The sequence below is a fragment of the Adelges cooleyi genome, unplaced genomic scaffold (assembly GCF_023614345.1).
Source record: "Adelges cooleyi isolate 19-005CV unplaced genomic scaffold, UGA_ACOO_1.1 ACOO_flye_CR_arks_rails_tigmint_CR_PRNA_9, whole genome shotgun sequence".
Taxonomy (NCBI): Eukaryota; Metazoa; Arthropoda; class Insecta; order Hemiptera; family Adelgidae; genus Adelges; species Adelges cooleyi.
The window spans coordinates 951132-1410226 of NW_026096579.1; the positions used below are offsets into that span (position 1 = coordinate 951132).

Genomic DNA, 459095 nt, shown 5'->3' on the forward strand with positions numbered 1-459095 from the left:
TGTTGTATCATTTTTTTCGTTACCTGAATAAAATTTATATTTTCACTATTTATTTACACAACTATGATAACAAAAATGTAGGCCACATTATTCTACACAATTTGTTACAGCTTATTTGTTTTCTCATTTTAATTTGCTTAAACCAAATTAGGAAGAATTTTGGAGATAATTCCAATTTAACGTTTGTTTTTAAAATGTTGCTTTACTTTAAAACATATTTTTTCATGTAGTTAACTTGTATAGCATTTGTAGGTAGTATAAATAAATTTAAAAAAAAAATAGTAGGCCAAGTTAGGTTCGTAACTGTTTCATTATAGGTCAAAGTAACAAATTAGAATAATATTGTAAATAGGAAAATATTGTTGTGCACTATGCGTTCCAAACAACCCAAACGTTCTCAGTTTTTGTTACAAATTACACTTGTAATAATACATGTGGTAGTACATTTTTTTTTCTTCAAATTTTAAATCTTATATCTAAACAATTTACAATGCATACAACCAGTTTAATAACTTCAATTTTAATTGCGTTTGCCGTTACAAACGTACGAAATGTTAGGCCACCACTGTCACAAGAGCAGCGCGACCTAGTCGCCGGTGTTGTTCATCGAGAGCACTGGCTCCAGTTGTGGGTCGAGTTTATCTATTGTGAAAATGAACGGGTGCATTCAAGTGTTTTATTTGAACAAGAAGAAATGAAGAAGTTGATATCGATGGTGGTAGGTAATTTAGTTAACACACAGTCTGACTCTGAATGAACACGGCATAGCGGAATGTTAAGCTTTAATACTAAGCAAACAATTACATTAAAGTTAAATATGTTATAACTTACAAGACTTTCTGTAAAATTTAATTTTTTTGGATTAAATATTTTCAATGATTTCATAAAATATTTAATAAAAGTCAAAAAACGTAATAATATATGAACAGTATTTTTTTTTTTAATAAAACCTAGTGTCATTGAAATTTCAATTAACCAAAATAAAAGCCACTCTAATATACTGTGTTATCATAACTCGTCATGACTTCCGGTCAAGTAAGCTAAATTAGAATTTCTACATGACTATTTTAATATAACATACACAGATTTCATTTGTCGGTAACGCTGTATATTATTTAGATTAGATTACATTATATGATTTACTTAGTTCCATATTATAACATATATTATACATTTTTCCCCATTTTTTCTCATTTCTTAGTTTTTGTAGGTCATACATATATTATTATGCTTTAGCATGATTTGTTTTTTTGCATTGTTATTTGTTTTTGACAGCAGCTGCAAAGATAGTTCCAACAAAGCGTACTGATTTGAAATGGTTTCGACGTAACCTATATTCGCTCAGTGTTATACTATAATAATACTGAGCAAATAAAATACACAACATGAGTATTATACTTACGAATTCGGTCCATTTACGTATTTTGTTTGATGTGAGATCTACGGGAATTTGCGAATTTTTTAAAACTAAATGTGTGGTGTGCTTTCATTTTTTTCGATTGGTTATTTTGAAGGAAAGAAACAAAAAACCCATTCACGATTCAAAGTTTTCCGTCTAGCGAAGAAGAAAATGAAAGATTTGTTTGGCTTTATTTTGTCAAAAACAAATCCGATTTTATATGAATTAACTACTGTCATGTGCCTGTAGTTATTTAATAAAACGTAGTTTGGTACAACCAAATACAATTGTCACATTTTAATAGTTAAAATTATGGCGCTGTATAACTTTTTAAAAAAAATAGTCTAATTAGGCCCACATTTGTATAGAATGTTCTTTTGACATAGTACTACCAATAAATATACCTTTTTCAAAACAACTAAACATTTTTGCCCAGAAAGGATGGAAAATATATTTTCTTTATATTACTTTTTCAAACGTAGTTTAGGACTTAAGGTCTCCACACTTATGTTGTTATCCATTTAAAACTAAAATCAAAATAAGTTAAAACCCTTATCTATAGTATTAGAAAATTATAGAAAAAACTTGTTTTAAAGACATACTAGATGTTTTAAAATAAATGTTTTCAATGCACGTGTTACGGACGTGGTGTTTGCATTTTGCATACACTCAACGAGTTTTGAGAATATATTGTTGAACACGGTAAATATCGTACAATGGAGTTTTCGAATCAAGACTAGTTAAAAAAAAAAAAAAGTAATAACAGAAGAAAAAAACAATTCCATTACCTTGGCTGACAGTGTACGTAATCGCGATAAAATTACTATTAAATTCTTCGGTATGCGTTACACATATAGTATTATATTCCGTCAATCTAGTTTTTTTGTACAGGTTACACAAGAAGTGCGTTCTCGATGAAAATATAAATCTTAACAATTTACAATATGTATAACAATTTTATGAATTTAACTTTAATAATTACGTTTGTCGTTACGAACGCACAAAATACGAAGCCGTCGCTGTCACTGAACCAGCGCATCCTAGTCGCCGGAGTTTTCAAACCAGAACGTTGGCCCGGTTTGTGGGTTAATTCAATCCCAATTGAAAACGACTCATTTGACCAATCTGGGTTTCCATTATGACCGGGATACCGGCCAAATTACCTACAATGCCTTTGCAAACGCAGAGAATGAATCATCACTGAGGGATTGCAGCACCGAGGGCAATAACAAACAGGTGCAACTGACGCCGGAGCAGCTCGACATGAACAACGGTATTTATAAACGAAATCATTGGAGCGACGTGTCGTGGTTCAGATTGGTCAAGTGCGAAGAAGATTGGACGGCTGTGGACCGTTTGGTGAATCCGCAGACTAGGCCCGGGCCGTCGAAGATACTGCATCTGGTTCCTAAGATGTTGGGATGTATGTACGGGGTACAGTTTCATTGGTTTCACTCGTTGGCGATCGACGGTATTGGCGAGTGTCAACGACTGTCGCAAAACGATGATGGCAACACTGGCGATTGTTGGGAAAAACTTTCGGTTGTTCTCCAAGGGGGTTCGTATACTATGTTGCAGGTGATGCGCTCACTGTTGTATGCACACACCACTATCGGCGACGATATTAATTTAGACGCGTTTTACCGGAGTATATCGATAATCAGTAACTTTCTCAACAGACATAGCGTCGTGGAATGCCGTACCGTCGTGTTACCAGAAGGATTTAATTACGTCCAGCTGATGCAAAGCCATTTCGGTACCTTGCACACCTTTTTGACTTCCAACTGTCGACCATTGTACCGACCGTTGTGTATTAGCGAGTTGACGAATGAGTTCCAAAGACGATACCCCGGAGCTAACCGCTACGATGTTTATGTACACATAATGAAATGTTATATGGATGAAATAAGCGATCATTTGTTACAACTGGGCTTCCATTATGACATGAGTACGGGCCAAACTACTTATATTTACGAGTAGTTGATACTAACAGTTCATACATTCACTATCACTGATGTGCATTAATAGATATCGGATTTATCGTAACTTATAAGGATTTTTTTTTTATATACATGGATCAAAACGGCAAATACTAACGGTTATTTGGACCTACCTTAGCCCCCTCTCCCCCCCCCCGATTTTTTTTGAAAATTACACTGCATGACTGTTAGGATGAAAAGAATATTCTAATTTTTTTTTTTTTTAATTACTTGGCCGTGGTTGTAAAAAGTATTTATCCAAACCTTTGTTTTATCAATATAGTATCTTAAAAATGTATTAAAAATCGGTTTCTTATATAAAATAATGTCTGCTTTCTGGAAAAAATATTGATTTTTTTTGCTTAACAATAAGTCATTAAAATTGATTTTCTAATCTAAAAACAAGTTTTTTCATGTTTGCAAAATTTAAGAATTTTCTTATTTTTTTTTTTGAAAACTGAGACAATTTTACTATCAAAATGGTTAAAATTAAACAATTTCCGTTTTTCGACTTTTCTATGAATTTTTCCTTTTTTTTTTTTGTTTTGTTTTTGAGCGTTTTCATGGAGATCCCAATTTGAAATTTACCCATTTTATATAAAATTTTCTGAGCTTTATGAAAAAAATATTTAAAAACTACTTTGGAAGTATATGAAAAAAACAAGTTTTTAGATTTTAATGTTATTGGAGACAAAAACTCAAAATACTTTTTACGACCATGACCAAAATAATCGAAGAAAAAAATTTAAAAAAATTGAGAACACTGCAGTTGTAGTGTAAATTCCAATTAAAACCAGCGGAAGGTCGGTCCAAATGTACATTTATACTTGGCGTTTTGACTCATATACATATAGCAACCAGTAAATATGTTTAATACAAATTCGTTTAATTATGCAATGTTAGAATATATGTTATAAACTTATAAAATTATCTATAAAAATAATTAGTTTGGAATTAAATGATATAATAAAATATGTTTTAATAGTCAAAAACTTGTTATTATATTGCTGTGTTAGATAACAGTGCGATGGTGAGATAAATAAAGATATTATGAAGGCGTTTGTAGGGAATAATAACAATAATAATAATAATGACTCCTTCCTCTTTAAAATCGCTAATAACACTAAAATATGGTCATATTTTACGATTTAAAATAATGACAATGTATAAATGTTTTAATAAAAATAGTCTAACTAGGTCCGGATTTGTATGGAATATTTTTTGACATAGAACTACCAAGGTACTTTGACATTGTCAAACCAAATAAACTTTTAAAGTTTTTACCCAAATGGGATTGACAATAAGTGTTCTTTATATGACTCTAGCATGGTAACTGTCAGTATTAGTATGAAATGATCATTTTTAAATTAAAAATTAAAACACTTTAAAAACCCTTATTCATAGTATGAGCAGTTGATAAACACAACCATTGTACATTTTATGAATCTATAAAAAATATTATATACCTAATTGTCCTGTACAACATTAATAATAAAAGTACAATTTCCGACTTTAAAATGCTTTCATTTCTACTATCTACAAATTGGCGCCGAAGAGTTTATTTGAAAGATAATTTATGTAAAATTGTGTTATAATAAATTCCTGAAGACCTGTAGCCATCTCGAGTTCAATATACCTTGCTGACTTTAAAGCCATCCATAGTTGATTTGTAGTTCATTTTTTTTATGCACCTGTTATGGACGTGGTGTTCGCATTTTGCATACACTCGACGAGTTTTGAGAATTTATTTCTAATTACAGTAAATATCGTCTAATGGCTTCGAATCAAGGACTAGTTATTAAAAAAAAGTAATAAATCTCGAAGAAAATAATTTGAATTTCATGTCTAACAATATTTCGATTTCTTTAAAATTATTATTAAATTCTTAATGTTAACAAAAATGTGTATATTTCAATCGCAAAGCCAAACGATTACGTGCGGTCTACGTTACAAATCTATTGTAATACGGCATTTTAGTTTTTGGTACACATTACACAACAAGTACGTTTTCTATCAAATCATAAACCTTAAAAATGTACAATATGTACAACAATTTAAAGAATTTAATTTTAATTGCGTTTGTCGTCGCAAACGTACAAAATAAGAAGCCGCCACTGTCAAAAGAGCAGCTCGAGTTGGTCACGTGTGTTTTCAATCCAGGACTCTGGCCCAATTTGTGGGTGGAATTAATCCCGTTTAAAAACAATTGGATAGAAGTGGGCCGTTTGTTCGATCAAAAAGCTAGACCAGGGGCAAGAAAGAAGTTGGCATCGATCACCCGGATAATGGCATGCGATTACGGGGCAAGATTTCATTGGTTTCTTTCGGCGGCCATCCACGTTGTTGGCGAGTGTGAATTTTTATCATTGCGAGCTCATCACCGCACTACCGATTGTTGGACCAAACTTGGAGACCGTCTCCAAAGAGGTTCGTCTGCTATGTTAGTGGTGTCGCGCGCATTGGAGAAAGTCCATTCCATTGTCGGCGACGACACCGATGCGGATGCGTTTTACAACATTTTGTTGAATCTCTCGGATGTTTTCACGGGACATAAGTTAGCGGAATCTGCGCGCGTGTTACAAAATACCGTAACCTACTTGGAGACATTAAAAAAAAATACTAATACCTTGCGGGATGTTTTGTACGCCAGCTGTGGTCCACGCTTCATGCCGTTGGACATAGAGGACTTAACGAAAACGAACGAAGGACAAAAACAATACACGGAAAACCGCTACGACGTTTATTTCGGCAAAATGGACTTTTACGTCGCATACGTAAGCGGTCATTTGACCAATCTGGGTTTCCATTATGACCGGGATACGGGCCAAATTACCTACAATGTAGGAAACGAAGTACCACCGAGGGCTTCGCAGGAGCTGCCGCCAGAGCAGCTCTGCCTGATCGACGGTTTTTATGAACGAAATCATTGGCGCGACGCGTGGTTTAGCTTGGTCAAGGGCGAAGAAGATTGGATGCTTGTCGACCATTTAGTGAACCCACGGTTTGGGCCCAGGCCGTTAAAAAAACTGCACCTGGTTCCTAAGATGTTGGGATGTATGTACGGGGTAAGATTCCATTGGTTTCTCACGTTGGCGACCCACGGTATTGGCGAGTGTCAACGATTGTCGCAAAACGATGATGGCAACACTGGCGACTGTTGGAACAAACTTGTGGTGGTTCTCCAAGGCGGTTCGCAAACTATATTCCGAGTGATGCACTCATTGTTGTACGCACACGCCACTATCGGTGACGATATAAATTTAGATGTATTTTACCGGAGTATATCGATGATCAAACATTTTCTCAACAAACATAACGTCGTGGAATGTACCGTCGTGTTACCAGAAGGATTTAATTACGTCCAGCTGATGCAAAGCCATTTCGGTACCTTGCACACCTTTTTGACTTCCGACTGTCATCCAGATTATCCACTGTTGAAATTAGACGAATTGACGATCGAGCATCAGAGACTATTCCCTGAAGTTAGCCGCTATGATTTTTATGTACACTTGATGAATTGTTACATGAATGACGTAAGGGATCATTTGTTACAACTGGGTTTCCATTATGACGTGAGTATGGGCCAAACTACCTACAATTATATGTTGCAGCCATAGTATATTACCATAATCTCGGAGTTAGAGATGAATAGAATAATTTATAATGTGTTTATTTTATACACGAAAATAGTAACCAGTTAATAGATTTAATAAAAGTTCTTTCATATATGCCATGATAAATGTTATAGCTTTTAGGATTTTCTATAAAAATAAATTATTTGGAATTAAATGATACAAAAATATATGTTGTAATAGTCAAAACTTTGTTATTTTATTACGACTGTGTTTTAATTTTGATGAAATAAAGTAAATGATCATTTGTTAACTAGGTAAATTCATGTATGATAATTGTATTATAATTATATAGCATCATTTTTACTGATGAATAATGGATTTTCCTTGGGTTTTTAGGAATGGCAAAAGATTTTCTTTTGTTATCTATACCTACACTAAGTGTACAAAGACATTTTCTAATGTCAAATAATTTTATATTATCAGAAATAGTATCAAGTAAGATTAAAATAACATAATAATATTTTTGTTGTTGAGGTTTTTTAAAAATTATTTTATTCTTATGATAAATGTATTGTGATTATATACATCTCTTTTTACAAAACTAATAAAACTATTTTATTTTTCTACGTGATGTTATTTCAGATATGGGGCCTTATTAAAATATTAATTTAAAATCATTTTTACTGAAACTAATTTTGTATTTCATTAAATAATAGTAAAATATCAGATGCACTGAATAAAAATTTCAAAAATATTGTCTACATATTTAATTTCACTTACTTACCACTCTTCACTCCTTTCCCTAATTAATATAATACAGATTGACCTCTAGACATTTCATTCGTGTGTTTTACTCTCGAGTTCCTAAGTAACCGTCACAGGACTTACAAACCTATCATTCTTCAACACTTTTGAACATCTTATAAACCACCAGTACCTTAGTACAATATATGTTTCTTGTAAATTTTTACTCGATTCGCCTATTTTTTTTTAAATTATGGGTAGTTAAAGTGGTGAATTGAAAACTTGTATAGTTTTTTTTGTAATTCTCGATTTTAAGGGTGAATCATTAACCTTTTTAACTTCTCCTCTTTGGGTAACAATTAGATACAATTTTTAACTTATAGAGACGCTACTCGAAGAAATTGATTCCGGTCAAAATAAAGTTACAATGGGTGAAGAATTGTAATTATTTTCTATTTGGCATGTAAGAAATGTTGGTTTTGGGGAATTGCTGGTAAAAAGTCACTTTGAATATTACAGGGTAAATATATTGCCTATATTGGTTTAATGGAAACCTAGTGACATTCGGCTTTATTTTATAAAAATTAAAACACAGTTTATATATTAACACAGTTTTTACTTTTATTACATATTTTATAAAATTATTGAAGTCATTTAATTCAACAACAATTAGTTTTATAAATAATCTTATGAGTTAAAACATACTTATCAATGCATAATTGAAATAATATTTATTAAATCTGTTAACTGGCTACTATTTTTTCTGTTTAAAATAAATACAATATAAATTATTCTATCTTTCCGCAACACTGTAAATACGATAATGTACTATTGATGCCACATCAATGTCATTGTATGAATGAGCTGTTAAATGAAATACTGTTTGTAAGCTACAATGGAGCTCTGAAGGTAGTTTGGCCCGAAACCGCATCAAAACGGAAACCCATTTTATTCAAATGAGTGCTTACTTCTTCCATGTAGTATTTCATTATGAATACATAATAAACGTAGCGTTTAGCTCCGGGATGTCTTCGTTCAAACTCTAACATTAATTCGACAATATTCAACTGAGGATACGCAGCCGGTTGACAGTTAGAAGTCAGAATGTTGTGTAAGGTAACGAAATATCTTTCAATCAGCCGTACGTAATTCAAGCCATCTGGTAATACGACAGTGCATATCGCGGCGCTATATTCGTTGAGAAAATGTTGGATCCCCGAAATAATTTGGTAAAATACATTTGAACTCATATCGTCCCTGGTTATTAAACTTGTGTACAACAATGAGCGAATCACTATTGACACAGTAGACAAACCTTTTTGGACACCCTGTCTAAGTTGGTCCCAACAATCGTCAGTGTTGGCATTCGGCTGTTGCGACAATTCATTACACTCGCCAATAATGTTAACAGCCAACGAGAGAAACCAATAAAACCTTACTCCGTACATGCATCCCATCATCTGAGGAATCAGGCGCAGCTTCTTCCATTCACTGATTCCATAACGACGATTAAACAAACGGTAAACATCCGTCCAATCTTCTCCGTCTCTGACTAAGGTAATCCACGAATCGCGCCAATGGTCTTGTTGATAAAAACCGACGATCAGTAGCAATTGATGTTCTGTCAGCGGAACAGACGGCGCCGGTGCCATGGCCTGTACCCTCGTTCCGTTTGGAATGTTTGTAACGACAAACGCAATTATGCAAATTGAAATTATTAGATTTTTGTGCATTATGAATTGTTAAGATTAATATTAATTTGATTGAAAACGTACTTCTTCTGTAATCTGCACCAAAAACCAGAATGTCGGAACTGGAAAACGTACAATTTTTTACTAACATTATAAACTTAGTAATATAATTTGAGTAATTTATATACTTTTTTTGACATAAAGAAAATTTCATTACGATTTTTAATTGATTTATCGAATTTTTTTCAAAATCTTGTCATCCAATCGAAGATTTCATTGGACTTTATTGTCGTCGCATATTTAACAATAGATTCTCAAAACCCAGCGCGTGTATACTAATTTAAAAACTACGTCAACAACACGTGTATTAAAAACATATAATATAGGTATATACCAACCATGGATTATTTTGATTAATATTTTCTGTTTACTTCTACTAAAGTCAAAATAAATTACAATAGGACACGATCATTTTACTAACATTAGCAAATCCTAAAAAAATACACCTTTAAATTTTATTTAAAACACCAAATGAAAAAAAGGAACGATATCCTTAAAATATAATAATCGAACAACCAAGTCTCACATTGACCTCGGGGCAACAACCAGGCATGTCCATTTTTTCAAAACGTTTAAATTAAAAAAAAAATTAGAATTTTTTATTGAAAAAAACATACTCAAAACTTAAAATGGAACCAATCGGTGGAATCGGTGGAGACCGTTGACCGGATGGAGGGGGGAGGGCCGTAGGTACAGCAGAAAACTCTTGATAACAAAAATGAACATCAATCAAATGATAGACGGCTAATAAAAATGGTGGTCGATGAAATTAGATGGCAGCGATAGGGAAAGGAAGAGAGTGTCTAACATAAAACACAAAAAAAATTATAACACAGATTATACATAAACACGTTATTGACTTTTGTTAGATATATATTAATAAATAATTAAATCACAAAAAAAAAATATTTTATAAATAATATAATGAGTTTTAACATGGCATAATTCAATGGATTTTTAATAAAAATTACTAACTAGTTATTATTTGCATAAAATACCTAAATTATTTGATACTTATCCAGACATATTTTATACATAATAGATAAATTGATATATACATTAATACTTTTTTAAGTAAACCATGAAAGGTATAAATCCATATGTTGATATATTTTTAGATGGCTAACCAACAATTCATCCTGCTAAATGATAATAATCAAAAATTTTAAAATAATTTTATTTTTCATTATGTAGTATCAATTTAAAAAAATATAGCAAAATCTATAGATTTACTATACTTTTTTAGGGTGGAGCGAATACTTATATTATACTTCTATAAATAATAAAATAGTAAATTAAATGTTGATTTTCAATATAAATTTTAACCCTTTGAAGCACAGCATTTTTTTCTCCGATTTTCTCTGAACATGATTATGAAGGTGGTAATAAATATATACCACTGTGCGAGAGTAGGCTATTTTTTGAAAAAGTGGTATATTACTTATACCACCATGCTTCAAAATGTTAAAATGCAATAAAATGATTTGAAATTAATATTTTATTTTTATGTTTTAATTAAGCCCTATGTCTGAAATCACACCACAAAAAAAACCAAAATAGTCAATATTAATAAGTATCTAATTTAGTTCAAGCTATATCAACAGCAGCTCAAAAAAAAAAAAATATATATACATACATATAATATAAAAAATTAACATTAAATAGTTAGTAAAAATAAATGTTCAGACAATTTTTTTGATTTTTGATTACTACTTATAAAAACGGTCTAAGAACACAAAATGTTGAACGCTAAAATAATCTAAAGACAACTGTTTTAAGAATTTAAAAAGATGATATAGGGACTTTTGCTGATGCTTTTAAAAAACATACCTATAATTTTTTATAATAAGACTGTGTAAAAATGCATTTATTCGTTGGTTAAATAAGTATTATAAAGCCAGGGAGTAAAAACTGGAATGATTACAATAGCATAAGATGTTGCTATGTATAATGTGATTAAAATAAATTAGATCATGTAATATAGTTATTTTTTATTAAAGCGGAATGAACACATATATATTTTATGTCAATAATGTATATAAATTTTAAGCACACAAAAGTAGCCCCAGGTGTATAAAACTAAAAATCGATTGTTTTTAGATCTGAACAATTTTTATTCAGTGCATCAAATATACTATTATTATTATTTAAAAAAATATTTTTCATTATAAATATATATTTATATATATATATATATTTTTTTTTTTAATTAATCCATGTATTATGTTATTTTTAGATAGGTAAATAAATGTTTTTCTACTAAATAATTTACAATAATACTTCCTAAAAAAAAATTATCTGGAAAGTGAAATCAGATACATGATTTAAAAAAATAAAGTTATATGTTTGTCAATTTCAAAGAATTTTCTTAGCTTGAATTGTTGATTTCCACATAACTTACTGACGGGAGTCGGCTATTTGAATTGACATTTTATAGTCAACTATATATACACCTTGAAACTTGATATCAATGAACATAATGTCGAGGTAAGAAACACGCAACAGTATATTTAAAGTTCATTATAATTATTCTATTGTTAATTACTTATTATTGTTTTTTTTAGAAAATGTTACATGCTGCCAATTTTTATGATTTAAACTACGCAAAAGAACTGTGTTTTGAATACATAAAAAAAAATATAAATCATAAGAATTGTGTTAGTTTATTGGAGACTTCCACGTTAATATCGCACAAAAAGATTTACAGTTTTTGTTGGTTGTACTTGTTAAATAATTTCAGGTAGGTAATCAAGTTTGACACAGGGTCATGACAGTTAATGAAATAATCAAATAATATTACGGTGCATTTTTTTTTTATTTAGCTTAATTATAAATTCGGATTCATCGTTAGAATACCTATATGAATTTCAGTTTGATGATGTCGTCGAGTTAATATCAAACGAAGATTTAGTAATAGACTCTGAAGAAAAGGTATATTATTCTAAATTGAGTGTAAACGTTCTTGTCAATTACACGCATAGTTATTTATTATTATAACGTGATTAGAAACGGAAGAAAATAGTTATTGTCAACAATATCAATTTTGTTTTAGATTTTTGATTTTATCATCGGTTGGATAACCTATGACGCGAATGAACGAAGTCCCTTGTTACCAGATCTCATGAAATATGTACGTTTGCATTTAATTTGAAAAGTGGGACTTCAACGAATTTGTGATGAACCTTTATTGAAAGCAAACGATGAGCGTAAGTGCATTTTCAATTCACTTTGTATAATAACAAGGCAAAAACGATGAAACCCACACGATGGTCGAAAATGAGTTAAGTTTTTTTTTTCAGTATATTTATCTCTAAAGACAGAAATCTACGTTAATCTACGTGTCAACTCACAAGATAGATTAACATTAGGGAGGAACCTGCTACCCAATGTATGTAAAACAATTTTAATCATCGTGTTTTACACGTTTAATTGGTTTGAATGTTATTTGTATAAATTTATATTTAGGTTATTTTGGCAATTAATCGTCGTTCGATTAGTGGCAATTCCTCTGTAAAGTATATGGATATTAGCAAAGATGATGATATGAAATGGCGACCAACCACACATTTGTTTTTTTGTCCACCTCGCAAAGACGTGACAATGGTGGTCTCTGAAAACGGAATAATAATTGCAATTGGCGGCACAAATATGTATGATGATTATATCAATAGTGTAGACGAACTTGACCTTAAGTTAAAAAAATGGGTTCCTACATCACAGCTCATACATCCTCGAAAAAGTTTTGCCGTCTGTACTAATAAGCAGTTTATTTATGTCGTGCGTATTTTATCGATTGTATAGTTAGCATAAGAAAAACAACATTTTTTACAAGAACAATTTTTTTTTTTAAGGTAGGAGGCTATGATCTTGTATCTCAACAATTTTCTAATTCAGTAGAATATTATGATACAAATACAAAATTATGGACGGAAATTATTGAACCCATGCCCACGGCTCGAGACTCGTGCAGTGCTATAATCAATAATAATCAGTTATATGTTGTAAGTGAATTCCATTTTAACATAAAATCCATGTCTACTTATACTTTGTTAGTTGTTGTAAAAATAATGTTGCGTAATGTTGGTTTGTTTAATATTATGCGTTTTTATTGTTTCACATGTAGTTTGGTGGATATGACTTTAATTATCTTGCGACTGTAGAATACTATGATTTTGAAAACAAGTATTGGGAACAACTCGATCCTATGCCTATCGCCAATTCTAAGATGGCTATTACTAGAATAAATAATTTCATTTATCTCATCGGCGTTGTATTTGGACACACTAGAATTTTTAAATTCGATGTACACCATTTCAAATGGGATGAAATTCCTAACATGCATTCGGGAAAACAGTTTGCCACACACAGTCAGTATATACTCATTCAAGTATATTGTACATTTTTTTTTTACTTGTAAATTTAAATTGCAGACGTGGTTAACAAAAAAAACGACTTAATCGTGTTTATAAATGATGGACAACTTACTTGTGAAAGATATGATGTAGAAAACAAACAATGGTTTCGGGTTGACACTGAATTCAATTTCAAGCCATCACCAGGAAATGGTCATATCATTTATTTTAATGATTATATTTTGAAATCGTATGGTATTCACTTATAAGTTATAATTCATTTATTTATAGATATCATTGTATGACTTTAATTTTGTATTGAAATTATTATTGAAACCATTTAAAAAAAAAAAATTATACTTCATTGTTTATATGCAACATTAAGGGTTGTGTCCTTATTATATTTTGGTTGGCTACATCAGTGAATAATCTCTTACATCAGAAATTTGGTTTGGTTAAAGAGTACAAACAATTTTATAATATTGATCGTTGTATTGTAAATATTCATTTGTGCGGCTCTGTCAAACGATATGAACCCGCTATTGATTATTATGTCTAAATATGTTTATTGGAACTAAATAGGGAGGTTTGATTAAGAGAGCTTGTTTTGCTCATTTGGATACACCGGTCGGTTTATGTGCTTGTTTAAATTAAAAAATAATCAAATCAATATAAATTTGTGACAAGAGGAAAATAATTTTATTTAATTTAAAATTAACCTGTATAATAATAGTATTATTGTAATATGTGTTTGGCTTCTTTTCGTTTTACCGTTTTACAAGTTGGTCGGTTTACTTGAGTAGTAGGTTTATCAGAAAATATTTTAAAATATGATTTGGTTGTGGCACACATTTTGTCCATGACAGATTGTTGAAATTTGTGCACAATAATCCAAGCCGGTTTCTATCGTTGCGATTAAAATAAAAATATATTTAATTGAGATCAACTTGTGACAGAAACAAGCGAAAAGTTTTTTTTTTTACAACAACTAGATAATTATATCTAAAAAAACAATTACTATACTTTTTTATAATTATTGGTTGTTCTCTTTATTGAGACCATAGATTTTTGAGGTGTAAATAAGTAAATAAAAAGGGTTTGCGATAAAAATATTTAAAACTGCAAAATTTTACACTTATTGTATCAACTTGGATTATCGGCGGTGTGAAATCACCTAATATATGTCTTGAGAGAGAAGAGAAAAATTTTTTCATACATATTTCAAGTTAACATAAATTTACAGATTGTTTTACTCCTGTGATTTTACAATATTCAAAAGAATCTGGGATTATCTTACCCCAATCGTTTTCATCTAACTAAAAATACAATTTTATCAATTCTTTCGACTTTACAATTATTCAATTATCAATATTTCTACCAACTCAAATTTACTTCAACTACACTGTGCTGGCTATTTTCTCTTGATATAATTGAACTACAATAACAATTTTACATGTAGTCGAAGAACAAAATAACTTAACCCCAAGCAGTCGGGCTTTTGAAAAATCCCATTTGCTGTTGCGCTGCGGTGTTTACACCACTTTCTATCTTGCCGTGGGAAAATTGTTGTTTTTTCTTTCACCTATCGTGATGATAATTTATCAACTAGAGAATACTAAATGTTACACTAGACTCACCTCTCACATTTAAATGCTGTGCGCTGTTTTTAACATTAGTGATGTAAACACTGCTGGCGCAAGCGCTAGAAAGTTAATGTAACAGTAAAAATACAGCAATATAATCTTTATATTCCACACACATTTTTGGAACAAATTCGACTATTTATTTTAAAAAGTTTTAACTTGCTATAGATGTATTATAACTTAATATTATTAGGTTGAAAAATGCGTAAAATGTTTTGTCGATCGATTACCCGAATTTACCTGTGATAATATTCTGACTATTCCTGGTTGTTGAGTTCCTACTAAGTATTTGATTCTTTTGCGAAAAGAGCAAATGCTCTTTCCGAAAGAAACGACTGTAAAAATGTTTACTTCTACCATTACTAACGGTTCAATAGTTTGAACGTTTTGTTAACAACATATTACTATATGCATATAAGCTCAGAAATTAAAACGCTTGTATAATAATTCTAGCAGTATTAAGTATACGCGTAAGAAGATGAAAATCACAATATTTTTATAATAGTTCTACAAGCGGTGTTGAATCAAAATGTTTAAAGAAAGCTGAAAGATGTGTTAAAAGTTATAACGTTTCGGTTTAATTGATAAGACGGGTCGCGCCGGGTGATGGGCAGTTGTCCGAAAAATGATAAGATATACAACACAAGTATAATAAACTAGATTGATAAGAACTATTGATAAGAATTGAAATCGACGTCCGCCATTTTTGTGGGATTTATGTGTGTGTGTGTAAAATAAAATATATATAAATCTGTGATTCTGATCTATCAACTTTATTTGTAATTATTGTTATAAGCAATGATGTCAGTTATAAAAATGTGTTAAAGTTCCAATTCCCACAAAGATGGCAGAAAATGATAAGTTCAATTATCTTTATTGGCAATCGCTTAGCAATCTAGTTTATTATTATTTATATATCCGGGTTGGTTACCGAGTACAATATTATATTAGTGTCATACAATAATATTACAGAAAGGTCACTTTCAATTTGAACAAAAAAGTGACGACCATTTTGTAAATATCTATTAGGTATTATGTATTATAATTATTAAAACAAAACAAAAATAATACAACTTTATTGTTGATATAATAATATAGTATAATTTATATTAAATAGTACTTTTTTTAGGATTAAAGTGCATACAAATAATAATTTTAATAAACCATGAGTGTAAAATGTATGACAACCTTAATAAATATATTATGAAGTTTCACCCTTTGGGTTTTTTAATTCGTTCAGAAATTCTATTCGTTCTGCTGGAACCATTAGGAATTTCATCAATTTGCCAAATTTTGTCCTATATATTAAGGTAGCTGGATCTGTTAATGTGATACTAGATTAATATGGATGAAACACTTAAATGGTTACAATAATAATATGTAACCTCAGAGGTAGAGGTCCCTATTACACGTGTATTCGATTACAATGTTAATGGTTAAATAGCAATCAACTAGTGTTACCTTCTGGACGACGCAAATCACGATTATCAATTAACCAGTTTCTCATAAGCTCGTGGTATTCTACAGGTAAAATAGCTTTCATTTTTGTTTCATTAGTGAAACCTATGCCCTCAAAGATTCCTTGGTCGTCTATAACCAGTATTTCCGCAAAAGACCATAAATCTTCTATCACCTAAATTATAATTTTGGATTTCACACAATAATTTCACAACTTATACATAGGGCGCTCAGAAGCCAAACTGATTAACTCCATAAAATGCAATTTTTCAGGACAGGCAGTTAAAGTTATTTGAACAATGTATGTAAGTACAATTGCCAATTTTCTTGGCCCACTCTAGTGGTGAAAAATTCAACTTTGTAGTTATTTAACTTGGCCACTGAAAATTGTACACTTTTTTTAATCCAACCATGCTATTTATTCGCAATTTGAAAAAAAAGTGGAGTTAATCGGTTTGGCATCTGAGCGCCTCATATATTTTAAACACATTCACGTTAAGTAATTGTTATGTAAGATCCGATATAATTTTGTATATTTTGGCACCTGGCATCATACTTTGATTAATTTTAACTTCTATATTTTTTTAAATAACACGAAACTTTGTAGAATGAAGACAATTTTTTGTTAAATGTTTGTCAAGATTGTGGTCAATTTGCCATTATTGCATGTATATAAATTTATACATAGTATTGCCAGTCTTAAAATACTAACAACAATTTGTAACTACTATTAGAGGAAGTCTGTGTGTCTAAGTGAAATTGATTAATTCGTACACACCATGTTACAGCTTTTGTGAGGTATTAAGAAATTCAATATTGTTAGAAATGTTTTATTTAAAAATGAATACGAAAAAAATTGTAATGCAAAGTTGCAACAACAAAGTTGTTTCAATAATTTCTATACACATTTTTTTTATTCAAACAATTATGTTAAAAAGTTTTTTTTTATACGAAGATTTTTAAAAATATACTCTAAAAACAAATAATTGAAAGAAATTAGTAATTATGTTGTTCAAAAGAGTATAAACAGTTATTAGAGTAAAACAAATTATAGAAAAAAGGCACCCTTTATTAGGCTGACTTCTCTAGCTGTTGTATGGCAAAAAAAATTACAAAAAAAAGGTGGTAAAGTAAATCTATTCCAAAAAAAATAATATATATGAACCGTTTCTCACAGATTGTTAAAAAAAAATTAACTACAGTTACCTGTTCTGTCGCATCGTCGGTAGGGTCCAGTCTATTTTGAATTTCAACTTGTCTTAGCATCTCCTTTTGTCTAACAGTTTCTCTGCTATGGCTTTGCATAGATTTTGCTGGTTGACAACTCACAATCATTACAATCCACAATATTATAACACATTTAACATTCATTTTTTACCCTCTAGTTGGAAACTTTAAAATATGACTTTATCTAAATAACAGTAGAACGATTTTTATGCTGTGTAATGGCCAATTTTATAGCGCGTTTCTGTAGAATATCATTACAATAATAATTAATCAAACTGTGGCATGCCCATGCAATTTATTTCATTGTGTAAACATTAATGTGAAACTGTTAAAATATTAAAAAATGTGTATTATTCACAAACGCGTGTATTGAAATGTTCGACAATAAGTTAAAACTGTACTTTATTAAAACACATACCATAGTGACAGGTTAAGTCCTACAAGTTTAATATTCTTTTTTTTTTCTACTATATTTTTTATTTACTGACACCGCATGTTAAGTGGGTATGGCTAACGCGACGAACAAAATGTAACCGCCGCCAATGTAAATTATTTTTAATGTTGGGAACGTTAATGCTATGCTTAGGTATAATGACTAGCTGATCATGATTTATCGCCTCACTGTTCCAACCGTAGTTCGAAAAAATTCAACTACCCGTTTTATGCTTTGAAATCCAATTTATTGTACTGTGTTGATAATTAATATTTTACAAACAATCGAAACAATTTACAATCAATTTTGCTTTTTTAACAATTTTACATAGTATATGAACATAGGATAGCCGATGGCAATAGTATACTGCACCATAATACCAAATTGAAATAACCATATATTCTGAATAAGCTAATAGTCGTTCAATATATAACGCATTGAATTATTAATTGCTGTCATAAAGTCTAATACATTCGTATTATTTTGTGCGCAAACTGTTCTCACGATGTCATCAAATAGAGCTGGGTGTATATTGTCTAGAAAAAAAAAAAAGAATAACATATATACATTTAAGTATAAATAACCGGCAGTTGCGCCGTGCACAGAAAAAAAAAAGACCAAATCTATACAAAAATACTATTTATTATACTTTGGCTAAAAGCGTTGTACTAAAATCATCTGTCTTGGCGGTTCACGTTACTTTTAATAACACCTTCTCGCTATTTTTTAAACATGGAACTAAAATTTGATATAAAAAATATAAAAATGAACTTTTTCAACTCGAATGACAAAGAAAAATATCACATTGAGTATTTTATTTGAAAACTACAACACATTCGTGAGTGGTTTTCACTATAACTATACAACAATAAAAAAAAAGGAATATATCCAAAATTTTACAAGAGTGAATTTTTTAATATGATTTTTTTTTTTAGACCACAATGCTAAAATTTTTTATTATGGCAAATACTTATAATGATTTAGGGGGAAAGTAAAGGTTTAACTTTTCATGCGAATGAGAATAGGTCCCCCCCTCCCAAGTCTAACTACCTCACTGCTTCGCATCAAAGGAAAAAAAAACAATAATTGTTACATGATAAATGTAGTATATTTAATGGTTACTTTGGTATTGTGTTCCAACTCTTTTGATTCTGAAATACTCGAGTATTTTATCTTTATTAGTGGTATTCAAAACAAATAATAAATGATCAAATGTAAGGTTACTTTCAGAAGGAAGGTTGAAATATTTTCTAGCTAGCTCGAACGCTTTTTGTATTGCCTGAAAAGATTTGAAGCATGTCATTTAAAAATTAAAGATTTTGTGAAAAAAACTGAAACTTAAGGCTCTTAATCTTCTGAGGTAATATATCTTAGCTAAATCACCCTGAATTATTCATATGAAGAAAATACAGAACTTTACAGAAAGTTATTATAATAATTTCCTATATGAATAATATTGTTGTGTTACAATATTATTTAATATCATTCATTTTAAAAATTAATCTGGATTTCAACATTTGAAATTAGGATTATAGAAAAATCTGAAAAAAGAAACTGATACACAAAAAAACGTCAAATTTCTAATTCCGCATTTCCCAAACAATACTTAGAAGTTATTCAATTAATAATATATTCTTATAGTCAGGCCAATAGGTTTTAAATAATAACTAGCTGACCTTGGCTGTCCTCCTTTTAACATTAGGTGTCGTTGGCTTGCAGGCAAATATCTCTTAAAATCCCTATCTCGGTCTAATCTTTCAATTTTTGATTCTTTCTATTCTCTGTTTTTAACAATATGGCGTTACGTTCCAAAATCTCTTCCCGTTCTTTCTTTGACTGCAAACTCCATTTCTTCTTTCCAGCAATACATTTTAAATTTCAATAAACATTCTCTCTATGATCCCCATGATTCTCTTCTCCGTGTTCTCCTTATTCACATTCATAATTTCTTGCTATATTCCTCCCTAGCGTACCTTTTAAATCCACCTCTCGTAATGTAGTAAATTCTCTTTTCTCTGATTTTCTTGATTCAAACTTGTCAGACTTCATTGCCATCTACAAATACATGGGTTCGCCAACAATGATACAACATACTGTCCAGTTTTAGAAAAAAAAATCTTTATAAAAGTATCTTATTTAAGAAAAAATAATTATAACAACTATTATATTAATTTAGAAAAAAAATGAAAAAGTATTAAATTTAGATTGTCTATTTAAACAAATGTATAATTACCAAACTTTCTTGTCTCATTCTTGTCCGTTTTTCTACCATGCCAAAAGCACCCTGAATAACTATGTAATTAATTACGAAACATAAAAAACGAATAAGTATTTTACAATAATTTTTTTCTTCTTTAAGATTTGGAAATTGTTATTTAAATTGGAATCTTGTATGAATGGTGGATAGTTTTACAGTGAATTTTCGAAGAACAACATGCTTATTATAGTAATGATTTTTTATCATAACATGTTATTGACATCTTTCATTGGTGTTCTTTTATAGAATATTTTTGTTATTTAAAAATGTTTGGGAATAAAATACCTTTGTTAGTTAATCAAATTGTCGTTTTATGGAAAATATGTTTTACAATGATATGTTTTATTTAGTTTTTTCGATGGATGAAAATACTAAACTCAAATAACTTGATCGATTTTATAATAATTTAGTTATGCTTGGGTAGTATTCTAGTTAATAATAGTATTTTAATTAATTTTGGTGCTCTACTTTCCAGTCCTTGCTTTTCTTGTTTTCCTTCGATTTTGCCCACCAATAAACTAGTGTATTTTATTATATTCCGTCCAGTTCCAACGCAAATAAATCTTACAAGGCGTCGAAATAAAAGTTCATCTATGTTGTCTACAGAAATAATTTATAAATAAATTGTTAAAATATAAACAGCTGTTGCACGCTATACAGTAGCCCAGGAAAATAGTTAGTTACCTGTTAATTGATAGTTTAGCCAGTCCATTGGATAAATCGTGAAGTACTTATCTACTAAGTGTACATGAGAATCGGAAGGATCCACAAACGCAAAAAACCGATCCAAGGTAACATTACTAATTGGCTGATCTGGTTGAGTTTCAAGAAGATTTGTCAGGTATGCATAAACGCCACTTAGATGCTGAAATTTGGGTTTACTATTAGTGTTACACAGGAGATTATTCATTAAGGAAAGTACACTAATTTTCTCTTAGAACGATTGCAAGTTTTTAATTTTGTAGACACTTTAGTTAACAATATTAGACAATATTCAAATTTCCATATTTTTTTCCAGATCTCTATCAAATATTAATAGTAAAATGCCAAAGTATAAAACGTTTATTAGGTTTAAAATAATTTGCTGAACATTTAGGTTGGTCGATTACTAGTTTCGGATAATTCATTTTAAAGTTATTGTTATGTTTGGTAATTTTATGGTATTTTAAAATATCATAAACAAAAATATTTTCAAAAAGAAAAACTAAAAAACTGCAATAATTATTTTAAGAACAAAAAAAATGGGCGTCTTATCCCTAATTAATTGCCCTGTATACCGTTTTATAAAACTGGTTGTAGAACTTATAGGCGCATTGACTAGATAATAATCATATGTAATAAATACAAAATAAACTATCATCACGTGATACAAGTTCAGAGAACAAAATTACTCAAATAAATGTTTATTTAAATAAATATACCAAAAAAAAATCAACTGTAATTTTATTATTAATCGTTATTTAATTGTTTATTTATGATCAATTTTTCATTCGAGACTAAAATATTAACTATTTACCAATAAGTATTTGTTTAGGAATAAAATTAGTATTTTATTATTAATAAATAATATGATTATGAATAATTTTATTTAAAAAAAAGTTTTCTTTTTTTTTTAAATAACGTACTTGGCTAATAGCTAAAATACTACCATTGTACCGTCCATAATATTTAAGACAAAAAAAAAATACGTGGTAAAACTTGGACCATTATATTATAATAAAACATAAATTATTATTGCTGAGAAAATATAAAACAATATTACCTCGTTCTCGGTAGATTCTGGGACCAAATCAGGCGGTGCGCCCAGGACATGGTTAGCAATAAAAAAATAATTTACTAACGATATAATGAACTTGAAGTGCATTTTATTATTATATCTGCTTTAGTCTAAAGGTTAACTCAGAAAAATTTGTCTTCAGATGCTTGCCAATCACACATGTGGAGCAAACAGAGAATTAATCATTTTTTACAAACAAGTGTTTTGATATTGAATCACCTGTAAAATAGCGTTATTCAAAATGTTTTGTCTTCAAATAAAATTGTATATTACAGCAAAATAAAAATTACCAAAAAATAAATAATTTGTTCATCAAGTGCTCTATTAAGTTGTATAACTTAAAATAACTTTAAATTGTTTCATTAAAATGTTTTTTTGATTAATGAAATAAAATAGTTCGTTATGTATAATAACGTAAAACAACTCTTCTAAGGTTTCTTAATTTTTAAGAGGGAAGTGGTGATTTGTTAAACTTCTTAACATTCCTAAGAAGGTACCTTCTGGAAACGAGTTCATTTCAATTGATTTGCTAATAAAATGCCCAATAATTATGTTATGTAAATTGGGATCTGGCAAAAAATAAACGATGCAGTAGTGATCGTTTTTAACTATTTTATTATAATGGAAAATTTTATACTTATAAAAAAGGGTTCATAATTTAATGTATCCACTTTATTCTTTCCGAATTTACTGTGATTGTATTCTGTTTGGTATTGTCATCGCATAATTATGAGAATTTACGCAAATTGAGAATTTTATTAAAAATTTTTATTTCAAATGGTTTGCGCTTTTGCCTAAACTGGACCGACCCCACATTGGTGCCACTTTTATTCCATTATTTTGTATTACTTACTTATTTGAAATTATTGTCTTTATAGAATTTTAAGTGTATAACATCATTGCGCTCAAATTTTGTAAAATTTTTTTTGGGCTTTTGTGTGAGCATTTAATAATAATGTAGCTATGATATGTTAAGAAATAGAATTGTATAATAAATTATAAGTTGACAATATTCTCGAATCATATATACTATTTTGGGATTTATGCACATGTTTTAACTTTTTTTTATTATTATTTGCTGGGTATATTGTTTGAGTGTTCATTAAACAAAAAATAAACACTTGTACCAAATACAGAAAATAATTATGAGTAGGTGCATTGGATGTAATTTGTACACGGTGTTCTATCATAATTTTTTTACATTATGTTTTAAACATTTGTGATTACATATAAATAATATAGGTATTACTTGTGGCGGACTTATTGTATAATGTCATCAACTACCGCGCCACCGGTATGAAGTTGATAACAAAACCACATTTCGTCGCTATATTCATGACGTACCGCGATCAACGATAATACACACATGACCGGTATTTTCTTTGTAATATTTTCTACTCACTCACTTGTTTTTTTTCTTCTGTACCGTTGCGTATCTTTTTTATGTAAAATTTTATTATTTGTTGGTTAACCTTGTGTAATTATTTTTAATAAACTATTATCCTTTGTATTATTATAATCAATCTTTTTTTATATTTAATAGTTTAATTAACACAGGGTTAAAAACCACATTGGTGACCATCGACGTTTTTTTTTTATTACCTTTTTTTCTGTTTAAAATAAACGTGTTACACAATGGTTGACACCGAAGAAAATACCGCGGGCACAAACGGCCTTATAAACGACAGTAACGGTTACGAAATATCGAGGGTCAGCTTTAAAGCTCCTCCATTCTGGCGTGCAAGCCCTGAGCTGTGGTTCAAGCAGATAGAGGCACAGTTCGTAGCGATCAGAGCGGATTCTAAAAAGTTCTACCACGTGGTAGCCGCAATCGAGAGCGAGATACTAACGCAGGTAAGCGACATAATATTAACACCCCCAGAGAACGACATGTACTCGACACTCAAAAAAAGAATTATTGAGTGTTTTTCTGAGTCCGAGGACGCTCGACTAAAAAAATTATTTAAAAATTTTGAAATCGGCGATCACAAACCCACACAACTTTTACGCGAGATGCGCGATTTATCATCGGGAAAACTGTCAGATGACGTGTTAAAAACTCTATGGCTCCAGAGGCTGCCAAATCAAATTAAAGCCATTTTATCGGCTAGTGATGACTCGCTTAACAATCTCGCTGTAATGGCTGATAAAATTAGTGAGGTCGCAGACTCGAGAAACGATTTTGCTTCTATTTCAGCCGTTTCAAAAAATAAAGTAACTACCGAAAAATCGGGCATTAGTGAATTAGGGACAAAAATTGACGCTCTTTGTGAAAAAATCGACAAGTTGTTGTACGCGCGTTCACGTTCACGTTCACGGCACGACAGTCGCGGCGGGTTTCACCGCGGAAATAACCGTTCAAAATCACGTGCTCAACTCGACTTTTGTTGGTATCATACCAAATTTGGCGATAACGCGACAAAATGCATTGAGCCATGTAAATTCGAAACCCAAAAAAAAAACTAAAATCGCCCGTCGTAGAGGCGGCCTCCGACGATCGTTTTCAAACAAGCCGCTTATTCATTAATGATAAACAAATTAATCAAAAATTTCTTGTTGATACCGGCGCCGATTTTTCAATCTGGCCGGCGCGGTTTACTCCAAATAAACATCGGGGCTCATTAACTCTATTTGCCGCAAACGGCACAACTATACCTACATACGGTGTAAAGATTTTAACTCTAAGTTTTGGCCTTCGCCGTGCGTTTAATTGGCCATTTATAATTGCCGAAGTCCAGAATCCTATTATTGGAGCTGATTTCTTGCATAATTTCGAATTACTTGTCGATATTAAAAATCAACGTTTGGTTGATGGAAAAACTAAACTTTTTACAACTGGTAAATTAACCACTACATCTTTATCAAAAATTTCAGCAATTAATGAAGACACAATATTTTTTAATCTTCTCAAAAAGTTTCCCAAACTAGTTAGTCAACATTTTTTTAAGCCAAATTATAATATTAATTTAACGCACCATATTCAAACAAACGGCCCCCCTGTTTTTTCACGACCTAGGAGGCTCCCACCAGACCGTTTAGCGGTTGCGAAAAATGAGTTTAAATACATGATAGAACAGGGGATCTGTCGTTCATCAAAGAGTCCCTGGGCGAGCCCTTTGCACTTAGTAAAAAAGAAAAATGGTGACTGGCGGCCGTGTGGTGACTACCGCCGTTTAAATGCCATAACAGTCCCAGACCGTTATCCTATTCCACACGTCCAAGACATCACTCAAAGACTCAATGGAAAAAATATTTTTTCTACAATCGATTTGATCCGTGCATATTATCACATCCCGGTTGAGCCAAATGACATACCGAAAACCGCGGTCATTACTCCATTCGGATTATTCGAATTTTTAGCAATGCCATTCGGCCTTAGAAACGCCGCGCAATCTTTTCAGCGGTTCATTAACGAGATACTAATCGATTTGGATTTTTGTGAGGCTTATTTGGATGATATTTTGGTTTCTTCTACGTCTGAGACACAACACCTCGAGCACCTAGAAATATTGTTTACTCGGTTACAAAAATACAATATTGTAATAAACCCATCCAAATGCGTGATGGGAGCTCAACAAGTTTTATTTCTTGGCCATTTAATTTCCGCGGAGGGAATTAGGCCGAACCCAGAAAAAATTAAAGCGATAATAGATTATCCGAGACCGACGACGGTCGAACAGCTACGTCGTTTTTTAGCTATGATGAATTTTTATAGGCGTTTTATCGCTGGCGCTTCAGAAACCCAAGCACCTCTTAATGAATATCTAAAAAACTCAAAAAAAAAATGGCAAACGTGTGATAAACTGGTCTCCAGAAGCAATTAGCGCTTTTGTAAAATGCAAAACCGATTTATCCGAAAATACTCTTCTTTCATTACCGAACGAAAGCAGTGAGATATCGTTAATGGTCGATGCATCTGACACCGCAATAGGCGCGGCTTTACAGATACGTTCCAACGAGGGATGGCGACCGTTAGCTTTTTTTCCCAAAAAACTAAGTCCCACACAACAACGATATAGCACTTATGATCGTGAACTACTCGGCGCGTATTCGGCGGTAAACATTTCCGTCATATGCTCGAAGCACGACAATTTACGCTATTCACCGATCATAAGCCGCTGATATATGCGTTTCGACAAAAATCCGATAGATTTTCTCCCAGACAGACTAGGCAATTGGATTTTATCAGTCAATTTTCCACCAATATCCAACACATATCGGGAGAGAAAAATGTAGTGGCCGACGCGTTGTCACGCGTAGAAACAATTTTTTTTCCAACGCCTTTAAATTATAATGATTTAGCAACGTCTCAGAATTCCGACAATGAACTTGCTACATTATTAAAAGCGGAAAATACATCGTTAAAACTCGCACATATTATTGTACCAACTACGAACATAAAAATATTGTGTGATACATCCACGACAAATTATAGGCCCTATTTAACAAAGCCATTTAGAAAACAAGCATTCGATAATTTACACGGTCTATCTCATCCAGGAGTTCGAGCCACAGTTGATTTAGTACGTCAGCGTTTCGTTTGGCCTTCGTTAAAAAAAGACTGTACTGAATGGACAAGAACTTGTATGGCATGCCAAAAATCGAAAGTACAACGGCATACAATGAGCCCGGTAGGCACCTTTCCTTTGCCAAGTACACGTTTTTCTCATTTGAATATTGACTTGGTCGGACCACTCGTTATGTCGAAGGGCAATACGTACTGCTTAACAGTAGTAGACCGTTTTTCCCGGTGGCCGGATGCCTTTCCAATACCCGACATTAAAACGGAAACTGTTATTCAAGCGCTCTTCGCTGGATGGATTGCACGTCACGGCGCCCCAGACTACGTTACCACCGATCAAGGCGGACAATTTGAGTCTACAGCATTCAACAAATTTGCTGCAGCTATAGGCGCCAAACGGATTCGTACGACGGCGTACCATCCGGCCGCAAATGGATTAGTTGAACGCCTACACCGGCCCTTAAAAGCTGCAATTAGGGCACACGAAACGGAACGTTGGGTAGAAGTCCTTCCTTTAATTCTGTTAGGTTTTCGGGCGAGCATTAAAGAAGACTTGGGCGTAACACCAGCAGAGATGGTCTATGGAGCCACTCTACGACTCCCAGGTGATTTCCTGCACACTAACAGAAAAGATGTCGATCCAGTTACGTTTGTAGGAAAGCTGAAGGACGATATGCGGGAGTTACGACCCGTTCCCACGTCAAATCATTCGAAGAGAAAAGTATTCGTCCATCCAGAACTCAAAGAGTGTACGCACGTCTTCCTCCGAAAAGACAAGCTTATTAAATCGCTAGAGCCACCGTACGACGGACCTTTTAAGGTCATGGAAAGGGATAATAAAGTTTTCAAAATTCAAGCTAGCAAGAATTTAGTAAACGTTACTATTGATCGGATTAAGCCATGCTTCCTGGTTAATCCGACCATAGAAGAGGAGTACCCAGCCAACAACATCGTCCAGTCAGACCAATCTCCAGTGGCGCAACAACCAGAGTCGGATGCAGCATCAGTTAGGCCTCAGAAGACATCCCGGTCAGGACGAGTCATTCGCTTTCCTAGGAGGTTCCTGTCGTGAAGTCCACTAGGAGGGGAGTACTGTGGCGGACTTATTGTATAATGTCATCAACTACCGCGCCACCGGTATGAAGTTGATAACAAAACCACATTTCGTCGCTATATTCATGACGTACCGCGATCAACGATAATACACACATGACCGGTATTTTCTTTGTAATATTTTCTACTCACTCACTTGTTTTTTTTCTTCTGTACCGTTGCGTATCTTTTTTATGTAAAATTTTATTATTTGTTGGTTAACCTTGTGTAATTATTTTTAATAAACTATTATCCTTTGTATTATTATAATCAATCTTTTTTTATATTTAATAGTTTAATTAACACGGGTTAACAACCACAATAGTTACCAATATTTTGTATTGGTCAATTTTGATTTATTTAATAATACATTGAACAAATACATTAAGGTCGTGGCAAATTAAGGTGAGAGGAACTCACAGATCTGTATAAATAATTACGACAAGCAGTGATAAAATTACTTTCCAATTAACACTTTGATATAAATCGGTGGATAGTAGCTTAAAACCAATCTAGTATAAAGCAACCACAATAAAAAAGTATTATACGTAAGTGAGTAGTTGTAATAAGTATGGTGTAGTAAGTATAAAGTATGGTTTGGTAAGTTTAGAAATAAAATAATAAATATCAATAATAACAATTATTCAGAAAATTGTAAACGTCATAGTTAAATTCTAGATCTACCTTTTGTCTAATTTTCGGACTAAAATACGTAAAACTTGTAAAAGTGAAATAAACAAAAAAAAATACTATCTATTTTACGGGAAAGGGATTGTGATATTGTACTATGTCTTAAGAATATTCTATACTTCATTGAAACTAATTGGACTATTTTTAATAAAGTTATGGAGCGCTGTAAATCTAAGTTGAAAAATATGTATATCTTTTTGGGGGTTTCCTCGATTTTGAAGGGGAAGGGTTGACTTTTTAAAATATTTGGGTTTCAGATGCAATTTCTGATTTATATAGTGTTGCTACACGAAGAAATCGGTTCAGTGGTTTAAAACATATTTAGGTTCCAGACAGAAAAAAAAAAGTGAATATCAAAACACAGTTACTCAAGTACAACACATTCTCGGCTAATACATAAACTATTTTTTAGTTTTTAAAAAGTTTTTTTTTTGTGCTAAGCTTAGTGTTTGAACTATGGTTATAGTTTTTAGATAGATGACATTTTTAGATATATTAATGACGATCTTAATTAGTTAATCAGGTTTTCTCAAAGGCAATAGTATTTTTTTTATAACATACATATAAAAGTATTACGTGAAATGAAACATATTTCGTTAATTATTTTTTGTCTACTAAGTCAATTTTAAAAATATTTCAAATGTTTTTCTTCTAATCACACGTTCACAACGATTTGATTTTTTTTTAATTTAATAAACCATTATAACGACTATTCAAGCCTAGCCATTTCTAACTTAGATGTATGTTATATATTTTTAATAGATAATAAGCACACATTTCCTCGTTGTATGTACAACACATCATATCATATAAGTAATAATCAATGCTAGCGTTACGATACGTTTTACTATAGTAGAACAGAGTCAGACAAATGTGTTTAACATCATTACGCCTAATCATCGACCAACAACGTATTAAACATATTTTATACGTGCACAATATAATAATTAAATTATGTGATTTGTTTGTATTGTATCATTTTTTTTTCCACTAAGAACTAAATGTATGCAGTACGTATACAATATAACACATCGCTTGTTTGCTACAACAACGACATAAAATAAAAATCGTGAAACTATCCGTTCTTATCAGATACATGTCGCATCTCGGCCAGTCGGCTAAGAATAAATCAACTGTTCTTATCAGCTTAACATCTGCTAATATCGCTTCTCAGCCAGTCGGCTAAGGATAAACCGTCTTTTCTTATCAGATACTTGTCGCTTTTCGGCCGATTTATTATCTATTAAAAATATATAACATACATCTAAGTTAGAAATGGCTAGGCTTGAATAGTCGTTATAATGGTTTATTAAATTTAAAAAAAATCAAATCGTTGTGAACGTGTGATTAGAAGAAAAACATTTGAAATATTTTTAAAATTGACTTAGTAGACAAAAAATAATTAACGAAATATGTTTCATTTCACGTAATACTTTTATATGTATGTTATAAAAAAAAATATTATTGCCTTTGAGAAAACCTGATTAACTAATTAAGATCGTCATTAATCTATCTAAAAATGTCATCTATCTAAAAACTATAACCATAGTTCAAACACTAAGCTTAGCACAAAAAAAAAACTTTTTAAAAACTAAAAAATAGTTTATGTATTAGCCGAGAATGTGTTGTACTTGAGTAACTGTGTTTTGATATTCACTTTTTTTTTGTGTCTGGAACCTAAATATGTTTTAAACCACTGAACCGATTTCTTCGTGTAGCAACACTATATAAATCAGAAATTGCATCTGAAACCCAAATATTTTAAAAAGTCAACCCTTCCCCTTCAAAATCGAGGAAACCCCCAAAAAGATATACATATTTTTCAACTTAGATTTACAGCGCTCCATAACTTTATTAAAAATAGTCCAATTAGTTTCAATGAAGTATAGAATATTCTTAAGACATAGTACAATATCACAATCCCTTTCCCGTAAAATAGATGGTATTTTTTTTTGTTTATTTCACTTTTACAAGTTTTACGGATTTTAGTCCGAAAATTAGACAAAAGGTAGATCTAGAATTTAACTTTAACGTGTACAATTTTGTGAATAATTGTTATTATTGATATTTTTTATTTTATTTCCAAACTTACCAAACCATACTTTATACTTACTATACCATACTTATTACAACTACTCACTTACGTATAATACTTTTTTATTGTGGTTGCTTTATACTAGATTGGTTTTAAGCTACTATCCACCGATTTATATCAAAGTGTTAATTGGAAAGTAATTTTATCACTGCTTGTCGTAATTATTTATACAGATCTGTGAGTTCCTCTCACCTTAATTTGCCACGACCTTAATGTATTTGTTCAATGTATTATTAAACAAATCAAAATTGACCAATACAAAATATTGGTAACTATCATAAATAACTAGAAATTTGTGGATTTTTTTTTTTAACGTTTATTTGGAATTATAATAGTCAGTTAATAATTTTAAAATGGAATTTTATAGCTGTACAGATTTTGTTATTTCATAAACGTGTATTTGACAATTTGAACATTTTATTATGCGAATATGTGTCGCGGCTTTGGATGAAGATTGTTTCGGGTTCTATGTTGGCTGGATTTTCAATTATTCTTCGACAGATAATTCGTTTTATAGCATGAATTTGATTAAATTTTCTTGGAATTTGTTACGGTACGTACGTAACGCGGGTTTTATCATTTACCGCATCGTACTCGAAACCAACAGAGGCCCAGAGTTCACTTAAGCTCGAGTTGACGGTAGAATCTATCCGAATTTCAATTTCTTGCATTACTTCACTGGGATTTAATATTATATTCATTCTTCGGATTTCTCGCCCAATTTCGGCACTAACATTGCCATTTTTCGGTCTGCACAATTTATCATAAAACTTACCCAAACGTCGTAAGGCGGTGTTCATATTATTTTCGGTAGAATTGATTATGAAGTCGTGGTAAGTTTTGTCGCGTGATGTATCATCGAAAAACAAGGTGCTGTAGAACCTCCTGAATTCTTCTAACAATCCGGACACGTCATTGTCGTACGTTGTTATTGGGAATTCATCGGTAATACACGAAAGCGTGGCCAGAACGCGCACCACAATTCGGTCGATCTTTTGGATCATTTGCCTAAACTTGGTTATACATACCGCGGTTGTGGCGGGATCTCCAATGGCCTTACACTCGAGTACTGCGCCTATAGTGTAATGGTAACACATGTTTAGAGTGCTGGCGTACTGACAGCTGAAAAGCTGATGTGCTTGACGGATTTTACAGCCCGCGTTCCTGACGGTGACTAGTGGGTGGAGCATTTGAAATCTGTCGGTTTCTAGTATATCATCGGCGGACAAGAGGCGACGGGTGGTCATCCATGGCACGGCTATCTTGATGTCGTCGCGTTGCGACATATTCCTCCAACCGGATAAAGTGAATATATAGTTCAAAGCATCAACATGGTACTGCGATACCGGATCTGCTGCTACTAAAGCGGACATGAAAAGCGTTAAAAAAATTAAAAAAATATCACGTCCGGCTTTCATTTTTTCGTTAACGACGATCACAACGCTCTTGAAGTACACAGGCTTGACTAATATCCGTTGTAGAAAAATGTACACCGACGATTTAATAAAAGCCGAACAAAGGAAAATTGAGAGATATTAAATTCTTATTGCGGTATGTACAAACTAGACGTTGGTTAAAATTAATTTTGATACTCGTCAATCGGGTTCGCTGCATATGAATATTTGTTCAGATGTTGCTATGAGCTTGAAATAAAAAAACACAAAAGTAATTGGTGGATAAAATGAATTTTTTTTTTTACAAAAAGAAATTTGTAGTTTGGTTTTTGGTCGAAAAAAAGTTTTCATTAAAACTATTCTTATATACCTAGCTATAATATTATCATATATAACACACTAAATACTAATACATTGTATGCTACTTTACACCTTTAGGCTTTAGTCACATAACTATAGTAAATGTTAAAACTATTTATTTTCTTGCATTTTAGAACCCTGATTTTACATTAATTATAGATGAATTTTTAAATGTTGGATACTCATGTACAAATACATAGGTTTAAAAAAAAACAGATATGTGTAACGTTCTGATGACTTAGGCTCAACTGAGTTTGATATTGTAAAATAAAATTCAATTAAAATCAAATCAAAGTTATGTTATAGACTTATGTCTATAAAAAAATTGTAAAATGTTTCTAGACAACAGCTTGTGTTTATATATAAAATACCTAAATTAACTTCAACATGTTCTTAATCTACAGGGGAAAATGTCACCACTTATAATTATAGGATACACGTGTGTGTATTTTTATACATATAACTACAATCAAATTCTCAAGCTGAAAGGAGATTTTAAAATTAACAGCTATTTGATATTAATTAACATAGAATCTTATAAAATCGTCTAGATCTTCTATTAAAAGGGCCACTTTGGTACAGATTTTTTGAAATGTAAAATATATATTGATATATTTAAAGATTATTTGTTTAATATTATTTTAAAATATAAAATCTTAAAAAAAACCAACCGTTTTCTATTAAATTTTTAATTACATCAAATCGAACACTTTTGTTCTTAACAAAATTCAGTGATTCAGTGAGTTCAAAACTGACAATCCAATTTGTATTTGATATCGAGGAAAACAAATTGACCCATTCAATTGCATTTTCCATATCTATTATGTTTGTTCTTGTTATAATATTTTATTTTTACTAAAAAACCGACTTTAACAAATTAATTTCAAATATAAAATATTTATTCGTTCGTTTTATTATAGACTCGAAAGGCATTTTTAATTAAATAGAAATAACAATTTAAAAAGTCGCGCAATTCAATTTTGTTTGGTTTTCGTGTGTAATCTTATTGATATAAATTTTCATAATAAAAATACAAAGACTATAATAAATCAGAAGTTGACAATTTTTTCGAAACAAACTTATAATTTTAAGCTATAGTCAGTAACACCTAGTATATTTTTTTCAGCTGCTGAGAAGTATTAAATATTTAGATATTTGTACAACGCCAAAAAAAAAAATGTTTCCCAATATTGTGCTCTAAATAGTTCTCTAAAAAAAATTAAAACTGTAAAGCTTAGTAAAAAGTTTTAAAACCTTATTTCATACTTTTTGAACTTTATGGAATGGCGGAATGAGCAATTATCATGTATGTGTAACTACTAGATACAATGTTAGATACTGGAACAACAATACCCAACTGCGTTATTCTTTGAATTATTATTATTTAACATAACATTTATACAAATGTAGGTATGTTTATATTTTATAAATAATGTGTTCAATTATATTATGTATTTTAACATGAAATACATTTTTAAATTTTCAACCAAAAAAATGTTAACAAAAAAATATGTACTAAAAGTGGATGATAGTAATAACAGCTTAGAGCTGTTTTCATAATAAACTTTCCCGGTAACAAAAATTTAGCTTATCCGCCTGTGGACGTACAATTTAAGTTCATACAACACAACAAAAAAATGGTGTACAGTAGTAAAAGCAAAAAAAAGCCAACGGCACGTAGTGTTCCCAAGCGGTCACCCATCCAAGTACTAACTACGCCCGACGTTGCTTAACTTCAGTGATCGGACGAGAACTGGTGTATTCAACGTGGTATGGTCGTTAGCGTAAAACGGGCGTTTATTTTACTTATTTAAACACATTATTCTTTTTTTTTAATAATATAATATGATATTACACTGCATAAAATGTAGTTAAATTCAAACTAAATTACATTATTTAAATATTGTGCACATTTAAAATATGTTTGTACATTAGGTACTTGACGATAAATGGACAGACTGATAATATGTTAATTGTTGAACAATGTAATAATGAATGGAATTTTGGTTATTAAGAGCCATGGCAATGTTTGTAAGATTTTTAGCAAATACCAAGTTATATCATACAACCACGCGATAAATGAATAAAGGAAATTTTAAAAACTGAATTTTGAAATTTTAAATGTTTGGTTCCCTAAGGTGTATTTAGCATTTTTGACCAAGTGTAGCAATATGAAGTAATGACAATATTTTATAAAAATTGATTGCATTTAGTAATAATAAATGTCGGTTGCTAAGTATTTGTTTTTTAATAAATACTTCATATGTATATTTTATATTTTGTTGACCATGGTATATAATATTTGGAATTTGACAACTATTATTATTTAACATAATGTTTATATTTTTTAAATAATGTGTTTCATTATTGGTCGTTGGCGAAGGAGGTGAGTTTATTTCACTTATTTAAACACAATACTACAACTATTATTTTTTTTTTAATAATATAATATGATGTAACACACTGCATAAAATTTATTTTCACAGCACAAAAAATTAAATACAAACTAAATCACATTATTTTATTATTGTGCACGTTTAAAATATGTTTTGTACATTACTTGACGATAAATGGGCAGACTGATAATATGTTGATTGTCGATCAATGTATCGATGAGTGAATTTTGCATTTTTGTTATTAAGAGCCCTGGCAAAGTAAGTAATTTTTAATAATTAACCAAATACTAAGTTACATCGTACAACCACGCGATAAATGAATAAAGGACATTTTTAAAACTGAATTTTGGAATTTAAAATGTTTCGTTACCTTGGCGGCATTTTTGACAAGGTACAGACAATTTTTTTTTTTTTATTGAATTTAGTGATAATAAATTTCTACTAATGATCTGTTTTTAAATAAATACTTAATAATATGTATATTTTGTATTTTGGTGACCATGGTGTATAATGTTTGGAATTTGACATTTTTCAAAAAACTGGTCTTTAATTGTTTAATTTCTGGCTACTGCGGCTTAAGCAGGTGGCGATAATTTTAAAAACCATTGCAATTTGAACATAATATTAAACAAGTCCACAAATATTTTCGAAATTGAATAAATTTAGATTTTTCAAACCCTATGATTGTATTGTACACATGGAATTTCGAAAAATATAATGAATTTTGACTTTTCATAATAATTTTGAGTCGTCCATCGTGATTGTAAACAAGTCAAAAAAACTTTGGGTTTTTCCCGATAGGAATTTTGACTTTTCCATATTAATTTTGAGAATTCCAATAATATTTGGTATTTTTTCAACCAAATTTAGATTTCTCCAAAATAATTTTGGTTTTTCAAATGTTTAGACAAATGAATTTTGTATATTTTAAAAGCATTTTCTAGACGTTTATTTGGGCCGTTCCCGGTGGTACTGCAATACCGGGTCAACCCGCGGTGGAGTAGGAGCAAGCCCCAAATTCTCCACCAATTTGAAAAAATTAGTTTAACATTTGAACAGCTGGGCCAGATTGCACTGAAAGTGAATGCCGCGAAATGCGCCTCGTTACACCTATCTGGTCTCACTCAAGTTGGTGCCCGTGAGACAGGGTTTACGGTGGCCGAGAAGCGATACTTTCGCAGGCAAACTACATTCTATTTATCAAAAAACAAACGCACAAACAAAACGCAGAACGATAATTTTGGAAAACTCGAAAAAATTGTCAAAAACGCTCGAAATATGCACGAAAACGTGCTAAAAGTTGCTCTAATTTCTTGTAAATGTCAATTACAATTTAAATAATATGTTTCAAAAAGATGTCGTAAAGATTTTGGATCGAACTTTTGAAAAAAACCTGCCAAAATTCCACAAACTCAAAAAAAATTCAGCGTCAGCGGTATCTACCGGCAGCCGCAGGCAATGCGGTCCGCGCATTTGTGTATAGCCGCCTTCTCTACTGCTTTACTGTACATCCGTTAGATAGCACTACTGTTATGCTTGCAGTGATACAATATTTATTTTCAAAATTTGGGAAAATTCAAAATCCAAAATTATTTTGCAAAAGTCAAAATCCTACATTAGGTTTTTTGGGAAATTCAAATTTCAAAATTATTTTGGCCGTTAAAATTCATCTTATAACGTTTTGGAAAACTCAAAATCAAAATTAATAATGCAAATTCAAAAAAACTCAAACCTCTAGTATTTAAAAAAACTCAAAATCCAAAACTATTTTTGAATTATTAAAAATTTTCCGGTAAAACCAAAATTATCATAAAAATTCAATATTACTATTTTTTTTGTATTTTGGATAATTCAAAATCAAAAATTTTTTTGCAATCGTCAAAATCCTCTATTGTATTTTAAGATAGCCAAATTCCAAAGTTTTTATCTAATAGTATTTTTAAATTCAAAATCAAAATTATTATGGAAAATACAAAAACCTCTAGTATTTTGGACAAGTTAAAATCTATAATCATTTAAATTCTGTTTGCTATAGTAACCAAATTTAAAATAATGGCTATGGTTTATTTTCAAAACGTTTGCCATCAAGTAGCAGCAGCCTAATATTAAAAAGACAGAACACAAGTTTTCGATCAACAACAAACCGTGAATTATGGCCTATAAAATTATGAATAATTATTATTTAACTGTTAAAAAAATATATGTATACATATGTACTTGGTTATTATTCTGTACATAACCATTGGCAGTTAAAATATATATAAGTTCTTTGTACATTTCTATTATGACTTAATATATTTTGTTTAACACCATCGTAACGGTCACAAAAATAGTAAAATAATAATTTTTTGAAAATATTGGTTTTTCATAGAATTAAAATATATTTGTATAAAGTTGTTGATCGTCTAAATAAAATAGCAACAAAGAAGAAAAAAATTGCATAGACTTGGTGAATAGAATTTTGGTCTTTCTATAGAGGAAGTGGAATTTAAAGATTTTACATTATTTTTACATATTATATAAAGTAATTGGATTTTCTTAATAACGGTAGGAACCAAAACTAGTCTTTAAAATAATTGTGTGCTAGTGTAAAACTGAAAAAATAACATATATAATATACATGCTTATTGTCTTATTGATCATTTTTTTAAAATTAATTATGAACATTTATAGGCATAATAATATTATATAGATACATCATTTTTCCCAAAAGCTTATAGCACTATTACTGATAACAACATACATGATATGGGTGCGAGTAAACGAAACCTGCATACTGTTGCAACAGTCGGACAAAATATCTACCAATTTTAAATTAATATAAACTATAATTGAACATTTGTTTTGTTTTAACTATTTTTTATAACTGATACTTTTTATATTTAGTTAAGATAAAGAAAACAACAACTTTGATTGAGAAATTCACATGTAATAATATTGTAACAGTAAAAAACAATTTAAATCAACACGTATAATTAAATATTAAATTTTCCACGCAAAATATATACTAGTTTTAAATTATAATCATAATAAGTATAAAATTATCTACTTAAAAAATACTTGTCAAATATATCATAGCAAAAAATAATTGTTTTAGAAGAAAAATCATTTTAAAATACTAATTAAACATTATTATTTGTATATATATTACCTATAATAGCCTGACTAAAAATTACTGCTGCTAGAGAACCATCCATAAGTTCTTCATTAAATACATAATAATGTTTAAAATTATAACAAAAAAAAAATCATTCAACACACTTGTGCACTATGCCATTGATATTATTATGTTATGTTTATATTACATAATTTTAGTCATTTCAATCTAAATAACTAACAAAAAAATAAAAATTAACATCTCGGTCAGGCTTGTCGTACGCATATCTCTCGACTGTATCAAGTAGTTTTTCTGAGCAAAGCTTGTCTTTTGTTAAAAAAACATAAACATCGATCTGTAAATACAAAATGTAATTAACAATAAAAAGTATGTAGTGTTTAATATATTTTATTTAAAAATAACACTTATACATTCACCTCATGTTATCAAATGTATCTTGCGAGTCTAAAACTCAATTATATTTATGAAAACTATTTTAATAATTTTGAGTAGTAAGCTTGTTGTTGTTGTATCAATCCCTTGGTGTTAGTAACTGAAAAAATTCAAAAGTAAATACATTTATAAGTAATGAACTTTGAATACATAATTCAGCGGTTAAAAGTCTATTTGGCTGTTAGCATAAGGGCCATTTTTTATAGTTTTCAAGGGCATAAAAGTAAATGTATTTAACTTTGTTCTATCCAGTTAACCAAAATAATATTAAAGATACAAAAAAACTAAATACAACCTAACATTTTTGTGATATATATTTCAGTTTTTATCAAGCCAATAATAATTATAATAGTCGGATGATTTAAATGTTATTTGTCGTTAATGTCAGAACCATATATGTACAATAGGTAAAAAAAATCGATCAACATTTTTATTATATTTAATAAATACTTATATTATTTTTGTGTTGTATGAATTGGGTTACAATTACAAAATTAACCATCGATTTAAATATATTGTACATACGTACCAAAATAATTACACATACTCATGGTTATCTAAAAGTCGTAGAATTAATTAACGTCCATCCATGCTTGTTCACTACAATATTTTGCTGAATTTGAATGAAATAGTAATTTGCAGATAACAGTTCTCATGTGTTATCATATTTGTCGTATAATATTTTCATGTATTCTACGTAATACTCGAAGAGACGGCAGAGGGAAATTTAGCCTGAGAAGTTATTATCCAAGTTCATAGTTCCACAAAAAGTTATTTTTTTCAAAGCACATTTTATACTCTCATCAGTCATCAAACTATCAAACAACTCTTTCTTAATTGTGGCCTTAAAAATTCAACACATTGAGCAAGTTGTGCATAAGAACTTGATTCATAAAGCATTTCTCTGCTCTTAGGTAGAGTTACGGGAGATCCTAACCGTTTTTCTGTAGCATAAAAGTGATCGACAAAATTACTCATTGAAACTGCTGTTGGTTTGTTGGACGGTTTGATAATAAACATTTTCACTGTTGGCAGCTTGAATGAAGATTGCTTTCTAGAATAATTCTTGCTTCTTTACTGGAGTTTTTGTTGAACAAGTGACTTTACTGGTGTACGTTTTGACGGTGATCTTTCATTAATATTTTCTGTAGGAGACTATGGTGGAGATTGCACAAAACACTTTGGAGTAAACAAAATTACTATATTAATAATTATTGATACACAATGACTTAAGGTCTTATAATCTTCAGTATTATATTATCGGGATAACACTAACTATATTATCATTTATCAAGAACAAAAATATTATTATCACGCACTAAAATTTGAAAGTATATATTTTGTGATAAGAGTATATTATCAGTGAACTCCACTATTCTATAAAGTTCAAAAAGTATGAAATAAGGTTTTAAATCTTTGATCTAGCTTTGTAGTTTTAACTTTTTTCAATACCTACATAATTTAGAGAACAATATTGGTAAACAAGTAAATATTTTTATTCGTATAAATTAAGTGTCATTATTAGATTAGGTCATATTTTGTTACACTCGATAAACAGACACTTAAAATCTAAATCGTATGTATTTTACTTTAAAATAATTAAGTACCAATCTTAAAAGCATAAATGTCACAGATGTAAATCTTTCACATTGTGCACAACGCTATGCTTTGCGACCGATTGCTCACTTACTATAGCGGCTTTTTGATGAGATAAGGCTCAGAAAGAAAATATATTACATTAGATATCTTGCAGTCGTTCATATCATATAGAATGTCATAGGTACTCGGAGACTTGTGTGGCCTTATGGCTTCTTTGCTTTTTCCATATAAACATTTTGTTTTGGTAAATCAATAATTAATAAAAATTCTAGAACTGAAAGTAGGATGTCAATGCGGCGGCGGCGAAAACTCGGTATCTATTATCTTGCCGGTAGATGGCGCCATTGGGAGTTTCCATCAAAATTCCCAACGAGCACCCATGGAAATTCGGGTAAAGTTTACTGGAAATCTCGTAAAATGTAAAATGTTTGAATTCTGCGGCATTTCATCGACTCGCGGACTAGTCGAATACTGGAAAAAAACGTTTGTCGGCCGTCAGTCCCTGTCGAATGACACAAGGTCATGGGGGAGTTCACTCGACGGGTCGACCGCACCCGTCAGAGCATAAGTACTGATAATTGCCCGGCAATCGTCCAACTCCGGTTCCCTTTCAATACGAATAAATCTTTCGCCTTTTACTAAAGTTTTCCGTGGAGGGGAGCACTCAAAGGAGTCTAGATGAATAATTTTTCTAATGCCCGACTTTCGAGTTGGGCTCATATTACTTAAAAACGGAAAATTTAATAAAACTTCATCGATACTTGAGTGAGTTCATTACGTCATAGCACTACTGGCCAGTGTAGTGATTGTCCGTCGATTGGTGCTTACAACATGACACATTCCAGCCTTTCTGGGGTACTTGGATATCCTAATATAAAGTGTTAATGGGCCTAGAAGTTCGTGCATTTGCATGTTCAACTGAATGGTCCAAAAAATTGCTAGATAAGCTGTGAATTACATTTGAAAGAATGCAATTTCAAAAATAATTGTTTCGCATATTTCAGGTTTTTTTCATGATTTAAATATAAAAGAAAGCAGCGAAGGCCCTGCACGGGTTGTAAACAAAAAAATACACTTTAGACAATAATATTTTTTGTGTTTTTTTTATTTCAAGCTCAAAACAACATCTGAATACATAATGTGTAGTGAACCCGGTTGACGCGTATCAAAAATAGTTTTAACCGGTGTCTATCATCGTCGTTGTTCACCACATACAGTATTTTCGCCGTTTGTACATACCGCAGTACGAATTTGATATCTCTCAATTTTCCTTTGTCCGGCTCTTAATAAATCGCCGGTGTACATTTTTCTGCAACGGATATATTAGTCAAGCATGTACTTCAAGACCGCTGTGATCGTCGTAAACGAAAAAATGAAAGCCGGACGTGGTTTTTTTCCAATTTTTCTTACGCTTTACATGTCCGCTTTGGTATCAGCAGCAGTTCCGGTAACGCCGTACCACGTGGACGCTTTGAATATTATGTTTAATTTTTCCAACGATGGTTACACGATAGTCGTGCCGTGGATGGAAGAAGGCAAAGTTTTGACCGCCAAAGATATACTAGAAACCGACAGCAATCGCGGCCCCCAACTAGTCACCGTCAGTAACGCGGGTTGTAAAATCCGTCAAGCACATCAGCTATTCAGCTGTCAGTATGCCAGCACTCTAAACATTTGTTACCGTGACACTTTGGGCGCAGTACTCGCGTGTAAAGACATTGAAAATCCCACCACAACCGCGGTATGTATAACCATATTTAGGAAAATGATCAAAAAAATCGACGAAATGGTGGTGCTCGTTCTGGCCAACCTCTCGTTAATTAACAATGAATTCCCAATAACAACGTACGACAATGACGTGTCCGAAACGTTGGAAGAATTCAAGTGGTTCTACAGCACCTTGTTTTTCGAAGAAACATCACGCGACAAAACTTACCACGACTTAATAATCAATTCTACCGAAAATAATATAGACACCGCTTTACAAAGCTTAGGTACGTTCTATAATAACTTTTGCAGACCGAATGAAGATGGTAAAATTGCCGGAATTGTGCGATACATCGAGGAAATGCTTGTAGAACATCTGCCTCTCGACGTAATGGCAAAAGTTAAAGATGAGATAGATTCTACCGTCGACTCGTGCTTAAGAGATCTCATGGCTTAACCCGTAATACGTACGTACCGTAGCGAATTCCAAGAAAATTTAAACAAATTCATACTATAAAACGAATTATCTGTCTAAGAATATTTGAAAATCCAGCCAACATAGAACTCGAAACACCTCATCCAAAGCCGCAACAGTTATTCGCAATTTATTATAATAGCTTTTGTCAAATACATTTTATAAAATAACAAAATCTGTACAGCTATAAAATTCCATTTTATAATTATTAACTGACTATTACAATTCCAAATATATGTTTAAAAAAAAACTTCAAACTTTTAGTTATTTATGATAGAATAATATTTTGTATTGGTCAATTTTGATTTGTTTAATAATACATTGAACAAATACATTAAGGTCGTAGCATATAAAGGTGAGAGGAACTCACAGATCTGTATAAATAATTACGACAAGCAGTGATAAAATTACTTTCCAATTAACACTTTGATATAAATCGGTGGATAGTAGCTTAAAACCAATCTAGTATAAAGCAACCACAATAAGAAAGTATTATACGTAAGTGAGTAGTTGTAATAAATATGGTATAGTAAGTATAAAGTATGGTGTGGTAAGTTTGGAAATAAAATAATAAATACCAATAATAACAATTATTATTCGGAAAATTGTATACGTCATAGTTTAATTCAAGATCTACCTTTTGCTAATTTTCAGACTAAAATCCCTAAAACTTGTAAAAGTGAAATGAACAAAAAAAAATACCATCTATTTTACGGGAAAGGGATTGTGATATTGTACTATATTGTCTTAAGAATATTCTATACTTCATTGTAACTAATTGGACTATTTTTAATAAAGTTATGAAGCGCTGTAAATCTAAGTTGAAAAATATGTAAATCTTTTTGGGATTTTCCTCTATTTTGAAGGGGAAGGGTTGACTTTTTAAAATATTTGGCCTTTCAGATGCAATTTCTGATTTATAGAGTTGCTACTTGAAGAAATCGGTTCAGCGGTTTAAAACATATTTAGGTTCCAGACAAAAAAAAAAAGGGAAAATCAAAACACAATTACAATTCTCGGCTAATACATAAACTATTTTTTAGTTTTTAAAAAGTTTTTTTTTTTTTGCTAAACTTAGTGTTTGAACTAAGGAAGAAAGGGGAGAGGAGAGGAGATAAAACCTAAAGAACCACGCGTATATTCGTGGTTGACGCCATCAGTATAATAAAATAATAAAAAATAAAATAAAAAAATATAATAAAAAAAATTGTTTTAGAAATTAAAGAATACTCCCTGCTCGATCACATCGCATAAGACAAACAACAAGTCGTTTTTCGATTTATATTAAAAGTTCCCGTTTGACAGTGTACAATTTTAATAATATATATTTTATCATATAACATTTTGTTTTTCTTTGAATCTATTATTAAATCGACAATTGTATATATATATATATATATATATATATTATAAATATCTGTTATTATTATTATTATTTATGAATTAATTAATATAGGAGTTCCAAAAAAATACAACATCTACAATGCGTACAAATCCAACAGTAGTATTCCTGTTTCTAAGTATTTATCAACCTATGGCTTATTTAATAAACCATTGCATTTTCGCAATAACAAAGTATATTGGTGCAAACCTAAAAAACGAAATGCGAATAATTTGATAAACTGAAAGACATTTTTATCGAATACACAAGTAACAAAAATCCGTGTTGTGTATATCCCTACATTTTTTTTTTGATTTTGTACAAATATCTAAAAATTTAATACTTCTCAGCAGCTGAAAAAAATATACTAGGTGTTATTGACTTTAGCTTAAGTTCGTTATAAGTTCGTTTCGAAAAAATTGTCAACTTCTGATTTATTATAGTCTTTGTATTTTTATAATGAAAGTTTATATCAATAACGTTACACACGAAAACCAAACAAAATTGACAATTTTCTACATTATTTTGTAGTTGGACTGACTTGTTTTTCTAAAACTTGATATTTATCAAATGAATGTAGAAAAATACCTACGAATAAACAATTTAAAAAGAATATATATAAAACAACTATGTACACATCCCTAGAACGATGCGCATGTTTATTTAGTGAACATTTTCAACTTGAAGTATTATTTTATTAACTTTATGTTAGTATAATATGAGTACATACAAAAACTAAAAAATACAATTCGATAAATTCGTACAATGTATTGTCATTTATATGTATTATCAGATTATGATGTATGATTATTTTGGCCATGGTCGTAAAAAGTATATATAGTTTTTTTCTTGGCACTTTTTTTTTATAGTATTACCTTGAAAAGTCTTAGTTTATCTATAGACGGGAATAAGGTAGTAGACTTAATTATTTCCTTTGCATCAGGAAAGATACTTTAGTTTTCATACATTAAGTTTTTAAACTTTGCCAAATAAATATAATGGGTAAAAAGAGTTAATGGTATTTTCTGGGTTCAAGACATAATAAAAGACAAAATTAATTACTTTGAGTTTGAGCTTGGGAAAACAAATTTATTAAGAACATGTTGAAGTTAATTTAGGTCTTTTGGGACTATATAAACACAAGCTGTTGTCCCGAAACAAAATTATTTTTTATAGACATAAGTCTATAACATAACTTTGATTTGATTTTAATTGAATTTTATTTTACAATATCAAACTCAGTTGAGCCTAAGTCATCAGAACGTTACACATATCTGTTTTCTTTAAACCTATGTATTTGTACATGAGTATCCTACATTTAAAAATTCATCTATAATTAATGTAAAATCAGGGTTATAAAATGCAAGAAAATAAATAGTTTTAACATTTACTATACTTATGTGACTAAAGCCTAAAGGTGTAAAGTAGCATACAATGTATTAGTATTTAGTATGTTATATATGATAATATTATAGCTAGGTATATAAAAATAATTTTAATGAAAACTTTTTTTCGACCAAAAACCAAACTACAAATTTCTTTTTGTAAAAAAAAAAATTCATTTTAACCACCAATTACTTTTGTGTTTTTTTATTTCAAGCTCATAGCAACATCTGAACAAATATCCATATGCAGCGAATCCGATTGACGAGTATCAAAATTAATTTTAACCAACGTCTAGTTTGTACATACCGCAATAAGAATTTAATATCTCTCAATTTTCCTTTGTTCGGCTTTTATTAAATCGTCGGTGTACATTTTTCTACAACGGATATTAGTCAAGCCTGTGTACTTGAAGAGCGTTGTGCTCGTCGTTAACGAAAAAATGAAAGCCGGACGTGATATTTTCTTAATTTTTTTAACGCTTTTCATGTCCGCTTTAGTAACAGCAGATCCGGTATCGCAGTACCATGTTGATGCTTTGAATTATATATTCACTTTATCCGGTTGGAGGAATATGTCTCAACGCGACGACATCAAGATAGCCGTGCCATGGATGAACACCCGCCGCCTCTTGTCCGCCGATGTTATACTAGAAACCGACAGGTTCCAAGGGCTCCACCCACTAGTCACCGTCAGAAACGCGGGCTGTAAAATCCGTCAAGCACATCAGCTTTTCAGCTGTCAGTACGCCAGCACTCTAAACATGTGTTACCATTACACTATAGACGCAGTACTCGAGTGTAAGGTCATTGGAGATCCCGCCACAACCGCGGTATGTATAACCAAGCTTAGGCAAATGATCCAAAATATCGACCGAATTGTGGTGCGCGTTCTGGCCACGCTTTCGTGTATTACCGATGAATTCCCAATAACAACGTACGACAATGACGTGTCCGAATTGTTAGAAGAATTCAGGAGGTTCTACAGCACCTTGTTTTTCGATGATACATCACGCGACAAAACTTACCACGACTTCATAATCAATTCTACCGAAAATAATATGAACACTGCCTTACGATGCTTGGGTAAGTTTTATGATAAATTTTGCAGACCGAAAAATGGCAATGTAATTGCCGAAATTGGGCGAGAAATCCGAAGAATGCATAGAACATTAAATCCCAGTGAAGTAATGCAAGAAATTAAAAATCGGATAGATTCTACCGTCAACTCGAGCTTAAGCGAACTCTGGACCTCTGTTGGCTTCGAGTACGATGCGGTAAATGATAAAACCCGCGTTACGTACGTACCGTAGCGAATTCCAAGAAAATTTAATCAAATTCATGCTATAAAACGAATTATCTGTCGAAGAATAATTGAAAATCCAGCCAACATAGAACTCGAAACAATCTTCATCCAAAGCCGCAACACATATTCGCATAATAAAATGTTCAAATTGTCAAATACACGTTTATGAAATAACAAAATCTGTACAGCTATAAAATTCCATTTTAAAATTATTAACTGACTATTATAATTCCAAATAAACGTTAAAAAAAAAATCCACAAATTTCTAGTTACTTATGATAGTTACCAATATTTTGTATTGGTCAATTTTGATTTGTTTAATAATACATTGAACAAATACATTAAGGTCGTGGCAAATTAAGGTGAGAGGAACTCACAGATCTGTATAAATAATTACGACAAGCAGTGATAAAATTACTTTCCAATTAACACTTTGATATAAATCGGTGGATAGTAGCTTAAAACCAATCTAGTATAAAGCAACCACAATAAAAAAGTATTATACGTAAGTGAGTAGTTGTAATAAGTATGGTATAGTAAGTATAAAGTATGGTTTGGTAAGTTTGGAAATAAAATAATAAATATCAATAATAACAATTATTCAGAAAATTGTACACGTTTAAGTTAAATTCTAGATCTACCTTTTGTCTAATTTTCGGACTAAAATCCCTAAAACTTGTAAAAGTGAAATGAACAAAAAAAATTACCATCTATTTTACGGGAAAGGGATTGTGATATTGTACTATGTCTTAAGAATATTCTATACTTCATTGTAACTAGTTGGACTATTTTTAATAAAGTTATGAAGCGCTGTAAATCTAAGTTGAAAAATATGTAAATCTTTTTGGGGGTTTCCTCGATTTTGAAGGGGAAGGGTTGACTTTTTAAAATATTTAGGCTTTCAGATGCGATTTCTGATTTATATAGTGTTGCTACACGATGAAATCGGTTCAGTGGTTTAAAACATATTTAGGTTCCAGACACAAAAAAAAAGTGAATATCAAAACACAGTTACTCAAGTACAACACATTCTCGGCTAATACATAAACTATTTTTTAGTTTTTAAAAAGTTTTTTTTTTTTGTGCTAAGCTTAGTGTTTGAACTATGGTAATAGTTTTTAGATAGATGACATTTTTAGATAGATTAATGACGATCTTAATTAGTTAATCAGGTTTTCTCAAAGCCAATAATATTTTTTTTTATAACATACATATAAAAGTATTACGTGAAATGAAACATATTTCGTTAATTATTTTTTGTCTACTAAGTCAATTTTAAAAATATTTCAAATGTTTTTCTTCTAATCACACGTTCACAACGATTTGATTTTTTTTAAATTTAATAAACCATTATAACGACTATTCAAGCCTAGCCATTTCTAACTTAGATGTATGTTATATATTTTTAATAGATAATAAGCACACATTTCCTCGTTGTATGTACAACACATCATATCATATAAGTAATAATCAATGCTAGCGTTACGATACGTTTATTTTACTTATTTAAACACATTATTCTTTTTTTTAATAATATAATATGATATTACACTGCATAAAATGTAGTTAAATTCAAACTAAATTACTTTATTTAAATATTGTGCACATTTAAAATATGTTTGTACATTAGGTACTTGACGATAAATGGACAGACTGATAATATGTTAATTGTTGAACAATGTAATAATGAATGGAATTTTGGTTATTAAGAGCCATGGCAATGTTTATAAGATTCAATTTTTTAGCAAATACCAAGTTATATCATACAACCACGCGATAAATGAATAAAGGAAATTTTAAAAACTGAATTTTGAAATTTAAAATGTTTGGTTCCCTAAGGAGTATTTAGCATTTTTGACCAAGTGTAGCAATATGAAGTAATGACAATATTTTATAAAAATTGATTGAATTTAGTAATAATAAATGTCGGTTGCTAAGTATTTGTTTTTTAATAAATACTTCATATGTATATTTTATATTTTGTTGACCATGGTATATAATATTTGGAATTTGACAACTATTATTATTTAACATAATGTTTATCCAAATGTTTATATTTTATAAATAATGTGTTTCATTATTGGTCGTTGGCGAAGGAGGTGAGTTTATATCACTTATTTAAACACAATACTACAACTATTATTTTTTTTTTTAATAATATAATATGATGTAACACACTGCATAAAATTTATTTTCACAGCACAAAAAATTAAATACAAACTAAATCACATTATTTTATTATTGTGCACGTTTAAAATATGTTTTGTACATTACTTGACGATAAATGGGCAGACTGATAATATGTTGATTGTCGATCAATGTATCGATGAGTGAATTTTGCATTTTGGTTATTAAGAGCCCTGGCAAAGTGTGTAATTTTTAATAATTAACCAAATACTAAGTTACATCGTACAACCACGCGATAAATGAATAAAGGACATTTTTAAAACTGAATTTTGGAATTTAAAATGTTTCGTTACCTTGGCGGCATTTTTGACAAGGTACAGACAATTTTTTTTTTTTTATTGAATTTAGTGATAATAAATGTCTACTAATGATCTGTTTTTAAATAAATACTTAATAATATATATATATTTTGTATTTTGGTGGCCATGGTGTATAATGTTTGGAATTTGACATTTTTCAAAAAACTGGTCTTTAATTGTTTAATTTCTGGCTACTGCGGCTTAAGCAGGTGGCGATAATTTTAAAAACCATTGCAATTTGAACATAATATTAAACAAGTCCACAAATATTTTCGAAATTGAATAAATTTAGATTTTTCAAACCCTATGATTGTATTGTACACATGGAATTTCGAAAAATATAATGAATTTTGACTTTTCATAATAATTTTGAGTCGTCCACCGTGATTTTGAACAAGTCAAAAAAATTTTGGGTTTTTCCCGATAGGAATTTTGACTTTTCCATAATAATTTTGAGAATTCCAAAATCATTTGGTATTTTTTCAACCAAATTTAGATTTTTCCTAAATAATTTTGGTTTTTCAAATGTTTGGACAAATGAATATTGTATATTTAAAAGCTTTTTCTAGACGTTTATTTGGGCCGTTCCCGGTGGTACTACAATACCGGGTCAACCCGCAGTGGAGTAGGAGCAAGCCCCAAATTCTCCACCAATTTGAAAAAATTAGTTTAACATTTGAACAGCTGGGCCGGATTGCACTGAAAGTGCATGCCGCGAAATGCGCCTCGTTACACCTATCTGGTCTCACTCATGTCGGTGCCCGTGAGACGATAGGCCGAGCAGCGATACTTTCGCAGGCAAACTACATTCTATTTATCAAAAAACAAACGCACAAACAAAACGCAGAACGATAATTTTGGAAAACTCGAAAAAATTGTCAAAAACGCTCGAAATATGCACGAAAACGTGCTAAAAGTTGCTCTAATTTCTTGTAAATGTCAATTACAATTTAAATAATATGTTTCAAAAAGATTTCGTAAAGATTTTGGATCGAACTTTTGAAAAAAACCTGCCAAAATTCCACAAACTCAAAAAAAATTCAGCGTCAGCGGTATCTACCGGCAGCCGCAGGCAATGCGGTCCGCGCATTTGTGTATAGCCTCCTTCTCTACTGCTTTACTATACATCCGTTAGATAGCACTACTGTTATGCTTGCAGTGATACAATATTTATTTTCAAAATTTGGGAAAATTCAAAATCCAAAATTATTTTGCAAAAGTCAAAATCTTACAGTAGGTTTTTTGGGAAATTCAAATTTCAAAATTATTTTGGCCGTTAAAATTCATCTTATAGCGTTTTGGAAAACTCAAAATCAAAATTAATAATGCAAATTCAAAAAAACTCAAACCTCTAGTATTTAAAAAAACTCAAAATCCAAAACTATTTTTGAATTATTAAAAATTTTCCGGTAAAACCAAAATTATCATAAAAATTCAATATTACTATTTTTTTTGTATTTTAGATAATTCAAAATCAAAAATTTTTTTGCAATCGTCAAAATCCTCTATTGTATTTTAAGATAGTCAAATTCCAAAGTTTTTATCTAATAGTATTTTTAAATTCAAAATCAAAATTGTTATGGAAAATACAAAAACCTCTAGTATTTTGGACAAGTTAAAATCTATAATCATTTAAATTCTGTTTGCTATAGTAACCAAATTTAAAATAATGGCTACGGTTTATTTTCAAAACGTTTGCCATCAAGTAGCAGCAGCCTAATATTAAAGAGACAGAACACAAGTTTTCGATCAACAACAAACCGTGAATTATGGCCTATAAAATTATGAATAATTATTATTTAACTGTTAAAAAAATATATGTATACATATGTATTTGGTTATTATTCTGTACATAACCATTGGCAGTTAAAATATATAGAAGTTCTTTGTACATTTCTATTATGACTTAATATATTTTGTTTAACACCATCGTAACGGTCACAAAAATAGTAAAATAATAATTTTTTGAAAATATTGGTTTTTCATAGAATTAAAATATATTTGTATAAAGTTGTTGATCGTCTAAATAAAATAGCAACAAAGAAGAAAAAAAGTTGCATAGACTTGGTGAATAGAATTTTGGTCTTTCTATAGAGGAAGTGGAATTTAAAGATTTTACATTATTTTTACATATTATATAAAGTAGTTGGATTTTCTTAATAACGGTAGGAACCAAAACTAGTCTTTAAAATAATTGTGTGCTAGTGTAAAACTGAAAAAATAACATATATAATATACATGCTTATTGTCTTATTGATCATTTTTTTTAAATTAATTATGAACATTTATAGGCATAATAATATTATATAGATACATCATTTTTCCCAAAAGCTTATAGCACTATTACTGATAACAACATACATGATACGGGTGCGAGTAAACGAAACCTGCATACTGTTGCAACAGTCGGACAAAATATCTACCAATTTTAAATTAATATAAACTATAATTGAACATTTGTTTTGTTTTAACTATTTTTTATAACTGATACTTTTTATATTTAGTTAAGATAAAGAAAACAACAACTTTGATTGAGAAATTCACATGTAATAATATTGTAACAGTAAAAAACAATTTAAATCAACACGTGTAATTAAATATTAAATTTTCCACACAAAATATATACTAGTTTTAAATTATAATCATAATAAGTATAAAATTATCTACTTAAAAAATACTTGTCAAATATATCATAGCAAAAAATAATTGTTTTAGAAGAAAAATCATTTTAAAATACTAATTAAACATTATTATTTGTATATATATATTACTTATAATAGCCTGACTAAAAATTACTGCTGCTAGAGAACCATCCATAAGTTCTTCATTAAATACATAATAATGTTTAAAATTATAACAAAAAAAAAATCATTCAACACACTTGTGCACTATGCCATTGATATTATTATGTTATGTATATATTACATAATTTTAGTCATTTCAATCTAAATAACTAACAAAAAAATAAAAATTAACATCTCGGTCAGGCTTGTCGTACGCATATCTCTCGACTGTATCAAGTAGTTTTTCTGAGCAAAGCTTGTCTTTTGTTAAAAAAACATAAACATCGATCTGTAAATACAAAATGTAATTAACAATAAAAAGTATGTAGTGTTTAATATATTTTATTTAAAAATAACACTTATACATTCACCTCATGTTATCAAATGTATCTTGCGAGTCTAAAACTCAATTATATTTATGAAAACTATTTTAATAATTTTGAGTAGTAAGCTTGTTGTTGTTGTATCAATCCCTTGGTGTTAGTAACTGAAAAAATTCAAAAGTAAATACATTTATAAGTAATGAACTTTGAATACATAATTCGGCGGTTAAAAGTCTATTTGGCTGTTAGCATAAGGGACATTTTTTATAGTTTTCAAGGGCATAAAAGTAAATGTATTTAACTTTGTTCTATCCAGTTAACCAAAATAATATTAAAGATACAAAAAAACTAAATACAAACTAACATTTTTGTGATATATATTTCAGATTTTATCAAGCCAATAATAATTATAATAGTCGGATGATTTAAATGTTATTTGTCGTTAATGTCACAACCATATATGTACAATAGGTAAAAAAAATCGATCAACATTTTTATTATATTTAATAAATACTTATATTATTTTTGTGTTGTATGAATTGGGTTACAAATATAAAATTAACCATCGATTTAAATATATTGTACATACGTACCAAAATAATTACACATACTCATGGTTATCTAAAAGTCGTAGAATTAATTAACGTCCATCCATGCTTGTTCACTACAATATTTTGCTGAATTCGAATGAGATAGTCATTTGCAGAAAACAGTTCTTATGTGTTATCATATTTGTCGTATAATATTTTCATGTATTCTACGTAATACTCGAAGAGACGGCAGAGGGAAATTTAGTCTGAGAAGTTATAATCCAAGTTCATAGTTCCACAAAAAGCACTTTTTATACTGTCATCAAACAACTTGTTTGTAATTGTTGCTTTAAAGATTCAATACATTGAGCAAGTTGTGCATAAGAACTTGATTCATAAAGCATTTCTCTGCTCTTAGGCAGAGTTACGGGAGATCCTAACCGTTTTTCTGTAGCATAAAATTGATCGACAAAATTACTCATTGAAACTGATGTTGGTTTGTTGGACGGTTTCATAATAAACATTTTCACTGAAGGCAGCTTGAATGAAGATTGCTGTCTAGAATAATTCTTGCTTCTTTACTGGAGTTTTTTCGTTGAACAAGTGACTTTACTGGTGTACGTTTTGACCGTGATTTTTCGTTAATATTTTCTGTAGGAGACTATGGTAGAGATAGCACAAAACACCGAAGAGTAAACAAAATTACTATAACAATAATTATTGATACACAATGACTTAAGGTCTTATAATCTTCTACACAATCAAGAACAAAAATATTATTATCACACACTAAAATTTGAAAAAATATATTTTATGATAAGAGTATATTATCAGTGAACCCCGCTACTCCATAAAGTTCAAAAAGTATGAAATACTTTCCCAAAAAAAAAATCCAATCCTCTTTCCATGAGGCTTCGATTATTTTTAACGAATTTTTCATTTTAGCATTTTCTTTCTTATTAATAAAACACCGATAAAATAAATTATGTGCTGAAAAATTACCGTTGTCCCTCTAAAATGACAAAACATTTTTTACATCATACATAGTTTACGCTTTATTAGTTATGTAGTGCATGTCTGTAAAAATAGCAGCACATAAACAATATTTATTCCAAAGATTTTTTATTCAAGGTATTCATAGTCAAAATGTATACTACTAGTTAACATTTATAACATGATATTATCGAGACAGTAAGTTATTATACCAATCAACAAGTGGATTTAACTAGTAAGATCACATCGCTACTTTCAAAAAATCAAAAGCTATGTAAAGTATATAAAGTATATAGATATAATTTATTGGTAGAACAAATGGTAGCACTAAATTTCAAACTTAGTCGATAAATTAACAATTTATATTTTACATAAAGTAATATAGACATTTAGAGTGAATAAAAAGTGACAGGTTCTGTTTTTCAAATTATTATTTATAAAGTTGATGCACAATATAAACCGATATTTTAAATACCCTATTTTTAGACCACCACCCCATAAAACTAGGGTGCCAGCTAAAGGAGAGTTATGACAGGTTGTGTTTATAGTTTTCAAGGTTGAAAATTTTACAACAATTTTGCCATATTAACATTTGTATAATCTCTCTTGACCCACACACTAAAATTATAAATATAAAAATGTTAAAACTACACGTCAAAAAATATTAGGAATTTTCCGTCTCGAATGCCACATGGAAAATTTATTATAGGCAGTGTGCAGCATTAAATTCAAATGGTTGGTCAGCTGGTTAAGTTGCCCGTGATTGATAATGATTTGATCTTCAAACGGCTTAATTTTAGCATTTTGAAATTTATGTAAAGATTCGTGAGTTTTCACTAACTTCTCTTCTAACGCAGGAGTAGTTACTGGAAAGCACGACCAAAAATGTCGTAAAAGTTCCCCGAGAGATATATACAGTTGGCGTAAATCTTTCTCTACCGTGGCCGGAACTAATTGTGCTAACGATGCAGACTCGTCGCTAATCCCTTTCATTAGACTTCCACCGGGCGTGAGCAAGCCGAGTGTATTAACAGCAGCACTCGGTTCTATTACTTGGTTCGTAATGGTTTTACTCCATTCGTAGACGTCATATATTATATTCTTTTGCACGTCTCTTGCTTTTGAGAGTTTGGCAGTGACATTATCATTTTTTTGTTCTCTAGTTAAACAGTTTACATAGCTTTCCACCCGAGACAATTTCAATCTTTTTTGATTAACATCGTCTGTATTTACTTCTGGGTTTAAATCGTCAAAACATATTTTATCTTTAATTTTCAATCTCTTCAAAGAATTTTCCGGCACACCATTTACATGTGAAGAATTTTGGGAGACTTTTAAATCATTCGAATTCGATATTGAACTAGAATTCGATTTTTCGCAAGTCTTGAGGACCATCATAGAGTGTTGGTTAAATCGTTTAATGATATTGTCATGAACAAGGTTGGCCATGGAAGAAGGTTTTTCTTCCGACACAGAATTAACATTTTCTTCAGATCCATCATCTTCGATTAACCCTACATAACAGTCGACACCGTTTTGTGATAAATCTTTGATTTCATTTTTGAATAAGTTGTCGTCCAACTTGGCACAATCGTTGAATAAATCTTTAGTCGTCCCCGAAGTAATGCGATCTTTATGAAAATAATGTGACTCTAGGAACTTTTGCCAAAATTCAGACTCGGTTAGCTGGTGTGGAACGTGTTCAATATGCTTTTGACGCACGGCTGGATAAGTTTTAAAAATACATTGGATTGTATCATTTGATAAATTGAATTTTTTCGTGCCGTCACTTTTTACAGTGACATTAGTAAGAAAATTGTTTGGTACACCCGTTTTTTGAGTTATAGCTTTAGATTGTGTAGCTAAATGGTAAGGAACATGATGTGACCAAAATTCTTCAGACGTTATAACATGTGTGATGACTAGATCTTGATACAATTGGTATAGCATACGATTATCGCTAAGAATTCTGTTTTTTTCTCCAAATTCTTTATTAGCTTGTTTTTGATATTTCGGCAGCAGCTTAAGGATTAAATCTTTAACTCGATTTCGGTCTCTCATCGCTTCACTCCTATTAAAATAAAAATGTAAAATCAAATTTGATTAATTGGTGTCGTTGTAAATATATGTTTTAACTCTACATAGATGAACACAGATTTTATTTTTATCTAAAATATGAGAATACATAACTATATTAAATATAGTTGGGACAGAAAAGGTATTTTCTGTGAGAAAAAATCTACTAATAATGAAAAAGAAATGTTTACTATTTACAGATAATTAATAGGGTGTAGAAGTATTAGATTAAATTATACAATTATACAATATAAAGTATGGAAAAATTAAATTGCAAATTTGTTAAAAAAAACCTTTGAAAAATTAAATAGCAACAAAAATTAAGGCAAAGATATAGGCTGAAACAACTAATAAATGTTAAAACGTAAATTTTAAAACAAGAAGAAAAATATGATTACAAACTTATAGAAGAGTATTCAGTATAGTTATAACTGTTATACATATTTTAAACAATAATTGTATATTGTATTTAATATGGGTGAATTACTATTATTTTTCTATCAAATTTTATAATTGATGAATAGTTTCAGTTTTGCCAAAAATAAAATAAAAAATCTGGGTAGAAAGTATATGATAGATAATTTAAAATGTAGGTACCTTTCAGGATTTGTAAATTGAAATAACGATATAGTCTCATCGTGAAATACTAATTGTAATTGAACTTTGTTCTTGAATTCTGAAGATATTTTTTGCATTTTAATATCTCTGTAATGGTGGCTGATAGCAACTGTATCACTGGAGTTTAGAATAAACGCAACATGCTGGCTCATTACATATAATGTTCCATCTCCTTTCTTGTGACGTACCGGTCCTACTTGGAGAAGTACATCTTCAGACGACGTCATCTTACGTCGAAAAAATTGGTCGTTTTGTAAAATCCCTAAATGAAGAACAGTTTTATCAACAATAATGTTAACAGCACGTTTATTCCAACTCACCTTTGTAAGTGTTAAACGTACCCGACAGAGGTTTGAGCGTTTGTAATTATTATTCAAGCATATTTGTAAAAAAAATATAATGTGAATCGGCAATAATAGCGGCAAAATGGCAGCATTAATAAGGGAATAATTTACATTCGAATATAGATATAGTGCAAATATACTTGAAATTGTTTTAAAACTAATTAATAATATTCATAAATGTTTGAAATTCGTACAAATCATCGGTACGTGTATTCATTATAATGTTCTATTATCTAGTAAATAAACGCTAAGGCGACCAAGTATTATTCAAACAATAATAACAAAAAAAAAAATTGAAAAACATAATATTGAAACATATAAAACCAACCTCAAAAAAATGGGTTACGGCACTTTCGAAGGAGAACAACATTGACAGTGTTGCCGTATTAACAGTTTAATATTATGATAACACAATATTATTGTTGATTTGCAGAATAATATTGCAAAACCGCGGACGGTTTAACAGATGTTATAGCTGATATCCATTGGATATCGTGTGTACATAATATAAAATCGACCGTATTTTCATAAATACTAAAAGTCCAAATTTTCAATATTTTAAACGGCGGTTAGTAACCGAAGAGCGAGAGCTTTGAGCAGAAAGTATCGTACCAGCTGATAGGCGATTATTATAAACACAACCCTATAGAAAATCATCTTGGGCCGTGATTATAAAATAACGCCACTATTACAAGAAATCTGAAATAACATGATAATATATATTTATCGGAGACCGGAGTCCGGATTTGATTTGGAAACAACAATGTTATTGTGTATTGACTGATATAAGTGAGCAGAGACGACATAGAGTTTAGACTCAGACAGTTTGATTAAAATCATAGATATCTGATATAGCATAGGGTAACCAGATGTGTCTCAATATAAAAAAAGGAAATTTCTATACAGTTTCGAGTCGTATAATATTTATTATCGGTATTATAATTATATTGGTTATACCGTATACGTACTATGTAAAAACCAATTTTTTTTTATTAAAAAATATCACAAATGCGATACACATTTTTTAAAAATTTTGTAATGATAGATTTAAAACAAATAATAAGATAAAAGTATTAAAATATAAGAGTATTTCAAAAACGATAGTCTTACATTTTTGCAGTTGTAAATGCTTTCGGTTTTTATGTTTTCCAAGCTGTTATGAAAAATACTCGTCAAAAATGACTAAAAAAAAAAACTTGAACTAGAAAAACTTGTTCAGTAGTCAATTTTAAAAAAAAGTTCAATGATGCTTTAGGTGTTTGATTTTGCAATAAAATATATATACCTCTCTGGAATTCATTTTATCGTTGGCCATAAAAGTACTTTTATTATGGTTTCACGGTTATATTTGATCATAGTACAATATCATTTTTGAACACCACAACAATATTATGATTAACTCGTCTTATATTCTTATCACCACTTGTATAAATTATTTTTAAGAAAACCCGAATGATAATTTTGAATTTTCATAAACTATTGTACAGCAATAAAAACAGTGTCGGGTTTAAGGGGGTGGCTAAGGGGGCAGTAGCCCTCCAAGGGGGGGCTTGGGACTAATCTATTTATTTTCGAAGGCAAGTATTATGATATATCAATAATAATTATTATAAAATATCATCATTGAAGAATATGGTTATTTAATATTTATGGATATTTGAATATTTAGGTTTCAAGCTATTTTTTTATTGTTGGATTTAAAATACAGCTAGGTAAATTCTTGAACCTCAATTAGGCCTCCCCTTGGTGAGTGATAAAACCCGCCCCTGAATAAAAAATAGGTACATAATTTACGGATAGTGCGAAGCCAGAGTTATTGTTATCGTATAGGTATATTTCCCTGACATTAATTGGCAGCTGAATCTAAGACCAGTATGGACTCCGATGTCGAAAATCGCGGCTCATAAGTCATAGTCCACAGACCCAATAATAATATTTAATATCTTTTCTACGCATAGACCCGCCCCCCCCCCCCAATACGAATATTCGAATTATTCTTATTGGGTGAATGCCGCCGGAGCAGCTGTTCGGTGTTATACATAGACCTATAAAGAAACCCATAGACATAGATATATATAATAAACTAGATCGCTAACTGTACATGCCACCAATAGAGAAGATTGAAGCAGCCGCTTTCCGCCATTTCGGTGGGAATTAGAACCTTATCACGTGAGAATAATATATGTTTATAACAATCACATATATATATATATAATATTGATAGAATAATATATACAGATAGATATTATATGCATTGATGACACACATAAATCCCACCAGGATGGCGGACCGTCGGCTTCAATTCTTATCGCTAGTTAGCAATCTAATTTATTATATGATAATTTTTTTTCTTCCATGATTCTCGCAACTTACCCCTCCTACCCGCCGCGGCGGTACGTGTAGAATGATAACGCGCGATAAAGAGGCGGGCGGGCGGGCGAGCCGCGGTTTTCATGTCTGTCGTGGGTTATCAGCGGGCCGTAGGACATAAATTATGGTACGAGCAGCGCCGCGGTAGCGTTCGGTAGACATTATAAATTCAGTAGTGTAAATACGTCGGCGGTGTTGGTCTTGTCGCGCGCCTTGTGGTTGGCCCGCGAGATCGGCGTTCGATGAAAATCGATACGAATATTATTTCGTTTCTCTTCAACGTCGGGAAAAAAAACCATTGCTGATTGCCCGAACGACTCGACCATGGTTTGCAGATAGCCCATTTAACTACTGTGCGTACACAAATCTTGCACACCGCTGTTTGTAATGTGTGGTGTGGCAATTTCCCCTGTTATTTACGACGCTCGTCGGCGGCGGACGTGTCGATATTCTTTGACGGTAACGCGATGAACGGCCCGTAGTCTTCGCATTGGGTTGCTGGTTGAACATAGAAACTCACGCAAACGCTGAATACTATGCACTACATCACGATGGACACGAACACGAGTATGTAAAATTATTTTGGGTTACTATTTACTTCCGAACTTCCGCACACTATTACTAACATATGGGAACGGTTTTGACTGTTTTTCAGGTAAAAAATTCAAAGAACAACTCATCAAAAACGTGAAAAAAGAGGTAAGCCAACGTTTTAGTATAATTTTAACGACCGTATAATCAACGCGATATTTAGAGAGAGAAAAAAAACAGTGGGTAGTTTAGGGTTAAGTTGTGGCTATAACCACTTAAAAAGCTTCTTGAATGACGGAATGCTCTTACGTTAAGGTCCCACACTTACACCGATAAGGGTATTTACTTAAACGGTGTGGTGTTTCATAATAAATATTGGGTCTGTATAATCGTCCCATGATGTCCAGGGCGGGTGAAATTAAAGGGCACTAGACAATCCTGAGTAAAATTCTATATTTTTTTTTCAAATAAATATTACAACTTAGCGATTATTAAAGATGTCGGCTAAAAAATAAACACGTATACCTCCTCCTACTGATAAATTACCAATTGTTACAAAGCTGCGAAAACAGTTGCACAAAATAAATGCGCTGAATATGGAATAACCAGAGCCAAAGTTCGAGGTGAATGTATGAAGTAGTGTCTCGAGAAGCAAACGAATTAACGAATTGTTAATCTATAGTTATTATAAACGTCCTACTGGGATGTAAAAAAATACCTAAAATTTTGAAAAATAGATTTAAATTGTTTTATATATAACAATTTAAATTCTTATCTTCAATAGCACAATACAATATCAAGTTACAAATTGCTAAGCTTAATTCTATTTTTCAAAATATATATATTTATTGAAACTATATTGCCAATAATTGTTACAAACGCTTTCATTCTAACCATCTGAACTTTTTTTTAAATTAATGCCAACAAAACAAAATGTCGTAAACCTTTTCAATTGGAAATGATGAGAGTGAACCCTCTGTAATATAAATATACTCAATTTTCATGTCATTATTGTAATAGTTTATACCACGAGGGTTGTATAGTGCGTAACTTGATAAATGCGGGTTATACTTAAACGTGTGATATTTTTGGGTGAAGGTCACGTCTTAACCCTCTTCACATCTTGTCTCTAGTCTCATCCCGTTAATCAATTTTCGCGGAAATTCCAAATAACGTGACGCGAAACGTTTTAATCAATAAATTACGTTGAACGTTTTCTCATTACTCGAAACCTACATATCTATATATAATGGGTTGGGACTTTCAAAGAACAGATATGGAAAAAAAATCTATAGATATAAGAAACTATTTTTAAGCCTATGAAAAAATGCAATATTAACAAAAAAAAAGCCAGTACAGTGGGGTCGGGGCATCGTGGGAACGGAGAGGTCACAGGTCTACAGATTTTATTATAACTGAAAGTGATAAAATCACTTTTAAATAAACGCTTCGGTGCCAATATGTGGATAGTATGTTCAAACTAGTTATAGTGGTTTAGAAGATATCGCGGGACCAGCAATAATGTACTTAAAATTCAATATTTAGTCTTGTGCAGGGTGGATACGATAAGGGTGATCGACTGTCTATAAAAATGTACTGTCATAGTTACCCATGTATCGTAATTAACAATATAATGAAAATATTTTCATTACCTGTTGACTGTTGATTCACACACACATAGCAAACTAGAAACTGACTACGGCCTAAGTGTAAATTAACCCTATTTTTGGGGTTTTTCCTTGATAAAAAAAAATTTGACTACAGATTTTTGATAAAATTGTATATGTTATAGTTCCATTTTAGATCTTCCTTTGGTCTAATTTTCAGATGTAAATCTCTAAAACTTTGCTTGAAACAGTGAAATAAAGAAAAAAATTCTATCCCTTCTAAGAGAAAGGGTTTATGATAAATTTTTTGGTTTGTTAATGTTTATCGATAGTGCTATGTTTGAAAAACAATTCATATAAATTTGGAACATTTTCGACTATTTTTTAAAAAGTTATAGAGCATCGTAGTTTTAAGTTGAAAAATTTGTAAAATTTGTTGGTGTTTTTCTCGATTTTGGTGGGGAAGGGGTGATTTTTTTTCATTTTTGGCCTGTTAAGTACTTTCCAGGTATGATTTCTGATATCGTGGGTCCGGACACAAAAATAAAAAATAAAAATAAATAAAAACACATCATTGTAAAAACAATACCTTCTCAGCTCCTCATCGAAGCTAAAATACGATATCAAAAAAAAAAAAAAGTGTTTAAAAATAATATTGTACAAGATGAAATCCGATTGAAGAAATTCGAAATAATGTTTATTATTAGACGCTTTTGAATTTTATGATTTTTCTTATTAATTATGACTTTTCAATAACTTTTTTAGCGAATACTATTAATTTCGATCGTATCTACAAAAAACTGTATCTAAAACGAGTATTAACAAGACTAACATTATACCTACCATTTTTCGGTCCCATCCCTATCACACATCAAATAATTGATTTCCAAGTGTATAACATACTTTTCAATTAAACTAAGTATTCGATTTATAATTTAGAAACAATTGTTCGTGAAAGAAACCATAGGTTTGTATTTTGACTAAACTATAACATTTAAGTATGTATTACATATTGAAGTATCTGGATTATTTGTTTACTTTCAGTAGAAATTCCACATTTACACATGGTTTTTGCACGTGAGGTATAGGACTAGGGTGGCCGACCCCATGTAGATGGGAGTTTAAGGCGAAGATATAGAAGAAGAAAAATTAGCATTTTATAAAATGCTAAAAGTTTACGTATCAAAAAAAAAATATTAAACTCTTTTGAATTATGAACACTTTTTATAGTTTTTACTTTTTCACTTAGTTTTGGGTTTGAAATTATTGTTAATTATTATTTTATTTAGTACTTTATAAAACAAAGCGTTTCGCGTGAACACTTTTTTAGTTTTAGGCATATTTGTATAATATAATGTATATTTGTATTTGAACAACTGAATCACGCGTTGTACAACTGTTAATAAAATTAATAAAAGGGTAGAAAGGTCACATCCATACTGCTCTACATAATAATATTATTATATATTTTAGTTTCTGAGTACGTGTAGGTACAGTACTGTGAATAAATATTTCAACATTAATTGAAAGCTGATTATTAATAATTTACCTATAATTGCAACTTCGTTTTTGTACTTAATGTTATTTTAATTTTAGGGTGTAGGGCTAAAGCTATTTAGCTTCTTTGGAATTGTATGCTAAAACCTGCTACAGGGTGACCACGAAAACCCTTTACATTTAAAAAAAGGCAAAATAATATTCATTTTTCAAAACAAATTTTTTTTTAACTTATGTAACATGTTTGTTGGTGTAGGTATGCCATTTATTTTACGGCAATTTTCGAGAGAAAAAAATGTATTTAACTTATGTAATATGTTTGTGGGTGTACGTCATTTACTTCAAGTAGCTAAAATGAGGTCAGGAAGGTGATGTCCGTCTTATGAGGCAAATAAATGGCATCACCCACAAACATTTTACACATGTTAAATAATTTTTTTTTTTTGAAAATTATATATTGTTTTGCCTTTTTTTAAATTTAAAGGGTTTTCCTAGTCACCCTGTATAAAACTGCTTGATATTTTTATACATTATAAATGTATAATATTACCTTGCCTTGTAAGCCATCTTATTAGGATTTGAGGACTAGGATGGCCAATTCCAAAAATAAGTACATAAACATAGTTAAAAGATAATGGTATTGGTATTAAGTTAACACATATTGGACTGAGTATTCGATGTTATTGAGAATTTTAGTACCAATGTAATATCTTATATCATAGAAACGTAGTTCGAGAAACTACTATTTGTTAACACATATTTTGGTTGACACATGCGAAATAATAATCAACGATACGAACTACTACAGCTGTTAGTAAAAAAATACTACGAGGTTCCAATATTTTTGGAAACATTTTCTTTATTTTGTTTTTTTTAGGTGTAGTTTTAGGGCTTATGGTCTGATAATTAGACTGGAGGTAGACGTAGAGTGGGGCTGTAGCATATCCAACTTTTTTTTAAAAATCTGTAGTCTAATGGTTTTTTTATAAAAGAAAAACCAAAAAAAATAGGAAAATTTGTACTTTGGTTATTCTAAATTTCTAAGTTGCTACGCGAGTTAATCAACAGGCATCCGAAAATATTTTCATTATATTGTTAATTACAATATAATAAGGGAAACGGTGACAATAAATTATTATAGACAGACCATCAACCCTAATAGTAACCAGTGTATGTGCTTGGAATATTGTGTTGAATCCTGGCCGTTGCGTACTCTGTACAGTCCATGACAATATGATTAATGCTCAGGGTGACATTTTAAGTCTATCAGTGGGGTTTTTGTTCCCTGTTCATTAACATTACTTTTGTCGATATTTATATTTCTCCCATTTAGAAGCGTTTATTTGAAAGCTATTTTATGGTACAGATAATCTATATAGGTTGTCCACCTTGTTATTTGGTAGTCTGCGATGATAACATGAAAGTACCTATAATTTATACTCAATATAACATACTTAAAATACTTTCATAATTACATTACTACCCATTTCGGATGTATTAAGAAAATGTAATTCATAATTTTGAAATTATTTACGACACTTAAATTCTGATTATATCGCATCTTTACAATGTAAATGAACACATAATTTTTACCCAAACGAGTAAAAATATACAATTGTTTCCGGGAAAAATTATGTATAGTCATTACTTAAAAGTTAAAATATTTTAAATCTAAGACAGTCTTATGTCTAAGGCGTTTAAGTTACAGATCGTTTTTATAATATTTTTTTTTTTTAAATGTAATAAAACAAATTACGTTTATCTTACTTACTACAGTCGCTTTTACGCTTTACTTCATCATCACCACAACCTTGATCTTATCAACTATTTCAATTTAAGCCATGTCTTTGTCAGTTTAATTAAAAACGCCTAAATTCATCTAAAATCCCTCAAAGTACCTTTTACGTCGGAGCTCATAACCATTTGTCTCGTGACGGCAAATTTAATTTGTGTGGGCGATGTTTCTTCAGAAGTTAATCTTGATCGTTGATAGACATTAAAACTTTAAGAAATATATTTATTGAACTTTACTCTATGTGAAATTTTACAATGGATTGATTATTTTATTTTAGAATATTTTTAGAATTTTCGAAAAAAAATACTGTTGTAAAAGCGATAACTGATGAAGAAAACTCTATCGATAAGAAACAGGGTTGTTAAAATTTGTATAGCGCACTATTTGTCCTAAGACAAGATAAATTGTAACAACAAATTTTTATTAGTGTATTTAAAAAATAACAGAATCAACAATGCTTATGATTTATCTAAAAAATTACATAAGAAATGTTTATGTAACTAATACTTTTGCCAACATTGGAATGTTTGCAGATCTAAAACTTAATGTTTATAAGGTATTGTGAATTAAGACATTAAATAACAATTCAAAAAGTTTATTAAATCAACATAAACCATAAGTATATAAAGTTCTATAAAATACTTTAAAAATTGTATTCAAATATTTCACAATATTGCCGCTGATTTTAAAATGTGTCATAAACTTTATAGACCATATTATTATCTTCATTTATTGTTCACATTGGTCATGATTTTGTAGTTGTATTTGTAACTTTTATTATTTTTTTAGGTTAAACAAATAATGGAAGAAGCAGTTACTCGAAAATTCGTGCACGAAGAAAGCGGTTCCATAACATCACTTTGTGGTACAGTATTAATTTTTATAAGTATAATTTTATTTTAAGCAAAATAAATACATTTTTAAGGTGGAAGCCTATAATCTGTATTACTACACCCCTTTCTAGTAACTAAAAAATCGCGCTAGGACCCTTCCAAATACATATTATTATATTTAAAAGTAAACTTTTAAGTTACTTTACTAAAGTTTTTTTTCCATCTCTTCTTATCTGACCTATTGTGTTTGCATTGGTTCTCAAAACCCTCGTGGCTGTGACAGTTCTTATGCCATTTTTTACTGGGGTACAAAAATGTGTAAAATTTTAGAGGTAAAAGTGAATGTGCTACAGCCTACATAATAAAAGTTTGTGGAAAAGTAGTAGATACAACTTCTGAAAAGTGTAAGAGGAGTATAAATTGGAGAAATTATTTAGACTTATAATAAGAAGACAATCGAACCAATATTTTATACTAGGCAATAGATTAAAAAATATAGGGACAAAAAAGAAACATCGAAGCTAAAGTTTGGTTTTTATAGAATTGATAAAAATGTAAGACAGGGTGCCAAAACAGATATTGTGGGTATAAAATCCAGAAAATGCAAGGTACCCAGTAGAATTATTAGGTCAATTAGCCGGGTCATATTTTGCTACTGTCATGGCAATTTTACATTCATGTAAGAATGATTTTTTTTTTAGAAGAAAAAGAAAAGTATTAATATTTTTAATAAAAATGTATACATCGATCTCATTTAATTAGTATTCGTTGAAGTTAAGTAATTCTAATGAAATTCCAGTAAGCTGTGCTAAATATCATAAACTCCGATATAAATCCAACGATAAATTTATAAATTACTGTAAACTCTTATATCGTAAACTTAATAATATTATTACTGTTTATTTTTATACCGTAATTTAAAAGTATTTGGGATATGTTGAGAAATAACAAAAAAAAAAAAACAAAGTATTTTGTTTGGGACTAATGACCTCTGAAAGATGCGGGTATGAATATGTGTTTGCAAGGCATGGTTGTATGTATATTATAACATAATATTATTTCTAGTATTAATTTTGAGCTCAGTCCAGTAATTGTGTTGATGATATTTTATATTTTATAATGAAAACAAAAATAGAATTCCCAAAAATTGTTTTGCTCCGATTCAATCCTTGTTCATGCAATGAATGGTTTAAAGTTGTCCATTTGAAAAAATATAAATAAATTTTACACGGTTTTTACCTAAGACACAAAAAATACAAATTTTATGCGAATTGCTTGGTTACTTCTCACGCTTTGAATACATTATGAAAAACAATTTTTGCTTGAATACAACTTCCTTCAATATAATATTAGGCGGGTTAATCTTTCTAAGTTTGTAAAAAAACGTTAAGGGTATTTCCCTGCGTATAACTCTAACAGAAACTAGGCGTGTATCGATTAAGTTTTTTTAGGTGAAAATTACTGATTACTATTGTTTAATATGATGATAATTATCAATAAAACATGCGTTTGCGATGAATTATTTGATGGAAAATGGATTACACAATAGCAAATAAATTCGACCAAAAATAAACTTCGCTTGTAGTTGAACACCATTTAAATTACATGTGTTATCAAATTTTAAATGATTCTTTCATACTTGTGCTTAAAATGTAAATTGGTTTTTGCATTTAGATAATATACATGTAGCGACCAAATGGACTTGGGGCTGTGGTGGGGTTTTTAATTTACCGAGGTTGAATTTATACCGACGCTCGACCGTGCATGACAACACTTCCGCCTTTTCTATAACTTGGCCACGCTGTCCCCTTGTGCTTAAAAATGCAAATAAATCGTATAACCTAATACTATATTATATTTTTTTATTATTCTAGCTGCTGTCGAAGCCTGTTTATCTCAAGGATTACGACGAAGAGCTTTAGGTTTGTTTAAGACAAGTTCAACAACCGCATTATTGCATAAGATGGCAAAAAATTTTGAACCGGCCACAATTATCAGCCGCAAAGTTCAAGAAATGGAAAATGCTGACCCGAACAGGTTTATATTAAGATTAAGTTTTATTTGTATGAGCTTCGGTTAAAGTTAGAGCGTTTACGCTGCGTCAAGTAAAAAAATTATTTATTTGATTTGTTCCGAGTTCTAAGTGTAATTTTCTATAATATGATAATATCATAGAAAATAGAAAATATATGAAAAAAATCGTTATTTACTCGTTTGAACTTTGCTTTAAAAATCAAAGTAGCAATTTTACCTAAAGTTATCTTATGTATTTTAAAACGAATTATTCACAAAAAAGTATTACTCTAAGATTTAAAATTTTATGTTTAATACATTTTTCGAACTTATCCCAAAGTGTATTCTTCTTGTGCTTTATAAATGTTAAGTCTTTACTCGTTAAAAAGTTTTCAAAATCCCGATAGAAACATTAACCAAACTTTATTTTTTAGTGTGCAAATTTTCTTAAAGCTGGGACTTAACTTAATGAAACGCATTCAGAATTATACATTTTTATAATTAAGTGTACCTAAGAATTTAAAAAAATGGCTTTAGTTTTGAGCATATGAGTTGTGGTGATTTTTTTGGGAAACTTCTTGAACTTCATTATCACGTTTCAATTATTCAATGATCTCTCCCTGGTCTAATAAGCGAAGTTTAAACGAGTAAACAACAATTCTGCATACTTTGTATACTTATTCTATTAGAAGATGATACTGAGCACCTAAGAATAAAAACCGTACTACACAATGTAATGAGCTATTAAGTTGAATAAGTTATAAATTCATACATATACATTTGATATGATATTCATTTTCGAGGACTAAAAATATACAAAAATTGATGAAACAAAAAAAATTTAAATAATTCAGTTTTATTGATATTTGCGAATTTTACAATTTTGTAGTCTCATTGCATCAAATTTTTGAGATTGCTATAACTTATAAAGTTCAACATGTTACTAAAATATTTTTTATTCTTTACATTTATCATTAAATCTGATTTTATCTATCGTCCATTTGGCGAAGCTCGTCCTAACTGGATGTCCATAAAACAAAATTCACCCGTATTCAATAATTTTGACAAAGTATAAAATACATAATTAAATATGAGAAATCTTACAAATTGAGTAGTACGAGTATATCAAATTATTAACACCGGAGTTTACATAATTAACAATGAATTTATATATATTTAATTTATTAGTTTGTAGCTTTTATATCAATAAAAAAGAAATGTTTTTTACTACTGGTGGAATAAATTCTGATAAATAGACTATATTTAATATAAATTACGATAAGTAAGTAAGTAGTGATGTAATTTGTTTTAATAATTATAATTTTCAGGCTATAGCGCGTAGTTATATGTAGTATAATATATTCATCGATTCTATTAGTTCAATTTTAGGCTATTTAGTGACCATTTAATCATGAATTTAATGTTATTTGTTATTGGCTATAATTTTGAATTATTGATATCTATGTATATTACAAGGCGTACATCTGGAGCTTTTTTATTATGTAAGGGTTCAATATTTTTTTATTAAAATAATTAAAACAAGAAAAAGTTGATTTGAAAAAAATTAAGATTCGAATAAATATAACAGTATTGTTATATTCATGTTCTAGGCTCTAGTACATATAATAAAAGATCTTTCTGAGTTATGAGAAATATACAAAATTAGCGCTGCACCCCATCGTCTTAAAACATTTTATTAATACTTAGATTTTTTTTTTTACAGATTAAGTATAATTTTTATATTGCATTTGTAGCTTTTAAACACGATAGCAGAGGGTGAGTGGCCACAGAGTTATTTCCAGTATGAGTATGCTGTTTTTCAGCATCAAGTATAAAATCCAAAATGCGCATAGGGGTATAATCATTGATTTTCGATTATACGGGCAAGCGGGTTTTGCACAAAAATATAAAGGGGTACCTCATCATAGTTTAGCCGAGTGGATGTAGTGGAATCCGCATTCTACCTATATCTAAATTGTAATGACAGATAACCCTTTACTGACGATGAGAGACCCACATATACATCAGTCTACATATTTTTGCACAGCACCGCTTATCGGTATATTATATTTGAAAATTATGGAATTTTCTTTTGTTATAAAAACAAATTTAAAACAGATATGGTTTTTAATTATTATTATTGATTTTTAATTTGTTATTCATTCCATTTTAAAGTTATACGTCCAAATTTTACATTTCATAAAAAGTATATAGATAATTTATTTCGCCAATACTTCCCACGGTCTCAATATTTCAAAAACAAACACGGTACATCCAATAGTTGTATCGTTTTCATCCGTATAGTATAAATACAATTTATATGTACCATAGAAAAATTTCTTAGGAATATTCAGTTTTTGTACCAATGTTAAATCCAATCCGTCCATCTCATAAAACCCCTGCAAAGTATATGATTTCTTTATAATTATAACTGCCAACTAGTTTTAGTTCACAATAAATAAAACAATTATTTATGATTTATAGTGAAAAGATAAAATAAACAAATTACTGAAGGTACTGGGCATTCTAATACACTGGTATTGTTATTATTATTGGTATAAGAAGTCCAAAATTCTTTTCTAAAAAAAGTCTTCAAAGTTGTGCATCCGTTTGTCGTGTTGAAAACATATGCATTATCTTTCCATCCTCCTATTCTATCCAGTATGGCCATATTAAATTTAAGCTGAAATTATTAATTAGGTAATCAAATTATCTTGTTACTGTATTCTTGAAAAAATTCTCACCTTTATAGAATCGTCAAAAGGTACGTCCATTGTAATATTCCCTCTTATTTCTGTTTTTGTTTTTGTAGCTCTGTGTAAATGAACGTTAGTTTTTATTAAATAATCAATTTTGTCGTCGCATTGAAACACAGCTTTAAATTTTACCTTGTACTCACCCTAAAAAAAATATAAAACCCCTATAAATAGCATTGTTATGAAACCCGTATTCAGCACTCCTTGTAATTAGATGTCTTAATTTTAAAAACTGGGCTCTTAATATCTAAAAAAATTACTTTTAAACACGTTTAATATTTTTTAAACTACCTTTGGATATTTATAAACAAAAAATGTTGTGCTAAAACAATTAATTTTGTTCTATTAGGAGATATTATTTCTAATTGTAGTCATTCAAAATATGTACCATATAAATTATAATCATTTTTGTGTTGATTTCATACAGAATGGCCAGTTCAATAATATCTTTTAATTAGGTACAATAATAATAACAAGGTACAAATACAGTATGATTTTGAACAAGAATTTTGATATAACTATTTTATAGAATTTGACTTCAGATTTTGTGCAGCACGTCTAGTTTTATTGTAAACCGCTTTTAATGGAAACACGATTTTATGCATTTTTCAACATGATGTGTATACTTCAAAATAAAAATAAAACTTTTTTAAAAACTATGCTTTTCTAAAAAAAATAGTAAAAACGTGAACTAAAAAGTAAAAAATAATTCTACTACAAGAACAGTTTACCAATCAATTGTAGCACATTTTTTTTTCAAATGACAATATGAAACTTTGAGAACAACCGAAAATGAATTACAATTTTAAATAATGTTAAACATCTTTAATTGTTCATTAAAAAGAAAAGCGTGGGCCATATTCAACAAAGTCTCTAATAAATTTATCAGATAATGTTTTATATTGTGTTTTTTTGTAATTTAAATTTGGTTCAATATTAGCGTGTGACACGTATTAGTGAGTGAAAGATAAAGCAAGTAAAAATATAAAATTAGTTGTGATTATTTGTACTTGCTAAATTTATTGGTCTTAGAATTAGGTATGTGATATTAAGTTTTTTTTGTATGTACAATTTTTTCAATTTTTGTTACTTTAACAGTTTCCCACTATTTGGTTATATTAATTTTATAGTTGTATTATCTATAAATAGTTATATAAAATGGTTATAATAATTTGTTCCAACAATAAATTTTAATTTGTTTTAGAGTGAGATTAATAGATATTATTCTCTAGTTAACTAAATATACTTACAAACGGTAAAGTTGGATAGTATATTCTTTCAGTGTATATTATACCGGGTATAGATATTATCAAAATAAATAAAAAGTTTAAAATTATTTCTTCCATTTTATAATTAAAAAATAAAGTTTAACTTACTTTTTTAATGACAAAATTCAAGCATGGAATCAAAATTTGAAATACTGTGTCAAATGAAAAACTATACCGTTGTGTTCTACCGTTGGAATAAAAAATACCACGTATTACAGATAACGTTCATTAAACAATATGTTTGCTGTATTATTAATACACATTTTTGGTTCTATATTCGGCTTTTGACTACTATCTATTTGCCATCTATATTGTGTAGTCGTATGATATCATCATGCCAAGGTTATGCCAGATGTATATTATCAGTATTTTTATTCTCTCATCGAGAATATTACATAATTACCGTTGTTATACTACACATACATAAAGTATATTATTCTATATCATATATGGTACATTAATACTCTAGATATTTAAATGTGAATTTGAACCTTACACTCAAAAGGGTTGTATATTTTTAAACAGACAAAAAAAGGGTAAGGGAGTAGGTTTGATTCAAGTCCATACGTGGGGGGAGGGTATTCCTGTCTGTATGTACAAATTGTATAAGTGCAATACTGCAATAGATGCCCCCCCCCCCAGAAATGCATTATGCTACGCCTATGTGTAGTGTAAACAAAGTTGAGCATTATTCAAAAGAATAAATGTATTTATTATTTGTCGAATATCATTTTTTCGAATGACTTTTTATTAGGAAAATTATTTGAATAATTCGATTTTGTTGTCCATCGAATTATGTTATTTTTAGTTTATTCAAGAAAACATATATTGAATAATTTTGTTTTTAGTTATAAAAGATGATATTTTTGTTAAAATAATTAAGTTTCATCAATGGAAATTACTATTGGTCTAGTTCAAATAATTCGTTTTTGTATTCCTTTTAACCATAAACTATAACCTGACAGATATATACACGATTTCCGTTTTTTAACTACCTATTGAGTTATGTTATCACTTTTTAAATGATAATAGTTTTAAAAAACCAAATTATTTTTTCAATGTTATTTTATGTTGAAGGTTTTTATGAGCTCATTTTACTAAAAAAAAATAAGTTTACTTTATGCTTCTCACTTATATAGTACTTATATAAATAATAGAAATAAATTAGTGAACAAAAATGAAGTGCTTCCCACAATAATAATAATCTTCTGTATCATATTTAACTAAGAAGCATCATCGATTTTTTACATTACAATAATAGTTGTATTGTTTCAAATAGAACTGTTCTGAATTTTGGTGTGATTGAAATGTATAACTACACTTGGTACTCAAAGAGTTCAGTTATTCATTTGATACACGATATTTATTGGAATGGACAATATTTTTCAGGCCATTGTCGTTATTAATAAGAAGGGATTCGCTAGCTCCACAGCGAATCTGTCCATGCATGTTTAACAGAAGAAACTCATTAACTTGGTTATTATTTGGCAATGAAAAGTAAGCTTCGAGTATACAGTGTGTTAATTAATTTGAAACTGAAAATGATCCAAATTTAGTTTGTGATGTAATGCATCTATTATAGTATGTTTTTTTAAAATGATATCAACGCTTCATTTATAGTTGTAAAAACTCGAAATTTTAAAAAGAAAATTTTTTAATTAATCTATACCATTATATACGGGGTTAAATTAGTATTTGACTGAAAATGTAATTTGCAATTACTGAAAACAACATTTTTTTTTAAATAACAATTTAGCTACCATCCCTAAAACTTGTGAAAGTAATTTCAAGTTTATTAACTTTTTTTCGCAGTTTTTAACTGGATTTATAAATGCAAGTATCCTGGGTAAATTCGCATTTTATTCTTTAACTAAAAAATAGTATCGGACCAAATAAAATCTATTTGTACCTAAATAAAACTCAGTTAAAAAAAATGTTTATTTCTTAAAACGTGTAAAACGATTTTCCAATTCTGAATCACATACTTTAATTTAGTAAAAAAAAAAAATGTTTTTTTAGAGAATTCAATTTTACCCGGAATTCAATCTGTTGGATATTCATGATGTACGCTAAATTTAAATGTTTTATCACGGTCTTCTGCGTTGGTCCACCTTTATTGTCTGGCTAAACATGTATAGTTTTCTGTAGATTAAAAATTATTTAAACTGTCGGAGTCTCGTATGACTGAACAAATAGTCCTAAAATATTTGCGTTATATCTCATACTAAATCTGCTAATTTTCCAACAAATTACGCATTGTATATGAAATGAGATTATTCATAAACTATTTGTGATTTAAAAATGAAATAATAAATAATTACGAGCTATGAAATTTAATTTCTTAATAATTTGGTAGTATTGCTGTGAGCCGTTTTTTGATATTTATACAAATTTCCAAATCTTATAATTTTTTTTTCAAATACTATTATTGCATACCTAATTTTTAATTTTTTATAAAAAAAAATAATATTATTTATGTATAAGGTTAGTTTTGGGTCACAGCATTATTCGTCAAATTAATGTAAGGCACATATTATTGCATCATTTAATGAACAATTTGACTTTCATACCTTTTTTTAAAAGATTCTCGAGTATTATTACATTGATACGAAATATATTTTTTTTTCAATTGCTTTAACTTCCTCCTAGGGATAGAAGGAATTCTGTAAGTCAATCGCGACAATGTACATGTATGTTAACCAGAAGGCGCTCGTTGAGTTGGTTACTATTTGGCAGCGAAAAGTAAGCTTCGTATAATTCTCAGAAACTATTGTTATATTGGCACCAGTCTTTTAAAAAAAAAAATAGTAAAAGTTTGTTAGGTTATGGGTTCTGTTGTTCATCTCTTATATTATTAGGAAGTATTCAATAGTAATTTTTCATTTACTTTAATTAGATTTTAAAATTATATATTTTGATAAGTACTAGTACATTTTATAATTTTTTTTTTATTCACACTTACTATAATTCGTTTTGCTTAAAGCATATGTACACTATATAGCTAGCTAGCTGCTTCAATAAACTCAAACTTTGCGATCACCAATGTGTATTACAGTAGGTAGGTACCGATTGGATAACATTTGACGAAGATATGTAAACAAAAATGCATACCAATTAACACAACGCAAACATAGTACTTAAACTTTGGTCGAAGATGCATTTCAATTGTTATTTATTTTATGTATTCGCGTTTTCACATAATATAGCGGAGACAGTTGTGCGACAAGAGCAGCATCAGTGAATAGCACTTTAACCGGCAGTATAACGATGTCAAATGCCCATCCGCCTCCTCTGACCAAGAAGAATTCAGCTGGCAGTGGATTAGGTCCGTCTTCAAATGCACTTCCCAAGTACTTGTGGATCCGATTGGCATTGTTTGAAAAACTATTGGCCGTTATCATAGATCATCTCGTGCAAAACTGCAGGTCAGTTCAACCAACCAAAATATATCCAACAATGAATTATTAAACTCTATAGTTATGACCACAGTTGGGTTGATCTAACCAAAGTTGTTATTTAATAAAAAGGAATACATTTTTTTTTAAATTGTTGGCCCTATAAGGTACCTTTGAGGCTATAATTTTTTTATCTATTGACTTGCTACATGAAGAAATTCGTTTCGGCGGCTTAAAAGATACCGTCGGTCCTGACACAAAAAAAAAAAAAAATAAAAAAAAACACATTATGGTAAAAACAATTCCTTCTCAACGCCACATCGAAGTTAAATATAATTGTATGTTATTCAAATAAATACTATATGAATCATAATGTTCGTTAGTCAATTTGAATAATATATTATGTTCTTATTTTAAGTAATACGTTATTCGATTTGTTTTTAGTTCGTAATCGTTAATTAATTAAATGTCAGCCAACTTTGGTTTTTTAACTCGACTGCTGTTGCACCTTTCGGCGTCGAACCTTTCACCTTGAGAAAATGTAAAGAAAGATTGTTTTTCAATTTTAGCAAGTACTACGAAAAAGATTCTCTGGTAGCGGATCCGGATTACGGAAGCATTTTAAGTTCTCTCCTGGGTAAAATTGATACTATGCTTTGTTTATGTAGATGTAATGGAAAAAAATGTGCTTATCACCTTTTGTTTTTCGTCTTAGTTGGACCGTGCGCTTTAGATTATTCTCGCACCAAGTCAAACGATCAATTTTGGACAGATCCGCCGGCCGACGAACTCGTACAAAGGCATCGCATATCTAGTGGGTACCATATGTCTCCGCCGTGTCGTACTCCGATTAACGTACGTTTATATAACTAATGTTTTTTTTTTTTTTTTTACACTATTTACATGACTTGAGGTTACTCCCACTTGGATGTCTTGACTAGTTCGCCAGCGTTTCGGAACACTTGTACGTTCCATCTTCAGGGCTGTGGTTCGATGTTGCTCGTACCGCGCTCTTCTGCAGACTGACCGATTCGCTTCCGTGAGCGTAAGTTATATACCATACCCCCCACCGCATTCTCCGCTTCCTCTTGCCGCTGCCAGCTGTTTTCTACGGCCACGCCCCTTCGCCTTGGCCGGCTGCCGCATGACTGATTTTCTGGCAAGTTAGGTAGATACAAGCTGATAGGACAGCTGGCAGCAAGACACTATTGGCAACGGAAATCAGTCATGCGGCAGCCGGCCAAGGCGAAGGGGCGTGGCCGTAGAAAACAGCTGACAGCGGCAAGAGGGAGCGGAGAATGCGGTGGGGGGTATGGTATATAACCTACGCTCACGGAAGCGAATCGGCCAGTTTGCAAGAGAGCGCGGCACGAGCAACATCGAACCACAGCCCTGAAGATGAAACGTGCAAGTGTTCCGAAACGTTGGCAAACTAGTCAAGACATCCAAGTGGGAGTAACCTCAAGTCATGTAAATGTGTAAATATAATACCCCACTCAAGTTTCAATCATTTTTGAATGTTTTTTTTTTTTTTGAAGAATTAAGGAAGTTAATAAAAGCAAATATGTTTTTTTAAATATAATAATATTGCAGTATCGAAGAAATTTACACGCTACCAGTAACGAGGACGGTCAAAGACAAACGCCCATCTCCGCCAAAGACTACGTGGAATCGTTACATCAAAACAACCGAGTCACTTTGTTGTATGGAAAAAACAACGTTTTAGTTCTACCGGTAATGTGTTCTTGGAATACTAGCTTTAGCTGTTAAGTTTTCATTCCTGAGTAGTGTACAGGTCGGGTGTATTTTAGCAATGTTGCTTTTAGAAAATTATTTGTAAACGTACATGATACGCTGAAAAAAACCACAAAACAGTATTTTTACAATTGGCTATTTGAAAAATGACTAGACGAACAGTAAACAAAAATTTAGTGAAAATATACTAAATTTACTTATTTTAGTTTTTGTTCCAAAATCTTGTAATATTTATATCGTAACTCTTTGCTTAGGAATACTTTGGGGCTTAAAGATTAATCTCAATTTTATATATCATTATTAAAATATTGCATTTGTATTCTAGTCAAATCAAATCATTTCGAGTTTTGAGTCGAATCACACCCGAAAGAGTAGTCAGAATATTACACTTGTATGATAATACGAATTTTTGAAGTGAAATAATTAAATGTATATTATTTTAGAAAGACGTACCGGAACCCATGGCAGGATATTTATCACTGCACCAAACTCCTAGTTCTTTAATTATTAAATGGACTCCTAACCAACTGATGAATTGTCATTCTCCCGGCACAAATCAAAACGATAATCCTGAAATCGACAATAGTGACAAAAGGTTTGCTTATTTTTTTACTCTTTTATGATATATTATTTTATTGTGACATATCGACGATATTACATAAAGGGGCCGGGAATCAAAATCTACAGTTTAATATAGATTTGTGTTTGTTGTTACTTATGCAAAGAGCTCACTACATTACCATTACAGTACCTTTGCACAATGATCCATCACGTATTCTCGTCGTATACTATAATCCACACTATCGCTTTTTAAATTACTTTTAGAATTTAATTTCGGACTCCAATTTTTATTAATTAAATATCTACAATGTATACCTTTAAACAAATTCATATAACTATATTGTTGACTCATTTCCCCTATTAGCAATCAACTTCGCAAAATCGGATCCACCAAAAAAATAGTTATTATTAAATATTGATTTAGATTAAGTGTTCCTCAAACACATTTTTCAGTATTAAAAAAATGTGTAGCATGTCAATTAATTAAAACATTAATTTAAAATCAATTGTAATGGTGTTTTTTTTATCGAGTGAATTCAGGCTTCAACATCTAGGTTATAAAGCCTATAAACAAAATTATACAATTATTTAACTAATATTAAATTCTTAATTTCTAAACTATTTACATATTTTATTGTATGGTGTTTTTGTAACATAGTGAAGACAATTTAAATAATTTATTTCAAATTTAAACTAAATGATGTTATAATTGCTTCTGTTTTAATTAGAAAATACTGTACTATGTTTTATATTTGATTAAAAAAAAACAATTATCTCTTGGATGATTAGTAAATGAAAATATTTTTTTCTGGTTTCTCCAATACGGATGTAACTAATGATAATATAATCGAAATTTATATTATGTATACAAATATTGGTAATCAGTGAATGTATGGCGCGATATACAACATTTGACCGTACATAAAAGTATTGGAATATGCCTGATTTTTTTTACCAAGTAAAACTAATAAATAAATAAAAATAAATATATAGGTAGAATTCAGTGGCGTGTTCAAGAATAGAATGATGGGAAAATTATCCCCCGGCCGCCCTCATTGATGTTTTTAAAATTTAAGAAATAATTAAGGTCGATGAATTCTTGTTATAGGCAATTAGTTGAGTTAGGTATATTTTATCACAGTTTATAATACCACAAAACTTTCATAACCCACTTAGTTACTTGTTCAACTATTATAATAGTATAGGTAATACTATATTGTTCAATATATACTTAATGTACTTATGCACTAATAATATATACTAAATACAAATGTAGTTTAAGACTAACCTACTTAATGAAGAAAATATTAACTTTAAAGTAATTACTTGAAACAATATATTATATTATATTAATTACATGTATATATATATATTTTTTTTTTTTGTTACAGCCAGTTTTGGGATTATGCTATGAATGTCAATGTAGATGAAATAGTGTACGTCCATTGCCATCAGCAAGGTATTTTATACTAACAAAATAATTTACAGTGATAATTCATAATAGTATTGATATATATATATATTCAATTATTATTATTTTTACCTATACTTTTAAGCTGTACAAGTTAAAAATATACTATCCGAAAATAAATATCACCTGATAGTACTTTTACCAGCAATTTGATACATAGAAGTGATAACTGCGATAGGAATTGTAAATGGTAATATTCTACCCGAAAATTACATTACCTAATGAACATAAAGCATTCGAAAGTACAATAATAAGAAAAATAATTAATATTAATTTTTTCTCCTTCGACAAGTGTATTTACCTAAATTTATTAATTTGGAAACACATAAAATAGTTTTTTGTTCAAAAAGAATGAACCATGGGTGTTTCAACCCGGGGATATTTTGTATTTAAGCATATTATGTTGACATTTTTTTTCTTGCGTCTCTGACTGTGTTCAAGTTGTATATTGAAGAGGCAATGAAAGAACTGAGAATAAAAACACAAAAAGAAGTTCGAATAGCAGGAGAAAACGGTTTACGCAGAAAGAAAGATCTATAAAATATACTTTTTAAACAGAATATTAAATAAATAATAGCTACGGAATGCAATTGAACAAAATTAAAAATACAAGGCTCTAAAAGAATTAAGGTACAAGAGGGAGACGTGGAGAGCTGCATAAAACTAATCTAAGGTTTATTAACGACGAGAAGACATTTTTTCGAATGAATAAAATATTTCGATGGTATATTTTTGCTTTTAGTTTCATGTTTGCGACGGCGCACTTTTATTGAGTAGAAAATCCAGGGGAAAACATAATTTTCGAAAACCCTTCCTTTTTTAAACCTAAATTCCCATCAGAAGTTAATATTTGTGATTTTTATGTACTGATATAATTAGGAAATGACAACGGTGGTACTATTGTGTTAGTGGCACAGGACGGCGTGCAACAACCACCAATACACTTTCCACAAGGCGGTCACTTGTTGGCTTTTCTCACATGTTTAGAAAACGGTCTTCTACCCCACGGACAGCTAGATCCTCCGTTGTGGCCACAACGAGGCAAAGGTTCGAATCGTACGACAACAGTTTTTTTTTAGTAGGTTTTCATTGTAATGTGTTATTGTAGGAAAAGTTTTCCCCAAACTGAGAAGGAAAGGCCGTGCACAGATGCAGGATATCTCCAACGATCTGTCCAGTTCTACAGAAGAATCTCGCGACTATGTGTTTCAAATAATCAACAAAGCCAGACACGAAGAATTCCGTAAGGGTTTTATTTATACTAGATGTTTATTTCGCAGTATAGTTTTTTAGCGCTTTCTGTGTAGAATATAATAATTGTGTTTTACGTTTCACATACTCGTTAGTATCGAGAGGGGAAGAAATTTTGGACTCTAAAATCTGGTCGATGCCGTCGGCCTCGCACAGCATGTTGAACAGAGTCAGAGGTCATTTAGGATCGTCGTCGACCAATTCATCATCATCTACGTCCAGCAGTCTCGACCCCGTTGCTTCTCCTTTGTTGATAAGTACCAGTAACCAAAACAAAGACACTGGGTGGGTAACTTTTATTCATTGTTGGTACCGAACACAGGCCATATTTCCCATATGTCCCCTTCCCCCAAAAGAAAAATGTATAAATCTCAAACTATAACTTTAAGTTTTCGCAATGCTTTTATTCATCACGGTATTTCTACTGTCTACAGATTCGATTCGAAGCGTTTATTTGATAATGGATTTATTACTTTCGGCTATAATAAGGCCTGGGACCTGGCCGTTTTGTTTTTTTAAATGATTGAACAATAGCTAAATAACAATGAAATTCGGGTAAATATAAAGTAGACGTGTTTATTGCAGCGATTCGTTACAAATTCTCTGCGAGACTATGAAGAAACAGATCATATCCAGAGCGTTCTACGGTTGGCTGGCGTACTGTCGCCACTTGACCACTGTTCGCACTCACTTGTCGGGTCTGGTGAACACCACAATAGTGGAACCCAGTGGTGCTGCACAGGCCGGACTGACCGGCGAGAAATGGCAGCTGTTCAAAAACGATTCGAAATTTGGCAGCGACGACGTCAAGTTTGAAATTTTCCGTCTCACCTATTTCGGCGGCGTTCAACACGAAATCCGCAAAGAAGTATGGGCGCATGTCGCAATAATGAAAACAATAGCTCGATTACACAATTGTTTTTTTTTTTTATGTAATAACGATTTGTGGTGTGGTACACGTGCGTTTCGCATATAGGTGTGGCCATTTTTGTTGGGTCATTACGAATTCGGAAGCACGGCCGAAGAACGGACCGCGTTGGATTTGCGCTGCAAACAGGAGTACGAGACCACCGTGTCCGAGTGGATGGCCGTCGAGGCGATAATCAGACAGAAAGACCGCGAAACCATGGCGGCCAATCTGGCAAAACTATCCAGCGAGAGCACGTCGGGCGGAGACGCGCCGCCGCCACCGACAACGCCGAACGCTTCCAAAGTACTCAGCCAAGAGCTCAGCAACGATGTAAGCATATGCTTATTTCCATCATCTAGATATTGTTCGTCCGACTTCTAGTCTAGCTCGTCGACAACGATAATAAAACCGAAATTTCTTTAAGTTACACCCAAGCAGAGATGGACATTTTTCACTTAGGTTAAAAGTTAACTCGATGACTAACCATTTTAGTCATCGCAAAAAGTTAACTTTTCAATCATGATTAATTTAATCATACAATAACAAATAAAATCAGTCATGAATACAAATTTCAACTTTGAAGTACGATTAAATTAGTCATGATTGAAAGAGTTAATCATGGGCTAAAGTTGAATCAATCATGATTAAAAATAAATTAATCGTGACCAATTGTTAAATTAGTCATAATTAAAAAAATTAACTCTTTTGTAGGTACACACGAATAAAGTTATTAGAGATTTAAGAAGTACATTTTTTTAAAATTTAATATTATTATGTATTACGTAAAAAACAAATTATTAATTACGAATGACAATGATTAAAAATATTAAAAATTTCAATCATGATTGAAAAATTTAACGCAAATAATAGTTAAATTAGTCATGATTGAAATATTTAATCGTAGGAAATATTTAAATTAATCATGATTGAAAATTTTAACTCGAATAATAGTTAAATTAGTCATGAGTAAATGAAATTAATCACGGATAATAATAGTTAATTTAATCATTATTCGTGGTTATACGAATAATCAACTTTTACTCGAAAAATTAACTAAATAATGCAATCAACTCTGCATCCAAGGCGTCTTCCTGTTTTTCACACGGATATGTTTTTGGGCTGTATACAAATAGTTATTGTTTTTCACCTCCATTTTCGCGTTATCGTACCCCCCCCCCCTATTATCTCTGCTATCCTCTCTTGCCCTGTCCAGCCCTCCTCTTATTTCCCCCCCCCATTCCCCTCCTCTCGTGTCTGGAGGGGAATATGGGCTGTGAAATAAAGGGGAGGGTACGGAGAGGGAAACGTAAGGAGGAAAAACATATCCATGATTCTAGATTTTTCAATAAAAATAAAAAACTTAAAATCCTAAAAAAGAACGGGTTTTTTGTGTTTCTTATTATTATTTTCGTAAGTCATTTAATCGTTTAATTTTTTAAAAAGATGTTCTTATGAAACCTCAATTCATAGGTTTTCGAAGAGAACATTAACTTTTCTTCTGATGAAGATAACCCGCCGATCGTCGACGAATCTCAGCCCGAGATAAATAATCCGTGTAAAAATGGTATTAATAAAAAACTAACTTCCTACTAACAGTGTCTTTGCGGAAAATGTTTAATTGGCAATTATTTAATTTTGATGATAATATAGATAGCGTGCAATCCGGACAAACCGAAGAAGAGCCAAAAACAAACAGCAGCGACAAGGTATGTAACGATAAATTAGTTTTATTTTATCAGTAGACAAATATGATACTGGATGGATTAAATTCTGTAAAATATAAGAGATAGATAGAAAAGTGTTTAATTTACAAATTAAAAACTAAGAAGGCAATTTGTTAATTTAATGGTCTTTGTATTTTTACTTCTTAGGCTATAGGTATGCCATAGCACAATTATTAATGACTTTTTGAGCTGTGTAACTGTAAAATATGTTTACAGTGATTAAATTGTTAACTTTTATTGTACTTTTAGAGTTCTTTGTCGTCAGACGAGGGATTAGGAAAAGACGAAGGCACGGAAAAAGAAAGTTTTCAAAGTGCATTTACAAAAAAACTTCAAAACATATCCGAAGGTAATTAAAAATGACGTTAACAGATTGTGAGATCGGTGATTGATTTATAATTGCAATTGATAATAACTATCATATAACACAATTACTAGACAGTAATAACTATGATTAGTTCAAAGGTAATATTTCAAATGAGTTCGCTACACCTAATAAAACTGTTAGTCACATTGTTCTATTTCGCCTTATCCCGTTCAAATTTCCCCAGTCTTCCTCTACTGTTATATTTACCTACAACACGTTTCTGGCCCTCTTTAATATTTAATTTTCTCTATTTTTTTTTTCGTTGTTCTAATTAAACTTTAAAATATTTTAAGTTCGTTTATCTAGGTAAAATCAAATAAAATGCGTCGTTTCTCATTACAGACACTTCTCGGGTTTGTCCCACTTCAGTGATAGTAACGTCAAATATTAGCGTTGAAAAAACGGTAGACAACCATAACGAAGACGGTGTACTTAAAGGTAAGTGCCAAAATCAACCGAGGAAAAGATTATAATTTTTTTCTTTTTAGAAAACGAAGAAGAAAACAAGGCTTCTAAATTGACCGTCGACGACAACGAAGGAACCCACCACGAACAAAGGTCTGCTTGTATATCGCCGGCGAGTTCTCAAGGAGGAGTTTATCCGGTAAATCATTATTCGCCGTCGCGATTTTACCTATTTATTTGATTTTCCTTGAATTTGTTTTCAATTTATAAACGACAGGCGGAATTGGTGGAAAATTTCGGTCTGAACGTGCACAGAATAGACAAAGACGTTCAGCGATGCGACAGAAATTATCCTTATTTTACACTGGAAAACCTAGACAAACTGAGAAACATCATATGCACGTGAGTACAATTTACAAAATACATGTCTCGACAATTATACAATTTAACAAGGATATGCTTTTGGGCATGTTTGTCAATGCGATCAAGGTCAATCCTTTGACGAAAATAATGACAGGCACACCCCACGCCTATCCCGGATGTATTCTCGCTGTACACATAATATTATAACGTATTAGTCTATTTGTGTATACAAATATATTGTTTACAGATATGTTTGGGATCATTTGGAGATGGGTTACATGCAGGGCATGTGCGACCTGGTGGCTCCTCTGTTGGTGATCCTCGACGATGAGACTTTATCTTATTCTTGTTTCTGTCTGTTGATGGAAAGAATGTCGGCCAACTTTCCACACAGCGGCGGGGCGATGGACAGTCATTTCGCCAACATGAGGTATAAATGAATAATAATGGCAGTAATGAAAAGTGATGTCATTTGGATGGGTTTTTAGAAAAAACCTAATTTGGCCTGTCCGTCAACGTGTGAATATGATCTGTATATTTTTTTTTTTTTTTAGATCATTAGTTCAAATATTGGATTCCGAAATGTTCGAGTTGATGCACGAAAACGGTGATTTCACTCATTTCTATTTTTGCTACCGGTGGTTTTTGTTGGATTTCAAGCGAGGTAATAACAGTCTACTACTAAGGTCCTCGTGTGTATTTATATAGCATGTAAATATTATCAATAATAAGCACGTTTACAAAAATGCGAAAACCGAATGACACGTGAAAAAACGTTGATCTGTGCTCGTATAATTTATCGTATTAGAGGTTGTATACTTGGAGGACATATACAGGTGCCCCATTTTAAAATACTTATCGATTTTTCTCCAAAAATACTAATTATGTCAAAAAGTTGTTTATTAGATACTTTTGGAATACAAAAGGGGACGTTAGAAAAAATAAAAAAATATGGTCTAAAATTCAAAATGGCCGACTTACGGTCAAAAACATGTTTTTTTTAATGGAAACCGTGTAATTTTTGTTAACCAAACAAATGTTCTTATTAAAACTAACAATTTTTGTAGGAAAACTTGTTCGGTAAAACCCATAATTTGTAAATTAGGTCTCTTTTAGCTATTTTTAGTTTTGTTATTTTATTTTGATACATATGGTAACATTGTCATGTGTAGTAACCTTGGTATGTGTGGTAACCATGTTATTTGACTTTGTGATACACAGAAAAGAGGATAACGTTTACGATAATGATAATGTAATGGTAAGGAAATTATAAACATACCATAGTTACCACACATACCACGGTTACAACACATATCATGGTTATCACACAAACCAAGGTTACAACACCTACCAAGTTATCACACATACCACAGTTACCACACATACTATGGTTACCACACAAGCCATAGTTACCTCATAAACCAAGGTTACCACACATGACACGGTTACCATATGCATCAAAATAAAATAACAAAACTAAAAATAGCTAAAGATACTTAATTTCAAATTATGGGTTTTACCGAAAAATTATTCTACAATAGTTTTTAGTTTGATACAAACGTTTGTTTGGTTAACAAAAAATACATGGTTTCCATTTAAAAAAAAAAACATGTTTTTGACCGTAGGTCGGCCATTTTGAATTTTGGACCCTATTTTTTTAATTTTTATAACGTCTCCCTTTGTACTCTAAAAGTCTCTAATAAGCAGCTATTTGATTAGATTAGTATTTTTAGAGAAAAATCGATTTGTATTTTAAAATGGGACACCCCTTATATTGAGCAAGAAATCTCACAATTGTCGATTGGTTTTGAATTCGATGATAAGCACTTCAATAATTAAAAAATTATTGATTTTAAGGCAGTGGACGTAAAAAAGTAATTTCCAAATTTAGCAAAGGAAACATACATTTGGAAAAAACTGTTTAAAAATACATTTTAGAAAACGATTACACCTCATCATAGTACAAGCTAAAAAAGCAAACACAAAACCGAATTTTTACAAATTTTGGGAGCGATTCAAAATATAACTAGACACGCGAAAGGGGAAATCTAACAGAAAAAAATATTAAACATAGATACAATTTATTGATGGCGAATAAACAAATTTGTAATAAACAAACTACTATTTGTTGGTTTTTAACAAATTGGAATTGTGTTCGATTTCAGAATTATTATACGATGATGTTTTTACCGTTTGGGAAACAATATGGGCTGCAAAAGAAATGTCGTCGTCTCATTTCGTTTTGTTCATCGCACTGGCTCTTGTAGAAACGTACAGAGATATCATATTAGCCAACCATATGGATTTCACGGATATCATTAAATTTTTTAACGGTAAATGCCAACAATATAATTACTTGGAAAATATTGTGTTATTCAATCAAACAGCCAAAATGTGTATTTTTATTTCAGAAATGGCCGAACATCATGACGCTAAAACGGTATTGTCTTTGGCGCGCGATTTAGTCTTACAACTGCAAACGTTAATTGAAAATAAATAATAATTTCGGTTGATTTTTATGGATCGTCTGCTAAATTTGTCCAATTGGCTGACATCTGTCTCTTGATGACGTTTTAAAATGTAAAGTACTACTCTGAATCGTTTAGCAATAAATCGAAATTTATTACCCCATCGAACGCGTTCACAGAAAGAAATAATACTGAAATGTATTATTATTGACTATTGTTCACATTGAACTATTCTTTTAGTTAAAAAAAAAAAATTATATTGGTTTTAGTTTAACCTGTATAAGATAAATCAAAATCAAACGTATACTATGCGGATGAGCTGACGAGTTTAATGTTAAATGTATAAAATTATTATACAACTGATTCGTTTATTGTACTACATTGTAGTATATGACTAATAAATGTTGTAATTATGTACCTATAAAAAACGCCAGAAATGTTAAAATCATAATATATTATAAAAAATAACAAGCGGCCATATTATATAAAACACTACATATTCTGACTCGAGTAAGACATTATTGAAAACCTTTATTATATATATTACCTATATTGTATGGATAATTATTGTGATATGTTTTTACGCGCAATGTATTTGGGCTGTTTAATTATAATTGATAATGTAACCGTATTTTGAATTTAACTTTTAAAAATAGCCAGAAAAAAAATTTATCTTTTAAAAGATATCTTTTCACTTACTTATTACTTACTCTATTAATCCAAATAAATATTACATTTTTATTACAATAAATGTAATTTTTAGAAAAAATACTATCTTTAAAATTATTATAATGTTATACTTATGGAATTGTACAAACGGCGATTATTAAATTATTTTAGTCGACCAAATTTCAAGCGATTATCAATACAACTATTGTTTGTACCTATCAGTTTATCCGTCCTTTCATCATAATTTTCTTTTCTTTAGTATGCTAACAAAATAAATATAAATAGTATACTAACAAATATTTTCATAATATTAAAGGATTTGCAAATTATTTTTGTGAAACTTACCTGTTACAAGTAAATAGGTGCAATTGAAAAAATTGAAATTACATTTATTTATTACCTATATAATTAATTATAATTCAAGTACAACTTTACAAAAAGTCTATTAAAAAAAATATATAATCTTTAATAGTTAAACATTAAAATTTTTATTTCAAACAATATCTGACTCATTTGGCATTCCTGACAATCTGTATAACCAACTACCTTCATGATTGACCTACCTAAGTATAAAAAATTATTACTTTTGCACTCTGTTGTTTCAAACTTTATGTAAATCTATTTCTTTATTTGAATGCAAAATACAATTGCTTCTAAACGTATTGTATTTATACATAGATAATTTTATTTATATAATAAAATATATGTTTGGAGTGATAATAAAATCTTTAACACAAATCATAATATTATTACTATTACTACTGTATTTTTAAATATTAAATTTAATATGATTAATTATTTATTTATAGTATATGTTACCTATTACTATGTACAATCGTATAATATAATATTATTTAAAAAAAGCAAATTTTAATGTTAATCAAATGTATAACTATTGTGATTTTAGAGTTATTTATCTAAATGCAAATTATTTATCCTATTATAAAATATAATATATTTATGTATTTATTATTCAAAAATATATGAATTTACTTTTTTCAATTAACACGCATTTAATTATGTTTTTCATTGGCTGTTTCTAAACCGTGTACTGATATACTTAAAAGCTGAGTTAAATATTAAAAATGTAGGTTTATATCTTAAATGAACTGTACAAACAAAAGTCAAAAACTAAAACGTTTTATAATAACTATTCTTTCTAAAAGTTATATAAATATTAATAGGTTCCTATATGTAATATGTACAAACACGAATGACCTAAATTATAAACATTAAACATATTACTACAACGTGTTGTTTAAAAAATGGCGATTCATTTTGTTTTGAATATGTTTTATTATTGTAGATTTTTAACTAAATATTAACTTCAATAACATGCAATATATTATATTATTTATAGATAATAATTATATAAGTAAGAATATGACAGTCATGACTCATGTGATAGCATGGGTATGTAGTAATTAATACATTTTTAAACAACTAACGTAAACCGAGTAAATAACAGCAAAACTTTTATAGGAAGAGTCCCAATTAAAAAATTGGACTCTTATTCTCTCATAAAGTGTCAAAACTATTTAATACCATAATGCTTAATATGACATAAAACTTACAGTTTATACCTACGTTATTAGCTAAATCAAATAATTATATAACTCTTCTTACTTCGAAAAATCGTTTTAGATAAAATACCTGGCCAACCGTCAATGTCAGCAAAATAAAACATTCGAGAAACGCCCATATCACTACACACTTATTAGTGGACTCGTTTATGTTCATATGATTTCTATCCCTTACGTTCATGTATTCCTGTTCATATTGTACGTTCCTCATAGTGATTTCCAAGGTTCTCAACGTAACTTCCAAATCCCTCTGTGCTTGTTCTTTGTCGTCTGAAGCTAAAAAAAATCAATTTTCAATCTCTCTCAAACGTTCAATAAAATATATGTTGCATAACTTTTACAAGTTTAAAATTTATTTCCAGGGGGTGGCTATATAGAAGTTTTAATGTGTTGCAAAAAGTAGGACTAAAATCAGTGTGCCAAGATAGAAGAAAATAATTATCGTTCAATATATCGTGGTGATAAGATATCAATGATAACAGTATTTTGAAAAAATATTGTTTTTTAATTCGATAAAATATACTAAATGTATAATATACTTAATTTGTGTATAAGGTATATAAGTTTTAGCTATTTATTTGTATTAATTAACAACAATGCCTAGGTGTTTTATTTGCTGGACAATAAAGATTTTTTTTTCCTTTATGTGGACATACTGGTTGTAGTCCTACTTTTTACTTTGCTCTTGCGTACAAGCTAGTATATGTTAGTTTATCTCTTTATATTATTATTTATTACTCTATGTTTATTTCTGAATAATTATTATTGTACTTACTTTCATACTTTTGTTTGTCTTCGTCTTTTTGTAGATCAGTTATTTTCATATCGAACAGTACCACTTTTGGTGTCATCGTGGACATTTCATTGCTGAAACAATACGTGTACTTGCCTTTTTTAGCAGAGACAAAAGGAAATTTGCCACTCGATTCTCGATACCCCTCGTAAATGATTTCACCGTCCGGATCAATTACATTAACGTCAATATCCAAAAAACCCCCTTCTGATACCTCGTACATAAAACCTAGATGTAAATAATAAATACAAAAAATATCACGGTTAGGTTAGGTCTACATAGTATACGTGTTTTTTTTTATTAGTTTCGATCATGTCAATTTACTTTTAGGTTAATTTCAACAAGTTTCAAGGTATTATTTTTATCTTTTAACATTTCTTCTATGAAAACCACCTAAAGGCCATTTTAGTGGCTAAATAAATGATAGTGCTGTGTGGAAAATTGTGAAACTCGCTGGTAAAAATTTCAATTTTGTAAAAAGAAAACAATTGTTGGCCTATTTATACTGTGTTGTTAAATTTAATTTGTTTTTCAACATGAATATGCAATTATTTTATATTATAAAAAAAAAATTAAAAACTGTTTCCAACATAACTTAGTAAAGTAGCCAAAGACTCGTACCTAACCATGAAGTTTACTTATGATCGGTCAGAGTACTTTTTTCAATTTTTAATTTCATCCATTTCCAAATTTGATTTTTAAAATTGAAATTTTTATATAATGTTCAAATGTGTTTTATATATAGTTGGAATAAGATATCAAAAAAGTACACTGACGGATCGTAAGTAAACTTCATGACGTATTCAAATTTGTTTTCAGATTACTTATCGGATTACTGGTTCTGCCTGTGCGATGGAACAAAAAATGTATGTTATATTAACCAAAATGGTTTTTACTTATAGACAAAATAATACCATGATGCTTATACAAATTAATCATTAAATTAATTGACATGATCGAAATTTATTAAAACCACTTTTTTCTTAAATATTGCCTATACAAAACTCCTTAAAACCAACCGCATGCAATCCCCTTAACAAATTTTAAATGGGACCATGCTATAGTAGACAACATTTTGCCAGCCTTTTTGTTTTTGGTCTGAAATGTTCAGAAAAAAAAAGACCTCTTCAATGCACATAAGGGATAATCCATTTTTTTTTTAAATTAATTTATTCGAACAAAAATGTACATTGATGTAATGGCAAAATCTCGACGTGTGGTGAATATATTTTTATCTTACTCATCATAGTTCCAACTTCGACATTGTCGAAAAAGCATTCTTCGGTGTGAGCATCAATCGTTAAGTAATAACCGAGTCCTTGTGTCAAAACGCTCAAAATTATAATCAGTTCTGTTATACACAACGGTATGATCATTATACAATTTTATACGAATAAAGCTGTTGTAATTAAATTTAAAAAATAAATAAATAAAACGAATAGGTACTATAGCTATACACTAGTTTCAGAGTTGAGTATCTCGTGTGTGTAGTTAGTATTATTTAAATTTCTATTGCCATTTGCCACAGCACATTTGGTTGTTTGTTAATAGATGTATACATGCATTATGTGTGTGGTGCCTATGTACAATGTACACATAACAGACACGTCACCCAATCGCCCGCCCGTTTTTTGTTTCTAAACTATAAAAAAACAAAAAAAATTTAAATAACATACCTCACTTACCAAGTGGCAAACGTTACTGAAAATATAAAAATCTAATAATAAGTTTTATCAGTCGTTCAAAGGACTAGAAAAAAACTAAATAACGATCAAAATGTCCAAACTCTCATATGGGAGGTTAATAGTAATCTAAATTTTTCTAAAATATAATAAAGGTAATTTAAACAGAACAATGTACATAATTAAAAAAGTCGTCCTATAAAGTAAATATTCTGTTATTTCTCAAAGTGCTGTTATTTTCTGTACTATAACAATGTGATGATTACACAAAAGTTAAGTAATACATAATAAATTAAAAGTTGTTTTATTAATAAAATATTATTTAGTTAATGTTAATTAGTTATTTTATACCTAAGGGCAAGTCATATGAGCAATAGTTTCCCCTCGGGGTTTTTGTATGCATAAAATAAAATGTATTCTAGTTATCATTTTTTTTTTTAAGTCTATTAGTATTATACTGTGCAACAGATTACGTCATTTAAACGGAAAAAAATATTATATTTCATACAAAAATGAGTTTTTTCTCGTAAAATAAATATAAACTTATATTTTGAATACTTTAATTAAAAAAAAGGACCCAATATTACAAATAAAATGTTTTACCTTGTATTGAAGTTAATTTTTAATTAATTTTATAGCATTAAATAGGATAATAGTTTTAAATCTGTGAAGAAAATAATTGGTTTTTATTAAATCATTTTTTTATGTCTCCAGTCCTGAGAAAGTTTAAATTGGGCCCTTGTTCTTAAAGTGTCTTCAATACCCGAGAGCCATAATTAAACCATAAACAATGTAAATGACCACAATAAGCCAGGAACATACAACAGATTACATAAACAATCATTCATTGCATTGGTCTATAATTTATATCCTTTTCAGCTAAGCACCAATGTCAAACACTGTTTTTGACTACATAATATATAAAAAAGAAATATATAATTAAACACATTTATCAATAAAAAAAAAAAATTTTAACATCTATAAAATAATCAATTAATTATTTTCCAACAATCTTATATTACTCTTAAATAATTTGTTAACTTATAATAATTTTAACGGTACTGCTCTATAGTATTATAACTACCACCAATTGATACGTCTTGTTCTAATAACGCAACTAACAATATTGGAAAGAACCTAAGAAATATCGTAATACAAATAAAAACTGTATCGTAGTTAATAATATTTTAGTTCTGCAACATGAAATGGATTGTAGAAAAAATAAAAACAGTTTTAGTTAAAATTTATAATTATGTTTATTTAATAAGAAAAATTACGAATAAAAAAAAAACAATGTAGAAAAGAACATCCAATTAAATATATGAAAAAAAATTATACAACTCTTCTGACTTCAAAAAATCTTTTTAAGTAGTATACTTGGCCAATTGTCATCGACAGTAAAACGAAAGACTCAAAAAATGACCACATTACCACACGTTTATTAGTAGACTCATTAATTGCCCGGTGATTTCTATCTCTGACGTTCATGTATTCTTGTTCATGTTTTACACTGGTTAATGCGGATCCCAAATTTCTTAACATTGATTCCAACTTTTCATGTTCACCTTCTTGTTCGTCGCCTGTAAAAAAAATAATAGTTCATTGAAAACAGTTGGCATTTGAAAATTACTGATATAAGATTGCTACTTCAAAGTATTATAACTAGGATGCTATGGTTTATATATTTATTTATTATGTTTAAATGTGTAAATAATAATAAATGAAATTTTTAAATTAAATATAATATAAAAAATGGGAATTTAGGTTAAAAAATAAATAATTTGGTTTATATATTTATAAATATATTTTTTTTTTTTATTAATAGTTTTAAACCAAAATAGTACAAAAATAATCGCGAAAATAACTCCAGCAACTTGAAAAGTATTTGAGCGAATGGATAATAACAAATAATAAAATCGAGATGGACATTTTTTTGTGTAGCTTTTTTCTTATACAATTTTACAACTACAAAATTGTGTCTCTTTATCACTTGACAAAATATTATTTATTTCATACACATATTTTTATTTTCACATAAAGTGGTTAAACTAAATCATTCGAGTATAATATCAAATAGTTAAGTTGCTCACTCCCAAATGACACCATTGGGGTTAAAAAAAGTGGGGTACAGCAAGAAATAATAATTGGTTTTTTAATTACCTTTAACTTCATGTTCAAGTTTGGCTTGTTGTGGTTCAGTTATTTCCATATTGAATAATACCACTTTCGGAGTCATTGTAGACATTTGATTACTAAAACAATATGTGTAAGCACCTTTTTTGGCAGCAGCAAAAGCGAATTTGCCACTTGATTCTCGTAATCCTTCATAAATGATTTCACCGTCAGGATCTAATATTTTGACATCAATATCCAAAAATCCACCTTCAGAGATCTCGTACATTAAACCTAAAAGAAAAAATACATATCATATAACGCACTCTAGGTATTTATTTTTAAAATGTCAACCTGTTTTACAAAAAGTAATATAAGATTTCATTCACGAAATATGGTATTTGTATTTTGCAACATAAAATAGTGTATTCACATTTTTATGGCAAATGCTAGTACGTCTTGCTTGCCACGACCGTAAGTTGTGTGAGTTTCATTCTTTTCCAAGAAAACTAGTATTTTTCACAAACTTTAACCCATATTGAACCGAACATACTTTTGTCAAGAGAAAACGAGACATATTCATTTTTGACACAAATGTAAGTAGGTATAATTACATTTCGGGCAAAAAAGAGGAAATGTACTATTGTCTAGTGATAAACATTAAACTGGCTTGTGTAGCAAACAAAACACAATACCTATTATTTGTATCTGGCATCGATGTTATATTATTCTTACCTAGTTTGGTTCCGATTTCGACTTTGTCGAAGAAACATTCTTCAGCGTGTGCGTCTACCGTCAGGAAATAACAGAAACCTTGTTGGAATACGCTTAAAATGATAAAAAGCTGTACTAGGTAGAATGAACTATGCATTTTAATCAAATATATTCACTGAAACGTCTATTTGAAAAAAATTATAATTTTAAGTATGGATTAATTATAAATAATACTTGTATTTAAGTTTTAACAAATTATAACATCATATACATTTTTACCAATACAGAACATTAGAACCATTAAAAAGATATTGCTATTTGCTAATGTAAAAAAATGACGCTTGCAGACAGCAGTTTGATAGTTGATAGGTAGCCGCAATAATATTGTACAGTACACCGTTCACGTCTACTCGCTTATCAAACGTTATCACTTATCAATGTGTTTTGTGATTCAGTGTACACGTTACCCGGTTGCCACAATGTTATTTGGTTACTAAATAATATAATAAAATTATGGTCTTCATTACCGCCTAATAAATACAACATCGAAAAATTAAACAATAGTTATTAATGGTTTTTATTATTTGTGCCACTATCTGGTGAAAGTCGATGTCAGTTTTTCTCAATTTTATCACACCTACTTTTTTTTTTTTAATTTTATAGTCCCTACCATAATATCACAGGGTTTATCTTGTTTTTAACAGTTAGGACGACTCGAAGAAAAAGTTCATTTGTTATTATTTATTTCTAAATTAATATACATGCTGTTGTGTCAATAAGCAAAATAATAATGGACGTTAGGTCATATAAAATCCATAAGCAATCAAAGCGGTCATAAACAGTCTCGGCAATTAATTTTTAATCATTCAATGTTAAACGCCATTGTATCCTTTTTTTTTTTTTATACAGAACCTATTATATACCTAGACAACTAATTCATAGCTTAATATGGTATATTTAAATATAAAGAATAAACTATAATGACTTGATAAAGAATCATAGTGATCATGTCACTAAAACGCAGGCCTAAACCCTAAAGCCATTATCGCATTGATATAAATATCAAATATTAGATAAAATTTTATTTAATACAGATTTGATTAAAACAAGTGTCACAATTTTTCAATTTCCAATTTCTTTAAAAGTGAAATGTGAATAACCGTAGCTACTCGTGTTATGACGGTATGACCACAGAATAGATTAAATCTAATAGATAATATATCTAATGATATGGCTGCCAGATAAGGAATTCTTGTATAAAAAATACAGTTTCATTAATAATATGATTTATATAGCTACTATATTTCAGGCTGTGTCATAAATAGCTTACAATCACTCTAGGTTACATTGACTACCGAAGAGGAAGAAAAAAAGCAAATTGAGATACAAACTGTAATATTTTAATCTGTGATATTATCAAAGTAGCTCAATGAACCATGAAATAAAAATGTTATCATACTAGTTGTTACTCATCAGCTGTTGTAACATAACAATAAACAACTGATATTATGAAAAATATAAACAAATAGACATTTGAGACCTTTGAGAATTGAGGCTCGAACCGTTTTACCTATTTGCCCCACTAATACAATTTTATTAGTATAAATAATATAATGAAATTATGATCATCCGCTAGGGTCGGTACAGATTAGATTAACGTTGGGCGTGGTTTACTATTTACTGTAGCATTGTTGATTGACTGTTGTTACTGTAGTATGTACGCACTTAATTCTTGGGCCTCTGAAGTAGAAACTCATGTTGTAGAGAGGATTAGGATAATAATATTGCCTATTCAGTGTGATCAATACATTTTTGTCAAATAAATCGTAAAACTTAAAAAAAAAGTAATTATAAGTAAGTAATATACATCTGCTTTTTCAAATTTGCTACAAGCGTCAAGTAATTACTTCGTGAAAAGCTAAATAGTAAATATATACTTATACCCCTTTATAGACTAAATTATCAGTCAATAACATACAATTAACTCTTTTTTTTTGCGTTTTAAGCGTTGTATCTTAATTATTGTTTTATTTCATCGATAAATCTATTCATAGATAATAATATAATGGCTGACGTTACTGAAGATATGTGCGCTGCTGTAGACGATAAGTTTGTCCAAGATATTTTGGAAAACGATTACGGTTTTATTAATGGGCAAGTTCGAAAATTGGATGGTTACGATGACAAGAATTTTCATATTACAGTGAGTACCGAGTAGCATCACAACTGATAACACAGATAACTGTAGTCTACTGATAGTCGATTTTCTTGCTTTGTGGAGGTAATGGAAATTAATCGATACCACTAAAATAAACTTTTGCCAATGCCGTAAACCGAATTTTAAATTTAGCTTAAAAAAGCTGTTTCTATTATATTATGCACAATTAAATTTCTCTGAATTTTTTTATTTTCGAATGAATACCAACAACAAAAAAGATAGACATCAAGGTAACAAAATGGCTGATTGTTGTTGATATTAGATAACACTATCCGTGGAACGAAATTTGGAATTTATTTATATAATTATTGTTCTCAAAAAAAAACAAATATATATATATTATATTTTTTTATAAGATGTTTGTATACGAAACATTTTTCTCAACCCAAACTTTTGTATAGGTACTGCTTTTGTTAAATTTAATACTAAACATTAAGGTTGAAAACGTACAAGTATATTATTTTTAATGGCAATGTATGAGGACTCGGGTTCTCTGGCAACGATGTGTATTCATTTCTTTATTATTTTTTATTAAACTCATTACCCTTTAGCTCTTGAACACTTCAGTTATGTATAGAAAATTGCTTGCAAAGTATTCATTTAGGTATACCGATAAAACAATTATGTTGTACATTGGTTAGTACAGTCATAATTATTCATTGGTAATATACATTATTTTATCAGATCATTACAACGCCATTGGCAACGTTTTTTTACTATTTTTCTAATCTAAAATATGAACGTAGAATACGGTTTACTTGCCTATGATACTTTTTTAGAGTAAAAATAGTTAATATTAAATAGAAAAATGCCGACACATTAGAGACTATGACCTATCTATTTTTCAATATAATATTCATTCGTTAGGTTGAAAAAAAAATCGAACACCATAGGTTATATTTATATTTATAGGTACATAGGTTGATATTTGACTAACTTTGCCCACTAAAACTTACTGTAACATAATTTATGAATAACAATATAATATGAAAACTAATATGGTCGTCGAAATTATTTTTAACTTGTTTTAATTTAATATAATCTCTAGAACGCAAAAAGTTGTTCTGAAGGAATAAAATTTCCATCCGAAGGAGTAGTGATAAAGTTTGTCAATTCTGTAGACGCAGCCAATATTTCGTTAATGGAAGCGCAGACAAAACTAATGCAACATTTAAGTACACACTTTTATTTGCTTAACACTACTATTTTTTTTTTTTTTTTTGTATAATTTAATGCTCAGGTGACTCCGAAATTAATTTTCCTACACCAATGTTAAACAAAAATGGACAAGGCTATCGAAGTCTGGTTATAAGTAAGCTAATAATATACAACACGTTTTATATGTTTGCTTTGTAGTAATGCTAAATGTTGAAATTATTATAAAAAAAACGGGATTAAACGGGTTACAATTGAAACAAAATAACCGTAACCGATTTTTTATCATATGTTTTAAGATGGTAAAACACACGTTGTTCGCATGTGTAAGTATATCGAAGGTATCACATTAGAAAACGTTCAATTAGACAACGATTTGGCAGACAATTTCGGATCGTGCGTTGGATATTTGACGAACAAATTTCGAGTATAAATAAATATTCTATACACCTATATTTCATTGTATTGCTAAAACCGTGTAAATGTTTTATACTTTTGCAGACTTTCGACCACGAAGGGTTTCACAGACAGGAGCATATTTGGGCTCTGGAAAATGCAGCTAATGTGCTCAAGTTTATTGATGTTTTCGACGAACAAAACCAAAGAGACATGATTAAAAACGTTCTAAATAAATTCCAAAGCTCAGTGCTGTCCCAAAAGGACCTGTTGGAAAAAAGTATAAAAAATGTGTACATTTTGTATAAAACGCCCTCAGAAGATGTTTAAAGGGGTGTTGACTATTTTTTTTATTTTTTATTTTCCGAGCAGAGTTTTAGGACATATGGTCTGGAAATATAGACTGAAGGTAGATATAGAGTGAGATTATCATCTACGATTTTTTTTAAAAATATGTAGTCATACTTTTTTGTTAATTTCTAGATTGCCATGTGTGAGTGAACAGGTATTTGAAAATATTTTCATTTTTTTTGTCGATTTTTGCTCTATTATAGGCAGGCGGTAGCTACAGTAGTTTTAATGTGTTGCAAAAAGTAGGACTAAAGTCAGTCTGCCAAGATAGAAGAAAATAATTATCGTTCAATATATCGTGGTGATAAGATATCAATGATAACAGTATTTTGAAAAATATTGTTTTTAAATTCGATAAAATATATAAAATTTATTATTATTGATTTGTATATAAGTTATATAAGTTTTAGCTATTTATTTGTAATAATTAACAACAATGCCTAGTTGTTTTATTTGTTGGACAATAAAGAGTTTTTTATTCCTTTATGTGGTCATACTGGTTTTAGTCTTACTTTTTACTTCGCTCTTGCATACAAGCTAGTATATGTTAGTTTATCTCTTTATATTATTACTCTATGATAATTATAGGCAACAACGGCTACAATTAATAATCATAGATAGACGATTTTGTCGTTAACCCTAATTTTTCTAAATATTAATTATAATAATTATTAGTACACAGCTATAGCCTATATCTGAGAGAGTGTATAGTCCATTACCGTTGCTTCGTTTTAGGTATCATTCACGGTGACCTTAGCTTCAACAACATTATCGTTAAAGACAAAAAAGTAAGAGGAGTCATCGATTTTGGCGACGTGGTATGGTCTCTCACGTTTTTCGAATTGGCCGTTTCGTTGTGTTATTTGATAATACAAGAGTTTAAAAACGATAACCCGAGCCTATCAAACGTGGCTATTCGGCCATTTATAAAAGCTTACCAACGGCACAGATCCCTCAGCGGTTTGGAACTGTCGCTGTTACACGTGTGTACAATTTTTATATACACCAAAAACAGTTTGTATCGATAAAAACTAAAAAGTTTCATTTACTTTGACACATAGACGAGCGTGTGTGCCAGAATATGCCAGAGTCTGGTGTTGGGAAAGAAAACAAGCCTAAGAGATTTGACCAACCTGTACGTGCTGTCGACCCAAAACAACGGATGGAAAGCACTGATAAGTTTATTAGACATCAGCGAAGAACAGTTCGCCAAACTTGTCTTACAAGAATGAATGCTCGTGTAAACTTTTCATGCTTGTAATAATCAAAATTTTATATTGCCCATCATATACGTATATAATACCTATACTTTTAAGGAACGCACTTGATTTTTTCATCTATAATATATTTTTCTATTGTATTGTTTAATATATTACCGATATTTTGTATACAACGTTTTCTTTGTATCAATTTTTGTTATACAGTTATGTGTACCTAGGATAACTTTTATGCAATTACTAAAAATATAATTAATCGCGTATTGTATTTTTTTTTTTAAATAATTATATGGTCTTGTGAATTATTTTAGTTTTTATTAAATTTTTCTCTTTTTTTTAGAGCTTGATAAATTATTATATTTAGATGCCAACTTTATTTTCACTGCTTTTTAAGTTCACTCTACTTTTCACATGGAATAACGAAAACGATTTTTATAAAATATTATATAAAATATTTGTTTCGCTTTATAATTTTATACTTGAGGATTTGGACGATTGTTCGATTTAAACATTTAATATTTGGTGGCGGGCAAGCGTTTTTTAAATGCACAAAACTTTTCCCGCCAAAAGGTATATTTCTTAACCTCAAATGTTCAACATATCGATAGTACCTAATACAAATGTTTATGGTTCGTTAATTCGGTTTTTTGATCCAAGTAAAATTCATTTTTACGTTTAATAGTCAAATTACGATATTTCCGGCACTTGTCATTTGTAACTCTCGTAAACCGAACGAATGAATAATTATTTTCAATTTTACCAAATAATCGATATACATGTTCACTATCGGCGTGCACCGTCAAACAATCGACAACAGAGAGCCATTTTGTTTTTATAGTGTGGCATTTAGAGTGTCCGCCGTAGACGTGACTAAAATTTTGTGCCGTCGCCTTTGTTTCGTGTGTCGGCCGTTGATAATTTAATCACTTTTCGGACACATTTTTAAAACGTTAACGACATTACAGTTGCATTATTTTTTTCGACAATTAAGTTTCGGTTCGTTTTTTTTTTTTCAATTTGACTTTATTTACGGCTGTTAGTGACCTCCGCCGCTGCGGTGTAGACGACTTGTTTGTGTTTTGCAATTTATTAAAGTGAGTTTGGCAGCTACCGTTTTTTTGATATAATCGTGTAGTTACTTTTTAAAATGTGAAAACTACCTAGTACCCCTAGTTATATTGAAAGTAACACAATATGTGGACACTGTTTAATATTATGTTTTTAATTAAATAAATATCGATATTTTTAGGTAATTTTATGGTTTTAATGTGCAGTGGTGTGAATGATTGGATTGCCTAGAGATTTTAAGTCTAAAACAATCACTGTTAAAATCGAAAACATGAAACGCAGAAGTTATGGCCGCGATTCTCCGCCAATGTCACGGAAAAAACGACACGGAAGCATTAATCGGTACGATGGTAGTTCGGACGAAAGAGGATCGCCAGAACGTATGCGTCGTCGAGCCAGATCGCCACCCAGTCCTAGGCCGTCCAGGTATAACTCGGAACGTGATGAGTTTGGTCGCTCCAGAGAATTAGACCGATCTCATCCTACCTACAAAGTTTTGTGTGTCAGTGCTTTACATCCTAAAGCTAACGATGAACAAGTTAAAGAAACACTATATAGAGAGTATCGAAAGTTTGGAGAATTTTCAGTCAGAGTCTCTCATGAGCTAGAGGAAAGAGTGGCTTATGTGTGTTTTAGAAGTTCAGAAGATGCCAAAGACGCTAAACACAGTAAGCCTAGAATAAGTTTATTTGATAAAATAGCCGTAGTCACGCCTGTTTATGAAAGTCGAAGTTCTAGAGATCATTATGAATCTAGGCCTGCTAGGCGTTCTCGTTCTCGAAGCTACTCTCCAGATTACGACCGTTATTATCATAGGTCACCCATTCCTCAAGAACTTCATAGACCTCATCCAGCTGATAGGTTTTACGATAGGCTTCCGTATGGTAGTCTTCCTCCGATATTACCTCCGAGAGACTTCAGAGAAATTGGTCTGCCGCCACTACATCCGCATGAGTTGATGATCCCTAGAGGACCGTTATTGCATCATGTGGCTCCTATCCATCCTCATTTAGCTCCAATCCACCCTTTATATGGGCCACCGCCTAGACATTTTATGCCTCCGTTCAGGCCACATCCTCATCCTCATTTATTGCATGACAAAAAAGATAAGTTCCCCAATTATTTACATCATATACCTCCTGAAGACGATCCATTAGCCACGAGGACGTTATTTGCAGGAAATTTAGAAATATCGATATCCGATGAGGAATTACGTCGTATATTTGGTAGATATGGCGTCGTCGAAGATATTGATGTTAAACGACCGTTACCTGGTACAGGAAATGCGTATGCGTTTGTTAGATATCAAAATTTGGATATGGCACACAGAGCCAAAGTTGAATTATCCGGCCAATATCTGGGAAAGTTCCAATGCAAAATAGGTTACGGAAAATCTACTCCTACACAACGAATATGGGTTGGCGGCTTAGGCCCGTGGACATCATTAGCACAGTTGGAACGAGAATTTGATCGATTTGGAGTTATTAAAAAAATCGAGTATGTTAAAGGTGATACTTGTGCGTATATTCAGTTTGAAAGTATCGATGCCGCAACAGCCGCAGTTAAGGAAATGAGAGGTGTGGCTCTAGGAGGTCCAGAACATAAACTCAGAACCGATTTTGCTGATGGAGGAGTTTGTGGTAGCCCTACGTTAACTTATTCATCAAAGTCGAAGTCGTCTCATGATGACGTTGCTGCATCTGCCGGAGATTTACGTGAATTATCAAGACGTGATGAATATCCATACGGTTGGCCCGATGGCGAATACCCTTCTTATAGTTCGAGGAGTTATCGTAAAGGCCGTTCTGAATATGCTGAGGAGGGCAGAGACTTCAGTAGCTATGACAATGGCCGTTCATTCAAACACTCTGTTTCCGATATTGGTTCGCCTCGTTCGCCTGAAAGGTCTCCACTTCATCAATCGATTGACAGCGATATGGATTCTGAAGAAGGCGTCGTACAACCTTCCGGCTCTTTGAGTTCTGTCCGTACATTAAATGATTTGGCTCGTAAGTGTACTGATACCTGGCAGGGCAGCCTTGTATTGAAGAGTTCACAATTCCCCGCCAAATGTCATTTGACTTCCGGCGACCTCAGTGTAATAGAATCGATGATGAAAGACGAAGAAGGAAAATCCACGTTACGTATTACCCAACGATTGCGGCTAGACGAACCGAAATTGGAAGACGTAACCAAACGTATAATGAGTGCCGAGACTAATGCTATATTCTTGGCAATGCCTTGTTCCACTAGCACGATTGCTAACGACGATGCTTTGGTGCAAATACGACCTTTACGTAATTTGGTGACTTATTTGAAACAGAAGGAGGCTGCTGGTGTTATATCTTTAATAGGTAAGGAACCAGAACCAACCGGTGTTCTATACGCATTTCCCCCTTGCGAGTATTCGGCAAAATTATTAAAACAAAGTGCTAAACATTTGAGCAACGAATCATTAAAAGACGATCATTTAGTTATCGTTGTTGTTAGCGGAGGCGTTTCCTAGTAGTCTCGAATCTTTTTCCAACTATAATCATTTTTTATGACCTGCCTTAATACTTCGGATTTATCCGTCATTTTTATTTTTTTTTAAACTTAAATAACGAAATTATTTAAACTAGGTATTATATAAGTTACTTGAAAACATTTAGTTTAAGGTTAGATGGTTAATGACAAACAATATTAGTAAATTAGAGGGTTTTTATTTTTATTTTATTGCCGGTTTCATTAAATAGCTACGGCTTTTAATTGAAAGTATGAATTCAACGAAAGTAACTTTGTTTACGATTTTCAACGTGTAAGTTTTTCATTTTTTGCAATGTGCTTTAATTGTTGTTTTCAATAAATTATAATTAAATTTTTTTAATGTTTCAAATTCACACACAAGTTTCATAAAAAAAAAAAAAAAAAAAAAAGGTGTGAAGTGCATAACATTAATCATACGATTTTCTCTATAGTGATAACATTTCTAGTTCGTAATAATAATACTATAAGTTATTTTTGTGTATTAAAGTGATTAAATTATTTTCTTTATTATGTGAAACGTATGATAATGATTCAATTAAATAGTGATTATATTTATACAGTTCTATAACTATGCAATTACTTCTACTATCTACTTCTAAATTACAGTGTAAAAATATTACCCAATTGGTGGCGATTTGGTAGTATTTTTTTTCTCATTTTTTAGTGTTGACAACTGTTGTTTTAATTAATCAATAAATTTTAATACAAATGTGCGTTCTCACAAATAAATCGAAATATAGTGTAATTCGCGTTTTAAATGTATTTTTTTTTTCAATCAGCATGTTTTTTTAATGTTTTAAGATGTTGTATTATTTTTTTTAAAATTTACTAAAACATTATACAAATATTTAAAAATTAATCATTTGTGTTTTATTTAAATTTACATGGTTTCAAAACTAAAGTAAAAATATGACTGCTTACCAGTGATTGTGTCTGTTGGTGGTGTAGCCTAGTGTTATTTTTTTTTAAAAGAAAGTTAGTTTTTTTTTGCTTTTCATAGTGTCGTGGTTAGTGAAAAAGAAGTTAAGTGATTTATTTTCTAACGGAAATATTTTGCGTGTTCATGTGGTATTTGTTAATTTTTTATTTCTTTGACGTTGTACAAAAAAAAACTAGTAAAAAAAAAATATATATATATAAATCTTAGGGGGATGATTATAAGCTGAGTTTAGTCTGATTTTAGCAATATATTTTTGAAATCTATTAATTGCCAAAATTGGACTTAAATGACCACCAAAGTTTATGTATATTTATTATGATGTAATAACTCGGCATAATAATGAAATTTGAAATTTATATTATATATATTTGCTCGTTTAATGATTTTAAGTCCATACCAAAAATAAGGAATAGTTAAAAGTTTTGTTTTAATAAAAAAAAAATACTTATTTACATTTATTATATTTAATAAGTATTTTTTAACTAGATAATAATCAATAGGCTAATAATGTTTAAACAATAACATTCATTCAATTTATTAGCTGATATGTTTGTTATGTATTTTATATTGACAAAAACAGAAAATTGCATACAAATATATATTTCACCTAAAAACTAACTTATTACTTAGCTGTTATGACAAATATTATTGGTTTATGGATTTTAAATTTATCGTACGAGTAAATATATGGATATTTCATAAAAAAAATAAACATTTTTCATTATAATATATAATAATATGTGACTTTGGTTCGATAGGTGCAGTGTTGTAAAAAATACATCTACATAAGTATGTATTTGTTGAATATTTGCTGTTAAAATACTAATCAAATGATTTTTCAAAATATTTATCGTATTACTACCAAAATATATTTCAGGAGTATTTTAAATACTTGAGAAAAAAATTAACATTATTTATAGTATGTACAATGATGTGATTTCAAATGCTGGATAATGTAAGGTATAATATTTCAAGAAAATGCCCATCCTATATTTCCGGTTCCATCAAATAGTGGTCTTTACATTTAAAGAAATCCTTAACCACAAAAATAATACTCTATAGCAATGTTACCATCATTAGTGCATACAACAGACCGATTAAAATCTAAACTTTTGTTTTAACTATTTCACAGGCAACTCAACTGTTTGTTTCATAAATGTGCATGTCTTTTTTATTTTTTAAATTAATTTAATAGTACGTAACTATTACATTGTCAAGATTAAGAATTACTAACATTTTTTTTTACAAGAACTATATTGACACAACATTTTTAACCTTACATACTCTAATAAGAACATAAACACATGTATATTATTTAATCAAGGGATGAATATAATTTAAATGCTTTGGACAAATTAAAACAATCATTATCGTAAAATGGGATAAATAAAAACGGGATAAATAGGAACGAGCTAGAAAAAGATATTTTGTTTTTTTTTTTATGTGCTTTAATTTTAACAATATGTGTTTTTCTACTATTTTGTTATATTTACCATTTATCGGATGAACCAAAACGATTACATTTTTAATGCTAGAATAATTCAAATATGTTTTTCTGGTTGCGTTCCTATTTGTCCCATTTATGGTGTGCTATTAAAATTATTTCAGGCGATTTGTGCTGACCAGGATTTTGAAGCTATTCAGGTTCATTAATACAAATGTTTTTATATGTTTTTTTTTAATAAACAAATTAACAGTTTTTACAAAATATTATCGAATGAGTATATTTTATTTTAAAACTTCCTGTTCATTTCTTATTTATGACTGGTATATTATAAAAGTGATACAAAAACAATAATGAAATGGAAGTAAAAGTACAACTACACATATTATTATGTATGAAGTTTTGTATTAAACACATTTTACATAAAAAAAATTGTCGAAGCAAACTATTTAAAAAAGGGTAAAATATGTGCTTAACACACATTCTTATAGGACAATAAATACATTTTTTTTGTATTTTACTTAAGACCGCGTTGAATTAGATCACGTATAGTTGTAGAATCGGAGTCAATAATTGTGCAGCGTCTTGAATGTAAGAACTGCTATTTGAAGACTAAAAAAAAAAGTTATAAAAATAAACCTCAACAAAACATACGTGATAATAAAATGCAAAAGTGGTATATAATGGTTACTTCGAGGTAAATATCGCTTATTTGGTTGGAAGTACTGGCTGCGTCGAGTTTTGTAAGCAAACACGCATAGTTGTAGGCGACGGAACGAATTCGACAGCAAATGGCTTCGTTGAGGCTAAATGAATAACAACAAATGTTTAAAAACTGTTTGCCATTATTTTAATAATGGCCGGTTATTCCACTTACAGAGTGAGAGCTTCCGCCTTTTGCGAAACTTGTTGCTTTTCTGTGTCGATCATCAACATTTCTCCCAATTTATAAAATACTTCCATAGCCGTTGCAGTTAATTCAGCTAATGCGGCGATAGCGTCGTCGTGAACGCTATCCACCGAATCTTTTGTACATGATTTTTCTTCTATTTTTTCACTTACCTATTTGAAATAGTTTTAATTAAAGTGAAAACCAATGATAAACCCACATTAAAATAAATTACCCTAATTATTTTGTTTGTTTTTATGTCGAAATTAAATTGACCGGTACAACGCGATAAAGCGTCTTGAAATTCTTTGCTGTCCATTAGTTTCTCGTCGTCGTCGCATTCAAGGTAACAAAGTTCTTTGATGTGTTCTAGTTCGTCTTGAATATCGGTTAACTTTGAACCCGAGTAAGTCAACAAAACTGTTTGCAATTTCATTTGACACTGTTTGGATATCAATTCTAAGCTCTCCAAATGAATTAAACCTATATAAAAAAAAAAAAACATTTAATTCAATAACATAAATCATAAAAGATGATATCCGTAGAATTTGCGTGTTTGGCGATAATTTATTTACACGTTGGGGAAGCATTGTTTCCTAATTGTAATAAAAATTATACGATGGAATTTTTCTAACCTTGAAACTGATCAAACATATAAGCGTATCCCTTGACTATTTCATTTTCTTGGTTGTTGTGTTTCGATTCAATTTCAGCTTTTTCTTTAGCTTCTTGTAAAACCTTGTTGTTTAAATTAAATTATTTTATTACAACGGTGATCTTTTTTAATATAAAACATTATAGTTGGGTCTCGTAACCAACGGGAATAAAAATAAGTGTACCATAAACTTTTATCAACATTAATTATGAGTTTAAAATTGATTTAATATTATTATTGTAAATTAATTGTGTATTTTTACTGGTTTTCACATAGTACTAGTTTACCGTAGTTTCTGGTTGTTATCAAACAAAATCTACAATATAAGTATTTAAAATATTTCTTTACCATTCAACTGCACTCAATATCAAACTGAATGTAAACAGGATTTTTCAAAGACCAGAAAACATAAGAGTTATCGAGACTCGACTGTATTTACACTTGTAAAAAGTGCAATACCTGAGATAGATTGATTTTTTCGCTGTTTTGGAAAAACAGAGCTCGCTTCTTTCGTAATCCTGGATCTCCTTCTTGAAGTACTTCCAGAGTTTTTTTGCCGACCGTTTCCAAGGTATCCAAACCGCCAGTAATGATTTTGGAACCAGTTGACTCGACAATTTTTGTGAATTGACTTACATTATTCAAAAAGTAATTTGCGCCCAAAATAGATTCTGAAGAATTTTCGACGTGTTCATCTAGTTTGAACATTAATATAGTCAAGATTCGATTAGACGATAATTGTCAATAAATTTACCACTTTTAGAATTAATACCAGTCTTTGTTGTCGCTCTATCGACAGATGCTAATTCTTCAGGAGCCGGTGCCCCAATGCTGGCATCGATCACATTAGTTAATCCTTGAGACACTTGATTAGTCAGAGCGCTTGCAGTTGATATGATGGAGTTGACACTCCAACTACTCGACCATCCTCCCCAACCACCCTACATGTGTGTATAATTCAGGTAAAAAGATTACACAAACATAAAATAAAAATTCTAAAAAAAAACCAACTTGTAGTAATTAGCTTAACACAAGTACTCACAGAGTTTTGTGAACTTCCGACACTGGTGGCCTTTGGCTCATTTTCGGAATCTCGGTTTTGGTTGTCAGGCGGTTGTTGAGATGAGTTACTACTTTCGTCCACGGTTAGTTTATTAATTTGAGATGAGAGTTTTTCTATTTGGGCAGGAGAACTAGGTTGTTCAGACTTTGCATGATTGCTCTTCTCATTAGAACTGTCAAATTTTTCTAAACGGGGTGGAATATTTTCCGCAGTTTGTATCGAACTTTCTTCACTACAGTTCTCTTGTTGTTTTTCGTTTGAAGGATCACCGTGTTCGGGTATATTTTTTACCACATTTACATTCTTTACAGATGTTTCGTTGTCTGACAAATCCAAATCGCTTTCCACTTCCCATCCTTGGTTGCCTTTGATGTCCTCGTCCGCACTCTCGAATTCCCCATCCGAATCCGACATTGCTGTTGAATGTATGAACCAGTATTCAGTCGTATTATGTTTTATAATAAATTGTGTTTACCGTTTTATAATCGTCAAGACCACTGAAAAACACGTCATTATAAAAAAATAATGCACGAATAATAAATAATCGTTATCAAATAATAAATATATTAAATTGTGATACCCGTGACTAAGTAAATAGGTGTGTTGGCGAGTTCTCATAATCATAAAATGGCTGCCACGGTGATAACATTTTTATGATAAGCATCATCGTTCTTAACACGGTTTAAATCGTGATAAGTACAATGTGTGAAGAGACTGAAGAGGGACGTTTTTTATTTTTATTGAAATAGCTTGTGGAGTAAAAACTGCAGTGAAGCCAGCATGTCCTTCATTAAGTATTTTCAAATAAATCTATAAAATGATTGTCGAAAATCTAAGATAGAATTCTAGTAGGGAGTGAAGTAATTTTGTTGGCTTCAGTTTTTACCGCTATTTTAGCAGCAAGACTCAAGATTTCAAGTTACACAAAATAAATAATTTTTTTTAAATATATTTTCAATTACAAATTACAACAAACATAAAAAATAATATAATAATGGTGATATTTTGAATAAATAATAGTATGTATTATATACTATATAACAGTTATAAAAATTCATAATATGTTGGTACTTAATATTGCATGATAACTTTTTAGAGTATATATGTATTTATATAAATAACATAAAAATGCATGATAAAAAAACAATCTTTAAAAAAAAAATTACATATATATATAAGTGTTAGTCATAGTAATAGTATAAGACAAAAGAATGCATCGTAACATGATAACAGCGATGCGATTAAAAAAACAATTAAGATGTATAAATAAATATTGATTGATAATAAATATGTACGTGTGTTTATATATATATATATACACACTAAAAAAGTAACAAATGAGAAGTAAAAATCTTGTTGATAGTTTACCTATAAACTTAAGTACTAAAATATTTATGAAATACCACAACCTTGTTAAATTAAGAAATCATTTAAAGATCTGACATGTCATGCTTGTTAATTCATAACAAATATTTATATTATATATTATATTACTTGTCTATTATGATTTTACTTTAAATAAGAAATTGCAATAATTGCCAATTTAATTAAAAAATTAAAAATAAATGTTTGTTTTTTAAATGTTAAATACATTTTACAAAAAAATCAATCAGCTATAAGTACTTAAAAAGGACACAACATTAACATTTTTATTCAGTAATTAAAATACTAGCCGATTAGGATTGATTTGAAAATACAATTTAAAGACTTATGCACACAAAAATTCAAAAAGGATGAAATACTGTAGTATCAGATTTCCATTTTTAAGTTAAGTAAAATATTTTTAAATTTTGTTTTTTTAAGGTTATGTAATAAGAAAATAACTATTTTGGGCTTTATTTTAATTATAAAAGTTGTGCAATTGTTATTGCCGATAGTAATTTTGGTTGAGCAAGAAATAAAAGAATTATAAAACGGTACGGTAATTCTGTGCAAAATGTAAGTTTAAGATTTAAATACAGAATGAATAGATAATTTCAACGATAATATTTAATTTATAGTCGAGAGCATTTATACAGTAGAGAAGTAATAAAAAAATCAAAAGAACAATACAATAATAATTGAAAACAAGAATAAAATATTTATATTTTAAATAATATTTTTAAGCTATTTGTTACCTTAAAAAAAATGTAAGTCTCTTACACGGCATTTATATATAAATATATTAATAAATGATATTTTATGTGGATTTATTTTGGTCAATAGAAATAGAAAAAAAAAAAAATTATAAAATTTGTTACACGATAATAAATAATATTTTCTTTAGAATCAGTTTATACAGTAATAACGATAACAAAACTGTTGGTAACACCATTACTCATATAAATATTAAATAATTTCTTGGAATTTTTTATAATTCATAACAAAATTGCAGTTACTTTGTTGAACGATTTTTCGGATTTATCTAAAATCTCGATAAGTGGTGTTAGTCGATGAATGTCAGTTTTAAAAATGTATCTTAATTGTACATAATTTTTAATTTAAATATAACAAAAACAAAAATTTATCACTATAATCACAGCAAATACAGAGAAAAAACAAACGATAGTTGTGCAAGATAATAAGATATATTACATAACATATGTTAAACGAATAAACCCTTTTATATTATTATCCTAATGCTTTTAAGCCTACACATAGCGCAGTACAAGTCTTTTTCTTAGTATACAAGATTGAAAACATAGTGGCCACTTTGCAATAAGCCCGGTTTAAGATGATAATATTACGTTAGACACCAGTGTTTCAGACATTGTGTTGTTCTCTTAAATGATTAGACAGCAAAATATCAATCGTAACAATTTGTATTTTCCCCTGTACTAAGAAATAATAAAGTAAAAGTAAAAAAACATTAAAGTTATTTGTAAAAAACATTACACCTGTAGGTCGTATTAAGCATTTTTTTAAATTAGAAGTCTTAACGTTTTCAATCTTATAACCAAATTAAGATTATCTTATATTAGAAAAAAAAGTTATTATAACAACAATACAAAACAACAATATAAAAAAGTAAACCGGTTTTGTCACAGTCATACGGGTGATCCATCGTTCGTGCATGTGAAGCACCAACACTTGCGCTATCTCTTTGACGTAACTATCATATTTGTCTTTGACTCTCTTAAAATACGTACCTGATCAATCAGGTTTTGTTTTTCTTCAAGTAGCTTGCTTATATTGTCTTGTGCAGAACTCAACCAGGACCTGCAATAAAAAAGCGTTTTCGTTTTTTTTATTGGAAATTTATTCAATTTAAATACAAAGTATTTCAAGCAGAGCGTCCACTAGTTTAGGGGGACCTAACATAGCACGACAACACCCGCTCCGCTATGTTGACTTAGCGGACGCTCGCCGCCTTTAAGTTGCTTACTTTAAATTTTTATTTTCTTCGTGAAACCTTTTCAACTCGTTATTCTCGTCCTTTAATTGTTCCAAAACAGTCAGCTTTCTGTGAAGATATTCATTTTCAATAGAAAGTTTTTTCAATTGAGTTATGGCTTCCAACAGTTGATTACTGTCTTCGGGACTATCACAGTTTTCTATAAGAGGCTCGATACTAACTATTCCGTCGATAGTTTTTTTAATTTTCAGCCTACTTATACGTATTTCAGTATCCGATGGTTTGGAGGCAGATAGATGCTCTTGCGGAGCATCGTTTTGCATAATGTTGTTGCACAATTTTATTGTCGTGTTTTCGATCGTGGCCTAAAATTACAGATAAGTAGCCAAATTTTAGATTGGTAATGTTTTGTTAATTAAAAACTAACGTATATAAGTTAACGTTTATTTAAATTATATTCATCGAGGTGCCTCTATTTACGTATTTTATTAAAATATACAAATGTATTTGAAATTATTATTTTAATAAAAGGTTTTATTTTTATATTTGTATTTAAACAAATGCTCAGGTTTGTATGGGAATACCTCAAACGGGAGTGACTTTGACGGTTCTTCATCGGTGAAAAAGTCTGCCAAACTCGTTAGCGACGATGAATTCAAAGACAAGAACACATAGTTGACCTTAGCGGTGAGATCATCACTCTTCCATTCGCTGACGTGCAGCGGAGGTTTATCACAACTAGGAGAAATGTTATGTTCCAAACGAGCCATCACTCTCGGCAACTGCGGTAACCCCGCTAATCCTTCGACTTCGTTCCAGTCGCGTGTTCTCGATGTAAATTTGTCCTGGTAAATAAATAAATTTCACACTATGAGAAATATTATTTCCAAATACATCAAGTCTATACTAATCAATTGTTTCAATTGAAACAATTTATTATAAAAAACTAAGTACTATAAATCGAAGAAAAAAAAGTATTATGTTTGTTTTGTTGATCTTATCTAATTGTTCATCAATATTTATTTGAAAACGAAACAGTCGTACAATTTTTTGATACAAATGAAAAATAATGTCTATTTAAGAAACAAAACAATATGATCAATCAACAAAACGAAAATAAATGCAAGAATAAGTTATACTCGGTACCTTTTTAGGCTGTGTAATGAACGGGAAATTATTGCGTTAACACACCCATTGCATTCCAAAGGCAAATGATAAAATTAAAACAAACGATAATTAAACACCAGTATAAACATGCAAGCGATTATATAATATAAATATCTAACAGAAACTTAAACAGTAATATAATTTTCTTTAAATGCTTATAGGTAATCTCTAAAAATAAAAATTCTGAACTGATTATTGACCAGTCATGTCAATAAGGTCCTGGAATTTATTGAAAAAGTTGAAAATACTTTCGCCATCGAAGAAATAGTATTTAAAAAAAAATTAAAGTGATAAATACATTATTAAGGTTAAAGTTCTATTAAATTGAGAGATAACATTTCATAGTAATAACAAAAATATTACTTAGCTGTATATACAATTAAGACAATACGGGTTACTTAATTTAGAAAAAACTTAAAAAACAGTTAAATACTGAAACCGTTAAGTAATCTGTGTACCATCTCGAGTCGAGATCATAAAATTATCAAAAAATAAGCCAGATGTGATTTCTGATTGATCACAAATTCAGGTACATCAGTCCAAGGGCGCCCGCAGGTGAAAATTCAGAGGGGGGGGGCTGCCTATGATTTTGTAATAGATTTTACAAATTTGGGACATACATTTTTTTTTAGCTTGCAGAGAAGCTAGGGGGCAGAAGTCCTCCCACTGTCCCTCCCTGTGGGCGCCCTCGCATCAGTCTAAATAGGGACTCGATTAAAAATTATTATAAAGCACACGGATACAAAAAAGGAAAGGTGAATAAATAAAACCACAAACTGGAATACTACTGCCCTCAAATCTTATTTGACATAGTTATTTTATCAGTAAATTTGTCAAAACAGCACTGTGACCGCCTGTGTAACACATTGATATTGCATCGTTTAAAATTAAATAAAATATTTTTGATCATACACTCAACATAAATTGGAAAACATCCAGTAAATCAACATGCTCAAAGAAAGTTAACAAATTGTTTACATTATACTTGCACTAATGAAATAAGTTACCTGAAATTCGTCCCAAGGTATATACGGACACTCCTCTGTACCGATATTGGTAACTTGTAATTTAACGACCGAACTCAAACCTTCGGACTGATGTACTAATTCTACGCGTCCAAATTTAAATGTGGTGATGGCGATCTAAAAGTAGGTATAAATACATTTGTTATTTTCAATGTAACACACATACACACACCATAATTTATACATCAAGTATCGAGTGTTTTTTTAAAAAATGTATTTACCAAATCTTTTCGTTTAATAACGCTACCAATGGAATCGCGTTCGCTCGACGTCGTGGGAGGTGTTAATTCACCTCCTCCTCCGATATCGTTGAATGCTTCAGAAGCGACTTCAATGTTTTTAGTGTGGCCAATTTTCGGTCTTTGTGCAGACGGAAATCTGAATATCACATCAGCTCCATCAGCCGTGTCTAAGCTCATGTCGAGTAAACTCTCACTGTCTGAACTCACATCCGACCTAGATAAATGTATTTACTTAATACTACAACAAATTTTTTAAACTGTCAGGTTGTTAAGTCATTTTGACCTTTGATTAAAAAAAAATTTAGACATAAAAACCACAAATAAGACTGTATAAGAATGATATTATTACCTCACAGAAACGTTATCGCTAAAGTCTTCATTCGATTTCATTGGAACGTCAATGGATGCGCCAAAATTAAACCACCTCTTTTTCATGCCTTTGAATGAAGGCAAACTAATATCGGTTGTAACGGGTTCGGCCATTTTGATTTGAGACATTTCTTTAAGGTTATCGTACACAACAGAAGCCGATTTGTGCGACATGAAATCCTTACGTTTATCACTAGCTACCGCAGCTGTAATGGCCATCGGTATCCTGAACGCTTGACTCATGTCGCCCACATACTCCACGTCCTGTAATTTTGTAGTAAAAAATTTGTCAACATACGTAAAAAATCTATAATAAAATCAACGGTTAACACTCTACCTCGTATGTGGGCTGTACAATGTTACTGCTATGTATGCTATGACCGCTTTGGGTAACCATACTAGACGAATCGGCAACAACACTGGAGCTTATATCGTCGGCGCCGCCGATTTTATTAAACAAAGCACTAGTGACAAACGTCACTTCGACTTGGGTGAATAGCGCTGCGAATATGAACGATCCGTTTTTTTCCCCTCCGATAATATTGTGTTGATCAGCAACGACGTACGTGGCCAGCTAAAAACACACGTGTCCAAAATTATATACGTGAAATAATTTTAAACGATTTGAAGAAAAAAAAACATTAGTACATTAAATATACACTGACTTCTTCGACCACATCCATCACACGCATGAGAAAAAGATATTGATAATGATTGATCTGAACACTAATCAAATTTGCTACATAACACAACACGTTCATGTCACCGTATTTCACGTCACTTTTAGACACATCAGTTATCGGAGTCGACATGGGTAGTTGAACCCATAAAGTTAGAGGAAATGCTTCGAGAAACGGAACAGGGGCCGATCCGGCTGCTCTAGCACCGCAAAAATCTCCCCATACTGGATCTAACCGTATACACCTGAAATAATTTTAAAAATTTCTAAAATATAAAACAAGTATTTAATTTAGTTTTACCAAGGAAAAGTAACTATTTAGCTATATAAAAGTGTTTGTTTTTAATAGTTGATGTTATGAAAACTTAATTCTATGACTACTTTTACTCACCAAATATCTTTGGCTTCAATCCATAAAAGTTCTTGACTAAGCTTTTTCATAAATTCATCAACTGAAGTAACGGACATTTCAGGCGGATCTTCTCGCACATTATCATTACCTATTAATATATTATGTTTACTTTTCAATAACAATGAAACATAATACAATATATATAATTAGGTCATCTACCTTTAGCGTGACTTAATAACTTCTCTGTTACTGGACAATAATCACCGCTTTTGGCTGGATACTCTGACGAGTAAAAGAGAGATCCAAACTGTAAGCTGTTTACACAGTTGGCTAAATCCGATCTGGACATACCGTGTTCGTTTGTGCGAACATTACTTATAGTAGCTCGACTGGTTTGTAAATTTAACGATTTCGGTCGGTCTTTTTGCGAATAACACTGCTTTGATTCTTCTATGATAAACTAAAACACAATTATTAATACAAATTAAACACAACTATTTTACTACAAACACTAAAATATGTTTTAGACTATTGCATGAACATTCTATGGCTAATAATAATAGTATTATCCATAAATATTAAATGGTTTTTTTGGCAATTTTTGTTGTTTTTCCTTATGCTTACTTTCCTTTTTAATCTTAACTCCAAGCACTTAATCGTGATTTGATTGTCGTAAGATATTTTATTTTTCATTAAACAAATACTAACTTGAAAACTAATCAACATTTTTTTAATTTGAAAAAAGATTTCTTACGCTAAAATATGTTACTAGAAAATCATTTTGATATTTTGTGTTAAATTTTTTTTAGCAAGTTTTCAAGTTAACAGTTTTATTAGTTACAATGGGCTGTAATTTGGTAAAAACAATTTTTATCATGAATATTAAAGTAGTGGCTTCGGAGTGTCATATTTTAACATTATATATAATATGTGTATTTTTTAAGGGCGGTACAATTGAAATCTTCTTATTACGTCTTATTTATTTTGCATATAAAAATAATTAAATTATTTTAGCTTACTCTTGGCATGATTGCTTCAATAAATATATCAATATAGATCATTGTTGCTAAATTATCTTGGTTTGCTACGTTAGTTGCCATAAGTGATTTATATACATTCAACGCAAACGTATTTAACCATATAACCGTTAGAACGTCAAAGTTCAACTGCACAGGATTTAACTGTACGTAAAATTTTGAAGGCGGTACTGTACATGAAAAAAGTATACATATAATATATTTGATTAAGTTTTCAATAAACTTCACCCTATAAGTATCAGTAAAACTTTTATCTTACGTGGAAATTCGTCACCTCCTGGATAATAGTAGTAAGTGAATTCCGCATGAATCACTTTAGAATCGTGAGGTAATTTGTGCCGTTCTTTATCGCCTAAACAAATAGTAAAAATCAAAATATCGTTTAGCGTTTATGAATTGTTAAAATTGAAATGGTTACATCTCGTTTACAAAGTAGGAAATGTATTGTTTTTAAAATAACCTTAACAATACAATCTCTAACATGTGTTCATTTAAAAATTAAAATGTTATTTTTCAATAAAAAAAAAAGAAAAAAAAATTACTTTTTATAAAAGCAATTTGCTCTTGTTTTTTGCCCGACTGTACTCTGAACACGATGAAGTCAGTTATTCTTAAAACCGTGCAACTGGTCATTAGTTTTGAATACTGATTTTTCATTCGTCTTACGATATGACTTGTCTAAAAAAAAAATTTTTTTAACTAGACTCAGCACAAATAAACAGATTTATGACATTAAAAAACTGTCCAAATTTATCTCAATTTTTACAATTTTTTAAAAAATAATTATTGTTAATTTATAATGTAGGTTTAATCAAAATTACTCCAGGTTGAATCAATTGGGGGGGGGGGGGATTGCTGTTTGTATAATTCAACAGGTAACATTATTATTAAAAGGGTAGAGTATGAACTTTTAAAAATAGGACCTTTCGATATACAAAGAAACTCTTACATTGAGGTTTAGAATAAAAACTTACTTGCGATGGCTCGTCAGACATATTAACATTTCCTTGAACCAGACCATAAAGCTTATTCCAAAAGTCATTCTGTGAATCTTTTAACCATTGAAAAAACGACGAACTCGCTCTTTTATAAAGACCCCAATGTAACCGGTCGCTGTCGGCTAAATGATAAGGATATAGATCGATTTGAAAGCAGTTGACTTCAATTTGAATGGAACCTCCTTTTTGTAGATCCGGATGCAACGAGCGACCTATTTGCGGTAACCAATGGTTATAAATAAAACATCGCTGGAACAGAAAACTGACATCGATAAGATGCAACTCACTTCCAGGATCGTCGCTAAGATGAAGGTTTATTTTTTGAGCAACAAAATGATAAGACGTTTCAATGACATCGTGAAAACTAAACAAACACGAGCTTTTGGAACTCGACACGAATTTCCCTCTCTTTTGCTGATCTAACTGAGCTTGATACTCTGGCAAACACTAGGAACGGTTTAAAAAAATGTTTTCCTCAAGTAAATGTCTTTTGTATTAAAAAAAAAAAAAAAAAAATACAAAAAAATTACTTCTAGCTTTCTTATAGCTTTATTTTTACGAGAAAGATCCATCGATTTCTGTACGACTCCAGCTATTGAATCGATATAGTGAAGCGCAGCTTTCATTTGAGAATCGGTGAAAACACATAACAGCTCTTCGATAAGAATCGCTAACTTACAGCCCAATATAAAACAGTCTAAAAATAAAAATTACAAAAAAATAAAAAAATAACGCCAAGATATATTTGACAATATTAATATTTACCAGAAAGTCGTTTTTTAATAGTCAAACGGCAAATTATATCGTTTGTGAACAGTTTAATAGGCGGTTTCGATCGATCATTGGTAGAATACAACTCGATACGTATCATTTGCCATGTCAATTCTTTAAATATTAGTATTTCAGTTTTCTGCTCATTTTTTAGTCTTGTAGCCTTAAGACTGGTCGACTCCCAATTGGGAGACTTTGATTGTACTAAAATTTTTAATATCTGAAAAATGTACAATACATTTTATAAATATGTATTTTTTTTTTTTTTATTGTTATTTAATTAACAAAATCAAATTATTAAATAATTTTGACATCACATACGAGTCGCTCTCCTAAACCTAAACTAATTTTATAGAAATTTTAAATATAGACAAGTCTCTTATCATAAAATAGAACCACTATAAGTTTAAAATCTTGCGATCGAGATTAATACAATTTATATTTTTAATTAGCAGTATTAATTATTTTATCACGTTTTATATTATCCGTTGTATTAATTATACTTGATATTACGCATTCATTTCTATATTAAATATTTTAAGAAGCAATTCTATCTAGTTAACTATAATGCATTCATTTTTTTCAAAATGATTAGCGTAAATCAAATTTTATATACCTAGTGCATACATATCTGACACTCTTTAAACAAACAAATTATTGCCTGTAAAAGAATTGTACTTGTTTACGCTATATGCAAAACATTTCAACGGAGAAAACATGTAACTAAGACATAATTAATTTTAAAACCTGAACAGATGCATAAAAAACAGGCGCTTTGAATGTGATGTTGACTTCGTTGATCTGAATTGTCATTCCGTCAATTATTTGATTAATAAACTTATATTTTCCTGGTTGAAAAGCTTGTATGTTTTCTCGCATTGCCATTGATTCTACGTTTTCACAAGTTTCGATTTCCACAGAAACTTTATCGAGAGTCTATAAATATATAAAGAAAATTAAATTAATTTTTTTGAAATTAAAACAAAAGTTACATAACAAGAACAAATCGCAGTTTGGTGGATAATACAATCCAAATTATTTTAACAGAAATTCCACCTTTATACAATTTTTTTTTTTTTTAACACTCGCTTATTTTTTTAATTATATATTAAAACGTATAATAACGTTTATATATTTTTGATATTTGAACGAGTGCAAGGTTTTTACCGAGGCTTACTGAATCGTAACAACACTACATCTTTTAAAGTAACATAGTTAAAGCCATATTTAAAAAGCTGATTATTGTCGCAAATGACATGCAAGGAGACAAACATGTAGGATATCGGTATTTGTCTTTTGTTCAATAACTGTTTTTTAAAACTATTAGACACTTAGACATTTAGAGTAATAGGGATAATGTAATAAAAATGGATACATGAAAAGTAATAAAATCTGTACACAACATACGTTAACTTTCAAAAACTATATTCAACCCATTAATTTTGTTGTTTAATATGGCAAACTAGGTTTTTGATAATACGCGGACAAAACTTTAATGACAAGTTAGTTACCTATAAAATAATTATAATTTATTATAAGGCAAAAATATGATTATTAAGTATGTTTTGATAAAAACATATTAAGCACATCAAGTCTCCAAATATTATAATACCGAAAAACAAAAATATTACAGAAGAAATAATTATTTTCAACTATCGAGTAAAATCCATTAAAACAAAATCTCCTGTTATGTAACTCGACTCGTTTCATTGTAACGTAACGTGATAACACCTACCAAGGACATAGGAACTTTCTTGATGGCCATGAAAGGAACTTGAAAAAAAACTCTATCGCATTTTGCGCTAGTGATTTTAATCCAATATGGTACGTCTAGAACGTCCATAAGTGCATTTTCGTCGAGTTCGAGGTAGCTCAATTCGCCTTCGCCTTTAAACGTGCTTAAATTTATGTCCTCTTCTTTTAACCCTTTTGTAAACCTGTAAATACATTTAAATAATAATTAAAACAATTGGAACGACATTTGACAGTGTACAGTGATACACAGTTTGCTTTATATATAAATATATATATATGTATTTAATAGTCTTACCTGGAGAGTTGTTTTAGAATTTGTTTTTTGAGAACTGAAGCCATTATTTATATTTATTATGTCGAGACAAAACAAAAACGTTTTATCTGAAAATTAACACTATTAATACGAGGAGCACATGACCTTTAATTTAAAAGACGGACTATATGATGATCACCCTAACATTTTTTTGGTTAAATAAAACACAACACGACTAGACGTCGCAATTAATAATATATTATTTATTTTTAATTATTAAACATAAAAAATTAGTTAACGAAAAAAAAAATAAATGTTTAAGATTTACTATGTACATTGTAATCTGCATAGAGGCAATAGTGGTTACTAAACGTCTGCTGAGAAACGTGAAGTTCGAGAAGCTGGCCAGCTGCTGGTGTTATCATGTGGCACGTTCATGATGTTAGCAATGGGTATCGTCAGAAATACTGACACATTAACTGCATGCGGTCGGTTTTTTCAGTCAAAACACATCATTTTTATTGCATTGCACAGACTGAACCAGTGATCCGGATAAGTAAACTAAAAGCAGATTTGAATTCGCCATGAAGTTTACTCGTGATCGGTCAGGGTACTTTTTTCAATTGTTAACAATAACCCTTTCCAAATTTTATTTTAAAATTTGAAATTTTATATAATGTTCAAACGCGGCGTTTGATACATAGTAGGAATAAGATAATATCAAAAAAGTACCCTAACCGATCATAGGTACACTTCATAAAGAATTCAAATCTGTTTTCAGATTACTTATCGGATTCGCACTGGTTCAGCCTGTGCGATAGAACAAAATAGGTATGTTATATTAACTAAAATGGTTTTTACTCATAGACAAAATAATTAAAATTAAAATGAACACTACGAAGCTTATGCAAATTAACCGGTAAATTAATTGACACGATCGAAATTTGTTAAAATCACTTTTTTCACTTTTAAAATCACTTAGTAAATTGGGGTCGGAGCAAATTGGAAAGAGGGAGGTCATAGGTCTACATACATTAAGCCTATTATACAACTTAAATACTAATAATATTTGTTACACAATGTATTTTTAATATGGACTTTACCGAACGGTTTTTTCAATCATAATTATATATTTTAATAATTCACTATCAATTGTTCAATTATGCCTAAAAGACTAAATTTAGTAATTAATCACACATAAACGATTATAACACATTATCGATCAATATATCGAGAGGTTGTAGAATGGGTTATTTAAAATTATTGTTAAAAATCGAAATAATAAAATCGCTGTGGTTTTCTTGATTTCAGTAATAAAATAGTTTTTCTTAAAACGTCCAGTATGCACATTGTCATTTATTGTCGTATAGGTATAACAGCTATACAGATTAACAGCTATATAAATTTAAATTAGACAGTTCAATAGAAAATAACAAACTATAAATTAGTTGTAAATTCCTTATTATGTTTGTTTACAAGTAAAAACATCAGAGACAATCAGCTAAGTTTTGAGAGAAGATTATGAAGATTCTTTAATACACACATATAACGACAATTCTAACTACAACAGTTTTAAAAGTTTATTTATCAATAATAGAATATCATTATATGTTAATATTACTATCGTTATTTATTATTCATGTATTATTATTATTATATAATACAATAATTATTTTTGGAAAAATAAGTAACTGTTATAGTATATAGACGTGATATTGATATATTTTTAACTGCATGCAGTAGTAATAAAACAATGAATGCATGTACCCTTAAATAGTAAAAAAAACCCTGACTGTTATGCTTTGTGTTGCTATGTGTTTTATAATAATATTGCAAAAATTCTAGTTCTGAAAAAATAAAATAAAGTTTATCTTTGAAAACATTAGTTTTTACATCAAATCGACCATGTGATTAACATAATATGTATAGCAAATTGAGTAAGTGGAATGTTTTTAGTAGCAAATAACTAGGTGTTGGATTTTAAGTTTGCCAAACAAGTTATGTATGTGGTAGACGAATGTTGTATAATATATATTATACTATATGATATATCTCTTGAATGAAACGTTTTTTTTTGTTAGGTACTGATGAATTTGCAATACCTTAACGAAAGTCGGTTATTTAAGATGCCCCCGGCACTCGTTTCTCTAGACCCCTGACCTGACCCGTCTAGAAATTATTTTAATCTTATTCACTATTGTATTTTTGTACAATGTAATTAATAGTAATGCTGTTACATAATAATAGAAAAGGGGAGGATTCTTAGATCTTATTAAATAGTACCAAAACAATATACTGCTTAATATAAATTATGTGTACATAAATGTAAGTAATGTTTGGTTAATAAATGTGTTGTACCCGATGTGCATATTAAAATATTATCGATTTTAAAATCAACGATTGAAGTAACGTTGCAGTGTTTAGTGAGGCAACCTTTTTTTAACAAAACAAATGGATACTTAGGTGGTCACTATACAATATAGAATGTGAATTCTAAATGTCGAACTTAGGTAATAGATAAAACTGAAAATGTTAATAAGTAGTTCAGGCGAGTTTATAAAATTTGGTCGAAAGCAACCACCTAATGTAATTTATAGATAATGATGTTTGCATAATATAAATTATATATTACTCATGTTTTAACACGAGTCATATAATAATAGCACAATTATCATATTATAGTAAACTAACATGTAATATTACAGTAATAACATGATTTTTTTAATCATTTATATTGGTATAAATTATTATTAAAACATGAAAAACCACTTTTAAAATAAATATTACATATTGTAAAGTTAACAAATATCGAAACGGTAAAAATGATAAATAGCTCGCAGTTTTTTTTTGGTAACAATTTTAATCAAATTCGAGTTACAATATTGTTTTTTTAAACGTAAATTACCAAAACAGCGAATCATTATATTTTTTTTCTGTTTCTCATTCAACACTTTCCCCGTCGTCGGCATCTCGGCACACGTAAAGAGCTGGACTTCTCTCCAATAGGTCAATGTCTTTTTCTAGATCTTTTAGCTGTTTTTCTAACATAGTTTTTTTTTTCATCTTCGGTAACGTATCTGTTATCATAGGCAGCAGTTGGAATTCTTTTTGAAGTTCGGCCCAATTTATTTTCAGACCCTGTTTTTCAATGGATTTTTTTCAAAATGTAACGTAATAACCAACACAATAAAACTATTATGCTTCAAAAATATTGTGAAAATTATTTAAAAATATTTTTCGTCAATAAGTCCAGTGTTGCCAGACGTACGGTAACTACCGTACATAAAATATGAATTGATGGATCCTGATACTGTATTCGTGTACGATAATTCAATGTAAATTACGGTAATTTTGAAGACATTGTACGTTAATCTCATTTTTGAATTCTGGCAACACTGTCAATAACATGTTCACAGTTATTAGGTGCTATATTTTAATTATTTAATTTTTTTTGTTTGTGCCTTATGGAAAATTATTTAAACATAATTGTAGTTTTTTTATTACGTATGTATTATTTATACCTACTCCTTACTTATTTAAGTTCATCGTGTTCCAAAATTCATATAACTGACAATATTTGTTTTATGTTTTATGATGCAAAACTATATCTGACATTATATCATACTAATATAATATTTATAGGTCAGTTATAGATTTGCATCATAAAACATAAAAATGTCAATCATATGAATTTTGGAACACGATGAAATTAAACGAGTAAGTAATAGTAAGTAGTAACCTACCTAACAAGTCTACGACCTGTTAGGTCAGTTGGACAACTTTTGCTCAAATTAGAAACAAAAGTTGCCATCCTGGGCAAGTGGTAAGTAGTAAGTATATAAAATTATTTTTGTGGGAAGTAATGTAAAAAAAAAAGATTTGGTGGATAAAGAAAAAAATGGTTTTAATGGTTTTCAAACAACTATAGAAATATACCTATTAAAAGTTACAAAAAAAAAATTAATTATAAATTTTGTTAACATATTAAGTACAAAAAAAAATGTCACTACTCACGTTTAATAATTTATTGCGTTCATGTTCGGGTATGTATCGCAATGGAGGCTTAATAGCTTTTATCCGTTCGTTTTCCATTATTCTGGCCTTCTCTTTTTCTTTGTACATTTTCAAAATGTAAACAGGAGTCTTGCCGAAATTCTTAAACAAAAAATATCATAATTTGTACTATATCAGATGTACCATAAGCAGGTATAATCAATCGTTTTATGAACGAATAATTGATATGAGCAAAAAGTATTGTTTTAGCTTGATACACTAAAGAAGGTCATTTTTCTTGAGGTATGCATGTTTACTATAGTGTGTATAGAGTGTACTTTATGTCAATCTTTATAGGAATGCTTTTTTTCTTACTAACAAAATTTGGGTTTTATAGAATTTATTCGTAAAATAATGACATAAACAAAAAAAATTAATTTAAGTAGTGAAAAGGCACAATTATACTTTCAATTAGGTACTTAATGCGTGATGTTCATTGAGTTATCAACCCTTTCGGCCAGCCCAACCAAACAGCAGAGTATTTTAACTGGCCATTATTGAAAAGCTGTTTTTACCTTTTTTGAAACATACGTGGGTTCTAGACCAGCCTCGTCTAAAACGATTATATGGCCATTTCTAGTGTCTTGCACTCGGTGTTTGGTCAGAGGAGGTACTTTTCGAATAACGTCCACCATGTTGATCTGTTTGATATTTTTCCGGATCTTATTTTCGTTAGGGTCTGGCAACGGTTTCCTGGGTATCTTTTCACAGCCCTCGGCTATTTTCTTCTCGGCCATTTCCTCCAAAGAGCTCTTCGGTCGTGTCACTTTGGTCTTTTCTGAAAATCGCATATGCCATATAGGTAGGCGTTTGTGACATAGTACACACTGCGGTCACCCAATTATAACAGTTTAAGGGAACAAAATTAATATTATACATTAATTTTTTTACAAAATATACTATTTAAATGAATTTATAAAAAAATCACTTTAACTCTTGCAGCACCTAAATAATATAAAACAACTTTCAACCTATGGCAGGGCGGGGTGGTCAACATTTTCATTATTCGCTAATATTTTTTTTTCACTGTGGGTAAATATAATATAGTACCGACCTAATGCTACATTAATACGCATTAATACACTATTAGGATGCAATCATTATAAATCAAAATTATAGTTTTGTTATGTTATAACAAGTTTGTGTATTAAATTGTAGCGTTTTGAATGTGAGTTGAAATTAAATTTAAAAGATTAAAACACATACCCCTAGTGACCAGCAAATATGTAATAATAACAATAATAATAATCAAACACAATTTGACTTTCTTTTACAGTCTTTTCTTAGTGTCTCGATATTTTGAGTTTTTAATTTTTTAATAACAAATAATAACATTATTAATAGGTAATCAAACAATTTACACATCATTATAATTTATCCATGCAAATCTTGATGATGAATTAGTTAAACGGACAATAATTAGTAAACAATTTTTTTTTAAAAAACGTGTTTAAACCTTGTAAAAAAAAAAAACAATGAAATTTAAGTTTTTTGGTCAATGTATGTAATTACCGACGAATGGCCTGACCACTTTTCTCGTGTGCTTCTTCAGGAACCGCGTCGGTGGATCCAACTGCACTTCGGCATACCCCATCGTCCGGTGACAATCTTTGTTCGCCTTGAACGCCCTCCTGATCGAGTCGGTGTACACGGAACGGTACATGGGCGGTTTGACCACCGGCGTCTTGGGTCTGGGTATCAGACGTTTAATATTCTCTTGGCACTCGGCGGGCATTTCGAAACAATATGGGTTTGTCAAGCTAACTGAAATTCACAACGACTAGTTGTATACATACAATGTAAAACGCGAAACAAAACAAATATGATGTAGGTAGAAATAATTGTATGTTGGATCAATTTCGAAAAGCCTTTTTGTCAACAAGTCGAAACGTCTCGTTAGCAACGCGCCGCGCCGGTTGTACATATGTAACAATATTGGAATAATACTTGTACATTTTTCTTTACATAAAAAATATTTTCTGAACATAAATAAATTTGTATTTTTAAAGGCTGACCGGCTTTGTCCGGATGCAAGCTCTCGGGACGCCCAAATGACCCATATACAAATAAATGTGTACACGAGTTATGTCAAAAAGATCTGCAAATAATAAATATTATTTGTTATATTTAATAACATAATATGTTGTAAAGGCGAATAAGAACTAAACTGCCAATGTTCCCATATTGAAATTTTAATACTATGTATAAAATATATAAATTAATTAATACTTGATTGAAATATAAGCATTATTCCTATGTTTGAAGGGATAATTTAAAATCATTCGCGTTCAAGTTCAATAGTTAGAAAACAACAATACACTGTTTTTTTCAATCATGATATTCTTTAATTTTGTTTTTACTTATTTTAGTTCCCCTTTTAAATATTCCCCTGTAACAAAAATAAAACTACCTATTCTCCTCAATAAATAGTAAGTATATAACAATTAATAACTAGTAGTAGTTAATTTGATGGTTATAACTTATTTTGGATAATTTAATATAAAAATTAAAACATAGTATTATTGGTATAAACTGTGACCAAAATTTGGGTCACGACCTGCGCGGTTGGGCAATTCTGTAATGCGGCCATGTTTTAAATATTATTATTTATTATATTATATTTATTAATGTTGTTTTTTTTAATTTTCTTGTTCTCAAAAATTTGATAGTACTAGACCTCAATGCACGTCTTAGAAAGGCTACATTTAGTACTATAATTATAATTTAAGGTAGTACGAGGTGATATTTATGTAAGTTGGGATGTGGGGGATATTTAAAAGTATAATATGGTGGCGCTGGTAATTGTCTGTTTAGCAGATGAATTTTGGATCCCGTTGGGGTTTTTTGGGTTTAGGTTATTTTTGCCAGCTTTTGCATGTGGGCAGTTCAATATTTATATCTGAGATACTTACTACAATCGTTTGGCTGCAGCAATTCTCTCTACACAACATATTCAAATGTAATTTGTCATAATCTGATTTTAAGAACGTGAGCATTAACATTTTATTTTTTTTAATATATATATATATATATATGTATTTATAAATTTAAATTGCTCTCTAATGCCAAAAACAATTAAAATATTGTTGTTTACACAAATTATTATGTATTCTTAAAAGCTCGTTAAAATAACTCGTCACAAATCGTAGTAACAGCACTGATTTTTTATTTTGTTCATAGGTGTATTTATTTATTCATTCAAACACTTAATCTCTGTCCCACCATGTTTTTCATATTTAATTTTTAATTTTCTATTTTTTTTAAAGAAAAAAAATCCGAATTATTCATTTATTCCATTCATGGGGAATTCTTAAAAAAAGATGAATAATACGGATAATTAAAGTTGAATTAAACTAAAAATATATACACTGATTTACTATTATATGGAGTAGATGTATTATTAAGTTTTTACTATTTATATAGAAATAAATAACAAGCTCTTCGCTTAATACGCTTAGTTGTTACTGATTTAAACCGTTTACTATATTTTGTATTATTGCTTCAGTAATTATTCTGAAATAACAATTATGGATAGTTTCATTTACATATAGTATCGCAACATTGTAAACAACATATTATTTAGCATAAACAAATAAAAAATTCAGTTATAAGGTAAATTACTCAGTGTTGGCACTAATATAGTTAATGACATAGCAAAATCTAAGCATAGCAGAAACTAAATCTGTCTAAGTAATAATAGAGTACACGAATAAAAACAAATATGAGATGTATTTAATCAATCGGGTAAAACATCATGAGTTATCATGTGTATTACCATCAATTTATTACAGTTTAATAATAATATTTTTCATAGGTTCCAAAAAAAAGAGTTTGATAATTCATATCGAATTATTCTATTTATTTTTTGTAGATCCGTGAATAATTAATTAATCGTGAACAACGCATTATTAATAGAACGAACAATAAAATTATTCATGAATAAAACTGTATTATTCATATTGTTAATTGTATTTAAAAATCTAATAACGTATGTAATTAGATTTCGAATTGAAGTCAACAATTCAATTCACTTCAATTCGAACGTTATAATCGCAGACCTCTACGGATAGAATTACCAAAAAGTGCCAGAGTACATATTTAAACTGAATCATTGGCGTAATTAGGAATTTGTCTTAGGGGGGGATAGACATTTTTTTACATATAAAATACAAAATACCAAATTTTCAAGTAAAGTGGTAGCTAGGATTACTATTTTATCAAAAATCCTAAAACTAATATCTAAGTACACAAAACTATTAAATTTTGCTTTAAAATTCTACAAAATTTAGTAATTGTACAATATTATAATAAATTCTTCAAAATGTAAATATTGAATATATTAAAGTTAAATTTTATTTTTTAAATAAATAATAATTATTAAAATATTGAATTTATTTTGTTTGTAGTATACTATAATGTACATTAGGGTGGTTCAAAACATTTTTTTAAAATTATTTTATGTTCTTCTCTTGAGAATATATTATTTGGATGAAATGCTACATTTTGATATTTTTTTTTAGATTTTTAAACCCATTCCTAGACGTGGTTCGGGTCAATTTTATATCAAAAGTTTATTTTTTTTTGTTCAATAAAAAAATTCTTCAAAAAAAAAAATTATATATGAAAATTATCGGCATAAAAAAAGAAACAAATGTTGATATTCACTTGATAAAAAATTACGAAATTGCTAACTCTAACGAAGGGGTTTAAAAATCTAAAAAAAAATATCAAAAATTATCTTTTCATCCAAATAATATATATTCTCAAGAGAAGATCAAAAAAATAATGAATACATTTTTTTTTTTTGAACCACCCTAATGTACATAGCTCTTTTTTTGCGTACTGTTTATAAAAGATTACTAAATTAATAAATATAAGTTCTGGGGGGATCTATTCCCCCCCCCCTTAATTACGCCCCTGGACTGAACTAAAAGCAGTTTCCCAAAGAATCACAAGTGACAGACGATGTTAGATAGCCGGTAGGCAATCGTATACGTTTCACAGAACTTTCTCCTTGTAAATAATTTCACAACCGTTGTGGCTGTTTTATGGTCCAAAGCGGTTACAGCCGCCGTATATTGTGATATAACACACGGCGACCGTTAATGCGGTTACCACCTCCACCATATGTACACTCTAACGAGAAGCCGGCTCGAATCGACCGTTTTGGCGTACGTTTAAATCTTTGGCGGCAGTCTGTGCGAGCGGCGCTTTTCGATTACTTATAATAATATAGTTATACTCGTAACAAAAAGCCGGTCAGTATCGTTGGTTTTTTCGAATACTCGAAAATTCGAGACAAACGTGTCACGACATGGTAACATTTTTCAAGTATCGAGTAAGTAAGTATTATTAGTGTATAACAAACGTACCCAAAACGTTTGGCTATCGCGATGACAGAGCCAATTGTACTCGGATTCGCCGTTGTCGGTTTCGTGGTCACGCTGATACTCTTGTGCGATGCCCTCCGCGAGATTGCCCAGGGATTCGCGGCACACTTGATGCCATTGTTGTTCCACGACCAAGTCGGCTTGGACGTCAAATACGGAAAATGGGCAGGTTTGTCGACATCACATCACATAGCTTTCACAATAGAATATAAAAATTATATCTTTGGTCACAGGCAGAAAGGGCTAAATTACATTTTTCACACATTTTTTTTCCCCGTAGATTTAAAGCTTGATTTTTGCTGATTTTTTTTGGTTCAATTGGCAAAATAATTGGTAAGATTGACTTAAGCCCTCTCTACCCGGGACCAAAGATATAAATGTATTAAATTATGGAAAACAATCTACAGGAAATGTTTACAGGAGGATTATTACAACTAAAAGTGATAAAACCACCATCAAATAAACGCTCCGGTACAAATTTGTAGATGGTGCAAATACAAAATTCGTTAAAAGTATTGTAAAATCAGTTATGATGCGCTTCACATTATATTTTGAGTATTGGGGAGGATTAGGGTTGGTTGGTCGTCTGTCTATAATAATCTATTGCCGTTGCCTGTAATTTTTTGTTTGGTTTTTGGTAGTTTCTTAAAAAATAATTGCCTACGATATAGCTTTACTCTAGATATACTTTAGTTTAATTTTTAAACATTAAGCCTAAAAACTACATCTAAAAAGCCAAATACAGAAAAAATTTTCACCCCTTCTATGTTTTCCTCTTCTGATATTTTTTTGGGGTTTGTTGACTTTATCGAGAGTACTGTATTAATTATCTATTTAAAAATATCTATCTACTCGCTACTTGAAGAAATTGATTCAGTCGTGGTTTTAATAATAAAAATAATTTTTTTATTTGTGTTAGTTTTTGCGATTTTTAAAAGAGATATTGAATAGATTGAAAATAGAATGTTCAAATTGTTCTCTTGTGGAATTTTATAAAAATCACTTATTCCTTTTTGGTTCTCACCTCTTCATGTGTAGAAAAACTTACAGTAAAATGCTCTTTAAATTGATTACTGTATTTTTTTAAAAACTTTTTATAGTTTGTATTTCAGACGAGTCAGGCAATTAAGATACAGTAATTTGATTTGTTTCATAATATGTGAGAAAAAAGTCAGGGGATAAGAATTGGCTATTTATAGCTAATGTTTTTTTATTACTGGTAAATGATTTTGTATAAAGAACAATAAACAATTACAATAATAATTAAAATAATCCAATTTGCAATTTTAAAACTGGAAATAAAAATAAAAATTGTAAAATGTCATATAATTTACTTTGTTTTCAGTTAGTCTTAAACTATAAACCGATTATGTTTAATGTATTAACAAATTAGTTAACCGTCAGTTTTGATAATATTATTACCATTTACTGGCTTACACGACAAAAGTGACAATAATAAACTGAACGTTCAACACCAACACCATAGATCATAATAGACACAGTACTCGACACTCGTATACTCATTAACTTATTCAAATATAAGAGTGGGACAATTAAAATGGATCAAACGTTTATATTAAACATTAGTAAATACCCGAGTTCAAATTAGAGACATAACCTATCAACTTAGAGTAAAGGAAAATATCACAAATTCAGTGTTAAAACGAGTAAGAAGTAATTTTACAACATATGTAAACATACATAATATTCTATGGCTAAAAACCTCTGAGAACACACAGGAACAAAACCGTATTGATTAATTTATAAACCTACTTATCATTTCCTACTCGGCAATATTATAGTACTGGTATTCATTTTTATAATTTAAAAAAAAAATCATAAAAACTGTTTGTAAGACAGAGTTATAATTAGGAAAATTTGTAATTAACCGATTTTAATATCTAAATAACAGTCATAAAAAATCATTGCGCAGTAGGTTAGAATAATGACTACCTATAAATAATAATTTACAAAAAATCGTAAACCGAGTTAAATTAAAAAATTGTTATAACCGAGTGAGACATGAATAATTTATATGAATACCAAAGTGTATTAAACACGAGTCTTCGCAATTGTAATTCAGCATGTACGAACACTAACAAAATAAAGTGTTGTAAACACATTATGTAGGGAAAATATTGGTTGTTTTTTATAAAACAAGTTTATACACGGTTTCAAGGGCAACACGACTTCCTCGGTGGTGTTTGATCCGCAGTTATAAAATGTGCATACAAATAATTGTACTAGTAGTTAATACTAATTTAGGTACCCCATTGAATACTATAGCTCCTTAATAATATTACCAAACATCTTCAGGCGGATTTTTTAAATTAAATATCAGTTTTACAGCGGGCTGCAGCTTACCTAACGCTAACCAAACGAGTTTAGAACCCGAGAAGGAAGTATATACATTAGTCAGGCCTGGCAAGTAGCGCGTTCAGGAAAAGAACCTGTTAACAGCTGAAAGTAAAACTGTAGGAATGGAATTGAATGTAAAAGTATGTTGTTTGCTGTTTTTTTTTTAAACGTGAATTGAAAAATGAGGAAATGTATTTTTAATGAAAATCAACAACTGTGGTGTTGGAGTTTAACACAACAAACGCGTTTAATTATTATTATTCTAATTTATTTAAATTCATTTATGCACATGGCGTATCATTTATGTGTACCAAAGTACAATACGATGATAGATATTATATTATGTATAATATATAAATATTATGTACACTGTAGTCAGTGTATAGGACAGACTAACACGCCATAATAGTCAATATATTACATTTTAAACAACAGCGTAAACAATAATTTTATACAGTGTATGTAAAGAATGCCATATTATTATTTTTTTTTTTATAAATTCATAGTAAAATGGAAAATATATTGTTTTTTTACACGATACAACAATAGTGTATTCTCGATTTTCAATACTATAATAGTATTCACGACTCACAAGTATATGGCCACATGCAGTGAAAGTATACAGAATCATATTGCGTCAGCGTTAAACACTATGATATAATATGTAATGCACTGTCATGAAGACGGTCGGTCGTTGACCACTGTCACAACTCACATATAATATAAATAACAATTGTCATGCAAAATATAATGATACAATGTATTCTCTTTCCAAAAATTAGGTCAACGTTTTAAGATGACACGCATTTTCTCAGAAAATACTAATCATTTTATAGAGTTTTTCTTTTTTAATTGAAATATTAGCTTATAATTATTTATTTCTACAGTTACTAGAATCTTAATATTAAATAGAACTATAAAACTTGAAATATTACATACAAAAGATGAATAATTTAAGATTAATTATTTACAACTCAAAGCCGGACTCGTAAATAAATATTATGAAAGATTTAATAACTTTAACAGCTTTAAGAATATTTTTTGAAATTGTAAAATTTTTTATTAGTTCTCAAGCTAGAATTTTTTATACAAAAAAACTAAATTTCCCATGTTAATTAAATAAGAAAAAAACCAACGAGAAAGTACTTGAATTAAGCTAAGTCTTAGGGATTAATTATTTAAATTAGCTACTATCGATTGAAATAGAAGGGGGGGGGGGGGGTTAGTAAAAATAATTCTTTTTTAAAATACAGTTTAAGGTGTATATATATATATATATATATATATATTGTGGGAAATGACTATAAATATGTTTGCAAAATGATCGATGAATTTTATTACACCAGCTCTATTAGTCATAATAATGATTACGAATACATGTTATTGTATAATATTTAAGATACTTACTAATTATTATATTTTCGCTGTGAGCTCAAGTTACAAAATTAAAAATCGGTAATAATTTTTAATCGGGTTAATGTTTATTTTTGCATTTCTATCATATACTGTACACACATACCCATTGAAGTGTTTATTTGAAAGTAGTTTTTTTTATTTTCAGTTGAATAATTCCTGTAGAACTCTGACCACCCCCCTCCCGTCCCAATAATCAGTAGCATTAACATGTTCACTTAATTTTACAAATTATAGAAAAGTAAAAGAGCTTATCATGTTTTCAATTATATTTCATATAATATGATGATGCTATATGATCATCTTAAGTGGACATTGACACAATATTTAAATCTTAATACAATTATAAATTATCATGTCCTTAGATAGTATACACATACAGTTGCATCTTGATATAACTTGATGTGCCTACCTATTTATAAATTACGTTTACAATAAAAATATGTATATTAACAATTTTGATAACCAATACATTTAGACTTAATGGTTCTTGTATCAGTTGATGCATTGATATTTTTTGCCCATGATTTAGTGTAATATCTACACAAATTAAGAATAAATTACTGTTATATTATATTAAATTTGTATGTTAGCTTTAACGGGATAAAACCATGGATAGCCTTTCAATATGCATTTAATATTGTAATGCAATATATATTTTCCAAAATAAAAAAAAGATCGTTTAACATTTTTTGTATTTACATATATTGTACATGTATTTGTACATATATTATATATATATTTATTTTTATTTTCATTCTTATTTTATTTTTTGTGACCCACGCTTAAAAAGTTTGAAATAATTATTCTTATTCTTATTCTTATTAATAAACCACACGTTTTCTGAATCTAGAGAAATGTCGACCTAAATTAAAAAAAATTACATTTAATGTATTATTTTTTTATGTTACAGTGGTAACTGGGTCTACCGATGGTATTGGAAAAGAATACGCTAAAGCATTGGCAAAACGTGGTTTAAATATTGTGCTAATTAGCAGAAATATAGACAAATTGAATAAAACTGCTTCGGAAATTGGTAAGTAATTAAATATATTGTAATACTGTATAATAATATATTTTTTCGCGGTTTTGTAGTTCATGCCATTAGAAATTGGATTTTCTAAAATATTATTTATCTCACCTCTTATTTTGTTTTCTAAGCGTTATTATGGAAACTCAATTTGAAATTTACACATTTTATGTAATATTATATCAGCTTTCTGAAAAAAAAAGATCAGGACAATTTTCAAATTTTGGACATAATGAAAAAACAACTTTTTAGATTATCAACTTAATTGCAATGATTTCCTGTATCTCAAAAAAATAAATCGAATTTTTTTTTCTGAAAGCTGAGATTATTTTACATAAAAACTGATTTTTGAAGGCCAAAGGTACTACAAAAAAAAATAATAATAATAAATACGTGTCAAGAAAAAACTAGAAATCTTTTTACAACCATGACCAAAATAATAAAAAAAAAAAATTCAAAAACATTTGAGTACACCGTACAGATCTTTTCATTGTAACATACATGCTGTGAAATTTTCGAAAAAATCCGAGGGGGGTCGCACCAAACGTTCGTTCGTATGTGGGTCATTCTCCAAATTTGGTTATCAAAATTTTTCGAAAGTTAAAGTCGATTTATTAAAATTTTTTAATTGTTATTAATTTCATAAAATACATTCATTGAACCTCGTGAAGCAGGCACACACTTAAAGTCGTATTTTTTGAAATGTATCTATTTAAAAAAAAAACATATACTAGGGAGTGACAAAATGAAATAGAAGCTATCATTCCTGAATAACATTTCCTTTTATTTCACGAACAAAAATATATATGCATACAAATTGGGGTCATTTTTAAAAAAAGGGGCAACTAAGTTAAGTTACCATATTAATGTATCGTAAATTGCAACACGACCTATGTGTATTGATTGGTTGATTTAATTTTGCCGCCATTTATATGTTTATCATTTATTATTGTTTGATGATAAGTAAACATAACCGGTTACTGGGTTACGGTAGAGGTAAGTTCCTTTTTAGACAATTGACTAAAATTATTAAAACAAATTTACCTTTTTACAAATCACTTATTTTATTAATGGGGATTGGAAAAATAACTAAAGTGGTTTTATAATTTCAAAAATACAATTTAACAAATGGATTATGCTGTGGTCTATAATATTCTGTATACAACTACTGTGCTAAATTAATAATAATAGAAAATGTTTTTTTTTTTTTAAATAATTATACAACTGAAAAATAAAATACCGTATTTTTACATCTCTGATTAAACCTGAACACACTTAACACTCCTTCTGTCAGCAGTTACAAATAAATGTAAGACTATCTTAAAGTAAATATTTTATATAAAAACTAACTATTTGTCCCTCCTTTGCCCTCATGGTCAGCTTCCATTACTTGCAAGGTTGCTAAGGATAATGGTACCCAATTTTTAAGAGTGCAGTGAAAGAAACCGCTGTTATTTAATTTGTTAAGGCAGAACCTTGGCTTTGTGACAGGGCTAGGGAGTGACAATATTAGCATTAGTTTTTTGTTAATTAGGTACCCATGTATTCTGAGTACCTTAAAATGAGTAGGAAATGTTGTTCACGAGTAGACTAACAAAAGAAAAAAAATCTATGTTATTCAGCCATTCGATTTTTGTAAATCACTCTATGACTGAAATGTTACCGAAATTTGAGAATGACCCATTTGGCGTTTTGACTCATACATATATATATATATATTTATAATAAATAATGATATACTTAATCACTTGTGTTTTGGTGTTTAGAACGAGAATACACGGTAGAAACAAAAGTTATACAAGCAGATTTTAGCAAAGGGAAAACGGTGTTTGACCACATTTCCAAAGAGCTAAACGATATGGAAATCGGCATACTAAGTAAGCACTAAACCAGTGAGAATTATAAGTAATATTCTACTGTAGAATAATAACCTTAATAAATAAGGTCTTCCAATTAATATCGTGTCTACATATTTGTTCACAATAACTGACCAAATGTGGGTTTATTCTTGGCAAAAGCAAAATAAATATGTTTTTTATTTCCAGTCAACAATGTGGGCATGCAATACGCATATCCAATGTACTTGGACGAAGTACCGGAATCCACTGTATGGGACCTTGTCAACGTAAACGTTGGAGCTACATCTCACATGACAAAACTTGTATTGCCCCAAATGCAAAAACGCAAACGAGGCGCTATCGTCAACGTGGCATCCAGCGCAGAGCTCCAGCCTATGCCACTTCTAGCCGTTTATGCAGCATCAAAGGTAGCCGCCAACCCTTTATCCCGCTTGTTAAACTGCCTAAGTTGGCTTTAGAATTAAAAAAATCACATACTCCCTTTAAAATCCTTTAGAAAAGCACCGAAAATATTTACATATTTTCCAACCTGTATGGAATATTCCTAATTATCAATATACGTTAACAAACTAAAAAAAAATATAATAAACCTTTTCCCCTAGAAGGAGGGGTGGCTTTTTCTTTATTTCTCTTGTTCAGGTGTTAGAATAAATTATTAGACTGAAGGTATTTACCTAGGGTGAGAATATAATATTAATATACAATTATTTCAAAAAACTATAGTCAACGTTTATTTTTTTTCATTAAGAAAAAACCAAAGAAAATGGAAAATTACACTTTGGTCATAGCAAAATATTTCCATGTTGCTAATTGAAAGTGACATAACGGGTATCTGGAAAATATCACCTAATGTGTGTGTCTCGTGCGACTATAGTTAAAAAATGTTTGAAATTTTCATCATACATTCTTTATAGGTCAAAACAATTTTTTAATTTCTTTTTGGACCTACATATTTTGATTATTTAAAAAAAAACACTAAGCTATGACATGCCTTTGTCCCTCAATATGCTTCGTCCCACTGTACTTGTTTTTTTTTTTTTGTTATTAACTATTCTATGAACTGAAACAACTCTTTTTGTCGTTAAGATGTACATCAAAAGCTTCACAGAAGCCATACGTATGGAGTACGCAAAAGACAACATAACAGTTCAACATCTTTTCCCGTTGTTCGTTAACACCAAAATGAATGCATTCAGTCATCGTCTACAAGAGACTAGCTTGTTCGTGCCCGATGCCAAGACATATGCCACCAACGCCGTCAACACCTTAGGCAAAGTCAACCATTCCACAGGTTACTGGGCTCACGGTATTCAAGTAAATACATATATTGAATTATTTTAGTATAAACAGAAACCAATGTTAAATTGCTAAACCGCACCTACGTCTTGATGTATTGATTTTTTTTTTTTATACATTTTAGCATTTTTTTATTCGACTTCCTCCCGTGTGGCTGAGAACTGTAATCGGCGAGGCTATGACAAAATCATTAAGGTGCGATTACTTTTCCAGAAACGGATTAAAACTAGAATGAGTTTTTTTTTGTAAGACTCGAGTTGATGAATATTATTTTGATTGTGTCTTTTGGTCGCGTGTTCTTTGTACAATAATTGTTTTGTGAATTTAGTTTTTAAGTTTTTGTACTTACCTATTAATATTATAGACGATTTTTACTATTATTAATTGGGCCCCTCGGCGACAACTAGTGTGGAGCACAGATTATTATTAACTAATTAATAAAAGTAATTACATTTTATACTATTATATATTTACCCCGTGTGTTATGACGACCCCCATTTGGTTCACGTTTATTACTTATACTTTTAAAAACTATGATTGAGTAGGTATATCATTTATATAATTATTCTCGTTTTGATTTACCGTATCATATTTAAAAGTAAACATTTTAATTTGACTATGATGTAGTCTTAGACCTCATGTTCCAAAACAACCGATTTCTTTAAAATCGGTAAAAATGAAAAAAATTCTATCTTTCCCCTATTGAATCGAGAAAAATATCCAACAAATTTACCTATTTTTAACTATATAAATATAGTTGTAAAGATAAAATATGTACCAACAATTTTAATATAATATTTTTGCACAGTTTTTGAAAAACTATAATAATAATTGTTTTAATTTGTACAATGTGTAATGATATTATTTTATTTAAGTCTTATGAGACATTTGTTTAATTCCTCTATTAATAAACCACAGCGTTAATAAAATCAAAATAATACAGTATTGATAAGAACAAGGAGCAGAGGTCAGACAAACTACGTTACATAAACAGATTACGCTTAGAGAGTTCTATTACAAATTACAGTACAAATTATAATAGCATAAGATAATTAATATTTACTCGTTTCTACTAACAACATTAAAAACATTGGATTTTACTTACAATCATTACATAATATGTCATTTTTTCGAATAGTGAGTTTGTATAATGCAAATAAATGTATAATTTAGGTTACTTTATGTTAGAAATAATAATAAGTAGAACTGTAAGATATATATTGTCTCGGTCAGAGACGTTCAATCGCCCGAGAGATATGCTAAAGCATTAATTATTATTGGGTTTTTAATATGGTGTAGGACATAATATATTTTCAAAATATTATTAGTATTATTTGTTGCAAGACTGGTTTTTGTTATAAGGAATGGTACTTGCATTGGTTTGTTTATTAATATTAAACATTTGAATTTTTTTTTAGTTAACTTTTTACTTTTCATTACATTCCAAGACAGCAAAGTAGAAAAAATTAATATTATCAAATCGTTTGAAAAACATTTTTTTTGGTCCTTGACAGTTTTAAACATTTTTAGTTTGTGTCTTCGAACATACCTAATAAACATACCATACAAAAATGTTAAAGTATATGCGCCACGCGACGGTATTCCTTATAAGGAAGATTTTAAGCATATTTATCTATGATTTAATAATATGTATTTATTATACAAATAATATACATATAATTATCAAAAGTGCGTTAATAGTGAACACAATATTTATTATAATTATTAGTCTAATAATATATTATTAGCTTAAAAGTTAAAATTTAAAATGTACGTTACTTAATTTTCCCTCTAATATATTAACTATTTTTTTTTTAATGTAAATTATTTAACTATTGAGTATTGAGTAAAATTTGTACTCTTCGACATTTGTTTATTAGGTAAAGTTGTATCTAATAATAATCTATAGATAATTGAATGTAATAATACTAAAAAAACATCTGTATTCGGTGACAGGTGGTAAATTAGTGACACTACAATTATTATTTATAAACTAATTATAATTATTGGCATTGTTAATGAATTCATCATCACAATAGATATTAACCTGCCAATATTTGTATAGTTAAAACATTAGTCATTAACACATTATAACTGACATTTTGTTGATTATTTGTCAGGTGAAACAACCATAATTATTGTTATCTTCAAGAAACAACTTGCAATTCATTCGAAGTTCAAATGATAATGTTGTGGTATGAAAAACGACCAACATAATTCGATCGCATTGCAAAACACTTGCACTACAATGTTCTAGCGTGGAACATTTATTTTTCTCAAAATCCATGACTTCTAGAGGATGTTTAAGGAGGGCACTGAATCGCTTTCAAGGATGCTGTGATAGTCCGAAAAATAAATTAACTACCACAATAGAGGCTTGGTTATTGAACTAATAATTACACATCACAGTTTAACTTTTAAATTAAAATTTTGTAAAAAAATTGCCTATACTTTACTCCTTAAAAATGGGCGGTGCGACGCACTCTCAAGTCGGCATTCTTTTCAGGACCACCACAATTTCTATTATCCCAGTTTTTATTTGGAACGTGTTCTGTTTAGTAGGAATGATGACCTAATTAGTTAGTCGGGTAAGAAGGTAGGTTGGTGTACCGGATAGGTGTACATGTAGTTTACGAAGTAGGCCTCTGTGTCAAACACAATCGAAGGCTTTTATCATGTCTAAGAGAAGGCAATTGCGGTTTTTTTGCTGTGCTGTCAAATAGTGGCTTTTTCTTGGCACAGCATTTGGCCATCACGTGAGCTATATGCTACACGTTGCCGTACCGACTAGTAAACGCGTACAAAATCGAATTTCCATGTTATGATCGCATTTCGTTTTTCTAATTTATTCCACTTGAAAACCACTTGACGGCAATAAATTGAGTAATAACAACATGTTGTTAAATAGTTAATTTTCTTGTTACATGTTATTATACAACTACTTTATTAACCAATATATTATATTGCCTTTGGTGGGTGATCTAGTTCACATCACTAGATCAATTCAAAATTGTGTAACCCCCTGTTGTGTTGTTTGGCTTAGTTTATTTTATTGTCAAAAAAAAAAAAATTACTGCTTCTTGAAATAATCTATCTAAAACGAGTAATAAAATGTATGAAAACGGATTAATTAATAAACGTAATAATTTATAAAAGAAGTAAACCTTTACAACTGTAATATACAATTGACATATTATTAGTTATGTTATACATTAAGCACTACGATTAAATTAAAGGCAACACTTTTTTCTTCATTCCTCGATTGAATTTTCGAAATGTCGAAACACAATAAGTCGGTGTTTTCGGAGAATTGTTCAAGTTCAATAACGACACTTTAACTGCATCCACACTGAAAACCCAATTACAAAACCCAATTTAAAAAAAAACAATGAATTACTTAAGAATAACGTTTTAAGTCTTTTCATACGAATCGAATCCTTGTATTTCCACTTTTCTCAACTTGGTGGCAACAAAAAGGTCGAATAAATGTTGTAAAAACTTGAAATAAACTCCATCGTTTTTATCGATTTCTTCTTTATTGTACTAAAAAAAACAAACCATAAGCAATTTAATTATTAAATGTTTGTGTTTGTGCGTTAGTTAGAGCAATTATTGTTATTACTTGATTTTCCTTTAATTTTCGTTCGATAGAAGCAGTGATTGTGACAAACATGGAATCCATTTTATAAATATGCATACTCAACGTTTTTAATTCTGATTTCATTGCAGTTAAATTATTAATCAAATCGCGTATTTTGCGACTTTTGCCGGTCAATTTTTTCTTCATTTTATTAATGGCTGCAATGTACCGGACGATTTTAGCTTTGATTGTAGTTCTCCTGTCCGAGTGGTTTCTCGCGCACAAGTTTTGCAATTTCCAGTTAAGTCCTAGTTCGTGAACTTTTAACGTGTCCATCGTCTGAATTGACAGTCGGAAATCAGTAGTTTAATTTATTGTACCAGTTTAAAAGTATAAAGAGAATAAAACAAAGCAAAAAAGTTAACATTTTTTTTTAAGTAATTGTTATAAAGTTTGAGCTGAATGACAAAATTTGTTATTGCCTGGCAGATTTATTTTGAACAATAGTATAGTGGGGTATTAGAGTTACTTGTACAGGGTGTTCCAGCATGAAAGGTATTCCAAAATATAAAACTATTCCATGTTATTCAGTGCAAAAAGCTAACATTAAAAGAGGGGTCACATCATTGTTCAGTCTTTTTCGGACCCTAACTCTTCTCTTATCACATATCTTATCATTTATTTCTTACCTCTAGTCTCGAATTATATATCTCTTATCATTTTTTTCTTATCTCTTGTTTCTAATTATTTATCTCTAACTCTTATCATTTAGCACCTATCTCTAATAATTTATCTCTTACCAATTATCTCTTTTCTTTTATATCTTATCATTTATGTCTTAGCATTTATCTTTTATCACTTATCATTTATTTCTGGTCTCTAATCATTTTTCCCTTATCATTTTTTTTAATTTAAGGGCCGAAAGGGACTGAAAATAATGTGACCCCTCTTTTAAGGTGAGCTTTTTGCAATGAATAACAGAAAATAATTTTTTGTTTTTTTAAGTCATTATTTTTCTACTCAACTGTCAAATTTTCAATTTTTTACTTATCGAAAAAATGAAAACGGGGGTTTATTTGGGGGTCCCCCAGATGTCTAATCACCTAATACTTACCTTTCATGCTGGAACACTCTGTATATTGTAGTTATTGAAAAGTAGAACTTACTATTAGTTACAATGTAATATTTAATAAATTAATACGCATATTACCAGTTTTTGAGCGATAACGATATTGTTGAGGCGACTATTTTCTTTCATGTATATTTTATTCTCCATTTTCAAATCAAAGTTTTCCGATTTCACCAAGTCATATTTTCTGTTTATCATTAACCATCGTTCAGTGCATTCTGTCAACTGTATGACAATCATTCAAACGTATAGTAAATAAAAAAAAACAATTGTCGTTACAGAATGGATAACGTTTTACTTCGGTGTTGATAACAGCGTTTTCTTTTAAAGTCCTTTCAAACGTTGACGTCATAAGTTTTTGCAAATTACTTTGAATGCTCGTGGAGAGTTCAGACAGTTTTGCTTCGTTCTGACGTTTCATACTGTCAACACAGTCAGTGTAATTAATAGAAAACTAAAGATGTGGAGGAAATAATTATACATTAAAAGTTCCATTCAACGATATTGTTAGAAAATAAAAACCCTTCCTTTCTAAACACTTTTATGTAAAAGTTTGTTTTTATTAAAATAAAAAATACAATCTTTATAAAATATACGATAAGTATTTGCCATTCATGTTAGAGTAAAATATGTCTTTTTTGTTATTATTTGCAGTACAGATTGACTTTTTGAAAAAATTTCAAATTTCAAAATCCCAAAATTACTTCATAACTTTTCTATGCTTTCGGTCTTGACTTAAATGACTTATTTTTTACTTACTGCTCTTTAACGATTATAAGTTTCTTGTCGGTGTCATATATCAAATTGTCTTTTTCTTTTTTTAATTCGCACAGTTCTTGTTCTTGTCTCAAAAACTTTTCCATAAGTTGAGATCTTTGTTTCTTGAATTCATTTAATGAATTCACTTTGCTTTCTGTTAAAAAGTAAACGATAATAAAAGTACATGCGATTCTCTTAAATTTTTTTGTATCCATAGAATGAAATTAACATTTCATCACTAATTGTACTGTAATATAATAACCAATTAAACTTACTTAGTAAGCCAATTTCAGCCGTTAGCTGCCCGAACACAATTTCGAACCGACTGTTTTTTTTCTCAATAATGTCCTCGTAGTTAGTTTTTTGATGTTCAATAGTCTAAATAAAAGTATGTTTTTGGTATTTCATACTAATATATATATAGGTACCTATTAGGTACATTATTGTGACTTCAAAAATACTACCGTTTTCAATGTGGAAATCGTGTTGTCCATGTCGAAAATTTCGTTGTTTTTCATTTCAACCTGACGGGACAAATATGCAATAATATCACACTGGCTTTCTTTCAACGCGTTGGCTTTATCTCTATCCGATTCACTGTTTTGTTCCAACTCCGTGCACCTATTTGTTACTCTATAGATGGAGAAAAAATGAATTTAGGCTTTAGTAGGAGGTATATTCGAGTATATTTGAGCATTTGTGTTAAAAAAAAAAACATTAACTTTTAATAAATAAAATACTCCAATTTATAAAAAAACATTATAAGCATACAGAGTGTTCCAGCATGAAAGGTAAGTAATTGGTGATTGGACATCTGGGAGACCCCCAAATAAGCCCCTCGATTTCGTTTTTTCGATAAGACAAAAAATTGAAGGTTTCGACAGTTAAATAAAAAAATAATGACTTAAAAAAACAAAAAAATATTCCAAGTTATTCAATGCAAAAAGCTCTCCTTAAAAGAGGGGTCGCATCATTTTCAGTCTTTTTCAGCCCCTAACTCTTTTCTTATCACATATCTTATCATTTATTTCTTACTTCTAGTCTCTAATCATTTATCTCTTATCGCTAATATCGTATCATTTATTTCTTATCTCTTGTTTCTAATTATTTATCTCTTATCTCTCATAATTTATCTCTTATCATATATGCTTAGCATTTATCTTTTATCACTTATCATTTATTTCTGGTCTCTAATAATTTGTCTCTTATTATTCTTTGAGTTAGAGGTCGAAATGGACTGAAATAATGTGACACCTCTTTTGAGGTGAGCTTTTTGCACTGAATAACAAGGAATAATTTTTTTTTTTAAGTCATTATTTTTTTACTTAACTGTTGAAATCTTCAATTTCTTACTTATCGAAAAAATGAAAACGGGGGGCTTATTTGGGGGTTCCCCAGATGTCCAATCGCCTATTACTTACCTTTCATACTGGAACACCCTGTATATGAACTTAAGAAATTCGACCCTGTCTCCTACTTCTCAATTAATATTCTATTTAAGCACACTTTTTTTCCCATTAAATTTTAATACAAATTGAAACTAACAGAGCGCCATTAAAATTAGTTACTAAAATTAATTACCTGGTAAGTTTTTCCGTTAGATCAGCAATTTGAACATTGTACATAGCCCGGTCGACTTCTTGTAACGCCGCATCTTTGTCATCGTTCTTTTTCTTTTTTTTCGTTTTCTTCTTTAACTTGTGCATAACCCAATTTATGAAATTCTATAAATTTTGCATACCAATCGTCCAACTGTCAGTAATCTATACAGAGACCCTAAACGTTATTACAAGTATGCAACGACTTTGTAGTGCTGTTCAAAAAGGTCTTTAGTGTTTATTGATCAAACGCATACCACCATCAGACCAAACAATAATATTTTTACTTGACCTAGTTTACGACAATGTGAATATGCTTGTGATTTATAACAATTATATTAAATAAACAATTCAATAAAATATTCAAAATACTATTGTAAACGAGAGTACTTATTAAACATGTTTATATATCAAATAAAATAAAATATACAGGTACATAAAAATAACATTTTATATTTATATATGTAAATCAATAATCAGTATTATGTGTTGACATGAAATGTCTTATTTTTTGTGATTGAATTTGGCTTGCAAATTTATATTTATATATAGATAAAAACACGATTTATGATTTTATTTAATAGCCATTACAATGGCTATTAATGATTCCTCGTGGAAAATTGGAATCGTAGAAATATTTTAAATACAGCACACAGCATTTGCGCTATATTTATTACAATTTTAGCAATTGTGTGTACTATTAATACATATTCACACGCATCCATTTATAAAATAAAAAAATGATTGCTACCTATATAGTACAATGTATAGATATTAGGTACTGAATATTATAATAGTGGTATCTCGTAAAACAGACTATAAAATATTATTTTAATGTAATAAATAACCCAACATATATTTATATTATTAAAGTGTAATAACTATAAGTATATATACCCAGTTACAGTGAACAGCAAACCAAGTCATAAATCTAAGATTGACCGTTTCAGCACTAACACCAATAACAATAAGGGCAAACGGTACACAGGTTTTTCTGGACGAGCTAAAATTATTTTTGAAACGTTTTACAAAAACTGTTTTTTTGGTATTAGTTAAAAACATTTTATAAATTGTAATTTTAAAGGGGAAACTTTTAAAAGTCAAACAGTAGTGACCTATATTGTATTTAATTGATATTTTTAAAGCGCAAAGATATAATACACATTTTAACTGGCCGATAACCGGATTTGAATAATTACATTTAGATTTATCGGCGTATTAAGTGTCGGCGAAGTGGCTTTACTAATAATAGACCGAAAAAGTCATACCGAACCGGTTTGCAAATTATATTTGATTAAAAAAAGATCAATGATTTCTGGTAGATCATCACCGTGTTACTAGTGGAAAAACGCAAAAAGCATCATTGTCGATCATTTTGTTGTGAAATGTTTACTAGTCGGTATGACCACATGTATATTACACGGCCGTAGTCGCGGTTCACAACGTTTTGTCTCAACGTTTCTCCGCCTATTTCAACGTCATGGCAGATACCGCCGCCGAAACGTCGGATTCGTCGTCGTCCGAGACACCCGAAACGTCGATGGTCGAGGACAACAACAGCATGTCCTCCGACGGCGCTGAAACATCATCAAACGGCTCGTCGTCACCCGCCGCAACACCAGAGAAGCAGAATACTATAGCAGCGGCCAAGCCGGTGAAATCGGCGGCGGCGGCCACGCATCCGGTCACCGCCGTAATGGTCATGGCCGCCGTGACGGAGCTGAAAGACCGGAAAGGCTGTTCGTTGATAGCCATAAAAAAATACGTGACGGCCAACTACGGCGTTGATTCCGTTAAAATAGCTCCGTACATAAGAAAATTCTTAGTAACGGCCACGGAAGACGGCAGATTGGTTCGGACCAAAGGATCTGGCGCCAACGGTTCATTCAAGTTGCCCGCTGAAGCCAAAAAGAAAAAGGCGGCCAAGAAAAAACCGGCCGTTAAAAAAGCGACGACCGCTAAGGAGGCGGCGTCGGCGGCGGGACCTGTCGACGAAAAACCGAAAAAGAAGCCAAAATCTGATGATCCGGCGGCCAAGAAAACAGCCAAAAAATCAGCAGTGGATCATCCTAAACCGCCAAAAGCTAAAAAGTCGCCGTCGAAAAAACTAACTGTTGCAAAAGCAGCGAAGCCTAAAAAGTCGCCGGTGGTCAAGAAAGCTCAAGTTTCCAAGAAAAACTGAAAAATATAATAATAATATGTTATAATATAATACTATATAGTTTAATGTGATATAATCGTAAAATGGTTCTTTTAAGAACCATCATAATAATAATATTGCAAAAACATTGATAAGCTCCAATTAAGAAATTGCAATTCAACAGTAATTGTATTTGTACATTACATGTGTCATTTTATAGGGGTACGTTAGATTTGTATTTTTAACCCTTTCAGGCCCCTTTACAATGTGGTGAAGGTATACGTAATTAATTAAGTATTGCACATAAAATTGTCAAATAATAGACAGTTTGTTTAGTATATTGTTTTGTTCAAGATACTCAAAACACTGATTCGTTAAATTCCTTTTTTACTTGAAATATATTGAATTAAAATTAAAAATATTTGGTGTCCACTAAATTGTTTGATTTCAATTTTTTTTTCTGATAGTATTATTTTTATTCAACCATTTAAGATGATCAAATTCTGTGAATTTTTTCTGTCAATGTTCACTTGATAAGAAATATAAAACAACCTCAAAATTATTTCTACAAGTAATATACAACTCAATAAGGGGTCATTTAGTTCCCCACATTAGAATGGCCTCTGGGACATCAATTAACTATAAAAATAGTTTTACCGCCAACATTACACACCATGTTTACTCATCATAGATAAGAGTGAACACGATTTGACCGTTAAATATTATAAATATTCGTGTTAAGCACACAACCAACATTTTCACTAAAATACAGTTATAAACTAAAATATGATATATTTTGTATAAAAACTGTTTTATTTTTTTTAGTACCTTTAACGCCTAAAATCACACCTCAATGGGGTTATCATAAAATAATTGTTGACCTTTCAAGTGCCCACACCACATTGTAATGTGGTTAGTTAATTTCTCAGGAGCAATTAATTCAGATTTTATAAAAATTAATTTTCACATTATTTATACCGAGTATAATGAGTAAAAAGTATCATAAAAAAAAGGTATGTCCACAAATAAAATTTGGGGACTGAAAAGCATATAGTTCGTATACACAACAGCCCCACGAAAATGGCATAATCAATTATCTGTGCATGTTTGCATTTATATTTTTATAATTATATATATATATATTTTTTTTAATATTTAAAAGCCTAATAGGTGTGCCTCTAAATCGTGAAAGATAATTTAATGGTGATTATTTACACGCCACATTAATATGCGCCGCATCATAAATATTGTCAGATATATTTCAATTAAAATTTGTATATAACCTGTTAAAATTAAAAAAAAAAGTTATTAGGTATCTTTAAAAAAAACACCATAATAACCTATCGTTTTGTTTCATCACAGCTGTTAGGTATTGGTTCGTTTGCTAGTCGGTATTACAACAATGCTAACAGATTCAAATGTACTAAACAAAAAAGGTTTTTTATTAGTTTCAATTACAATTTATTAGTTATTACAAAGTTGTATACGTTCTAAACCGATATGCAGTGTGGTTAGATTTACCTATAAAATATTGTGTACTTTGGACAGTCGATTGGTATATTATGTGTGTTAAATTGGGTTCCCACAACTCGGTAGACAATTATTCGCTATACATTCGGTCAACAGACTAGTGTCACCGTGGAATACCAAAACTATAATTAGCTTGGCCGTCGTCACTGTTGTGCTCTTAGTTGAAACGTTTAAAAATACAATAGCAAAACATGATAATATAATATTATGTCCACAACAGCTATCCATGTAGGTGCGATAAACGAGAGGGTATATATTTTGTTAAATTAACAGTAAATTCAATTGATTGGTTACTACTACTTGGTAAGTTGATATTTTGGAGTACAACGGGACTGACTGATTTTACCTTATAGGTAAAGTAAAACGAATTCGCAATCACAATAGTGTTTTAAATATTTGATAATTGTATTTTATTTATGAACATGATTTAGTAATAATGATAAGTACACAATTATTGTTAAAATTACAATTCCTTATTCGATTATAATGATACAATAAATACTGGTATAGGTATATATATATATATATATATATTATAGAGATCTAAAAATATTAAATAGTCTTATTTAGATAAATATATATATATATTATTTGAAGGTAAATTATAGTAATTAATTCGCTGTCTAATTGGATGATAACAAACACCAATTTTTCTAAACATGATTTAATGGACTTGGGTCTTGGAAGATATTTATTAAGAATTTTTTTATTATGCTAATATTACTAAAACGCTGATTTGTATTTACACAAAGCTATCATCAACATCGCTAATGTGTGCGGTAATAATTGGAATAGTAAATTATTTAAGCTTTATTTTAGACATAATCACTGTAAATTTTATCTAACTTATTATTATAGACACTACTTATAAATGGGTACTTAAAGTAAACAATGCAAGTGTATGTTTTTATTCTCTTTTGTTTCTTTGATATTTATTATACCTAACCTGTACATAAAAAAAAAAATATATATTTTTATTTTTAAATGATTTTCACTACACGTTAAAAATTTAAACATATTATATTAATTATTATACAATAATTTGTTTTAAAATCAGCGTTGACTTTCCAAAGAAATTTTGTAGCATTTTAAAAGTATAAAAAAGATAGAAGTAACATTACCACAACAACCAACCTTTTAACTGATGTTATGTGTGGTTTTAACTGTGTAATGAGTTGGTTTTAAATGATTTCAATTTTAATTCACAGTAATAATTACTAATAATCTACACAAGTGCTACTTCGAGTACAATGTTTAAAATTATGTAAATACTATATTTTAAGCTTTTTTAGACGTTAATTTTAATTTTGATAGTTTAGTTTTGTATTTTTATCAATGATGCCAAAAAATACTGGCATTAAAAGCTATTTTTCTGAGCAATTCTGATTTCACCATAATTATTCAATCGAAATGTTTGTGCGGAAAGTTTATATTTATATTGAGATATTTTATTATTATTAATAAAGGTGTATTTTGGTTTTTTTTTTTAAGAACGTCTTAAACTCACTAAGTCTTATGAAGTTTTACATATTATATGCTTAACACCTAATACAGTCATAATTCATAAATTCTAAACAGCACTTCAGTGATGTGTTTTATTAATTTTTTTTTTAAGAAGTATTAGGTTTTTTTTTGATAATAAATGGTTTATACACCTAAAGGAAATATTATCTTCTACTTGCGTCTGTACCTAGGTATTACATGTATTTAAATATAATTAATATCACAGCCTTTGACTTTTTCCATCTTAAGTGTTAATTACGTTAATAGTATAATATAGATTTATTATGGAGGTATCGTATATGTAATTTATAATAATTTATTTATTCATAATAATTACATAAATCAATTAATAATAGTAATATTATACCTCGAGCATAATTTGTGATTATGTGTTTGTGTGTGCATATAACAGTGTACATTTTTATGTAATATAATAATTATTTAAATATTAGAGTTATCTATATAGTATTGCTAGATTATTTACAACAGCGATAATGATAATATAATAAAGAAAACAAAAACAAACAATTAGTATTTATATGTATAATGATTTGATATAATATCGTTAACATAATATAAGATAATTATATATGTAGATATCTTATTATGGAAGTCGACAATAGTGTTAATTATAAAAAATTTAATACAGAAAAGATAAAGGGCAGTGTGCACCCCAGAGGAGAGTTTCGCTAATATTAATAGTTTTATTAATAATCATAATAATATATATATATATATAACGCTAATCGATAATCACTGTCGACTATTAACACGACGGTTTACAGGCGAATAATAATTATAATTTAATAACTAATAAACACCTACCTTTTAATAATAATAACATTATTTTCTATACTTTTACATATTATTAGAGCCACTGAACTGTATACATGGAAAGCGCATAATGCATATTTTCCATATAATAAAAATGACCCGCCTCGGAGGCCGCCATTTTGAATCCGTTTTATTATTTTACTTGCCGTATCTAACTTCGTTTAGTGATTTTCGACGATTGTTTCTGACTTCATATTGTTGATATCATTTTTTTTTTAACCGGTTATAAAAGATAATACGATGTTATCAGATTTTTATCATGGAATAAACGGTATATTACACCGTTTCATCCATGACAGGATTCAAAATGGCGGAATCCGTGTGTCGCCATTTTATTTCCACTATGCGCTTTCCGTGTATACAGTTTAGTGATTAGAGCGTGTAATTTATGGGAGACTATTTTTTTTTTACTTTTCGTCGTACTGTGTGTGAGCAATGGATGACAAAAATATAATATAATAAAGTCGACGATAAATTAAAAAAAAAAAAAAAACGGACAACGAGAAACAAACGGGAACAACACATTCGAAATGCGGTTATGGTTATGGTAAAAAGCGCGGTGGTGGCCGCGTTAATAGCCGTCAGTGAATATCATTTGCCCAGGCCGAACTTCATGAAAATTAGATCTTTGCCCTTGGCCAGGATATTGTCTACACCGTGGTCGGCGGGCTGTTGTTGCTGTTGTTGAGCCGACGTTGCCGGTTGGTTCGCGTTGTGATGATGAGTGAGGTCGTTGAGCTTTTGCATAAAACTGGACGTGCCAGAGTGTTGCTGCTGTTGTTGTTGTTGTTGTTGTTGTTGGTTGTGCTGCTGGTGTTGCTGCTGATTGTCATGCAAACGACCGCCGCCCAGTCCAAAATCCGGAACCACGTGCGCCAACCCTTTGAACAGCTTGCCGGAAGTGCTGCTGTTTTGTTGGCCGGCCTGCTGCGGCGGTTGCCCGTAGCCGCCCGTCATCAGCCCGCCGTCTCTACCATCTCTCCTCTCGTACGGGTCGCCTCTCTCCCTCGCATCCGCCGCCGCCGACATCTATAAGAGTAACGCGGTTTACCATTTATTAAAGTTTTTCTACTGTTTTTTTTTACCATAGAAACAATTTTTTTATTATTTTTTTCTATCATTCATGCTTCATAGTAAGTATATTTTTAGCTTATAGGTAGGCAAGTGTGGGTTGGGACCTCAATAATTCGAAATTTTTACAAACATTTTTTATTCTAGACATAGGAAAGCCTTATTACTCACTCTTCACTCAAAGAGTTCACTCTTCTCCAATTTATAAAAAAAATATTATTATAAGCATACAGGGTGTTCCAGCATGAAAGGTATGTAATAGGTGAATGGACATCTGGGGGACCCCCAAATAAGCTCCCCGTTTTCATTTTTTCGATAAGTCAAAAATTGAAGGTTTCGACAGTTAAGTAAAAAATTAATGACTTAAAAAAACAAAAAAATATTCCATGTTATTCAATGCAAAAAGCTCACCTTAAAAGAGGGGTCGCATCATTTTCAGTTTTTTTCAGCCCCTAACTCTTCTCTTATCACATATCTTATCATTTATTTCTTACATCTAGTCTCTAATCATTTATCTCTTATCTCTTGTTTCTAATTATTTATCTCTAATTTCTTATCAATTATGTCTTAGTATTTATCTTTTATCACTTATCATTTATTTCTGGTCTCTAACCATTTTTCTCTTATCATTTTTTGAGTTAGAGGCCGAAATGGACTGAAAATGATATGACCCTTCTTTTAAGGTGAGCTTTTTGCACTGGATAAAAGGTCATAACTTTTTTTTTTAAGTCATTATTTTTTTACTTAACTGTCGAAATCTTCAATTTTTGACTTATCGAGAAAATGAAAACGGGGATTTTATTTGGGGGTCCCCCAGATGTCCATTCACCTATTACTTACCTTTAACGCTGGAACACCCTGTGTAATTTCAATTGTATGTAGATATGTATTCTAAATTAAAAATCTATAAAAACCAAGTTATTAAAAATTAATTTAATGAAAAAACCGATAAAATTAGAAAACCTCGAATAATTTGCATTTCATTAATTTTGTCTTTCACTATTGTTTTCGTACAATATTTCTCTTTAGACATCTGGTTATTAGTATATTGCAATAATTATTCAATACTTAAAAATAATAGTACCATCTTTCGTTTTTTTTTTTGAAATTTCGAATTTTGAAAGTCCCACTCCAGTAGGCAGGTAAGTGGGTAGGTAGGTATAATAGAAAACAATAGGATTTTGGTAATCTTTATAAAATAATAGCCGTGCAGGACGTCTCACTTTATGATAGGTAAAATCAATCGGTAACTGTATAAACATCTACTGTGGCAGACGAGTTAGAGGGTGAATTGTAATAAATAACTAAGCCATTTTTTTTACCACACACGTTCGAATACTTTTGTTTTCTTTTGCGGTAACAATTTTATATATGTACAAGGTTAGGTTAGATTCAATTATTTAAATGTAGTATCTATGTAGTTCTTAATACATTAAACAGGACGCCTCAGTAAACATTTTTTAAGCAATAAATAGGTGATGTTAGGACGACACTTTGCTGCTGTAATAAAATATATGAATGGAATTTTAAAGAAGCCGAGATGGCGATTTTTTATGGGTTAATCTGTTAATAATTAGTACGACGTCAAATCACTATTTTAATAATGATAATATTTAATATAATGATGTACTGTTCATAACACAAATTTATAACACCTTTAACGGTAGACATAATGATATATTTTACACTCATGTTATATTATGATGTCTCAGCGGGTTGTATATTGTAAAGATAAATAAAACTGATTTTGACGTGTACGTGTACTGTATTGTTATTGAATACTGTTATCACTCTTATCCTAATGTGTGGTATTGTCGAACTCGGGGGCGTTTGTCGTTGTCGCTGACGTTATTATGATAATAATAACATAGCGGTGTATTGTTGTTGATGTTGGTGGTATATATAATATCATGGTTACCGGTGTGCAGAGGTATACAAGTGACACAAGTGTAATATATTAATGTAAACGATATGCATCGAAGAAGACGCATATACGCTGGTTTAAAAAAAATTAATAGCTCACACGCACTCACCTGGTGATAATCATACTGCGGAAGGCAGGCATCTATAGCGAACAGAACAAAGATAGAAAAAACAAAAAGATAGAAAAAACATACAGAAAACATAAATATATAATAATATTTGCATGTGGTTTCGATAACACAATGTAACCACGGTAAAATAAAAACAACAAAAAGGAAAAAACCAAAACACAGAACATGCTCTCAAATCCGTGTTTTATCATGTGATGATATTTAAACATTTTTAATTTTTTCTTTTTCAAGTCTATAATTGATTATTATTTTTGTGTTTTCAAGATTCTCACGAAAATAATAATCACTGAACCACTGAACTGTATACACGGAAAGCGCATAGCGAAAATAAATTGGCGACACACGGATTCCGCCATTTTGAGTCCTGTCATGGATAAAACGGTGTAAAGTATTCCATTTATTCCATGATAAAAATCTGATAACATCGTATTATCTTTTATAACCGGTTAAAAAAAAATTATATCAACAATATGAAGTCAGAAACCATCGTCGAAAATCACTAAATGAAATTAGATAGGGTAAGTGAAATAAGAAAACGGATTCAAAATGGCGGCCTCCGAGGCGCGTTACTTTTATTATATGAAAAATCTGCATTAAGCGCCTTCCATGTATACAGTTCAGTGCGTGCAACCCAAAATCGCACGGCAACGTTTCCGTTATAGTGTGGCAAATGAATGGAAACGGGTAAAAAAACATTTCACATGCTTGGAACACATTGAAGGTGGGTCATATCGTTGAAAAAACGTACATAATATATAATAACAATTTAAATCCGTTTGAGACAATCAAAATTAGCGTATAAAAAAAATTGAACATACGGCTTTATTCCATTATAAGTATTTCATGTTTTATATGTATAAAAAAAACAAATACCTACCAAACCAAAACCAGTAACAAAAATAAAAACATTGAAAAGCACACATGGAGATCAATATTGTAACATGCATTTTAATTATTCATATCCGTTTGCATTGTTCATAGGTGGAGCTATATATAGGTTTAATACTATGTAGACACGAAATAAACAATTGATTTAAAAAAAAAATAACAAAAGAGTTTATTAGATTATTATTAATCTTATTTATGTAGGCATATTTATTTAGCTTTCGGTATTGTTGTAACATTTTAATTCGATTAGATAACATTTTATACCTAATTTATAATTCGTAATTTTGCCTGCTCTAAATTTGATTTATATTGTATAGTATATATCATTATAATAGGTGTTATCCTATCAATTTATTTCAATTAAAACAATAGTATTTGTACCGAATTTACTTGATATTTCTTAAATTAGTTAAATTCACGTGGATGTTAATTTTATTAGAGAGGGGAATATTTTAAATCAAATAATTAAAAACTATTAATCATGATAAACAAACTTTAGTGTACCGATTAAAAGCTTTATCGAGTGAATGTATTTTATAATTGTATATTAATGTTTCCACTAATATCCATTTACAGTGTATGAGTGTTGATATTACAATACCATATAATGTATTAAGTATGTTTTCATCGTATTAAAATATACATTTTACAAAATTCAATTTAGAGTATAAACAATACTTGTTTATTGTATTAAGCGTTATGAATTTTAATAATTTTGTGGCAAGTATTTTAACACCATTATTAGCTCCACCTATTTTGTTATGTAACGTTTTATACTTTTAGCTGCTATTGTTCCCGTTGATGGTCAAAAACCGAGGTCAAAGAAAATGCAATTTAATTTTACCGTTTGAGTACGAGCAAACGCATCCACCATTTACACGTTAAAATAGCACCCCAGTTGCTGTAGTTGTAGAAAAACGTACCAAACAGAAAATAATATATTCGAATTTGGTACACACAAATAAATCACATAAAGTCACAAAAAGACAACTCAAAGCGCATTACAACGGGTGGAAAACCGTGACAAAAAACCAGGATTGGTAAAATAACTAAAATCATAACATAAAAAAAAAAAAAAAAAAACAAGCTATGAAGTGTGATCAGGCAAAAACCAAAAACTTGTACCGAATGTATATATTTGTATGTGTATAGGTGGGGGGGGGGGGATTAATTAAGTCGTTTTGTGTATCACAGTGTATATGCATGTTTTCCCATAAAGATCTCGAGGTGTTTATAATATTAAAAAATTATAACTGAGCCGTTCAAAAAAAAAAAAAAATTATAATGTTAATAAAAAAAATAAACTCCGCGACAACGATAACAAAATAACCCACCATCACGGTTTTATCAGTGTAATAACATACGACCATTTTGCTGATCAATTTTTCTTTGTTTTCATCACGTTTATAGCTGTTTTTTTTATAAAATGTGTACTTTTTGAGCGGATTTATATTGCAATTTTTTTCGGTAGAGCCTTCTCCCGGGGGAAGTAAAGTAGTTAAGTGCACGGTTGCGTACCTTTTCGCTTGGGCGGCTGATCAATGCCACGCGGGGGAGGCGGAGGCCCGCGGGCACCCGGCCCGTGACCTCGCATGTCCTGCGTTTGCTGTTGCTGCTGCTGCTGCTGCTGCGATTGTCTTGTATGTCCTTTGGATTGCTGCTGTGCACCGACCGCGTCCTCGGGACCATAATCGGCGCCCACTTCCATCAGGAAGTTGGAAGGAACCAAGCCCCGGACGCCGTTGCACTCGCCCCGGTAGAAACCGTCGTCGTCCATCTCGCCGTAAATGAAAATAATTTGACTCATTTTAAAATGGAGTTCCACCTGCTGCAACATCACACACACACCACCCCCCGTGCAATCATGTTAAATCGTATATCTATTTAAACGACACTCAATACAAAACGAACAACGGTTAATTAATTAATTAAATACCGGGGACGCCTACCGCAGTACCGCGACAGTTCAATTGGGCGTTAACATTGCAGGGTAGTCGCCTACAGCCAGAGTTGGGCATTATTTAGTTAATTTTTTAATAAAAGTTGATTATTCGTATAACCACGAATAACGATTAAATTAACTATTATACGTGATTAATTTCATTTACTCATGACTAATTTAACTATTGGTCATGATTAATTTTTTTCAATCATGACTAATTTAACTATTATTCGCGTTAATATTTTAATTCATGATTAAAATTTTTAATCATTGTTATTCGTAATTAATAATTTGTTTTTTACGTTATACATAATAATATTAAATTGAAAAAAAATATACTTCTTAAATCTCTAATAACTTTATTCGTGTGTACCTACAAAAAAGTTAATTTTTTTAATCATGATTTATTCTACTTTAGCCCATGGTTAACATTTTCAATCATCAAGATTAATTTAACTATTACCCGTGATTAAATACTTCAATCATGACTAATTTAATCGTACTTCAAAGTTGAAATTTGTATTCATGACTAATTTTTTTTGTTATTGTATGATTAAATTAATCATGATTAAAAAGTTAACTTTATGATATGACTAAAATGTTTAGTCATCGAGTTAACTTTTAACTTAAATAAAAAATGCCCATCTCTGCCTACAGCTATACATTCTAGTCGGGCAACGATTATGTTTAAACAACCGGCGACGTTATTTTACCCGTAAATACTTTACTGCACTCGCATCGGGTTTGTATACATTGTATGCTGCCTATTAAGTATTGTATAATAAAGTATAAATAACAATATACTAACATCTCCGTCAACATTGGGGGAATGTTCGATTGGATCATAATCGTATAGTGCTACCATTTTTTTCACAGGCCCCGAATAAGGATCGACCCAACGGTCGTCTTTTCTTGCTCTAGAATCTTGGCTCTAGAAAACACATACAATTGTTTAAAACAAGTACAAAGAGTTGTTCCAACGTGAATCGCGCATCATATATTCATGGCTATCATAAAGTTGATTTTTTTAAATAATAGGTAGGTAGTCAACAAAAACGATCGCTTGATACACGCGTTATTTTTTTTATTTCAATGTTAAGTAATACACCAAACAACTTGAATAAAAAAAAAAATTATTTCTACTATTATAACTTATTTACTTACCAGTGGTTTCAACAAAAAACAAACTGTTGTTTAAATATCACAACGCGAATCCGCATGACGCATACTTGCGGATTCGCACCTGCACGCTGTACCTTTGTAGTTAAACACACTTTACCTCAAAAGTTAAATACTTTTTATCGAAAATGTATAAACTGAATCAACCAACTCATTTATTACCATAGGCGTATGAATCATAATATAAATAAAACGAACATTCATTAAGTCTAAAACAGCTATAAAGTTGTGACATTAAGCAACTTTCAAAGTTCATTTAATTGAAATTGTATTTGAAATTTCGATAATATTCATTTTACACACTTTGTAATATCTAAAAACATATTCATCGATACTCTTTAGAAAAAAACACTACGTTTCATTTTCTGAACCAAACACACAAAATATCAGCTTTTAGTTTATTAGGTTCTTGCCAGCAACAGTGTCAGTTGTAATAATGTAATAACTGACATTGTTAAATAAGCCCACAATAGTCTTGACATTGTATACGTTAAGGTGAAAATGTAAGCAATTTTACTTATTTTCGAAATCGGATTTTACCTTTTGCATATCACTAATCTCCATGACCATATTGTGAGGAACATAACCAAACCTTCCTCTGCACTCTCCCCAATAAAATCCGTCGGGATCTTTGTCGCCGTATATCTAAAACAGATATTTCGCAATGCTTTACCTGACCCATATAATTGATTATTGGATTAGCAAAACAAACAAATATACCTTTATGTGTTCTCCTTCTTTGAACGGCAACTCTTCTTCGCAAACATCCGGATTAGGAGACATAGTTGCTGGATCGTAGTCATAGATGGCCACCATCCATCTGGTGCGTTTGTCTCTCGCTGTTTTCTGGTACGTACCGTGTCTAGGGTCTGAAATTCGTCCTCTGTACGGTCTTTGATCAACAACTCCACCACCACCTGCAACGCCACCACCACCAACTCCACCGACACCACCGTGTTTTATCCTAGGCTCTATCTGTTTTTCGTTTTGATAGTATGCGGGTTCCCTGCTACAAAAAAGATCAACTATAAATGTTCAAACCGAGCATTTTGACGTACATTAAACGGTTTTTTTTCTTTGAAACCGGCCATTAAGCTGTTATACCTTTCATCATAATGATGGCGAACGTGATGTACAGGTTTAGACCGTGGTGTAGGTGCAGCAGGCCTGTGCGGATGAGCGGAAGGTGCTCGTCTATTTCCGCGGCCGTTCTCCATGAACTCTTCCTCGCTGTAATTTCCCTCTCCGGTAAACTCCTTTGTTACTTCTGTTTAAAGTTTAATATTCGAATGAAAAACAATAAATATTAACGTAATAGATAATCGAGCTGAAATGATTACCAACCTATCGACGGTATGCTTATTTGCCCTGGGAATATTTCTTTGTCACTGAGATTTTCCGCTTCGGTGTCGACAATCACTTGACCGTAAGCGTTCCGCTGTGGTCTCATATGACTCGGAACTGCCGAACCATACTTCATACGTTTGTCCTCTTCCTGTTAAAAAAAAAAAAAAATTACAATAAATTGACAGTTTTAGGTACATAAATGGGTTATACAAGTCTGTAAAACTCTCATGATGCCATAAGTCCAATTAACTTGCTATACTAATTAATGTTAACCTTGTGATGATGATGGTGGTGATGCGGAGGCTTATTTTTCGCTCCGGGTATTAATACCGGAACACTGTCTGGCGATTGGTTATCTCTAGATTTTGTGCGAACAGTCACTTGTCTAGGGTTCAGGCTGAGCAATTGTGTAATATCTATCAAGGCGTGATCACCTAAAACATTTCAACAAACCATCATTTTTATAACAATATAAAAAATAACAAAATCATTATTGTGATTGCGTTCACTAACCTGTAGGGCTATCGATATCCGACACTTTCTTTCCATCTGCATACACAGCGTAACCGGTGATATAACCCCTGTTGGTTGGATCGCTGAGGGCCGTGGTCACTGGTAGCCAAGTGACCAAGAGAGTACCATCCTGAGGGCCTGATTCCACTTGTATTTCCGAAGGCGGGTCAGGTAATCCTACATAATTGGCAGTGTTCATTTAAAGTAGAATAGATGCACAAAAAAAACAGAAAAAAATGATTTAAAGAAAAACTTGTAACAAACGTCAGTTAGTTGTACACAATTCTATCGATTACCTGTGTATTTTCACATTAGGTTTGTTTGAGTAAATAAAATGTGTACTCGCATATTGTTTTTACAAATGTAAACCTGTCTTCGTGTTAACAAAGCAACAAAATACGGTTCGGAGTTTTACAAGTTTTTCTTTAAATTTTATTCACAATAAATAAATTATGTTAAAGCAGATCCGCTACGAAATTTTAGTTTTGAAATAATACATTTAAATCCCGCAGACGTACTACATAACTCGTGTAAACATTTTAAATGATAAAAATATACATATTGGTAAACAAAATTATTACAATTTTTACCGTTTATAATATAAATTATTATCTATTTTATACGTCTCTTAAGCCACCTATTTCACTATTTTTTTTTTGTAAACGTATCTGCTTTTTATGTAAAAAATGTGTTTTTCTAACATAGTATAATAAAATTAAACATTATAATCTACCTTTGCAGCCTGTATGCAACACATGCAAGCACAATACAAAAAATAAAGCAAACAATTAAAACGGTTTATTTAACACAATATTTATTATAATATTAGACCTATAATAATAACAATCGTTGAAATATAGAATTACGTTCTGAAAATATATAAATAAATATGACATTTGCGACGAATTGGTCAATTCTTTGTTAGTGTTGCAAAGCCAACAAAATGTATTCCATGATAAAAAATAAACATAAGATTAAGTATTAATAGACAATACATTAGCAGTGATTTGAAATTTCATGACCGAGCGTTAAATGAGTCGTAATAAGTAAAGCCTGTATTTGAACGAAAATGATTTACCTTTAGGAAGTGTTTTAAAATTTATGTGCGTCGAAAATTTTTCCATAGAAGCAGTTGTCCTTTTTTGATCAAACGATGGAGCACGCAACGTCTTAGCACTAACTGTTACCCTGTACAGAGTATTAGGCACCAAACCTAAACACAACCCAACAACCAAAATAATATGTTTTTAACAATTCAACTTGTATTTTAAACTCTATTAAAATATATAAAAATAGTAAAATTATATGTAGGTGTAAATTATTAGATAAAAATAGTATTTTCAAAGTAATTGTAAAATGGTAACAGAGTCCTATAATAGGAGTTGAACATTTTTTTTATGAAAAACAAACATTCATTTTTAATTTATGGTTATTTTTTTAGTTTCGCGTTAGAGACACGTATAGTGTAAATTTTAAATTATTTAATGCAATTTTTTTTTATAAAGGATACCTACTTCAAAAACCAATAGTGTATTGTTAGATTAAACCTTATATAATTGTCTTGTGTTTCAAGTTAATTCAAGTTAAACATTTTTACTTTTAAATAAAAATGTAATAATAACCCATTTTTAAAAATAAAAGTAAATAGTAATAACATTGTAATCCATAAACATGCAATAATCTAAAATTTGGATTTTAAATGAGAAACATGAGAACTAAACAAATTTGTATCCAAGGGCGCCATTCAAGGTATTCAATCTATAACAATATTGTGCTTCTTTATTTTTTTTTATGCGAGTAGTAAGAAGTATTGTAATTTAAAGTTGAGAAGCCGAAATTTCAAATGATAAAGAGCATAGGAATAGGAATAACATAAATGTATCTTTTAGTTTCCAAATGCCGCAGTAATACAAGTACTATTTTAAGATTTTTAATAGGTAATTAACCATCTGGTCTAATTTAGAAAAAAACTATTAGACAGGTAATAATAGTTTACAGTTAATGTCACAAAATAATTATACTAATATTGTGTCTATCCTGGTTTTTTTTCATTCTACAAATAAAGCTTTGATAAGATATACTATGCGTAAAACACATAATTATAAAACCAAAAACTTTCAGCTTTGTATCAATGCTAAGACCAGGTGTCAATGAAAATTCGCCCCCTTAACACTTATATTTAATTCATTATTTAGCAACTAAAATGACGCCCCGAAAATGTCACAAAAGCTAAGGATAACAAAGATATTAACAGTTTTAACTAAGGCCAACACTTAATCTGGATTTGAACCTACACGAAAACCTTACTTGTGACTAATTATTATTTAATATTACTTCTAAGTAGTGTCGTTAACTTTTTGTCGATAGGTAGATAGTTTTTTGATACCCAAATTAAAATGTCATCACTTGTATAAGTAAATGAGATGCAAAAATATTGCACGTTCATTTCAGGACGGTCGAGTGCTTAGCCAAGTGATTGACTTGTTCTTGAGATAAGAAAAAACTTTCTTTAAAATATCCGACGTTTTTCATTCTTGTATGTTATGTTATAATTGTATATTTTATAAACATGCTGACGTAATTTAGGTCTAAGACAATACTTTTAGGTGCACCCTGATGAATAATAATTATAATACAAAAACATTCAATGGATATATTATAATAAAAAAAAAATGGATATTTCCTCGAAACAGGTAAAATCTTTAAAGTGGATCTACAAATTACAATGTACATGGATCTATGCGGATCTATACCTGTTATCGTGTGTTTGTATACACCGGGCTTGACAGTTCTCAACTCAACATTGTTCACACAAACGACATGTTGAAAGTTGCTGTTGCTCGGCAGCCAGGATATTACGGCCGATGTGGAAGTCACCTGACTCGCTTTCACGTGGGACGGCCGAAGAGGTAGTTCTTTTTCCTTGCCGATTACCATTGTGCAAGCCGCGTCTCTGGACGTCCTCCTGTTGGCTGTCACAGATCTCACGCTAATCCTATGAGGCTGCAACACCACAATCGCAAAAGAAGATAGTCAGTCGCACTTCTGGGTAAAAACTATATACAGTATGTGTCGCGAGGATGTTACAGGTTTCTATACACAAAAGTAAAAGTATATGTGTAAAGCTGTTAAGTCTATTTAGACGTACTCGGTGGTGGTGGTGGTGGTGGTGGAGTAAAAAACTTTCAAAAATAATGAAACTTCAATAGAATAATAAAATTAAACAGGGTGTTCCAGTATGAAAGGTATGTAACAGGTGATTAGACATCTGGGGAACCCCTAAATAAGCCCCCCGTTTTCATTTTTTCGATAAGTCTAAAATTTAAAATATCGACAGTTAAGTAAAAAAATAATGACTAAAAAAAAAAAATATGCCCGTTATTCAGTGGAAAAAGATCACCTTAAAAGAGGGGTCACACCATTTTCAGTCCCTTTCTATATAGAGATAAATGATAAGAGATTAGAGATAAATAATTAGATATAAGAGATAAGAAACAAATGATAAGAGATAAATGATTAGAGACTAGAGGCACAGATATATATATAATAAACTAGATTGCTAACTAGCGATAAGAATTGAAACCGACGGTCCGCCATTCTGGTGGGATATATGTGTGTTATCAATGCATATAATATATATCTGTATATATTATTATATCAATATTATATATATATATATATATATGTGATTGTTATAAACACATATTATTCTCGCGTGATAAGGTTCTAATTCCCACCAAGATGGCGAAAAGTGGCTGCTTCAATTTTCTTTATTGGTGGCATGTACAGTTAGCAATCTAGTTTATTATATATATATATATATCTATGACTAGAGGTAAGAAATAAATGATAAAATAAGTGATAAGAGAAGAATTAGTGACTGAAAACGATGTGACCCCTCTTTTAAGGTGAGTATTTTGCACTGAATAACGTGGAATATTTTTTTAGGTCATTATTTTTTTACTTATTTGTCGAAACCTTCAAGTTTTTACTTATCCAGATGTTCCCCAAATGTCTAATCACTTATTACTTACCTTTCATGCTAGAACACCCTGTATATTGTAATTTTGTCAAACGGAAAGTCACCACGTAGATAACACGACCTAGGTCGGCGGCCGACCCGAGTGACGACCGCCCACGTGGATGTTAAACCCCAAAGTGCGTGGGCAGTAGGGATACACTTTATTAACCGTAACTATCATCTGGGGGCCATTGCGCAATATAAATTAGGGCTTTAATGTCCCCTCGTTTTAATAACATAATTGTTAATTATGCATTATTTATTGGGTAGGCGCATTGAATTTTTAAAATACACAGATAAACGGTGCTGTACACGAAATTTGGGCGCCTTTGGTAGGTGTATTACATTTTTATTTTTTTCTATTTACGGGTACCTTATTAGAGTCGACTCCTTCTACCAGAGCACGGGTTCTTTCGGTAGCTTTGATGGTCGTTTTGAGATTGCCGTCCACGTACACGTGGTACGATTCGGGCAGACATCCTTCTTCTTGCGAGGGCGCGTTCCATCCGATCAGCACGCTTTTGTTCAGCTGTCTTTCCAACGTCAGCTGCTTCGGGGCCGGTACTAGCAGCGAGAAGAACATGTCTAACAGTGACGACGCCCCGGAAAAAACAATTCCCCCCAAACAAGACGCTATTACTCTACGCTAGCTCTACATGCACTAGTCTAGAATATTCAGCCGCCAATACAATGTGAGTAAAAAATAAGAAAAAAAATATGTTTATAAAATATATCACTAGGTACAAACAATTTTCCTGCAACGATTTTGTAAAACTATATTATCTCAAATTACTCTACTTTTATTTGAAGTTAAAAAAAACTCTTTCATATTGTATTTTTACTTTACGGTTTTAGTTTTAGTTTTTAATAATTCTACTATAAGTAATGTATTTTTAGCGAATTCTTGTGACCTAACATATGTACTATAATTTTAGAAAAACAACCAGCTTCTTATTATTATTATATTATTTGTTTTAATTACGGTAGATGTAAGAATAATAGTAGATCAAAAACTATACGATAATATTCTAAAAATGATATTATAAACGTTGAAACGGAAAAAAATACACCTCTAGTTGATAATGGCTCTAGCTTGTACAGTGTACACTTACTAAAAGTCAAAATTAAATATTAAAACAAATATCTTTTGCTGCCAAAATACAATTAAAAATAAATTTAAAATGTATGAGATATTTATGAACAATTTTTAAACTTCAACTGTAGTATTTTAAGATACTAATAGCAGCAAAATATATTACATAAAAATTGTATAACTTCTGTAAGCAATTCAAAATAAATACACAATATTTTGTATTCATTTCACCCTACTGCGATAATTATTATCCTACTATAATACTTGGTTTAGATGATTTTAAATTTAGATATTTAGATTAATGAAACTTAATCTTTTAGGTGCTTTTTTATACGCGTATCTAATATAGTTATCTCGGTTTACATAAATTTAAATTATAAATGAAATGTAATGATAATGTAATATATTTGATTTATTCATTGAATATTTCTATTTCAAGTTGCAATACTGCTATCGACAGTAATTAAAAGAAAATTGATATCTAAATCGATTTTTCTGTATTGATTTTAAAACAAATTAGGAAAATAATCTGAAAGGTGATCAACTGAATTACCTAATTATTAGTGTATATATTAAATAAATATTCTCACCATCATCGTCCACGTTATCGTCTTCTTGATAATCGTCAAACATGTTGTTGTATTCTTGTTGAGCAAGTCTCTTCATTTGCTCGTCTAAAACATAAATAAATATGCAAGTTGGTTGTTTACTTAACGTGACAATTCGGTTATTCCAATGGAATACTATCAATTGGCTTCACCGTCTGTCCGACCTGGAAGCATGTCTTCTATGTTTTGCGGCACTGTGGTGGTGGCGCTGTCGTCACATTCTCTCAGCCTGACCACCATTGATTGATAGAATTCCTCTAGTTCTCTACCGTATAGCTGTTGTACGTAGTTGGAAGGCACTAATCCACGTCTACCGTCTAAAAGTTCGCCATCGAAAAATCCATCCTGTAAACAACAATTCAACTGGTTGTTATATTTTACAATTCTCGAACGATCTGAGTTAGTGTTCCTACTTCGTCTCTATTTCCCCAAACCAAAATGTAATCTCCTGCCGTGATCGGAAGCTCTTCTTCGAAGTTTTCATTCGGGGAACAATAGAACGGATCGTACGAATATCTGAAAATAATATAATAATGTTATATGGTTACAATTTATAGAAATATAAATTTCAATTGTTTTCACGTTACATTACCTAGCACAGTACACATAACACTGTCCTTTACCGGGAATGTCCAGCATATCGGGCATTCTCCTTTCGCCCAGACGTTTACTAGCGTCTATATTTAAAACAAGTGCATCGTTTATGACGTTATTTTGATCTGCAAAAAAAAAAAAAAGCCAGTACAGTGGGGTCGGGGCATAGTGGGGACGGAGAGGTCACAGGTCTACAGATTTTATTATAACTGAAAGTGATAAAATCACTTTTAAATAAACGCTTCGATGCGAATCTGTGGATAGTATGTTCAAACCAGTTATAGCGGTTTAGAAGATATCGCGGGACCAGCAATAATGTACGTAAAATTTAATATTTAGTCTTGTGCAGGGTGGATACGATAAGGGTTGATCGTCTGTCTATAAACATGTACTGTCATAGTTACTCATATAGGTATCGTAATTAACAATATAATACAAATATTTTCATTACATGTTGACTGTTGATTCACCGCACATAGCAACCTAGAAACTGACTACGGCCAAAGTGTAAATGTACCCTATTTTTGGGGTTTTTCCTTAATAAAAAAAAAAATTTCACTACAGATTTTTGAGAAAATTGTATATGTTATAGTTCCATTTTAGATCTACCTTCGGTCTAATTTTCAGATCTAAATCTCTAAAATTTGCTTAAAAAAGTGAAATAAATAAAAAAATTCTATCACTTCTAAGGGAAAGGGTTTATGATATTTTTTTGGTTTGTTAATGTTTATCGATAGTACTATGTTTGAAAAACAATTCATATAAATTTGGAACATTTTCGACTATTTTTTTAAAAAGTTATAGAGCATCGTAATTTTAAGTTGAAAAATTTGTACATTTTTTAGGTGTTTTTCTCGATTTTGATCGGGAAGGGGTGATTTTTTTAAATTTTTGGCCTGACAAAGCACCTTCCAGGTATGATTTCTCATCTATAGAGTTCAGGTCCAGACACAAAAAATAAAAACACATCATTGTAAAAACAATACCTTCTCAGCTCCGCATCGAAGCTAAAACCATTTAATCTGCGTTATTAATTTTCATTTCAAACGAGAAAACACTCACAATCGAGATCCGGATGAGCGTTTATTATACTGGGCAGAGCGGGCATTATTCGTCCTCTAGGTGGTAATCTGGCTGGCTGCCCTGTGGCTAATAAGGTCGTTTCAAGTGCCGGAGTCGTGGTGGTCAGTGGTCCCACGGATGGTAGTACCGACGTGCCGATGGATAGGGGTTGATATGTCTGTGTAAGATGACCAGGGGCCATACGATAAAGCTTGACATAGTAAAAAGGTCGTGTTACAATTTAAGGGATTTACAAGCAATTGAGCATACCTCAGTGTACGGATAATTCATGGATTGCGGTGCAGAATTCAAAGCGTAATTCGCCTCTTGTATTTGCATCGCACTCGGTACTGACGTTAGTATGTTACCGGCAGTCGGTAAACCTGTAAGGTAAAATTTGTTTTCTATTTCAACGGAGCTTAATAACAGAAACAAAGAATTATTTACAAAAATGTTTTGGTAAAATGAATAAATATACTAAATTGCTAAAAACTAGCGAAACAGTTTTTAACAAACGTGAACCACTTAAGGGGCCTCACTTCTCTAAAAGGTGATATAATATTGTTCGTTCAATGTATTGATATATTATATTGTATTGACCTATATATTTTGGTAGAATCTAGATAAAAATATCCGAAACCCCAATTCATGGTGAACATATTAGAAAACTAAAAAGTTGAATATTGAAATGACCATTAAATAAAATGGTTCTATCAATTTTCCCTATGTGTTCACACAGAAGGATGTGTTTGGGACACTAATTTAGAAAGTTTGTAACATTATTATCCTTTGAATTTCACATTTTTTTTAAAAAAATATTTTGGTTTTCAGCTTATTCAATTATTTTATTTTTACAATTATTGTCATTTGTATACATCTGTTGAAGTTATTCCGAAGAATATAACCGCATCTTCTATACAAATAAATATACAATATGAATTGTACAACTAATTAAATTTGTTTTTTAAATTTTACTGTTAAATTTTTACTATTACTTTTTACTTAGTTGTTTGTTAGAAACTATACTGTTATTATTTATTTGCATAGGCACATACATAATAGCTATGCCGTAGTTAACATTTATTAGCAATATTAAGCATTTAAAAAAACTATCACTAAGTATATAGGCCTCTATAGACCTCAGATCCAGCATAAACCTATAACACTGCAAATAATAAGCGGTATGCATTATATGCATTGTTAATATTATTGTAATAGTCGTGAGGCCTCTTAAATTATTTTAGTTATTTTTCGACACATTTAATATTTTCCTCATGCAAGATTCGTATCAAAAAACCGTAAATATGAAAATAACTTATTTAAGTTCATAAGAACAAATGGCAAATGCATTATCTGACAGAATCTAACTTCTATGACGTGACAGTGTGTAGAATATAAGATTGTCTCAATAACAAGACTATAAAAAAGCACGTGAACCACGTAGGTATTATATATTATTTTGCAAAATTGTGTAGACAAAAATACAAATTTTATAGTTGTATTTATAGTTAAAATATGTAATAATAATAATAATAAGTTTAATCATTACAATGCACGCGATGCATACACAAAATACAGATTAAAATATACTATTTTCTCTAGCTATTGATGTGCGACAATGATTATAATATAGTATTTCATTTATAATCTAAATATGATTATGTGTTAAGTAGGTCACTTGGATATTTATGTATAATTGATTATAAAATAAAAACAAGCGTTGGTGCTAATAATCAAAAAACTAATGTATTTGTTTGATCGTTAATTGGTTAAAATGGTCCGTATTTGTAAACAACAAGATTTTCTAAAGGAATTTTTTTTTTTTTTTAATAATTTTAACGAAATATTCGATCTGAACATCTAATCGACTAAGCTATCTATACGAGGCTAATGTTTTGGCGTATAAATGTTTATAATTTTATTTTGCGTCCTTGACTTACTGCGTTTTTTCAAGCACGACCGAAGCGGTTCCGTGTTTGAATCCGTTTTATCACTTTTTATTTTGACTTTATGATGCGGTGCAGTTTGCCCAGGACCCCCGGCAACTGTTTTTTGTTTGTCATTTTGTGTTTTTATAAAATATCCATGTTTATTGTTTATATTATGTACATATGACATACACGATTAAAATATTGACCGTATATATTGCTCTTACCTATTGTCGATCTGGTCTTGTCGAGTTCAGCCAGCACCCGATTGTCTTGATCGATTTTCGCCATTATCCGGTCGATTTCCGAAGGCAAGGTCGATGTCCTACCCGCTAGCGCAGCCCTGCTGTTTATACTGATTGTTTCTAATACATCTCCTTATCGATTTTGAAAAAAAAAAAATTATTAGACAACAGCCGATACTCAATATCGGTGAGATATTAAAAAAAAAACTATTATTTGATAATTAGTTAAGATAATCGCAATAATATCCACTAATTTAAGATTATGTTCTTCAACAGTTCTTTACAGTATCTAATGCGCGTAATCATCCTTTTGATGAATAAATCATTTTTTTTGATATTTTTATGTCTTTGCTATGGCACACATACGGAAAATCGACACCGACACCGCTTATCATAACGAAAAAACCGACGCCAGTTATCATAACGAAAAATAACAGCTGATTCGTCTGATAAGATAAGAGAGATAAGAGGTAAGAAAAGGAGATAGGGGGTGAGAGTTAGGGGTTAAGAGATGAGGGTTGGGGTTGAGGGTAGGAATGGGGGTAGGGGCATTTATGTTGTATTCACAAGTTCAAAATAGAAATGAATAATAAATTCAATAATTTAAGAGACCAAATTCTCTATGAATTGGTTTGGGCTAGATATTATGAAAACACTAAAATATTAGCCAGAAACTTGATATGTTTACTAGCCACTTTGGATACATAAAAATGTATCCCGCGGTGTTGCGGACTCGTATTCAAGCTGTTAAAATATAATATGTAATACCTATGTAAAAACCTTTAATAGTGCCTTGCAAACCTTTAAACTTTTAAGTAACATTAGTAACAATATTGGTATTATCAAGAAGTGATTACTTGTATGTAGTAATATAAGTAATGCATGCTATAATTACTCATATTTTTAAAAATGTTACCTGCTGACTGTATTCTATGCTGTCTTAGTTTTTCAGTAGAATATGGGTGCTCTAGTGATGCTGGTAAAGATGAATGATTAAGTGAACTATATTCTATAAAACAAAAGTAATTTAACGTAAATAAATTAATATATTATGTAATCAAGGAAAATACATTTCTTACGTACAATTGTTTCAAGAATACATTGTACTAAGAAAAAAACGAGAGTTTATATTTTCAAGGACCAAGTTTACTTTATCATTATTTGTTTTACATTACTTACTTATGTCGCTGCTAGACGTTGTTGACTCCGCAGGCGAATTCAACGACAAGTCTGTACTTTTGTACGACGTTCGCAATGTAGACTTTTTCAGATGTTCCAATTCTAACTGTAACTCTTCTTGTTGTACATTTTCCAATTCCATTTTCTTTTCCAGTTCTCGAATCTTTGACTGAAATCGAACAAAGTAACGTAAGCAGTATGTAATAACTGCGGGTAAGGTTTTAATAAAATGTGAACTGTTAATGAATATTCTATACTTGTAGCGATTCGATATGTTCACACAGTCTAGTTTTCTCTGCATAGCTAACATTCGACGGTTTGGCTTGGAGTTCTCTCTGTTTGTCTTGGAGATTAACCAAACACTCTTTGTGTTCTTTTTCCAACGATCTCTTTTTGTCGGTCGCATCTTGCATAAGCTATAAGAAATAAAAACACAATGTTAACAAATACGTTGTTAGCTAGACGAGTCGTCACGTTTACTTTGAGGATTTCATCGATTTCGTGTTCTGCATTTGCCCGGGCTGATGCCAAACTCAGCCCGGAACCTTTTTTCACCTGTGCAGAAATTTAAACCAATTAATAAATTTAATATATCGAGTAACATCGAGTAGATATCGTTATCCGAACATAAACACTGAACTTTCAGCCAAAGATCAAACAGATATATTGGTACTCAGTACTCACAACCCTACTCGATAGCGCTATAACACTGAAATAGCATCAAACGTTTACCGGTACAATGTTAATAGAATCAAAATGTTACTAAACATGCTAATTGAGTTTTTGAGAATACTTCTGTTCCAACTAACCGTTCACAGAAAAATGCAATCAAAATAATATTATATTTAGGCTGTTTGATAGACACAAAACTAAACAATTTTTGTTTCAGAATTTCTAATACACGGACAATTACTCAACTATTTAGGTGTTAATATTGGGATTGTTTGGTTAGGTACAAAATTGGTTTAGATTCAAATTGTACTAATAGGTTGGTTACGAAATCAACGTGTGACTTTAAGTGGATAAGTACGTGTGTGCCGAGAAATTTGTTTACAGACCTGATGTAAAGCTCTTGCGGCCTGCATAAACATTGTAATTCATATATTATAGTAATTTTAATTTTTAATGCGTTATTCCTATAATGTATTGAATATATTTTTTTTGAACTTAACCATATGTATGTATTTTAAACGATGTTACACTTATTATATAATATGCACACTAACATGTTGGAGTTGCAAAACTTGTTTATGGAGATCTGTGTTCTGGATGGTTAGCTCGGTATTCTTTTCCAACACTCTGACCAGTTGATCCTCCTAAAACAATTAATAATATCAACATATTAATTTTTTATATTGGTAGGTTATTATTACACAGTTATTAGAATCCACGTTAATCTTTTTTAGTGAATTGTAAAATCTTTTCAATTTACATTTTACCTAATTTCATTATGAGCCTATGTAAATATGTTTGCTGAAAATAATGTTTGTGACATGTTTGAACCAACATGACTTTATTAGGTTCATTAGCGTGAGAGCGTCCTTAAGATAGAGTACTCATCAGTAGGTCAATAGGTCATGCTGACACCGGCATGTTATTTATTCTTTTAAATACCGTCACTATTTCTTGCCTACAAGCTCGGCTTTTATGTAAATTAATATGCATCGAAATTCTTATCGATATTTTTCTAAAATTGTAACACTTATTAAAAAGTATTTGAAATGGACAGACAATGAGAGATATGAAGCATTCGTGAAATGAAAGCATACATTGTAGTAATGAGAAAACCTAAGTGGAAAAAGTGAAGTCGACGTACATAAACACACGAGATACCTCTTGACTTGGCCTTATTTTATAACTATTATATACCTATACTATGCAGAATTTGACGTGTATTATGAAAGGCTAGAGAAAATTTTTTTCGTTCGTGTTTGGATCTTCTATTTTGAATGATGAAACCTATATTATAGTTCGTATAATATACGGATCCAGTGTAATATAAATATTTTACACAAGTGTGGTTAGTATACATGAAAATATTTACCTATTACTATTACTTAAAATTTATAAATCTCGATATAGTATACCTACTCATAGGTTGCTTACGCATTTGTTAATAAGGATAATATTTAATAAGGGTAAAATTCTGTTAATTAAAATTATTCTTGAGATTTCTCTTTGTTAAACTACAATCATATTCAAATATTTTTTTTAGCCCCGTTAACTCTTCAAAAACTTTCCATTAGCGTGTTTTTAGTTACTATAAATTACATAATTAAAATAAAACTGTGACATAAATTGACCTTACTTAGATTACCTAAGGCTTTTAACCAAACAACACAAGTCGCACTTTTTTTGTTTCGTCCTAATATTACTTAAATACACACATAATAAGTCAAAGGATATACTTATAAGTAAAAATTACATCATTTACTTTTTCATTAAAATCTGATATTTCCCTTTTTTCAAGTTGTTCAGTAAAATTTATCGTTAAGTATTAGCTTCCATCTCTAAAATCATTGAGCTTAATAATGAAGGCATTCAGCTATACAATGTTTTGCCACTTTGTGTAATAACTATTTTAAAAAAGCCAGTACAGTGGGGTCGGGTAGGTCACAAGTCTGCAGGTTTTTTTTATAACTGAAAGCGATGAAATGACTTTTAAATAATTTTACCTGTGGTCGAGCCAATTACAAATTATTTATTTAATTACAAATTAAAAATCTTATTGCAAAATCATAATCAACAGATTGAGAATAAGACACTCCATCACAAGTTTAGTAATACAAGTTTTTACCTCAATGCAGCCTTTTAAGTATTATAAAAACACAAGTTTTTCTTCAAAACAACTTTTACACGTTACAAATAACGCATTTAATATAATATCGTTATTTAACATCCGAATCTTTAGTGACACTAGTCACGTGTGTTTGCTGGTCGTCCACCGAAAATTAATAATATTGAAAAACGAAACGCCTGGAGACACCGCAGCGAGTGCAAACGCTTCTAAAGTATTATTATTTTCTGTAAGGTTTTTGTACAAAAAATACTGCTCGGGGTCAGAATAATTCGAATTTTTCATCACGTAAATTGTACTTTGAACAATGATGAGTGTAATATTAAAACTAAAATATCGAATCACAGTGCAATATTATATTGTCAATATTTACAGTACACCTAAAAGTTAGTGCAAGACAGTGGCGCCGAGCTTATTCTTAATATTGTAATCTTTACTACATAGGTATGATGACGTTGTGAAAAAATAAAACTGCGCAGTAGAGGTGTAAAATTTCAAGTACGTTTCTAATTCTTTAACATTTAAACCCCTACGGCAAGCCACGGTCAACCGCAGCCATAGATTATAGGCAATATAGCTACAGCAATAAGTCAATCATTGAAAATATTAACGCCTATCATTAATGAGTTTTAAATTCAAGAATCTACACTTGACATCATCTACGCCGGTAGTATTACATACAACAAAATGAGTTAAATGACAAAAAAACTTTGGATATAACATTTGAAAATGTTGGGGGAAATATTTTAACCTATGGAACATCAGAATAGATTTGTTAGAACTCTTGCGACGGCAAATATGGGCACTTAGCTATACTTACAAGTTTAAAAATATAATATGATTAGTGTGCTCTTACCAGTGCGGATGCTGTCGACGCTTCGTCGTCTGTTAAATCGTTATTTACACGGGATAGACTTGGCTTACGGTTCTGGTCGCACCCGCGATCGTCATCCTGTAAATCCATTAAAATATATTTTATAATAAAGTGTATAAGTGTACAATTAAAAACAATAATCAAGGACGAGCCCGTGAATGATTACAGTGGGTTTGAGGAGAGTACACCCCCTCTGCAATAGTTATTATTGTAAAACGTGAAAACGATTTTTTTATCTGCATCGTGAGTTACTTTTTTGCCAACTCAGCAAGTGTATCATAGTGTAAAAAAAAAACAGTAATCCTACCGCGAGTTTGTTGTAACGAGAAAGAGAGAAAATACAATATTTATAAAGTAGGTCATGCGGAAAATATTACATTTTTTTAAGCACCGACGCAAAGCGCCACCGTATTATACCGTATTATCTCCGGACGGTAGTATTAAGCCAAACAAAATAGTAACGTTTTTTTTTTTTTTAATCATTCAAAAACGGGTTTTTTACAATCCCATGGAATTTGGGCGGTCCCTATCATTATTATTTCACACTGCTGCTTCTATTATACAATTTGAGTTCGTTTAACTTGTACTCTACGTGAAGGTAGCGCCAAAATATGCATGTATGGAAATACTATACAATAACATAATCAAATATCAGACAGTTGAAACGATATTCCGGATTAAGTAAGTCTAGGGAAGTCGTCGTAGTTCTGTATATTTTACGCGGTAACCGCAAAGGCAGATAACCCCGCATATGTCGAGATAATATATTTTATCGATTTATACAGCAAAATACCCCCCCACACACACACAGGCTCGAGTATGAGAATGTCCGCATGCTCGTGCATTGTCCAACCCATTTAGTCAGAGTACTTTATTCGCTTAAGCCGCTGCAACTGTATTTTATTGTACGAGCCTTTAAAAATTGATTGATTTTATTTTTATTTGTTATTGATAGTTACATACGTGTACTGGGTGATTGGTTAACTATGAACCAGTCAATAACTTAAGAGATATTAGATCTTTTTTAATTATTTTTTTTTTTTATAATTTTATAGTTATTAGCTGGGACAAATTTAATAATTTTTTTAAATTATAACTCCGTCCCTTATATGTTAAAATCTTATAAACTTGAGTTTTTTAAATAGTAACGTATATATTTTTATAAATTATTAAATTAAGAAAAATTTGCTGAACATTTTGACTGGTCGATAACCAGTTTTGGATAATTAGTTTTCAAATTATTCAATTTTAAAAGTTATGACGGGGGAGGAAGGGCGGTTGAGTAATGCGCGCAGATAAAAACATATCTACTCTCCTCCCTTCCTACCGTCCTAAATTTTAAACTTTAATAACTTTGAAACTAATTATCCAAAACTGGTTATCGATCAGTCAAAATATTCAGCAAATTATTCTTAATTTAAAATGTTAATAAAATATATACGTTACTATTTAAAAAACTCAAGTTTATAAGACTTTAACATATAAGGGACGGAGTTATAATTTTAAAAAATATATTAAATGTGTCCTAACTAATAACTATAAAATTATAAAAAAAAATAATTAAAAAAGGCCTAACATCTACTAAGTTATTGACTGGTTCATAGTTAACCAATCACTCAGTACATAGAACATTTTAATTTTATATAATATAATAGACGATAAATTGAGTCGCCCCGTCCCCCTCCCCCCATCGTTTCTGATGTTAAGTACACAAGCGACACAGAGTTGGGCATAATTGTATATTTTATAAATACGAACACGAATTTATTCATACTACACTTATTTGTATTGACATGCGTGAGTACTAATACAATTGTATTCACAAATTTTCTTGTAAATACAAATAAATTCACAGGAAAAATTGTAAATATTCACAAAAAACGCGAATAGGTTCACAAAAAAACGTACAAAATAAGTTGTGAATTTTCGCATACTTACGACATTTGTATTCACAGATTTTAATGTACATTTTTTTATACTTACACTTACAAAAACCTGTGAATATTCACATTTTTTGTGAATACAAATGAGTGAAGTATGAATAAATTCGTATTCGTATATTTTATAAATAGAATTATGCCCAAAGCGATGCATACTATAAAAGTTGTGGGCAAACAATTAAAGCGCCAAGCGAACGGTTTATACGGTGTGACTTTCAGCAAAGTCAGTACCTAACTGTGGTTAAAAGTGGACGAGGTGATTATACAAAAATTTTACTATCTTGTCATATCGTCTGGGCAGAAACAGGATCGCGTGACAAGTTCCGTTGATATTTACCTATTATTACAATGCGGCAATTCTTCCTTTCGGTTTATGGCGACTGGCACCGCGAAAAGAAGGGTAAACATGCTGTGTTTCCGACAAGCACTATATACTTTGGATCAGTTGCACGAGCAATCCCAAAGCTCTCGGAGTGAAATTAGTCCGATGAGAAAACCCGTACTACCCCCGCGAAATCCTATCTATATATTTTTCCATTAAACAATAACTGTATTCGATGAGTACAATATAGCTTATATAGTAATCGGATAATGTATTGATAGATGAAAATCTCTATTTGTCTATATGTATTACTGAGACATTGCGTTAGCTATAAAAAAAAATTGGCTTGTCGATTTGTTCACTTTTTTTTACTGTATTCGAATTTGTTTTCGTTTTCTAGGCAGACTGACTTGGGGTTGAATTCAATTACTCTATTTAGAGCGAATACAATATTTTTTTTAAAAAAGATTATGAAAAAAGTCAACATGCAGTAATAATATTATTTACAACCGTCGTATGGTCGCGTCTTTCGAGAACTTGAGTGGATAATCCGTCGAGTGTTCTTTTGAAAGAAATTGAATCAATCGCAAAAAAAAGACAGTTTCTTCTTCAAGTTCTTAATTTTGTATTATAAAATGATTAAAGTGGCGGCTAAAAGAGTTGCTATGTTGTCCAGTTATGATTTATTTTATTTTACACAGCCAGATAACCCGATGATTTTTTAAATTTTTTTATAGAAGTACACTTTGTTGTAAATTAATATTTAGAACGAAACTATGTGTGTAAGCTAATGAATTAATACACATCACCGATCTGGCACCTATTTCTCCTTGTACGAAAAACATTATCTCCGATTTTTTAACGTTGGAAATGTATTTTTATCAAAAAATTATATTTATGATTAATCTAACGTTAACAACTTTTTATCAAATATTATTGCTATATAACTACAAGTTGTTATTTATATTACTTAATGCGGTTTACATTAGTTATGTTACAATTTAATTAATGTCTTTACATAAAAAAAAATGTTTTAAAGTATTATTAGTATAATCTATTCTACTTTTACCATGAAAATTGTATTACACATTAAATAATATAAAACCAAAAAAGTAACAAATATCTTTGTTACTTGCGGATAAGTCACGGGTTTTCCGGTTTCCCTGCTATTTTAAACGTCTCAAACGATTATAAATGTCTTAAACGATATTATTTAATTATGTTCTTGATTTAATTTAACGGTTTAGTGAAAATAATGAGGGAAGTTACTTATTTTATACAAAGTACAGAGTACTTGGCTAATAGCCAAGCTAACGCAATGACACTGTGCTCCTGCTTTTAATAATTTAATCTGTCATTAGAGACCAGGGCATACACCTGGGTCATGAATGTCGAATTTTTAGGAAACAAGTAAAAACTTTATGGGTGTGTCTAAGGTAGTCAAATCAAAGGCGTTCTACTAACAGTAGTAAATTATTAATTCATCAGTAAATATTAACTTTTTTTGAAAATATAACAGACCATTAAATCCCAACATTGTCTCCTTCGAGGTGAAAGTTTCTTACCCGAAAAACAGAGCGGCCGTGTCGAATTTTAATGATGCCGTACCGAGACTCGACCACTAGTCCACCTATTAACTTTTGTTTTCAATGTCTATTATCTTATAATAAAACTTGAGAAATTTGTTTTCGCTTTTTCTACAGTATACAAACTAAGATTTGTCGGAATCATGTGGCGGTCTCCTCGTGGCGACAAATGGACAATAATGGCTTAAAAACTTAAATACAAATTACAAGGCGTTAAAATCTCTATATTAATCATATTCTGCAGTATAAACAATTTAGTACCGGGATTTGATTAAGTCGAAGAGAATTTTATGAAAGTTTCAACTATCAAACTATAATTTTAATGTATCTTTAAGTTGAATGCCTTGAGGCTGTAAGAATCTTTGGTAATCAACTTCGTTCGTGTTCGGTTTAAATCCGGTTACAGGCGACCTCTCTCTCACTGATCAGGGCACATGTATAGGAGAGGCTGCCATCCCCCTCTTGGCATAGCAGACAATTAAATGGTGCAAACTAAAAATGTCGTAACCTGGCAAGTAACCCGGTCATAAAGGCCATAAGATAATCTATCTACCGTGGTAAAAAGGAAACCCTATTTATCAAGGAAGCGTGTAAAAATGCAATTTAAAATAGTTTTCTTCAAGTTTCATGTTTTTACTATGTACCAATTACCAACATATACGTGTATTTGTAATAGTGATTGATTAAAATTTATACAATTGTCGTTAAATTATTATTACCATATATTATCTTGAATTTCATTGTTCGACGCGCGTTAGCAAAATTATTATTCGAAAGGTTGTTATTTAGATGTAATTGTACATTCTACAGTTGGGAACTTTGTTCGAATTTCGTTCATAAAAAATAAAAGTGTTGAAAACAACATTTGGGCACATACCTCACGTAAAAAGCTAAATTGAGTACAAGTCATTTGTACATGTAAAATTGTATAACAGAGCAAAATAACAGGTATTTTATAAGACGATCTCTTTGATAAATTGATTGAAAATCGTAAAAACATTACGGATAAAAGGAGAGTTCATTGACAAATACAATATACTTCAAATATGCGTTATTGTCCGTTACAAGTACACGTGTTGTATACGACACCTTGATGTGCTATTATATACAGTAATTTGATACGGTTAAAAACTCTGCAATACACCGAACACACCGTAAACACGCATAATACTGTTTAGTGTTTACCGTCCAGTAATAAGGGGGTAGGCCTTACTGTTGGTCTACTTCAATATTATAAAGCGTATAGATGTAGATATTCTATAATTTGATTTTAGACGAGTGGCAGTGCCATCTTTACCCCGAGGGCACGCTGTGCGCCCAAAGGCCCCTGCATAGCTCGATTTTCTTTACTCTGGTAGGTTTGGTAGGTGCAAGGAACTATATGGACAATGACAACGATGAAGTGGTCTCGTTTCGGTCAAGCAGCTTCTGCTAAACAACACTGTATTCACTGTTGTCCACAGTTGGGGCGTCAAATCCTGCTGTTACGCTGTATGAGCATTGCAATCGATATTGCCCGAGTATACGTGCAAAGGTGTAACGCGGCCCACTAAATGGACCGACGAGGGGTGAACGTGGTGTCCTAGTGCACATCTAGTAACAATATAGTGTCTAGTACAGACCTAACCTACCTAGCCGAGATAAGACGTCTCGTGGAGCCCGCGAAGGCCGCGCGAACACAACACTACTATGCAAAGACAACTCACTGGTCAAGCACGGCTATAACTGCTTTTCCTTCTTCGGTCGGTGGAAAACTGTCGCCAACCAACGCCGTCTTTAGCACCACGATGGATTTGTTAACGTCAACACAGTTCGGCGGCTCTCGCGAGTGGGTCACAGTGGGGGTGTGAAAATATGATTATTTTTTAAAAAACAACGGACGACACTGATTTTTCGGTCGACGGTCGGTTTAAGGGACGTAAAAAAAAAATAATAAGTAAAAAATAACGGCTATGTAACGGGGGGGCTTGTTGCTCCGCAGTGAGCTTTGTGGCACTGGGCTCGGCAAGACTTTTCGGGGAAACACCCCGCTGTCATTGGTCGATGGTAGGGCTCGTTATGATAATATTATACGTGTACCGAGGCGCCGTCGAGAAAACCGTGCGGACTCGATCGCACTGTTGGCAACGGTGTTGGTGGGGCGCACTTGTGCTTAGGGGTGCGGTACCGCGGCGGCAGAAAAACTGGCAATCGATTTTCAGCCGCCGCCGCCGCCGCCACTATCGGAAAAACGCACAGATGGCGCCACACCCTTACCTGCGACTCGACACAGTAATAATAATAATATTGTATGCCTCCGCCGCAGTAGTCTCCTGAAATTATTTATCTTACGGTTTTATAGCTGATGTAATATTTCGTTAATCATTATAGTGCCGCAATGAGTGCTCAGGTAAGTTTACTTGCAGAAGTGTAGCGAAGGGTTTCAAAGCCGCGAAAAATATCTCACACCAAATAAAAAGAAGCCAGGTTGAATATACCATGACAGAATATTCTGCATAAATTTAAATTATAAACTTTAACTAATAAAGTTTTGAGCGCTGATATAGTTACGGTTCTATAATCAAAGTTTGGTGTTACTGTTTACATTAATACTGAATATTCATTTAAATTTTATAACAGTGTTGGAATTCGTTAAAAGCGAAAAAAACACTTTTTTGAAGATTATTGTAATAAAATTAATGATAATTATTATAAAGTATCAACAAACATTTACTCAAATCGAACTTAAAACTTGAATTTTAAAACCATAGATTTTGAACAGGTATTTACACTATCGTCCAAAGAACTATGCGGCGATAGTATTACAATTTGTTGTCATTACTTATTTCGTTTATTTTATACCATCATAATTTTGGCAAAAACTGCCAATAAAATAGATTAAAAAATAAGTATTCTTCTGTGTAAACCTAATTTCTTCGCTTTTATTTTTTGGTACAAAATATGCTGCGCTATAATATAATATTAACCGTGTAGACAATTGACAAAAACAAATCACTGAAAAGACGTCTATTGCTAAAATAAAAAAAACACACCGGTGGAGTTGACAGAAAAATGATGGTGTTGTCATGTACCATGTTCATGAGTGAAACACATTACCTACAAATGGATGTAAGAGTGTGTGTGGGTTAATAGCGCGGTCAGCTAGCTGGGTATTCAATCATAAATGTAATCGAATGTGTTGGGAACATATCAAATTATTACAATATTACAATATCGAATATCAATAGTTACTACGAAATTGTTTCGTCGGCGTTGAGTGGCTTAAGCGTTTTGGCGTTTGTTCTACATTGTGAAAGACGTTCAATAAGTTTAAACACAACCCATATGTGTTGGCAAGAGCTCTCACACTGCTGCGACAAATGAACACCATTTAAACTAAACCGTTCAGAAATAATGCGCTTCTCTCAAGTTAGTGGTCTCCATAGTTGGTCGACTTAGCCGACCTACAATGGGACATTGACGTCAAAACAGCTCATTATTTTCCCGCACCCATGGTTTGTTCGAAAAAATAAAAATACAAACTAAATAAATACAAATTTAATGATTTTTATGATTAATATGTTTCATATATTTTTAACAGTGCATCATTTATTTGTACATAAGTTATAATAGCATGTAGAGGACCTCCTTTATTGTTTAAAACCTGACTATACTGTACTTTCAACTTCCCCCCAATTGAAAATCGTAGGTATGACACTAGACATAGAGGTATCGGCCCACCCTCATATACAAAAAAAACTGCTCATTTAACTAAATAAAATAAACCCCACTTGCTAACTTCAAAATAACACCTTCTACTCGAAGCAAGAGATCCAAAAAGTCTGGAACTCCTGACAAAGGCACGGTCATCACCACCCGCCCAGCTTCAAGACTTTACCAAGCTTTTAAAGAGCCGTTCGGAAATAAATAGGTATTCGAGAGAAATTACATTAAAATAAATATTCATGTTCTTCATTCCGGTTGTAAATCGGTTCGAGATGTTTTTGTCGCCAATATAATCGACATACCAAACAGAGTTGGTTAATTCTCTCTCTTATTGTAAGTTTCTAAAAAAATTAGGTAGGTGGTACTGGGTAATAAAAATTCAGCTGTGCGTGCGCTTGCAAATTTACCAAAGCAATGAAAATTCGAGAAACCGAGATCGGTGTCACAAAATGTGCCATGAATCACCATTTAAATATAAATAATATTGTGTAAATAACCAATACGTGCGACCGCCTAAATTGCCACCTCTCCATTTTCACAACCACCACTTGTTAGTTGTTAAATGCATGGAATCAAGTCCATATACCCAAATGACCTTAACGATTGGCAATCGATATTTATACACCTACCACAATATAATTGTTAATGGTCATTAACAACAATAAAACAATTCTACTCTAAAGAATGCCCGATAGAGTGGACAATTCAATAAATATATCATGTGGCCACTAGTTGGGAGATACAGTGATAATAGTTGTTGGAATACACATCCGTAATCAATACATGTTATAATTTGTTATTTGGCAAAAACAAATAAATAAAACTATGAAAAGGGAATAAACGAATTTTTCACAGCGAACTTAACCGGGCTTTTCTAGTAAACGAAGCGGTAAAAAACCAAACACAAAGTTATCATGGTGTGATAGTTGACATTAATGACCTAGTGATCACACACCGTCTATTTAATACATATTATGTAGGTAGCCAAATACTAGGTGAAAGGTTTCAACTTTTCACTTCTTTACGGAAAATTATGTAAATTGTAATGCCAGATCAAACAACCTTTTTAATCCAAGGTACAAAAGAACTATTAGCGACTGATGCCCATTCTCGTTTTACTTAAAAAAAAAATGTCGCATACACATTGATATCCAAAGTGATAACCATGTTGTAAGGGGACAACGGATATTTTTAATGTTAATACATAGTGCAAAAATAAAACATTAATAGTTCAATAACTACTAAGGTGTAGCTACAGCCTAAGGATGAACCGTTTAAAATTAACTAAAGAATTTTTTACCTATCGATGCATTGATGAGTTCAAAAATCACAGCCAAGAAGTACCGTGGTTTTTTCCACATTATAATTAATTTAATTAAAACTAGACTATTTAATACACTCAAATGGTAAAAACAGTATTTGAGATCCCAAAAATGTGTACAAGTGCAGAATTTTGTACTATCGATACTTAGGGCGCACTCTATGTGCAATTTGGCACTGCCTATTTGAACGACGCCACCATCATAACATATTCAAGCTGTTGCGATTAAAAAAAAACTAAGTTGTGGGAAGAAAATCACAATAAGTAAATATCAACAAGTGACAACACTATTTTTTAAACATTTTGTTTTTAATCGTTTTTAGCTTCGACGCGAATCTAAGAATTGTTAAAGATATGTTCTTGATTTTTCACAGTATATCGATAGCACTATTTATTCTAATGAATAACCCACACATATTTGGCACTAATTCTACTTTTTTCAATGAGTTAAAGCTTTCCATAATGTAAGTTAAACATATTTTTAAAATGTGTGAATTTTTTTTTATTTTAGAGAGGAAAGGAGAGTACACATTTGAAACTTTTGGCCTTTTATCTGTGATCCATGGACTATTTCTATTTATCCCTTTATTTCATAAGTGCAATTACAAGTTGTGAACCGTGCAGAAAACCCTAGGTCAAATGGTTTGTTTTTATATTTATTTTCGTTTAAAACTAAAACATAAAATAATTTTTACTAGTTCAATCGTAAACAAACAATTAAAAAAATTATTAAATTGTTTTTTTTTTATAAATAATTATCGGTTTTATATCAAGAAAATAATATTTTTTTAAATGATGAAACAACTATTTTGCCCACAATCTTCAGAATTTCTTCGAAATTGATAAAAATTAAATGGTATAAATTACTTAGATAGAGGCTTGGGGAATTTTGTAGAGGGATGGAGACACGGGTAACACGATATTTTTTTTTAAATCCAGGAAAACTTTAAATTTATACGTTCTACCACAAACAAATCTAATTCTCGAGCCAGATTTAGCAGATTTTTACGACCTTATAAATATATATATATTTTTAATTATATAGGTACATTTTTTCCCATTAATGGTGCAAGGGGTGAGGAGTATAAAGCCCCCTTGGGTTCCTTAATTTTGATTATCCCATAGGGCCTATTAGAACCTTAATGTGAAACCTTAGTTTCGTGTATGTTTTATACAGATAACAAAATTATGCGAATAATGCTTATGACTGGTTTACCATACTTGAAGTCAGTGCCAATCCGTGGGTCAGAGCCACGCGAATCCACAGAACATCACTGATAATAGGTGTGTTATTTTTATCATAAAACATTCTTTGTGAATAATGAAATAGAGAGAATATTTCACAATAGATAAGAGATTTCGTACGTTTGTAGACAACAGCTTACAGCGATCATTTTAAATCCTTGTAAAACTAAGCTTAATATATATTTAAAAAAAAAGTTTATAAGAATGGTTTTATGTTATTAACAGCTCCAAAAATCAATATGAGGCTACCTTACAGAGATGGGCATTTTTTATTTAAGTTAAAAGTTGACTCGACGACTAAACATTTTAGTCATCATGCAAAGTTAACTTTTTAATCATAACTAATTTAATCATACAATAACAAATAAAATTAGCCATGAATACAAATTTCAACTTTGAAGTACGATTAAATTAGTCGTGATTGAAATATTTAATCATAGGTAATAGTTAAATTAATCGTAATTGAAAAAATTAACGCGAATAATAGTTAAATAATTAGTCATGATTGCAAAAGTTAATCATGGGTTTAAGTTGAATCAATCATGATTAAAAAAATTAATCATGACCAATAGTTAAATGAGTCATGATTAAAAAATTTAGAGATTTAATAAGTACATTTTTTTTTCAATTCAATAGTATCATGTATTACGCAAAAAACATATTATCAATTACGAATAACAATGATTAAAAATATTAAAAATTTGAATCATGGTTGAAATATTTAACGCGAATAACAGTTAAATTAGTCATGATTGAAATATTTAATCATGGGTATTAGTTAAATTAGTCATGAGTAATTGAAATTAATCACGTACAATAGTTAATTTAATCATTATTCGTGGTTATACGAATAATCAACTTTTATTCGAAAAATTATTTAAATAAATAATTAACTAAATAATGCCCAACTCTGCTACCTTGTCTGTCTTCTAGTTTTCTCTGGATCCTATTATTAATTATAGCGAGTTGCTACTATATAAAATAGGGTCTATCAACACACACACACTGCACCTATCGATCCACTTAGAGCCGCCAAGTGTCGCGTCTCAAAGTCTTACAGGCACTGAAATACTAGTGTATTATGTACAATATTATGTGTAGATGTACTACCGGAAACCGAATGTGTCGACCACCGCGGAGAACGCAAGCGCCCCGCCATATTATAGTCATTCCAAAGGGTGGAAACGGGTATGGTCTATATAGTATGGCAGATACCGGTCGATAACGTTCGCCCATGGCAATAGCGTTCTCTCTCTCTCACCGCTCTTTCTATCCTTATCCTATCTTACGGTTATCTTATGGTCGTCTTCTCGCTGGCTGACTCCGTCCCTTATTAAATGGCACAACATATTATTATAATATAGTCACTGCTATCGTCACTAACTGACTCATGCAGCCTACGTCACCTTTTACTGCTGCTTTTATTACACGCCAACACGCCGATTTACCAAATGCTTTACACGCTATCACGGCGGCAATTTATTATGAATACAAAACGCATGTAAAAAAGTCTTCTAGATCTCCCAGCTGAAACTTAAAACTATCACCCGTTATATTTGTTGTCATATAAGCTAACGCTTGAAATATTATGATTGCACGTCACAGAATGATCAATTTAACGTTTTTATATGCATTATTCAAACGAAACGTTATCTAAATAATCATCCGGAAAATGGCGTACTTACGGGGGGGGGGTCGGTTCAACCCCCCCCCCAGAGCCGAGAAAAAAATTGTGAAAAAGTGATATATTATAGGTTTTTATTGTATAATTGTTACAATGTAACTTCTCTGAAGTAATTTAGAACTTGAAGTAAATAAATATAATAAATAATAATTTAATAATTATATTTTAATCATTAAGTGTTTTGTACAGTGACTTTTGACTTTTGTTAACTATTAAATGCTCAAACGCATGCCTATTCTGATATTAAACATACGAATTTACAATCATTTTATAATTATTTTATTTTTTCTAGCTAAATAGCTATGATAATTAAAAAATGTTTAATATCAGAATAGGTATGCGTTTGAGCGTTTAATAGTTAACAAAAATGTACTGTAAACTATTTAAGATGTACACATAACTGATAACACAATAATAACTATTGTGATTATTAATTTTTATTAATTAATATATTATCAGAAATGGGCAAAATAGTTACCAAAATGCATTTCAAATGCAAAATTGCATTTAAAAACAGGGAGTAAAAACGTGTAAAGAAACGTTTTTTCAAACCGTTTTCAAAAACGTTTTTACTCCCAGTTTAAAATAGTCAAAATAAACACAAAATGTATAAGTAAAAATTTAAATTATTTTTCAAAGTATTTAATTTGGAATTTACAATTTTATAAAAGATAAAAATATAAAATGCAATTTTGTACTTTTAAAATTGGGGGAAGATGGGGGGGGGGGAATGGCAGCCGTCTAAGCAAGAGTTAAAATATCTTCGGAACTATAAGTCCAGAAATTTCGTTTTTTCTTAAAATCGAATTATCGAGTTTTTTTTCGGAAAAATATTCCAACAAATCCCTTGATTGGTTGAAAAAAATTGTTCATCGTTTTGAAACATCTGGTTAGGTAGAATTATTTTTTTACAACCCCTTAGAGCAAGATTGAGCAATACTATTCAAATAATTTGCATGCCATCCCCTTTATGAAAAACTTGGCAGAAAAAAAAACGGCTGAACACTGTCCATTATAAAATTAAAAGAAAACAATATTTCAGAGGGCAAGACGGTGCGTTTAAAAAAAAAAAAAACATTTTTTGAAAAGTTACAGTAATTTAAAAATGTTAAAATAGTCGTTATTTCTAAACTATGTATTGAGCGTTATACTTGAAAAGCGCACCGTCTTGCCCTCCAAAATATTGTTCTCTTTTAATTTTATAATGGGTGCTTTTACTCTAAAACCAAAATTAAGCGAGTTATTTTCAGTCTGCTTAAACATACAGAGATGAAAAAACATTTTTAAATCGCTTTCAAGGATTCTGTGATAGTCCGAAAAATAAATTAACTACCAAAATAGAGTCCTAGTTATTGAACTAATAGTTCAATCACAACGCAGTGTAACCTTTAAATTAAGATTTTGTGAAAAATTGCCTATACTTTACTCCTTAAAAATAGGCGTTGCGACGCCCTCTTAAGGTACAGCTAAAATTGAATGAGTAGCGGTATGTCACCTCACATCACTAGTTGATGATTGTGATACCAATATTAATTTATAACAGTATGTTTGAATGTTTTAATTGACCTTTCTGTAAAAATCAATAAACGCTGTTTTTTTAATATCTATCACGCTCACATATGTACATATTTACACACAAGTCATTGTACGCATTGGTACATAGGTTTTCTTAAACATTTACCAAGAAACATTGCTCATAATATTCATATTAGATTAATGTTTTCATTTAATTTTAAAGTGAAACTATTATTCTGCGATAATAATATGAAGTAATAATTAATTTAATTCATTTTTAATACGAAAACTACTCTATCAAGTAAAATATAAAAAAAAAAAATTCCTTTTGAACTGTTATATAACTATTATTCCATCTAATCCAACCACAAGGGTTTGTTCTTCGATAGCTGTTGTGAGAAGATATTTCAATGTTTATAGAACTTTACAGATAATATTCAATATGTAGTATTTTTTTTTATTTAACTTTTTTGGTCGTTAAAATAGTAATCGATTTAAAAGCTGGAAATCGTATTTTTTTTTTTCAATAATAAAACATTATCCAATAGTCATATTAGATGTGCCCATTATGCCCGTTCGACGAAAGACTAATATTGGATGTGTGAGTCATAACAAAAACCGCTTTGCAATATTTCAATAACGTCTGTTGGCTGGCTCACAAAACTTCTGTCGCATAATATGTAGTAAACTGGCATGAAAACTTTTTGCGTTTATGGTCTCAGCATGAAGACAGATAATATTACACAACCTAACTAAAACTATTATAACTTAATCTTTAAAATAAGCCTCGTTGAACTTTAACGTAAAGTAAACAAAGACAATATTATGATAACATGCTAAAAAAAACCATTTTTTTTTTTATTTTAACGATTTTTTTCTTAAAGTAAAATTTCTTTTTTATTTCAATAAATGTTTAAAATGTCAATCTAACCGACGCCGAATTGAATCAAATACTTTAAATTTGAATGGAAAACTTTTAATCACAAAATATTAATGTAGTAAACGATTTATTAAAAAAATACTGTAATAATGAAAATGTTGTGCTTGGAATTTGCATTGAGGAGATAAGATTGGTGATAAAAACTTGTTCCAAAAAAATGTTGCTATTATTTTTTAAATATTTTTATCTAGATGTTTTTGTAAGGTTCAAACCTTTTTTTTTTATTCTTATTATAACTAATAGTAGAGTTTTTGTTAAAACATATTCTGACATGAGTTTTTAGTATTAAAATCAAGTACAGACTACAGTCCAAATATTCGAGTTGAGTTTATATAAACACTTTTATTGCCTATTTTTTAATCCATTCACCTCGAAAAGTGGAAAGCGTTTGTTTGGTTGGAAGGTTAAGGAATATCTTTTTTTTTTTTTGTCCGTATCAACTAACTTTTTAATCGCTGGACCGACTTCTTTACAGGTGGATTATGTGTCTAAAAGAGCCTAGACCTAAAGTTTTAATTTCAATATGTACTTAGCTGATTTTTCTAAAAAGTGACATCGGCCCTGGTAATATATAGGGACAAACGGCCCCTGTTTTTTTATCAAAATAAAAAAAAAACCTCCTAAAATTATATACATTTTGAATACTTATTTTTGACACTAGAATATTCCTTTAGACAAGGAACCAGGTTGTCAGCTCAGTCTTCTAAAATATGGAGGATGACCGTAGGACTGACAACCCTACATTAGCCTTAGCCAACAAACTTACCACTTAAAAAGCAGGTAGCGATTGGTAAAAGCTACAAAATTAAGTGTAATTAAAATAGGTTCAACATACTTTTCCCCTATTGTTCATAAAATAGCCTCCCTAAACGACAATCACAATTAGGCAAAATATATTTAGCCGGTTTTTCCGTCAAAATGAATTAATTGATATGTATTTATAATTATAAAACATATTTAGACCTGTAATCCTGAGACAGTCTTGACCTCACAATACTCTGACTACACTATTATTTTTTTTTTTGTGTAAACGTGTATGTGTGTATGTGTGTGTAAGAACAATGATCAAGAAGACACCTAGAATTTACTATGAAAATAATTTCAAATTTGTACCAAAAAAGACTACATCTTTTGATGTTTATGCTGTTTTTAATTGGGAAATACAATAAAGAAACCTTAGTTAATTTGTAAATAACGAGTAAGGAGTTGAATTTTTATACTTGACTCGAGTAGAATACGTTTTGAATACTGAAGAAAAATAAATGAAAAGGTACAATATTGATATGGATCATTGCATTCTAGGCAATTTTCCCTTCTCCTTAAATGCATTTTTAAGGCACTTACCTCCTCGTCTTCAGAGCGGCCGCACTCTACACCAGCGCTGTATTCGTGCTTGTCGATCCACGAGTTTACCTTGTCCGCCACGTCTTTGGGACAACACTTGGACACGGCGTCGTCGTCAGCGTCGTCGTCAGCGTCGTTGTCAGCGTCGTCGTCAGCGTCGTTTTCGTTGGCCGGTTCTTCGGCTTTGCTGCTGACGGGTCGCTGTTCCTCTTCGGCGATGGTCTCCTCGCCGACGGCCGGCTGTTGGGAACTGGCCCCGCGGTTCTCGCCACCGTCCATGAACATGGAGTTGGCCACCAACGTGAACCGCAGTCCCGAACTGACGTTGTACAGCCGTGATTTCTTCTTGTTTCCGCCCTTCTTTACTTTGCACTTTTCGAACACGTTCCGGAACCCCAAGAACTTTTGCTCGATGTCCTCGACCGTGTCCTCTTCGAGCGCCCGATGCCGGTGCCGGTGGACACGGTCGGCGTCGGCCGGGGACGCCCCGACCGGCTGCCGGTCGCCGTCCGCCGACGGCGTGTACGATTCGCGAGGCCGACACGCGGGACGTTCCCGGTACCTCTTCCGGCCTCCCCCGTCGCCGCGGGCCCGGTAGAACACCCGGAAAAACGACTTATGGCCGCCGCCGCTGCCGTCCCCGCGATTGTTTCGCACGTTTCCGGACCGGACGTCGTACACGCAGTCGGGTTTTTGCGAACCGCCCAGGCCCAAAAACTTAGTCACGTAGTACTTACAAGTGGCCGCCGTTTCCATTGCGGGCGATCTTTACACAAACGCGCATCGTCCACGTCGCTAAACCGATTTCTTTAGCTCGACACAACAACACTTACAATATTATTATTGTTTTCATTATTATCATCATCATTATTATTATTAGGCACTTTTACCACCGCTACCGCCGCCGTCGTGACGTGCCGTGCGCATATAGGTAGGTTTACAAAAACACTTGCAAGGCTCGCGCAGCCGTGTACCGGTTGTGTTCGCAACGAGGCGGCGGCGCGGCGGGTAAAGGCCACGCAGTTGTGCAAACAAACGTGGCCGAATTAACGTTCCCGGAGAGGGCACAAATAATATGATCGCTGCTACGCTAAATCGAATAACCGCGATTGTTCGCTACGTTAATTAGATATGTCCGCTTTAACCGCGCACTTTGGTTGATATTGTCAAAACGAGATTAAGTTGGAAAACACATTTCCACACAAACGCAACGCGCTAGCAAAATCAAAACCGCTGTAGGCATAGGCGCAATTTCAATAAAAAAAACTGGGGGTGCTTAAGCTCTGCATTTTTTAGGTATTTCAATTTTTATTTTTATTTGAAGTTAATGGTTTTTTTTTAACAAGGATGTTTCATATTAATTTAATATTTAACACCCAAGTTTTAATTAAATTTTTTAATTTTGAAGTAGATATAAATAATACAAATAAAGAACTGTAAGATAAAAAGAAATGTTTTGCAGGTATTTCTTATTTTATTGAAGTCAAGTCTGTGGCCAAGTCTGTTAATCTTTCCTGCCCCGTCGATACCCTTAGCCAAGTCGGTGTGGCCTAAACATGTGAAACATAGGAGAACTCAATTATCTATATTCAGTTAGTTTGGCTCCCTTTTGCAAAAAAAATATATAAAATATGGCAGTCTACCTTTTTCGTCGGCTTACCTGTGTATTTTTTTTTTTAAATTTCACTTCTGGTTTTTTTGTGGTGTAATCGGGTTCCGTAGAAGATAAAACAGGATATAAAAAATGATAAATACTGTTATCAACTCTGGGAAAAAAGTTTTTCTTTATTACACACCTTTTAAAAGCAGAGGTTTTAATACATAACACGAAAAATTTTAGAAGGTGCTAATTTTAAAATTGAGGGTGCTAATACACCCTAAGCCGCCCCCCCCCCCAAATTGCACCTATGAGCCTGTAGGGAAGTCATTTTTTCAAAATAACATTACAATTATTGTAAAGTGATCACCGCCGTTTCGCGATATCGTTCTGCTTGCAATTAATAAATAGCATCAAAACTCAAACGGTCGCCTTGTTTTTTCAATCCTCAACAGCGACCAACCGATATTTGAGTAAAACTATTTTACTGCGCAAAAAAAAAATAACAACCGAAAACGTTGAATTAAATGGCAAACGCAGGTTTTTTTGGCTTTGATGTTTGAACAACCGCGACGAATTCGGAATAATATATTATGTGCCACACCGGCGTCGTTAATCATAAAATCTTATGCGGCAAGCAACTGAATAAATCTCCAATGATTCATATTTTATTGTTCTTTTATTGACGATTATTATAATACACACAATAGTATAAAATTTCTCATCAAAAATTATAATAACGGTTTATTACTAACGCACATTTTTAAAATGTATATAGGTAGTACTTACGCATAAAAGAGCTACTCGTAATAAAATTGTCACAGTCGTCTTGTCAGTTATTCGATCACTCTATATAATAATATGAATTAAACATTATTTTGATTAAACGCAATTTGAACCTACGAGGGTACATATATTATTATAATATTTTATTATCGAAAAACATTTGAATGCGGCCTCGAAGGCTTTTTCCGGTAAAACGGTATCACTGCTGCGGTTATGGTAGCCGAGTAGGTTACCTCCTTTATTTTATTTACGAATTCAGTAATTAGTTAGATACGCATTAAAAATAAAACTAAATTACCTGTAAAAAACGTTTTTCGTTCATTAAATTACATTGTAAGCTGCGTTAAGTATAATGATAATTAAAAATTTAACTAAACTAAATAAAACGATACGATCATTGTTGTAGCGTTGTGATACTGTGTTGTAGTCCACCCTTATCACAACCCTTATCAGGACTATGGCTCCTAGTCCTGATAAGGGTTGTGATAAGGGTGGACTCGCATCAATTGAAATGGGCTTTTTTTTTATATTCTTAAAACCTGGTATGAGTATTACACGCTTAAAATATTTTTGGAAAGTATTAACTCATAATCCATTATTGTATCAACTAACAAGACGTTTTACCACGCCTAGAGATTTAAAAAATAAAATCAGTGGCAGTATTTTTTTTAACAAATGTTGCTGTAATAACATCCACTATATAAATGCCTCAGCTACGATGTAAAATCTCCTTAGGATAAATTAATGTTGTGCGAGTATATATAACTGTAATAAACAGTTTTATGCAACAAAATTTTGAATTTAAATTATAACAATATATCACAATAATAGTAACCAATGATGTTTTCAAAGTTATAGATACCTTAAAAGGTATAAGTGACAAACATATTTGTACAGTTTGTTCCCTTTACATTGTAATAATTTGTATGATTTTGTAATATAATTTAAGTGTTTATACAATATTTTTAAGTTTTAAGTAGAAGGTTTTGCATTAAATCGTTTTTGTATTATTACACAAGAAACGTTTGACAATTCATACAAATTTAATATTCTGTGCGATATACCAATTATGCATTTTAACATTGAGCTGAACATTCTAACTATAATAACCTATACAAATAATAATTAATACTAATAATGGTTTCCAATCCACTCAGAAACGAAACAAATGTACACTGGTTTTTAAATTGTTATAATAGATAGTAAAAATTTCAATTTAACACTTATAACTTTATTATTTAGTTTTTCCTTACAGCTTACACAAAACAAAAAAGATAAAATAAATTTCACTGTTTACCTTGTCAATTCTACTTGTTTAAATTGAATATTATCAGGTTGATCATTAATTATTAGAATATACCTACTATAAAAAAAGAAAAGTACATTTTTGGTTTGAAGTTTCATACTATGTGCTTCCTATTAATATTTGAAAGTATCTCATGAACCATAATGAAACTATTAACTAATTAGTTTATAATTGTAGTGTATAACTAATACATTGCTTTCTTTTTTTTAAAAAAAGGCAAATGAGTACTACTAAATTACATAATATACATTATAAACTTTAAATGAAATAGCGGTAACAAGGTTATTATATAGTAGTAATAGTTACTATTATTAAGGAAATGTCTATCTATTGGTTAACTTCTTAATAAAAAAAAAACCCAAAATATTTTGTTTTAACCTTACTATTTTTGTTAAGAGATACTACAAACTGTAACAAAATGATAACACAAAATTTGTAAATATATAAATAATATATTCTTATTTCATACAATTTTATTTAACGTAACTGTTAAAACGTTATACATAAAAATATTGTAAAAAATAATATAATGCAAAAATTGGACGGATTCAAGTTATTGATGTTAGATCTAAATAAAATACAGTCTTACGTAGCATAACCTTACAATAACAATTCATAAATAACTATATCATAATTGGTAAGACAAATGGTATAGATAAAAAATTGGTGCTTTCATTGTGAACAGCCTTACATTAAATAATTCAATTGACATATAATTTGATGAATAACAAGCAATTTAATACTTAATAGGTATAATAACTAAAAAACTTGAGAATATATTTTCATATACGAAAAAAAGTAAGTACATTTTTCCAATGAAACATTATTATTATAAATATGATAATTAGTATTTAGAACTCAGATAATATGTAGTTTTTTGAATTATAATAAGGGAACCAGATATCACTTAATATACATTATATTAATCAGATCAAAAAAATTAAGGTCATTACATATACTAAGAATTAAGGATGCACATACTTTGGTGATAATTTTAGGTCATTAATAAAATATTTTATCATTGTTCAATGTGTCTGATAAAAAAGAATATACTTATAAGAACAATTAAAAGATGAGACGATGCCGAGAGGTTGGCCGAATTGCACCAGTGATCGAAATAACAAAAGCACCATGTAGTCGAAGAAAAATGGTCACTGTAAACAACATTGCGATTAAAATAAGAACAAAATCATATGTATAAAATATAATGTTGTTCACTTACCGTTTAATGTCCAATTCAGGAATAGAATTATTTACATAATGACCGAGTTTTATGTCCATAGCACCCTTTCTGCATCCTTCGTATTTATCAGCAGGAATATCTGTCCTAAAACCTTTCATTGAACTCAAACACCCTCGTGTGATAACTTCGTCGGCTAAACACAACACAATTGTATATTAAACATTTTTTTAAAAACTTATTTAGTTTTCATATATTATACTCTAGAAAAAACTTTAAGAAACTTATGGTTGTATATATATAAAAGGAAAAATGAAATAACTGATATTCAAAGATTTAATAATACGAGTTTCACTAACTAATAAATGTTTGTCAAATTATTTTTTTTTTTTTTAACTTTTCTAGTAAACCAATTAACACATTCACCTTTGCTACCAATCTCTGATCGGCGTCAGTAGTCAGGCACTGGTGGCCGCCGCCGATTCGCAATCGTCACTAGGTACATATCTAGATACGTTTATAAATTATTCAGCCATTGCGTAATGCATATTTTTTTACAACAACCATTCAGTATGTCTCAATAACAAATTTTGATGCAGTTGGTTTTAGTTTTCATCACAAGATTGTGAGACGGGCCGAGCAAAATTTTATCGCAAATCACTCAACGTCTGGCACCCATCCTGACGTTTACGCGCGGAGGTGAACGTGTTAATAAAGTGGGAAATAACCGACACATTTTATTCATTAACCACCACTAAAAATACTGAGAACAATTACCTCCATTTCTTTCAATAATTTTAACACAAATATCGTCTTCTTCTGGACACGAAACAGTTCTGTACCATAGCCATTTAAACGGAGTACCACAACCTGGGTGTGTCGACACGCAATCATAACACAGTAGATAAGACTGAGCTAAAGAATATGCAAAAACAATGAAAGTTAGTTAACTTAATGTATCACTTTAAAACTATTACTTAAATTTAATAAATGATTCAATTTAAATGAAAATATCAAATCACCACTCCCTAAATATTTTCTCATTTCTTACCTTGTAATATCATTGCTGACAAAAAAATTGTTGAAAATAATACGCTTATTTTACTCATTCTGTGTACGATTATTTGAAATCTTCTAGTAAAAACAAATATCAAAAGAATAAAAATCTAAGTATTAAATTAAAGGAATTCTCGAAGTTCAAAAACTAACAAGATATCCATGATTCATAATATTATTATAAAATAGGCGGATTGGATAACAGAGGGGCAACATATAAACAACAACAGGTCAATTTGATAATTACCAGTGTGACCACATGAATAAAAAAAATATATGGACACCGAATGAAGTATAAGAATGGCACGCCCAAAATTACTATTTTTTTAAAAATAATGTTTCAATTCTAGTTAAATGACTAAGTTATACTTCGTAAACATACCTAAGTACTAGGTAAGTTATAATTTGCTACTTACAAAATTATCAGTTTTGTTAATATTGCAATCCAATATTATATGTCAGGTCACCGGACACCGGTATTTAGGAAGAGGTTTCGTATGGTCAATTAATGTAATAGAAAATTTAACTTCAAAATTATAAAACCACTTTAATTTACAGCAAATACCTACTGAAAATGTGAATAGGTACGGGAAAACTGTTTTTCGAGGGAATTTTGCGATAAATGTCAGTAGGTTTACCTACTCAAAACCCCTTAAAAATTATAAATTATGTAAGGATCATATTAGTAATGATTAATAATTGAAATATTAAATTACACCGAGTTTTCCATGTTCTTATTTGTAGTATTTATTTACAATAAATATAAAAACATGTCACCAGACTTTTAATAGCAGCTACTTATAAATGCAGTTTATGCTACACCTACACCAAAGTTTATAATTTATACTTATATACCTACCTATACAATAATCAGTGTTTTCTTATAAAAAATAAGTATACACGGTTTTAACGAAAAACTGTGAACACTCTAATTTGATAATAAAACATGTGTTTTAATTAGGCTTGCCCCTCTGTCTTACTTAGGTAGGTACGTCACACATAAGTAATAATACTTAATAATGTTGGTTTTTAAAAACGACAAAGAAACGTGCATTTTTATAATAAAATATTTATACTTTGATTACTTACTTAATTTTTAAAGTTGCTATAAGGTCTCGTTTATGTATAATTGTATAGTCAAAAATATTTTTACTTCTTTTCAAATTCATCTGCCGCATTGTACTGTTGCATGCTTGGTTTTACAACACATCGGTACTAATTTAAACCAGAAACTATTTCTGTGCTACGCAAGTTGAAATAAATAATGCTTAAATGAGTTACCGCATGTAATACATTCATATGTAAATTACAAATATTTAATAATTGAATAATAAGTCATCGCATGTTAGAAAAACATAAACAAAAATGTCTTTAAAATGAAAAAATATAAAATGTTGTAATTATTTTCAGAGTAAAGTCGAAAAAGAAACATTTTAGTATGTAGTAGGAAAAACGTATTATATTATACAATATATACACGATTTTTAATTGATGTAAGTATGGTTTTTTTTTCTAAATCCGGGCAAGGTCAAAGTATTTATGTATGTTAATTCAGAGTATTTACCTATGATACAAACTAAAAATGTGTACCAAAATTATTAAGCTTTCGGTAATTTGTTTTAAAAGTTTTTCTAAACTTTGACTGGACTATATAATAAACTACACAGCCGTTATAGCGGTACTATATTTTATCAGCCGACAGGGTACAAGCGACAACGACTCACAGTGGTCTAGAATCCAATAAAGACTATCGAAACTAAAGTATCCTAAAATTTTGATTAAAAAACAAAACAACATGACAAATTATATGTTTTTGGTGTCAATGAATTTAGATTTGAAATAATATTTTGAATCATCCCCCTACTGAGGGGGGTAAGGGAAGATTTTTTTTTAAATTTTAAAAATATGTTAAGTTGTGCATATCATCAAATTGTATGTTTTTGAGGTCAACGAATTTAGATTTGAAATTATTTTTTGAATCTTCCCCCTAATTAGGGGACAAGGGGGTATTTTTTTTTAAATTTTAAAAATATGTCAAGTTGCATATCAAATTATATGTTTGTGGAGTCACCAAATTCAATTATAAAATACGATTTTAAATAAATACCGTATTTTAGAAGTTAATGTGACTTAGGTGAGAGGATTTTATGTTTTAAAAAAACTTCATGTTGCATATATATTCATATGCTTTTGGCATCACTGAAAACAAATATTGTATTAGTTTTATAATCAATTATTTAGGTAACAATTAGTAATAAATCAACTTTAAATTCATATTTTTATTTGTTGGTTTATATAAGCATCTATTGTACCCAACGCGTGCGCCTCAATTATAACAATTATTTAGTTATAAACTAACACCATCACTTTAATTGCAGGTAATTGCAGCTGAATTTTTTTTTTCTTGTTTTAGTATACCTTATAGTATATTTTTATGTCGGTTTGGCGAATACTATTTAAGACTTTTTTTTTTGTAGAGTTGAATTTCATAAAAAAACCATAATTAATAATGATTGTTTTAAAATGTTTTTTTACCAGAAAAAAAGCAGGGAAGAGGGGTAACAATATATTATAATTAAACATTGGATAATATGCTATAACGAAACGTACATGACTTTTCTTAAATGTTTTTTTTTTATACATTAAAAATTTGATTGAACATAGAGTATTTTTAAAGGTAAAAATAACAGTAGTTGGCCTTTCAACTTTAACCCAGCAGTTAGAGTAGCAAAAAAAAAAAAATGTTATAAATTAAAACTGGGTATTTTTATACACTATATAGTACTTAGTTAACAACTACTAAGCAAATCGGGTCTCTATACGACAATTGTGTAAAATCCAGTTTCGATGGGCTTTTTCGGATTCTAGACCACTATGCGACTGCAGTCTGCTCCCGGACCGAGCGCACGTCCCCGAGACCCGGTCACGATATCCCGGGGCGTGGTTTCCAGAAAGTCCAGGCGCGCGCGCTTCCCACGTCGCGCCGCAGCTTTGCGCCCTGTCCGCCGCCCTTGGATTCCCCTGTCGTCGTTGTCCCCGGTCCTAGCGCTGCACAACACCTGCGCACCGGCCGTGTACACACAACACATATATTAATATAATATATTGTGATTCGGCGGACAAAACAGCGTTACAGCAACTTCCCCGGGCGCGCAAGCCACCGCCGCCACCGACGGTGTTCCAGCAGCAGGTCATTGTCGCCGTAGCCGCCGTTCTTCGTTTCGAGTAGTGCACAACAACAACAACAACATGCCGTTCATACCGGAATCGTACGAAATCAAAAACGTGAGTTGAAAACATTGTGAATTACACACGAATTTACTACTACAATCGAGACCTTACCTTACCCCTACAGTACGCATTGATTTTTACACGTTTAGCAGTGTACAGTGGGGTTGAGGCCAAACCGCATCGTAACGTTTCACCACATCATATTTATTATTATTTTATAATTTTATTGTGTTATACACGGCGAGGGAAGCTGCGCGCTAGATATCGGTAGGATAACTCCCGTTCTTCCCTAAATACCATAGTCGACCCGCACTCGCATGCGTTCGTTGATCTATGGCATGACGGACCGTTGATGGTATCATTATGTTTGTCTAAAGTGTAATTCATAGTACGCACACAGCCAACTTGATAACCTTGACTCGAATATGTTTTCATTGAACTGAACGAGTTAAAAACGAGTTTTTCTTCAAGTTGAAATGTTTGCATGATGTATTATAAAACTTGGATTTTTAAACTTAACCCTTATTGTATTATTTCTGTGATTAAATGTATAAAGATCATATAAACTGCACCACGATCGTCCAATAGTAATTGCCGAGCCATAATTGTATAATGAACATTGAACAAATATTCCAATTAAAATGTTTGCGTTTTATCTCGCACACACTGGATACCTTTTCATAACTTAACGAACAGAATGCAGATAATACCACACACCCCTTCATCGCAGTTACAGAGAGGCACCGTACCGTTAATGTTGAGAAATCAATAAACATTTCCTTGTTATTTTCGCGCTCATCTGTATTCCCAAAAAGCAACATATAGTAACACTTGTGTGGTTTTCTTAAGGTTTTTTTTTTTTTTTTAATTCATTTTGGAATTCACTCAACTCAGTAAAATATAATCGCATACATTTATAGGCGTATTCATAGTTGCTGTATATATATATAATATTTGAAATGGCGTTAACGTGAAATACATAATTATAATATATCTAGACACGTAACATCATTCCTAATATTTATCTATACAAACTTAAGTTTGCAACCATACAAGTCTAAGGTTATTGTTTTAATGTGTAAAAAGCTAATCGAAATTACACTGGCGTGCTGTGTGTATCACAAAGCGTGTAACACCAAAAGAAAATTGAACTAATCTATTATGTGCACTATAGCAATGTAGTAAGTGTTGAATATTGAATAGAAAGGAAAATAAAAGCTATAAAAATTGATGCTAAAAGTGGTGTAACTATAAAATAGTGATAAGAACAAATATGACTGATGTCCCTATGTGTTAGAAAAATATAATGTGTGCTAAGTGAAAATAAAAAATATTCGATTTAATCATTTTACAATAGCTAACTCTTGTAAAAAAAAAGTCCTCACTAATTATACAACTTGTCCATTTTTTTATACAACCATGCATAGACGCACCTAAATTGCCTATCCAATACGCCGGTTTAATCATATAAATACAAATTCTATTTCACTTGGTTAATTGTTGTATCTATGTAATAACAAATTTGTACATATAAAATAACCATTGAACTATATATCATACGGTTCTTTTTTTTCCCTAAAGTGTTGGAAATATACAAACATATCATGACATGGCATAGCTGTGCAATTACCTATGGGTTTTGATTTCGGGTCTATTTCATATTGTTCTCTTGTCCTACCTTCTCTGTGACCACTTCTATTATTTTTCTTTAAATTCCTCTCCATTGTTGTTTTTTTTTTTGCTATGATGAGACCTTTTGCAATCTTCTGTGCTTTCTATTTTATTGTCCAACATTATCTCGAAGAGAAAACTCCTGAAAGCCCAAATATTGATGAATTATTCTCTTAATTATTATTCTTTGGATATCTTACTTCTCCTAAATTTCAACCCCCTCTGCTATCACATTTATTTTAAATGTTGTTTATAATTTAATTATCGTATTTATGTAGACTTATACAAGTTGTTTTGTTATAATTCATTGTTTTGTAAAAAAATTATATGTATTTGCTGTGTTGGCACAGTAAAGGCACTTAACATTTTTTGCAATTGTCATATTTTATATAATAATAGTTAATGTGAGACTAGTTTCTGTTAAAATATTATTTTCTTCAGTATTTCATAAGTAAGTTTCTGATTCCTAACATATTCAATCTTAAAATATTTATTAACTGAAGTTGTTTCATTTAAATAGAACATATTTTTGTTTTGCTTTGAATAGTAATAATAAAAATCAAGCATACTAGAAACGGCGAGGTCACGGGTCTTTAGGAATCATTAAAATGAATGTAATGAATAAAATAACTTTCAAATAGTCCCTTCGATGGAAAACTGTAGACGGTAACATTATTAAATATAAAATATACAAATAATTTTCTAGACAACACATGTTTATAAACATAGTTTGAAATTTTTTATATTTTTTAGGTACACGTTAGATCTTAACAGCTTTAATCTAATTTTCAGTCCTGAAACTACACCCTTAAAAATCGAAAAAATGTCCATCCCTTCTGAGGAAAAGGGTTAATGATTTTTGGGTTGTTACTTTTTACTGTCATATTTTGTAAGAAAAATATTAGCGACAAAAGTTCTTAAAATCTTTTTAAATTGTAATTCCTAAAATGATGGTGTTTAAACATTAATATGCTTAAAAATGCATAAAACAAATAATGACTAATGTAAAAGCTACAATTGAAAGTCTACAAAATATTTTTAAATTTAGTAGGGATTTGCTCTACTGGAATAGGTGCTGTAACTTTTTCTTTTAAAACTGTCGTTTTTATATGGTTATAACTCTAGTTATCAAAACATGTTAGTAAGTTCAAACTATATTTATTCTAAAAACCACATCTATATTAATAATATATTAATCTAACTAAATGTATACTAAACGGTTTATCGTAATAAGTATTTTATGAACTTATGAAATAATGTGGTAGAGAACTTTGCTTACAAAAATCATCCATCTACTGCATTGAAAACTATATGCTTATTATTTTATTTCAACGATTAAAAAATAATAACTGTTTACTAATAGCTAACTGTATTATTATTGTGAATTGCAGAAAGTCCCACGTGATCGGACCTTAAGAAACTCGTTTCGATGGAAAGAGACTGGAAGATGTTTGGCATTGACATTATTAATATTTACATTGATCATATGCTACTTTATCCTCGTGTTAACCCGCGGCCCGGCAATTGTAAGTACAATGGCGTGTGTTCAATCATAAACCAAATTTAAAGTCCCGGTATGAATCTTCAGATTCACACCAAAAAAAAAAAGCCTATGGCTTGTTATAAAACATAAAATATGTTTTTTTTGTTTATTAAATCAGGGCAATATATAAGTTTATACATTTTTTAAACTTGCGATAGCATGTTATTTCGAATGAGAAACATTTCTCTCGTTTTTAAATGTTTAAAATGATTTTTATTGGCAACGAGCATCAGTTTTCAGAAAAAAATCTGTTGGTTTAGATTTGAATTATTTTTAGGTATAAAAATTCAATATTAATTTTAAATAGATGTTCTTTGTATAAAAACCAAAAGTAGAAACAAGAGAAATGGACTAGTAGTTTTTTTTAAACTTATTCCTAATTTATTTGCTATACTTACATGAAACAAACTTCCTTCAATAGATAATTTTTTTTTTTTTTTTAAGAAATTATAGAAAAAACAAGATATGTTAAGATAATTCAAAACCCTGTTATATATGTAATAAAAAAAAATAAACTATTATGGCCTCAATTAGTGCCAATTATAGTAGTTTTTTATAAAAATAAAATATTAGCTTGTTCCTCATTTCCTACTGATAACTTTTTATACAAAGAACATGTTCAAAATAAATTTTTATACCTCAAAAAAATAAAAAAATAAAATTTTTGAAAACTGGTGCTATCAAAATTTTGGAAAAGTAGGAAAATGTTTTTTCACCTGAGATATTCATACAATTGTCATGGTCATAATTTAAATTTTGATAAAAGTGGACTTAGACACCTTTCGGGGTTTCCCTTCAGTTGTTTGAGTGTGTGTTTTCATAACGCAGGAACTCGAACAAGTGATGAGTTTGGTGATGACGGTATTGTTGTACTGGCCATACTTGATGGAATGTTGGGCCTGCGACGTCATACAAGAAATACTCAAAATGGAAATGATGTCTTACTCTATGGTATCCGATTACATATACCAACTCAAGGTGGTCGAGCCACAAATATGGTAAGTAATTATTATTCAAATTATTATCCTGATTTTATATTAAAAAAAAAACGCCAGGGCTACTTACCTATAATTGTTTTAATGTTTTTAAAGGTGGGAAGTACTAAGTTATCATTATGATGCGCAGCGTTCGCCTATCCTGATATCGAGACAACCCAAAAGAGTGGAAAAGCAAAAGAAAAGAAGGGCGTTCGACTTCAGGTCTATGGGCTGCTACGACTTGTCTGATTCACTTGAGTTTCGCCAAAGGAGTCCTATCGTAAAAATTGAATTCACCAAAGGTAAATTATCATTAAAATGTAATGACGTTTGAAGTTAAATTAAATAACGCTTGTGTACCTAAAACTCGGATTAGAGCAAAATCGAATGGATTTTTTAATGGTTTATACCCACATTCCCCACTTTTGCCTGCTCAAGGAAAATGGCAAAATTACTAGACTAGAAATACTTTTTTGTAATTGAAGTATTGAGAAACAAAAGTGTATGTGTAGAATTTTACAGCACACTAAAATGCAAATTGTTTTTTTCAGTATGCTCTTAATAGCGGATGAGATATTCATCAGATATTTTTCATAATTGATTAAAAATTATAGAACAAATACAGAAATAAATCGGGCTGATTCTTATCACTTTAATGTTAGGTTAGCTTTAAACTACACATAAGTATAATTTCATTTAGGAATAAAACTAACTACATATTAATAAACATAATTACATTATGAATAATTAGCTAAAAATTGATAAAACGTTGATTAGTTTTGTTTAAAGTATGAAAATAGGCATCGTTAGAGTAACCCTTAGAGTTAAATTTTATACATGGCAAACATATTACTAATCAAATTTAAGTAGTTCTAAATAATTTAAATTAAAAATATTAGCACGAAGCTTATACAAATTAACCGGTAAATTAATTGGCATGATCGAAATTGATTAAAACCACTTTTTTCTTAAATATTGCCTATACAAAACTGCTTAAAAACCAACCGCATGCAATCCCCTTAAGAGGACGCCACACCGGTCATTTCTAAGGAGTAAAGTATAGGCAATTTTTCGAAAAATCTTAATTTAGAGTTTGAACTATAATGTATATATATTATACAGTATTGAGGATACTTTGTTGGTTGCCATTTTTTTGTCAGACTATCACAGTAATTTCTATAGGATAAAATACATTTTTTTTTGCCATCAAAACTGCTTTGCGCGGATTAATTTTTCCCAGGCTTCATATATAGTTAAGGAAAGAAATTCATACATATTATTTATGACAAAATTATCTGCGTTCCATTATTCGTATTATTTCGATATACCTAATACGAACAACGCTATATCATTTTTAAAAAATTCAAAAAAAGTCCTTTCTTAATTAATTAATTATTCATTGACTGGTTGAAATATTAAAAAAAGGGCGATGGTAGAACACAGACAGTGTTGTTGTCTATATTTTGTACAAATTTGATTTCTTAGTTTTGATTATAGCCTTTGTAAAATTAATCCGCACAAGCCGGGTTTATGGATGTGTGACGTCCCCTTAAGAGGGCGTCGCACCGCCCATTTTTAAGGAGTAAAGTATAGGCAATTTTTTACAAAATCTTAATTTAAAGATTAAACTGTAACGTGTAATTATTAGTTCAATAACTAGGACTCTATTTTGGTAGTTAATTTATTTTTTGGACTATCACAGTATCCTTGAAAGCGGTTTAAACATGTTTTTTCATCTCTACATGTTTAAGCAGACTGAAAATAACTCGATTAATTTTGGTTTTAGAGTAAAAACACCCATTATAAAATTAAAAGAGAACAATATTTTGGAGGGCAAGACGGTGCGCTTTTCAAGTATAACGCTCAATACATAGTTTAGAAGTAACGACTATTTTGACATTTTTATATGACTGTCCGTCTTGCCCTCCGAAATATTGTTTTCTTTTAATTTTATAACGGGTGCTTTTACTCTAAAACCAAAATTAAGCGAGTTACATTTCAGTCTGCTCAAACATGTTTTTACCACTGAAAATCACCGGTGCGACGTCGTCCTCTTAACAGGTTTCAATTATTTTCATTGACACTAATAAACTTTGGATACACTTTGGATGTGTTTATTTAACGTGTGCGATTAATATTATGATTTCTCGTCAAAACACACACAGATTTCGCTTTTGCCAGACCTTGGCTTGCCGAAGAGTACCAGAACAAGCGCAACGCTTTCTACTCGCGTTACGACGCCAAGGACGAGTACTGCGACAAGAAGGAGGGAATAAACTTCATCGGGATACATTTCGACAAGTCCGTGTACGCCGGCCAATTGCCGCGGTTCGTCAACAAGAAAATGTACTGGCTGTTTTCGGCCCTGTTGCTGTCGTGGCCGTACAGGGTGTACGTCAACTACAACATATCGTATGTGCACGTCAACATCACCAAGCTGTTCGGCGCCAGGCGCCTGATGTCGTCGTACGCGCCCGCGTTGGTCGTCGACCCGGCGCCGCCCGCTTACACCGTCGACTACCCGCTGCCGTTCGACATGTTCGGCACGTCGCTCGCGATGACCATTTACCGCGCGTGCCCGCCCGAACGCGTGCCCGCCGAGCTCGTCAGATACCACTACGACATCGAGTCCGGCCCGTACGCACTGCCGCCCGCGTACGAAGACGCCATCAGGTCGCCGTCCACCGTGCAATATGCAGTCGACGCAGACCGCCGCTACGGCGGTGGCAATCGTCAAGCGCGCGCGTCCGGTCGAGGCAATAACGGCTTGCCGGCCGTCACTTTCGAGACTAGCCTGTAGTTCACCCCTCCGCTCCCTGCCGCCGCAACTTTTCTTCAAGCCGTTCCCACGCGCGCGTCACCCGCAAGCAATACAATAACGAGTAAAGCCGGAGTAACAAGATGACGCCAATAACGCCGGTTCACCCACAATTTCACGTGGGTTTTATCCGAAAGCTGAAACCCCAACACTATCCGATTAATAATTGTTTAACGACGAATCCCCAAATCTATCTTCAAAATTGCTTTGGCGAGACAATTTCATGAGAAAAACTGTTCCCATCGAATCAAACCGCGATGGAAAAAAAAAACATGAAATTATAAAAGCCTAGTTAAACATTATAGCATAATCCCTTTATTGTTAAAACCCTGGAAATGTACAAACAAAAATGAAACGCACTGATCTAAAATCACAGATATATATAAATATATATAATAAACTAGATTGAGCTAACTAGTGATAAGAATTGAAGCAGACGGTCCGCCATTCTGGTGGGATTTATGTGTGTTATCAATGCATATAATATATATCTGTATATATTATTACATCAATATTACACATATATATGTAATTGTTATAAACATATATTATTCTCGCGTGATAAGGTTCTGATTCCCACCAAGATGGCGGAAAGTGGCCGCTTCAATCTTCCCAATTATATGAGATTATGCTGTATAAATAATATAAGGCATTTATTATTTCAGGGATTTTTTTTTTATCGCGGTTCAATTTAATGGGAACATTTTTCTCTCTCGAAATATTCATCCTTTGGACAAAACCCATCCGAAATTTTGTAGAACCGAGTGCAAATTACACGCAGGCTACGATTCATCAACATAGTACACATGCATACTTCTATCATATGTTATTCGGTGTACATATTCTTGTAGGATACATCCAATAAAATGCTGATCGGTATAAGTTACTTGACTACATTAAAAAGTTAAAACTAATAAACCATAAGAACTGTGCTGTGTGTCAAACGGTACCTAAACCCGAAGCGCAACGATACATATATATATATTTCCTGCAGGTACAAAATACAAAATATAATATTTTTATAAAACATGAGCGTTTTAAATTTCTATTAAGGAACGCGTATATTATTGAACTTGAACTTAAATCACTAGACTTAAAAAAAAAAAAAACCAGCAACAACGAATTTCTTACAATTTATCGTCTAATCTGTTGTCGAGCTTGTCAATTTTCGATTGGTCGGTCGCAGTAATTTTCCTTACTCCTTGCCTTTGTGTTTAAACTATGTGGCATGTATTCCATTCTTGGTCTTCCCCGTTCTTGAAAATATAATATTTCAAAACACGTGATTGAATTTATTATATTATACCTACTTACGAATACCTACATGTATATTATTTATTAAGATTTTATGTGATCATAGGCAAACATAGTATTATATTAATAATCAAAATTAAAACCCGTAGCTAAATACGTTCGTTTTCGATATGATATTATTAGATAAACTGTTTTGTTCGATGAAAAAGATAAAATGTATTCCTGATGTCAGGTACTTAGTTGGTTAGTTAGTAAATATAGTTAAAACGTTAATGTTATTATTATTATTATTATGTTTGCGTGTTATTTCAATTTTTGTTTTAAAATATTTTGTGTTGAACTCTCTCATTGTGTATACCAAGTAAGAAAGTGTGGGTGATTTAAACATAAATAGATGTATTTCATTTTATTCAGTCTGTAAACCCAAAATAACACAGCATTTAAAGCTATTGATAATTTGACACGAACCTAACAATGTTCGCGCTATCGTCTGTCTTAGTTAAGTGATTTAAAAAAAATGTTATTTTTTAAAATATTAAATATTGTTTCAAACCAAGAAGTATTATGTTATACCTAGTTATAGAGTAATTACCAACATTTTTAGACTTCTTCAAATTCGAATAACTTAAAAAAGTAGGACTAAAGTCAGTCTGCCAAGATAGAAGAAAATAATTATCGTTCAATATATCGTGGTGATAAGATATCAACGATAACAGTATTTTGAAAAAATATTGTTTTTAAATTCGATAAAATATAGTAAATTTATTATTATTAATTTGTATATAAGTTTTAACTATTTACTTGTATTAATTAACAACAATACCTAGTTGTTTTATTTGTTCAACAATAAAGATTTTTTTTTCCTTTATGTGGTCATACTGGTTTTAGTCCTACTCTTTACTTCGTTCTTGCATACAAGCTAGTATATTATGTTAGTTTATCTGTTTATATTATTACTTTATGACCTACACTTGATATTTTAACATCCGTCTGAAATTGCAATAATCTATAAGTTTAAATCATCAGTCTTGATATGTAATATATGTACTGAAAAAAATATTCTATTGTATACATAAATTATATTATTGTAGTATTATACGATTGATTAATATTGAAAAATATACGAGTTGAATTTATTCGACTATTTAAAAAATAAAATCTTTTTAGTTAATTCATCAAACTATTGACTGCCAAGCTTTAATTACATATTTATAGAAACAAAATTTTTTCTATGAATAACAGCCATTTTGATAGCGAAAATTGACATTATGGGAATAACTTAAAATTTAAACTCTTTAAAGAGATTTTAATAACTTTTTTTTATTTGAAAGAAAAGACAATTTCCTTTTTTGTATAACAAGTCTACACAGAATGGACTGTCGTCATTAGCTATTGACTAAAATTTAATAAATAAATAGAATTCTAGTCAATAGTTGTCCATTTATTGTTAGGCAAGGAATTGTAAAAATTCTAGTGAATTTACAATGAGGTTTATTTTATTAACAATTCCCAAGTTCTATAAAATACATGTTTTTCAATATTAAAATTTAAGGTTAATTTAAAAGTCATTAAATTTTACAATTGTTATTATTTTATAAACAACAATCGTAACAAATGCTGGGCACGGAAAAAATAATACCTAGTGAATAATAACACTTTAAGGAATACAAACTTAATTAAAAACACAATGAGAAATCACTATGGAAATATGTCTATTATATTACCAATATAATAAAAAAAAAGGTATGCACAACAATCTTTTCATTTTTTTTACAAAATTTATATCTACAATATCAAAATAAAATAATCAAGAATTATCATAATATGAAAAGTTTTATAACAAATTGACATTACAAATACATATTTTATAAAAACACATAATATATGTCAAGGTATTGAATTAGAATTACTTTTAATGTTTAAATCGATATGTAAACTATATTTTTTTTTATTGACATAGCATCTTAATATTTCTTTTGATAAACAGATTGCATTTTTTGATAGAGAAATATTTTTACCTGTTCCTACATAATATGGAATTGTCGGTCCAGAAAAAGTTAATTCTTGTGATACACCGCCGGCTTGAAAATTACTTAACTTGATTGTAAAGTAAAAGGTTTTTGCTTTCGTTAAATTTCCAATATAATATACTTGTCTAAACATACGTATACATTATTTAAAGCTAGTCTTTTTTAAAAGTATTTTCTTAATTAATAAATCAAAAAACGTCCCAGTTCAAAACTTACGTTCTTTAACTATAACCATTGTAAAATGGCAAAAAAAATATGGAATACATAAATCGTATTTTAAAATTGTCAAGTTCTTGCAGTTTTGAACTGGAGCATCAATATCATATAATATATTATATATTTTATATTTTCAATATATCTATCCCACACACTACTGTGCTTTACAACATTATTCCAATACTTCTTTAATTAGCTCTACCTCCAAAACTATTCTTTATTATTTTCCATGCTATTAGTACAACTTTTAAACCGTCTCATAAATTGTGTAAACTCACTCATAAAATTCTATTTAACATATTCACTACAAACATCTGAGTTCTTATTTTAGAAAATTTCATTTTTTTTTCATCCTCTTAAATCAGTGCTCACATTCACTTCCACAAATAGATTGGTGACCTCAGTACAGTTAAGAAAAATGTCTCTAAATAGTATATTTTACTAAATAGTTAAAGATAACTAGTAAACTAATCTAGATACTTAAATGGTAAGGTTAGGTTAGGTTTGGTTTTGTAAATGTATTCTTACACATTCATTTCATTTGGTGAACCATTTACAAGAATACCAAAATGTTCATAATGAGTAGTAAGAAACCATTTTTTACACAATCCATTAGTATTCCAAGTTGTAGGTATTTCAAGAGCCTAAAACAAAAATGTTTAGGAATTTATGTCAAAATTGTTATAAGTTTTAACTTGCACATCTTATTAACAATACAGACCCAGTTAAGGGTTAAGTCAATGAAAAAAAAAACATGAAGGATAAAGTAACTAATATCATTAGTCTTATACAATAGGATTTGCTTATTTATTATACTATTATAAGATCATTGACAATATATAGAAATTAGTGGCTAAAGAATAACATATTATTATTTTTTTAATTTTAATTTTTGTACTGTACTTGAATAATTACTGAAAATATCTAATAAAATATAATATGTAATACCTATGAGAAAACTTTATTTTTAACTAGTTCAAATAACCTAACATTTTAAATAGTTTTTTATTTATTCATTATTTCTATTTTTAAATAAAAAATAAAAATTTATTTAAATCATTTTGTATTTTTATTTAAATTAAGTCATTTTTTAAATTTATTTTAAATATAAATACCTATTTAAATGTTCATTTGTATGCACATATTTAAAAATAATTTTCAAGTTTATTATTACATTAAAAACCATAAATTTTAATGAAAATTATACATAATTTAACTTAAGTAACTTTTTTTAAAGGATAAGCGACTTCCGTCCTAACTCAAAGCTTTGAAATTTTCTCTAAAGATCTTTATTAACAACGAGACTTTGCATTTTTATTTTTATAATACAATTAAAATAAAATTGCAAATTAAATAATTATAATATGTCGATTACTTTATCAATATTCAATTGTAATAGGATAACATTGAAACAATTGCAAAAAAAAAGTTTACCTGTTCTTCTCCAAAAAGTGAGCTACGACAATGTTCATATGTCATATGTATATGGATATCCGAATATTTTCCTTCCCAAGAACAGTTATCGAAAAAACAAGAGTAATATTGAAATTCACAATCTTGTTCGTGTAGCACTTTTTGTGCTATTAACATCTTTTCAGTGCATCCAGTTTGTGAGTTTTTACACGGATATTTCAATAAATAACTGACCTTTAAATATCATATTAAAGTTAAATATAATTAAATCGAAACTGCGAAAAAGGATTTATGTTACACCCCCCCTGGTAGTGTAACATACAACTTTATTTGCTTTAAAATTTAGAAATTAACCTACTCACTTTTTCCATGCACAAGTTACGCTTTGCAATAAAACGAGATGTACATATCGGACAGAAACGACACATTAGATTACACGATTGACAAATAATATGACCGTTAAAACATTGCTGTATAGGAGGTGTTATATGTCCAAGACATACAGGACATTTAAATAAATTGATTAACTGTTCATTAAGATCATCATATGTTTCAGCATTTTTATTAACTCGAATAAAAGTTTCAGACTGTTCAGTCACTTCGAACCTGTTGCCAATTAAATGTATATAATATAGAAAATATAATAATGAGTGTTGGGCAAAAAAATTATCATTACCTAATAAAAAATTGGTCAATTTATTTTATGAATAAAATAAATCGTACGCATAAAATCTATAATTATGAAATTTTAACAGTAGATTTTTTCGCTCAACACTGTGTCTATAATAGTAAAAAAAATGATTGAAAAAAACATTACACGCAATACATACTCATTATCTCTGTTCGAAGAACAACTTATATTTGGGCGTTTTTTAAATGAGAGTACGTAATCTTGAAACTTATTAAAACTGTAAAATAATTGTTCCTATATTTTAATACATGAATTTACATTTACAATAAAACAATATAATACTATTTAACAATGCCAGAATGAAAGTTATCAGTTTTATTATTATATATATTTTATATTTTGTGTCTAGATTATTATTATTACAAAATATAACCAATACAATACACCTACCTAGTACCTATGTAAAATATTTTACTTCTTAAACGGTAGAATGATTACATTCATACATGCATTTAATAGAAATTATTCCTTAAAGGTACAAAAACTATAAAATGGTAATATTTACATCTCCCCATCAAGGTCATCTCAGTCTACCCCTAAATATGACCCTAGTATACCTTTAACATAGTATATAAGTTTTCCACGATTAAGAAAAAAAAAAAAACAACATTTTAAAGTACGGCAATTTCATCTCAATTGGCGATAAATCGAACTTGTTTTAAGAAATATTATACTACTTCTTTTATCCAGGCGTTACAAGTAACAAAAAATTATTTCATTTACAAAAAAAAAGCAACATTAATAGCATATTATTATTATAACATGATGATCACTATTTCGGTTAAATAATTTCATAATACAAAACGTTTCGATTACCAACCGAAGAATAAGCACATCCCACAGAAAATAAATGTACTCTTGTAATAAAAAGTTTAATATAGTTTTCATATTTGTTTTATATTATTAAATATTAATTGATGAATATCACATAACACCGCAACAAAAACTCATACTATAATAATGGGATAACAATTGACACCACTTTTATCAAATTGCATGCTTTACCTAGAACCATTTTTTCTATTATACACTTTTTTCCACCAACCAGTTTATCTATTAACTGCTTAACCATCTATGGCGAAATTTGATATTGGAAAAAGTGGTCGATGGATCAACGTTTTCATTTCCATACATTGTATACCTCAATAGTTTTAATTTATACCCAAGGCAAAATGTTCTTCGGAAAAAGATTACTTGGATCAACTGCCATTTGGAATTGTTTACATTTTAAAAAGTTCACAAATACCAATCAACAGCAACTACGTGAAGTTTTTCTTTTTTATATATGTCTATGGAAAAAAAATAGTTTTTGGTAAATTATAAAAAAATACATTCCACCCAACGTTTTCTCTCTTACAAAAAGCCTTGAGATAAAAATCAGAAATTTTACCAAATAAATGTTTTACCTTCGTTATGTATAAATATATATCTATGGGAAAAATTGATTTTAGAGATAATGTTTTATTTTCTTTAATGCTACATCATGATATTGTTGACAATAGAAATCGCATAAGCTCATTTTAAAATGTTAACTTGAATATTTCATTTTACAATTATTTGCTAATTATCTTAAAATTAAATGTAGGTGATAAAAACTCTGTAGGGTTTTTAGTTGTTAAAAAAAATAGAATTATATTAACCAACCAACAAAATAATGTAGTAATACTAACCATAATAACATGTGTATGTTTATTACATACATACGGATATCAGATATGACTTTTCTTGTATCATTTTTAATAATTTTCAATACCTGATGTTGTAATAAAGAAATTGTTTAACTCTTTTTCAAAACGATTCAAAAATGTCTTTAAACGAGATGTTATGTAAGACTACGATGTGACGATATAATTATTTTTTACTATTATTAGGACATTTTATTTTCTAACGGATACATAATATTTTTAAGACTTGTCTGTTTAAAAATATTAACTCTGTTTCACTAAATTATAAAATAATTTATATGTAAAAATATTTAAAAAACAAATAGTGGTCTCGTAGTTCCAACTTCTACTACACAGACTATATAAACAGTTTAATTTTATGCGTGGTTTTATCATATGTAGTTAAAAGAAAAAATTTTAATTTTTTTGTTTTCTGGACTGTATATTATATTTCTTACTAGGCCACAGCCGGTTGTCCAACACCTTTAGCTAGTTGAATACTGCAATCGGACGAGATGGAAAAGGATGACAAAGGTGTTGTGTGACAGATAGTTTGTACTATTTACAAATAGCAATACATCAGTGTTTGAAGTTTGAACAATTTATTATAAATAATTGCACTCAAATTGTTTTAGTCTTTAAAATTAGTTTAAAGTAACATAGAATAAAGTAAAATAAATTCAAACATGTGTTTATCTTTTTAAAATAATTAATAAAACAAATTCTAAAAACCCATATGTTATAAGAATGATTGCTAGAAGATTACACACATATTTTGATAGAAACCAAATTTGAAAAGGCAAAGATAGAAATTTGTTGAAAAGTTGACCCGTAATTCTTCAATATTGATAAAAATATGTTAAGAGTATAAACAACATGAGATTTTACATGAATTTCTTATGTCATTACTAGAAAAAACTTAAAAACAAACATTTTTTTCTTAGATCAATAAATATTTAATAAATCATTTATAAGTACTCAATCATAACATTTAGAATAATAATACACACTAAATATCTATGTTAAAAGGAAATGGGGATATAGTAATCTATGCTATTAGGTTTAAATTGTAGTTATCATAGTTTTGTATAAAAATTGTTATCATCATTTTACCCCTTGACATTCTAAAATTTTCCCCTGCACATTATAAAATTATATAGACAAGCATAACGAATCTTAAACATTATGCGTTTTAATATAAAATACTTATAAATCACATTGATTCAATTTTCAAAATAATAGGAAGGCGATTACTTCTCTTATTCACATATGGTTCTATTACTTCACCGGGTAAACAGAATATATCATTTTGGCGATTGTGGCTATTGGAGATTCGTATTTCGGAATATGGTAGCGTCGGTCTGGTGTATGTTAATTTTTGTGACATATTATCGTTTTGGTTTTTGCTTAATGTTATTGAAAAATTGAACATTTTTGCTTTTGACGCATGGCCAATGTAGTTCACATGGCTACAAGTCATATACAAACAATGAAAATTCATTATTAAACAACATTTAACAATTATTTCTTTTAGTTTAAATATTTCCCAATATTATCTTACGCTTTTATTTGATTTGGCGGTCCAGACATGTTTACAATAATTACAAAATGTTCACCGTGTGCACACAAAAACCACTTGTTTGTTTGACTATTATTACCTTGTACAATAATGTCCAGAGTCTGAAATAAAGATAATGAATTTACAAAAAACAAAAGTATTTAAATAACTCGAACGTATCGACAATTATCGGTAATTTACCTGTTCTTCGCCAGACAGTATGATTGAACTGTGATTTTGTGTCATATGAACGTGGAATTCGGCGTAGTAACCTTTCCAAGAACAATTGGAGAGAAAACAGGGATAATGTTGATAGCCACATTCTTGTTCATGACGTTCTTTTTGTTCCATGAACATTTGTTCGGTGCAACCAGTGAGTGAGTTTTTACACGGATACTTCAATAAGTAACCGACCTTAGCAAAAAAAGACATTAACACATTTTAGACGAATTAAATATCGGCTAAAACTTAAAAAGCATTTGTTTTCTCACTTTTTCCATGTACAAGTTGCGCTCTGAATTGAAAGAATTTCGGCACGTCGGACAAATTTCACACTTTTGTTTACACGTTTGGCAAATTATGTGACCCATGCAACATTGGTATATTGGCGGTATTATATGTTCAAAACATACAGGACATTCAAATAAGCGAACCAACTGTTCATTAAGTTCTTTATAAGTTCCAGGGTGTTCTTCAACTTGAGCATGGGAAACTGATTCTTCAGTCACTTCACATCTACTAAATTTTTAATACATAGTCAAACAATGGAAACTAATATAATACAATATTACAAATAATTTGACAATAAATATAACAACAGGATAATTAGCGTTGCACATACTCGTTATTTATTTGTTCAGCAGTAGCCGGTCTATTCTGTGGACTTAAATTTTCTTCAATACCATCTTGAGAACCATCAGTATCATTTAAATCATCGACCACAAACCGGTTCAATGCAATATTACTATTGTGAGCAGGTCTATAAAAAAAATACTAATTATAATATTTAATAAACAATAATAAGTTGTTAATTAGAGAAATTAACAACTTAATTTGTAATAACATAGCTAGTATGTAATGTCAGTGTATATCAGACGTTTTTTTTAAAGTTAAAATAGAATCGGCATTAATAGATGAAAAACAATAAGCAAAATCTTAAAAAAAAAGTTTGATTTATGCAATGGACGAACTTTACTTAAAACATTCTATCATTAATGGAAAGTTAAACTCCAAATATTAAGGATTAAAGCATAACATAAATCTTTACTTTAGTTTCCAAAGAAACAACCGTTTAAAATTAGTTTCTACCTCCTTAAAAGTAATTGATTTTTGAATTCATTAATGTTATTTTTAACACAGTACAGACATTAATTCATCCTAATATTTTATTTAAATATCTAAGATACAAAAAGTTAGCAATGTATGGTAGATGTAGTTATTAACATGGATAGATGTGACCAAATTACTCGCAAAGCGTTTTATGTATTAAAAACTAATATTTTCTTAGCTTCACATCAAATGCTAAAAGATAATCATAATACACGAAGACCATCATCTAAACTTCCTAAAAGCAGGTACAGTCTTATTATTTTTTCTACCAAAATTTAATATTAAACGTATTAAGATAATCTGACAGAGGAGCTATAAAATGTATGTGAAACTAACAGATCATTGTGGTATAACATTGTACACAATATACATATCGTCGGCCTAATTCGTAACCGTCATAACTCCATAATGACTGTAATGTGACATTACACAAGTTGAGCTGGTATTCAATGTTGAATAAATGGTTAAAAAAAAAAAAAAATGTTTTAATCTCAAAATTGCATTTTTGGAGTTAGGACTTTTGCAAATTAGACCGACAATATGTAAATTATAAATAAAAAGACTTTGCTTACTCGAGTTCCATAGAAATCGATGCATGGTCGTCTTCTTCATCATTATCAGTATAAGATAACGATCTAGAATTCATGTTATTGCTTATAGTCAATAGCGGTGGAGAAAGGGTGACCGGTGGCGAATTTTCACTTTGAACACTGAACGGACTAATAGGTTCATTATTACCGGGATCAAGACTTTGTATTGTTATCAACATATTGGATCTCCTGTTTTCTAAATCTCCGTTAGAAGATTCATTATTTTCCGATACTGTGAAATCCTGTAATCTTCTCTCGTCGCTAGAATCTACATCTGGCATTGAAATCGATGACAAACTGGACACGCTTCCTTGACTATGGCTGTAAAAATAAATCCAATCGATCAATAACACGTCATATAAATATGTAAGAAAAATAAAACGAACAAAATTATGTATTGTTCACTAACTTCATAACATCATATGAAATATTTTCGAGTTCTATTTGTTCTTCTTGTTCTGCAGGAAGTTCTTGTTCAGGAGTTCTATCATCGAAAGACTAAACAATTATTGGAGTTAAAATTTATTATTTTATATATTATTTCAAAATAATAAAGAAGATGTGTTTATATTAATCATTTTAGAATATACAGATGTACACAGCATATAGTATATATTCCCGAGTTTTTTTGTTAACAGAGGGAGTTCTTTGTCATCATGACAATGGCATGGCTTTGTTTTTAACAGAATATACCACATACCCATTAATGGTGGGAAACTTGTACACTGCTTATTTGTATATTCTAAATTCAATGTTTATACATAATATGTTAAAGCTTACATGATCACTATAGTTTTGGTTTGTCGAAGAAAATCGAACACGCCTATTAGGTGGCCTAATAGGGGTATCTACATGATGTCTCATGAAATATGGATGATCCATTAATCGTCTGGATCGTCTACCCGATGCAGGATTTCTTGATGCCATAGGATTGTTAAAACTATTTAAAACAGACTGGTTAGCTAAAAAGTTGTTGGAATATGCATGCAGCATGTTTTCAAGTTCTAAACTGCCTTCTGGGGGAGTTTCGGATCCTTAAAAAAGATTAATAAAAAATAATTCATTAATACTTATAAAATACATTGTTAGAAGATACACCTCTCCCAGAATAATTATTAAAAATTATAATTCAAATTGAACATCATTTTTCAAAAACTCTGGTTTAATTTATTTTGACCAAACACCAAAGATGTTATACTAGGGTGATTATCTTTTAAGTGATGTTTGAATTTTTATTTTATAAATCTCACAATCAATTTTGAACAAAGCATAAATCAAATTTCCTACAATCTTTTTTTATCTCGCCTATAATTATTTGCTGCGATAAGAAGATGTTTTCCAACTCTAAACTCAGTCAATATATTGAAACATAAAAGAAATGTTTGTGAAAATATACACATCAGCGGCCACAAAAATCCGTATAAATGACAAAGGTTTTGCATGGCAGTGTAGACTTGGCTTAATTAATAAGCTTTTTTTTTTTAATTTCCGAAGAAATATATACTTTAACATTAGATTTTATGGAGTTAATGTACAGTTTCAATTTTGTCTACAATTATTTATTCCTGTAGAAGAATGTAAATATACGTCAAAATAAAAAAAGGAGAATTTTAAGTGGGAAACATCTCCTCATTACAGTGAATAATTAGAGTTGAGTATTTACAGTTTGGACTACAAGGACAATTTAAAATTGTTTTATTATAATTAAGAGGCAGGCAAAATAAAAATTCAAACTTCACCCAAATAAAAACGACTCCAATACATACAAAAGCATTAATGGCAAAAATGTCTTGATGTAATATGTATTTTTAAACACGTAAATATATTAAAAACAATTGAACTAACTGGCAGTATGAGTATTTGAAGGATCATTCAATGGAATTTGCCCAGCAGCTGTCACACGTTGAGTGTCAGGATCGGTAATTGTAAATCTTACATAAGGAGATCGATTCCTACCAGTATCTCCATTAGACGTATCTGAAAAACAAAGAGTAGGTAAGAAATAATTCACTATTTAGTAGTATCATAATATTTGTGGTGTACTTAAATTGAATTCACTATTCAAGGAAAAAAAACTTACTAGGAATAGTGGGAGATGAATTATAAGAACGATCCGAATATCTCCAAGGATAAGGCCTAGGTCGTCTTTCATAGTCTCCAACGTAACGTAAATCGCTTCCTAAAACAAAGTTTTTATTAAAAAATAGACATATACGTATGAAATGTAATACACAAACCTCCTTCCGGTTGAGTCGAACGTAATGGACTTCCTAAATTTCTAGCCAACTCTCTTGATCGATATCGTAATTGATCACTGAGATCCATATTATTGTTATCTGATAATGAATGAAATTCAGGTTTATTATTCAAATTACAAATCATTGTTATTTATAATATTTTTATAACCACTGACAATTTGTACCACTCTATGGTATCAGCCCACAACCATGGTCATTTTTTTGTCATTATTGTTTACATTTTCATAATGAAAATTAAATATAACAATTTAAACTATTTGTTTTTTCATGTAGCTTAACGGGCCATGAAGGCCCAACGCTGCCATCATGAGATGGTTTCTTGACGAATTCGCTATCTGGGACAGGTCGTCAGTCCGTTGCCGGAGAGAGTCGAACCGGCGACAGTGAGCTCCTGCTCTTCCTCAATTTAAACTATAGGTTGTTGAAATATTGCTATAAATGATATCTACTGTAATTGGTTTTACCTGAATACATTGGAGATAATGGATATGAATGATGACGACTACTAAATATTCTGCTAGGTCTCTCCATACGGGTTATATCTTCTCGGTTCATCTGCGAAGTAAGTAATAGTATAAGAAAAAGTTAAAGTGTTCTAAAAAATATGGGGGATAAAACATAAAATAATTTGTAATAAAAATGAATAACTAATAAGCTGTACATATACATTATCCCATTAGTGTGTTCAGACGAATCCCTACATATTTACATGTGTAAGCTAGGAAAGTAACATCACTATTAAAATAAAACTCAATGCTATAAGCCAAGTAATGTCCTTACCAAATCCGATCTCAAACTTGTAAAATACTCATCAACAGATTCGTTGTCTTCAATTGACATTTTCTCATGAAACTCCAACAATGATCACTACATTATAATTAACAACAACACATGACTATATCCATAGAACGGATAGATATTATTATTTAAAGCAAAAAAAAGTAGAAGATAATTACGATTATTACGAAAAAAGCAATACGAATTCACATACAAAAATTAACGAAAAGTAATTAGGTAAAAACCAACCGATAATTTTATAATAAACAATGGATTGCGTAAATAATTGATTTGTAACAACACACGACACCGCAGCTGTAAAAGTATAATATATAACCGAATATTAATTAATAATTTATACTCGGTAACAATTTGTTGAAAGTCGCACAATCACAACTAACAATTCGGTATTTACAGAGCACAAAGTGTTAATACTTTATACTTAATTAGGATAACACTCAAGATACCTAAACGCACAAAAAAACAGGTATGTCAGCAACTGACGTTATCAATATTTAAACAACAGTGAATGTGTCTGATGGTAGAACAACCGCGGAATAAATGAATTTCATTTATTCCGTGGAACAACTATCCCCCTTTAAGAAATACATTGCCGCCCATATACAGATACCTGTGGTATACCTATCTTTTTTTCATGTATTTGCGCATCGAGATTTGAGGTGTGATCAGTGATAATAATATTTGTTATACACTGTAAAATGAACATACGATAATTTTATGGCTAAAGGTACATGCATAGATTAAATAAATGTTGGTCTATAATATCGGTCTTTGAAGAATATTAATATTATAATAATATAATCACGGCTATAGCCGTGTATATAATACAATATTAGCGGATTAGATAAATGAATAACTAATAAGCCGTGCGGTACTGTCACATAAATCATAATAGATTATTCTGTGATGATACACGTACCGCAGAAAGTTTGATTTTTATAACGTTGGCTACACTGCGGCAGCTGCAGCTGACGATTGGTTACCAGATACCAATTTAGTAACCACGGTCGCTGTAGATTTATAATTATTTCATTGTCAGCACTCGGCAGTCGGCTGTTTAATAAGTGTCAAGGGAAACACGACAAAAGGTCGCCCGACAAAACGTCGCCGGACAAAAAATCGACAAAACGTCGCCGGATAAAAAATCGACAAAACGCCGCCGGACAAAACGCCACCCCTAAAAAAACCGCCTCTCAGTAGTGCCAACACTAACAATACTTGTATACAATATACGATTATTAATGGTGTTAGTTGTGCTGCCAGCATGACATATTATTAAGGAGTAATTATTAGCTAACGACTCAAACGAGGCTGTTTTTAAAAAATATTTCCAGATGGCATTTTGAAAGAGACAAAAAGTCCGAACGTATATTTTTCACCACCAAAAAAACGATATTTTATTATCTCTAGAAAACTGTTTACCTATTATTGAACTGTTATCTTTGTTTATTTTATAAATGCGTGTAGGTATCACCTATAATCTATATATTTTTTAGTACGTATTGCTAAGTGTATAGGTACAAAATGGAAGTTAATGTTTTAAAGTTGCCGCGCCGGATGAATTACCTGCCAAATATACCTTCTTAGGTACGAAAGTATACACAGCCCTGTTTTACTTCGTATATTTGTTATTCTTTATTAGTATTAAGTAAAATTATATTATTATTTATTAAAAAATGGTCTTAACAATGGCGGTTCTAAAAAAAAATATGAAATAACATTTAACCACTTTTTGTATCCATTGCATTTTTTTTTATAAATATATTCATTTAAAAGTATTCCCATTTTTGCGTATATATTAGTTTTAAAATTTTAACATAAGAACATTGAGAAAATTAAAAAGTAAGGGGAAAAAAATGACTAATTAGTTCTTGTGCGTGTACATTTTGTTTTTGTTAAGTCAGTCGGCCGAATGGACTTGGGAACAATGACTTCGCTACACCCTTGGCCAGAAATTAAGTTAATTTGTTGTGTGTGAATTTTATTTTGTATTTTGTTTAGTTAACTGTTTGTTGCACCGGTGAGGCAATTCTAGTTTTAGTACTAATGATAACCGAAAAAGGAACTTTTTTAAATTATTTAAGTTTTCAAATTATCAACATTATACATACATTACACATTTGACACTACAGTAACTCTTTGGTATTACTAGGCAACCCCATTCATCCCTTTTGAGCTACTATATACACAAAAATTTAAGTAGGTATGTATGTTGTACATAGTATACAGAACGTGCAAAGAAGTACCCAAAAATGATTGGTGTTTGTTTGAATAAAAGTTTAATATTGTTATTAGGTAGCGCAGCATTTTTATTTTATTTAATAGATAAATCAACAAATTATTTTTGAAATAATAATATGTAGAGTTTAGAAATTAAGCCCTCGAAAATATTTGTTTGTAGTGATGAGTTTTTAATATTCAGTTGTCACTGGGTGTTAGGTACATTCTGTATAACTTATCTTCTTATAAACAAAACAAAAATTTAAAGCCACCGCTGACTGAGGCGTCCAATCGAATGGACAACAGAAGGGTTATGGGGTGGCGAAGGAAGGTGTTTGTTTTGACTAGAAACCTAATAAATCTCCAAAAATAGTCTGTAACCGTTGCGAATTTAATACATACAGAAATAATGGGATATTGACGATTTATAATATTATTGAAAATAATTTTCGTTTAAGTATTTCAATGTACACCGATAATTTTCTTTAAAAAAAACTCTATTATTAACATTTAAAGCGACGGAATTCCGTCTTTTTACATAAAATCTTGTAAGCAATATGTCTGTCATTCTTTGATTATTCTGAGGATGTCTCCGGCGGGTATAGGTTGTCCAAGAAAAAATCCGAATTTCAGTTATTTGGACATAATAATGTCCGTAACCAATGGTTGTCCAAAGTACATCCCATTCTATGCCTACGTATTTTATTTGTGGTTTACTACTATATATCCATATCATGACAATATGACACCAAATACCAGTGCCCCCACAAGCGAAGGTATCAGAGAGGTCTGGGGCCCTTATGTACAGGCCGTATTGGCGCATAGGCACTGTGCCTAGGGCCTATGAAAATGTGTGGCTACTATTTTTTAGTAATCCTTTATGTTTTTTTAAATTATTATTATAAGTTAATGTAAAATATGTATACGTTAGCACAACACGTAAAATATTATGTATATAAGAATTTACAGACAAAAACAATTTATTACTCGTATTACCGCCAAAATATATTTCAAAAATGATTTTTAATTTGTTAAAATTCCATAATATCAAAAGAAAAACAAGTAATTCAAAGAATTACATTTTTTTTAAAAACATAGTGTACAAGATTATCAAAGATTATTTTGGGAAGTTGACGCTCTTGCTTCTGGACCCACTTCTAGAACCTCTGCTCTAATGGAGGATTTTACACAGCAAAATTGGCCGTTTTCGGTGTGTCACTGTGATATATCAACTCACAAATTTGGAATACATTATATCCAATGTGTTATTTCATCTACAACTAAAGCTGTCTAATAATTGTAGGTAGGGATATAATATCTCAGTTTAGGACATATGATATAGCTTCATTATATAAACACTATTATTATTGAAATTCATATTTTTATTTATTCCATTTTTATTAAGCATGACCTACATGATAATAATGACCCAGATACAGGGGCGACATTTCAGTTTTTCTTAGGGTGGGGCAACATTTTTACAAATATAAATATTTTTTCCAAAACACTTAGATTCAAAACAGTAATAATACAAGTATTATAAATCTTCATACCTATTATACTTGGTAGTCAGTTCAGACGGTTTATTATAGGGTAAGTTAATGTAGGTAGTTGCATAAAAAACAGATAATTTACGGCCTTATGTATCGAAAATTTGACCAGCCCATAAAAATTGACGCCACTGCCCAGATAGATTGATATATTTTTATTGATATTGATAAAACTATAACGATGTATCTAAATATCGATAAGTATAAAATATAATGTTATTAACATTATATTGCAACTGGATGATTGTATCGATATTAAATAATCAATAAACTCGAACTGTACGTACGCCCATTCCTAGTGCAGCCTTCATGAGATGATATCGGTTCTTAATAAAAATATCGATATTTAAATATAGTTGATCATCTTGTTGTTGCGCTACCTTATAAGTATCCAAAAATATACATTGCCCAGTTAAGGGTTAAAAACGATTCATTGATTCGAACAAGACGGAAGACTCAAAATTAGTTGATCACCTATTTTTGATTCAGTTGACCGTCGAGTCAACGCCGGAGATCGTACAATATTACTCATGTTACTTTGGTACTAACGGTTATTAACTTAATGAAATGTAATGAGGTAACATATTTTAGACGTATATCAATGATAATTATTAATTTTCATAATTTTCTCAAACCAAATTATAATATGTATCATGAAAAATTAATTTACATTATATTTCAGTATTATTTAGTCCTACAACTTTACATGTTGAATTCTAAAATATTGCAATTATATAAAAAAAAATTGTATTTAATCATCAGTACGAGAAGTATAATAAATGACGAAAACCGAATGCAATGTAGGTGACCTAGTACTTTTAGGGGTAAAAATGTATTCTGTTGTATAAAATATATATATTTTATAAGTTTTTAGACTTCTTGCGATATAAATTACCATAAAAGTTGTAAATAAATGCAAAAAGTGTTGAGAGGGAGCCCAATTGATGAACCCGGTATCACTCACTCCTGGGAACCGATCACGCTCGACCGCACCACATATAGTTTTTATAATGCGTTACATTTTTTCTTGGCTAGGTCCCCTCGCCAACCCGCGATAAGGAACTTCGTTCCAAAAATAATAGGAGATTTAAATCTAACAGATGCACATCATATTATTTATGTAATCAAATCTAAATATACTTAAATTACTTAGATTAACTATTGTTAGTTTTAAATATAGATATAAAAAACATTTATTTTCGGTGGAAATATATACTATACAGGGTGATCCAACTAACGTAAGACACTCATTTTCTCTGAAAGTATGAATATTTTGCGAATTTTTTTTTCCCTAAAATTTTAGGTACATATTTAGCTACATTTTTCAATATTTAGAAAAATTTTATCTTCAACCCTTATACGTTAAATAAGTACGAACCTCGTTTTTTCAAATGGGAACATATGTTTTAAATTCCATAAATATAAAGACAAAAAATCTAAAAAAATGTTAGCGTTTGAATTTTTAATTTTCATCCATTTGTTCGCTGTTTATGACTTTGTAAAGATTTGAATTTTTGTCTATATTTCTTAATAATTTCATTCGATTCGACAAAGACAAGTAGTTTTATTACGACGGTCATCACATCAAATATAATAATAATTTGATGTTAACGCATTCCGTATCATAATCAGATATAATAAATAACCATACATTATTAGACGAAAGGTAGACTGTTACGGATAACGGACTTTACACTTTAACCTAATCTAGCTGGAGCTAGTCATTAGCTGGTTATCTCGGATAACAATCTAGTATCTAAACTATGCATCAGTTACCACGGAATAATCGAGTGACCAGTACCAATAATATATTTTATTATTTGTACAAAATCACATTATATTTATTATTTGTACATAACCTCATCGCTAACAAATTTCGACTTCGAAGTTCCCACGTTTTCCATTAGTGAAATGAGAAATTGCAAACTTAATTAAAAAATGTTAGTAAATTTACATTTTACTTTATAGTAAATATGATAGCATGCGTATTGTAGTTATGTCATAACTCGTTATTTTATAATTTTTTAAATATATCAATTGATAATATTTGCTCTCGACTTTATTTTGACGTTACATTCTTGGACACACCATTAATTTAATAGGTAAGTTTATTAAAGTTTAATAGATAATTTAATACAATACGAATTCAATTAGCTTTTTTATTTTAGGTTGAATGCTTTTTTCCGAAAATCTTTTATCATTTAAAAATCAATGTTATCATGTCAGAAATATCTATGGCGTTGAGAATAGGCTATACCAATTACTATGGAAATGTCTTTTCAATTGGACCCAAGACTGAAGACCTAACAATTTTATATCAAGGTGTAAATTATAAATATAAAGCATTAATTTAATAGGTAAGTTTATTAGAGTTTAATGGGTAATTTAATACAATACGATTTCAATTAGCTTTTTTAATTTAGGTTGAATGCTTTTTTACTGAAAATATTTCATCTTTTAAAAACCAATGTTATCATGTAAAATTGGTTTTGAGTATGACATATCAATTGCTATGGAAATGTCTTTCCAATCGGACCTAAGACCTTACAATTATATATCAAGGTGTAAATTATAAGTATAAAACATTTATTTCTAATGTGACATTTTTTCATGTGAATGTATAATATCAACACTAAGCAATTTGAATGAAAAGTGTGTTGTGTTAACTTAAAATAATTATTAATGCATGTATTTGTGTATGTGGGTTGATAATACTCATATACCCGTTTCATTTATTTTTAAAAATATCAGTAATTAATGTATGAATTTCATACTACTACATACAAGGAATCGCTTCTTGATTATACCAATATTTATAATAATATGTAAGTATATTATTTTTATTTGATTAAACTTATCTAAGGTAGTTCAAATGTCTGCTTTCAGTTTAGTTATTTCTTACAATGATATAACCCATATATTGTGTGTCTGACATACATTACGGATATTTTATCATAAAGTTTTAGCTATAACTGACACAGGTATTTGGCTATCAAAGTTAAATTTTATATTAAACTTATTAATATACAATAATTCTCTCTTTTAAAAAGTAGTAATTCTATTAATTTGTATTTAATGAATTCAGTAAATCAAGTAAGTTATTTTTTTGAACTTGCCTAAGATAATTCTTATAGTTAATTTTATTTATTGAATTTTGATTTTGTTAGATTTGTTTAATTACCAACGATTGTTAAAAGAAAAAAATTTAAATCAGTATTATAGAAGTTGAACAATTTCAAATGTATAGATATTGTTTTTGTTTAATATTTTTGATTGAATATTTTCAAAATAGTAACATTTGTAATTTTTAAATTTATTGTTGTATTAATAATTAGTTTATGAATATTTTATTAGTTAAATACTTATGTTATCAGACAAAAGATTATTATTGTTCTTTAAATGTTATACTATACTATATATTTGTCGTTGAAATTTATCAACACAATTGTTTGACTATGTGTTATCAATGTTCAAATTTTGTAAAATACACAGTAAAAATTAATAAAAATTGTTTTTAACTTTTTAAAGTAGGAAAATTGTCGCATACGCATTACAGCAAATAATCTTTTAACCATTATTTGCATCATTAAAGGTAAACAAATTTTATTTTTAACAACTATGCATTATAAGTTAGTATAATTGATTTTATAATTATTTGTGTTCATACATAAATATAGTATACATGTATGTATGTGTATAAAATCGGACAAACTTGTCGCGTACAAATTCCATAAAATTTAAATCCTTAATAATGTGTTTTATTACAGAATAATTGTTAAATTTAGATACTACAATTTAGCTAAGGCTATTTTTGATTTAATATTGCCACTTTTACATAATCTTAGTAAAACGTACCCGTTATAATAGATTAATAATGTCAATACTTTAATTTGTATAGTAAACAAGGAAATATCAAATAATGGTTTTCTTTTTAAACAACTAAAATCTATTAAGCTTTTAATTTTCTAGATATTAAATAGTGAAGAAAATAATAAAAATAAGAAAATACTGACTATACATAAAATCAAAATAGCAGATTCAACTGTAAAAGAATTAACTTTTCAATTTGAAATTTTTGAAACAGACATATTTTATTATAAAGGCTTTAGAATCACTATTATTATAACATTATACACCTTATAAGTTATAATAATAATTAGTAAGTACTAATAAAAATATAAGAACATATAAACTATTTAATTTAATAGTTATTAATAAAATAAAAAAGACAAGTTCTGATAATTTAATGTTTGCGTGACACAAACCCTAACTTTATTTCTGAAGTTTAAGTATCACTGTGTGATTTTGTGTAATTGAGTCACAAACTATTGATCCATATTTTTATTAACGGGATCTTAATAAGAAATAACTTGACTTAAAAAAAAATGAAATATCAATTATGTTGAAAAATTTACCGTTACAGAAAAATCAAATCTTTTTTGCCAACAGGATGGGGAAAACAGAAAAAAAAGTAAAAGTACTTTAAATCACAGTTTGGAACTACCGGCTTAAATTAAGTTGATAATTAATACAATTTCAAACTTAACTGTGATTTTGTTGTAGGTTCCTAAAACACTGTTTACAAACATCTAGTCTTTAGACAACTTAATCATTTAAACACAGTCCACTTTATTGCATTATTTTTTATTAATAAAGTTGTTTATATAATAAAAAAAAGTTAGTTATAAATGTAAAATAAGCAACATTTTAAATATTTACTGTAGAATTAAAATAGTAAGCAAATTAAATCCAAAATTCCTTATTTAGTGTAAATTGTTTAAAACAATTATTTGAGCACAGAACATATTTTGAATAAATTGAACATAACTAAACAAATAATAGTAACGCTTCTCGACGCGTGTCTATTCAATGTATGCACTTATGAGATTGTAAGCCAAATTTTAAAGCTATTGTTTACTACCTATAAAAACTAAAAATTATAATTTTCAAATAGCATAATAATGATCTGTTGTACTGTGCTGTTACTTGTTGAATGTAGAACATAGATAGTAGAAAAATATGATAACTAATGATAATAATATTTTGTATTATCATCATAGCAGCAGTTATCAACCTACTTGTACCATGGTTTTTGATTGTTATGGTTAAATAGCCATTCGTTAGCTGCTGTCAATATAGGTCTGTCAACCTACCTGTCATGACGGTGTGTTAGAAAAGTCGGTAATCTATAAATATGAAACGCTGGTCAAACAAAATATCACAAAACATTTTATTGTGTTTGGTTATCTGTGTACTCATCTATCGGACAATGCGATCATAAATAAGTATTTTATTGGCTCCCGGTCTTTGGAAAACCAAAGAAATATAACAATATTTAAGAGAAAATGTAATATCTTTACAAAGTCATAGCTAACGACTAGATGGATAAAAATTAATAATTCAAACGATAACATATTTTTAAATTTTTTGCCTACAAATTTATGGAATTAAAAACATATGTTGCCATTTGAAAACGTGAACTTAGACCCTTTTTATCGTATAAGGGATGAAAATAAAAATTTTCGAAGCATTGAAAAATGTAGTAAAACTTATACCTAAAAGAATAGGAAAAAATGTTTTTTCAAAATATTCATATTTTCCGAGAAAATGAGTGTCTTACGTTAGTTGGATCACCCTGTATATCAAATTTAGTTGCCCAACTATATTTATATCCAGTAACCCACCAAATGAAATTCAATGAAAAATCTTTCATAGGTTTTGAACATTGTTTGTCAATAATGAATTTATTATAAATTATGAAACCGCTGACAAAATGTCTAAAAAAACTTACCGCTCTAATTCCATTTCTGCCGTAGACGGCAAAGCGTCCTCTGCAGTCTGAAATATATAAAAAATTAAATAATAGTGTAAACTTAATGTGTAATAATATACTATTTTAATTACTCTATTATAATTGTACAAATCAAATTGTTTTTTTAAATATTTTACTGCAAGTGTATAGGATCATGGTACATAAAATGTGCAACCCGGACCGCTCTTATTCTGAATAGAGTATTGAAATAGTAGAAAATATCGCAGACAAGTTGGGTATAAAATTGTCAGTAACTAAAGCTTTTCGTACGCTTTCAAACATTTTAAATAAACCAAAAAAAATCACAAGATGTCACGAGGGTGATCAATACCAAATTAACAATCCTGCGGGGTCACAACCAGCAGAGTCTACAAATGCGATCGATAAAAATCAAAATTATCTACTGGATGGCAAATATTACAAAATACTGTCGGTTGACGGATCAAAAATTACTGTTAACTGTCAAATTATTTTTATTATTTGTGTTAGATAGATATACTATTATATAAACTTTGGAAAAATATGTTAAGTGTAATATTTGTTTGCGGTTTTAAAAGTAATTCATTTGTAGCAGTTATCAAATTTTAATATTTAATTCTCTGCTAAGTGTATATCACAAAAGTATATAAGTATTTATATAAAATGTTTACTCATACATTTTCGTATAACATATTTTATGAAGGTTAAAATATAATTTATCTATTTTTCATCTAGATAAAATTGTATTTATCTTTTATCTTTTAGCTAGATAAATGTTAAATGAATAATTCAATATCTTATCTAGATGATATATTACTCAATTGTCCGTTATCTTATCTAGATAACTTTATAGTTTTTATAGAAAAAAAAATGACCGCAAGTCGATTATGTGTCGGCTGGACGCCTCTCGCGCAAAAAAACAGGTGCATCGAATAGCCGACAAAACGGCCCGTGCCAAGCGAACCGAGCGTAAATGTAGCCGGCATACAGGGCCGTACTTACCTCAGGACCACTTTCCAGATCTTCTATAAAAATTTTTAAATCTTGACATTTGGACAAACACAATCTTAATTTTTTATTTCTGGCCCTTGTTAGTGGGCTATTTTCAGTTACTGCTAAAAGCCTTATTTCTTCGTAATATTGTTGACATTTGGCTATCACATGTTGCTTTTCTTCTATTAGTATGTTTTTAATCCTTTAAATTTACAAATTTCAAAACATTAAAAAGATGTACAAACACAGGTTATTAGGAAATAGATAAGCATGCAAAACCAAATAGTTAATACTAATTTCATTTAGAACTATATTCAAGCTATATAAGGTTAGTAAGTACTTATGTTCTAACATATTTTATTTTCTTATTTTGAAAAGTATATTTTCCAAATAAATTCAAATTGAGGGAAAGTAGTCATGTGGCTAACAGTTCCCCCTCATTGGTTTTTTTATACTTAATATATTGTATTTAAATGTACGTTTTTTATAAAAATAAATTTGATAATTTTTTAAAAACGAAAATTTTTTAAGCTTTTGTGGATTTTGATTATTGTTTATCATTAAAGAATTTGTTTTAATTTTATATAAATAGTTATTTTTAAAGAACCTGAAATTATGAAACCACTGACAAAATGTCCAAAAAGACTTACTGCTCTAATTCCTCGGACGCTTCAGTGGCCGTGGCCAACCGGTCATTTAACGGCAAAGCGTCCCTTGCAGTCTGAAATATATAAAAAATTAAATAATTAGTGTAAACTTAATGTGAAATAGTATACTATTTTAATTACTCTATTATAATTGTACAAACCAAATTGTTTTTTTTTTAAATATTTTACTGGAAGTTTATAGGATCATGGTACGTAATATGTAAAAACAGATTGACAAGTAAGCCAACCTATAATGACCTCCACTCCCTTAATCTATTGAATAAGTTCAATTAGTTCTTGACGAACGCGGTGTTCAAACAAATAGATAAGAGTTATTTGTATTAATAAACAACAAGGAGTTCAAATGTGTAGTTATCAGTTGCGTTTCTAATTTAAATACTCTTGCAATAACAAAATGGTTTTACATGGGCGGTACATTTTCATACTACCCTAATTACTTCACACAAATGTTTACAATACATGGTTTTATCAACGGCTATTATATAACACTCGTTATATGTTTACTATCCAATAAAAGTACAATATCTTGCACTTTTTGCCTAAAATCAATTTGTGAATATGGTTTTCAAAACAATATTACGATATCACCGCCCGATGTTGTAATAGATTTCGAGAAAACTATTCAATTTTCATGTAAAACTGTTTCGCCTTTAGATAAAGTTACACGGATGTCGCTTTCATCTAACACTATCGTGGAATAAAAATATCCAGCAAAACGGCTTGAAAATTGACTACAAAGATAAGAACAGTGATATTAGAAGGTGAATAGTTCAATGCTATGGTATACCATTTCTAAGCCCAGAAAGTTTATCTGAATATTCTGTAATTCAAGTTTTTATACTATACACCCAGAACTTTTTATGTTTATAGAAAAAATAAAATAAATACAGTTAGAAACTTACATTAAATTAAATAGCTTAATTTAAAAATTTTAATATCAGTGCTCTAAGACCAAACAAAAACGAGAAAAATTGCAAAATATTCAATAATTTCAATTCAATAAAACAAATTCAAGATTTAAACAAATATCAAAAAAAATTATCAGATTTTTATGCTATCAGCGTTTTGCTTATAGAGCCTCTCATTCTGATTATAATGTAACAATAAAATTGTTTATTATACAAGTGCTAAAACAGCAATTCACGGAAATTAAATTGAAATTATTAGCAACCTCTTAGCTACGGAGCGCCAGCTGGTGTTTAAACAAAAAAATCTACTGGATCAGAGCGTAGTCAAATCAAGAGCTCGCGAGGCCCTTTTTTCCTCTTGGCAGACAAGATGGAACGCGTCCCCCAATGGACGGTGGACCCACCGATTGATCACCGGTATTAAATCATGGCACGACAGAAAGCACGGTGAAATAAACTTCCACCTAACGATGATGGCTGGGGGGGGGGGGGTGAAATGACTAACATCTGTGCTACCCTCCAGTCTTTGATATAATGTAAGAAAAAAAAAAAAAGGTTAGGTTACGTTAGGAAATTAGCTTATAAGCATTTATGGATTGTAAAAAAAGGGGAAAAAAAATTTGGCCATAGTCAATTTTTTAGTATTTTAGACTTACCAAATCCGGCCTTGGAGCACGGGGGAACTTTTTCACCTCCTCGTCTAATTGTCTCTCTTCTCCCTAAACGCAAAAAAGCTAATTAATACAATATTTAAATATATGTAAATAACAACTCGAGGTTTAATATTTCTCTACTCCAGTTTTGGCATATTTTTTTTTTTTATTACAACTGTAATAGACTACTACAGCTTTTGGGGCGTACAATCGTTAGATTAGGTTAGGTTAGGAGGTTAGCTTATAAGCATTTATGGATTGTAAAAAAAGGGGGAAATGTAAATAGGCACTGTATCATTGCATTTGTTTATTAAAAGATGATAACATTATTTTCAGCTAATTCATAAAATAACAATGTTACTAACAAGAAGAAGAAGAGACTTACCTTATATTCAGAAGACTGTTCCAAACTTTCTACAGAAGCTTCAGCGTAATGTGTGTTTGGTAAGGTTGCCTTAGCGTTTTGGTTATCATCCTAGGTTAACATAAATAATAACACATGTATAATTAGTTGAAAAAATATAATAAAATTGTAAGCTCAATAAGTCGCGAAGCGACCGAACAAACCTTTTAGAAAACACGACAAGATATGTACTATATACAATATTATAACACTGTGTAATAGTAAGTCTAGAGGCAGGAAGTGAGTTCTTGTAGTAAATATACACACATACACGCCCCGATTAAGAGAATAATTTATAAATATTTAAAATAGCCATTCACCGCCACTTCCCCCTTGTTTTTCTTCTATTACAAATCTATTCCAAGAATTTTCCAAAATCATTGTGGGCAGAGGCAGTTAACTTAGCAATGTTTGTGTTAAAACGCACAGGTGATTCGGGTCAAGTAAGCAAATCTCCTTATGAATTATGGTTCGAAAAATCATGCAAAATAGACAAGTACATAGAAGGTAAAATATACAAATCCTATACCTATACCTAGTTTGCTAACTATCAAATAACAAAACAAAGTAGCTCCTATTGTACCGTTATTCCACTTCTAGTCCTATATTACTTCACGGTAATTATATTGATCAGTGTACCAGAAAAGTTTAGGATGTAAAAAAAATATATATAGAAATAATTTAAGTAAAATTGTATGTTGTAATTATTATGATTACTTTCTGGACGTGGTTTACGGCCGTTTACCTTGGCTGACTAAGTATAAAGAAGAAAATTAACTATCAATATTAATGTTCTTATATTCTAAGAACATCCCTGTTCGCATACATAAGTTTATGAGGAAAATATACAAGTAATCGACTCCTATCAGTATAATGTGTTATTTAATTAGAAATATTGAAGTCGTAAGTATAGGTAGTACCTATAATAAAATTCGTTTAGAGTTTTTTGTTACTTCTGCTAATAAAATAAAATGTAATAAACTCTTCATATTTACTTTTTGGAATTCCTATTTAAAATTAAACATAATATTTGTACTATTGTTTTATTATACCAAATAGTAGATACATTTTTTGTAATTAGATCCGAAAAATAAATCTTTAATAATATGGTCTTATCTATAATTATCTCACTTATCTCTTATCGGCGATTGTAAACTGCGCCCAAGGCACAGGTAAACACAAAATCATACAATATGTAAACTGCGACCGAGTTTTTATCAAGTGTAAAAAGGTTACATGTTAACTGCGCCCGAGTTCTTATCGAGTGAAGTTAAGGTTCATTTATACTATTTAATTTAATGTAGGTATGTTTCTATTAAAATTGCTTTTAATTTTTCTAAAAACATAAAAATATTTGGATGAGTTGTTTAAAAACTAGAACTAAAATGGGTATGGAATGACTCGCATGCATTGATGGTTAAAAATGGCTCTTCTGATGCTTGAGCCATATTTCAGGTGGATACTGACTTCTTCACACTATAATAATCTACTAAATAATTCGCAAACGTGTCACTCTTTCGTCGTCGGGCTTAGATATCATTAAAAAATTTATAAAATACTCAGATACACTGTTATGAACCCCTGAAATATTTAGTATTAATTAGAGTAGTATATAAGTTATATTAATATTTCGCAATTGGAGCAACAGGTATCATGCGTAGACGCGGTCGGCCTAAAAGAATGTGTCTATTATTTTAAAACCGGGGCAAATCTATAGTATCTAATTACAGACCAAAAGCAAAAATCGTTCCAATTCCTAAGCTTTTAGAAAAACTCATAATGTCCACTTTCGCACAGACATTTAAAAATACCTTAGACTCCAATCGACATGGTTTTTTATCTGGCAGGTCGACTGACACTAATTAGATTTGTTTTCTATCTAACTTAATAAAATCTACGGAAATTGGCCTTCAAGTAGACGTTATATATATATATACTGATTTTAGTAAGGTGTTCGACTCTGTTAACCATTCAATCCTTATTTCTAAACTTAAATCCATAGGCATCTCTGATCCTCTTCGATCCTGGTTTAGCTCTTACCTGTCAAACAGATGTCAACAAGTTAAAGTAAACGACCATCTATCCTCACGTTTTCCTACTACCTCTGGAGTTCCCCAAGGCGGTCACATTTCTCCTCTCCTATTCCTTATTTTTATTATGGACATTGTTATACACAGTTAGATTAATATAAATAATAATATTCGCTGATGTTTGTTATGAAACCCAAATTACACGAATGACAAGTTGTGCCGGTGTAGCACTGGCGTATGGTAGACAATTGCACCATATGTTGCATGGAGTTTGTTTGGTCAACACTAGGCGTGTCTGAATAATTAAAAGCAGGAGACAACTCATTTTCTTTTTGACCGTGTGGTCATATCTTATCATTGTGCCTTAGTCAGAACCATCATTTAAAACTACTTTATGAGTATTATGACTAATATTATCAGTAATTGTACCCTTCTGCCAATTTTCACCTGTTTTTCTGTAATCTTTAACTAACACACCATCCTCCTTATCTAAATTTAAGTCTCTTTTACCCCCGTTTTTTATTTGTGTTACTTGATTATTAATAACTACTTCGTTGGTGTTTGGTATTAATAAATCAAATAGTGTTTGTGTCGAATGACCCAACATGAGTTGAGCGGGAGATTCGTGTGTTGTCGGGTGAGAAGGGACTCCTGTTAAATGCCTAATATCTAGTTTTTTACAGGCGTGAAAAGGCGTGCATTCGGGCTTTATTTCAACGTCGGGCTTGTTTCATGCTATAAAGAAGATGGCCGTCATATGTCTGATGTAATTTTTAAAAAATGAAATGGCACTCATTTACATATCATAAAATATTAATAAAATGTTTGTACATCTAAAATATACTGAGTTATGTCTATCTATTTTTGACCCTATTCGTTGGCAGCGGGGGCACGCTGCACCTTAACTATCGATTCATTGTTTTTCACAAACGCGTCGTACGCAAACACACGGTGAACGACACTCCACTGCGCTATAGTGATAACTAAATGACATCTGACGGATCGAATGAGCTTATCTAGACCTGCCTACTCCCATTCAATGTTGAGAAAAACCCATCTATTTTTGTCCCTATTTCCGTGGCCCACCCTGTATTATATTGTATTAAACTTATATATATATATACATTATAATAATAATGTACGATTGTGTTAAATGAAAGCGACATCCATGTATGTTTATCCGAGGCCAAATAGCGAGCGAGTGCTAAAACACTCGGATATCTGCCGTCCTCATTATCAATGCTAATTCCACATGCTGACAAGAAACCTCGTCATGGCAATTTATGCAATTTGGTAAAAGTGGTAGAAACCCTAAAATGTTAATATTCCCGTGATTGTATTGATTCGGACGCTGTTTGCATTTCATACCGATGACGAGAAGCTGGACGCAGCTTACATGTAGGTACTAACCTTTTTCCACTTGATAAAAACTCGGGCGCAGTTTACACATACGTTTTTTAAACCAAATTATAAACGAGGCGCGGTTTACGTATGCCCAAAAACTCAATAGATAATCGTTTTCTTGCACCCGGCCTTAAAGGTGCGCGTCCACAAGTCCGCATCGGACGGATTTTAGTGTGCTATAGCCAATACTGGAAAAATTGCACATCCGATTGATACGACCCGTCCGATGCGGACATATGGACGCTTACCTTAACACGTAAAGATTGTCAGCTGGCCCTGGACAAGCGGAGTTGTGTGTGCGACCGTTTCCCTAAGTATGACAATGAAATATTTTTGAAATTCATACGTACGGATTGTAACCACCGAGAGCAGCAATAGTCAACCAGGTAGGCACAACCGAACCCCGCCACAAATCCGCCGGCCGCATACAATTTAAGTGACATCATGTTTCACAAAATCGAGTATGTTGCTGAGACGTGATGACGAATAACGAAAAACTGAATACTGTTATAAGAATAACGAAAAACTGAATACTGTTATAAGAATAACGTAAAACTGAATTCTGTTATATAATAATAAATAACAACCAATAATACCTAACAATGATTTAAAAAGCCATTATTATTATTTATTCTATTCGGATAGCTTTTAATCAGCTGTTAAAATTCCGAGCTTTTTAAAAACCCAAAAATGTTTTTTTTAATACATTTCATAACCAATACTTTTTAATGTCTATACAAATGACCAGACCATTATGGGAACTACTCGTCGTTTCCTGAATGCCGACGATTTAGCGACAACTGCGCAGGGGAAAACTTTCAGTGAAGTGGAACACACACTCGCACATGCGCTGGAGAAATTGGACAGATTGTATACACAGAACTCACTAAAACCCAACCGAGCAAATAAGCAAATAAGTGTATTCCAGCACAACCAAAATAGGTTATTTTTTGTTCGCGGCTTTTGGCGGTTTAAATAAAAATTGTAACATTTGAATTTAAAAAACTAGTAAACGAGTAAAACAACATTTTTTTTTACTATGTAATAGTCATAATATGTCAGTAATATGTCATAAGTGTAATTAATCATTAACGTGTATTAATAGTCCTACAACTTTACAGGTTGAATTCTAAAATAGTGCAATTATACAAAACAAATGTGTGATTCAATCATCTGTACGAGAAGTATAATAAATGATGTAAAACATAAAAATAAATAACATTTATATTCGCAATTTGAAGAAAATCCAAATTTGCCTTTTTCCAAAGACAAAAATCCTATTTATTCGAGTCGTGTTCGGAATAGTAAAAGCAGCTAAAGTGTCTACATCCAGCCGTGTACCGGATAATAAATCCTTTTGGGGTTCTCTAATGGGATTTGTCGGGCAGCACGGGTTAGGAATTTTTTACAACAGTAATTAGGGTCGACGACGTGCCTGCTAAATCAATATTCGAAAATGTTTTCATATTATATAGTCATAATTCATATATCTATTTGAATAGGTATCGTTTGGTATGAACGACCAAAGCAAATTAGACAACGAATCAATACTGGACAATACTGCATTCCAACCCATATAACGGACATTTTTCAGTTCAGTTTTTTTTAAAAATATTATACCTAAAATATTGTCATTTTGTACGTGGAAGCAAATGAGCTGGAGAGAGAGAGAGAGAGAGAAGGAGGGATAAACAGGTATATTGATAGCATCGTAAAAAAAAGAAACGATCCGGAAAATATTAAACCGGAATGGGGCGAGACCATAAAATAAAAGTCTACAAAAGTTAGATAAGGGCAGATCATGACCGAGTCGTGCATTCGGAATACATTATATTGTTTGTTTAATCTCTCGAATATAGAGTGCACTCTTATCTTGTCAGTGTTTTAAATATATTATATTTTGTTAGTTTGTCCTATCTCATAATATTCTAGTTTAAAGCCACCTTGACCGAATTCTCTGACCTAAAGACGGCGTACCCGCGACATTTATGCATTTACTTGAAAATAAATAAGAAAAAGTTCAATTTTGTCAAATTATTTTTGTTATATTACTTGTCCACCCTCTGATTGGGGTTCGTTTTATTAGTTACCACGTTCAATCGTTCTGACTGCATTTTTTTTTTTTTTTACATGGACATGTCTTATGGCAGGGGTCGTTCACAGTGCTGACGTCATTAAGTATATATATATATATATATATATATTTCTTCTGTCCGTGTGTAAGTATGCAAACTCCTCTCGATTAATGACTTCAATATTTTTTTAAAATTTGTTTATGTCAACTTTTTTTGAGTGAAGTTAAACGGTTCCACGTTAAATACCCAAACAATTACCCATTAAAGTAAGTATGTCTTAGTGGCGTAACGGTTAACACTTTGAACTAATAATCAAGAGGTTTCGGGTTCGAATCGACTCAGACAAAACTACCTATTTTGTATTTTTTTAATTTTTTAATTTATATTTCAACGGTTAGAAACATTTGAAGCCTCAAAAAAAATCAATTTAACTTGACCTATCGGCTTCTAGACAAAAAAAAAATCTATTATCGTCAGCGGATTTATATTACACAATTTTTTCTTTCTCTTTATAAGAATAACTACAGTGATCCGATCAGCCTAACACACCGGCAAAGATAACAGATATGGACTTAGGTTTTAAGTACTCGTGAGCTCGACAAAACAAAAAAAACTCCCCGTCGACCGGCACCCCGTACCGGTAAAAGGGCGTTTAACGACACCAAAGCACTGTGTACTATTATATAAAGCCGTGACAAGACGTGACAGCGTTTCTCGGTGATGTCAAAAAAAAAAAAATGAGTTGGCCGTCGAAACGACTTTGCCCTAAAAAAAAAACGTCACAAAAAACCCGTACCTATCGTCGCTCAAAATCCAAAAAACCTTCAAGTACTTAAGGGCAAAGACTACGACGGTTTTATGTTGTAAGACTTAGTGGTGATAGGGTTTTTCATTTTTTTTTTTTGAGAAAACATGTACGGTAATGGTCGATTGTACCCCATATGTTACGGCCCCACTAACAATAAACGCGATTTTTCGCCATTACCCTTTGTCTTAGGGTCACCAGCCCTTTACATTAAGGTTCTGGCGCGATTCAGACAGGTCGCCGACGTCAAAATGGCATAAAAATCCACTCCTTGACCGAAAACCCGCCAAAACCAAAAAACTTACCCGGCCGCCGGCGGCCGTTGCTATGCAAAATAACAAAGCCTGAAAATTACTAATTTTCAAATGAAAATGGGAGTTTTCCCGGATTTCTCAGCCGCTAGGGCGCATCGAAGGCCGCTCGATCCCTCGTTAGATCCACGAGATCACGGTCTGTCCGACGATGCCAGGCGCGCGAAGAAACAGCGGTTGTTAGCGCCGCGATTTGCCACTAAAACTACTGCGCTTAACCACGACGTACCCTGCTAGTTTCGCGTCTTCCGCCGGTCTCAGGGCCTCGGCCTGATGTTGCTTAATGTTGCCTACAAAATGTTGTCTTACTGGCCCCACTCGACGGTGTCGAGCCACGGACAAAGGAAAGATCTCAGGGGACGACAAATGCATGTATATGCTAGTCGAAGGGTTTGATATAATATGTGCTACAGCTTGTGTCTACGGTATGTGTCTATTTTTCCAATCGTAAATCCATCGGTTCAGCACTAATTACTCGGTCGACAGCAATATGCACCTGTGTAGGTAATAACAGCTGTTGTTAGGCTTTTAGTTATTAGGCTTTTGTGCTGGCCGATTTCAGTATTAATATTACTTGTTAGCGACCTCGAGTAAACAACTAATGTTTCACCAGACGTCGAACAGACACGCAACGCGAAAGTATTTTTTGTTGTTACGAGTCAATCCAAGTCATTTCAAGTCATTCCAAGTCATTCCAAGTCATTCCAAGTTTACCGAAGTCTTTAAAGGATGTATGAATACATTGCGGCGGCATTAGCGGGCGGCGTCGTGACCGGCGCTGGTTTTCTCTATTACAATGTAAGTATCGACAGTCCAGTAAACCTACCCTAATGCCTCGGTGCTTCCTTAAATAATAATAATAATTATAACTATAAACAGAGGAAATGCGCCGCAAAGTACGCCGCGGAGTATGAGAGATTGCGTCGTGAGCACGCAAGAGAAATCGACAACTTAAACAACGAATGGGCGCGAGTGCTTTCAAATAGCAATGACGCAATGAGAAAGCTGCATGAAGAAAAAGATAAGCTACAGTCAAGTTACAATGATGTAGTAAACAAAATGCGAATGCTGCAGCATGAAAACGAAAAGCTCGAATCGATACGTCAAAACCTGCAGGCAAAAAAAGAAAATCTAGAATCAAGTTATGACGACGTAGTAAACCAAATTCAAATGCTACTGGCGGAAAAAGAAAAGCTAGAATCGTTGTGTCAAAAGCTACAAGCGGAAAAAGAAAAGCTAGAATCGATGTGTCAAAAGCTGCAGGGAGAAAATGATAAGCTAGAATCAAATAACGCAGACATACTAAACCAAATTCAAAAGCTGCGGGGCGAAAAAGAATTGCTAGAATCGATATTTCAAAAGCTGCAGGGAGAAAAAAAAATGTTAGAATCGATATGGCAAAAGCTGCAGGGAGCAAATGAAAAGCTACAATCCAACTACGACGAAATATTAAACAAATTGGAAAAACTGCAAGAAGAAAAAGAGAATCTTGAGTCAAAGTACAACGACATAGTAAACAAATACCAAGTACTGCAGAAAGAAATGAAAAAAAGAGAATCGGCACACTTGGGCGAGATGGAGATAAAGACAGACGAGCTAAACGATTTAAAGTTCAAATTAGGGAAAAAAACGCATCGCTTAAATTGCACCCAAACGGCATTGTACCAGCTCGAAAATGGTCCCCGCCGCCGCCCTAGGAACGTGCAGATGGCCAATAAAGGCGGTAAGTGAAAATACAAATAATAGCAGTTTTTTTTTTTTTAGGGACTATAACACACGCCTCGCAATTAATCTAACTACTACCCCTTGATGATTTCAGTGAGCGTTGAGTTATGTAATCATAGACCAACCAATTGACAACCGGTTGTTCGCACTCGGTTGCTCGCACTCGGACGAGCACACTGCTTTTGGGCGTCGACGATGTCAAGCTTTAAGTTATCCATAGTATTAATATGTTTGTGACGATTTTAACGAAATTCTTGATCTGTTTGAAAGGCCAGTTGCTTATGAAATATGACATGGTTCAAACGTCGGCCGCGGCTTCGCACGGTGGCACGGGGATGCGACAGGTGGATTTTCAACGACTCTGCCCCCGCACGGATCCGGCTGAGCTTGAGCACGATGGCTTGGGTCGTGTCGACTTTGAGGGCATCCGGCGATTGCGGTGACATAGACCTGCGCATCTCCGGAAAACGTCTGGCTGGGCCGATTAACGTGACCTCTGCGAGAGATAAACACGTGCCCTCGAGCCGTTCGTGCGGAACGTCCGTCGTGGCGCCGTCATGCTGGAACCAAACGTCGTCCGCGTCCTCGTGGTTGATGAGAAAAAACTGGTTATCAATGGTCTCGACAATAGAGTGCGTAACTGATGATAAACGATTTTTTTTTCAGCCATACGGTCGTAGACTACGTGTGGTTTCGGCGGACGCCACGGCGGAAGTTCCCGGAGTTGCGGGTGTATGCTGCCAGACATCACCGATGACCTCGCAGTCAACCCGGCCCGTGCCACCGCTCGTTCAGCCGGATCTATGCGGCAGACTCGTGGAAATCCGCCCCAGCGGCGGCGGACGTTTCAACGATGACATATTTGAAGAAAAAAAACGGCCACAAGAATTTCGTTAAGATTGTGTTTTTTATTTATTCAATGTACAGCTTATAAAAATGTAAAAATATTCTAAAAATACCAATGTAAAAATGTGTTAAATAAACCATGTATAACTGTATATACTTGTTATTATTGAGAAGTTCTTGCACGGGGCCTACCGTACATTATAATTTATGAGTATTATTGTACAAAAAAAAAAATTGCCTAATTATTACTGCATAGCAATTAATAGGAGGTAAAATGTTAGCTCGACGGTCGAATATGACTATTTATTATTGAAGATTTCAGTTTACATAACATGATAGATAATAAGATTAATTAATATCATAGTTAATGTGTAGGTAGATATTATATATTGTATTAATGTATTAATTATTAGATATAAACATAGGTGCAATTAAGGAGGGGAAGCTTAGAGGGTCGTACTGTTTATGTATTAACACATCTGCTTATAAAAATGTTTAACACAAAAAAACCATAAGGTTTTTGCAGAGTCGATTATTTTATTATTCAATGTTATTTATCAATTTCCATTTTTGTAACTTGTAAACGTTCGTTTTCTGCTTTGAGAAGAATAAATGTTTGGCTTTGGGTCAAAATCCCGGCCTTTCCGGTTAATGTCGACGGCCGTGGAATGGCAATTTTCAATATTTTATCCCTTGTTGGAACTTTGCCCAGTGTCTCTTGAACCCTCATTAAACCGATATAGCAGTTCCCGAGGGAATATCCAGGCTAGTCATCGTTTGTCTACCGACCAATGCAATTAGAAAGTCTGCGAGTCTACGGTTCAAAAATCCTACCTGAAAGGTATTACATTAAGTGAACATTTTAAAAATTTTACCCCTTCCCATTCAAAAAACCAAGAAAAAACACCAAAATAAAAATGTAAAACTGTGCACATTATTCAAATTAAAATCAACAGGTATCCTAAAAATATATTCATTTTTAATAAAATAATTACTCAATGATTAAGCAATACTTAATGATTTTTCCAACGTTTTTGTTTCGTTGAAAATGACAGAAAATGCAACACATCTAACTAACTACATGTATATATTGCGCTGGACAATAATTAGGTACTTTGTAAAACTGATAATCGGCCAGTCAACAATTTGGGTAAGGAATATTGTTAGTATTCCAAAAGGTAGAAGATTATTTTTAAATAATTGAGTTTCAGCAGTTATCCGGCTCAAGAGCACCAACAGCTTAAGTCGTTTTCAAGAAAACGTTTGTCTGTCGTTAAATCGATCACCCTGTATATCATTTTGATACAATTATTGTTTTTTCAATAAGCTTTGGAACATTTTATCAGTATTTTTTTTTTTTTTTTGTATATCAATCATTAAAAATATATATCAAACCCGCTTTTAGACAGAAGCGATTAATTGAAATATATATATATATTTTTTTTTTTAGCACGTGGAAATTTTTTTATGCTGAATTTCCAAAAGTATTGAAATTCAAAATTCAAACAGTCCAACGATAATAAATCAAACGGTTCGACGGTTGTGTTAAACAAAAGTGCGCCCACCTACCAAAAAAAAAAAAAACAGAGCGCTTTAAAGGGTATTTTTTTTTAAATTATAATTTCTATACAATTATCATTACTCGATTGGTATCTAAAAAAAAAAAAAATCGACCGAGCCCTCAACGATTTTTGCACAAATTATTTAATTTGATTAAAAATAATCCTTTAACTGTATGTAACGGCGGCAGATCATTTTTTTTTTAAATAATCGATGAAATCTTTTGATAATAGTATATTGCCGCCGCGACGGGCTGGCGAGCTTTCCGCGCGCGCCGACCGCCTGCCCCGTCGCGTTGTCCCAGCCGGGCGTCCCGCCACGTGCCACCGCCTATGGGAACGCAAAATGACCGTATATTATTGACAATTATTTGTAAAACGGACACACTGTGATAGCCGTTATTTACCTTAAAAAAAACTAAATTTTTATTTTTGAAAAACAATTTTTTTTTTGAGAGCAAACGATCGTCTAAACGGATAACATCGAATTGAATCCATCCTACTTTCAGTTATTTGAATTGAGTCCAGTTTATTATCTTAATATGTTTGATTTTATTACGTAGATAAGATCGTAAGCGTAGTCTCCTTTGCTATTATAGTAGGGAATTTGGACGGACTATATTGAATTGAGTCCTGAAAAATGGTGTTGGTAAAGTAAAGCTGGTGTCGAAAAATTCAGAAGTTGGGTCTGTCTAAGGAATATAAGTCTAATTCGGAGAAAAGTAGATAACTCAAGTACTTTTTTGGATTGCCATTTTCAAACGAAAATGACATAGTTGAATGTTTCACGGGAGATTTGATGGTGAACCATGTGATGTGATTTGAATTGACAGTTTCACAGATTAAATTTTAGATGATTACATTGACAATGAAGTTGGACAGTTTCCCCTTAAAAATTTGGTGTGATTTGTCAGCAAACACTAATCGGACAACTAACAGTTGTGAAAGTTTTCATGCAAAATTAAATGCATTGTTTCACCCAGGACATCCGAATATTTTTATTCTTGTTGGCACTCTTCTGGGCATACAGTCAGATACCTACATAAAAATACGAAGCAATGCAACAAAACCATGTAAAAAAAACATTGGAAAAAGAACCATTTTTTACGGGAGCAGATTATCAAACATCAACAAAAAAAATTAGCAGATTTGACTATGTGAAATCGGTTTAATTTTAATTTTTACCAGCAACTATTAAATTTTGACACTATTTTAATTATTTTTAAAAATTATTAAAATTGAAAAACATTTTTTTGACCATTTATAAACAGTGTACACAAGCACACACATGTTTTGGGAGACTAATCAGTCAAACTCCATGTGTTGTCTCCTGGATAACGCTAATAGACAGAAGGCTCAACTTAAAAAACCAAAAAATATTTACTTTTGTCAATGTATTTTATTTTATATTTATTTTTTTAGTAACTTCAGGGTTGTAAGCCGTCAAGGATCCATGCTATAAGTTTTATGGGGTGTTTATTATCTCATGTTTTTTTTTTTTTATAGCGGTTTAATTTGATGAGAACAATTTTCATTTTTGAAATAGCGGGTTTTTAAGGGTTTTTGTCGATTTTTAAATTTATTTTCTCAAAACTTGACGTGCTATGGCAATATTTTAAACACACATTTGGATTGCGAAAAAAAAAATTATCGGACAATGTTGGTGTTTCATCGTTTGCACAAAACTCACCCAAATATAACAACAACGCTTAGTTATTCACAAGTAATATTGTCCTTTATCTTTTCTATTGTAGGCGTTTTAAAATCACTTTGACAGGCAAGGTATAATACTACATCTATTAACCAACTTGTCTGAAAGGGGTTCATTTATCAATATGGTTTTGCCATTGAAAAGATCATCGACGCGATGATCTCGAATATGTAATTAACACTACAAATTGCGCTGTTCAAATGGAATAATTTAGGTGTTATATTTTGCACAGTTCAGAGTGTACCACTTAAGTCATTAAAAAAAAGGGTTAAATATAGTAACCGTGTTTATTTATACACATACCTGCACTACTTGATCGATTTGTAAATCAAAATATGATGCTGTTACTTAGGCTAAGTGTAACTAGGCTAAAGTCTTTATTGAGATTGTCCGTCACTCTGGATCCAGGGATCACTGATACTCATCTTTGCTACCTATTTATTCGTGTAAATAAACAACAAAGACAATAACAGTAAAGTGTAGTATTTTTGTTTTATAAGGTAAGGCAATAAAATTGAGCAATTTAAAAAAAATATACACACAAAAGTTTCATAGAAGTTTTTATATATTCAAAAAATTACTTGTCACCTTTCAGGTGTTGATGGAGGTAAGTTTTTTAATTAAATTTTGCTAATTTTATTCTTTAATCGATATTTCAATGAATAAAGTAATAAATAAACTGGCCAAGTGTCAAGTCATAATACAAATAAAAGAGCAGTGTTGCTGAACTGAGAGGTTATGGACTAAATAAAGTGTTGCTGAACTGAGAGGTTATGGACTAAATAAAATGTTTCTGCTGTATATAATAATCATTTTTATGTCATTGGCAATCTCGTGCACTCATGTAAATTTAAAATTTGTTTTTATTAGGTGATATTATAATCTCCCATAATATTTAGTTTATAATCGCTTTGGTCCAATGCTGTTAAAATAGTTTTTTTTAGAAAATCTAAACCGCTTAAATTTTAAAACATGATGTGTCCTGGCCCAGATGCAACGCCATGTATAATATTTAGACAACAAAATACTTTTTAATATGTACTATTCGAAATTCTCCTATGATTAGAGGTATGGAATTAGTCGATACATTTCATATTGATTTATTTTCACGTTCAACTATTGATAACAGCTTTAATTTAAATAAAACAGTACAACATTTAAATAGTTTGTGTGAAATATCCAAAGACCTACGATTAGATGTATATTTTGTATATATTGATAATTATTGTAATCGAATTATTGTCATTATTCGGATCGTCAAGGCGCCGGTGTCTTAGGAACCACGGTTTGTTACATATTAAGCAACTCCGTTAGTCTTGGTTGTGTTTTCACATATCATAATTTATTCGCATAATATATAAATTGTGTATCCTTTGTTTTTTCATTTTTACCTATAATAAAAATGAGTGACTTCAAGTCCTTCGAGGGACACCTCGCTGAAGCGAAGCCAGCGTTGTCTGGAAAACGTGGAAGGTCGGTTGATGATTAACTCTGAAAATTATTATAAAAATTATTTGGTTTTTCTCATGTTTGCAGATCCGACGACGGTGGACCGGATTATTCGCTTCCACCGCCGTTTAAAATGCACAAACCCGTCGACCCACATGCCTCTTGCACGGCTACCATTGCTGAACTAAGAGAACAATTAGCTAAGATGCAACAAACGTCGAAGCAAAAAGATGCGCAAATTTTTATGAAAGATAAATTGGTAAGTAGAAATTTACACCGGCTCCGGTAGGGCTCGAACGAACGAAGGAGATTCCATCCTGAATTTTTCTTTTCTTTGATAGATTTTCGTTCTGAAAGCAAAACGTTTCGCCGCCGAAACTGAGCTTCGCAAAAAGATGGACTCCGAAAAAAAAGTTCATAACAGAAAAGCGGAAATGTTAACGAATAAAGTCCAAACACTACAAAACGAAGTTGACGCTTTGACCAAAAGCAACCACAAACTGAGTGGAAAGTGCGGCGGCAAGGCGAAATAAATTCCATATGGGTAGCTACCACCAACTTTATATTTGTTTACGGCGTGGTGGTAAACGTAAAATATTTGATAACCATGTATTTATTTTGTAGTGATATTTATATACATTAATATGTAAATATCGTAAAAAGGATTACACTTTGAATATAAATTCATTGTGTAATCCTTTTTCTTGTACACATGTTAACCTTGTATAATATTTTAAGATATAAATAATTTTGTGTTTTTATGTTTTGTATATAATTATTTTCAATCATTTAATTATGTTGTACTTGTGACTGTGTGATGTTGTACTTCAAACTTTGTTAAAATGTAAAATTTATTAATATGTATTAAATGAATTTGTATTGTTATAACCTATCTAATATTGTCATGCTGTGTAAAAAAATAAATTATGTGATTTGAAAATGAAAGTTATTTTTCGGTCGTTATTAGATATCTTAGGAGAATAAGTATAGATCATTTTTTTTTTAAATAATCGATGAAATCTTTTGATAATAGTATATTGCCGCCGCGACGGGCTGGTGAGCTTTCCGCGCGCGCCGCGGCCTGGTCGCGCCGACCGCCTGCCCCGTTCCGTTGTCCCAGCCGGGCGTCCCGTCACGTGCCGCCGCCTATGGGAACGCAAAATTACCGTATATTATTGAAAATTATTTGTAGAACGGACACACTGTGATAGCCATTATTTACCTTAAAAAAATACTTATTTTAATTTTTGGAAAACAATTTTTTTTTTGAGAAAAAACGATCGTCTAAACGGATAACATCAAATTGAGTCCATCCTACTTTTAGTTATTTGAATTGAGTCCTGTTTATTATCTTAATATGTTTGATTTTATTACGTAGATAAGATCGTAAGCATAGTGTCCTTTGCTATTATTAGTAGGGAATTTGGACGGACTATATTGAATTGAGTCCCGAAAAATGGTGTTGGTAAAATAAAGCTGGTGGCGAAAAATTCAGAAGTTGGGTCTGTCTAAAGAACATAAGTCTAATTCGGAGAAAAGTAGATATCTCAAGTACTTTTTCGGGTTTCCATTTTCAAACGAAAATGACATAGTTGAATGTTTCACGGAAGATTTGATGGTGAACCATGTGATGTGATTTGAATTGACAGTTTCACAGATTACATTTTAGATAATTACATTGACAATGAAGTTGGACAGTTTCCCCTTAAAAATTTGGTGTGATTTGTCAGCAAACACTAATCGGACAACTAACAGTTGTGAAAGTTTTCATGCAAAATTAAATGCATTGTTTCACCCAGGACATCCGAATATTTTTATTCTTGTTGGCACTCTTCTGGGCATACAGTCAGATACCTACATAAAAATACGAAGCAATGCAACAAAACCATGTAAAAAAAACATTGGAAAAAGAACCATTTTTTACGGGAGCAGATTATCAAACATCAACAAAAAAAATTAGCAGATTTGACTATGTGAAATCGGTTTAATTTTAATTTTTACCAGCAACTATTAAATGTTGACACTATTTTAATTATTTTTAAAAATTATTAAAATTGAAAAACATTTTTTTGACCATTTATAAACAGTGTACACAAGCACACACATGTTTTGGGAGACTAATCAGTCAAACTCCATGTGTTGTCTCCTGGATAACGCTAATAGACAGAAGGCTCAACTCAAAAAACCAAAAAATATTTACTTTTGTCAATGTATTTTATTTTATATTTATTTTTTTAGTAACTTCAGGGTTGTAAGCCGTCAAGGATCCATGCTATAAGTTTTATGGGGTGTTTATTATCTCATGTTTTTTTTTTTTTATAGCGGTTTAATTTGATGAGAACAATTTTCATTTTTGAAATAGCGGGTTTTTAGGGGTTTTTGTCGATTTAAAAATTTATTTTCTCAAAAACTTGACGTGCTATGACAATATTTTAAACACACATTTGGATTGCTTGCGAAAAAAAAATCTATCGGACAATGTTGGTGATTCATCGTTTGCACAATACTCACCGAAATATAACAACAACGCCTAGTTGTTCACAAGTAATATTGTCCTTTATCTTTTCTATTGTAGGCGTTTTAAAATCACTTTGACAGGCAAGGTATAATACTACATCTATTAACCAACTTGTCTGAAAGGGGTTCATTTATCAATATGTTTTTGCCATTGAAAAGATCATCGACGAGATGATCTCGAATATGTAATTAACACTACAAATTGCGCCGTTCAAATGGAATAATTTAGGTGTTATATTTTGCATAGTTCAGAGTGTACCACTTAAGTCATTAAAAAAAAGGGTTAAATATAGTAACCGTGTTTATTTATACACATACCTGCACTACTTGATCGATTTGTAAATCAAAATATGATGCTGTTACTTAGGCTAAGTGTAACTAGGCTAAAGTCTTTATTGAGATTGTCCGTCACTCTGGATCCAGGGATCACTGATACTCATCTTTGCTACCTATTTATTCGTGTAAATAAACAACAAAGACAATAATAGTAAAGTGTAGTATTTTTGTTTTATAAGGTAAGGCAGTAAAATTGAGCAATTTAAAAAAAATATACACACAAAAGTTTCATAGAAGTTTTTATACAGGGTGATCCAACTAACGTAAGACACTCATTTTCTCTGAAAATATAAATATTTTGAAAACAATTTTTTTCCTAAACTTTTAGGTACATATTTTACTACATTTTTCAATATTTTGAAAATTTTTATCACGAATCCTTATAAGCCAAAATGGGGGATTTTTGTTTTTTTTAATGGCAACATATGTTTTTAATTACATAAGTTAGTAGACAAAAAATTAAAAATTATGTTAGCGTTTGAGTTTTGAATTTTCATTTATTTGTTCATTTGTTATGACTTTATAAAGATTTGAGTTTTTGACTGTATTTCATATTATTTTCAATCGTTACTACAAAGACGAGTAGTTTTATTACATTGCGTACAAATAATTTGACATGTTACCGTACTCTGTACCATAATCAGATATAATAAATAACCTATAATCTAAGTAATCTGTAGATAAGAACCTTTGTCTATTTCAAAATATTTTATAGTGAATTCCTAGTTGTTAGAATGTTATCGCCAATTGGACAATGCGAACATAAATATGAATTTGATGTGCTACCGGTTTTGGACAAACCGAAGAAATATGATTATTATTAAGAGGAAATGTAGTATCTTAACATAGTCATAACTAATGAACAGTTTAATAAAAATAAAAAAAATTAACGCTAACACATTTTTAAATTTTTTGTCTACAAACTTATGTAATTAAAAACATATGTTGCCATTTAAAAAAACCAAAAATCCCCTTTTTTGGCTTATAAGGATTGGCGATAAAATGTTTTAAAATATTAAAAAATGTAGTAAAATATGTACCTAAGGGTTTAGGAAAAAAATTGTTTTCAAAATATTTATATTTTCAGGGAAAATGAGTGTCTTACGTTAGTTGGATCACCCTGTATTATGCTTATTTATATGTTGTATAGTAGTGCCATTTATACTTACAGTACAACTGGTTAGGTACTATTTAATTGTACTCGGTAATCGGTATATGGAATATCTCACATGATTGCATTAGTGATTTGCAAACAAATTAGTAGTAGGTATATTACTATAAAGTGTAGGTATGTAATATTAATTAACATGTTAAATGTTTTATCAAGTGTATAAATAATGTGTCAGTTTATTAAAACTTGTTGATAGTAATGAAAAAATGTATAGGGCCAATACCAAATGATGATTGTATTAAATCAAACGCGATTTTTATTTAAATGATTGCATTTTTTTATCGAGTGTAGTAAAATTTGCCTGGTTTGTGGTAGATTAAGTCAAAATAAGTATTAATAAGTAAACATTTGGAATATAATCGTAATTTGTTTTAGCTCTTATTATAAATTTTCAATTTTATAAATATTTTGTTTTTTAGGGGACTATAGTATCCCTAAAGGGAATTATCTAAGGGGTTAATTCGATCATCCTTTAACGTTTCGGACAACACACGTGACTTAGATGTGATGTTTTCGTCTTAAAACGATTTTAGCGCCACTGCATCTCAACGTATATTCTTTTTTCAATGGAGAATTGGATTATAATAGCCGTCGTTTAATTGTTATTAACCTTTCGGTCCATATTCTTTGTGGTTCTGCAAAGACAACAGATGAAGACTTTATTTATAAGACTTTAATAGTTGTTATTATTCACATAAGACCTGCCGTTTTTTGTATACTTTTAAGTATTTTTTTTCTTAATAAACAAAGTCTGATGGAAGTCGCGAGCACGGATTAATTTAGTTCTTCAGTTTATTTTAATTAAAAATTGTCTATGAAAAATACATTAGATTGTTTTTATATTAGGTATACCTAAATTGGTTCGTTCGTTGTAAAAGTGGTGTGGCTTCAAAAAAGAAAAAAAGTTTAATTTTATTGCATTAGTTTTGGTTTCATTTTCCAAGTCACTATAAATTTGTATAACCATTGATTTGTAATAAACATTAAAAGAGGTACAAGTATTTGATCAGTGTTTTCTATTTTTTTTTTTTTTTTTGCTACACATTAATTTTCAAAAAGCTCTTTCTTTCAAAATTCAATTATAAAATGTCATTTAACCATAATAATAAATATTTAAAAATTAATATGGTCAAATGAGATGGATGATTACTATTTACTCCTTAATAATATGTCATGCTGGCAGCACAACTAGCACCATTAATAATCGTATATTATATACACATATTGTTAGTGTTGGCATTACTGGGAGGCGGTCTTTTTACGGGCAGCGTTTAGTCCGGCGGCGTTTTGTCGATTTTTTATCCGGCGACGTTTTGTCGATTTTTTGTCCGGCGACGTTTTGCGGTGTAACCGTGTCAAGTGGCCTGCCACAGAGCACAGGAGTGTGGACTGCATAGATATATATTATAATAAACTAGATTGCTAACTGTACATGCCACCAATAGAGAAGATTGAAGCAGCCACTTTCCGCCATATTGGTGGGAATTAGAACCTTATCACGCGCGAATTATATATGTTTATAACAATTACATATGTATGTGTAATATTGATGTAATAATATATACAGATGTATATTATATGCATTTATAGCACACATAAATCCCACCAGAATGGCGGACCGTCGGCTTCAATTCTTATCGCTAGTTGGCAATCTAGTTTATTATATATATCTGTGGTCAAAGCTAAAATCCAAGATAAAGAAGGGGAATCCCGCCAGACCAGCAACGTTCGATGTTTGCCGGCAAACAGTTGGAAGATGGACGTACCCTCTTTGATTACACCATGCAGAGTCGACCTTACATTTGGCTTTTTCCTACTTTTTACTAAACAAAAAGTATTTTGAATACTTTGTACACTTTTAAACGAATAGGCGATTCATGTAACAGTTTTCATTTATTTTACCTAGTCAATTTTTTTTTTTATTAGGTATATTAATATTTATTTAACATTTCAAAAATTTGCACCTAGGAATTTGCTCCAGGGGAGATGAGATTTTAGTTGTAGTTGTGTTGTATTTTAAATGGCACTACGTTTTAATGTCGTAGATTAAAAAATTATATACAATAGGTAACGTTAATGTAACAATAGAAAACAATATTTTATCAGCATTTATTTCAATGTTGTTGGAATCTATAATAAGGAGCTTCAAATTCACATTCAGTCAACCATCAATATTGTACTTATTTGCTGTTGGTGTAACAAATTACTTGAAATATCAAAAGCGTATCAGCATTTATGAACAGTATAAAAAAAACAACATGTTTTTCAGGTTACAATTATTTTAATAATCACAAATAGTAGACCACAATATTTGAGTATAATATCATTCTAAAAACATCAAGTTAGATAGTTTCGCTTAGGTCTAAAATGTTAACATAATAATAAAATAAATTTACAAATTAAATATATGTATACATTTTACTTATTTATTATTTAAGATATATTTTTAATCAAACAAAATTAACAATTAACCGACAAATTACAACACTATTTGTTTTACATGAATTCGATTCAAAAAAATAAAAATGTTAAGATTAATTTATAACTTGAAACAATGATGTGTAACTCACTTATGATAGTCTATTTGAATACAAATAAGAATTAAAAAAAAAAAAAACTCATGGTTTAGTAGAGTTGAAATAATAATTGTTAGTTAACACTAAAATGTACAAAAATTAATAAACACTTTTGCCTATTTCATACAAATAAAATGGTATTATGTTTATCGTTATATATTTATATATTATGTAAAAAAAAAAAAACAAGATGGCTTTGTCTTTTTAAGTATAAACATTTATGTTGACAGTACTAACAAATTACAGCTTATATCAATAGATATTATCACGGTGTTAATAATAAATCAATTACAAACGATAGAAGGAGGGGATACTCCGTATAAATAAAAGAGAACAAAACATTTTAAATTAAAAATCAAAAGCGTGTAAAGATAATATACAGTAATTAAAATAGTTGTTTTCATCATTGTAAGCTGCCATGGATATATAATTTAAGAACAATAATTAAACGAAAAATTACATTTTAACAACGCTACACAATTAAAATTGCACTAAAATAAGTTTCCGTTATCATTCAGGTTGTTTTTTCTTACAAACCTCAATGTAAGAAAACCTCAAAAAGCTAAAATGTAACATGTAGGTTGTAAAGTGCAATCTATAATGAGTGGATTGAACGGTAAGACATTTCGGATTAAAAAAAAAAAAAGCAGATTACATATTTTCTAGTAATATGGTAAAAATTCACAAAACGAGTAAATCGATCGAGTTTTCTAGTTTAAAGACAAAGCGATCATCTTTTAGTGTCATTAATATTATTTAAATTGTATAGAGTACTTATTATTTAGTATTTACGAGAATTATATAATATATTAGAAATATTGAAGTATGATTGGTACGATTAAACTAGATTTGAAATAATTGTTATTGAATTTCCCTACTCTTCCGACTAATTAATAATTTAGATAAAATAATATAATAACAATAAAAGTAGCACTCGTATTTAATACTTCATCCACTATCAAGTAGAATACACCTGCCGCAGCCCACTTTGCCTTCATTATGATAATAAATCTGAAATATACATTTGACACACGACGTAAAAAAAAAGAAGGTAAAACCAAAACACTAATATCTTAAATCTTAAAAACAAATACCATTAACAATTTGTTGTTCTGGCCTTTTACTTTCTTGGTATGTAGTAGTAAAATCAGTTGCACTGTCTTGAACACATTTGCTCATGCCAATGTCAATGATTTGAGTGGACAATGTGTTCGAAGGAATAGGCTCCAACGATAAATCGAGTAGATTACTAGTTACATTACTTATGGGCCTATAAAAACAAACGAAAAATCCACATCAGCTGTAAAAAATGTATATATTATTAAGAGCAATTTGATATGTTGTACACATACTCTGTAGCGAAAACTTTGCCGTTAGCTTGGTCGTTGCTGTTCGAGAGGCCGTTGCCATTTGTATGAAGAATGTTACTATCATTTGAATGGCCGTTTTGTTTGGGAGTAGGTTCTACTCCATTCGATTGGGTAGACGAATGATTTATTTCTGCACTTATAAAAGCATCACTAGATATTTGGCTTTGACTAGGGGTATCCACTTCTGGCGACGTTTTATCGATTTTTTCTCCAGCACTTAACTCTGCAGATTCAGTCTCTTCCTAACGAAATCAATTTTTATCATTGCAACAACACTATCATAATAGCAACGCTTATATTTAACAAAACGACGTACTTTAGTTGTCGTATTAGCAGATCCTTTCCCTTGGTTTCTGGTTCTTAACATAATAGCTTCAACTCTTTTACGTCTCAATTGTCGGTCTTCTTCTTCTTTTTTTAGTTTAATTTCCATTTCTTGTCTCAACCTAAAAACAGTTAATATATTATTGTTTGTCACTGACACAAGTAAAATGTGTATGGGGATTTCTGCTTTTTGTTTATGGGGGGTTAAAAAGCTGATTTTTGATTTAGCTATTAGGAACTAAGTTAGATTTATGAGAAAGTGATAAATGTACAAGTAAAATACTTACCAAGATACTGCATACGTATTTATTTTTTTTTTTTTATAGGAAGATTTAACTAATAAATATATTAATTATTATTTAATTTTTTATTAACTACTCATTGTTAAGTTTTTTTAATTCTTTAAAAGTTCAAATAACTTTCGTTGAGGTATCAAAATAAGAAGTAGTTACTGTTATTGTAGTACTAAAAATGTACATATTTTGAAAAAAAAAAATGAATATATATAAACTTACTTTTCTGCTTCTTCTTTCGCCTTACGCTCTGCTTCTTCTTTTTCTAATTTTAATTTAACTTCTTCTTCTTTTTTCTTTTTTTCTTCTTCCTCGCGTTTTTTAGTTTCTTCTATCGCAAGTTGTAACCTTAACTCTTCGGCTTTTCTAGCTTCCTCCAAGAGTCTCAATTGTTCTTCTTCTTGGCGACGCTGTTCTTCTTCTTCGAGTTTAATTCGTTCTTCTTCGGCTATCCGTTCGGCTTCCTTTAAAATATCGTAAAGATTTTATTAAGTTAATTTTTTTGTATAAACTTTTTTTAAAATTATTTTCTATGTAAAAACTATGTCGGTTTCAACTTTAGTTTAAATAATAGTAATGTTTACATTACTATTATTTATGTTACGAGTACATTAATTATTATAGTGAGCACTCACTAATCGTTGTCTCTCTAATTCTGCTTCTCTTTCCGCTTGTTCGCGTGCCAGTCTCCTGCGCTCTGCTAAAGCCGCTTTAGCTTCCACTTCTGTTGTAATCTTTTGTTTGGTAGCCAACATTGAAGCAGTCATATCACATTCTGCTGCTTCGTTCGTAGACTCTTGCACTGAACTACTCCGACTGTCTTCATCTTTGGTGATGTTCCCCGATTCGTTAAGTTCAGAGGACTCGACAGTTTTTGTTGTAATTTTGTTCTTGTCCTAAAAAAAAATATAAGACAATGTAGTTTGAATTATATGGGCAAGTTATATTGTGTTTACCTTTGCTACCGATTTATCACTAGGGAATTTCTTTGTTTCCACTTTAGGGGTAATTGCTTTTTTGGTAACGTTCACTTTAGGCAATGGAGGTCTTTCCCCACTGGCCGGAGACTTCACAGATTGATCTAAAGACGTAACACCGGTCACGGCTATACTAATGGGTCGAGGCTTTCGCGGTGTCGCCACGGGTCTGGATCTTGGTTGTTGCGACGACGGCCCAGTGATCGATTGGCTCATAGAACTCTGTGGTCGATTGTTGGGTGTCATTTCTCCAGATTTCGATCCTAAAATTTCCAACAAATGCTACCATAAATGTATAAGAAAAATTAACACACAAATATATATCGGTAGGTCGCTGGAATCACAATTACAACTTCAACAACAGGTTAGTCAAAGACAGATTAACCGAAACCACCATTTTCCAAAACCTAAAGGTAATAATAATTAGTAAATCGTGATTATAAGACGTATAATGCATGTTATTTAGTGACATAATCATTTGGAGTGGGATTGAAATTACAAGTACAAAATATACTCAAAATAATCCCATCAAAAGACCTATAGTTTTAAATTCTACAATAAAAACTTTATTTCCATGCTCAATTTTAAGAACCTACAATACTGTAAAAAGAAACCATTTGAGTTTAATCTGATACTGAGCTTCTGCAAGTAAGATTTTTGTACAAAAAATAAATACACATAATATGTACCTTGATTAAATTAATCTATAAAGTATTTTATATACAATATATATCATTGACAAAATCAAGGAATAGAATATATTCTTTTCGAGATCTGAAACACTACAGTTTATTAAATAATTCCATTTTGCCGTTAACATGGTAACAATTAACACTATGGTAAACATTTTACTTGTAGAGAATAACACAAAATTCAAATATTACATCATAACATGACAATTCATAAGACAAGTAATTTGGTGTGTTCAAATTCAATTATATGAACGCCTTGACCCGAGTACCGCCACCTGTGGAGTAGTTAACTTACTGATATTATTCTGACTTGTGTAAAACCACCACTGTGTAAGACCAGATGCATAGAATAAACCTACATAAGAGTTGTACACCACTAAAGCATAAGCAGCAAATAATTTAACGTGTTAGAGAATGCGGAAAAAAACAATTTAGCACCAGACCGGTGGTAATCCAACCCAGACCTTCTGTTTTCCGGGCGGCTGCTTCAACTATTGAACTACTTGGGATCCATCATCTCATGTCATGCATTTCCGCACCTCTTAAACTGTTGCTAACACTACTATTTAAGCAAAATATTCATACTAAGCATTTCTACGTTAACTACAAGTAGCTAAATGATACAATAATTTTTCTTTAAATAAATAATAAAATATTAAAAAAAAAAAATACAAATTGGTATGACGTTTAAAAATAAAGAATTAGAAAAAATAAGTAGGTTTATCTTAGTTTAAATAAATATTTTTTACACTTTGGTCGAAAACTATAAATTTTATAACGCAATGATAAAATTAATGTCGTCTATCCAGTGTTGATGTATTTTGATTAAGGTATAGATATTTTTCAATAGTTTAACATTTTATTAAGACAGTACATGCGTATGTATATTGTTAACGGGTAAACCAAAAGAACTATGAGATGGTGCAAATTAGTAAAATTCAACCTAGACAAAGTCATAGAATAACACTTAATCTGTAATGATAATAATAACTTTATTATTTGTCATGCACAAGTTAGAAGCACACATTTGAATTAATTATATATTTTTTAATATTATAAAGTACAACAGACGCCGAGTTGGTAAAAAGCCGATTTCATAAAAAAATCCAGTTAAATTTGTAATGGTATACATGAACCCAATAAAGTCCAATAAAAGCCCCATAATATCAGGTAAATACCAATATTTACTGGGCTTTAGTAAAAAAAATGTATTGTTTTTCAACTCTAAACAAAAAAAGTATGGGGAATTTAAACTAAATTACATATTTGATGAAATTTTGAAAAATGCTTATTTAAACAAAGTAGTTTTTTAAAAAAAAAAGTTTGCGTCTCATTATTGAAATTTTAAGGTTAACATTATTATAGAAAAAGTACTGAGTAATAAATAACGATAAAAGTACCGATGTTGCACAACTTGTTTTGGAAGAGAAGCAATGAATAAAAAAAGTGCATTAAAATATGAAAATAAACCGAAAGCTTGACACTTACCTGCAGGATTGGAGTTTGCAAACTCTCTGGCGCGCTTACGTAGACGCTCGGCTCTAGTGAGCCTGGGCGGCGGCACTGGGTTCAAGGCGATCATACTGCGATGCGTTGAGCGTTCCTTGTTAGCGTCTAAAACAGATTGCGCAGCCCCACCGGCCAAGTGGCACATGCTGCGCGCTGATGACAAGCGGCCACCGTATGACGCAGCGTTGTCCAATCGTGTCATCGAACTTGCCCTACCTGGAGAACGACGGGACGAACTGGCTGATCCAGGGCGGCTAGGCGTTAGATCACGTGGGGACACAATAGTGGGCATCAGGTCTGTCTTGCGTCTGGCCGCTTTACGTTCAGCGCTTCCATCACCTTCGGTTACCCCTAAACACATATTATGTTACACATGTACAACCTCCACCCGGCTACGTTTATTTTTTTTAAATTTACAGCGCAGCTTAGCTTATACACAATAAATGCACACTAAATATTACGATACAAAGTTAATACTATAAAATATCCTACACATAGAAAATTCACACTTTGTTAAATCTAAACAAAATACATCCTTGTCCAAACACTGTACAACATAAATTTACATTTATTATGAATTTAACCACCACTAATGTGTTGAACTGGCACAGCTCAAGGTCTACCAAATACACAAAAACTCTTTTAATATTCATTATAAAGATATATATAAATAGAACATACACTACAAAAAAATAATAAGCTAAAGATGTTTTTTTACTTTAATTAAAAAGTTATAGCTAAACAAAATAACAGTCAGAGAAAAGTAGTTTGCGTTATAATCTTATCGACGGATGTTATGTAAGGCTTGGTACTAAGAGTGCCTGTATTAAATTTTTGTACAATGAAAAATAGACATTGTCCCCCCCCCCTATCCCCCTCGCACAAGCTCTGCTTATTTAAATAAAGAAAAATTTAGTGAGCTCAAGTGTGTCCAAACAAATAAGTATGCAGAATGTAAAATAAAAAAAGAGATTATCAAAGTAGAAATAACAATTATTCACTCAGCAAAATTCAAGTTATACCTCCATTATATTTTTTATACATTTTTTTTTTTATTTTGCTCGAATTTGTTCATTTAGTTTACTAAAATAAACGTTAAATTTTTAACAGAAGCAAAAGCGTAACAATAAATCAGTAGAAACATAATTTAGTTACACACAAGTAAATTAAAAACATACAATAAACTGCATTAACAAAGTTTCATGTTTAACATATTTAAGTAAATATTAACAAAATCGAAGGTAATGTTATTGTTTTTTTTAAATATATTTTAATTAATTTGTCATAACTTATTAAAATTTTAGTAAAATAAAAAATCATAATACACTATACATATCTAAATCATTGATCAGAAGGTGAAATAAATTTAATATATTCTAAAAATAAATACTTTATTAATTGAATAAGGCCCAATATTGTATTAGTTCTAATCTTGTATTAACTACAACTAGTAAATAGTTATATTTTTTTCGAGAGTTTTTTTTCTTACTATTTAACTTCAATAAAACATATGCCATAAAGTAAAATAATTAATAAGACAATTTGTTTAAATTGTAAAATAAAAAATTAATGTTACATCTTTAGCTACCGATAACTTGAATGCTATTTTTTGTGTAGTAAGATGTACGTTTTTAACTAAGTAATGTAAATATATACACATTGTATTGTTTCGAGTGTTTTAACTTCAATATAACCTTCATTCCTCATCATCACGTCAAAACAAAAAGTATACTGCTTTTAAGTGTTGTTATGGGGGCTATGTTGTAAACAAATAATATTCATGCATTCGATTTAGTGTTATAACTATATTTTAGTTTTCAAATCTTGTTTAAGTCACTCGGTTATGTAAGTTGTTAATGTTCGACACGCAATTCCCATAACTCACCACGACTAACGTCTAAGGGGTGTTCTGGGATAGAAGGGTAGCAACACACATCATTCCAATGTAAAACGTCCATAACGGACCGTGTTGTGCATTCTGAAAAACCTTGGTTCAAACATTGCATTTCCCATTTTTTTGTTTTCAACTAAAGTTATGTAGCAAACAGGCATGCACTTGTCAATAACCTACCATCGGAACTACGATTCGAAAGACCTCCGGCGGAAGCGGCTCTTTTTTTCCCCGAACAGTCATTTAGCTCTCGTTCTGAAGATCGTCTCGTGAGGGGACCCATTGGAGCCATACTGCTCAACATCATCACATTGCTGGTTGATGTAGCTCTAAAAAAAACCAACAAAAAAACACTTGAGTGGGCATTTGATAATATTACTTAACGATAAGATAACACTTTATAAAAAGGTTTTTTTTTTTAATATAGATAACCATTTTCTGAACCAATAAGAGCAAGCTTACCTGCGACTCGCCCAATAAGATCCTCCGGTTTCCGACGGTTCAAGCATTCGAGGTGTTGAACTGCCAAAAGCGAAAACAATCGAACTCCGTTCGTTTCTTCTTTTCGACTCGATTCTTGCCTCTCGCTCCTTAAAAATGTGAAAATAACATATCAAACCATCAATGTAAAATATATACACACACGAGGTTATCCCCACATTATGATAGGGGTAGTTTTAAAAATCAAATAGTAATCTATATAATTTATTTTATTCTGTAATGTCTCTTTAAGCGCTAACGACATAAAACAACGTAACGACCAGTCACTATTATATCATTACATCGTTCTGGTTCTTAAAGACAAAATTTGCTTAATGTATGTTGTCTTTCTTAGCTTCGGTGCGGAGCTGAGAAGGTTGGTTTTTACAATGAGGTGTTTCTATTTTTGTGTCTGGACCCACGATATCTCGTAAACCGCTGAACCGATTTCTTCGTGTAGCAACTCTATAGATCAGGAATCATACTTGTAAGGTACTTTAAAGGGCCAAAAATTAAAAAAAGTCTCCCCTTCCCCATCAAAATCGAGAAAAAAAAACTAGAAAAAAGGTACAAATTTTTCAACTTAAAATTTCAATGCTCTGTAACTTTTTTTAAAAATAGTCGAAAAAGTTCCAAATTTATATGAATTGTTCTTCAAACATAGTACTATGGATAAACATTAAAAAATCAAAAAAATATCATAAACCTTTGCCCCTAGAAGGGATAGAATTTTTTTCTTTATTTCACTTTATCAAGCAAAATTTTAGAGATTTAGATCTGAAAGTTCCACTGAAGGCGGATCTAAAATGAAACTATAACATAATGTACAATTTTCTCAAAAATCTGTAGTGAAATTTTTTTTTTATTAAAGAAAAACACCAAAAAATAGGGTAAATTTACACTTTGGCCACAATGTCAGTTTCTAGGTTGCCACGTGTGAGTGAGTAGTCAACGGGTAATGAAAATATTTTCATTATATTGTTAATTACGATACACGGGTAACTATGACAGTACATTTTTATAGACAGACGATCAAACCCTTATCGTGCCCATCCTGCACAAGAATAAATATTAAATTTCAAGTACATTATTGCTGGTCCTACGATATTTTCTAAACCGCTTAACAACTGGTTTGAACATACTGTCCACAGATTCGCACGGAAGCGTTTATTTAAAAGCGATTTTATCACTTTCAGTTATATTTTTAACACAAAACTTTTGAAAAACCTATTTTTCATTTGTGAAACTACTCTTTTGACTATAGCATAATTATTATTCGATAGCAAAAAATACTGTAACATCAAAATCCGTGTAACCCTGTTTATCTCTCATAATATTATTATATTCCAAGTGATACCCCATACTTGATTCTTTTTGAGAATCGCTTCGCGTTTTTCGCGTTCCGCTTCGAACAACTGTCGTTTTCGCTCTTCTACTTGTTGCCTCCTCTCGAAGTCTCTTGTACGCATTTCTTCCAAGCGTCTTCTTCGTTCCTCTTCTTTTTGTTCCCTATACCTTTGAACGGCCAGCGCCTAGAAATAACAAAAAAAAAACTCTATAAAACAACAACCATGTCGGGGGCACAAATCCAAAAAAGTCATCCGCCAAGAAAGAGATGCATAAAACAACCCTGTTTGGATCATTCCACGTGAAATCACCTAATGGGTGTGAGACTATATTTGAAATTTGTATCATACATTCTTTATAGGTCGTCCTTAATAACAAAAAAATTTAAAAAAAAAAACGTTGAAACCTTATTTCTGGTGTCAAAATAATTTCTCCATCACCAAACTTTTACCAGATGTTCTACCCGCTAATAAGTAAGTATTGCATGAATTTGTAAAATTTTCGTTCAGTCACATTTGTGTTGTGGGTCATCAAAGTAGGTAGTTTTCAGCAAAATAACCATATTAGAAGCTTAATTAAATTAAAAACAAAAAAAAAACTTAATTGGTTCAAAGATGATAGGGATCATAAGAACAAAACTTAAATTTGATATAAACAAAATATTTGTTTTTAATTTTTACCTTTTTGACCCCAAAAAAAGGTTTTGAAAAATTCAAAAAAAATAAAAAAAATGTCTACGGTTAAAAAAAAAAAAATACGTTTTCTTAAAATTTGGTTAAAGTACAACACTTAGTTAGAATTTTAACTGTGCAGGTTTCATGTCTATATACCACTATCGGCGGTTAAATTACAGAGTCGGGAACATGAGGTGTTTTTGGATCATTTTTTTTTTAAAATTGACCTACCTAAGTGCAAAAAAATTTTTTTTTTTGTTATTAAGGACCCATAAAGAATGTATGATAAAAATGTCGAACATTTTTGAAGTATAGTCGCACACCCATTGGGTGATTTCACTTGGAATGACCCGTTCATAAATGCAGCAACTGGTCTATAAAAACCCAAGACATTACCTGTTGCTTGAGCTCGTCCAGTTTTCTTTGACGTTCCTCATCGTGTTTCTCGCGAACGAGTCGCAATCGTTCTTCGCGGTCTTTAATCGCATTTTCTTTGCCTAAGCACAGTCACAACAAAACAAAACGCGCAATTAGTCGTTATTATTGCATATTAAATTAGCCATTAAGTTTGGCGACAATATTGATCTGAACGACGATGACCGATCCTGGCAAAGTTGGTAAAAAAAAAAAAAAAAAAGGAGGGTAAAGCATTAACCCGGGTTGTTTTTACCAACTCCGTCTCGATTCGGTACCACACACGACCCTTACACATCCCAAAACGTGCGAGTCACAAAGAACACATGTTAATAACAGTTATTACGTCACATATATTATACTATAATCCCTCGGAAGCAATAAAGACAACAAGTCAAGCTCGTCGTTATGTCCTCGGCAAACGGTATAGTTTGAGAGAAAATCAAAAAAAATTCTCATCGAAAACTATACAGAAATGGAGAAAAAAGAGCACAACAATATACAAAATGCCCCCTCCCCCCAAAAAAACCGAAAAGTTGCTCTAATTTGTTTAGATGTGTCTCGCCAGCAAAAAAACAAACAAAGTAGTAGAAACCAAAGCATATGAACACAATAAAAGCTCCAAATTGGTTAGTTTTTTTAATTATAATATATTCGTCTCTAATTTTTGTACTATTCAATTATTATTATAAATAAACAGCGACGGTAATGACATTATATATTTGCTTATTACTATTATTGTTAATTATGTATAAAATTAGCATCAAAAGATAATCAACACATTGATATTAAATTATCTATTGAAGATTGTGTGTTAGTATTATAATGTATAGATAAAATATGTAAAAAAACCACACAGGCCAGAAAACGTTAAAATGAACCTGTTTCGTCTGTATCGTCATAAGGGTCAAACGATTCTGCACCATGAGCAAACCAGTGAAGTCCTCCTGGGCGAATATAAGAAAATAACATTTGAATTTTAAATTTAACAATTATTATACATAACCACACAAAAAATAAAGGTTTTATTCGATTTTTACAAAAAAATGTAGGTATTGCCCCTATTGGACAATTACATTGAACAATAAATGCTCAACTCCAAAAAAAATGAGATGTCTTTTATAATTTAAAGTTATGACGAAGATTATAATTAGAATGAAAAAAAAAATCTTTTCTTAAGGACGCGAATTTATTTTTACTATCAAATAACGCATAAGAATTTATTTTTATTAAAACAATTATTATTTAACACGTTTAAATATTGAATTATCCTACAAAAAAACGTTTTTTTTTTTGGAAAAGTTATTGACACTGTTAAGTTTTTTTTACATGTTTGACCAAACTCGTCGACACGAAATGAACACAGAATACTGAGAAAACGTTTTTTTATTGTTTGAACAAAAATCAAAAATATATGTTTATCTAACAATGTTTAAATACTTATATTATTCATGAAGTCTTTTATTAAAAAAGAAATAATAATAATTCTCTTTGTTGTAGTTAAAACTATAACAAAAGAATTTTTCCTTAGAATGAATTGAACATTTTAAGCGAATCGATTAAAAATTAGGTCGAATGATAAAGGAATTATATTAAAAAAAAAAACATGTGAAAATATAAAATTTGTTAATTTAAAAGTGTATGTATATAATTACTTCATTAATTCAAATGATACTAGATTATCTTCATGTTGGACACATAACACATTTGTATTAATAGCCATTGGAAATTAAAAAAAAAATAGTAGAAAAATTATTTTTGGAATCCGGATAAAGAGGAAATAAGCCCAGAAGGTTTGAGCACGTTGAAAGAAGAAAGCATTATAAAATAGAAAAGAAGAGAATGAAAGTAGAGTATAGAGGCGCAGTAGAAGTGCAGAGGAGTAGAGAGAAGAAACAATTTTGGTGGCTGACCCTACTTATGTGGGATGTTAAGGCGAAGGAAAATAAGATAATTATTAGAAAAATAAATTCAATAAACAAAAATTTATCTACATATTATTATTATATTGTAATATTAACCGAGGCCGAAACAAAATATATAACGTTATACATCAAGACACCTACTTAGTACGTTATCTCGTTACCTTGATACCTTGAAAACAACCATCTGACAAAATGTATTACACATTAGGTAGAACGTGGCTATTATACAATTGGCTTTTAAAAGCCCAACTGTTGAGCATATTTTAAATATCTTTAATATGCGGCTATTATTTTTTTAAGGCTGCCACACAATTTTAAAACTACCGGTCGAGTAGTAGTAGTAAAAAATAAATATTTACCTTTTGAAGAATTCTGAGGTGCTGTTGGCGCAGTACTTGGCCGGTTGTCAGAGTTAACAGTAGTTACCCCCGCTGTAAAACAAAATGATAACGACAATTAGTGTACTTCGTTGGACATATAACAGGTTTTTCACAATAATAAAATAATATAAAATATAATAGTTGAACATCTATAAAGGAAGGGTGACGACTCGGCCAAAACTTATTGTCAATCCGAGTGGGCGAGCGTAAACGGGTTTGTCTCTTCAGTCTCGCCCACGCACGTTTGCACGGCTGTGCGTTTGACTCATCTTTTTTTATGATAACAAAATACTAAAATGATACAGCATCTAATAAAACGGACATGATCCATAGCAAGCGCGTTTGCTTTAGACCGTTTGCCACTTGTCACTCTCGTGTGTAATTTAAGAATTAAATTTAATGATGATATACATGCAAAACGATCAGAGAATGCGGTATAAGTTTTATCAGCAAGAAAATATGCAGGTATATGTTGTGATAAAAAAAAAAATTACAGCAGGTCCAGGGTGGCCTTGACGAGCAAGGACCACTCCCTTTTAACACATGCCAATGGATTTTCGGTCAACGCCGTTAGACTCGAATGTGTATATTTGGAAGTCATTACAAAAAGGATATTATACCAGGACGGCTGGCTAAATTCAATTCTTTGACCCTTTCAAAGAACAGCTGTTACAACTTAAGTTAAATCTTGGGCCCTTATTGTACCATCACGAAGAGACACGAATAACATTGTCGAATCCCAGCGCAAATCTTATTATTAATACATCTTCATTTCCCACGGTACATATAAAATTGCCCCCGGCCATGCCATACGAAAGGTTGTGTATACTCGCATGGTTTTCTAATAAGTAAGTATACCGGATTGGAAAGGCGTAACATTTAAGAAACATGTAAGATCGTTTGCATCAAGCCGAAATCAACACCAGTGAGTCATCGCCAGTAGGCTTTGGAAAGCGCACATAGAAGGCGGCAGCGGTATAAAACAACTAGTTTGAATCATTTGATTTCCTAGTTACGTATTTAATGCTTAAAATTTGAACCACTTATCTCGTGGTATTTTCTTTATCGACTGTCGTACTTAACGTACAGAATCAAAGGCAGAAATAAATTACATTAGTAAAATTGTTCAAACTAAATAGTAAAAAACAAGCGAGATTGTACGAATAAAATAGTTCTAAGTACCATATTTCAAGTAAAAAAAAAAAAAAAAATGTACGTCTAAAGCTAATCAAATGGAGTTTGTCAAATGATTATTTTTTAGTTTGCCGACTACATATTTTATGTAGTTTAATTATGAATAAATAACCAAATCATGGTCTAGCTGCCTTACTGGCTACCGCGGTGTTGTTTGGTTACAACCCAAATCAACCGACACAATTTTTTATAAATTAAAATATATGTATACACAATGTATTTGCGCAGTTGACATTTTTGTTTACCATTTTATGATGATTGTTTTACATATTAAAATATTACTTTTTATTACAAGCCATATCCTTCATAATGTAATATGTTCTAATATGTAATATAGCAACAAAAAAAAAAAATGAGCCGTCGTCTTAACCACACATATGTGCGGTAAGGAAACATACACCAACCAATGTATATATTGATAACACAATTTATGTTATTATTAAACATATGAAATATGAATGTTGAATTTTGGGCAAAGCATATGACTCGTGTTCTAATAAAATGTCTTAGCACAGGCCAGTTAGTAGGACTGAACACATATCGTAGTACCGGTCGCGATGGGCTGCGGTGAGTACAGGGTGACGACGAGGCGGCGTGTCGGCCTTCGGCGGATGGGCGGTACCGGCTGCGGCGGCGGTTGTTGTACCCTGCGTCGAGGCCTGTCGGCGGCCGACACGTTTTCGCTGGACAGCGAAGACGCCAGGATGTCACGGAGTTCGGACAGCGCCGCTTCGTCGTCTTGTGACGTCCGGTCGTGCGCCGCCACCGCCGCCGCAGAACCCGTGAAATGACCACAAGGCCGTTCTAGCCCCATTTTTTTTTTTTTTACACTACACGCGTTTTACTATAAATGAAAATATAGTAACATAGTATTATTACTACTGTGTTGTTGTTGTTGTTGTTATTGTTTCAACCGCACCACCACGGGTCAAACCGCACCGTTGCGCGGTACCGACGGAGAAAACGATAACGGCGGACCGCATTGCGCGTTAACCATTCGTCGACGACTGACTGACACACATAGTTAAAACGGTGTCCGTCCACGCTAAAATCACCGTATGTACAACCGCACACGCACAAGCCAAGTACAAATAAAGCAAACGCTGTATATTATAATATGTACACCTGTGGAGGCGGCGACGCGGCCCATACGAGAGCAGACCACGGCCGTGTCAAGACGACGGACCGCGTGTGTCCCGAAGGTCTGTGTCGGCGGCGGTCGCCGATCATCATCATAACGCGCCCCTCGTTCATGATAATTACAACAGCCGCCGTTTAAAGCAAACGGGTTATGTAGACGGAGGCTGATTTTGGTTCGCAGCGTTATACATACAACAACACACGATAGTCGAACAAAAGAAGGCCCGGTCGATTACAAGCGGCGTTTCGGTACTGTTTGTTTTCGGCCAACGTTCGATTACACCGGGGACAAGTGTCCATTCGCTGCGGTAGTCGCTTATACGCCAGTGTTGGGCAAATTGTAATCTGATTAATGATTAACGATTACGATTAATAATTGTAATCAGTAATCATAGTGTTAGATTAATGTAATCATAATCAGAAAAGTAATCGTATAGGTATGATTACTGTAATCATATAAATGTAATCACGGTTACTTTTGTATTATTAATGTAATCATAAATGTAATCATGATTACTTTTGTATGATTAATGTAATCGTAAATGTAATCATGATTACATTTTTTTAACCGCCCTAGGTTTTCTTTATAAATAATAATATTGGTTGTCTACAACGATTTGACCTTCGAAATATCATCTAGAATTACATTTTTTAATCAGAATTTTTTCTAAATTATTCGTTAGTCATATAGGTAACGAAATATTAAGAAATTAATGACAAAACAATATGAAATATCCAAAAGGATATTACAAAGGCCAAATCATCTTGGAACAACCCAAACAATTTTTTTATATAATATTTTTAGAGAAAACCTAGGGCGATTCATTTTTTTTAAAATATATGATTACAATTGAATGCTTAACTGTAATCATACATGTAATCATGATTACTTCTGTATTATTAATGTAATCATAAATGTAATCATGATTACTTTTGTATGATTAATGTAATCGTAAATGCAATCATGATTACTGACTACTTTTGCAAAATGATTAATGATTACAAAAAGTAATCATGATTATTGATTACTTTTATAAAATGATTAAATGATAATTGATTACTTTAATCATGATTACATTACTAAAATCGATTACGTAATTTAATCATAAAGTAATCGATTACGCCCAACACTGTTATACGCATACAGTTATAACATATTATTATTATTATGTGTAAACAGCAATATATTACTGTTCGACGGCACACGGTATAGGCATATACGGGTATAACCCTTAGACCAGGACCGTATATAGCTAGAGGGAAGGGAAAGGCAAGTACCCCGTGTACACCGAGCGTACATGAAATGGTACTAGTGAATTTTTTTCCAAAAACAAACGTTTTAATACAACAATATATTTTAATCAATGAGACCTTATCACACGAGTTAGTTTTACACTTCTTGTCGATTTGGAAAGAGATAATATTGAGAGAAAAAAAACTGATCATCGCTCATAAGAACACGTTGAAATTGTAATTTTGGTCTCGTGTAAAATGTTGTTAAAATTGCTTATGACTTGTAAGTTTTACCTTTATGATTCTTGTCATTTCAAACATACAAGACAAGTTTTTTTGTGGCCGACGCCTAGATAGGTAAGGGGCGTTGTAAAAGCATTGTCTGGAAGTACAAAATTCCTAAATACGGCGCTGTATTGTAATAAGATAAAATAGAATATGTGTATGAAATTTTACCATGTTTAGATAAAAGGTATAAAATTTAAAAAATTGGAAAGTCGAATTTCGTTACATTCAAGTATTCCCACACATTTATTTAGAGAAAGAAACAACCGTCGATTGAAAAAAAAAATGCAAATAGATCGCTTTCACGCGTAAGGGTTTCAAATAAAGTACAACAGTGATCTAATATACACAAATATAAAAATAAAAGACAATACAATATGACTAAGCTAAAACTTAAAAATATTATATTTGCATAATTTTATTAATTATCAGTGGGTGGGCATCCACTGTCTATTCTGTACAAAAAATCTGCGATTGTAAGTTGAAATCCATTGAAAATGTTCATTTTATTTTATTTTATGTCCGTAAAAATAATTACAATTGAATTCAAGGGCCTGAGGCATTATGTAGTAGCAACTTTTAATTAATGTGTCGTACAAAGCTATATTGAGTATTTAAACCTCCTAGGCCATAAAAAACGGCTTGTCCTCACATATACCGTCGTCCTTGAATAGCTTGCTTAACAGTTATACAAATTAAACTAAAAAAAAGTATCTGTAAATAAATTGCCACCTAGGGTGATTGTTTTTTTTTCATACTAAAATTGTGCCTGTTACTCAAACCTAAGTGGTACGTGAGAATCATATCTATACAATTTTACAAGAAAGCCCCATAGGAAAATAATATTTTTTAACGCTTTAAATATTTGTTTATGCTTAAAATCATAAACAAACAGGTATTATACAGAATACCGTTAAAAATTTGTTTGCCACTTGAACTCTTCGTTTAATTCTCACCACTTTTCAATACTATCTCTTCACTCTTCTGGCAGTTTTATGGGAATTTATAAAATAAAAATACGTCGAATTCGAGTTCTACTGCACTGTAATAAAATATTTTAAACAAGATGCATATATTGCGTAATAATACAGTTTCCGCAATTCGGTTGTAATTACTTTAAATAGTACTGACAACAACCGATTTGTAAAGCCGCAATAGAATCGCGTGTACAGTAATAAGAGGCAATAATAATTATAGGCCCTGCAGCAGCCACAAGCCAACCGATTTTACAGATAGAACACCACACTCGAGTGACACAGATTTTTGGAAATGAGAAACCACTAGACACATAATACTATTTAGTCTTTATATTTGCAATGGCAGGAAATACGTAACAACTTGAAATTGGAAATCCGAAACTTCTGCTGCATTGTGTTTTCACGAGCTGTTGCCATTAACTGTTTTAAATAAAATAAAAAAACAACGCCCATACGGATATTTTTTAAGTTTTGGAAACAATATTATGTTAAGTAGAATCTTCAAGATCTAAATGTTCGAAGGTTACACTACGGCAACGCCAACCGGCATAACTCGTGATTGGTTCAACTCAAAAGTCAGAACTATAATAATATGTATTGATATTTATTTTACTCTTTTCGACGACCAGAAATTTTCATTCAAGAAACATTTTATTAAAATGATGACAAACGCGATTGTTTTTTAATCTCAAAACCGTTCGCATATTCGAAAAGGCTTTTTTTTAATTTCTTAGTTGTGTCATATAATTTGCTAATGTACATACATATAAGTTGTACCCTATACATATTATATAAACTATATAAGACAACGTTGCATGTCAAGCATTGTCTATTAGCAGTGGACGACGACGACAATTCACGTAAGCCACCACCATAATAAAATACTACATTTAATAAAGTAACAAAGAATGCAAAAAAAAAACCCTTTTGAAAAATACATACATGTTTCAAAAAATGCGACACAAAAATTCCGTGCATAAGAAGTAGTGCACATGACATTAATAATTACAATGCACACGTTGCACAATGATTATACGTGTAAGAATGGACTGTTGATGACGTTAAAACGAAAAACTTGTATTACTAATCTTGTTACTATTTATAGGGTAGTATATTTTTTTGGTTGAACGAAAACTTTGCACATAATATTATGAATAATGCAAACGCCGTTGTTAAATTTCCACGCAAATTACATTAATCAACTATATTATTGTTACATTATTATTATGTTGGACTCTGAACTGACACGTCATGTTATTTTGTCCGAGAACGCTATTTAAGGAATTGGCAACAATTTAAAATGTAAAATCTATTTGTATGTAATTAAAAGAATAATATAGAATAAAATGTATTTTTAAGATCATAGAAAAAGAATAAAGGCTATTAAAAAAAAAAGGTCATAGAATTTAATAAAATGTTTTTACTTAAAATATAATTACTGATTATATCGAGCACTTGAAAATAATTTAATAGATAGTTATTACACAATTAAATTTGTTAAAAATAAAAATAAATCAATTCACAAAAAAAAAACGTTAAAAATCATATGTATGTAAAACAGCCATTATTTAAGACGTGTTAATCTCAAGTGTTCGTTCAATCATATTATTAATTAAAAACCAAAAAATTATCATTAATATAAGAGGTAGGGAGGCAAGGATGTATGTCGGGATGGTCCCAGTGGCCATCCCGACATACATCCTTGCCATTAATGGCATTAATGAACTTTATTTACAATATTATGAATCGACTTCTTGATTTGCCAAAAATCGCTATGATCGATTTGGTAGTAAAATCTCTTAAGTAATTTTGGAAAGCCAATAAGGATATATATAATTACATATTGTATAAAAGAGACGTCTATAAAATAAAACGAAATAACACTTTACGGTCAAGTAACTAATTTAATTACATATTATATACAATAACCTAACCGGTTTTTGTCCAATGCATATGTTGTACAAACTACAAAAGTGTGGTGTGGACAGCGCTTAGATCGATTAATGTAAACCAATAATGATATATACATATTATATATAATAATTTTCAATATTATATAGAACAAATAAAATGTTTTGCCGACCTCGACAGTTTATTGCTATACTTTGTAAGTAGACTTTTCAAGGCCTTCAAAGCGAAACGAACGACGATAAGACATTACCATCATCAAAAAAATGTTTAAGTCTAAACGAAACTATTTTCATAATAACATGTACATATAGTTTTGGGAGACCGACCCAATCAACTCAACTCTATATCAAAACAAATCATTACCTCTCCTATTTAGTTCGATTGATTACATAAGCTTTGTGGTAATATTTTATACATATAATATATGTATTATATATACAGTGCGCGACAGAAAGAACTACCCGATGAAGATGCATAGCTTGTTGCACTCTGTGTAATGGACATGATTAAGCACGATATTCTTAAAACAAAAAAAAACAATTTATTTTGTCATTCTGAGTTTTTTTTTATAAATACCATAAGCAAAAAAATGTAATCAAGCAGACGAAATGAAGGAAAGAGCTAAAAACTTCTTAATAGTTAAACGTTCAGATCGAAAACAATGATGTTTTAGTTTACTAATGGTAGCTTTATAAAAAATGTATGCATTCTCAATCAGATATCAGAATGTTATTATTTTAGACAGCGGTTTTTACAAGTAACATTTATCGGTCAATATATTATTATACCTAGTAATTTCAGTAGTTACTTTTATTATGAGTTTTCAATACTAATATCATATACTTGAAATTTTCCATACCTAATGATAATAATGATTCGTTCTTCGACGACCTACTTGTATTTCTCCGTTATTATTTTTTCAGCTTCAAAATAATACACTTATTTTACCTTATTCTATTCTAATCACGTTTTTTTTTTTCATTTTTGCCTATATGATTTCACTGTAATTTCTACACGTGCTGTACGGTACGCATTTGTTTATCAGAACTCAAAATAAAAATATTATTATTATTACTAAACAATTTATAGTCGTAACTAAAAATAAAATAGATTATTTCACGTTTTATGACGAGCATATGCTTCCAACTTTTTTCTAGGCACATAATATGCATTTTATTTTTCCTATAAAAGAAACGTACGTTTTTCTTTAATCCGTAATATACTGTATGCCCGCCAAATCTCCCATAAATCTCATAAGATCAGTGATATTTAAAGACTTAATTTGTTTTAAAAATAATTTTAGTATGTTGGCCAAATTTCTAGCTGAAGTTCTAAAATTCAAATTTTAATTATTTCTAATGTCATACTGTCCACTAGTTATATCCTAATATTTCCAATATGTCACATAACTGAACCTACGTATTTTTACTCTGGTTTACTACTAAAACCAGCATAGTTTAAAACGGGTCAAATGGCAATTGGTACTACAAAAATGTATTTACGGGTATGCGCTCAAACAAAGAAGAAGACATGAACAGTTATCCGCCGCCGCGTGTACGACATATCAAACGCTACATTTTTTTTTCTTCTTCAATTGCACAGTACATTCAAGTTTTTAAGAACTCATAATGGGTGAAAAAACGCCAGACAAAATCGTCCCGTCACATAATGTGTGTACGTAAGGTAATTATTGGGTAAACGAAAAATGTTTGGCTAACAGAGATTTTTCGAAATTCCATCGACCGTCGGCAACGTGGCCACCGGACAGACTGTGACCATCGATTAAATTCCAAAAATGCGGCACAACGGTATGACATAGAGGAGGGGAATCACATGCTATATAGTCTTTTGTAATGCGGCATAACTGACATTGCGAGACTTAACAAAACACTCACAGTCATAATACACATGATGATAATAATAATACAAATCGACAACTTCTTAGCGCGTTACACATAGACTTGTGTTCCGCGTTGACATAAAACGAATTTGAAACATAATAACCAAAGTAATAAACCGTTTAATACGTTGTAAAGCGTGCTGTAGACACGGCACACCGCACCGGTTCGGCGTACACACATAAGTAACACAATATTGTGCACCGTACACACACTAGCATTCCTGTGTTATACTTTGTTTATCGTCGTGGAGGAGTACACGCAAAAAAAAAAATGTAGGCACTTAGTTTTGGTGGTTTAGTGATGCAAATAATAATAGGCGGAATTAGTGCGCGCGTTCAGGTTGAAAACCGTTTAGGGTTTTTATTAGTCAAGGTCAGGATAGTGCCGATAGTGTACACTAATCTGGAAACCGAAGGTCGAAAACTAAAACAATAATAATATATTAGGAGGTATAAAACAGATACTGTTATGCCTGTATAGGATTCGCAGAAGTTGCAAAATGGCATTGTTCTACAGCCGAAAAATATATAATATCAACAATCCAGTTGTATCCTATTACCACCACGTTCGGCCATATTATTCAACGTTCACGGTGCGGTGCAAGAATTAACAATGTTTTTCTCTTTTATTTTCCCATTCCCGATTCGAGGATATTGTTATGGGCCGTAATGTGATTTGGCATAGTTACACTTTCACTAGTAAATTACAGTAATTACCCGATCGCGCCAATTGCGTCATGTCTATACCCGAATGTTTCGGCCGATAGGTTTTGTTGTTGTTGTTGTTCCCTAGAAAAACGTCAGGGCGATAATCGTAAAATTTTTTAAATAAGCAATAAAGTAATACAAAAAAAAAAAAATATGTAAAATTAAGTTCCGGTCTACCCGACGAGTGGGTTTTACTTCTATAGCGTTTTGTAATTTGTTTTATATATTTTTATGACTTACAATACTTGACAATAAAAAAAAAAAACCAATCCGTCTGGAAAACGTACCCAGACTTACGATTTCACTAAAGGAAAGTCACCGTGCCCTAAACGTTGCGAACGGATACCCACCTATTTACCTGACAATAAAATAAAAGTATCAATAGGTGGCAAAACTCGGGGAATTGTTAACACCACGTGTATTAAAAATTGCAACGCGTAATCTTACACAATAGAACCGTCAAATGTGTACTGAACAAACCGTTTTATTGTCTACCAACTACTACACGGTTGCGCGACTGTTGCAGTTCAAAGGGGCACATACATACAAGGAAACAATACATTTTTAAGATTTTACGATTTGTGCTTTTTAGACGGTAAACTCAAAAAGACGTTCAGAGATATTTCCGCATCCTGCCACATACGAATGGAAAATGATTTACAAAAACAAAATAACAAAACGGCATAATAATAATTATATGTGTAAGATTGGTTTTATGCTTTAATCGTAGAATACACGTTTCACGACCGAGTAAAAACTATCCGCTGTTGTTTCATTATATTTGTGTTGGGTTTGCTATTCCTACACGAGTTAGTAAATGTTTCACAAAAATAATTACCTAGTGAATAACGTGAATACAATTAAACGAGATTTTTAGATAATAACATTTGTGGTTGTTACTGGTTTGAATTGACATCATTGTGACGCGTGCCGTGTGCCGTGTACCTATAACTGGTAAACCGCGGTTTAAAGTTTTCGAGTTAATTAGAACATTCTTAAAGGACTATAGAAAGAGGTTTATTGCACGATACGGCCTAAATAACAACAATAGATGTACGTGTCAATTCCGGAATGAAAATAATATAAAATCATGGTTAACGCTTTTTATGCGTCGGTTATTATAATAATGGAAAACGTACACTGTTCACTGTCCAGTGCTATGAAAAAAAAAACTGTCTGTCTACGAAACAAAAAACAAAATTATATACAACTATAGTGTTCACGAAACCGTGTCTGACACGTAAGACCCAAGTTGCCAATAACGATAGATTCATCGAATCTACGCTTGCTTCGTTTATATTTTATCTGTCCATAAAATAATAACAAGTAAAAAAACTGTTTAGAAAAAAATATACCATGTACCTAATATCCAAGTCAAAGAGTAAATAGAATACAGGTAACCAGTGGGTATCTAGAATTTTTTTCAATATACACAACACAATCTATTACAGAATATTATATAAATTCGTTCATCGTCAAAATTATGTTTTTAAAATAAATTTTTCATGAAAACAGTGTATTCAGTAGACTGTTTGACTAAGGGTACCCCTACTCTTTTTTAAGCCTTCATAATTAATAGTGACACAATGTAGGTAGGTACTTCACAGAAAAAATGCTGTTTGACTAAGCTGTTACAACTTGACTAGAATAATTATTTGAAATCTTTTTAGAGTAATTTTATATACTTATAAAATTACTTTAATTGATCAAAACATAAAAACTAAAATCAATGTTGTGAATTATGATAAAATGTACTTTCATAGTGGTTATCGATGTATTTAGGATGTTAGTACTTGGTACTTGGTATACCGAGACATTTATTTGGGCAATAGCTGTTAATTTATGTTTTACAAAATATAATAAAGTAAATTTATGCGAGAAGTTGAGATTCATTAACCAGATGTTTGAACACCGTTGGAACCCGCTAACACCAGAGATAAAATGTATATTCATAAATGCTGCTCAAAATTACTTAGGAAATTTGTGAACAATTTGTTAAGAATGTAATTATTTCTCTAAAAGGCTTTTGTACGACTGAGTAACTTAAATAATGACATTTAATGAAAAAAAAAATGCGTTTATACTTCTCTGACATTCAGATAGGTGAACGGTTATACCCCGAAAACTAATTATCCAAATGGTTTTAACCCGGCTAATGTAAAAGGGTGTGGCAAAAACATCTATAAACACTTGCAGACGTACGTAACGCTAAACACAATATGTTTAAAAAAATATTTACGTTCTTTTTCAACTTTGACTTACACTGTAGCATTAAAAAAACTCCTCGAAGAAATTCGAGTATTCAATAAGATAATAATATCAACTGATAACAGAGCGCGATTGATATTGTTAAATGTTATACAGCAAATCGTATGGTACAAAATGGGTCAATTGTAGCTTATTGGTTTTAAAAAACCCGAACGTTGATTTAACGGTTGTAAACGTGATGCCAATAATCGCATCAAGCGATTGTTTGCTTTGTCACTGATGAACTACTTTTTGGATGCGCGTTAAATTACAAATTAGTATTGCCGCCGTCGGTGTTATCAGACTTGCGGGTTTTAATACAACGTCGTAATTAACCCTTTTATTTTTTTTTTAGAAAATGTCTTTATTATATTATATTTAAATCTATACAAAATAATATATACACAACAGTCAATGGGTAAACGGTAAAAAAGAAAATTAATAATATAGCTTGAATAACATGCAGTAGGGGGGCACCTAACGTAGCTGCCTACTTTGAATTTTGAGTTAGTTTATCTAATATTTTCATTTTATAATTTATAAGAGGTCTCTACACCATTTCCTTTTTAATCTTCTTGGCGGATTATCAGGGATATGATTAGCATAGAGGTAGCGTATATTAGGGTTAGGGTGAGATATGAATGCCATTATTAACTCTACACGGTAAATAACACTATTTTGGGTTTCTTACATATCCAAATGTTTCCCTGGGGTCCGAGATCCGCTTGCAAGCATTGCCTGCGAAACGCGAACCTCAATCCGTCCAAATCGTCCCGTAAGTGATTGCCGTCCATGGCCAACACACTTTCGGGCACTAATAGCAAATTATCGATTCCTTCTTCGGGACCGGACAGCCTGTCCTCGCCGCTAGTGTGCTGGTAACGCGTCGGTGCCCTCAAAAGACCCGCCATGACGATACTCTCCGACGGTCATAACATCATAATAATATTACCATCATCATCATCATCACTATGCGCCGCCGCATCACGCCATTCCACACATACCGAACACCGCGTACCGATTAACTGTAAACACACACATACGCGGCGCAAGTATCGAGGCCGATGCACGTGCAAATCGAATAAAACGAGAACACTATGGAATGCCCGCACAGGTAGACCACGAGACGCGAATGGACGATGATACACAGCCCTGTATCACATGCATCATATCATACGCATGGTCTAGGTACCGGCGGAACGAGTGTCTGCGGGCAAACCACACGGCGGACGACACTTACTAACCTACTGAAGCCTGAAACCAGTGCAGAACAACCCAACCACCGGCTACAACAACACACCGGCAGCGGCGGCGGCGGCGGTGGAGGACTCGTGGAGGGGAGGGAGGACGCTAACCGAGCCGGCCGAGAATTACTTTCAAATCGCAAATAAATTAGCAAACGATCGGTCAATAATATCATTTTGATGGCTCGAGCAAGTCCGTCGGGAACACGGCATAATAATATAATCGATTGGCCACGCCGGACGATTGTATTTAAAACATGTTTTGTTTAGGCTTAATCGAACCCGTTAACGCGTGAACCCTTCAAGTTCCTGACTGCAAATCGAACCAATCAAGCTACGACCAACCACAACTGTTGCACGGCCGTACACCGTCGTGTATTATAACACAACTCGAATTTCACAAGATATTATAATGTTGTTTTACCTACGAGGTGTGTTCTCTATTAGCTCAATGGAAAAGAACGCATACTCTACGTATACGAAGTAATGAGACGTTCAGTGGTCGCGTGTCACGTGATTTCAACGGTATATTATTAGCCTATCCATTACTGGCGGTGTCTATTACAATTTGCACTACAATACGCTAATAAGATGGCAAAGAAAACCTAACTCACGGATTTCGTTTCACCGTCTACATGGTTTATTGTTTTTTTTTTTTTTTTTTACATAACGTGTAGACATTTTTTATAATAATCTTTAGGTAAAACAGATAAATCATAAATGTCAACAGCAACGACTATGACAGTTATGTTTTCAAATATCAGTCGGAATTGAACAGATTTTATTGGATACTTTTTAGAGCAACGCCGTTGTTTAGTTTCGTCGGATCTCTCGAGTAAAATAAAATAAATTTAAAATATGCTTAAACACAAAGTGAGAGTATTCAATAGAGGTGGCCCGCCGTAATGCGCCTGCACGTACGTCGCATATGTATACACAGATAAGTGCTACAAGATAGGGAGCGTCTATATTACCCATCACTTCATTCGGATTCACGTGACCATGACCCTGGTCGGTCTCGTTAGGGAAGCCAACAGCGCAAACCAGTAATGCTGTGAAATTGGGGTCAGTACATACATAAATACGAACAAAGAAACGTACGGCCAAGAACTGATCAGCATGTTATGTATGTATGTATGTATGTACATAAGGGTCGTAAACAATGTTAAAATGTAGATTTTAGTGAAAACATAACGCAATTCTACATGACCTTAACTTTTATTTTATTATCACGTACCGAGGTCGGATGTACATATACTTTCTAATCTAAATACTCGAATGATAATTTGCATCCGAAACCTCTCACTAAGCATGAACGTAAGACGACGGTCTTACAAGCGAAAATAACTCGAAATCTATTTCAAAATTATCTTCACGATGTGAGCGCGAAATCGTAGATGCAGCTGTGGTAAAAGTTTGGTTTGGTAGTTTGTACGAACGTTATGTAAACAAAGTCGACGCCATGAGATAATGGCGGTTATGTTATAAAATACACGAGGAATATTTCCATTAGTTTTCCAAGTGAAAATTGTGTATGAAACTCTGCGGTACACACTTAACGACAATTGGTCACAGTTACGGTCCATCACTTCTATACACCACGGTTTTCATAGACACCTTCGATTTTCCATAATATAAATTGGGACACTTTCTAACCATTTAACCCTTCCGAATATTTCAAAACAACTGCATGAATGACGCATATTTTAAAAATCTATGTATATATACATACATATTTTTTTATACACACATATATAACGTTATCCATTGAGAACTATTTTGTACATTTTTGCAAGTAAAGCTTAACAATAAAATAAATTTAGGATAACAAGTCAGCAAAGCAAACCCGATGTTGTACAATGGAACGTATTCTATTTCTAAGAGATTGACAATCTCATAATTCATTCAACCGATTTAGCCGGCCTAGACATTTTTTTCCGAAACATGACTATATTAACACCATTACTCACTGCGTTTTTGATTGTCACTTATATCCTCTAACCAATCCATTTGTAATACAATTGTAAGTGCATGATTCATAATTAAAACGTATTTCCTTACACGCGTTATATTTAATCGTACGTTCTCAACCTTTTCTATTTTACTTTGATTTCATTACTCACCTGTAACAAAAAATAATAACAAAGGTTTAATACAACAATAATTATTACGTTTTATGTTAAAACAAAGTAATACTTATTATAATATTGATAACAAACGTAAAATTCGAAATTGAGATATATTCATTTTGACTAGGCATGTTTGGTAAATAATACATCGGACACTATCTTAAGCGGGCCTTTTGAGTACAACAAAGTATTTCAGAAAAATATGAGCGTCATTTGTCGAGGAGCCTAATTGAATGATTCCATGTAAAATACATAATTTGTTAACAATTAAAAAACTGTTGTATGGTAAGTCGTTCAGTAATTATCCAACACGCCAACTTGGATTATGAAATTCATGAACTAATTACCTAACTGCACGTATGTAGTTATTTCTTTAGTCCTGGGGATCTATAATTACCACGTTGGTACAAAAATGAGGTGTGATGGATAACTTCCAGAAATAACAAATCAACACACGGGCATAAAAAAAACTTTAGTCCAGTCGACAGGAAGTCTTAAAATAAATTTAAGAGTAAGGGTTGCGGCCAGAGATGGCCTCCGAAGACCAACGGCATAAATAGACGGTGCCACATAGGTAACGACGGTTTGTGCTGTCAAACTTTAACAGGCATTAATTTTTTAGAAATAATATTATTTTATAACACGAGTAAATCGAACTACTATTATTATTTACATTTATTTATTTTGAGCAACACTTTTAATAAAACAACAATAGTCGCCGACAAATACTAATTTGGGATACACTAAATAAATTGTACAAACTAACTCACAGAACACTACATAATTGAATTGACATTTCATAAACTTCACATAGAAACTAAGTTTTTATGAACATCACTGGATATTAAATGAATTAATACTGGCACAGGTACTGCTCCACACAAACGCATACACGTTATTCATCAGCGATACCGGAAGCACGCATATGAACACGCAGAATGGGCAACAGTTAGCCTCTGCTATTTAAACTATACTTCCTAAATAATTTTACAAAAGGTTACCTACTCGCAATAGCAGTTGGAGTAATTGTTATCAAAATAAGTATTAATATAAGTCATTTTTTTAAATAGTTGGTTAGAAGCTAGAATTACTATAAAATCTTGACACAATTGCGTATTATGTTGTATATTGTTTTGATTACACTTTTTTCAACCGAATTTAATTGTTATCATACTACTACAAAGTGAGAAACGCTTTTGTTTAGTTTACATACAGCTAATAAGTTGTTTATGATTTCCGCCATCGGAAAAAAAACACGAGTACTGTTAAATACATAGTAAGTATACTGCACCATACATAAGTACACAAAATAAAGTAATAAAGTAGACGGAGAGGAAAATTATTTATTGATATTGACAGTATAACACTGTATACTAGATAATTTTACCGATAACAATTATTATTCCAAGTTTAATTATTTTAATTTTAATGCATACAACGTCTGTCGTATATTATTTACTTATTTATTTATTCCAAATTTTAGTCATTTATACATTAATTTTACTGTAAAGTATACTATGTGATGTTTAACCGACAGATACTAAAATAAAAACTAAAATGTTTTAACTGGTGAATGTATTAGGAATATTTAATCAAAAAAATACTGGTTGTACACATATTTTATGTTAAAAACTTTGAAACAGAAGACATTTTAAACTAAACATTACTATTCGAATTCAACTAATACAGTAATGTATTCATCTTACTTTTTTAAATTATTATTATTATTAAATCTAACCTGGTGAAGCTAGCGGTGGAACCCCGTAAGGATTTTCGATATCGAAAAACAATCCGGAATTAAACGAATAAATTAAACGTTTGAGTTTCATATTTTCTAAATGGTAATGAGCATATTATTTCAATTATTAACTAAAACACAGACTAGAGAGCAACTTCGAAACTTTCAATCGCACGGCAGAATGGTCGACGCGCTACTGAGAGGGCTGTCAGCAGTTTGTCAATATGTCGGCAAACGTTTATCTTTAGGACCTTATAGGTGCCTAATAACATATAACTATCATTTTGATTACATAAACTAAGAGCGGTTTAATAACATTACTAATCATTATTAATAAGTCATAGTCATAACAAAGATTAATTGAGCACATATTGATTTATCTATTTTCACATCGTTATGATTTGTTGCATTACTTCTGTCGACATTAAATATAAATAAATACTTCGCCGTTTACTTATTGTTCAACAAACAAATATAAATATGTACAAATAAGACAATAGAGTTAAATGTAAAAATGTTGGAATTGGAACTTACATTCATCTAGATAAGTTTCTATTTTATTTGGGTTACCCAACAATTATACGATTGTGTATAACATTTACAATGGGATTATTTAACCCTCTAAAGCCGTAGACAAAGATGGGGTAAGTATGGTCAATAAATATACAATTTATACATATTATGTTTTGATGCTTGTTTAAGTATAAAATTGGTAAATACATTTTTTTACACATGTATTGACGTCCAGTCTTAAACAATTTGATTTTTAAAGGTGTAAAATTCAAATTAATAGTTCCGAGATAATGAAGTACCTGACGAATCTTTTACCAAAACTTTAAAATAAACTTTAACATTCTAAAGTTTGTTTTATCTAATAATTTACTTGTATTTTTCATAGCATTACATTTACCACGAATGCAGTACAATCAATACAATTATATTAAGTAATTATAGTTATAATAGTATAATATAACTTTCGTCAATTGAAAAAACGGAAATAAAATTAAATACATCTTTTATTTTCACGTTAAACAGGTTCCATTTTAATTAGGTCGAGTTCTATTTAAAAATGTATTGTCTGGCGAGACCGATATTTTTTAAGAAAGACCGGTTTTCGTTTAATTGCAGGTTCACCTTATACAGATTTTACTGTATTACAAATTACATTTAATTATTTATTATATTAATTTGTTATCTGTCCAATTGTTCTTTTTTTTTTCAATAAAAACATTTATAGTTTTTATTTGTATGTAAGAATTGCCAACGTATGTATATAATACATGTGAATGCATAATTAATTACACAACTATAAAAAATAATAAGTAGCTATAAACATCTAGGAAAAAGTGTAGGTATTTAATAATTGTTAATGATATTTTAAAATAATAAAAAATTAGTATAATCCATGTTCATTATAATGCGCATTAAATATATTTAACTGTTGCTATACGTTTTTGAACAGATTTTAACAACGTAACGAGTCAGTATTTAGTGTGTAAATAAAAATGACATTTTTAATTTGTTGTTTAAATAAAAAAAAAAAAACTATATATTAATTATTTTACATTATAATTATTATTAAGTAAGTGTGATCCTAATGTTATTTTAAGAGATAAATTGAGAATTAATAATTACACGAAAACGAATTCGATTGGTAAAGAACGGATTAGTAGTAGACTAATTTTTTGAGGTTTACGTGATTAAATGGGGACAACTAAAATTAAATACAAATTATTCACAAAATATTTCAATCCATGAAAGCTTTAACGCATTCAAATTATAATATTACTTTATACTAACAATTTTCAAGTTTTCAATCAATTAACATTTTCAGTTAGTTATCCTAGTAAAAACAGGAAATGAAACAATTTTATTTCATTTCAATATAAGTTGATTTATTACTTTTAATTAAATCGCGTTGTTAATAAACCAACCTAATGTCATTTTATTTATACTTAATGCAGACTTTACACTAAACCAAATCCTTTAAACTCACACAATCAGTAATATTTCAACGGGTTTTAAAATATTTCTTTTATCCCGTATATCTACCCGTTTAGAATATAAAACGCCATGAGTAATAAAAAACAATTCCTTAAAAGCTAAAAAAAGTTCAAGGAATATAGACGTGTCGTGTCTTTCACTACCCCACATAATGGCGGTAGACATGCAAAAAACTAATCAAATCGAAAATCGAACGTGACTTGTCAATTAATCTATACCTATACAGTATTTTATCGCGTAGTTGTTATATCGAAAATTTTACCTAACTTCAACTTAACCACGTTATGGAGTGCGTGATTAATGATTTAAATAAGTTAAAAAAAAAACAAACTATGTAACATTATAAGTAAATATTAGACAGTAGGTATAATATAACGCACCTCAAATAAATTAACAAACGAATACTAGGTTTTTCTAAAAGTTTATATTTTGATTGTATTGACTGAATGATGCATACGATTGTGCTTTAAAACAATAAGATATAGGATTATCTAGGGATACATAAACCGTCAAGATTACATAGGCACTAAATATACTTGCATGCTAATAACAGCAAGAATTAGAAAAGAACACATTACTGGCCAAGATAGTACTTTAGGAAATTAATATTGTGATAGTATATTCAATGACTAATAACAATAATCTAAGACAGTAATTGGTTTACTCATTTTTTGTGTTAACGTAAATTTTTTTTTTAAAGAACCTCATGCTTTAAGCTTTGCTTAAATTTAAATATTGATCAGATAAAGGTTATGATGACTTTTTAATTTATTTATTTTATTACCTATTAGATAATTAACAGCCACTGATTTAAGTACTATTAAATTATAATAATATAACAAAATACAGCAGAATATAGCTTAAGACATCCGGGGTAATGGCGAATCTAACAAAATGAGTAGGTATTTTAATATACGAAAATTGAAATAAATCAACACTTTACCGTTAAACCTTATTTACAATAAATCGCAAGTATTTTAAGCGGCAAGATGTTTTTAATAGACCGCCGAATATTCCTTTTTTTATAATATCGGCTGGAATATATAGATATTTGCCTAAAGAGAGTGTTTTTAATAACGTAAGTTTCATCATTTGCTCTATTGTATTACGCCCATAAACTATACTTAAAAATAAAATGCAAACGTTATAAATCGTATTTTACTAGAAATTTTGTAATTCGGATCATGATTATGAAACTTGAGTTTCTTTATCTAGGAATAATTAGTTAAGGTACAATTAAAACTAATGAATTAAGCGGTCGGAATTTCAACGTGTTCTAATTAACACGGTACCTCTGAGGTTGGCCTAATTTTAAATAGCCTAGGATGCACAGAAGCAAGAAATATATGCAATGCGGTCATCGAATGCGCACAAAATCGAACTGAGGCGTGTTTTTTATTTTACTAAAACATTATGTTCAGTGAATCATCAAAAAAAAAAACGGTTAAGAGGCGGAGAGAAAAGAATCCACACATTTAATACCTACTCGTATGAATTATTCAGCTAATAACCGAAATCGATAAGTATACATTTTTTACTAGGAAAAATTGAACACGTGTTATTGACTAATTAACTAATTACTTAAAATCGTTATTTTATATAAATGATAGCCGTTCTTATTACAAATAAATGTTATCCGATTTTACTGTATTTGTCTGTATATTTTTTGATAATTTAAAGATTGAATTTTAATACAAATGGTAAAAAGTTAACATATTTTTAATAATCAAACGCACTTTTAAACGTAATTTAACTAATGAATAAGGGTTAGTTTTGTAAAAGCCATTTTATCATATTGATGATATAAACGGATGTATCAATGGAATATAACCTTGAAATCCGAGGGAGGTCGTTGCGATTTATCACACGGATTCTCAAATCTAGATATAATCAGTATTATGTTATACTGTGTAAAATAGATAAAATTAAAATTATCAATTAATAAATGCGTAATCTTCAGTCAAGAATTATCAGATGTTAATGGGGCAACATTACATGGTGTGTTACATTTTACTTAAAAGAGAATTTTATAATCTAATTATGCTTGTGAAAAGGCCTCTATTAAGGGTTCTGTCTCTTTCTCTCTCTGACCCCCGGTAAACCAAGCACAAGTATACTTTGAGAGAGTTACTTTTGTTAGTTAACATATAATTTTACAATTTATCATAAATAAAAAATAAAGATGACAAAATTTTCTATCAATTTATAAATCAATAAAAATAATAGAAATGACACTACAAATAAAATAAAAATGATTTAATTTTTAATACTAATGACTTTTTAGGAAAAAGTTATTTAATAAATCGTCATGTAAGTTTATAGTAAATTTTAAAGGTTTTGTTTGACTTAGTAAATATCAATGCTTATAAACGTTGTATAACATATCAATTTTACAGGAGAGCATTTTAAAGGTTTGCCTGACAGTATTAAACACACATTTTTAAGCTTTTTAGCAGGTTTAAATATAGACTTTCACTAACCACCATTTTACAAGACAAAAACACATTGCACCTTCCCATTCTAATTTGATTATACAGTAAACAAATTATGGTCAAAAATGTACTTTCAAATTTTTTTCATTAAGCCATCGAAATATTGTTGTAAAATTAATCTTAATGTAAAGAAAAAGAAAATTTGGTTTAGGTTTGTCGTATGTTTATAGGCCGATAATTATTTTATTTTATTAAGGTGTTAGTTCATTAAAAAGTATTTTCTAAAAGATTTCTAATATTTTCTAAGAGATTGCAATCTCTAATAGACAAAATCTAGAAATGCAACATTGGATATAGTAAAATTAACTCAAAAAAGCAAGCACACTGAACAGGTTTAAAGGTATTATTATTACGACTCAGTGATAAAATTAAAGTGGTTTTATGCAAATCTGTGAATACAAAAAATAATTACTATTATGATTTACTCATAATAGTAATTATTTTTTGTAACTTTATTATAGTAACTTTTACAGTTACTATACTAATGGTAGTATAATGTTGTGTTAATAATCGTAAATCAGTATTACTTTAGAATAATTTACTGAAAATTTTGACTGGTCGATAACTATTATTGGATAATTATTTTTAAAACTATTAAAATGCAGGGCGGGAGAAAGGGTGGAATGTAGAGTTATTTTTATCTGCGTGTGTTACTCAACCAAACTGTTAACTTTAAAAGTTATTATCCAAAACTGGTTATCGACAAGTCAAATTTTTTTAAAAAATTATTCTACTTTCAGGAAGTTAATTAAATAAATAAATTCCCATTTAATTTTCAAAAGTTGATAGCGCTCAGGTATATACTTGGTAATTCCATATTATTATACAATAACATAAATAAAAATGTTTTTAAAAAGAAACGCGATGAAATTAAAATTATTTCCTGAGAAAATGAGTTGTCTTAAGTTACACGTATATTGATCACTCTGTAGTAGCTGATAAATTAATGGGAAAATAATGTAACATTTTGGTTTTCAACGTCATGCAACTGATTTATTAGAAAAATGACCAACAGGTCATTGATATTAATAAAATTATGTAAGATTACATAATGATGTAAAAAGCAATAATTGTTATGTATTTAAAAAATATATAAAATGTTGGTAGGGGGTCACCTTATCGAAATAAATAAAAATGGGGGTCAATGATCAAAAAATGTTGCATACCACTGCACAATACCAATGTCTTTTTGAATAATATTAGTCGTACTTAGTAGGGATTCTAAAAACTGTTTTATTTACATTTTGAACTGACACCAAATGTCAACTAAATAAACACAAATTCACATATTTACTAACATGTTCCTCAACATAAATATTATATTAGTGCAAAAGTTTTGTTAGGATATTTTCCACCAATAACAAATCATTTTAAAGACATTTTTTTTCAACCATAAGGGTTTTTTAATTATTGGAAATATCCAGTTATTATTAATGATAATTTGTTATAACACAAATAATAACGAATAAACAAATGTTTCCTATATTTCTAATAACAGTACTACATATTGATTTCTGCAAAAGAATCATAGCTAAATCAATTTTACTACTGAAGTAAATAGTTGACAAACATAATAATATTAAGATTGATACTTCTCAAAGAGAATATGTAAAAGTCAAATCAAGAATGAATAATAATTTGATGCTTTCTTTTATTTCTATTAGATACGGTTTTCACCACTATGATTTTCAGACTTGCATGTTACAGAGAAGTAAATAGTCAATTTGTATACTATAGAATATTGTATGATGCTGTACTCATATACAAATTGTAAAACAAAATTATAAAACAGCACATGTTTTTTTTTTTTTATTGTTGAAATCCTATTTAATAAAATATACTATTCATATACTTTATTTTTTCAATAAGCTTTTATCCGATTGTAGTCTGGACATGATAAGTTTGATCTCATATACTATGCCTTAGCACAATTTGCCTGTTACATCTAAGTTGCATGTAAGGGTAAATTCATTATGAATATTTTATTAATTGGATATCCATACTTTACACAATGTAGTATAAAAGAACCTAAGAGAGTTTTGTGACAAAGACGACTATGTAAAAGTATAGAAATACCATATGTGTTAAATAGATCATTAAGTGGAAGGTGCCATGGCGTTTTTAGTTTTGATATTTTGAATAGCTACTCCTTTTGCAGAAGACTTGTCTAGTTACCTAAGCCAACTATATAATATCAACACATGTCAAACAATTGTATGACCAAATGTTAAGTGTTGACCACACAGTTGCTATGGATACAGATTGTGAATACAATATGATAGCTACATTACACTTATAAAACATATTTTTGAGACCTAAAGTAACTAAATAAAGAAGATATTACATATATTATAGTTTATTAAATTTTAATAAAATAAAATATTGAAACAAATTTACTATCATTCTAATAAGAGTCAATATCACACAAAATATCCAAACAAAACATTTTAAAATTATTTTTAAAAAGAAAAGGCATGTACCTAGTATCCATTGGAATTTAAAAACAAATATGGACTATAATTTACAATAATAAGGAATAATCAAAATGTGTATTATTATTGTTAAAAAAATAGTTAACAGTTTTGACTGTATAAGCCTCCCAGGCATTTTACATTTGAGGTTAGTTATTATAATGGGTATTTTCTTAAAGCACATAGAAAATTCCTGTTACAGGAGATGTAATTTTTTTTTACGTGTCATATGTGACGTTTTACAGTAATATTCCAACACAATAACATTAAACATAAGTCAAAACAAGACAAACAAAATACTTCTATGTTATTATACTGATAAGTGCGCCCAAATCACCCGGTGGAGTTCGATTGTTTTGCGGACGAAGGAAAATTGGTACTGTGGCCTAATACTTTTATCCAATTAGTCCATATGTAAATTAGAGTTTTAGCGTATTTTAATTTGTAAAAAGCTTAGATTTCTAATGATTTACCTGAATTTATAGAGGGATTAGAAGTCACCCTGACGAACTCTGCCATTTTTCGATACTGACTGGTCCAAAAATTATAGCAGTGTCACCATTTAACAAATGTAAAACTATCCACATATTGATAAAGGCACATCTAGTTTTATTGTAAAACACATTTTACGGCTTTTCTAGATTTTTAATTAATTAAATATCTATGTAAATTAAAAATCTAACATTTTTAAAAAAAATATTTACGATGCACTTGTAAATACTATTCAAAGAATCAAAATAAAATATCATACTTGAATTTTGATATTATAATTATTATTTTTCGTTATCAATATAAAAGTGTTGAGTTATCTATTGATGACGTGTGTGATAACAATATTGAATTGAATGAAATCTATCTGTTCAAATAATTACTATTTATTTTTTAATTTAAATTATACCTACTAGTAAACTACTGCTGTGTAGTCTTGTAGACTAAGTAGGTAGTCTCCAGACTAAGCAGTATTACAATATTTAATCTTTAACTGTTGTTTATAATTTTTTAGTTAAATTTTAACATGATTTTTTTATGTTTTATTCAAAAAGTCTTATAATCAAGATTTGTTTTTATTGTATCTCTTCTACTTAGATAATTTATATCTAGTTATTCAACTGCAATTTTTCAAGAATCATGTCTAACGAAGTATACATTGTTTCGGCTGTCCGTACACCGATAGGTGAGTATAATTTTTATTTAAGCACCTATACAATTAAATAAATAATTTTGTAGTTTCAAGTTTTATGACATTTAAAAGACAACATTTTAAAATTACTACTGTGATTAAATAAAACATTAAATTTAAGAAATAATCATATTTTTATTGGATTATAGATATTTGATTAACTGCTGTAGTCTTCAGACTTGAGTATTTGTTAAACTTTTTAAATTAACCATTAATTAATTAGCTTAGAAAACAATCAAATTTAATTCGTTCAACTACTATTTAATTTTACAACTAATGTACTTGTATATTAGTTTTACAATTATGTATCTTTTATAAGTGGTAATTTATACTGCAATAATTATTTTAGAAATAATTATTTTATAATTAATTTTAGAACAAGAACCAAAATATATGCATTTTATAGGTTTTACAGTACGTTACTATTACCTACTATTAAAGTATATTTTTAATAAGATATGCTTTTCTTTAACATAATAATTAAACTATAACAATTTTATACCAGTATATTTATTATTTATCAAAGTCCAAGTTCAAGGTATTATATAGTAAATAGTAATAGTATGCAAGACATAACAAAATATTTTTTTGTTTATAAGGCATATCTATAGTCATATAATTTAAGGGGCCTCAACACTAGCATTTATTAAGTTGCATTGTATAGGTAATTTTTACTAAAACTTAACATTAAGTATTTTATGCATTTCAGAGTATAGTTAAAATAAAAATTTGTTGGTTTTAACCAAAAATACACAGGTTTAGACTTAAGAGGCCCTTTAAATATCTTCATTTAACATATTAAATTGCAGAAAAATTAGTAATACAAATTTTAAAAAAATGTTTGAGTATAATTTATTTTTGGAAACCAGAATAGTTAGTTAAAGTTCAAATAATATTATAGAATTATAAATCTATATCTTTCCTCCAAAATTATTGAGTTGTAAAAATTTAACTTAGGTAATGCTTTAATTCATGAGTAATTTCATCAGGTTTAATTTAAAAGTTTATAATATACTATGCAACATGCATCTCTGGTCTTAAATAAGACAAAATAATAACCTTATAAAGTACATAAAATATACATAGGTATGAAACACCTAAGGATGTATATAAAGTATTGTATTGGTTTAGTTGCTAATATTTTATACTTGAAAACCAATAGTAGCTTAATGCTAGTTTCATGAACTTGTATTCAATAACAAACACAATACAAAACTAGTCACATGTAACATTCAAGGAGTTAATTTTATATATTGTATAAGGCATTTATTTCAGATCATGTTAGACTTTGGTAAAGGATCCTATAAAGAATTAAAAGAAGTTGCTATGGATAGAGAGGAGTGTAGAAACATTTCATTAATGAACCAATCCACTGGTTGAAAAAAAAAAAAAATCTATAGAAAATGAAATGAATTACATTTTTTGCTTATAAAATATTATAGGTATTCAAGTAATTATGTATAAATACAAAATATTTCAAGTTAAGTTAATGATTGTATTTTATTTAGTGACCCCATTAACATTTATGATAATATGAGAACTTATATAATAGGTACATATTTCATTGTAACATTTAAGCTAATTAATCAAAAGTTATGTATTAAAAAGGATTTAAATATGAGCCTATCAATATCTAGTTTTATCTGTTGAATGCATATTATAAATTGTCTATTAAAACATCTGAGTTATTTTATAACCATTGTTTGACCTTTTAATTAGTGTTATCCCATGTATCTGTGAATTATATAATTTAATGAAATGTATGTTAGTTAAGATTTAAAACTAAATGATATGGGCCAAAATGTAATTTTAAATTGAAATATTAATGGAATTATAAATACGGTGGAATTATAGTAATAATAATAAGTAATAAATAAAGCTAGCACAGTAGTAGGGTTGGGGCATTACAGGGATGAGGATGTCACAGGTCTTCGGGAGTTATTATAACTGAAAGTGAATAACTTTGTTTCAAATAAGCGGTTTGATGCAAAACTGTAGATGGGAAAACTCTAAAATATAATCACTTAAATTAAAGTTTTAACACATTTATAATAAGAGGATACCATCTCATGACTTAAATATTTAAGAGGAGGGATCCAAAGTTACACTTCTAAAAAAAAAATTAAGACAAAAAAATATTAAATGTATTTAAACTTAATCAAATAGTTGTGAATTTTAAGCACCAGCTGTGAGTTATAAATATAACAGTTTCTTTCGTTTTTTTACTTTTGATTATGCTATATTTTATTTTAGTAATTTATAGTTTTTCAATGTTTCATTCATGTATATTTTCTATTACGTAAATGGTGATGCTATTTTTATTTTTGTTTAAAAGAAAATCATAAATATATGCGTTACTCATAGTCTTTTAATAGTTTTTATGCTAATAATACTTCTAGATAGGTATCTATTAAGAAATACTATTACACATCTTTTGCCATTTATTATTTGTGCTGATGAACAGCAAAATAATAATTTTATATTAGATATATTCATTTACTTTTAAAAAAATATAATATTTTGGTAGTTTCTATTTAAGGAGAATAACAGTTTTAATTTTTGAAATAATTAATTAGTTATTTGTCTATTAGTGATGATCGTATATCCAGATTTCTATATTTCTATCACTAGATATATTTATAGATATATTTATGGCCATACATTTCTAATTTTTTAATTTAAAGTTTACATCGCCATTATAACTTTAAATGTACCTATATTATAGGTTCTTTTTGTGGTTCGTTATCATCATTAAAATCACACCAACTGGGACGTGCAGTTATTTCAGAAGTACTTAAGCGAGCCGATGTCAGTCCAAATGATGTGTCTGAAGTTATTATTGGGCAGGTAAATTATAACTAATTGTTCTTTCTAATATGTATATTTAATTAAGTTATATCGTCCAAATTAGGCTCTCACTGCTGGACAAGGTCAAAATCCAGCTAGACAAGCCTCGGTCAATGCTGGAATTCCGTATAGTGTACCAGCTTATTCCATTAATATGCTCTGCGGATCTGGATTAAAGTAAGTAAAAATATCAATTGTTTACAAAATATAGTACGATGAACTATTATAGTTTGTATATCATTCCCCCTCCCCCCAAAAAAAAACCCCAGAAAATTGAAGAAAATCCCATGTGAAAAAAATATGTTAATTATAAAAATTTAATGGTTGATTAGGGCGGTTGTACTTGGATACCAGGCAATTAAATGTGGTGATTCTTCAATTGTCATTGCGGGAGGTCAAGAAAGTATGAGTAACTCGCCTCACGTTGTAAATATTAGATCGGGAATCAAAATGGGGAACACTGATTTAGTGGATACAATGCTCTATGATGGATTGACTGATGCATTTAACAACATACATATGGGTATCACTGGTAAGATAAAGTGTTGATTTTTTTATGTTATATAATACATATTTGTTCTTGTGTGGGTGAAATTTACTATAGACACGCAATACATTTGAAACAATCGACTAAACATTATTATACCATATTTATAGATTTCGTAGTGGTAAATCTATAAAAAATGGAAACGTAAAAGCAGTATTCGGTCCGTATTCTTCTATAATATATTTCATTTATGGTTTTAACAATCCTACTCGTTCTAAGAAAACAAAGCATTGCCATATATCTACATTTTGCTTTTATTTTGTTATTCCAATTGGAATAATATTCAAGTTTATTTAGTAACCATAGCCCGTATCAGAGCATATTTATAAAACCTCTCTATGATTTAATCTCCTATATAGTTACATATTTTTTTACAATTTTAATAAATTCATAATCCAAATACTTGTTCCAAAACAAAAAAAATGTTTTAAATACTTCTTCTGGAAAAATATTTCAAATGTGTGGCTCACCATAATTAGAACGGAATCATATTTTTTTAACTTTTGTTTAGTCACACAGGATAAACATTTTTCATTAAAAACGGTACTTATTTTATTAATTTAAAAAACAGTTTTTTTTTAAATTTATATTTATGAGTGTATTCTGTACGCTAACAATTCTTATAACGAATAAATTTAATTTAAAAAAAAGGTTATATAGGTCGCTAATAGGCACACTGGAAGGATAATATATAATTTCAATTGTCAATAATGTAAGATATACAACACCTAAACAAAACTTTTTATATGATTTAAGTAATAAAACAATATAGTATTAAGAAAAAATACCCTTCACTACAAAAATTATACTCTTTTATAATATATGCATATTTGGGTAGCAATGCTGATAATATCAGCTTTCAAAGCAGAATGAAGAGCTATTTTAATCTGACATTTCTACATAAGTTTATAATATTTGTGATGGAAAATAATACTGTGACTGATATGAAATGAACTAAAAAACGATTTAAGACAATATTTATTAATTTGTTATTATTTTTTTAGCGGAAAACATTGCTGAGAAATATGAGCTTTCTAGACAAGTCCAAGATAGTTACGCTTTAGATTCTCAAAAAAAAGCAGTAGAAGCTCAGGAAAAAGGATACTTTAAAGATGAAATTACACCAGTTGAGATAAAAGTACGAAGATCTACCGTTTTGTTCGATACAGATGAATATCTAAAACCGGAAACCACCCTGGAATCGTTATCAGCATTGAAACCAGTATTCAAACCTGTATGTATGAACTCTTTAATGAAATAATTTGAATTCATCGAGTAATAAAAATGTTCATTCTTGAAAATCTAGAACGGAACAGTCACTGCTGGAAATGCATCAGGGTTAAATGACGGTGCCGCCGTTGTTCTTTTAATGAGTGCTGATGAATGCAAAAAACAAGGATGCACCCCAATTGCCAAAATTGTATCACACGCTGAATGCGGTGTTGATCCGAAAATTATGGGCACTGGGCCCATACCTGCTGTGTTAAAAACTGTTAGTGAATTATTTGACAATATTTAAACCACTTTTTTATGTGTATGTGAAATTCAAGTCACATTACTGTAACAACTTTTTTTCTAACATGTTACATAATTTCATTACAATTTGTTCTGGCTAATGACTAAGTAATTTCATTTTAATAATGTGCTACAATTATCAGCAGATTATAAGGCAGGCAACATAGGATTTTTGTCCACTACATTATATTACTCATCATATTTGATATAATATATTTTTTTTAATATAATTGGCAATTTTCGTAACTTCAAAATAATTACTTACTTTTTAGAATGACAAATAATTCTAATGTTTATTAGTTTAACAGTATAATAGAAAAGCATTTAAAACTCGATGGAAAAATAATTGTTCAATTGGAGTTGGGGAAAGTTTAAAAAAATGTGTTAATTTATTATCTAAAAAATCCCAAAATCACATTTTTGGAGTTGGGAACCACTCACAACTGTGAATTATAGCAGTATACACATAAAGCTCTATTATTAATATTTCCTGAAAACATTGACTGCCATGGTACTAGAAAGTACCATTTAAACTACGAGTATTCTCATAGGTTGGCAGAGCCAACTTGTTAATTACATTAATTTTTATAATTATTGTTTTTTAACATTTAAGTAATTGAATGACTTTTTATTTGTAAAGCAAAAGTAATTTCATTACACTTGTCAATGAGTGGCGAGTGGATGAAATTGACATCAACATGATTTATTCAACACTGTTGTTAATTATTATTTATGAATTTTGTATCCCTATTTATTTTATGGATTTATAGACCTTGAAATTAATGAACATTAAAAATTGCAGATTGTGAAAGCTGGTTGGTCACTTGACAGTGTGGACTTGTTTGAACTAAATGAAGCGTTTGCTGCTCAATCGCTAGCTGTACTTCAAGATCTAGGTTTGAGTACTGACAATGTGAATGTAAATGGAGGTGCCATAGCGTTAGGCCATCCAATCGGAGCATCAGGTATGATTTGTTATTCATAAAAATATGTAATTTAAAATGATATTATAATTTATAACAATATTTTGACAATAAGTATAATTACTACTTATTCAGAAATGTATTAATCACTTTTAAACAGTCAAAGTTGTGAATCAGTTATAAATAAATGGGAAAACATAAATTTTTTTCTAAGGGAATTAAGAATTTTCTTCTTGATCCTAACCATTTTTGAAAAAACGGTGTAACTTGATCTCACCACATATCCTGATGTAAATTCATAGATATTTCATTAATTTTTAAACTAAAAAATTATTATTTGTGTTACATTTGTACTAATTATTCATTCGTTTTATTAGTTTTTAGTTATTATTTCTGTACTCTTGCCCATGCGGGCTTAAATAATTCTAAATAAATAAATAAATACATTTTTATTAAATAGAATATTTTGTCCCCATAGATTTTAACTGACCAAATATCTTCAGTGAAATAATATTATTTTGCGTCTTGTAGGATTATTGAAATCATTGTACTTCTTGTATGTTTTAATTTCTTTTTTTTTTCTGTATCCACAGTTACTTTTTAACCAATGTACCAATTATAAAATTTAAATTCGTCACTCGTTGGTATTTCATACTACTTTCAATGTACACAGGTTGTTTGATTAAATGTAAGATTTTTTTTAGATATTTTAATAGATTTTTAGTTAAAAATTTGTTTGTTAGTTTTTTTATCATATTATGAATTTTCCAATTGATCAATCTAAACGTTAAATAGTTTATTCTCGATTTAAAATGTTTATAAAACATATTGTATAGCTAACCAAAAAAAAAAAAATAATAATAATCTGTACTCATTTATTGAAAAAAACCAAATTACACTATTTTACTTACATTTATAGTGATTAAATGATTTCTATCATCCAAAGTTATTGTTTTTGCCGCTCTATCATATTTTATTACCTCTATTACGTACATTGATGTAAGAAATCTGATTTTTATGAACCAACCTTCTACTTTCATAGACACATTTGTGCTTAAAGACTTTTTTTATTGTAATTTACCTTTTTTTTTTATTGTAATTTACCTTTTTTTTTTATTGTAATATTATAATGATATTGTTTTATTTTAGGGGCCAGAGTATTGGTCACGCTTGTGCACACACTGATGAGAAACGGGAAGAAACGAGGTGTCGCATCATTATGTGTTGGCGGTGGCATGGGAATTGCCATTGCTGTTGAGACATTGTAGTAAAACATAGTTTATTCATTATTTATTTGTGTATACGTTACTACAACTTAAAATTGTTAGCAAGTAAATACCTCGGTATATTTTTTACTTGCTGAGAAACAGTTTCTTTATTTTTTTTTCATAGTATATTTATTTTGGCTTAAGCGAACGCCAAATACTCAGATCAAAGTTAGATATAATTACTTACCTATGTTACTGTTTAATAAAAAGCACAAGACAACCAGTTGACTGAATATATATTATACAAACAATTAAGTTTTTTTTAAAAATAAGTTATATTCTACTTTATTATTAGTTGGGTGAAAGGTTTAACTTGTGATGTTTTACAGTATTTATTACATAGTTATCATTTTTATTGTTTTAAATTTCATTATTGTTTATGTTTGAAATTATTATATATTATATTATATAAATATATATTTTTGTACTTAAAAATCTTTAATTAAAAAATATAGTTAAAAACCTAAATAATTACTATGATTGATTTTAAATAAACGTTCAATTTAATTTTATAGTTAATAGAATTTATTGGTATTTTATGTCCTACAACTAACCGATGCAAACTTTTCATAAATGTATATACCATGTCGTTAATTGCAAAAAGTAATATTTTTTTATGCCTCTTGCCGTCTCACACTGAAGCATGACACTGTCTGACCGATCCACACAGGTATGCTATAGGGTAAAAAAATAAACGTATTCAATTTGAATTTAAAAAACTATATGGCAATGGATATTTCTTGGTCATAACTTATAATACAACTCTATTGGATTTGTTTACTAAATGATTATTACTATAACCGTTTTTGATTTCTTAGGTATAAAAATATTGTTTTAATAAATTATTGTACATAGGTAAGCCGATACCACTTTTTATTAATACCCGAAATTTGCTATCAATAAGCAATACCTATATTATGAAACCAACATTTCTTGCAAAATAAGAAACTGATTTTAAATAAAACCGGTACTAGATTTTCTAATTTCATCAATAATATTTAGATTATTTAATAATAAACATGAAGTTATATTATTGTATACATTTTATGTGATGTATTATAAGTTGTTTGAATAACCAAGAAAATGAACGTTGCATGATTATTGTTCTATGCGTATTAAAATGTATACTATTTCAATTTCTCTTATGACCATTACTATAATTAAATCATTAATGTGAATTATCACAAATACTAATTAAACACTTAAATTCTTAACCAATTTGTGGTCACTTAAGCAATTAATAGATATTAAACTATTAATCTATACACGATAATTAAGTATAGCTTAATTTGGTGTTAATTAAAATAATTAAAACTATTATAAAATAACTTCATATTAAGATACTGCAATAATGGAATGCCAAAAATATAAGACAATAATATGGTGTTACATACTCAGGTTATAATATTGTATGTTTCCAATTTTATTACCTATTACTCGCTTTAAAAATAAGAATTATAATTACTGTATGTGCTTAATATAGGTTATAATTTACTGTTAGAGAATAATATTAAAGCTATATTTATACATATATAATTTTTTTAAACAATTTAAATTTTGAAAAAAAACAATGTTTATTTTTTTAAAAAAAATATGTACATGTAACATAATATATCACAAAATAATTTGATTTTATATTATCGGTTTTCAACAATAAAAGTCTTTTCAAAAATTGTTCTATAATTTTAAAAATTTATGTAAACTATGTGGTATATAAGGAAAAAATCCTCCATATTTTTTAAGTTTACTAAACGTCTGGTATTCATAGTCAATGCTTTTGCTCGCTAAGTCTTTTATTGATGGCACACAGAGTTTACCATGGTTTATTATAAATGATGACCAAATCGATGTTTCACTATTATCAGCGTCTATAAAATAGGAACTCCATTTATTGGGCTTTAGCATGTTAGTATCAGGACAATATTTCTTATCTTTACAGTCCATTTTCATTTCTTCAACCACGGCAATCGTATCGAGACCAGAAAATCGTTGTGGGGCTATGACATCTTGCAAAATATTGTCACCGACATACAAACATTTAGGATTAGATTTTCCAGTTTCTTTTTTCAAAAGATTATGTAATTGATTCCAGTTACCCTGGCTGTATACATTACCAAAACTTATTTCGTTGGTTACATTCGTCTCAGCAAGTGCTTCGGTATTGTAAAACTGTCTTTGATCACTAAAAAACCCTGGCTTCTTGGCAAAAAATACAGAGATATCAAACAAATCTCGCCAGTTGGGTCCTAGAGAATGCGAGGCGCTGAAAGTCGCATAATCTACATGCGAGCCAGATATGAGGAAAACTTTCTTCCGTTTTTTTAATTCCTTGAGCCAATCGAACACGTAATCCGGACATTTATTATAATACAGAGAAGGAGAATTTTTCAATTTGTAAAAATAGTCCCCTACGTTTGTGGCAAAATTTTCTCTGGAGTACATGTTATGAAGCCCATTGAACACATGAGGCCAAACATCGTAGGTATTGGGCGGACCCTGATCGTCTACACTATCTATACAACGTGCGAAAACCAAAGATATTGGCATATCGAAATAATCCAATAAGGGGCGAATTTTTTTCGACAGCGGTCCATTCCATGTGTTCATAAAGTTTTCGACAAAACTATCTGTAACTGACCATTTTCTTTGAGGCCCATAAGTCGATATAATTTCATGGTCGTGCATGAACCTGGTGCCGTGCGACGCTTTCACGATCTGTCCATTACTGTTCAACTTCAAAATATTGCCTCGTTCGATATCCAATATCAGCCCTTTTTGTAGGAAGTCATAATCCACGGGTTTTCGCAGATGGTCACTGGAGTAATTGAAATTATTTATCAAGTATTCGGTGATTACTTGATATATCATTTGAATCATCGGTGCAATTCGATATTCGCAAATCGTGTTATCCAAGTCGAAACCTATACAGTCGTAGTCGGTTATCTTGAACGATTCCGCCATTGTGTGGCTTTTGATTAATGACTATTTACTGTATAATTTGACTTTGAAATATTTTGATGGCGAATATTTATTTTATTTTTATCAATCCAATGATAACGAGCAGGTAACGCGCGCCTTTTCCTGAATATGATATCTTATGATAATAATTATTGTTCTCGATTGCTACTTAGTACAAATTGAAAATTTTTAAGCGTTACTACTGTGATTTTTTTTACACTTACTTTTACTGAAAATGAACACGTGCGACCATTCCACAATCAAAAGTAAGTATGTGTAAATTACACTGTAGAACAATAAATTATTAATGGCGTTGCGTTTTTTTTTTCTAAATTAAAAAGCGAACAACTATAATTTACCACTAAATTGGCGACCGCGGCCTGACGTTTTACTGAACTGAGAACTCCAAATGGAAACACTATTATAATATAGTTGATAGTTCTGTTTTAACTCACTTATCTACTTATATATATATATACAAACCTTTTTATGTACTGAAGAATAAATATACTGATAACGTACTATTTTATTATCAAGGTCAGAGTTTAAAAATACTGTTAAAACGTATTACCACTTAATATAGTAATTACAACAGGTATGATATTATTTATAATGTTAAAATATTACCTACATTTTATTATACCGACTATGTACTTCAACACATCGTAGAATTACTGGAATGAATTTAATAATTAAACAATTGTTTTAATCAAAGTAAAATTTTCATGACTGTGAATAGATTAAAGGGGTTTAATTTTCTATTAATGCGCCCTGTAAAAAGTTAAAATTCCGCCTCTCTGGTACATTATGTATAGTAATAATTATAAACACGTGGATAAATTAAATGAGTAATGTATATTTTTTATGTTTTGCTACAATTAGTAATTATTCGTTAGATTAATGTACCCGATTTATTGTTATTCGATGCTCGACAATACCGTCAGTATTGCGGTACAATTAAGTCGTCGACCACGTGGACGATTCCGTTAGTCGTCATTATGTCGGTTTCGACTGCTCGGACGTTGTTGACCTAAAACAATAATTATTACAACAGGATTAGTTTAAACCAATTTTTACAACATGGAGCCAAACGTTGCAAACGAGCCGTTTTGTTCCCCCGTCATCAGGATCTTTTTCCACAAAAAAAAAAAGAAATGTCATGAATATGTTGTACCTATTTTAACTAAGATAATAATTATTGAGGTGCGTTTAGACACTGGCCTGAATGTTGCCGAATGCATTTATGTTAACGACAGTGTCAACGGCAAGCGAAATATTAATAAGTGTTTAGTGTGAGCATTGAAATTTCAAAACACGACCCAGAAAGTTCAGTAATGCGTCTAAAAGCATTATTATTATAATTTTATATATTATATATATATGTATGTACATATAAAATAATATTAGTTAATCCATCCTGTCCAACCAACCTATCATGCATTTTTTATTATGTTGCGCTCGTTGAAACATACTTTGTATTATTATGCCACCGATATTATACAGGGTGTCCCATTTTAAAATACTAATCGATTTTTCTCCAAAAATACTAATCCAGTCAAATAGTTGCCTATTAGAGACTTTTAGAGTACAAAGAGAGACGTTATAAAAATTAAAAAAATAGTTCAAAATTCAAAATAGTCGACTTACGGTCAAAAAACATGTTTTTTTTTAATGGAAACCATGAATTTTTTGTATTAAAACTAACAACTTTTGTAGGAAAATTTTTTCGGTAAAACCCATAATTTGTAAATTAAGTATCTTAAGCTATTTTTAGTTTTGTTATTTTATTTTGATGCATATGGTAACCGTGTCATGTGTGGTAAACTTGGTTTGTGAGGTACCTATGGTCTGTGTGGTAACCATGGTATGTGTGGTAACCGTGGTATGTTATAATTTCCTAACCTAACCTTACCATTACATTATCATTATCTTTATCGTTAACGTTATCCTCTTTTCTGTGTATCACAAAGACAAAAACCATGGTTACATATGCATCAAAATAAAATAGCAAAACTAAAAATAGCTAAAGATACTTAATTTACAAATTATGGGTTTACCGAAAAATGTTTCCTACAAAAGTTGTTAGTTTTGATAAGAAAATTTGTTTGGTTAACAACAAATACAAGGTTTCAATTAAAAAAAAAACATGTTTTTGACCGTAAGTCGGTCATTTTGAATTTCGGACTCTATTTTTTTAATTTTTATAACGTCCCCCTTTGTACTCTAAAAGTCTCTAATAAGCAACTTTTTGATTGGATTAGTATTTTTGGAGAAAAATCCGTTAGTATTTTAAAATGGGACATCCTGTATAATTTATCCGTATTAAAATTTGAATGTTGAACTGTTTAAATCTCGCGTCAAATATCAAGTGGAATAAATAAATTACACTATGTAAAAAAAAGTCATCTCGAAGTGAGACGTTTATTCAGACTTGTCAGCCACGTCCCCCGTTTAGGAAATTAAAAACACTTTTATCGTATGATGCATAGGTATGTTTATAATAATATCTACGAGTACCATTAGCTGGTTGCCTTTGTTCGTCACGCACACGATTTCGTTTTTCGTTTGGATTTCATACTGCCAACGGTTGTCTTTGATTAATTCCGACGACACCATTCGTTCCACTCGATGGTTGTACAGGACTTTGCGCAAGTACAGCGGATTGTTAAACATCCACGTCAATTTGTCAGAGCCGAGTTTATTAAACGCGCAATCGGTCGGCAAAAAATACGTATTGTGATTGCCGCAAAATAATTCCAACGATGTCGAAGGTGAAATACTCGATAATAAATCGACGGCTCGCGCGTAAATGCTAAAAAAAATAAATGCCTGTACAGAGTTTTATTGCGAACGTGACTGTTACACGACTGGGCGGGTACCCGGTATGAGCTGTGGATTATTACTGAATTTACCTAAAACTATTGTTATTCGCCACGAGGTCTTCGACGGACACCGTCAAAGGCAATAGCGCTTTGTCAACAGTGTGGACGGCCCCGTTAAAACCGACTACGGGCTGTAAGTTCAACCGGTGTCCTTCGATCCCGAAGACGTTCTGGATACACTGGAGGCGCAACTTTTGTCCCCGAGCCAAGCTCTCTACCATCTTATTGTCATAAACGCCGCTCACGGGTGTTATTATCTCTTTGGCCACGTGATGCTCGACGAATTTCCGAGCAGCGTCGGGGTCGGTTTGAACGCGACGGAGCACGATTGGATCTAAACCTGAAAACAAATTGCAATCGAAGCTATAGAGTATAGATAGAATTTCTATACGCTCAAGATTCGGATCGGAGAACGTCTTGCTCGAGGTGCGATATACGATGACATACAATTGGAGATCAGACACGATCTAAAGCATATTCCGATGGTTAACCCCTCCACACGTGCATTAACTTCTTATGTTTTTCGATAGAATCGCAATACATACGCCCAATCATGATACCAATTAAGTTTAGATTTATAAAATCTAGGCCACGAGTCTACAGGCCCAAACATGATTGGTGAAATGTATGAATCTATTTGAATCGTCATTTACGAGAAAAAGTACATTAGGTCCATTTTTGAGCTACTTTATTTTTTATAGGTTTCATACGATCTCATACAAAGCAGCATTAAGCCAAGAAGTGAATATTTTCGTGTTTCATGCGAAAAAGTAACAAAGCTGTGAGTTTTTTTATTCTCTCAAAACTTCTCGATGAACTTTGTTCGTGTTCTTGCACGAGGCGTTTCATTTTATTTTGATTTTTGTACCAACCAGCTGTTACATTTACATCTCGGACTCAAAACTATATCTGTTTTCGCTAAATCTAAATTGACCTTACATCTCATTGCCTGGTTAGTAGGAGCAAATACCGTCAGTGAATAATTGTGACTTTCAAAAGTATGTGTTAGACCGGCGACGTTAACTATTTGAATGAATTCCGTCAGTTCTAAGTGTTGCTGCATTATTTGGAACATCGATTTCCCTGTAAACAAAATAATTATTACTAGGTATAATAACAATATTGTTATTTATTTCACTGCAAGTTTTAACGTGTCGATTTATATGCGATTGCTTCGAGAAAATCAGAAAATACAATCTAGCATACAAATCTGAGCAAAACTTTTGCTTTACTACCAAACTAGGTGTATATGCTACTCGTGAAAAGTGCATACATTTTTAGACGAAGGTTATTTTATTTACTATTTAAACTAGCAAACATAACTATTTCGAATAAACAGAATATAAATTTAATTTTATTGAGTTATGCGATGATTCACCTTCCTCGTTGCTCAAAACGAAATTCACAGTGTACAATAATCCGTTTGATGTTAATTTCAAGTCATTGCTGATGCAGTTACCCTGGATCGTCACCGAGGAGTTCAATGCATCGCAACTGAACTCCACGTAATGGTTGTCTGCAAGGCTTTTTACATAGTGTTCTTCAGTAATCGCGCTTAAGCAAACTGGTGTCGCCAACATGTGTTTTGAAACGAACTCTATAAAAATATAACTTATTATAATATTATTTCATCAATTGCGTTATTAAAAACTTATGCAATTTTCATATTTTCAGTTGCATACAATTATTAAATTTAACATGTTTGTTATTGACCTACATGTGTAGACAGACAGGCGGACTAAGGGGTTGTTTTTTGGGGAGACTTTAGTCCTAGAAAATATTTAGATATTGATGTAGCCTACAAAATCTTTATTTTTCTACTTTTATTATAGTTTGAGTATGTTTATATACAAAAAAATATTGCCCCTCCCCCCCCCAGGCAAAGATTCAAAGCCCCTACTGTAGAAGTGTTTATAGTTAATTTTTTTATATTTTTTTCTAACTATAAATCGAATTAATTTTCTAATAGCTTAATAAAAAATTTGACTTTTAACGCCTATACATCATTTTTTCTATTTATTTTAGCTAAAAAATGTCCAATAAAATATAAAATTTAGTTTAATGTTCTCGGTGAGGTGATAGAAGGCTAGAATACTATTATTTCCATCCACATACTTCGTCTATAATTTAAAAAGCGAATAACACAACAATTATTTATTCCATTACAAACCAGTTTTCAGTTTTCACTAGGTACATTATTGTTCTATGCCTAATGAATGAATTAAATATTTAGGTTAAACTTTGACTTCTAAAAGTTATCTTCAACATATATCCTTTAAAGTAATGCCTACTGTAAATTTATTTTGTTTAAATTTACTACAGTAATTATAATTCAGCTTACGAATATAACTTGCTCCACTTGCCAAAACAAACCGAAATATTTTTTAAGTATTAAAAACACTATCTGCATTATTTGTCAGTAAAATAGGCAATGAATTGGTTATATTTTTTAGCATGGCATATACCTATAAAAAAGAGATATACCCCAAAATGTTTTAACATGAAAATAAAAAACATTTCATTTTACCGCGGGTTTTAACTATTTTTATAATATCTGCGATAGGTTTGCTTATATATACCTACAGAAATCTCTTTTATCGTTGAATTTTTTTTTTTCATTATAAGACTACTAATACAATGTTTATATTTTTTATATGTTTATACTTACCCGTGAAAAAGTAGTCTAAAGTGACAATAACAACCCTTCACCCTACCCTCCCAATAGGTCTTCCCGCAGAATAATATAAAGCATCAGAAGTTGCCTTGTGTAAAATGACACCTTAACCACAATCAAACGTTATCCAACTAGTCTAAAAAACCTAAGTATTGAAATATATATTATAAAAAAGGCACATTTGAAGAAAATAAACGATTTTTATACATTTTTAGGTAATAGAAAATTAAATAAGAATTTTACTGAAATAAAAAAAAACAATTAGGTTTGGGGGGGGGGGCTATTGACCCTTTAGCCCACCTCTAAGTCCGCCTATGTCAGTGTAGTCCATGAATAAATTCTTCCTACAATACGTTTTACCTTTACTCATTTTCTCATCGTTCAATATTCTGCGGATCTGATTTGGCGGCAGTGTTCGAATAGCATTATCGGTCGGAGCTAGAACTGTGATTGTTTGAAACGTGTCTTTTAGACTCTGATGCACGCGGGCGATTTCAATCATTTTTGCGAATATCGTTAACTCTGCATTCTGAAATACCGAAGTTTACGGTGAAAATCACTTACATTACACCGCGTCTACCGCACATACTTGATTGATCGATTGCACCAAATTCCGATTCGAATAACTGTAAGGACTCAATACGGAGTTGATTAAGTGTACAACTCCATTTTGAGCGATGCGATTTTTTCTCGCCAAAGTGACGCAGTTAATAGTTTCAATCTACGAAACATATTAGTCTTTATAAAAAAAAACATTATTATACTGGTTGAAATGTAATAAAAACGGTGGCCAAACGTCTCCCGACCTCCTCCTGGCCTTGTCGGCTAATTATTTTTGTACCGACAACAATAAAGAAATATGTAATTATTACAGTTTACTCTATTTACTTTAATATTTGTCAAAATATTCAGCGTGATACATTAAATTCACTAATTTTATCTTTTAAAATAATTGAAATGTTGTAGTTTTTCTGTTTACGTTAATTTTACAATATTATAAAATTACAACATTTACCTTTTTTAGTATTTTAGAGAACTCGTATCATCTTTTAAACCTCAAATGGTAGCGTATATATTTAACTAACTTTTTAAATTGAGAATAATTCGCTGAAAAGTTTTAAGAAGTTTTGAAAGTTAACAAAGTTCTGGAAAAAAATAAAAAAGATAAAAATTATAATATTGTAAAATAACATAAACCAAAATGTCTAAAAATAAATAAATATGAAATTGAAAATATTTTTAGGGAAAATGAGTTTCTTATCCTGTATACTAAAATGTTTGAAAAAATTAATCTATTTTCACCCATTGTTATTACAACGTAATATCATAATGCATATTTACATTATATACCTTTCGAATTACATATAATATAAGTTATTACCATAATTTTAAACAAAATATATGATGTTTTTATTAATGTGAAGTACTCAATACTGCGGTAATTTAAGTATTGAATACATGTAATTAGATAACTATTTTATTGTGCTATACATTTTATTATTAATTAAATTTCTCAAAAAGGTTGCTCACTTTAGTTGAATATTTGTTAAATCTCAACTGCAGTCCATCGTTCAACGTACACAAGAGCGAGTCAGCTGACATGTTGTATGTGACAATTCTTTGGGGCACCACGTGGTATTTGATTATTTCGCTAGCCGTCAAATTGCACGAAGCCAAAGTCAGTCTCGACGACTCGTCCATTTTCTGCTCACAAACGTGGGAAACTGCATTTTAGAATTAACACAGGCAGCTAATCGCAAGTGTTGCTAACTACTTTCTATCTACGCCGGGTTTTAATATTTACCTAAACCTCCGTCTTTGGACTAATAATAAATAATAATTACCGGATTACTACTACCGGAACTGAAGGAAATAAGGGTAACGACGACGGAGCTAGTTAAAATTCGATTTTAGAACGTGTAGAAAATTGTCCAAGGCAGTTTTTTTTTTGCCGTTAAGCAAAAAAATTGTTTTAGTTGTTAGCATTGTTAATATGTAATTAAAATGTGTGTTTACGGCAAAAGCATCGTCGGTGGGCGCGAATATCGTGTAAGGTCCTCCGGTGGTCAACAAATCGTACAGACCGTTTTGCTTGGCGTATCGGACGAATTCGCGAGCTCCAAGTTCTTGAGCGGTTTCCAACACGTTCTTTGGCGATTTGACTAAATACACGACAATTACAAAATATGTGCACTTAAGGGGTTCGGCGTATACGGCACGTAAATGGATACTAGTGCGGTCGCGGTGCAGTGCTGTTTATACTTACCTCCGGTGCATCCGGGACGACCGTGCACAGGCTTAAACCCTTCGCAACACTCGTACCTGACAGCTCTGGATGTAAAAAAAAAAATCGTTAATAAAAAATTAAAAATCCTATGACGGTTGGCGGTGACTTGCAAGTCGAAAGCGACCTACGTGTTCGGTCTGCACGTCCGTTGCTGGCGCTTTTCCAAAGACCAACCGCGTTCCCGGTACGTAGACACGCCGTGGCCGACACCCGACATCACTTCTTCGACCGCACACACGTTGGGCCTGCGACATTCCCGTTGCGTTTAGAGTTTTTACAAAATTAAAAAAAAATAATAAACCGTTTTATAAGATCGTGCTTTTCCACCGCATTTGCATAGATTAATACACAGATATAGATAGGTATTACGGATACACATTAACAGATGGTGCTATTCACGTTATACGCACACAAAAGCCAAGGAAACATTTTCTAACCTGTATATTATAATATTATACGCCATTCGTATCGGATTTTGCTCGGTTACAAGACTTATTTAGATTTAGTAGAAAAACATTTTATTATAATTCAGTTCACTGGTATTGTGAATTACGAATCCGGGGAAGTTTTTACAAGTAATTAGATTTTATTTATTCTAAGGAGAAGGAGAAATTCACTCCATTATTATCAGTAGGACAAACCAAGATTACGTATCGCCTAACTGTAGTTGTAATAATTTCCCAAGCATTCCCATTCTATTAATATTACATCCCATAACATTTTAGTGAAAATCATTTGGTTCTCCTGAAAAATTTCAATTATTGTGTCATTGTTCTACCGGGGCGGCGATATTAAATTGTAACCAATATGCTTCACATCAACTAAATTACCTGTCATGATCGGCTTATAACATACTATATAAATCTATAAAGAAGTATCGTCACCTACAATTTCATATCTTGTCCCCCGTGTTGGGTTTGAAATCTCTGATACATATCTGTGGCTAATTAAATCCTTATTATATTCACTATGTACATTTTAAAGAGTGTTAACTTTATACTGATGGCGTCTAAACAAAATTTCTGAGTAAATTAAATTTTTCCCCATTAATTATTTTTAGAACAACTAAAAAAATGTGATAGGTTAGCTTTTCTAATTTGTATTCCATAGCTTTTCTATGACTAGATGAATTATGAAAAATTAAAAATACTCGAATAAAAGAATGATTTTAGCTGTAACAGATACAGATTTCAAAACAGAGCTTAATACTACAGTTTTATGAACTAAAATAAGCAGAATTTATTGCTAATGTGTATTTACAGCAAATGTATTTTTCAGTCTTCTAGGAAATGCAGATAAAACTCATGGAAATATTTGTAATTAGTTCCTGTAGAAGCGTAGTACATATTAATCATTTTTAAATGTGTTTTAGATAGGATATAATAAAATAAGTGTATACGCCTTTTCAATCCCCTCATAAATCAAAACATATAAACGGTGATAATAATATGTGTAGCCTGTAGGTACATAATAAACTTGTTAAATTACCAAACGTAAATTTTATTTCATGCAGATTTTGTAACTAAAAAACTGTTTCTTGGTAAAGTGAAGTTGCTAATAGTGCAATTGTTTATAATACATCTTAATATAAGTTTTAACATCTCAACTTAAACAATAGTTCTTTTGTGGAATTTTCCAATATTTTATTATGTTGGCATTTAACAGTTTTTTTAATAAAGACTAAAGTACTATAAGTTAGGAAATAAATTATGTTATACATTTAGCGTTCCTTTTTTTTGCAGGTCCTACGTAGAATAAACGATATTTATAAACACTAGTTAACTGTTTTAATAAATAAATAATAATAAATAGTAAACGTTTATTTAATTTAAAATGTTTTTCTTATTAAACCCGTAAAACAATAATTGTACAATTTAGTGATGACAATTTTTTGCTTATAACCAACCGAACTATTGATTTTACAGACAGATATTATAATTTATGGTCTTCTGGGTGTTTTTTTTTTTAAAGTAATTTTTTTTAAAAAATCTTAGCAATTTCGATAGTAGGTCTTTATGTTATTAAGTAATTGCTTACCCGTATTTTGAAAACGTAGCTTTTCTGTAGTGGTTATTTGCCAAAACGGCTTCTTGTGCTACTGCGAAAGACATTAAAACAATAACACGAAACATTGCTAATGTGAATTGCAAAAAGCAAACTTTACAACTGTGGCGATTATAATTAAATGGGTGGTCCTTATATATGTAATTTCTACCGCCGTTGAATCCTGTATAAGTAATTAAAATAATCCTAATGGATTTGACTTTGACCCATATCGGGACCTTCCTCTATCGAATTTACCTTAAAAATATGCTTTAATTGAACACGATCGTCGTGTGTGCTCTTGCAATTGAAGAACTGTCAGAATTTTTTTTTTTTTTTTTCTTGTGACTAAGTAACTTAACTTAAACTAATGTATTGTCATTATAGAGTGAACAATGAACAGACCTATTTGGACGTTGCCCCTAAGCGAAAACACGATAGTCAAACTTAAAAAACAAGGATTCAAATGTTGCGAGGATTTAATCGATTTGCCAGGTACGGTTTTGTAAAAAATAAGTGCGGTTAAAATATCTTTGTATCTTTGTACCTAATATAAAATTTGTAAATAAATTCTTGAAAATAACAATTATTGTTATTTTTAATTATCTCAACGTGTAACGTGATTGTTAATTTTAGACGGTACAAGCCATTTAAAAGGATTTGTAGAAACGGAAAATGAAATCCGCGAAATGCTTAAGTGTCCACAATCCAAAACTGCTTCAGAATTGGTAAGTTAAATGAAATTGTTTATCTGTAGTGTTAATTCCGAAAAAATAACTTGAAGTGGTGTATTTAGGACACGAACCGCGATTGTATAGCTACATTCTCTAAGGGTATAGATGATCTGCTAAACGGTGGAGTACAACTTGGGCAGTTAACAGAACTCACAGGTGCTCCGGGATCTGGAAAAAGTCAAATATGGTAGTTTTTACTATATTATAAAAACACTTTGTAGTTTGTATTTATAAACACAGGCTTTAGGTTTTACTATTTTATTTTGATTTACTAGTATGCAATTATGTGTTGCTGTTCAAATACCTTCATGCTTCGAAGGTCTAGAGGCTGAAGCCATTTACGTAGATACCAACTCAAATTTTTCACGCCATCGATTAACAGGTATATTAATTATATTATTGATTTTCCGTGGAATATCGAGTTGATGTCATTGCTTATAGAATCATACAGTGCATTTAATTATTTCACTTAATAAAAACTTGTTTAGATTTAATTGTTTTTTTGTCAATTCGTTGTTCTTTAGAAATGATGGATGCTTTTCTGGGACATGTTTCAAAAGTGTTGTCGAAGCCAAATGAGTTTAAAGGAGCAAATATAAATTTACTAAAGAGTTTAACCACAGCCAGTATGCTAGATAAAATCCATAGAATTAAAATGAATGACTTGAACCACTTGTACGCGTTGTACGACGTCATTGAACAGCATCCCAAAGTAATTACAGTAAATAGAGTAGATATTATGGTTATTGTGACATTATGATGGCACTAAATCAAAGGTTTCTTTAGGTCAAGTTAATAGTGGTCGACAGTTTTGTTATGCCATTGTATACCGTGGAAAATTCGCTGAAAAAAAATGCACTCGTCCACAACGCTTTAGATTTACTGCTAGGCATTGCTCATAAACACGGTATAGCTGTAAGTACAAAATTATACATAATATAGTTACCAAATTATTGTCAAAAATCCTATTTTATCATTTAGAAAAGATTTTATTTAGCTGTAGTAAAAGTATGTGTTTTTTGTAGGGGTGTGCGAATAATAATGAATTAAAGAAAGTTCAAATTTATAGGTATATGGGTAATCGTACTATTACTTACATACTATTACTTATAGTAACTGCGGTAAAGGTTTTAATCGGTAGACTAATTTAGAGTGTAATTTTTGCTGTGTATATTTACCGAAATATCCAAAACTGCGTGAGATATTTGTAGAATAATATTTCTGTCGGGTTGTGATTTGAAAAATTCTATATACAATGTATACTTACTACTATTGCTGTTGTTTATTAATTGCGTCGTTTGGCGTGTCATCTTAGGTGGTCCTCACAAACGATCTGACTACAGTAGTGAACGAAAAAGAAGCCGAAGTGTTTCCAGCTTTAGGCGAAACGTTCGCCCATCGAGTTCATTACAGACTTTTACTGAGCAAAATACCAAATATCCCTAACGGCTATACCGCATTGCTTAAGAAAAGTATGGAGCACGAACGTTCTGCCGCTCGTTTCCTAGTAAGTACGACACTCGTTCGATTACTCAACAAAATATTAAAAACACTAAACACACATGTTTAGTATTTTGGCATTTTTTTTTTACAACAAAATTATATGATAGGTAAAAACGCACGTGTTCATGCTTAAAATTGTTTCATACCTACTTATAATAAGTTATGTAGCCTGTATGTATGAATTAAAATAGTCCCCGTGCATGCATAGTTTAAGTGTAGAATATTGTACATGGACTGTCAGACCTAAAATAAACAGCTGAGGGATGTCCGCTGTATTGTCTTTATAATCTATTTATCAATAACATTTGAATTGCTTAATTGTTTAGTAAGTTGCACGAAAAAACAAATACAAATGATAGAAGAAGCACTTATGTGCACAAGCAATACCGTCGATATTGTCAATTATTGGCTTGTCCCGTATTTTAGTAAAAATAAACAAGTCTAAAAAGGGGTTCGAAAATTTTGGATCCGGAACACGGTGGTGGCCCTAAACAGTTAACAATACATAAAAAAAAACCGACTCTTTTGTTTTTTTGGCATACTCTACTAATATAAGATCACAGATTTTTTTCTATGCCTTACCGGCCACCGCACTGAGCGGCCGGTCAAACCGTACTACAGAAACCAATAATTGTTTTAACGATTTCACGAATTTTCTCTTGCAGATTTCAACGGAAGGAGTGCGGGACCTGCAGCGGATAGAATAAAATGCATTATAGAAATTTCACGGTTATCTTAATTGTGCATGTGTGTGTCCATGTACGTATAAGTGAAAATCGGTAAAGCAAATAATATATCTAATATAAAAATACATTATGATGGAAATCGTAAAAAGTCGCCAACCACCGTTGTTGTGCGCGGTTTAACGACCCGGATAGCGTTACACTTAAGACTTTCAAGCACGGCTTTTGCCCGTCTTCGGCAGCAACACAATGGTGTCAGCCGGCACCTATTATTTGCCGACAGCCATTATATTATCATTGTGAACCGCGTTATGAGCACCCGGCCGTTCTTGTACCTCTCTATCGCGGCCACTAAGAGGGTTAAAAAAAAAAAACAATCCCCTTTACTTGAACTTTTTACACACTCATAATAATAATAATAATAATAATATCACACATCGTTTTCCATCACAAATCGGGCAAACCTACTACCGACCGGCCTATGGTGTGTCTGCGGGGTTATTGATTCGCCTTTTGGGCCTTTCAAGCTCAAACACCTCGTGACCCATATGTATAATATATTAAGTATGTGCATTTTCCAAACATTCCAATTCTGGTTGTTCTACGAAGTACGATCCCGTTTTCGGTCTACTCGGCGTTTCTTTTTTCATTATTATTATTATTATTCATTTGTAACACGGCGGCGCGAGATTGATTTGTACGACATACCTATTACGGGTCATTTGTTTTTTTTTTTTCGATAAAAAAAATTATGAGCAAACGAGTTTACAACATACTATATACATATTGGTCCGTAAGTCATATGTGTACGCACCGTGTGTTCTACTTGTGTAACTTGTACTCGATTGCCATTGTTCCACGAGCGTTTTTTTTCCCCATCTTATACAGCTGTATATATTATATTATAGTACAGGCATTTTGTACCTACATATGCGAGTAATGTTGGAGTTTATTACCACGGGTAACCGTCGGACTACTGATCGCGGTTCATCAAGCCAATCCATGGTTTTTTACCGTCAACAAAGTTGCCCGCCCGCGTTCCTACATGTGTACACATTAGTTTAATTAAAAAAAAATATACAATACATTCATATTATAATAATGCACCCGGTAAAAATGTACAACGGACGGTTTTTTTTTTAAATCGGTGCTTAATAACTATAGCCACTAGTAGTTATTATAGTGGGACATTCGATTGTCTATAGGTATAATAAAGTGAATTGTATGTATTTATGTACATTTATTTAATGACGAAACGCGGAATCTATTTCCCGTATTCAGATGTGTATCATATTATAATAATAATAATAATATTATATATTATGCTAATACGGGCGACGTCATATTTTGTCACGTCAAACGACCCATAAGTACCTGCTATAGTTGTTTTATACATCTTGATGATGGAACGTTTAGTATTCTGATCATATACGCAGAGGTGGATTGATTGCCTGTGTATGATCTTATACCTATTATACGACAATAATTATTAACATCAATATATATATATGCATTATTATTGATTTATCAGATGACTTCATAACGAGAAAAACCACTGTATTTGCTTATTTTATGTTCTACACACCGTATCTGCGTATTGCACACATATACATTGTAAATTTATACTTAAGAAAATAACGGTATACATAAGCCTACGTTGCCCGTAGTAGTGAAATGGTACAAAGTCTGATTGAACGATTTTTGCTTATTTCAACAGTTTTCTAAAAGAATGATTTATTCCTTTTTTTTGCTTACTTTCCTACATTGCGACTTGACACAGGTACGAGATTTGGTGCAAAAACCCATGGTTTTTATTTTTAAAAAGGAAAAAAATACAACAATTCTACACTGACAACTTTTTATAGTGTTGGATTTGATACACCTCTTCTGCATATTAAATACTTTTACAGATATGTGGGACTTTTAGGGCGGAGAACTTGATTGATTAAATTACTGTGATAAATTATGGCACATTACAATATTATAATGTTAAATTAATGTAGTGTTAAGGCTTTTAACCATCTGGTTAAGTATATATTTTTATTTGTAGGCCATCCATAGGTGTGGACTTCATTACCTTGAAACGTACTGAGAAAATGAAAACAAAAAAATATATTTAACAACTGCGCGTCAGAGAGAAAAATACTGATCAGTAGAAGTAATTATTTTAGTAAAAATATTCAACTTAAAACTAGTTCTTAATTTGAATGATTAAAGATAAAATTATCATTATGAATTTATGTTTTTTTTTTTTTTATATCTAATTCTGTTGTTATTAAATAAAAAATAAGAAATAAATATATATATATATATGTGTGTGAAATAAAATATGTCACTTAAGTTTTATTGTATATTTTGATCTCACTCGATTGTATTCATTGAGTGTGACAATCTAATGATGATGAAAAAAAAAATTCTACCTCTTTTGTAGGACGACTGCTTATAAGCATCAAGAAACAATGCTGGTTTGATGTTGAAGAATCTTCGAAAACGTTCAACTTATATTATTATACATTTTTAACTCGAGTTTTCGGAAACGTTCGGCAAGACATAATTGATACTATATAATAATGTATTATTTATTGAGTTTTAGGGAAATAGGAAAATATAGGTAGGCATGTGTGTAATTTAGTTTTGCTGTAAAACAAAAATGTATATGGTATTGTGCATGTTCACTTTTTTGTTTAACGTCTCAGTTTTTTCTGTATCCCTACTACTCTTTGTGCCTATATTTTTCGTACGATTCCGATTCAGTATGACGCGTTCACTGGGCAACTGTTATCACTGACCATCTGGTATATAATATATACCTAAAGGCTAGTTGTTTGAAAAAATAAAATCATTTTCAATTTTAAGATTACTATTCTCGTAGGTTAAACAAAGATAATTAAATAATTTTCTCAATAAAAAATAAACTGAACCAATATTAAATCTTTGCTGCATCTTTCACATGGTATTTTTTTTTCATAGTTGCATAATATGGTGTAAAGTAAACATAAATTTAGAAATCGTTGCCACATATGTTACATTTTACACGTTCAAATCTTAGTAGAAAATAACGTGTGATGTAAATTATATTAGTTAACAGTTAAAATAATTTGCTTAAAAAACGTATAATACTTTTATTATTCATTAAAACAAAAATTATTTTTAATTGAGAACGAGTTTATTCAATAATATCCAATTTAGCAAATGAAATACGTTCAAATCAATTAAAAAAAAAATACCATTCTATCATAATTGTTTCTCTCTAATACATTGAGAAATCATTAAACGAACGAATAACGTCAAAATCGACTTTTACATATGCCACATTAATAAATTTAACAAAATCAGAAAACTTCTGTACAATACTATTATTAATTCCGCCGGATGTTATTGGTTTGACTTTTGCGGGTAGTAGGGCCCATAAAAAATAATTTTTTGACTCGACAAATAACTTGTTGTACACCGTATTAGTACTAGAAATCGGATTTGTTTTAAAGTTGTGTATTCTCGATAAAATTGTATTGGACATTTGGCGGATTTCATTTCTATCGTGTTGGTCTATATATGCATCACTGAATATCTGTAAAACAAACGATAATTCTGAACCTGTCTTGATTTTAAAGAAACTCACGATTTTCCTGATATAGTTTGACACCACGCCGTTATACCGTTTTATCTCTTTGGTCGATACATTCCTTCTACGACATGTGTACATTTCCAATAAGTACTTCTCCGCGTTGTGTAAAACGATATATTTGATTATGTCAAAAAATAAATTCTGACATTTTGAAATGTCTTCTATCATGGCATCGACTCGGTAAATTTGTTTTTCGACCGTACACTTCGACACAATTTGCAGACGTGCGGTTTCCCACCAACAATCAAGCCCCCCGAAGTATTCCAGCAAATCGGTCATTGTTCTGTTGTCTTGAAAAATCGTCGTCACGTGCAAATGACCAATCCAAAAATATTGGCCGTATCCTTGGATTTTTACCACAAGTCTTATCCCGTCGAGTCGCGAATCGACCGACTTGGCAAATTTTCGGTACGTTTCAACCGCGGCGTTCGCATTGGGAAATAAGTCTATCTTGAATTTGACGTACATCCTTCGGCATTCCACACAGCCCATCAATGCAAATATGTCCCGTTTCGATTTGCAGCATCTTTTTATAAAAATCATCCGTTTTGTCTTTTGCGTTTTTTTTACCAGTGCACGTATCGCCATTTTGCCAAAAACCTATTGAAACAATGACAACGAGCCCGAGATCTGAAAACAACATGATTATGACAGCCAACCACCAGTGACAATAGTGTTTGGGATGGGTCTTCCTTTTTTGCCATGTTACACAGTGCTGCTGTAAATATTCGTGTGATTGGTTTATAGCGTGTATTGGTTTAGTCTACAATTGAAAGTATGTTTTCAATCATAAACTTAACAAATTTTTCTGCGACTCATGAGCGAACAGTTGTTTTTAAATAATATTTATTTTGTTCTTAAACTACCAAATACAGATGTATTTGAGTAGACATAGTACACAAGCGGCGGAATCGAATGTATTTTATAAGGCCTGTATCTTAAAAATAAATTATTAATTATTTATTCATAAAATAATGTGAAGAATAATCACAGCAAATATATGTGTAAAAGGTATGAACATAAAAGATAGTTACCTATCCAATCTTCAGCATCTTTGATTAGTTTTATAATTCCGTTCTGATACCTCTTTAAACCTTCTCCCACAGGGCAACCCAAAATTATATGTTTTATTGTTTTCTGATTTTCACCTCCTTAGCCTTAGTTACCCAAATCTTTCCAACTCTTATTCTTAACGGATTCAGAGTTACTAAACTCTGACGTGACAAACTAAAAATCTTTTAATGGTCTACTGGGAAACTAACTCTTTGCTAGTTATTGTTATTTGTCACGTTATCCCTATCCTTGCGCCATGCCAAGGGTGCACATAATTTTTTTTTCAAAATTAAATATTTTTCTATAATCGCCTAATGTTCATCGTCCGGGTCATCCAGTGACCGTACGAATACACCGTTCTCTGCCCTTATTATTATCCAGACTATTAGACTCCAAAATAATTTCGTAACTCGCGGGTTATTGTCCTCTATTTTTTTTTTTTTATAATGATACAAGAACCGCGCGACGCTTAGACAAATCCTTTTCTTTAGAGCGATTTCCTTGTAAAGTCATTGAATCGCTGATAATAATATATCAAACTTTTTAAAGTTTAATGTACTCACGTCCTTGCCGGGGGTTAACAAAATGGCTGTGTTCGGTTTAACGGGCATACCATAATACTGTTAGAAACTATCATTTTTTTTTTCTTTTTATCTGGGGGGGGGCGTACGACTTATGACCATAACCTTCGGGTCAAAGGGTTTGCCTGTAGGCGTCGCGTCCGCTATGCGCCTGCCCCGAATTGCCGCCCGCGTCACGTGCTTGCTATATACTCCTTTATATCCAAACGTTTAGGGCCACCCGCGTTCAGTGTACGTTGGAAAAGTCGCACGACACGGCTATGTGTGCAGACTTGGCCGATGTGTATCCGTTTAAAACGTCTCTCTGAATTTGTGCTTGCGCATTCGCCTTGGTAGCCTTGTTCGACCGCATTTACAGCTCACTCGTGATAATAATAACGAACCGGCAAAAATGGGATGCGGAGGATCAGCGATGCCGCCCATGGCCATGGAAGACACGGCCAACGACATGAAATTAGACATTCCACCGGGTAGATCACACTGTGTTGTAATTCACTTTGCTTGGCCGATACATTGTATAATAACTCTCTGTTTGGTTGGATTTCTGTTTCACCCGTGTAGCCGTTGCTTTCAACGTACCGCTGTCGGAGGAAGAAGAGAGCGTTGTCAAGAAACATCCGCCCAAGAGACTGAGGATGCTGGAAGAGCAAAACTCGCCGCCGTTGACACACGAGATGCTGTTGGAAAAACTGGCCGAAGCCGACCAGAGACGTTTACAGGTGAGAATAGGGTTTAAATCGTGCTTTGTTTTAACGCGTATGATGGCTGTCGTTCGAGCTTGGGATAGCTTTTCAATATTAGCTATTACAAATAGTTGTGTATTGAATATCAAAGTAAAATTATGACGCGACAACTGGGTATTTCAGACATCCGCTAATCTATATAATGTACGCAATCGGCCAGTAAAAACTTAAGCATATTGAAGTACGTTTCGAAATAGAGACAATAGCGGTATACACAGCTAAGAACAATGACTACATATTTTAACAATAATATCTGTAAATGCTCGAATGCAATAGTCCAAGACATTGTAAAATAATATGTATAAACGGTATTCAAACGAGTAGATCAAAATAAAATCGGGGGGGGGGGGTATGTTTAAGTACCTGTATTTCAGCATTATGTAAGAAAATAAACTCGTGTGAAGGCGTTAAGTCTTGTTTAAAAGTATCTACGGTGTACTATTTTTTATCTATATGCTGCGTGTTATTTATTTGAAGAAATGGTTAAAAAGTTATGACGAGTCTGGAAACTGCGAAAAACAAAAATTGTAAAATTAATAGCTTCCTCGGCTCTACTATTGCCAGAAGTAGTATGAGTGCATTGTAAAGAAATGGTCAATACTATATAATAATAATACTAATGTACATTATATATATAAAAATATTTAATATTTTGTAGATCTTAAACCAGAGGATAGAATCAGCCAAGACGTTGATGAGACCAAGGTACAATAGCGCTAGCAAGGCGAACGGGGGCGAAGACAAACTTGAAGAGAATGAAGGCGTGGGTGAAGAATCTTAAAAAAATTGTTCAATAATTAAGATATAATTGTGATTTGTAAGGTTTTATTTTACGATTATGATTGTTTGGGATTTTTTTTATTTATTATATGAATCGTTAGAATTGGCTACAACGTATGTGATGTTTTGTGTAATGATTACAAAAACATTACAAGTACATTGTAACATTAAATGGATGATTTTTTTTTTGCAGATGACAATTGCAGTTAACTAAAAAAAAATAAGTACAATTATACGTCAGGCACTACAGAAGTTGAGTATAGCTCCACATGGCCATCATAGAGAAATAATATGTCGAGTAAATATACATACATAATAATATCGAATACACCTTGTAAATGTTATCAGTTATTATATTGTTGTCAAACGGGAATGAAACAATGTAATTAATCTTTTGTTAATATTTTTTTTATGTATTAAAATATTTTTGATAATTGAATATAATATAAACGTTATTAGTTATTACTTATTACATTTATTGTTTTAAATAAAAAAAAAGGTCTCATTATTAATTTCGTTCATATTGTTATTGAAACATCTTAAAATATAATTATAATAATTTAATTTAGAACTGTTCATAGTTGGGCGTACTTACTATTTAAACTAAGCTATTGCATACTTCATGACAATATATTTAGTATTCCTTATTGGTAGGTAAAACATGATAGGTAATAAACTCGGCTCAATAACATTGATCTTTATTTATAAATTATAATAATATTATTATATTTGCCGTTTAATAACGGTTGTGTTATAGTTTTATTGTAATTATTTTATAAAAAAAACCTAAGCATATGCCTTTTACCATATCGTTCGGCTGTATTAAAACGTGACATATCGACCGAAGTATGACATTTACGGTTATATTATATTACCCTTACATGTTCTATCATTATATCTGATTAGCATATATATATATATATATATATATGTATGCAGTGTGTACGAAATAATACATGACACGCATAAAAATATACTATCCCTATTTTCCCTGATGGACGGCTGGCTATTGATTATGAAAACAATTTCTAAAGAATGATTGACCTGAGTGCTTACTACACTGCCGTAATATCATCTAATAATATTGATTTCTTACGCTTAATATTTAGACTGCGGTTGTAGGAAATTTCTGCAATTAGTACATAATCATACCATGGCCTTTTACCGTGGCGTTATACCATTGATTAATACATTTTTAAGTTAACAGTATCACATTATAGTCTGATTTTGATCTATATACAATATTATATGCAAATAATGAATATAGTTATAACATGAATAGTAAACATAATTACTATAGTATAATATTGTACTCTAAGCAAATTCGACGTGAGTCGCATAATAGTATGTACAACCCCAAACACAAATACCATAAAACACTAAAGACTGTACCAATGCAAAAAAGAGCACCAGCTATTTTTTTAGTATCAAAAACAAGTCCGTTTCTTAAAGCTTTAAATCTATAAACAATTTTTACTTCTATAACTTTCACTTTATGTCGTAAAAAAACAAATCTTCAATCAAATTTGTTTTTAAATAATAACCATTGTAGATAGTCGGTAAATGTATGAAGAGATAAGAACCAAAAAGCCTAAGAAAAGTGTTAATCTTCTTTTCAACCGATTGTTTGATATTACACTGAGAAACGCAACAACTGCACTGAGTTTTATTAAAAAAAAAATAATAATGCGTTTTACACTGGTCATAGTGGCTGCAATTATATAAATCAGAATAGAAATCAGTTAAATTTTACAAGTCTAGTTTTATCGGATGCCCTTTTTCAAACGTGTTCAACCTGACGTGGTACACACTTGTGCATTTATCAGGTACTATTTTTTATTTTATTGTTATTCATTTGTTTCTTTAAGGAAGTTAAAACCATAAAATATCTCGTGTCCATTGCCAAGGAGAATTATCTTCTGAATTTCCAAGTAGGTATTTAAACGCGTTGCAAATAATTTCTACAATAAAATTGGTACAAAATGAAGACGATGAAATTTTACATTCTAGGTATATATATATTTTTTTTTTTTTTCATTTGTATTATTGTTACCAGCCATCAATAAGTACTCTTTAAAACAATATAGATTTTTAATGTTCAATACCAATGTGTTATTTATATTTATACACATTATGAAATATTATACTAGGTATTTATTAACCGGTGCACCGCATGAAAATTATTAATGCAAAGCAAAATAATTTAACTATAGGACTCTTATCAATTACATGGCCGAATTAAGATTATTTACATTTGATTTTCAAGTATTATAATCTATACAATGCAATGCAAGATAAGACGTTGAGTGGGTAATAATCTGACCTACTTTGTCAATATTGTCGCATTGCAAATATTTAGAAATACACATTATTGATTATCATCGTGTAACCAATCATAGTTATACTTAGGAATAAAAACAAAAATGTTTTACTACACCTCTTATTGTTATTAGCAGAATATCATGCGAGGTAATAAAAATGCGTAAATTCAATTTTTTCAACAATCAGGCTGTATAATTAATACTTGGAACTTAGTTTTTTAAATTATATTTATTTTTTCTACTTGCCAATAAACCAATCGAATTAAATTTCGAAATATGTATGGAAGTTATAAGCAATATATTTAATATATGTAATGAAATACGTTTGTCAGTCGTTAAAAAAAAAAGTAGACTTTCAATAATTTTAGGTATATGTAGAATGTTATGTAAATTGATTTTCATTCAACTGTACCTGTTCACTTATCATTTTAATTAAAAACTCGTACAAAACATATTTACAATGATTTATAACTATAAAACGTATGAAAATAAATTATTTCTTGATTTAGTCACGTACAAACAACGCAACGTTATTACTGAAATTTTAATACTCTCTTAATTTTGTAGTTTAGTCATTTAACTAGTATAAGTATAAGATAAAACATGACATGTGTTGTCAGTCGGACAGTATGTTATACAGCGTTGAAGAATGAGACGGAATGGGCAGTAAAATTAAGTTGGACTTTTTTTTATTAACTTGAATTGAAAATGTCACAAGTGTAAGATATTTTGTTAACAGCGCTTGGTAAGTTTTAAAAAAGTCAAGTCGGATGAGTTTTGAGGTGTGCTGTTCAAAGTGTCGCGTTTAACGTGACGTCATATTTTTATATTATTCATTTTCAAAATGACATGGGTCAAAAAACTATTGATAGAAATATTCATGTTGAGTTTATTTATGCAACGCGCGAACCGATGGCCAAACGCGTGCATTTAAGGACTTGCTTAAATATATTGTAGACCGCTTGTGTTTAATAATAATAATAATTATTATTATTATTGTTAGTACTCACTTAACACAAAAAAATTAATATTGCGAAGGTGTTCCGACGTTTAAAGGTCTCTGGAAGACGGTCGACAGTTTTAAGATTCCTAATGACTATATTACATACACTATTCTGTACTTGAATTTCGGTTTTGCACTCTGCGTGCTAAATTCCCTAATCGTAGAATTAAATTGGTGCAACTAGGGGGGGGGGGCTAGGTAAGTTCATATCACGAGCTACTAACCGGGCATAGTCCACGAGTAAGGTTCATAACTTTTACTGAAGTTCAAAGAGGGCTTAGCCCACCTCCTTTAGTTGCACCAATTTGTGGAAATTAGTATACTAGTAAATAATACAGACAGTATAAAATCCGTTATCCCTGTCGGAATATAAATTATATATTATAAATAATATGTCGTTTTAATAATTATTGTTATCTTAATAAACACACAAATTTCTTCCGGACAAGTACGCGTTATGTTTCTTCTGTGATCAGCGGGGCTCTAGTGTAGATATAATATTATCAATAAAATATCTGACGTAGCGAACAAGGTCAAGACTTCTCCGAGATGTGATTGTGATTTTCGTTTAGCTATTTTTTCAATAATTGTCGTTGTTAGTTTTTTTTCTTTCTTTATTTTGTTGACCCTAAGGATTTTGTACTTCGGACGGTTTGTTCCGGGAAGACTTGCTGCTGAGATCGGCGGGCGTCTGGTGCGCTGCTGGCGGATTCGGCATGGAGAGAATGAACGGCTGTTGACCGGACGACGCCTGTTGCAACTGCCTGCCCAGCTGACCCAGCCGGAACAGAACCGCAGCCTGTTGGGGCCCGGCAGCCGACGAGTTGACCATGGCGGCCAAGTTCGAGTACACTAGTTCCGCGTTGCTGGTAGACAATCGGAAAATTCCTGCAAAACAAAAACACAAAAAAAAGTCAATTAAATACAGTAAATATCGCATTCGACAAATCGAGGATCGAGTAGTATTCAGGAAAAAAAAGATCAAATGCTCTGTTCAATGAAAACACCCGCTTTAAACGAATTACTGAAAAAAAAAATTCTGTAAATAAAAAAATTACACATAAATTCTGTAAAAAATGACAACGAATAAGCAAAGTACTTAGAAGAAGACTACTTGACAAGAAGAAATAGTACTCGCGGGCAAATGACGTCAAATACCTAACATCAAACATATTTTGATTGTCCAAAAGTACAACACCGTCCGAGACATACATATATTATATAGAAAACGCCTACCTATAGGCTATTGATAGATTGTGTAGTCATAGAAAACGACGAAAAATATATAAAATATGTATATATTTATATATAAATGTATTATAGTCTATAGAAATGTTTTTTTTAAATACTGACATAGCCTACGAACAGTTAACCCACTAGTTTTTTAAAATAAACTTAAACTTATAATGTTTTTGGCTAGTCAGTTTGGATCTGTCTATTTTGATACAATATTAAACGCAACTTCACATCAAATGGATTTACTTGAATTTACACACATCGTATAATAATATTTTTCTATAAAACAAGATCTTCACAGAGTGGTGTAAACGGGAAATGGTAAACTGCGCCAAAAATGACACTTTTTCTATAAGCTGATTATGTAAACTGCGGCAAAAAAATTTAAACATTATACAAACTGCGACAAAAATGATAAGGCGCATTCTACAAACTGCGACAATTTATTTTATATGCCTACTATATAGGATATAATATACTTATATTAGCTATATACAATAATACATACTGATACGGTAGCATATACTCGTGTAGTACAATTTTGCGATTATTTAACAGAAACTTATATGTAAGGTATATTCCCTCCTTCTTTGTGGGCATCATCATCAGAAGTTTTAACAAATAATGTAAGTGAATCTTTCCCTTCAAAATTTAATGCATATTTTTATCATCATTATCATCCGTCGCTATATACATTTATACGTGTTCTACAATATATTCAAGTTGATACATACATAAAAGTTACGAGTGCAGAAGAAGGTATAATACAACAACGAAACATAATTACTACTCAAAAATACAAATTTATAAACGAACAACAAAAAAAAAAAAATGTATTATTATTTAAGTTTTTTATTTTCTTAGACAGTATTATATTACAGTAGTCTATAAAACTTATTACTATTATTAGATGTACAATTTAATGTTAGTTAAATAATAATATTTTTCAATTTAATATGTATTTTAAAATTGTTTTTTTATTTTAATTTTTACACCTTTACACCTATTGACTATGTGCACACCATAGATCTATAATAATATATGGTTCAAGGTAGCATTCTTATCGGTATTCAGTATGTATTATAGTATATTATATACTATATAGTAGGTATATAAAATAAATTGTCGCAGTTTGTAGAATGTACCTTATCATCTTTGTCGCAGTTTGTATAATGTTTAAATTTTTTTTGCCGCAGTTTACATATCAGCTTATAGAAAAAGGGTCATTTTTGGCGCAGTTTACATACAGCCGTGTAAACCACCAAGGGAATTCAAAAACGGATTTTCGATGCATTAATATTTGAAATTGAAATTGTATTCTCAGCGAATTAGTCATATTAATTTTTTTTAATATCTAGTGTAAAACTCAAAATATACACCTAGTAATAGACAACTTTATAATAAATAAATATCGAGTTTCCAAACAAAGTTTCCACATTGCAAGCACGTTTTTCTCCCCGGCAAAAGATTAAAACATTTAATTTTTAGTGATTTAGTAGTACAAGTTGAGTATCCAAAAAATATGTAGTGCAAGGTTAAACATTTAGCGTTCTGTGGCATAGACAAACTTCATTGGCACAACAGTAAGTATAGGAGTCATAAGTGTTTTATAAAACGTTATGACCCAATAGAGAGTCTTAGGGTCGTAGCTATTAGATCTTAAGTATTCGTATGCTTCTATATACACATAGATAGGTATATTATACTGGTCACTCGTGACTCGTGTATAACGTATTTTGTATAACACGTCATTATAAAACAATACCGCTGTTCAATAATAACCAACTCGTTTGGAATACTAAATAAATTTGTTTTAAACAAATTATTTCAATAGTTGGCGAATAACATGTCACAATACCATCAGAACGAGAACCATATAAAAGAATACGCAATATTAAACTTCTTTAATTGATCTTAAACGTTCGAGTTGAACTTTTCTATTAAAGTGTCAATCACAAACAATCGTTTTTACATTTCGCGCGTGGGACTTAGATATTATGGTTGACGTGCAATTAAATCAGATTAAATAATAACTTAATTTTAATACTTTTGAAATTTCCTTATTTCAAATGATATACACATATGGTTGATAAGTTAAGTTTGATAAGCAGTTCATAAGTTACATAATGTTCAACTAAATGTATTTCATAATACAACATTTTCTATTTTCGTTGTGTTCGGGTTAGGTTAGGCAAAGTTAGCCAATTCGATTAAAACGAGTCGATATATTTGTATTATAACATTTATATATAGAAGTATGACAAAGTCAATATTACCGTACAGTAACATATATATATATACTACACGCGTTGATAAATAAATACATTTACAGTGTGTTTTTTTTACTTTACTCTATATGGGGGGGGGGGTGGGATGAAGATGCACCGGGGGGCACGCTAACGGAAAATGTGCGTTGAATAACATAGGAGATTATATAGGACGAATATTCATATTATTATACAATATATTGTATTGGGACAGAGCTACTTGTCCATGCACGAAGCGAACTCGCTAAATCAACTATTCATTCTTCATTCATCAATATGACAGGAAATCGATGGAGCCACTTCCGCAGACCACACTAATAACACACACACAGGTACCTACTACGCCTACGTTAAAGGCACAACCGTAATGCGTAATGGATTGTAACCTAACGGTGTAAAAGTTAAGGACAATTATGTTTTAAAGTAAAAATGTTTGAAAAGCAATTGACTATTGAATAAAACAACAGTCAACACGAACCCAAGACGTCTCTCAAAATATGTTTTCTTAGCAATATTAAAATGTTTTCCCTTTCGGCAAACATGCGGTTGTTTCTTAATTAGTTACTACCGTCAGATGATGTCCAATCTATATTATGTTCAATGTGCATATTGTTTAACCCTCCGTTAGTCACCTGATTATCGGTCACACTTATAAATGAAGTCTGACTGGCGTACATTTCTTACCTGAGTGTGGCTACAACTTGGTCAAACGATTTTTTTGTAAAATTTGGGTTAAGTGTTAAATACAATTGTTTATACAATTGCTATCCATATTTTTAATTTATCTATTTGTTTTTTTTTTTTGCGAATTACCAATTGATGTTTTTTTGACGTTTGTGTTGAATCTCTTGTTTAAACTGTCGTCATGTGATATGACCCTGATTAAATTTCAAAGGCAATAAATATTTTACTTTCAAAAATTTCACACTCCAGCAAATATTATGGCACAATACACATATAATATTGTTTATTACAATAATATTGTGAGCTCTACATAGAAGGTTTACCGTTTATTTATTTATTTTAAAGCCGCCTTGCATGTTTCCAGTAAATAGTTATCATATATATTTTAGACAAATTGTGCAATTGCTTTGGTTTAATTATTTTGCCAGGAAATAAGTGAACTCTCATAAAGTCACGAGAGCCAAGTAAAATGTACAATAAAACTCATTATCAATTATTTATATTTGTGCACTCGTTTAATTTTTGTTTGCAGTAGATAATATTTTTAATCTGAAATTATAAATATCTCTACTTCTTTGGACGTTGTATACTATACTTCTAGAATATCTGAAGATGTTAACCAAATGTCAAACTAATTATCTATGTAAAAGAGATATTATGTGGAGATGTAGAGAATGTGATTATGTGGTTGTTGTATATCAGTACATGCAATATAATCGAAAAAATGGTTAGTACTATTGTACTCGTAAAATAATTAAAATAATGATAATTTTAACAAATTATCTGAAATATGTACGTTATAATTATATCTATTGCCAGTGTGTGTACACCAGGACTTGGGTACATATTTTCACATGCTCTTTTAGGCTTAGAATCGGGTAAAGCGTTCACTTTCGGGGTGTTGCCCGTCACTAAAATAGGCGCCCAATATGTGTGTACAATTATAGAATATGTATTATAATAGCTGCTGATTGTCGGTTCCAAATCATGTGCACGAGTACACATTCCTGTAGACGCCGGTTTTTTAACCGATAATCATTTTTCTCTCCTCCGGTCGCACACGCTTTATTATCAGATTATAATAAGAAAAAATAAATATGCCGCCTAAATGACACGTTAAATTCTCTTTGTCACGACGACAAGCACACACACACACACACTTGACACCTCGGTTTGTGTCGACGACGAGACGACACAAACCGCATATCACAACGCGTCAGCTACAATAATATTATATTCGCAGAGAGGGCACGCCTCGCACATAATAATAATACAACCGCTGTGGCGGGCGGCTACGGGGCACACAACAACAATGGCGCGTTTAAATTGCACTTTTCTTATTAACGACCGCTCACGATATATGTATGTATATATACATATTTAATAACAATAACGCGATAATAATATTCTGAATTGACGTCTGAATCGCGTATACTATACAGAAGATAGGACCTCTCGACCGTGTGTGTATTTAATAAATTACCATAGTATTATTATTATTGTTATTGTTATTGTTATTACATTGCATATTATAAATACGCGTACATACGCGTGTGCAGCGCGCGTACCCCCGAGCATTGGCTCGTATTGTTTCGGGCCGGTTCAGCCCCGAAAACCGCCGCGGTCGACGATCATTTTTGTCGCCCGAAAATCTTCCACGCCAGAGATACGGCATCTACAAACGCCTTAGTAGTCGTCCCCGGGGTTCAAGGGTGAGTACACGCCAATCACGTTGACTTTTTATCCACCGGCCAATCATCGACCAGTCATCGCGGACCGTGTGGAATGCGCGAGCGAGAGAAAGAGAGAGACGATTAACCAAACATTTACCAGGAGGACTCGCGTCGACAAACAACGAAAACACAATGCGACACCGATGATTAGGCTAATTTGTAAAAAAAAAAAAAAAAAAAAAACAATAATAATGACTTCACCGATATCGTCGAGCGGCGGGTGGCCACAGTACGCGTGTGATAAATTGTAAGTATACCAACAACTTACTAGCACTTTAAAAAAAAAAAAACCGCGGACCTCACGCATTAAAATGAGATAGCGCGCGGCTCGGGTGCGTTCAGTTTGCCTACCGAAAACGCCGTCGAAGATGACAAAATAATATATCCTCTCAAATTTTTTCGATCGATACAATCTGTCCATTGTTGAATTTATGAAACCCGCGCAGTAGTTAGCAGCTCTGTGTAATCCTAATTTAGAGATAACGGAGAATTTGAACAAGGGAACATCGAGCTCAAGAAGAAAAGGATTTATTTGTAGAAATATAATCACTCATTTCATTATTTCGAAATTATAAGTGTATTTCTATAAACATTGCATTTGTACTTTCCACGTTTGTTTACAATTAGCCTGTCTGATCGTGTGATTTATTTAAACCAATTAAAGTGATGAGGGCCACCGAACAGGTACACATTTTGCATCATAAAATATTTGCTGTCAACGAGATCTTTGTCTAACTCAATTTGTTTAATAATTTGATACATCATTTCATTGTGCTCTCCTGTAAAATGTTATAAAAGTTACTTAAGATGTCATAATATGCCCTTTATCTTTTTACCACTTAATAAACTTTGTCGTCTAATAATCAATATTAATGCACCTTTACTACTTTTATAACGGCTATAAGCACAACTTGTATAAATCTTAAACTACCCTGCGTGGAGGGCTAAAGTAAGGAGATGTCTTCACAAACGGCTACAACAATAGAAACGAATATCTTTCAATGGTTTTTGATTATAAAAGCAAAACATTGATAAATTGCAATTATTTTGTTTTTTCCCTAGCGGTCGAGCTTAGAAATGAAGCTCGGATAAATTGTCATGTATGTACTTAACTATATCCGTCGATACAGCTTAATCGACGATAGTCTTAACGGCGTGTACCTACCTACACAATACTAATACGTTGTATTACCGTTCCTATTAGTGCGATCGGTTGTCGTGGAGTAACAACAATTGTGATCGGACTCAGCTTCCGGTATACACGACGGTTGTGCTGGCATAAGCCGTTTGGACAAGAAGGCACTTTTTATACCTACCGAGTTTCCAACACAAAACGTGACAGCCGACCGAATAGGAACGGACGATGCCATACGGTCTACCACCGTATACGCGGGCATTTTATATGTTATTCAACAAACGTACCCGCAAGACGCGTTGAGACAGTTTTTTTTTTCCACTCTTCTTTCGTTATAATATTATTTTCGCGTACGATGCGAGCAAGCGCAGCCGTAAAAGGTCAGATCGGAAACGATAATGACGGCCGGGAAGTAGTAGTAATAAGAATACAAATAGCCGAGAAAAAAAAAACAACAACAGAAGATAACACAACGAAAACAATAATAATTCCTAACCCGTCCGCTTACCGGGAGACGCAGCGGCGGCAGCCGCTGTTGCCGCGGCAGAGGAAGACGGCGGCGACCGGGCGACGTCCGACACGGCGGCAGGAGGCGGTGACTCCGACCCGCTAGACTCTGCGCCGCTGTCCGACGCTCTTGAGCTCATCCCGTCGGTTTCCTGGAAACAAAAAAAAAAAAAATGCGTTTTTTACACTTCCTGTTGAGGTTATACGAACGGAACGACATTTGTGTAAATAATAATCTAACCTAGGCATGACCCCCCCCCCCTCTATTCCCTCCCAACCCATCCCTTTTAAGCCAGGTATATTAAGAGGGCGCCACACCGGCCATTTCTAAGGAGTAAAGTATGGGCAATTTTTCGAAAAATCTTAATTTGGAGTTTGAACTATAATGTATACTTATTAATACAGTAATGAGGATACTTTGTCGATTGCCATTTTTTTTTTGTCATACAATCTCACAGTCATGTCTACAGGATAAATTACAATTTTTTCGCCATCAAAACTGCTTTGCGTGGATTAATTTTTCTCAGGCTTCATGCACCTATAGTTAAGGAAAGAAATTCATACTTATTATTTATGACAAAATTATCTGTGTTCTATCATCCGTATTTTTTCGACATACCTAATACAACCAACGCTATATCATTTTTAAAAATGTCAAAAATGTCTTTTCTTAATTAATTAATTATTCATTAACTGGTTGAAATATTTAAAAGAAGGACGAAGGTAGAACACGGACAATGTTGTTGTCTATATTATGTAAAAATTTGGTTTCTTAGTTTTGATTTTAGCCTTTGTTAAATGAATCCGCGCAAGGTAGGTTTTTTGTAGAGAATAACGGGTGTGTGACGTTCTCTTAAGGTATAATGCATATATTTTTTTTAGTTTTACACACACACTCCCCATTCTGCATACTACCAAATTGTGTATTCATTTTAAATAGTGTAGCTGCTGGTATAGTTGAGTGGGTAAAGGTATACAGAGAAAAGATTCGGGAGAGAGGTAAATGACAAATAGCATTAAAAATAGAAGGTCGAAATCCGTCGTCCTACAAAAATCACTTTAGGGACGACCTTACTTAATTTATCTCAAACCTATCGAAAAAATGTATTTATGTACTTAAAGAAATACGAGGAAGTCAAGGAAAAATAAGAAAAAGAGTATGATTTACGTCATCAATTAGATTAATATTAGTATTGTGTATATATTCATTTTACATGTTAGTGAAATATAACTTGTTATAAAACTATCAAAACAAAACACATTTACACATGAAAGCAAAAAAAAAAAATCATGAGACTAATTTTATTTTTTAAATATTAAGATTGTTGAACAATCTTAAACAAATTACATTTAAATTTGATTTCTTTTTTAAATCTATTATGGACGACAATAAAATAAAATAAAAAAAATCTTAATACTTTTTCATTAGTGGCGTACGCATGGCAGTCTTTAAATGTGGTATGTTTAAAACAAATTATTTATGTCTTGACTAAAAAAAAAAACACGGAGCCTAAGTTCTAGCTGTATTAAACAGAATAACGACAACGAATATACATTAATAAAAGTACTAATAGCCTTTTGTTTCCTATATGTAAAGCTGACAGATAATTACACTAAAATTAATATAGTAGGTACACCGGTAACTATATAATGCTGTTTAAGCGTAATATATAACTGCTCTGCAGTCGTACATTAGAAGACAAAAAAAAAATGAATAGAAATTATATTTGTAGTAATGTTAACCCTAATGGGCGGCTATTTATCACGGAGCGCTTAGCCGGAATTGTACAGCAGGTGTGATACTAAACGCTGCCGGGAATCTCAGTGTTCACGAGTGATCTATATAATCATTAGGCGATATTAACCGGACGATTTGGACGCACGTGCTTTTTAAATGTATAAAATCAACGTTGTACGCACGATAAGACGGGAAGAGAGGCCAAGAAAAGCCTCTTATTATTTGTATATACAGGTAACAGTAGTTAAGTAACATATTTACAATACTCCAATGCAATAATATTTGAAAATATTCGTTTGAGTACTTTGAAAACATTTATACTTATAATTTTGCGCACGCACTTTTTCTCTTACAATTATTATTACAATTACATTTTATCGTTACTTTTAATAAAACGTACAATTCAAATATTCTAAAAATTCTGTGTGTCTATTTTTATATGAAAATTATAGATTTTGTGGCAGCATTCTCCCCCCATCTTCCCCCCACAAATTTGTACTACCGAACCCGATGCCTTTTCGACTTGACCGAGGAGATAATACTATATAATCGACTTAAACACATCCTCGGGGCTACCGACTATTATACATAAGTAGTTTTATAGTATAACACAAGTAATACATAGCTATCGTAGTACGCCCTTCGGACGTGCGTTACCGGAGACTTTAACGCTTCCGTGCGATAAAAAAATAATGATAATTTCAAAATCCGGCCGAATCGATCGAAACCCATAATGATAGATCCCGAAAAATCTCGAGTCCGCACATGTCCGCTATCCGCACGAGCCCCCTAAGTACGTTTCGACATTCTCGAATCACTGTTATTCCACAGCACAGCCATTTAAGGCATCATTCCGGTGTCCGTAATGTTTCTGACTATTTATTTTTTTTTTTTCGTTGATGTTATATGTTATGCCTTTCGTCGACTCGTACCAGTATGAGCACGGGTAAGTATACATTATTATTATTATTATATATAGCGGTGCAATAGTCGTTTGGAGTGCGGCGGCGATGCGACGCACAGCTGGGTATACGAGTATATTACTATAACGATGGTTGCCGGCTAAAAAATCGTATAGAGTGTACACATATACACTGGTACGGGACATTTTTGCGCGCATACTTTGTGGAAGCGTGCTTTTAATTAATGACGGACGGACGGTTGCCGGTGACCATAAACGTGGTATGCCGGGCATGTTGGCACGGGCGAAAAAACATCGGTCAGGTTAGGCATTCGGCACGGCCAGTTCGAGTATTGTTTACAAATTTCGAGGATACCGACAATTGTTATTTTATTCCGTTTTATTGTCTTATGTACACATACACAGAAGCACACCTCCCCATCCTCGAGTGTAGAGTATAGCTCGGGCACTAGACTAATGATGGTTACTGTGTGTTTCAAGGCATTACAGAAAAAAAAAAAAAAAAAAAAGCAAACAAAATTGACAATAATAATAATAAGTAATAAAAAAAAAAAAAAAAAAAACGATTGCGCATACAATGGAATTACACTTGAAAATACCACTCATAATAAAACACACACACATACTATACGCGCGCTAGACGGTAGTCGCCTGCGGTGGTGGAAAAGTGGAGATGAATAAAAAAAAAAATAAGTATCGAGGACAAAGACTGTCTGCCCCCGGACGCGTCGATATTGAAAAACCGACCGATCGATCGATCCCGGTGTACCGAATCCCGCAATACCTATATAGTAAATTATACACATAATAATATGTGTACCTATACTATACTACTCGGATGATACTCTGTTGCGACGACGGCGACTCGAGTACAAAGATCGGGAGGAAGCGCGGGGTACGATCCGAATAAAACGTTTCGAGGAATAAAATAAAAAATAAGTAAAGAATAATATATAATATTAAAAAAAACTCTCAACAGGATGGCCGTTATTTATAGGTACAACAACCGTGATTGACACTCGGAATGTGGATCTCCGTCCACCCCGTTGCATCGCAGCTGCTGCTGCTGCTGCACCGGCTAACCGCTCGCCAATATTGTCGTTGCGCCGTCTTTTGTTATAGCGGCGTGACACGGCCAAACCCAATGGTTTGGTCCGACAAATCCGACCAAAAGGGCAAGCACACGCATCGCGCCCCTTGCCCCTATGTATGTTTGCTACTCTCGGTCTCGGTCGCGCAGCAAGTCAGTCGCGTTATAAACACACCCGGACGATCCAGTGATCTGAATGATGCGTTTTTGTCAACAAAACAAGTGAAAACAACGGCGGCTCCTTCACAAAGTTGTTACAGACATGTGGGTCGATTTTCAATGTACTCGAAACGAATAATTATTTTTATTCCGGCGGCGGCCCCTCGATGATCATTACCTGCGGTGGCATAAAATTACACTGTAGGTCGTCAAGGATTTCATAGAAAATGCGCACACGCCACGCTCCGGCACGTGAAACAAATGCGATTAAGACCATATGGTCGAAATTGAGTGCAAAACCGGAATGTTTGTGTACACAGCCAACGGTCGTTCACATCAGAGCCCCCCCAGTACAGTCGTGGCCGAACAGACTGGTAAAATTTTCGGAACCCAAGTCCGTTGGATTACTTTTATCGAACTGAAAATTCTCAGGTCGCATAGACGGACGCAATCGGTTGACACTTGACGGTATTGTCGACTGTGTCCGTCAGCGATACACATTAAAGATAATAACGCATAATAATATTGTAAACGGTATGATGAGATAATATTCTTAATTAATCACGCGTTAGGTTACACGTTGGTTTTCTCGAAATAAATTAACCGTAAGTATTACATTAGGTCTAATCCGAGTCCATTTACGGATTCAACGAAAACAGCACATCTCACCGTCCCATCTGTTCCGCATCAATCACGCGGCAAACGACGTTAGTTCGCACGACTTTCAAAATGAAACTCTATACAGCAGTTATTATTATTAGATTTGTGCTATATTATATTGTTCAAGCGGGCACTTTAATAAACTTCAGTCTTTCGTATTGTTTTAACTCCGTAATTATTATGATAACAGCTGTTATGCTAAACCATATGGATTTGTTGTCCGGCTAAACCAACAGGTGAACACTGACTACACTGACGGTAGCACAAGAGGATAACTTTGAAACCGTGCCCATTTAAATGATGTTTAGTCGAGGCGATCAATTAATTAACAACCTCTTAACCGGAAGGATTTTGAACATCTTGTGAACATCTCTTTTACCTCCTATATACAATAGTCTCTAATTTCATAGTTATAAAATAAAAATTCTTTGAACTTGTTTACAACGACTAGTATTATAACATTGGTATAGAAATATTTTCGGGGGCGTCCAAGGTTTGATTGTAAAAAGCCTGGCAATAATTAATTCTCCAGTTGTTGTTTATATGTTTGATAAGCTTCACCTGGACGTTCATTTAACAACAGAAACTCTCTTGACTATAAGGGTTTTCTATAAGGGTGCCTCCCCTAGCGGAAAGCTCCTCTCTAAAAAATCCATTGTGTTATATAATACAGGTTACCGCAGACAAGAGTAGGTGGTGTTTAGATGTGTTTAGTTGTTTTGCACCTGGCTGGCGCACATTACACTTGGAGGGTTCAAAATCCAAAAATGATAGGCGGTTGCATAAATTTAACAGGCTTGTTCCACAACATAGACCTGATGTCGCATCGCCGGTGAGAAAACCCCCTTGACTACCGGGCAACCTAACCGATTTTTTCCGCGCTTCTGCGTCTTTGGCCGCGGTATTACCTATTACAGCAAATAGATACCATCATCGATAGATCAGGTATATATATATATATATATATACATCTCAAACCTCGGTCGGTGCGCCGGCAGTAATTGGTCGCCATTGCCGTTAATTTGCCGCACACGTCAATGATGATAATAATTATGTAATCAACCAGTGCCGACGCGCGGTAGCATCAATGTACTTGAGCAGGTACCCAGGCAATGTAGTAACGTGTACTTTCTAATAAGATTAATTTAATAAGCAATACGGCAGTTATATACTATTATAATCATATGCGTTACGAGACATTAAACCCACAACCGCAAGCAAGCGTTGGCCACCGAGTGAGTGTCTTGAGTACACCACATTTTACCCTCGTCCGGCGACATTTAATCGAGTATACCGGCAATTACACGAGCGTATGTATTTATATAGATATTTTTTTTTTATTTTGTCTCTAAATACGCCGGTAATGAGAGCTGTTATGGAATGCTTTACGCGATACGCAGGCGCGGCGATAATAATTACACACCGTCTACGGTTCACCGTAAGTGCGCTGCTGCTGCTGCTGATGTCTTTGCCGCTGCTAATGAAACGTTCCAATCAAACGATCATTCAGACGGCGAACCCTCGAGAATGGAACCGAAAGCCGGCGAGGCACGGTCGTCGCTTGTGTTGTGTGTACCCGATAATATACACCTAATAATAATAATAATCATAGTGTGTAATCATAGTGTGTACCTCTAAGTATGTGTGTACAATATGTATGATGTACGAAGGCGAAAATGATTTACGTCGAGCTCGGCGCAAACATGGCATTGGCCGGACACGCCGGGTGTGCTATCTTCTGATCTTCTAAGCGTATTGTAATATTTGTATAGGTATGAATGAGCCAAAGAAATTTGTTGTACCCTACACCGCGCCCCACCTTGGTCATCACGGTACCCGATGATTATATTATGATGATATGGTAATAATTTAACACAAAACCGTTTAACACAACCTCGGGTAATTAATGACGGACGAACATTTCACCCGCTGATCTATAGCATTGTGACCATTTGAAAGTAGGTTCCCTGGCTATATCTCCGGGTTAAAAATGTCTGTTGTTCGTACAATAGTCGTTATTGAAACGAGTGGATCTGAATCCGTTGACACGCTCTATAACATCCATTTTCTATTATTTTAAGTGGTATTACAAAACCGTATATTAAATTGTTTAGAGCATATACTATTATTATTATGCTAATATAGTGTCAATCTTTGCATTAATCGCAGATGTAATTTACCACCTGGTCTAAATTTTAACAAATAGTTTCACACTAGTTATAAATCTCGCCTTACGAAGTTTATACCGGTAAAAGTAATTGAACATAGTACAGTAATTTTTTAAGATTGAAAAAATAAGAATATTTTGTCCACGAATAAATAACAGACAACACCACTATCCGCGTGCTGACTATTGAATAAGGTTTCAATATATTATTTGTATTTAGTTTATATCAATACTCTAGACAAATACAAAGTTCTAACAAAATAATTTATGTATGAATTTTGTACTTCAACCTGGTTAGTTGTTATAATAGTGATAATTATTTGGAAAAATTTAACGTTTTTAGTAAATCTTCAATTAAAAAAAATATCTATATAGTACATTAATTTAAAAAAAAATATTTTCGGGTGTTATTGATTTCCCAAAATAGTTTTTTTTTATATCTTAAAATTAATAAACAAAACGTTTTCCGTAATATTATCACAGGCATCATCTGTGTACCACGGATGTCTGTAGGCGACCTCCCTATTTTTTTTTTATAGTGTTCAACTAATATTAAACGACGTGGGAGATATTTAACGTTATCCGCCGTAATATTATCTTATTATCTCTTTTCTGTGTCGTCTGCCAAATTTGAGACTTTCTATGAATATATTCGTACATAACCCAACTTGAAAAATAAATAAAATTACCCGCGTTTTACACCGATAGGCACCTACATTACAATTCAATACAAGTTTCTATATATTAATATAGTATGTATTAATATATTTAATACAAGTATACGTATGTATTAATAAGGGTATTCCTTATTTCAAGTTTTTATTTTTTGTTTCTACGCCCCCCCCCCTCAATTTGTTAATTGTCTTTGAAGAGTTCGATAAGAACACGTGCCCCAAAGCCTTCGAAACGTCAATCATAGTTAACCCGACCAGTTATAAATAACAAAAATACAAAATTTCAATGGTATAAATTAAATCTCAATCTCATTAGTTCAATTGCGTAGGCCTACTCGCGTTTTTAAAGATAAAAAAAATTAGGTTGTCACAGGTACAAAAATTAAAAAGAGTTAAAACAAGAACCGCCCTAATACATATTTTAGGGGAGCTAGCCCCTCAAACACTTTCCAACCCCCCCCCCCTTTCGATATATCTTTGGTCCCGGGTAGAAAGGGCTTATGTCAAGACAGCCGTTTGAAAGTTTAAAAATTCCTACACGTTTTAGTATTACAACCACGTATATATTTTTAGATATTAATAAAATTCTAAGTACATTTATGACTTAAAATTCTTGAATTTATAATTATTTATAGACTTAACTGTACCTAGTTACGCCATTTGGATTTCACTTTTTCTGACTCAAGTCTTTTTTTTACGACATAAGCCTTTTTGATCAATTAAATTTTGACTAATGTTATTTTTATCAAAACTTAGAATATATTAAATACCTTTCCTAAAAATGAACTCATTATGATATTTATTGGGTGTTTAATAACAAATTAACGTTTACTGTAGAATAATTTACGCAATAGTACATCATATAATATTTTGAGAGCAGAATTAAAGTTATCTGATAAATAGACTACATGAAAATACCTATACTATTTTGTACAGTTTGTGATAATTATTTATTATGAGTACTTTTGATATCACTAATAATGATTTTGAAATACACAGTTTAATTATTGACTTATGCTATTTTATCGACATGATAATCACGCTACAAAATGATTAAGTCATATTAAGCCTTTTATACCTGTCCAATAAAGTTATACAAAAGCCATAAATCATATTATGCCCTTTCTACCAAACTTAAAATGGGAAAACTCCAAACATGCTCAATTTATTTATTCAATAATATGAGTAATATTCGTCACTGACTTATGTCAATTGAACCAAAAAAAAAATCAACAAAAATCAAGCTTTATATCTACGGAAAACATTTTTTTTGTGAACAATTTAACTTAAGCCCTTTCTACCCGGGACCAAAGATATATGTATATATTTTTTTAAATTGTACAACTAGTGTTTTTTTTTTTTTCAAAATCATTTTCGACTCGGTGGCGGACAATGCACGCTGTCGCGGCCTGCTGTTGCCGTATACCATTACCCGTGACTTTCTCGCGTGGTGCCGACTCTGCAGCCACCGCGCTATTATTTCGACGGATTTAAATTTTAATAGATCATTAGAGAGGCCCCGGTCAGGTTAAGTACACCCGGTGGTGAGGGCGTGGCTACCGCAACCGATTGGACGTCGTCGCGGCCGCTCAATTATCCGTCGAAATATTATTTGTAATGAAATAATAATAATAATAATAATAACAGAAAGAAAAGCCGCCGCCGCCGCCTCGTGTACATAATTAATTTAACCAAGCCGCCGCCGCCGCCGCCGCCGTTACTCTCTACAGCACACTTCACCATATGGCAAGTAAAAAGCGCACACGGGTCTTAATAGAAAACTTGATTTTGGTCGACCGGGAAAAAAAAAATTAGTAAACATGATAAGTGTAGGTACGTCAAAAATACGAACGTTTTTTTTTTTGTTTTGTTCGTGTCATTCTTCTTAAGTAACGCGCGATGGCTAAAACAACGTCAAATGGGTTTTTCGGTGTCGTTGAAAAATGGCAAACGTTGAACGTTTTAAATTTATATTGTACGTCAACTAGTTACACAACTAACTTATTAGATATTATTATAAGCTGTATACTGGAAAAAAATGAAAAACATTGGAACAATATTTAATTGTATAATATAATTCAAAATATTCAACAGTTACGGGAAACAGTCAGATGCATAATAAGAGAAATGTCTTGGGACAATCAGACATCTGCGTTATAAAATTCGGTCGTACTTTAATGCATTACTACATTTATAAAGAAAAAGTTAAATTATTTAGCTTTACCTCAAATTGTTTAATTTATATTAGACCGCTTTAATATGATTAGGATATAGTAGGTACCATGATTGACGATCAATGATTAAAAATATGTTTCTAAATGGATGCAATTGTGTATGCGATAGAGATTAAAACACTATTGGATTGCTCGCTTGAAGCAGACAAGAATTTATTGCTTAATGTAAATTACATACAGAAGAGTTCGCATGAAAGAGAAGAATCAGATAAAAAGCGTATGACCGTTTTGCAGCTTGAATAGGTTATACTTCACGTGTACAATAAACAGACACTACTACAAATCAACTCTAAGAGATTTCATAAACAATTGATAGTCCTAGGTATACACAACTACGCTAGAATAGACAGGAAACAAATAGCGTATACCTATATAATATAAATTATAATACATATTTTTTATTATTAACGCTCCTCCGAATGAACCTGGCTCGTTAAATTTAATCAAACACCTTAGATATTATTTTATGTACATCGTAAATATTATGCAGTGAGCGTTTTTGTATTGATGTAGTTGGTATGTGTTATCAGTATCACTTGAAAGAAAATTGATGTACGCTATAAAGAACATATTTACAGACATTTAAAATTTAAATCATCGAATAAAGAATACATTGAAAATTAAAGAAGTTATTTTATCTTAAGAAAAATGATCTTATACAATCCTTATATCTATAGTGTTAATGACTTGTTAATTATTAAAAAAAAACACAATTACTCTTCCGAGTTTCAAGCAAGCATACTTATACAGAGTATGGATATAATTTACACGAGTACAAAAAGACTTCATAACTAAAATTACATCAAAACAAATATCAATAATATATTACGCCAATGTAAACAATTTGACTCTGGGGTGATTAAGACAAATACATTATAGTCAATCATTTACTTCTTATAAAAATGATTTAATTTCAATTCTCAGACTAAACGCAGTTTTTTAGTTGCCATAATTTATGTGTCAACATTCGTTGAAAGTAAATAATTATCATAGAATTTTATTTTGGGTTTTGAAAAATCCTGGATTATCAACGTTAATATTATGCTTACCCACACATTGATTTAATTTGTATACTTAAAAAAAGACGGTCTTACTCGCGTACAAAACATTAAAAATAAAATATTAAAAATTGCCATCAGGACTCTATTCAACTGTTTATTACATTGTTCGCCGTTTTTCATATTACTCTAAAAAACCATAAACATAACACTGTGTAGTGGCCCGAGATGAACCGGACGCAATATTGTAATACATTGTATATGTGCGTTATTCGAACTGTATACGTTAAAACATACACAACTGTGTGTGAAATATATTAATTATATTGTTATCGCCGACGCATTAATAGGCGTCTATGACAGTTATATCGAATCTTATACATATATACATATATAAATATGTACCTACGATAGTAGATTTAATGTGTTTTTTGCTCTTAAAAAAATGCAATAATTATCACAATAACCAGACTTGCACGGGGCTACAATGAAAATACCGACTCTAGCCGGTCGCGGGTCGTACAGCTAACCGGCAAGTTGTTATTGTATGATGTGTAACACACGATGATGATATAAACCGGCATCGTATACATCCAATGGCGCGTTTATTGAGTATTTTGCCATTTAAGGCGTCCCTGCCGTTTTTGGGCAGCACAAGGACATGTGGCGGTACGCCCCGCCAGTACACGACAATTCGGTGGAACTAGAAAACAGCCGTACAACGATAATCTACCGCAGAGGCCTGTATTTATAATTACACTCACGTTCATACTTTTTTGGCATATTATCGTTTTAAACAACACTGTACTACTTATAAGAGCTATTCGTAACATCCATTTTACAATATGATACAGTTGGATGTAATCTTTTGTACCCGTCACCGCCCGCTGCCGCCCCTATAGTTTTAATTTTACCATTAATTAATGTAATTTGGATAATATTCTTAACAATGACCTTTATCCAAAAAACACACGTTTGAAGCAAACTAAACGACAGCAAACTAAACACGACAGCGACCAATAAAAATAATTATTTTTACAATATATCATATTGACTTGTCGTACAGATTTTTTTTTACATTTTCCAAACCTACATACTAAACGATTCCTCCAAACCAAAAGAAATAATAACCATTTTGACTACTTTACGGAGCGTTATAAATATATTATATACATCATTCAGTAAACCGAACAACTTCTTCTCAGATGCACATCAAATTTAAAACAAGCAATGTTGTGCTTAAAATATATAAACAAACTTTTTGAACAATCGGCACATTAAGGGTGCGGGTATAGTTTTTTCGGGTGACCTCCTGAGTGCTGACTACTCAAGACTGGACTTATTTAATATTCGGTCGTAAAGGTTTTATGTATTATAAGATTATCGTTTTCTTACAAGTACAACGTGTATACGGAAAACAAATATACGCAACGGCTAATTTTGTTTTATTATGACGACCTACTTATACACTATTCAAACACAAGTCTATATGCAAATCACAGCGGTCAGTCGCTTCCCACGTTACAAACATATTATCAGCGTTTAATAGAAAAACCGTTTGTTGAAAATATTTGTTTGAAAATCCAAATCCGACGACCGACGTGATTCGTAAATTACACATTTAACGACAATATTGTTATTAAATGTCCACTTTTTCTTTTTTGAACCGATCTTCCCAACGTGTTTAACTGTGGTTTAACAACAAGATAACGCCCATTTAAGTTGCGACGAAAACAAAAAAACGATACAAATTCATAAACACTTGACCGTAAACGATTGGAAACTCTCACCGCCGAATGATCACCGTAAAACAATAATATTAATATGTTCACACGACTTTATTAGGTCAACTCTAAATCGTCTTTTGGCTGTTGTCAATGCTGTTGCATGCTAATAAATAATAGTTATTAATTTCGGCCCGTGGGAACCAGATCTTATTGTTGTTGTTGTTGATGTTATTATCTTTGGCTCTGAATACAACAAAAAACCGACCTCCTTAAACGGTTTTCGAGCCAATAAGTATTATTCGGAATACGTGTTATCAACAAGGCGACGGAAACATTGTTGTTATCTAAACAATAATTGTAAATAGTCCGGCGACCAATTGCGTTGTTTACTCAGCGCTATTATAATAGTACAGGGCCGTTGTGTTGTGTTTTTATTGAAACCGACTTCTCGGTATAAATATTACCTAACCGATCTCGGGCACGATCAGGAACAGTAACATGTTTCGGTATGAACATGACCAAAATATGTGCTCTCGAAGAAGCTGATAGAAAATAGAGTTACTTGTAAAATATTTGACGGCAAAATTAAATGCTAATCAAGTGAAAATAAACATACAAACGACTTATTCACTTATCGTCACCAAAAAAAAAAAAAAAAAAATACACAATAGCCGCCTTTTCTCAAAAAACCGATATAATATACCTATAACATACATGTTTGTGTTTTCGCCTATAATTCAATTTCCATAGCAGTGTTGTGCATATTGTGTATGACTGTAATGATTACAGACAATACATTGCGTGACGCACATTATCATCCACACGCAATCGGAGTACACACTGGACGTTATTAGTAAACTATGACAAATTTGTACCTATAATCCACTATAATATAATATATATATATATATATATATTTATTTTTGTGAACTTTGCTTACCTACACGTTAATAATAAATAATCGTAACCATTGTTGATCATCGATATTATTTATTTTTTATAACAAGGAATTTTTAATACGAGCCCAATAATAAAATATTTAAATAATATGATTAAAGCACAATTATACCTAAATAGTTATGAACAAATAGTGTAAGCCAAAGCTGTAAACGAACATTCGAAATTAGTTCAACATATTATACATACACGCAACTTTTCCTTCTTCACCTTATCCCGTGAATATTGAAATTGTCGCTTTCCACTCGTCTCTGAACATCTTTACCCATCGCCAATTCTTTAATCACTCTCCACATACATCTTAATTTATTACACTCACACGCTTCATCCTCGGTCTACCTCTTAATCCCTCTAAGCCGTCTCGGTCTGTTCTGAATCGTGAGTAGTAGATACGTTCTACTATTAAATCGTTTATACTTGTAAGTGCTTGTTTGATATGTATTTTGAAAACAGTTTTGGTAGTTCGAATAAACCCTCTCTTATATTGGTTTGAAAATAAAAATACATCTTTCTATGTACTGCTCTATTCAGCAAAATTGCCAAAACTCGAAAAAGACATTGTAAACGGTTGTTAATATTACATGTGCGGTTTTGGCGGTCATTTCCCAGTTGTAAACGCGTGCGAGACCCGACGGGGCCCAGGTACGTTTTATAAGGGGGAGGGGGGGAAATTTTATTTATATATATACATTTTTTTTTTTTTTGCATCTTGCGATCGTGTCGTCGTTTGTTTAACGGGCAATTCAACGTCTCGGATGTCTAAAACGCGGAGCCCGTCTAATAAAGTAGGCTCTGTGCTGGAATCCACGATGAAAACGTGATCGCAGAAAACCAGTACATCAACAGTACAGTAAGGGGCGGTGAGGAGGGTAAGGAGCCGGCCGGGGGGACGCGGTGGCGGGTTTAGCAAAAGAAGAAGAGAAGAAAAAAAAAATTTCTTGACCGGGATTTTTATCTATTACACACGGTAGTTATGCGCGACGGTCGCCCGGGCCCTTTTGCGCGCGCTTCAAAGTGAAAGTCATCAATGAAAAGAAATTTGCATATTATAGGTGTACCCGGTATACACACATTATAGACACGAGTACATATATGTATATTATCATGGGATGAGCCATCCCGGCGAACGAATGACGTTTACCGACGATTTATTGGTCAACGGTAGTTTTTGCGCAAACGCAATATTTTTCCCATGGCGCTATTTTAATTTTTAGCGTCGGTGCGGAGCTGAGAAGGTATTGTTTTTACAATGATGTGTTTTTATTTTTTATTTTTGTAGCAACTCTATGGATCAGAAATCATACCCGGAAGGTACTTTATAAGGCCAAAAATTAGAAAAGGTCACCCCTTCCCCATCAAAATCGAGAAAAACATCCAAAAAAAAGATTTTAGATCTACCTTCGGTCTAATTTTCAGATCTAAATCTCTAAAACTTTGCTTGAAAAAGTGAAATAGAGAAAAAAAATTCTTACATTATTGCTGGTCCCACGATATCTTCTAAACCGCTACTGGTTCGAACATACTATCCACAGATTCGCATCGAAGCGTTTATTTAAAAGTGATTTTATTTTACAAGTGTGAGAATTAAACATGTCAATTTGAATTTTTTATACTTATTTACAACGAATGAATATAGTATGCAAAATGAAGATTATATTGAAAATGGCCATAAACGTAGTATACAGCAATGTACAACACAATATTAAAAAACATGATAAGTACACAATAAATAATCATATATAATACAAATATAAATAAATAAAAAAAGGATAGGTAAACACAAAAATTAATTACATACAATTAAATATACATCAAGAAAAATGTTACACACAAAAAATGTCACGAAACCACTGCCAACTAGAACTTTATCCATTTCAGCCGACAAGTCTGGGACTTGGTAAGAACACTCGGTTCGGAATTACCTAAGTAGCCAAGGCGAAAATGGATAAAGTACACAAAAAGACCGTGGAAGAAAATTACCAAACAAGAAAAAAGAAAGAGCTAGCCCCACGCTCTGGCTACCGTTGAAGTTAATGCGGCAATTGGCAACACGAGATCGACAAGGCAGCCGGCTTTGACGCGGATTTTTTTTAAACACAGCGGTCCAAAAACCCAAACGTGGTTACCTATATGTTGTTTAGAGTGACATACTGGGCTGCTCGTCACATCTCATCATCGTTGCCATAGTGTCTGTACTACTAGTCATCCCATAAAAACTTTTCACTCTCCTCTCTCTCTTTTTGGCTTCCGGTTTGACGACGGTCGCGGCGTCCAGCTGCTGAGCTTTTCTTCGCTGTGGGATTGGCACGGCGTTCCGACTGGCGGCCGGCTTGGCTGGATTGGCCCGCGGGCATACCGGGTCTCTGGACGGGCACGTTCCTAGCTGCCCGTTGTAGGTAGCCTCTGTCCAGCGCAACCTGGACCGCGGGATGCAGGAACAGTTCGTCGGCCGTGGCCTTCGCGGCCCACGCTGCCACGTCACGTTGGCCAGTCCCGACGTCCACTCCGTTTGGGTGTCCATCGCGGTTGTTGGCAACGTCTCTGTTTGGACGCCGACCGACGATGGCGGCACGTCAAATCCTAACCACCACGACGGTGAAAAGTACTTAAGGTTGGACGCCATTTTGTGTTTATGATAATATCGACTTTCGAACAAAGTAATACCGTTTTTTAATAATTATATAAACTTATAGAAAACGATTTAACTGTAAAACCGTTAAATTATACAACTATTGGCCGGTAACCATGTAAATTGTTAACGTATAAATATTATCGAAATAATGCGCTACTGAAACATGAATAATTTTATATCAAAATCGATTTTAGCTTCGATGCGGATCTGAGAAGGTCATTGTTTTTACAATGATGTGTTTTTATTATTTTTTTGTGTCTGGACCCACGATATCCCGTAAACTGCTGAACCGATCTCTTCGTGTAGCAACTCTATAGATCAGAAATCATACCTGGAAGGTACTTTATCGGGCCGAAAATGACAAAAAGGCACCTCTTCCCCATCAAAATCGAGAAAAACACCTAAAAAATGTACACATTTTTCAACTTAAAATTACTATACTATGTATCACTATTACTATACTTTAAATTACTATGCTCTATAACTTTTTTAAAAATAGTCGAAAATGTTCCAAATTTATATGAATTGTTCTTCAGACATATTTCTATCGATAAACATTAACAAACCAAACAAATATCATAAACCCTCTCCCTTAGAAGGTATAGAATTTTTTTCTTTATTTCACTTTTTCAAGCAAAGTTTTAGAGATTTAGATCTGAAAATTAGACCGAAGGTAGATCTACAATGGAACTATAACACATACAATTTTCTCAAAAATCTGTAGTCAAATTTTTTTATTATTAAGGAAAAACACCAAAAATAGGGTAAATTTACACTTTGGCCGTAGTCAGTTTTTAGGTTGCTATGTGTAAGTGAATCAACGGGTAATGAAAATAATTTCATTATATTGATAGTTACGGTACACGGGTAACTATGACAGTACATTTTTAAAGACAGACGACCAACCCTTATCGTATCCACCCTGCACACACAAGACTAATTATTAAATTTTAAGTACACTATTGCTGGTCCCACGATATGTTCTAAGCCGCTATAACTGGTTTGAACACACTATCCACAAATTCGCATCGAAGCGTTTATTTAAAAGCGATTTTATCACTTTCAGTTATAATAAAATCTGTAGACCTGTGACCTCTCCGTCCCCACTATGCCCCGACCCCACTGTACTGGCTTTTTATTTTAAATAACCTAATCTCGCGATGGCGGCGTTGGGCTTTTTATAGGCCCGTTAAGCTGATATTGATGATTATCTAAATAACCTACCACCTACGATTTGTTGTAAGTTGTAATTGAAACGACACCGTCGTTTTTGTCATGCACTATTAGTAGGTATAGCGCCAGCGCATATGTCTTACCGACAAATGTCTTTGCGCGATGCACGCATCTATTATTTAATAACCGCGTGGGATATTATAACTTATAAGTATATTATTCCAAAGTGGGTAACAGGGCGGCTTCGACCGGCAAGAAGAGGCGAGTACAATAATAATAATAATTGTATTATTATTAGTCCACTTAAGTGGACGTTTTGGTGCCTATATTAGGCATATTATTGCAACAAACATGTCATTATTCTATCTTGCATCTTATTATCTACTAGGTTTTTTTCCAATAATATAATATTATTATCTTCCGCAGTGAAGATATTATTAAACTCTTAACTACGTTATAGCTAAGACCTGTATAGTTTAGTCGAGACGGAGAGTTTTTTTTTTTTATTAAATTCACCATTACGGAATGCACCGTACCTAGGTATAGATTATGCCACATGGCGTATAAACTGTAAATATACATAGAAATATACATATTGTACATATATATATATAGAGAGAGAGAGAGAGAGAAAAAGGTGTGATACCGCACCAACTAGAAAATAACGCACGGAATTGAATTTAGAGAAAAATAAACTCAACGAAACTCATTTTGTAATACATGAGATTTCTTATACGCTTTATAAGTAAACCAATACCACTTCACTACGTAATACGAAATATTCTGGATTTAGCTTATACGAGAAGTAGCTAAGCAAAATATGATCTACATAATACACACGTTTAGTTATTACTGCGATGACCGATTGACAAATAAAGTTCTGAATGATTACAATTTGACTTTCTCGCTACTAAACAAAAAATGTGAGTAAAATAATACTCATAACACTATAAACAACAAACATGGTAGACGTACTCCGCTGCTAATAGAGCAAGACATTCGATAAAAAAAAGTTTAATCCCAAACTTGCCAGAGTTTGGGATTCAAAATTTGCTTTAGTGGGGAAAAATATAAGCAATATTTGAGAAAATATTGTTTGAATAAATTTCGATCGTGTTAACTAATGTTTAGGTTAATTTGAATATTAGTTTTAGGGTGTAACTGTTAACCAGAGATGGGCAAAATGGATTACAGTCTGTAATCGATTACAGACGGATTACGGTCGATTACTCGTAATCTACGATTAATAAAAAAAACTGGATTACATTTAGTAATCCAGTAATCCCTAGTATACGGATTACGGATTACATTATTAATTCAGGATTAAAAAAAAATGGATTATTTTATTTCAGTAATCCCGAGTTTCGGATTACAGATTACATTATTAATCCAGTAATCCCTAGTATACGAATTACATTATTAATTAAGGATTTTTGTTTTATTCCAACAACCCAAATTTAAACCTAACCTAACCTAACTGTTTTTTTTATGATTACAGTAATCCAAAACATTGTACTTAAATAATATATTTTTTTTTAATTAAAATGTATTTAAATCATTTTTTCTTTTATGCGAAGCTGGGAGGTATTGTTTTTACAATAATGTGTTTTGTTTTTACTAGGAGTAAAACTAAACCGCTGAGCCGATTTCTGCATACAAAAGTCTAAAGATTTCAAAATTTTAACTTGATTATGGTATGATATCATATTTTTCAGATTATAAAATTAAACAATAATAACAAAATAATCTATTTTAAAAATTTAACAAATTGACAAAAAAGTGTTGTTATATAAAATGTGTTTAAGCTAGATAAACTTGAGCTTTGTTAAAGTACCTACTAAGGGCAGAGTATACTAATTAATTATTGTTTGTAATCCATAAATCCGTCATTTTGAATAACGGATACTTGGATTAATTCAAAAATAATCCAGTAATCCGGGATTACTGGATTACTTTTATTCCATGATGGAATAATTGTAATCCGTATTGGATTATTTGTAATCCATAATTTCGATGTATGGGAATAACGAATTATTTTTAATCCAAGTAATCCCGGATTACTTGGAAAATGTATTTTATTTAGAAAATGATTTATTCTTGTTGAGTTTGAAAAAAGGAGGACTTTTTACAGTACGCATTCGACTATTTTTTTTTGTTTTTCCTACGGCTTACTCTTTTAACTGATGGTAATTAAATTAATTTGATAGCTTATTCAAATAAGAAATCCCTAACATAAATATGTATGGTACAATGTACAATGTGTTCTTTTGGTCATGCAAATAGGAGGTACGTGTGGACTGAAGGTCTTAATTTTTCGGCTTTCGAGTCCCGGGTGTCCCGGCAAGGAAAGCAGGAGAACAGCTCTGTTATTTATATAATTGTTTTGCTGACGGGTTTGGCACACTTAACCGGCGTAATAATATCATTTTTTAATACACGTGTCGGCGACTTTTTTTTTGTTTTTATTTGCAAAACGGCAAATGTTTTATGCACCTTTTGAACAACAATAACGTTCGCAGAAACCAGAATGTCGATTAAACGATTCGGCCGGCGGTAGCTCGAAGATCGATCAGCTCGGTCAGCGGTTTCGCGCGTACCACCGTGCGGTTTATTCTCCTGATAATGTTAATATTGTCGATAACGTTGAACGGTGTACAAAACATGTTCGAGGTACAGCAATAACGGGAAAAATCGCAACAAAAAAAAAATAACCAAATCAAACCGATCCAGAATTGAATTAATTGTTATTTTCCACCGATCCACAACCATCGACACCAATGGTTTATGACACAACCGACCGATTCATCATTATCCCCCCCCCCTCCCCGGAGGATGTTACAAACACTTATAATGATAATATTTGAAATCGCGGTAAACGTTTGTACGTATAATATTATGAAGGAAAATCAAAATAAAACAATTGCAATCGTCAAGTAGGTAGGCGCGTATAATATTATGACGTATACATGTGTGTGTGGGTTTACCGCTTGACAGCACGGTAAAAACAAACATAATACTATCGTACTTAAGCAACGGCGAGTGCGACACTCATTACGATTTGTGTGTGTATACATTTTTATGATAATATATAAGAAAAAACGAAGAACTCGACGAAGGAAAAATCTAAATTCGCCGAACGCTTTACAGTTGGCGCACGTACCGTCAACAGGTGGCACGCGATGTAAGGACGACTCATGGCATTGAGCAATAAAAAAAAGATTTATATATATATATATATATATTTTTATACATTTAGCAACCATTTTAATCTGAACTGCGAACGCGCTAAACCACGGAAAACTATCCCAAAAATCATTTAAACATCGTTTGTCTACACATTTCAGAGCGAACGACGGCAACAATCTGTATCGTTTGCAGAAAATACATTTCTTTTACTTTACACAACAGCTGCTGTCAAACTCTTTTGGAAAAATGTGGAGTTTATTTTTTATTGAAATTCGGTCAATTCATTTATGATCAACGACGTTCTCGTCGGTTTTATTAAAAACTAACAATACCAAGTGGTTTGCCCTGGTATATAAGTGTTCGGGAAATACACACACATTACTCGCATTACTTATAATACATTATACCGTACAGTATATTGTTAATACAACATTGCCAGATTACACGACGAATGCGACAAATAACATACCATGCAAACGCCAATCGTTTTATACCTTAAAAACCATATACTTATTGTGTATTATCGGATCAGTTTCATACACACTATATTTATAATACTATAATATGATGAAACAAGAAACTAGACGAATAGCTACCACCAGGCAGTTTTTATTAGTTGCGGATTTAGAAGGGAACGTCGCCACACGTTTGGTGTTATGATTTTGCATAATATAGGATAGGGGCCTCTTATTATCGAAATGCCCGAGGGTGGAAAACTTAAATCCGGCCTTGGTTTTTACGTCCAAGTCCTAACGTGACACCACGGGAATGATCCGGACCTAAATCGGGCCATCGCGGATAATGTAAACTGAATAATTCTTATGTTTTCGGCCGATTTATGTGTTAAGTCACGCCGTTGTGTAAACAATGGGTGTACATGCTGGGACGGCACTGAAAAAACGACCATATGTTGTGAACCGTGAACTCGATTTTCTCAGCGCAAAACTACATATTATAGGCACGGGTTGAACATTTTTGATAATTCACAATGTTTCCTCCCTAAAACGATTTCCTTTGTTATGTAAGTCCAAGATCAGAGGTCTTATGGCCAATACCAATAACGATAATGACGTAGTGCCACGAGGCGGCGGCGGCGGCGGCCTCGGTATCGCTTACGACGCACGGTTATTACCGGTAATGACGAGGTAGCTTCCGACGCGACCCGCCGGGTCGTATATAATGATTAGTCACAGGTTTCAACGACCGAAATGGATTTCATCAACCCGGCGGCGGCGGCGGCGGCGGCCAAGTCGGTGGTGATGGATGTTGCGGAAAAACGGACACACGCGAGACAACAAAAACGGACACACGCGGGCGCGCACGAGACGGCGGCGGATGCGGCGGGTGGGGGATGTCGAGACGAAAGAACACCTCTCGCGAGCTAGCGCGAGTCCGCGCCGCGCACACACGCACCGCCGCCGCGGCAACCGCGTTATTAGAAAGCCCTAGCGCGCGGATCCGCGGCCGGCGCAATATGACGGACAAACCGGACCCTGAGGGACGCGCCGGCCGGCGGAAGGCCGCAGGCGCGGGCCCTGCGGACGTCGGTGCGCGGAACAGACGGGCTGGCCGAAAAAACGGGCCGGATATCCCGGACGGTGCCCGAGTTTAAAGCGAAAAACCGTCGCAGGTGTGTGGGCAGAGTGAAAAAAAAACACACACACACACGACGGCGGCCAGTATGAATGCCGAGCGCGCAGATGTTGCCAATGAGTCACGGTGCGTTCGTGCGTTGCCCCGCCGCAACCGCCACACCGGTCTACATACGGCGCGCGAGTTTGCCAGCATGAAACACATCGGCGGCGGCGGCGCGCGCGCCGGTTGTTCCGGACCCGACTTCCGGCGGACGTGCCTGAATTTTCTTGTCCCAATAACGGCGGTGGCGGCGTCCACGGTTATCGCTTACCGGAGTGACGAGATGTTCTTATGGCGCGTACAAAACGTTTATTCAGTACCCAACGCAAAAAACCGGGAAGACGATTAACGAATAACAATAATAATATTAAGTGCCTGGCGCTAATACTACACCGCCGATCGATAAAAAGTAATCAAATTTTAACGCACCGACCGGTTGGAAAATGAATTTACAGTACATCCTACGCGCCGGATAAATGTTTAAATAAGCTTATAAATATTTAGTTCAGTGCCCTCAACGCCGGCGACAATGCCACGTTCAATTATGCATATTACTACGCGACCTTGACTTTGTTTAAACTTCATTAATAAACTCAACATCGGCGCAGTGAAAACACGCGAAAAGTCTTCGAAAATTGTCGCCAGAGCCGCCTAACTGACCTTTAATAAGTGTGCATTATGTCGTACACAAATGGCCGTTTACACAGTACACATTATTTTATACAACGTAATAAACGACCTAACGAACATAATTCCGACGCGCGCGCACACATATACATTTATATATATATATAAAAATATTATACCTATAATGTATATAGATAAATGCGGTAATAATGGTCAATTGAAATTACTCACGCGCTACAGGGTTAATCGGGCGGGATAATAGTATCTCGGGTATATACACGTTTTCCAACCGGTTAACCTATTGATCTTGTTGAACGGCTGCCGACCATACGATAAATTCGTTAAAAAGAAGAGAAAAAACGACTATTTTTTTTTTTTTTTATGTAACACAAGCCTGTGTACGCAGTTTTTCGCCATTTCATACGCAGCATACAAGTTTCGAGTCACGTTCGTTCAATGTGCCATAACGTTCGAAATCGAATGTGTTTTTGATATTGTATTAAATATAATAGTACAATATGTTCAGCCGTTTCCGAACTTGTACACGCAGGCACCACAAAAAAAATAAAATAGTTAAGTAGGAATTTTTTAATGTGTCGCCAATTTCCACACATAAACGTGGGCGGCGATATTCGACGTCAAGGGGATAATATTGTTATTATTACATTACATAAAAACAACGGTAAAAATACAATTATTATTGAAATCTTTAAAACCGTACAACTGCACGTCGCGGTGTTGTTTTTGAAATGGCAAAAAAAAAAAAATAAAGGTACTAACTAATACGACAATATCCAGTACGGTCGGCACACACACGGTATCTTTTAACTCAGCGCGAATAGCGCACACGTTTTATGTACATATATATATATATAAGTTCTTCGATTTTTATCTTAAAACGAACGAGGCGGCATATAGTGTGTGTGTGTGTGTGTGTCTGTATGCAATTCCTATAACAGCCAAACGACCAGCACCAGCCGCCGCCGTCACGTTTCTTTTAGAGGCAACAAACGCGATTCGCCTTTATTAAAATTACATATTCAGTACACCAATAAAACAATATTATTATGTGTTATAGGAACCTATGATGAAGTGAGGAGCTGCTACCGCGGGCTAACCCTTTAGTACTGACGTGTAGTGCTGTTTATGTTGTTCGTCCACACAATCGATACATGGAGATTATTAGTCCGAATAATAATAACAATAATCTTATCACGTTATTTTGCACCTAAACGTTTTTGACCGTATTTGGAATAAAAACTAATCGTCCAATTTACATATACACAGAAAAATTGAGTCTCTTTGGCCAAGAACTCCCCGGGCGGCGGCGGCGGCGGCTATTTAAGTTCCTATCTCTATTTACTAGCTTAGTTTTCCACGTTATTTTTTAAAACTTTTTAAGAAAATGCTCCAATTTTTACTGTGGTGGAAGTTATATTAAACTGTTTTTGTACTGTATGCTAGTGTCTTGTTATCCTCAGATTAGCATCGAATCTCGTTTGACAGTTTCGTTTTTGAACAGAGATATACCGTAATCTATTATACCTACCTGTTAATTTGAACTTTTGCCTAAACCTCCGAAAAATCGCCTAGGCAACTTTAAAAAAAAAAAAAAAAATACAATTCCCCCTCGTAGGATTTACAGTGCATTATACACTGTCAAGTTTTATGTTATCGGTATTATGCCGGCGCACACCGACAGACTTCGGAAGGGTCTCCTCAAAAGTGGCTCAAGGGAGAACACCGTGTCGGCGTTGTGTACATTGCGTCATCGACGCAGCTGTGCGCATACCCGGCCGGTGTGGACATATGCGTTCGAGTCGTCCGAACGCAAACGCACTGCTCACACACACACACACAACGACAACGACGGCCGCACTACCGGTCGTGTCGGACGTGATGCGAATGGACAAAAACTTGTGAGCACATTGTTGTGTGTGTGTGTGTGTGTACATACACGTACGTGTCGAAGCGGTTTTCGAAGCTATAGAGAGAGAGAGAATCCGGTTGCCTTTTTATTTATTTATTTTTATTATTTTATACCTCCGTCCTCCTTCACTCGGCCGCACCAAGACGCAGAGGTAGTAAATGTAACATCGGATCGGCCGGTGCAATAAGCAGTAACAACACTGCAGCGGCGGCGCAAAAGAAAACAATAGGACCGGTAGCGGCCGGAAGATGTGTAACCGTCGTTGGCCGTCGCCGGGCAGAACGCAAATCGCCGGTTATATTATTATATTGTACACCGCCGCCGTTAACGGTAGCCGACGCCGAATGGTTATTATATTACTACTTTTTTTATTATTTATTTATTTATTTACAACGAGGATGATTTTTAAACGGATTGTATTGTTTTTCATATTTTTTTTTTTTTTTTTTGTTAGTTATGGGGGTAGGTTTTTTTGGGGGGATTTTGTTTAAAACCCATTACAGCTCGACAATTACAAATAACAAGTAATGTTAATACTACACAATAATGATATGAAATATAAATGTAACTTGTAAGTATATAGCACATATACATACTACAATTAAAAATAACTCGATCAACTTAAACTGAAGTTGACACAATGACACAAGTAAAAAAAAAATATTTAATAATAATAATAATAGTAATGAGAGAGTAGAAGGAATGAATAAAAAAATTATCGTAGAGTATATTTTATATAGGAGCGTGTTGAGAACTGCGAACAGTAGACTATTTAAGGGGTTAAAAATGGTTGACTTTAGAGGTAAATCTTCAAAAATATCAAGCACCGTATACGGTAGACTTTAAATAGGTATAAAATACCAAAATCAAAATTCAATTTTACCCATTAACCCTTAGGACTTATTTACATAATATTATTAAAACAATTAACTGGTGGAGTTAAAATAAACAGTGGAGTTTACATGCGCCCACGCAAATGAATTCATTTTATTACTGTTAACCTGTACTGAATTTTAAAAGTGAGAACGGAGAAAGTCGAAAAGTTATTAACAATTGTCTAATTGATTAATTAAATTGATAGATTAGTGTAGTAAAATATGTAATTAAACTACCATTTTAGTATGTGTGCATTGTTTTGTTTGATTAGAATTTTTGTTAATAATTTATTAGATTGGTTTTTAGCAACCGCATAAGGTGATGAAAATAGCACCGCTTAGTAGTTGCAATAATTTAATATATTAAAATCGTACATTTAAACTATGCAAACCCGTACGAATATGCGTGTTAAATTAATTATTTAAAATAGACACTTCACAGTTGCGGGGTATTCCTCTTGCACTTGGCATCGAGATTTGAAGTTTTTGAGCTATTCGACCGAAATATGGTAAAATAAAATTCCAAGTACACAGACGGTTTAAATTGTACTCCGAAACCTATCCCGCGTTACTTGTATAATTACTATTCGGTCGCATTCGGTCAGTCAACGTCGTCGTCGGCAGAGAACGCGCTTGCACGAGAAAATTAGATATTTTTTTTTCACCTCACGGGTTTTTATTTACTCTCATTATTCTTGTTTTTTTTAACGACTCTGCTCGTTCGGTTGACACACAAAAAGGAACCGCAAACGAGTAATGAAAACTTTGTAATAATCATAATTGTCCGCTGATAGAACGTGAGAAAACCGAAGGGGTTGCCATGCCGCCGCCACCACCGAGAATGGTTCATTTGTGTCACGCCCCGTCTTGCATATGGTTAACTCTGTTAAACACTGTTCGGCCACTACCGGTTGATAAATCGCCGTCCGTTAAACGGTGCCTGTACTCTGTAATACTGTAACTAAAAAAAAATAAATACATATATACATAATATAATATTATATATGTTTCCGACAAGCGGTTATTAGGCCTAAAGTGCGTTGTGTTGTCGTCGTAACACAAGATGAAATGAATTAAAAAAACTATCATTTTGACCGTTTTGTTTCTTGAACTAAAAATACAAAGGACGATACCGTATTGCCGATAATAGGTAGTTTTCAGAACTCTCTTCGTTTTCCTATTGCAACGAGGTTGTTCGTAAATCCATACGGTTTTCCGTTCAGTAATTACAAACAAACGGGTGCATTGAAAAGCATAATATGTAATCTCAGCATTAGGGCGTAGACACATTGAAATCAGATCAAAGTAATTTCCTGGGCAAATAGCGTTTTAAAAAATGTAATTAAGTACCATAAAACGCCTCGTTGTTGTTTACCTCGTATAATATAAGGCGTGGTGAAGACTTTTTTACGGAATTTAATTGTTAATCGGTAAAAAAATTACATAGAACAATAATTCGCACCCCTAGAACAAGACGGTTCGAGTGATTTGAAGTTTGTAACTAAGATATTTAGTTTTTAGCTATGCGTTTGAAACAGTACTTGTCTTTAGGAAGACACTATGCCAAGACACCTAATGGGGGGGCCAGTACCGTTTTTTCGTCAAACCTATGAAGCTATTGTGTTAAATATTTATTAAACAGAGTTCAGGGTCAAAGCAGCAGTTCACGGGTCTGTGTAGAACTTATTGTTGCCGAAATTGAAATTTTACAACCTAGTCGGCAACACGGTGACGGCGAATCGAAAAACCTTTTGCAGGTTGTGGTCCAACACACACCCATGTACAACATTTTACCGAAGATAACGCGAACACCGTGTGTGCATAAAATATTACCACCGGCCAGAGCTATATTATGATCAGCAATCGTGTTTTGTCGACAAACACGCGAGCGGCGCGTCGAAAAACATAAAAGACAGTGCTGTGGAATTCGAGTGTCGTGTGTTTTGATATCATACATTATCACGGTAATAACATATATCGAGCCAGGCGACATAATCGCGGTCGTTAATTATTTTATAATAATTCATTGTCCGTTGGTCGTGACGCGTGCCCATGTAGGTATGTCCGAGATCCGGCCCGAAGGACCACCAATCCGTCACCGGGGTTCGTATCAAATTTCACACACCGCCGCCGCAATAACATAATATATAATATAATATTATAAGACCCCAACGAATCCTCCTTCACTGTTCCCTCTTTTGCTCTCGGGTACAAGACCGCCGCGAATGCCGCGGCCGGCTTATCGTACACAATCGACCGAGCGCGACTGCCCCCGGGCTGGCGAAATGGCCGGTCACGGCGTATGTATATAATATGATAATGTATCCGGCCAAAGAGATAAACGGTCTTAACGGATTACACGTTTATTGGAATGCCATCTGCGCGGAAACCCGACGACCACGGTCGGTTAATACTGTGTGATAATAGGCTGGAGAGGCATAAGAGAGTTGGTGATTTTCGTGAGCGAAATGCCCAAACAACGAGACAACGCCATACTGACGGACATCCGTAAACAAACGCTGCGTAATACATTTAACCTACCAAGTCCGTATCTTGGTTTTCGCATTGTACCTATCATACAGTTCCGAAATCAGCAGCTCTTCAAGCTCTAACCGAGTGTGATGATCAAATGTTTCCCAATTTATTTACAATTATAAACATTTTATGCACATTGCCAGTATCAACCACCACACCTGAGCGGACGTGTTCCACTCTAAAAAGAGTAAAGACATATTTTGAGAAACACCGTGTGTGAAGTAAGAACAAAAAATGTAAAAAATGCTAACATTGTATGCATTGTCATTAAATAATTGTCAATACATAATTAACTATTATTTCTTTTAAAACAGGATAGATTGAATGGACTAGCCATGCTGGCAGTTCATTAAAATAAAGAACTAGATACTGAGGAAGTAATAGATGAGCTAGCCAAAAAACCCAGAAAAATAGATGTAATTTTATAAATAAGTTATGACCCCTCTAATAAAGTTAATTTGTTTCAAATGTTCAACGTATTTTATATTATAACATATTTAACTGTGTACAGAAGTATATTAAAAAAAATGTAAACTTGAATAAGTGGTGTTGCCCCCCACTTTACGTTTACTCAAAAATTCATCTATCCCCCTCCCCCCCCCCAGAACTAAATCATAACTACGCCACGGCACAACGCCCTCAGTATTTCCCAGCCACGACTGTGCGGCATACCAACGATTTGAGCAGAGCCAGGCTTTCCGTCCCTTAAACCCCGATTGCTACTAGTATAATCACCTCGAAAAACTACCGGATGTACACAGAAATAGTTGGAAATCGATAAACCAAAGTAAAAGAAATATTGTTCGAAATTTGTAAAATAATAATGGCCAAACCCGTTTGCTGTAGGTGAATTCGTTTTAATTTACACTTTGATACGGTCAAATATCGGGATAATTTGCAGACTTTACGCCCGAAGCACGTGACGCACATGTATGGTAGAACGCGCATAATATATCCACAGAGTAATTACGAACAATTATATATATATATATAGTGATGGTGGTGGGTTTTGCGTGGGACTGCTCATTGCTAGCGATTCGATAAATCTAGCCGATGTGGGTCTGGACGACCGTTACGCGAGAATCGACGGTGGATTACCCGGGAACACACGACGTCTCTTTATTTTACACAGCAGCAATAGTATATCACGGATACACGTGTCAGTGTCAACCGCAATGGTCAACGGGACGAGATGACACCGCGCAATGATTAATTAATAAAACATAATTAATTCGATTTAGTTAGAATCGTTTTTCTTACTTTCCGCCAGCACGCATCATGATGTTATGATATTTTTATGCGCAACGTCAATGTCTATAAACATGACAAACTAGTCTGTTGCGAATACCATCCGAGTTGAACAAACAACGCAATGTCTTTGCGAAATAATTACATCCTATCCTCTTTCTGTTCGCTCGTTTACGAAAACAATAATTATAATAACGTTTAAGTGCTTAAATAAATCATATTAACACTGTGAATGTGGGTGGTTGTTATCCTACGAATCGAATTTAAAACCGTGCACTACCGCCGAACCTATTCTAAGGTATACCCGAGTTCTTGTTAATTTAACGAACAACTAACATGTAACGAATATTTTACGAATCGCCAATCGTCGTCATTTGTAATATAGATTATAGGGTGTACCGTAATTGAATTTTCCTGTTGTTTGTGTGCACATTGAAATTTCAATTACAGCCCCGACTTTTTGTAAGTAGGTACGTCTTAATGTTCTCTGGAAATGTGCCTTCGGGATGGATTTTATTTTCATTTTTCACACACTCGCTCGTCCGTGTCGACATTATAGCTGTTGCAGTCGAGTCTTATTACAGCGGAACAATAATATTATTACACCTGTGTGCGCACGCGGCAAAGAAAAAATAAATAAATCCTAAGAGTTTGCCCGAACACGCGCCATCTGTATTAACTTGCACATCATCATCATCATCATCATCATTATTATTATTATTATAAACTACCTGGCTAATGTATGTAATAATGGGCTGTTGTAGAGTGGATTCGTTTTTCTAATACACAAAGACGAATGTAATTTTTCAATTTATAATACTTATACTCATTCGACTAATCCAACAGCCGAAACAATAGAACAGTGTTCCGGTTTTTTTTTTAAAGTAAAAAATGTTAATACTCGTAATGTACAAAAGTAATTAAGTATGGTTATTATAAATATTTATATTGTTTTTTATATATTACACTATTATCTCTAAAAATTCATTTTTGGTCACCCATCCGGGTATCGGCTACAGGAGACTAGGTATAACTGAGCACGGATACATTAATACTAGAAACGGTCGACTATGATTTGTCATTGTTGCAGTACTCTGCAACTTCCAAACACATAAATAAACCTCTATAAGCAGAAATGAAAACCAATTTTTTTTTTTTTTTTTTGCTGTACTTGTAGTCTTCACATACGTCATATGCTGTCAACGGAATAAAGTATCTCGTGGTCGTCAATCAGAAAGTAGTCTTAGCGTGAGAACATAATATTTACCCAGCTGGTCAGCTATCAGAAGGATAGCGCGAATGTGCGGGACAACGACCGACAACGATTGCAGAATGCATTTAAACAAACAGTCCGAACTGAATTGAATTATGGGTATTGGGTAACATTATCAAAGTAATTTTTTAACATATGATTTAAATCGATTTTCAAGTGATCTCTGAGAAGACTACGCGAGGTCATCGCATACGCAGCGCGGTGTATGGCATATGGGGACTGCCTCGGATCAGTACGGGTCGAACAAGTAGAGCAAGTACCTCGAGAGGCTGCCATTAGGCTTATATTATTTTTCATTTGAAAAATGGTACCCCATCTACAGCTGTTGAATGTTCGATGAAACGCACTTGTTGTTGCCCCACGGACGACGTGACAAATTGGAAATAACACGGCCGGCAGATAGGATCTAGCGGCAGTCAATCAAAATAAAAACGATTAGATAACGCTATATAGTGTGTACAACTAGTGGATGATAATATTATACTAAACGCCACCACTTTGTATTGTGCGCGTGCTTCGAACGCCGTTGGAATGACGAGGCACTATCCCCAGCACAATAACTTTAAATTAACTATTTAAACGCGTGTAAACGTTGTGAACTCAATATTTTCTTAAGACGCGCACGATCACCGCAGACCGAGCGAGTGTCAATTATAAATTAAAAAAAAATAATAAAGTCATTATATCGGGAACAAAAATGTCCAACAAAAATATATTTTGAATACAGATAAAAAACCAATAGAAGCGTTCAAGTGCCACCAGCGAAATAGATCTGTACGGCATATTACGGTTTTATACATATTGTCTTATCTTAAACTTCATTTACGACCATCGAAGTCTCCAGTTTTTAGTCGGTTAAAAAATATGGGGTTTATTGGGCTTATACTTTAAAAATACCTAGTTGGGTTGAACCTTTTTTTTTAAATCTAAGGATTTTGGTTTACTGATTATTTAAAATAAAAAATTAACGCAATACCGATGTGAAGTAAACGAGTTCGGTCGGAAACGCAAAGCAGTATTCTGTGTACACTTACTTCTCACATAAAATGTCGCTCCCTACTTGTTTTCGCGATTTGATTAAAAGCGAAATACGACAAATATGTTACCTCGAGCACGCGCTTGCAATCGACGGTAAACTATTTTAACCGCCTTATTACACGAGGTAGGTTATCGATATTTGACATATTTATAAGTGCACTGTGTAGTCGAAGTATTCGAATGATTTTTGGAATTTTAAGAATCGTACTTTGAAGCGCAATGGGTAGGTAGTTTATTTAATACTTAATCGAAACAACTCGGTGGAACTGGTTCAGCTGCACGCGCCATATTACTGAATATTTCACATTATAGTAGCCGATGATACACACAGGTGGACTACGGTCGTCAAACATAGTATACAACATTTTAGAAAACATATCCAGTAAAACATGTTTATTGTTGTCCGTTTTAATAGTTTTACCCTAAATCGTCAAAACATGTCGAATAAGATGTAGCAGTTTAGTGATAGAAATTCGAACTAACAATATAGAGAGAAAAAAAGTAAAATTTCACAAATTTAAAAAAATCATAAGGCCAAAGGTCAGAGATTATAAAACAAATATCCCAATAACCACATTTTCAATTGGCACAAGAAAAAATTATTCTAAATTACATTCAACTGTGGCTGATTATACAAAATATTAATAGATATTCTTACGGTAAATTTAATTTATTTGACTTCATCAAGTTACACCAAGGAACAGTTTTATAGGTACATAGATGATTTATAGAAGTATGAAGATTTTATGTTATCCATTCAGAATTGTGTAGTTGTACCGGGATTCATTTTAAAAGCAAAGTCTATTATGTGCGGTAACACAAGCTCTTGTTTTATTATAATCTTATGTGTTATGTATTTTATCTTGTGTTTTTAAATTATACTCGTAGACTTATATTCATTATAATTCTTTTTTAAGTATAGTCTTATTATTAGTTTATTTAGCCAATTTATTTATTTTGTTTATTCAAAACTACGTTTTTTGGGGCATTAGTCTTTTAAAACTTTTATAGTAAAGTTCTATGCGTACACACTACAACATATACCGTGTGTGCGGCGTTCTATGGCACCTGTCAAGGGTTTATTTTTTAGAATTAATTCTTGCGATGGCAGTTTTTTTTCTTCTAAGTTTATAAACGCCAAACAATTAACAGTTGCGCCACTGTATAATGTCGCGCCCTCGGCGCATTTAACCGCGCAATGATCGCAGAAAGCGGAGGCGGCGGGTGTCTCGCAGATGTATTGCGTTACCATTCCGTCGACGACGGTAAACGCCGATTGTTTTGCAACACCAGTAATACTGACATTGAATGCGCAAAGAAATTAAGTAGGTACCTACATGATAATATGTTATAGCCCGGGTACCGTTGGATAAAAAATAACAATAATTCTGTGACCTAGTATTTTATATAGAAACAAAGCGTCGCGTCGTCGTCGTCATATTATTATTATTATTATTATTATTATTATATCCCAACGGGTCGTACGCGCGCGCGCAGATTCAACGCCACGATAACGAAGGACGCGGCAATTTATAATATTATATATTTAAATTTATAATATTATTATTTAAACGATAAGTAAAACGTACGTATAATATAATATTGTTATAACGACTAGTGTGCGTTTGTTAATTATTCGCGGCGTACACACTGCCGCCGTCGGAAAACCGAAGACGGCGAATACAATGGGCCGTATGTGGCGGCGGCGGCGGCGGGTGTACCCTGTGAAAACGCTTAAAAGAACAATGAGCAGCGCCCTGTCTTTTTAATGGGCTCCACCGCACTCTATTCTGCGGCGGCGGCGGCGGCGACGGCAGGAGAGTCTTGGTGACGGCGTCGGTGGTTTTTATTTTTTATTATTATTATTATTCCTATATTTCTTTTCCGACTTCTTATCCTCCTCATTCTGTAGTACGACACACACACACGCGCGCGCACATGGTCCATTGTGCATCTATCACGAAAAAAACCGCAGAGAATATTGAATCGCGAACGCCCTAGTTGAGTCCTGTGTACAATAATACATAATATAAAATACATTGAGAACAATAAAGACCGATTTTATTTAAGATCCCGCCGCTGTTGCGGGCAGCTTGGAGCGATAGAAAAGCAAACGACTCCTCGGTTCTATCTGCGCCACGAGTAATTTTTTTAAACGTTAGGTTTAGTACAGAAAATCTGTGTTTAAGGTCGACACGAGGTGGTAAGCACTATACACGAGGCACATGAGGTATACTCATAGGATTTATGAATGCAAACATCCCTCTCTCCGTCTTCTGCGACGGCCAGATACGGTTTATAGTATTTTATTAATTCCTTCATTGAAAAACCCATAATGTTTCGTTTAAAATTATTTGTCTGATTTTATACCGCTGAAACGTTTAGAATGCGATAACATGCTAAGGGGAAATTTGATGTATGTCGATAACAAATTTATTTATGGCTTTTTAATTGTTGTAAATTAATGCCGATTGGCTTTTGCAATAAAAATATATCTACATAAAAATCGGTCCAGTCGAAAAGAGCACAGATTTATAACTATCCAAAATTATGTAGTCTAAACGCGCATCGTTGTTTGTATATTCAATAACGGTAGTATTTTAGTAAACACATAACACAGTCGCCATTTGTTGTATAATCTGTGTATAACATAATACATCATATAATTTATAAGATTCATAATAATTAACTTAAAGTCCTTTGCAAAGATTTTCATTTTTTTTTCTTTTTCAAAAAAGTTTAAATCTATATTATTATTTTTTATATTCTTCACAAACTTAGTTTATGTGATCTTGTCTTTTTATTACGTTATTTTCTCTGTGGCCTATTTTGTTGTTGTAAAATTCGTTAATTTTCAGTTGTGTTGAAACTACTTTTATGGATCAAAATAGCTTATTAATGTTAATAGTTAATATAACATTTTAGGCATAGTGCACAAATGACACAAGAGCACTAAAATATCGATACTCATATTTTATATTTGTACATGTTTTTTTGACTATATTTTCCTATACCTAATTATCATAATTTTCATAGTTTCTGTTTGCCAGTGTTCATTATAAACTAAGGCTATTCAATGTATTACATTAATATATTTATATTCGGCTATGTTCAATGAACGAATAATTGATATTCATTATGCATATGTATGCTAATATCATAAAGGTACAACATTGTACACTGTATCTCGTATAATTGTACATATGTAAACCAGAAAGTAAACAAATTGACAAAATATGATAAATTCAACGAGAATCATTACCTGTAAATCACCGATTATTTGTCAAAAGCAACTTTTAATATATTGGAATACACTATTTTATGAATATTTTTTATTGGATCCAATGAGGACTTTATGAGTATTTACTATTTAGGTATCAACCATAAGGTATTAGGTATACATTTTTTTTCATTTACGACTGTAGTAAACATATTATTACTTATACTAAAAGTTGATTGTGTAAAACTAAATAAAGATAATGCAAACGCAATGGACAAAAAAGACGAATGAAAATATTTTTGAACGAATGATAAATATTGATGATATCTCCAGTACTCGTGTGTTGTCTACACACACCGCATGCCAGTGTCCATCGATTACGCACATAACTTCTTATAAATTGGGAACAAACTTTTTTTTTAAGTATTGCTAGGTGTGACTATTATAATGATCGGTCGTTATCGTTCTATTGTTCATTCATCGAATCTATTTGGCAATACAATAGAATTACACGATAATGACCGCGGTCTTCGTCGTTCATTATGAACAGACATGCCACACCGGTGTAGGCACACGCCACACACTCGTTTGAATAATATTATTAAATTGGAATCTGAAATTCAATTTTACCGTTCAAATTTGCTAGTGTGATGTAAATTCTGCGTCTGGAGCGTGTGCGCCGAGTACAGTATATATAGTGCAAGTTAATATACAGGTGTCCCATTTTAAAATACTAATCGATTTTTCTTTAAAAATACTAATCCAATCAAAAAGTTGCTCATTAGAGACTTTTAGAGTACAAAGGGGGAAGTTATAAAAATTAAAAAATAGGGTCCAATATTCAAAATGGCCGACTTACGGTCAAAAACATGTTTTTTTTTTAAATGGGAACCATGTATTTTTTGCTAACCAAATGAATGTTCTTATCAAAACTAACAACTTTTTGTAGGAACATTTTTTCGGTAAAACCCATAATTTGTAAATTAAGTATCTTTAGCTATTTTGAGTTTTGTTATTTTATTTTTATGTATATGGTTACCTTGTCATGTGTAGTAACCTTGGTGTGTGTGGTAGCTGTGGTATGAGTGGTAACCTTGGTTTGTGTGATAACCACGGTATGTGTGGTAACCGTGGTATGTTTATAATTTCCTAACCTAACTTTACCATTACATTACCATTATCTTTATCGTTAACGATATCCTCTTTTCTGTGTATCACAAAGACAAAAACCACGGTTATCACACATGCCATGATTACCACACATACTAAAGTTACTAAAAATACCATGGTTACCACACAAACCAAGGTTACTACTCATGACAAGGTTACCATATGCATCAAAATAAAACAAAAAAAACTAAAAATAACTAAAGATACTAAATTAAGTATCTTTAGTTAATTTGTAAGTTAACAAATTATGGGTTTTACCGAAAATTTCCTACAAAAGTTGTTAGTTTTAATAAAAACATTTGTTTGGTTAATAAAAAATACATGGTTTCCATTTAAAAAAAAACACGTTTTTGACCGTAAGTCGGCCATTTTGAATTTTGGACCCAATTTTTAAAATTTTTAATACGTCCCCATTTGTACTCTAAAAGTCTCTAATAAGCAACTTTTTAATTGGATTAGTGTTTATGGAGGAAAATCTATTAGTATTTTAAAATGGGACACCCTGTATAGCATTAACGAAGAAATCAAAATTTTATATCAAACACAGGTACAAGTTACAACGGCAATATTAAAAAGGTAATGGCCGCAATGGTATTATATGCATCGACGTTTGATTTGTACGAGACGTTCAAGTATTTACGAAGTGTGAGGAAATTATGTCCGAGAAACGTGAAACGGGTTTGCACTCGATAAAATGTATGTTAATATGTCACCGTCTTAGGAGGGTATATTATTTACAAGGTCTTTGGATCGTTATAGGCGATTAGAACTAGTCGGAAAGAACAGCGTTAAGTTTAAACAGTTACCATTAAGTAGTAATATTTCATCAGTTTTTTTTTTAAGAAAACTAGTACCTAAACCTAACCAATAAAACTTTTGCTATAATGTATGAAATAATTTTTATTCATTTTAATAGTAATTAAGACTGTAATATAAAGTTACATTGTAATTTTAAAAATTAAACACAGTCAAAACCACATCAGTACCTTGAGTATGAATTACAAACGATTTTCGTTAAACCTTAGACAATACACATTTTTGTAGAGTAACAGTGTCTTGAGTAAATGAATATCGAATATTGTTAAGCAATTGCTTGGCAAATCATTGACGAGTTTTCATTTGACAAATTTAAAAGAAAAATACTCTAAGCAAACATGATTTGTCTTCAAACTACATTTTTAAAAGCGGCTATACCTACTTATATAACTCAACCAGATATTCACCGCTAAGTAGTCGGTCACGATTTTAGAATACCGTGAAGCGCAATGTTACTGTCAACAGTCAACACACCACCACCACCGCACAAAGACGCATTAATATTCCATGTCGAATACACACCTATCTGTACAGATTATAGGCAGAGCCGAAGCGGTCAAATTATCCAGTAGAGTCCTCTGAGATGGTATATTCTAGACCTTGGATGTTCATAATATTATCGGCATAAATGCAATTTGGTTACCGCGAAAACATGAGTACTTACCGCCTGAATCGCAATACGGTTAGCGTGTAGATTTACAGTGACTATTGTCTATTGAAATAGTCAATACCTTCTGTGAATAATAAAACAAAACTTGTGCTACAGCAATATTCGAATCGTTTTGATCCAAAAATCGTATGCCATTTCATTTTTTTTTATAGACAAGTCGGCACAGCTAAGAGACCGTGTCAAAGATCAAAATGCATTATTATAATATTTACAAGCGTGCACAACAAACTACGTACAGCTGCAAAATCACACACTACAGTCATACTTAAATGCAAGTCATTCGACTCACGTGTATAGTAATGCGGCCGCGGGTATAAATCACACAAATTGACTTTTATATTATAAAATATTAACCGAGCGTGCATTACTTTAGTCGATAACCTTTTCGCATTTGTTTTGTAGCTATTTTCATTTCCTAGCACACATTAAACCAACCTCTAGTTTGAAATGGCAAAGGCTAACGTGCAATCGAGAGAGCCGGTAATTGTAAGTTTGAGAATAGGTATAACAGATACGGTGCTATAAACGTTTTTACTCGTCTCGAATCAAATCGACATTGTTTCATTGACAGTATGCTTCATTTATTTATTGCTAAGGTGCTATGAAATAACGGTTTGTACACTGTGCACATCGGATTGGGTTAAAAACCGGGCGCGATTGGGGTTTGCATGCAAATACTTATGTTGTTTGTCTTTTTTGATTCCTCAAAGAGGATGCTACGGTTCATTTAATATATGCATTGCAATCCCTATGGCCTTCTAATATTTCCGGAAATCTGAACTCAGCATAATAAGTTAACAAAGTCGCCTCTCTAGCTCGATAATTGTAAAAGTTATGACTATTTTGCTGTTATCAGTGGAACTTATCTTAACTTTTAGACCCAGATAAAATAAAACATTTTTATTTTATTTTAGTATGACAACCGAAAATCTAAATAATATTGACATTTTTAAAAAGAACAATATCGAGTAAGTCACGTGTCACAATGATTGGGTAGCGGTTTTTTTTATATACTACACAGCTACTGCAAATAAACATTGCAAAACGAGTATACACCGCTGTCGGCGAACAAAACAAATTGCCAGTTTACATATTATTATGTTTGTTTTTCTTGACAGACACACACACACACCTGTTGTTTAAATATTTCGGAACGAGTCAAAACATCTGTTCGACTTACACGAACGGACTGTGAAGTCCTGACGGACGCGAACGGTGTGGCCGAAAGTCGGTATCAAACAGACCACGCGACCTGCGTGGAAAACTGCGCGGAAACCGGCCGGTTTTCCCATTATATTCTTTGGGCAACTCGAAATTGTTTTTCGGAAAAACACACACACACGCACGCGAGTCCTTGTCAGGGTTACGTGGGTTACGCGCGTGTGTGTAGGCACACTGGTTTCAAGTGTAACACACTTGCGAGAACTTCCCGTGCCGGCGGTGGGCGTCTCGTCCGCACATAATTATTATCGTGTACGGCGGCGGTTGAGACGGTTAAGACGGCGGACCGGTGGGCGACAACGATATTGGGCGCATGAACGGAGCGCGGCCGCGGTCGGTTATCGATGCGCATTGGGAAATAAAAAAAAATATATATTAAACGCGACCACGTGGGACGACCGTGTACACACCCAAAATTTCGAAAAATAAAAAAAAAAGCAATAACAAATGGTTAATGGACGAACGAAAACGCGGCTTTCGTTTCGACCGGACGTCCGCCAAAAAAACCGCACAGATGGTCCCCCCCGGAAACCTCACCGCGCGCGATCAGTGTTTATTAAAGTGTATGGTCAGCACCGTCGTCTTAGGCTATGTAAAGGGGCCGCCCTTGGGCACACGGAGTTTGAGGGCCCTAGGCTCGCGTCTCTAGTCCCGTGTAACTTTTAAATCGGCCGTCCTGCACCAATTCTGCTCACATAATATCCCGGTTGTAACACATGGGACTTTTTTTTTTTTTTTAGATTCGACGCCATAGTTTACCGTGTCAGCTGGGGGGCCAACGCGATCTCAATGGGTGATATTATATTCAAGTTTTTTTAAATCGGTACAAACAATCTCTGGACCATGCCAAAAAGCAATACGACGACTCGTGTAAATTTATATATACATACGCGTGTATATTGTATTTTATTTATAATAATAGTAATAATAATTAATAATGTACAAAATATAAATATATAAATTTTAAAAAAATTTCATCGATAATATTAAAAATATGCATAATATATTATATTATCACAGCCTTGATAACAATGGTCTATTTATAAATGTATATTATAATATTGTATGTTATAATACGTCTTTCTAATTCGGACTAGACCAATACGAATATTTTAATTACATTACTTCATCAATATGTTTTATGCATTATAAATAATATATATATATATATATATATATTATTAACTATATAACTATATTATAGTTACAAAAGGCACTTGTTTTTATTGTTGGAAATTTTTTTTATATACGATATAAATCTTTAACAACGATACATGAAAAAATATATAATAATAATAATAAATAAATACATACAGTATGTGTCATTTTTCTTACATTAAAAAAAAAAATTACGTTTTCCCTTTATAAATGTATTTACACAAATAGCATACAGCGAAACGAGAGTGATCAACGCTTTTTAATTACACACAGTCGATCAATATTTAATGTCCTTTCCATTTCTCTCCAATACAATATTGTCGTGTGTCGCAATTCGTTCCCACGACCCGAGTGCCTGCCTGGAGCGTCGCGGCCGCCGCTTACTGAAACCCAGGCACGTATGCGATATTATACCCGGTAACGGCGACGGCGGCGGCGGTCCGGTTTACGTTTCTCATGGGAAAAACGGGATCGAATGATCGACGGAAATTTCCTCTACCGGAAAGAAAACGTCGGCAATCTGTTGGCGGCGCAGGCCAAGCCCGCGGATCCGAGTGCAACGCACATAGCCGCCTACGCGCCCCCGGCAGGCCCACGCGGGCGCCTCTGACAGTTTTACAATAATAATAATAATTGGCCAATCGGTGTGACCCTCCTTCTCCCCATCCTCGGGGTCCTCTACAAGTGCAACGTTTTCCTTCCGGGCACGTGACGTCGCTTACGGACTTCAAAAAACGGACCCGCAAATTTTCTACTTGTAAAAAAAATATGAAAAAGGTGAATGCGTACAAAACTCTTTTGGTAGAGTAATCGGCTGCAAACGCGATTCGAAATCCGTTGTAATAACAAAAAAAATAAATGGGAATTTTAATTTTAATGGGAAGTCGTAATCTGTATGATAACCGGTGTAAGACGTGTAAATTAAAAAACAGACATTTTTTCATGTCATCTTTACGAACCAAGAATAATTGATAAATCCAACGAGCAGGCCATATCACGGAGTGCGCACCAACTCCGGAAGTAATGACATGTAGTGATTGTATTAAAGCTTAAGCTACAACACAGCAAAAAAATAAATACAAAACACGAAGCGAAAACACACAAATAGCAGCAAGTATATATATATAAATATATTATTTTAACAGCAACTGACAAAATACTTAAAAACGTAAAAGTGGACAAATAGGAGTTTGTCTACATTGTAGACATTAAATAATATTCAATCAAACTATACTCATTGACGGGGCAACAGCAGCGAGTGTTCACTTTTTGGTAGTTAAATTTTACTCGTAAGAGTACAGACATTTTGTATTCAGTCTATTAATTTAAAACTTATATAAAGCATGCCGTGCCGTCGTCAATGGAGGGTTCGACCAAACATTACCGTTGATTGTGTGAATGGGAAGCCATGTGAGGATACTGGTGTAATGGCAGTGGGGACGTGCACTGTTGCTGATAGTTTGCCGTGTGCATCAGCGGACTGGGACTAGATGAGGGTATGAGATGAGCAGGCGGGGACATTGCCATTATGTGTTGGGGATGGTGTTGCTGGTGGTGCGGATGATGGACGGGACTCTGTTGGCCGTACACAAACTGCCTTACTTTGGAATCGTGGTCGTCCCCTATGTTGTATGATAAATCTGTCTCTTCGAAACCGGTAGCTGACATGCGTTGATCGCCAGAATTGGCACCTGACGAAGACGGACACGGGTCCGGTGAATTCAAACATGTCTGGATCAGTGCCTTGCCCGCTTCAGACGTAATCATGGGCTGTAACTTTCTAGTGGCAAATGTGTATACGTGACCCGTTTCAGAGGCCACTAACAACATTACTTGTGTACCCGTTAGCGTGGACAGTTCATATGCCTAAAACCACAACATAAAAAAAAAAAAAAATTAATTTTCATACTCAAGTATATAGTCTAATTTCTTTTTGATCTTTCAGCCATTATAAGTAAGCAACAAATTTAAAGTTAAAAAACAAATTTATAAAAATCAAATTAAAAACGTAAAATGGATGCCTACAAAAATTTTGTGACGTTAAGGCAGAAGTGAAAAGACTTAATTTGACATATTTACTTTTTCCCAAACAAGTAAAAATGATTTGCAATTAATCTCAATTACAGCCATGAATAGGCTAGATTTAAGAATTTAAATTTTAAGTACTACATTATAACTAGTTTTAAATTAACTAATTTTTAAAAAAGTAAATTTTTTCTTAATAATATAAGTTTGACACTACTTAAAAATCATAAATTAATATGCCACGACCTTTTCCCCAATCATCACAAAATTAAATTATTTTAAGTACCTACCTAATAATAATTATTTTTAAAATTGTAAGGAACTTGACTACTAAAATGTTGTATTGTAACAGATTACTAAAATTATTTAAAATATACAATAATTGTTAGTAAAAGTAGAATTTTCATTCTAAATTCAAGTAGTAATTGTTTTTGTAACTATGTAATTAAAATAATATTAGCTGCCTTCACTCAAATGTGAGAAGGATTTATTAAAAAATTTAGGATTGTTATTTAAGTATAAATAGCAATACAATTGAAAATACTTTAACTATTTAAGTGTGAATAAATAAATAAAGTATATTAATTGAAAAATAAGTTATAAAAAGATTGTGAGTTCATAAAAACGTTATAAAAAATAACATAATTAATAAAACAAATTATATAATTGTTAAACATGTTTTTTTAATTTATGGTCACCAATAATTTTCTAGGGTTGTTATAGATTATACTAGTTTAACCAAATTAAACATTTTACAATAATTAAACTATACATTTTTTTGTTTATTAAAAATATATTAAAAGAATATATTTTATTAATATTTTTTTTAGTAAATATTAGTATAAATTACTAGTACCTGTCTAATAACCGTATGTCTAAACCCCTATCAAAATTGCAATTTCATTTGCTGTTATAAAGAGTCACATATTTTTTTAAATAGTAAATACTTATACTTTTATCTATTTAAAATACTTTGACCATTTGATAATTAAAAGTTATTTGAACTAAAACAACAATAGAAACATATTTTTATTTTCTATTCTAAGGGATTGTAAATATACAAGTCTATTAGCTAAATAATAATTATTTCAGTTAAAAAAAATGTGAAAATAGACTACACGACTATTTTAACTTGAGTATTAGTAAAAATAAATAGATAACCTATTATTCAATGATATTTTCAAGGAAATAAGTTTACTCGACTCCTAATGTCATTTAAAATATTATGTGAATATAAATGTCACTACGCAATTGAAAATAAAAAAGGTGTATATTTAAACACACGTACATTACCAACCTAATACTCTATGTGCAAAAATGTAAATTTAATAATTTTTAGGTATAAAAGAAATATATATAAAATACGTAGAGTAAAACTTACTTTTTTCATAATTCCAGTCTTCCTCTTCGAGAATGTAGTGTACCTTCGGAGCTTGTTTTCAATGTATTCCATTTTAATTTTCACTCGGCCCTTAGTCTTCTTACCGTTTGACGGTGACACATCTTTAACGGCAGGCGGAGAAAAATTGTCTTCGACCAATCGATGGTGATCAGTGGGTTCGTAGCACATATTGTTGCCGGGTCCAAGGGTGCGCTTGAGGCCGCGTTGATGCACACCGCCCGCGTTGCCGGGACCGCAGCCCATCATGGGTGGCGTCCGTGATGTAGACGGACGTTGCTGGGTCCCTCCGCCGTTGTTGTACATGTCCGACGGATCCAACAGCGACATGTTCGACGCGTAACCCATGCCGAATCTATTGTCGCGGCCGCCACCGCCAGACGCACTGTCCATCGCTGTCCACCTCATGCACTTGACCGCCTGTAACTGGTCATCCGCACTACACACACGCGCGTAAACTTTAGTTACTGCACGACGGAACGCACCCGGGCAATCTTGGACGTTTCAAGTAGTTAAAACTTAAGGAAAAATTACAAAAACAATCGTCACTGATAACAACGGCCGCGAAACTGATAACGGGCGAACACGGTTGTCGGCGAGGGCGCTGTCGCTGTTAGCACTGCAGTGAAGATACGAACGATTATTGTTTTCTGCCTTGCCGCCGAGTAATTCGACCTGAGACCGTATAATAATAGATCTCCTCGGCGCATGTGCCGCTCGTTTTTCTATTTTTAAAATAATTTAAAGCCAGACAGATGAAAATTTGTTCTCCATTTTATTCTACCATAGACGCTGAACGCACTTGAATAATTAAAGTTTTTCCAACGGCCACACGCGATACCGGTATTAAAAAAATATCCAAATTAATAACGGAACAGTAAAACACAGACACACGCTTACAACAATAATATTGTTGTAATATATTAATGTAAAATCGGCGTCGCGTTCAGAGAGAAACCACTTTTGAAAAATATTATAAAAATATTATTATTACGTTATTATATGACATAAACGGTAGTTGGACGTAACATATGGGACGCGGCGCGAAGGCGGTTGTTCGATTCTCTGGCCGAGTATATATTATCGTCGTCCGTTAGCGGGGCTGCTGCACATGTGATATGTCCATGTGGAGACGACGGAATGGGAAGTGCACTGCACACCGGCTGGTGTGGTGGCCGGCCGCCGCGTTCGCGTGTGTTGGCGGCAGCGGCCAGTCCCTCTCCCGGACGGCGCACGACCTCCCCCGCCGCCGCTTGCCATATTTAGAAGAGTTGCTCGAGCCAAATTAGGCAAACTTGACCATATACGGCGCGGCGTGGTACCTCCCCAACCGCGCTAAGATCCACCTTCCGGCGAATAATGCGCTTCCTATTGCCATTCGCCATATTCTTTTACTCTAGTCGTCACACGTAACATGAACGTAGATACCTGGTTAGGTACACCTATTTGTAATTATTATTGTTGTCGATGTGAGAAAATTCGCAAACCTCTTTCCCCAGCGATCCCCAAAGGCCATCGGTACGTTTCATTATAAAACATACTTATATTTAATAACAATAACGCCAAACACAAGTTTTAACACCTGCGACGATGTGTGGGTTTTCATCGTACACGCCAGAGATCAAAGAGATGTTTCGAATTGCCAAACATTATAATTTACCAAAGCCCGAAAAGTTACGAAAGACGTACAGCTATTTTGTACATACCTATAGCATAATAATATAGGTGTTTATAGCAAGTATATTCATACTTACACGTGAAATGAATGTGACAAAATGTAATGTCTAAACATTATTAATAATCATAATTGTTTTCTATTTTTCAGTAATTATTCAGTTGGAACTCGGTTGATTTATTGGTGTTGCGACAATTCGAAACACGCCAACGTAAAATTGTTCAACGCGCAAAATTTTAAGTTCTAGACAAATTTAGCGTGACTGTCACCAACGTTTGCGCTTAAACACATCAATTAGCAACATTCAAGGGACCTAATATTAGTATCATCGTCTTACGTGGTAAATTAGCGAAACAGAATCATTTTCGACTTAAATCATAAATGTTAGCAAATTGTTAATTTCTAGATTATTAAAAATGCAGAAGTCAGCACAATATTCGTTTTTAGTGCACCGTTTTAATGTCAAAATCCAAGACAATACCATTAACCATTTTCCCCAGAAGGACTGAAAACGTTTTCTACATTTGCCTTTTTTTTAGCGTATTTTTTGATAATTAAGCCTTAAGGTAAATTTAGTGCATACCTACCTATTAAATAGGTATATTGAAATTCCGTTATTTTTATTTGGTAAATCCAAAATATTTTTTCAACTTCGGTTTCAAGTTAAAACATTATTAAAACAATTATAAACAAAATGTCGACTTTATATCTGGCAAGGGAAGCTGGGAATATAGTAAAAATAATATTAATTGGTACCTAGCTAGTATTGCTTGTATATCTGACAAATTTAATAAATTTAAAAGGCGAATTAATTTGTTTTATTCTTGTTATTCTTCTTATGAGTCAATAATTAGGTACACAGTCCACTTTTAGTGTAAACTGATAACGTTAACGATTTGTAAATGTGTCAGCTAGTTATAATTATAATGAGTAAACTTACTTAAATTTTAATATAATATCTGAATATTCGTTGTTATATTTTTAGTACCAAATAGCAACAACGTGCGATTAAACGCTTATATTATTATAGTAATTTTATATGAAACATGTAGCTAAAACCACATTGACTAAAAGCTAGGAACCTCCCTATAGGGGAAAAAATACATAGTTGGATCAACTAGTCTAATGTTAAAGTACCTTTATGTCACGATTTCTGACTTGTTACTTGAAGAAATCGGTTCGGATGGTTTAGGAGATACCGTGGGTTGAGACAAAAATAAAAAATATCAGTGTAAAAATATAGTTTTCTCATCAGCTCCGCATCAAAGCTAAAACTCAACTTCAACTATGACCAATAATTTAGAAAAATAGTGAATTTATTTTAACGCTTTTACGTTAAACATAACTTTAGTTGTAATTATTACAACTCACAATACCTGTTCTTATAATTTATAGAATGTATATATTATATAAACATACACGAATCATTTATTATGAGTAGGTGTTAACTATTAATCATGAACCATTATTATTGATATAATCTAACTCAGGGGCGGATCCAGGAATGAAAAGGGGGGGGGGGCTAGAAAAAACACTTCAAATACAAATAAACAATAATTATTATATATATTATAAAAAAAATTAAAATACACTTTTAATGCATACAATGTAAGGGAGGTTCTTCAGCCCCCATAGCTCCCCCACCCTTGTATCCGTCCACGATCTAACTGTTTTAACTTTTAGCTGCGTGTTTTATCTTTTTCGTTCTATCGGTCATTCGGTTAATCTATGATAACTAACGTCTAACTATACCTATAGGTTTGCATTAAAATGTACATTTTAAGGTGTTAAAATGTAGATAAGAGCATGTTCATACCTTTCTTCCCACAGTGAAATAGGTGAGTTTTACCCCGGTAATTACAAAATTACTCAGCTAAGCGAGGTGGTGTCTTTGACTCGTTTGGGAAGTTTAGACCCTCCATAATGTTCAAAGGAAAAACCCCTTCAGTCAAAAGATTGGGGCACTACGCTAATTTTACTACTGACATTTTTGGATGCTATAACAGTCGGAGAGAATCCCTATTTGTTTTAATAAACGGTATAAATTTAAATGTATATTGACAAAATTATGTATAAACTAAAACAAAAGAACACATTTCCTTTTTTCTAAAAAGATAATCGCTTATAGCGTGTGGCTGTAACATTAAAATTTGAATTGTAAGAAAACGTAATCAATTTTCTTAACCGAAAAAGTTGCGTGGGATTTCATATGAACTCGATGAACCATGCCTTGGTGAGATATAATTAAATTTATAAAGCTACATGATCCAATAACTCTGGTCCATCGAGCTCATGTTTATAAATACTTACCAAAAATAGACCTGCGGTTGTAGTCCCAACGCTGGCAACAAATGCATAGTTTTTTTTTTCAAACCGCATTAGAAATAACTTATAATTTTATAGTTGCACGTTTAGGTCTGAAGATATCGTTAATCGTGTAATTGCTACTAATATTATCACTACATCTGTGTTAATTTAATAATTTTCATTAAGTGAGAAAACTATTAGAGTTAGTTAAGAATTAGGATAGTACCTAATTTAAACTTTAAAAAAAACACTTATCTTACACTTAATCTTAAAATAATCTACAATATGACCAGTTTATATAACTTAACTTTAAATTTATGTATGTATGTGGTAACGTGTTTAAAGAGTTTATTTTAGCATAAAAGTAAACATAAAATTCAAGATCAACACTTAATTTTTACATGGATGATTTTCAAAAAAAATATGTTATAGTAAAGTTATAGGAATTTAGAATTTGGACCCCTGATTAATAAGCGATGTAACTACTGGTAAATTAGTGTAGGCCCCACTGGTTATATATTACCAATAAAAGTTATTTAATTATTTAACTTAGCTTTTCAATTAATGGCGATTTACTAAATTTAAAGAATTAAAAAATATACTCTATAATACTTAAACAATTTTAAGACAACAACTTACAAACAAACTCATCTATTGTTTTTAAACAAATCACTCGATATACCCAGTATTTTGTTTAAAAAACATTCAAACCCCTGGAATTTATGGCTTGGTGCCATGACTGATGTTATCTCACGTTTCCCAATCTAGGAACTAAAATAACTTTATATAACCTAGTTTTTTTTAACAATTATAATTCAGCTATACGTTAAGACTAATTAAATAAATAGTTAAAATGTTAAAAAAGTAAATATACCATTGTAAAACATTAATGTTTGGTAGTCCCAGAAAAATATAAATGTGCATCTCTAAAGTTTTCCATATTAATTTTAAATTATTAACTAGTATTCTACTATTATTATATTCATTTTGTAATACTAATTTTAGTATTCCCCATTGATGTTTAAGCATTCTGAAATGTAACATATTTATGTGTTTTAATAGTTGTACTTCACACTAATACCTACTTATAAGTTAAATTACACAATTTTAAATAATTTATGACAACTTAATTTAATTGTGAAAAAACTAGTATGCAATTACTTACTGAACTTATAGACACATCTACAGCTAAATCAACATTAAAAGTTTTGAATATATCTTAAATTTAAAATTTTGATTAATGGATTCAATAGTATAATATTTGAGCATGGATTTTCATGTAACTAGTTAGGTACTAGTATAGTTACTAGTTAGGTTCTTTTCGTGTTAAATCAAGTATTCTTAGTACGTTCAATTAATTTCACGATGGAGTTATTCTAGACTTATCCAGTAGACTGTGGAGTCCACGTGGCAGTGTTTTCTCAGACATATATTATGTCCATAGCTAACGACACAGCAGCTATCCTCTCCTCTAATAGCGATTTTACAAAAGCTGTGTGTAGGCAACCTCAACGAAATTCAAAAAATGGGCAATTAAATAAAATAAATAATAAAACAATATATTCATTAGTATAATTACTTTCCCCGTAGGCCCTGTAACCGTCTATAGTGACGCTTAATAAATGATTACTGTCAAAACTGGAGCTTAAAATACTTGAGCATCTTGATTGGGAAAGAGACCATAACCAAAATTTCAAATTATAAATCACTTGATTATACTTGATTTTTGTGTATTCGTCAAGACGATGAGAGGGACGTTCCTCACGCGTTACTTCCATTCTCGACAGACCTATTTGGTCCAACGGTGTTAAAATCCGGTATGGCTATTGTTTGCAGAAATAATAATAATTATACAGCTCCTGCGCTGTACCTATAACCTAAGTCCGAGTAGGCATCATCGAGGAAAAAAAAATCAAGACCAATTCAAAACACGGCGTGCACACGCACTGAGACGGCTAATTAATAATTTATCATTAATACATTTATTTATATATATATATATATATATATATATATATAGAGAGAGATATATTTTAGCAAATAAAATTCTTTCTCGTACGCATCTGAGACGACAATAAGTCTGCCACTGAAGCGATTATCGAACGCTTATTTATTTATTTATTAAATTGACAATTTTTTTTTAAACATATATATATATATATATAATATATATATTATTTTTTCCCTCGTTCGACATATATGGCGATACCTAGCGACCGACTGTCTGTTGTCGAGCATATTTCGCGCACGTATCCTATGTATGTATGTATGTATATGTATATATATTATATATATATATATATATATATATATAAGAAATAGCACATAGATAGCTACTGCAGTCTGTAAGACTTCACGGAAAAACGCGCGGACCTATAATAAAACACAACAATATTATGTCCGCTGAGTCGCGAACAACCCTTGGACAGCCTTGAGCATGACTTGAATCGCTAATGTATAGTAACGAGTACATAAAAAAAAAAAACCACAAATACAGTATACACACATGTACGCCACTCGGGGACGCGCCATGTGTTTGTGCCGAAGGATAATAATAATTGTGATTGTTTTTTATAAATATATTTAATAGGTCTTGGGAAAAAAGATAACGATAAATCGCTTCCCGAGAGATGGACGCATTCGATATCGCGTTACCTGTGAACCGATGCCCGTTGACTTATGGGCTTCTGGTTGTTTTTCTGGCCGTTAAAAAATATATATATATCTAACTCAGCGCTTGTAGAATAATCACTGGTGTTCGACTAAGATGTGATTTAATTAAAAGCGCATATAAAATATATACTGGTAGTCTTAGAACCGGGATATAATAACATATAAGTATAAGGTCATAACAGTACATAATATAGTAAATCATATTATATATTAATAATATTATACTATATTAATGTATACATTATGTACAATATAGAACAGTACACGAAAAAAAGTAATCACAAAAGTCTAAACTCTATATTACCAGTGTTGGCTGTTGCATCGATGTGCGAACATGTGCAACAGCAGGATCATCGTTAAAGGAAAACCGATTGAATAATAATATATAACTAATGGATGTGTTGATGGTACTTAGGCGACGTCCGGGAAAAAAATCCTAACAGTATATTGACAACTGGACTGAAATCCTGATTCTGATGTACCTATCCGGACATCCGGATGTTCAAATGCGGATTTGAATCATTTTCTTATTATACATATTCGGATTATCTATAATTTTAGATTACGTTTTGACATGGATATAACATATGACGTGTCATTCTGAAAATTAAGTTAAGAGTATCCACACTTCATGTAAATACATCAGTTGCAGGATATATAAAGATATATTAGGATATCAGGATATCTGGATATATAAAGATATAACGATATATATATAATATATATATATAGTCAATTTAATTTGTTAGGTAGGCACCTAACATTATTGAAAAATGTTAAATATTGATAAATGATCCCAATAAAGTAGATTAAGACCAGATATTATAAAACTACTAAAAAACGTTTGGCCAGAACATATTATGATCAAGACTATAGTATTCATCATATATCGCAACATTATAGATCGGAAATAATCGTATAACTATATTTTCAGGACATAAAATCACTTTCGAAAAAACGCTTCGATGCAAATCGGTAGTTAGTATTTTTGAAGCCATATTTATGAAGTTTTGAAGTTTTTTGTGGCTATTGTAAAATTTTAATTTTGTGACTTGTGTCGTTTTTGAAATGACCGATTCAATTGATGTGCTGTATTTACAAATAAGCATCAAAGCGTTAATTTGAAAGTGATTTTATCTGAGAAGTAGAATAAAGGCATAATGGAATCAAAGCAACGAGGCGACGGAGATGTCACAGGTCTACAGGAATTGTTATAAATCAAAGTTATAAAAGTGAATAAAATCACTTTCAAATAAACGCTTTGATGCTTTTTTGTAAATACTCGTTTTTTTCAAATTTTAATCGTGAAGAAGTAAACTTTTTCAAGTACACATTAATCATTATTATATTGTGGGAATTTAGTCCTAATGGAAAATTTATAAAATACAAATAAAGGGCACGGGGGAAGAACGGTAGTAGTCCATTTATGAAAATGTTTTTTTTTCAAATAGTTTTTTTTTTCAATATATGCCATTAATTTTTTTTATTTATATCAATAGATTGTTTAAATAAATGCATTTTTTATTAGAATAGCGCTTTATGTGATTTGTTTTGTTCTTATGTAAGAGAGAGAGAGAGGATGTCACAAACTTTGTTTTTGCTATACTCTAAAATGTTCATAAATGGACTACTACCGTTCTCATAACAAATTTAAAATTCTTAAAAAAACTATTACAGAAAAGGTTTAAAAATTAAACAGAGTGAACATTTTAAAAGAGTAATTGAAAATATTAAATTTGAACGGAATGTTTTAACCATCTAATAAAAAAAAAAACTATACGTTATTTCACATGCCTAGTTATTTTACTTTACCCTTAAACATAACAGTCGCGTTTTTTATTATTTAAACTAGTTTATCCTAGAAGTAACATAGGCACTCTGTAGTTGAAACTTAGTAATTTTGATTATTCTGAAAGTAGTTTTTGTAGATTTTAAATGAAGTGATGAACTTTTTTGTTTTTGTGCTTCATGAAAATTCAATTCAAGTGAAAACATTTAATCGTAAAATAATTAGGTTTTCGCAACTGTCGATCGTGTTGAAATTTGATGGTACATTTCTAATAAACACAAACTAGATCGAGTATAGATAATGTTGTCGCATCGTCCTAGTCTTTGGGCATTTTCTTTAATGATCTAATTATCTTAATTTCATGTAGTAAAGCGTATCAACTATTAATCTACGATAACGTCGTAGAATGTGTCATAGCAGCTAATGTCTCATACAGCGAAGTCGTACACCTATTAAATTCAATTGAGTAAATGATTTTCGCGAGAGACCCTCCCCATAATTTCTTCGTTTCCCACTACGTTTGTATAATCTTATACATTGGTCGTTTCGATTTACCATTCACGCCAATTACAAAATAAGGCTGTCGAATAACGTCTGTATACCTGCCCAAGTTTACCACCCAGTAATTTGTAGCTACCTGTGAAGAGCCTACGGAATAGAGTTACCCGACCTGAAATGATTAATATTTCATTACATTGTGTTGGTACCCTTTTACCATTATATAGCGTCGTACAAGGGCGTGGGATAGGCGTAGGCGATACGAAGGTCAAAGTCAGAACTAGGTACAGAATAGTCAATATTGTTATTGTTATTTTGGTGCTTGAGTAGGATTACTCATAACTTGCAATTAGTAGAAGTCTGCAGCGGCCAGTAGGTCACTAGTGAAGCACTCGATCTATACCCTAATAGGTGTGTATTTGGAAAGCGATAAGCTGTAATACAGTCTACTATAACAACCGACATAACAATTATTATAGATTACTACTTGTGCTAATTCGATTATTAAAAGTGCATTATTGTTATAATTTTAGTACCGCTATTTCCAATTGACAAAAACAAATAGCTCCAACAATGGAGTTTGATTTCCCCATTAATGACGTTGTGACTGAAGAAGTCTTAAAAATTGACCATACTTTGACAGTAATTGGACATGAAGAAAATGCACAGTAAGTACTCGTAGTTTATAGAGTACCTAATCATAGTTATCTATAGCAAGTTTGATAAGTAGTACTCGCATACTTATTATGTCACCATATTTAAAGTATGATTTCTAAATAATATTAGTTTATTTGTATAAAATGAGAGTATCTGAACTATTATCGATAAAAATGTATATGTTAATGTAATAATAATGGCGTTTACTTTTAATCACAGGTTACAGAAAACGGTTGGATTGATAATTGATGGTATGGGCAATGCATCAGCAATAGCTCAGGAGTTAAAATCTCCAATCACTAGTGCAGAAAAGCTTGTCAACTCTGACCACGTAATTTATGTGATGACAGAACATCCGGAAGAAGGGTTGAGACATTTTTTTTCACAAACATAGTTATTATTGATAATTATTTAATTAAATAATTATTTTTTTATTTGTATAGAGGCAAAGTTTTTTTTTTACATATATTAAATTTACATAATTTTTTTGTAATTTTATGTTGGAAAATAGGAGGTTTGCTGTTGTGGGAATATTAAAAATGGGATTAAAAAAGTTGTATCTTTATGACAAAGAAGGTTCCCGTTCTGAGGAAATGGTTTATTGTTTATTAGATTTCTACATACACGAAACAAGACAGCGCAAGGGTTATGGAAAACGTCTTTTTGAATATATGTTAATGGTATAGTTACATGTTTTATTTTTAGAATTATACTGTTATTTATGTAATACAAATTATTAGTAATAGTTAAAATCTATTTAAACAACACTTATACTGAATTATTATTTAGGATACGGATATGGAGGCTAAGCATTTAGCTATCGATAAACCAACTAAAAAACTGTTACAGTTTATGTGGAAGCATTACAGCTTATCTAAATTGGTAAATCAAGGAAACAACTTTGTAATCTTTGAAGAATTTTTCAATGACTCTGGTAACTTTTTTTACATTTATGTATGAATATATATATATATATATATATATATGAATTAAAGTATAAAAGTAATACTATTTTTATTTTATTTTAAGTGGCAGAAAGAAAGAAGAATAGTCATAACAGGTGAGAATTTAACAGTTACATATTTTGAAAGTAAATTTTTTAAATTTACTTAATACTTGAAAAAAGTATGTCAGTAATGTTAATTCTTAAGTATATAAGACTTTAATCTACAAAAATAATAGATAATAATTATTAACATTGCAATGCAATTAAATATAGGTACATTGGTTAAGTAATTTTAATATTTTAAGCAATTGTCTGCAACGGCTGTGTTGAGTAGGACAAGTAAGGTGGTAATAAGCAGCAGCAATATTATTGGTAGCTCAGTCTGCAATTTTAAAATTAATTTCTGAAAGAATTTCGGGGTTAATTATTACGTCTATTAAAACGACAAGAAACGATTAATCAAAAGTAACTCTACGGTTAGAAAAAGAGGGATGACAGCCTAGTAATAATACCAATGTGTAATTGTGTAACATGCAAACTTCCTGTAAGTAATTACTAACTCAGTCTGTAAGCAGAAAGTTATAAAAAGAAACGTTTTACAGCTACCATTGCGAATGAGACCAAGCAATCTAGTATGTTTTAGAATGGAGTTATTTCAAGAAAATTTTCATTTGTAATTAGGGCCACATCATACAAGAGACAACCAATGTTTGGCCGGCATGGAGCTCATAAGCATCACGATTCAATGGGCGAAGTAAACTATTTAAACATTTTAATTTGTGTTTATTTATTAATGCATATATTTGTATGTTTAGATTGTTCAAGGGGACGGTAACGTTGCAAGTATGAAGTATAAGTACTGCGAAAATCCTGACATGTGAGTAAAAAATAAGCAAATAATATTTTATTACAAATTCTGACTTCCATATTATAAAATGCTTTAGTGTTGACAATCAGTTCTGTGAAGTCAATCCACACCCGGAGACACCGAGTGGTTTTAAAGTGAACAGAGATGGGGAATCTGTGAAAAGAGACCTAAAATTTCATCATGACACTTTATGGTAACCTAGCAGATGGTTCAATGAGTTACTAATTTAAATCCCACTAATATCTTTAATACTATTACTATTATTACACACATAAATGTTCACCTTTATTTTTTAATCCCAAATATTATATTTGTATGTACAATTTTTGTACTTATTTAGTGGTTTTAAAAATTTTAATTTCACTAATATTTATTACCATTACTGTTATTACACAGATAAATGTACAAGTTTTATTTTTTAATTTTCGAATACCTTGTTTTTTTACTAACTTAAATAAGTAGAATAATTTTTCTACGCTATTTTATTAAAATAGTTAGATGAATATTTGTGCACCAATATTGTTATTTATTTATATGCAAATTCAATTAAATTTGACACATGTGCAATGTTTTTAAATAAACTGTTAACAGTTATTTTTATAAATTATTATACTAATTAAAATATATGTTTGTTTTGATTTCATATAATTATTGATCTACTTACTAGGTAATAACAGCTGTTATTTCATGTCTGGAAAAATGTTTGAATCATTAACGCAATGATTAATATGTTTAAAACAAACTAGGAAAGTTATAAAAATCAATAATCTTTTCTTGTAATTCCTTAATCTAATCTTAATGCTTTCTTTAATAGTTATTCATTATAATATGTCTTATTTTAAATAAGAAAAATAAGTTATTTATAACATTAAATAAACCTTTGTTTGAACAGTTGGAGCGACTTGCAAGTTTGTTTAGCTCACACTGTAGATATCAATTAATGTACACAAGTGTAATTAAAAAAAAAAAAAAATGCATTTGTGATATTTATAGAATATACTATTGCATATTTGTAATTTTTCAAGTAATGCAAATATTTTAATGTCGCTATTCTTAAATGAGAACAGAGTAGTATAGAAAATTAATTTTCTGTGATATTTTTTAATAATAAAAACTATACAACTAAAAGTATATTTTTGAAAAGAGTAAAACATAATAATGTTCTGTAATATAAATAAAATACTTATATTGACAGAATCATCAACGAATATAGTTGTTATACACAAAAGATTTACTGGCTTTTATCAATTGCTGTCATGTTGTCCATAAGCACCATAGTTTCATAACACATATCACAAAAACGGGTTAACGTGTCCCCAGTTATATTTTTAGTAATGTTGAATGAAAGCTCGAATGGATCTTGTAATGTTAAGCCATTGCGTTTTTCAAAACTTTTGTAAATATTTGATTGAAGCGTTTTGAACTTGGCGCGTTGTGTCTTCTTAATCTCGGACAATTTTATGAAATCTGAGAAAAATTTTGACTTTTTCATACATTTCCCAGTAAATGTACACAATACTTGAGATTTGAACTTTTTTTCATCACTATAATATTGGAAAAAACCATATAAAAGGTTAAACCTCCTTTCAGTGTCTTCCGTTGTTTTTGGTTTTGGTAACATTTCAAATGAACAGTCCCAACCTAAAAAATTCATAAGCACGGAAAATAAATACTAAAGCATTAACAACTTAATTGGGACAAAATGTCAACATTGTTCAATTGTTGACAATATCAGATATTTCAAACCAAAATTAAAATTGTTATAAACAACGTAAACTGTCTTAAACTTGTTATGCATTTGTAATGCAGTTAATAAAAAATTGTGGTATTTTATAAAAAAGCAAAAATTGTATTCCATCAAACAATAGTTATACTGTAATACAATAATAATCTATTATCATTTAATTAGATGTTTACAATTTTTGGTTGCAAGTCGGTAAGCACTTTATTTTATTAGTGTTACGTATTGTATTTTTAAGTAATTTAATAGACAAACCTTCAATAGTTATTCTATTTTTTTTTGGAACCATATTCATGAGCTTGACTAGTGGTGGAACTATATTTATAGACATTAAATAAAACAATACTAGCCAAACAAGTGCATAACTGGTGAATAATTGTCGATGTTTTAAACCATTTTGCAATGCCCAATATTTGACAATACAAGTTACAAGCCAATGCACTTCATTATTAATAGACAAATAGTATCTAAAACATAACAAAATTTTTAATAATACAATTTTTTGTCAACTATTTAATTTGTATTAATATATCTTGGTTATAATTTTTACTTGATAAGTTTAGTGTTGCTTGTACTCAAACCACTTTTGAAAGATAAATCACAGTTCAGTTTAGTAGGAACGTGGTAAAATTTAAGAATCGGTACACGTGCATCACAAATTTGTTCAACATTTTGAAATTCTGATGTGCGGTCATTGCACTGTTGAGCAAAATACTTTACTAAAGACACTTGTCTATCAACATCATTTGATATTTGACCATTAAATGAATTACCTGTATACAATTAATGCACACAATTTAACAAAAACATTTTTTTTACATTTTACTATTTTGATATTCTTACTAACCGATATCTAAATACAAGTCTACATCACTGTTTATCATAGCAAGACCATAAACACGTGATCCAAAAACGTGAACATTTGTTAAATGAAATTTAACACCAAGGTTTTTCACTGTATCACATAGTTTATTTAATTTTTTTTTTTCAGTTGGATCTTCAGACGTAATTTTCATGGTACTTATCAAGTCAAACATTTTTTTTAATAATATTTCCCAATCAGAAAACGATTGTATAGTCTCCGGTGACAGTTTGTTTTCTGTAAGCGAGGCAGTTATAATAACCACATTATACTATTCAACAAATTTCTAGGGCTAATAAAACTAAAATTAAATTTTTTTTTAATTTTACCACTATCTTGTTCAAAAGTTTGTAATCTAATGCTATATTGTTTTTCTAACTCATCGCTGTTCTTCATTATAGCATGGACACCTTCTCTGAAAAATTTAAGATGAATTAAAACGTATATTACATAGCCTTTATAATCCTACTATGTTACATATCACATATTTTTAAGAACATTGGTCCTAGTTTCCAGATTGAAACTTTACTATAAACCTGTGCTTCTAAACAACACTATATATTTCAACCAAATATTACAAATCTAACAGTAAAAAATGTATGTAAAAGCTTGCCAACAACATCAGTTGTCCAAGGTGAAAAATAATCAAGAACAATGGAAATCGTTCATAACAATGTTGATTAAAATTTAAAAAAAACAGTGACAAACAAAATTAATAGTACCAGCCTAGGTTTCATTACTTTGAATGAAGCAATAAAAAAAGCCAGCACAGTGGGATTGTGCTATAGTCAGATCAGTGTAGTCACAAGTCTAAGGACTGAAGGAATGAAATGATAAAATTACTCATTAAAACGTGAATCTGTAGATGAAATATTAAATATCAATATAAATTCTTCTAATGGCAATAATGTACTTTGAATTCTATTTTTAGTAGCATGGTGGACATGATTAGGGTTGATTGTCTGTCTATGATAATTTACTGCCGTTATTAACTATAATATATAGCTAAGCATCAAAACTATAATAAAGTGTAAGACATACTTATCGTGTAGAAGGATTATAAAGGAATTCTTTTTGTTTGAAATCTCCTTGAACTCGCCATAATTTTTTCTGATTACCTTTTTCAACAATGAACACTCATTTTTTTTCAACTCAGCACTAATATCTGAAAAAAAAAAAATCCCCAGACCCCATTTAACTAATATTTTGATTATATTACTCATGTCATTACATACATACAATCATAAAGGTACAAATTTTTCAACCGTAATAATTCAAGAGGAAAAAAGCGAGAAATTATAAACATAAATAATAATTTAAGGGGCCTCGTGACTGTGATAAAATTGGGTGTAAATAGACCCTTGGAATTTCCATCATCCTGTGTTTCCATGAAGTCCGATTACTATTCTGAAAACAATATTTAACTCCTCTTCATCTCCTCTGCGGTTTGTAGTATCAGCTTTAAGCTGTTATTATTTACCAATATTTTAAAATAGTTAAAATATATTTTTTTTTTAACAAAAATTATTTTAAAATGAAAACAAATAATAAGAAAAAGTAGTCGACACTTCAAACCACAGAAGTGATTATGAATTCAAAACTATAGAAGTTAGAAAATAATGGAAGAAAACAAATTAAATATCAAAATAGACTCCTCTTTCCTGTGTTAATATATTATGTTAACAAATTTTAGCATATAAGATTTAGTGAAACGTTGCCTATACAATGCTCCTTCATAAATCAGTCGTAAGGCCCCCTAATAGTTAATGGAAAGTATTAGTTTTTTAATTAATCCTTACTTTTAATTTCTAGATAAATATTTCTGTTCTTCAAAACTTGTTTAGGCTTACAACTTTTGTAGTAAGTATTATTGTTTTCTGTTTTAGTAGTTGTAATTTTTCCACTAGAAATCTTTGAACTTTTATTAATATTAGGTGTTACTAACTCTTTTTTCATGTGCTCCTGAAAGTCTACCATGACTTTATGTTCCAATGATTTTACATGTGTTTTAACACTAGCAGAAATACTGATCTGGTAAACATGACAGATGGCACAGTAAAAAACAGAAGGGTTAGTAATTTTGCTATGATTAGTTGTGTAGTGTTCTGTCCAACTATTTTCTTCAGTAAAGACCAAATCACAAATAGCACAGTAATACGATTTTGATGAAGTAAAGGAATTAATAGCTTGTGGCATTTGGTTGATTAATTCCAAACTTATTCTTAAAAAATCATTAAATTTTGATGGTTTTCGCTGTTCAGAAAGTTTTTTTATTAATTTTTTTACAATATTGCATGATGGTTCTTGAGACATCAAGTTTGATTGGTTAATTTCCTGATCACCAACAGTAGATTTTTTTTCATTTTGGTTTGTCCCAAGAGATAATGATGAAAAACTTTTCAGTAAATTATCGGATTGTACAGAATCATCACTAAAGTGTGCATTGTCATCTTCAAAAATAGATAAATCAGTTGAATCTAGGCTAGACGATGTAGTAGACATTGTTAATAGCCTAAAACAAATTATTTCAAACAGACAGTTAAATCATACTAATTATATCCGAATTTTGTTTTAAAATAAAAATTGATAAGCATATCAAATCAATTTTACTGGATCAAAATTCTTAACTGACTTCTGTCATTATTATCAAGTCTAATGTTATTCAATTTTTTTTTTATTAGTATTACTGTTTTACTTACAGGACAGTTGAATTCTAACAAAGATATCAAGTGTAGATATTCGAGTGAACCCAGTTTTTATAATTACTCTCATGCCACTTTGAGATTTATTGAACTAATGAGATTTTTATGTTCAGTAATTAATTACAAAAGTAAAATAGTAGTTAATACAATACGACAAATACTATTAATGATTTCACTATTTCAGCGTCAGTATCTATGACATGACTATGAATTGTGAAAAAATATTAAATAAGAAAATACTCATAAGCCGACAGTTAGGATCTCAGATCTGAATATTTGGATTGCACTTTGCACTGCCAAGTGTTATCATGATTCATGATAAAATCAACAGGTATGTCAGCAACTTGTGATAACCAGATGGTATGGCTGTAATATTTGGGCGGCTATGTATTTCTTACGGGACTTAGCCGGCAGCCATGATTTAACAGATTCAGTCTTCTGACGTACCTTCATCCCCTCAGTATTTGGAATCGAAGATTGGTGAAATAAAGATGTGGGAAATAAAATAAAGTGTGGTTTAATGAGACGACAGAGACGTTTGTGTGACAAAAAGGTGCAATCTAAAATGGAAGGAAATCTGTGCAAAACTAATGAGTCCAACATTAATGGTGGAATTACTTGTTCGACGTGGAACGAAAAAGATATGTTGGGAAAAATGGAAGTAACTGAATGTAAAATGGGATCGACTGATGAGATGTATAATTACAATGGGACGTGAGAATGACTAGATTAGAATAGAAGAAATTTTGAAGTTACGGCATTAGCGGGGAAAACAAACGAGAATAAGGAAAGATAAATAACTTCAAAGATTCAATATATAATCCATACCATTGCTTATATATTAAAATATTATGTATAAAACAAACTATAATTGAAAATTACAATAATTGAGTTAAAACGATTTACTAAGACAATGATAAATTAAAAACGGCAACAATAACAAATATTAAATAATTTATAAATACATTTGTTATAAAAATTATGTTTTTAAATGTTTAGGCTTTACTTGACAAAGGAAGTGGTGTGTAAACAGTTCCCTCCCAGGTTAGCAATTACTTGGTTAAAAAAAGGCTTTACTTTTGACTATTAAAACTATTAAACAAATATTTTGTGCTAATTAGTATTAATCATATTTTGTTTAAAATAAATTTAACTAATTATTGGTATATTTATCTAGTATTATTTATTCTTGTTGTGTTTTAATTTAAATAGAATATAGTACACATTTTAATAATCATATAGTTAGAAGACATTAAATTTTGTTTAAAAATGAAGCAATGATTATTATTAAAAAATACATATTAATTACAATTTTAGATACTTTACAGTTAATACACATTTTATACTATCATAAATTAAATATACTTAGCTTTACACAGTAACTTTATTACTTTTCATTTATGTATAATTTGTTATACTCTTATACTTTTCTATCACATAGCAATTAAAAATTATAAGGAATCTAAGAACATCTACAATTAAAAATTAACATTAAACACACAGTAAATTGTCAAACTACATATAACAATGTATGGTATAATTTTTGTTAATTTAAAAAGTAAAACTTATATGGTAACTCTGAGTTAATCTTCTTTACTTAATTCTTCAGATGTTAAATTTTCATCGCCAAGAGCCGCTGCAACAAATGAAAATAAATTAAAAAATGAAAAGTACTTTTGACAGTAGTGTGTGTGGCGTTTTTATAGGAATTTTTTACATCCACTAAATGTTATCGATTTTTATGAACACACTTATACATACTCATAGATACAAAGTAACCCCCCCATTTTTTTGATTTCAAAGTAAGCAGAGCGACCTGATAACTCTAGTACCAAGTTCAACGCATTAGAACACTATATCATATTGTTGATTTTGAGTTATACATTTCAAGGAAACATTACAATTTGAATTTTTTGGTAGTAACCTTTTAAATGTCGAAATTTGTTTGAAAATTTAAATAACTTTTACGTAAAATAATGTTTAAGAGCAATATTTTTTTTTACAAAATTACTTTATTTTATTGTAAGTTGGAAATCTTTAGTTTCCATACAAAAGTAAATTAATTTTGACTTCATGTAGTTTCAAAAAAAAAAATTTCTTATTGTTTAAACTTTAATTGTAATATAAATAATAAAAACAATTTTTTTTATACCAATTATATTTTGTGTAATAGTTTTATCCAATTCATTTCTAAGTTTTTGCACATTGTATTGGTATTTGCTTACAGCACTATCGTTTTTTTCCAAAGTAGGGCTTGGTTCTGGTGTTATACATTGTGAAGTAAATAACATCTCTGGAGACATTTTCTGCCTAGAATTAAAAAATGAAATTAGTTTTTTTTAATATAATATATTATTTATTAAATGCTATTAAAATATAATAACATTAAAAATTAAATTAAAAAAAAAAAAAAAAAAATATATATATATTAATTTAGTGAGTAAAAAAAATGATAAAAGTTAATAAATACTTTTATTAAGCATATCTTTCAAACATTTTATTTTACTTTTTATTACTTAACTAACTTTAATGTTGATGTGAAATAACAGTAGCTATACCTATTAACAACTGATTAACCTAACCATGCAATTTAGGTTAAACTGACCTCATTGGAAGCTTTAATGTGTTATCTCTCTTTTATAGTAAGAGTTATACCTTCATTACTCTATCTTTTACTCACTGATTACTTATATTGTATGTTTTGTCAATTAATTTTTTCCATTTGTGGTCTTGGGTCTTTTCAATTTCTTGTGAAAGAATTTCACACCTTTCCCTCAATATTTGTTCTTCCATTTCTTTAGCTACATTCAATAATAAAAACACAATTAAATCAGCGATTATAATTTTAATTTGTTAGTAAATATATCAGTCTAATAGTCACAACATGTTTAACAAACTTTTTAGGGTGGTCTGAAGTTTTGCAATTTCAAGTTGAAATCTCTCTCTAGTATTTTCGAATTCATGTTTTAACTGGCTTTCAATTTTTTCCCTTTGCATTTCCAACTTTTCTTGTTGATCCATCTATTAGTATAAACATATTAGTTTAACATCAATTTACATAAGAAATCATTCAAACATACTTGTTGGGATAATAGTTTATTAAGGTCATAAAATTTATCTGCTAATTTTTTATCCGACTCAAACTTCACTCTGCTAATTTTTCTTTCCTGTTCTGTTTTTAATTTTAATATTTCCTTTTTTGGCACGTAATCTTTAAACATTTTATGTTGCATTTCTTTTAGTAGTTCTAATGATGGACCACATGATTGATGAGCACCAACTTCATTAGTAAGATGTTTAATTTTTTCATCAAGTTCCATTCTTCTGTCTTGTTCCATCTTTAAAAGTTTCTTTAAATTTAAAATCTGTAACATTATTAAATAAAACAAAAAAAAGTAAAACCAATATTTTTACATAACTTAGTTGTCAAATTTTACTTTATAGATAAAAATACACTAAATATTAAATAGTAACAGCTTACTATTTCAGTACTTTCAGTTTTGTGTGCATTGCTCGCTAGCTGTATTTGTTCATCCAAATCAGATTCCTAAAAAATGAATAAGAAAATGTAGCAACTCATAAATTCTATTATAAATAATAATGTTTTATCATAAAATATCACGCCAAGAGTATTTTATAGTATAAGATTATTTATTTTTATAGAAGTTTTAAAAATCAAACAATTTATTCAAAAATGTTAATGTAAATCATATTTTTTTACTATTATTCGAGTTTCAACAACTTAAGTACACCTAAGTATTTTTACTCTTTTTAATTTATATGAAATGTATAATTATATCTATACTTATTTATATGATAATGGTTTTAAAGTTGTAATTAACAATTAGAAGATAAGACATAAGAGTGAATGGAAATATTTTGCATTGCCAAGAAATTGGGAGAATATTTAAAATATATTGTCCATTAATTTAATTACTACAGTTTGATGGTAAGCATACCATACTAGCACCCGTCCCGTGTCGTCGTTCAGAACTGAAATATGTCTCATTGGGCTATCTACAATATTTATAATCAATGGTAGCAGTACTTTTTTTTTAGACTACTTAGTGTAAAAACAAAAAAAAATTATACTTAAATACTATAAAAACAATAACTACTTACAGTTGCAATATTATCTCCTTTTAGTGTTGTTTGATCTTTATGCTCACTTTTATAATCTAGTTGTGATGTTAGCTTAAACCAAAATAAACATATTAATATGATAAGATTAAGTTACAACAAAACTAGTACACAAATACCTCATTGTTAATTTGTTTAAGGTATTGATTTTCTTTATCTAAATTTTTAGTTGACAATTCAAGAGTTTGGATTCGATTCAAAGCTTCTGTGTACTTAGTGTCTAGTTCTTCTAATTGATTTTCAAGTCTTTTTGTTATTTCATTTTGTGAAGATATTTCCTGTTTGAGATTTTCTAATTTGTATTTCAACAGCTCTGTTATTTCTTTGTACCCAGCAGTTTCTTGCTGAAGTTTATCTTTGTCAATAGTAACTCGCTTTAAGTAAGCCTTAAGAGATTCTGTTCTCTAAAGAAAAAAATATAGATAAAGATATAAAACAAATAGATTAGAAAGGTTTAGATAATAAAAATTGAATTAAATATTTACTTTTAAAGCATATCTTGTACGTTTATGTGTTCCATAAATATCTTCATGACTTGTTGAAAAAGAAATTGTATTTTCAGAATCAGAATCGTCAGTTATACGAGTTTTAGACAATTCTCCTTAAATAATATAATAAACAATTACTATAAAATGTATAAATATAATTGTTGTTTTTAATTTGGTTCATTGCAAAGCATGTATAGAACAGCTAAAAATGAAATAGAACTATTTCTTTAGGATTTTTTCAATTACACTTTTCTTTAAACTGCTTAAGCTGCAAAAGTTTATATCTTAAAAATAATTTAAAAGTCTTATGAAAAATATTTATAACTGGGTGTAATATAAAATATTTTTGGTAATGAATTCTTCCAGAGGACAAGAGACTGGAACAGGAAGCTACCCTGTATCTACCCAAAACCCTTTAATCAACTTATATAACCGACCGAAAAGCAAAAGAGCAGTTATGCTTTAGTTTAATTAACTTTAAAGGCTTCTGCAAAATAAAAGATGCCAGTAAGGAAAATTAGTACCAGAGTCATATGGCAGCCAAAGCGACACTAATATTATAATAATTAAATCCCAATAATAATTAATATTTTACGCCCAACTATTCAACTGCTCTCGTCCGATTTGTACTCTAATGAGTTTAAGACTTGAAAATAATGATAGCCAATAGGCATGAACAACAGTTAGGCTAAAAGCCCATGTTACAATTAAGTCTTAAAAATTTAGATATAATCATTCGAACAGTTTTTGGATAATGTGGTTCATACGAAATTCTCCAAAAACATAATAACATGAATTTTTAAAATTTTTACAAAACTTTTACAGCATACTTATTAAGATGGGTAATTTTGATACCTTAAACAATTTTTGAAAAAATAAAATAAAAATCCTTAAGAAATAACTTGTTTTTGTTTGAGACCTCTTAAAAAAAATAATTTAAAATAAAAAAAGAGAATTTTTAAAATTTTTTATAATTAATAATAAAAGCTATATTTAATTTTAAAAAAATTACCAGGAGTTGACTTGGATTTTGGCAAATTAATTTCTTCTGAGCTAAAAATATAAAAAATTGTTTCTTAATAACATTTGTGTAATTGTATGTTACTAAAATAAATATTGAACAGCAGAATGAAATTTAATCATAATATAAATATGTTTAATGTTTACATTTATAACAAAAATTTTTTTAAAAAAGTTTATATTGGATTAGGTGGAGTGTCAATTTATAATGAAAATTTTAGTGATGAAAACTACATTCTTAGTCATAATGCGTCTGGTAATATAAATATACCATCTTAAAAAAATTCAAATGTGTAAATTTGAATTACTGAAGTGTCACAATGCTTTGTCAGGTGTTTTATCAATGTATAATTTCGAGAATGATAAGAATAATTCTCAATTTCTTATAACATTTAAACTATTAAACACATTAAATGGGAGATATGTTGTTTTTGGAAAGGTTGTTGATGGGCTGAGAATTAAAAAAACAGTAAGTATATAAAATATACAAGGTACAATAATATAATACACAGGAAGTGTACAATAGACTATGAATAAATAATATAAAAATAATCAAATTTTTAGATAGAAAATTTTGGACTTCCTACTGGTAAACCGAAGCGGAAAATTATTATTAGCAAATGTGGAATCCAATAGAATAACAGAAATTAAGAAACAGTTATTATTTCCGACAGAAATTTAAGAAAAATTACCAAATAACAACAAAATAAAACTTACTCGCTGTCATCAGATTTACTGTTATTTCTTATTACTGTATCCTGTTGTACAATTTTATCACGTCTTTTATTTGGGCTATACCAATAATGGGGGCCTTCTTCCTCAGAAGTTTCACTATCTTTAACTTCCAATTGTACTTCATCATGGTGTTCATCGTGAACTTTGGGCATTCTCATAGATAACAAAAGACTCCTTTTGGAACGTAAACTGTCATCACTTTGACTATCTGAATCTTTCTGCTGGTTTTCTAAAACCTCATTAGTATTTTTTAATTCCAAACATAATGACTTGGAGCGCTCGAATTCTCCATTATTGTTTTCAAGATTTTCAATGGTTATGTGTTCAGTAAATGATTTACTTTTTCCAAATGAGGTATGCGCAAAATTCATTTCTGGACTGAGCTGATGCAGTGCTTCATTCACTTCAGAGGGAACAGTTAGTTTAATTGTACCTAATGAAGTTGTAGACTTATTTCTTACATGTTTTCTAGTAGTGGGAGAGGTACTCTTGATGATGTTATCTGCTGAAGTAGAAACCTTGTTTTTGTTCTTACTCATCAATGTTTTAGCTGCAATCAAATTCAAAAAGGCATTTGTTTTTTTATTATCTTTTTTCATATCTATATCTGGACATGATTGATTAGGATCGGTTGGAAGACTTTCATTACTTCCCCATTCTAATTCTGAATCATCTGTATTTACTGGACATACAATAGGTTCAGGAATTTGAACAATATTTTCTTGAATTTCTTTTTGAGTTTTGTCATTACTATCGTCGGTCTGTTTAATGCTAGCTTGAATAAAATCCCAACTTCTAGGAGGATCCATTGGTGGTGGCATTGTACATTGGGAAACAGATTCTTCGTCTTTAGATGGCAAAATAATATCGGATAATAGTCTTTCTTTTTCATTGCTTGAATCATTTAAAAAGTTTTCTTCTTTATTTACTATTAAATAATTTTGAATTACTTCGTTTTGGCCACCAGATACATTAAGAGTTTCTTCTTTTTGTAAAACATTTATACTTGTTTCTTTAGGACTTATTGAGTCGGGTTCATAACTTTTTGTAATTTTTTCTTCACTGAAAGTATTATCTTTTTTTATTTCAGAACTTTGTTGATTCTCTTTGATTGGTATTTCTTCAACTTTATCTAAGTCATCCAAAAAGTTTTCTTTAGATCTAGTTCTAGCCATAATACTCATTTTTTGCATGGAAAGTTGATTTACAACTTTAGAGTATCCTTCTTTGGAAGCATATTCTTTTGCAGTATAACCTATTGAAATAAAATAACATAATTTAAAAAAAAAAGTAACTAGTAAATTATGTTACTTACCGTGTATATCATGTGTATCAAGTTGACTTCCTCTTTCTAATAATAAATCTACAATAGACATATTTCCTAGTTTGGCTGCTAACATTAATGGTGTACGTCCTTGTTTGTCTAATATGTTTACAAATGCGCCATTGTCTAAAATAAATTCTATTAAGTCCCGATTTTCAGTTGAGCATGCAACATGTAGAACTGATTCTCCAACCTAAAATATTGTTTAATATTAAATATGCATAATTTAATACACACGCAAAACTAACAAGTTTTCCAAAAGTTACTATATATTTTAAAATATCATAGCTCATCATAATTATTGATATAAAACATTAATTAAATAAAATCACAGTGTATAGTATAGAAAAGTTATGGATATTTATCATGGTGTTATTCTTCATTATTATTTTAAAAACAAATAGCAGAATTGTTAGTTATACTTACAGAATTTTGTGCGTTAATGTTAATCCCCTTTTTTAATAGCATAGATATTATAGTAAATGAACCTTGTTTCGTAGCCAAATGTAAAGCTGTGTTTTTATGTGTATCAGTGCAAGTTACATCAGCACCTCTTTCCAATATTAGATGAACACATTCTTTTTGGCCGCATTCTACAGCCTATATGTGCAGGTGCATATACTTTTAACCAGTGATGATCATATAATATACTAAATTTAGCTAATGATGGATTTAACGAATTTAGTTAATTATTTTCTACAAAAATGCATTGTTATTAACTACAGTAAGACTTTGAAGAAGATATTTTATTGAATATCATACAATAACTACACAAATGTTTAATCATCGTTTCACTTATTATATTAGTTTTATGAAATGAAAAATATATAGAGAAATAATTATTACTATTTAATATTTATTTATAGCTCTTTAAAAAAAAGTTTAGAATAAACCAAATACTGAGGGACTTATTTACTATTCGAATTTCATTAGTACCTAAAATTATAATATAAGTATTAAGTCGTTAGACCAGAGCAATTTCAAAGATTCATCATATCATACCTACTCTTGCTTAAGTTAAATAGAATATCTATATTTTTATATTGTTAATGTTAAACAAATTTTTTGTAAATTAGTATTTGGTAAAGTGTAGTTAAAGCAAAGCATACACTATCTTGTTAAATATTTTATAAGCAACGTTTTTATAATATAGTTAAATTCCCTCCACCAGATTACTTCTTCAAAGTCACAATGTTAAGATGTTAAAACATTACACCAAAAAAAAAAGATACCTTCAAGAACGGTGTATACCCATCACAGTCGATGCATTCTAAGTTAGCATTATGATTCAATAACAGCCAAGCAATATTATAGTAACCTTTTGCCATTGCCAAGTGCAGTGGTGTTCGACCAAAACTGTCAACAACATTAACGTCAGTTGGTTTTTTCTGCAACAAAGTTTTGACTTTTTCCAAACTTCCATGCCAAGCAGCTCTATGCAGTCGGCTCATTTTATCTTCAGCTTCAGAATCAATTTTATAACAATACATAGTGCTGTCTAATTCATCTTCTAACTCATCGCCTGATGGAGTATTAGCGCCGCTTTTGTCCTCCCTCTTACCACCTTTTACTAATTTCAACATTTTCTTCATGTTGGTTTTTTTTTTTGGTGATCTTGTGCAAACAATTACTAATGTGCGATTCAAATATATAATATAATATTCCACATAATATCACTTATTTGTGTAAGTGCGGTAATTTCTCGATTAAAATATTTTACTAAATAAGTTGGAAAAAAAATCAATAATACCTTCTGCACGGGTTGTACTTTGGGAATAATTTGCTTTATTGTGTATTATTAATATCGCAGCAAGCACTAGTTTTATATAGAGATAATTTAACTAACATCTCACGGTAAGTTTTTAATTTGAAATCGTTGTTATACAAATCATTTGTATAAAGGTACCTATTAGGTAGCATTGGAATTTAATACTTTATTGATACTTGTATTAACGTTCCCGCCTCTAGCCCGGAGGTTCGCAATTCACCTCACGTGCGCAAGAGGAGAAGGGATTTGGGTCCTTTTACATTGTTACCATGGTAACCGCTAACTGTCCATCGTAGTCTATGAACTTTGAAGTTGGCAACAATTCTGTATTTTCTCTACACCATATTATTACATTGTTACCAGAGGGAAATGTTTATAAAATATAGTGTATGGAGTCCAAACCAGCTATAACTTATAGCCTATAGGTATTACCATTTAGATTGAGTATATCGTCGACCTAATTCGCAATTGTCCTAACCGCATGATGATTATTATTCGGGCACTGAACTATATTATAATTTATATTCAGTTCAGTGTATTCAGGAAAGACGAAAAACAAATCATGTTTACATCAGTCGGCTGGTAATCATAAACAGTTTTTTCTTATCAAATAATAATTGTCCGATTGATATCGGGATGGTAGGTATTAAACGTTGAAATTTGAATAAGAAGTTTTTTGATAAAAAAAATGTTTTTAACTCAAAACCGTATTTATGGAGTTAGGACTAAGGTAGATTGCGACTTGCGAGTTAGGCCAACCGCCGACGATATACAATATAATATCGCAGATAAGATAAAATATAATTTCATCATACCTGTGATAATATACTCATAACTCAATATTGATGACATAAATCAGGATTCTCGAACTTCGGTAAATACGGATTTTTCCCATCACTAATACTCAATGGTATTATTTATTATTCAATTTAATCTGTGTATATCGAGCTAGCTGGTGTAAATATGCATTATGCCACCGAGAACTGATTTTCATATCTTATCCGCTATTAATAATATAAGACTTCTTCAGATATTGTAATAATTTTATCTAGCCCGCACATCTATAAAAATTTACAACATTGTCGGATCCAGCAATTGGCTTTAAACAAAAATATCAATACCAATCTGTAAACCCGTTCAGTTACATTACGGAAATACATACTTCATACATGCCTCAATTGTTATTTCGCATGAACTAAAAAAAACACGAAACTTTAGATAAAATTAAGTTTATTTTACGTTTATTTAACTTTGTTAGTTTGTCTTAATCGGGTTCATGATATAATTTATAACTAACATGTTAGTTGTATTATCATAGTCGGGTTGATATATTTTATAGGATAACACCACAGAATAACACATTGATTATTATCAATGGGATAACATAAAAAACTTGCACCATAGCCATAGACTTTATAATATTATAAGTCCATGACCATAGCAATCTGTGCACCATAGATAAGTATATAAAAGTGCTGTGCACTGTGTAGTGTGACAACTGACTACTGAGGGTAAACGTTATGTTATCAGTATTCAACATTGATTACTGATAGTAGTGTAGGTATACAAGAGTATATAGTAGTTTTGGGCTGTAATCCAAATTTGTATTGCAATTTATTTTCACACTATTCGTAAATGAATACATTTTTTTGAGAGAGAGTGGAATTTAAATAATGTGCAATAAAGTGTTAAACTTAAAACAAGTAAGTAATCAAGTTAGTTATTATTTATTATACCGTCGGATTGTAGGTATTTTATCATATTTTTTTTAGCTTTTTTTCTAAAAGTACTGAATTGTAAAATTATGGAACTGAAAAAAATATCCTTTAAGGTATAATAATATAATCTACCTTATTTGATGAATTTACACACCAAACATAATTATAACCAGCTTGATAATTACATTTCTTTTATTTATCATATCAGCAAATTTTCATTTATCAAGGTAATTTTTAAGTATTTGTTGTGAATACATTGTCCTGCACTATAAAAAATAATAGTTGTCTTGTACAATAAATAAATTAAAACAAAATCCAAGTAAATTAATTTGATAACTTTCTTCTTTTTCACTTACAATATAACCATATTAGTGCATTTATTATTTATTGTTTTTTTTTTTTTAACTAAATTTGTATTTATATTATTACAATTTTTTGTTATAGTTTATGTTACGTCAGAAAACATTGAGGCTTTACAGAGATTTTCAAAGAGTAATTAAGCAAATTCCATTAGAAAGTGATAGACAACAATTTTTTGAGTGGGTGAAATACGATTTCAAAAAAAATAAATTGGAAACTGATGAGGTTTGATTTATGTTATTGTAATCATTATTGAGAATAATATGTGCTTAGACGAATACTTTTTAAAGTAACATCTATTAATTATTAAAACTTATATACAATATTAAAATTTCTTAACCTTCAAGTGCTCGCATGACGGAATTTGTATTCTCGGCATTGTGTAGGAAAAATGTTCAATTTATGTATTTTGAATAACTAAAGAATATCTGTCAGTACCGCCAGACTGAGTTAATGAATTTAGAAGTGGTGTCTATTTTTTCTTCAAATAAGGCAGTGTAAATGTGGCCCACGCGAACGCTTGACGGTTAATAAATAAGATTATAAAAATCTTATATATTGCATATTATTCAATACCAAATTATTTAATTTGATTCTAATTCAATAATTCTAGAATAGTATTCAAGGAAATATTCATTATTAATTAATGAGTTATTTTAGAAGTGCATAGTTTCAAGTTGATATAATTTAATATAATATAGACAAAATAAAAAACATGTATTCAAATGTTTTTAAATTTTTTTCCAGTACTGCATAAAAAAATTACAAAGTTACGGAGAAAAATCGCTAAAAGATCTTAAACTCAACTTAGCACTTAGCAGTCCAAAAAATCTGTGAATAATATATAGGTAATATGGATTTTAAATATAAAGCTGAAACGGGATTACAACTAATAGCTAGGCTCAAATCAAGGCCAGCTATTATAAATTTAAATCCTTTATTATCAGATGATCTAACTAATGAAACTGTAGAAATATCTGGTGATACATCAACAGGAAAAACTTTATTTTTAACCGAATGTGTTGCCAAGTGTATAATTCCTCAATCTTTTAATGGATTAGATGCTGGTGTTGTGTATATTGATCTAGATGGACAATTTGATGTTACGAAACTTGTTCAAATCATTAATCGTATAATTAAAGATGCAAACTCGGAACTATTGAAGTCATGTCTAGAAAAATTAACGGTTATTAATTCATGTGATAGCTCTACACTTTATATAACATTTCAGAGATTGAAAATATTTTTGAACGAACAAAATACAGTGGGACTGATTATTTTAGATAGTATATCTGCTAATTATTGGCAGGATTCAATATCTGGGGGTGAAAAATACATGGATGCTTATGCAGAGAAAATGGTAACAACTTTAAAAACATGTACACAAGAGTTTAAAGTACCCATATTATTTACAAGGCCCAGCTATTTCCATTCAAAACGCAGTGATTCTACATCAAACTTTATAAGTACAAAAATTGTTCTTGAAAAATTTGATTCAGGATATTTTGCTACTGTAATGAGAAAAAATGTAAACACTTGGTACAGATTTAACATTAACGATAGTGGAATTTATGATTTTAGTAGAAAACATTCGCGAGATAATGAAATTTAATCTTATTTATTTAAATTTAGTTTAACTTATTATTATAGAACATGATGTATGATTTATAGATTAGGCATATTAAATAAATATACATTATTATTTTTGATGAATACATGACTATATTTTTTTATGTTTAGAAAAATTACAAAATGTCTCCACCTAATGATGTGAACAATTGTTCTTCGAGTATGGATCAAATTATTAAAGATATACATTCTGGTTATGTGCCTGAAGTGCCATTTGATGAAAATAAATGGGATGTTAGAGATAAAAAATTATCCGATCATACAAAAATTGCTCAATCCATTCTGAATGGTTTAAATGACCAACTTACTTTTTTAATTAACAACAAATCGTATTTAACTGTTAGTAAACATGAGCCGTTATTAAGCTCATGTTTATATCTATGTGGTGAACATTGGCAATCAGATTTAATGTGGAGTAATGCAGAATGTCGTTTATTGGCAAATTTATGTTTGAAACAATTATGTGGTCTTATAAAAGTAACTAATATTGAAGAACTATTTACTAGTATGGACATGTCAAAGGTTTTTATCGGCTTGTATTCATCTAAACTAGATAAAGACGATTGGAAAAAATATCCAGCTGCTGTTCAATGTTTCATGTGGATGTTAAAATGTTTAAAGGTTAGATTTAAAAATATACATTAATATTTTTAGAGTTGTATTTTGATTAACTCTATTTTACATTTTATAGATGCCACATTTAAATTCGTTACTTTACATATTGATGCCGTTGCCATTAAAAATGTTTGACGATTACAGGGACTCGAATATTATTATTGCACTGAATGCTTTTGAACATATTATAGAAAATACTGTTAGTAATGAATTTTTTATAATTTTTTTTTTTGGGATGTATAAAAAAATTGTTTGTATTTTTCATTTAGCCTTCAGCAGAATTATCTATGAGTGGACATGATAAAATTCTTATGAATTCTTTAGAATCTAAAATACGGGGTTCAGAATATCAATTGGTACCACCAATAATAAAATGTTTACTGTCTTTGATTTCTAAAATGCAGTTGAAGCATGTAACTGGAAAAAATGATTTAGAAGTTAGTTTATTTTAAAATTAACAATTTAAAATTATTGAAACATTTTGAATTTTATATTTTTATAGTGGACAAAATTTGATGATGTTTTGTACATCTTGATACCAAGAATGGAACTAGAAAGTAAAAATGAGCCAATAAAAGAATTTGCATCCGTTTTACCATTTATCCTGAAGTCGGTAGGATTTTCAAGCATTCGATGGTCACAACGCTTAATACCGTTGTTTGCCGATTATATTATGTATAAACATTCAAAATTAGTGACAATACAAGTAAGTCAAATAAATACATTTATTTATATAATATTTACATAAAAGTATCTAATGTGTACAGTTCAATTGTTTTTTTTATTGTTGTTTATATAAGGCTATAAAAGTGTTTATTCTTCAAACATGGCCGAGGAAAGCAACTCATTGGAAAACTTTGCTAACAATATTGGTCAAAGCCCTTTACGATGAAGACAATTTGAATTCATTGCCGCCAAATGATGAAAATATTACAGCGATTGTGGATTGTATAAGAACACTAGTAGCAGCTGTTCCTGAAGCTACTATATCTTTAAATAAATTAAAGAACGAGAACGAATTTCAAACAAAATTAATACTTATAGAAGCATTAAATAGTATTTAATTTGTATGATTTGTATTATTAAAAAACAGTCATTTTTTTGTGTGTTTCTCTATATACGTGTTCTTTTTCTATAGATTTTCCTTCAGCTATTAAATTTTTTAAGTTAGTATTAGCTTCGTGTAACTTCTGGTCAACTAGTTTGTGTTGCGTAGAACCTGCAGTACTACGACTTAGCTTGTGGTTTAACTCGTTAATGGTTATTTGTTGTCGTTTAATGTCTTCTTCAATTTTTAAACTGCGTACATTTAAGTCGTGTGTAGTTGAAGTTTTTAATTTTTTCTCATCAACAGTTTTCTTCTCTTGGCTGGCGTTTTGAACATCTTTAAAAGCAATATGTAGTTTTTTTTATTCATAATTAGTTAAAAAATCATAATTGTTTTGTATATACTTAGTTTATTGTTGAGAAATGTAAAAATGTCTTGTGGTTTCTTTACTGATTTTTCATAAGACCTTTTCATAGACTGTTCAAGTTTCATTTGTTTTTTGCGCTTTTTTTGAAGATCTTGACGATGTTCTGACTGTTTAACAGCCATGCAATGATCTAGTAAATGATTATAAGTAAAAATATATTTTTAAATAGAGTTTATTTGTTTACATTTAAATATATAAAGTGAATAATATACAAAATTTAAATATAAAAATATATATTCAAAACATTGTTTTAAATCTGTATTGAAAATATTTGTTAACTGTATAAAAAAGTATGTTAAATTATAAACATCGTGTTTATAATCAATAATTATAAGTATGATAAAACTAAATATTTCAGAGTTATATACAATTCTGTAAAATTGTATTTTGTGTATACCTATTTTAAAAATGTTGTTATGCTAACGTGGACAATCCATTAGACAGTTTGATTGGTTCAAATAGTAATGTGTAACATTTATAACTTACCTAAAGATACTCCTTTTGGAAGAACAGTTGCCTCTACGGGAATTATTCGACCCTCACCATTTTTCCCTAATCCAGCTCCCATTATGTAACCCATTTTAGCCATTAGTTTTGAACCAATACCCTAGATATAAAAACATTGCAGTCAATTAAAATTTTAATATATTTTTCTTAACTCACTTTTGTGTGTTTTTCCCAGCTGCCCAAACATTCCAATGGCTCTGTGCTTAGTAATATTTTATTTACAATAGCCGAGTCACGATCTTTTATACTATTTTCATCATCACTGTCTGAAGAAGAAATTTCAAGCAAATTCTCATCTAAAAATTTTAAATAAAAGTGAGGTAAGCTGTGTTGGTACGTGGGCACAAAAGTTGATGTGTGAATATGCCATATTCATTTTAAAAATTTTAATGGCTAAAAAACGAGAAATCAAATTTCTTTTTAAAAAATTTGCTAATATTATAATTTGCATCTCGTGTATATTTTATGCTAATGCATAACATTAAAAAATATATATAATTTTAGTAACACTCGTATAGCATATTTTTTAGTAAACCAACAAGGTTTTTATAAACATATTCACGTTAATAAACATATTGAGTAGGTGTAACTAAATATTTTATGACATCATACCGTTGCCTACTAAAGGGTATATATTTTGCATTGCAACCTCGGTTTCTCCTAGACCTTTAGTTTCATACCGTACAACACATAGTCCATCATCTTTTAATGTGCTATGTACTATGTCTAATATAATGGCTCTAGCCCAAAGGCCACCTTCACGGGTTTTTGCCAACACCAAACTACCTTTTTTTAAGTTTTCAAAATTTGGCTCTCTATAAAATAAAGTATAAATGTATTAAAAAAAAAGTTACTAGTGATGAAAAGTTAATTTTGGATACTTGAATTCCTTAAGACTAGATAATGGTACTTGGGTACCGTGTGAGAAATAACATTGTTCTTCAGAATATTTGCATTCTCCATTCAAAAAGAACTGACAAGGTAGCATTTCGTTGCTTGTAGGATTTGTATACAAAACAGTAACCTAAAAATCATAATATTAAATTGTAGTAATTTAAAATAACCTATAAAATTAAATATGATAAATTAAAAAAAAAACCTTACCATTATGTTATCTAATGACTGTGCATTTGTTGAATCATTCATATTGACCGACATGACAAGTGCATTGTGAAAACTAGTATTACCATAACCATTATCAAATGGCGCTTGGCATTTAGTACCTTGAAGATTTTCTAATTCATTCTAAATCATTTTAAGTAATAAATCAATTCACCAATATTTTTCTAAACTGGAAACTTATATATTTTAAAAATTACATACTATAAAGTGTTAAATTTAGTACAAAAAATATACATTATTTTAGTTCTACTTATTTACATATACATAAGATGAATTGTAAAAAAAAAATCTCAATAACACTACAGTTTCAATATTTAAATCATGTTTTACTACATAAAAAATGTAATTGATCTATACATACTTAATATATTATATTTTTTACCCAAATTAAAACATTTCGATAACAAATTATCAAAACTGCTTTTAATGAGACAATAACCGATTAATACCATAAATAGTATTGTTACAATTAGCAATTGCCTGATTACAATAAAACCACTAGTGTCGTGCCAACAATAATAATAGGTACCTAGGGAAACCACTTTTAACTGCCCCTCCATAGTCTGCAATAATTATTATTTTAACAATTTGCGCACCTTAAATTATGGTCCCTTTGTCACCCTAGGGTACTTGTTCCCTCCTATGTATGACTGATAGTCACAATAAATGTGTTTACAGTAAATCACAATTGTATTAAGCTACAAAAATCTTATCACCGATTTTTCTTAGTCGAGGAGATAATTTTCCAAAGACTTAGTTGCTTGGATTTTTTCCCCTTGTAATGCATTACATAATTATTATTTATGAGTATATTTTTAAGTAAAAAAATGGTTAGGTTATTTTCATTATTACGTGGAATTTATGATTATTAATTTTATTAATTAAATTCTTGCATATTTACTTCAATCCCATTTGAATCAGTGTCTTCAAAGTTGTCATTTACAATTGTACATGCATTGGAATCATCATCTGATGTGATTGATACCACATCCACTTGACTATTTCTTGTCTTGAGTTTGAGAGAAAAGTATAATAATTAATAGTTGGGTATATAAAATATAAATTACATATTATCTAATACTATTTCATTTAAAATAAAATACTTGACACCTAATATTAGTACAATATTATTACCATAATTTTATGGCACAACATTTATAACCCACTCAATACAAAACACACTTGTGATCTGTTTTCAAAATAATTAAATCATTAAAATTTAAGTAGGTATTTAAATTTTACAAATTTAAATATTCAAATTGTCTTAACATTTTAAGATTTAAGTTCTTGAAATAATATTAAAATCTACAAAAATTATGTAAAAGTTTAAATACTTATTGCTTTTCAGATATTCAACTAATTCCAATTACTAAAAAACATAGTGTGTGTTTTTATATTATGAGATAAAAATTTGTAGTTTTTTTTATTATTATGATTTTTTGAAATTGGAATTAAAAAACCCTTAAGATCCTGCTGTTAAAGATAGTATTTTCATTATAAGTAATATTGTGAACTTTTGTGATTAGTTTGTTCATAAGTTAAAAAGTTGTAATACATACTAAATTATTTTCGTTGGAGACATTAACAATTTCACAAGAAGATGTTTCATCTTCATCACAATCATTTAAGTCAATATGTTGCGGTTTATCAATTTCTGCCTGTAAATAAATCATAAAAATATTGTACACACAATCAGTAAGATATTTTCTTTTTTTCTAAGAAAAAAATGGTTTTACTAAGGGATTTATTCTTAACTTTAAAAAATCATTGTAAAACAAGGAGATTACATTTCAGGTTCTTTAGATTTTGTTAACTTACCTTGAATAATGCATATTCTTCATCTAAAGAATCTGTATACTGTTGGTTAGATGTGCTAGCCTCACTTGTCAATTCGATCAACTCTTTCAAGCTATTTCTTAACAACAACAACTCATTCAGTTGACCATCACATTTTGACAGAGCAATTGCCTTTTCTACCTGGACTAACTACAAAAGAAATATTCAGAATAATACAAAAGTCCTTTTGGGTGTTTTACCTATAACAGTTTCATATAAAAATTAACCTGTTCTTCATAGTTCATTTGTAAGTCATTCGAATTATCTTTGGACATGTTAATATATAGCTCGAATGGTTTTACATGTTGGGGAAAAAGATTCGTGGAACACTTAAAAGTTAAAACTTAAAAGTATCATGATATTAGAAAGTTCAAACTCTTGAGCTCATCAGTTATCACTATATTCACTAATCACGTCTTCTTGGTTATTACTGTAATGGCAAATAAACAGGTATGTCAGCTGCAACACGACATGTTAATTTGTTATCAATTTTCACAATTTTTATAATATGGCTGCTGATCTTCATCTGTAAGAAATACACGTTATCACATGTTGCTTGACATACCGGTGGTTTTTTTTGGGTCTTATTACTGATAAAATTTGATAGCATTGATCAGCAAGTCTGCGGTCTAAACTCCAAACTCGTGAGCTGTAAACCGTGTAATTTGTGTGCTTAAGTAAGCGTATTGTTAGTTACTGTAGAATTTTCATGCTCACCGACAATAACAATTGTTTCAGGTTTTGAACTTAATACGTGGCGCGTAGCAATTTACATAAATTCCATCAACACGATGTCTGTTGAAACGGTTTCTGTAGAGAAACTCACCATAGGTAACTATGAATTTTTTTCTTCTTCAGATTTAACGGATCATAAAGATGCCCTCCTGATGGATAGGTTTCTTAACCACTTATTTATGCCAGGACGAGTGGTTAGTCCGTCACTGGTGAGGGGGATGGTGACATTTTTTTAACTGGTTGATTTCTCGCCTAACAAACAGAGCCGCACGTTTTCGAGCGTCAAACCGACGACAATAAAAATATATATTTTTCTAAGTTTTAATTTTAGTTCTTGGTTTTCTATTCTTGAATTTGGTTAGAAAAACGTTTTTGTTGTAAGATGTACCAATACAGTTTGGTACTATGTTAAATATTGCTCTACTATTATAATTATGTGAACAACAGAGCACCAGCTGCCATGAATGAAATTGAAGTATTATCAATTTTCTAAAAATTGTCCTATTTATAGGTGAATTATATACATCCGAAAAATTTGGCAATGATAGTACCGGTGATGGTACTGAATCAAATCCATTTAAGACTATTCTGCAAGCGATGAAATATTTTGGAAAAGAACCATTTCCATTAATTTTAGTGGATTCTAAAACTGAAGGACAAGTATGAATATTAAACACAATTATTGTTCCTCTCAATTATAGTTTTAGCTTAGACAACAATGGTATAATATTAAGCAATCATAATTTGAGAGTATACAGCTTTAATTAGTGTAATGTCTCATACTTTTATAGTATTTATTTAATGTAGAAATGTAAAACTACATTTATTTTTTAGAAGTATGAACCAGCCGCAAAAACACAGTTGAAAAAAAATCAAAAATTTTGGGTGAGAGACAATCATAAAAATGCTGATAAGGCTAAAAAAGAAGAAGAAGATATAGCTAAAAGAAACAAAAATATGGAAGAAGCCAAAACATTGATTATAAGTGAAGATTCGTCATTACCACCTGCTGTGTTAATAAAAATTAAAAAGGCTGAAGAATATCGTAATCGCAGAGTAAAACTATATGGTTGGGTGCATAGATTAAGGCGACAAGGTATTTAATATTTTGAGATTCAAAGCAAAACTTTTGCATATGCTTACACATAATTTTTGTTTACAGGAAAGTCTTTAATGTTTATTACATTAAGAGATGGAACTGGATTTTTGCAAACTGTACTTAATGATAAACTGTGTCAAACTTATAATGCTCTAATGTTATCAACTGAATCGTCTGTACTTCTTTATGGAGTATTAAAAAAAGTTCCTGAAGGAAAATCGGTATGACAAATAAAATAGTTCATTTAGTAATTATTTTAATTTTATCAAGTTATGTATATGATAACAGGCACCAGGAGGCCATGAACTCCAAGTAGATTTTTGGGAATTGATAACATTGGCACCACCGGGTGGAGCCGATTCTATTTTGAATGAAGACGCACATCCTGACGTTTTGCTCGACAACAGACATATAACCATACGTGGAGAAAATGTATTAATTTTTAATTATTAATATTGATGATAAATTTAATCAGTCATGTTTTTGCAGACATCTAAAATCTTATTGATGAGGTCTGTCGTAACTCAATCATTCCGAACGCATCATTTAGATAAAGGTTATGTAGAAGTAGTGCCACCAACACTTGTTCAAACTCAAGTGGAAGGAGGATCTACACTGTTTAAACTTGATTATTTTGGGTACTTCATTAAAAGCGAACAAAAGAAAAAAAACAATTTTTTTTAAAAAAGTTTTACGTTTACAGACAAGAAGCTTACTTGACTCAAAGTTCTCAGCTCTACCTAGAAACATGCTTGCCAGCACTTGGAGATGTGTTTTGTATGGCTCAAAGTTATCGGGCAGAACAAAGTAGAACTAGAAGACATTTATCAGAGTAAGTAAAATCGTTCTGAAAGTTTACTACTCTTTAATTAAAATATAATGGTTTGAAATGTAATACCTTTTTTTTTTTTATCAGGTATACTCATGTGGAAGCAGAGTGTCCTTTTATTTCTTTTGATGATTTATTGGACAGAATAGAAGATATGATTTGTGATGTAGTAAAACGAGTTTTGGAATCACCTTATGCTGACATAGTTAAACAGTTGAATCCGGTTAGTATTAATAGGTTTTACTTAAAACATAATTAATTATTTAGCAAAAAAAGAAATGTTAGCATACACTTTGATTGTATCCAAATTATAATTGTAATAAAGTATAAAATGCATCTGACTGTTTTTCTAAAATAAAACTATCGATGTTAAATACATGGCTTTGATTTTAAAAATTATACACCATACCTGTGTTTTGGCCAGACAAGATTATTCACCGTTTATTTTAAATGTCTTTAGCTGTTTCCGGAGATAATGTCTGCAAGTCGGAAACATATAACAATTATATTGTACATGCTTTATTTATAGCTCTTATTGTAACAATATATTAATGGTTAAACAGTTATTTGCGTAATACGGCAAACACCAAGTTAAATTTAAATAACTTTATAGCAATTTCCTTTGTATTTAATATACTTCAAACACAATTTATTATTATAATTTTATTTTTAGGAATTTGTCGTTCCTCAAAAACCTTTTAAAAGAATAAACTATTCAGAAGCAATCCAATTTTTACGCCAAAATGATATTAAAAAAGAAGATGATACGTTCTACGAATTTGGAGAAGTAAGTTCTCTTTGACGTACATATTGACGCTTCTTACGTAAAACAGTCGCCAAAAAAAAAACAACACTTCAGCATTTTGCTTAATCCAAGTTGAAGTGTTGTTTTTTCGTAGGAGCGTCGGTATGTTGTTTTATGTATGTAGTATATAGATGTATAATAATTTAAATTATATAATTTACAGGATATTCCTGAAATGGCTGAAAGAAAAATGACAGATATAATAAATCAGCCAATTATGTTGTGTAGATTTCCGGCTGAAATTAAGTCGTTCTACATGTCTCGTTGTCCCGAAGATAATAAACTTACTGAATCGGTAATGGGGATTTACACTTGTTAGTGTATTGTATGCTAAAAATTGTTATTGTTTAAAGGTGGATGTGTTGTTACCCGGTGTCGGTGAAATAGTTGGTGGATCCATGCGTATTTGGGATGAAGAAGAATTGCTGGCTGGCTATAAAAAAACTGGAATTGATCCAAAACCCTATTACTGGTATACAGATCAGGTTCGTTTTGACGTTTAATATTTTTTATTGCAAAATTATATTTTATGCAAAAGGCCTATATAGTATATAGGACTATGTTAACATTATATCCTCATAATATAAGCTCCTCCCTCCTCTATACTTTATTCTAAGACCCGGGTATTATTGTTGTATATTTAGAGAAAATTTGGATCATGCCCTCATGGTGGATACGGTCTGGGATTGGAGAGGTTCATGTGTTGGCTATTGAACCGTTACCATATTCGTGAAGTTTGTCTGTACCCAAGGTTTCTAGATAGATGCACACCTTAATATGGGTAGTATAAGAAATTCAATGTAGATTATTCTTATAATCTTACTTGTTTCCAATAATAATAATAATAAATTTGTATAACATTTTCAATAATAAAAGTGTTGTATTTAAATGAAATATATTGATACTTTTCAAATTTACTAACAATATTTATAATAAACCGTAATAATATATGTTAATATTAATCATTCACTTGAAATATTTACCGTTTTAATTGTATATCATATAATTTAGAAGAAGAGATGGACTTTATTCAAGTTCAAATATTTGGATTCGAATATTTTGAAAAGTATTTTAAAATTGTTATCAAAATATTTTACTTTTTACATGTCGAGTATTTAAATAGTTTGAATACAAAATATTCTAATTATAAAATATTATTTGAATAACTCTCATCAATGTAATTGATTACAAATTGAAAGGTTAAATTCTTAAGTGTATACAAGACGAATTGAAAAAAGTACGAGAAACGAAAGCAGAATCAGTTTTGGGTTTGAGTTTAGTAAAAAAAAAAAGAAAAAAAAGGTATGCTGGGTGGTATGTCTGTATTAATCGAACCTGTCCCACGTTTTTTGGCGAAATCGCGCACCTGTTAATATATTAATATATTAAATATTGCAGGACTTATATTATTAAACCATTGACGATAACAATGTAGCGTAATATATATTGTGCAAAAGAAATCGATTTGTATTATGAAGGTAAATGTTTATTTTTCTAAAAGCTTGCAAATTCATATACATTGATTTTTCTGTATTTTATACTAGCCAAATATCTTACTTAAAAAGGTGGAACATACTAATATAACTATAATTAACCATTCGCTTACCGGTGTTATGCTCCCGAGTTATGTTATAAAATATAGATAAAATCTGTTAAGTTTTAATTATTTAGCCCTAACCTAACCTAACCTGACCGTCGCAGTCACTCTTTTCTGTTCTGTACGACAACGTTCAAGAGCTTAATTCTATAGAAATTATATACTACATCAAAATTCCAATAGGGAATTACTGATTTGTTTACACAAACAGAAATCGCATAAACCTCGCATGACGCAATGCGGATGTTTAAATACTTTAAAGACCCGTTAACTTAACTACGACTTTCGCGTTCCACGAATTAATACTAATAAATTCTCTCAAAATATTATGAAATCCTAAAAGGGATAAAGCAAATGCGTTTACGGTAAAGCGCGCAAATTGAAAGCATTTCATTCCCCGGTCCCCGTAAACTGGAAATCACGCTAATGCGTGGTATGTGGTGTGGTAGTACCATATTAAAAAAAAAAAAAAAAAAAAAAATAGGGGTGGTAAATGTGAACAAAATAAAAACCTTTTCACGGATGTTTCTATTCCACGGATTACCATATTTTTTTTCGTCGTGACTGTCGCTTAAGAAGTCGACAAAGCTTGTCGCACACGCGTTATTCGACGGTATTATAATAAGCCCCAAGTACGACGAATAAATGTATAAAATTAAAAAAAAAAAAAAAAAAAACAGGATTCCAATTTGAACGATTTGCGATTCGATACAATGTAAACAATATATTATACGTATAGGTACAATGTACAATATTCGATTTGTACGAAGCGAGGTTATATAAAAAAATAAATAATAACTCTTTTTGAGTTGAACGCGAAATAAGCTCTGTATTGTGTACTGTACACGCGCCCTTACCTGAAACGTGCTCGACGGGACACGTGAGTGTTTTAAACAAATGTGTTCACATTGAATTCAAACGCAAATTGGCCGGCAGTAAATGTATACATGTAGGTACAACCGAGTGGGGGGGGGGGGGGGGGGTGGACAGACGCTGCAGTTTTATTTTCCGAATCAAAAAAAAAAAAACCCCCCCTTTGGTTTCACAGCCACCCCTGTGCCGCCGTCGAGCTAATGCCAAACATTATTATTGTTATGGGCATATTCCACACTGTAGCGTGGGCGTGTGTATTGCGATGCTTTGAAGAGTTTTAACACGATCAATTGAACCGCAACGCGTTTACTCCATTATACAGTAACTTTGTTTTTGTATGTTTGTTATTGATGCTCTCCGGTAAACGCCGCCGATATTTCTGGGTCAAAGGCATCCCACTGGTTCAAGGCACGTCTCCAATGGTCTGTAGCCAATTCGAACATTGATTGTTCCACGTAAAATCGTAAAATTGCAGAGTCGCATTTAGGATTTTTCCAGTCCCTACATTACGGCCGCCCCCATTGCAATCAAGTTGTACATACCTTGTACGTTTTTCAGTGAAGGGTAATAAATTGAGGGAATTTGGATTTAAGCTATCGTTTGTTTAGGGCTTTTTTCACCGCAGCCATGCATACGAAACGCCTCGTCAAATATTTTGTTCGATTTGACTTCTATTTTTACTAAGTTTAGACACGTCAACATTGTTTAACTTAAATCAGCTCTAAAAAAAAAGATGTTTTCTATTAAATGTTTAGGATTTAACTGTATTATATGTACATTGGACAAAAACAATTTTAATAAACTTATAATGTTAAAGTTAAATTCTTATTTTATTTTACTCTCACAAAACGGATATTGTCACTACTTTCTGAGAGGTAGTTAAATCGATTTTTAAGAGGACTCCACCACCACCGATTTCTTAAGTAGTGCTCTGCGCCTAAAGGTAATTTTTCGCTTGACCTATAACGTATACTTTTTAAAACAGTAATGAGAGGATTCTTTATTGGTTGTTATTTTTTTTTTGTCAGAATATCGCAATCATTTCTACAGGAAAAATTACAATAATTTTTTTTTTCAAAACTGTTTTGCGTGAGACTTATGAGTATTCACGGTAGATTTACTAAATGTTTACAATACATAGGAAAGACTGTGTCGTATCGTTTTTATTTATTTTTTTGATATCAATATTCACTAATTATTAATAAACAAACGAAGAAACGAATTAATATTTACCAAAGAATAATTTGGATTGTGATAGTGTTGTAAAAAATAATAAATAAAAACGATACGACACAGGTAGAGCTCTTTTCTGTGTACAGTAAAAATATTGTCATTTTTTCACGTTACATCCGGAAAAACCGTATCCCTTACAAAAGAGTTTTATCATAAAAATACAGACGGTGTAGCGTCCTCTTAATACTTTTTTTTTACAAATAAGATTAAAAATGGTTTTTTTATAAAAGCTCTTTTAGTAAATATGTCAGAAAAACCAACTCAATCTGATGATTTTTCGCAAAGTTACACCAAGGTTAAGGTTAAATTGGAAAAGTGTGTATTTTTTTCTGATTTACAGAAGAGAGTAGTGAATCAACGTTTGGCTCCATAGTTACATATATAGTTTGAATTTCTCTTTGGAACTTGAACCAACATTTTGATTTTGAGTGTCCAAAGATTTAGAAGGATACAAAGGTAAAGTCCACCGAAATTTGCAACTTTTCCAATATTATACATTTACAATATTACTATCTGTCGACAAAGAGCATTCCGAAGATAAAAGAAAAAAATAGTCTTTTCATTATAGTAATACCTACGCATATCGCGTGTTTTGCTCTTGTCGACTTAGTTGTATTATTCTGTTTTTGATGTGACATAAAATATTAAAAACTCGCGGTACGGAAGTTGTTGTTTTTTTTTTATGTAACGTCAATTATTATTATTACTTGTTTGCTGAAAAACTTTCTTGTTGTGCCAACGCAAACTTTGAACCGGAAATTCGCATTTGTTATTAGCAACGCAAATTGAACACGTTTGGTTGTGTTATTTTTTTATTCTCTATTCATCTGAGAACTATATGTACATTTCACATATATATATATATATATGTAGGAAAACTAAAGAAAAAATACAATAGAATACGCATGTATATACGAGAATAATGTCGTCCTATTTGTGAGAAAAAAAAACTGTTCGTTCGCAACTGTATGTAGTTTAGATGTGAATAATTTCCGTTGTAATTTATTAGCATAACACATAATAGAGAGAATGGTACGTTTGGCTTCTAACAAATTGGACGGTTGAAAATTATCTAAAATGTGAAACACAGGTTCGTAAAACACATTCATTTAGAGGAAAACATACAAATAACAATTGAATATAATCACCGAGAATTATTATGTATGCACCATGTATTATCATAACTTTTAGTACTGTCAAATGGCAAAAACTTTACATACCTATTTTATGAAATAGTAATTAGTTCAATGCATGCGTTTGTGGGATTCAAGGGGTAAGTAGTATACCGGGTTTGATTTTTAATCAGAAACCTAATTAATAATATAGTTAAGAGCTTTATATTTATTAATCGCGTCAGCTAATGAAAAAATGTTTTGTTAAAAATTTGATATCATATGGTTAATTGAACTATTATTTTTTTCATTGGAAAAAAAGGGTTTTCATGAAAAAAATCAGTTAACGCTTATGCCACAAAAAAAATTGAAGGTATTAAACTACAGAGTGGACAATTTCGGTTATTGGTTTAAAGGCGGTAGCTTTAAATTTGAAATTAATTTACAAAAGTTCAGTTGGTACTGTGAAAACTAAAGCTACCTCTTTTTCTCGAAATTATAAACATTAAAAGTTCAAACTTTAAAACTCGTATGGTTTTTTTTTGTTTTTTTTTCAAATTTTAACTGTGAAGAAGTAAACTTTTTCAACTTCCCCCCTCCCCCCACCAAAGTACCAATTAGATGAAATTTGTGATTCATAGAGTTGCCACTCGAAGGAATTGATCCAGTATTTAAAAAAAGGTTACAGTGTATACAGACACAAAAAAAGCCCACATCATTGTAAAACCTCTCTGCTCCACATCGAAGGTAAAAGATAAATATTTAGTATTTTTATAATATTATAATACATCATAAATAAGATGTTTTTAAGAAAGGAAATTTACAAAAGTTAAATTGTATTAAGAAAAAACGAGCGTGTTATCTTTAATGCATCAACCTGTATTTACATAGTAAAGTTGAGCTAATATTTTATTTATTTATTTATTATATGTTGTTTGTTATTTTTATTAAAAAGTATATTATATTTGACTTTTTTTTATTTACGTACCGCGGAAGTAAGTTTATGAAGAATGACCGATTTATTTTGTCAATATTGTTGTCGCAAAAAGAAAAAAAAAAGGTCAGTACACCGAATCGGTTGTTCAACAGACTTCGGACATGGGAAAATATACATTTTTAGAAATAATAAAAATAACAATAACCTGGTTTTTGGAAGTAACGTAATTTGCTGTACAAACTGTTTCTTTTTAGCACAACCTTTTTTCGTATGGGCTACGTTAAAGTTTATGTAAAAACTTTGAACACCTTAAAAAGGGAAATTTCAACTTTATTTCATAAATCAGTTTATAATAATTAACAACACAGTAGCACAGCGTGGTTTTTACAATTTCTTTTTCTTCTTAGAAGGAGAAAAGTAGATTTGTTCAATGTTCCGCCAGCTTCAATTTGGGCCAGTGTTAATAGCTGGATTTGTTAAGTATTTTTGATTAATCAAAGCCTATTGTAAAAATGCGATACTTAAAAACGCAACACGCTAGTGTAGTGAAATTGCCTATACGCACGGCCGTGTAAAATAACACAAAGGGTAATAGCAATCAAGCGATGGTGAACTATATCATTTGATTGCACTAAAAAATATTAAGATGTATTTGCTATGCAATTGTACCAGATTGAAAAATATGTAAAATTAATTAGGTACGCATCCCTGTTTTCGGGTAAGGTCAACCGCTAAAGTCAAGTAAGGTCCTTTTACGTTTATTTCCGTTACCGTTTCCGGTTAACATCACAGACGGGTTTTCCTTCATATTATATATATGCTCTTGTTAGGAGAGCGACCTATTGGATACCGGGATCGTTTGGGTAAATCGTGCCCTATAGGTAATGGCTGCATTCAAATAATGTACATCCGAGATACGCCGGGCGGATTACACTGTTTCCTCTTGGTCTCCTGTACACTAAAAGTAGTCGATAAGTTTTTTTTTTCTACATACGTTACTACGCACCGATGATATTCACCGAATTGGGTATTTTTTCTTCTTCAAATAAATCACACATACACACACACACACACACACGAGAAGAGTCGGAGATAAATAAATAAGTACGTTCACGTGGATACAGGTTTACTTACTTTTGCAGTTTCGCGTTCAACGTACAGCACACGTATTATATGTGTTTAAGCACCAGTGCAAACACATATGTATGGCATCCATGTCAGGCGTGTGCTGCTCCTTTATATTATGAGGACACCTTTCTTTATGAAAGTCCGACGAAATGCTCGAGCCAGCCAAGTCGCTTCTTGATTGCAGATGTGTGAGATTTTATTTGTTTTGTTACAAAGCCGAAAAAATACTTTACAGCGTTCAATAATATATCATATGTGTGTTAAAAACAGCACCCCGAAACTACTATGTATTATAGTTCATGTTATTACTATCCATAATAGCACCAGTATAGTCTGTATTGGTATAAACTTTGTTGTAATAAGTTTATATCAGTGGATTTCCCGTTGATGGTGTATTTCAAACAGCCGCTAATTAATTCCGAATACAAAGCGGGAGCAGCAAGTAGACGCGATTGTCAGCAAAATGTAAAAGCTATCGCTAAATAATGCTTTATCATATTGAAATTGAGTAATAATTATTCCTGACCGCTAAAGTCATGTACAAAAGTGGTTAGGTATATAGACGTAATTTTTCTTTTATGTCATAACCATTGTATGAATATTGATGACGTAAAAGAGTGTCTGTATAATTAAGTTTACTTACTCTACTTATTAATGCAATACAATGGCGCTCGAGTGTCACGTTTCAATGGGTAGTACGTCATGCGAAAATTCAGGCCACACAAAAGTATTGAATTTGAAATCACAAAATAATAAAACATAATAATTAGGTAGTCTGTGGAATTCGTCCTATGATAATATTATGTTATGCCTTCGTGACGGAATGAGACATTTTTACGCGCCATGTTGGACTTATCTAATTTCTTGCATGATCATTTATCAAGAAATGTTTGTATTTTTGACAATTATATTAAATGAGTGATATTGTAAAACAGTTTTCTAAATATCAGGTGCACTACAGAGTGCACGAACACAACCTGGTCATCATGTATTCACTTTGACAATCATCTTATATTAAATAAAAATTCCTGCGTTGATATATTTAGCCATTTCCCTAATTTTCGTTGTAACTTTATGTCCGAAAATAAGTATATTTTTAAAAAGTATTTTAGTCATTAAGCAAATCGGTGTTTAGTATTTGTTAATAGGACCATCGCATCGGTTAAAATTGATAAATAAATTCGGTGAAATCGAACGCGGAGCACGTGTGTTGCAGTCAATTCAAATGTAATATGAATTATTTAAACAAGATATTAATAAATGATATATAATATTATTTTGTAGACAATTTTGTATTTTAATTGACTCGTATGTGATCAACTTTAAAATCACGCGTGTGCACCCTGTTGTCCTTATATCTTGAAAAGAAATTAAATTAAAATCTGTAAAGTATTTCAACGCTTATCGTGTGTTTCGTGAAAATAATAATTTTTAACTGCAGCGCAATGTAAATGGCAGTAGGATGATAATTAAATGTATGTGATGTTTTAGGGATGCTCATAAATGTGTTTTTATTGCGTCGATCGTTTAGGCTATTAAGCATAAAAAATAAACCATTTTAAATGATCACACACCCGGGAGTATTATATATATCTATATAGGATCGAAAAGCAATTGTAAGTATAGCTCATTCAGATTAGTAATTATTCCGTTTTATTGTTTAAAAATATATATTTACATATAAAGTCACATAATATACTATTATATGCGTACTCATTTCCGTGTGTTCTAAACAATTCATTTTTTTTCAATTTCACAGATAAAGTAAAGTCACAGGTAATTGGTACAACATTTTAAGAGCTATGAATAGGGGATTTGAAGTGTAGTATTATTTAGTAAACAAATAAAATATACATAGTTAACACTACTATAACTGTAAGTAACAACACATATAATAAATAATAATAATAGTCTGTACACGAGGACTTTAAAAGACTCACTAATGACGCAAGCAAGTAATAAATAATAATAATACATATATATAGGTATAAATAACTCCATAATTTATTAATTAAAACTGATTCACAAGTAATCGCTCGGTATGGTCATGTGGGGTTGATTGTTAACGTATGAGGCAATGTAAATAATATTTTTTGACAAAAGGAATTGAGAATTTTGAATTTTTGCTCGATGATTTAATTTAAAGAATGTTAATTTACAAAATAATTAGGTCAAATAAGTAGAAAAATTGTTGTTTTTCTTTAAAAAAATAAATAGCATTAAAATTTACCTCATTTACTCATAATACCCAACTTGGCCATATACTGTCGTGTTAGACTAGTTTAAAATGGCAAGATGCTAATATTATATGAGTATATTAATTTTTGTTATTATCATAACTGTCGTAGTTTATTCATATCATTGTAAATATAATAAAAAACAGATAAATTAAAACAACGATTTTGGGTGAACAATTTTGTGGAAAAAATGTGACGTCCAAATGGGATTTGACGGGTCTAAAGCTGCGATACGATTTACAGGCCAACCAGTTGATTGGTTGCGGCACTTTGGTATGACAGGTGGAAACCACTTTCATGAATTTGATACCCATCAATCATCATAATTTATGCTAGAGATGAAACTTAATACTACTGTCATACGTTTTTGATACTAAAAATTCATATTATAATATCACGCCAGTGTTCATTTGTCAAACTCAAACTATCGAGTCAAAATAATTTAATACCTTTTTATACTTATACAGGGAATAGGCGAAAATACTGCTTGGTCTAGGTGCAATTTGTACATGCTCGTCGAAGGGGTTCGTCAGCTTGATTTAATCAACCTAAGTTAAATTTTAAATGTTTTAGTTAGGTAGGTACTGATTGTAATAATTACTGCATAATTCCTAAACCGGCAGTTGTTATTAACTAGGACTTACTAACTACTAGTGTAGGTACACTTATAGCTTGTACATATCCCGTGTTAGGTTTATTGGGTTTACATTTGTATGTCCAAGTTTGATATCTAATTACTGCCTCTGATGTGGTTAATATTAACTAAATATTATTCAAATATATTGTTTTGTTATTTAAATACTATAGGTTTAAGTATGACTGTGTGCCTGATCCTGAATTTACAAGTTGTAACTGTTACTACTCGTAAATCATAATTTTTAAAAACCTATCTAACTATAGTTTTTTTATTTGTTGTCATGTTTACTACAGTATTTTGATTATTATATTGTAAAACTTGATATGCTAACCTGTATCGTATAAAATAAAATATAATAGAGATTGGCGGTTTATATCCAGAATCGTATTCTAGTGTTTTTATTCTGAAGTTTTGTCCTCAGTCTATTTAAAACCACTTCATATCTGCGCGTCGATTCTTTCATAAGTGTGTGCAACGTTATGATTGAATTTAATTAATTTTAGTATGGTTTGTAATTGTCACACTCGGCTTTCAATTAAAATAATTCTATAACGAGTACTGTAGTTTAAATAATGTAGTAATTAATGAAAAAAATCATAAAAACTACAATAACCTAGATTTTAAATTATTACTTCTAATTTTGCCTCGTCCGGAATTATCAGGAATTATAATAATATTATGCCAAGAAGATACCTCCTACCTCGAACAAGAATTATCTATACACATTATATTATATTTATATGAATATTATTTTTAATATTATACGTCGAGTTTAAAATATTCAACGGTCTCGCATTTTTTAATTAATTTTTTGTTTTGTTAGTTTTCAGAATTAGACCATTGCAGCATTATTATACGGCTTATTGGACTAAACGTGCTCGCACAAAAGCGTTTTTTTTTTAAATTAAATATTAGTTGTAGTTTTAAAAATTTGAATTATACAGAACACACATTTTGATATTAAGTTTTTGTCTGGGAATAATAGAATGGGATTAAATTGCGCGTTTCGTTTTAGCTTTTTAGAAAAACTTGATATTTTTACAAATTAACTTGATAACGCATACGAGTGGAACGAGCCAACAAAAAAAAAAAAGCGTATTATGTTTTTTATATTTTACAAATACCAGACTTCATTATTTTGAATTTACATGAACACTGTCAGCGTATAGCGAACCGATTAAAATATTCGTTATAATTGGGTGGTTTTAGTCTAGTACTTATTATTACTGACTGAATTGTCATTGATATTGGCGGCAAAATACTTAATAACAAAAAGTTAATAGTGATAATACTTAGTTAAACCGTCATTGTCGAAGGGAATCTTCAACTAGATTACAGCGAGTATTTGTTTTGCAGCAGGGTAAGAAATAAATGTACACTCTGAATAAATGTCCTTTACTTATAAATAAAAAAGTTAAATATAGCGATGTTGTATGATGTATCCTCGGACATGATATTTTTAAAATTGTTGAGCCAATTTATTTAGTGATTTCTTCTGTAGGAATTAAATTTAAAAAAGAGACTAAAAATACATTTGATGTTTTTGTTGTATTTTTAAATTTGAATAGATGGTTATTCTTGTAATACTTAAATGTATTTACTTTACAATAGGACAATTCCGAAATTCAAACAAGAAAAAAATCACGTACATTTTATAATATTATTATGTCAAATGACAAACAATAAAAAAAAACACATCATTGTAGATAATATAATATCTTCTCAGCTCCGCATCGAAGCTAAAATAAGTTTGGGAGAGAAGAAAAAAGGGGGGGGGGGAAAGTATTTGTGTGGCACCGATCGATTGAATAGTTGTCACGGACAATTATTGTAGATGGATGAGGAATATGGAGCTGAACAAACATAAGACTAACGCGAGACGGTACTTAAAAGTGATAAAAAATTAGGGTTTAGGCGAATCTCACCTACAACTCAATCAATGTTTCTTTCTAAAGTATTAGCATGCCGTTGAAACGGTTTGTTGTTAAAAAAAAAAAGAATATAATGTTTAACAAATTAACAATATAATGTTTAATCACACTTGAGAATATAATTTAATACTGACAATAACATTCTATATACATTACAGAATCGTTAAATTTGCTGTCCTAGTGTCATTTAACTTAAGTTTCTGAAAACACAGAGTTTTTTAGTTTTAACGTTTGAATTCGCATTTAACTTTGCGTTTAGCTAGACTAGATATTACGTTTTCTGCTTGTACTTTATGTCCGTGTAATTACAGACAGCGGATGCATATATAGATAAATGTTCTGACAAATAGCGTTTCGGTGTCTATGGTAATTGTTTGAGAACGATTTTAACACCGAGAGAAAACGGCGACGGAATATTTCAATAATTAAATTATATAATTGGTTAATTGTGTAAAACAAATGGGAAATCTGCTAAAACCCCAGCCGTTGTACTTGCCCCAATTACAACCAAACCCTACGCGTTTAAGGTAAACATGTACACATCCGCAAAATAGGGAACAATGCGATACATACTTCCGTGAAAAGCTTTACTTAACGATAACTACTGTAAATATTAAATTATTTAAACAAATTCGATGTTTTCATAGAAATTCGATTTTATCCTAAACTAATTATCGCAGTATTCCGGTATTGCTACATTTTAGGTATTGCACGATTTATGCTAACCGTCAAACATTCAATAAATATAAGAATTGCATAAAAACATCAGTATCATTCATTTGGTTCATTTGTTGTAATCTAATAGTCGTTAGTTTTTGAAGGTAAAACAATGTAATATTATAACTAATAACATATACTTATTCAAGCAATTCATTAACATTTTTAATCGGTTTTTTCACTTGTAAAAAAAAATGTCCATAAAGTTAAGGGTAACGAGATGCAATAGAAATGAAAGTAGGTATGTCTGTCCAAGATAATGACGTTTAACTTCTACTAGCGTTTGAGATAATCATATCAGTTATTAAAAAGTTTGCGACTTTCGTAATGATGGTCATTAGAGAAAGTGTAAAAAGTTTGTTTAGCCAATTCGACAGATAATGTACTTACGTTGAGATGGGTGTCGTTAACTAATAAAATATATTTAAAAATGATTACAATCGAAAACAACTAAAATCTGCATATTATATTCATTTTTAAAGTATCTTTGCAACTATATTTGATTCGAACAATTTGTTTTCTTCAAATTATAACTACTTATTCGATCGTCGTTATTCAAAGTGTATTAGAAGAAACGGGGGAGGGGGGGGAGGGTTTACAAAAATGTACCTAAAGCTTTTTGATTTTAATCTTATAAAAGATAATCCGAATTGTAAACGAAACCGATCGCCGAGTACTACTTATATAATATTAATTTAATCACACTGGTTTTCGGTGTAATTGCACAAAAATATTTAAACCTAAATATTGTTAAAATCATTGTTTTTCTAATCTCGCGTCATCCGAAACCTTTAGTTAGTTCTCACGCGGGAATTGAGCCGGATTAACATTTAAGCAAACGAATAGCCCGATAAAATGTTTTCTACATAATCAGGTGAATTACAAGAGAGGGCAGTGTGATTTGTCGGTAAGAAAAATAACACTAGCGTATTACCACCGAGGCTTGGGCCAGCCAGTTGGTTATTCCTAACGAATTTCAAAGACCCCGGTACACTCAATGTTACATCATAATCAGCAACTGTAACGAATTGGTAGCCGTTTCCGGATGCAATTCCCCATTAACAAAATCTCGAGGGACTGCCAATCTCGAGATTTTTGAACGCAAACCAAATTATCGTACGTCGTTATCATCAGTCGGAATAGTAATTGTGAGTAAAATGTAAAATTGTATCTAATGAGAGCTTCCAGGAGAATTTCACGTCCTACATTTTTAAGAAAGTGGGTTTCTCGTTTGGGTTAGAGTAGACGTTTTTAAAAAAAATGATAAATATAGGTTACACGCGGTACTTCGCACAAACAAACAAACTAATATCGTTTTCTTTTTTAACGTCCAAACCGTCCAACCGTCATTATTAGCTAAGATTTGTAACAGTATTTTTTTCTCGTTTGTTCAAAGTCCGTTTGTAATAAATTATTTTCTCGTATCACGACGTTGAATGGAACTAAAATCTGTTTGTCAGCTGATAGCACTATCATTAGCACATAGCATACATTCTACTTACAGGCCATTCTTTTTGGAGTGTAATGGACATTTCCATGAAATTAGGCGTTAATCTGATTTAAATTTGCGTGTCTGTAAAGGTGATTTTAAAGAAGGTAATAGAAATTTGTGTTTTAACATCTGATTAACAAATATAAAAACGACATCAAACAGATTCTTCAGCTTTGATGCGGGGCTTAGTTTAAAAATACATGTTTTTTTAAGTTCTTTGCTAACCTAAGTATACACAATCTAAATATCTTTGGAAAGGAGAAATAATGTTTTATAACGTTTATTTTTTTAAATAAAAACAACCACAGGAATGTATTTAGTTTACAGTTGACAACTTTTTTAATGCATTAAATAAGCTTTAATGCATTTAATATTTAAATATTTTATATCTTATAAATGTATATATAACATAATTTTGGTTGTCTAAACTAAACGGAATTTGACAAGTTATCGAGGAATTGCGCAATAAGTATGTTTGGGGATATAGTAGTTATTCTAATATATATATATATATATATAGCATAATGAAATTAATTTATTTGTGTTCAACGTTTATGTTTAAACGGTAACTCGCTAATAATATGCAAACGTAGTAATGATAATAATATCGAAAATTGAAAGTAAACGAAAGCTGTATTGTATTTTGATCGTTAAAATAGTATATTTACAGTAGAGTACACCATTAACCTCGGCACCATATACAAACATCCGAAATTACCATCAGGTTATGCAAGGTTCGGCGCTGTACGTATAATTAATATAGTATAACGCGTTCTATGTATATCTTCTGTACTCGCAAAAAATACACATAATAAAACCAAACCTAAAAATATATTTAAAAAAAAAAAACGGTGCTCGAAGGTCATATCTTTGAAGTTGTGTATTGTATTCATATAACTTTCGTCATGTGCTTTGGGAATTGGAATGGAATATTGTTTGTCGCGGTAATTTCCTATTGAACTATGTTTGTGCGAATTTTGATGTTTGCAAAGTTAGCATTAAACGCGTATAGACATGTCGAGAGATAGAAGATTAGCGTTGCCGAACGCATTAGGCGCGGGTAACCGTGTAACAATTAATGATTGGCCGAGTCATGTATATATATATTGTAGAAGTACAAATGTGCGTTTGCTGTTTATATATTGGTTTCCAACAAGTAGTTGTTCGAACAACTTTGGAAAACAATCAACGCCAGCAAGAAGTTTAACCAAAAGGAGAGCGACGTGCGTAAAACACATACACTTCTGCGCACTCGTCCAACCCGTGGAACTTAGACGTTAAACATTACCACTTTGAGTTAAAAGTTAATTGTTAATTTATCACGTTTGTTCGGTTCTTCGTGATTATATGGACGGGATTAAGTAATTCCGGATGTTTTCTCAGCTAAAACCCCCCTCAGCGTTGCTATTTAAGTTGCTCGAAACACATTCAAACACTCGGTGCATACAAATAGACAATAATACACTATATATATATATATATATATATACCAATAGGATACGTAAAAAACTACAACACAGCCATTTCTACATTACCATAAGCAGTGGACGGTTTCAATTCCATAACACAGTTTTAGCTTCCTATTTTTATGGTAGGTAAATATGATAATTTAAAAATGATCAATTATACTCGACATTAAAAAATACTTTGGTGTGAATTTCTAATTAATGTTTCAAAACATTCCAAGGTCGAAATGCAATGGGTAAAATAAATAGTAACGTAACGGTAATGAAATTAAAGTGATTCACAGTTGGAAATCTGTGGACAACAATTTAATTTTTGGAAGAGATTTTTTTTAGCTCAATCCGCATATTTAAAACGACAAGATTTTTTTTTTTGTCAGAATGATTTATTACTCCTAAATTGATATCATCCTCGACCAATAACTATGTATTTTCAAAGTAAGCCACCGCTTTATAACCAAATTAAAGTTGTTTTTTACTTATAATACTATACCTATCTCGCTGTATTGTAGTTATCAAAATAGGGGTTTAATAATGTTTTGATGTTCTCGTTGCGTTAAGTAAACATCAAAGCACAATTTGTTAAGATCCTATTTAAACAACAAATTTAATAATTATTCCGTATATTATAGATGTATGTACAATGTTCAACGTAAATAATTGAGTATACTAAACAGAAGTCATAAAAACATATATAAGTATCATTCAGGTATATTTTTTAATGTCGTACTATTAACGAATGTACCAGATACAATACATTTCAAATGCATTTACTTTGGGAAATGCCATCTCATTCTTCTCAAGATGTACCTAATACAAAATTATAACAGTGTCAAGATAGTGGATTGAATAAAAAAAAACCCGTTGTTTTGTATTTTGAATTCAACAAATAAAAACAAACCTACTACGCTGAATAAATTCAAATGGTTTAAAATCATAATTACACCCGAACAATGGTTTTGAGGAAATAATCAACTTCCACTAGAACATCAAATATTCTGTTTGATTGAAACATGAATTATTTATAAACAAACCGTTAATAACATAATGCAATGCGCGTGCACTATGTTAGTTACACATAAAGTATTTAACCTGTTAGAATAAACACAATAATTGGGTTACGGTCCTCCTACGTAGAAATTCAGGAATGAAATTTATGTGGTAAATTATTTCGGTTCAACATGTACCTCGGTTTTTGCCAATTCGTGTTGTGTTAGTGATTAAATAATTTATACTGGCCAAGTCTTTAGACACGTTAGTGTGTTTTGCAACAGTATTTCGCATGTATTTTTTTTTTTTACCGTTGAAAAAAGTATCCAAGCAAAACTTGCAGAACACGTGTAAATTGGGTCAGGGTCTTGATACTTGATAGTTCTCAGAATTTGTCTCAAGACAAAACTAACTTACAAATGTAATTAATTTATTATTATTTTTTTACAAGACCAGACCAATTTAAGCTATTAGGGTATAATTAATATTAATCAATAATTATCATATTATCATGTGCTGTCGTTACAACAAATAATATACAATTTGGCTTGGTACTTAATGTTTTCAATCCCTGGATAGAGCAATTAATTTTGTAGCACATGCGTAAAACTTTCTGGAGACACAAGTGCGAGTTCAGGTAATTAATATATTTCTCGGTAAGATATGTGGCATCGTCAGGCATGGTATTCGTTTAGTTATAAGGTTCGCTATTATGATTTTGTCTTGGCGTATAGCACGTGCCGGGTGTATGGATGGTTGCGGTTAGCAAACATCCGCAAGTTAAGCGAGAGAACACATGGCGAAATTACATATATCATAATGTAATAGGTACAGCTGGAAAATCACAAGCAGCGCCAATCGCTGCGTTTTGTCGAATAGAAGTCACGGTTTACAGAAGTTTCCACTTAGCCAAACGGTATGTGCAATGGCGTACATTAAAGAGGACTAATGTATGTATAGCCGCTATTTATTAAAAGGATCGATGTAGGAATGTTTTTTTTTCAAAATAGAATTATTATATCAGAACAATTGAGTTTATTTTTGAACACAGCGATTACACACTTGTATCAGACTATTACAGGGCATCCTCAAAAACGTTTCATATAACACAGTTTTTCACTTAAACAAAAAAATATAAAGAATGCGTTAACTTGGTCCGTTACGGCTATACGGGAAGCACGACCTGGAAATAATATCTAAAATATGCCCAAGTATGCAAAATAATATTTATTCAACGAATTCTCTGATAATAATCGGTTTACCCCCGTAAAAGCTGCATAAAGCCAATAATTATATTATGTGAGAACTTAAAAAAAAAATCCGCTCTCTGCTGATGACATTTTAGAGAGAATTTCGTTTTTGATAAATTCATTGTTTGGTTCAGTATTTGATGTATAAAAAACACCTTTGTAGTGTTTTTGTGGAAAGCAGATATTAACAAACAAATTCTATCAACGAAATTTTCGGATGAAATATTGAACATCTTCCGACTCGACGGTTTCCGGACAACTCGGTATAAAATCTATTTTAACCGTTATTCTGAGAATTTTAGTAGTCTTAAAGGATTTCGGTGTAGATTCTTTACGTGGAAATGGCATACTTACTTCAATTCATAGCTTAAAGCCAGCGTTATTTTCCCGGGAAATATCGTGTATGGTATGCACATTGAACCATACATACGAATTACAATAGTCGATACTGTGTACCTACTAAACTTAATTGTTAGATTAATTAAAAATATAAAAGAAACCTACCACTCGCCTATGAACGCACCAACCGTCGAAAACTTGCAGTAGAGTGAAGACTCGTCAAATATTTCCTATCATTTGATAACAACATATCAGTGTAGACTTTATTTATTGACGTAACTTCTTCAAGAGTTCAGATGGAAGAGTTGAGATGGATTTTCTAGCTGCCATACTCTAATATCGGTAATTGCATATGTTGATCAGATAACAATAGTTTGTCATTGTTTTAAAGAGGAATACTTCTTAGAGTGTGCATTAACCTGCTAATTTAATTTCTACAAATTCTGCGATCAAAATTTGAACTTTACGAATGTTTTAAATAATTTAACAAAAAGTCGGTGGCCAATGTACCCTATAGGAGGTCTTACTTTTTCAAAGGAATAAAGTTACTAATATCCGATTACTACGAGGAGTCATCGTTATTTTTGTGGTAATTTTCACCGCTATATCTGTAAAAATAATGTAACACATTACAAATTCTACTTTTAAGCTAACACGAACTAACCTAAGTATAAGTTGACGTGGTCTAACTGAACAACAATACAGTTTTACTCAAATATTGTCCTTAAATAAAGAATAAGAGCCGTGGTTAGTCAATTAACAGTTATATTTTCACGATGATTTGAATATTCTCATTTAAAATTACACATAAAACGTATGTTGCCTACTAAATTTAAGTCGAGCTGTTAGGAGAACCATCATTGTTAGTTTTAGTACTTACCCTTAAACTTCACTTTGAATCAATCAGCTTAGAATTACTTATGAATAAAATAACATTATTGTTTTGTTGTTTGGAATGTGTCTTTGGTTAAAAAGAAAATAGCGTACAGTGTGTAGTAAGTATAATATAACGCCGGATACGTCATGTACGTTACATAGAATATCTGCCATCTACATTAAAATTTAGTATATAATATTTTAACATGTATTTTAGCTTAGCTCATTTACATTTTTGTTTTTTAATATTAGTCACTTCTATCAATTTATGTTGAGTTTGTTGATTGATATTCACTAATATTATATTTAATGCGTTATCCATTAAAGAATATTGAAAGAAGCTATAAAAAAAAGTAAAATAAAAATACCTACTTTTTTATACCTAAATTAACACTGAATATTTTTTAATTTGATAAAAATAAGTTTTGTAATATTTCTCTTTGAAAACATTATTATTTATGTTATTTGACAATATTATAAAATTATTAAGTATTTACGTTTTTAAATATTTTCCAGAGTGCTGTTAATTTTTTTAATTTAAATCAAAACTTATATATTATTTAATTACATTTTTGTTTAAGTATAATTTTATGACAGAAGGGAGGCTAGGTTATAGTATTATCTTTATCTGTGCACATTACTCAACCGTAGTCTACCTCCCATTAAACATTTTAAACTTTATCAACTTAAAAGTAATTAATTGAAACTGGTTATCGACGACTCAAAATTGTAAGTAAATTATTCTTATTTTCAAAAGTTTAAATTATTTTCCGAGAAAATGAGTGCCTTACATTAATTGAATCATCCCGTGTGCACTAGATACAGAATACATTGTAGAGAATCAATTTTTTGGGTACTTTTTCCATTTAAAGACAAAAAGTATGTATTTTACATTATTACAAATATACATAGTACACACACACACAGACATATATATATATATATATATATATATAAATATATTGAAGTTTCGCAAGTTTAGGGCAAAATTGAGATCGCATTGTATAACAACAATATGAACAAAATTAATTTAATTTCTTATTAAACCCTATGAGATATTGAGTGGTTCATGATAAATGAATCACCCTGTATATATATATATATATATATATATATATAATGCAAACAAGTATTTAAATAACTATTAGTTTTGTTTTTTGTTAAAACACAACTTGTGTTTTAGAATCACATTATTTTATTCGTATTATGATTAAACATATAATAAGAGTACTTGCACATAAATGCATTTTTTTAACGAAAACCATAAACATTTCAAACTTCCTTTAAAACTTTATAATGTGTTCTAACCATGGATGTTTAGTAGTATTGGGAAATATTTGACTAATCGAATTTAAATCACAATCGCAATGTTTATGCGCTACATAATTATATAATTTCCTTCTATTTTATAAAAAAAATTGCAGTAATATGCCTTTTTTGTTTACACTTACCCGACATGACCTTATGTGGTTTTCGTCTGTAGACATTAAAAACAAAAAATACATTACATACCCGTCAATATCAGTCGTGAAATGTGGATTTATTTTCGTACCATTTTCACAAACATTTCACAAGTTAATTTTTTATTTTATATACAATAAAAGGAAAATCGTGTATTTTTTCAGATATACTTATATGTGGCAATGGCATTGGTATCGTTTTTTTTAAATTTGACATCTTATTAATTGCTGTTTTATACTTTATACCGTGGTGTTAGAAGTACAGACAATAAAGGAGTATGATATACCTAACCTAACCATGATTGTAGGGGTTGCTTTTATTTCATTTCCCACAATGCAAAAAATACAATATTTAAAGTATCAAAAACACGAGCATTGTCAAATTTCAATCAATCATTTTTGTTTGTATTTATGTTAATCTTTTTAAAAATGAAAATTCCAGACTTAAACTTAAAAAAAAAAAATATATAATATATATATATATTTATATTGTGTACTATTATAAATGCAAGTAAAAATTGTCAGCGCTAATTTAAGCCATGTTCGATGACTATATTTTTGTAATTATTTCTATGTAAAATATAGACAAATAAATGTACAAAATACACAAAAACCTGCTGTACAGGGTTTATTAAACCAAAATAATTAAAATTTTTATGGTACCTATTTTATGATATTTAAAATTTTTTGAACACAGCATCCAGTAAAATATGTATAAATAATTGTAACCCCACTGCCCGCATACAATGTAGGAAATATTAATATCATATAATAATAAAATAGTTTTATTATTCGTATTCAAAATAAATAATTAGTTAGTAATTTGTGGAAGTTTGTATAGGATGTTTTAAAATACTTACTTGAATTACAGTGACACCTATATTTATAAATTTGCATCCATGATAGATTTTGTACTTGTATTTATATAAAAATTATCTTTTAACATGTGCATTAGTTAGTCGGTCAAAATAGTTCCCTTCACTTAATGTTTATTTGGTAAATACTGCTAAAAAATATTTTTTTATCACACAGCTGATGTAGCCAACTTTTTGTTAATGCAACAAAATTGTCGTTTTCTGTTTAGTCATCTCTAAAATCTAATTTCTTGATAATTGTAATTGTTTTGGGCCGTTATAACTTATATAAATCGTACGTTTTTTATAAAACTAGGGTATCGTGAGAACCAACTAAAATGTATTTTCTTTAATCAAAAGTGAACTGATTCATGTGGAAAATTATACAAAAGAAGGAAACTGTATAGAATGTTTCTTTCGGAGTAAATCGACCTTATATCGATTGCGTTTTATGTATTTTTTTTTAATAGACGTTCTTTTTATATAAAAACTGAATAGAAGCGAAGATATAAAGTTGAATGGTTAATTTTTTACCGTCTTGTGATGTTGATCGTTACTATTGCTGCATTTCACTTGAATGTGTTCTGTTGAGATAAAATCATTTCCAGCTATATTTACGTACGCGCATCCCGTAAACGGGCCTCTTCATTAAGTCGCCGCAATCGATTGAAATGTGGGCAAATCAATATCCACTTGATAGATAAAGTGGTATCAATTTGCATTCCACCTCCCCCTCCCCTAATCCGTCTGTCGCACTGAAGGGTGCGATTAAGCTTTATATTAAATACCTTTAAAAGGGCATATATTTAATATGTATATGTGTGTACATAGAATCTATTTTTTTTTTGCTGAATTACAATACCGATAAAACGTTTCACTCGGACAAAAAAATAAAACTTATTTTACATAAAAGAATAAACCGCGTTCCTTTGAGACTTGGCGTATCATGTTGATTAAAAAAAAAAAAAAATGCACTAATAAATAAAAAAACGTACAAGAACTTGGTAAATTACACAAGCGCAAAATATCTGCAATTATTTTTTTTATACTATGTGGTTACGCACGACAACAATATCTTTGAACTGTAATACTAACGCCATGTGATAGGATTTAGCAAATTAAGTAAAACAAAAACAAATAATTCTAGGCATTCTAAATTATTATAATATTTTCGTCACCGACTTTATAGCGGGTTTAAGTTTAATACCATAGTTATAACATATTCACAACATTCAGTAAATATATTTATTCGGTAAAGATTATTTTTATTAGGATATAAAATAGATTTTGGATAGACTATTAAAGACATGCATATTTTATGTACCTATTAGCTGGCGTTTGATCATATTGTCTAAAAAATCATCTCGATCGTGCTCGATTAAAATGTGTTTTATAGATGGACTATAACCAGATTAATTGATAAATGACATTTAGAAAAGGTGTATACGGTACAATTACCATTTATCTTGCAAATGATTCACACAAGAGTGTTTATGTCAATAAAAAAAGTAGTTGATATGCTAAAACCAATGCTATTGTATTATTGAATAGCTTTTCTTATGCGTTATCGAACGGCACGAGCAATTTATTTAGTCGGTTTTCATAAAATCTAAGTATTACATTTAAAGTTGAAAAAGTTTACTTCTTCACATTCGAAATTTGAAAAAACAAAAAAAAACCGTACGAGTTTTTAAGTTCCCTGAAATCTTAAAAAAAGTGTATCAAATCATTAAAACAATTTTATGTATAACTGTGCAGAATGATACTATTAAGTTTTGTGCTCAAGTACCACTTATGACTTTTAGTTTACACAAATTTAATTTAATTTTTTTACTTAAGTATTTTTTGACTGAGTAAAATTGAAAACTGATATTAAATTCGTAATCACCGATCCCAAAAACATATAATTTTGAATACTTTTTTAAACTATTGTTCTCGAAACAGATATACTTTTACCACAGAAAGCTAAAAAATAAAATATAATGTTGTTTGTTTTTGTGGTCACACTATTATTCTGAATAGTACCTTTCTTAAATAAATATTAAAACGTGTTAACATTTAATACTATTTCACATACGCAAATAATAACTACTAATATTTATTACCTATGATTAGCCAAACCAATTATAATTATTAAAAACATAAGAGCTTCATCTCCTTACAAAAATGTTCACTCCTTGTGAAAAATATTATGTAACATTTAAATTAATACCTATTGTTTGTAGTACCACCATAATGTTATGATTTTTATAGTTTTATTGTATATTTTCATGATACATTTTAATAATAACTTTTTAATTAGTCTATATTATCTTAACTAATTAGTTTTGACTAAAGTTCATCACTTTTAAAATCTTTTAGTTTACACTCTGTAATAATATTTTTTTTTAGCTATATTATGTATAATTTTGAAACATGCTATTATTGCTTAAATATGAAACTTCAAACTCATTAAGATAAAAATTGTTTTTATAAAGTAAGAGCCCAATAAAAATTAATAAAACTGATAATTGGATGTTAAAATAAATGTTATTATGAAAAAAAATCACAAGGTACTACCTAAAGTTGAGTTAGTCACTATATCCTTAGAAATGTTTTATCCGAATAGGCTCCAATCAAATGAAAGTGTGAGCCTTAGGAGAAGCCAAAAATAAAATGAACAAAAATACCGTATAATGTATACTTGTAAAAAAATCTGTGTAAAACGTAAGTAGTAGGAGTATAAAATATAATATACAAATAGGTTATTAAGAGAAATTGTATATTTAGTAATACATTGAATTAAATGACAATAAAGTGCGACATATAATTATTATTAAAGTAAAATAACAACAGTAGGTACATTATACATTTTAATGAACAGTGTTTTAATGTCAGCTTTAAAAGCTGACTAAGGTGAATGGTCTATTTATTGAACCAAAATTCTATCTCATCCAAAACGTTCACAAAACTCTCAACATCAGCCACTAGCCTAACCGCAGCAATATATTTCTCAGGTAATGTATTGTCTTCAGGTTTAGGTCCTTCTTGAAGGTGGTATTTGAATATGCCACTTTGTGATGTTAAAATACAAAATTTACTAGAGGGATCAACATCAACTTTTCTTGTAATTGCTTCTGGGAAACGCATACTTCGGAGAAAACCTATTAGAAGACATATATAGGGAAAGTTGGAGAAACTTGGTTTTCCGCCGCCTGAAAAATCGTAAAAAAAAATGTTTTTAAAAAACTTGCCTAGTTTTGCTTATAAGCTTTTTGATATTTGTTCAAAACTAAACTAATACACATGTATAAGCATAATCATAGAAAAAAAATCATATAATCCATAAAAAAGCCCCCAATTTTGGAATACAATAAAATAAATGTAAGAAACAATAACCGCAGTTTGTTACAAAAAATTGTTTATAGGGTATTGTAATAGAATTTTTTTCTTTTTTCAATTTTTATTTGTACATTCTAATACAATTTAGAACAATAAGCATAACAGATGTAGTATTTACAAAGAGCAGATTGAGAGAAAAAAGAAAGCTCATTAAAGCCAAACGCTGCCATCATGAGATGATGGTTTTTTAGACGAATTCGCTGTCCGGGTGTCACAGTGATCAACTAGATGCGAAGCCCCAACAAAGTGTTATAGCTTTTGGAACTAAAACCTACTCCTGCTGAACCGTGGACTGGACCTAATCCGAATTGTTCACATTCGTAATCAATAAAGCAGGAAGTTGCATTAAAATCAAGAAAACGTATACTTGTTGGCTATACAAAAAACTTCTATGGATTCTGAAACCGTTTAACATGGACACGTCAAGAGGCTTCTGAATGGGGTATTCGAAGATGAATTGTACAGAAAAACCAGAGGGCTTCGGGATAAGAGAACACAGAGTGTGTACACTAAATAAGACATTGTATGGTCTCGAACAAAGTCATTAGGTACTTAATAACCTTAACGTGAGGTGATTAGCCAGTGCAGTGTTACGTAATAAAATAAAAACCGATATATGTGTGAGCATTTCAGTTAGTATCTTTAGCCGACATCAGTCATAATCGACAGGTAGTTATTATAACCAACGTGAAATAACACAATGTTATGCTAAGGGTGCTACTGCTGTTTATACAGTTGATACAGAATCCGCAAATGACGCCAATGATAAAAGACCCACCTATAGGTATTTATTTAAATTATTAGGATATACAGTATGCTGGTCTACAAGATAGCAAATGACGGTAATATTTTCATAAACAGAGGCCGAATATCTGGCGTAGCAGCGGCTGTACATGAATATATGTGGATAAAAGGATTACTTGATTACTTGTTGAGATGTGTATAAATTATGAATGTATTATTCGAATGATACATAAAATAAAATAATTACAATTATAAGTAAACGCAGTACAAATCTATATTAACTTTTAATATTTACCTATTGCATCAATAAGTAATTGTTTTGTAATTTTTCCTAATATAGGTCTTCTGACATCTCCAAGCGTTTTCAAATGAGCACTCTCAAAATCTGTGAAAATAAATAAGTTACAGTATTTAAAATTGTTTTTATATAATTGATTTTTCGTGAAATATTCGTATTTATATTTTAAATAACTGCTCTAAGATCATTATTGAAAATTAGGGGTATAAAGTCCTCTTAACAAAGTTTGGAGTTAAAATAGCCAACTAATTTTAGAGTCATTTTGTCAGTATTTGACGTTTCTGTGAAATTTGTTTAAGGTACCAACACGTAGGGAGCTATGTTATACTAAAATCAACTAGGTAGTAAAATAGTGATATCTATAGGCCATACCGTCTTGAGTTGAGTTGATAGCTGAGTTATACAATGTTCAATTAAGAACTTTGGACAAAAATCGTCTTTCTTCCCATTTTTGAGAGAGATGAAGTAGACGCGGTATTTATTTTTAAATTTAGTGAAATACTTATTATTTACTAATATAAATTTCGATTTATAATCTAAGACTTTAGGGCTAATTACGTTAGTCGTTAAATTTTTGCTTACCTTCTTTCGGGCCAAGTTTAGGCACAGGTAATTCTGTATAACAAATATGACAAATTGTGTTATTTACCAGCAAAAAACACTAATTTTATCAAAGTAAGATCGTGTACATTTGTTTGAATTATATTTAAAATGATCACACCAAGACTTGTGACAAGAAACATAATATAGCTCATCTATGACTTTGAATTATTATAATACATTTATCGAATTTGGTTAAAACGGAGTAATGATAAATTTCGAAAATTGTTCGCAAATATATGTTATACTTTATATTTACCTGTAAATTCGGAAATTGCTTCTTGCACTTTTTCCTGTCCACTTACGGCAACATTTTCTGAAATACAAAAAATGCCATATAATAATATATTTTCTTATGACAGTAATGATAATATACATGGTGATTCTTTTATCACGAACCATTCAATTTATATCTCATAGGGTTTAATAAGAAATACATTTTTTTTATGTATATTGTTTTTACAAAATGTGATCTCAATTTTTCATAATTTTTTTTGTTTTTCCCAACTTAGTTTTTTTGATAGCAACTTTTGAAACTTAAACGGTAACGTATATATTTAATTAACTTTTTATATTGAGAATAATGTTTTAAAAATGTTCACTGGTCGATAACCAGTTTCGGATAACTATTTTTAATGTTTTAAGAGTTTTAAAGTTATGATGGGAGGGGAAGTGCGGTTGGGAAATGCGCGCAGATAAAAATAATACTACACTCCACCTTTCCTCCTGCCCTAAACTTGAAACTTCAATAACTTCAAAAATAGTTATCTGAAACTGGTTATCAACCAGCCAAAATTTTTAGAAAATTATTTTCAACTTAAAAAGTTAATAAAATATATACGTTACCAATTAAGTTTCAAAAGTTGCTATCAAAAAAACTAAGTTGAGAGGGGGGTAAAAACAAGAAAAAAATGGTGAAAAATTGAGATCACATTGTATAACAACAATACGAAAACAAATATTTTAATATCTTATTAAACCCTATGAGATATTGAGTGGTACATGATAAAAGAACCACCCTGTATCTATTAGAACGTTTCAATTTAATTTTTTTAATTCGATTAACATGGAAGCTTTTATTTTTTTATTAAATTATTATATTAACACAATTAAAGCTAAAATACGACACATTGAAAATCTTGCAGTTTATATTCCGTAATACAATTTTTTTTTAACAACATTTTGTATAATTTAAAAATATGCTCTTAATACTAAAATAAGACACTTCAAAGTCATAAAGAAAAAAAATGTTGTTATGAAGATAGAGCACAAAGAAACTAATAAGACACATAACTGGATGCCTGAAAAAAAATGTCTGGAAAACTTTATTAGTTTTCAAATTATAATTAAGCTAAAGTTAATCAAATGTAAAACAATCAAATTGTACTACTGAAAGGTGGTAATTAATTATCCGTATTGATTACTAGCGATTGCTACCTGGTAAGCTGTTAATAAATGTGTCTTCTGAAATTAAAACAAAAATATTTTATCAAGCTATGTGGAAATATGTCCAACAATTTTTTTACAATTTGTAAATTTATTACAATATAAAATTTTAATGACATAACATGTACATTGTACACACGTGACATAAATGACCTGAAAAATGGGTTGTTCACTAACGCGTTTAATATTTTAGTCATTTGTAAAATATTAACTGTATATGCCCATTTTACTATTAGTTTTTATTTATGATTTCTATTATTTTAATAAATCTCGAGGTCGTATCTTTATAGACAAAGTTAGGTTAGCTAAACATGATCAATTGTGAATCCGGTTGGGTTAGGTTAGGTTTAATTTCAGAAACTGCAATTGTTTGTGAAATTAAATCGAAAATATGTTATGGCCAAATTAGTTAATAATTACTATCAAGCGACTATGAATACGTTCAATAAATTATAAGGTATATCATTACCCGGTGCAGCCAACATCCTATTAAGTGTCCCTGAAATATATGAATAATACTAATTGATGAATAAATTATGTTGGATTTTTTTTAATACTACAATTATTTCAACACTTCGAGTATATCTATATTTGAATTATTTTTTTTTATTACATAATAATTATTACCTATAAATCTATTTTTGTTAATAATACTTGAAATTGCAGCTTCCAATCCTTTGGGATCTACAAGCAAATAGTATTAGAGCTATACACACAATTTCAAATAAAATCATAATAATGTACAGAATTATACACAAAACCCTTAAGGTGACTATTTAACTTAACGCTACTCAACCTGAGTTAACATATAATATTTGATAAAATATTTTCTTATAAATAATTTCTTTTACAATTTATTATTTGTACAGCATTTGATATACTGGTATTATATACCCAGTTCACTCATTTTTTGAATTGATAAAACAAAAAAGCTATAGCTTGTTATTAATTTATAAATTATCTAAAAATCAACATGTATCTCACCTTTAGTAGAAGCCTCTATGATGGATTTGTCTGTAATACATTTATTCAAATTTATTTATAAAAATGATAAAATTTAAAAGAATGTTATACTTTATCAAAATTTTGTACTGACTTGCAATGTAAACCGAATTTGGATACAACGCTATGAGAAAGAATTAAGTATTGAATTGTCTATTTATCCTAAAAAGGTACGTGTAAAAATTAAATAATTACCTGTCATTATTGGCGAAACGTTTACAATGGCAAGCGTTATTAAAATGCAGAGAAGCTTCATAGTGCTGGACAATTGTTAACGAAACAATTAAAAAAATATAACTTAAAAGAAAAATGTGAATTCTGAAAGCTTGTATTACGTTTTAGGTTAGAGTGATTTTCTTGCAACTAGTCGTAAGGTGTGTCGGTGTGTCAATCAAAGATGTGAAATGAAAATATATTTTGCAGTATTGAAAGCACTATCGTATTTTATAAAAAACGTAAACAACACTTGTGGTTTGTATTATAGAATAAATAACGTATACAGGGTGATTTTTTTATCATGGGCAACTCTAAATCTTACTGTGTTTAACTAATTATTGAATTGTTTTAAAATTGTTATGTCTATGCTACGGTACACACACGGAAAATCGACACCGACACCGCTTATCATAACGAAAAATAACAGCTGATTTATCTGATAAGATAAGAGAGATAAGAGATAAGAGAAAGCGATAAGAGATAAGAGATATGGTTTTTACTTTGGAACACAACCGGAAAAATCGACACCGACACTGTTTATCCTAAAGAAAAATAACAGCTGATTTATCTGATAAGAGAGATAAGGGAAGGAGATAGGGGTAAGAAATAGGGGTGGGTGATAGTGGTAGGAAGTAGGGGTGGGAAATAGGGATGGGAGATAGGGGAGGGGGAGATAAGAGATATGTTGTACGTTCAACATTCAAATTAGAATCAAATGATAAATTCAAAATAGTTTAGGGGCCCAAATTCCCTATGAATTGTTTTAAGCCAGATATAAACACTACAATATTAGCCAGAAACTTGATGTGTTTACTAGCCACCTTAGATACATAAAAATGTAACCCGTGGTGTTGCGGACTCGTACGCAAGCTGTTAAATTATAATATGTAATACCTTTCTTAGAAAAATAACTTTAAGCCAAACCAAGCCTTTTTTCATAGTGTTGTCATATAAAATGACCACAATTTTCCAATAATATTTATATTACTACTCCCTTCAAATTATTATTATTATTTTTTTTTCATAGCAACTTTGACCAGTCAAAATTATTTCAACTTATAAAATAATCATCGAATTCTGTTAATCAACTAATCAAAAATTGTAGTACAGTATTCTCAATTTTAAAGGTAATGAAATGTATGCATTACCATTTAAGTTTCAAAAGTTTATATGAAAATAATCAGTTTGGGAGGGGGTAGGAACTTAAAAATTATTAGAATATTGTGGTTACTTTTTATAAAAAGACTATGAAAAAACAATTCAATTATTAGTTAAGCCCAGTGAGATATTGAGTGGCCCAAGACAAAAAAATCATCCTGTACATAACTGTTATACGTGTTTGGGATTTGTATACTTTGTAGAAACAGTAGTTTCGATCTTTTTTTTTTTAACTGCCATGACTTATAGCAATTCTTAAAAGAAAATAATTTTGATACTAGATAAAATACTGAGTACAATGTTCAGGGATTTTCTACGTGTTCCAATTTCATTTGTACACGTTTTCTTTTTTATACTTCAATAACTATTGTATCGACTATGTGTAGCTATGAAAAAATAAAACGGTTGGTATTACACAAGATTTTGCGTATTGAAAACAATTTTAACACGAAAGCAACATTTTTACGTTTATGTAAATAAAACGGTCTTCGGATGAACATAAACTACTACTATTTGTGTAAATTAGTAGTTTTCGTCGAAAAGTCGGTCTTAGAGTGGTCTTAAGGGCCTCAAAAACCAACCACATGGTCACCCTAGCGCCTATATCGATTCCCGTTGCCGGATTGTCCAAAAGACGTCTCTTTTTCCGTTATAACAACACTATTTGCGATTGCTAATTTGATATCCGGCCGTCGGTGGCCGTTGCTATGCAAATCAACGATGTGCTTTTGCTGGGAAAATTTGCCTTTTAACTTATTATATCGGTATATAAGTATACGTGTAAAGTATTATTAGTACATAACAATTGGTTACCATAATTAATTCTGAAAGTAATTGCTTTATCTGAAATTAAAACGACAAAAATTGATTATCCACGCTACAAGCGGATACATAGACACATGTAATATGTATTATGTCAACTATGATCATGTTAAATATAATATACTGTCTGAATAAGTAACAAAAACTAATTGGCCAGAAGATTAAAAATTATTTACCAGTATTCAATACCTTATCTCTAATATATTATACATATATATATATATACTCGATAACGTTTTATGTTTCTTGTTTTAGTAGTTCTATAATATCTGGCCTTCATAGATTTACTGACAACATTTATCAATAGTTAACTTCTAGTTATTTTGACTTGTATATGTCTATCTATAAAATATTCATAATATATGATTAGTTTACCTACTTGAATTGTTTTATTACCTTTATTATTCTTGAAGCACAATTTTGCTAATATTCCACCATTAATTCCATTCGTATTCCAAAATGATAAAATAAATCTCACCCGTACATGTGTGAGGGCTTTTATATAATATCTATATTTTTTTTTATTGACATTTTCATGTCTTACAATTAGCTCTGGCACATCAGCGAAAAAATAATTTTTCAGCCGAGCCTGCAACCACGAAAGAGCATTTTCGTGCGTCTCGTTGGCGTACCGAATAAATTTCGCGTGCTACAACACAAAATTTAAAAATTTAACATTCCATGAGAGTGATTTTATTCAATTTGATCACTTTTATTTATACCAATTCCTGTAAACCTGTCACCTCTATGCTTTGATTCCATTATGCCTATAATCTACTGTACTGGTCCTCGCGGATAAAATCTCTTTCGAGTTAACGCTTCGATGCTTATTTGTAAATACAGCACCTCAATTAATACTTTCTAACTTTGCTGGTTTACACTGTGCTCGGTTTGGACTGTAGTGGCTTTTTTAAATTTCAAAATGTTCACCGATCTAAACATGTATTTAGTGAGAAAAAAGGACATTGTTAAATGTATTGGAAAGCCTGGGCTAAACATGGACAGTGTTGTACTTCTTTAGATTTCAGGTGTCGATGCGCGTTGTTTATGTTTAGCCGTCACTAACATAACACAGAGTTGTTCAAAAGATTTTTTTTTTCAAATACTATTTAGATATTTACTTGTGTATTATTCAATATTGTCCGTAAATAAATCATTCAAATTATCGCATAAATGACATATTATACTTAAACCATTAATGTAGATTTCTGGTGAGAAATGTTCAAATTACATTTGATTAATAACTATTGTAGTTTGTACATTATTTATTTGGAACTTATACAATATATTTTACGGAAAATAAATTATCTATCGAGTATTATTTATAAACTCGCCGTGTATGTAAATTACATTACCTTTTTTTTTTTAAACACATCTCGAGGGAATGCATTTGTACACTACATCCTCGAATGACTCTTGCCGAGACACACAGGCGTACACGTCCTGTCGTAAACAATAGGAAATTCGATTAGCAGGAAACGAAACACGGATATATTTCACAGCAGTTTATCTTCTTGTCGTCGACATCCGGGTAGGCTATCAAACGTTCTATTAAAATTTTATAATTAAAAAAAAAAAAAAAAGAACAGAAGTATTGACAGCACAGGGTGTTAACCAAAACGTTTTATTTGTGTTCAAAATCATGCATGTATTATGAAATAAGGATAATATCTATTGATAGCTCATTAATTGTGTTTTCGAATAATTTAGTCTAGCATAAAACTAATTTACAAAGCTATTGAATTGTTAAAGGGTACCGAAGAAATTTAGAGCCGACTCTTTTATTTTAAGTATGAATTAACTTGAAAATACATTTTTAAAGTTATAGCAACGTATTATGTAGCAAGTTTATAAATCAGTTATCGTACTTGAAAAGTACTCTTTTGTGCCAAAAATGTAAAAAGTTTATCCCTTTACAATCATTTTTTAGAACGGTACAGTAATGCAATCCAATTTAAATTTTCAGTTATGTATATGGTTTTAAGTGAAAACATTATTATTGTTTAAGGAACAAAGAAACAAATCAAAGTTTCTTTGGGGTTCTAAGTGTATTTTTTTTTGAAACGAAGCTAATTTTAAAAAGGAGCATTAAAAATGCCAATAAACAAATTTAATTTATGAACAAAACTGTTTTTGAATTTGTCCAAAGTCTTTCAAGGTAAAAATATGTACATTGTCATAATTATATTATATTATAAAAAGAGAATATCCGTTGTTTTATATTATAATTCTTTCTTTTATAGGGTTTAAACTAAAAGAGGGTAGGTAAAAAAATAATAATTCAGCTTTCTTTTGCAACATAATATAATTTATTTATTTTTAAAGTCTTCGAATTATGAAATAAAATGCAATATAAATAATAATAATATATAAATAGTAATGTAATACAAATTACATAGTTTTTATTTGAACTTACCGCTACATCTAATTGTGTTATTTTAAGGGAATAGGTACGTGAGGTTCGGTTAATATTTATTGGAAATTATATTTGAGGTAATGAACATTCAAATGATGTTCCATGGGTGTATAAATAATACAGTATAGCATTTCTTTACCTATAAATCACCCCCTACCTGTTAAAAGATTATAATACAAACCACTTTTTCCATTTTTTCTTTTTGTCCGTTGTGTTAACAATTTGTATTTATTAATTTATTACTCATGTGTGATTATTAAATTCAACGAGATATAATTGAATAAAACTATTAAGTTCTTACCGAAGTTAGCAAATATTATCATAAGCAATCTTCAGGATAGTATTTTTAAAGTAGACTCAAATGACAACGGTTTATTATACTTAGTCAACCGGCTGAAATAACATGTATATTAAAGTTTAATTAAAGTTAATATAAAAAAAGTAGAATCGAATATTAAGTAATATTTTTAATGGAGAAAAAAAATTTATATACAATGTTAATGTTGTGGAAAAATTTGGTTTTTAACATAATATTGGACTTTGTCGGTGGGTGGATTTGTTTTTAAAATAAAATAACACGGACATTTGAGAGTTTTGAATATTGGTATTAATCATAATATATTATTTTAGAGATGAGAGAAATCCAACTTCTATAGAAAAACCACCACCTCCACCGACTGTCCCCTTGACATAATTTGACAGCAGACAAATAACCATTAATAATTTCATCTGTCCACAGTAATTGTCGATGGACACCTGCGGATGGTTTATATATAGGAACATCCCACATTTTCCCCTTCCGATCTAAACATTCCATTTCCGTCGATAATCGTAACCACTGGCTGACAAAAACTGCAGAGTGCCATTATCTATATGGATATTGCCACGGACCTCACACGACAGGGACAGAGGTGCAATATATAATAATTTATTGGAAAATAACTCGAGAAGAATAAAATTCCCTTTACTTATTACATTTTTATCATTTTTGTCGGTTTAAGTTTGATAATCTTCGGGTTGGGTTCGACAATAATTTTACTTGAACTTTTCACCGTAATTTTGGTTTGTGTTATGTTAGCAATAAAATATAACAGTCAAATATAGTTAATACCTAAACGCCAATATTATCTTTAGATGTCCAGTTCAAATACATTTTTACTAACAATAACCATAACTCGAGTAATGATAAAAAGAAAGTTCTCTGCGCACAGTTGAGGATGCTGTTATACAGCAGATAAAACATATTGTGTTATCTAATGTGGCAGATTCCGTGGATGCGATTGTCCAGTATAGACTTCTGGTCATCAAGAAACTTTACACTTCCTTACCGATGAATAAAATTTTAGTATTTAATAGAAATAGATATTTTCCTACCTACGTTTATTAGTATTCAAATTCAAAACTATTAAAAGGTATGAGTTCATACCTGGTATGAATGTCAACAAAGGTTAGCTGAATTATGTTTTTCTTTTTTAACACCATTTACGGGTAATATTCCAGTCAGGGTTAAAACTGTGTGTACTATTATTGTTTCGCGTGGTTTAATATACTATTGAAGTTAATTATTTTTGATTAGCCGATATAATATTGCTCGGTAGATAGTTCGAAACCAGCGTGTACGTGTGTACCTTCTCGTAGTTAAGCACCCGAATACCTGTACATACATACATAATAATATATCCTCCTTTTGAGATATTATTCTGTTGTGCGCCACAATCATACTCGTGTGTAATTACCTAAGCACATACCACTGGGCGCGTGCAAGAGGTCCCGGCATTTCCGGTCGAATGGATTTTGGAAAGGAACACGTACCGTTTATACGCGGCAAAAAGGGCGGTCGGCGGCGCCGGCTCGAGTGGAATATTAAACATTTAGAGTAGCCGGGGCCAAAGTGGCGATATTAGTTTAAAAGCACATTTTTATAAGAACAGTTTTGTCGAAACACTTGACGGATAAACCGTAAACGTATACACGGGGATGCGGCGGCGCATGACCGTACGCCGTCGCGTGCGATTTATCATAACTTATTTAAATGTGCCCCGGAATCGTGTGAAGTGTATTATTGTATATTTCGTGCACTTACATAGTATATCTGATGTGCATAGTGTTTATTTTCATTCAGTTACCACTGCACGAGCCGCGGCAAACCGTCGCGCATATGCGGGGCGAGCTTAGTTTTTTCGAATAAACACCGCGTGGAATGTGCGATAAGCAAACCGAACGAACCCCGCTCGTTCGGCGACGATGACAACTGGGACAGCGTGCGCATTATAAATAAATAAACGTCCATACGTTATGCTAATCGGCACGCTTTTATCGAAAACGGTTACTGTGTAAATATTATAAAAAACGAATAACGTTACAAAAAAACGTTCCCGGCATTTCGATTGGGGGACGCGGCGAATATCCAGCGTGTGCAGCTAATTGAGCATAAACTCAAAGACCACAGAGGTCGTCAACAGTATAAACCTCAAAGGGGAATTTGTAAGCTTTGGCGTTCCCCAAACACGCCTTGTGCGATTTATCGAAATCGTTTTATGTTATCATCGGTTTACGCGAGCTTTTATGTAAAAACGCTTCCTCGAAAATGTTAATTAAACTGTAAAAGTATTTAACGAAAAGTATTTATAATGTACACGTTTTGATAAAAAAAAAAAAATCAGCCGTAGAATGGTTTAGGACATCCTCAACCTGAACAACCTTTGTTTGTTTATTTTTTCTCCGGCAGAGGGGCGTTAGAAATAAAGATATGTGCTTATGCAAATTACTAATATTGTATCCGCTAATTAGTAATTATTTGCAAGATGTACCTTTATCGTGGTAATAATAAGAAAGTTGTTAAATGCTGTAAACGTTACTTAAGCGTTGTACCAGACTTAATGTCTTGGAAGAATAACGCTGTAAGTTTTATAATTGCGTTGAACGTTTTTTTAAGTGAAAACCTTTTTATGTTCCGCAAATCACAACAAATAATATCAGTTTTTAAATTTAAATCGCCCTACGGTATTTATTTTTATCAAATGGGTTTTAGGGGTCGATTTCTTCCCAGCCTTAACCGCACTAAAATGAATATTGTATAATTATTATTTTAGTGTAAATATGTCCGTTAGCTTTTGGGGGCGGTCATTATTATCATTCGGCACTCACCGGCTTTTATTTCATTATAAAATGTCGACTTTTTTGTTCTCAGCTGTCACCTGTCCTTGTGTGTATGGCTAATTAGTCTTGAAAGTATTATATCTATTGTAAAAACGTCAAGTCGTTGACAAAATAAACTAAAAAATTGTCCCTTCAATATTTACTTGAATGATTTGCGTTGTGTTTTCTGATTTATTTTTATCTCGTGTTAAACAATGTTCAAATGAAATAATCAATTTGGAATATAATTTACTTTGTTGTGGCTTATTTGATTGTTATTTATCCTAATATTAAATACTCGGTTATAGCCTATATATTAATGTCAGTTTAAAAGCTAACGTTTTTATTATACATAATAGATAATGTAAAAATATAATATATTATATTATATGAGAGCGGTGAAGGGCGTGGCTAGTGGGTAGCGTCGCCGAGAAGTACTCTAGAGGTTGCAATTGACTACTTACAGTAGAGTAAGGACAACGTGTAAGGGGCGTAGTTTTCATGAGAACATTGAACATTATTCTTTTATGTATCCTATTTTCGATTAAGTTTAGTGAAAACACTTTTTCCCAATATTTTTGTTTTTAAACACAAAAATAAATGTACCGTTGTTTAAATAACGGACATGTAGTTTATTCCCGTTTCAAAGAAATATACATTTCAGACGATATACTGTAATATGAAATAATACAAAAACATATTCCAAGTTCACGTCTAATAAATCACTATGAACACTTAGTTTTTCAATTCACCGCTATGACTATTTGATATCCGGCACCGTTGAATATACACAATACGTATTACGAATTGGGAATAATACACTATAAAAATTGTTCTTTGTAATGGAAATTTAAAAATTACTTTTATTTTGATGTAGTAAAGTCACTTTTTATCGACAACTCATATATGAAATATTCTCGATATTAAATCCTTTATGTTGCTCAGTCATAGCGGCCATGTGATTAATTAGATGTGTCCGTGAACCGAATAATGATTTAACGCGTTGCTCTAGTTATTATTATTAGTTCTTCTTCAGGCAGAAACCATTAAAATATATAAAATATTAATAATTTAAAGTTATGCCGGTAATTATGGTGTATGCAATTTATTTGGTTATATCACTACCTAAAAATTAGAGTAAACAGTTGTTTCATAGGCTTAATACAATGTCATGCGACCATATAGCCCATAAAGTCTATGATAACGAACAAGGTTAATTAGGTAATTTTTACTATTAATAATTTTTGTTATTAGGCTTTCCATTATATGTTTTAGCTTTCTATAATAATTAACAATATTAGAATATAATCAACCGTATTATAACTTCAAAATTAATGTTCAGTCTATTAGCTTATTACCTATTAGTCTGATACATCAGTTAAATTGTAATATTATTTACATTTGTTTCTGAATTATATTGATATCAGATGTTTTGTTATTCTACAGTTTCTGTTTCAAGTCTTATAAAATATATTCTTATACATAATAATATTGTTATTTCTACTTTGATGTTTTTGTCTGTATTATAACATTCTGATAAATTGAATTGGTTATGTTTTTATTGGGTTTCCGCCTTTGATGTTTAATACTTAATTAGTTATTTTAAACTTATACCATGAAACCACATAATATAATCACTACCACGGTTAAAAATGGAAAAACATGATAGTGTGTATGGTTTATCGTTGTTACTTGTTTGTCATGCTTAACACAATATTTTAACTAATTCATTTTGATATACCTTAACTAAAACAAATAACGTTAGGTGAATGTGATAAAACACTTGTTTCATACGGAACACTTGATGATTATAATATAATTTAGTCTCATAATTCTGTGTATCTATTCCTGTTTTATTTCTAATGTTTGATAGTAGGTACACTTGGGTTATTTGTACTCTGTGGCCAATGCATTGTCTAACCTCCCTCCTACTTTTGTTAATATCATATATATCTCGAACTGAACATGTAATATTTCCTTATGTCCTATTCTAAATGGGTCTTTGAAATTTTTTTTAATCGACAAAAAATGTTCAAGAAAAATACGAATTTGGAAATATTTGTATGCATACATGACAAAATAATAATAAAACTTGTAAACTTTTTTCTTCGGTTTCTCCATTGCAGTGTTTAACTAAGGCGATCCATTATTGTCTAGACCTGCAACTAGGTTTATACTTGTTGTTCGATTCCCTCCACAACTAGGCATTTCGCATAACCTTATGCGTGAGTTTTTTTCCCATCTCTTTGCACTCACGTGTATTTTTTTAGTAGAAATATTTTCTTTGTGCCTGAACGTTTGAAAATCGAACGGAAGAAGTATAAAAAACATCTGTAGGAACTGGGTTAAAAATAGAAACGAGGTAATGTGTTGATTTGACGCGTCGGAGAGCAAACGTCATGTTAGTGTAAAATATGTCCGAGTACGTCTTTTGATAACAAGACGTGCATCTTTTTACCGAATAGATCAAAGCGATAGTCTTTCGCTAAAAATATAATATTGTATTTGACAAAAGGAAAAAGTATTTTTTCTAACGTTCGGACAGACTTTATTATTGCTCCGAGTCACCATAATTATTATAATATTAGCTTCGACGCAGAGAAAACTACTCTTTGACTGTGCCTAGTCAATTTTTGGGTTGCACATACACGGGAGACATGCCTAATCGTATACTAAGAAAACAATTTTAAGCATACTATTGCGTTTGCAACGCTTTAATCGATAGCTGTATTTCTACCATATTATACAGATTCGCATCGATGCCGTTTATTCGAAAGTTATTTTGTCACTTTCGGTTTTGTTGTATAGATCTGCGGACTCTCCCAGCCCCAACATGCAACCGAGCTCACAGTACTGTTGTCGTAGTCACAGTAGAATATATACAGTCGTTTAGTGCGGTATTTTTCTCATTTGCATCCGCCTTAATTTTTCCTTCTGTTTGTAATTATTATTATTGTACAGACGACGATACGCGCCGTCGCCAAAACGATCCGTTTCTAACCGTCGTACGACATATCAAAGCGACCGGCGGCGGCTTCAAAGGCACCGGCGCGGCAGGCAGTGGTGATAATAAAGTGGCCCGTTGACAGCTCCATTATAATTATAGCAGTGGAGACATACAAACACACACACACACTTACAGACCAAACAAACTAAACACACGAGTAAAATATTATACGGCGGCGACGGCGATCGGACGGTCGTTTTAATATTATGCTTTTACAAACGCCGATTGCGGTAGGGGAGGGTGTATTTATATGTGTGTGTGTTGTAATAACGGAAAGGGTTTTTGGAATGAGACCGAAGCGGCTGACTTGGGCAAACGGGCTAGGGGAAGGACAACGATAAAATTTCAAACTCTTCCCCGCCCGTTAATTTTCCAGTCAGGCCTCGTTGCGAAAACAGCCGGACGATTGAGACGTCAGTCTTGGCTAATTAACTGGTTCCTGTCGTCACAGCCGCGCTGCCATCGGTCGTCCACCGCTGACGACGTTTATTGCCCAAGCACATCTATGCCTTTGAATTTTCTACAAAGTAAAATAATTGTTGTTTACTTCCACTAGATGTGAATACACACACACACACACACTTCGAGTTGATTGCTGTAAACGATGAGACGATTTTTAGATCTTTTAGCTTTATGAAGTCACCATAGACGTTATCGGCTTTCGTTCGGCTAAGGTATTAATGACTTCATTAATCAGTATATTATTTATTTAGTTGCCATTCGGTTCTAGAGAGATGTATAATTTTGAGACGTAGTACTTGACAATTGAGTAGGGTAAAGTTTGGGTCAATTCAATAACTTCAATCACTAGGGACAGTATTTAATTGTAATACTGTATTCACTATTCAACACGGGTCAAGTAATGCACGGGCTAGCGACATTCTGACCACTGATGCAGTAATACATATTTTAAAATGCTTCCGAAAATGGATATCGGATAATTGATTTCTATTATAATCTATTTATGCCTAATATATACGATCAATCTAGTTGATCAAGGTGCAGAGCTTTAGATTTAGAACCGAAGGAAGCGTGGAGTGTAGTGTTATTTTGATCAGAACTAACTATTACTCTGCCGTAATTTTTCAAGCCCACCGGCCATAGTACTGTTATAGTGGATAAAGTTTGTCCACTGTTATTCCCTTGTTGAAATATTATCAGGTATAACGGATAACCTATTTTTAACATTTAACACAATAAGTATGTTGCGATTAAATTAAATGACAAAAAATATAAATAATTGTATTATGTTAGTTTTTTAAAAAATTAAATACAAATTATTATAATAATAATAATGTAAAAATAAAATATGGTTGTTTCCAAACAGTAATAAATCCTCTTTGGTGTTAGTGTTTCAATAAAAATATTATCGCCGAATTGAACAAGTTACACCACACAAGTCGCGCATACAAATGTCCTATTTAAAAAACATTTCAAATTAAGATAAATTATTTTTACCAAAATTGTTTTTAAATATGGTTACAACCATACCGAAAGAGTTTTAGTTTTGTAATTATCTTCAATAGTCAACAAAAAAATACTTTTAAAAGTAGTATTGTATTATGTATTCTAGATTAGATTAAATTTTAATTTATGCAATTTAATTTTCCCAAGATATTTTACAAAATATATAAATGCAACGCCAATAATTTAGTTTAGGTATAGTGTGTATTCATATTTTTTTAGATACATTTTTAAGTTGAAAAATTGTTTTTAGGTGAACTCCGGAAGAGAAAGAACGTAATTAATAAAAAGATACCTCTAATTTTGTTAGTTGGAATATATTTTTATATAAAATGTTGTTTTCAGATATTGCCCATTTTTGTTGTTTTTGGGCCATTGAGTGTTATGAAAAAGTATTAATTCCACGAATCGAGGTTTCGAAAATTGTTTAAAGCTGTTAAACGAAAACTTGTGTTTACTCATAAAAGCAAGTTTATCCCAGACTGGCGCCGCACAAGCGGAAACGTGTCCTCTGGTGAACTGTTTCGCACAAATCCATCGATTTTTCGATGAAATTGATTTTACTCTTAAAATATAAAGGCTCACATTTTCTCATTTTCCCTCCGTTGTATTTCTTAATATTTAATTACGAATACTGCGGCAAACAAAATGGCCGATGGCAGAAGGCGGTAAACACATTAAAATTACTTTCGCTCAGATAATTACCTCCTAAAAAATGATATGTTATATACATTGTAAATCATGATTCTTATGTAATTTTAACCTAATCAGAAAACATTGTTATTATTGAAGCAACAGAAACTACAATAGGTGTATGATATTCAAACTACAATTATAATATAATAATTTGTATTGTACGTTTTTTGCCTTCGGCAACTTTTTTTTGTAAATATTTGATAAAATTGAAAACAATGATTTTTCATTATTATCATATAAAATATTTAAATGTTATTATAGTTTTCAGTTTGTTTTTTGATCATTCTAAATCACCCCATCGAAATTAATTTATATATATTTAAAAACATCAGCTGTATTTGACACCAAGCTAAAATATTTCATCTGAAGAGTCGAATTTTTTTTTTTTTTTGTTTATCTAATGAGTAAAAATTGAATATAGGTACATAGGATAATAATAATATTTGTTGTTCTTTTACGATTGTTGTCGGTGGTTTGTGTAAGTATTTTTTTTGGCCGTAAAAAACACTAGGCCGACCGTTTATGATGAAAATTTCATTAAGAAGTTTTCGTGGGTGCACACACAAAGTGCGATCAAACTCAACGTGGGACATCTGTTGCCCTTTGTTTTAAAACCACCGTCGCTGAGTATGCTATTCATATTGCAAAACTTAATAGTCAGTAAAATGTTTCCTCGTGGCGTTTCTCCGTGCTCTCTCGGCATTTTTCCCTAGCCAAAGGAGAAGGAACAGAAGTAATAACTCTACTCGTGTGTGTGTGTGTGTGTGTATAAGTCAAAGATGGAACGGCGAGGAAGGGTGACGAGGGAAGTATTTAGCAACATTTGTTTCCCCTGCTCATGTCCCTTCGTCCACTTTCCACGTTCTAGACAGAAAGTTTTTCGTATCACGGCGAAAATCGACGCCATTTTATTATGGAAGTTTAAAGTCTCGATTTCATTGTTGCCCGGAATCTCATTTAAATGACCAAAAAAAAAAAAAAAAACGGGACCAAAAAACAAACGGTATCAAAAGTAATAGGGTATACCTTTTGTTTGCGAGAAACGCTATACTATGTGAACAATTTTAAAAATAAAGGAAATTTTCGTTTTGGATCTCCAGCTAAAGTAACGACGGAGAGCTTTTTTTATTTGGCCTCGAGGTTACTAAGCTCGTTATACTTATCGTGTTCCCAAAGAGCATTCGAGATGGGTAAAGTATTGTAATTTCAAAAATATATTTTCATATATAAGTTGCTGCGTTGGCCCCTCGAGCGTAGTTTTTTTTTTTTTAGAGAAAAATCGGGATCTATTTCTTCAACAATGTTTGAGTTCCAGTTAAACATGTCATATTCATTACTCGAACGACGAAACGACGTTTATAGCTTTAGGTACACAAAACGGAATATATTTTGTATTCAAATTATAAGGTCTCGCCTTTTGGGCAATAAAAAGTAAAAAGTAAAAATATAAAATAGAGATAATCAATACGCGACTCGTTATTTCGTCGTGTGCTTTTTTTTTTTTGATATCGAATTGAACTTTTAGATGGCTAATAAAAAAAAAAAAATAAATAAAAATGTAGACAAAAGATTGTTTTGTTCTCTCTGAAATACATTTATCGAGTGCGTCATTGGAACGGAACAAATCACGTTAGTACAGAACGTTTCAGGGAAACGTTTACTGAACTAATATTTTAACACAACTGCCGCCACCGTACACGACGTCAATGTGTGTTGATGAATGAATTGTATCCCTCCGGGGCACTTGAACTGTTCATAATGAATCTTCGGGGTCTATATAATATATATGTCAGCACCTTGGAACATATGCTCCACATAAGATTAAGTTATCTTCTTATTCCGAAAACACATTCGTAATAATTCTGTCTGAAATTTCGCGCTATTCCCGCTCTCTATATATTTGTTATCCTGCTGAACAATCCTAGTTTTTTGTACCGTAAAACAAAAGTTGTCGCGGTAGACAGACCTGCAAAAAAAAAAACAAACTAAAAGTACAGTACAATTTTAGATATCGTTCAACTAGAAAACACTTTAAACGGTCGAGGTAAATAATAATTGATTGCAAAAAATATTTCACGGTTTTTTCTATGAATAACTAATTACGAGTAAAATCACAAAGTGCGCAATTATTTAAATTTTTATAGTATTAATATAAAAAAAAAAAAACAAAAATTGTTGAATAAAATTATGGTTTTCAGTTTTCAAAAAGAAACCGAATTTGAATAACAATATAGGTGTGCGTTAATGAACTTTGAGGTAAGTCACGCAAAATTAATATGTTTGGCTAAGAAAAACCAAGAACTTGTAATGGAGCATATGACGAATTATCACAAAGTAGCGATTTTTCATGAAAACCATTGATCGCTTTCTTTATTGTGTTTATTGGGTATATAGTTTCTTTTCTAAACATCCATTATCCGGGTTTTCTCCATTGTGTTATTTGCCTATTCGTTTCGATGTTTATATTATTATATGTATTTCTAGGAACAATTTAAACTCTCACAAAATATTTGTTATTTGACAAATGTATGCAACAGTAAATATTTGTTAAATATATAAAAAATTACTTTTAACACAAGAAAAGTAAGTATACACTTAATCGTTAAAAATTAAATTCGTTAAATAATAGGTTTTTAATTTGATAGTAAATATAAATATTATTCACAGTTTTTTCTTATCATAATCAATATTCATATTATACTCATGAATATTTTATGACTTGATAACAGTTATTTTTTTAGATACCAACCCATTAGGGAAGTGTCATTCGTAGCTATTAGTGTACTTGTATTTTTTGTATTTTTTTTTTTTACATTTTATGATATTGTAATATTCGTATGGCATATGCAGCAGCGTATTAAAGTAAAACGTTTACGAATCAAACATTTCAACGCTTTTACAAATCATGAATAATTTAGAAAAGCGTCTGATAATATTGTGTATAGGTGCTTTCCCTTTTGCAATATAGTATGTGGTATTGTGGGTTTTCTGCAGTTTGCAATTTATTTCCTTGCACTGTAGGTGGAAAATCGAATTGCTTTCTATAGAGCCGTGTACTGAACATTCGAATGCTAGGAAAATCATGAAATGTCATTTTCAGATTGTTAGGTGCAAAGTTATAAAGTCCAAGAATCAATCAAGCCCTTTTACCCAAAAGTAAAATTCTAGGGCAAAGGGTTAATGTTGTTTTGTTTGTGTTTGGCTATCTAAACACGAGAAACACGCATATTTGGAAGCTATTCGAATATTTTTCAGTAAGTTATAGCATGCCGTATAAAAAAAAAAAACATGTGTCTGTTTTAATGGTTATTCTAAGAGATTGTAAAACTAGCATCTTCTCGGCTAACCATTAATTATAATAACGTAGTAAAACATATATATTTGCATGTTTTTGAACTAAACATGCCTGTAGTGTATATCAGTACACCAAATGGATAGTGTGAACAAATTAAGTAAAATGGTCTCATGAACAAATGAGATGCTATTACTAATAATGTTACTATTGCATTATAAATAGCAAAATATTTTTCAAATGTATTCCATTCATTGTTACCGTGCATTATTTGATATTTTATTTTTAACTGCGTGTAAACGAATTATACCATAATATACAACTTAATTTTTTTAACTCGAAAAATGTAAAAGTAATGTTTTTTTTTTTACATAGATTTCATATCAGAGACAATAATATTTAAATAAAGATATAGCGAATATAATATACATATTCTCGTTATAATTAGTTTTTAAAATTAAGGTTTATAACTAAAAAAAAAAAAAAACTGTATTTCATAACACCAAACTTTTCAGCTTCGTATTGTAGCTAAAAACGTAAATAATAATAATAATAACAACAATAATTTAAAAAAATATATAATAATGTCAATAATAGAATAGCGTATAAATTAATAACTGACATTATAATACACGTCGAAAGAAACCTAAAAAATATTTTTCTGAAAAGTATTTGAGTTGGCTTGAATATTTTATACGAATCCTTATATTTGTGACCGTTTAAAAATATTTTTCAAACTCACTTTATATTTTAAAAGTGCATGATTGAACGTTATTACATTGTACCGAAAGTTTTCTATTGGATTTTACCGTTTTTTTTTAAATTTATAACATATTCAGTCAAAACATATTAATCGATAAGTTTTGCTAATACAGTTGTAATGATTTTTTTTAGGTTGTTCATATTATGTAAGTCCCCCCCCCTCCATCCCATTACATGCCAGTTTCTATTTTTATTCGGCAAAGTTTTAGCTTCATTTTTTTAGCATTCCATATAATATACTTTTTAATTCTACCTTTAAAATTACTCTTATGCATTAAATAAAATATAATTTAAACAAACAAATGATTGAGTTTGAGAACTGCAGGCACCAGATTATAAAATTACAATGAACTTTGGGAAATACATACAAATAAAATTAACTAACGAGTTAAAATAATGTGAATGGTTTTTTTTTAAATTAAACAATTTAAATTAAAATGTTTTGAAAAACACATTCATTATATTTGTCGTTTTTTTTTTATGTATACATAATACCTTAAACAAAATACCTTCTCTGAAAAAGTAAAAGATGTTTTAGAATAATGGTATGATGATAATAATTGATAACACTTCGATGAACACCATTAAAGTAAGAAATTTAATTTAAAAATGCCATGTAGTTATCTTATGTTATCAGCAGTGTTTACATACCCAATAATATTTTAACCAGAGTTACGAATAATTGCTTAGCTACATAACGATACATAAAAAAAAAACAATTTTTATTAAATTATTTATTATTTCATTATTTATGACAAGATATTTGTTTCAAACTATTTGTTATTTATTGCGTGTCAACACAATTTATTTACGCATATATTTTTTTCTTATTCGTTTTATTTTATTTAATATATTTTCGATTGTTTAAAAATAAAATCAATGTTTAAATATAAAAGCTATTTAGGATACATTTTTTTATTTACTATCAGTTTTCATGAATTAATGTTAAATTAGCTTGGATGATTTTATCTATTAATATTTGAGATATTTTTGTATTTCATTATATTTTGATTGATTACCTTTGATTTATTAAGTTACAAATGATGTGTGGTTAACGTATAACATACTATCAAATATTCGTTTTCATTATTCGTAAAAGTATCAATTTTTATTATCCGACACATTTTTAAATTTTGCACAAATCCGATTATAGAAT

At 31.1% G+C, this 459095-nt stretch overlaps 35 protein-coding genes, 3 long non-coding RNA genes, 2 other non-coding genes and 2 pseudogenes across 84 annotated transcripts; 16 read left to right on the forward strand and 26 right to left on the reverse strand.

Moving 5' to 3' along the window:
* Nucleotides 1-12627: 12627 nt before the first annotated feature.
* Nucleotides 12628-14144, forward strand: LOC126846758 (kelch-like protein 4). The gene is made up of 6 exons (XM_050586546.1): nucleotides 12628-12654; nucleotides 12748-12836; nucleotides 12914-13225; nucleotides 13300-13449; nucleotides 13572-13815; nucleotides 13879-14144. Exons 3-6 carry the CDS (start codon nucleotides 12968-12970, stop codon nucleotides 14067-14069), a joined length of 843 nt encoding a protein of 280 aa, XP_050442503.1. The 5' UTR covers nucleotides 12628-12654; nucleotides 12748-12836; nucleotides 12914-12967; the 3' UTR covers nucleotides 14070-14144.
* Nucleotides 14145-16603: 2459 nt separating this feature from the next.
* LOC126846546 (uncharacterized) lies at nucleotides 16604-18741 on the reverse strand. 2 transcript variants are annotated; one of them, XM_050586108.1, is made up of 4 exons: nucleotides 18547-18741; nucleotides 18108-18312; nucleotides 16905-17076; nucleotides 16604-16763 (listed from the first exon to the last, which is right to left on the reverse strand). In XM_050586108.1, exons 2-4 carry the CDS (start codon nucleotides 18270-18272, stop codon nucleotides 16645-16647), a joined length of 456 nt encoding a protein of 151 aa, XP_050442065.1. In that variant the 5' UTR covers nucleotides 18273-18312; nucleotides 18547-18741; the 3' UTR covers nucleotides 16604-16644. The 2 variants fall into 2 exon arrangements, with proteins under 2 accessions (XP_050442065.1, XP_050442064.1); XM_050586107.1 differs by lacking the exon at nucleotides 18547-18741 and adding an exon at nucleotides 18387-18537.
* Nucleotides 18742-18786: 45 nt separating this feature from the next.
* LOC126846545 (uncharacterized) lies at nucleotides 18787-22773 on the reverse strand. Of its 8 annotated transcripts, XM_050586102.1 has the most exons (7): nucleotides 22581-22762; nucleotides 21503-21683; nucleotides 21287-21418; nucleotides 20795-20853; nucleotides 19786-19840; nucleotides 19211-19299; nucleotides 18787-19097 (listed from the first exon to the last, which is right to left on the reverse strand). In XM_050586102.1, exons 1-6 carry the CDS (start codon nucleotides 22680-22682, stop codon nucleotides 19253-19255), a joined length of 576 nt encoding a protein of 191 aa, XP_050442059.1. In that variant the 5' UTR covers nucleotides 22683-22762; the 3' UTR covers nucleotides 18787-19097; nucleotides 19211-19252. The 8 variants fall into 8 exon arrangements, 7 of the variants coding, with proteins under 7 accessions (XP_050442059.1, XP_050442063.1, XP_050442057.1 ...); XR_007686899.1 differs by lacking the exon at nucleotides 19211-19299 and having other exon boundaries at nucleotides 19684-19840; nucleotides 20795-20845; XM_050586106.1 differs by lacking the exon at nucleotides 19211-19299 and having other exon boundaries at nucleotides 20795-20845; nucleotides 22581-22764.
* An 11640-nt stretch (nucleotides 22774-34413) lies between these two features.
* LOC126847262 (5S ribosomal RNA) lies at nucleotides 34414-34532 on the reverse strand. Its single transcript, XR_007687014.1, has one exon. It is a non-coding gene; the product is annotated as a 5S ribosomal RNA (ribosomal RNA).
* A 1559-nt stretch (nucleotides 34533-36091) lies between these two features.
* LOC126847280 (U2 spliceosomal RNA) lies at nucleotides 36092-36315 on the reverse strand (annotated as a pseudogene).
* A 1854-nt stretch (nucleotides 36316-38169) lies between these two features.
* LOC126846481 (uncharacterized) lies at nucleotides 38170-53456 on the reverse strand. 3 transcript variants are annotated; one of them, XR_007686890.1, is made up of 3 exons: nucleotides 52730-53456; nucleotides 38679-38794; nucleotides 38170-38596 (listed from the first exon to the last, which is right to left on the reverse strand). It is a non-coding gene; the product is annotated as an uncharacterized LOC126846481 (long non-coding RNA). The 3 variants fall into 3 exon arrangements; XR_007686891.1 differs by lacking the exon at nucleotides 38679-38794 and adding an exon at nucleotides 52185-52300; XR_007686889.1 differs by lacking the exons at nucleotides 38170-38596; nucleotides 38679-38794 and adding exons at nucleotides 51809-52102; nucleotides 52185-52300.
* Nucleotides 40889-41010, forward strand: LOC126847296 (U5 spliceosomal RNA). Its single transcript, XR_007687040.1, has one exon. It is a non-coding gene; the product is annotated as a U5 spliceosomal RNA (small nuclear RNA).
* On the reverse strand, nucleotides 49603-49818 carry LOC126847281 (U2 spliceosomal RNA; annotated as a pseudogene).
* Nucleotides 53457-53934: 478 nt separating the features above from the next.
* LOC126846465 (general transcription factor IIH subunit 1) lies at nucleotides 53935-56983 on the reverse strand. Of its 2 annotated transcripts, none has more exons than XM_050585881.1 (3): nucleotides 56695-56983; nucleotides 56333-56615; nucleotides 53935-55730 (listed from the first exon to the last, which is right to left on the reverse strand). In XM_050585881.1, the coding sequence occupies exons 2-3, from the start codon at nucleotides 56578-56580 to the stop codon at nucleotides 54314-54316; spliced, it is 1665 nt and encodes a 554-aa protein (XP_050441838.1). In that variant the 5' UTR covers nucleotides 56581-56615; nucleotides 56695-56983; the 3' UTR covers nucleotides 53935-54313. The 2 variants fall into 2 exon arrangements, with proteins under 2 accessions (XP_050441838.1, XP_050441837.1); XM_050585880.1 differs by having other exon boundaries at nucleotides 56674-56982.
* A 2245-nt stretch (nucleotides 56984-59228) lies between these two features.
* On the forward strand, nucleotides 59229-87546 carry LOC126846124 (small G protein signaling modulator 1-like). Its single transcript, XM_050585298.1, has 27 exons — nucleotides 59229-59634; nucleotides 59723-59766; nucleotides 65287-65362; nucleotides 67205-67367; nucleotides 72757-72864; nucleotides 74017-74109; nucleotides 74574-74792; nucleotides 75332-75399; nucleotides 75478-75617; nucleotides 76356-76496; nucleotides 76961-77112; nucleotides 78470-78537; nucleotides 79429-79596; nucleotides 79658-79792; nucleotides 79896-80085; nucleotides 80386-80668; nucleotides 80777-81040; nucleotides 82181-82274; nucleotides 82307-82416; nucleotides 82684-82783; nucleotides 83144-83239; nucleotides 83290-83405; nucleotides 83484-83608; nucleotides 83817-83999; nucleotides 84124-84233; nucleotides 85735-85902; nucleotides 85981-87546. Exons 1-27 carry the CDS (start codon nucleotides 59604-59606, stop codon nucleotides 86067-86069), a joined length of 3534 nt encoding a protein of 1177 aa, XP_050441255.1. The 5' UTR covers nucleotides 59229-59603; the 3' UTR covers nucleotides 86070-87546.
* Nucleotides 69512-71515, reverse strand: LOC126846258 (uncharacterized). Its single transcript, XM_050585541.1, has 4 exons — nucleotides 71350-71515; nucleotides 70088-70243; nucleotides 69853-70026; nucleotides 69512-69742 (listed from the first exon to the last, which is right to left on the reverse strand). The coding sequence occupies exons 1-4, from the start codon at nucleotides 71443-71445 to the stop codon at nucleotides 69563-69565; spliced, it is 606 nt and encodes a 201-aa protein (XP_050441498.1). The 5' UTR covers nucleotides 71446-71515; the 3' UTR covers nucleotides 69512-69562.
* A 351-nt stretch (nucleotides 87547-87897) lies between the features above and the next one.
* On the reverse strand, nucleotides 87898-90636 carry LOC126846257 (transmembrane emp24 domain-containing protein 2-like). The gene is made up of 3 exons (XM_050585540.1): nucleotides 90323-90636; nucleotides 89065-89310; nucleotides 87898-88565 (listed from the first exon to the last, which is right to left on the reverse strand). Exons 1-3 carry the CDS (start codon nucleotides 90456-90458, stop codon nucleotides 88315-88317), a joined length of 633 nt encoding a protein of 210 aa, XP_050441497.1. The 5' UTR covers nucleotides 90459-90636; the 3' UTR covers nucleotides 87898-88314.
* A 1125-nt stretch (nucleotides 90637-91761) lies between these two features.
* Nucleotides 91762-93978, reverse strand: LOC126846440 (transmembrane emp24 domain-containing protein 2-like). Its single transcript, XM_050585831.1, has 3 exons — nucleotides 93612-93978; nucleotides 92925-93170; nucleotides 91762-92344 (listed from the first exon to the last, which is right to left on the reverse strand). Exons 1-3 carry the CDS (start codon nucleotides 93745-93747, stop codon nucleotides 92097-92099), a joined length of 630 nt encoding a protein of 209 aa, XP_050441788.1. The 5' UTR covers nucleotides 93748-93978; the 3' UTR covers nucleotides 91762-92096.
* A 1232-nt stretch (nucleotides 93979-95210) lies between these two features.
* LOC126846338 (hydroxylysine kinase-like) lies at nucleotides 95211-99181 on the forward strand. Of its 3 annotated transcripts, none has more exons than XM_050585659.1 (8): nucleotides 95211-95489; nucleotides 95645-95793; nucleotides 96857-96983; nucleotides 97049-97120; nucleotides 97263-97390; nucleotides 97465-97639; nucleotides 98446-98693; nucleotides 98772-99181. In XM_050585659.1, the coding sequence occupies exons 2-8, from the start codon at nucleotides 95656-95658 to the stop codon at nucleotides 98940-98942; spliced, it is 1059 nt and encodes a 352-aa protein (XP_050441616.1). In that variant the 5' UTR covers nucleotides 95211-95489; nucleotides 95645-95655; the 3' UTR covers nucleotides 98943-99181. The 3 variants fall into 3 exon arrangements, with proteins under 3 accessions (XP_050441616.1, XP_050441617.1, XP_050441615.1); XM_050585660.1 differs by having other exon boundaries at nucleotides 95211-95434; XM_050585658.1 differs by having other exon boundaries at nucleotides 95213-95444.
* Nucleotides 99182-99746: 565 nt separating this feature from the next.
* On the forward strand, nucleotides 99747-102889 carry LOC126846196 (RNA-binding protein spenito). Its single transcript, XM_050585440.1, has 2 exons — nucleotides 99747-100021; nucleotides 100177-102889. Exon 2 carries the CDS (start codon nucleotides 100210-100212, stop codon nucleotides 102499-102501), a length of 2292 nt encoding a protein of 763 aa, XP_050441397.1. The 5' UTR covers nucleotides 99747-100021; nucleotides 100177-100209; the 3' UTR covers nucleotides 102502-102889.
* A 1902-nt stretch (nucleotides 102890-104791) lies between these two features.
* On the reverse strand, nucleotides 104792-108053 carry LOC126846197 (protein FAM114A2). 2 transcript variants are annotated; one of them, XM_050585441.1, is made up of 8 exons: nucleotides 107492-108053; nucleotides 107204-107390; nucleotides 106909-107144; nucleotides 106430-106532; nucleotides 106030-106277; nucleotides 105783-105967; nucleotides 105597-105711; nucleotides 104792-105517 (listed from the first exon to the last, which is right to left on the reverse strand). In XM_050585441.1, exons 1-8 carry the CDS (start codon nucleotides 107924-107926, stop codon nucleotides 105443-105445), a joined length of 1584 nt encoding a protein of 527 aa, XP_050441398.1. In that variant the 5' UTR covers nucleotides 107927-108053; the 3' UTR covers nucleotides 104792-105442. The 2 variants fall into 2 exon arrangements, with proteins under 2 accessions (XP_050441398.1, XP_050441399.1); XM_050585442.1 differs by having other exon boundaries at nucleotides 104794-105517; nucleotides 107222-107390.
* A 965-nt stretch (nucleotides 108054-109018) lies between these two features.
* LOC126846587 (UHRF1-binding protein 1-like) lies at nucleotides 109019-119853 on the reverse strand. Its single transcript, XM_050586191.1, has 20 exons — nucleotides 119537-119853; nucleotides 119222-119423; nucleotides 118234-118422; nucleotides 117481-117706; nucleotides 117246-117412; nucleotides 117003-117162; nucleotides 116692-116927; nucleotides 116260-116395; nucleotides 115977-116069; nucleotides 115700-115887; nucleotides 114900-115140; nucleotides 114720-114828; nucleotides 114315-114573; nucleotides 113987-114223; nucleotides 113630-113913; nucleotides 113260-113494; nucleotides 113021-113155; nucleotides 111431-111691; nucleotides 110877-111211; nucleotides 109019-110710 (listed from the first exon to the last, which is right to left on the reverse strand). The coding sequence occupies exons 1-20, from the start codon at nucleotides 119578-119580 to the stop codon at nucleotides 110587-110589; spliced, it is 3861 nt and encodes a 1286-aa protein (XP_050442148.1). The 5' UTR covers nucleotides 119581-119853; the 3' UTR covers nucleotides 109019-110586.
* Nucleotides 119854-122343: 2490 nt separating this feature from the next.
* Nucleotides 122344-132823, reverse strand: LOC126846851 (enkurin). Its single transcript, XM_050586668.1, has 5 exons — nucleotides 132703-132823; nucleotides 125060-125311; nucleotides 124063-124325; nucleotides 123509-123649; nucleotides 122344-122632 (listed from the first exon to the last, which is right to left on the reverse strand). Exons 2-5 carry the CDS (start codon nucleotides 125280-125282, stop codon nucleotides 122435-122437), a joined length of 825 nt encoding a protein of 274 aa, XP_050442625.1. The 5' UTR covers nucleotides 125283-125311; nucleotides 132703-132823; the 3' UTR covers nucleotides 122344-122434.
* On the forward strand, nucleotides 128594-137350 carry LOC126846850 (inactive hydroxysteroid dehydrogenase-like protein 1). Its single transcript, XM_050586667.1, has 6 exons — nucleotides 128594-129106; nucleotides 133622-133744; nucleotides 135505-135615; nucleotides 135784-136004; nucleotides 136684-136911; nucleotides 137018-137350. Exons 1-6 carry the CDS (start codon nucleotides 128941-128943, stop codon nucleotides 137126-137128), a joined length of 960 nt encoding a protein of 319 aa, XP_050442624.1. The 5' UTR covers nucleotides 128594-128940; the 3' UTR covers nucleotides 137129-137350.
* A 2768-nt stretch (nucleotides 137351-140118) lies between these two features.
* On the reverse strand, nucleotides 140119-144125 carry LOC126846125 (cilia- and flagella-associated protein 157). Its single transcript, XM_050585299.1, has 9 exons — nucleotides 143943-144125; nucleotides 142826-142994; nucleotides 142637-142739; nucleotides 142362-142515; nucleotides 141901-142024; nucleotides 141684-141827; nucleotides 140516-140812; nucleotides 140321-140436; nucleotides 140119-140242 (listed from the first exon to the last, which is right to left on the reverse strand). The coding sequence occupies exons 1-9, from the start codon at nucleotides 144065-144067 to the stop codon at nucleotides 140119-140121; spliced, it is 1356 nt and encodes a 451-aa protein (XP_050441256.1). The 5' UTR covers nucleotides 144068-144125.
* Nucleotides 144126-145439: 1314 nt separating this feature from the next.
* On the forward strand, nucleotides 145440-146141 carry LOC126846126 (histone H1-like). The gene has a single exon (XM_050585300.1). The coding sequence runs from the start codon at nucleotides 145440-145442 to the stop codon at nucleotides 146139-146141; it is 702 nt and encodes a 233-aa protein (XP_050441257.1).
* A 4196-nt stretch (nucleotides 146142-150337) lies between these two features.
* LOC126846058 (peripheral-type benzodiazepine receptor-associated protein 1) lies at nucleotides 150338-189424 on the reverse strand. 12 transcript variants are annotated; one of them, XM_050585156.1, is made up of 29 exons: nucleotides 188964-189424; nucleotides 173344-173439; nucleotides 170917-171006; nucleotides 170749-170769; nucleotides 170171-170245; nucleotides 169948-170106; nucleotides 169691-169859; nucleotides 169428-169520; nucleotides 168494-168643; nucleotides 168279-168383; nucleotides 166609-166721; nucleotides 166339-166516; nucleotides 165275-165401; nucleotides 165096-165198; nucleotides 164835-165027; nucleotides 164665-164748; nucleotides 163355-163566; nucleotides 161714-161963; nucleotides 160039-160173; nucleotides 158961-159137; nucleotides 158721-158881; nucleotides 158445-158595; nucleotides 158205-158367; nucleotides 157821-158109; nucleotides 157641-157745; nucleotides 156730-156852; nucleotides 155498-155807; nucleotides 153071-153102; nucleotides 150338-150995 (listed from the first exon to the last, which is right to left on the reverse strand). In XM_050585156.1, the coding sequence occupies exons 1-29, from the start codon at nucleotides 189246-189248 to the stop codon at nucleotides 150558-150560; spliced, it is 4587 nt and encodes a 1528-aa protein (XP_050441113.1). In that variant the 5' UTR covers nucleotides 189249-189424; the 3' UTR covers nucleotides 150338-150557. The 12 variants fall into 12 exon arrangements, with proteins under 12 accessions (XP_050441113.1, XP_050441111.1, XP_050441107.1 ...); XM_050585154.1 differs by having other exon boundaries at nucleotides 163355-163545; nucleotides 166339-166549; XM_050585150.1 differs by having other exon boundaries at nucleotides 157821-158106; nucleotides 166339-166549.
* A 3660-nt stretch (nucleotides 189425-193084) lies between these two features.
* Nucleotides 193085-195068, reverse strand: LOC126846649 (uncharacterized). The gene is made up of 4 exons (XM_050586348.1): nucleotides 194884-195068; nucleotides 194610-194747; nucleotides 193875-194028; nucleotides 193085-193806 (listed from the first exon to the last, which is right to left on the reverse strand). Exons 1-4 carry the CDS (start codon nucleotides 194939-194941, stop codon nucleotides 193671-193673), a joined length of 486 nt encoding a protein of 161 aa, XP_050442305.1. The 5' UTR covers nucleotides 194942-195068; the 3' UTR covers nucleotides 193085-193670.
* A 2905-nt stretch (nucleotides 195069-197973) lies between these two features.
* On the forward strand, nucleotides 197974-205406 carry LOC126846407 (transmembrane protein 151 homolog). The gene is made up of 5 exons (XM_050585775.1): nucleotides 197974-198173; nucleotides 201182-201316; nucleotides 202162-202331; nucleotides 202425-202612; nucleotides 204476-205406. Exons 1-5 carry the CDS (start codon nucleotides 198138-198140, stop codon nucleotides 205108-205110), a joined length of 1164 nt encoding a protein of 387 aa, XP_050441732.1. The 5' UTR covers nucleotides 197974-198137; the 3' UTR covers nucleotides 205111-205406.
* Nucleotides 205407-208234: 2828 nt separating this feature from the next.
* Nucleotides 208235-211939, reverse strand: LOC126846664 (probable E3 ubiquitin-protein ligase sinah). Its single transcript, XM_050586376.1, has 6 exons — nucleotides 211553-211939; nucleotides 210872-210949; nucleotides 210404-210647; nucleotides 210063-210275; nucleotides 209157-209272; nucleotides 208235-208537 (listed from the first exon to the last, which is right to left on the reverse strand). Exons 1-6 carry the CDS (start codon nucleotides 211618-211620, stop codon nucleotides 208270-208272), a joined length of 987 nt encoding a protein of 328 aa, XP_050442333.1. The 5' UTR covers nucleotides 211621-211939; the 3' UTR covers nucleotides 208235-208269.
* A 1415-nt stretch (nucleotides 211940-213354) lies between these two features.
* Nucleotides 213355-219750, reverse strand: LOC126847001 (uncharacterized). Of its 2 annotated transcripts, none has more exons than XM_050586922.1 (13): nucleotides 218912-219750; nucleotides 218596-218686; nucleotides 218111-218209; nucleotides 217954-218052; nucleotides 217719-217850; nucleotides 216654-216907; nucleotides 216283-216371; nucleotides 215856-216194; nucleotides 214796-214933; nucleotides 214446-214689; nucleotides 214156-214368; nucleotides 213958-214076; nucleotides 213355-213865 (listed from the first exon to the last, which is right to left on the reverse strand). In XM_050586922.1, the coding sequence occupies exons 1-13, from the start codon at nucleotides 218969-218971 to the stop codon at nucleotides 213610-213612; spliced, it is 2133 nt and encodes a 710-aa protein (XP_050442879.1). In that variant the 5' UTR covers nucleotides 218972-219750; the 3' UTR covers nucleotides 213355-213609. The 2 variants fall into 2 exon arrangements, with proteins under 2 accessions (XP_050442879.1, XP_050442878.1); XM_050586921.1 differs by having other exon boundaries at nucleotides 213356-213865; nucleotides 214446-214692; nucleotides 218912-219748.
* Nucleotides 219751-224672: 4922 nt separating this feature from the next.
* On the forward strand, nucleotides 224673-225637 carry LOC126846811 (uncharacterized). Its single transcript, XR_007686938.1, has 3 exons — nucleotides 224673-224801; nucleotides 224868-225056; nucleotides 225123-225637. It is a non-coding gene; the product is annotated as an uncharacterized LOC126846811 (long non-coding RNA).
* A 2853-nt stretch (nucleotides 225638-228490) lies between these two features.
* LOC126847062 (uncharacterized) lies at nucleotides 228491-230214 on the reverse strand. Its single transcript, XR_007686970.1, has 3 exons — nucleotides 230134-230214; nucleotides 229493-229685; nucleotides 228491-228537 (listed from the first exon to the last, which is right to left on the reverse strand). It is a non-coding gene; the product is annotated as an uncharacterized LOC126847062 (long non-coding RNA).
* A 9522-nt stretch (nucleotides 230215-239736) lies between these two features.
* On the forward strand, nucleotides 239737-240471 carry LOC126846127 (golgin subfamily A member 6-like protein 22). The gene has a single exon (XM_050585301.1). The coding sequence runs from the start codon at nucleotides 239737-239739 to the stop codon at nucleotides 240469-240471; it is 735 nt and encodes a 244-aa protein (XP_050441258.1).
* Nucleotides 240472-252390: 11919 nt separating this feature from the next.
* On the reverse strand, nucleotides 252391-289170 carry LOC126846184 (ensconsin-like). 12 transcript variants are annotated; one of them, XM_050585421.1, is made up of 15 exons: nucleotides 266650-266929; nucleotides 264886-264957; nucleotides 263483-263548; nucleotides 262584-262684; nucleotides 261531-261698; nucleotides 260149-260276; nucleotides 259867-260015; nucleotides 258012-258146; nucleotides 255574-255857; nucleotides 255253-255513; nucleotides 254840-255081; nucleotides 254317-254446; nucleotides 253983-254242; nucleotides 253725-253900; nucleotides 252391-253641 (listed from the first exon to the last, which is right to left on the reverse strand). In XM_050585421.1, the coding sequence occupies exons 1-15, from the start codon at nucleotides 266912-266914 to the stop codon at nucleotides 253628-253630; spliced, it is 2451 nt and encodes an 816-aa protein (XP_050441378.1). In that variant the 5' UTR covers nucleotides 266915-266929; the 3' UTR covers nucleotides 252391-253627. The 12 variants fall into 12 exon arrangements, with proteins under 12 accessions (XP_050441378.1, XP_050441370.1, XP_050441373.1 ...); XM_050585413.1 differs by having other exon boundaries at nucleotides 257775-258146; XM_050585414.1 differs by lacking the exon at nucleotides 266650-266929 and adding an exon at nucleotides 277193-277747 and having other exon boundaries at nucleotides 252392-253641; nucleotides 257775-258146.
* A 259-nt stretch (nucleotides 289171-289429) lies between these two features.
* LOC126846190 (acetyl-CoA acetyltransferase, cytosolic) lies at nucleotides 289430-297330 on the forward strand. Its single transcript, XM_050585432.1, has 8 exons — nucleotides 289430-289753; nucleotides 292485-292606; nucleotides 292671-292783; nucleotides 292939-293138; nucleotides 294158-294387; nucleotides 294460-294645; nucleotides 295471-295633; nucleotides 296741-297330. The coding sequence occupies exons 1-8, from the start codon at nucleotides 289708-289710 to the stop codon at nucleotides 296857-296859; spliced, it is 1179 nt and encodes a 392-aa protein (XP_050441389.1). The 5' UTR covers nucleotides 289430-289707; the 3' UTR covers nucleotides 296860-297330.
* A 908-nt stretch (nucleotides 297331-298238) lies between these two features.
* Nucleotides 298239-300264, reverse strand: LOC126846189 (5'-nucleotidase domain-containing protein 1). The gene is made up of 2 exons (XM_050585431.1): nucleotides 300042-300264; nucleotides 298239-299940 (listed from the first exon to the last, which is right to left on the reverse strand). Exon 2 carries the CDS (start codon nucleotides 299818-299820, stop codon nucleotides 298537-298539), a length of 1284 nt encoding a protein of 427 aa, XP_050441388.1. The 5' UTR covers nucleotides 299821-299940; nucleotides 300042-300264; the 3' UTR covers nucleotides 298239-298536.
* On the forward strand, nucleotides 299920-314846 carry LOC126846191 (DNA repair protein RAD51 homolog 3). Of its 2 annotated transcripts, none has more exons than XM_050585434.1 (10): nucleotides 299920-300083; nucleotides 310091-310198; nucleotides 310340-310431; nucleotides 310500-310624; nucleotides 310713-310819; nucleotides 310962-311149; nucleotides 311224-311352; nucleotides 311753-311944; nucleotides 312606-312719; nucleotides 314674-314846. In XM_050585434.1, exons 2-9 carry the CDS (start codon nucleotides 310099-310101, stop codon nucleotides 312645-312647), a joined length of 975 nt encoding a protein of 324 aa, XP_050441391.1. In that variant the 5' UTR covers nucleotides 299920-300083; nucleotides 310091-310098; the 3' UTR covers nucleotides 312648-312719; nucleotides 314674-314846. The 2 variants fall into 2 exon arrangements, with proteins under 2 accessions (XP_050441391.1, XP_050441390.1); XM_050585433.1 differs by having other exon boundaries at nucleotides 312606-312699.
* LOC126846188 (periostin) lies at nucleotides 300637-309918 on the reverse strand. The gene is made up of 12 exons (XM_050585430.1): nucleotides 309698-309918; nucleotides 307789-307905; nucleotides 307640-307704; nucleotides 307390-307535; nucleotides 306904-307077; nucleotides 305963-306094; nucleotides 305734-305902; nucleotides 304078-304296; nucleotides 303639-303782; nucleotides 302730-303039; nucleotides 302335-302629; nucleotides 300637-300847 (listed from the first exon to the last, which is right to left on the reverse strand). Exons 1-12 carry the CDS (start codon nucleotides 309790-309792, stop codon nucleotides 300758-300760), a joined length of 1956 nt encoding a protein of 651 aa, XP_050441387.1. The 5' UTR covers nucleotides 309793-309918; the 3' UTR covers nucleotides 300637-300757.
* A 3235-nt stretch (nucleotides 314847-318081) lies between the features above and the next one.
* On the forward strand, nucleotides 318082-319778 carry LOC126846812 (uncharacterized protein CCDC198-like). Of its 2 annotated transcripts, none has more exons than XM_050586611.1 (4): nucleotides 318082-318352; nucleotides 318444-318601; nucleotides 319284-319388; nucleotides 319599-319778. In XM_050586611.1, exons 1-4 carry the CDS (start codon nucleotides 318274-318276, stop codon nucleotides 319617-319619), a joined length of 363 nt encoding a protein of 120 aa, XP_050442568.1. In that variant the 5' UTR covers nucleotides 318082-318273; the 3' UTR covers nucleotides 319620-319778. The 2 variants fall into 2 exon arrangements, with proteins under 2 accessions (XP_050442568.1, XP_050442569.1); XM_050586612.1 differs by having other exon boundaries at nucleotides 318090-318352; nucleotides 319284-319442.
* Nucleotides 319779-323073: 3295 nt separating this feature from the next.
* On the reverse strand, nucleotides 323074-374630 carry LOC126846215 (serum response factor homolog). The gene is made up of 4 exons (XM_050585466.1): nucleotides 373431-374630; nucleotides 371627-371890; nucleotides 330293-330443; nucleotides 323074-323617 (listed from the first exon to the last, which is right to left on the reverse strand). Exons 1-4 carry the CDS (start codon nucleotides 373854-373856, stop codon nucleotides 323358-323360), a joined length of 1101 nt encoding a protein of 366 aa, XP_050441423.1. The 5' UTR covers nucleotides 373857-374630; the 3' UTR covers nucleotides 323074-323357.
* Nucleotides 374631-375307: 677 nt separating this feature from the next.
* LOC126846216 (alpha-tubulin N-acetyltransferase 1-like) lies at nucleotides 375308-385420 on the forward strand. Of its 2 annotated transcripts, none has more exons than XM_050585468.1 (9): nucleotides 375308-375463; nucleotides 382924-383058; nucleotides 383267-383413; nucleotides 383559-383727; nucleotides 383837-383981; nucleotides 384077-384107; nucleotides 384675-384747; nucleotides 384809-384870; nucleotides 384938-385420. In XM_050585468.1, the coding sequence occupies exons 2-9, from the start codon at nucleotides 382964-382966 to the stop codon at nucleotides 385056-385058; spliced, it is 843 nt and encodes a 280-aa protein (XP_050441425.1). In that variant the 5' UTR covers nucleotides 375308-375463; nucleotides 382924-382963; the 3' UTR covers nucleotides 385059-385420. The 2 variants fall into 2 exon arrangements, with proteins under 2 accessions (XP_050441425.1, XP_050441424.1); XM_050585467.1 differs by lacking the exon at nucleotides 375308-375463 and adding an exon at nucleotides 382633-382801.
* Nucleotides 385421-385899: 479 nt separating this feature from the next.
* LOC126846496 (terminal uridylyltransferase Tailor-like) lies at nucleotides 385900-390468 on the reverse strand. 3 transcript variants are annotated; one of them, XM_050585929.1, is made up of 8 exons: nucleotides 390164-390468; nucleotides 389264-389976; nucleotides 388506-388629; nucleotides 387794-387879; nucleotides 387450-387701; nucleotides 387153-387375; nucleotides 386858-387069; nucleotides 385901-386502 (listed from the first exon to the last, which is right to left on the reverse strand). In XM_050585929.1, the coding sequence occupies exons 2-8, from the start codon at nucleotides 389964-389966 to the stop codon at nucleotides 386093-386095; spliced, it is 2010 nt and encodes a 669-aa protein (XP_050441886.1). In that variant the 5' UTR covers nucleotides 389967-389976; nucleotides 390164-390468; the 3' UTR covers nucleotides 385901-386092. The 3 variants fall into 3 exon arrangements, with proteins under 3 accessions (XP_050441887.1, XP_050441886.1, XP_050441888.1); XM_050585930.1 differs by lacking the exon at nucleotides 389264-389976 and having other exon boundaries at nucleotides 385900-386502; XM_050585931.1 differs by lacking the exon at nucleotides 390164-390468 and having other exon boundaries at nucleotides 385902-386502; nucleotides 389410-389520.
* A 1196-nt stretch (nucleotides 390469-391664) lies between these two features.
* On the reverse strand, nucleotides 391665-399848 carry LOC126847045 (ankycorbin-like). Of its 3 annotated transcripts, XM_050587019.1 has the most exons (14): nucleotides 399106-399848; nucleotides 398300-398473; nucleotides 397865-398066; nucleotides 396532-397804; nucleotides 395807-395847; nucleotides 394792-394907; nucleotides 394426-394710; nucleotides 394289-394360; nucleotides 393648-393713; nucleotides 393247-393531; nucleotides 393064-393187; nucleotides 392847-392967; nucleotides 392319-392476; nucleotides 391665-391802 (listed from the first exon to the last, which is right to left on the reverse strand). In XM_050587019.1, exons 1-14 carry the CDS (start codon nucleotides 399463-399465, stop codon nucleotides 391750-391752), a joined length of 3330 nt encoding a protein of 1109 aa, XP_050442976.1. In that variant the 5' UTR covers nucleotides 399466-399848; the 3' UTR covers nucleotides 391665-391749. The 3 variants fall into 3 exon arrangements, with proteins under 3 accessions (XP_050442976.1, XP_050442977.1, XP_050442979.1); XM_050587020.1 differs by lacking the exon at nucleotides 398300-398473 and having other exon boundaries at nucleotides 399106-399847; XM_050587022.1 differs by lacking the exon at nucleotides 398300-398473 and having other exon boundaries at nucleotides 399192-399387.
* A 748-nt stretch (nucleotides 399849-400596) lies between these two features.
* LOC126847048 (uncharacterized) lies at nucleotides 400597-405079 on the forward strand. Its single transcript, XM_050587025.1, has 7 exons — nucleotides 400597-401344; nucleotides 402467-402567; nucleotides 403460-403969; nucleotides 404040-404162; nucleotides 404233-404400; nucleotides 404466-404669; nucleotides 404764-405079. Exons 3-7 carry the CDS (start codon nucleotides 403472-403474, stop codon nucleotides 405025-405027), a joined length of 1257 nt encoding a protein of 418 aa, XP_050442982.1. The 5' UTR covers nucleotides 400597-401344; nucleotides 402467-402567; nucleotides 403460-403471; the 3' UTR covers nucleotides 405028-405079.
* Nucleotides 404671-409317, reverse strand: LOC126847047 (zinc finger CCCH-type with G patch domain-containing protein-like). Its single transcript, XM_050587024.1, has 11 exons — nucleotides 409131-409317; nucleotides 408886-409053; nucleotides 408627-408725; nucleotides 407969-408076; nucleotides 407050-407190; nucleotides 406827-406969; nucleotides 406558-406760; nucleotides 406102-406241; nucleotides 405925-406045; nucleotides 405416-405568; nucleotides 404671-405347 (listed from the first exon to the last, which is right to left on the reverse strand). Exons 1-11 carry the CDS (start codon nucleotides 409176-409178, stop codon nucleotides 405046-405048), a joined length of 1626 nt encoding a protein of 541 aa, XP_050442981.1. The 5' UTR covers nucleotides 409179-409317; the 3' UTR covers nucleotides 404671-405045.
* Nucleotides 409318-409443: 126 nt separating this feature from the next.
* LOC126847046 (asparagine--tRNA ligase, cytoplasmic) lies at nucleotides 409444-413284 on the forward strand. Its single transcript, XM_050587023.1, has 13 exons — nucleotides 409444-409580; nucleotides 409642-409734; nucleotides 410150-410298; nucleotides 410473-410734; nucleotides 410801-410958; nucleotides 411026-411169; nucleotides 411227-411375; nucleotides 411441-411569; nucleotides 411654-411789; nucleotides 412240-412353; nucleotides 412535-412666; nucleotides 412725-412856; nucleotides 413016-413284. The coding sequence occupies exons 2-13, from the start codon at nucleotides 409695-409697 to the stop codon at nucleotides 413145-413147; spliced, it is 1677 nt and encodes a 558-aa protein (XP_050442980.1). The 5' UTR covers nucleotides 409444-409580; nucleotides 409642-409694; the 3' UTR covers nucleotides 413148-413284.
* Nucleotides 413285-459095: the final 45811 nt, after the last annotated feature.

What these genes read in the sequence shown, in the direction of transcription:
- LOC126846124 (XM_050585298.1), top strand. Translation starts at nt 59,604, where the DNA reads ATGCACTACATCACGATGGACACGAACACGA. An exon ending in AGCCAGACACGAAGAATTCC is followed by an intron (nt 79,793 to 79,895) that starts GTAAGGGTTTTA and finishes CATACTCGTTAG; the next exon opens with TATCGAGAGGGGAAGAAATT. An exon ending in ACTTCAAAACATATCCGAAG is followed by an intron (nt 82,784 to 83,143) that starts GTAATTAAAAAT and finishes TTCTCATTACAG; the next exon opens with ACACTTCTCGGGTTTGTCCC.
- LOC126847001 (XM_050586921.1), bottom strand. Translation starts at nt 218,971, where the DNA reads ATGTCAATTGAAGACAACGAATCTGTTGATGAGTATTTTACAAGTTTG. An exon ending in ACCAAAACTATAGTGATCAT is followed by an intron (nt 216,372 to 216,653) that starts GTAAGCTTTAAC and finishes ATAATTGTTTAG; the next exon opens with TCTTTCGATGATAGAACTCC. An exon ending in TCGATTTCTATGGAACTCGA is followed by an intron (nt 214,934 to 215,855) that starts GTAAGCAAAGTC and finishes TTTTTTTTATAG; the next exon opens with ACCTGCTCACAATAGTAATA.
- LOC126846191 (XM_050585434.1), top strand. Translation starts at nt 310,099, where the DNA reads ATGAACAGACCTATTTGGACGTTGCCCCTAAGCGAAAACACGATAGTC. An exon ending in GGATTTAATCGATTTGCCAG is followed by an intron (nt 310,199 to 310,339) that starts GTACGGTTTTGT and finishes TGTTAATTTTAG; the next exon opens with ACGGTACAAGCCATTTAAAA. An exon ending in CTCATAAACACGGTATAGCT is followed by an intron (nt 311,353 to 311,752) that starts GTAAGTACAAAA and finishes GTGTCATCTTAG; the next exon opens with GTGGTCCTCACAAACGATCT.
- LOC126847047 (XM_050587024.1), bottom strand. Translation starts at nt 409,178, where the DNA reads ATGTCCAAAGATAATTCGAATGACTTACAAATGAACTATGAAGAACAG. An exon ending in AAATGAACTATGAAGAACAG is followed by an intron (nt 409,054 to 409,130) that starts GTTAATTTTTAT and finishes TTTCTTTTGTAG; the next exon opens with TTAGTCCAGGTAGAAAAGGC. An exon ending in TCTAGTCTTAAGGAATTCAA is followed by an intron (nt 406,761 to 406,826) that starts GTATCCAAAATT and finishes TTTATTTTATAG; the next exon opens with AGAGCCAAATTTTGAAAACT.
- LOC126847046 (XM_050587023.1), top strand. Translation starts at nt 409,695, where the DNA reads ATGTCTGTTGAAACGGTTTCTGTAGAGAAACTCACCATAG. An exon ending in TTTAAACTTGATTATTTTGG is followed by an intron (nt 411,376 to 411,440) that starts GTACTTCATTAA and finishes TTACGTTTACAG; the next exon opens with ACAAGAAGCTTACTTGACTC. An exon ending in ACTAGAAGACATTTATCAGA is followed by an intron (nt 411,570 to 411,653) that starts GTAAGTAAAATC and finishes TTTTTTTATCAG; the next exon opens with GTATACTCATGTGGAAGCAG.
- LOC126846127 (XM_050585301.1), top strand. Translation starts at nt 239,737, where the DNA reads ATGAGAAAGCTGCATGAAGAAAAAGATAAGCTACAGTCAAGTTACAAT.
- LOC126846338 (XM_050585659.1), top strand. Translation starts at nt 95,656, where the DNA reads ATGGCTGACGTTACTGAAGATATGTGCGCTGCTGTAGACGATAAGTTT. An exon ending in AAAACTAATGCAACATTTAA is followed by an intron (nt 96,984 to 97,048) that starts GTACACACTTTT and finishes TTTAATGCTCAG; the next exon opens with GTGACTCCGAAATTAATTTT. An exon ending in TGGAACTGTCGCTGTTACAC is followed by an intron (nt 98,694 to 98,771) that starts GTGTGTACAATT and finishes TTTGACACATAG; the next exon opens with ACGAGCGTGTGTGCCAGAAT.
- LOC126846125 (XM_050585299.1), bottom strand. Translation starts at nt 144,067, where the DNA reads ATGCACAAGTTAAAGAAGAAAACGAAAAAAAAGAAAAAGAACGATGAC. An exon ending in CTAACGGAAAAACTTACCAG is followed by an intron (nt 142,995 to 143,942) that starts GTAATTAATTTT and finishes CTCCATCTATAG; the next exon opens with AGTAACAAATAGGTGCACGG. An exon ending in TCGTTATCGCTCAAAAACTG is followed by an intron (nt 140,813 to 141,683) that starts GTAATATGCGTA and finishes CTGTCAATTCAG; the next exon opens with ACGATGGACACGTTAAAAGT.
- LOC126846197 (XM_050585441.1), bottom strand. Translation starts at nt 107,926, where the DNA reads ATGTCGGATTCGGATGGGGAATTCGAGAGTGCGGACGAGGACATCAAA. An exon ending in TCGGAAGTTCACAAAACTCT is followed by an intron (nt 107,391 to 107,491) that starts GTGAGTACTTGT and finishes ACACACATGTAG; the next exon opens with GGTGGTTGGGGAGGATGGTC. An exon ending in TAAGCGATATTTACCTCGAA is followed by an intron (nt 105,518 to 105,596) that starts GTAACCATTATA and finishes TTTTTTTTTTAG; the next exon opens with TCTTCAAATAGCAGTTCTTA.
- LOC126846496 (XM_050585929.1), bottom strand. Translation starts at nt 389,966, where the DNA reads ATGTCTACTACATCGTCTAGCCTAGATTCAACTGATTTATCTATTTTT. An exon ending in ATAATCCTTCTACACGATAA is followed by an intron (nt 387,880 to 388,505) that starts GTATGTCTTACA and finishes TAAATTTTTCAG; the next exon opens with AGAAGGTGTCCATGCTATAA. An exon ending in AAATAGAATAACTATTGAAG is followed by an intron (nt 386,503 to 386,857) that starts GTTTGTCTATTA and finishes TGAATTTTTTAG; the next exon opens with GTTGGGACTGTTCATTTGAA.
- LOC126846649 (XM_050586348.1), bottom strand. Translation starts at nt 194,941, where the DNA reads ATGAGTAAAATAAGCGTATTATTTTCAACAATTTTTTTGTCAGCAATG. An exon ending in GTCAGCAATGATATTACAAG is followed by an intron (nt 194,748 to 194,883) that starts GTAAGAAATGAG and finishes CATATTCTTTAG; the next exon opens with CTCAGTCTTATCTACTGTGT. An exon ending in CCTGAATTGGACATTAAACG is followed by an intron (nt 193,807 to 193,874) that starts GTAAGTGAACAA and finishes TGTTGTTTACAG; the next exon opens with TGACCATTTTTCTTCGACTA.
- LOC126846196 (XM_050585440.1), top strand. Translation starts at nt 100,210, where the DNA reads ATGATTGGATTGCCTAGAGATTTTAAGTCTAAAACAATCACTGTTAAA.
- LOC126847048 (XM_050587025.1), top strand. Translation starts at nt 403,472, where the DNA reads ATGTCTCCACCTAATGATGTGAACAATTGTTCTTCGAGTATGGATCAA. An exon ending in GGATGTTAAAATGTTTAAAG is followed by an intron (nt 403,970 to 404,039) that starts GTTAGATTTAAA and finishes TACATTTTATAG; the next exon opens with ATGCCACATTTAAATTCGTT. An exon ending in AACATATTATAGAAAATACT is followed by an intron (nt 404,163 to 404,232) that starts GTTAGTAATGAA and finishes TTTTTCATTTAG; the next exon opens with CCTTCAGCAGAATTATCTAT.
- LOC126846184 (XM_050585413.1), bottom strand. Translation starts at nt 266,914, where the DNA reads ATGGGGCTAGAACGGCCTTGTGGTCATTTCACGGGTTCTGCGGCGGCG. An exon ending in ACCTCAGAATTCTTCAAAAG is followed by an intron (nt 263,549 to 264,885) that starts GTAAATATTTAT and finishes ATATTCGCCCAG; the next exon opens with GAGGACTTCACTGGTTTGCT. An exon ending in GCGAAAGAAGAAGCAGAAAA is followed by an intron (nt 254,447 to 254,839) that starts GTAAGTTTATAT and finishes AACTGTTTTTAG; the next exon opens with GTTGAGACAAGAAATGGAAA.
- LOC126846758 (XM_050586546.1), top strand. Translation starts at nt 12,968, where the DNA reads ATGGATATTAGCAAAGATGATGATATGAAATGGCGACCAACCACACAT. An exon ending in ATAATAATCAGTTATATGTT is followed by an intron (nt 13,450 to 13,571) that starts GTAAGTGAATTC and finishes TTTCACATGTAG; the next exon opens with TTTGGTGGATATGACTTTAA. An exon ending in AAAACAGTTTGCCACACACA is followed by an intron (nt 13,816 to 13,878) that starts GTCAGTATATAC and finishes TTTAAATTGCAG; the next exon opens with ACGTGGTTAACAAAAAAAAC.
- LOC126846851 (XM_050586668.1), bottom strand. Translation starts at nt 125,282, where the DNA reads ATGCCCGCCGAGTGCCAAGAGAATATTAAACGTCTGATACCCAGACCC. An exon ending in AGTGGTCAGGCCATTCGTCG is followed by an intron (nt 124,326 to 125,059) that starts GTAATTACATAC and finishes TGCGATTTTCAG; the next exon opens with AAAAGACCAAAGTGACACGA. An exon ending in AACGCAATAAATTATTAAAC is followed by an intron (nt 122,633 to 123,508) that starts GTGAGTAGTGAC and finishes ATTGAAAAACAG; the next exon opens with GGTCTGAAAATAAATTGGGC.
- LOC126846189 (XM_050585431.1), bottom strand. Translation starts at nt 299,820, where the DNA reads ATGGCGGAATCGTTCAAGATAACCGACTACGACTGTATAGGTTTCGAC.
- LOC126846058 (XM_050585150.1), bottom strand. Translation starts at nt 189,248, where the DNA reads ATGTTCATGGACGGTGGCGAGAACCGCGGGGCCAGTTCCCAACAGCCG. An exon ending in AGATTAGTGATATGCAAAAG is followed by an intron (nt 156,853 to 157,640) that starts GTAAAATCCGAT and finishes TGTGTTTTCTAG; the next exon opens with AGCCAAGATTCTAGAGCAAG. An exon ending in CGCAGTATGATTATCACCAG is followed by an intron (nt 150,996 to 153,070) that starts GTGAGTGCGTGT and finishes TTACTCTTATAG; the next exon opens with ATGTCGGCGGCGGCGGATGC.
- LOC126846546 (XM_050586108.1), bottom strand. Translation starts at nt 18,272, where the DNA reads ATGAATGTTAAATGTGTTATAATATTGTGGATTGTAATGATTGTGAGT. An exon ending in CCGACGATGCGACAGAACAG is followed by an intron (nt 17,077 to 18,107) that starts GTAACTGTAGTT and finishes ATTATAATTTAG; the next exon opens with GTGATAGAAGATTTATGGTC. An exon ending in TGATTTGCGTCGTCCAGAAG is followed by an intron (nt 16,764 to 16,904) that starts GTAACACTAGTT and finishes TCACATTAACAG; the next exon opens with ATCCAGCTACCTTAATATAT.
- LOC126846407 (XM_050585775.1), top strand. Translation starts at nt 198,138, where the DNA reads ATGCCGTTCATACCGGAATCGTACGAAATCAAAAAC. An exon ending in TAACCCGCGGCCCGGCAATT is followed by an intron (nt 201,317 to 202,161) that starts GTAAGTACAATG and finishes TTCATAACGCAG; the next exon opens with GAACTCGAACAAGTGATGAG. An exon ending in AAAAATTGAATTCACCAAAG is followed by an intron (nt 202,613 to 204,475) that starts GTAAATTATCAT and finishes AAACACACACAG; the next exon opens with ATTTCGCTTTTGCCAGACCT.
- LOC126846190 (XM_050585432.1), top strand. Translation starts at nt 289,708, where the DNA reads ATGTCTAACGAAGTATACATTGTTTCGGCTGTCCGTACACCGATAG. An exon ending in TGAAACCAGTATTCAAACCT is followed by an intron (nt 294,388 to 294,459) that starts GTATGTATGAAC and finishes TTGAAAATCTAG; the next exon opens with AACGGAACAGTCACTGCTGG. An exon ending in TACCTGCTGTGTTAAAAACT is followed by an intron (nt 294,646 to 295,470) that starts GTTAGTGAATTA and finishes TAAAAATTGCAG; the next exon opens with ATTGTGAAAGCTGGTTGGTC.
- LOC126846440 (XM_050585831.1), bottom strand. Translation starts at nt 93,747, where the DNA reads ATGCATAGTTCATTCTACCTAGTACAGCTTTTTATCATTTTAAGCGTA. An exon ending in CGAAATCGGAACCAAACTAG is followed by an intron (nt 93,171 to 93,611) that starts GTAAGAATAATA and finishes TTTTTCTTTTAG; the next exon opens with GTTTAATGTACGAGATCTCT. An exon ending in ACTTGAACATGAAGTTAAAG is followed by an intron (nt 92,345 to 92,924) that starts GTAATTAAAAAA and finishes TTTTTTTTACAG; the next exon opens with GCGACGAACAAGAAGGTGAA.
- LOC126846664 (XM_050586376.1), bottom strand. Translation starts at nt 211,620, where the DNA reads ATGAAAACTATATTAAACTTTTTATTACAAGAGTACATTTATTTTCTG. An exon ending in GTAACTTGTGCATGGAAAAA is followed by an intron (nt 210,276 to 210,403) that starts GTGAGTAGGTTA and finishes TGATATTTAAAG; the next exon opens with GTCAGTTATTTATTGAAATA. An exon ending in CACTTTTTGGAGAAGAACAG is followed by an intron (nt 209,273 to 210,062) that starts GTAAACTTTTTT and finishes TTTTTGTTTTAG; the next exon opens with GCTCTTGAAATACCTACAAC.
- LOC126846126 (XM_050585300.1), top strand. Translation starts at nt 145,440, where the DNA reads ATGGCAGATACCGCCGCCGAAACGTCGGATTCGTCGTCGTCCGAGACA.
- LOC126846215 (XM_050585466.1), bottom strand. Translation starts at nt 373,856, where the DNA reads ATGAGGTGGACAGCGATGGACAGTGCGTCTGGCGGTGGCGGCCGCGAC. An exon ending in AGACTGGAATTATGAAAAAA is followed by an intron (nt 371,891 to 373,430) that starts GTAAGTTTTACT and finishes TTGTGGTTTTAG; the next exon opens with GCATATGAACTGTCCACGCT. An exon ending in TGCCGCCGCTGCGTCTCCCG is followed by an intron (nt 323,618 to 330,292) that starts GTAAGCGGACGG and finishes TTTGTTTTGCAG; the next exon opens with GAATTTTCCGATTGTCTACC.
- LOC126846188 (XM_050585430.1), bottom strand. Translation starts at nt 309,792, where the DNA reads ATGTTTCGTGTTATTGTTTTAATGTCTTTCGCAGTAGCACAAGAAGCC. An exon ending in GCTACGTTTTCAAAATACGG is followed by an intron (nt 307,906 to 309,697) that starts GTAAGCAATTAC and finishes GGAATGTCGCAG; the next exon opens with GCCCAACGTGTGTGCGGTCG. An exon ending in CCACCGACGATGCTTTTGCC is followed by an intron (nt 307,078 to 307,389) that starts GTAAACACACAT and finishes GTTTGTGAGCAG; the next exon opens with AAAATGGACGAGTCGTCGAG.
- LOC126846257 (XM_050585540.1), bottom strand. Translation starts at nt 90,458, where the DNA reads ATGATCATACCGTTGTGTATAACAGAACTGATTATAATTTTGAGCGTT. An exon ending in CGAAGTTGGAACTATGATGA is followed by an intron (nt 89,311 to 90,322) that starts GTAAGATAAAAA and finishes ATTTACATCTAG; the next exon opens with GTTTTATGTACGAGGTATCA. An exon ending in AGACAAACAAAAGTATGAAA is followed by an intron (nt 88,566 to 89,064) that starts GTAAGTACAATA and finishes GATTTTTTTTAG; the next exon opens with CTTCAGACGACAAAGAACAA.
- LOC126846216 (XM_050585468.1), top strand. Translation starts at nt 382,964, where the DNA reads ATGGAGTTTGATTTCCCCATTAATGACGTTGTGACTGAAGAAGTCTTA. An exon ending in AAGAAGAATAGTCATAACAG is followed by an intron (nt 384,108 to 384,674) that starts GTGAGAATTTAA and finishes ATTTGTAATTAG; the next exon opens with GGCCACATCATACAAGAGAC. An exon ending in ATCACGATTCAATGGGCGAA is followed by an intron (nt 384,748 to 384,808) that starts GTAAACTATTTA and finishes TTGTATGTTTAG; the next exon opens with ATTGTTCAAGGGGACGGTAA.
- LOC126846812 (XM_050586611.1), top strand. Translation starts at nt 318,274, where the DNA reads ATGGGATGCGGAGGATCAGCGATGCCGCCCATGGCCATGGAAGACACG. An exon ending in CCGACCAGAGACGTTTACAG is followed by an intron (nt 318,602 to 319,283) that starts GTGAGAATAGGG and finishes AATATTTTGTAG; the next exon opens with ATCTTAAACCAGAGGATAGA. An exon ending in AACTTGAAGAGAATGAAGGC is followed by an intron (nt 319,389 to 319,598) that starts GTGGGTGAAGAA and finishes TTTTTTTTGCAG; the next exon opens with ATGACAATTGCAGTTAACTA.
- LOC126846258 (XM_050585541.1), bottom strand. Translation starts at nt 71,445, where the DNA reads ATGGAAGAAATAATTTTAAACTTTTTATTTATTTTGATAATATCTATA. An exon ending in ACTATCCAACTTTACCGTTT is followed by an intron (nt 70,244 to 71,349) that starts GTAAGTATATTT and finishes TATTTTTTTTAG; the next exon opens with GGTGAGTACAAGGTAAAATT. An exon ending in CTTTTGACGATTCTATAAAG is followed by an intron (nt 70,027 to 70,087) that starts GTGAGAATTTTT and finishes TAATAATTTCAG; the next exon opens with CTTAAATTTAATATGGCCAT.
- LOC126846850 (XM_050586667.1), top strand. Translation starts at nt 128,941, where the DNA reads ATGACAGAGCCAATTGTACTCGGATTCGCCGTTGTCGGTTTCGTGGTC. An exon ending in TAAAACTGCTTCGGAAATTG is followed by an intron (nt 133,745 to 135,504) that starts GTAAGTAATTAA and finishes TTTGGTGTTTAG; the next exon opens with AACGAGAATACACGGTAGAA. An exon ending in CCGTTTATGCAGCATCAAAG is followed by an intron (nt 136,005 to 136,683) that starts GTAGCCGCCAAC and finishes TTTGTCGTTAAG; the next exon opens with ATGTACATCAAAAGCTTCAC.
- LOC126846545 (XM_050586099.1), bottom strand. Translation starts at nt 22,682, where the DNA reads ATGCACTTCAAGTTCATTATATCGTTAGTAAATTATTTTTTTATTGCT. An exon ending in GAATGAGACAAGAAAGTTTG is followed by an intron (nt 19,841 to 20,794) that starts GTAATTATACAT and finishes AAATCTTTTCAG; the next exon opens with GCAATACAAAAAGCGTTCGA. An exon ending in AGTTGGAACACAATACCAAA is followed by an intron (nt 19,098 to 19,683) that starts GTAACCATTAAA and finishes TTTTTTTTCTAG; the next exon opens with ACAATATACACCCAGCTCTA.
- LOC126846465 (XM_050585881.1), bottom strand. Translation starts at nt 56,580, where the DNA reads ATGACGTCGTCTGAAGATGTACTTCTCCAAGTAGGACCGGTACGTCAC. An exon ending in CAATTTACAAATCCTGAAAG is followed by an intron (nt 55,731 to 56,332) that starts GTACCTACATTT and finishes TTATTTTAATAG; the next exon opens with GAGTGAAGCGATGAGAGACC.
- LOC126846587 (XM_050586191.1), bottom strand. Translation starts at nt 119,580, where the DNA reads ATGGCTTCAGTTCTCAAAAAACAAATTCTAAAACAACTCTCCAG. An exon ending in GTTATTAAGTCACGCTAAAG is followed by an intron (nt 114,829 to 114,899) that starts GTAGATGACCTA and finishes ATATATTAATAG; the next exon opens with GTAATGATAATGTGCGAGAA. An exon ending in TTGTACAGCCCACATACGAG is followed by an intron (nt 113,914 to 113,986) that starts GTAGAGTGTTAA and finishes ACAAAATTACAG; the next exon opens with GACGTGGAGTATGTGGGCGA.
- LOC126847045 (XM_050587019.1), bottom strand. Translation starts at nt 399,465, where the DNA reads ATGAAGAAAATGTTGAAATTAGTAAAAGGTGGTAAGAGGGAGGACAAA. An exon ending in AAACTGAAAGTACTGAAATA is followed by an intron (nt 393,532 to 393,647) that starts GTAAGCTGTTAC and finishes ATAATGTTACAG; the next exon opens with ATTTTAAATTTAAAGAAACT. An exon ending in ACATACAATATAAGTAATCA is followed by an intron (nt 392,477 to 392,846) that starts GTGAGTAAAAGA and finishes TTTTAATTCTAG; the next exon opens with GCAGAAAATGTCTCCAGAGA.